The sequence below is a fragment of the Apteryx mantelli genome, chromosome 12 (assembly GCF_036417845.1).
Source record: "Apteryx mantelli isolate bAptMan1 chromosome 12, bAptMan1.hap1, whole genome shotgun sequence".
Lineage (NCBI taxonomy): Eukaryota > Metazoa > Chordata > Aves > Apterygiformes > Apterygidae > Apteryx > Apteryx mantelli.
Window position 1 is genome coordinate 19420658 of NC_089989.1, and position 516801 is coordinate 19937458.

At 45.8% G+C, this 516801-nt stretch overlaps 3 protein-coding genes across 3 annotated transcripts; 2 read left to right on the forward strand and 1 right to left on the reverse strand.

Moving 5' to 3' along the window:
• Window positions 1-687: 687 nt before the first annotated feature.
• Window positions 688-246807, reverse strand: CADPS (calcium dependent secretion activator). The gene is made up of 28 exons (XM_067303622.1): window positions 246403-246807; window positions 197261-197374; window positions 191838-192170; window positions 151264-151344; window positions 145785-146021; window positions 143093-143214; window positions 121309-121420; window positions 115912-116051; window positions 113368-113434; window positions 104791-104899; window positions 103325-103537; window positions 91801-91937; window positions 86296-86483; window positions 75895-75996; window positions 74837-74900; window positions 74045-74168; window positions 61342-61448; window positions 55622-55778; window positions 54464-54605; window positions 47748-47894; window positions 44088-44243; window positions 40781-40928; window positions 33754-33828; window positions 32565-32648; window positions 27645-27677; window positions 24107-24214; window positions 3834-3938; window positions 688-2011 (listed from the first exon to the last, which is right to left on the reverse strand). The coding sequence occupies exons 1-28, from the start codon at window positions 246805-246807 to the stop codon at window positions 1832-1834; spliced, it is 3990 nt and encodes a 1329-aa protein (XP_067159723.1). The 3' UTR covers window positions 688-1831.
• Window positions 246808-364262: 117455 nt separating this feature from the next.
• On the forward strand, window positions 364263-473168 carry SYNPR (synaptoporin). The gene is made up of 6 exons (XM_067303623.1): window positions 364263-364338; window positions 364442-364507; window positions 444472-444596; window positions 462032-462230; window positions 470225-470416; window positions 471452-473168. Exons 1-6 carry the CDS (start codon window positions 364321-364323, stop codon window positions 471716-471718), a joined length of 867 nt encoding a protein of 288 aa, XP_067159724.1. The 5' UTR covers window positions 364263-364320; the 3' UTR covers window positions 471719-473168.
• Window positions 473169-480039: 6871 nt separating this feature from the next.
• On the forward strand, window positions 480040-482355 carry SNTN (sentan, cilia apical structure protein). The gene is made up of 4 exons (XM_013946024.2): window positions 480040-480131; window positions 480726-480760; window positions 481200-481339; window positions 482197-482355. The coding sequence occupies exons 1-4, from the start codon at window positions 480040-480042 to the stop codon at window positions 482353-482355; spliced, it is 426 nt and encodes a 141-aa protein (XP_013801478.2).
• The last annotated feature ends 34446 nt before the right edge of the window (window positions 482356-516801 follow it).

Here is a 516801-nt window from a genome sequence, read left to right on the forward strand (position 1 = left end):
TAATGGTTTATATATGACAGGGAGGTTAATCCAGGCAGGACATTTTAAAACATTTGCCCATTCTGTATTTGTAGGTGCTGAATGTGTGTCCTCGTTCCCTGGGGTGGCAGCAGATTGACATGCTTGGGGGTGAGGGGCATCAGATGGTCTGTTTTTCTCTCTCAGTGAGTCTGAAGTCCTGGCTAACAGGAGTCATTTTCAGTGTGAATTGGCTGCTGGGATGGAGTGATTGCAAATTGTCTCCAAAACCTCTCCTAAGTGACCTCAGAAAATGCCCAGCCTAATGTGCTTTCCATTGAACCAGCCTGTTTTTTAACTTCAGCCAGGAGGCTGCTCATGTGCCATGCATTTGTAAATGCTCAGCAGGTTGCTGCCATTGGCCTTGCTGGGAGAAGTTAAAATACAAATTGAGGCCTTTTGGTGGAAAGTAAGTGTTGGGCAAGGCTAATTACCATGTAACAACGGGGACAGTCTACAACTGCACCAAGAGCAGAGCATCAGTTAGACATCTGAAGACAGATCATTGGGTGTAGTGTGCGGATAACGGTGGAAACAACTGCTGAGGTGACACCAGGATTACTCCCGTACCTGGGGAATATACAGTCTGGTCCCACCCTGACCTTTGGGAGTAAATCAGAAAACCATCTTCTTAATTAATAAACTGTAAAAACACCCATGAGAAAAGAAAATGCCTTTATTCTGAGAGGTGGGGGCTCTTACATCTCAGCTTTTAATTTCTTTTTCTAAGGCAGACATAAAAAGACTCCATAATTTATTCTTAGGACATCTGAATAGTTATTTATTGAGAAGCCACAGTTCTCACACTTTTACAACTGTCGGCTTGTATAAGGCAAAAAAAGCAAGATGGATCACTATTTTACACAGAAAGTAAAAGCTCTGGAGAGGGGACTGATGGACATGCAGTTACTGGTCAAAATGCAATGTACATGACATATATAAAAACCATTGTGAAACAGAGGAATTGTAAATTATGGTTACAATCTACTGAAATAAATATTCAATATATTATTATAAACACATTTGTATAGTCTAAGATTGTAATTAAAGTTGTCTTTGTACATACACGGTTATTTGAAATTTAAACAAAAGTGTAACATTTAGAGGAGCAAACGTCAACATAAAACAACTGCTTTGGACTTGTAATGTGGCGTGATATACCCATAATGATAGGATTAATCTGGTGTGGCAATTAGAATGACTAATCCTTTGGGATGTAGCCTCTATGGAGTTAACTGCATACTGAAGGGAAGAGCCTGGTTTATTAACAAGGATGCAGAATGATTCAAACGGCTGTCTGGGTTTGTTTGTTTTCTGTTTTTAAATGAACAGAGAGAACAAAAAAATCATTTGTAATTGCCTGGTTCTTCTTTTAAAAACAAAGCTGTTTTTTTATTAATTTTAAGCAGTTGGCATCCACAGAAGAGAAACAAAGAAATGAAAGGACTCGGTTCACTCATCTTCACAACAATTTACCATCAATGTATATACAGTACATTAATGAAGCATTGTTTAAACTTTAATTATAACAGGGACACACCTAGCATGTTTTCTATGTAGTTTTCCATTAACAGTATTAAACAATGGTGCTCCATATTGCTTATGAACATATAGATATGAAATTAGGAAACCAATGAATCAAAGAGAGGTGCTAATCTTATTACCACACAGCTAAAATGGCATTTGTATTGGTAAACTTCTCATGGGCATTTAGAGCTGACATAAAAATTCCTAATGTGGCTAACTGAGTAACAGACGAGGTACATGCACGGATGCCGGGCCGCCCCCAGCCGGGCCTCCAGGCCGGCTTCTCCTAGTCGTCTTCTTCGTCCTCCTCATCGCTGTCCTTCATCGTGATGCCCTGGAGCCCCCCGCCTTCGCTGACCGACGCCGTGGCTTCCTCTACTGTCAGCCGGTTCCGGATGGTCTCGTAGGTTTTGCTGTTTAAGGTGGAGTCCAGCACTCCTTGCAATCGGAAATCCCGGTAGGTTTTCTAAAGCGGGGAGAGGCACGGAGGAAGGAGGAGACAGCACAGAAGTCAGCGCGGACACCGGCTCCCCTGCTTCACTGCGGGGCTCAACCCGGGCACCCGGGCCTGGAGTGTTGGGGCCACCGATGGCAGACGCTGGGCTGCCAAAAAATCCGTGCCCGCGCCGAACTGCCCTGAGGGCTTTTGCCTTGCCCCCCCGGGGCAGTGCCGCGGCCTCGCAGCGGGCGTCCCTGCTAGCTACGGCGCTGCGGTGGCAGAGGTCCCCCTAGGGCGAACGCGACCTGCCTCGAGCTCTCTGCCCCAGCCCTGCCTCTGCGGCTGCGCAGCTTGCGCAAGGGCTGCACGGCGGTCAGCGATGGGCTGCAGCTCTGCTCAAGGGAGCTTTAAACAAGCTAGACTGGGGCCTAAAAACACATCGAAGCAACGGAGCAGAGCTCCACTCGGACTAACCCTCCTTGCTTCTAGATGCATTCGTTTGCCTGTAAAGTAACAGCTATTTTTCTTCACGCAGCAGAACTCCATCTCCTGTAACTGCAGATGTGATTACGTATTCCTGGAATGCTATGTACTAACTAATCCTACCTACAATATCGAGATTAAAGAAGCTAAGTCCAGGACACCAGAGAAAATTGTTCATGTATAAACATAAGCACATGGCATGTGTTTCCTAAATCTCTTTTTTCCCCTAATTCTGACACTGGAGTTGTATTTCTGTGGTTGGCTAAATTTCTCTTATTATTATGATTGAATGATAAGTTATTTGTATTTGAATTTACGCTTAAAAACTTCTTGACTCTGTGAGATAAAATTCTGGCCTTGTTGTAGTTCATTTAATTATGATCTCTGTTCTGTATGGAAACTATTTATGATTTCAGGAAGTCCTTGGATTTGTTGTTGTAGCTGCTTCTGAAAGTAATATTGATATAAATAAAGTGCAAGGAGAAAAAAGCTTTCTTCAGCTAGCTCATAAGTAGAAATCATTCATCTGTGCCTGTTGTTTTCAGTTATCAAAAGCACATTTAATACATTTCAGTTTTAATTTATTCATGCCTTCAATGTGTTCAGTGCACGAGACCATAAACATTTTAAAATACTAGACCAAAAAGCATTAGATAGAACCTAAAATGATCAAAAATGTATTTACCCCCTTCTGTGATCTTATTATTTCATGTAAACCACTGTGATTTCACACTGAAATAATTATCATTAGTCCAAGGCGCGCGCACACACACACATATACACATACACGTGCACTCAAGGAAAAAAATGTTACTTTCAGGGTATGTTATCTCACCTTTGTGATCTCTTAGAGTTGATTATATACACCCATTGTAAAAGAAACAACTTCAATTAACTATGAGAACAATCCTCATTTGCATTCTGACGATAATCACAAGCCATAGCTGGGCTTAAATGTTTCTAGTAAAACAGTGTTAAAAACTTTTTGTTTGATTTAACCCATTTTAACGCTGGAGTTTATTGGTGTGATCAACATGCTTTTTTTCCATAAAAAGGCTAATTTTGGCATGCTTATTTTGCAGGTAGGTTTGAATAGCAATGGAGATTTTTTTTTCCCTTTTGTCATGTAAATAGTTACTGTATTCTTATTTGCACACATGTATTTTGTATCTTTGCACATTTCAAGTTCCTGTCTGTTCTTCTGTACATACCATACACACAAATATCTTCATTTTAAACTGTTTCAATGAACGATTTAATTTATTTGCAGGCTACAGTTTGTCTAAGAGAACATGCTGCACACATGAACGCACACACACGCTCCTTTCGACAGCAAGACGTTAGCAAAATCACAAGAGACGATTACCTTTACTATCCTAATGAGAGTTTTCAGTTGGTAAATGTGAAGCTGCAGGTCCATGCGGTCTGTCAGCCAGGTGCAGACAACGTTCATCGAGCTGGTGTACCATTGCTGCAAGAGAGACAAGACTTCTCCAGCACCCACGTTACATGAGCGTGCTGTGCCAGCAACGAACGCAGGCTGCACGCAGGCATACAGGCAGGACCAACCTTTTCCACTAGCCAGCCTGTTAATGGGATATGACGGACTTACAGGGGGGAGGCGAGCACCCTCTTTTATGCATAATTTCCATGCATGCGCCTGTAAGTTTTAATAATTATAACAACAATCTTATTTTGAGGGGTAGAGGAGGGGAGCTGATTAAATAGCAAGGACTCAGGAGCCCTTTAACGTAGTCCTAGCCTCTGCCTCGCCAGGAAGAGGGCTTGCTTCCCATGCTAGCGGCCACCAGCAACGTCGCAAGGGTTTTGTAGTCCTGTTTTACCACTGACTTGACTTGCCAGCAGCGGCGCGAGTTTGGCCCAATACTTTTTTTTTTTTTCCAGCCCGTTCCCCCAGCAAGAGCACAGTCCTGCCATTAAGTGTGTCAGCCCCACACTCGAGCTACTTACCATCTTGAAATTCAAACATAACCAGCCCCGGGGCGATTCTGGCTCCCTGCAGGCGAGCGGAGGGGAGGCTAGCGCAGCGCAAGGCTTAGCCGCAGGTGAGGGTGCGCTGGCGTAAGCACCTACAGCCGCCTGCCTGCGCTGCGCAGCAAATGCTTTGGTGTCAACCTCACAATTACGAAAGATGGAAACGCATCGAACAAATGAGCTTGTTTCAAGCTGCCGAACTCACAGGGCCCCTCCAGGGGCTGAAATTTTGCTGCTTGCCTGTGAAAAAAGGCTTGCAGCTGTGTGGCAGCAGACTGCCAGCCCTGCAGCGCAGGAAGTCGCTGGTGGGCTGGGGTTCAGCGCCCCGCTCGCGCAGGGCTGGCGCTGCACATCTGACGCCACATGTGTGGGTAGTGATCCCTGAAGAGATGGAAAAGCAGGGACTATGGTGATGGGGATCACAAAATGTCCCCACTGCGCTCAGCGCAATTGTTAATTATGGTCTGTCTACGCAAAACCATCACACCTCCCTGTGCACAGTCGTCCCTTGCACGCACGCGCACAGACACACACCAGAAAACCTATACCACAGACCAGCTGAAATTAAACTAGGGCCAGTTTAAGAAAAAAAAAAAGGGGGGGGGAAATAAGAAACAGACCAATTTATAAATTTGCTCTAAGAAAATCCTATCTCTGATCGAGCCCCAGCCAGGTTAGCCTGAAATGCAGCTTCCCAACTAAACTAAAACCTTGCACCAGTCTGGCTCAAGCATTATTTTCTCCCACCCTCTTTTCTTCTGGATGTGGGTCACTGACTCAGAAACATCCCTCTTTCCTCTAGTTGCCCTAGCTGCCAGTGCTGCCGGTGAAAAATGAAGATAACCAAATACTCTGTATTTCGAAAATCCAAGACTGTGGCTTGGAACCGCCCCCCCCCCCCCCCCACACACACACACACACTCTGCAACACTGGCAGAGATGCTCGCTTCTGCCTGTGAGCAGGTTGCAGATGTCACTGCTGGAAGTGTGGCTCCAACACTACTAGCTGTCACTGAGTAGGGCTTAACTGAGCATCGGGAACTGCAGGCAACAGTGGCCTGAAGCACCCACAAGCCAAGCACATGAGCTGGCAAAAGGCTGACCAAATCAAACAGATGAGCCCAAACTATGAAACAAGCACAGCATAACAAAAAATGTGCCCTCAACACACACAATCAAACCATAATGTAATGCGCCAAGTAGGTGCACCCCACCATGAGGACCAGACAATGTTGCTGCATGGGAAAGCAGGCAGCTTCGCTTGGTGGTTCCTTATGGTTTAACACACTGTGCCCTGTAAGCCTATACAGTGTCCTAGGCCCAGAGATGTGTATTGCACTTGTCCAGTAATTGGTGTGTTACGTCTGCTACGTGAAGCTCAATATATCATGCCCTTGGAACAACACCTGCCCTCGGAAGGAGATCTGTAGAACTTTCCCTGGGACCAGATGGGGAGCGCTTTTGCTTTTGTTCATTGATTTCAGTGCTCAGGTCCAGCAAAGCACGGCCTGGGAAGGGTGAGAAAGGCAGCTTCTCCCCCCCACCAGTCGCTGGAGGATGAGAGCAGAACACCGGGGCAGTCTCTGCAGGCTAATTCCCGTGTTAAGAAAAGACCTGCCCAAGACATTCCTGTACTTACATTTCTACTTCACCTCCTAAGAAAATGAAGGAAATAAAGGGATGGATGAATCATCAAAGAAAAGGCATGTGATGATCTCTTGCTTGCTGCTTATATCTTGTGCAACTTGTGGCAGATTTCTGTTGGCCCTTCATCTTCAGGGCAAAGACCTGGCAAGAGTTAAGAGCTGACAGCTGAAATGAAACTAATTCACATGGGAAGGAAGGAGCATTCTCTTTAAGAGAAATTAAGCACTGATACTGTTACCTGTTACTCGATGTCCTGACATCAGAATAAGGTTCACTTGTGAAATGAAATCCCCTGATTAGACCAAAAAAGCAGACATGGGGGCATGGTGGCTCCCCTGGGTCGGGTCCTCTGCCAGCACTGAAATCTAGGAGCTGCTCTGAAGCCAGCTTTTTATGCCTCCTGAGCCCTCAGACTAGCCTGAGAGGTCAGAGCATCCCAGGATATCACCTGGGGAGCCCTGGGTGCCTGTAGGCACTGGGACAAGCTCTCAGGCTGCACCACCAGCATGGCCAGAGGGTTTCACAAGGCGCTTGCTGTCAGTGGAGGGTCTGCCCAGCTTCCCTCGTAACGCTGGGTACCCACAAGGGGAAAAAAAGAAATAAATGGTTAACGTTTACAATACTACATTTTTGCAATCAGCATGCTCAAACGACTCATGCTCTCAGGTGACATTAACTGTGACCCAGGGCTGCGCATCAGCCTCTACACCCGGCACATGGATGCCCAGGCCACTAAAACATCCCCTCCTTCCACCACCTCCTTTAAATCGAAACCCATAGAGGAACAAAGTAAGCCATACATATGTTACATAGGCACATGCTCTCCCTTCCCACCACTGCGTCTCATCTTCCATAACATGATCTGCCAGGTGATGTCACTTCTAAATGAGATGAGAACTCCCTTCTGCCATTTCTGTTTGGCCTGTGCCGCACACACCTACGCTGCTCTAGAAATACAAACCAGAAATGAGACCCTCTGTGAGACAACTGCACAAACTTAGCAAGGTGACAGCATCTGCTGGTGTCCCAGGAGCCACTCAGAGCTGCACTGTCACGCCACGGCCTGCTCACACTTCAACAGGGCCAGCAGAAAGCACCGACAGGAGTGACTCACGCACAACACACCATCACAGCAGCAGGTCCTGCAGTTACCATCAGACCTACCAACTTTCAGTTGCCTTTTAAGAAGGGCACACGATTTTGCTGCTGCAAATCCTTCAGATTAAGCTAAAAGTTAAGCATTCTTTTCTAATGATGCCTGTTACGTTTCTGGTAGACACTCAAACGCAGAATTTTGGGGAGAACTTTTCTGAACTGAATCTTACCCTTTTTCTCTTGAGTACTGGCTAACAAGGGCTCAGCCAGAAGTACTTCTGGACTGCATGAAGGGAGCTCTCTTTCTCAAAGATAAGTAACTCCAAAGACTTTCTGTTTATGAGAAAAAAGACAAAGTATAATTCATTGATCTTGATACACAAAACCGTCACATCATTTCATAGAGCACACACCAACTGCTGAATTTAAGCCCTGCATATTCATAAAAGATAAGATAGCCCATAAATTAAATGTTCCCTGTAGCTATCACTAGTGTTGATGTGCTATAAGACGCACAAGCCCTCTGATTTCATGACTAACCCACCACGGATGATAACATTTGCATATGATTATATTATTAAAAAAACAACAACAACAAAGCCAAATGCTCCTAAACAGAAATGTGATCACTTCAGACAAAAGAGTGCAACGTGGTCCTTCCAGGACATCAACTGCCTCGCTGAAGGGCAGTGGTTGTGTGCCGGGGAAACGCTCCTCCTTGGTGCCCCGACTCCAGCTGGGGCTTGTCCCAAAGCACCAAGTGCAGAAGGCAGAGCCCAAGCACTGACCTTCGTGCACGCTCGTGGTCTTACCATGTGGGTGCAATATGTTTCAGGCACATTTATGAGGTCTGAGCATCAGCTAAGCTGAGCCATGGGCACAGCTGAGGTAACTAATACGAGTATAAGCTTTTCTCAAAACTTGCTTGAGAAGAATAATTAGGGCCTCACTGGTGCTCCCAGAGCCCATGGGCCACCATTCAGCACGTAACTCGCTGCCACGCACATACACTACTGATGATACTTGGCATCCCCATAAAACACCCAACAGATAATTTGCGCTCAACCTCCGGGAGTGCCAGGTGAGGGATGTGAAGGTGCAGCCCTTCCTTGGCCAGTCGGTCTAGGGAATACGGCGCATTGAACGGGACATCTGAGGGGACATGAGCAAGGCTCCTGCAAAGGCGCACCACAGCCCCTGCCAATTTGGAAACAAACGCTTTTCTTAGAACGATATCAGGAAGGAACCCAGTAACAACAATTAAACATCATATCTGTGAGGCCAGGAATTTAATTCCTCTTTCAGGTTAGTTTTCCTGATCTCCTTCTCTCTTTTACAGCGGCCCTCATTGCTAGGTGCCAGCCTGGGCAAATGAGGTAGGCCAGCTGGGACTCTCCTGAGGAGGCATTAGAGGAGCTGCAGCGTGCCAAGGGGCAGGCTTTGACGGCTGCCTATGTAACACCCCAACCAGCTTGAGCAATAAGCTTGCTTGCTTGTTTTTTTTCCCCCTTTTTTGAGTTTAAATGCATGATCAATAAGTTGCTGAAATAGCAAGTTTATCTCTGAATATATAAATTGCAAAAATTGATATGAATAAATCTGCAAGTAACACACTGAGTGTGGCACATTTTTATCAAAAAACTGTGCTGGGTTCCTGCGCTTTCCGGGAGGTGGTGTCATTACACATACACAGGAACATCTGCAAACCCCCGTCTTCTTTAGTGTGAGCTGAATGGAAGCATGACCTCCTGTTCCTTGCTATGAACCTTGAGTTCACACTCATATTTTACATGTTACAGGAAGCCACAGCTCACCCCAGGGGTGCTGCAAACAGAATCTCATAAGCCAGATGCAACACTGCTTCTTAAGGCACCTGAAGGAGCTGTATTCTTCATTCAAAAGCTTACATACTAGTAGCTTAAGGTCACTTCAGCTTTTGTAAAGAGTGGGACAAAACCAGGAATGCTTATAGGGCTGGGTTGTCAGCAGGGTAGCAGAGGGATTACAAGAAACCTGTGACTCTGCCTCTTTCTGCCTTTACTGGTAGTTTTTTTGTGTGTGAACAAGTGCCATACAACAGATTGAGGCTGGTATAAAGGCCTGGGACTGTGCAAGAGCACCCCGCTGAGCCTCAGCTGTGCTTGCAATTAGCAATAGGCATGAAATGATTATTGTTGTGGTGGCTGATGGCAATCTGAAGTGACAAGTTTTATGGGGGAAGTTGTAGTAGGGATGTTCAGCAAGTTTTTGCAAACCATTAATCGAAGGCTGCAACACAGTTTAGTCAAAGCTATTTTATGTCATTCCAAAAGTCTCACAAGGATGCTGAAAGAATATTTTTCTTCTCTCAGTGCCTTGGAATGGAGTTTTTCTAGGTCAGGGATTCTTTACTGCCCTATTTAGTGTCAAAAATACCCATTTGCCTCAAATTAGCAGAAAGCTTGTAGTTAAGGGCTAGAGATTAGGCATACAAAATTACTCAGCAGGTGACTGCTGGGTGGATTTGGGGGTTGAGAAGTCTTTAAAACTGACTACAAGACATTATATACTTCTGACAAAAGAACATAGTAATCCTACCTGCTTGCTTTAACCACTGTTGTTTGTCTATTATTACGTGCTTTAATGCTCATAAGAGCAAAACTATTGGTGATACTACTCAATTACCATAGTAACTCTCCCCTATGACCTCTCATTTCAGCACTTGCTTCCCAACCAGAACCAATCCAAGCAGTGCAAATCTTTTTAAAACTGTGACACACACCGCACAAGAAAACTCCAAACACCGGCTGCCTGCTTCCCTTTGTCTGGGACACAGCCTTGTTTTGAAACGCTGAAAGGCGGCTTTGAAATGAACCCTTGAATTCAAGGTGTTCCCGAGGTAGCAGCCGCCACGCTGGGCGGCCGCCTCGGCAGCACCCCGGCCCGGCAGCACAAAGCCGGGGACGGCGAGCGAGCCAGGAGAGAGGGGAACGTGCCGACTCCGAGGCGTATTTCTAAAGGGAAAGCGGGATCTGCTCTCAGGCAACAGCTCTCCCTCCAAGTGACTTGATCAGACGGGGTGGTGGTGGGGGAATTACTGACTCTTTGGGGTTTGCGGCCCCATCCAGTGGGCCAGAAGCTCACCTGGTGGAAAGCACCGTGGAGCTGTGCTGATCTGCAACTGCCGACAGTAAACGACAGCCGCCAGAGTCACGTCCCTCCTGATCACGGGAGGCTCTGGCTCAGTCTGTGTTTGGTGCCGTCGTATGCATTCACGGCGACCAACTCCCTTGGCCAGTTTCTGCTCTGAAGGGACGGCATGGATGCAGCCACGGCAGCTTCAGCCTGTGCTTTCCAGGGGTCAGCTCTGCACACGCACGTGTAGCTCGCTTTGCCTGACCGCTCCCTGAGCGCGGAAGAGCAGGACCTGCTCTGCCGAGGGCTGCCCTCCCAACGGACCGACGAGCGCAGCGGAGTAGCTCAAGGCACACGGTGTCTGCGCAGACAAAGCCGTCCCCAGGCCTGAACGCCAAAGGCCAGACTGCTCGGTGTCAGTAAAGACAGGACCATTCTTGGGCCTCTGGACTTCTGTGAGCACCATGGATCTCCTCTCCACCTTCCCCCAATGACATTTTGCTGGTGATCCCATGCAGTCATTTGCAATTACAAAAACTTGGTAAAGACAGTAAGTGTAGAGACTCCTGGCCAAGACAATTTTCTACCCTTTTCTTTAAACAAAGAAGAGGTTCCCGGCAAGCCTGAACAGCAGGGTTGAGATAATGCACACAGCAGTGTACAGGATGGGAGTTTGAGAGCATCCTCCGAAGGCTGGCTCTATCCCTGACGCTCTAAGTGGATGAGGGTGGTGGATGGAAGAAATGCACCTTCTGCTGCCCTGTTTCCAGTCCTGCGCTAACTAGGTTTTAGCTGGGCTGTGATAGCTAAGCCCCTGCTATTTATTAGCCAATGTTTTGGAAACATCAGTTTTGGTTTCTGCAGAAGGTGAAGCACGCGTCTGCCTAGGCTCACCGAAGGCTGAACTGCAGTCAGCAACGCAGAGGGGGACAAGCGCATCAGAAACTCTTGAACTAAGATACGTGGCCGTGGTCCTGGATGGATGAGGACGAGGTGGGTGAAGAGAGCGGCGGTCCCCTGGACGTGCGCGTGCAGCTCTAGTCGCCCATTGCCAGTTATGAAATGGGAATAGAGGACCTTCTGCCACAAGATGAAGAAGAAAGAAGAACATTTCTCCCCTGCAAACATATGTTTTCTGGATCAAAAGCTGAGACATGCCCACACAGTAATCCCCATCCCACTTGTTCATAAACTTTTCTTCCCACTTCTCAAAGAAAACTATTCTGCTCTGCATAGTACTTGATAGTGCCGTGTTTAGGGACCTTCCTTTCACCCCTGCTGTCAGAGGGGACCTCTGAGATTGCCCTAGAGAAGGGCCACCAAATGGCACATCAGCGTTTTGAACCACGAGCCCTGCTTCAGCACAGAGGGCCAAACCTGCAGCGGGTGCCCGCTGTTCAGCTCCACGGGTCAAAGAGCGTCTGGCTCGGTGGTGTCCCATCCCCGGCCATGGGTAGCATAAATAATAACCCGGCAACTACCTTGATTTACACCTGCCGAGGGTTTGACCCGCTCTTCTAAGTCTTGCAGGGGCCAAGGCTCAGGGGACTATGGCTTAAGCGTCTGAGAGCACCCGGATTTTCCAGCGGCAAAGAAATTGGTGAGCCATTGCCGTGTTACAGAAATGAAGTTTAGCGGCTGTGGATCTAAGAGCACACAGCTAAACAGAAAATAAGCAATGAGTTAATATCACAGGCATTGATCAGCTAGTCTTACAATTAATGCTTCCAATAAAAAAAAGCTCCCCCTTTTTATTCAACAGAATAAGAAATTAAACACTTGTGGGCTCATTCTAAAGAATGAATGAAATTGAATAAGCTACCTAGCACTTGAGATTCCCAGCGAGTGCTTGAATAGAGCAAACCTCCTGAGTTGAATGGATTGCCTTTTGGGACCAATTTGTCTCTTTTCACTCTTTATTCCTCCTTTTTTGCTGACAGATGTACAAAGGCGGAACTGCGCTGTGCAGCTTAGCTACATGCACCCACAGCAGCTGTCACTTTTGTCGAGCAAGTTAATCAAGCAAATGCCACCATATCCCACTTTCTATAAGGAACAACATGTTATAGACAGTAGTCTTGGGAGACGGGGAGGGAGGGAGAGAGACTTTATTTTAACTTTGAGTAGCTGGTATTTTTTTTCCCCTCTGTGTGTAAAAAAAAAAAAAAAAAAAGGCAGCCAAACCCGGTAGCACAAGCTGATACTTTTGTTTTCCCCGAGAACAAATATTTAATATGATTTTAACTCTAGTTTGTACTATAGGGAGAGCTGTCCGGTTTTAATTAAATTTAAGGGACTTAAGGGACACGGTTAAGAAAGAAATGGAAGCTTTTTGTTTGTGTTAACGCTTGTTGATAATAATATATTGATTGTCAATTGCTAAGCCAAAAAGATTAGTGTAGTAAATACTATTATCTGAATGCCACAAGTGAAGTGCTAGCTTCCCTTCCCTGCTTTTCCCTTTGTGAAGCAGTTTGAATCACTGGTTGTTATTTATACATTTTCTTTGATAAAACCAACTTGTGTGGCTGATTTTTTTTTAAACCCTGCCTCATTAAGTGCATAATAGCATTTACGTGTGGGGCTTTCTGCTTTTTAGCCTTTCAAGCTTAAGCTTATATTCCTCTCTCACAACCATGTTTCAAAACTTCGGATGTTCACAAACAATTGGATACACACCAATATTGTATATATCAGATGCTCTCTTGCTATTGCCAAAGACTATAAAATAACAGAACATTATCTGCAAAGAGTAAATAAACAATTATCTTTCTGCTACGCTGCTGCGCACCAGATAATAACACTAACCGATCGGTAGGTAGCTTTTCTGTTCTGCTGAATTCTTAGGGATACAAAAGTCGGCATCTAAAAGTACATTTTGCGGTATAGCTCTATTGAACACACAATAGCAAAGCGCTACGAGGTCTACAGGCAGCCTTTTTTTGTTATTAGAAAGATATTTTCCCCTAAAATGCATAGACTTTTAAAAGTATCTTTTCTTTCAGAAAATAAACCTAACTTTTGGTAACAGATTGCATTGTGCTAATTTAACTTCTCCGCAGGATCTCCAGCCTGGTATGTTCAGAAACAGAATGCGCAAATCAGAAGTATTTTGGATACATGAACTCTTTACCAAACTCTGGAGTCTACGCTCGCACCTTGCTCATACGCGTAAATCAGGAGTGGTTCGGCAGGGCTCTGTTTATGTTGGGGCAAGCGTTCTTCATGAGAGGCAACATGCCTCTCATTTTCTAAATTAAAACCCTACATTGAACTCCACATTAAATCACAGAGATCTAGTAAAGTGCTAACAATTAACAAAAATGCCTTGAAACCCCAGGGTCTTCTTTTTTATTGCTTTACTCTATTAAAGCCTCGTGAATGTGTTTGGAGCCTCACAGCTCACCATCACACGGAGATATTATTGAAATAAAAGGCTGTACTGCTTTTTCCAAGCCAGCAGACTTCCACTTTGGCCAAGGATTTTTTCATACCACGATAATGATTTCACGGCAGGTATATGTAGTGTATTCCTCAATGTCCACCCCGGTTCTGTGGTTTCTGGTTGCTTTTTTCTCTACATTTTATTCCTTAACTACGAAATTTCATTCACATTAAAAATGTGGCTATATGGGGAAGTTACAAAGCCAAAGGGGCTTGATATTAAAATAATCTGTATTATTATTTAATAACGTCACAGTCCCAGCACTACATAATAGGGTTAAGCTGCTAGCCAGAGCGATTCATCATCTGTCTAGGATGCAAATGGCATCACTGAATTACATTATCTTATTTTTTTCTCTCTCTTCCCAAAAATAAACCACAAAAAAACTTTGAATCGCTTAAGAGCTCTGCCTTGGACAAAACGAGGAGAATTCAGAATGAAAGCTGAAACTCAGACCCCGCCACATGTGAGTGCAGCATGCTTTCTGCAGTACATATGGCACCTGAGATCACCCGCTGCTTGGGGAGCTCAGCAACAGGGTGAGCTGAGGCTGGCGTTTCACCCTTAATTGGCTTTATGCTGGATCCGCAGGGCTCCGGCATGGCACTGCCACGGGCGCTAATGGGAGGAAGCTGCGGGGCTCCCGGGCGTCCGGGTGCATCGGGCTCCTCATGGGTGAATTTTCTGTTCGTGCCGCTGAGACTGGGTACAGCTCCCGCTGCCAGCAGGAGAGACACGACTCATGCAGCACGCGCCTTGCCGCACATTTCTCTCTAGCATTGCTTTAGTCCAGGATTGTTTCGCTCCTTTTTGGGGAGGAAGAGGCAGGATAGGCACCTCATGCTGGGGTGGCCAAGGTCCACTGCAAATAAACATGCCCAAGAATGCCAACTCAAGAAACTCTCTGCTTTTAGTGCTGCTTAAAATCAATCGACACTTAAATGCTTCGGGGGATACAACAGGTCTCAGCATTCCTAAGCTGTACGTCCACGCGGCTGACCCCACTAGCCAGACACCGAAACCTGCACGTAGCCAAGAGCCACATACTCACAGACCTTGCAGGGGTGAGGGCAGGGTAACTTCAGGAACGATGCCGAGGCAGGACATGCCAATGACTCCCCGAGGTTTCCACGCTGCGGTGGAGGAGACTGCTACTCACTGCAGGAAGCTTGGGGAAATAAGGCAGTCACTTAAGCTCACAGCGATCTACAGAGGCAGAGGAAATCTGCCGACATCGGTCCTGACAGCGTTTCTAACCGCACTGTCAGTCACGGCATCCTCAAACCAGGGGACACCATGTCTAGGCAAAGGTGGGCATGGGCAGGATGTTTGTAGGCTCAGAGCTTCATCAGGGGCCACCACTGCCTTGGGGGCAGGACGGCACGGACCCTAGGGCCTGGCCTGGCAGCTCTGCAGATGATACAGCCTTCCGGGTGGCAGGTAAAGCTTGTCTTGGCTACCCAGCATCCCTGAGACGGAAGACCCGAGCGGGCTTCAGCTTCTGCATATTTCTCAGCAAGGGAGCTTCTTTGGTGTTGCAGAGATTGTGCACGCGGATGCAGCACTGTGTCCGCACACCGCTGCGTGTACAGAGAGCCACCTCGCACGCACGTGCAGGGCTGCAAGGGGACTTACTTATTTAAACCTATTTAAAAACTTTGGCTCTAGGGTGGTGACTTGTGAAGCCACCGGGACATCCCTCGGGGACGTGGCGAGGAAGGCCAGCCCGCTGCACCGCAGAAGAGCAGCCGTGCCGCGGTGCAGGGCCCTGGCTTGGGACGCGGCACCGCCCGGACACGGTGTCTCCTTCAGCTGCAAATCACTCACGGACACCTCGCCTTGCCAGCCATCACCAACAAGGCTGTTGGCACAAATAATGGTACTGACGTGTCTCAGTGTTTGGAGGACCAAGGTCTTAACGGGGCCCTGAGCACACACTCCGGTTTTGGCTCTGGGTGCTGGGGCCCTCTCTTCCTTCTCGGTAGATACAGCACAGCAAAGTGCACAGCGCTTGTTTGGGAACTGCCAATAAAAACAAAAAATCCTGCATTCCTGCTGCTTTGCAGAAATCTGCAGCCCTCAATTTTCCTGAATAAAAGAGCTTCTGCATAAAAATATATAAAGGTACACACTCACACACAGAATTCTGTATGGATGCTTGTTCTCAAATACTTTTTTTTTAACCTATAAAATATTCTCTGCTTATCTCCATTTTTCAAAAAAGAAATGGAGTTGACATACTAAAATTTGGATTGCTATATAAAGAACCCTTTAAAATATGATATCCACATGGTGTGCTTGCTTTTTTTTGCATACAGGGTCCAGGGCCTTGATAGTCAGTGCAATACAATGACAGTATAATTGGATGTAAAGTTGATTAATAAGATGTAATACAGTAATATATGTTACGGAATACTTTAATTATACTTGTTATTAGATTGAATTGAAAGATTCAAAGTGGGACTCGGTAACCTTTAATTGACTCCTCTTTTACAGCCTGCAAATTCCAAAAAATTAGCTACAAGCTGCCTGGGTATCTCTGTGTCCTGGACCTATTTAGTGAGTGTGGGAGGGAACAGCTCTCCTGGTATCATTATTTCTGGGGTTTCATACCAGAGAAAACATATTCCCTTCCCAAGTCTTGGTAAGCATTTTTGAATGCTGATATCATAAAGCCAGGGTGAGGTTTAAAGGCGCACTGGGAAAGGAAAGAACTGCAGATCAAGAGAAACGAAGTGACCTACGACGGCTAATCTCGCACGCACCACTGGCTCGCGTCGGCAAAGGCACCCATTGTGCGGGGCTGGATTTCGGCGAGAAAAGGAAAAGAGGGATTGAAGGCGCTGCTGGAAACCAGACAACTCCTCCTTGTCGGCGCGCAGGGCCGTTCGCTCGCCCCGGCGCGCACCGCAGGTTTCTTGGGGCAAAGGATGTGTAGGGAGACGGGCGGGAGGGAGCCGAGGCGGGGGCAGCTGCGGGCTCAGCCCGGCACATCTGTGCAAGGAGGGCTGCGCCGCGCCGCGCCGATCCTTCCCACGCCGCCTCCTCGCGCCTCCCGTCACCTCCCGGCCCCGCGCACGGCTCTGTCCTGCAGGGACCCCTCGCCGCTTCGAGGTCCCGGAGCGCGCCCCGCCGAGCCCCGTCTCCGCTCGCCCCCTCGCCGGCCCCAGCCTGCTTTCCTTGCACACCCACAATTTCAGCTGACACCAGCGTAGGTTGGGGTTCGCAAGAAACGCCAACACCTTCGGCTCCTCATTCTTGACTACCCACAAGATCGGAGCTCAAATTAGCTGAAAGGCCTCTTAAAGAAAGCTGGGAGGCAGATCTCAGAACGTACTATGTAAATTGTACACAGTTATAAATGTGCACAGACAGCTCTAATTCAGAGAGCTGTGTTGGCTGAAGAGGAAGGACTGCTCGCAAAAAGGATCCCTCTTCCTTGAACTGAGGATGCTTTGTCTCCTGCAGTACGGTGCGGCAGCACCTCTGCCACAAAATGCACCTTGATCACTCGTTTCTATGGGGAAATAACGAACCGTTCACTTAGTGCCTGCCCTAAAATGAAAAATAAAATCTCCGACACTCAAAAGTACTGTGCAGATCATGTTAGCAAGCCTATGCTGACCTTAAAGTAACAGAGCAATCAGTCTGCCTTCTTAGAATGATTAATGGAAAATCTCCTCTGGAAAAGAAAACAAATTAACTGTCTTCAACCAAATGTCTACTGGAACATGAAAAGCTGTTCTGATAAAGACATTTAGGAGGAAAAAACCCTTATGAGCATGTAAAATCCAGTGACAGATCTAGGACTTATTTTATTAAGGCGCTCCCTAAAATAAATTAAACGGAACCTACTTAAATGAACCCTTTATGAAAGAAACCTTGCTAAAGGACTGCATGCGAGGGAGGAGGCCGCTCCCGAGCGCACGCTTGCTGCCGCGTGAAGCTCACGTATGGGAATAAAAAGGGGAGACGGTTGGCTGCGATGAGCCAGGTCTGTGCTAAGCTCCTCTCCCCTTTCCTGGGCGATGGTTGGGCAGCGCCGAGAGGAAGGTGGCAGCTGCCAAACGGAGGATCTGCCTGGGAGCCCGACGTCCACCTTTCCGCTGGCGGAGGAGGAGGAAAACGAGGCCGCTAAAGGAAGGTGCGTGCTGTGCCTCCTCCAGGCAAAGAGAATTCATCCACCTGCAGAAGCTATATGGACAACCACCATTATAACTCACTCCTCCTTTTTTTCAGTCGGGCTCCAGCCGGCAAAGATACCTGCAGTGGGGCTGACTTGCCCTCCGGGTATCGGAGCCCGATTCCCGCAAAGCCGACCAAGTGCCCAGTGGGAACTGTGCTGCACCCAGTCTCGGAGAGAAAAGGAAGAAGAACGCTGCATTTCCCCAAGACCAGTCTGCCTAACTGTCTTCATTTCACAATTCACTCAGGGGGAAAAAAAAAAATCAAAAAACAACTAAGAAGAAATAGCTCAGTGGAGGCCATATCAGGATGGGAGTGGGAGAGAGTTAGTGCCCTAATGAGCAGTCTAGCTGCGTAGGAGGGAAACGGGTTGTTGTCTGTCTAAGAGAAAGCAATGAGTGTGGCTGCAAGCAATTATTAGATTAGAGCCCAGCGTACGTTGTGATATCCGCTCTTCCCCGATCCTGCAACCCGTCCTCCTATGAGTAACTCCAACTCACAGTGAGTAGCTCCACTGACTCACGACGAGGCTTTTTGGTTTAAGGATGGGAAGGAGAAGGGAGGGTGCGAAGGGCTCTGTTTTGGCATTCGACTGTGCAGCGCAAGGCTTACGCTTGAGAAATAAATGCCATGATCCTGCAAGCGCTACTTGAAGGAGCTGCCAATATTCAAGTGGGTAACCCCACCGAAGTCAAAAGGCTTCATTGTAAGGCTAAGCTAACGTCTAACCGTCTGCTGCAAGAGGACTTGCTGAATTAACTGGTAGAGCTGTCAGTCTGTGCTTTGTAATTTTTTCATATACTCAGGTCTGATATCAGGCTCCAAATCAGTGGGTACTGAAACATATGCTAAACTGCCTGCAAGTCCTCCAATAAATCAGCAAGAAGTGCTGCATTAGATTCCTGGAAATTTGTACAAAGATTTTGTTGAAGTATGGGACTCCTGCAGTTCCCTGCATCCTTATTACTCAATACATCTGATATTCAGAAGTCAACTACCAACAGGGGCTGCTACCTTTGGAAATACGAGGACAGTCCTGACCTGTGTCCTCAGGACCAGCACGCGGGAAGGAGACGCGGTCTCCCTGGAGGATTCAGCCCCGGCATCGCCTCGGCCGGCGGGAGAGGGCTGAGAGTGACCATCCTTTCTGCCCCGCGGACAGCCCCGGGCAGGGAAAACCTCCAGCCGCCCCCCGCCGCCCTCCCCGCGACGCTCGCCCAGACCCCGCCGGTTCCAACCCGACGTCAAGAGAAAAACGCCTTCGTCTTGCAGGCACGAATGGGCTTGCTTTCTTATTTCATGAGAAATACTCCGTCTGGTATCCCGGCTGTGACACAGACCTTCGAGGAAGCAGAACATACACAGTGACAGTGAAGTGGTAAAACTGCCTTCTGCAAAAAGCAGAGAGCACTTAGCACTGTAACTACTGCCACCTCATCAGGCTGTATCACTGCATGATTAAGTTCTTACCAGACTTTTCGGCAAAGGCAACCTCCCCGATCTGATAACTGCCAAGGACAAGCCAAATACGCAGGGTCAGTCCGTGCACATTTAATCCCCAGAAGGCAGATTAAGCGTATAATTGACCCATATAATCCAGGTATCATCTCCAGTGAAATGCTTTCTATGTCCGGTTTAGGCAGACACGAGGCCCATAAGAAAGCTATCAGAGAGACAGTATTACCCTTGCAGTGGATTTCATCAAAGTTAGAGACGGCTTTTTAATCACCGATCTCAGAGACTGCTAGATTTAAGCAGATGAACTAGCGCTAAGCACATCTGTTTTAATCCTTATCTTCTACCCAGGCTGGTGTCTTCAAGAAGTACAAGGAGGAGAAAAATAAATGAATTTTTTTTTTTAGGTCCTTGCAATCTTAGGAGCTTCTCTTGGTGTTTTGATCTCTCATATCAAAAGCATGTTTTTGTTTTTTTCGGTAAGATATTGAATTAATCATCAGAGAGAAAAATGCCATCTGCGCTATTTAGGGACTGCATCAGGATGCTGGAATTTGCAGGGACTTGGGTAGCTCACTCTGCGCTCAGTAGCCTTTTGTATACGTGCTCCTTGCCTGTCACCGGGGAGGAAACATTCCTGGTACGTTTTACATTAGTGTTTACCAATTTATGAGCAAGAAAGGCTGACATTCACGCTATCTACTAGTTAATCATACGCTTCCTTGATCACATATGTTCTGATGGGTTGAAACCTATACTGCGTGTATCTCGGTGTGTGTGTAAAGATACACATACATACACCCATGTATAAATAACAGCCACTAAAGGGCACAGCCTTTACAAGGAAAACTCTCGGCTGCCTTCAGAGAAAATTATGGATGCATGAACGCTGATCCTACAAAATTGTGAGTGTCCCGAGCCAAAGGGGATCTCAATTTTGCAGGATTGTCTGAAGACTCTAGATCCCTCCGAAGGCATGTTTCCATATTTAAGAAACACCTGCCTGCATCTGTCTACTTTAAACAGCATATTCTGCATGCCACCCCCCCCCCCCATCTTTCTGGGGAAAAAGTGATAGCATTTTGCTTTCTACCAGGCACTAAACCGAGTTTGCAATCCTTCCGTGTTGCGTGCAAAGCATCACAAGGGTGTAAATCACAAAGCACACAGACATGCACAGAAACACGGGGAATGAATACACACTACGATGCTATTCTTAAATTCTTCTGTTACCAGCGCTCCGTACCAATGGGCCTTATTACAGTGTTTTAGCTTTAAATGTTATCAAATTAGTGAGCCAGGCCAAGTAAATAAGTCATGTTACTCTGCAGTAAACAGCACTGCCAAAAAGCTAGTTAGGTTTTGATTACCAGCAGAACTCCACGATCAATCTGTTCGTTCAATGATCCCAAGAATACAGATTTTTAAAATTAAGATGATGACTGTTTCAGGGGGGGAAAAAAACCCCCACTGTCTAATTTGCAGAATTAAGAGGATTAACACACAGACCACACAGAAATATTACAATAATCTTCTGCGAACACCAGTATCTCCCAGAGAGCACAGACCTGTTCCCCAGGTGCTAGCAGGGCATAAAGCATAGGGGAAAGAGACGTGGTTTCTGCTAAGAAATCATGGCAAATGTCAAAAAATACACACTATCTTTTGGGAGCTGGCCTAATAAGCAGTCTGCAGCTTCTTCTACTGGAAGGAAATGAAGAGGGGAAATCAATGGAAACGCCAGACAGGCCTGGGAGAAATGCGGGGGATCGGGAATCTCCTGGGAGCTGCAAACGCCGCGGACCTGCAAACGCTGCAGGTCTGCTCTGGCGCTGTTCAGATCCCAAAAAAAAGTCTTTTCCAGACTGCACGGAGAGGGGATTTAGCCCTACATTGCAAGGGTCTGTAATGTGATCCCACCGAGATCAGAGGAAGCGCACGCAGACGGCAGGAAGATTTGAGCCGTTTTCCTGCCTTTGGTACCCGTGTTAATGTAACAGCCTAAAACTTGACTAACCTTTTGCCCGGGGGTAAGGCCGCATCCCGCTGCACTGAGTCAGCCCAGGAGCTGGCCTCTAAAGTGTTAATAATCTAGTTGCCTGGAGAAACTCTACGGATAAGAGATTGCTCCTCAAATACTCTCGAAGAAGTGAGAACAAAATCAGGCCGCAGCATTATTCAGCACCATAAACGTAATTTTTGATTATTCCTGTTCTCTCTCTTTCATTAAAAAGGTAACGAGAAGCCTAAAATCTCCTTGGAAATCCTGGCTTTTGGTGCGGAGACCAACAGAGCTCAAAGACGCCCTGTAGCTGTGCTACGCAGGGGGCTGAACATCTCGGGCTTTACCCACCGCTGTCGCCCCGCAAGAGCTTGCTGGCAAAAGCTGGGTTTTGCCAAAAGGTTGCCGGGTCATTGGACGATAACATTAAGCATATATTCCCATTTCTACCTAAACCTATGTGAACATACCACGGATTCAAACAGGCTCTGGGCCCAGAAGACCCCACGTATTGCAAATTGGTGCTGCAGGGCAGGTGACCAAACGGGGCGAGCGGGAATTGGGTTATGCGGAGCCACGAGCCCTGCCGAGGCCGGGGAGGTTCCCGCGCCGCGGTATCGAGGGTGCCCTGCCGCTACCAATCCAGCCCCGAGCCCCCGGCTGAGAGCCGACCTCGCAGCAGTCCCCTACGCAGCTGCAATTCGGCAAGGACGATACGGGAACGCTCAAAAAATTATCGTCAGCCTCCGGATAGCTAGGGGTGGGAGCGTTCCCCCTCTCCGCTTGCGAACGCGGGGCCCCCCCGGCTCGCCCTGAGCACGCTCACGCCGCGGGAACGCGCGGGAAAAGGCAAGGACGGCTACGGCCCCCGCACGCGGCGCTCCCGGCTGCGCCGTGCCTGCCTCAAAACATACGGGGCAGCGGAAAACCCTGCTCTTGACTATTTTATTCCACATAGACTAGGGACATTTGTGGAAAGCAGAGAGGGAAAGAAGGATTTCGCACTTTTCGCTTTCCACCGAGGTAGCTGTTTTTTTTTTTCTGTAAGCTGTTAACTTGATTAAAATATGGCTTTGGTAAAACTAAGTACAAATGGATCAAACTGAAATCAATATTTGTGCTAATTACGGCTTTTTAAAAATTTGAAAGAATGGCCCAAAGGGTAGAAATACACCAACTGTGAATCATAGGAAAATGATCGGAGAAAAGGCAGTGTGGGCATTGAAAAGAACAGTCCAGATGAGCTCTGGAAATTTAACTGCTCATGGAATAAATTTCAACGTAAACGAGCAATGTACTTGCAGGCCCACTGCAGATGGAACCAATAGTCTTTTGTTTTATGTTTTTTTTTTCTTCCTTTTTTTCCAATGCCTGCTTGATGGATGATTTGGTATCTGGTATTTTGTGCTTAAAGCTCTCCCAAGAGTGAGCATGCAGAGAGCCTTAAGGAGCCACTGGTGTGCTCTATGCATGAATGAGGCATTCTCAGTGGATATGGGTCATGCTAGTAGATGTACACAGTAAGATTATTTGACTCTAATTCATGCCACTTGATATAATGTGATAAAACATTTGACATGAGAGATAAGTTCCATTTTAATCTGAGAGGATATTGGTGAAAGAAAGAGTGGGAATTATAAAGGAGGAAGAGGTTTCCAAGGGAAAGGCAATGCGAAGAAAGAGAGATATTGAGTAAAGGAGGAGGTTGACTGGGAAGAAAAAAGCAGCTTTCCCTATACACTGAGGAAGCAAACGAGCAAGTGAAGAAAGCGAGTAAGATATTGTTACAGGTCCAGAGCTGGGAGACTGAGAAATGGTGCTGCTGCGAGATGAAAGGAAGGAAAGTAGGAACAGAAGCTGCTTCAAACAGAAATTAATATATGGACAAATACCCTAAAAGAGACTGCAACACTAATGTTACAGGCTGGCCATTAACAGAAAACCTTCGCTATAGGATAGCTACAAGGACAGAAAGGCTGTAACACAACAAGAGCAACAGAAACGGATACATCAGTTAACATGCATTCAAATTCACAACAGACAGGCATCACAGGTCACTGTTCTCTTAGAGTCCCATGAATTTATCTTGTGCAAGAGAAAATTAACTCTGAAAATCTGGGTCGGTTTTCTGCCATGCCGTTTTCTTCAAGGAGACCACAGGTGAACTTTACTTTTGGTGTCAGACACCACAATGTGGTTCTCCTAAAATGCGGAAGTTCATACTCACTCAATCCATCAGCTCTGTTTTGGTTAGTTTTCAAAATCAAAATTTAGTGCACTTACTTCACTGTCAGGTTTGGCGTGCTCGTCAGTGAAAAACACTGCAAAACGTGCACGAGAGATGGTCCTAAGCAAATGCATCTGCCAAAAAGCTGGCTCAAATTTTACCAGTGAGAACAATGACCAAGATGTTCTGCTACAGAGAGATTTTTCACAAGCTTAACATAGTAAGGGCTCTCTTAGAAGATGCTGTTCCCTTAAAATCCACGCACAGACAGACCAAGACAGTACACTAGAGTAGAGATTTAAAGCAGGCAGAGAGCAGATACGAGCCTTAGTCAGAAAGAAAGGAAAGGTTTATTTATTTTTTAAAGCTATAACCAATAAATTTTCTCAAAATGTGACTTATCCTCCTGTCTTATTTTGTCACATTTTGGGTCTCTCCTGCTTGGTGTCCAAGGAGGAGAAGGCATTTACTTACATCAAATAACCTTTCTATATACATCTCCTCATTGACCTTATCACGCAGGACATCCTGAGAGTGGCGGACAAATGTCACATAGGCATCAGCGACATCCATGCCCGGCTTCTGTAGGGGGGAGAGAAGAAGAGAGAGAGAGAGACACGTGAATATCGTCGCAGGGGGCAGCTCCTCCGTCCTTTGCCCCCGTCTTTCCCGCCATCCTGGACCGATCCCGCCCCCCCCTCTCCTCAACCTGCCCATTTCGGGCATTGACACCCAAACTGGCTGCTCTGTGCCCTGCTGCCCAGCAAAGTCCTCTGCGCAGCACCGGCTCATCTGAAAGCACTTGCTCGTTCCCTTCCTTTGCCTCGAGGGAAGCGAGTCGGACGCATGAAGCTCTTCCTTGACATACTGATGCCAGGAAGTTCTCCTGCTACGGATGGTGCCATTGACCTAATTAGTGAAACGGCAAGTGGGACTGGGGCTTTGTTGCTTTCCCGTGTCATCTCCTATAGGCAAATCCTCTGTTTTATGAAGCTAGAAAGCTAACACCCAGAGCTAGTCTCTAGTTTCTTCCTCTAAGGTGTGAGGATGTGTGTAGTAAGCAGCTCATGTTGCATTAGTCATGCTAAAATCATGCTTCTTTTTTTCATTTAGACCCCAGGTTTTGGTTACCTTTGCTGCTGCTCTTAGAAATAAGAGGGGTAAATGGTAAGTCAGGGAATCGATGTCTAAATGAATGTTTAAATCACTGCTAAATTCGAGGAAGCCTCTCTGTGTTGTTACATCTCTGTATCTCGCCACAGAAATTAACTGATTTTAAACAGTAACTTAAGAGGATGCTAAATTTTGGGGATAACGCTATTTTCTTTAAAGCAAATGGGAACTGAAGCAGGTGGAGGGGAAAACACTTAAAAAAAAAATCCTGTTTGAGTTCACGTTGCTTCATATATTGAAATCAAACTTACCTCAAAGGAAACCCATTAAAATACTGTAACAGGAGTCATTACAAGAGCTGCCACAAAATCTTAAATTTCCATGGCACATTGTAAGTTTGTTAATAACTAGTGTCATTAGTTTCCATTACTGTGATTTACCTCAGATCACAGAGTATCGTTTCTCTGCAAGATACGATTGTCAGCCACTGTAAATTGAAGTTAGTTAACACATCTGTGTAATTTCCAGGGTGAAAATGAGGACAGTTTGGAAAGCAGTAGGAAGGGAGTTTTTTAATACAAAGCAAACAATTATCAAGCAAAGGGCCAGTGCTTGGCCCTTGGGAAGCTCGTAACATTTCTTAACACCTACTGAAACAATGACAAGGTATTAATTTGAAAACCAATGAGCACAACACAAATGTGGCAGTAGTCAAGTGTTACACTTTCAAGCAATTTTCAGCACACCGATCGTGCCCATTGCGAGGTGGCATTAAACGGATTGTTTTGTAGCGGGCAATTGCAACGGCGTTTGCGGAATTAGATTTAAGCGATGGCGATCTGTTCAACGACAGGATTTCCCCTCTTTCCTCTAAATCGGGACTCCATAGGCCTACAGGCTTGTCCTTTTCTTCCGCCTGGGAAGACAGTGATTTGCTGACTTACGGTGCTTTAAAACCGGCCTCTGGTAAAGGGGCAGGAGTCGTGTGGAGCTGGTTGCTGATTTTGTCAAAACTAGCGTAAATTTTCGGGTACCTGAGTGGCATAAAACTGGTGTCGCTATAGGACAGGCCACGTGGACTACATCATACGCTCTGGGCCGCAGGAACAGCGGCGCAGGCTGGAGCCGAAACAAGCCCTCGAACTGAAATGGTTCTCTCTGAGCAAACCTGTTAGCTCCATTACTGACTTTTCCATAGCAAGTGTGAGGCCAAATGTGGCATTTTTGCTCCATGGAAAATTTGTTTTCCGTCTGATTTGAAATGAAAAGGAGAAAACATGGAGACTTCTGTCAGGGAAGCCATTTCTGAGGGGAGGTGGGGAAACAACCAAAGAGTAACCCACGTGCGTTATTTCTGTTGTGCTTCACGCAGACCTGGAGCCTCTGACTGCCTCCCACCAGCGGCGCCGACCCGCGCTCTCGCTGGTCAGCAGGGACACCGCGAGCACCCAAAGGAGCCAAAGCACCCGGGCGCCATGGGAGCTCACGGGAGGGTGCAGGGTGATGGATAAAAGGCTTCCGCAGGGGCTAGGATGGAGGAGGACACCATGTCTCGGACCAGCCCCACCTAATTTATGCCCCTCAGCGAGGGGTCTGGTTCCCCAGCCGAGAGACGCTGGCGTCCCCGGGAGGTGACTCGAGCGCTGGCACTGTGCATGACCACCAAGGTCTGCTGCTACCAAGGGGGGACGTGGCTCACGCAACCGCCCCAGGTTATTCCTGGTGACACTGTCAAATGGCCAGACCAGATTGCAAGACCGCGGGCACGAAGCGCCTCTTTCTTATGTTCTCAGTATCTTGTTTCTATCACTCAAAGACAACAGGATGCTGACGTCTACACTGGGATATTTTAGAGCGGAGAAGAGCTCTGACTGTTCAGGCGTTTGTCTTGCCCATGTTGGGCTACCGACAGGTGTAATTTTATCTTGAGATAAAGGGATGGAAACAGTGAATGTGGGTGATGCCGTCCAACATGCGTGATGGATTTGTCACATTGTCATGTGAGAACCTGCAGCTCAGTTGCATCCGCAGTAAGATTAAACGTACATATATACACATTATCCATATGGGCCATCAAACTCAACAGGGCTAGTCTTGATTTACACTGCCTAGACTAATTGAATGCAGAACTTGGTGTGGTATATTAAGATCTACTCTTTTTTATTTGGAATTGCTCAGGATCTGTTTGCCTGTAAATGCAGCAGTAATCCCTTATTCCAGCCAACATTCATATATTACACTTCAGCTCAATTTAAATGTAAATTTCTGGCAAGTTAAGTGCTCTGTCTAAGAACGTTAAGGGCTCTTTTCCTTATGAATCAAGGTCTAATTAGAGGAGATGATATACAATTTTCCTATACCAATTACAGAAAAAAAGGAAAAAATTATTTTCATTAACAATTTCCCAAACACATGTTGCTAGCTCATCACCATTTCCCCAAAGTAATAAAAAAGTCATTTTCTGAAAGAGTAAAATAAACCAACAATTAGAAGAACAAAAATAAAATAGATTAGCTAATGTGTTAGATGTGTGTTGGCTCAGTTCTAACGTGTCTGGACCTTTTTGTTTGGAAATTACACTGTGTTTGTACAAGTCCAAATGAAGAATTAACAGAATGCACTGCTCCCATTTTTTTATGTGATTCAAGCCAATTGCACAAATATGGTACCTATTTGACACCATCTGCAAATTATTGCCTGAATAGCCTTGCAGGTCTCCATAGGAGGGTAACTGCTCATTAGTAACGTAATGGAGATATTCTTTCCAGTTCAAATGTTAGAAGTCTGAAGGCCCGTGGTTCAATCTTGGCTGATAATGCATAATGTGGGTTGTTACACATGCCATAAAACACAGCACAATGCAAATTACTACGACAGAAGTTGTTTAAATCGTGCTTACGGGTACGTCCACGTATTTGGAAGCAGCCTTCACCTGTAAAAGGAACAAGAACAGAGTTTATACTATCAGCACGTTTTCGGGTTTTGCTTTTTTTTTAAAACACCTATAACAGCATCTACAGCCAAGACTCAGGACAGCACAGTGCCGACTGGGGGAAAAACGGGGCTAAAAAGCAGGTTTCCTGTTCAAAAGAACAGACAAGGGTGGTATTTTTGTTGTTGTTTTGGAGAGGTAACTTTGCTGCTGCTGCTGAAGCTCTAATAGCAGCAGATGAGAGCGTGGGAGTTGTGCTTCTCCCTCGTCTCAAGCGCGCGGGGGAAGCGAGGGGCTCGCAAGTAGACGGCGTTATCTATCTCCTCCGGAGGCCTCGTCCTCCGCCTGACGCCACGCGTCCCCTCGGCAGCGCGGTCGCCCCCTCGGCAGCCGCGTCCCAGGGCCCGCTTGGAGCGCCCGGGCGAGCGGGGCCGGCCGCGGGGCGGCCCTGCAACCCCCCCCCCCAGGACCCTGCGGGTTTGCCTGCGCTTTTCCTAGCCGGAAGGCATCGCGAGAAGACGCTGCACTCAGCCAGGAGGAAAACGGCCGTTCTTCGCCGTGCTTGCTAAAATAAAACCCCTTCGCAAAATCAGCCCCGCGTGGGACCGCAGTCCCCAGCCCAGCGTGCTTCCCCCGGTTTGCAGGAGGACACAGGTACGGCCGGGAGGTTATTCCCCCCCTTTCAAGGGCTTTAACCCTGGAGGAAGTTTGCAAGCCGTGCTCACGCCGTGGGACTGAGGAGCGCCCAAAGTCAGGGGCGCCGGGCAGCTTTCCTGCCTCCCAGACTACAAGCAGCCACGCGAAAGAGTTTCTCGCGTTTTGTCTCCCCTTTTTAAAGCTCCTGCTTCAGGGAGGGTGGGTGCCGCGCTCTGTGGCATCCTTTCAAGCCTGCAGCTATTTTTAAGGCCCCCAAACTCACTTTGTCTGCGGTTCGCCACGCAGCAGCATGCATACTGCGCTGGCGCGGGAGGCAGGGTGGCCCCCGGTGTCAGGGCCAACTTTTCCAACCGAGCAGCTCCCAGCTGGCCAGAGAGACCTTTTTACCACTGCAGCAGAAGGCACCGTGTCTAGAAAGTGTAGAGCCGGGATTTTCCGCAACGCTTCTGCTTTTAATTAGGAGAAGCGTTGCCGGCCATCTTTGTTTGGGTGTAAAAGCTCACCTGCTTTTAAATATTTCTAAAGCTACCATTAAAACAGCCTAAATATAACACGCACACAGTTGCATCTTGGGATGAATAAATTATGTGTCCCGAACGAGAGAATGAATGTATGTGTGAGACAGAATGTGAGAGTGGGTGGAAGCACTCATATGGTGTGTGTGGGGGGTGCATAATTAAGCACAATGAGGCGATACAAAAGACCAGACTGGTGGTAATTGCCGAGGTGAACGCTGCAAGCGTGCGCGGCGCCGAGGCTGCCGCGCCGGGCTGCGGCCGCGGCGCCGAGGGCAGGAGGAGGAGGAGGAGGCCACGCGCGGCAGGAGCGGGGACGGGGCAGGTCCCGGCCCCCGCGGGACGTATCCACATCGGAGCCGGGAACGGCAAGGCCCAACTCTCCCGGAGAGGCGACCGCTCGTCCCTCCGGCAAGGATCGCCGGCGGCGTCCGGACAACGTCGCCCTCGGGCCGCGTTTATCCTCGCGCCTTTCCCGCGAGGCAGCGCCGCCGGCAGCCCTCCCTCGGGCAAAGCGGGAGCGCAGCAGCCCCGGCCCCGCTCGGCAAAGGCAGCCGGAGCCCTGCCAGCGGCTTCGGCTGCGTGGGAGCAGGCAGTCACGGCCCTCCCACGCCGGCGCGGAGCGGCCGCGCGCAGGGGTGGCCGAGCTCTCGCCAAGCGAGCGCTTCCCCAAGCTGAACGACCGTAAGAAAAGCGCTGCCGCCGATGCAGCCACACCGCCTGCAGGACTGGAGCTCGGGTCCGCAAGAAACCTGGACTCTGAGCTTGGACTTAACCCTCTCGGCTCCAGGTTCTTGCCACCATCTCCGGTTGCCCTTTTTCCCAAAGCAGAGGCGACACGAGTAACTCAGGCAGCTTTCTGCAATCTCCCCCTTGCCACCAACAAAAACTGAGCTTCTTCTCTTGCCCACCCCCCCTTTAATCAGAATAATTACTTGTTTTTCTTTAAACTCAGATTTGGCTACATTAAGTGAAATTTCCAAACTGCCGGATGTTGTGTGATTTTTGCTAGGCTGCCGTTTTTCACAAATTATGTGACTTTGCCATGAAGCATCTCAGTTTACCATACAAATTTTGTGCAGAACAAAAATAAGATCTTTTACTTCTGTCTCCCTCGGGTAATATACAGTCTTTACTTTTAATTACTGTAGGTGTAATCCTCTGCCTGCAGAGGCCATCCAGACTAAAGGCAATTTTAGCAGCTGTCGTTCCTGTGACTCAGTGGAACTTCACATGCAGTCACCCATCCAGGGCCCGGACCACTGCTGCTGAGATGCATTTAAATGTAACAACAAACAGAAAAAAAAAAAAAGTCTGGCCAAATTTAGAAGGGTATTTTCCTTTCAAAGTGCTCTGCAATGAGAAGTGGCTAGTGAGAATTTATTAGGACAACAGATGCATTAATTTTATCCTGAATTTCGAGGCAAGAATTGGAAATGAGGATATCCTACTAGGTGATAAAACTGTCTGTCACAAGACCCCCGATTACATGTCACTTGCAGCGAGCCTGGAAAACATGCGATGAAAGAAGTCGGTAGCAGGGGGTGGGAGACTAATGCTTTCTAGAAGTCACAGGCTTGGACCATAACACTTTGTTGTATTTGTTCAGACAGGGAAAACGTGGGAGGTGGTGCAAGCATGCTGTAACAAGAGAGAGTTTCTCTATTTATCGTTGCAAATACTAAACACAGCAAAGCACATGACTACCGCAGGAAACAGGGGTGCAGGGAACGGGTCTCAGCAGAGACTTTCCAAGCCCAGTGCCAAAGAGGTCGGGGCTGCTCTTCAACATCGTACTATTACTAATACCCAGCGGAGTCCAAGCCGCACGCGGCGTCCTCCCAAAAAACGAGCAGGCCCAAGCGAGAGATATCCCTTGCCCGGAAAGGAGCAAGCGGCTCTTCTGCAGGGTGCTGAGTTTCGGGGGACGAGGGCTCAGCACCCTGCAGAAGATGCCAGGGCGCTCCAAACCCCAGACCGCAGCGCCACTGCGCCCGGACGGCACGCGGGCAGGCAGAGACGCGCAATGCTGCCCCAAATCGGAGCCCGAGACACTGCCCGGAGCTCGCCTGGTGCTCGAAGGGAGCAGCACCAGGCAGTGTAAACAGTCGGATGTGGTGGGAGCGGCACAGCACCAACCGAGGAACAGCTTGGCTTCGCTGAGAAGGAAGAGCTGCACATTACGCCGTCTACCCGGGCTGATGCCGGTACTTCCGATGCCTGAAAAGCTGCCGCCTCCACATCCTCTGCTGCTGGCACACGAGCATCTCGTAACCTCGGCGGCAGTGAAACGAGGGGAGATAAGCACCCCGAGCCCTCTCCCCGCGCCTCTCCGCGCAGCGATGAGTGCACCCCGGGGCTGCGAGCGCGTGGCGGTGCTGCAGGTTGTTCTGGGAGAGGAGCAGCGTGCGGGGTGGCGGGTGGGAGATGCCCGCTGCTGCTCGCTCGGCAGAGCTGGCGGCATCTCCGCGGCTGGCTGGTGGAATGCCCTCCCTTCCCTCTCCCTCCAACGTGCCTCTATCAAGCCTGAGGAGTGAGGACACTTAGCTTAAAGCCAGTGTCCCCGGCGGTTCAGACAAGCTGCCAGCCTGCGTGTGCGTACCGCTGCCTCCGAACGCTGCTTCCTGCCTCGGCAGGTAAGCCTTCCTACCTGCCTTCCCACCACCCCCTTTTCCAAACGGGTCCTACAAAACCACAAGGATCTGACTCAAATTCAGCAGAAAGAGCCGAACAGTAGCAAACAACAGATAATTGCAGTAGCTAACAGAACTCCTGAAAGACCTTTTGGAAATCTTTCTAATTTGCAGAGAGATGGCGTCTCCCTCCAGCCCAGTCTCCATGAACTAGTGAGTGCAAGATGGGCCGTGTGAATGTGTGCAATTGCCCCAGTGGACCAGGATTTTTGTCACTTCCCAAGCAACCAGAGACACATGCATTTGGCTGCACACCTCTTTGGGAGCCCAGGTAAGAGAAGCTAGGCTTGCAGAGCTAGTAGTTTTGGGGGCATGCATTTTCAGAAGACCTTGGAAAAATCAACTGCTATGTATTTGTCCTAAGGAGCAGTCACATCTCTTTTCTGGAATACAGATTGCTAAAACCTTGTTGAGATGGAGACAAACTTTGCACAGATATTGTTCCTGTCCAGTACCCCTCTAGGAATATGCAACGTGACAAGCTATGGATTGGTTCTGCAATGTTAGGGAGAAATGGAGCCTGGCTTCAGAGGCACCTTGTGCTGTATAACCTCATGGCATCTTTCCCCATCTTGTTCTCTTTTAGAAATAAGATGGTATTCCCCTAGTTCTCCCTTATTTTGTTTTTTAACTTCTTAAAATGGTCACCATTAAGGCCAGAAGAACGACAGGAACACCCCTGTAATGCAAGGTGTCAATGAAGCAATTTCTTTAGTTACGAATAGTGGATGTACAGTGCAAGGTTTTTTTCCTGCTTCGTAACACTCCTCAACAGAGTAAACTTCAGCAACCAGAACAGTGACCAGAGACAGCTTTACACTGTGCTACCATATGATGCCCAGCACCCCTTGGGTATTTAAGTACTGTACATCTCCATACAGTTTGTTTGTCTACTGGTGTGGGGTTACAGTGTTCAAATATCATGGAATGACAGAATTATTATATAGCCAATCTAGTCCTGGGAGAGCAGAGAATACAAACTAGGAAAAAAAAAAAGAAAAGAAGATTTTGTCTGTACTTACAGTAAATGACAGGAAAGAAGAAAACAAAGTCCCTTCATCGTATCTAGACAGTTTGGCCAAGACTCCTTCCAAAATGGTGACAAACTACGAACACAAAAAATACTGCAGTTATTTTTAATAATTTAACAAGGGTGTAAAAATCAGGATTAGCTTCAAAGAAGCCGGTGGAGCCAAAGCATTTCCAAAGGGACGAACCCAGACTGTTCCTAACTGACAACACGTCTCCGAGCACAGCAGGCTGGGGAGCAGGGAGGAAGTAGCACCGCCTTTTGGATGCAACACGGTTCACCTCTCGTTGGGTGGGAATCACCCTGCAGTACCATGGGTGACAGTGGGGACGGGAGGTGGGTGCAGCGTGGGTGTCACCCCGCATGGATGCCAATGCACCCTCTCCCGTCGGGAAGCTGGGTGGCTCTTGTTCCCAGGAAGACGTGGCAAGCATGCAGTTAGCTGGTTATTCTTGCAGAAGACTCGAACTGGCATATGTTGGCAGATTATGTTTAAAGGTCTCCACTGTATAATAGGGATGACTTGTTCTCAGAAAGTTTGAAACTAGAGGAAAAAACACCCCACTTTCTTTTTCCCTACCTACCAATTCCTCTCTGAGTTTGCATAGTGCACCAGATCTAGACACAACCCTTGGAAAATGCTGGCAGCAGAACTAGAGGAGCCCCCTCTGATAAAAAACAGTTTCCAAACAATTAAACCTGACATTTTGGAATGTATTTCCCAGTACTGTCAACTCTAAATTAATTTGTCAGGAGAGGGTGTGGCGATCTCGAACGAGACAAGTTATTTTGCCACACGTCCTTAAGCGTAAGAGTGGTGACCACCTCTGAGCCACCCCCCAAGGTCTAGCGCAAAAGCGTTTAGTGGTGCCACTTCTGGACTGCAGCTACCCTCAGTGCTGTGGGGTGATGGTGACCAGGGGGTGTTATCCCATAAGTACAAAACCTATTCCTTAAAACCTCTTCTGGCCCAGTATGTCAATCCTGCTTAACAACATATTACATCTCATGCAGTTCCTAATCATCAGAGAGTCATCATGAAAGGACTGGGAGATGTATGATCTTCCCTGTGAGAAACAAGAAGCCAATTCAACATCTTAATGTGTCACATTTTAATGGAAACGCACATATTAAAAAAGGAATGTTAACAGTGAATCACTTCACCTGAAGCTGAAGGTTACCTTTGCCACCAGGAGTGTTATCATTTCTTTGACGGTTTCCTCAATTAGTTCATCTATTTTTGAATGGTACTGGTGCTAAAGAAAAATAAAAGGAGAGGCGGAGGAAAATATTAGCATTGATCACAGCCAAGAGCTCTACGACTGTCAGCCACTTCCCTCGGTAAACTACAATATGCCATAGCATTAACTGAAAAATTATGCAGCTTATTATTTTGTGCTCCACTACAGTGGCCAGCGATCACTTGCATTTATACAAGACCTTAAATTCGGGAGGACCTTAGAGCAGTTTGTGAAGCATGGGCAAACCCTGCCCTCTTTGTGGGCCTGCAGCTCCCTTCGCTGTGGCGGGAGCCACAAGCCCGTGCCGGAGGGGAGGCTTTGCCATGCATAAGCACTGCAGCAATCCTCAGCGCTCGCAAAGATCCTGAAGTCTTTTTGCTTCAGTTTGGCAAGCCTTGTCCAACTCACGTTGCACCTGAATCACACCTGACAATTAAATATGCCTCCCGCCAGAGGGAAACGGGCAACCCTTTCCTAGGGCACCGGAAAATGCTCAGCTCTGAGGAAAGGAAGGGGAGAATAACTTCTGCGCCGGAGGAGCATGCAACGGGCTGAACCACTGGGGATAACGTTGTGCACTTCCAGGCTCCTCCAGCGAAGCGCCTGAACACGTGTTACGCCTCAGGTTCAGCAGGCACATGGTTAAAATTAAGCACTTGTTTAAATGCTTTGCTTGGTGACTATCAAATACTTAAAAAAAAAAAAAACCACAAAAAACCCCCGCAATGAACCACGATTGGTCTTTTCGTCTCATGCGAAAGCCAGCGGGCAATGCAGCTCCGAGCGCTGCGTGTCAGCGGACACCACGGCGCAGCTCAGCACGGGCCGACCGAGGCCAATGCCGGCGGCATCAGCCACTCTGAATCTTCAACCCAGTTTCTGCACACGCCAAACCTCGCTTCGCTTTGGAGCTCTGAGGCAATCAGCTGCAATATGGCTAGAATAGGTAAAAAAATACAGTCTTCTACTAATTTAGAAAAGACCTGTTTCCAATACAAGATTTAATTAGTGAAAACATACAGTATATTCTTATTTTCAATGGACTGAGAAAATACTGATTATGACTGCTTTCCAACACAAAACATTTGATTTTTCAGTCAAACATTTCAAGCACTGGTGCTAGTCACTATATTCATTACCACTTGGCATTAATATGGTTTTAAAATGTTAACATCAAATCACATTGAAAGAGACAAATCTGCTTTAAATACTAATCAGACTTTGGGGAATGAAGACTGTGAGGGCTTTACAAATGCTAGACGTTGGTCTCAGTGTCTGATGGGTAGTACGAACAGTTTCTTTTTTTCTATGACAACAACATATTAACACAGGAATTTGGAAAAAAGAAAAAAATGTAGGACACACTTACCCACTCTTTAGCAAACTTTTCAGATGATTGGGGACAGAAATAAAGAGGAAAGTGCAAAAGACAGGAAAAAGAACATATGAAGATAAACAATAAATAAAACAAAATCTTTAAAAAAAAGGGACCTTATAAATGGGGCTATGAGAAAAGCAGCATCATGCACAGAAACAATAAGCAATGGAAAATGAAACGCAATCAAAACCTCCTTTCACGGAAACAGCAGAGATTGCTACCTGTAACATTTGCAGGAGTAAAACAGGGGGAAGAGACAGGATTTTATGCTAACTGCGTCCTGATAGTCTCTCATGGCTTTATTTTACTTGGCAGAGGAAGGCAACCCTGTTGATAAGCAGAGCTCAGGGTGCTGCGTGGGGCTGCACACCACTGCCAAAATCTCAGCTGGACCAACCCAGCAGTTACCTCGTGACAGTGTCACTGAATCGGGAGGACAGGCTGGGTGATGGGCCACGTGATGGGCTGCCTACTGCGATCTGCCAGGCCGGCTCAGAGGAAAAAGCTTACACCAAGGAACAAGCAGTATTTGCATCTGCAGTTCCCATTTCAGTGTCTTGCTTTGCAGGTCAAAACGTATACGAGTCCCTTATAGCAAGCATAGTCGCTCTTGACTCATCTGTTTAATGCAGACTTGCGCTTTTTCTGTTCCCAGAACCGAGCTGGCAGATCCCCTGCGCACCTGGAGACGTAGCCCCAGGGTTAAGGGACCTGTAACAGCTGGATACGGGTAGGATCTGCTGAAGTCCTCAGGTACAAGGCCAGCACCTCTTTGGGAAGACAATGAAGGGGAAGGGGGTCTGCACATATGGGGAATATCTTCCCCACGGTGTTTTCCTTCTGCAAGTGCATTTTCTGTGTGCCCAGAAGATGGTGCAACCAAGGAGTTGGGTAATTCCCTTCCCTGGGCAGGAGACAGCAGGCAGGCAACAAGTAGATGAGGGAAAGAGCAAGGGCAGCTAAGAGTCTACTAGGCTCTGGGGTGCCTTGAGGGAGGAGAGAAACACAGGAGGCATGGGAGATGGCCGAAGGGCTGCTAGGAGAGGGCTGGGGTGGCAGGGAGGAAGGGGTCAGCAAGGGGGAGCTCAGCTGAACCAATGGTGGTAGCACCTGCTTCTGCCAGCTTGCCAAAATGATGGACTGCAAGAGAGCGGGTGACCTGGGCCTCAGCAAGCTGTCCTAGGTGGTTGACTGTCACAGGGAGGCTGTTTGGAGAACAACCTGGTGGGTGAATGAGATTTTCTCTGAGCAGGGTGACGAAGGTCTTCACAGAACTACCATTGAACCTGCCAGCCTGGGCTACAGGTCCTGCTGCCTACAGAAACCCTCCTCTTACTTGCTGGACAAGATGGTGCCAATTTGAGGCCTCCAGAAGAACCTGAGCTGCTCAACTGCACTGCAGTGGGATGGGGATGTTCAGCCGTTCACTTCTGGGAGTCCTTTCCTCCATACCTCCACCTTTCCAGGGCACTTTCTGTGCAAAGCTCCAACTCTGGATCTCTCTAACCCTCCGTCATGCTGCAATCTGCTTTGGGCAGTGGGATGCAGATGGTGCTGCTGGAAGATGCCATGCGGGTGGAGGGTGGCGGTGCTGCAGGGAGCGTTTTCTGCGCACGTCAGCAGAACTGCTCCAGAGGATGGGAGTACAAACGTGCTACCAACTGAGCACAGAAGAATGAAGGTTGCAACATAGGTCATGCACACGTACGGAGCTCTGAAGCCAGGGCCTGGTTTTGAAAAGCACGCACATTCAACCGGATGCGCATGTGTGATGGTGGGCATGCCCACGCTGGCTCCAGTGCACTCAAAAACCGGTGTTTGCCCAGGAAAATGCAAGCAGGGCTGGCTCTGGGTGTGCACACTGGAGATCACGAGTGTACCCTCAAGGGCGCTCAAAAGTGCACGTGCTTTTGAAAATTCTTGCCCATTGTAGATGATGATTTATGGAATTCAAATCAAAGTTCTCCTAACTCAGTATTATGTTTTGTATATTAGTCCAAAAGACATGCTTAATTCACCTCATTATCATACTATTTGAATCAAGGGATTTTGTCTGCTGGATGTAAGGGATGAGATTTATTGCTAACTGTTTGCTTTCATTGGATAAATTATGAGTTTAACTCAAAGAATGGCTAGGAGTGCACAAAAATAATACAGTGTGAAATGTGTAGACCAATGTATTTTCAATTAAAAGCTTGTATAAAAAGCAAATAAGAAGAGCGCTGATGGCAATTAAAATGCAGCATTGAGAAAAAGGAACGACAGCGGGAAAGGGCCCTATGTAGCCGAGCATGCACCACGGCGGTGTCGCTAGGACTCAGATTGCTTGGTCCCATCGAGGGCTGGAAACCCTGGGGCAAATTCAGACCTGGAAGTCCCCCGGGGCCAGGGCAAACAGCAGGGCAGGGTGTGACCCAGGGTCCTGCACTGGTTCTGCTTCCTTCCCTTATGATCCTCAGCTCTGTGAAGATGCACACACTGCACCGCGTGCACCGAAGCTGCACTCCCATCTCCACCTTAGGAAAAGCTCCCGGCTAGGATGGGGTAAGACAAGGCTGTGTTATGCAAAATGACTGTTTAGTGCTTCTTTCATAGAAGTCTGGCTCATAAGCTAGAGTTTCTAACAGCTCTTTTTACATTTCTTATGAAAATGCCTGGGGTTAAAGATCACATAACTGGTTTGCTTTACTCAGTGTAATCACGACTTTTGATTGAGTTCATCATAGTTTTCTATTAGCTCAATTATTACAATCCATAATCAGTGCACTACAATGATTCAACTTGACTTTATGTGATGAGTATCTTGCCTTGTCATGTAACAGATTGTGTGTACGTTGTATTTCTCTAAGGACCATCTGACCTTGGATATTAAATAGAAACATACTAGACCAACTGAGAAACATTTAATACATACATTTATCCCCTTAGATGTATTAAAAATTCAGAGGAAAAATAAATATTTAAGATGGTAAAGTATGTTTACCAAATGTTTTAACAGCTGCCTTTAGAGACAAGGAAATGGAAATGGAAATGATGGGTGTTTGTTTCACAGGGTAATACTCTGAAAATGCATTCACATATCTGTTAAAGTGAATATAACTGAAGGTAGTCAGAAAAGAAAGGGCCATTAGGGTGGGAGGGAAATGATAGAAGTGAGGTCAAATAATGCGTCGAGCAAGTCTGTCTCCCTGCCCACGTACAGCTTTGACAGTGATAAAAATCAATGGTTTGTTTCCAATCAAAATGTCTTCCTTGGCTAGGTCTGAGCAAACTCGGATGTGTGAACAATCTCTTTGACAATTTTAGCCCTTTTTGCTGTTTTTGAACCGTCTGCAAGGGGGATCACGGTCTCTGGGCACGCCGCCACCGCCGCTCGCCACTGGGCGAGGAGACGCTCCGGCGGCGGCGGTGCCCGAGGTGGGGGCTGCCGGCGGCCCCGTTCGCGGGGAAGACGGAGGGACCGAGTGCCGCGCGCACCCGACGCCCGCTGGGCCGAATTGCGGGGGGAGACACGGGCTCGAAAGCCGGTTTCTCATCTCCCCGTTGTCTGATTGTCTCACCGTTTCCGCTCGGGACTGGAAGAGCTGGGGCAGCATTTTGTCCTCCTCCTGTGGACTCTAACTACAGAGCTATACTTGAGCCTGTACCCTTGAGCCTCCCAGCACAAACACCTCGATGCCAAGGTTTGCAAAGCTTCGAGAAGAGGAGGTGGAGGCAGCCGAAATATGGAGCGACATGAGCGAACGGAGGGGGAGGAAGGAAAACTCATTAAAAGGAAGAAAAGAGAAAGGGAGGGGGTATAAAACACTGCTGCCCTAAATGGTAACTTATGCACTGATAATTTACATCTGCTTTACAGGTCTATTAGTTCAGCTATTTGTTAAAAACCTCATAGCACAGCGACTGCGACTTGCCGCAGTAGTGCTGCTGTCTCGGAGCTGCCATACCAAACACCTTCTCCAAGCGGCACAGGCAGATTTCCCGAGACGAGCACTAATGCCGGGGGCCGCCGGGAGCAGCGGAGGAGCAGCTGGACTGCTCCTTGATCTCCTTCGACTTGCAGTTTGGCTTGGGCCAAACATACAGTGCAACCGATGCTCAAAATCCAAAGGAAACTGGTGACTACAGAGCATCATAAGTTAGCACGGGCAGATACAGCGAGGTCTGGTCATGCTAGATCCAGATGCAGCTAAGGTTATCGGTCTGGTGCTATATGGATAGTAAACCCACTGATTTTATTAATGAAACAAGCTTGTCCTGTCATGCTATTGGTGTCTGGCTGATCTCCAAAACCTCACCATCCCGGGGATGGTGGCAGTGTAATTGGAAGGGCTTGGTCCTGGTTTGCAGCGGGCAGCCCTGCAGCCGTGGCTCTCCCAGCTGAAGGGGGGGCAGATGCTGGAGGCAGCTGTGGGCTGAGGGACTGGGGGAGATACAGGGGGCACGAATAAAGGAACAGAAAACAGTGGAAAACTTCATGCCCGGGCTCAGACTACAAAAGCCCGGTGAGAATCTGCCCTCAGCTGACCTGGAGGACGAGGGAAGAACCTGATGACGAGCAGTCTGAAATCCCTCTTGTGACTGTCACAAATAAAATGTCACAATCGAAACATGTATAAACAAATTAAAAGGAAAAGTTGGGCCTGATCCAAACTCCACTGACGTCAGGGCAGGGATCCCTGCTGCATCCAGCGGCCTTTGGAGCTGGCCCTCACAGAGGAGCAGAGATCAGGATGAGGTAAACAAGAAAAAAGAACCAACGACTTGCAATGATTTACTGTAAAATCTGACCATGCAAAGTTGTAGTGAAAGAGCTTATCCAGGAAATGCTGACAAGCAGTGAGATAGGAGAGCCAAACAGTATTTGTGAATTTATTCTGGACCGGTATATGAATATTTAATTTGGCTTCAAGCCACTGTAGCAAAATGATCATTGTGATGCATTTAATCTAGACCAATTTAGCATGTCTTTCTAATTCATAGATCAGTTCATGGAAACTTCAAGCTGCAACAATGACTTCAGAAGAAAAAATATATCAACAAGTAATTAAAACAGGTTTGTTGTTTGAAAACTTGAGTCATTAAGAACCTGGAAATCTAGGCTCGTCAAACTTACTGATTATAGCCAGTATTTGAGGAAGTCACCTCACCTGGAATTTTCAATCTATTTTTTGCAAATTATCTTTTTTTTTTTTTTTTCTTACCAGAATCACAGCAACAATGTGGCACTTCTTTTTTCCTGAGGTTTGGCTATAGAAAATAGTCACAGACAAGAAGTCTGCTGCCTACAGCTGGCTCCAAGGTGGAATTAATGACTCAATAAATATGGTTATCATGCAGCAGCAGGCTTTAGAGACACCTTATGCATACCACAGTCCTTGCAAAAAATCACTTCTGTATGACAGGGAGTCTGACTGTTTATATTCATTAGATTTCTTTGAGAACCCCCCCTGCATATTCACCGGCACACTCTATACGGAAGGCTAAATCCACAACTGACACAACATCTCTGAAACTAGCAGAACAGGAGATAAGAAATTTCATGACATTGCCTTTAAATTCTGTGAAAAGAAGAACCTGTTTTTTTACCTCTTGGCCCATTTCCATACTGCAAAGCTTCGTTGACTGAGCTTTCGCATCCACCATGACATTAAACATGGTGCATATTGATTGAGGGACCCGGAAATCTGTTGATCGGCTGGTTTTTTGCAGCTTTACTTCAAATGCAATCCTGGTTCTATTAAAGAAAGTAGGAAAAAAAGTTTTAGTTGTTTTTTCAAATACTGAAGCTAGTAACAAAGTAAAACACAATGCTTAGAAGAGTTCAACAAAACGGAAAGCCGAATGCTACTGGGAGTGTTATAGTACAATTGTTACAAATGTGTTTTTACTAAAAATGATCTTCCAGTTTAAAAAGAAACACACTTTGCAGAATATGTACTATTTATAAAGTGTGGAACGGTTTCAGAGAAACCATGACTTTCTCATGCTTGATAAACAGTGTGATGATGTTACGAACAGCAGTGTCAATGTACACCTATAATTTGGTTGCATTAGCTAATTTATAACCACAGTGGAAATACAGACAAATAGCAAGCCTGATGCATCAAAGGCAGTTCCTACTGCTGCATAATACTAACTAGAAAGGACAAATTTGTTCATTCCTTGACTTGAAGGACACTACCTGATCATTCAGTTTTTACATCCACATGATTTATTTGGTTGCCAAAACTTCCTAATTCTCTCAAGAGGTTTACAGAAGTGATTTATCCGAAGAACACATACTTGTCAGAATACATCTGTGAAATGGGCATGCACACAGTTATGCACATAGGAAAACACACCCAAGCACAAGTCCACACACAAATTCACTGCTCTTGTGAAGTTTCACTAAGTTAAAATTTGACATCATTGGCTGGCAGTTACAAATCGTGCTGTAGTAAGAGCTTTGTCTGACCAAAGACTAGAGAATTTGCTCATCTGGGGTATTTTAGAATACCAAGACATTTGTGATTCGAACGTACCATGTCAGGAGTACTACCAGCGTAGCGGACATTACCTTGCCTTTCTTTTGAGCCCCTCTGCAGATTCCTGAGGTACTTTACTAATCTAACTTAACACAGAACAATTATCACATCAGACAGAATCTGCCAACAAATTAGCATAGGAGCTTCAATTTAGAAATAACAAATAATATCAGCTGCAGCTTAGGAATAACTTTAATCTTGAAAGATCCCCCAAGGGTTATGCAAATGAAAACTAATTTACAAATGAGAAACTCTCCTCCTTGTGATCAGATCTGAGCTGGTACCTACGTCCTCCTGCCCGGATTTGTTAGCAAAACGGGCCTTTCTTGCACGGTCTGCTTTCCTGACAGCACCGAAATACAACCAAGTGTGGAAGGTGGGGCGCCTGTTCAATGGTATTCAACGATTTAGAGACAGACGCGAAGAAAATGTTGTGTCAAACTGAAATTGCTAAAGAAACCTTAGCCAGGCCCTGTTTGCAGGTGATATAAATAGGGAAAGCAGCATATTGGTTTACATCAGCAGTGGCATTTGAACTGATTTAATTACCAGTGCCAGATTTAGCCTGGACTCAGGGACTAAAATCTTGATAATTACTGAAGGGACCACAAGTGACTGGGATTTTCCATCTCCTCGCAGAGATGAGCATGTTCTTACTTACTTATGTTCAGAATCATTATATTTAGTCACAACATTTCAAGCCGGGCCAGGTTTTTAGAGGGGTAATATATTTTTAAAAGGTTGAAGCACTTGGGAAAAAAGCCCCAGCTTTCAGGCACACAAGCCTTTCTTCAGATGTACCTAGAAATTTGCTTATTTTTCTGAGTTATCTCAGCTAGCCCTTCTTAGTTCTGTAGATCATCAGTTATAACTGCACTACAGGCAAATGTATTTACAATGCACTTATTAAAAATGAAGCAAAGGTGTCCAGGACCAGGTGTTTTTTGTTTTTTTTTTTTTTAAAAAGAGAAAATAAGTATTATGTTCATGGAATTGGGTGGCATAGCAGATAGCAGAGCTCCAGGCTGTGTGCACAGACGGCCTTCAGGGAGCCAGGTGGAAGCAAAGCACAGAGAAGCACAGAGCTGAGCCCAAGTGCCGAAGAACTACGTTTATCACTTCAGATTGCAAATCAGCATCCACGCTGCTGCAGGAACAACCCCATTTTGTCTCAAATAGAGCATTTGCTCTTTAGAGAACCCCAAATAAACAGCGTTCAGTTTGCTCTTAAAGAATGGTCAGACAACTGAAACGCAACCGAAACTCAGCTCTCATGCCAACGAAAGGACTGAAGACCAGCTGCAGCAATAAATGGTAACCTGCCCAATGCCAAAGACATCGCAACCACTGCGTTGCACTTAAAATTTACTGGGTTTTATTCCAGGATGGCAAGAGCAAGCCTTGAACTGTCTGCGTTCCAACGTGTGACTCTGCTGCCTCGATGGCAGGGACCGAACGTGCCTTCTCGGATGCTGACGTTGTATATCCAGACTGCGAGGAACTTGCGAACAATAAATCCCACGCTTGCATTTGCAGAGTGGCCAGATAACTGTGCTACAGAACAGCCACATCACACAAACCCGGGCTATTATTAGCACACGCTAGCTGTAATAGGCAATGGTTTTTCCTTTGGTGTTTCTCTTCGGCTATTAATTTTTTGCACAACAGAGAATGCAAAGTTCATTTCTTCCTCCTGCCTAATCAACTCTGAAGCCAAATGAACATTAATTACCATGGAAAGTTTGACAATTGAAACTTGAAATTTTGTTTTCAAAATGACAGCCACAAATACATTTAAAATTTTTTTTTAAAAAAACTCTGTTTTGGAAGTTCTGCAGGTAACTATCATACAATGAGACAGTTGATACAATGGCTTTTCTCAATCAAAGGCAGCTGTGAGGCCTGTGTGCCTTGCTACACAATACCCCCTTTTTGGAATTACATTTTGCTTGTTTTTTTTTCATGCATCCGTGGTTTTCATGTGGGTGCTGGGATCTTAGGGCTATGTCTTCAGCACTCAACCCCACTGACACCAAACTGCATTAAAAGGACTTGTCCTCATGTGAGGCACCCAACAATAAGGAACAGCCCATAAAGATTGAAATAATAGGTGATTTATTGCCGTATTGTGAATATGTGCTCTCCAGAGCCTGAGCAGACAAAGGCTTGCTTGGGAGAGCCCAGAACTGCCAGCCATAGGGTGGCTTTCCACCAAGCTGAGCTGAGCAGAAATGACCCATGGTCACTAATAAACGATGGTTGAAGTGAAGCTGAAAGACAAAACCCAGCATTGCCAAAAAGACAGAAAAAAATGATGCCCCCTGTGAGCTTCTATGAGGAAGCGGCCCAGTGGCTTTGAGCACACGTACCTCTTCACGCAGGACTCGATCATGTCACTTGCCATAAGCTTCAAGCGTTGCTCTAAGTGTTTTCCAAACTCTTCCTCGGGCCAGTGCAAATCCCGAATGAAGGTCTGCAGGGCATCGAGTTTCCAGAACAGATCTTCCGAGGTGCCCGATCCGTTGCTGGCAGGGTAAAACGGAAACAAAAGTCATAAGTGGCATCAGGCTTTGCGTACCCTGATGTGGAGACCATTCCTGTAACAGGCGTGGAGCAGACAGTAGTTTCATACACAGGACAACGCTGGCAATCTCCACCATCAGGATTTTGAGTTTTACCATACAGTTGCCTAATCTACCTTGCTGTCATAACCCACAAAGCTTTCCAGACCAGATGGATAAGACAACATTATGAATTACACATACTAACAGGAAGAATGTGTGTATGGTAAAAATCAGCCTTAGTTAATAACCACATTAACATACGTGATTATTAAGAATTAAGGCTAGAAATTGTGGCAGAAAATCCTTGATCAATAATAACTACCATACTAGAATGTATGCAGTTATTAAAATTTAGGGTTTCATGCAATTCACCCCCCTCCAATTTATATATCTAGTTTGCCTTGTCCCCCCCAGGGGGATCCCCGTTTCCAGGTAAGGGACAGTGCTAACAAGTGGTGAGCGAGGACACGCTTTATCTCTTGAACAGCTGAAAAAAAATCGGGGTAAGTCAATTGAACTAAGGACACTAGACATCTCTCATCCAGGAGTTTTGGCTAGATTGACTGCTGCACCTTTTCGCAGATCTGCCTCTTGCAAAGGCATCTATAGGACAACAGATTTCAGGGCTTTTGGATTTATTTTGCAACATCTTTGGTCTGTCACAAAACTCTGAATTTCTCTCCAAAGCGTAGAGTCTCTTACCCACACCTCTGTCCAGATGGAGCTCTTTGGCCCTGCAGTGTGTAGCTACCGTGGTGCTTTTCACAGTATAATCATATCTCAAACCTCCACTTACAGAATAAAAATACAGGCCTTGATTGTGCTCTGTTTGTGCGGAGAGATTTATGCGTCCGTAACCCTTTTCTCTCCCTCTCTCCCTCTCCCTCACTTTTTTGCAGAACAATTACCGAGGGAGCTTCAAGAGTTTCAACCCCCTCCTCGCATACCACTAATGCTAACACAGTAATTTATAAGATATTTAACACACCATGCATTACCACTTGTGCTGACATCATCTATAGAAACAGATGAGGGAGGGTGTTTCTATTGTGACAGATGCCAGCTGCATTGAGTTAATGCTAGAGGAAATTAGAACTAATGCATACAGGGCTACTGCAAGGTGAAAACCAAATTCCCAACATGCTAGAGGGGTCCTACGGGGTCCTGGGCTCACGGAGGTAACAATATAAAGAATGAATCGTCTCGATCGTAAGATAAATGTATCTGACACTAAGCGACAGGTAACATGTCCTTGATGGAAGGGAAGGGTGAGTAAAAGGAAACCAGGAAAATGAAAAGATAAAGAATCAGGCATTTCCTTTAACGGTGTCTTTTATCGAAGGACAAGTTTGTGGAACAGTCTCAAGTGTTCACCTAGCCACCATTTTGCAGTTTCTCCTGGTTCAAACCTGCGCTTGGGTATAAGTAACCTTTTGGTAGTCTAAACCCAGTTTTGGAACTGCAAGAATTTATATTTTAAATAATTAAATATGCACAAATGCAATAATTAGTATTTACTACAGCAATATTTTGACACACATTTGCTTTCAAAATTTTAAAAGCATTTTCTTGGTCTTTTTCTTCCTTTTGAATCAGCTCATTATTAGGGCTCCGTGCAAGCAAACAATATATTATATTTATTTCCAAGGTGAACTGTTAATATTTTGCTTGTGAGCACCACAGTCACTCACAGCAGCTTGTGATATGCTTTTTATGCTCAAGCTCTACATTTTCAGAGGGCTTACCCAGTTTTCTGCCATGACATGATTCTTATCTTTTCAAGAGCAATACCACAAAGCATGCACAGAGAAAAAGATTAAAACTTCCGAGTAATTATTTACAGACAACTGCCTAGTCTAGCCTTTAACACAGCTATCTTAGCATGAATATGAGTTGTATAGCTTTGACACATAAATGACTGTGTTGACGTTTTAAAAGTTATTTTAAAGCTGTTGGAAGAGAAAACATCAGCGTTTGCTTTACTTCTTGTGCATTACCACTGCTTTCCAACCAAACTTGCGCATGGCAGAGGCAGTGTGGTGGACTCCAGGTGTAGATGTAATCAAGGGTGTTTCCCAGCTCCCGGCTCCCTTGACCCTGCCGCCGCTCTCCAGCGGCCTCTCTCAGCACCCATCAGCCCTGATGGAGGACAAGCACGTGCCCAGGAGCACCTCTGCCCAGGGAAAGACCAACGCGCACTTGCCTGTAACTCCCCTGAGCGGGGATGCTACCATGAGCTGATGCCCTCCTGCTGTGCGGGAGAGCTTTGGAGGCTTCCTTCTGTCTTAATTTTTAAGAGAGGAGAGAGAGTCGGGGAAAAAGGAACTAGAAAATTAGTTTTTTTGGCTGCGCGCTGGTCACAGCTTGGTTCCTCGAGCTGCTGCTGGGGAGTCTGGACTCTCTGTGGGACAACGCGGAGCCCAAGGAGCTGGAGCACTTGGGCATGGGGCAGCGCGGCAGATCATGGGGAGGCTCATCACCACGAGCCTCCGGGTGGGCACAGCGCGGCTCTGCACCTCGTGGGCGCTGTCGGCTCCAGGGCTGAGGGCACGGCTGGCTGAGACCATCCCATGTCAGTGTAATCCTGAATAAACCTGCGGGAATTTGCAAGGAGAACTGGTGAGATGTCAGCTTTTGTGCTCGGACCTCTCAGGAGAACAGCTACCTCGAATGCAGAGAGACTGGTTTAGTCCTCTGCGTGCTGCCCTCCACGTTGCTTGGTGGCTGGGACTTTAACGAAAATCTGCTACAGAAATAGAAGTGGCCAAATCTATGCTGAGCCCAGGGATTTGCAGTACCTCCTGAGCTCTATGTGCACATCTAGGGACACTTTGAAAGGCAATGGGAAGAGCACAAGGTTCCTACAAGGCTCCTGTGCTCCTAAGCCACAATCTAAAGCTGACATTAAAGTTATTTTTCTTTAGTTGGTCATCGGATTATTCAGGCTATGAAATTTAATTGCATTCTGGGGCCTCCCACTAACTGAATAAGAATAGTCACAGTGTGTGTTCCTCTTTGGTAAACCGTTTCATCAAAATTCAGATAAAAGTTATCATCTGGGGAATGTGGAGCTTGCATTAATAAAATTCATATTTAGATCTACATCTGGTCCACAGAAATTGGTTCATCTTATCTTTTGGACAAAACTCTTTGCTGAGACACATTATCTCACATCATATGCTTTGTGGTTCATACGTCATTCAGACCATGCCCCGTTGTCGACAGCTATTTTGTAAAGCAAGATACTTGCTCAAACTCTCAGTGGGAGTCAGACAAATTTTCAAGATTTAAACAAAACCCCCTCAAAATACACATGCCAGAAATTCACGAGTGTCTCATTCAGGAAATGTCTAATTAACTGTATCACTCTTTAAAGTTTTATATAATGCACAGAAACAAACAATACATATCCATGCCAAGATTACTTTAAATTTAAATGAGATCTAATTTGAACTGAATACACACTCAGAATCATAAATAGCAGCCATCCATGACGGTGCAGAAAAGCTAGGCATTTGTGGGATGCCTAGCGGGATGTTAACTGGTAGATTTGGTACTTTAGGGAGATTCACATTTGGTAGATTCACATTGGGCAGATTACTTGTTAAACTCCTGTGGAAGAAACAGACAGAAAGAAAAAATACCATAACAGTGACAATGCAGATGTAGCAGAAGCACGTGACACTCATAAACAAATCTGCAAAGTTCACAGCATGATGACAGTTAAAAAACTAAAGCAAAACATTTCAGAAAGAAGCATGAGTATGGAAGCTTAAGTGCACTGTTTTTGCAGTCTGCAATAAAAAGCGAGTTACTTAAAAAAACAGAACGAAAGAAGAGGAATCACAAAGTAGCAAATTAACAGAGTACTCAAACACCCACACAAAAACTTTCAAGTCCTGATACCATTTCAAAAGTGCAGAGAGCAGCCTTTACTTGAAAATATCTATCTCATAAGCAAGCGAATCCCAGTTCTTACATACTCAGTTAGGTAGGATGGATACATGAAATAGCTACCCTAAGAGATCTACTGTACTAGAAAAATTGGAGTGTTTTTCTTGATAAGGATGCAAAATAATAGACACAGAGTTGGAAATTCTGGCCCTGCTGAAGTCCATAGGAGCTTTTCTTGCCACTGAATTCAGTGGAGTCAGGATTTCATTCCAAGAACTTGCTGTTTTTCTTGTACTCTCCAGATAAAAAAGATGGGCTTATCTGGAGCAATGAAGTGGGGAACCGCAAGGTTCTTCCTAACCAAAGACCAATGCCCTGATCCTGCCTGGGGATTCTTGCGTGCAGAGAAAACAGCTCCTGCGGGTTCGCCCAAATCTATGTATGTGAACTGTGAATGAATTGCACTTAATAAATCCAGGACTGGTACGTGAATGTTTCTTGGCTGGAAATGGGCCATGAGGTGAATAGGACATTCAAAGGTTAATTTATGAAACATGTGTGCCTGGGCATCATGACTGTAATAAACATTTTCAGATGTGCAACTGTTATGCAAAAACAGGTCTTTTAAAAAATGGGTTAGGGTATTAATTTAATGCAACATACTCTCCTGAAACAATGCGCAGTATAATAACACTGCATGCCTAGAGTTTGCAAAACACCCTGACGTATTTCCATATGTTAGGTCCCTAGATGTTATAATTGGTCTGGCTCTATTTTAATGAGTACCCCATCACAGTTATATTTTACATGCAAAATAAAAATGTCGGGTGGTTCGGGAGAGCAAGAGACAGAACTCGATTACCTAATTCCCGTATTTCCTGGCTAGCAGAAAAGAAGCCAGTTTCAGAAGTATATCTTGTTTCTGCCTTAACATAATAATACTGTGCGGCACATTGTGACACAGTCCATGGACGGTCTTTACAATCTCATTTCAGGAACAAATCCATATGCTTTTATAGCACTTTTACTGGATCATTATTTGGGCTCAGTAAAAATGGAATCAGGACTTCAGGATTTCAGCTTCATCCTGTACTGCTAAAGTCACTGGCAGCTTTTCTCCTGATGTGCACGGACACAGCTTCAGCATTTAAATTTCCCTTGACTTAATGACTGTACCAGAACATGCCACCTTAGAAGGTCTCTCCCATTCCCCCGGCTGAAATTAGAAGTTGTTATACAGGCAGCATTACATGGAGTCTTGGAAAGCTATCAAATTCGATATTCTGTCTTCCAAGGAATATCACAATCTTAGCAGTTTTCTTGAGTCACAAATACATTTTGAACAGCATTTCTTACTATAAATTTTGTAAATCAAAAGCCAAAGTAATGGGATTTTGCTGGCTATACAGTATAAATATTTGCTAATGCAAGCAAAGATCTGAACTATGTCACTACAAGAATTCAGCTTGTCACTGGTGACAAATCCTAGGGAACTGATAGTGACTTGGATCCCCATTCTCCCTCTGTGAATAAAATCCCATGTCTGGGGAAAAAAACGATCCAAAGTGTTTCTCCAGTGAAAAAAGCTATGTTCTTGTTTTCCTTTGTTTCTACACCTCTTAGTGGTTCTGACTTTATGCGATCTGCTTGTTCTCTTTATTAAGCAGTAAGCAGATACGGGCATTTACTAACGTAACACCACCATCCATTGTTTCCATTCATACTGTATATGCCTATTAAGATGACATGATTATTGAATGATACACAGATTCCATAGTGATTGAGAGAGTGTTAAATCTTCAGAAATGGCAGTGCATGTGGCAAAATACTGATATGGAATAAATAAAGAAATAGCAAGAGGTGGACAACATATAAATGTATAAGGAAAAGCAACTTAAATAACTTAGCCAGATGGTAAATACATAAATCAGAGGACCTTTGGCTTTAATATTAAAATTCAAGAAGTGACAGTGTTATATTAATAAAAACACTGTATTAATAAAATATGACTTCTAGAGTAAACAGTATACTATATTCACATGGAAACATATTTCTTTTATACAACACATTATTTTGCTGATGTAAGGATATGTTGCAAGAATAAGTTAATACTCTTAAAACAAAACAAAACAGCAAAATAATGCAGTGTATTATGTTAACATACAGTAACTAATTTTAAAAATATTCTCCTGAATTGACATGCACAGTTTTGCAGGTTCAACTGATCTAATTATCTGACTAACAGTTGCAGTGAGACCTGTAAAAAATGATTAATATTACCAACAAATGTTCAAGCCTGCAGTTGCTCAGACCATAAAACTACAGGTCCACGATGAGAAACTGTTTCTAAAAGCTTGCCATGCCTATTTAAGATAGGTGGCTAAATATAACCTCAGCCAGCAGGCAGGGAATGTGGGCATTTGGATCACCAAAGACGAGGGCTGCCTGATTTTAAGAAGACTCGGTTTCAGGACTGGATCTTGGCACATTTGATTGAAGAAGTACACTATGGAGCGGTATTGCTCGTTTTCTAGTATTCTTCTGATTCACTCCCATTTTTGCCTGTTAGCTATGTAAATGGCTCACACCTGTATTTCCTATTAAATTCTCAGTGCAGCCAGCCTGGCAGCATCCTCTGCGACGGCATCCCAAGGCTCACACTGTAACTGCAGTACTGACCACACAAAACACGTACCAGCACACGGGGGCTACCGCCGTAGAGTTGCCCCGATACTGAAACGTGGGCAAAAAATCACAGTATTTTTACGGAGTTGTCCCCTGGTTTCAGGATAGAGCTAAATGAGAGCCTTGTCCATACTTGGACGCTCAGTTCCTGTGTGACCCCCGAAATGATTTACTGATCGAGGAGGCAGCCTGTTTCTTCCATCACTATAAATGCTTACTCCTAGGCTGAACGAGTACTCCAAGAGCAAGTCTTTCCACAAAAGTCTTGGTATGAAGCAAAGAGCTTGCAAAGGGTTAGTGAGCAATTAATAGATTTTAAAGCCAGGACTACTGTGTGCTAAAGGCAGCCATAGGTCAACGAGTAACTTTCTAGTCAAGTAACAGAAATTGGTTGTCATTGCACTGACTTCAGCATTTGCTCAGAAAGATCTTTCAACACAGACACACGCACAGAGAAACACACACACACCCGTACGTGTCTGGTGGCTGCAAGATAAATTGACGTTCTCCGAGAAGCTAATATGAAAAAAATCATTGCACAACCCTACTTTTTGAAGACCTCTCAACTCACCAGAGAACAGAGCTACTCAGTATCCTCCGTATTTGGATCACTGTGCCTAAGGACAAGCGCTACACATTTCTCTGCGTGGATTCACACAAGCACACCAGCTGCTCTAGCTATAGGGCAAGGACCCCCTGCAAATTCAACAGCTCCGCAGAGGAAGACTATATAGCCCTCATGAGCACATTACATCGATGCTTTTTCCCCCATGTTTTCAATACTTAACAATATCTTTCTCACTGTTTGTGATTTCTATACCTAACTTTGGTAGCATAAGGTGCAGAGTATTCAGCAATGAAAATAGAAGAATTACATGCTTGCAAACTGCCATCTGGTCAGGTTATGGAGGGCTACATATTTCAGCCTTGATTGCAAGCATGAGCATAGAGAAACCCTTTCAAAAGACTCTAGGTTACGGAATAATTTCCTGGCTGACATGAGATAATGAGATTTCGTTCTCGCAGCTCACTGTAGAGATCCAAAGCAGGCTCAGTGGAACAGACATCTATGCTGATTTACCTTTCCAGGCCAAGATGAAAGCATTTCTTCAACACGGAGGAAAGCTGTGGAACCATATACCACGTGGTGTTTTCAATGCCAAAAAAACTGTGCTGCAAAGGCTGTAATGGAAGGCCATGACTTGGCTGGTCCAAAATATTTGGAAATCAGTGGTCTAAAAATCAACAGTGCTGCAGTACAGACAAGAAAGTGAAGAAGGAACTAGATACAGCAGGGCAAATCAAAGAAAACATGTCTATATGCCTTGAATTTTTCTGCAAGTTCACTGCGGATCAGATGAAGAAGAACAGGTGGCCTGCCCAGGAGGCAAAAGATGAAGATACCTTAATATTTAGTTCTGAACAGTGCATGAGAACTGTCATAAGACGTTAGGCATGACACCCCTATTTTCCTCTCCGCACTACATGCCACCCTCTGCGCGTTCGCTGGTAAATCCCTTTGTCAGGTCAGATCCCGCTAAGCTGGCATTTGCAACTCACACTTCCGCGTGTGAGACACAAGAACAAAATACCAACTAGTGAAGAAAAAGAGAGTGGCTCTTTTCACCAGATGGACACAAGCTTCTTGCGAAAAGCGCTCACTTTCCTGCTGGAACAGATCTTTTAAATACCCCAAGCTATAAGATGGATAGATATTCCATCCTGGGCTTTCACTTGTCACTGCAATGCACAAAGCATTCAGCAAGTCCTGAAAGTGCAAAACCATGATGACTAAGAAAAGATCTTTTAAAAACTATCAAAGTTAATTTGAAAATGATAGATTTTGGCATATCGGAGGACATTTTGACAGGCAAATACCATAGGCAAGTACTTATGTACATCTACAGTTTAGCCACAAAGGTAATTAAAAGCCAGAATAGTATCGGCTTCTGATAAAAGCAAAAAAGTAGAATTAATTGCTTATTGAATGCTTGACCGAGGCGGACAGTTACACAAAGTTAACTGCCTCTATTTCATAACAGACATGGAAATACAAATATATTTGTTACTAAAGCAGGGCTCTAAAACTAAAGTTAATGCTAACTTTGAAGTGCAATTCTGCTTGAAGGAGTGGCTGTAAAAATGGCATTCTCCTACTCGAAAGATCTATTTCTTGTATGTTTTCTGGGTCACATCTGCTTATTTGAAACATGATTTTTTAGGATTTTTAATCCTGTTAGCCTGCAGATCAAAGACAGCAAATGGAAAGTGAGAGAGACTCCTGAATGCCAGCCACTTAACCCCACTCAAAACAGAGGGGATGGTCAGGTGTCAAGAAAAGGCCTGAGATTTGGCAGGCAGAACCCTTACGGATGCCGAGGATGCACAAGAGAGAAAGGAAAAAACTTGGGTGATCAGATTCCAGGTTGCATATGGGAGGCTGGCTGCTGAACAAAATCTCTTTTCCTTGTAAACTGAACATATTTGGTGTGAAAAGCCCTGAAAGACCACACGTTCTTTTATACAGCAACCTTTGAGAGCACAATGCCACTTAACTTCTCCTAGAGAATCACAAAAAAGCAGGGAAAACAGACTCTCCAGAGGTCATCCAGTCCGACTCCCCAGTCCAAGGCACCATCAAACTCCCGTTGTTTGCATAGGGTCAGTCTTTCTCTTTTAATATCTTTATTAGCAGGAAAAGTCAGTGCTTTTCCTTTGTAGGATCTGACTTGGCTCTTAAGAGCAAGCATGACAGGGTTCAGCAGTGCTTCAAAACCTGTGAAATAACAACAGTAATCTAAAGTGCATGCCACATTTTTATCATCCGCCAGTTCTTGAGTTCAATCGGGGTTTCTCTCAGTCTGCTCATTCCTTGCTTGCAAACTCCTACTTTTCAGAATTTAATAATTGATCCTGCTTGAACCATCTCGCCTATGTTTCCTGGGGGTTTCTGTGCGCCAGCGGCTTGTGAGCTCACCAGCTTCCCTCCAGGGCTGGCCCCTTCTGCGCCTCCTCGACACAGTCACGAAACACCTACTCCTGAACGCGGGGGGCTCGGGGGCAGCGGCTCCAGCGGGGACCTGGAACTGCTGCCCCGAAACACATGTCGCAGCCAGCAGCAGCGGGGCTGGTTCGAGAAGTACAACGCTGCACTATCCCTTCACAGGGTGGGTGGAAAAAATGAGTATCGGGAAGAATAAATACAGCAATGACTCACACAGGTTATAGGGCTGGACTGAACGCAGTAAAGCAAGGTTTTTGTTCTGAAAACAAGCTATTTGAGTTCAAAAGCAGCATTGGAAAAGGCCTTTTGGAATGGGATCCAAAAAGCCCTGCCAACTAAGAAGGATTTCACATTTTCAAGCTTCCATGTCCAAAGGCACAAGGTTTGAACTGAGGTAGCAATGCATTCAAAAAAACAAATACCATTTCCTTCATTAAATTGAAAACCCTGAAGAAATCAGGCCTTCTATTTTTAGCATTAAACTAGAAAATATAAAGCACTTTCTGCATGTCCAATGTAAAGTTTGCTAATTCATCTCTGTACGAATCTCCATCCATTTGCACCCAAATTCCGATTGTATCAAAGGAGGTTTCCTTACTTTACTGGCTCCCATGATTCCCGCTCAAAGCCCCTGTGAATTGATTGTGCAATTGAGGACTCCATCAGATCGACATATCTAACAACAAGTGGAGCAAACAGGTCTTGAAGGTGTTTGTGGAATTTTCCATTGCACAAATTATCTAGAATAGATAAATAAAAGTATAGTAAGAAACTACCGTTACTAAACACCTCTGCAACAAACCACAGCATGGCACTTCATTACACAATGAATTTGTCAGCTAATAGGAAGAAACTTCAAGAACATAACAGGAGCTGGCATCATCACCAACGTTAACGACAAAGATAGCAGGAGCGGCTTCTTAATTGAAACAAGCAAACAAACAATGAATCTTTTTTTTCCCATTAGTGTCAAACTTACAGGTTACAAATACATTACCACCTCCTGTGAATAAAATGGATGTAAGAAATACAGCAGGGCAAACATTATGGCTTTTGCAGGGAGGAGAATCATTTCTTCTTGTTACTCACTACCACGATGCTGAGGATGAATCCCTGGCTTCACTGCAGCCTTGCAAAGCTCCCGGGACCCTGGTCTAGGACCTGATTGAGGGCAGCGAGAGCTGAGCCACCAGCCTCCTGGGGAGCAGTCGGACCAACACGGAGCCTGCCAAATCCCCAAGCGTTTTGCCGGTATGTGCCCACGTGCTTTGGAGAAGACTCCTAAACCTCCAAATTTCGCAAAGCACTGTTCTTCTGGATTATTCTTGCTTTCATTTACTTTACTTTAAGTATTTTCCTCCCTTCCTTAAAGTCTTTTAAAGCAGGGACTGTGTTTTGCTCCATGTTAAGTAACTGCAGTACACACATATAAAACAATACACACACTTAACAACAGTGAGATCTAATGTACCTAATTCCCTGCTGATCAGGCAGCCATTACCAAGAGACTTGAGATGAAGCAAAACAGAAGTTCAGCTTCTCACCTTTGACTGAGGCATTTGATTTAAGGCATGTCTGTCTGCGCATCAGAGCATCATTTTTTTTCAAATGGAAATCAAAATTAAGTCGCTACTAAAAGACTATTTACTGTAAAGCTCTAGCCATCTCAGTTCTCTGTGCAGCATGGAGAAGCTAAAAGTATTGTCAATAACCTGAACTGCCCAATAAAAAGAAATGATCAAAATACAATACATACAGTCGCTACGGAGGAAATCGTTTAGAAGCTGAAAGAGCGGGAAGCTGTCCCACGTGTCTGGGGGTTGCACCTCTAACGCAGCATCCATATCCACTGCAAACAGCGACAGGAAGGTCTCCGCGTGCTCAACCATTAGGTCTGACCACCAAGCAAAGGCCTTTGGGGTTGGTAGAGAAAAATAATAAAAGAAATGTATTAGTCCTAATAAAGCACAGTAAATGAGGCTAGGCCACATATCTAAAAAATGTGCATCCCACAGAAACTACCTTTATTGTAAAGAGAACAGTGCTTTAAAGTGTTAGCCTGCACATGCAGTGCTAATCGCATGAATTAGGCACTGCTGTTTTTATACAAAGTTTTCTTGTAGAGGATCTATTCGGAGCGCCACTGTAAAGCCACACAGTTGTAACATGACAAGAGAAGGTTTTATCTGTTCAATTTACAATAAATCACTTCATTCATCTTTTATCATGCTAAATATCAGAGAAATCAACTAGTTATTATTCTAAAGTATAGAAATTTGGGAGTTTCTTCACTGCGTTTGTGGGTTTTCTGCTGTGTTTTCCAACAGTTTAAATTTTATTTGGATTCACTACTTCCATTTGTCTTGAAAAGCTAGAAGCCTAAGACATTAAAATCTGTCCTAAATCTCTCACACACTTATTTATTTCAAGCATCACCAGTAAAAGTTACTATAGCACTGTTCATTTTACAGGGTTAGCTATACACATCCATATAAACACACCAGCACCTTCATAATGCTACTTATTAGGAAACCAATTACAAAGCTCTATTATCAACATGCCAAAGATTAAAAAAAAAAAAAAAAAATCTAAATCAAGCCTGTATTTTTAAAGAGGCAGGAAAAAAATATATCTAAACTTGAAAACCAAAAAATATCAGTGAAGTAACTCATTCTCATGCACATGGGTCCTTCAGATTCACTGTGCGGGCTCTCTGACGTGACATTCACATCATACATGGCTCAGATGTGAATGTTTCAAACGCATGCATGCGTGTTTAGTAATCACTTCTGGCTGGGAACATGCAATATGAGAAGTGCTGTTGTTAGGACCATGTGCTGTAATTTTTTAAGTGATAGGAAATTACTCAGTGACTTAAAGGATCTAAGAAACAGCTCTCCAGCACTTTGCAAGAAAAAGCAGCATAGGCACCAGACCTTTATAGATGGGAACAAATAAATCGGTTTAAAGAGGGACTGTCAGTCAGGAAGGGATATTTTTTGCCTTCTGGAAGGAAGATTTTGGCAGACATGAACAGTCAGAATAGACTTTAACTTTCTCAGGTTTGGTTTTGATTCACGGATGTTTTCCCACTGACACTGATGAGAACAGCAGGATGCCAAGAATCCCTTTGATTGCTCCTGTCCTAGGGAGCTGCAGGGAACAACTCCAAGCCTTTGGGACTATTTCTACTCCTTTACTCCCTCCATTGCAAAAGAGACTGATATTACCCTGCTATTACTTCACTGCGTTAAAATAAAACCAGTGTAAGACGTGCCTCGCCTGGATGCAGCCCCGGGCGTTATGCACCCAGAGCACATACAAGGTGTGAAATAACCGGCCCCCAAACTCATCTCACTATGGGGCCTGTCCTGTCCTTGGGGTGAAGGTGCATGTGTCACTGCAGAAAAATCTGGCCCTTTGGACGCTTAATAAGTTCAGGGTCAGCAATGATGATGACCCTGGATGTTTGTGGGGCAGTTGTTCTAAAAAAGCCAAAACCACCATGAGGAAGCCCAAGAGAGCTGGCACAGCAATGCTCTCCAGCACTTCCACGTCCACGTCCAACCGTGTGCACGGCCAGACGCCTGATATTGCTGCTTGGACGGGTGTCCCCCGCACAGTACACCTGGGTGAAATCCTGCATTAACAGCAAGCTCATGTGAACTGAAAGCATCAGGACTCAGGGCTGCTTCTGACTCAAACTTTTGCCCAAAACGCAGGTGAGAAAGGAGCAAACACTAAGAAGTTTTGCAGGTGAGCGTCCTCTTAAAATTAGCAGTGGTCTTCAGGGGGTTTTCTTTTCAAGGAGGATGCCAGAGTTGTCCTTGCACTGATGGGGTTTCTCTGGTCGCTCCTTTTTTAGCCAGGAGCCTCCCACACTGCCTCCCTGCCCATCCATGCCGCACAGATCGGCGTGCGCAGAACGAGCGCTACCAAGGGTCAACTGCAGTCAACGTTTTGGGGGAAGGAGAAGAGGGGAAGCCAAAGAGTATCTTCTGCAACAAACCCCAACATAATCAATCACTTCAGAGTCATGTAACAAAAGCCTGCTTCCATGAAAAAGGAAAAAAAAGCTATTTTAGAAGAAATTAGGAAGAAAAGCATGTGATCATTTGCAGAAAAAAATATGCCCAAACCAGTCATACTTTTCCTTTTGCTGGAATAGTCAAATTTCAGTTCCATAAAGCTCTAACTCGAGTCAGGATCCTCAGCCTCCTCCTCCCTATTCTCAGTGAGCAGGACCTTCCTGCAACGGGAGCCGTAGCACTGTAGTTCAAAAACCTCTTTCAGGATGGTAACAGCTCATTTATTTACCATCTACTTACCTGCTTTGTTTAAAACACAATTTTAGGGAAAAAGGAAGTGCGCTTTCTAGCCAAACACAGCTACTGCTGTATATTTTACACATGGGTACACATGTATATATGCATGACTTCAAAGAGTTAAAATACATATATACATATACACATACATATACATAGAGAGAGAATGCAAGTTTAAAAATACATGAAAGCTAGGGTCTGTGGCATTTGTCATCATTCATCCACAAGAAGGAAAACAGAGCTTGGAGACATTTGATGAGCGAGATGACATAATGACAGAGACTTCTTGCTCTTATGTATTACATATGCAGGCACACTATTTCTTCCATATTTTATCTGGGCTGTTTTCCTTCTTTGTTACAGGTAAGCCAAACCCTACGTACTAAACAGGGTATTTCTGTTCTAAGGCTTTCTGAACGTTTTCCATGCTGTTGTGATTGGTTCTGTGCTCAGAGTTTCGTTTTCTGGGTTCTCATTGGCATGTCTACCTGGATGTGCATGTGGGGGAGAAAAGGGGGGCATTTTAATTGCAATACTGTTGATTTTCACTAAATAAGTCATACCTTCAGTAAGTGATGCAACTTAATTTCCTGCTGACCTTCCACAGTAGACCTAAGAGTGGTAACTTGCAGCTTGAGCTTTCTCAGCTCCAGGTGAAGGGACAACACGTTAAAAAACTCACCTGGAATAATTAATTTCATAAAGTAGCTGTAGTTACACTGATGGAAGCAGCATAGCGCAGGAGTTTGCTTTGATTACAAAATAAGACGTGCTGCAAAAATGCGCAATGCCTCAACACTTCCCATCGCACAGAAAGAGAATCATGTGGCTGTTATGTATAATAAAAATAGTGCGATCAAACATTCAGTCTCTTGTTTCCCTTCCTTTGGGGAAAATTCAAAGTGTGCAGAGCGCTGGCAAACTGCCTGTACGCTACTGAAACGCCGCGCAAACCCTCAGGACAGGAATTCAGTAGCGTACCGACAGCGCGGGGGCTTCCGGACAGAGATGGATTTCACCCTTTCAGGTCACCATGCAGAAGAAGGGACCAGTATTTCTCCTATTTGTGTTGGCATTAACCTTCTGTCTCTAATCAAAACCTTGTGACAAAAAACACACCGAAGAACAGTTTTGAATCTTCCTCCTTGCAAGGATCCAATCGGTGTAGCAGAGAGCATGACTGGCCCTCTAATCACTTGCTCCAAAAGTGTACTGTTTTGAAGATAACCTGTATTTTAAAAATAGCTCCTTCCAGGCTGGTTGTTCATATGGTCTACGCTGGTGACGAGTGGAATAAAATATTTGTTATCCTTGGACAATTTAACACAGCTCGTGTGCAAGTGCAGTGCTCTTGAGCACCCTCTCACTTCTGCAAAAATGAAGTTTATTTCACTCTTCACCACGGATATTCTCTCTCTACATATAAATACTGTATATCCACTACAAGGCACATACAGACAAAACCATAGGAAGAACACTATCATTCTAGTCACTCGGGTGTTACTTACTCCATTTCCACCACAGTGTACTATAGATCAGGTGAATGCAAAACAACATAGGTAACAACAGGCTGAGGAAAGTTTCCAGGCAGGTAGGGTTGTGTCGGGATGTAACTGCAGCGCTCGTAAAATATACCCATTGCTACATGCATGGACTGGATAACTATGCCACATTTACCCTCCTGTGTGAGGCTACCAATTCCACAAGCAGCCCGCTCAAAGTTGCCGTTACATTCCTAGGTCAAAGTTACGGAAGCAAGGGTAACCCAGGTAAAACCCCATCAGGAAACATGGCACTGAGAGGGCATGCACGAAATATGACAGGAGGTGACTCCGTTCATTCACTTTAGTCACATACCTCTTTCCCCTGCCAGGATCATCCAAGATTGAATGAACAGTAGAAAAACAGGGAGGAAATTTAAATATGCAATCAGGCATTAGTTGGGTGTTGTGGATTGTTGTGTATTATAAATCAGTTAAATTATACTGCAAATTTTAAATAGACATTGGCATGATTTTTAGGTGACTGTGAAATTAGTTAGCAAATGCTCTTAATGCAAAATATAGTGATTATATATATCGATGGGAAGGAAAAGAGAAAATAGTGAATGAGTGTTACCAAACCTACAGTCATAAACAGTAACTGTCCACTCTGAACTTTAAGATGATTAGCTTTTCAACACTTATCAGAGAGCACCGGCTTTATACAGAACCCAGGGCTCAGTCCTGCACATACTTACACGGGGGCGCAACGTCACTTACTTGGGCAGTCCCTACCAGGTGAAAATGCCAGGACGTGTTGGCAGTGGGACTACACCCAGCACTGTTAGCTGCCTGTGGGTTTAGGTGCTTCCAGGATCAAGCCACACGCTACTGATTTTCTTATATATGTTTGACTTAGTAAGACATAGATTGTCTGGGCTTAAAAGTGTTTTTAAGACATGAATCTAGAGTGCATTGAAGAGTCAAGAGCAATTTCATTAGGCATTGGATAACCCCAATAGCGAGCAACAGGGAATCATTCATTCTGTCCTTGGTGACCAGCAATTGAGGCATTCCCAGCAAGTCAAGGCAGAAGAGGCCAGCAGAAAAGCAAGGGAGTTACAACAGCAGTTTATCACATACAGCAGGGCCCAAGTCAAAGCCCTGGAAACAATCTGAATGTTCAGAAAGGGACAAAAATGCATCAGTTTTTGCAGTGTTTGACTTGCTACGACTCTCAGCAGCAGGAGTGGGCTGCTGCTGACAGTGACCCACGTTAACGATGTCTGGAGGTACGAACACAGGACGTCTTTTGGAAATACGACCTTTCTCAAAAGCGCACAGGCTCTCTCTTGTATGTACTTGGTGGTGAACCTATTTGGCCAGACTCAGCTCTCGCTGGCGTGGTGTGAAAGGCTGCAGACTGACGTAGATGAAAGCAGAATTTAATTATTTTTTCCCTTCAGCCCTCCCTCCCCTCTGAAAAAGCAGTCTTCCTAAACTGCGCTTTGCCTTCATTACACTGTATCACCGTTATTTAAGAACACCTTTTGGCTTTAAAAACCAGCACCTGTTCAGAAGAGGTCAGATAAATACGCAAAGCTATTAGCAACCACCAAGCCCCGGCTCGAGGCCTGCGGGATGTTATCTCGCAGGGCGCCGCTGCTCACCTCTGCATGGTGTTCTTCGTTTTGCTGTAGCACTTCAATTACCAATTCTGCCAGGCGTATTGTATCTTCTAACTTTTTAGCTGGTGTGACTAACCGGCCTACATTTTCTGTAGTACAAGAACTCGAGTTAAAAGGGAGGCAGAAGGAAAAGCTAGATGCACAGTAAGTCATTTTAGGGGTTTCAAAAAAATCCCATAATATTCTACAGCTTTAAAGATCTTTTCATGCATATGTTAAATGCTTATATAATTAGTACTGAGCAAACCAGAAAGCCACATTCGTTATTATACTATGAAAATGCAGTGCTCCAGCTCCGAATTTCAAAATACTGTCAGAATTGTTTTGTTTTCCGTGCTGAGACGGTGACACTTTATTAGTTCGAATAAGAACATTGCATTCCCTAAAGACAGCATCTGGCTAGTAATATATGAACAATATGTATCCTTCAATGTAGATGGTGCTATTACAGATATCATGTCTGCATTACTTTAAAATGCTTTTTAAAAGATCAATTTAAACAAATCTGTCTTTACATTTAATAAATTGTTAAACTTGAGAAATTTAAATGTGACCTACTACTGAAAACAAAAATTGCAGGTCTGATTTGCTCCAGGATTTAACTCCACAGAGGTCAAGGAGTTACGCATGCTGGAGGGAGTGGAAAGTGGTAAATCCCACTAGGTGTTCATAGGTAAGATTTTTATGGGAAAACAGATGCAACTTTACAGCAAAAACCCCGCAAACAAACCCAAGAGTTTAAATCCTGGAGCTTGGTGTTTAGCTATATTGAGCTATTTTGCAGCATTTTTTAAAAAAATAATTAAATCATATTCTTACAGGTATCATATTATAGATAACGTATTAAACATCCGAGGTGCTAACAATCTGGCTCATTTGGAGTATTTCAATAGAAATAATGAACAAAATAATACATATAGTCACATTTCTGTTGAATGACAGCTGCCACAGAGCTGATAAATGCAACCACGGCAGTTTCTAAGAACTGACACCGGGACTCACTTTCCTGAGGTTTGCAAAAGAGGGGAGACCTGCTCCCTGGGGAGCCATCTCCGTCATGGGACGTCGCTGCATTTAACTACAGCTGGACCGCTGGAAGCGCTGAGTGGGGCCAAGCCTGGCCCTCTCGCGCAGCTGGGACAAGGAATGGGACTGCACTTTGGGAGTTATGCCAGACAACCCCACGGCCAATTCCTACCTCTGCGCTTAGTACATTCTGACCTCTCCGTGGCATTAAGGCTGGAAACAGCATAAATAGGCGAGGTACCAAAAAAAGAAACAGTCAAATCGATCTGCTGCAATTAGCAGTATACAATTGACTCGATGGGCCCCAACACAGCGAAACGCTGGAAGTGCATGTATTTAAGTTCCTTCACTAGCAAGACATTTAACCTGGGATTTCCAGGGGAGCCCAGGGAAGCCAGCAGCTTGGGTCTTGCTGAAATGCAAGGTGGCTGGGCATCTCACTCCTACTGCAAACTGTAGACCTGTGCACGCACGAGCTTTCTGCTAGTGCTGAGGTCTTCCTTACCGATGGGACAGAAATGTATGGCAACCCACAGATGCAACTGCTCTGCTGCACTGGGTCCCATGCCAAGTGTCCTGGGAGAAAACCTGCCTTGCTGAGGGCCCTGGGACATTTGAGAACTCTAGTCTCCACCACAAAATCTTGCCTACTCCTGGTTCTCCCTGAATACGTGTTTATAGGTAAGAGATTTCCCATGGGGAAAGAAAAGCCATATTTTTCAGAACCACCCCCATTTGGGCTGCCCTGTGAGGGCATCTGGGCTGTTCTTCAGAGGAGCTCAGCAACCCTGTCAGCTGAAATCAGGCCTTGCAGGTGCTCTGCTCCCCTGGGAGATGCAACGTAGCAAAGCACTGCGCAAGTGAAACGTGTATTTTTGCTGATTTACACTACAGGCAGGGGCCTTGGGATTTCTTTCTCACTTTCCTTTTCATTTCTTACATCACTGGAAACAAAAAAATGTCCAGATTCTCCCTAACATGTTTAACTGGGCAAACACTGAAATTGGAGAACTGCTGGCTAACATGTCATTCTTTCTCCCATTCAAGTCAGCACCTCCCTGACAACAAGAAGTAGAAACTTCTTCCTTTTGTGCAAAAAGAGTCCAAAGAAATGTCCCTTTGCACACTCTGGCTGCTTCTGCACCTCCGGAGTCACAGGGAAGCTTTGCCATTGATCAGAGCAGCATCAGACCCATTCTCATTTGCAACACTGATCTGCTCTCAAATACAACTAAAAGACAAAAGTGTTAATAAGAACAACTGCTCAGAGATGCTGTCTTTAAAGAAAATATTGATGCTTATACAACTTTGGCAGCCAGCAGATGTCAATCTTAATTTTTTTTCTTCTTATTTTAAATATTTCCCTGGTTAAGTTACTATACATCAGAATATTCTGCTAAGATAGCTGGAGCACTGACAGTTACATGAAACGTATACGATATACTTATCAAACATTTCATCCAACATCATGTAAAGCTCATACATATTTATAGTTTTCATGCAAAATGTTATGCAACAACAATGTTATTTTGTGCTGACGTTGATATTTGAAAATGTTGCATATGTCAGACATTGCTAGACAAAAAAATGGACATTTTGAAATAAATGCTACCTCTAAATCTCTAAAAACCTACCACATCATGCGGAGTATTTTGTATAAAGCTGCACATGAGAACCAGCTTTCTAATACTAAACTAAACAAGCAACTGCTAGACTACAAAACCACTGAATAAAAGGAAGGAAGACTATTACAGTACTTGGCGTCTGCTTGGCCATGCCTTTGAGCATATGATTTATTATGTTAGTCTGCGTTTGAGGAGATGATGGTGGCCCAGCCGGTGGCTTAGGCTTGGACGGACGGGCTGCTTGTGCATGATGGAGAGAGACGCCAAAAGTAAAGAGACATATGACTTCATAAACAGTGACAAAAAGATGAAAACTTCGAAAGAAACATAAGCAGAAATGATCAAATACAAATGGAATAAGCTGCTGGTTTTTGCTTCTTGGTACTTTAAGTATTACACAATAATGACACAATCTGACAACGAATATTACAGAAGTCAGCAGATTCTAACATCCTACGTTACTGTGCAATCAGAAAGCTAAAAATTCAACATAAGTATGACACCGCGCTTCATGCAGCCAAGTGAGAAAACTGAATTAGGGTAATTTAGTTAAAACTCTGGAATTCAGAAGAGGTGCACTAAGAAAGATCACCTAAAGTCAGCACCCCAGTGCTTAGGTACATTTAGCAATAGAATAATGAGCCACAGGAATTAATTGCTTTGCAAATATCAATTACACATTTTAGAATTAAACGTCACTGTTGGTTAAAGGGAGCTATAAAATATTCTTGTGCAATTTAAACATGTAAAAAAATCTGTCACTTAAAAATGTGTGGTTCCTGATCGTTTCCAGCTCATTTAATTATTTTCAACTTGGAATTCTAGTGGCTTTTATATTCTGGGTTGAATCATATATAAAAACTTGCCAGCTCTATCAAATATGTTACTTGCTATTCCAAATGTTAGAATACTGCAATCAGGACTTGACCCATCTGTCATATAGTTTACAATATCAGCATAAGAAAAATTCAAAGAAAATAGCCTTTAGTTTTACATACACTCAGAGATAAATTATATACTGTGAATATATTAACACAATAGTTTCTATTACATTTAATAACAGTTTTTGGTAGCATTGTAACTATTTTTAATAATTCCATTTGCAAGGAATCTGGCATATTTATCTGGACATTCTATTGCCAAAAGTCCTTGCCATTTTGCTTGCATTTTCCAGCGGGAAAAAAAATTGGTTGGCTTGCACAGAGTAGATTTCTGATTGCTTTTAATTCTCACAAAATTATAACAATTATCAGAGTGTAATAAAGAATATTCAAGTAAACCATTAGTTAAAGAATATGAGTTAGGTTTGTTCCCTCTCTCCATACATATGGATAGATATACATACATAAACACACATACAGTGCACATGTGCACACGCGCACACACACACACACATTTTTAGTCTTTTAGGCTGTGTAATCATTGAATACAGATCTTTAGACTGGCTTTTGGCTTTTTTTCTGGTAACAGGAAAAGCAAAGCTAGTCGTTCGTCTCTGGAGTCACCCTGATCCTCGTTCATTGTTTATCAAGGGCGGCTCTTCCCCTCGAAACAAACCTCTCAGCCTCGAGGGATAAAAATAACTGCTTTTTTGGGCATAGGCCTAATGAATTTCAGTCTAATTTAAAACATAAGCAACAGTTCAATTTGGCTACTGACTGATGGCTCCTGAGCTCAGCGCGGACACCTAAGAGGAATATTTTGCCGCTCCCCGCTCCGGAAAGCAGTTTGTGCGAAGGTCCCAGCAGGGGAAGTGCTTCTGGCAGGAGGTGACCGTACGTCTCTTCCCACCGGCACCTGTCAGGGGACACCTTGCTATCCAGGTGAGTCCCTTCGGCTCCAAAGTTGGGAGCATCAAAGAGGCACGGCTCTTCCCGAGAGTATCAAAGCCGGAGGAAAACTGCATCCTGGCAAGGCAGGCGTCCCCGTGCTGTGACCCTGGCTCACCCTCAAACGTGTGTCCAGCCTCTGCATGGCCAACCACGGAAATAGCCGTGGACTGTGAGAGACAGAGGTGCCCACAGCGGCCCCGGGGAAAAACACGTTTTGGACTTTGCTGATTCCTGCAGTTTGGAATCGGCCTGACTCGCGCAAGTGTTTCCTGTCCCAGGGAGAAGTCATTAGCAGAAAAGGAAGAGGAGGAAGAAGCAAGTGATAGGGCCGCACTGGGACTTTCCAAACGGCTAGTGCAGGGCGCGCAAGGCAGCCTGGAGGAGCCTGCTGCCGGGCGGCTGTCAGCACAGTGCCCCAGGGGGGTCTGCATTGAACTCCGAGGCCTCCAAGAGATCCCTCCCTTCGGCTTTACCAAAGGCCCTTCAGTGCTCCTAGCATCTCCCTGCCTCCACCCTTTCTCGAAAACAAACTTCCGTCATGGACTACCGCAGGTTAAGCAATAAAGTCTCGATGTATTTCCAATCTGGCCCAATCTGCTCACTTAGTCAAATGTTCTGCTCTTGTGCTCATTTTACTTTTTTCAGCCCCAAATCCAGGGTTTTTGCATGAGGGCTGCAAAAACACCTGGAGCCGAAGGACAGGCAAGCTCCTCGGGCAGCGCGGAGGAGCTCCCTCGCTTCTCTTGGAGCACAGAACCCCTTGCGAGCCCGGACCGATGCTTTTTTTCCTGTCTGCCTCTTTATTTGTTAGCCTTGTAGCGGTACTGTAAGAAAATGGAAAAGATTAAGTTCTGGCTAAGGAAACGGATTAATTTCTTCCCTAGCTTTAAATGGTGACATGACTCCAACGCCCCACTAGGTGTTTGAATTTAAGTACTGCTCCGGGTCCGAGCCTCAAAGGGGGGTGGGCGATGCACAAGGTCCCTCTTCACAGGGGACTTCAGCGCCTGCCTGGCGCGAGGGAGATGAGTAACGCAGGGCGCTCGGTACGGCAGCCGGCAGCCGTCCGCGGTGCTGCTGCAGCGTGCGGCAGATTTTGCTTCGCTTTGGCTTTTTTTCCCTTCCCTGTCCTTTTCCTCTTTCATCCCTCTCCGGTTCAGTTTAACATCAGAAATATTCTTATACTCTTTGCTCGCATGTGTCAAATCAGATTTAAATACCTCAGCCATTAAAACCAAAGGCAGAAACTGCTTCTTTCTTACTAACAAGCTGACAAAGTGCTTCCCTCAAACGGACAAACTTGCACCAAAGCTATTTACTCTGTGACTGACACTCGCAAATGAAATACTTGCAGAAACCCGAATCACTGGGCAAATAAAATTTTGGGGGTTGTGTTTGCAATAAGCTTCAGACTGCAATGACTGTAACAGGTATATTACAAAATCTGTGCTACTCTGGGTACATATATTGCCTAAAATTCACTGGGGGCAACTCCTTACAGATTTGAAACCTTTCCAAAGTAGGTATCTGTCACCCTGCAACCTGATTTATGCTAGATGGACTACTAACACATCAGCAACAGTGAGAATTAAACCTGGAACAGGAAAAGAATATTGTGGACTTTTCATATTTTTTTAAAAGCACTGCCATCAACTCAGTGATTTCTTCGTAATAATTAAAAATATACAAGCCCTGCCAAAGGGTACGCGAGTGTTCTGCGCGCATTCATTTGCGAGTCAGTCGTGTAAATGTTAAAAGAGCTGCTATTCTCAAGATAACGATAAAAAATAATGGAGTTAGCCCGAGGACAAGGCACAGCGGTCTTTTATTATATTCATGAAATGAATTTGAGTACATCTGAAAGGCATTTCAGTGGTGATAACATTTTTTCTTTCAAAATAAGATGCGCTATCTTAAAAGTAAGAAAAATTCATAGAACTGTTTTTTCAGCTCACACAGAGACTCTAATTCAGCTCTTGAAACTCAAAAGCAAACTGTGCTCCTTCTGATGATTATTCAGCCTGGTGAAGAATTCTTACATATCTGAGTTATATCTCACGCTTCAGGCAGCAAGTTGCTCTGAAGTTGGTAAGAGACTTGTAGAAAGATAATGCTGCAACGCAGACCATCACAATTTCTGAAACTCTTGTAAATACTTTGATACTGTTTTAAATAGTGCCTTTTAAAGGGCAAGAGGAAATCTCGAAAGCCGCATAATGATTGCTTTGTTAAACAGCTGAATGCTACTGCAAGGAAGGAAACAAATAAAGCAGCAGTTCAGCAAGCACATAAATACAGGTTGTATTTATGTCTGAGCTAAAGTGCATAATTTATTAATGGCTTCAGTCTCCATTCCTGCCTACAAGGACTGATGTTTTCATACATTTTGCATCTGTATTTGTTTGGGAAATGTCATTTGATTTTCTTCTAAGTTTTGTGGTTTATCAGGAATACTGGAAGTGATAACCTAGAGGTGGCTGGGCTGATAAATCACACCGAACCTCTTCTTGTCTCTGACTAGATTAATAAACAGGCGGTTATAGTTGCTAATATTTCAACGCACTCCCTGAAAATCACAGATATGTGCCTACGGCTTCTCAGGCTGAGATCCAGAAACAGGGAAAGCAAGTGAGGTAAAGTGAGCACAGGGAGCTGAGTCCAACACAGCCGAAGCCCGTATCCTTATCCCACTGGTGCTTCCTCGGATGGTGGAGTTGGGATTTTCGGGACAAGCAGAAATGATGTTTTTTGATGGCTCAGGAGTAGCTGGTTTCCCTTGATGACTGAGTAAAAAGACTTTTGTGGGTCAACAACCTCTCAAGTTATTCTCTGCTTACTGAACCACCTGCATGATCTCTGCCCCTGTCCCGCAACTGCCGCGCCGGCACCAAGCACCGCAGTCGATTGCTGCCTCCAGACCTGGCTCTCCTGAATTTCTAATCTCCACGAATCAACTCAGAAACACCACAGGAAGCCTCTCTTTGGCAGAAGCCAAAACCAAACCACAATACAAGGAACATTCCGCCTAAAAATTAAAAACTGCCTTACCCTAAACACAACTAATTGCCAAAGCGACAGCTACAGGCTTGGCTCGCATCTACTCTAAAGCTGCCTCTGCATAACGCCAGCCGTGTAAAGTGGCATTAGCGTAAATGAGAGCAAGATCCCTTAATTCCGCGGCACTTGAGCCCAGTGCAGCGTATTTCACAAATCCTTTACTTACGGGATGGAGAAGTTACTGTTTTCTGAAGAAACAATGGATTCCCAACTTACACAGATAAGCAGACAAACACTTATTAAAAGGTTGCACTTGTTAATTTGAGTGTTAGTAGTTTTGTCTGATTAATAATTAAAATAGGTTATTAATCTTTAATTGTTTTAGCCTAATGTTCTGTTTAACTTTCTATTTTTAATCAATATTTTTAAAGCGAGGCAAGAGAATACACGTTCTTCAGGAGAGGGGAAATTAAAGGGTGATACTGTGGTTTAAGATGAAGTTGTTTTTGGTATCTTATTTTTACTCTTGTTTTTGGTTAAATAAATAAAAAGTCAGGGCAAAATTCACTAACTCTTGTTTCCACTTAAGCTGAGGAACTGATTTCAACTTCAGTCCTGCTGATCTTGCCTGAAAGTTTTTCCATTAAAGAGAACAGGAGATTTGTGGGCACAAAGTAGGTAAGTTATGACTCACTGTGTCCTTTCCCTGGCTTTGAGCATCGAGAAGAAGCAGTTTTATTTTTAAATGAGTAGGGCCATAGAAATGTCCTTCTGAATTTCTTAAACATGCGACAAGCCTTTGCCAGCAGGTTGATGCTCAGCGCATTTACTCTGCTAAAGCACAAGAGCCTGCGCTCACGTGAAGTCCACCACAATTACTGGTAATAGCTGCGCTTGCACTTGTTATCTTTGCAATTTGTTTATTCGCACCTCCCAGAGCTATGGGGAAAAATTGTCATTTTCTGAATGTTTATTGCTATTCTAACTTGTTTTTAGTGTCATACAATACCTCTAGGCCCTGGGCCAAATTTGGCTCTGGCATCTCACGAGGGCGATGCCCAGTGCCGCCGGCTGCGGAGGCCAGCAGAAGCCAGGGCAGAACTTGGCCCAAGCTCCTGGCCTGCTTTTTGAAAGTGTTTTCCCTTTGCAAACAGAGCTGAAATCAAACCGATCCTTTTTCCACAAAACATAACACTCTACTCACAAAAAGAAATGAACAGTTCAGGTTTCAAAGACTTTCGAACTAAGGACTCTGGTATACAACAGAAACGCGAACAGGGGCCTACAGAACTACAGAATCACTTCTGAAGAGACAGGCACTTCAGGTGTTTCGGTCTGAACGGTGTCCTTGCTTCATTACATGTCACCACAATTTATAAACAAGAGACAAACACGACTTCTGTCTGACTGTATCATTTGTTACACATTAACAAAAAAAATAGAAAATAAAAAAACTAAAAAACCATTCCTCCCATTAGGGCATAAAACAGAAGATATGAAAAACAAAAATGAACATTAGTTTAGTTATAAAATGTGCTTGTTAGGTGTGTTTAACTAATGGCCAAATCACCAACGTTTCTGCACCAAAAGTGAGCTGCAGTTCTTTTGGAAGATGATAAACTTGCCCTTTATAAAGGCTAGATTCTCTATTCGAACTGTCTCCTAAGAAGGTAATATGGTTACTACAAGGTATTTCTAATCTACACTCTAGTCTAAGGAAGGAGGAAAAAGAGATTATGTATATTGAGACAGCACAAATTAACTCCTTAAGTATCAATGCATCTCCATTTTTCAGCCTGAAGGAGTACATATCTTAAGGAGCTATGAAAAAGAAACAAAATAAATAAAACTCAACAGTCCTAGCAATTTATAATGCATATACAATTGTTCACCTGCATCCTTTTGATTCTCTATATGAAAGAGAGAAAGCAACAAGGAGAGAAAAGAGAGAAACAAGAACAGATATGCAGGATTAATGAGCAAGTGGACCGCACAGCCCCCCAGTTATGCGTGATATATGACATTTGAAAAGAAGAAAAGTTGCCCAGTCTCGCCCCCCGCCCAGAAGCATGGTATTACCAAAAGAAGCTCCTTTCACAGAGGTGAAAGCAAGTGCTGCACAAATAGGAAATTAGAGTCCGTAAGCTCTGAGAACATACAAGGATGCTCCGAACGACCACTGCACCCGTACGTCCACCCAGAGCTCGGTGCAAGAGAGTAAATAAAAAAAATCTAGGAAGAGAACAAGTAAAGCACTTCCGCTTGAGAGAGAACAGACAGGAGACACGCAAGATCTGATGTACAGAGAAAGGACAGCCTTATAGGATCTTATACACAGGATTGGTTAAAGATCTTATACGCAGGAAAAGGGATGGCTTTTTCCCCAATGTCCTTTATCTGACCTCTAGCTCATCTCTCCCCGATGTAGCTGCTGCCTTTGGATTGTGTACCAGTGACAAGCACTTTACAAATTGGGGTTACACAGAAGCAAAGTAAAAATGCATTCAGGTCACGGACAAAAAGAAGAACGGAAAAAACTCACAGACAGTCTGAGTTTATCACAAACAAATGGCTTAGTCGTCTAACCTGGTTCAGGCTGATAAAAAGTGACTGGACTTCTCACACTGGGTTTCACAGACAGAAGCAACAGACAAGGCAATGCTAAAAGACTTGAAGCAAGGAGAGTGAGTTGGTTTGGATCTGGAGTTTCTCGAGGTAATGAAAACAGAAAGAGTGAGGACAGCATGGAGAGGAGGGTGGTAGGTACTCACGAATGGTTAAATCCATCACTTGAGAGGCCAAGCAGAAGACAGGATGCTCATACATTTCTCTCTTTTTCCCTATAAAAGAGGATTTGGGCATGCAAGAGGCTTAGGTCAGAGGTAAAGAGGTTATAGGTTATAGGTCAGAGGAAAACTTTATATCAGGTTAAGAGGAAAATAGCCGCAGAGTATTTTGGGATACACACAGGATAAAAGGAAGAGAAAAAAAAAAAGGAGGTTTACAATTGGAGATCTACTGGATTAACCATTCAGCATGCCCATGAGTCACAAGAAAGGTTGTGACCATGATTCTAAAGGTCTTATTCTCTTTGCAAGAATATAATGATCAAAACGTCATGAATAGAGGGAAATAGATTTCTATTGGTTTAAGGCTCCGAGATACTAAGGATTTCAGCCTTCAGTATCTAAGGCTTTCACAGGTATTTCTTCATAAACATAGCCTCAAGCACTGCTGCCATTTATTTATTTTTTTTACATCTCTGACAAAACTCTCTTAAAACATGTGGATATTTGAATGTCAGCTTTTAAAAGTAAAATTTCAAAATCATATACTGCATAGGGAAATGCCTCTCACTGAGGTAAATTTGTTACTTGCTCTTCTAAGAAACTATTTTAAGACATAGTGGACTATGCTCATGAGAGAAAACCTGATGCATGCAGCTGGCGGATGTTGGGTTGTTGGAATTAACAATCCCAGCATGCTTTGAAATTGGTGTTACAACCACTTTTATAGAGCTAGTATAAAAAAGTGGCTGTGGCCAATCACGGATAAGGGAGGAGAAAAGCAGAAGAGAGCAGGTAGTGTGGAATGAACTATTCTCTGAAAAGGCAGCTGGAAAAAAAAAGTTTGTTGCTTCAAAGTATTCCCAGACCTAAAAGTCACAGTGCAAAAAAGAGGGCAGATAATTAACACAACCAAGAAGAATTGAGGCACAAAAGGAAAAGTACAGACTAACTGTTCTACTTTGGAAATGAATGCATTTTTACTTACAGATCATAAAGTTTGTTTTTGCAAAGATTTATCTGAAAGAAGAGAGCAAATCTTACCAACGAGTTAGTGATATTTACACAGAGAACCTAAGGGAGCCAGCACTGGGTAGAAGCATCCATCAACAGAAAAGCTGCTTTTGATTCTCAGTCCTTCTCCATCCTTGTCAAGTATATTTAAACATTGCATTTTACAGAATGCACCAATTAAAATATCCTGTGAAGTTGAGTACTTTGATAAATTGCCTGATAATACAGTGCTTATGAAACCTTCGTTCCTTCTCTATTTTTGTCACTCATTACCAAGTCAAGAGTTGATAAACATCCTTTTAGTGCCCAATTCTTAAGTGTTTCTCACTGGATGCATAACAATGAATTCATTACCACTGGTACACAATTTGCATCGTTAGACAGAAAAAAAAATGGAAAAAGAGAGGACATGTCATGTACAGAACCTGGACAATTTGTCATATAATAACCCAATTTTTCATGTAAACAAGAACTAGGAACAAATCAGAGGGGATTTTTTTTTTCTCCTTTCCACATTGTCCTAGAGACATACAACGATAATCTGAGCTGCATCACACATGACAGAAACCCAAAGTCTAGAGCAGAACATACCATTCATTTGGAACATACAGTTATAAACAATTGCAAACACGGATAGAGTTGGGCCGGAGTTTCAAACAGGGTACAGCAGCCAACGAGGTAGCAATGTAAACTGATTACCATGGAAAGAACTACTGGATCATAGAGCTTCAGCTAACACATATCCTGCAGCAAGCTTTAAAATGTCTTTTTGATGGCTACATGTGTCTCTGGTCACTGGTTATTATTCTCCCGTAACTTAAAAGGTCAATAATATCAGCTCTGCTGGATTTAGAGGGACAAGAAAGAAATCTGAGGCAAGTAGGGGACCGACTGATCAATGACTGCTATGCAAAGTGCAAAGGCAATGAAACATTCCCAGAAAAAAAGACATTTTAAATTGGCTACAAATGATTAAGCAGAGATTAAACATTTTTTCAGCTTCTTATTATTCGTTTGTCTCCTGAACTCCACTGTCACAAGCAATTAGCTGCACTGTACTTTCAGCTGCAAAGATGACATCCCAAGTATTTCTCAATTTGTTTTTTAAAACCACAACATGAGTCTAAATACTACACCACTGGCCAAATGCGCTAACAATGGAAAAAAAAAAAAAGCTACAGTTCCTTTTAACTGTTTCCTCTCTCTTTTCCAGAAAAGGAAACATTTTGCATAGCTTCCATTCTTAACTGCTGCAAAAGCCAACACCACAAAAATGATTCACAATCACCCCAGTTTTATTGACAAGTGAATAAATAGCAAATGAGTTTCTTTTAAATAGCTCCAAGCCATAGTTGCCACCTAGAAATATAATAAAAATTGTAATTTCACAAGGAAAGAGCCTTACCTTCAATTTTGGCATACTCTGATAGTCGAGTATAATTGACTAGAGCTGCTTGCTCCAAGCATTTACGGATGACTGTTTTTACTTCCTCTTGAGGGACTGGAGTAACTATGTCTTTCATCAGGACCTTGACATAAGAAAATCTGATTTGTTGTGGCATCAGGCACTCACAACTCTTTCTTCTCCATGCCCAGCGAATACATGCATTCCAGCACTAACGCTGCCTGGCTCATGGGACATGTGTGCAATACGTAGGATCCACTGCAAGGTCACCTCGGCCAGCCTGAAACTTGGGAGCGACCCTTTCTGCAGCTGTACTCTCCCCGAAGGCATGCCCCTAAAGTGGCCACACCGCTTCCAGTCCCTCAAGGCATGTCGTTAAGGCCCATCCCAAGTCCCCCTGTGCCAGGCAAAGTTGTGGCCTTCCCAGGCTCTGCTTATCGCTTTGCATCTCGTCTGGGCTTGTGTTTACCGCTGGTTAGTGGAGACGAGAGGGCAGCCAGATGCAGGGACGGGGGGACTCCTGCAGACGCTTGGGGTGCATCGGGCCCGGGAAATCCCAAACTCTGCAGAACAGGGTACCTGGGGCACTGGGGACTACAGCTACTACTGACTACACAGGCCTCCAAGTTGAAGCAGGAGAAATCAACGGTCATACCTAATGCCAGGCATTTCAATATTAACTATCAATAATTACAGGTGCCCTACACAACAATAAGTCACTTAAGCTCTTCTGGATGGAAAGGTACACAAATACAGGGATTTTTAACTAGCCTTTGTTATTCTTATACTTACCCTTTCCAGTAGCGATAGAGTAGCTTTCAATGCACCTTCTGGACGGCCAAACGGAAAGCAGTACCTAGAAAAACCACATCATGTTAAGACTACACCAGGTGCACGTGGATAAGCCTATCTATAGCCTTTACAGTGGTATAAAGATGCTTTCCTAAATATGCCCCAGCAATTCTTTAGTACCACTACTCTGAATTAGCATTCTTTCTAAAGGGTAATTTTCAGAAAAGGTTTTGATGAGATGAACACTAAGACAGTAAAACAGAATAACGGGTAGCTGGGCAAGTCAGCCAGTTGTAGCAGCTTATTAAATCTGGGGGTCACCTGGAGAGTTTTTAGGTCTCCTAAGAGAGTGAAATATTATGGCCTGGAAAGGGCAGTAACAGTCACTTCCAGCCAGGGAACCAGCGATCCACCAGGCTGTAAGTAACTGGCTGAACCAGCCGCTCTCTCCGGGGAGTGACAGCTACACGGGGCTCTGGCATGGAGTCTGTGTGCAAATGCATGTCACTGGTCTGTGTGCAAATGTACGTCACCGGTGAGCGCGCAAACGCACATCACCCATCTGCGTACAAATGCATGTCACTGGTCTGCGGGCAAATACGCACGACCAGTGTAGGACCAGGCTGGTGTGCCGGGGGCAATCCATCACTTGTTTTGGGGGGCAGTAGCCATCACTCCTACAATTGTGACATCCCTGAAGAAAGCCCTGCCTGTTTTCATACTGGGAAGAAGTGAAAATGGGCAATAGCTAAGAAAAGAGAAATAAGAGGACATGGGATTTTTTTTTTTTTTGGTTAAATTGAAAAAAATTCACAGCATTGCCATGCCTATGGAAGCAAGATGGTTTGAAATACCCTTTAAAGGTTATATATTTAGAATCACTCTCCAGCTACAAACATGCTACAGTGCAAGCTTTACTGCCCTGCTTAGGTCTGTCTGTGTCACTTATGCAGAATTCCCATATGCATTCAAAATCTGCCGTTTGACTTCTCTGTTTACGGGAGGGAGTTGGGAGGAAATCAGTCCTCTCTCGCTCAGGCTGGGATCGCTGCCTTTACCTAAAATGCGTGATCTGATTCTCCAGAAGCAAACGAAGCCGCTCCTTGATCTCTTCAAAGCGCTCTTTCTCATCCACAGTTACAGTTCCTATTCCGTCGGGCCTGGAGGAGAAATGCCATGAATGACTCAGACTTCACCTCCTGACCCTGCTAAATCATCTGCACAGCAAACAAGATACTGCAGTTTGGGAAACACGTCACCAACTGTTAGACCCAGGAGAGAGTACGTGGCACGCCGAGACGCTAGCGGTCGCGGCAGCGGGAGGGCTACGGTAGCAAAAATCACGAGAGAAAGAGCGAGCCTCTCTCAGAATGATCATCTGGCCTCCCCCTTTAAATGGGAATATGACAGGGAATATAATGTCAGCTTCCACTGTAGGATCGGGCCCGTTGCTGGCTAAATAAGTACTTAATTTCTGCAGAAAAAATCAGCTGCTAATTTACCCCTTAATTCCCAGTATGAAAGAACATCAACAATAAGCTCATACAGAAACAGAATACAAAATTCTGCACTCCTTCATAACCAGTGAATCACCTTCTTGGAATAACCTCTCGCCGTGAGCCCTCTTCGATGCAGTCTGCTGAAACGTACTCAGAGAGCAATACATATCTTGTGTTGGAAAATGCAATGTCTTTTAATTTCAATTCATAGAAATTAGCACGAGTACATTTACCGAAGACCCTCAAGGAGTTTTTATCACACCCTCGTACCTCCCGAGTGCACAGGACTGCATTGCAAGACGCGCAGGTATTGCTACCTGGGGACAGCTTCCGTCCTTCACAGAGCACAGTGCGCAGGCGGACACGGCCGAGCCGCTAATGGAGCTGGGCGACCTGACCGTCCCCGTGCTCGCCCGCCCGCCCTGTCCCTCTGCTGCCGCGGCCTCCTCCGAGCGCCGTGACCCGCAATCCCCTCCTTCGCCCCCAAAACGCGCGAGCCAGGAGGAGCGGCGAGAGCGCCGCTAATCCAGCCGCCAGTGGCATCGGCCGCCCGGACAAGCGGCAGCGCCGCTTCCTATTGCTGACCAGCGAAGGATACGGATTTGGCTATTACCGGGTAACTCCGCTGGCACGGCCTCTCTTTAGGTAATGTAAGACATCTTAAAATTGAACAAATGTTCTTACTTAAAGGCCTCCTCCAGTGTGCAGCTTAAGCTGCGTAAATCCTCCGTACTAGACTGGTTTGGCTATACAAAAGACTTGGCAAGGGATTACAAAGCTTCTAATGAACCTCCTGTCAGGGGTTAATTGGTTGGCTTTATTTTCCTCTTAAAGAATCAAAGGCCCTAAACTTAAAAGAAAGACCCTATAAAAAATTAAAATCTATAAAATCTGTACAATCGCTTCTCCTTGACCCTGTGTTTAGTAAGCTCTTAATATCATAAATATGATCTCTTACGTTCCAGTACAGGTGAATAAACCATTAAAACATTTCAGCAGAGTAACTAGCAAACCTTACAAGATATTCACTGTATATTTTTAAAGCCAAATATACATTAAATAAAACTTATAACACGGACAGAGAAAAAGACTTGAATACCAGAGGATATATTTAAATTTAATCAGCATTTCATCAGAAATTTCTACTTGATTATTTGCCAAATTCAGTTGTGCATTAAGGAAAAAAAAAGGAAAAGATTTAGGCTGAAACTTGGATAAAATGTCTCAGCTGGGGAACACATTTTATAAACACTTTTGGAAGTATGGATCTGGTCTCATTAGTACCTAATTAGGACTAGTTATTTTGAAGAAATGAGCAAGCCACAAAGAAAAAAAAAGATATTGAGCAAAAACTAATGTCTGAACATATTAAATATCTCTCTATTCCAAAATTCCATAAAATACTTAATGTTCAGATAGAGGATTTCTTCATGCCTTTTGTTACGCTGTGCACCTCTCAGTGTCTGGTTTGTTCCCAGGCAGAAGAGCTGATAATTTGAGACAGACCATAATGAATGCTGTATATTAAGGGGCAGGGCTGAAGTCCTCATTTGACTTTTGGCATTGAGTTCCCCCTCTGCACCCAGAACAACTCATAGAGTGTCATTAGGTTAATTGTATCCATGCTGACAAATGATGGAGTAAAAGCTGCCTGTGCTGGCAGTGATTTGCTGATGGACTGGAAATGGTTTGAAAGTTATGTTGCCCTTTGCTGGGTCAATAACCTCCAACGGTAAGATTTACCGACAGGCTGGAGAAAACTTGAAGGACGTACATGGGTCTAAATGAGGTCTTCTTTTTTGAAGGACAGTAAATGTCCAAAGAAGTGCTGCTTTTAAAAAAATTGTCAGCTTTTAAAAAATATTCAAGTGATTTAATTGAAAGCAGAGTGCAGCACTGAGTGAAACCCATGCCAGCTCCAAATTCAGGAGTCCAGACGATTCACCGCTGATGTTGGTGAAAGCAATTTGGGCCTGAATTCGGTAACTACGGTTGGGTCATGGCTCTTTCGCTCTGACCATAATTTTTCACTGTATTCAAAGGGCTCCAGTTTTGTTGGAAGTTGTTATTTAGCCACGTAACAACCCACGTTAGACACCTGAAATGCCCTGACACAACAGCACCTTTCACTTTTGGGTTTAGCAAATTAAAAATGTAGAGCTCTGAAAGCAGAAATATTACAACATCGGCTCAGATGAACACGAAGGAAGTTGGGGGCTTTGGTGAAAAAAATGAACCTCTGTCCAAAACGTCTCTTGTTTAGGCTACAACGCCCCAACGCTTTGCACTGCGACGCTAACCCAACCACTGAGGCGCATGCAGGGTAATACATTCACCCAGTGTGTTGCCCGCGGTCGTCTCCTGGTCTTTGCGTTTTCCTGGCTCTTTTGGGAGATGGAGGATGCCCGAGCTGGTTGCTGCAGCCAGCGCTGCCCTCGCGCACGACCAGCGCTCCCGCGACGGCACGCGGTGTAAGCAACAAGCTGCTTTTGCGTATCATGCTCCTACAAACTTGAGACAACCTACAGGTCAGCTGTAGCCATTTCTGGAGCAGCGTGGATGTCTGGAAGGGGCTGCCAACCGAGAGCCATCACCACGGCAAGGACTTCCTTTCTCAAACAGCTGTGGACTATATTACATCTGACATGATGAGCATCTCTTGAATCTACCTTTCAAATTTTCGGCAAACCATTTTCTCACTGTCCTTCACAAAGTTGACATATTCGGCAGCATGATAGGAAAGATGTCATGTCGGCTGCTTTTCAAGTTGTTGTCACAGTGGTTAGCACCAGTTCTGTCATCTTTACTTTCCTCACAATCCCCCATCTTGAGCCATGTCACAAATAATAATACTTCCAATGTTTTTGTCAAATTTCAAATACTATAACCCAGCTGCACATCTTCAGATTTATAAGTTATGTTAATCTTTGTTGCTCATCTTCCCAGAAGCTGAAGCATTAGGAACTCATTAATTAGTGACAAATGCAGGATATACATAGAACTAGAAAAACACCACTGAAAGCCTTGCACTTAATTTATTAGCTTGATAATTTTGAAATCTAATTAAACATTCAAGTCAAATAGACTTTGAAAATGTAATCTTTTTGAGGGAACATATTTATTTTCCCTTTTGCAAGAACACAAAGGGTATATAGCTTAGCACTGCTATAATTTAAGATTCACTTCTGTGCTCTAGACAATTCCAGTACATGGCTGACGGTTCTGTAAAAATCCGCAAGAAAACTTCAAGCCTCACCAGCTCTTTCTGATGCTTACTGGCATTTTTTTTTCACCAAAGATATCCAACTTAACTTTTATGTTTGATGTTTTATCTTATGGACAGAATCACAGGCTCCTCCAGAAGGAGCATTTTTGCAGCAAGTCTAGCTAAAATGCAACTGTAGAAAATGAATGTTCTCACACATGACGCATAACCACAACTTCGTAACACTGGGTTAAGCAGCGATGGTGAATGAGAAAAGAGCAAAATGGTGAAAAAGTTCTGTATGCATATAGTACATACAGAAGCACAAAAGACAAAATGGGTTTGTGTCTATGGATTTAGGTCAATAAACAACATCAACATCTCCATCTGAGTGAAGACACATTTCCATCTGATCCTCTATTGCTCCTGCCACAGTCACTTGAGGTGTATGGTATAAGCTATGGGCAGAGAGGGAAGCAGAAGGGTGAAAAGGGCAAGAAAAGAAAAAGGAAATTTTTGTTTATAAGAAAACAAAATTCAGATCACTCCTTCTGCTGCAGATTCACTATGCTTCCCCTAAACTTGTAAATTCCCAATGTAAATATTACATATGAAAAGTTTTAAATGTTGCTTTCCTAATCCCTCCTTGATTTTTAGGTTTTAAGCCATGAAAGCAACAACATCAACAAAGCAGGTGGTGAAATTAAAAAAAGGTTGCAATTTAAAAAGCAAAAACGATAGTCCTTGTTTAGCTTAGATGGTTTGTGCAAATTCCAGGCTTAATTATAAATTATAATTAGGACCTGTGATCCTAAGGCCACTGCTTTATTCTACAAGTCCCGCCTCCCCCCATGCCCTTTTCTAATTATACCCAGTGCCCCCAGGGCTAGTTATGCTGCTAAAACAAATATATCAAAATGATTTTTAACAAAGACTAATATATGAAGCAATAGCATTCATTTGTATGCAATTATAAATATACAGTATAGCTCCAGTGGGTTAATCTCTTTGACATAAGCCTGTATGAAAAACCAAAGTGGCTTATAAATGAAAAGACATATCATGTTTTACACCTTTTATGTTTAACTTGTCTACACTTTTTTACTTGGGAAAATATTGCTTACACGTAGCAAACAGATCTTTGCATGCACTGTGAGCCCTGGCATACAGAGCCAACAAAAAAAACAATGTCAAAAACCGATGCAAATAATTTGATTTTTTAAGTAACAACGCAAATATAAAACACGTGCTGCTTTCAGCTCACTTGCTGGTTGCCAGGTGCAGCACATATGAGCTCTGCAGTAAACATGGATGATTAGCGCCTTGGACGGCATGTGTCAGGACAGGCTTTCAGAGCATCCCTTGCAGGGAGCCTTGCCGGGGCAGCGTCCCGGGGACCGTACCCCGTGCTGGCCGCAGCGGTGATCTCCATCGGGCCACAGCTGCCTCTCTGTTCCCTGCCGCAGCTCCCCTGGTAAATCTGCCCTGAAGGAGTCCACCCGTTCACACCCCCCGAAAAAGCTTTTTCAGCAACCATCAATTTTGGTTGACTTCTCGTTCTTCTGGGAACTCACAGCGTGCACTGTCTGCTGCCTGGGAGCCCTTCGCTTAGCCCAGCCTTCCACATTTTTCCCTGGCATTTCCCCTCGCCCGAATTAGATGCACTAGATGCTGCTGAACACGTGAGCTACTTCACCCTCCCAACCTCAGCCTTCGTTCTGCTCCCGCTCTCCTCCATGGCGCCATGCTGACCCAAGTCACGGCTCATCGCTTCTCCTGAGCGATCTCCACCCTTGACACACCCTGGCTGAACCGAACGGTGTCTGAGTGCTGCCATCCTACACCAATTGCGACGAATCATGTCAGCCGGTAACGCGAAGCTGGTTCTCTGCTGGTCCCTGGCAATGCACATCCCTTCAGCACAGACGCTGGATCACATCTGACAGGCACGTGCCACGCGCTCCGTGTCACCACCAGCTTATGTGGCTGGGACACGGAGCCAGCACCTAACAAAAGGTTGCAGCATTTACGCTGCATGAGATTTTATTAACGCGCATTATTGCATTCAGGGCTATTCATGAATGGAAAACATGGATACTAAAGTAGTATGGAAGACATATGAAGTTACTATGGTCATCAGAAGTTGGATGAAAGTGTTGATACACTTAGTACTTATTTTGTTGGACCAAAAAAGTCCTGTTTTGTTTTTTTTAAGTAGCTGTATGGAAATCTTGCCTTTATGTGAAATAGCCAGATATGTAATTAGAATATAATGGAAAAAGTTATAAATATGTTATGCAGACTTTTTAAATCTTCAAGGTCTACGAAAATAATATTTCTGGTGGCTTAAATTTATTAAAAACTACTGAAACCTAATGCTAATGCTAGCTAATGGAAGAGCTACTTCTTGAAAATTTAATGCACTAAAATACATCTTACACAGAGAAGACTAGGTCCCTGACATACCGAGATAATTAATAGAGGGGACTTGTAGTTGTTTGGACCTTGGGTTAATAGACTGAGAGCCTCAGCTCATCTCGCAGTCACTGAACAACTCCCTGGGAATGATGCTGTTCAGTCATTACCAGACGGGAGGGGATTCAATCTGGCATCCCGATTTTGGTAATCTCAGTGTCTGTTAATACTTAGTACGTACACATTCAACATTTTGGTCTTATTTGTAAAAGTTCAGGACTAACCAAGCATAGAAAGATTCTTTTTTGGTGCCAACTTTAACAACATTTTTGAAAAAGTTACTACATGGCTTAATCTGAAAAGGCCTATGCAAAACCAAGGTCACCTCACATAGAAACCCAAAGAAATTCCTTTGAAGGGAGAAAAATCACTGTTCAAGGGTTTAGATCCTAATTTGGGCCCTGGGAAAGCTGGGCTGCATTTTCTGCTCCACAGCTCCTCTCCTGTACAGAGCATGGCAAGTCACTAGGGTCCTCTACACATCAGCTCTCCCTGCGTCAAACAGAGAGTACAGGCATCGTCCTCAAAAGCGAAGATAAAGACAAAAATGGAAACAGAAGCCTGGAGAAGACCTGGGTGACCATGCAAACCCTTTCATAATTTTAACAAAAATTATGCCTTCTTAAAACCATTTCTGTTTCTTTTCTTTACTGTTTTTATTGGAAGAGTGTCGATAAAGGAAAGCGACAGCCTCTATACTATGGTAATGGTACCAAAACCAAAAATGTTTGAATGATTCTGCGTGTTTCTTATCTTTCACGTGGGAGAATACAGCAGAAACCATAGAGTCTTTCATAACGGCAGAACTCTTTAAAAGGCACCCAATGGTACCTGGTGGATGAAGTCACTAGTAGGACTACAATAATGAGCCTCAATTTCTTTAACTTTAGTGAGCAGCAAGTAATTGGGTTAACAGAAAATCATTCGAGCACTTAGCAGTCTGCCTGGCATTGCTGGTATCTGCTTCTGACAGCCTGCACATTACACATTCAGGTATCTGCAGGAAGTAAAACACAGAGCAAGCAATTTACATTTAACAACATTTTTACTTCAAAAAGGATGAAATCAACTGAAAAATTAAGGGGACTGCCATGCAAATAGCAGTGATTCACATCCTTCTCATGGAGAGATCATGTCAGGCTTTCAGAGGTCTGAAAAAGCTACCTGAGCCCAAAGGGAAAAAAAAAAGCTTACATGTAAAGCAAAACCAGACCAATAGGGCTCCAAAATATCACCGATACGGGGCTTTGACCATTTCACATGACCCGGCAGCGGGGTCAGCTCCAAGCCAGCGGTGTATTTTTAACAGCGGCCGTTTCGCTCCCGTCCTGCCTGCCGCGCTCCCGGCCGGTGGCGGCGGCGCTCCCGACGCGGACACCGGGCAGTGGCGAGCCCGCGTCCTCGCGCTGACGCCTGTCATTCTGTCAGCCCCGACCTCCAGGCTGTCGGCGGCATCCGAAGCGCAGCCTCCCTGCGCTTCCTCGCTGACTGCGAGCTACCGCTGTCTCCCTGCCTGACCTTACTCAAAGGCGATCCAAAGAGACAGCCCACCTCAGCTCCATCACCGCCTCTCGCTAGCAGAGGCGATGGATAGCCACACGGAATTATCTCCCTGCTTGACCTTCATTACTGGCATGGCAGAATCTGACTGACAGCCAACCTCGGGATTAGAGAATTTGCAAGGAAAGTCTTCAACTCCGCAACGAGCTAAAGGTTCGCCGGGAAGAGCGAGGACCCAGCCAACGAGCAACGTATGAAAGTGGCAGGTGGGAGGAAGGGACGCAGCTAAAGAGAACCCAGTTTTACACACATCGTAATTGCCAGTAAGCACTGCACGGATAAATATTGGCTTTCCTTAGCTCTCTGCCAGCCAGTTCTCAAAAGCATGATGCATGTGGCTTAAACAGACTTCTGAAAAGAAATCGTGACTCTTCCACTCAGATATTCAGATTTCTATTAGCAGAAACCAAACATACAGAGTCACTTTTTTTTTTTCCTCAGACCACCTGTGGCCCATTCTTGTGACTTGCTGATAGCAGAGGCCAAGAAACCTCACCTAGTAGTTTCTGTGTCAAACTCCTAACTGCCTGAGCCAGCATGCAACTTTTACATATACACCGATCTTGGTTAAAAACTGCAATGCTATAACCTTGCAGCTCCAGCACGGAGCCCCTGGTAATCGCCAGGCGACAGAGAGACAACAGTGACCTAGAAGGAATATAAACCTTCAGCCTTTTGATTTGAAGTCAATCATCAGCTGAAGAAGGTTGAGTTATAGCACAACATTTAACTCCTTTCTTGGAATATTTTAAGCACATTACTTTAAAAGCCCTGCCAATGCAGAGCTGTCCGTTTGGCAAGGCACAGCTTTTTCCCAGTAAGGTGTAGCAGCCACACTTCACGCCGGGGAGCTGTACGGGCATGGGATTAGGGTCTACAGATTGCACTGATTTTAAGTAATACATCTTTCCCATGCCTGCAATTCTCCAGCCCCAAGAGCAGGGGCTGGCAGGTTGTTACCACGGCCAGTACCATCAGGTACGTCCTGCCCCCAGCCCAGCCAGAGAGGAAGCTTCAGCTCTTGGCTGTGCTGGACTCTGAAGTGTACACGGAGGAGCTGTGACCAGCGTCCAACCTCCTCTGTTACACGGGCCTGGGCCGAAAGGGCTTTGAACCGGGTCCTGTAAGCCAAAACAGCCTCCTGCTGGGATGAGCCCTGCCCATGGAAGAGGGCCTATGGGGCAGCCAGTTTCTGGTTTGATTCCTCAGGTTCAGTGCAAACAGCCTGGCTGAACACACGCCTGGAAAAACTCAAGGTGCTGATTCTCTGCGGGACTTAGGTACCCAAACACCATTCGCTTCCCAAGAGAGTCAAATACCTGATTTCTGGTTTAGGACCTGGACTGCCCACGCTGCCTGACACCAGCTACGGGGGTGTGCTGAGAGCCATAGAGCCCCATTGGTGTTGGGGACGCAAACTGCCCAGTGTGCTCAGTGACCGAGGAGCTCCGGTGCCGCGTACAATACATTTCTGTGCACTCTGCGCTTTCTCTTACCTTTTCGGCTCTGGATTCGGCTGCGATTTGGAATCTTTCCTTTTTTTGGACTCCTTTTTGGAATCCCTTTTTGTCTCCACTTCAGTGGCAGCGGCCTGAGACACTTTGCCCCCTTCGCCGTCTGCACTTGGCTGTGACCCACCAAGTAATTCTGTCATGTGTTGGCTTTGGGGAATGATTGAAACGCGCGGGGGAAGGCCAGCAGCAAAAGTGAAAGAAGCAGAAGAAAACAAGGAAAAAAAACAAAACAAAAGGAAACTAAACTGAAAGCAAACAACAACTGAAACCAAATAACAATTGGCAAAGAAGGAATGAACAAGCAAAAGAAAGTCAGAACTAAAAAGGAAACTAAGGAAGCAAAAACTCGGTTTCCATGACGAGATGTATGAAACGAAGTGCAAAGCAAGTGGCAGCCTTGCAACGTGAAACCTGGGCAATGTGTGTCACAATTCAGGATGCTATTTACCAGAGGGCTTACAAAAACACATAATTACTTTGTAACACTCCCTTCCTCAGCAGCATATGCAGGATAGCGAGCAATATCTCAAAGTATATAATGCAACTTAAAAGAAACAAAGCAGAAAAAGAAGCTGCAATAGATACCATAGCTATCAACAAAATATATAGAAAAGGAAAAAGCACAGCTCCACTTCCTACAGTCAAAGATGTGCCACATTTCAGAGAAAGGAATGGGGCTACTTCTGAAATTGAAATTGCTTTGCAACAGCAGCAAGAAAAAATTTTCAATTATGTTTAGCAATTTCTGAACTTACGTCACACTGACTTTTAATGAGACACAGGTGCCTAAGGGCTTAAATCACTTCTGAATATTAAAGTTGGATGCTGCTGCAAATTTCACTGTTGCAAATTGTCAGATTCCCTTACATAGCAATTAAATCAGTAGAGTATATTGTTTACTTCCATTCTTCAACTTGTGACTGTGGCATGTACTTCAACTCTACGGTGTCCAGAACCACAGCTAGCAGGTGCCTGGGCAAGAAAGTTAAAAACCCTGATTTCTGGATCCCGTACGTGCATTTTTATTGCTTACATTAAACAAGCAACGAAACAAACAAACAAACCGACTATGCCACTAGAAGCGCTGCTGCCAGACATCCAATGCGAAAACAAATTGGGGACTGTTGCGCACTATCCAAGGAAACCTATATTTGACAAAGTCATCCCTTGCTGGCAGGGAGCTGCTAGCCAAGAATAATTCCTTACCTGTTGCCATGAACATGTGATGCACAAAAGGCAAAGCTGTAGTGAAGTAAGGTGGGGTCAATCATAGCTCCATTTTCTGCGCGCTCTAGCAAATCTCTGAGGTAGCAGAGATGTCTGTGACAGCCTCTCACTCCATTACGTGCACAATACTCATCTAGCACAAAGACCTGGCCAGGACTAAACCAGCCCTGTTTAGAAATAAAGAGACTTGATTTTAAATATAGGTTATTAAATACAAATGCTATCAGATCTGGAGGTGTAGTGGTCAACTGTTCTAATAAAAGAAATACAAACCTAATGCTACATTAAAAAAAAAAAGAGAGAGAGGTCACTGTTAACTCAAACAATACAGTCTGCATATCATCCCCCAATCACAGCATATACTCAGTGCAATTGTTAACACAAATGTATTATGCTACCTTAAAGGGAAATGTCATTTAAAATGCTGAAAAGTTAGGCCAATTCATATCGCTGCCTAGCAATAAAAAAGACTTACATCTTTAAGAGATGACAAAGATTTGGTTATTTAAACAGCATGAAACAGTAATCTTACTTTTGGGAAGGATTGTACATTTGGCCATGAGCAAGAAGATTGACCTGGGGGAGAACATGGAGGATTATACTGAATAAAGACTTCTTTTGCATCCGGCAAGGGTAGGAATGTGCTGAAGACAGAGGAACACAGCTCTGCAGTACCAGCAAGGGACATTTCACATCGTCCTTATTTGTCTACCATTGGTGACGCACTCTGAGATCACCCACCACCGGCAGGTCAGCATTCCTTGGCATTGGAGGAAACGTAAGCTTTGTTAATGAGCAGGGTTTCTTTAACCATCCAGAAATCTCAAACTATTTCTGTCTGTCAGTCCTAAGGGTCTGGCGATACACGGCTTGTCGTATGAACTCAGTGCTCTCAAGGAGGATGCCTTTCTGGCGCAGTGCTCCGGTGAACAACCTGGGACAGCCGACGTGGAAAGCGCCTCTGCCTTTAGTGAAGGCACTAGCTAGGACGAGAATGTTCCTGTAGAATGCTTTTCAAAATGCTGCAAAACCATCAATATTTACATGGAAATTTGGGTGCTAAACAATTGCTAAGACGCAGCTCTGGAATGCATCAAGCTGCAAAATCTTTCATCGTTTAATTGAAAAGTTCCTGCAGCGGGCGGGAGAGTAGTTGAGGCAGAGCACTGCCCCTATAGGCAACTTCTTTGCCACCCCATCTGTTACCCCAAATGCTACATCTTAGAAACAACACTGCTGTGAAAGATTAAAATATATTTTCTACCACTCAGATGACACCAAATCTTTTCTAGATGCCAAAATAGCTGCTTTGAAAAGAGTTGAAGAAATATCAATTAAGAGCTCAAAGACATAGAGAAGGATTTGCTCATCCTTATTGGGCCAACTCCAAAACAGATTGAGAAAAGAATTAAAATAATGAGGGGAAAATGATAGATATAGGGAGTAGCTACAGTTCTGGGATCACTAGAAGTGCACATTTCAAAATAAAGACACAGAACAATGCAGATGGGACAGCACTCTGGAAGGTTATTTTTTGGGAGGGGTATATTTGCCTTCATTGCTTTTTCTGATATTTTTGTTTGTTGGTTGGTTGTTCTGTGCTTGATTCTGGATTTCTTTATCTTTGTGTTGCCTGTTTGTTACAGTCTTGGACAATCTCTTCACCTTTCCTGTTTTCATACAAATCTTTGGAGAACAGGTATGGCCAAAATATGGAAACACCTTAACTGCTGTGAAATAGAAAGGCATGTGAATTTGATCACTGGGGTACAAATGTAGTTTAACTTGTTACATTCATTTAATGTATACAATGGACTCAATCCTTATGGGGTGAAATATCGGCCCTACAATCAATGGGAAGGCTGGCATTAAGTACATCGGAGTCAGATATCAAGGCAAGAGTTTGGGGTCAAGGAAGACAGGAGGCTGGACCTGGTGATAGGGAGCTCTCCACATTGCTCCCCTGGCTTGGGGTCTGCAGAAATGTTGGTCCTCCACTGCACAGAAGGAAAGGGGTTGAACTCTCAAGATCTCTTCCACAGCTCGCTGAAAGGCAGCTCGAGCAGACCGGTTCAGTATGGAACCGCCTATCATGATACCTCACGAGAGCATGCCAAAGTAGACTATGGGTAGAGCAATTCAGAGCCCAGTAAGACCAGAAGGTCTCCTTTTGCATGAAAGTGTGTACAGAAGAAGAAGAGGAGGAATCCTTCCTCAGACTGTGGAAGGATTAATCAGAGAGGGTAAGGATCAGCAACAGGTTGGAGATGACAGAGGCATGAAATGAAGAACCTGCTCCCATCCTCTGCACCTACTGAACAAAGCTGCAAGAGGCAGTTAATGCTGCTCCCCAAAGCCCCAGAACAAATTCAAGATTTGATGAAGGGCTGTATTCAGAGAAATCCCCCAAATCTTCAGGCAGATCCTGGCTCTTGATTAAGATTTGCCTGGCACAACCAACGTGACAACAAGCGAGTCTGGCAAATGCAACCGATAGCGACACACTGGGTGTCTCACCCAACACAGTTAGGTATAGCTCAGTTTGGTCTCCCAGCTGGTATGCAATGGCATGATGAAACGTAGAGGGGACATCAAAGGGAGGTTGCAGAGCACAGGGAACTTGACTGACCATGCTTAAGAAGCCAAATCGCATTGAAAAGCAGCCGCATGTACCAAGCACCAGTGGGGAGTGCAGTGGGAGCTTTCGAGCCAGGTAAAGCTAGGCTTGGTTGGGAAGTCTGAATCACTGGCAATTTTTCTAAAGTTAAATGTGGTTTCTGTGAAAATCATGATTCTTGAGGGAAAAATTTCATGTTTCCATCGCTGAATTTTCTCGTTTACTGCTGACAACACAAACCACTTCAATTTGGTGGCCTGCTTTACCAGCCTTCTGTTCTGACCCCTTCACATCATCTCCATTAGGCTGGGCACTCCGGAAGACCACATTTCCTCATTAAATGGCGTGTTGTACTATGTGAATCCCATGAACGCTGGCAATAGGTTGGAAGTCTCAGGAAGAGTTCAAGGGCGGTCTCAGAGAGAACGCAAGCATCCAAGCTGAAAGGCAGGAAGACCCAGTGTGGGGTCAATATTAAGCTGGAAGAGCTCCTCCCCTATCTGAAAGTCCAGGGAAAGCTGTGAATGCGCTATCAGTTTGTGGAAGATGGGTGAGAACCCTCAGTAAGCAACGCAGACAATGCTCTTCCCCTTTCTCCAGCACGGTGCTCTCTGCCAGCAAACATCACTCCTGCCATAGCTGAGATTAGTCACACAGCCTGTTTGTTTTCATAGAGATGCCTGGCTCCGCCAGAGAGTGGGCTTGCATTAACATTGTTTAACCTGGTTCCACGGAAAGGAGACAAAGCTGAGTTAATCTCTTGGTATGAGGGTAAGCCGCTGAATCTGGGTAGGCCTCCCCTGGCAACTCCATGTCCACGTTTGGAAACGCATGGGCAAAAGGGGTGCGACAAGGCAAAGCTCTAAGGGACCTTGCATGTGAATATCCTATAGGAAGGATAACCCAGCAGCATACAGAATGGATGGGGAAGGCTTACCACAGACTTGCAAGCTCCTACAGGCAAGCCAGCGCAATGGTATCACAAACTTCCCACAGACATATCAGGAGCAATAGGGCTCTTTGCCGTTGAATGCAAATTTTGAGGTCAGTCTGTTTTTTACTTCATAATCAGGAAAAACATACTAAAATAGAGGAAAGAAGCATGTGAAATCCAAGCGTGGGTGAACACAGCCCATTACTCTCTTCTTTACAACGCTCTGTAATGGGTGATTTGATAGAAGATGGTTAACTGGTGATACTCCTCTCCGAAGAGGCACAAGTATCGGTGCTGAAGAGAGCTCCATCACTCCAGTAGCTCCTAGCAAGAGCCTAAACATCTTGATAGTAAGCAGCAGTATGGCTGGTGGGTTTCTCGAAGAGAAACATTATTAAGCATTTTCAGTGATGGCTTCACGCCTCTCCTTCAGCCATGAATTTATTTCAAAGGTCACAGCTCTCTCACCAGGCCCAAGACCTCACAGAGACAAACCAGCTGCAAGTCAATCTGTCAGACATGCATGGATAGGAATGGTCTTCCTAGTGTCAGCCATGCGTGGGGAGTGGAAGCTGCATGACAAATTCACAGCCTGCTGGAGCAAAGACCTTGGATGGAACCAGTGAGAAACCCACCGTAGATGAGACAACGGTCCCACTGAGCCTACTGATATCACTTGTATAGATGTGGGTAAGGTGCACGCTGCAGTCTTCCCCCACCCCATCCTTACCTCAGGGGATGTCCACAACTGTTCCTCCTAGCACTGCCCCTTGTGAGGAAGAAGACAACTCGCTATTGCTAGTGGCACTTACTGGACCTTAGTCTTTTTGAGGCTTGAATTTGGTGCAAGGAGCGAAGCAGATGAGAGGACCACCACGGTGGAGAGGACTTGGAGGAAAGGATTCAAGACCAAAAGTCTTGTTGCCAGCTGCTCTGTTGTGTTCCCAGGTTGTTGCTTTTAAGAAAAAGCTACTCAATAGCCCCAGCTCCAGGGACTACACAGTGGGCAAGACGTGAAGACAACCTCACGGGGTGTTCCTTCTGCAGAACAAGCCAATGATGACACCCCCATGTGGAGGTTTCTGTGCACCACAAGGAAACCGGGAGGGCCAGGGTCTGTCCCACACCTTTCAGGACACAACCTGCATTTCAGGCCTGATCCACCCTCTGGAAAGGCTTCATCTTGTTGCTTTCTTAGAAACTCAGAGTACAGTTCTCCTCCTCACCTAAACTGCTAGAAATTCATTGCTCAAGTCATACTGTTAAAGGTTATTTGTCATTTATATCCTCACAGATCCTAATATCCGCAAAGCACTGCACCCCGGACAAAGGCTCCAAGCTCTCCTGGAGAAACTCAGTGCCATGGTTATACAGCAATGGGCTGAGAGCTGCAACTTTGGCTCATGAGAATAATCAGGATGGGCATGCGATTACATGAGCAAGGACAGATTGCAGGCCTGTCACTGCAGTATATCCACCTGGTCCCTCCTGTTACCTGCTTGGGATCCCTGCTCATAAACAGACACAAAGCTGGGCCACAGTTACTCCTCGAATGACTCCATTGACATTGGAAGTAGTACCAGACCGTCATCTTTTCCCTGTTCTTTCATCCATAAGATTCTGGAAGGCAGTGCGGGACGCTGCAAAACACTGTTTCTGCTCTCTATTGTACATTCCCAAACAGGAGTTTGTCTTTATAGGAAGAAACATTATAAGCACAGTAAACAGAAACGATAAAGACAGTATTACTGGAGAAGAACAGCAGTCAGTTCACTGTAGCCAGCCTCTCAAAAGAAAATACCTCTGGGCCAAATTCAAACCTGGTGTAAACAGAAGTCAATCTTCCAGCAACAGGGGGATTAGCCCCCACTTGCACTACCTTTGACTTTGCTGCTTGATGTTTATATCACTAGAGACCAAAGAATATACTTGCCAGACAAGAATAGGAATCATTAAGTCTGTGGTCCAAAGTGAGGCGCTGAACCATCTCAAAGAGTGAAGCGTGGTCAAAGTTACAGGGATTGGAAGAGATAAATTCATCCATGCCATGCTTTTGAGCTCTATCTGCATCTGTTCATTTATACATATAGAGAAAGACACCATTTAGAGAGATGTAACACATTTTAGTTGACATATACAACAGAAAAATATACCGTATGAAGCATGAAAGCTAAATATCTCCCCTTCCCTATATTAACTTTTCTCTTCCCAAGCTATATAGTATACTCTTCACCTCCCATTGTCAACTTGCATCAGTTATGGACTATCTTATTGCATTTAGGCAAAAGATTTTAGAATTAACATCTTGTCAACTGCTCATTATAAGTGCATTTATTCTGTACTTAAAAACAGAACACAAACCCAGTAACTTATTCTGTATCTTACAATACACTATGAGTTAACAGAATTTTGGCTCACATAAGTAAATTAGCTCCTATTTAGTTAGTTGCGGTTAATTATAATAGATTCTGCCATTCTAATGAAGTTATAGCTGTAGCATTTTCTCTAAATTTACTAGGTTTTCTAGGTAACAAACCAGTCACATTGTTCTTTACCCAAATGCCAATGTTTGTCTCCCCACAGCAATTTTTTTATGGCAACTTTAAATGCTACCTCAAAGAAATAAAAAGATGCTCTTTTAAGCATTGCTAACAAGTTAAATTGATATGTAATTTGTTATCACTCAGAAAGTAACCTGATAGTGTGCTGGAGCTGCCAGTCATCCTGACAGAGGGACACAATTTCCTCTGCTTGGATTATGAGCTGCCATTTTTTTGTGAATTAATAGCCTCAACGTATTCACACTTTTCTGCTTTGGATGACGTTTACAGGCACTAAGTCCTAGGGACTAATTAATTAATCTCAACATGGTTAACTAAAAATACACCAAATTCCCCAGTTGAAATGAAGCCGCCAATCTAGCCTGGGTGCGGCCAGCCGGGACCCTGCTGGGAGCAGGCTTTGTTCTACCAGCAACCGAGGAATTAAAAGACACCTTTCACTCGTTTTTGTCTGTGCTCAGCTTCCTACTATATGGGTTCTTGCCAAATCCTCGACAGATAGAATAGGATTTAAATCCTTCCCCTGTTTATAACCTCCTAGGGGAACTGGGTGGCCTTGAAACAATGTGGCTGAGAGGACACAAAAATGCAGTTTTCCGCACTAGCAGTATATGGCAACTGTATTTGTTTTAAAACAAAATTGCTCTTTACCAGAAGAAACAAAAATCCTTAATTAAAAAAAGAATAAAAGATGCTTTAAATAATAGGATAGTATTCTTTTATATATGTTTTACTTAACTATTTAGTATGAACCTGTGAAGGGATGGCATGTCTTCCTAAATACCTCGTTCATGTCTGTGCTCTCAGATATTACTAATTATTGGAAGCAATCTTTACATTTTCTGTATCGTCTGTCGTTAACTATATACAAATCATATAAATAACATCACCCACTGGAAAGAAAACAGACAAATTAAAACATGTAACATTTCAATTAGCTGCTAGCAATACTTAATTCAGTAGCAGTAGCTGGCAATTTTCCTCATTAAAACTCTGCTGAATAAAAGCCGATTTTTACAGTAGGCTCTACAGCTTTCGAGGGTCCGTTCCCCCGTTTTGCTTCGCGTGTTGAGTCCTGCTGGCCTCCTATCTGCCTGCCTCTTCGGTCCCAATTCTTCCCCCCCATCTCCCGGTGACGGTGACTCTGCGCGTTCGGCTCGGGGACAGGAAAAGCAGCCCCAGCCCGCGCCGCGCCGCGCCGGGGCCGCGCGAGGAGGGCTGGCTCGGGGAGCGGGGCAACCTCCCCGACGCGCAGAACGAGCGTATCACCTCCACGGCACGTTTAGCCTGCAGCTCCTCAGGCACCAGACGCCAAGCCCACCCCGAGCCGGGGTCTCGCGGTGGCGGGCTCGCACGCCGGTGGGCTGGCTCCTGTCTGTCTTGACAGATTCCTGCCCCATCGTCTCTGTCCCTCTGGGCCAAGATCGATCTGACTGAGTGCACTACCAAAGGCTGCCTATATGCTGTTTTCAATTCCACTGCTAGTGCCCACAAAATGTTTCAACAGATATTATCAGACTATTTTTAATAGATTGTTGCTCTCCCTGGTTCCTCTGAGTAGACTGCAAGCTGACAAATTGGCTGGAGGCCTTAATTTGCCAGCTTCACTCAGAGATTTTATTACTTTTCAATTAGGAGCCCTGATACGCTGTCAATCCTCTTGCTCAGCAAACGAGACTCTGAGAAGCGAGTAAATCAGCTGGAAGTTTGAAGAGTCCCCTAGCCCTTTCGTTGGTGACCTTTTTGGAGCAGATGTGCTAGGAAGCACGTTTGAAACGCCCGTTTCTTACTCCAAACTAGCAAACTTTTCCCCCCTTCACGTTCCCCTAACAAGGTGGACACAGAGCAGATCTTCAAGTGGGTCAGCTGAGGCTTCGCTGACTTGCATGGAGCTGAGGATCTGTCCTGTGCTTTTTAAGGTCTCTCTGAGCAAGGAGGGCGCACAGACAATTTTCGGCCAAGCACCGAGAACTGACATGGCGCTTACACAGGCCTTCGCGGCTGCCCACGCGCAGGGACAACTTTACGTTGGCGAGCCACTGCGAAGCAACCCCGTTCGGGGCTCCCCGCTGCGCGCCTGCTTGCCCAGAGATCTCCCCACCTCAGAGCAACCACACGAGCAGAGAGGAATCACACGTGGCAGTTTATGAGCTCGAGTGACCACGATGCATTTCAAAGAGGTATGATCCGCATGAGTCCTGCTCAGCCGGGGAGCTAAAATGCGGCTTTCTGACACGGAAAGGAAGATGAGCAGCTGCAGTTCTCGGTGCCGACGGCCCGGTGCTGCAGCTCTTGCCTGTTCAAACCATCCTGCCTTGGCAGAACTGCAGGACTGGCTGCCTGCAAATCACCCAGCTAAGGAATACAGGAGGTGTGATTTGAACCGGAGATGTCTTTGGAGAATGATTACACGCACATGAATTTCGCTTACAGATAACATTTGCCCTGGCCTACATGCTTAGATTTCTTAAGAGTAACTAGGACCACGTTAAAAAGGACAAACCTATACTAAACTTACCTTCTCTTAATTAATTGGTACGTGACAAACGCACCATGCGACTTGCAATTTATTTTTGCATTTTGATCTTTTCTAAAGGAATAATTAAAAAAAATTTTTAATTTGGAAGTCAAATTATATTGAAAGCAATAATCTTCCTAAAAAAACACAAAAAGAAAAGGATAGATCTAAATATATTGTTCCTCCACTCCAGACAGCTGATCTGTGATTTAAAATAATGCCTGCATCTGCACATGAAATGACAGTTTTATATATAATCCGTCCTCCTTCAAAATGGCTTGTACAGCTTGAATGAGATTTTAAAAAAACTGCAAAATGAAAATGGCTAATATTCACACCCAAACTGTACAATGAATTTGTAAGTGCTTTAAATCCACTGTTTCAGTCAAATGCGGTTGCTTTTTTGACCCTGCGCTATTACTCTAGTTAAAAAGAAAGGAAAAACCAAAGAAAGTTAGTTATATGATGCTCCAGTAATTTACAATCCCTTTCCAAGTTGCTGTGCCAAGCTAGCGGGTGCTTCTTTGTTCCGGGCCCCAGAAAAATGATGCTGCAGGCCCACAAAAGTTACCTGACATGTTTGGACTAGCTGCACTCAAATGCAGCTGAAAGGTGTTCGATGGTGGTCTCAGAAGGGAGCCTGCCAGTAAAGGTAACGTGGGCAGTGCAGGCTCCCTAAGTCTTTCTTCGGGAAAACTAGAGACTCTGGCCTTTTATACTATCCTTTTAAACTTACATTGCTGTCTTTTCTTGAATACTGCTTTTATTTTCATTTTGTTCATTTTTCTCCAGTTTGCATTCTAGACCGACTGCGTTAACTAGCCCTCTGTCAAACACACGTTTTGTGCGAGTGTTTGAAATCTCCGTCTTAAAAATCTGTCAGTGTCAGGAATGCAAAGATTTAAACAACAACAACAACAACAACAATAATAATGAAAAACAAAGGATTGTCCCACCAGTCTGTCCTATGAGGGCTGCCTTTCCATTTGTGTAACTGTCATTTAACAAGGAAGAGACAAAATGGTCAAATAGCCCATGCTTGGATTTTTTAAAATGTGTTTCACTGCCCCCTGCAATTCTTTGGCTACGGCAATAATTTTGGCAGATTTTGTTCTGTGAACGGTGAAGTTAATAACGGGGGACAAGCTCCATAAAAGAATTCTTGTTATAAAAGGCTGTAGGTAGCCATTTTATTGTAAGAATTTTTTACTCCAGATTAATTTCTTTTCATTAATGAGTGACTTTGTTTTAGTACCAAAGGCAACTGAACATTCAGTAAATCTTACAACACATCTGTTTATTAAAAACAGACCAAAAAAACCTAAAAAAACAATAACTGTAAATTAAAAGGTGACTTTGTATCTTACTCATCTGGAAAATGTGTGCTTGTCATATCTGCTTGACATTACGAGAATGAAGATGTGGTTTGGACAGTAACAAACAATGACACTAGTCAACCTCATCAGGAGACATGAAATAAAGGAATGACAATGATTGATGGCAGCTATTCCTCCACAGATATTTCTAGAAAAGTCTTTGCTGGCACGGCCAGACGAGTTTTGCAGCCGGGCGGCTCCGCCGTGGCCGCGCGGAGCAGCGGGAGCGAGGGGGAGCCCGACGGCAGGCGACGGCGTGCCCGCCGTGCCATGCCGCACCGTGCCATGCCGCACCGCGCGCTCCGCTGCGTGCTCGGAGGAGCGCCGAGGTCTCCTCGCGCTCGCGCAGATTAAGCGGAGCTAGCGGACGCGCTCGGGCTGCCACTTGCTAAAGACGCACCACGGGGAAGCGCCTAGGAACCTCATTTTGCTCGGCTGCGTCGAACGCGAGGCTCGACTAGCAAATACCGGTGTTCTGGGGGGGGGGGGGGGGGGAAAGAAACCCACGCCGGGGCTTAAAATGCCATCCTGTCGTTTGTGAGCGAGCTGCTGGCAGTGCCGGCTGGTGACTTACCAGCTCCCTCCTCTCAGCGCACCACGGCATTGCCACTTCTGCAACGTGCAGCTGCGCGCGCCCAGGTCTGCGCCCCTCGCCGCGTTACGCCTCTGCCCTGCCGCGAGCTACGGCCTCTGCTGCAGACTCAACTCGCTTCTCGGCCAGCTCTCTAAGACCTCGTCTTTCATTTTATTCCATGTTAGAAGATGGCTTTAAATTTAATCTGCATTTTATTCCTTTGTTTTATTGCTTTTCCCCTGCTGCAAACATTAATTCTTTTCTGCTCGAGTTAAAGGTTTAATAAACAATTAAGAATTTTCCTGTAAATCACCAGACACACTACGTACTGAATTGAAATCTAAGTTATCTAACGTTTGGCTGTTAAATAAATAAGGATTTGTAGTATGCACTTACATGTCTCCTCGTGTGATAAATTAAAAACACATTTTAGAAAACAGCTATTTATAATACAAAACATTGTTTCACAGCATTTATATAACTATTTAAAAATATTTTGAATTGGATGACTGCGGAAACCTGTGAATTTATATTTCATAAGTTAAAGCCCCATGCTTCTTAAAGCACGTAGAAGTGATTTACAGGCTATTTTTAAATTCATGCAAGTTATGTGAGAACTGAATTAACATTTTAATTCTGCATTCCTGCAATGAAGCATCTGCAAGTTGACAATACAGAAGACACAGCAGCGTTCTCATGATACCTCTATCTATCTAAAAAAAATAAAGCAATTAAAGCACAAAACTATTAAAATAATCTAATAGGATAGCAATGCATTTTAGTGCAAATATATGTAATGTTGCCAAACCCAAATTCATTCATTCATTCACTCTTTCTTTCTTTCTTTCAGAGAGGCAAAAAAATCTGTATTTCCATCAAATTAACTTTTTGTGGTAAAGTCTGATAAGAATCCTCTTTGGAAATCCAAACATTTAGAAAGCAAAAAAGGAAAGAAAAAAGAAAGTGTCTGCTGAGAAGGAATTCTGCCTGCTACCCAGGGGTATATTTATACACACGCGCACATACTCACACACAGAAAAAGGAAGAAAAAAGGAACAAAAGGAAAAAGAAGAAAAAGGAGTCTTGTTTGATGGCCAGGAGGGATGACACCGCCTGTTCCTTCTCATAATTGCATTCAGATACTCCGGATACATATTTGCCAGCTCTCGTGACCCACTGATGCTATTCCCTCCTAAGGAAAGCAGGCACTCACCAGGTATTTGAGAAGCAAGCTTTTAACGCCAATACAGGATTTGTATATTTAAGACTGAACAAGGACTTAGGAAAATCTCTTTTAATGCATAAGTTCATGCTTTTGTCTTTTTAAAGTAGGTATTCTAATAGGAAAAGGTAACAATTAAGGGGCAAAATAATAATTCCCCTAGCTTATTCTTTAGAAAGCAATGCTTTGACTGGTGTTTGAGACCCACGCTAAATAGACTGGTTTACGATAATTTGGGGAAGAGCAGAAGCCCCTCCGTGAGTGACGGATTTAACTCGGAGTGGGTCAGCCTTCCTGTCTGGTCCAAACACAGAGCAGACCAGAGAGCTGCCGCTTGCTGCCGAAATAATCCCCTCCCGGCTTTACGTGAGAGGAAGCTGCGGAGCCTTGGTGACTCGGGCTTGCTTTGGCAAGGCACGTGTGGACAGGGGCTCTGGGCTCCCTTGAGTCCTGCACCTCGCCTTGCTCGGCCGGGCCTCCGCGGGTTTACTGCCCTACCTTTCTACGCTTTGAGGAGTCCACGGTTAGCCCCGCGCCGCTGGAGCGCTACGCCCAGCTAAGCATTGCAACGGAGAGAAACGATATTGTCAGAGTGCAAAATGATCTGTTTTCAGGCAGTAAGCAGTCAACTAGATGTAAATTCCATGAAACAAAAGAAGGTAGTATTTACAGTTTTATTGTGATGTTAATTAATATTTACATATTGGAATGAAAAATAGAAATGTTAATGATTGGCTTTACTAAGAGGATCACTTGATGCCAATGTGAAAGCCAGGGAGAGAAGGCAATTATGCAAACATCACATGCATCCTAATTTCAGTATGGAAACTTACATTTCAAACCTAAATTCAGGAAAATAACATGGAAAGTTTTTACTACAAAATCTAAACATGAGAAAGATTTAAGAGAGAAAAAAAAAAAAGCACATTGCATATGTCAGATAATCTAGTCTGATTATCTGAGCTGTGCTAGCTACAGGGAAGCACTTACCCTTGAGTCCAGCTAGAAGTTAGCAGGGTAAGAAGGAACAAACCAGAATAACATAAAGACTAGCAACAAGGCTCAGGAAAGCAGACAGGAGCCCTAACCTAGCAGCTAAATATTTGGGTTCAAGCAAAGAATGAAAAAGAAACTTAAAAAGAACCAAACCAACCAAAAAAACACTTACAGCTGAAAATTTCTTATGAAGCTCAATAAACCTAGCTACTTATTATGGGGGAACAAATCATTACAAATTCTCAAAACAACCAACTCTGTATATGGTGTGACTAACAGTCATTAAATATAAACAGACATTAAAAATGAAATATAACCACAAGTGATATGTAAAACAATTACCGACCAATCTTTCATGTTAAAAAGAAAAGTTTGTTTAAAAAAAAAAAAAGAATGTTGAGCATGTTTGGAAATTTTGTTTAATGTATCACTAACACAAAACGAACAAAGATTGGTACTGTCAGACAAGTGACCACTTTTATGAAGCTTAAATATTGCCAAAAGGTGTAATATGTATTGGCAGCATTATTAACTATAATACTGTGCATGATTTCAACAGTAAACAAGAACAGTTTTGGGTTTTTTCTTTTATAATGCAAATATTGGAGAAAAGCATAGCTTTGCGTTAATGGATTTTTTCTTTTAAATTGTAGCAAAATAAAAAAAAGCAAAACTATTCACACTAACAGGTATTGTTCACCCACATAAAAGGGATTGTAGACTCATACAAAAATTAATGAATAGCAGGATCTATTTTTTCAGTACTTAAATTGCAAATAAAACATATACCACCCTTGTTTAGAGCTGTCTGTTTACTTCCAAATCAAGTGCTGCTATTGAACTAGAGATGAAAATTTCAATATTGCATAAAGTTTCTATTTGCTAAGTCAAATTAGGTGGGAACCAAATGAATTCACTAGTACTCCCAAGTTTTCCCAACAGCAAAATACGTTGTTCTCAAGTTTCTGCTTAACCGACAGCTCCATAACAGGAGTGGAGGGCTGGATTTTTTTCTGCATGTGCATGCATGCGCATGTGCCATCTCTGACTGCTACAACATGAAAGCTATAACAACAATTACTAGTCAAATTGCTGAACATTTACTTTTTTGAAAATCCTTCGTTTACCATAGGTTCTAATAAGCACTAAAAATATGTCAAGTATAAAGATAAATGTACGAGAATAAAATGTCTCAAAAAAGTCCTTACCTTTCTGCAGGCAAAAAAAAAAGAAAAAACACAAACCAAAAAAACCCAATAACACACCAAGACCCTTTTAAAAATGCAATACTTGATATGTCTGAATTTAAAGACTTAATGACTTGAGATATGTATTCTTATAATTAAGACTCCTGATAAGCCATCACATGTAGTGTGCATGACTCACTTCTGCTCTTCATTATTTAACTTCAGCACCCAATGACTTTTGCAATGAATATTGCCACATATAAACATTAAAATACGAAAACCGAATAGGCCTTGCTGTTGAGATGAACGTGTACTACAGCGTGCTTCCCTCCTCCTCCTGTAGGATGAAGGTCCTGTGCACAAGGAGCTTTCAAAGGGCTCTAGATCCAAGGGAGGAGGAGGAAGGAAGACTGTGAACAAAACACTCTCTATCTGCCAAGCTCAGAGAATGCGAACGTCGCAAGGCATCATCAGGTTCAGGAGCTTACTGGTTTCCCTCTTCCACACTTTGGTACAACATAATTGAAAGGGTTTCCTAGTGCCTGCAGCAACAAGGGGAGCCTGAAGCTGCCCAGCTTCTGGGAAAGACATATTGTTGATGGAAGGAGGGTGGTGGCATAAAAGAGGCCGAATGATCCAGATTCAGGGCTATATTAGCATGAGAACAAATGAGAGAAACTGTGGTCAGATCTTGACTCCCCTCAGGGTCAGGATGCCCCCTGACACCCTACAGGAGCCAAGGGGTGAAATCCAGGCTGTTTTCACTGGAAGGAAGGAGGGGAGACCCCTGCCTCTTGACAGGCAAGTGAGATGGAAAAAGCAAGGTCAAACTTGCGCCATTTCTGTGCCTTTGATCAAAGCCAGACTGACGCAGGTCTGCATGAGCGTGAGCAGCACAAGTCTCTGGCGGATGTGCTATGCTGTGCTTAGATGACGAGGGGACTCCTGGGCTCAGTTATTGACTTTGCCATCCCCTGGCAAGGGCCAGGAGAAGTCAGCTATCCCCTCTACATCCTAGTTATCCTACGCACAGGGAGTTCAGCTCCCTGCATGGTGACAACACACCTGAAGGCCTGGGGCATCCCCATCCCTCCCCTGCGTCCCAGCAGATGTTTGCTATGGGCCCTGTCAGGCAGTTGGGACGTCTCTGGGAAGGGGACTCGGTTTCTCCTCCATGCGACTCCACATAACAGTCTGGCAAAGTGAAAATGCCATAAACAAACAGGAATTTACCCAGCAGAAAATTCTCCAGGCCTGACATATGCAGGATGGGAGAAGGTTGGAGGGAAAGGCGATTCCCCAGTTTGAAGTTGTTACGCCATCCTAATCTGCAGGGTCATACTGGGACGAGCAAGAGTGCATCCTCTCTGCACCAACCACACAGCACACAGTCCCTTAAGAGATGTTACCAGCTGCGAGTACTCTTCAGCATCGCTTATTAGGGGAAGGAGCCATAACCTGCATCTCTCTCCCTCTCTCCCTTGCGACACCGCAGGTTTTTAGCACTTAAAAAAGCAGTCATGAAACATGAACACTTCCCACTACAAATGGATGCAGAGAGAAGGAAGGCCCCATGCCTGGTATTTCCAAGAAGCTTTTGAATAAACATTCTGGATCGAGATAAGCACAATCCCTGTGAGTGCATTCAGGTCAGCACGACGCAGCCAGGTCCGAAGGCTAATCACAGAGATTAAACTTCCCACTTGTAGGAGGCCAATTCCTACCTCCCATTTTGGCTTTCTGAGGTGAGGACCCCAGTCCTTTACACCCTTCACCCCCTAAGTCAATGACCTGAATAGGACGAACAGGATGAGGATCACTGAAATGAAAATACTGACTTTGTGCTTGCCAAGCTGCATCATGCTACATTCTCATTCACATCACAAGCAAAGCAAGGCCAAAGGGAGCCCAAAATATGCAAACGTGTGCAGGATATATATATTAAAAAAAAAAAAAAGTAGTGGTTTACCACTGTAACATTGCTTGCACAGATGTATGTCTCGCATCATTATTTTGGATACTGACATGAAAAAGTTAAACCAATATAAAAGAAGCTCAAATGATATTTAAAAGCAAGCAGATGTTGCAAGGGGTATATTTTCCGAGTTCCTTATAACAAAATATTCCAAATAATAACAGTTTTACAGAGACTATTTGAAATGTGTAGAAATAAGATCTAATTAGAACTTTTCCTTATTTTACTTATGTTCTATTCTAATACCTACATTTTATTGAAATTAACATGAAATGTTGTACGTTACAAAGCAAAGGGATACGAGACATGCTATTAAGGTACGTTAAACAAAAATGAGCACTTTGTTCTTCCTTTCAGTATGTATGCTGATTCCCTAGAATCACTTAAATGATGAGTGAGGAGGGATTTGTCTGGTTTATAATCAAATTACATTTGCAAGACAAAGGAAATTGCTCTAAATTTCAAATTAAGCAAACTGGGTATAACTGCACAGGACATGCGGCATAGCTCCGACTTAAAAGATGATTGCTTTAAATTCACATCTAACTGGCCTGCAAAGCAACCTGTTAAAAATACCATATGTTTTCCTACAGTTGAATATTCAGCAGGAGACCTCTTTTTGTGTGTGTATTTCATACTTGCGAGATTTGCACCTGTAGTTCTGAGCACGTGATACATTTGATAGACAGCTAATGGCACTAATGAAGTGCTCTGATCTGGGTCTGCAGTTTATTGTGTGGGGGTAAAGCGTGTGCCTGCAGAAAGAAGGCTGGGTCTCAGGCTTTCAGATCCCAGGCTCTCCTCCATCAAGTATTGCACTTTAAAATACTCATTGACAATTTCCCCAAGGAATTTTGTTTCTCGGGTCTGGTTGTGTTAAACACACAAGTTAACTGGTTCTGGACCCACTGATGTAAAAAGCAGCTTAATGATAATGAAATAAATCTGTTTTGTATTCTTGAAACATGTGTACGAATACTGATTTACATCAGTGCAGAAAATCTTTCCATCAAAGACTTCTGCTCTCTAAGAGAACTTATTTACTTACAAAATTGAGAGATTGGGGCGTCTAGCTGGGGCACATTTCCTCCTTTAGCATTTAGCTTTTGCACTTGGGTAGGCGGCACAGGTTTGTGAGACTGGCCGGTGGCTCGGTACATGGCTTGGACCCACAGGATACGGTCCTGCTCGTCGTCACTTGCAAAAATCACCGTGTCTCCTTCCTTCACCGCGTTGAAGAACGCTCTGCCGCCCTCCAAACCTGGCAGGAGAGGAAGGCAAGCTGTAAAAGCGGGTAGGAATTTCGCAGATTCTGAGGCCAGTGACGAGACCTGGCTTCCCTGCAACCTGTGCTCCAGGGGTTTCCCCAGGGAAGCCCCTGCCGGTCCCGGCTCCTGGCTGAGCTGAATCACCTCCCCAGCGCCAAACTCACTGCCCACCCAGCAGCGAGCCCGCCAGGGCCTTGGGTAACATCCTGCGCTACGATTACCAAAACGCGCCCAACGCGTGCGGGGTTAATAGCTTCTCTCACCTACCCGCCGTCTGCAGCTGGGCTGTGCAGTGCGGGTCGGACTGCTTGAGCCTGGTTAAAAACGGAGCGTAAGGGTTTTTAAGGGGATGCGGTGGGAGGCATGGATCCATGATGTTGAGGGCACTAGTACTCATGCTGCGCAAAAGCCGTTTGGGCCGAAAGGCCCAGCCTTTTCTCAGATAAAACTCCCTGTTATTGCGGCATCACTGCCACTGCCTTGACAGGGGCTTGATGGGACACTGCTTTTTTATCTTCCCTGAGGGGCACACACTTATTTCTATCTTTACCCTGATTCAGTGTCCATCTTCTTGTCTCTCTGACATTGGTACAAACCTGCAGTCAAGGTTCTGACAACAAAACCTATTTCTTTCTTCATCTCCCCTGGGGGATGCTATTATGCAGGGCAAGGTGAGGACCACCACGCTCAGTGCGTTGCCCTGCTGAAAAAAAAGAAATACGGTGCTCCTCCACTTGCAAAAAGGTCTCAGCACCATGTAAACAAGTAGGTACACCCAGGTACCAGGATGCTTTCTGCCCCTTCTGCTCACATACATTTGCCCCAGAGAAAATACAACAGGTAAAAAAGGTTGGTCCCATAAATATTTCCTACAATGAAGACAAACATACTTGCTAACTTTTTACTTAAGGAATATAATCTGGAGGCACAGGTTAGGATTATTACTCAATTTGAGCATTCCGCTCACATTCGTATTTCACTGGGATTTAAGTGTCTTATTCACTTAGGTGCCCCAGAAAAGACTAGTCTCTCCTTCTTAATGTGCAATTCTCAGCTCATTTCCTTAAATCTATTTATAGTAAAGTCATGCATAGCTAATGAGCAGTATAAACACAAACATATTTATAATAATACTGATCCCAGTGCAGCTACAGGCAGAGAGAAAGAGGATTCCAGCTGGGGAGCAGTATTGAGCGTCACAGACACGAGCACCTCTGCCGCAGCCGTAAGCCGCCGGTTCCCGTACCTGGCTGCGGGTCAGTGTAGTCCACAGTGTATCCGTCAAGCTGCAGCAGCTCTTGAGGTTCAGCTTTTTTCTCCCGGTAGCTGCACATAGCAAATGTATATTGACTAACCTGAAGAAAACCACAAAGCTAAGATGGCACCAGGTGACCACGACAAGGCAATCCAAAGTGCTTAAAAATGCTGCACATTTACGGCATGTTTATGGTGACCAGGGAAGGGGGAGTTTTAATTTTGATGGGCATTGCCCACTTGAGACAGCCTAAACTTTTAGCACGCATTAGCAAAGCACTCTCTTAATACAGCCTGCTATGGCTGGCATCTAATTCTCGGCATCAATACGTACAGTGGTTTAATTTCCTCCAAGAGAGAAAGCTACACGCTTTAAAAAACTCATTCATTCCCAGACAAGTGCAAGAGTGACACCCTGTCACAAACAATGTGAGCTAAATTGCTAGGTGCCAGTCATATTAAAGCAATCTTAAGATCCCACTGATCTCGGCAGTTGTTGTCATCAGTGCTGTAAATGGCAGCTCTCACTCCTCTGAGGTACCATCTGCATGACACGACACATTCAATGTCAAGTTCTCGACGGAAGCCTTTCCGGCCGCGGGGGGCTCTGCCAGGCTCCCGGCTCGCCTTCGGGAGGCCATCAGGCCGCATCAAGACCCCGCTCAGACTTCGCATGTTGCAATGTGGATCGTCTGGGAGAAGCCTGTGCAGGGAGCAAAGGATTCTCCGTGCTTTAGGCTAGGAACTTGCAGGGAAATTTACTGTCAAATGATTTCAAATGACTTTGTTAAGGTTGTGTCACATCCTGGACTCCTTACATAATTTTATTAGTGTGGACATTTTCTTGACCTCTGGAGGAAACTTTGACTTCAGAGGGATCTTTAAAACTCTCATGGATGGCAATGAATCGTGTTTGTCATTTTTCGGGAAGTCAGGAAACATCCTGAAAGAAGGGCTTCATGCAAGCGATTGCGCTCTCCCCTGCAGCCCAGCAGCTGAGGAGCTTGCCTCCAAACTAGGGGTAAACCGCTCTGTTACAAATACACATGCAGCGCATATTCTGGTGGCATCTATCACTAATAAAATGTCATTTATTTAAAGCAGGAGACCCAGTTCTCTGGTTTAGCGTCTCCCAGGCAGTGCTTGGTATATTGCTGCCCTCTACGGGCCTCCGCTAGCTGCCAGCCTGCACTCAGCAGCCTCTGCCTGTGCCATGCCTTACTCCAGGAACGGCTCCAAAAACCACCTAAGAATAAACCCTATCATTAACACGTTTGTGGGAGTAAGACTAAAAGTGATGCTTTAAGCATCTTGCATCTTCCTTAAAACTATAAGCACTGATGAAAGATTGACAAGTAACAGACCAATAGCAGGAGCACACTAGTGCATGTTATATGCTGTGAACTTTGAATGCCTACCATCTTACCGGCAACACAAAAACTGAAATGATTAACAAGAAGAAATCTAAAAATAGCTGAGTGCCCCACAGCACAATACTCAGACGACTCCTGCGGGTTTCATTCAGTTATACTTGCAGTATATTGCTGCCATCTCCTGGACAAACTCTTGAATGCGCTTTATTTACAAGGAAGACACTTGTGATTTCATCACAACAGAAAGCATTTGGTTTGTCCCTGTTAGACACCTGTACTTTAGGGATGCCACAATAAATTTAATTCCTGAAATGAGTCACACTAATCTACCTTTGATTAGACTAATTTTTTCATTTTCCTGTTGCTGCTTCACAGTCACAGGTAAAATTAATTCAGTAGTTTAAAATATCTTCTCTGACCCACAAAGTGAGGTCTAAATTTCAGGCACTTCTTCATGTACAAACATTTCATCTCATCTTTGGACCCAGAAAATATTCTTCATCTATATCAATAAGCCAACCATATCAACACAACAGTAACACATGGAAACACACACAAGCATTTCAGGGTCTATACCTCTCCTTTTAAAAGCTAAAAAAGGACAGATGCAGACAGCAGACTTTGGTGGAGGCATCCTGGCATAGATGCAGAGTGAGCTGCTCCCTCCTGTTAGCTTTCACATGCTCTCCCTGGAATAAGCTGCTCTATGTCATTATGGGAAGAAACCTGTAGGTCAGTCTACAACATGCGATGAGCCTGGGCCTATCTGGCATCGTGTCCTACTTATTCTCTGTTCATACAGCTGAAGTCCAAAGCCCAAGTTCAGGATTGTCCAAGAGCTTGTTCAAGTGCCTGGCAGAAGGCAAGCTTGGACGAGGCTGGAAGGAGGAGATAATGGTTTGCTACTGATGTCTTCTGGAAAAGGTGCCAACTGTGCTGCGCAGAGTGCCTGCACCTAACAGCTGGAGCTAATGACTTTAAGGACCGGCATACCAGGCTGTCTGTCCTATCTGGCTGCCTAGGGCATTTACCCCTTGCAGTCAGAACCAAGGTGATGCCCCAGCTACCAGTGATGGGTGGCTCCTTCCATTTGTGAGTGGTGGCAAAAAAAAAAAATCCTACAAAATCAGATCCCGGAAAGCTCGGTATGTAACAATTCTGCTTCTCTGCTGAACAGCACTGTAGGATCAGGGGGAGATTGCAGCTTGCCTCACATCAGCCCTCCAGAAAATATCGTGCTTTATAAAGCTTGCTTTCTGTGGAAGCTTAGAAGTGGCCAGACAAGTGAAATAGTTAATAGCAGAAATTCATCTTGCAGCCTGCTGAGTTCACACCAAACCCATAGCTGAGTATAAGAGCAAGTGAGCAGATGGGATGGGCAAGATGAATGGTTTGAGTAATTGAAAAAAAGATGGATACAAAGAGGAAGCTGAAGGAAGACTGAGGAGAAATCTTTGCCCAGAGAGGGACAAACTCTCGAAGCAACTGGGATTTCATCCTGGGACTAGATGAGGGGCAGCAAAGGGGCATCTAAGGAAGCTGAACTGAGTGAAACCAGAAGAAGGGAAATAACCCAAGGCTGCCCTGCCTGATCCATTGCAAAAAATGAACACTATTTTGAGATGTAAGTTGAGGCAGAAGAAGAACAGAAGGAAAAGAAAATGAGAAAAGAGAGAAAAAGAAACAAAGAAAATCAGGAAGGGGAAAACAGAGACAGCAGGAGACAAATGCCAGAGTTCACTATTCCTAGGCTGCTAAATTAGATCCGACTTTCTTGGCACTTGACCATATTCTGTCATCAGCTATATAATCCTACTGGTTAACAAATACAGTGGATAAGTATTAACCAGCACTGACTTCATCCTTGTTTTACCACCAAATACTTCTGTTCTGGCCAGCACTGCTTTTCCGAGAATCCTGTTCAAACCTGTTAATTGTTGTTCCTCACACTTCCAGCATAACACAACTCAGTCAGTCACTTGCCCATTTCTCACTGTTGACATAACAACGCCCCACTTGGGTTAAATTCTTAAATGGACTTTTCCTAGATTAACAGCATGCATTTTGTCCCAAGGGAGAGAAACTGTGCTAAGATACTACCAGCTGTAATACAGCTTTCCAATTTGATGGGAGAGTCTTGTCCTCTGGTTCCAGATGTACATTGCCTCCTCAGCCCTTTACTGGCACAAATGAGCAGAGGAAATGATCTAGCTTAAAGAAACAAATGTGAAAACAACAGTTTTCACATCTCAGCACATTCATTCATCCCTAAACAACTGGATGTAACAGTTGTTCTAACTTCTTCCTTTAACCAGGAGGTGTGTTCGTGTTTTCCCAGGGCAGATCTGCATGAAGGGAAGCCAGGCCTGTTACGCCAGCCCGCGAGAGTAGGACTACGTATTCAGGATCCACCCTAACCAGGTCTAATGGGTTCTGACATCTGTTTAACCAGCAGCTCCCAAACATTTTGTATTAATCCTCAACACTCAAGGTTTCTCAAGAATCACCACCCACGCCCAGTTCTCAGCAAAGGTCTAATTGAAAACATGATTTAATATGATTATGGGGACAAGCTACGGGTCATTTACCTTGATTTGAGGACCACAATCTAGGATCGCTGGTGTGGGATACTGCAATTTTGCTGAATTATTTTCAAGTTCTGTTGGTTATTTGGAGTTACTGAACACTTACTACACTTTGTTTTATTCAGAATCAGCTGAGTTTTGCTGAAAGCAGGAACTGTCACTGTTAGTCTAAATTATAATGAGTTCAGGGAGTCTGTTACTAGAACAATAGATCCAGGCGTAGACACTGCAACTGGTTTTAATCTGCAGAGAGTTGATCTGGTTCCAGCAACATGCTACAAACATCATCAGACACAATCAGCCAAAAATTGCTTCAAGCTACTCAACAGACATGTCATCCAGGTACCACAGAGTGTTACTTCCCATATGCTGCCAAAGCACAGAAATGGGGTTATGACAAGAGAAAAACAGATTCAGTCTGAAATCTCGGTGTAATTAATTCACTTGCCCTTAAGAATCATTATAAGAAATTTCCTCTCGCAAAGCCAGCCAGCCCAACAAAACCAACAATAGTGTTATTTCCAGTACAGCACATTAGACCTTGCAAAGAATTAATACAAGCTCTGTCAGCTATGAAAAAATTCCATCCAGCTTTTGCACGATCAAGGGTCTAATTGGCACACGGGCTGAAATTTGTATGCTGTGCTCAGCCAGCTGATACAGCAACTTAGAAAACACTTCTAACATCTGTGATGGATGCACAGTTCCTCTCTCAACCACTCACAGAGAACTTTGCCCTCAATTCTTTCCTTGCTTTTGCTTACCACTGCCACTGGTGTTACTGTTGCCTTTACGAAGCATTTTCCTCACTTGTGATGCTGCGGACCATTTCCATCCAAGCTCAGGGCCATATTCTGCCATCGCTTTCACACTGCATATCTCAGGATTTAAAATTAGGCAAGTAACGAGTCTCTGCCATGTAATTTACATCTAATCAGTATTCTGCTCTTCTGCTGCTCATCTCAAAGGGTGTCTACGAGAAGGGTGGGCAGTGTGCAGAGAGGACTGCGATTCATTCAAAAGAGAAAACTATCCCCCCTTAACGCATGGGCGCACGTTGGAGGAGCAAGCATACGCACCAGCCCTGCAAGCTGCGCCATGCTGCAAACCTTCACCAAGGGGCCAAATAAAGTCCACATGGGAGTGCACGCACCAAAGAGATGAGGCCCAGCTACAGAAATGGCACAAAGGAGCTGCTCTCACCCACTACACCCAAACAAATCATCTCTTCTCTTGTGGAGCCTTCACAGCTACACAGACACAGAAGGTGCGAGGGATTATTCTGCCCAAATTACAAGTGAGTTATTGCTCCTTTCCCCTTCTCTCCAGGGCTTACAGAAGCCAACTAGCAATGGAAATGTGCCCTGTAGAGCTCCCTTTCCCTTTCTGTGTACTTGCGCAAAGCCTCTATTCATACCAGCGAGGCACCACTGACACAAAGGAGCCAAGCTGCCATCAACACCTTCCTCCACAGTGCCGCCTATGCCATTTGGCACCTTTGTGCCTTGTTTAGATGGATATGAAGAGTTTGAGTATTTATTACCATAAATTTCTTAACCTCTGGTACCAGAGGGCAGAGTGGTACTGTTGAAGAGCACTGAAAGAGCTGAGGCTGGACTGGCTGCCTCCATCTGCAACAGGGAGCAGGGGTAGGAGAGGGCACAGGACCAGGAAGAGGTTACTGGAAGGGAAGGCAGACAAAGTTATAATAGAAGATGCTACAGATAAGGGAAAGAGACAAGGGATCAGAAAGGAAACATATTTAGTTATTCATCCAAACTTACAACCGTGCCTTTTGGCAGCACTACAGATTGAGCAGACCACTAAGTCCCAAACGGAGAGCATGCTTTGGATGCCCTCTCTCGGCTCTAGCGCAGGCAGAAGCCTGGTGTGGATGACTAAGCTCCTGAACATGCGCTGCTCCTTGTCCATTCTTTACGTAACTGAGCCAGCTCATCTTTCTGCCTGGGTTATTCTCTGCCTGCTGTTCAGCAGAGTTCAGAGCATTCTGGACATCAACACCTTCGCTTCCAATCCCTGTCTGTATCAGCACCCATCCTTTGCATTGCATGAAAAGCAAATGACAAACATACGGACAGCAAAGTATTTTTATTCCATCTTTATTGCCTGCTGACATGTTCAATATGCTCAAACTACATCTGAGGGACTGCATAGAGAGTGTTTCTTGTTTATATTTGATGTACAGCAGAACACTTTACATTGCACCAAATGTTGAGCAAACGGTAACGTAAGAGAGGAGCTGCAGTGGCAGCTGGAATTTCTGAGGTGGTCTATGGAGTCTCTCTGGGGGCAAAAGTCTGCTCATCTTATTCAAATGAACTGCTTTTCTGGCCAGATTCTGCTCTTATCTGCAAGCTGAAGAATACAGACCTAGTAACATGAGAAAAGATGGTCTAACTCTGAGAGCTTCAATTCCATGGCAAGAATACTAAGCAACTGAAAACTGAAAACGTAACTGCAACTATGTAGAAAGGCCCAGAAGAAAACCTCGAGAGAAACATGGGAATTAATCTCCTAGGGTCCAAACCTACAAACCCTTGCACCCAAGAGTATCAATATATTTATTCATGGAAGAATCTATTTTAGGAAAGAAAAATTGTTCTGTCACACACAGGACCTCTCCGAGAAGGCCCCTACTTTGAAGAATCCCTGTCCACAAGGAAAAAAGTGACCAAAAACCTGGTCTGATAGTAATGAATCAGCCCTAAGGGAAAAGCAATACTAATTGCTTTATGGGTGATCATATACTGCCACAGCACTTTTAATTTAAACACAGAACATAATATAGCAAATGTATGGAGAAAAGCAATCCCTCATTTTCTGTGTATAGTTTTATATCTTCTGCCCAAGAACAGGGTCATTATACAACAGTCCCAAGAAGGCCTTTCTTTAACTGTGGCCTCTGTTGGCCCTTAAATGTGGATCGGTGTGGGATTCGTTTCCAGAGGTCTAGCCCTGCAAGATGCTGGGGTCCCCAGCAAGGTGCAGAGCACTCCTACCTCACCCTGGGACCTAGTTGGTTCCTGCAGGGTGGGTGCATTTGCAAACCAGATACTCTGGGAATGGATTAGACAGAACCTAAGCCCATCACTTCTACCTAAATCTAAATACACTGCTTGGGCAGGCTGAGACATCTCCTGTTGCTGGTCTACACGAATGCCCTGCCCTCTCTTCTGTGGCCATTTTGACTCTATTCAGAAGAAAGAGTCCAGAATGATCACTTAAACTGTCCCTGATGATTGTACTTGGTTACAGGACAAGGTACTGAGCTGGTCTCTCCAAATAGGCTCCAACTTACATGGGTCGTGTCATGTAAATCATAAGTCCTTTTTACCACTCCAGGATGGATTTTCTTGCCTGCCATGTGGATTAGCCCTATGGAGGCTGGCAGTGAGAAGCACAGAATGCAATTCAAGCTTCCTCCTGAGACAGTTGAACTTAGACTAATAATTAACTCAAAACAAACTAACCAGTTCTCATGAGGTGATTTAGAACCAGAGAAGCCAGCTGTGAAATGTGGCAGATGGACCGCGTGGACTCCTCCCCTCTTACTGGCACAGGAAAATCAGCGTGCAAGGGTGCTTTATCAGAAATGTGGAGTCTGTTGCATCTGGTTTGCACCTTGCTCTGTTCTTATACATGGGTGAAATCCTGGCCATCTGCTTCAGATGTTCCAAGTAGGATTTTACCCTCTGACTTGATTACTTTTAATTTGTGCTGGCACAAGATGACAGTCAGATCCCCTGGTCTGGCCAACGCATTCTCACCCTGCACAAAGCTTTTTTTTCCTCATACTTAAGAGACAGCAAACCCTGGGGAACCCAGAGAGGAGCAAGGGAAAGCAGGACCCAGGAGGACTCTTGTGACTTTGTTTATCAGGGTGGTGTGAAGACGGAGCCACTCAACCCAGGGCCCCGACTTCTGTGGCTTATGCAGCACACTCAGGCTACCCTTAGGAAGGGGAAGGGAGGGAAGATCTAACATGCAAGTAATGACCAGACTCTTTTAGATCTTGAAGAACATTTTCTACCTGTTTCTTTGAAATTCTTAACAATGATCAAATATACAGGTCTACTGAAACTGGGAGTGCAGAAAATGAAAAAAGAAAGGAAAAAAGGAGGAAAAATACTGAAAAATGACCAATGAGAGCTGCAAACGATGAGAGGGAGTAATGAACGTGAAGGGAAGATAAACATCGAGTGAAATACTGACTTTGACGTAGCCAACAATGAAACTTCTGTAGATTTCAATGGACTTTAAATTTTACCCAGAGGCAAAAAGGGAGCATTTGCACTGAAGTGCCTGCAGCCAAGATAGACTGAGCTTTCCCCTTATCTCATTAATTCCTCACTAAAATTGTTTCTCCATTTCACCAAGCACTCGGATGCCACAGGAATCTCATGGCTAGAGGTTTGTAATTGGGATACCCTTGAGAAGATGTACAATATTTTAGAAAAAGCCATGACCCAACAAACACCCTATGTGGAACCACAGTTTTGCATCAATTACGCAGCACTGAAAAAGGTTAGAACAGAGACTTAAATCAACCAACTTCATGATTTAAGATCAGCTTCTAGTTAAATTGGTTACCTGGACCAGGACAAAGAAGCGTTTCTTCCATCTCTTCCAAACATTTTTACCAATGGCCCATAAATATCTAGGAGAAAAGAATAGGTGAATTCAGTACACAAGTGATTATATATTGTTCTGTTGCTTTTTTCTTTATAGCTAGAAAATGAAGCTAATGCACAAGCAGGAGTAATTACAGAAGTCTCTTAAACTAGGCAGCATTATTGAATGTATTTATTTCCAGCCTGACAGAGTAACCTGTAAAGAAAGTGACACAAAAGGTTCCAAGTCTTAATGTTACACAGCATTATTTCTCTCTTCCTTTTTTGTCTTTTACAATTTGCTCAGAATTTAGAAGCCCTTCAATACTAGTGAATAGCTACTACATGGTCAGATGGGTGAAGAATACATTACAACGGAAGAACTAAGGAAAAGAAACCCTAAGTGTTGCTTTAAGCCTTCACAAAACCTTTTGGCTGAGGGGAGCTGTCAAACAGAGGGCTACTTAATACATTAAAACCAGTTCAGGGGATCCCAGTATACATTGGACTGACTAAACCAGGTCACTGTGCTGAGCAGCTTAAGATGAATTCCTAGAAATTGCTTGAATACAGATATTCAGGCAAACTGAATACTTTCTAAGGGGGAGTGAATCCACTGCTTTCTACAAATGAAGAAGTAACTTTTAAAATTAATATCAAAATTAGCATTTAATCTTTATGATGAAGCAGCTGCTGTGGCACTGTAATACTGTAAAAATAGTGGGAATTCCATACTAATAATAAATACAAAGATAGCGTTCAGCATTAATATGTTTATGTATCATTATAGTTACTTTGGTTCTGGAACAACACATAGAAAAACAACTCCTTTTTTTGTTATGCAGGTGGTTCTTCATGTCAGAATAGATCCAACATATGCACATACTCTTGGTGAATGCTTAAGCCACACAGCTCCATGTATCATGCTAATGTGGGCACTGAGTCCTTGATTAGAGTTCAAAAACATGGAAAATATTTGTCCTAGTCCCAGAGATTCTCAGAATTTTGCTAGTGAATCCAAAGGGGCCAAGATTTGATTCTTTATTAGTCCTGCATAAGAAAGCAGTTTCAGAGTTCAACATATTAGCCAATTAACAGTTATAACATAAAAAGTTATTATGATTTACAGAGCCTAGAATCAAAAAAGTTCTTTTGAAATACAATTAGAGATGCTGGATGTTTTCTTTTAACTTCATCTTTAGGTTCCATTTTAGATAATTTTCTATCAGCTCTAATGGATATCATATTATGATTTAGTATTACTCAACACAGTCCATTAGAAACAAAGGCCAATCTGTTTATATTCCTTCCTGAAGTAACCCTGATTCGCCAGGAGATCTAAATAAGATGTTATGAATGAGCGAGATCTTGATCACAAAATAGCTAAGGGAAAATTTTATACCCAAAGAAGACAAAGTCAGTTTTACTGATAATTTCACTGAAGCTAGAACTTCACAGCAGATAGCTTAAGAAGGACAAAGGGTTCCTATACAAAATGTGTAAAATGCTCAGAGAGTTGATTGACTACATGTATATACTGCACAATAATACGTGCTATTGTATATGAATGTGTATTATGGAAAAGGCTTTGGCCAGATTCTGCTCTTGGTTATGTATAGGAAAATGCAGAATAATTTCAGAATGGTCATTTACTCCAATATTTGTGCATGGCTACATGCAGGAACACAACTGAGCAGAACTTGATTTTCACAAAGCACATTATAGAGCAAGTGCCAAAATAATCTGTAATGCACATTAATGGACCAGCCAAAGCCACTAAAATCAAGAGAAAAGACAGCCTCAGTTATTGCAACAAGTTAACATTATAAACCACACGGTTTTAAGCAGCCTCTGGCAAATCAAATGTTAGTCGAAGAAAGCATGATAAAAGGCAGGGCTGCTCAGCCCAATTGCTATCAAGGAAACAAATATGGCAGGTGAACAGTTCTTTTCTGCTTTTGGTGCCCGTGATCCCACGGTGGAAAAACTAAACTTCGCATGTGGCTATTGGCTCTGATCTCATTAGCAGGGAAGACAAGAGAAAGAATTAAAAGAAAGATGAGTGATTCAATCTGTCTAATAATGATGAAACAAAACACTATGAAAATAAAAATGAAACAGAGGTGCTTTTATAGCATAAAAAACACACTAGAAAAAAGAGTTAATCAAAACAATGACTTTCCCAGAGAGCTTCTGTAGTAAGTTTTTATCTTATTCGCAGCTCTAAAGAGTAAACAGAGGCAAGCCTTGCCAATGGCACTAGCTAGAGCTTCCCAAGAATTTCCTGAGGAATCTTGTTTAAAATTTAAACTGTTCGGCTGATATGCATTGAAGAGACTATACTAAGAACATGTAAAGTGCATTATAAATGACTGAACTAATGCCATTTCTATATTTACCCTTCTTTTGACCTTTTGTGAACTTGAGAGTCAGAGTTTTTCTTCCAGAATCTTAAAAAAAAAAAAAAGAAATTTTCTAATGCACATTCAAAATAAAATCAGTTCAGATCAAGGCGAGTGTTTACCCAGAGTGCTTCATGTTTTGAGGCTTATCCATTCGCACTGCAAGCTTGATCTTCAGATCTTGATCTGGGCAGTTTTTGGAAACAGCCATTTTATGCCACTCTGACTGCTTTGGGCTATTGGGAGTAGGGTGGAGAACAACCTGTAAGCATCAAAACCAACAATGTTAAAGAGAAGAATTATTCACTAAATGGGTTTTAACGGGGAACAAAACTACATCAGATGAACTACTTTCTTCCCTATAAGTCAGCCTGAAAATTTCTGTTCACATCGGTGAGGCTAGCTTTTTTTGGCATTTTAATATACAGATTATTATTTTGAGATTAGTTTATATATTCTTTGGCTGCTCTACCTACTGTGTCATTGTTCATGAAGTTGTGCAGAACAGAACTGCATTATCATTTTCCATCTTGCATTTATTTAAGGAAAGACCACAGTAAAAGAATTTGCAGCTGTCAGTTCAGAAGTGATGGTGGACTGATGTGACTGGTAGCAAACCAGCAACAAGATCTCACTGAGATCGTCTACTGCAAACCTCCATTTTCAGACTCATACAGCTCTGTCAACCTCTAACCCTTTGACATTTTCCACGCGAGGTGCACTGCTTCAAGTTTTCAGAAAGTTTTACCTAAAACGATTCATCCATTGCTACGATCAGGGTGTCATGAAGCTGCTTTGATTTTTTGTTTACAGGTAGGACTAGATGCAGTAGACGATATTTCAGATAGGTCAGGGCTCTTGGTGAGGGAACTCCCAAGAATTTGTCATCACCCCTGTGAGTCCCCACTGTGCCATGTTTCTTGGTTTATCTCCCATGCCTAATTCCCCTACAAGTTCTCCTTGCTTCTTGATCTGCACATGCTTCTTGAAATGCACATAAAATACAGGCATTGCACTACCGCAGTAGATAAAATCTGTACCAAATATTGTGATATAAGACATTGCAGGATACTCTACTTTTATTTCATGCAGAGAGAAAACGATGGGACAGTCTCCAGCTGGGGTATATCAGTGCAACACCAATGATTTCAGTGGAGCAGTGCAGATTAATACCAACAGAAGTGCTTGGCTAACCAAAGAAACTGCCCCAAGAGGCAAATAATCCTTTTCTGGCCATGTACATGCTTATTCCTCTCACTCATTACCCCTACAAATCAGAGCAGCTTCCCCAGACAGCAAGTCACAGAAACACCAGCATGGTCAGTATATTCTCCAAGAACTACACTGCATTAGCCAGTTCCCCCTGGGGTATCCACACGTATCCTTTTAGGTGGCTTAACCCTGTGACTGTAGGACATTTATGTGTATGTGTGGATAAAAGTGCAGAAGAACCACAGCTGTCTTCAAAATAACAGTCTCTCCCTCCTATGCCCATTCCTCTTCTGACCATGTCACTCTTAGAGGTGACTTTGCTGGGTGAAAATTCATTTAAGTCTCCACTGTGAGATGACTCTCCTTTACATCCATTAACCTTTATGCAAGAAAATTCTTTTACAAATGGCTCTGTTCACCCTCATTATTTGCTCTGCTTCTATCACTCATTCCTTAGTCATACTTAGTCCGTGCAGCTGTCAAATTCCAGCACAGCTTATGATCTTATATTCTATCATCTTCAACTTTACTGCTGAGTCAACAAGCTAGGGTTTTTTCTACCAAAATGTCCTTGACCCTCTGATGAATGATTTAAAAAACTATTTTAGTGTCTCCCCCAAAGCCTGAGGTTAACACCAGTAGATTTTGGATTTCAAACTCATTCATCATCATTATTTAACACTCTTTGTATTGAATTAGATTAAGGCTTTCTCTGGCAGGAATCTGAAGCTGTTATTGGTTATATAGAGTGACTGAGCAACTGTGGCCTCCAACAAATCATTCTTGGAAAAGACTGCATTTTAGCAAAACCTGATGATCAGGGATTGGCATTATTATATATATATATATATATATTTTTTTTTTCTCCATTGGTTTAAATCAAACCTTTTCCAAAGGTGTAGGTGGGAAAGAGGGGGCTAGTGGTATAAATACCTTCCAAAGGTGTAGGTGGGAAAGAGGGGGTTAGTGGTATAAATACCTGCTGGTCTAGGGACGGATCCCTGCCCCTCTCTTGTTCTCAGCTCACAAGGGCTGATGGTTAGCTGGGATGGCTGTGCCTGTCAATCCCTGAATGCTCCCCCTGTCTTAGTGCTGCATTAATAGCGGAGCAAAGCCTAGGGAAAACTGTCCTCCAAAATCTTCCACAGCACTGGGAACATGAGTCCTCCACGCAGGGTGGTAGTAGAAAGATGGATGGGCCTGAACTGTGAGCAACACCTAGAGACCCCCACTGCGAGGCAGGTTGTACAGCCCCAAAAAGGCCTTGCCCTAAGCCGTAGCGCTCAGCAAGGCAGCAGCCTCTCCGTGTGTTTGGGATACTTTTTGCTTTCACTGATTTCTAACTCATTTTCATCAAAAAGCTCATAAACTTCATTCAGTGTTGCTGTAATTCACAGCTCTTCCCCTCCTTGCTCTTGGTAGATGAAATCCTGGCACGGCTGAAATCTGTGGGAGTTTTGCCATTGGCTTCAATAAGGCCAGGATGTATTCCCATGGCTTCAGCTGCCCAACCAGCAGTTTAGGGCTTGGGAGCTTTTTCCAGCTCTTCTTTTGATAAAAGTGGTGAAATGAGGAGTGCCGGCCAGTTGCCAACTTAACACTTGCAATAGAAAGTGAGCATTGTAAATGCCTGGCAGAGCACAAAGCTGCTTCTCAAAGGGCAGCTAAGCATGGGTGTTTTTGTGCATAAAACTGCCCCTCAGAGACTTTGCTTCCCTCCTCTCTCTGTTCAGACAGGTTTGTGCCCATTTGAACAGTTAAATCAGGGGCTTAACACGCTCCCGATTTCATTATTTCATTAAAAAGAAATCCTGATGCAGCCCGATCAGACACGCGTCATTGTGAGACTGCTCCAGGCACACTGAGTGTCCCTTTGAAGTTCGGCTGACTCAAAGCACTGGTGGCCGTGGTCCAAAGGAAATCACGGTCCTGCTCTCTGCACTTGCTGGTGCTGGCCCACATTCTTCGGATTTCAGAAGCTTAAAGTGGAGCGATGGCTTCCCGCTGGACTGGGAATTAAAGTGCATCAGCAGGGCTGGCTCATCAGTATTTCAGGGCAACAGGGGTTGCTTTGGGGCCTGACATCTTTCTTAGAACAACATGCAAAGCTAATTGCTTTCCGAGACTAGCAAAGTCAGCACTGCTCAGCGCTGCCAGTGGAAACAAGACCTACAAAGCAAGTGGTTCTGCATCAAGTGTAACCACTCAGGAAAAAAAGCCCTGAACAGCATTGTGGATGACTTGGTGAAAAGCTCTGCTCAGCATGCTGCAGCGGATAAAAGGAGGAGGCACAAGGTGTCGGGCTGTTTAAAGAATGTAGTTTTGGAAATAATCCTGAAAATATTATGATGCCGTGCAGCAAAGCAACTGTAGTCCTTCAGCTGGAGTACTGTGGTCTGTTTGGTTCTCTTGAAAAGAGAAAAAGGATGTATAGAAAGGAAGGATGAAGTTCTGGATGAGGAAATTCTGAAGAGGCTGGTACTCTCTTTGAAGAGAAGGGTGAAGAGAGGAAAGGAGGGTAACTTTGCTTTTCTCTCTCCCAAGTGCAAGAACAAAGGATGTTTCATGAACATGAATACACAAATATTTAAAATGAACATAAATTACATGAGACCAAATCACCTGCAGAGCTTTCCACTATAAAGATATAAATTAGATCAGCAACTCACTAGGATCCGAAAGAATATTTGGCACTTGTATGAATATTAAGAATATAAAATTATGTTAATTAGGACAACCTGTTGTTTTATGGGATACAGACGTTTGTGTGCAGCCAGTGACTGTAAGGAGTTAGCAAGAAACAACCCAACAACAGGTCAGATCATAATTTCTTGGACTTGCCACAAGATCAGAGGCTTTTTTGGCCTTGGTTGTAGACAAGTAGAGAGCAGGGTGTGCTGTAGAGCTGGTCAGATAGAACACAGCCTGCTTCTGGAAATTATACAGTCCATGCTGAGCTGCTACACAGGGAAGTGCCAAGTCAGTGTGTAAGGTGCAGCCTCACTTTCTGTGAACTGTTTTTTATTTGGTCTTCACTATGCTATTCAGAAGAACAGACCTGCTGTCAACTCCTTTGCTGATTAAACAGTATTTGCTCTTCATTTTGCATGCTCCCACTCTCTCTTCTGTCATGTTACAAAGCCACAATGTGGCTGTGGAGCCTCCCTTGTGATACCACCCTTGGAAACCCAAATCAGACTCTGTGACGTTTCAACCTGCCATGACTTTGAGGTCAAACTGTGGGTTCCTTCACAACTTTTAGCTTCCTGCTATACACTCAGTTTGAGGGGATATCTCTTGGGCTTTTCTTCCTTGGTAGGATTAAAAGACTGCACTCTGTATGTGTTGCACAAGCTGCTAATTATCACTTTTTTCTTCCCCACCCTGAGTGCAGCTAAGGAGCCGAGGACACCAGCCCGTGCCATGGAGGTGGCCTCCTTTGCAGAGGGAAGACTGTTGGTACAAATGCCATTCTCAAAAACCTGAAGAGCTGAGGAAGGGAAGGCAGGGAGTTTGCTCCCAATTATGGTTGAGGCGAAGATAGGCTGTGAAAAATAATGGAGACTAACTGAAGTGTCCTAAAGCTACAGAAAGGTACCATCCACAGATACACTGCAGCTGCGGAGCTGGAGGGCCACCAGCCACATGGAGCGGGGACCAGATTAGGGACCACAGGTGAGGGGCAGAGATGGGGCAGGAAGGTCGGCTCCGACAGTGGCTCCACAGCTGGCGCTAGGGGAATCTGAGCTTTTTTCTAATGAGAGTACTGGTGGGTGAAATGAACCCCCCACATTTCACTTGCTAGTCCGGGCCCCACTGAAGCCACCAGTTTAGCCATGAGTCCTGAAGGAGCCTGGATTTCAGCCTTCTGCAATAAGTACAGCAGTCAGTGCTTTCAAATGCTCAAACTGTTCACTGGCTCTTCAGTAGATATGAGAGCAGTCTAACACTCTCTTGCCAAACTTAAATCCCCTATTTTGCTTCAGCATAATCGCCTTTTCTCCCTCAGCAATGTCCATTTCCGTAAGCGACTTCTAAAGCTTTCCGGACTGCTAGTATCACACACAAGATCCTCTGCCTTTGCTCAGTGTGGGCACAGCCAGCTGAAATGCTGCCATTAAAAACTAACAACAAAGACAGCATGCGAGATGCATTACTTTCCAGCAGTGTAGAGCTTGCTTTTTTCTCTCCTGAAGTTTGGCAAAAAAGCCCATCACGTTGTGCTCCAAAGGTATTTCCATACAGGAGAGATTTCTCTAGAAAAGCAGGGCCAGAAGGAAACATTATTAAACTCAAAATCTCCTTACCCTCCCAAGTTCTTTGTCCTCCAGAGCCAGCACCCCTGTGCTCTCCGTGAACAGCTTCACCTTCACTGCTGGAAGCGCGTGTGTCGTTGAGAAGTCTCCTTGGGTGCCCCAGCTGTGGAAACAGGGACAGAGACATGTTCAGCTCCATTGGCAGGTCAGCGGCGCTATTACTTGTGTGCGCAATGGTTAACAGAAATATCGTGTCTGGCACAAGCTGAGGTGGCTGGGCTGTCTGAGTGACAAGGGCATTAATTATCTTCTTAGGGAAATGCGAGACAAATGTTTAGAAAAGCCGTGATGGTTCTTTGGGGAAAAAAAGAGAGTATTTGGGAGCAGCATGAAACCAAATTTAAGAGAACTTATTTATTTAGAAAGAACAGTATGCCTCCTGCAGTGACAGCCTTTATAGTTAAAACGGAATTTGAGATCTAGGACATCTGCACCTTGGACATCTGTAATTGCTCATGCCTCTGCTCTTCCCTTGGCTAATTAATCTATCCTTTCTACATTTAAAGTGAGGCTTACTTTCTCTGAAGATAACCCAGTTTAACCTGGAACATGTTTTGAGTCCCTGGACAGTCTTCCAGATAAGTCCAGCTTTAAGCTTGAGCCATCATCTCTGAGGTAAGCCTAGTTTGCTGAGAGCACAGAGCAGGGTGCTGGATCCTTGGGAATGGGATGGTAGTGTTCGGGACACCTCTCCAACTAGGCAATGAACCAAGACCACTGTCTACTATTGGTACTGCACGAGGCATCTCCCAGCTGGGACAGCAGCTTGGGAAGCAGTGGCACGGAGGCTGAATGAACCACAGTGAATGCAAAACTCCTCTAGATCTGCAAGTCTGGATGCTTCTACAGCCACAAGCTTGTGAGCGTGCAGAGAAGGTGAACTAGTTCTGCACAAAGCGTTTTCCCCTCTGACCACCCCGCAGAGCTGTGCTAGTAACAGGTACAACCACGCAGAATAGCGGTGTGTGGGAGCTAGCGAGTACGCAAGGGGAAAGACACTGCACCCTAGCGCAACACTGAATCCGTTCTCGAGAAGTCTGGCACCGTTAAGGCTATTCGCCTTCAATTGCAGTACGGTGGGAAAATATTTGCAACCAGCAGTTCCCTGGGGAATACAACCCCACTTGCTAGTGACCCTCTAGTGACCCTAGAGATACAGGAGGGTCTAACCCACAGTCTGCTAACATGTATGGCAAAACTGGCCCTTTTAAGTCTTCTAAGAGGAGCCCTCCCTGCAGCCAACCTTTGCTGCTGGAGTCCATGAGGCTTGTGTGGAAACTGCGGGGCTTGCAGCCTGGCGGAGGGAGCTTTGGTGATGGGTCTGAGGAGTTTTCCTTGTTGTCTTAGAGGTTTCCTCCCTGTACTTGGACGCTGGGGACAGCTTTGGGACAGAGTCTCAATTTGGCCACAGCTCATGGCATTTTGTCTCAGGTACTTTTCCCCGTGCCCTGCTCCCGTGACAGGAAGGCACAGCTCTTGGGGCCGGGGCAGAGAGGGACGAGCGCGCTTGTCCATGGGCCGCTGCAGAGATTTAGCACACCGGTGTCCCAAATCTGCAGCGAGCAGCTGGCTGCGGTTGGGATCACTGCCTGGTTATACTGGCAAGTGGCGAGGGCTCCTCCGAGCTCCGACGGCGAGCGTCCTCCTGGGACGGCGGCGGCGGCTGGGAGCCGCAGCCGGTGCCTGCCAGGGAACTCTCCGCCGCCCCGTCGGCGCGGCCGCGCTCCCTCCGCGTGGCGCGGCAGCTGAGCCCTCGACGCTCGCAGCCCGTGACCCCAGCCCAGGCCGCAGGTGCTGAGCACAGGGGAGCCACTCGCGTCGGGACGCCGTGCCGCGGTGTCCCCCACCCTCCCGGCGCTGCACGCGAGCGGGGATGCGGCGGCCTCACGGCGCACGCTCCTCGCAGCGTCGGCGCCGAGCGGCTTGCTCTGCTCCGTGTCGGAGGACAACCTAAGAGCCCGGGGTGCGTGACGGGCAAGCTCCGTGCTGCGGGGCGGTGGGGCGGCAGAGCCCGTTTGCACGCGGCCGCTTGCGGAGGTGCCCGGGGGCTCTGCAGGGTGGCGCGTCCGGAGCAGAGGCGCACGGCCCCTCTCGGGGTGCTGCTGCTCGGATGAAGACAGGGCTTGTTCAGGGCCTTCTGCGCCTTGGAGCCGCAGCATGCCGAAACGGAGGGCACCCCTTCCCTCCCTGCCCGGATGAGCAGCTTTCCTGCTATGATTTATAAACGAACCCCTCTAGTCCGCTTACTCCTTCTCTTCAGCTAATTAGCAATGACAACCTGCCAGTCTCCAGGGAGTTGCGCAAATCTCTGGGACCTACCGCTAATCCTTCTCGTAACTTTTGATGTTTTTCATCTGCTCAGCAGACTTCACGAAGCCCTGCAGACCACTGACCAGCAGCAGCCTGCGCATGAACTTCAAAGGCCCCTTCACCCTCTTGACTACCAAAACCGATATACGCATTCAGTCTTTGGTCCTTCTGCCCCTTAACATCCTGAGCTCAGTTCGGTTTCAGCCACGAGAGGAATGGTCTCTTAAAGCTTCCCAGAACTTACACAACAGTCAGCTTTGATTTGGAAAGATCATAGGCAAAAGAAACTTGTGAAACGCAAGTATGTTCAGCATCCTAAAGACCACGGCTTTTCAAACATGGTCATGAAGAATATTCTACACAAGTCTCATCATTTACAGGAATATGGCAAATTATTCACCCGGGTTAAGTTTCTTAGGTCCAAGGAAACTCTGCCCTTTGGCAAAAAAGTGCAAGACTGAAGAGGGTCACGGAAAAAAAATTAAATAGAATATGAACTAAAGCCTATTTACAAGCTTAAAAATTTTTTTAAAGTAGCAATGCCACTAAAAAAAAAATGTTATATATGAAGTTAAAAAAACCATACTTTTATGTCTGAGACTTCAGAGCTGTTTTAAGCTTTGTTTCCACAACTTATAAAGTCAGAAACTTATTAAAAAAAAAAAAAGTCAGACAGAAACTTCCAGACAAAGCTAAGCAAAGCACTCCTAAACAGCCCTCGCCCTTGTTAGAAGGGCTCAGCAAGCCAAAGGGCAGCGGGACGGCGGGGAAGCGCGCACTGCTTAGGCAACTGCTCTGAACACCTGGCTGCTTGTTCAGAGGCCCGGGGTGAAACTAGCAGATAAGAATTGCCTTTTTATTTTATTTTATTTTTTTAATTCATTGTGAGCTAGATTTCTGTGTTGATCCTAGGGACCCTGAAAAATCATCACACTTCAAAATTCAAGCAAAGTGTTCAAGCAAGCTTGAAGAATAATCACCAAAAAAGGTGCTTTTTACAAACTAAGAGAAACAAATAGCGTGCAATGAGCAACACGTCAGAGTGATGTGACGGTATGTGATACAACCTAATGCACCTTAGAGTCAGATGAGAGATTAGACCATGTCCTGCTAGCCACTTATGAGTCATTCTGTTAATGACACTTTCTCATTTTACACTGTCCTCAACCCAGATCCTCTGCTCAAGAACGGCAGCTCCCTTGAAATGACTGGGAAAAATGAGTGGTCCAGAGCATGGATGTTCCTCAAACGTAAACACCAAACAGTATTTTTTGCATTTGGAAAGTTATCAGGAAAAATAATTTACTCCTTTCAGTGTACAAGGGGTATGGTTTGATGCTCTGCTCTCTCCTGGACAAGTCTAGTCCAACCAAGCTGAGCAGACGAGCACGTTCAGTGCAGAGCTGATTAACCAGCTTGGTTTCTATGCTGACTTTGCTCTGAAGTTTTCTCTCTTGGTGTCACTGTTCCACGTTTCATCTTTTATGTTGATGCATCAAACTGCCATCAGTACCAGGGAGCAGAGGTTTGGCATAAATTATCTACAGTACGACAGGGCCAGGCAGAAGCCCCCAAATTAAATCTTTTTCATGTGAAATCCATCAGCTACCTAATAAATGTTTTACACATGAGAACCTAGAAATGGCCTTATTTTCTTTTTGGAGCTTCAGGTCACAGACTATACTTTCTTTCTTAAAAAAATTACATTGTCACCAGTAGGGACAATTAGTACCTTGCTTTGGGTAAGGAGAAAAAAGTAATAAAATATCCAACCTTGCACTGTGTATTTTGACAGCATCTGCTTTATAGAACTCATATCTCTGTTTACTATTAAAAAGCTCTTATTTGCTGAAGCATTTCCAGACCATATGTTATCAACAAATGTTACTAACCAAATACAAACAGTAATTTTCATTAGGTTTCCTTCACGAGAGCAACATTAACCACAAAGGGAATAAACGTTTCAAATGAAAGTAAACATACATAGCAAACCTTTGACAACACTGTGGTGCTTACATATTCATACCCCAAAAAGCCACGAAAATATCCACACCGACAAAAAGAGACCATTAGAAGTTGGGTTTTGTGCAGGCTGAAGCCTGCGATGATGTCATTAGTTGCCATAGTGATGCTCAACATAAGGCCATAATTCATGTCACCAAAACATGATTAGTATTCAATCTACGTACACAGTTTATCTGTGCTGTGTATTAAATTATTGTTCATAAAATTAGCTCTGGACAGTAGTTAGGCATTAGAATCATTTGAGGGAATGACAATGTAATGGCTTCATTTTAACAATTAATAATTAAACAAGTTATCACTAAAGGAGTTATTTATTGAAAATGTGCCTTGGGACCCATTCTGGACTCAGGCAAGCTTGTCCGTCCCCATGTCGCAGAGCTCATTCTTACACTTTGATGCAATAACATATCTGTAAACCAGGATAAATAATGTCATTCTGGCCAAAGGATATACCCATATGTCACAGAAAAGAAGCAAGCAAGCAGAAAATCCTGACAATACTTTCTCAGTTAGGACCACATTAAGTGTCTGAATTCACCTGAAACCCTCAGCCTAGCATTTCTTATTGCCTAATGTTCCTCAAAGCCTGGAGCTGGATGAGAAATAATGCCAAGCACAAGGACTTTGCTAAAATTATAGCCCCATTTATGGCATCTCTGCAGTTCCAGTAATATCACTAGAATCTACTGGTGTCTCCAGGGTTTCTAGTTAGGCATCAAACTTAAGATGAGTAGCTAAACCCTTCTTGCTGCAAAGAGCCAGAGGATGAAATACACCACAATGTAACAAATGCTGGCCCTTATTTTACCTTTTACAAGCAAAATAAGTAGATCATCACTGCAGACTTGGTGCGTAAGCTTTAGGAACAGGGATCCACCTAGAGGTGCCAGCCTAAAGCACTGAGGCTTTGTCTTGAATAAAGTGTTAAATGACACAGATCCAGCGGGTGTGACTGGATGACAAGGGAGGAAGGTCAGCCTGGTCCTCCACTCTCTCTACAGGCTCGACTGACACAGAGCGCTCGAATGATCGGCTTACCTGTCTGGTTTCGAGGAGCATTCAGGCTCTGTCCTCACTGGCACACGAAGGAAAATCAGAGTCATTACTGATGCAGATGCTAGGCTGCTCAGACCAAGCTGCTGCGTGCTATGTTTCAAGAAACATGTTGATGGTCTTCTGGCAAACCTTCAGGCTGATGTTATACAGCCCTCCTCAACTTACAGACAAAACAAGTAAGACCATGTACTCTCCCCACCTTGCTGCTGTATCAAGCTCTTACTCCTTCCTACCACAAACTCATTGTGGACACATATTTCTTCTTGCTAGGGATGTTAAGTGCCTTAAATCCTGATCTTTGACTGCAGTTTCTGACTGCCACCAAAATGCAAACACAGAGATAATAACATCAAATTAATATGTAGCCAAAAATCACAAAATCATTCAGAGGCCACAGCACCGCTCTGCTGCAATGTGTGATCAAAATAATATTTGGGATGTTCATAAAGCTTGAGCAAAATCCTGCAAGGGTTCTTGTCCTGAAGGTACGTGTAAATCACACAAAACCAGACAGCAGGATCCACGAGTCCAGCTGTTTTTCTCTATGATAGCCCACTTACGTGGCCTAATCCAAGATTTTCTCAGCTGTCCTTGAGAGAAACTGATTTAATCATTTCTATTCACCTCGAGTGTGTAAGCTCCTCTAAAGGAAACATTAGCACCAATGACCTCACAAATAGCGAACATACATATTAATACCCAGGGGAATGCATTCAGTCCTTTCATTCATGCACTGTTGTCTCCAGCCTTTGCCTAATTTAAAACAGTGAGCCTTCTCCCATCATTGGTCTTGTAACTTGATCTAGCTGTAACATTGAAGCCTGTGATTTCTATAAATAATGAACAAGCGCAACTGAATTATATTGCTGTGCCATGAATCAGCCCCGCTAACCAGCTCGGCATGTCAGTAGGCTAGCATGGGAGCAGCTGGAGAGTGATTTGCTTTAGATGAGGTTGACATTTAAACATGATCTATGACCAGTTCTCACGGGCTTCAAAACTGCCAGAGGACACCACTTCTCTCTCTCTCCAATATATTTATTGAAAGAAATTTGTTTGCTAGCTAGCATAGAAGAAATGTGAAAAAGTCAGAAAATCAAAGCAAAAACGTATATTAGTGGAGAGCTATGATTTTCCCTCAATGGGTTAACTCCACGTGTGGATTATGCACAACGTACACAGCAGTAGCCTGGGATATGGCACCTCACTGTAGGAGACACTAAGTAATGCTCAGCAAAAGACAGGCCTCTGTGCCTTGTCTCTGCAAGCTTAAAACTTAAGCAAAAAGTCTTACAGAATAAATAGTCCTGTATATTGGCCAGATTTGCATTAAGTATTGAACCACCTGCTCAGCATCACTTTTGAAATGCAGCTAGAACCTGCACCAAAGTAACAGCAATGCCCGTCCTCTCCCAGGCCAGCAGTGCTCCCTTGGGAATGCAAAACACCGCATGCAGCCGTGTCCTCACCGCCTCCTGCCTCCCTGCACAGCGCTGGCCCCGTAGACCGCTACCAAACACCACTCACCTTTCCTGGTAAAGATGGTTGTGTACGGAGGAAGCAGGGCGATCAGTCTGAAAGGCCTTTAATATTTGTTATCATGGCTGGTACAAGATTTGCCAGGCCATTTTAACCTCATTTGCAGTCCTTTGCTGTCAAAATGGGATCTGGTGAAAACGCAATCACTGGCTAGGCCGGCTCCTCCTTTGCATGTTGCCCACCCAGAGCGGGCTGGTACGGGAAGGAAAAGGTAGTACTCATGCGCTACACTTAATGCACATCCCTCAGCTCTTCTCTAAGGGCGCTACTATCAGCGTGCCTGCGAATCTCCTGATGTATTTGTAGTTTGGGCTCTCTCCAGGGGCTGCACAAAGCAAGGCGTCTATGGAGGAAAGTCCAGTAAGAGGATGGCACAGGCAAGGCTCGTGGTATACACTGCATGGTTTTTGAGGAAATATGTGTCAGAAAGATCAACTTTTACTGAGCCAGTGCTTCACCTCGCATGGGTGTGCTGATTTTAACCCAGCCTTGGTTTCTCCACTCACTGCAGCATCTAGCCGTGGTGCCTGGAGGAACCCTGCTCTGAGGATGGTGAAGTCTGATCACGCCTGATCATTGGGAGACTGAAGTACTACAGTCCTGGTTTAGTTCTTCTAAAAATCCTGCCTAACAGATGATGATTTTCTTTCTTCAGCCCACTCCCCACCTTCCAAAAGCTATCTTTACAGGGAACAGCCTTACCTTGGGCCATAAATAATTCACGACGGAAGCTCAAGCACTGGGAAAAACAAAGTTACTGAGCAAGCGCTGCAGGAACAGAGCTACCCTTCCTTCATGCAGCTGATGGAGTAGGCAACGTGTTTTTTTTTTTCTTTTTTTTTAAACAGTATTTATCATTTTTCCAGTAAGGAAGAAAATGAATATCTCTGTTTAACAGTTCCACAGTATGGTAACAGGAGCATACCAAAACTTTTTTGGTATCTTCTCTAATGCTTTGTATATTCTAGTTATTTGAAAGCATTAAATATAGGTTGATGACCAAGACTATGGTTATTGGTGATCTTTCTGAACTTCCCTTGTCCACACTGTGAAGAAGCAGTTCATTATAATAACAGTGAGCATAGATTTACTCAGTGGAGGAGGAAAACTCCATGCAACGATAAAATTAATTACATTAAGATGAAAATGCTGATTTCATTTTTGAAAATGGGTGTTTGTAAACTTCTAGGACTGATATAAATCATACAACATCGCCCATGCGCTGACCCTTTCACCAGCAGTTGTTGCGAGAGCAGACGGCTCACTCTGCGGGAAAAGCGTTAGTGAGGCGACAACTGGCAGGGGATGTGACAGTACGGACATGTCTGGACACACGGCAGTGGCAGGAACTCAGACCTTCAACAGGTGGGTCACAAAGAAGTAATAAAAACAAGCAGGACATTCCAAAGCCTTTAGGATAATATGTATTTTTTGCAACTCTCAAGGGTAATGGCAACAGATAATAGATTTTTGCTTTATTTCTTTGGGATGAAAAAAACCCCCCAAAACCCACAAAGGCAATAGAAGAATTCAGGGTTTCTTTAGGCTCCACAAGAAAGCACACAGGTCCTGGGTCACACGCTGCAGTGACTCAACAGACTTCCTCCAGATATGCTGACAGTGCACCCCAGTGGAGCGCAGCTTCATGCACAGCTCAATTTCTGTGGGAGAACCCCCATGAAACACAGCTAGTTTGGGGATACTGGCAAAAAGGTAAGCATATAGTTAAGAATGGTCTGTGACATTTTGTAGCAGGATTACAGACTTAAGTCAGCTGAATTCTTCCAAGAAACATAACCCAGTGCATGATACACCATCTCAAGAGATATCATTATTGAAAGATTAAAAAAAAAAAAGATTTACTCAGAAGCAAAATATGGTGCTAAATAAAGAAACCAGAGTAAAAAATTAAGTGTGGGCTGACTGGTGCATGCACCAGCTCCTCAGCCTTCGGGGAGGCGTATCACTGCAGACCAAGTATATGAGGTGTGTATTTCATCATCATCATCAATCCACTGGCAAAATCCCAAACCATTTAATTCATTTGGGTTTTTTTGCAGGATTCAGCTGAATTTGGATTTCACATGCCATAAAGGGTATCAAAGGGTATCTATGTCTCCGAGGAAAGGACTTGATCTTTAGCTATCAGGAGAGTATAACATGACACAAAATTGATCACAACCGTGGAAATGTAGCTTGGACATTTAAAATGCAACACAGTTAAGAGTTAATCAGCATATCAGTATCTAAATGGTATTTTGTACAGTAGCATGCAGCTGTACTGGCGCATCCAAAAGAATCCATCTAAAAATACACAAAGAGTCTAAGCTTTGCATGCCCAAGGCTAAAGCATCTATTACAAAGTTAGGGGACTGATTAGTCATGAAAAGAACCATATCTTAAGAAAGATACCTACCTCTCAGGGTCTGCCATGCAGATATGTCCATGCCATCTGCACTGGGCTCCTTTTACTTTAAGTGGAGGTCTGACAGTTGGAGTTAAGGGCCCAGTTTGTCTCATCCCAACTTAGAGGCTGAAAAGAGAGTAGATGAATCCTGCCCTAAAATTGCCCCATCTTTCCTCTGCTAAAGAGTGGAGCCAGAGGCGACTGCTGTAGATATACAAGAAAAGATTTGAAATGAGAATCTCAAGGGATGTATTTAGAAGCAGAGAATCTTTTGTGTTTCTGCTTGAGCAAAAATGCTGTGGGCTGGGAAATAAAATTCAGGTGTTAAGAAGGGACAGAGTGCACCCTCAGCAAGTTTGCTGATGATACAAAACTGGGAGGAGTAGCTGAGACACCAGAGGGCTGTGCTGCCATTCAGAGAGACCTGAACAGGTTGGAGAGTTGAGTGGAGAGGAACCTCATGAAGTTCAACAACGGCAACTGCAGGGTCCTGCAGCTAGGGAGGAATAACCCCATGCAGCAGTACAGGTTGGGGGTTGACCTGCTGGAAAGCAGCTCTGTGGAGAAGGACCTGGGAGTGCTGGTGGACACCAAGTTAAGCATGAGGCAGCAATGTGCCCTTGTGGCCAAGAAGGCCAATGGTCTCCTGGGGTGCATCAGGAAGAGTGTTGCCAGCAGGTGGAGGGAGGTGATTCTCCCCCTCTACTCAGCCCTGGTGAGGCCACATCTGGAGTACTGTGTCCAGTGCTGGGCTCCCCAGTACAAGAGGGATGTGGCACTACTGGAGCAAGTCCAGCGAAGGGCCACAAAGATGATTAGGGGACTGGAGCATCTCTCTTACGAGGAAAGACTGAGAGAGCTGGGCCTGTTTAGCCTGGAGAAGAGAAGGCTGAGAGGAGATCTTATCAATGTATACAAATATCTGAAGGGAAGGCGTCAAGAGGATGGGGCCAGACTCTTTTCAGTGGTGTCCAGCGACAGGACAAGAGACAACAGGCACAAACTGAAACACAGACAGTTCCATCTGAACATGAGGAAAAACTTCTTCACTGTGAGAGTGACAGAGCACTGGAACAGGTTGCCCAAAGAGGTTGTGAAGTCTCCTTCTCTGGAGATATTCAAAACCCGCCTGGACGTGATCCTGTGCGACGTGCTGTAGGTGACCCTGCTTGAGCAGGGGGGTTGGACTAGATGATCTCCAGAGGTCCTTTCCAACCTCAACCATTCTGTGTTTCTGTGTGAAAGGTACCTTTCTGTTTTGCATCCTTAATAAGAATGGTTTGCATCCTTAAAACAGTTTGATTCGCAAGGCTGTGGTCAGCCTCCTCTGAGATTTCTCCCACTGTGGGTAAGCTTGATGTGTTTGTGCACCTTCAAAACAGAATAACTGAAGTGATCAGACACAGATTGACAATATGTCCTATTTTTGTTCACATTTGTTTTCTCTTTCCTTTTTGCTGATCGAACAGCCTTTTAGTCCCCTCCCCGCAGAAGAAGCTGAGTCCCAGCACAAACAAATTTGAGTCCCTGTAGACTTTTCTATGTAGTCTTTCTAATGACGATAAAACCTGCTTCCACTGATGCAACCACTGTGCAAGTGACAGATGCGTCAACATCCTCATATACACCTAAGCTCCGGCCTGGCAGAAGTGGCTATACCTGCTTTCCCTCTGGAGCTCTGTAAAATCAATACAGACCATGTCTCTGAGTGGAGCACTGAAATCCGCTGGGATGGGATAACTTGATGGCTCTCAGAGTGAATCCATAGTTTCCCCTGACATATTAATTCCTTCCTGCTGAGCATATAACACTCCGTCTGCTAAAAAAAAAGCATCATCTGTAATTCCTCTGCTTATGAAAAGAGTGTTTATTTGGCCAAAATCCCCACTGCAAAAAGACCTATGGCATTATGCAACAGGCAGGCAGAGACAACAAGTCCCTAAGGACTGGGTTTCTCCTAACAGCAGCTAAGGTTTTTGTCAAATCTCCACCATTTTACAGATTGTCCATTTTTTTCTTCCCACAGCTCACAAACACGATGCAAGTGTCATGCACACAGACACCATCTTGTTTAACATCATGCAGCCCGCAGCACCAGACAGCTGATAAAAGGGATCATCTCTCCCTTCAAGCTTTGCAACTCCTACATCCGTAGGCTGGCTACAGCAACACTACTGCTGCCAGATAAGATAGTAGTATGTCTAAGAGAGCACCACATCTGTGTTTTCAGTGTACGTGGTGCAGAAGGAATAGGATAAAGCTGACAGAGACTGCAAGAAAGCAAAGGCAGTGAACCTCTGCTCTTGATCTGCTTGTGACTCACAGCAGATCCTGTGGGCCACATTCCTGTGCCAGCACCATATCACACGACTGCCAGGGCATCTCAGCCAAGGGGAGCTGCTGAGGCTGACAGTGTTGCTTTAGGAGCCTGAGAAGGATGATCTTTACTCCACAGAAAACACACAGCTTGATCTCAGCATAAAGTGTTTCCTTGGCATAGGTGGTGCACAGTGTTACATGGAAGTTGCAAGAATGGACAGAAGGTGGATTTAAACACATAATAGCTATTTATGGCCACGAGATGGCATTCCTGCCCCAAAGATGTCCCTCTGACATGCCTACACCCAGCAGGCTTCACCCTGTGTGCCCAGGACTGCACAGTATTCCTAGTCCACCTCCACGCCAGGCTGCACTTTACTGCGAAAAATGTTGTATCTGGCTTGGATGAGAATTTATGGCAATGCTATTCACCACTGTCTTCAGGGTATTTACAGGAAAAATAAGCAGAATGACTACTTCTCAAATGCCCTGCGCTCTTGCTTAATACTATGATATTACAATTAGAGGAGAAAAGCTCAGCAGGAAGAAACAGAAATGTAAGCCCACTAACCTTTTACTAGGAGGTCTGAGTAGCAAAAATAATTGCTTTTGGAAGGGTTGCCTACTGTATGTGTTTTACAACACTTAGCAGTGTATCTGCTTTGGATACAGCAAGAATCAAAGTTTCATTCATGAAATTGATCTGTGCTCATTTACTAGCTGCGGGTGTTACCATTTCCTCTATAAGGCCATTGCAACTCAACACACGTGCTAATCAATGTTTCCTTTTGCCAAATCAGTGCAAAGACGCACCACTAAGCCACAGGTCTACTCATTTTAAAGAACAATTACTGAATTTAGAAGTGGGTAATCACACTCTCAAATCTTATCACCCTGAAAGAAAACAAAATCCACAGGAGAATCTATCAGTTCCCAGTTAGATAAGGCATGGTTACGATTTGGACTTCCTAAGGCCATGTGCTGCCAGCTTTACAGACACTTGGTGTCTCCCAAGCACAGTCCATGGAAAAGGAGAGAAGAATCCTCTGTCTGAAAATACAGGTTAGCATTTCTGCCCCAACATAGTCCAGTTCCTCCCTTATAACATTTAGTAGAGAAGAGCAGTGAAATACTTCCTAAATGTAAACCAAGCAGAAAACAGCATAAGGCACCCTTCCAAAATCAGCTACAGAGTGAAACAATAGAGCTACGATGCTGTTTCCTGTTTGTGTCACCATCTACATGGTTGCTGTCCCATATTCTTCTATGTCAGGACACAGCACAGCAAGTCCAGATCCAGCCATACACTAGGAATTGGATTTGTCTTGGCCAACTTTTGATGGCTAGAAGTTATGTTCAAGTCAGCCATCCAGACACTTTCTGGATCAATGGGGATGAGTGGGCACTTCCAGGAGACAATGCTCACCCATCCATCTCAGTTATCCACCCTATAATCAGATGAACTGTCCTTGGGAGGTTGGCCCATTTCTCTGCACTGATTATAGAGGAAGCTTGGACAATTGGCCTGTCCTTAAACAGCTAATTTCTAGCAAATGCTGCTGGAGATGTCTCATTTAGCAGACCAGTATGCAAGCATTTCCTCTGCCATGAAACAGAAGCATTGCACTACTTTTACGGATAGGAAACCCAAAGTAAGAAACGAGCCTGCCACTGGTCCAAGGATGCACAGCCACTACGAACAGCTAGAGCAAATATGCTAACACCATGTTCTTCGCTTCTATGTGAGATCCAGCCCTAGGACAGGCAGTTTGCCTCTCTGGCCTGACAAAGACTGCAAGCTCAGCAACTTGCAGGACATGTGGGAGTTTGTCCTCCCAAAGCTTCCTTCAGCAACCATCATAAGTGCCTGGTGAGCCCTGTTCCCACAGTCCTGAGGGAGCCTACAGCTGCCCAGCTGCAGTAGCTGTTCTGCTGGGATCCCCCTTCTCACCTCCTCTAAGCCACGGAGTCAAAGACACTCCAGATGTTCTCAGCTGGCTTTGCCTACTAGGCCTTTTGGCAAAGGGCAGAAAGGCCAGTGAGCCAACCAAGGCACTTCCATGTGCTGTGTCCTGCCTCTCATGGACTCATTCAATCTTACCTTCTGAAACACCTTGGAGATGCTCTGGATTCAAGAAAACACTGACATGTCTTTCTGGACTCCAGCCAGGTTTCGCAAGCATGGGCTTCTCTCTCCCCAAGTACGTCTTGCACTCTTTGACAACGCAGCAAGAACGGTCCTAGCTCACTCGAAGTGCTTTCAAAGGTAGTGCCCATCATCGAGAGATCTCAGCACTTGCACAAAGAAAATGGGCCTCTCTTCCCTCATTTTACAGAAAGAAGAACGGAAACGCTAAGAAATCACAGTCAAGATCATCTGTCCCATTAAACTGTTACTTATTCCAGAGTGCCATCCATGTAGGAGTGGGCACAGTAGCAATTTTTTAAAACATGCTCTCTATCTCCCTACGCTGCTTTACGACAGCAATTACAGTACCCCTCTTTAAATAATAATGTTCCCTACTTGTACAAAGCACTTAATTAATAAACCAACAACTGGGCACTTTTCACACATGTCTGAGCCCCTGCCTTTCACTTGGCAAGCGACATGCAGAGCATGGACTCAGGCATGGTCTATTACTATTTTTTTTAAACACCAAACATAGTTATAAAACAAGAAGACTGAATGTAACCCATGACTTTTTTTTTTATTTTGCATTCCTCTTCTGAATTTAGTAACACTTTCAAATCACTGGATCCCAGTCTTACTTCAATGTCCTTTCAGTCTTCAGTATCCTGTCTTAAGGTTGCATGGATGGGAGTGATGCAGCAGATGGGTGTAGATGAAAATTGCCTTGGGCATCATCACACCTTCTGGAATACTTAAATTTGGATGTATGTGTTATCACAGGAATAAATAATTCCCAAATGCAGGGGAACATTCAAGAAATTAGACAGCTGGCTAGAAGAGAGAGACATTCCTAGTACCTTCTATGAAGGAAAAGGTGCATGAGCTCAACCCTTACTAGACACCAGAGAATCCATGTAGATGTAGAGCTACATACATCTAAAGGTCAGGGAAAAAACAGCCCAGAGGTTGCTCTTACTTGATTCAAGAGAACCCAACTACAAGATGTAAGTCTACAGAAACAAGATTTCATTATTCTTCAATACAGTCTCTTGTGTAACAATTATTTATAGCACAAGAGAGAGGTGTGACCACACATGAGTTTGCTTTGCAGATAACAGCCCTGGATGAGGCATGTTTTACGGGCAGAAGGCTTGGTGTGTGAATGACTTCCTTGCTGCTCCCCTAAAACAAACAAAAAAATCACTAAACTGAAACCAAGACACTGGGTCTGATTCGAGTGCACCGAGATCAACTGTACGCCTTCCACTGAATCAGCAGGCTCCTGGTTGCAGGATGAGAGGATGGAGACATGGGGAGGAACGGGACCTTGAATGTAACATAAATCTCAGGAGCTTTATGGAAATGCTACTACATGCTCAAAAGGGTATTTGAAGAGCAGGTCAGACGGAACTAAGAGCAGCATCCTTCAAGAGCAAAGCCTTTGTACCCTTCAACCCTAGAGAGAGAGCTGAAAGCAACACCCCTGAAGTTTCTGTCCCTGCCACTGTCACCTGTCAGCCCAGCAGTATCATCACTCAGAGTCAACAGTGTCCGATGTTGGTTGTAGCCAGGGCTTCACCACCTATCTTTACTTGTTCATAAGGTTCCTGGAGGTTTCCTAAAGAAACAGGGCTGCAGACATCTGCACAGCTGTGAAATGAAACTGTGCAACTTGAAAGGCAAGCCAATCAGTCTGTGTAATTAAGGCAGCTCATATTTAAAACTGAAGCAAGCTACAAGAGGAAGGGGAAAAGGAAAAAAAAAAAAAGCAGCCTCATTCTCAAATTTCCTGTTGCTTTGTTTTTATCCAGTATCATGAATTCTGCTTACACAGGGCTTTGCTAAGAATGCAAACCTCAATGTGAATGACTACTTAACACAGGGTAACCACACAGATCTTCTGCCTGGGCTTTGATACGGGATAAAACCTCTGCAACACAGCAATAGCTTTGACTGTGACATGGATTCAAGGCCACCGATTCTTCTGCCTGCCTGCTGGAGCCCAGTGGGGCTGTCAAAGTGGCTGGGATAGCAAAATCGAGAGCTGCGGCCAGCTGACTGGACTGCAGGCCTGTTTGCTTGGCCACATGTCTGAAAGCTTTCTGCCAGACATGGTACCGACAGGTTGTACTGAAGAATATACAGTGTGAATCATGGGCCAAACTCCACTTGCACTCGCATTAGTATAAACCCCTTCAGTTTAGCGAAGCTAAATTTTTTCTACAGTGTATGGAATATTTATAATTTATAAATGCGATTTAATCCTGAAAGGACCTGTTCTCATTTTACCACAGGGAAGTGTTCACAGCATCTTTCAACTAACCGTGGCAGCAAAACACTGACGGCAACATAATGCTCTTATCACGCTCCTGCTCTGCACAGAGCCACCAAGCATCATTTCAAAAAACAGAGCCTGAGGCAGGGGATTCCTGAATGAAAAGACCAGATTTTCTACTGTTACAAAGAGGCCAGGCCAGAGGGGATTTCTGCTCTCCAAACTCCCTTCCTGGAGAACCGGGCACTTCATTTCTCACTTTGCTGTCCAACTTCCATCTCCTGGAAGGTGACTTGCAAAGAACGGCATTAAGAAAGGATGCTGTGGAGTTCCTGCCCCCGTTCACGGTCAGACAGCGGACTCTGTCGGCTGCTGCATACCAATTTGCAACTAAGACCCTAGTAGAGTGATAAGCTTAGAGAGACGGTTTGCTGTAGGGATCAAAACAAGGGCAGCCTGTTATAGCAGAGATAAGCAGAGTAGGTATCAGAGCACCTTGAAAGCAAATCAGAGCGCAGCATCAGGAACGAGCACAAAGATAACACGGGGCACCCCCTTCTCCTACAGCAGTGGCTTAGGGAGCAGAAGGGGTAGAGATGGAGAGGTTTGAAAGTCTACCAAAGACATTACTTGAGCAAGAGTGAATTTCTCAAAAGAACATGAGGTCCAAGCCCTCAGCTGTGATTAACAACATAGGGCTGATAGGGAATCAGATGAGAGACCCATTGAGGATCCTCTCCCCAGCGCCGACCCACAGCAGATGCTTAAGAAAAATGCATGAAAAAATAGACAGTAAAGAGTAATCTTTTCCCCTTCAAAAAATAAAAAAGAAACCACTGCAAAAAGACTGATTAATTCTTGCTTATTTAGTGAAATAACCAACCTGTTCCTAGCTGACTTTGTGCAACAGTCATGTGGGGACAGCGGTAGAATAAAATCCACTCCTCCATGCAGCTCCCTCATGTACACGCTCCTTTATTAGCCAGCTGGAGCAGCTGCCAAGCCATACACTGCGCACCTCGGGTAGCAAATACAAGCAAGAGCCTCAGTTAGGCCTCCTGTGCATGTGTGGGGCACAGATTATCCATGGTGGAGCTCCAGCCTCACCTCTCATACTCCGGATTACTGCAAGATCTTGCACTAAGAAGGGTCCTGAAGAGGCCCTTCTGCAAGGGGGAAGATTTAACCTCAAAATGAAACTACTTCCAGAGTCAAAGGAGTCTACACCTCAGTCCCTTGCTGGGGATGCCAAAATGCACAGACAGGTTGGCCAGCTTCTCCCCCAAATACTTAGTTATTTATTGCCTTTAACCTGAATGGTTCAGAAAACTTCAGTGCACGGACATCTGATTTACACTTCTGTAAGCAAGGGGAGAATGAGACTTATCTCCATATTCTGAACCTCCAGACAAACAAGCCATTACAGTTGCTAAAACAGCTGAATGCCACCACAATAGAGGGATTTAATTCATTATTTGAGAGACATGGGAAGAATTCTGGATGTACAAACTCAGATCCCAGTCCCTTTGCTGGAGCACAGTAAGTCATAGCTATAACACCATTATTCAGTTACAAGCGGAGTCAAATGAGAAATGAGCCTTAGACTTAGGTCTGAAATGAAAAGATCCCATGAGGTGATGAGTCAATGGATTTGGAGGCAGTGAAATACGTCCAGATGAATATACAGCATTTATTTACAAGGTGCACTGGACCTTGTAGTTGTTTTGGTCTCTTTGTTTTCTTTTGTTCTGCTCACGTCAGAGAAGTGAGATACTCTAAAAAGATGAATCACTGGCACAGCCCTGTACTGCTACAAGTACAGGTCAGTGTTTAAATACATCTAGCAGCCTCTTTAGAGGCTGTAGGACTGGGGTGCTGTGACCGGACCTTATCTCCTATTCCCAGACCCCTTAGCAACCTTGTTCTCAACCCCAGTAACAACAGCATTAGAAACACAGCTCCCTGGAAGAGGAGTGTCAGAGATCTGCAGAAGCCACTTCACCCTCTCTATTTTACAGACAAGGCAGACACCAGGACAACTTGCAGGGAGGATGAGGGATTTAAAATCCTCAGAGACCTGCAAAGGTACAGTTCCAGCACAAAGAGCAGTAAATCCTGGTTGGACTGGGATTTGGGATATACTGTAGAGGCACTTGTGATTTAGGATATAATACAAAGGCTTTTTCTTACACAACTTTTTTAAAGCACAAATAGTAACACACTGAAAGCCTGATCTGATATACCCCCTTGCTATTTCAGGTCCAGCCTTTTCTAAAACTGTGCCATCCTGTATACACATGCTGAGGTGGATAATCCTTACATGAAGGGATTGTGCTTAAAATATCAGGAATCCAACATGGGGTCTAAGAAAAAAAAAAAAGATGAATATTTACTGCCATCCCTAGAGCCAAAAACTCCTCGCACACAACTAATCTCATTGTTTGGTAAATTTAACCACTAACCCCAGCTGCTATTCTGCCTCTTTCAAGATCTGCAAACAGGATTTAAATTCCAAAGTCACTAAGATGCTTTCAAACATCTTATTCTCAAAAGCTGCTGTTTCCCATACCAGGGAAGACAAAAAGCAAATCTCTCACTGCATTAGACAGTGGAAGAGCTAGGCCAGTGCTTTGGGAAGTCCTTCCCTATGACCTTTGCTGGGAGATTGTCTTTTTTCATGAGGTGTGCGTGTGTCACTCAGAGCAGCGGAGCCCACATTAGCACCTCCAGGCATGGCAGCGAGCTAAACAAAGAGCAGCCACATCCGTTGGTACCCGGTAGGCTGAGGGCTGGCATTTCAAGGACATGTGAGAACACAGCAAACAATCATACGAGTCATTCTTAGGTAAAAACAAGATGTCTTGCATGGTTGTATAGCCCTGTGACACTCTCCTATCCTCCTCCCCAGGATACATGGCTATCACAAAAAAGTGAAGTTTTCCAGTGAATCTCACTGTTCAAATGCAATGTTTTCTTTTTTCCTTGATGATAAGTGTTTGTCAAATTAAGTTCTCTTAGTCCATATAGCTTCCAGAATGATGGCAAAAATGGATTTGGGGCAGTTTAAAGAGTCACAGTTTAGAGTGCATTTCAAGTCACGTATTAAGCAACACGACAAACATCTGTCACGTGGCTCATTCTCTCTTTCCTTCTCTTCCCAGGGGAGAATGTAAATGCAGGGAATTTTAACAGGGCTTCAGTTTTCCCTGTCTGGGCTGTTGTGTCTGGGAGAGGAAGCAAGGTTAAAAGTGCCTCTAATATGGAAAAGAAAAGAGGGCAGGTTTTCTGTAATGGTCTTTGGTTGCTGTGGCTGATTATTCTACAGTTTTGGCTTGGCTGGTCTTTGGCTTTGAAAATAAAAAGTGCCAGGACCCTCAAGGAGTGAAACTGTCAAACCTTCTCCCCTCTTAAGGCATTTACATAGGTATTAGCTCAAGTATTGGAGCAACTGAGAACACTTTAAACTTGGCTTGCCCCTCTATAGTAAGCTAGTGCAGGGAGAGGATAAGCGTAATGGACTTGTATAGCTCATATCACGCCACAGCATTCGGTGTTGGCTGCATTTTCCTAAGGGCTGATGGCTGCGTGCCCAGACACTGTACATTTCACTATGATAAAAAAGACCCGTTCAATTAAAGAGCTCACTCCTCCATCCCTTATTTTCTCCAAATAACACTTGTATAAATGGTCCTATCGCTGACAGCAGGTATGCTTGCGTAAGAAAGGACAGCTCCTTTGAGCAAAAGTTGAAGGAACAGACTTGAAGCAAATCAAGCACATGTAACGGTAGAAGTGCGCTTTTCAATACAGGTAATAGTAATTTCTCCTAAATAGAGCCCAACTTTCTTCACTGAAGCAGCAAAAAACACCTAAAATAGTGACAACTGCGGATCTTTACAGAAATTTTCTTCCAAGTACAGCTCTCTTATTTCCTTCTCTGAAGCAGATTTCAAAACGTTTTTGAAAAGTAAGCCAGGCTGCAGCACTTCCCCTGATTGGGAATATTGTTTTTAAATAGCTTACTGCAGATTCCTATTCTTCCGGTACAGCGCAGGGTGCAAGACATCAGCACTTTCTGTGCCTCCGTAAGAAGATGAATGCTGATGAAAGGCAGCCTGCGCCCAGCACTGTAATTCTGCGAACGCTTCCACAGGAGCTCAGGAGTCTGGAAACGTGGCTGAACTGAATGGCAGGGCAGCTACTGGAGTGCCTGTGTTTGCAGGTGCACTCACAGGAAAAAGACGGAGCCGAGGAAGGTATGAACAAGACAACTCCAGTCCCTATCATTCCATTGCAAGCAGTTTGGATATTAATGTATTTCAGAGGCTTGCAATACTGTATATACCTCTGTGGTTTTCACATCAATATTAGAAACCTTCCAACTGAAAAGATGACTAATTTATTCAGGTTGGAATGTAGACACTTCACCAATGTCCTCTAGTCTACGGCACTAGCTATCTGCATGGTTTAACAGAAAATTTTTACAGCAAAGTGTTGGAGATTCCAGACCCACATAGCTTTCACTGGTAGTGCCTCATGCTTGGTTATAATTAAAGACCTTATATATATATATAACACTCAACATTTTGCTATATGCAGTCTTGTTCTCCAGCCAGCATTAGCTGAAACCTCCTCAAGGACACTGGTCTTGAACTGTTTGTCTGCAGTGTTTGTGCACTCACACATAACAAAACCTGAAATTTTAAAATTCTTGCTTGCTTCCCAGATTCCCTTCCGTGAGCTTGGGAAGCTACTGGTGAAATACCATCATGGGCTGGTCACTCTGAGAAAAGGGGGTGCCAGAAGAGAGGGAGTTGTCTCAACAGCAGCCTTTCCAGCACTGCTTGGCACCTCCAAAAGAAGTTTCACTTGACCTTGGAAATTCTGTGCTGTAAAGATGCTTACTGAGAATTTAAGTGTGAAATCTCCACAGTGAACCATAGGAAAACAGTCTCAAATACATATGAATAGTGCTTCAAGTCACTAATCTCACCAATCAGAAAGGAAATAAACCATTCATCATTTTCTCTTTCCAAATGAACAAAGATTATACACTACCAGCAGGCTAATAACAACCCTCTGGGAGAGAGAGAAAGCAAAGTACGGGGCCAATGCTAGGGATCTGAGGCCCAGGTCAAAGAGGACAGAACAAGACTCTGCCCTTGAACTGAACACTGGCAGTGTGACCTGAGCTATAGCTTTAACTGAGTGATTTGAAGTTTTCCTTCCCTCCTCTCTCCCACCCCTGGCCGTGGCTGCCTGAGGGTTTCTCTGCCAGCTGTTTCCCTTTCTCATAGGAACACCAAGACCCTGACAGTGAGGACAAGATTATGCACCTACACCTGACAGCACCAGTTCAGATGGACACTTACACAAGTATTTAAGCACATGCTTAACTCCATCCCTATTTAGCAAAGCACTTACGTATAAGCACAAACTTATGTCTCCATAGCTACAAGGAGATGTAAACCTATCCTTAATGCTTTTTTCTCCATCAGGGTTTATGTGTCATTCTTAGCTGTGGGGCGATGCTCTGTATATGTGGAAGGCCACATTTTTCTTCTGCAGAATGAACCTTTCTCTGCTTAAGTTCTCATAGTCCCCTCTGGCCTTACCATGCAGGAAGCAGAGTTATCTGTAGTGATTCAAAACAGCACAGTGACAGGGTGGAGAAGAGCATGATGGAGAGAGCAAAAGGAAATGCAAGACTTACGTTGGCTTCGAGGCTTCAGCCTGGTCAGTCTGCAGCTTCTCCCCGCCTTCCACCTCCATGGTGCAATAAACAATACGGTTGGGGGCTAGCGATTTTAAACCCTGCACCTCCATGATGACAACCTGCGGGGCAAAGAAAGGCAGCATAAGAGGAGCAGCCTCTTTCAGGCCTAGCTCTGGCTGCTGAACCCGCAAGGTCAGCCAGCGCCGGGATAGTCCATGTGCTGATGGATGTTCATGGTGCCAGGCGAGCAGGGAGAGGTGGCACTGCCCAGGCTGAGCTGACATCATGCCAGCTAGCAAGGTCTGCATGTGGTGAGGACCTTGCTGGGGGGGGGGGGGGGTCTCCCTCTGACTGCTGCTACATGCTCCAGCCTTTCCTCTTCCTGTGACTTTGCACATCAGGCCAGGGGAATTAAAAAATCTGCTATTCACCTGCTTCTGGGGCAGCAGGGCACGGAGGTGGGGAAAGCCACAGTGCTGCAGGAGGGAGAAGGCCTGCGTGCAGGGGAGAACCAGGAAGGAGACAAGTCTTGTGGGACCCTGGCTCCTGTGTAGAGAAGTGCCAGATATTCTTGGCTCCCAGAGCCAGACCAGCAGCAAGTGGTCCAGTAGCACTGCATTTATCCCAGGCAAACAGCGGATGCCGCACCACCCACCCTGCCTCCCCATACTTCAGCAAATTCCTCTTATTCCAGTCCTGGGCTCGACTCATACATGTACACAGGCTCGCTTGAAGCCCTCTGGTGCCCAGGGCTCTACCCAGCTTCTGATGATGGACCTCTCAGACATTGTCTGGCCCAACCTAGAAGTGCCTTTATACATGAAATCCAGGAAAAAGCATGCATGTGTATTTTCAATGTTAAGATAGCCCCATCAAAGTTTCTTGCAGAAAATTTCCTTCTCCTTTATTTTAAAGGTGATTAATCATGTTAACCACGTACCTTAAACATTTCAACAAGAAACACTGTGGGAGTTTCTGTTTGAGTTTTATTACTGCTATCAATGCAGTATACATTGGCATTTCAAATTCTTTTCCTCAGGTCTTACGATTTGTCATTTCACTGAAGATCCCTTCTCTTGCACACAGGTCTCAGCAGACCTCCTGATGAGGAAACATTTTTGGCAAAAACTCTCTTACAGAAAGTGTTTCGTGCACAGAGCAATGAACAGATCTTCCACCTCCTGAAGTCAGTGCATCCACTGAGTTTATGCTTTCTACTGGAAAAGGTTCAGCTGGAGCAAAGAATTTTAGACATCTCATTGTAAGAACAAGTCCTTTTATGCACTGCTATATAAACTGCACAAGCTTTTCCTACAGAGAGGTCTATTGCTTTGTGATAGTTCCCTGCTCCTCCATACAGGAACATTTAGAAGTTAGGCTTATTTGATGCTGCCATTTGAAGGCACTGTCTCTAGGTTCATAACCCTATTTTAAATAGGGCTTTTTAAGTCTGAACTGAATATCATCAATATGATCTCAAGCATCTAAAGAGTTAAACTCTGAGACTGGACAATCAGTGTTTTAAGTTATTCATTGGCACAATATATATAACAAGAGACTCCTTAGGAAGAGAAATGAACAGGAAACTACACAAAAATAGAAATTTACGATTTTTCTGCATCCTACATTTTTGACCCCATTCTGGTAGTTGCTTTGATGATGTAACATAAACCCACTCACTTGACACACAATAACAATTCTATATTGGTGTGTCTGAAACACTAATGACTCCTTGGAGTAAACATCTTGCCTAGACTGCAAATATTTTTGCACAGTATAATTAACCTTGCTGAAAACAGCTACTGCAGCAACACTGCTTCCAGTACAGAGACAGCCTGTTTCAGATGTAACCGTGGGTCCCTGCAGCACCTTGCCTTCCACTGGGCTGTACAGACAAACTGCTCAACAGAGAGCTGAGCAGAAAGTCAGTGTTCAGTACAAAGCAAACAGCAAGCCAGTAAAGTACAATATTTCCACGCAAGCAGTAAGCCAATCTGTTGGGTGCATTCAAAACTTCAACAATTTTTAACAGTTCTCCAAAGAGGAAGCAAGGCTTGCTGAGAAATAAAGTGACACCTCTAACTGGCAATAATAAAACACACTGACATTTATAGCAGGTTTCAGCATGTTGGGAACTGGAAATAACAATGATGAACCTCTATAATGTTACACAGATTTGCCATACCAGAAGTTCTAGTTCTCATTCCACTGAGTGCTGCAAAAACAAACTGTGAAGGTAGCCAGGCAATTGCAAATATCTCAAGGCGCATCTAGAAATTAGAGGCCAGATTAATCCCTGCATTATTGTACTGGTTTCAGGGACATTTCATGGAGATGGGTTTTGCTCAGAGGTACTGGGGTACCCTTGGTAACAAGCTTTATGAAGAGGCCAATTAATTATGCAAATTTCTGAGCCATTTGATATAAACCATCTGGAATTTCCTGCTGCTGTAGCTTACACAGTTTGTTCCAACAAGATGGAAAACCAGAAAGGACACGCTATTTGATCATAGGCAAAGCTTTTAGTAACTGAGAGAGGAGCAGTTCCTCATGGAGTTCAGAAAGATTATTTCTACTGACCTCTGCCCACCTAACTCTTAAGCTTGAACTGAGCAGAAGTTGACTGCTGTGATTTTTATTCTCACCAACTCAGCGCAGTCTACTGGAAGAAAAACAGCGTGCAGCTTACCTCCAGGGAGAATGACAACACAACGTCTGATTTGGAAAGCTGGTTCTCATTTTCTTCTCCCATGTCGATGATTGAGGTGTTGTGACTACGCTTCAGCTTCTGTAGCTTGAACTCAGAGCCTCCTTTAGACACAGGCATGCTCTCTAAGTTTGCCATCAGGAGATTGACAGACGACTTCAGCTCCTCGATGTACATGTTTTCCATTTCTTTGGACACAAATTTTGGAAACTTACGTTCCTTGGATTTAAAAACATAAACAACAATAAATTATGGTGACAATCAGCAACCACTTGTTACAGTGGGAGAATCCCCCAGGAGCATCTGCAGAGAGGTTGCACGCAGGGAACTCCCACAAACCAGATGACAAATTATAGCTTTCCCCTCTCATGTAGAAACATTATTGTTAGCTTCCCATAGAATTACTACTTGGTACTTATCCAACTTTACTGTTTCTTGCATGCACTTGCATTTCATTCATTTTCTATCTGAAAATGGCTTCCTTCACATATATGAACTCACCACTGCAAACACTCCAGCCCAGATCTCAGCTGAACTACTGAAGGGATCGGTTCACTGATTTCTGTCCCCTGAGGCCCAGGAACGACATACCTCCGCCACCGTCTGTGAATTGCTCCTCTGGGCAGCTGTCATGTACCTGTCTTTCCTCAGCAAACGTTAATTATTTCCTACGCTCTCCAGCCCATTGACTCTTTTTCATCTGATGGACCCCAACACACACAAAAGGGATCATGACAAGAACTGGCACCTTCATTCATTAGCAGGTTGGGTTGTGATACACAGAGAAGAGACTGACTTGCAGTCACAAAAGGAGCTGGAGACAGAAACTGGGAAGCAAACCTAGACCTCCTGGGTCTAGGCTACCTTTCCTCCCACAAGAGCATCCAGCTCTATTGCCCTCCAGGAGGGCTGGCCCCTCTGCCTAGCTGGGTGTAGCTTCTGGCTACCTTAATGATTTTGTGATTGACAGTGATTCACCAAGGATTCAAAGGACGTTGACCTTAAGGGATTTGTTTGCCAGTCTCCCAGATCCACCAGCTCTTTTTCAAACACTCCTAAGCAGATGCTCCAACATTTTTTTTAGGCCTGTAGGGAGCCCAAAGAGGCAAAACCAGCAATGTGTGGTCCTGACTAGAAGGAGGGGTAAAATGCCCTTTGCAGAAGACAGCGAACATGGCAGGAGTGGACAGCACAAGCAATCTAAAAAGTAACTCAGGATTCTCAGACTGCAGTCCTGGTCTCAGCAAGATGTCCAAGCAACCTGCAGTACCCAGGACTAAAGAAACGATCCCTTGCAGGCTTCTCAGCTGAGGCAGCCAGAAAGGGAGAGGCTGGCCAGCAGCTCGCTTGCTTGGCAGCTCCCAGGCATGGAAAGACTGCGAGTGGCTCCCTTTCTTCTTCCCAAGCTCTTGAGCACTGAGATGTGTCGGTTCTTCTCCTTTTGGGAACAACGGCTGCCTTGCTGGTAGGACTGCGGTAAAGCAAGATATGAATTACAGAATCCTCTTTACAGCCTTGGACCTTTGACGACGTTAACATGATGCTCCAGGAGCCAAGCTATTGGCTTAAGCCCCAAGGAATACTGCTCTCTCAGAACTTCCTAAGTTTATGCTTGGTGGCAGCAACTTTCAGGCTGTGATGAGGCCAGTCAGACAGTGCAGTTTCCACCATTTATTCCACTGCTTGCCAGGATCCATGTCTCCCTCCAACAAGACAACCTTTAAGCTAGCAGTTTTCTGCCTGTGGTTCCTGGGAACTTGCTACCTGCGAGACCCTCCAATGTTGCTTGTGGCCACAGGACATTTAAACATCAAAACCAAAGGTGACAATGACAGCAAAACGTGATGCTCCCCAAGGTGTGTTCTCAGCCTACGACTGCTGCCCGTGGTCCAGCTACGTTAGGATCACTGGTCTAAGCCCTAAGTCTTCTGACAGGTATGCCCATTCCCTGAATCTACTCAGGCTTTCAACAACTCACAGTGGGCTAAAGAGACTGTTCAAGGTGTACGACAGCTAAGCAGCATTTGGGGCCAGAGAATTTGAAGTTGATGTGCAAGGTATCTTCTCAGTGGCAATTCATAGTATCATAAAAAGCAGTTCATAAAATGTATGCTGGAAATGAAAACAAGGTCATGTTTCTTCTAGAAGATCCTCATAAGGCTGCTGATAAAGTATTCCACTGTGCTAGTTTCTGTATCAGAGTCCTCAATAGCTTACCCTTTACAAACACAGTTCACAGAAGCACTCACACAAGCTATCAAGTAGAGTCTTCTGCTTCAAGTCTCAATCTTGGGAAACAGTTCTCTCATGTAAATTCACCCTGGCATAAGATCTAATCAGGCTGTTTATGGTATATGCATTACATACAGTGCAAGCCACCTGTAGGTCTAAAAACCCAGGTTTTAGATTTTGAGAATTTTGATTCAAATATCATTGCTTTATCACCCTGCTGCTATTCATCTCTCCAGGGATTCAACCTTGGCACCGCACCCACAAACCTCTTCACAAATGCAGCACAGACTGAGAGGTTTCCCTGTCTGCCACCAGCAACTTCTTACGCTAAAGCTAAAACCATGTAGTTTGAAGTGATGGGTAAGGATTTAACCAGGATTGAGTCAGATGGGGGGAAATGAAGAAATGCAGGTGTGATCCCAAGTTACCCAGCTGCCCGGAGACACAGTGGGGGAAGCCTGGCAAATGACATAATCAAGGGATGCAGGCATAGCCAAAAAATGATGTTAGTCACCTCCACATGTAATTGGAGCAGGGAGAGAATCAGAAATGAGGACAAGTGTGGAGAGACACAGAGGTAAGAGACTGTGAGGCACAGTTGCTGTCATCACAATTTTAGGGTCCCATTTAGCTGCCCCAACTACTGTCCCTTTTCACACATTCTTGTCTGTGACGCCATATGGCTGGGTGGGAAAGGTATCACAGGACAGAGTAAAGGGGACACTTGCAGCTGCAGAGAAAAATATACCTTGTCTTTGGCATCACTAAGCTCTCTGCCGTAATGCTGCTTTCATTTAGCTAGTGGAAAAGTACAACACGCAGACTGAATAGCCTGTCCAGATTCAGCTTTAAAACATCTGCTTAACTTCGAACGTGATCCTTCAGCTAGCTCCCTCCACGGCTGGGCTTATGCACTTTGATGAAATCAGGCTCAGCAGAGGACTCTGCTGCACTGGAACTGTGCTGAGCTGCACTGTTCTGGGCAGGTGAAAAGACAAAAAGATACAGAGCTGTGTCCTGGTACCCAGAGGCAGGAGTGACTTGTCCCAAGATGCACAACAGGCCAGACAAGGGCTTGCAGAGCTGCACATCCTGAAGCACCGTGATTCTAGATCATTTTAGACTACACAGCCTTTGTTTCCTCTTAACTTCAAATGTCCTAGCACGAATTTCTTAATTTATTAATGAAGAGTTAACTTGCCTTTACAATGGAATCTTAAAGATGGCAACCTCAGCGTTGGTTTTATGTGCACAGTAAGTCATGCTGCGCGGCAAATCTGCATTAAGAACCTAGCAAATTGGAGATAAAATTGTAGAATGCTATCCTTTCACACAACTGAACTGTGAGCCTCCCCTGTGCTACAGAGGAAGCAGCCTTGCCCAGAAAGGAGGATGCAGAGAAAGATTCAAAAGGTCATTTGGATGCCTCCAAAAAGCGGTATTCACGGGTCTGTAAGAACAAGATTTCTCGAAGGCAGCTGCTGTTGGGATCTGACATTCTAAAGCGAAGGCCTGCAGCAGTAATGTGAATGAGATTAAATATCAATACCTGCCAACTGGATAACAGGTAAGTCACTTTTATTTTAAACCTCCCTCCGAGCTCTCCACAGTTGTATTTTGAAGGTTGGATTCTGCACCAGGAAATGTCAGGTTATGTTTAGGACTGTCTCTCACAGGGCCAGTAGTGGCATGGGTTGTTTTTAACATCCTTTGGGGGAATGGAAATGGCAAATTCTTGTTTGCAAAAATAATTTATGAAGCTGCAGCCTCCTTTGGCTGCTAGTGAACCATGGATATTGCTGTCCCACATGCCATAAAGAGAAAATGAAACAAAGAAATCAGCCAGTCTCATTTTGGCACCCAACGCCTGGCTACCAATCTCAGAACCAAAGAGCGGCAGTGCATGATACAGGCGTTTAAGTTTTGCTGAAAATAAAAAATACTGTAGATTTCCTTGAAAATAAAATGTCAAAGGGCCAAATAGTGAACAAAGGAAAGAAGCGGCAGTCGATCTGCCTCTCTGCTATGCATCATCTGGCCATATGGTTCTTGGTCTTCTTCCTATTTTTATTAGTGAGGTGAAGAATAACACAACCTGCCTCCCCAAAGACACAGTGACAGCAGTTATTTAATGGAAGTGTCAGTAGGAATAACAAACCAGGTGCTACAGAGATCCTTACTAATACCTAACCATAAATGCATTGTGTTCTTTTACACCCACAGATTTCAGTGCAGTCACAAACAGCTCCGAAATTGCATTTCTCAAAAACCTCATAATTTGGACACAGCTCCCTGTCAGTGCAGAGAGGATTGCTGCTGGTAAGCAGGTCTCAGCCTAAGCTAAGTCTCTCTGATCAGACTTCTGTTGTTTTTTTCCTTTTCCTTCCAGTTATAATTTGCTGATTATTGAGAACAGTCAGCTAGATCACTCCCAATGACTTCAACCCCATTAAGGCTTTATCTGGGACTCAAGAGTATCTGATTAGGAGCAGCGATAAAAACTTGGCCATGCTGATGTCAACAGCATCCAGGATTTCTCTCCATCTACTGTCTCCTGGAGGTGATGTAAATCTGTACTGCGTGAGGCTATGATCTGCTCCTAGGGAGAATGCTTCCTTACACAAGGGTCTCTGGGGAGTTCAGCTGACTGCTTGGTAAAAAAAACTGTTTTGAGCTCCCAGGCCTGCTGCTCTAGGTGGGAATGATGTCCAAAGGAGTGCAACACTAGCCTGACTGTTCTTATGCCACATGTGAAATCCGCTGGAATAGCAAGTCTTGTGCCCTTACTGAGGGAGTATTTACCTTGAGACAGGGAACTGTGGCACCCAGCAGCCCAGAGAACTGCACAAATCCATTTAGGAAATTTTTGGCTTCTTTTATATGCCATCATCCACCTTACTGCCCAACATGTGTTGCAAGTTTGACAAGGAAGGCTTAGATACACACTTACAGATCTAGCTGGAGCAGTTTAGGAGGTTATTTTCCCACAGCTGAGATGTCATAAGGGATTTTGGAAGCACCTTCTGTCCCAGCTCATCAGGGACATTCCAAAAAATGCACATCGCAACAGCTTCATTTGTAGTTACAGCTTCACTTGTAGTTAAAAATCTCTTGATTTTTAACTGGTGATTCCTTCATGGGTTTCTCCACCCAGTAAGAAAAGGACCTGGGGACTGCATCAAACTACTTATGTGCTTGTTAATACATAAGTTTTTTTTTTTTTTTTTACCTTGGCAATTTGCTCTGCCATTTGAAGACGTCCATCTAACTCGCGTCTGATCTGTGCTGCTTGCTCATCTGGGTTGTCCAGCTGTATAAAAACAAAAAGGAAATCAAGGTGAAAAAGTCAAACAACGCAGTACCTTTAGAAGCAATTCAGTTGCTCAGCACTATATTGTCCATTAATAATTGTAGACAGCTAGTGCTGAAGGGCCCTGCTCAGGGACAAGGCACCACAAAAAGTATGCATACAACTATTTGAACCTGCAGAGAGGCAGGGTGTCCTCCAGAAGAAAGACTTTGCCATTTCTTTTATTTCATGTGCTTTGATTAGATTTAGCAGCCCCATTTGCTGAAACCTCAGAGAACCCGGTTCCTTTGGCATCACCTCCTCCTCCAGTTCTTCACGTTCGGGTCTGCGTGCAGGGCCGCTCGGAGCAGCAGGGTGGTGTGAATCTGCGCCTGGAAAGCGCCAGGAAAAAATGCTGTGTTTGCCTCTCCCGCGTGTCTGGAGGAGCGGGGGACAGGCTGCCCTGGGAGTTTTGCTCCCGTTACTTTTGCTGCTGCGAGGCACACCCTCCTCGCCGCAGACTGCCTTGCTCTGGGAGAGCCTGTCATTAAGCAGTGCTGAGCGATGGGGAAGGCATTTCGTGGCAGCTAACGAATAAGGGCTGAAGGTGAAGCTGAGAGTCTTGGATGCGGGGGTCGACAGACATCTAAAAGCACTCAACCAAGAGAGATCAGCCACACAGTTAGGAACCACCATAACATACCTGGGTGAGGGCTTCCCCCCCCCTTTTTTTTTTTTTTAAAAGGGTAATTCCCTTAATTTCTTTCCTTCTCTTTAATTTAAACAATTATTTGTTCATGCATTTATTTCCCAGAGACTGCTTTCCACACTGACCTTTCCTGAACATTTAAAAAGCAGTGGCCCAAAACAAAAGACTTCACTAGGGCAAATCTCCCTTTGACAAAACCACACAGCTTGTTTGGGAGATCTGTGAGGCTGCTGCACTGGGCAACAGCATCATTTCAAGGGGAGTAAGAGATCACACGCGGTACAGACAGCATGTACAAAACGTATTCGCTCAGATCAAGAAGAAGAAAGAAAAAGGTGTTATTTATGGTTTGCAGGCCCATAACCACATCCCTGTGCTTCATCCATAAGCACTCCAAACACATTTTAGTTTGAGTCCAGTGTCCATCCTTCCACAGATGCTGGCCTTCCCACTCAGCACATCTTTGGTAATTTATACCAGGCGAAGTCGTGCCCGATTGGGTTAAGCAGCTGTATGAAGTACCCTGGGTGGGAATTTGCACGGAATAATAGTTTTGCAGTGATTTAGCAGCAATGCCCTGACATGCTGCTAGCGCGACACGGGCGCTTGGGAGGCCGCAATCCTCCCAGCACCATGGCAGGTCACACCAGCAGCTCCAGATGCCTAAGCCAACCGCTCTCCTGCCCCTACTTTGCAGCTGGAATAAGACAGAAGAAACCAGAAGAGGTTCAACAGAAATGCACAGCAATACTATTTGCTTGTTGTCTTTCTCTATGCCTCCATACCGCTAAACCCCCGTGCTACCACCCAATTCATGCAATCAGCTTTCCTACAGCTTTCAGCAGAGCCCTTTTTTGCAACGCACTGCCTCCAACCGTGTGGTTCAGTGTTTTGCGCCTGCCTGGCTCTGAAAGGTCTCCTGAGGGTAAAAAGTTGTTTGCGCCCGTTAAGCAAGCCATTACAGCATACGTGTAAGACACAGTGACTGCTGAAGAGCAGCTTCACATCCATAGGACTCAGGGGCAGCTGTTTTCTTTTTTAGTGGGAATACATTGATATAAAATACAAAACAACAAAAAAGCACAAGATCAGAACTAGACCCCCAAAGAAGCTGATAGCTGCTGTAACAAGGCGGCAATTTTATAGCTGCCTTCCAGACTCTACCGACTCTTTAGACTCTTTCGGGGCAATTTCAGCCACAGCACAAGGCTAAAAACATGCAGCAGCAGCCAGCAGTCACAGCACTGCTCCCTCTCATGAGAAATAAAACCAAGCTCGGCGGTGCTGACCGCTTCCACACCGTCTTGGTTCATCTCTTCTTGCAAACACTACTTCATGCAAGAGGGGACTGGCTCCTCCATCCAAATCCCATTTCCTAGCACTTCTTGAGGAGACGGGTGACTCACAAATCAAAGGTCAGGGCCAAGGTATTACTTTTCTGAAAGCTCCAAGTTCATCTTTGCCCCTTTTTTAAAATACTGCCTACAGAAAGTAACCTCTTGAGCCGTTCCCGAATCAGCCAGATGGTTTGAGGGCAGCTGCCTTATTTTTCTAATTATTGACCCCTTCTGGCTACCAGGAAACAAAATTGCCACAAGCCACTGTATGTTAGCTCTTGCAATGACAGCTACCCATAAATGAGTTTTATAAGCTGGCTTGGGGTTGCTGTAACTACCTCTCTATGTTTTATCCTCCTCTGGAGACAAACTGTTTTAGAGAACAAATGCTCGGCTGGTGCAGTGCAGTCTGGAAAGCTACAGCTACAGAAATGATAGAAGTTTCAGTTCTCAGACTGACGAGTTATGAGCTCTTCTGTTAGAGCTTCCTGAACGTGCTGAAATACACTGTTTCCCCCCAGATCCGCAGCTGTTCCATGGCATTTTCTCAGCTCTCTGCTTGTATAACCTAAATGTCCTCTCTTCCTCATACACGCTTAGGCTCATGTATATCTGCATACATTCAGGAGTACATCTGCATATGTTTCACCACAGATGATTTTCCAGAGAGCTGACATTCATTATGACTGAGACTGAGGGAAAATATATTTTTGATTAATTTTTGAAAGCCTCCATTGCAGATTTAATTAAAACAGGAAAACTACAAAGCGTCCTGACCCCGATCCAAATTCCACTGAAGCTTCAATGATCTCTGGCCTGACCACCTAGATTTCATTCACTCCAGCTGCACCATAAGCATTTAATAATCTGGCTTCTTCACCTTTATACTCCTGATCACCAAACCAGTAAAGAGCCATGAGCCACCAGCACCTTTCAGGATCAATTCCCCCCAACAATTTTTCCATGGACTTCCACTGATCGGAACAAACTCCTGCTGCAAGTATCTTTCAGAGCTGCCTAATGAAGGGTAGAAAATGTACAACCCCAGATTTCCATTTCTTTGCAACTCAGAAAGAGAAGGCATTATTTTGAATTTCATCTGAGCTACAGTAATTGAGGTTAATCGCACATTACCCAAAATAACTCGTATGTTAAATTTAGAAATCAAAGATGCTGCTTGGGAGGAGAGCTGTTTTTGCAGGGTGATAATGAGCCAGCAAACTGGCTCACACTTTCTGCACTCTCTTGATTTTGCAGATGTTCTCCAGTAATGCCACAGGTGGCGAGAACTCTGCCACTGAAGGATGCGACTGCAGAGGACTGTTTTTCTTAGGAGGCAACGCCCTTGGCAGCCGCCTCATTTGCAGCCGAGCGGGTAAGGTATTCTTTTTCAGAGCTATGTGCTGCTATTCCTGTCAAGATTCATTAGTGATGTGGCCAAGCCAGGTAACTTGGTCCTTAAAAAATAAAAAAAAAAGAAAAAATCCAGGCTGTATTTTCAATGACTTTGCATGATAGCTCCATGGCAAAAAACGATCTTTGGGAAACCAGTCACAAAGAGCTTTAGTGACAGTCTGTCATGGCACACAGAACATTTTCTTCTCATTATATAAGGAATGGTACTAACGAGACAGTCCCTGTTTGCAGTCCTTATGTACTGTCCTGGCAGTTTCAGAAAGACTTCTTGTGACTAAGAGGAGCAGGGCCAACAGCTCAGAGCCACTTACTGCTCCTCAGCCTTGGAAGGCTCCTGCTAACATCAAAGGAAGCTGAGTATGTTTTACACAGTCCTAATACTACATGAAGCCATTAAGAGATTAACACTGGTGCCCATAAAATATACTTTGCTTGTGAAATAAGGTAAGGGGCAAACATAATGCATGCTATCTAAGCAATACTGAACATCCAAGTAAGGCAAAACAGATCCTAATATCATTAAAACTCAGTTTCTTAACTAGAGAACCAGCTATTTATTTTCTGCAGTATGTATGCCCACTTTATATTCAAATACTTGACAGCCAAACACATAAATGATTTACAAAGTCAAGGAGAAATTGAATTAGTTTCGTTCTGCATTATGACTATGTTATGAGTGTGCTATGAATAAAGCAAAGATATAAATCATAAGGTTGCCCCAGTCAATTAAATGTGAAAAGTATTATAAATTTCAGCATATATATGATTTGTCATACGCACTGGGCTTTTCTTCAGCAGCATGCCACAAATGTATGACGTACATAATTTGCAATTCTCAACCGATGATTACACAACTGCCTGCTGGTAAATTAGATGTTTTCATAGGTCTACCCGCATACGGCATTAGTTCACTCTGCTTGCCCTGCAGAGATTATCTACGTTGGTGTTACAGCTGCTAAAGTAAAACAATAAAAATAAAATAAAATTATGCAGATTAGATTCTGACTGGAACCCAAAATTTATCAGAATCGCAGTTAGTCTGTCACTAAATGCATAGCAAGGCATATGCATACTTTTTAACCAAATGCTGACTACTCATTTGCAAGGAAAAGATCTGTCGAAAGACAGCTTTTTACATATAAACTGCTAATAAGGAATCAATTTTAAGGTACACTAGTAATATGAAACAGGTTGATAATTTTCATCATGTGATTTTGAACAGGTGACAGTTTTAATCCCCACTAAAGAACAGTTGCTTGTATTTAGAAGAACACCTTTCCTTCCATAACCCTGAATCAAATTCTAAGACTTTTCCTAACGCTGTCCCAAGGGGATGGAAGATAATTTCTCTACACCTTTCAAAGGCAGAAAAAAAGGCAAACAAACAAACCTAATTAAGTCATAAGATCTGCATAAGTAAGATGCATAAGTGCAAATCAAATCCATGCCTAAACTATTTGCTTTGCCTGTAAGACAGCTCCTGTGAACCACCTAAGCTGGGCCTTATAATAAACAACAAGTCCACGCTCACTTCCACTCGCCTGAGGAAAAGCCTGCGGCATTTCAAGGATATTAACAGAGTTAATGGAGACTTTAAATTCCACTATATTTGGAGTCAAAGCGTTATATATTTAAAGCTCCAGTTTATCACAGCTTAAAACCAAGCCACTAGGAACGCAGCCCTGGCTCTGAAGGCAACTCCGGGGAGCAGAGCAGGCTGCTGCGCTCTTTTTCTTCCTTATTATGCCCAAGGCTGTTTTGCTCCATTCAATACCTCTGGCCAAGGCGACTGCCCGAGGATGGCCGCGGGTATGGTTCTCTGCCATCGGGACTTAACCGCCAAAGCTAGTGGTGATGCAGCCGATCAAAGCCCCCTGCTTCTGTGGGAGGAAACACGGAAACGATGGGTGAGCAAGCGGTAGCTACGTTCCAGCTCTGCCAGCAGGACAAGCAACGTGTGATTTAGAGCACTCAGCAGTTAGTTAAGTAAAAGAAGAATTGATCTGGCTGTCCCATCAAACGTATATTGATGGGGTACCCTCCCCATAAACACACACAATTTAAACACAACACACAATTTATACAAACATTAGGGACGCAGACTAAAATACTGCACTCGGGGTACAGCACTGCGAAGCTTCAGTATGTTTAAGTCACCATAGCGAATAGCACTATTGGAAATAACTTTTTTTACAAGCTGCAGGGATTTATAATGACAGAATGCAACAGACAGATACAACTTGCAATTATTAGCCTGACATTTACAACACACAACGTGGAAGTGACAGGTATTGTTGGCATAATTGTCATCAGCCACAGGAGAGAAGCCAGAAAGCATTGGGACCTTTTAACAGTTTAATCCCTTCCTGCCAGTCACTTTTAATGCTGAATACTGCTTCCCAGCAAGTGGAGTAAATGTCACCAAGTCTTGACTCCTGAAGCATAACAGGGGCCTGTCTAAAAGCATTTCCCCTCCCTTTGCAGGAGGTTACAATGGGGTTGTGTGTCCAGCCCTTGCCTCCTGCAGCAATCAAGCCACGAGCAATGCAGTTCTGGAAAACCACATTTTAAATGTGTCGGCAATGCACGCACTTAGTTACAACATAAGACTTGCTGCATCAGAAACAGAAATAAATCCAGCTCTTCACCAAGGACGCTAAAAGTCAAAGCATTTAGTCCTGGTCTCCATGAAATCAAGAGCCACTTCTTATGCTGATTTCAGTCCTGCAGGATGAAAAATTGGAGGTGGAATTAGAGAAGATACCACAAAATACAACCAGAGAGAATTTAAGTATTTCACTCTCTCCCTCTGCCCAGAGTCTCCACAACTGCCTAATGCCACCGTGGCAGCACTAGGGCATGCACAAGCTCAACGGCAGCCAAGGAGCTTTGGAGTCATCTGTGCTCTAGCTTGCAGCAGGGATCAGCTGTCCCTGCCGACATTTTAAGCACACAGCAGATCAGGAGATCCCTGCTTGCACAGCCAGGGATCAGGCTGAAGGCACAACGCAAACTGGCTGCTATCAGTCGGGTACCTTCCTGGGGGAGGGCATTCGCGGCAGCCTCTGTATTTAGTCAAGAAGATGCCACTTTAATTTTCTAGCTCCCTGTGTACAGCATGCCACTATTCAGCCAAACAGGTTCCAAAAATCCCAGCTTGTGAATGAATTTTCCCAGTGTGGAGGGCAAGGATGAAATGACCTGCTGTGAGCTGCTTAAATCCTTACCGAACCTGCCTACATGTAGCGCTACCTTGGTGCTGAAGCACCAACCTGGTCATCCATCCAGTCAAATAGCTGTGCCATGTTATGCACACAGGGTTATGTGTGCTGGGAAGAGAGAGCTTCAAGGCCCTCGTCCTTTGACGCACCATGAGCTATGTAGCTCAGCAAATGCTTGATTAAATATTTCAAAGTAAACACGCTGTATGCGAAGGCTGAACAAGATCACAATACAGGTGACAATTTTGGCGCTTTGGTGTAGGGCTTTAGGAGACATCTTTGTCTAGTAAAAGGTGGTTTCACTTTGTAATGCACCATGAGAGGAAATATTGAAAAATTCATAAGGCCCCTTCACTTAATAATTAATCTATCAGTCAAGACATACTAGTAACTCATGGTATCTGGCACCACACAGGGCTCCAGCTGAAAGAAACACACGGCCCCCCAAAGCGATGCATTGCATGGAGGAAGCCCTCAGTTCCTTATCAGAAAACGACTGCTCTAAGAGATAACGCAGACACCTTTGACATGAGACAGGACAAGTCTGTACTGTGAACAACACATGGCACCCAAAAACATATGCAGGGCCACAGATACAGATTAACTGTAACATCCTTTTCCCATAGAAACACCTATGATTGAGTAAATATTCTTCCATACGAGCAACAAAGGGAACAAAGAGAGCACCGTTTTGTGTTCGAGGTCCTGAACTTGGCTGGTTTCTCTGAACAAGAAACTGGAGGATCTAAATATTCCCTCTTTTGAGCAGAGCTGGGATGCTGAACTTCCTTTTAAATTGGAAACGTGAACGATGTTAAGCTGTCTTGGTAGCTTAAAGTCACTAATACCCTGGGCAACATGCTAATCCTCTGTGCAGCAAATTACAACCCTAGGACCGTCAGCTGTCTTGGGATTTGAAATGACATAGAGGAAAAGGAAGCGTGGATAGCTTTTCAAGGGTTATACACCTCCCCGTGCCAGCAAAATTAGCATTTCTTGTAAGGGGCTGGGCACCACCATCACACAGCCCAAATGGGGATTCAACAGCTCACACCGACTGCTCAAGGGAGGATTTCAGAAGAGCCTGAAGGGAAGAAGCAGGACAAGTCCTCCTGCAAATTCTCTGGCCACCCACTAAAACGCTGTCCATGAAGCAGGGGAGGGGATTAATGCCTGAGGAAAGGAGGGAGTATAGAGGAGATTTTGGCAGAGCTAGAAACAGGGCTCCAGGGAGTGCTGGAGACAGGCGGGACCTCCCCCCTTCCTCCCCCCCCCTTTTTTTAAATTTCCACAAAATATTTACTACAAAGCACAGAAATTGGGGACAAAAATGAGTCTTAGAGGAAAAATCTCTGAGTTAAGATCTTGGGCTCCAATCTACCGAATGAGGCCAGGGGAAGCTCACTCTTCTACCTCTGCTAGCTCCCAGCACAGAAACGAAGGCGGCATCTGCTCAGGACCTCTGCTGAAGCCCACGTGAAGAGCTGCACGACTGACGACACTCGTTTCCTAACATTTTTGTTGCAAGTAGAAAATGTTGTTCCTTCTCTCTCCCACGACCCAAATTCATCTTTTTGGTTCAGTCCCTGACAGAGAGGTTGAGGATCTCCCTTCTAATTCCTCCAGACAGCCCCTTTTCCCAGGATGCAGGTGCCACCTCGCTGCTGGGAACACAGGGTACAGCGGAGAGCACCGGTACCCCCAATTTCTGCATGGACAGAGGTGGAGGAGGACCGTGCATAAGCCCTGCCTCTTCCTCAGGCCTCAAGGCCGCAGTGGCTGTGGGAGTTGGTCAAACAAAAGTGGTTCCTGGCATATTTTCCTCCGCGTGAATTTTGCTAGTTTTACAGCACCGTTGCTTCTCGGCACGTGGTGGGACCGGAGGAGATCTCTGTACGCCTGTCTCCTGTGAAGAAGGGCTCTGTAATGGCACCGTGTCAGTCTGTCCGACAGGCTGTACACCGTTATTGCAGAGGGGGTCGCTCGACGCGCACAGACAGTCCCTTCTTTCAGGAGCTGCTGCCAAAAAATGGATTCCCAGAAAGCAACTGAGCCTCGTTTACCCTCTCCAGTGAGAAGGATTAAAATGAAAAGAGGTTTCTGTGGTAGCTCCTCTCAGAAACCCTCACCGTGTGCAGAACTAGCAGCAAAGGCGGACACCCGCTTTCCCGGTTTGCTCAGGGAGGATCTTCCAAGGCAGATCACGCTGTTTGTCTCAGAGGGACGCCGAGGCAGACCGCCGCGTCGGTGCAACGCTCGCAGTGAGGTCCCAGCCCCCGCGGAGCCGATGGCAGCACAGAAAACGCAGCGGCGCTTGGCCTGACCTGCCAGAGCACAGCGTCCGCGCCGGCCTGCAGGCACGCGGCGGCCGGGTCGCTCGAGCCAGGCAGCGAGTGCCCTGCCTGGCCCCCGGGGAACGGCGTCTCTCCGCTGCACGCCGAGAAGCGGCAGCTGCGCCTAACACAACCTCTCGGGGCTGCGCCTCTACACCTGGCTCCCTGCGTGAAAGGGATCTCGCTAAATCCGCCTCCCCATGCGGCAAGATCCCCCACTGAAATCCATAGCCAGGCACAGCACAGACAAGGCTGGCTGGAAGAAGCGCACGAAGAGGGATTTATCTTTGCGCTGGTCCGTGTAACCACGGCTGTTACAACGGGCGGGAAGAGAAGCCGGCTGTGCCTGCTGCCCAGGGCAGAGGCTTCCAGACAGCACCAGCCTTCTGCGAGCTGCTGCAGGGATGAGGTGGTTAAGCACCAAGACGCACTCCCAGGAGGACTGCTCTCCAAGTGACGCCGTGCAGCTAAAAGACGCTCAAGGATACTGCTCCTTTGGCCAGACTTCCTAAAATCAGTCTTTTAGGCTGAGAGTCATGCAGAATATTTCTAGTACAATGCAAAATTCCCCTTAATTCAAGGGATTACAAACTGCACCTATTACTTCATCCAACTTTTCTTTTTTATAAGATACACAATAGTTTTGACTAACAGCTGTAGCAGAAAGAAATAAGATTTAAAGCAGAAAAGCTTCAGGGTTCCAGCTCTGCAACATTATAGCTTTTAGGTGGTGCTTTTCAAAAAAAGGATAACAGCCTAATTAAGAATGTACATGTTTGCATACCAGCTAGAAAATACGTAATCTTACAAAACTTTGGGAGAGGTGAACAAAAAACTCATCAATCCAGTGAGAAAATTCCAACAAAGCCATCAGATGTTTGTGAGTGGAAGAGACTGTTGTTCCACTCAACTGTTTTAATTCTCAGACTATTTGGCAACGTAATTGCTATGTGCCCAACCGGTTTTAAGCTGGGCAAGAGCCAGCCAGCATAATTCTTTGTTTACATTTTACAAAATCCATTAGGTAATTCAGCAAGGGGGCTCGACGCTGCCTTGCTGTGCGCGCACCCAGCTGCGCCCTCACCCCGATGCACCCCAAGGCCTTCAGCATCCCGTGGGGCGACACAGACCCGCTCCTCCGGAGCCGGGCTGCAGAAGAGCCCTGCGCCATTTTCCACCTCCTTATGTAAAATCCGACCTTCTGCAGGAAGCCAGTCGCTCTCAAACGAGGCCGTGCATCGCCAGGCGTTCGCTAAGCAGCTGCGGATCACTGCCTGCTCCTGTTATCCCAGCGAGCTTCTGTGTTATCTAATGAACCAAGGCTGCCGTAAGAAAGCGGTTAAAGAGCTCTGGGGGCGACTGATTTAAGACTGATGTTTCCTTCTGCAAGACGAGAAATCTTATTTCACAGTTCACGAGCTGCAGGGCTGTGCGCGGATCCTTGCGTGAAAACGTTAGCCCTGCAGGTACGGTCACCCCCTCCTCTCCCGCGTGCCGAGTCCCGTAGCAAAGCAACACAGCGCTGTGTTTTTACCAGCCACCTCGGCCGCTCGGGCTCTTTGCGTGCCGCACAAGCGCACAAAAGCCGCGAGCATGCGTACTTTCCCAGACGAGGCCGAGAGCTCCAGCCTCAAGGTGACTCCAAACTAATTGCCATGGGGATGGATGCTGCCCGCTAAACCCACCGGGCCAGGCTCACCCGCGCGCGGGTCTGGGGCCCGGCCGCCACCAAGCCGGCCAGGGCGTTCTCCAATGCGGGCAGCCAGGGCGGCCGCGGGGGCCGGGCAGCGCCGGGTGCTGGCCCTGTGCTCTGGCGCGGGAGCTGCTGCGGCCCGAGGGTACGCGTGGGCCTTTGGGCATCAGCAGCCTGAGCTGATCATCTGGGGGAGGAGAGGATTTCTGGCAGCGTCTTCGCCTTTCGATTCGCCTCCTTTCGCTGTCATTAGGAGCGGTGACCAAGCTGGCTGCCTTTCTTTGCTACGAGCAGAGGATTTGCACGCCCTCCTTCGTGCTGGCAGCAGCGCACGCGGCTACCCGCTGCTAATCTGCAATGCGTTGCTTGATAGATCAGCACGTGCGCACGGCACTGCAAGGAGAGGCGGCAGCAAAGCACCCTGCACGAACCCTGTGTACAAAAAAGGGGAAGAAATCCCCTTGCGTTGGGTCAGTCACCGGCCCCTGTGGGAACACACCGAGTTTGCAGCTTTGCCAGGAAAGCTGACGCAAGCAAGCTTAGCAAACAGCTTTCCAGCAGGTTGTGCAAAGATACCTACAGATTTATGAGGAATGATAAATCAAAAATAAATGAAAAACAGATTCAGCAAAATGGAGAGGAGGAGGAGAAGTGTTGTCTGCCTTCGCAAATGATTTGCAAGCTATTTAAAAAAACTGATGGAAAACCACTTCCATCTGAAAGGAACATCCTTTCAATCTGTGTTTAAAAAGCTTCTGAACCCCAGAAATCCCTCTGTAAGATCATCCATGAGAGGTATACGACACCAGAAGGGCTTAAAAACTAAGCTGCGCAGAGGCTTCTGACCTCGGAGAGAGCCTTAATACTCGCTTTTTACGGTACTGCGTAACAACACTTTGAGGCCTGTGGCGAGCATATGCCTAGCACAAGCATCACATAAGACAAATTGGAGGTCTCGCTAGCTCATGCAGCTCAGGGCAGATTGTGATATTTAGCTTGCTTACGTTTCCTTAAAGCTAAACTTCAGTAGGAAGGGAAACACATGAATTTTCAATACACACGACACTAAACTACTATTCAATTTCAAATCATTTTTATAGCTAGAATTAGCTACAATTAACTCACCCCCAACAACAAGGAGGAAAGATCTACATACCCTCATATCCTGATCTTTTGACTAAAAGCTTAATGGTAAATACAAAGAATAAACAAATTGCAAGAACTGAAGCTAAACAAGCGGTCACGTAACTCGAAATGGGCCCCAGTCTTTGGAGCTAAAGCAACTTGCAGAAGGACCTGTCCTAGCACAGTTGTCACTCAACAGGTTTAAAGATGCAAACAAGATGTGGGAATGTCCCCAAAGGTGCACAAGTTACTCACAAGGTGAGGGCAAGGGTCCTGCAAAGAATATATGCTTTCCATATCTGCTTAAAATGTGCTAGGGGCCTGGTCTCAATGTCTCTCAGTTCAAACAAAACTTTCATTTTCTTGCTCTTTCATGATCTATTGAGAGATTTTTAGACTGGCCTCTATGACTGAAGCATTTGAAAACCTTCCACAAACAACAGGAGGTAGTTTCTGGTGAGTGTTACAGAGTAACAGCGTTTTTACATATTTCAAGTCAAAACCTCTATTTGCTGATGCTTACCAGAGGGACAGAGGCAGGTATTTAGGGAGGAAAAGGTGTCCCGATATGAGTGTCATTCCTGCAGGGGAAAGACTTTTCAAAGTGGAGGCCTTCAGTTTTCTGACCCTGCCATTCACTTCTCCCCAAGGAGACTGCGGCACAGCTAGTCCCCCTTGGCTGAAAATGCTTTGTTTCCAGCTCTGACAGCTTTCTGAGTTTTGTCACAGTGGTTCAACGATCAGGCTTGATCTATGAATTTAAAATTCTCTAGCTAGCCTCAGTGTTGACATGAAATCATGTATTCTTCAGAGAGTGAGACCAGATCTCTCTCAATAAAACAGCAACTCAAATTCTTCTTCTGTTGCCATCAGCACAGTGTTTTCTAGGGATGAGGATACAGGTGAATGCACAGATAATTGAAACAACAAATCAATAGCTACATATCACCACATGCACGACGATCACTGCCATTCCTTATAAAGAATTAAAGTAAAATTGTTTGGAACAGAAACTCGCCTGGCACAGAGGTGTAGCCTGAAATTGGACAGCCATTCTGCAAAATAAATACTTGGGGTGTGTTGGTACGTAACTTGGAATTTGAATTGTGATCTTGATTCTTGAGGCAGCATGACAATAACTGAAGGCCTACCTTTTCAGCAGAAGGTCTGAGCAAAGAATTGGCAAAGCACAGACTTTGTCCACTAAGAACAAGGTTTTAGTTCCCTCTCATGCCAAACAACTGGGCATCAGCTGAAAAGAAGGGTAAGGAATGTAAAGTGAAAGATACAGCTCCCACTTTTTCATGGACTAAGATCAGCAAAAATTGCAACCCTGCCCTTCATTTCAGGATTCATGAAGTTTAGATCATCACAGAGACCTAAAGAGACCATTCCCCTAAATAGGCCAATGTGTTTGACACTGGTTTGATGCAGCGAACCTTCCTGGTTTGCCTGCTAATTCTTTTGGGGTCAGGGAGAAAGTGTTCAGGAGACTTAAGATTCTAGATAGCAAATCCTCAGCAAGCAAAGAGATAGCTACGTATTCCGAATGAACAGCATCCTAGGTGAGTTGAAATGAAAGCACACCATGAAATACTCAAAAGATTTGCAACTTCCTCATTCAGCTAGGTACCCAGCGTAAGTGTACTGTTCAAACAGCGCACCCCAAAGCAGCGCTGCACTGGCACACACCGTGAGCAAGCTTAGGCCTGAAAGCAGACCTCTCCTAAAAACAGAGGTTTCCTGCTCTAACTACCAATATCGCTAGCGGATCGATCGTTCAGGCTGGGGAGTCAAATTGTTGCTACTCACATCATTTTCTTGCGTGCTGCAAAAGTGGGTGTATTTTACCATGTTAGCTCGTTGGACCACTCTGGCTTGGAATGGACCTTTCACTTCAGGGGATTTTTTTTTTTTTTTTTTTTGGACTGTGAACAACGATTAAATCCAATTTGACGTTTAAATCACAAGGAGCTTCTAAAGCAGCAGCACAGCTTGCTGTTCGAATGACGTTAGCCCTGTCCTTCCCAGACGTGCTCTCCACAGCACTCCCACCCTTGCCGACCATGTCTTCCTTCTGGTGCACCAGGCTGCCTTTTCTCCAGCATGAAGATCAAGCAGAGGCCAGCGTTTTTGGCTTCCAGTATGCGTGGAGCCAGATTCCTAAGGATTGCACATCTGTTACTAAATGCTTTACCATAAATGGGACTAGTAAATAATCATGGCTGAGACGCAGACAGATACAGTGAAGGTATGACATGACACTGAATGACAGTGAAGGTCCTAGCAGCGCTTGGTCCAGCCAACTGCAGCCTCAAGGGCACTGACAGAGCTGATGTCTTTAAAATGACTAGCTGCTGGTCCCACCAGAGACCTGTGACTAGGACCATGCTTCTCCAGAAGTCTATGTATATGTTGCCTTAGACCCCCTTCCTATAGCAGTGGAGAATCCCCATGTGCCAGAAGGGAGCCAACTTCCCCGGGAGATTCTGCTATTCTTAGCCCCTCTAGGTTGCACCTAACACTCCACTAAATGATATCAAAGTCCAGAGGAGAAACATCATGTAAGTCCCTTTGGTCAATATATAATAATAGTATTTATAATGCTAATTAAAAGGTCAATTCCTTGCCTTTCTTGTCCTGGTACCTTTGAATGTCTCAGAGCATAAGATTTTAGAGAAATTTACATCTGGGGGAATTTCCTATTTTTTAACTGAAGACATACTAATAGCCATGCCAATATTTATCTTTGCGTATTGAAAAAGTCACTTCTTTTCTAAATAATTACCATTCAACAACACGAAAAACTAAACATTAGTGGTACAGCCACTCCACTTCCTTTTCTCCAAAAACACCCTGAACACAATTGTGAGGGTGATAAGACTGTGCATTTCATTCAGGAAACACACTTCTTGAGAATCTGCCACTGAAACAAGAACAACTTTTTGGACATATCACATCCTGTTATGCAAATGTTGAAGGCAAAACATGCAATATTAAAAAAAAAAAAAAAAAAAGCGGAGAAAAAGCCAAGACTTCTCAATGAAGGCAGGAAATATTACTCTTGCTAGAAAAGAGGGATACTGAGAACTGTAAAAAAAAAAACCCAAACCAAAAAACCTACTCTACATCCAGTCCAAAACTAGGACTGATCTGATTCACTAATTGAGAGCATCAGACAGGCCTCTTTTTAATGCCTTATCCCCTGCAACTGGACCCATTCCACTCCCTGAAGAACTAGTGGCACAAAATGGATGTACGCCACCTCTGAGAAGGGCTGTGTGGAGCTGCAAGCTGTCACGTGGAGTTTAACCCTGCACAACTCCGTTCCAAGATGCTCTGGCCTCTATATTAAGATCAAGGATGTGAGAAGAATTGAATTAGAAACAGAAAAGCAACAAGAGGCATAGCTATAAAGAAACAAACACGAAGAACAAAAATGTGACACATCTTGAAGCAACTAGTCTGGAAGGTGAGAGGAGTAGGTGTTCAGCATAAGGTACCACATGGGAGGAAAAGATCTTAGTGGATGAGGTAACTTCTCCCACGGGGTACAATGTCCTCATTACCTTACTGGTGAGGAAGGTCAGTCTAGCCAGCAATCTACCAATATGACACATGCTGTTATATGTCCATATTAAATGTGATATGGATAATTTATGTGCACAGATATTACAGCAACTGTAGAAGATGCTTCAGCCTGGAAGCAGTAGCTTCTGCAAAGCAGAAGCACGCTTTGCCTCCCTCTGCATGGCACCCCTAGGGAACCAGCTGCTGCTGCAGCTCTCACTTACCATTTCATGGACATGTCATGCAGGCTGCTTCAAGACAGGCCTGTGCTAGCTTTAACCTCATCAGCTTAAACCATGGCAGCCGAGAAGCTGGGGCACAGACCTCTCTGGGTATTGCACCTTCCCGCCCGTTGAAGCGCTCGTGTGGCTAACTCCTGACATCCTTCACATCAGCTGGCATTAAAGCTGTCTGGGCTCCATCTGCACATGCTGTGGTCACATCTTCAGAGGTAGCACAGATACTGCCCGAGGCCATAGGGTGCATCCTAAAGTACAGGGCACTGGTCCCCCGAGAGATGCAACCGAATAGCAATTACCTGCCCTTCGCGATGTTTTTCTTTCCTGCAGTTTGTTTCTATTACATGCAGTGAGTCAGGTGAGGCTGCCATGCCGGATGGAGACTGCTGCAATAGGCTGACGGCAAACATTTTTTTAAGCGCTGCTGAATTTGTGCTTGAGACAATGCTCTGAGACAGCTTTTCAGGACAATCTCGCGACGCACGTGTCTGGGAACTTGCCCTCAGAGCAAGTGTCTGAAGTTGTTGTGAGGAAACACTCCTCTGCCTCCCAGGCCCCAGGGACCCTCGCTCAGCACATACATGAGCATGGGAGCCGGTGCTTAAAGCTAAGCAGACCCTTCACTATGTAAACCCTCCAGGAGACCCACCAAGGCAAATGTCCTTGTATGCTGGGCACAGACTGCACGCAGCTCTGCCAGGACAGGGGAGCGCTGGCACTGGGGATCCCTCTTCGAGAACAAAGACAGGCATTCAAGGTCCTGGGTTCAAAGTCCCTGAAAACAGTACAGAAAGTTTCAGCTGATCCTTTAAAACTCCTCCTAGGCTAAGAGGCGTTGCTCTCCATCTTGTATTTACGCTCAAAGTGGACTCCAGGAGCGGAGCAGTTGGTACAGAGATAATATGTACATGAAATGTCCTAAGTGTTGATTCTTTACTGCGTTATCATACTGTGGACAAAAAAATTTTGCTTTTCTTTTTACCAGGGAGCCAAATGAATTCTAATAACGTTCCTGATAGTAAGATAGAGAGAGCTTCGACTGAAGAATGTGGTTGCACAGAGACACTCTACTGACCTTTATTTCTGATGCATTGGCTGTAAAAGGCAAAGGCCTTTAGTAAGGGGATGCTCAGGCTTCTGCTTCTCCTACCAGACCAAGAGCACAACAGCAAGAACAATTAGTTTTTCCAGAATTTGTGCCTCATGTAACAGAAAATATTAACTCACTTTACAAATATTTATAAAAAAGATATAATTAAGCGATTTGCAATTGAAAATTAACAATCTAAAAATTCAGCAGTGTAGACAGACAGTGCTAAATATGACTGCAGTTAATGTAAGCTAATTTAAATAGAGATAATACAGCAGAAAAATGCAGTCAATCAAGTTCCCTGTCATTAACATCCTTTTCCACATAGAATATCATTATATTAAGCTTGTCAGCTGATCTGTTCTTCCACCCCCCCGCAAGTGTACGGCAATCACCTGCACTCCCAGCATGTCAGTTTTGGGAAGAACGCCTGCAGAAGGAACAACCGCCACCCTGCCCTTGAGCAGCCGCTGGACTAACGCTCTGGCCCTGCTACGCAAACCGAAGCTCGGGAGCTCCTCTGTGCAGATCTAGGCTCCTAGTTAGGGATCACCACAAGATGGCGAATTGAGTCAGCTTGCAGTTGAATACTTAAAACACTAACCACCTACAACCTCACACAATTCTCTCCGATGCTCTTTGCAGATATTGTTTAATACAAACAGCCTTGTGGCACAGACACCTACCACTCCATCTTACAGATGGGAGGACCAAAGCAGGAAAGAGTCCAGTGGCTCCCTGAGGGTCCTACAAAGCGTTCATGAAAACTGCTAATTGTCCCCCTGGCTCCCCGGCCAGTCTTTGCCTGCTGTCTTTCAATTATCTTTCCCTAGGGCTTAGTACAGACTGAGCCTCCTGGCAAAGCCTTTCCATCCTCTCAGGATGGAGACCTGTTTTTCAAGCTGTTTTACTAATTATTCTTTGTAGCTTAAAGCCAAATAAAACACTAGTTGCCCAACATCTTCATCACAACCAAGGCTGGACAACTGCAGCTTTGGCACACATCAGAAAAGCTAGAATCTAAAATAGCTGCCAAAGGAGGGAAAAGCACCCATCTCCAGTGTACCCTAGAAGGACAGCCTACACCCTGGGTAAGGACTACAGCTCGCCTAGAAATGCCAGGGCAGACCACAAAGTCCTCCACGCTCTGCAGCCTACGCACCTCTAGCTTGGAAATCCACCTGCAAGCATGGTACCCAACTCAGGTGTAACACCTCTGGCAGCTCGGAGTTGCACTTTCTCATGTTGCCCTCTACGGCAGCCAAGGACACGCTGTCACAGGTTGGGCTTTTCTCTTACGCTGTCTGCCAAGCTCATCACCTTACAGCCGTTGCTGTTCACTGACGTACAAAGAGTTGATGTGGATCAGATCACGGGGCTCGGCTGTGATTGTAATCTAGAAAGTAATTTGCTAGTTGTGATTCAAGTTTTATACACTGTGTTACCATCCTGAATGGTGCATCTTCATAGACTGAAGTTGAAGAGACATCTAGATTTACTCTTTACCGCAGAGAGTTTCACGAACAAAAGATCAAAAATGATTTCTTTAAGGATATGATATGTGCTGGGTGGTGGATCAAGCTTCTCTGAAGCTTTGCTATAACTCTTCCAGATACCTCGTCTGCAAGGAGCATTTTCATTTTCTGCTTTTCGAGGAAATGCTGTTTATTTTGAACTTCATTCAGCAAGGCATGACCTCTTTCCTTTGAAAATGTTACCAGGGCAGGAGACTTTTGCTTACAGAGTTAGGGCAGGCATATTGGACATTCTGAGAGCATGGCATTATATCCTCTGCTATTGTTGAGGTCTCTTGATGCTTTCTGAACGGCAATATGTTGCAAAAATAAGGTGATAACCTGCCCTCTGATCCCACTTCATCTGTATTCTACCCTCGATCTTCCCTTTAAGCTTCCACTGAAGGCACTGCACTTCATAAGCAGGAGCAATATGCAGCTGAAATCCAGATGTGAATAAAGGAGTGCAATTGTGACTACAGATCTGCAGTGTTCATACCTGCCTATTTCAGATGGCAGCTGCAGTTCTTTTCAGAAAAAAATCACCAATGAAGACATTAAAAAGAAAAGAAATGCTTAAAACATTCTCACAGGATTCAGCTTTTTTGCATTTTGCTCTGTAACCATGTCAAAATTGCGCTGCTATAGCCAACCTGTTACTTCAAATGAAGGTACCATCAGATGCTACTAACTATAACACTATGGAAACATACCCATATGAAACCTAAGTTGAAAATCTTCCCCTCTGTTTCTTATTATTAGTCAAATAGGTTGTTAAAGCACATCAATGGAAACCAAGGGGAGGCCACCAGCACCCAGAACCCTGGAAAAAATAATGTATGTGAGTGCAATCACCCACTGGGTCAGATTACTCCCTCGCTGAATGCCCACGCAAAAGAGCAGCTCCTTTTGTGTCCTTCTCTCTGTCCAGTTGGAGTTATGGAGAACAATGGGAAAACACAGCCTCCAAGAGGGCTGACAGCCGAAATGCTGCAGAGTTGTTATGAAAGATGGAGGCAGAAGGTGGAAAGGTCCCCAGAGAACTCTTCCTGGGACTGGGCACAGCTGGGAAATGCTCTTATCACCTGCCAGTGCTTCTCCTCAGACACAGGGGAAAAAACTGAGGATCCCACTGTGACCTTATACGAAAGCCGAGAGAATAACTGAATCATTTCATTTACAGGCTGAGCAAAACTCAAAACAGATCCCACCCCCTCAAAGAGTATTCATTTTCAGACAGTTTTCCTTACTAAATTTTCTGCAGTCTAAGAGACTTCTGTTTCCAAAATGTTTAGATCTGTCCCAATCTCATTTTCTCACCCCCCCCCCTTTTTTTTTTGGCTTTAAAGCAATGGTGAAATATTGCTGAAACAATTCAATCAGTTCCTCAGGAATCTGCAGACTCCTTCATTTGTCCCAAATCTGCATAAGCTGCTAGGAACAAATGGTGTCAGCAGAGACAATTCCTCCCAGCTCTGCCCTCTACGTTTTAATCTGTTTCTGGATATGTGGCTGGGTCAAGCCTGGCCCCCACCCTATGTTTATAAAAAGCTTTGATCTGTACCTGCTTCCTTAGGGCATGGTACCACCAGTCTCTGATCTTCCTCAGTCTCCTCCTGTTTTCCCTGCTATGCTGAGGAAAGGTCTACACAAGCCATCCCTGCACTGGGAGGGACCCGTCCCCCTTGCTCACAGCTGCCGGACGTTGAAGGAGCCCCGCAGACGGCAGCGGTGAGGTTGACGGCTGAAGCACCCATGTGACATTGCCTGCCTGGCACTAGGGTGAATGCTGAGGAAGGCTGCAGACACCTGGGTAACAAACATAGGACACACTCCCAAGGGGCACCTTGTGCAGAGCCTCAACTGAGCCCATGGCTTGATCCCAAAGGGTTGCGATGCCTTCCAGCTGCTAAGATGTCCCTGGTGATCCCAAAGGGTTGCAATGCCTCTGGCTGCTGAGATGTCCTCAGGCCCCGTCAGGCCCTGGGCCTCGCGAGGAACAGAGGCTGCCTACGCGACAAGCTGCGCCCACACTTGCTCCACATGGTGCATGGCTAAAAATATAGCAAGGAGACATTGCCTCTTCTGCATCCCCCCCAGGGAAAGGCAATGATCCTCACCTGTCTTCTCTGGAGCCATTTTTACACCCAGGCAAACACTTCACAGCTGTGCCAGACGTGTGCTTGCAGTCGCAGCTAAAATGAACAGCACAGGCTGGGAAAGCAGCCTGGCTCCCTGAGATGCAGCCTCACGCTTGCAGAAAACCATTTGAAGAGGGGAAGACTACCTAAGCACGGAAAGGGGAAAAACGGGCAATGCAGAAAATCCTTTCCTTTTAATTTATTTCGCCTCTCCAGCTAAACCTGCTCACCTGTCAGACAAAAACACCAGGAAAAGACCAACCGCTAGAGCTGCAGCAGAGGCAGCTGGGTGGTGCTTTGGTGGAAGAGGCGATGCCCATTTGCAGCCACGCTCGCAGAGCATCTGGCTGCACTAGCACACCTCGTCATGCTCGTTTCCCGGCCAACCCCATTAGCAGGCAAACAGAAACCCAGCACAAACCTGCTACTGCTCCTTGTGACAATATTCCTCACAGGCGCTCTCCAAAAGGGGAAGCACCTGGCAGTAGCTAGTTTGCAAGGCTGGCACTACACTGAGGGCAAACACGTCCTGTCCCCACCCTGATCATCACGCAGAATTATTCAGGTTTGTGCTGCTGGCAGCTTTCTTGACTGCACAGAGACACATGTTAAAAATATTTGCCGTTTGGACTAGATTTCATGTTTAAAAATGTATCAAAAATAATTATTTGCATAGCACAAACCTTATAGCTTCTGCTTGAGAGCAGATGGGAAATTGTAACAAACTTCATCTGGCAAACCAGTGTCCTCTCAACTGCACCATGTTTCCATGCACCACCAAGCATGCTGCAAGGGGAAATACTGTGCATTTCATGCATTGCGATACTGGTTAATAACCTGAGTATTTCCAATCAGGGTAATCAGGGAACAGCTCAGATCTGACAGGGCTTAGGGTCAGTTTTCAGAGCCCACCACAACTTTGCTGCAGTCCAACAGGAGATAATCAACCTAGACAAAGTTCAATTAAGCAACCGTATTATTTTAATTCTACTCATGAGTAGCAAAAGGCAATGTGGGCTCAATCATTAAGTGACAGGAAAGCCAGAGAGTTGCTAAGGGTCTAATCCAGTGTCATTGACACCAAAAGGGATTTTGCAGCTGCCTTTTTGCTGGGAACCACTCCCCTGCTTGCATGCGAACATCCCCCCAGTGTACAGGTAGTGCAGCAAGCCTCCCTGGAGGTGCTCGAAGACTTCGTATTTGTAAAGTGTCTTCATGACAGTGCAAACATTTTTTTCTGTAATGCTTACAGAATTGGATGTTGCTACCGTACTTTGGTGTTTCACTCACTGGGCAACTATTTCCCCTGCTTTTCTGGCACAGGAACTCCACGAGGATCTGTGTGTAGCCTCCTCTTTTAGGTCCTTCTAGGACTTCTATTAAAGGCTGAGTTTATCAGCAAATATGCTGATACTTGTATGCAGGTGCCCCAAAGCCTGCCAAGCCATGTGAGGCTTACAGGCTTTGAGCACAAAATGGACCACTATCACTTTCCAGTCCAATCTCCTGTGAAAACAGCCTATCACTGCCATGTCAGGACCAAACTCTCCATTCAAACTCAAGCATATCTGTTAGAAAATTTTCCAGTTCATCTTTTAGGAGAGGGAAAATCTGTCACAACCTTTGCCCAGTTCTTCCAGTGGACTGCGCCCACTATCAAGAGCACAGCTGATGCCTACTTTGATCTTACAGTTTTACGACGCTTGTATATGCACGGTTAAAGATTGCTCCAATTTATTTGCAAACAGATCAAATTATCGATCTTCTCCCCAGGTAAGTCAAACTGTTAGTCCTTTTTTATCCTCCCATGTGACTTCTGAGACCTTTCCAACACATTTTTATAGCACAGATTCCAGATCTGGATACAGCAGAGGTCTTCCTTCTGCCTTACAAAGGAAGAATGATACGCCCTTAATTTTACCTAAGATTCCTCTGCGTATCTATCCAAGAACTGACTTGCCATCTTAGCTACAGCATTTCCCAGGAGTTCAGATTCATTTATTCAAAATTATCTTCACAGTCTTTTCAGAGGCTGCTCTGAAAGTCAATTCCTATTCAGTCTTTCCAGCACACCACACGGGTGGTTAATACACAACTCTCACTCACCAGACTCCAAAATGCCCTCATCAGCCCTCCCCAATCCCTTCTTCAACACTCTTCCCTATCTCTGAAGATGCATGCTCACCAACTGTCAATTCCAGACTCTGATGCCTCTTCTGGAGCAGGAAAAAGGGGTGGAGGGGGAGAGAAAGAGCCGATCTTCCTCTAATGTTTGCTACAAGAGGTTGTCTTGTAGGTCACTGAGAAAAGTAGAGGTAGCATGGTTGTTTCAGACACTGAAAAAGATTTGGCAAACCACTGTACAGGTCCACATGAAAAGCAAAGCAGGATTGGCCCCATCTCTATTCAATGGTGCTATGCAACGCCTCCCGTCCAGGAGGGGCGGCAGGGCCTTGAACGTCACAGGGCTGCGGAAAAAGTGTACCACGCAGATCACTACCATCAGGCCAGAGGGAATGATTTTTACTCAGTCTTGCTAGGGAGAAGGCAGGTATCTAGGAAGCATCAAAGTCTGGAGTCAGTTAACAGCAGACAGTTAATGTCATTTCCGAAAGGCAATGTTCGCATTTCATGCTGAACTCTTGTGCTTGCTGATTTTTTTCTGAGCCAGGCCTTGCATGTACTGCTAGCTGCTGTACCAGCATGGCTGATCATGCTGGTGATGGACCAGCTGGTATCAAATAGAGTTTGTCCCTGTTGATTTCCAGCTATGTCTGATTTAATGTTATGAATAGGCACTTACTGTCATCCAGCAGGATTTTATTTGACCCAGTTTTTTTCCTCTGCTCACTAGCATTCCCTACTAGCAGTCTGACACTCCTCTTCTGAGAAGCCTCTTTTAGTCTGCATGGGACTTACCCAAACAGAAGAGAGTTTTATTATTAATGTTTCTTAGGAACTCTCTGTCTTTGAGTAGGAGTGATTTACTTTTGATTGATGTCTGGCATCCAGTAATTTCACGCAACAGTGGAGAGAGATTCCCTTCCGCTGCGGCACACTGATATAGCACAAAGTCTTACCAAGACCGACGTGCTTGCTCTCCTGCCCTTTCAGCCTGTTTTACCCTTCCGTAAGTCACCTAGCGCATCTGTCTTACCCTGACTACAAATAAGGCAAGATTTAAGGTATTCAGACACCAGAAATCAGGGTGAGTTACTTGACTCCATTCAGCCCAGACTGATGGTGGTTCACATGGTGCTTCTCATGATGGGCCACTAACCCCTCACACTGTATACATCTCTTCATGCTGCGATAACCGCTGATCTGCCCTGAACAAAATATATTTTGTTGTCATCCAGAAAAACATTCTTCTTTTGAAGCAGACCTGGTCTTCCCCAAAACATTAACTAAAATGCTACAGTCTCAGAGCGGGCCCCTACTCTGACATTGTGATTCCAGTGTTTTTGCTGGTGCATTTGGGATAGAAATAGATTTTTTGTCCATTGACGCTGCTGATGTTTTTAGACATACAATGGATGAAGCTACGGCTGGCATTATGATAGGAAAGTTTAATGAGCCCAATTATCTCCTTGAATGTATCTTTGGCTATTTTCATCCACAGAAACAAAATTTCTACTGTCTGCCAGACATTCTCAGCTGTTTTGTAATCACCATACATAAAGGCAGAACAGATCGACCAAGCGACGACCCTGAACAATTGCCTATGTTAAGCGGTAATAAAGAAGATCAGGAGCTACGCGGCTGGTAAAAGAGAAGCAAGGGGAAGGAGCAAAGTTACGCGACCAAACATGCAGCACTCGGGGGAGCAGCTGGATTCCCGCTTGGCTCACCCAGGGAGAAGCACCGCACACCAATTAGCCAACCCATCAGGCAGCTGCTTTTCTCCTGTCACTTTGCTAAGGACGACGCTGGCAGCAGGGACTTCCCACAGGAAACCCTTTGTATCACGCCGCGCAAAAATTGCATGGCCCTCATTATGAATACTGCAGTTGGCTAATGAGAGATACGGGGTTTTAAACAGAAACTTTCCCAAATACTGTTGCCACCTGCTTGCAAGCAATCACCATAATTTTTATTATGCATCTTTAGTAGCGTATAACCCAGTATGTATACTGCATTTCTCTTCTATTAATCTAATCCGTACTATCCTCTCCAACCCCCTTCCCCGCAAATGGATCCAAAACATGCTGCTCTCGTCTGACCCGACAGTCACTCTCCTCCACAAAGTTATTTTGGAATCATTCAGACAGTGGCAGTCACAGCTCTTTGAGCTAATTTACACTCAATTGCTATTTAACCATCTGAGCACAACTATTTCCAGCCAAGATCCAATGTTAGGCAGAATGCGGTCAATCCAGGGGAAAGGACACAGGGGAGGAAGAGTAAAAAGGTGACTGAAAGACTGAATTAGAAGGTGACAGAAAAACACAACTTGATTTTTCTCCTTTTTTAGAATTAATTTGGATTTACACAGAGAAGGATAATCTAGAATTTATGCTGATCCATGCCCCCCTTCTCCACCCCCCCCCCAAAAAAAAGAAAAAAGGGTGGGGGTTGAAGGAAATAAGACTCCAAGCCATCAGGAGACTGCAGGGAAGACAGCAGAGACAGTGAAGAAGTGCTGCAGATGATATACTGTGCATTGGATATCAAGAAGAACACTGAGTTTTTTAATTATTTTAAAATACAAAACCCTGCATTTCACAAATGATATTCTTACCAAACATAACAGGCTTCACCTGATTCGATAGAATGATTGTGTCAACAGTTTCTCCACAAAATTGCCCGTTTTGCAGATATTTCCCCAGTTCTGGTCTCAGCTCTGCACACGAGCATGCAAGACTCCTGGTAACGGTCGAACACACGCCTGCAGTTCATTTCACCAGTGTTACACAACACGAGCTTGCCAGCAAACTGGCAGAAATACCAGCAGGATAAATGACTGGTGATGAGAACAAACAAGAGACCATTTAATTACTCCAGTATTAGAATTTTAAAGTTTAAACCTCCCACACGATTTTCTCACCGTCTTCTCTGAAGTCAGCTAGGTCACAAATAAAGCTAGTTATTTAGGGGGGAAAAAAAACAAACACAAAAAACACACACAAAAGCCAAGGGCTCTCAGTCCTCAACTTGAGAGCACAGAAGCTCTTCACTGATGTTCCTCTGCTTAGGGATAGCCAAGGAGTATGAATTTATACTCTATGTCTCCCTCCAGCATCCTGCTGGCACTCCACATTACTTGCCAGCATCTTCCGGCTTTGTTTGTGACCCAATGTTTTGCCTTTTCATGTTGATACTCCAAGCAAAATACTGCATAACCTTCACTATATACCTTACCCAACTTCTCTTCCCATGGATTAGGGACAACTGGAGCCCACTGGTCTGCCAGATCGCTGCTGTTCCCAATACAGCAGCAAGGATGCGCAGTAGCTGGCCAAGAGGCAGAAACGAGCACCTGACACGTAAAGCACATGCAAGAACGAGTAGACACGTTTTAGCTAAAGCTTGGCAGGATGTTCCACAAAGCATGTGAGCACTTCTTGCGGTTCACCATCTTTCAACTACTATTTGCTTCCTCTCCAGCACCTCTTTTCATTTCAAACCATGCTCAACTGGCAGCACATTCAGGAAAGGATGGCAAAATTATGCATCTGTGCTTTGTTGTCTTCTGTTGTGGGAAATGCCTATCCTTTGACCAGGCCCCTCCTCTGCATGCTCTGAGGAAGGCCTAAGGTTCAGGCTCACTATCAAGTTATCACAGCCAGAGAGGTTTCTTAACAAGAAGACATGCCAACTGACGCCAGCTAAGTATCTGCACAAATGCTCTTTGCTCACAGCAAATGCCAAAGAAAGTTATCAGCTTAGCTCTTTCACTATGGATTAATCTGAGCGCGTACACATGAGTGGGCACTATGGCTCTGTTGCTGCACAGGAGCTTGCAAATAACAGGAACTTAATCATGGTTCGAAGTCGGGTGACATCAGAGCATCACGAGGCTCCGACTCAAGACTTCTGGCTTGCGCTGCACTCTCCTGGTCCATAAACACTTAGGGCTCACATATGGCCCTGCTGTGAAACTTAACTCACTTCCCTGCTGTTACTTTATAAATGTTTGTGCAACATCTACAGTCTCCAAGTTTATGCCATCTATAGCATTGGCAAAACATATGTCCCCAAAGTCTGATTTCCAGCTGGCTACATAACCCCCAGAGAGACTTACACATCTCTCTCTTGCCTTCTAGGTTTAGGTCTTACATGAAGTTCAGCTCACTATTGCCTTTAATCTCAAAACAAAGGTTCTTTGGAAGGAGTGGCTGTTATGCCATCATACTCACTGTTAAATGGTGGGATGCAATCATTTTCTCTCTTTTATTATGAGACCAAGATTAACGGCAATGATTTTTATACAAAGATTTCACAACTGAATGATGAAAAAGATTGTGCCATCAACACAACCTTCTGCAGCTTATTATTGCCATCTATTTCTGGGACAAAAGAACTGGACCAGAGGTTACAACACATGAAAACACGTGCAAAGATCATCACACTTGCTAGGAAACATCGTTGTCCTGCATTACACAGCAAAGCCCAATGCAATGAAGGCCGACCTGGCTTTTTATGACATTAATCTATTATAGCCGCCTTTTAAATACACAGGAGGCTGTACTTGAATCTGTCTCGCATCCAATCCCCCACTGAGCTCACATTCTAATTTCTCATTGAACACACTAGGTAGAATCAGATGTTCCAGAAAAAGCATAATATATTGAATATGAGGGCTCAGAACTGAAAAAGAGGTAAGAAATAGCTTACATAACTTGCATTCCCTATAGCTAGGGATATTGAGACAGAGCCTTTGAAATGCATGAAATCTAGTTTGTTGATCATTTATAGCCAGCTCACTGGGAACAAATATGAGCCTATTTAGATATCCTTTTGGAGAAAATTCTTAGCACCGCTCATTTCTCCTAAGAAATATTCCTATTCTCTTTTTATTTTGGTCCTTTTTTAGATGTAAACTGGTAGATTAACCTAACTGTATTTCATATTCATGCAGTGCTTTCTATGGCCTGATGCATCTGACTCCCAAAGTCAATTCTGAATTAAAACGACACTGTCTATCACATCCCAATCTGTAGCATGAAGTGTTTGTCAAGTAACACAGAAACACTAGTAGTCTGAAGAATGAAATGCAGAGAGTAGAGGAAAAGACTTTGGTAAATAACACTTCATTTTTTAGTAATTCTCTTCTGGAATACTGAACACAATATGGATTGCAAAAGGGAAAAAAAAAAGAAATCTCCTAGAAACCACTTCTTTCAGAAGTAAAGATTAGAGAAAACTTGGTAAAAAATTAATATGGAACTTTAAAAATATTCACTTAATGGATGATATATGTCACAAGAATGATCTCTCTATTTAAGACTATAAAAAGATAATTGAAAGAGCAGTTTGTGACTTTAGGCTAGCACAGCTCAATGAAAAACAGTCTTGATTCTCAGACAAGATCTTCCTGGCTGAAATGAAAACCCTGGAGTTCTGGCACGAGCCTCCAGCATGACAACATATAGCCACTGCTACACATAAATACTGCAGTGTCTTTACATTTTACTCATGGGATTGGCATTAAAAGTTCCCCAGTAAAGCTACAGGACTTCAGTGATGAAATATACAGGTGAGGGCTGAAGTGCTGCAAAAGTGCAGCACTTTAGGTGGAATTCAAGTTAGATTAAAAGACCTATGTGCAAAATTAAATTCTAGCTGCTGCTTTGTATTTCCAGTTAAAAGAAGGAGAGAAGCAGGCATTCACATAGTGCAGGGTCATGCACCAGTTATGTCTTATTAAGTATTCCAGCCTTCCTTAAGATAAGCATCACATATGGGTTCTTTTGCAGTTAGCAGTTAGTTGCTTAAAGAGAGATAGGTCTGGATAACACCCCTTCTGTCTCTGAGGGCCCTCCTGGGCTGATTGACAGGAACACGTACTGCAGGGAACAAAATGCTGCTAAAAGGAAAAGCAAGATTACTTTCTCAAAGGGGCCAGCGGGGTCATTTCTTTGTGACGTCTCCCGCTCGCCGTCTCTGGTTGAGGGAAAGAAAGAGGAGGAGTGACATTTTCTTTTCCTAATAAAACACAGGACGTGTTGAGGAGCTGGTTTTTTATTTATGACGACTTTCAGTGAATTCAAAGTCAGGACAACAAGATAGATTGCTTGAAGTAAACATGGCATTTTGAGGGTTGAATTCCAACCCCAGGAACCAGGCCAGTTTGAAGCCCAGCACAGAATCGACCCTACTAGCAACAACTGGTTTCAGTTAATAGCTTGATTCAAGTTTTTATGTTGTTTTTTTGGAAAATTAGCAATAAAATGTCTGATTTTTATTGATCATCTTTGGCTACCACACACCAGTGGTTGACAACATTCAGCTTGGTTTCACCTTGGGCAGACCCATCAGGTGTTTTGACACTGTGCTACTCTGTGTAGTGTCAATGTGGCCCATGGGATCGCTGGGTTTTTCAACACAAAGATATTTCCCTGAATTCACCTTTTCTTTTCTGTTTGCTCCCCTATTTTTAATCAGTAATCTCCTCTCTGCCAATACAAAGGGAACACCTCTGGGTTTTCTATTTTGTGCCATGCCAAATCTCCTCTCTACTAAAATGGTTTCAAGCTACGTTTCCCTAATGTTGTCACATTTAATGATGCTCAAGAACTTCTATTTCTGTAGCTCCTGCAAAACCTTCCCCACTGTTTCAGCATCCCCCCAGTGCAAAGCCATGCCAGGAATGGTCCATCTCCCTGATTTTCCCCTGTGCTCCAGCCTATTCCTATAACAAAGCTGCAAGGTCTGTTTGGCTTGTGCTAAGCTAGAAGCAGCCAGGCACCAGCAGAGGCTGCAGATACCAGAACACCTCTCCCAGTTAATAATCTCAGGTTGAGAGTGTTTCCCTTCCCAGAGACCTCTGTTAATCTGCAAATGGCAGTGTCAGCAGATAAGCATATCATCAGCTACTGGATGCTCACAGTTCGGTTCTTGCTATTTTTCCCTAACTGCTCTTACCTGGTGCCAGGATTTCACTGCTCAGCTTGCTCCTTCCAAAATGCAAGGTGGTGGTGCGGAATCAGAACTGTATTAATAAGCATCTATTTGACATGAAGCTCCTGTTCTGATTAAAAAAATAAATCTGGCGAGGAGGCAGGAAAGCCATGCCAACAACTAGCTTTTCAGTGAAAGAAGGGAATTAGCAGTCCCTAAATAGAGGGGCTAAGGTAGATTGAGAACGTCAAGTCATTGATACTTTATAAGGTAAGCATAGTTATTTTTATGCATTCCTTTGCAGCATGAATGCAGATGATGAAAAGTATTCATGGGCCAACTGAAACAAAAATAAAAATGAAGAGATATCTTGATGGTAATTTAAACCTTAAATGGTGGAAATTAATTAATCCACAGAGACAACCAGAAGTATTTAGATGATACTGCATCACAACTCCCCCCCCCCCACTAAACAGAAAAAAAAAAAAACGATTTCACAGAAGATGAACATTTTGAAAATCATCCTGACTTTTGCCCTAATGTACCTGCATGGATCAATATTGCTGGAGCAGGACAGGTCTGGTCTGATGCATGTAGTTGCCCACATGGCCCTCTGAACAAAGCACAGCTGTGTCTAATTTAACTTGTATGTACTGCTGCAAACGCACCGCTGTTCTGGGGTGCTCCAACCCCGATGCTGCTGACGAACAGCCTGGACATGCTACTTCCGAGTCTCCTTCTTGTTGCTCTCTTCTACATATACTGAAGTGCTGCATCTTGAGAGAATTTTGTATGCTTTTTCCATTAGGCTAAAAAACTCTTGGTCTCACTCACCTTGTTGGCGTATTATATATGGTGTAACTCCTTACAATGACAGGGCAGTGGGAGAAGCTCAGCAGATCAAAAGAGTGAGGGAAAGGCAAGGATGCTCAGTTGTGACAATTACTATCAAGTGCTCTATTAAACGAACCAAAACAAAGAGCTTTGGCTCAGAGGAGTCCCTGTGGGTTTCTGCTGCAAATCGGGAATTAAATCCATCTCCAGAACCCTGTGGCAGAAGGGTTCCCAGCAGCCAAAGCATTCTGCGTGATAGCAGAGAGCACAGAGGCCACTTCAGTCCAGGACCTGTCTGATGCTGAAACTTTCCCCCCCATCCCATAAATAATACACCATAACAAGTCACTACTGACTGCTGATGTTTTGGTGGAGCAAGTCACAATTGGCTAGGCTGTGGAGAAGCACGCACTCCCCTAAACCTGGAGAGGAGGCTGGCAGGAGTTAGCGTGGGAAGGATTTAGTGCAGAAGACTTTTTCAGTTTAACAAACATACTTGTTTAGTGTTAGAAGAAAGCAAGTTAGTTTTTCTCTGCAAGCCTTCACTGTTGTTGCATGACATCATAATTTCTCTGCTCTTTGGATGCATACTCCAGTCTGGTTTCTGTAAAGGGTCTGTAAAATCAGAAGATGTCCACAGTAGGGCCAGAACTCTAAGTTCCTAGTGCATGAAAACATACATCCCCAACTGGCAGCTAACAGGGTTAAAACACTCTCTGATTAAATGAAAGCATCTTTAATTAGTTTAATTGACCATGCCTCAGCCAAGACCATCTGCTCAGCAGCATTTGCCTGCTCTTTGCAGGAACGATTGATCAGCCATAGCTAGAGAATATAGCATTAGGCTACATCAGATTTATTTTGTTTAATAGAAGAGCTAATTTGCTTTAAATTTAATTACAGGGGCCAAGATTGCTCTGTAAGTCCATAACAGCACAGAACATAAGCTGATCCTACAGCTAATGAACGCACACATACATCCATACATGTTCTGTACAAATCAGACACCCAGTGCTGAAAGCTTAGTGGAGCGATTCAACTCTGAGGAAGAGCAGTTACTGCATTTTACTCCCCAAAACGCAGAGGCCACGTGGCGCACCACTATTCTAGTGGTGTCACTTAGTCGCCCCTACTCCAGCCCCATCCCTCTCGAACCTGCTGTGCTCTTCCCAGGCCTCCCTGCCAACCTGTGTTTGATGCTGGAGAAGACCAAAGCTCATCTTCCAGAGCACAGGGCTCGTTTGCCTTCACGGCACATGCAGACGTCTCCTCTCCGCCACCTTGCCTGCTCCCCTCTGAGGTTTTTTATAAGGATGCTAAACACCACATTGCACAGGGGCACCATCTCTACAACACACGGGACCAACAGGAGCAATCGGAGGATTGCTCTGTGCTTCCCTGGGCAACCTCTGCAAACAAATGTGCGACCTGCTCTCCAGAACAGGGAAACCTGGAGCTGCGGGTTGAGCCATAAATCACGCTTGAGACGCTCATCTGGTCTCTGCCCTTGCCCCTTCTTCTCAGCCTCTCCTTCCTCCCACTCACCCATGCAAATGCAATTCTTCAAAATACCACATCCTTAGCTGAGGAGGAAAGCCAATTCCCCCTCTGCCCAAACGACTGTGTGTATCTACATGTTATTATTATGAAGGGGAAATTTCATTCACTTGACAAAGCTTTTTCCTTTTTCAATTTCACTTCCAGCGTTAAATCACTACAGTCTTTAGAAGATCCTCGAGCACTAACAGGCATGCTGCGCCTGCCACTGAATGCTACAAGAGTAATTACAACCCTGCAGAAGGCTCCAGGCTGCCATTTCTGTTTCCATGGAAATAAATACTGAATTACTGAAAGCAGAGTATGATGCTTTATGGATTTGGAGGATTTTGATCATCTTAAAATCACCTTAACCCATTTTTATTGGCGGTGGCTTTGTTTTAAGTGGAAGATAGCATTCTGAGTGCAGAAATAGGAGGAGGAACCAAAAGGCATTTTGAAGAAGTGAAAGGGGGGAAAAAAAAAGCAATGGGGTCTGGCCAGCGCTCTGGGAGGTGCGAGGGGGATAGCGGTGCTGGCTGAAGCTGCTGTTTATCCGTGGTGTCCTGGTATCCAGGTGGGACTGTCTGGGCGAGAGGAGCCCTCAGAGGCCGGCGTAGTGCTTGCAGTGAGCACCGGGCGGCTGCTGCTGCTGCGTCTGCCTTGCCCTGGCTCCAGGATTGAAGCAAACCCCATTCCCTTTCAGAGGGGGTCCTTAAAGGCAGCATTAGTGTTTAAAGGTCCAGAACTGCAGATGGCCACTTCAGAGGCTTTGAGCTTCACGATGAAGTTACAATAAAAAGGAATTACTTTGTGTTCTTCAAAAATTGTAATTAGGAAGCAGAGGAGAATCTCTGATACTCAATATCCATATCTCTGAATCAGCGATACACAGAGATGCATATAGACAGGTAACTCCATGGGGTGTGTAATGACCCTGCAATTCTCATTGCAAAGCTTGGCTGGGAATTTTTGACCAGGAAAAAAAAAAAAAAAAAAATTAAATACTTTGTTTTGGGAGGATATACATACAAACCTAATTTTTGGTTTGAGGTCAGCTTAACTTTCATCTAGCTGTCTGAGCTGTTACAGTGCTGCATGGGAGCTTCTCTCCTTACTTGTTTCTGCCCTAAACTGGTCTACATCTTCCAAGTACCACTGCAGCATCTCTGCAACGCATTATGGCTCACCGGAGTAAAACACACCATGGTGAATCAGGCAACGAAGTTCAGGAAACCACCTGGCTTGCAGAGATGAAAGAGGGACAGAAGGCAAGTTACCACCTCAGAGAATCATTTTTAATATTGAATTGAGCTAAAAACCAAACATTTGATTCAGGATAGAACTTCTAAATATTTTTTCTGCTAACATTTCTGAAACCGTCTTTTTTGGCAGGGGAACTTTCTGCTTTGCGGGAAATGTCAGCCTTCGGACACAGTACCCTAACTCAGCTGCAAAAATAAATGTCAAAACAGTGAATTCCAATTTTAAGCCAGCTCTGGTCAGTAAGGTTTAAGTTGAAATGCTTCCTAGCTAAAAATCACATGTTCCCCAAGACTTAAGAAACAATTCTACTTATGGCAATCCGTGGTTTTCACCGCCTTAAGTGTACCAGCCACTAGAAAGGGGTGAGACGTGGTCTGTGATGTACTACATACATGTATGTGCACTCCTCTCTGACGTTTTTTAGCTGTTACCACGATGACCAGGACTATGCATTCAAGGAACACGACCTTCAACCATGTTCCTCTACATATTACTCAGCAGGTTTGACAAACAAATCTAGCTATTTGTTTTTAAATCAAACATCTACAGGAATTGGATGGAACTGGAAGTTTAGCACAGCCATTTTTCACCTTTAATGGGAATGCCACTATATAGGGGACACTTAAGGCCCAGAAGAGAAAAAACAGTCTGATTTTGAAGCCTGAGAATTTAGACAATGTTGATACACAAAACGAAGACTTTGGCCAGAGTCCGAGCTCTGCAGTGACAGCCTGAGAGTACAGCGCTTCCTCTGAAGCAGGAGGATGGAAGTGTGCAGCTTATCATAGATTTGTTGGACATCAGCTACTGCAACTGGATTAACTGAACAAGCGCTGTACTATAGTTTTCTCTTCTCAGTATGCCTAAAATTCACTTTCAAACCCAGTATGAGAGAGGAAAGTAAATCCCTGCCCTACAAATGGGGAAAAACAAGACAGGGAGAACAGCGCAGTCTGATTTTCAGAGATGTTGTTGCAATTTAGCTATCGTGAAAGTCAGTGGGAAATGAAGGGCCAGCCCCCAAGGAGAAGCTGACTGCAGCAAAGGCCCAAGTTTGGCATTGCCCAGCACCTAAGAAATTGCTCCTGTGTGACTCTTCCACAGTCGCAGGCTAATTTTGAAGCAGAAGAGCTAAACCCAAGTCTCATCAATGGGTTCTGGACCAGAAACCCAAGACTCAAACATGTGTCTTCCTCCCCAGTAGAGTACGAACACCCCTTGCACAACAGAGGGGCTCACTATTACAACTGGAGATATTCAATTCCTACGCTGACTCTACCAGAGCAGAAACACCAAGCCACATAACGTGTATTATGCAAAAAACCTAAGTCTGTGTATTTTTCAAAATGTTCTGTCAGAGGCCTTGCTTAACAACGCTGTTATCTTCACAGTTGTTCTGCTACAACACCATTTCACATCTTTGTTTCCTAAAAGCCTTTCCAATCACATCAATCCCTTTTGCTCTGTTGCTGGCTCAGATCCTGCTACATCACTTCTATCACATTAATACATTTATCTCATGCGACCTGAGGATGTTGTATTAAAAAAAAAATCCCTTTAGAAATCATCCTTCTCCTAAACAAATAATATTTTATTTCCAAAGTGTATGAAAATACAACCCCAGTGGTATAATTGAGTACAATGTGACAGCAGGCTGCACAAGAGAAAAGCACCTTCTTCCAGAGAAGTTCAAGCAACTGTTTGGGGCTCTCAGCACCATTCCTGCTATTTCCTTGCGAGAACAATAACTAAGCAAAGTCTTCTTGCTCCTTGCCTCCCAACACAGCCTCTGGGCACAGACTTTCATTCCACGCAGCAGAAACAGGCAGGGATCACTTAGCATTTAACTGCTATGGGCACTGTCACTGTGAGCAGGAGTCCTACGCACACGCCAGGAGAAGGCAGCTCGACCACAGCCTCCCTCGAAACCTCACCACCACTGGAAGCTGCATTGCTTTGCCCTGTAAGGCGGATCAACAGGGCAGAGAAGAGCTTCAGAGACCCTCTTGAACTAGGCAGAGCATCTACCACCTTCCATGCTAGCAGACAGCAGAACTGAAACCAATTCCCATGCCTGCCCATGACAGGACAAAGAGGAACCGGTTTCTGCATCTTGGGTCACACAGTCTTTCAGCAAACTCTCACCCCACTCCCCTGTCATGAACTTGGGTTTAACAGATGGACCTGGCCAGGGAAGAGCCACACCTGAAGAACCAAGTTGTTGGCTTTTACACATTGGAGCTGACTCTTTCCGTAGTTAAGCTCCTGTCTGGCAGCCTGACTTCCTCTTGCAAAGAGCCAAAGGCATCCGTGCCTTTCCCATGCTGTGGGCTTGCTGAAAGCAAACCACCACCACGAATGCCTCAACTTAAAACCAGGCCAGCCTTCGCCATTGGGGTAACAGGGCAGGGAGAGCCAAGGTCTCGCTGAGCGGCCTCAAACCCAACAGCGAGCAGTTGTGACTGCAGGCCCTTTGCACCAGCTCCCCGACGAGCGAGGCAATATGGGAGACCGAGCTGCTTTGCTTTTCTGAGCACAGGTGATTGACTGATGAACTGCACTAGCAGCACTGTACTGTCAGGCCTGAAAGAGTAGTAGCATTTGGACAGCCTGTCAGCAGAAATGCACCATTTCCTAATTCCTCCCATACACATCAGACAAGCGTAGGTCAAAAATAGGTATAGCTCACAGTGCATTAACCAGTGCTGGAATCATCATCATTACTTCCAGATTAATCTGTAAAGTTTGCTCAGTTTGAGAGCAAAGCCTACAATGGATACCATCACAGGCTCCAACCAGGGTCCACGATGGGCTCTTAGGGCAGCTACCCATACACCACCCAAGGGAGGCATGCAAACGTATTAATCACCCACACATACACAACTTGAGCCTGCATGGTGTTTCTGTGAATGTTAAATTTCAGCATATCCAGGAAAATGCCAGACAGAATGTTTTCCCTTTACTTAAAGCTTATTCCCAAACAATATATGAAATATTTTTTCTTAGGAAACAGGCAACAGAAGCTTCAATCAAGTTATTATGAAAAGGATTTAAATTGTACTTCCAATTAACTCTGTCCTGATGAGCCAAGAGTCAGACTATAGTAATTTAACTCATTACCCTAACAGTTTTATTCAGCCAGAGTCAATGCGTCTTTAGACTAACTCCGACTGAAAGGTAATCTGGACTGAAACAAAACAACACGATGGAAATAAATTACCATTTTTAGATGTTATGGGGCTAGTGCCATGAAGCTCCAAGGGAGTGCTTTGTGCTGCAAGTGCTGCTGTAAATGCAGGCAGAGAGGTGTTTTGAAACCCACTGGGAAAGGGAGCTCACCGCTGACTTGCAGGGCAGGTTGACAGACTGGCAGAGGTGGTTACCAAGATTGCTTGTCAAATGGAGAAAGTCAAATGAGGCGGATGAAAATTTATGAAGATTTAAAGGGAGGGGGAGAGAAGCAGGAAGAGACATAACACACAAGTGTTTCCTGGTCCTTCCTCACCATAACAAGCACATACATACAAAACATCGACCCATTCCTCCACGCTCTGACTGCTCCCGGGACCTCTCGTTCTGCAATGCTGTATACTCCATTTTTCTCTCTCTGGATGCCTCTGTTTTCCGTGCTCTAAAGTAGGCAGGTGCCTCTGGCTGTCTAATTGGCGTCCGACCTCACAACTTGGAGACACCACCAGTGCAGAGGAGCTCAGCACAACCCCAGGGCTATAACACGCCTGGAAGAGCTTCCCAGCCACAAAGGGCAGCGCCCAGGACTCACGTCTCCACTCCAGAGCAAACCCAGATGCTGCTGAGGCTTTGAAATCTGCCCGGTGTCAACAAGAGCTTTTGGAGTTTTAGTAGAAAATAATTTGCTACTAAATTGTGGGAAGGAAAGAGCAAGTTTCCTGCTTCAGGGCTGATGCCAGCCCCTCACGGTGACAAGTCGGGAGGATGCTTTCCCGGGGGCGAAGGGGCAGGCTGCCGAATCACTGCTCGCTGCCTGTCATCTTCCACTCTCGCCTGCAGCTCTGCTGCAGAAAACACTCCAGGCGAGCGGCTGGCAGCTTTGACCTATGCTGGGAGCTCCCCATACAAGCTAAGCAAACAAAAGCATTTTAAGAAACAAGGGGGTTGCTCTAATGGGCATAGTCAGCGCTGATAACACGACTGTGATAACACAGCTGGCTTTGAACTGAGGGTCCCCACGGCAAAGCCTGTAGTTTCCCCGAGTCCTCACTGCTCCTGCGCTCATCTCTGCCTGGTCAGAGGCAAACAACCCAGTTCTTCTCAGTCGGTACAATTGTGCCAGCACGTCTGAGCTTTAAAAAGACTCGGTTTAAGGTTTTGAAGGACCTTTCCTCACTGCAAAGTACAGTCTGGGATGGAGGAGCATGCAGAGGTTCAGCTAGGTCCGTGTGGAGAGCAGGGTAAAGTGTGGGTAAGATCCCAGCCGTGCAAGAAAATCTAGGCGCTAGTGGAGGCTCCCACCCTCTACCGAACCCCTCTGACACCAGCTCTGAGCTGCCTTTCCTATGGAGTACAATGGAGAACGATGAGGAGGAGGGGACATCAAGCAACATGCTCTGGCCTCCATCCCCCACATGGAAACTCTCACCCCACATTCAGGCTCCGTCCGGGGGCAATGGCATTTAACTGTACTTGCTGTGCTTCAGGAAAACACCAGACAGCAGAACTGTTTCTGGCGAAGGCTAATGGTGCGGCCTTGCAGCCTTCTGAGCCGTGCCTTACGTAAAGTCCTTTCCCTTCTGCACATCTAATCCTCACTAGCCAGGTATTAAAAACAACAGAGTAACTCCCATGCTAATACTCACTTCCAGCAGGGATCATGTCATTCTCTAAAAACTTAAATTACAGGTTTGCTGCCTCTGAGCATTACAGAAGACCGAACTAAATCCTTCATTTCCAGAGTAAAACTAGGATCTACTACAGGAAATGGGTTGCTTGATGCAACATGGCAATTTGCAGAGAGCAGACCCTGCAAATTGCCACTGGGTTCACTGTGTCAACCAGAAGGGCTCTCACACATGGACATCATCTACAAAGCTGTGCAACGATGATTAGACAGCTTCCTGCAGCACTGGGAACCAGAAAGCAAGAGGGCAGGATCACAGACACTCACACAAACCGGTCTACTTCATTAGCTGAGCACAGGTCAAGGCAGGATGACAGACAGAGTGCTTGAGTGGGTCTAAGTTAAAAAAAAAAAAAAAAAAAAAACTGCAAAACTGCAAAACTGACTCAGCTCTCAACTCACCACTGAAAATATTATGGTTTTATTTTTAAAGAAGTCCTCCATCAGAGGACAGAGGCAAGAAATCTGCTTTGAAAACGGAATTTATGAGGACTGATGCAGACCTTGCTACTGCCTTTGCCACAAAGACCTCTTACTCAGGGACATTTATTATCCTCTCCTGCCTCTCACATAAAGGACTGAGATGAAGAACAACAACAACAAGACAATTAAGCTGTTTACAGGGGAAAACCAGACTCAAAACGATTTTCTATCATTTCTATCTCTTGAAATGCATTGGAAATGCCTGGACAGAAGAATGACAGAATTAGTCTTGAATGTATTAATTGCAATGAGAAGTTGAACCCCTAACTTAAGAGGAAGAGATCAAGGTCTGCTCCCCCTCAGAAAGCTTTCCACAGGGTTATCTTCCCCTTCTCTACAACTCTGACATCCTTTATCCTGTCTGCAATATTTATATCCAATAGCAGGGGGCCGTAATTTGGGTCACTGGCAGCCTGGACAGCCGGTGACACTCCTCAGCAAGAGCTGCTGCAAATGCAAGAACCCAGAACAGAGTCCCAGTTCAGTACCCCTAGAAAAATGGTTCTTACTGGGGCCTCGTGGAAGGCACTGGGGAACTATGAAGGGAGGAATTTGCCAAAGCTTATAGTGAGGCTGTGGAAGAGAGAGGAAAGGGAAAGGTTTTGATTTCTCTGGGAACTCTTTGTAGAACTGGAGCAGTCCCAAGGCTGTGGAGATTTGGGCCAATCTTCTCTCCACTGAGGAGCAAGGAGCCATGGGAGCGGAGATGCGGTCTGCGGGCGTACCACCCTCCTCACCCACAGGCTGCTCTGCTGCTCCCCCCTGCTCCCGCTTTCACTCGCCTCTGCTCACCAGCGCGGGGCCTTGCTGCACCAGGAGAGAGATGTGGCCTCCTCCGGGGTCTGCAGGCACGCAGGGAGGGAGATCCAGCTGTTGCTTAACAACCCTCTGTGTCACCAAGTGCATTCGGGGGTCACAGAGGCTCTCCGTACTTAAGGATACTCCATACAACCTCAGGAAGCAAGTTTGTGTAAGACATCCACCCGCAGGGCATCTGAGCTTCACATACTAATAAGGTTACCACAGGCTGCAATAAAGTACTTCTGTCAGTTAGACTGGTGATGCGACAGCGTAAAGGCAAGCAAATCGCAGCAAAATAGCTCGCTTAGTGTGACCACTCAGTGACATCTCACACGCCAAGGGCAGCTGAAGGAGGGAGATGTGCTCTTCTCTTGAACATCAGTAGTTACGTGCAAGGCCACAAAACCAGTTTATTACAGTAACACTGGGGAGCTGGAGAGCCCCCTCCTTGTCTGTTGGATAAACTAACTGTGTGTGTGCATCAGCAGCCTTCAAAGTGCTTTATCACAACAAATTGTTCCAGGAAAGTACTAGCTTTACAATTCCTGGCCAATTAATGGACCAACTGGGAGGTGTATGCGTGGCTCAGTCCAACATTTGGATATTTAGAGAGCAAAAGTCACCTCAAAATGTTCAAAGAGAGTGATGGATCTGAGCTGGCCTTAATCCACGAATTCCTTCCCAGTGGTTAGAGGTGCCTCATGTCAGTCATGATGGTGACTATATAGAGACCAGTAACATATGGAAGAACATTCTTAAGTGGCACCTTAGATTTGCATACTAGTATAATCAAATTATAGCTATGATTAAATAAAGCTTTACTCTTGCCTAAACCTCATGTTGTGTGAGTATTCCTGGCAAAGAATCTGGCTAGCTCAGTGGGAGCTGACACTTAGGCCCCATCAAAGACCTGCTCATCCACACACACAGCTGGGGGAATAAGATTTTCCCTTCTCAGCAATCCTTTGAGATTTCAAGACAGAAAACCTTCTAATAACCATCTGAAATAGCTGCAAAAAACCCCTAAGCAACCAACCAAGAGAAAACAAACACACGCAAGAGAAAGAGGCCCACCTGGATCGCCAAGATGTAACTGGCAGCACAGAAATCCCAGCATGAGTCAAGAATGCCTTTCCTCATGGAAGTTCTCTCAAAAACAGTCTGATTAGACCAAAGTTCCCATTTTGTAACAGTGACGTTTTCACTGACAACCATTTCCTTGAATAAACCCCTTCCATTTCCACCCAGCCTGGGAGAAGGCTCTTACCTGACAAGCATTGTACAGAAGCTGATGCTCAAATTTCTTGATCCCCAAAATGTTCTGGAACATCTCGTAGAGCTGCTCCTTGCTGAGGATGAGCTCTGAGGCAGCGCTCGCCGTCATCCTGGCCTGCTGTTTGCGGGGATCCTCTTCACCGCGGTAAATAGCATCAAATTTTGCCATCCAAGAGCTCAGGACTGTCTCCTTGCTGAGGCCATCAATTTCTGGCAGGCTGCGCACTCTCTTCTCAATGTGCTTCTTGAAGACTTCCCGGGAGTCGTTTGCTGAGCACCCTCCGCTCTGCACCATCCTAGCAACGCGGTCACTTTTTAGAAATACCTGCAAGGAAAGGGTGACTTCAAATGATGTCAGTTTAAAAAAATCCTCCTTGCTTCTGAAGTACCAGCAAACCCCATTTTCCCTAAAGGGAAAACCACTAACTCATTGCCTGTATGCTTTCTGACTTCCCACGTGACCACCACATGTTGCCAGACTAACAACAGTTTCATTTGTACTTTGTGAAGTGTAATGAAATCAGGTAAAGCTTCTGCTTTGTGTCCACTAAAATGGAAACAGTTTGATGTAATTAGGGTTTCATATGATGTTATGGTCACACTTCACCAGACACATAAACACCCTTTAGGAAAGCGGGATTATATTTTGCTCTAGCAAACGTTTTAATAAGAAAGCTATTGCATAACTACATTCTCCTAGCCAAATTCTGCCTTGTTAGAGGGAGTCCAGTCATCCTACTCAAGTCAATAGGATTGCATTGCATTTACCCTTGTAGCCAGGACCTGGGAAACCTCTCATCAGTGCAGGACCAGGCTTACCTTAAGCTACTAAATGGGAGACCTTTGCAGATTGCCCTGCTGTGACAAAATGGCAGGATTTGCACGTCAAGCCTGAATTTATTTAACATTACCTTCAGTTAAGAACAGGTGTCATTGTCATCTTCGCCATTCTCTGGTCTTTCCAACATGGGCAATTAGCACTGGGAGAGTATGGTTAAAATGCCATGGGAAAAGACAAGGACAAATAGCCTGATTTTAACAAACTGATGTGTGTAATGGCAAGACAACTCGGACAACTCATGTGCCACACTGCACATGATACAACCGCAGGCAGAAAGGGCCAAATCCATTCCAGCAGATGCAGCATGGTATGGTACAATGCAGCTTGAGGCTGCCTAGGAAGGCTTCACATAAAGAGAGCAGACTGCGAGATGCAGGACCCTGACAGCAGGAGGGAGGGAGAGAGAGAGAAGGCGTTTGATGAAGATACTCTTCCCGCTGCAAGAACAGTAGAAGGGTCAGGGCACAACAGCCCCCTGCAGAACAGGGGTCCCATGGGAGCAAGGTAGAGTCGAAGGGTGAGAGGGAGACAGGGAGCTATTGTGTTGGCCCTCCTCTCCCATGCCCCCAACACAGGAGAAGAGCAATCGATGCCTAGCAAGAACTGCTGCTTTATTAATGATGCTGAGAACCGATGAATGCAGCAGGCTGGGAGGAAGCTATGCCAGCACAGGGGTTTATCTGTCAGCTCTCAATAATTAAAGAGCTTGAGGATAACCTGAGGACACGATAAGATTTTTATATACCACTCAGCAGCTCGGCACTCCATGTTCCCAGCTGCTTGACAGCACGTGCATCTGCCAGGAACAGTAGTGAGTTTTCCTCCAGGAACAGCCCAGAAGTGGTGCTAAGGAAGGGCTGGGTCATTTTTCTGCTAATACCGCCGCATTGGGGAGCGCTCCCAGCAGACAAGGTGGCCAGAAGCAGGATACTACCAGCAGCCTCCACTTCAAGGAGGAATTCCACACTGAAACATCACCAGCACGTACTTCCCTTCCTTGCAAAGCATAACTATGAGCAATAACATCATATGTGCGAGGTGGCAGCCCCTGCTGAGGAAGTCCCCAAAGCACTGACTGCTAGAAATAGCAAGAGGTCACAGCAGTGGGCCCTGCTGCATGCACCCTTGGCTCTCGCATTCAATCTCTAATCATCCGCTGGTGGCTGAACACGCTTTTGGTCTGACCCCACACGACAGTGCTAATGACTTCCCGTCGCTGGCAGCACAAGTGTCTATTGTTGTGTGCGGTCTTTGTCCCAGCGAGAGCCGTGACAGCACTGAGTGCGGGGGAACTGACTCCCTGTCTCCCATCAGCACCGCGCAGTGCCTGATTTATCCTCCCCGGGCAGAGCTGCAGACAGCAGAAGAAAGGAAGGCTGCGGCTGGCAGAGAGGAGGCAGGCGCGGGGGAGCGCCAGTCAGACACGAAGCAGGGAGGAAAAAAAAAAAAAAAAAAGACCGAGAAATGGGAAGATGAAAAGAGGTGTTTTGTCACGGAAATTGTTTTGTTTCTGGAAGATACCAGGTGAATTACCCAGCTGTAAGACTGCCTAATAAGATTGCCAGGAGTCAGTAATTACTGGAGCAAAATCCTAATGCGTGTACATACGCCAGCACATGAAAAAGAGAACCAGCCTTGCGTGAGCTGGGTCAGACACCTCCTTCTGCCACATCCATGGATGAGCCCCAACAGATCACGTGTGTCCTGGTTCTATTTGCCAGCAGCAGAGTGGAAACGGGTCTAACAGAGCATTTCCCAAACACCCATTGAAGGGATTTCTGCATAAAACGGTTGTTGTCAGATGAAGCTTTATTCAGTGGAAGTCAAAGGACGAGGAAGGCTTTCCTGAAGCATCTGTTGGAGTGTGCTGGGCCTGTCTCGCATACTTCATCTGATGGGTCTGCAGCATTCCTACAGGCACAGTGGTGCTTTGCAGACCAACAGCAGAGTCTGCTCAGACCAGTCAGCCTTTTAATTAGATTGCAGTGCTGTGAACTAGTCTAGGAGTGACAGTCACACGTTTACCCCCTTGACAGCACACTCAGCAGAGCATTACCATGCAAACACATTCAGGGCAAGGACATCAAACGCATCCCTGACTCACCATGTCACTTTGACCCCTTTCTTTCACCAAGAAAAAAAATTCCATTCCCCAGGTAACATTGAAAGAGAACAGATCTTATTCTGTCCTGATAGTAAATGAGCCTCTTACAAACACCACCAGCTATGTCCTGAACAGAGACGGACAGTTTCCGTTTTAGTATATTCTAAGCCCAAAGCACATCCTGCAGCTTTATATGCCAGTACCCAAATGTGAATTTCTAGATAGTGTAAATTCAAGGAAGAGTTATTTGCACAGAACTCTGACACTTGCAGGAGTTATAAACAAGTAGGATCTGCTCTGATTGTACCATGCTTTGATTAAAGGTGGGCACCTCTTTGCTCATAAGGGGAGGAAGGAGAACAGCACCATCAGGAAACACTGCTCACATGTTCAAAGAGGGCAGAGGTGTTCTGCTGCAAGGTAATCCTGCGTTTCTTTGTGCCACTGCAGATGGGACTCAGGAAGACACGCACAGCCTTGCTACAACTGCACAGAAATTGAAAGGTTTGTTTCCTATAAGCCCTCTCTGCACTGCCCCATCAGCTAGACAGCTAGGGAGAAGGGAAAAGAAGTAATCACTGCTGTAAGTTGAAGGAAACCAACAGTCAAAAAGCAGTAAAAGAAAGTTATACTAAAGGACCCAGAGCAATGCATTACGCAGTAGGTGGGCCTTTTGTAGCCCCTTTTGAGTAGGACAAAGCCAGTGGTGCATCTAGTCGAGGTGAAAGCATATGGTTTGCAGACATCTATTTCTGATCAACTGTTCTTGGTAAGTTTAATTATTTGAGGCTAATTACACAGCACAAGACTCCTGGAACTGCTCAGGACAAGCTTTTGGCTGGACCCACCAGGGGAACAGGCATATCTTTTCTGTTTTTAGCAGTTTCATTCGCCTGCCCCAATAATCTCATCTAAACAGATTATAATGCTCTTACATCCTAAAATGCTGCTCAGGCCATCTTGAAAACTTTCTCTAAGAGCATCTGTTCAGGGAAGCTGTGATAAACTGATGATCCCTTGGCAATTTCTTTTCTGATAAGAGATGTAAATTACTCTCAGCTTCCTTCCTGTACAGAGAAGAATGGAGCAGCAACTGTTAGGCCAGTTTAATAGAATTAATCCAGGGATAATTTGTGTTTTCCTTGCACAGAAGCAGCTGTTGCCATTTTTTTTTATAGAGTTAAAATTCTCTTCAGTTTTAGTATCTGATTTTTGTTCCCTCTTAGATGCCACTTCCACAGAAATATTCTACATAGGCAAACCAAAATCTTCACCTTTTATGACAGAATAGCTCTAGGGAGAAAGAGAAATGGTTTGCAGAAAGGCTAACAAAAAAAGCGACACTCCTCATACAAATCACAAGCACTGATTTCCTTCAAAAACAGAAGCTCTTTCGTTCTGAGAAAAAATATGAAAGGCTGCATTAAGGGCTGCATACAAAGAAGCACAAGAAGAAAGACATGCATAATTATTCTTTTGCACAATTATGAATGATGCTTCATGTTCTTCAGTGCAATCTACTTTCGTAGATGTACTTCCCCCTTCCTTCCCCTTCACTTCAGAGCACTTGTCAGTGCATGCAAAGAGCAAAATGAGAAGATAAGATTCTTGCTGAAAATCCCAAAGTCAATTAGACATAAGGCAGAAGCTTCAGCAAGAACTGAAAATGCTGCCCAGCCATTTCTTGCTATTTTTCATAGGGAACATGGGACATTTCATTTATGTTGTGGCATCTTCCCTGTTTTAAAGTAAGCTGCTTAAAAGGTATCAGGAAGGAATTTTTCAACTTGAAGCCGTAAGGAAGAACTTAACACACATTTAGGTGTAAAGGTGTAAAGAAATATCCCTCTCCCTTCACAGGCTATTATTTTTACCAGCAAGGAGTGTGTACTTGTTAATAATTGCTAGGGCAACGCAAAATCTGGAACTGGTATTGAATCACTGGAATCAGTGGGATAGATTTTATCACACAAATAGGGAGGAAGGGTTGAATTACTGTGATTTTCCATACAATTTTATTCCTTAACATTTCCACTTAATTTAAATTCTTGTTCAAGGTGAGACTCTTTAATGAGTTGAAACTGTGAAGAGATGCCCCATATTTTGACTCTGTTAAAACATTATTTTCACAGTGTGCTGCCTTGCTCAACAGGACTCTCTTTCAAGAGGGTTTACAGAAGAAGTACTTTACCTATTGGGCCATGCATCATCATCTCCATAATCAAACTTACGGGATGCACCACAGTACGGGTCACCACGGTTGTCTTATGGGAGATGCATCTTCAAATCCTGAGCTTTAGGAACCTTGTAAGGTATCAGGCCTCACACATTCAAGCTCTGGAGAGGCCTTGCGCTTGCCTTTGTTTTGTGCTTTGTCCACAAAGGACAAAGAACCCATCAGTTCAAAATCTGAACTGTGACTAGGGAAAGAACAATGATTCATATGGATATTGAAATCATCTCTCCTTACCTCATAGTAGCTCTGGACAGCGTTTATAAATGCTTCATCTGCCACAATCTGGGTTTCTCCATTGAGAAAGGCCTGGAATCGATCTTTGATTGTCTGTAGCTGCTGCTTACTTATCTGCAAAACAATGCCAAAAGGAGAAAGTTAGTTAGGAGAAGTTTATGTATGAGAAGAAAAGCCAAACACAAGTTCTTCTGCAGCATCTTCTTTGGGGTGCTTGTGATGCACATTTCTGGTCTCCTTTGGGGACAGCAGCAGTAGACGAGGAATCAGCCACATGTAGGTACACACACACACACACACACACACAACGTGCTCTCTTTCCCCTGACATTCATTTAAGTGTCATGAGCACCCAAAACTACCCTGAACATCATTTCTAAACAACTCTACAACCACAAAATGCACACAAAACTTTTATTGTTTCAGGTATACCTAAATGAGAAGTAAACTGTTGTGTGTATGCTCAGAAGAGAATTTTTCAGCGCACTTTTTTCCTCATTTAGCCCTTGACTTCTTTAGATGTTGGCAGATAAACATTTAATCACCGAACTAGAAGCTCTGCGAGTTGGCTGTTGAGGACGGCAATCATTAGCAGTCCACAGTTTGGCCTTCCCTCTTGTTTTCAGTATTGCTATGAAATCAGAGTTGCCCTCCCTTTCTTGTGAGCAGGGCATGCACCCAGCCCTGCCATGACAAGGCTTGCAACTCCTTCTCCTTCCCTGTCTAGAAGTAGTTGATAAGCACAACAGTACTCCAAAATCAGCTACAGAAGAGTAAAGGCAATTTATCTTTTAAATGAGAAAGGCAGCTTCTCTTAGGCCTTCTCCAGGTTGCTCATTTCTATTGGCTTGTCATATATGAAACACCAATCAGGGCCAGTGGTGAAAGAATTTAATACCATTTAATGCCAAGCAAAACATTGGAGAGCAAATCTGTTCTCCTTATCCATGCCAGGACTTTCTCTGCTTTCTCTTTGCTGCCCAAAACCTTTTCTGTCCAGCATACAGCTGATAAAACTTACAAGACGGTTCTATTTTTGGCATGACATCAATAGAAAGTTTACAGGGGTTTATTTCAGCCTTGCAGGATAACACACCATTATTTTGCCAATTTATATGTCAGTTTAAAGACAGCTATAGTTTAAAAAACCGCCTCTTCAACTTTTAATGTAAACAAAGCCACAGCAGGTACCTAAGTAACATACCTGCAATGCCAGTATAATATCTTAGATAACACTCACGCTGAAAAGGCTGCAGGGGTATAACTGTAATTGTGTCTGTTTTGGTATGCACCTACTTCAGGTTGGAGGATAAGAATCAGTTTAGACAAAAGAGAGGAACCAAACAAGATGTATATATGACAATTTCAATCTGAAAGGGAAAAAGAGAGCAATAAAAATTAGGATAATTATTTACTAATAGCCAAAAGGGCTAGAGGAGAGTAAGAGGAGTATTTTTACCTCAACAGTATGTCAGCAGAAGAAACCAGTCCATTAGAACGGAAGAGAAAAATAAAATTATTGGCTTTAAGTGTCCAAATGGCTTCGAATAAAATATCAAAAGCTACAGAGATCCAAACAACTGGAGTGTAATGAAGCCTGGTAAGCACAGCTAGTGATAAAAAGCAGGAGAGGGACTACTTGGAAAACGCGACGATAAGTATCGCTAGATCTAGATGACGCGCCACATGAGGTGTTTAGGGACTGCGGTAACAAACATCATGAATAGTGGTAATTAATTCTGAAACACCATGCCGAGGAGGGGTAGTGAGCGATGGCAATCTGATGTGATAATCCAGGGTTAGTTTATTCTGGTGCTTATGGAGAGATGTTCATCAAACCAACATAAAGCAAAATTCAGTATGTTCCGCTTAAGAAAAACATGGAGCAACCTTTGTTACCCCTGCAGCCGTTCGAAGAAAAAGGGTCATTCCTACCCCAAAACAACAGCCCAGAAAGCACTCAGGTTTCATGGGGTTTCACATATGCAGCCAGGCTCAGCCTTACATGAGTCATTGGGATCGAAGCAAGCACAGTCTCTCTAAACTGACCCACCTCAGCCTTGGTCATGGTCTGCAACGAGCCTGGGAAAAGCATGGCTGAAAGCTCCTGGCTTTAAGAGCGGCTGGATCTAATTTTTGGATATAAGAGTCCATCTGCCATGTCAGGCACCTAAAACCCTTTGGGGAGTTCGCCAATAGCGACTCTAAACATCACGAGCCCTTCAGCAATGCACACAACATTAGACAAAAAAAAGGCTCCAAACCTATTTGATTTGATGGAAGTCCTGAAAATTGAAAAGAAACTAGATCAGAGATAAGACAAGCCAGAGACAATATAGTGACCAAGTGGGAGATAGCTGTGTGAAGGTGCTAGGCCTGTTTTTATTAAGCATTTAATTATCTGGAAGAAGAGAAAATCAGGACATTAAATGTATTGATGATTTCATAACAGCAGCCATTGCGAATGTCAGGGAGGAATGATGGAACAACAGAGGCCACAAGAAACCAAGAAAAGAGATAGCAAAACTACATCGAACATTGAAATCCGCATGTTGAGGCACAGGGAAAGATGTACTAAAAGCAGAGATATTCTGAACTAAGAAGAATGCAGTTTAAAAGAAAAAAAAAAAATCGTGCTCCACCTTGACTTTTCATTTGGGATTTTGACAATGCGTATGTCATTTTAATTATTTTTTTCCAGATTATTTAAGGAGAACTTCCAGAAGTCCTGGCTTGTTCAACTCCTATAATCCTCCCTAGCCACAATATTTTCTGCTCCTTCCTCTGTATTGAATGGGCTACCTTCAAAATGAACGACACTTCTTGAAACTCCTGGAAACTACCAATACTCATCTTGCACATGACCTCCTGGGGGCTGTGGAAATGGAACATTGGATTTTTCTCTACTGGAGTGTCACTTGCCTCCTCCTCACCCCGAAGCTCTATGCAAACATTTTCCACATCCAGGGGAATGGAAGGGCCTCTCCGATTGCATCTGATGTGCAGCACCACAGCTAACAGGACTCTCTGTTTTCCACTGCCTCTGGACTGTAAAACAGCACCAGCTTGTTGATCTGTGTCCGTTTCACTATTACAGACCTTATCAAGAACTCAGTCAATTTTAGCCAAAATTAAATTGCTTTCATGCTGAACTTCTGCAGCACAGAGGCAGATGACTAGTACAGAAAGCCCGTAAACGAAAATTTGCCCAATGCGCTTTGCATTCCATTTCATGCCCAAACTCTCCAAATCTTTCTGTTCAGGCTGCCAGAAGCTCCTTGTAGGCAACCTACGTGCAGGTCTTTGGTATTTAACATTAACCAGAAGCAGCTCAAAAGACAACCTCTATTTATTGTTTGTGCTGCGTTACCTCCTTGAAGCTGCGGTCGAGGTCAGCCCCGTCACGTATCAGAGGCAACGCAAACCTCAGCGGTGCAGCGCCTTCTCCGAGCGCCTCCGACGGCAACAGGCAAGGCTTGCGCACAAAAGGAGCACCGAGGTTAGAGCTGCCGTACGGAGCAGCTAATACAGGTGCAATTTCAGCCTGGTTAAGAGACTGCCAGTGGGCTCATTTCTCCTCAAAGCCACCTTAACTACAGTTTAGTCTGTGCTGAACAGGTTAGGTTCGGCTCGGCTGCGCTGTCTTGGTTTGGTATCTCCACTTCCACCCGAGTTTCAGTGCAACACTGCGGCTGGAGCCAGAGCTGCCAGAGCACAGCACTTCCTTCCATCAACGACGCGGCTGCCCAGGAGAGGGACGGAGCAGACATCCCCGTATGAGAGTCACCTCAGGCTGTCCTTGGGGCTCAGCGTGCACAAACCGAGGGCTGAACCAGCCGACGCCAGCTCTGCCATGCACGCTGAGAGCCTTGGACAGCTTGCTCAAGGCATGCCTGAGGAAGAAGCAGAGCTGCACACCTGGATCTTCTGCCCAGAGCCCGGGAAGAGCTGCCCTCCACGTAGGCTGAAGGCCGGGCTACTCCGGGTCCCATGGCCTGGGTGCGGACGAGGGTGCTTTGCTGCACCCGAGCACTCCAGAAAGCTGTTCTGACAAGGCCACAAATTACTGTGAGCAGTGGGAAGATGTGACCTCCTGCCCCTGCTCTGTTCTAGCGACTTTTTTCAGCAAGAGCCAATTAGCCGCAATTTAGACAGTGGCTGACCTCTGTCAGCAGCCCTTTAATACAACGAGCTGACAGGGCTGTGTTTTTAAATCCTGCCCGAGTTTTGTGCTCGGAAGGGCCAGTGCCTCCTCTCCGCTTCCCCATCAGATGCTAAAGGCATTGCAACCCAATCTCAGAAATGCATCTCCTGGCAGCCGGAAGGGAACAGCCTCCCCAGAGCCCAGTTTTGCTGTCCTGTGGCAGGTTTGGGTTAGAAGAGCGGAGGCTGTACCAAACTGCCCAGGCTTCAGCCCTGCTCCTGGCAGGACACATCTTCAATCCCAGTGTCATGCTTCAAAGCATTTAAGCGGGGGCTTGAAACACAAGCAATGCAACCAACCTATCTATAGGCTTAAAAGAGCATGTGCCTTCAACACTCACCTTGAAGCTTAAGTGCTTTTAAGTCAGGGGTGCTATTTTAACTCATTATTAGACTCACTGGTGATCAGCTAGATAACCAGGTGTATATATAAAAAGCCAATAGTTTCCGCCTCATTTAGCAGACCCAGAAAGACCTCTGAAGGGGCCAATACAAAGCACTTCTCATTTGGTTACCTTCCATAGTCTGCTTACAAATAGCATAAAACAGAATTACTTCCCCCTTGAAACGCATCAATGCGATACATCAGCCTTCTGCACTATCTAAGGCATTAGGTAAAATTCTGCTTGGTTGCAACCTCAACTTCAGGGAGTTTGGTAGGGTGGGGAGGGCAGAGCCTCACTGCAGCTGCATACAAGTATAGATTCATATGCAATCACACAGAAGCGAAGAGTCAGACCCTGAACAGGAGTACTGTAATGGCTAGTAAAAGTTGGAGGAAATTTCTTGAATTTGCCTGAGGCAGACTGTAGGAAATGGTGCACCAGCCTCCTCAGGACAAATGATCAGCAGAAACTTTCTTGCTACATGTAATTTTGCATATATTTCATCTGACTCAGAGCTGAATGCAAACCCTGATGCATGGAGCCATGGCACTTTCTCCAGAGCTGTTCCAGCCAGCAAACAGCTGGCATTCATCTCTGCATGTTGTCTCCAGCCTCCTCCACCTACAGCGGGGGAGCACAAAAATCACAAAGAGGAGCTGTTTGCCACTGAAAAGTTCCCTGATAAAAAAAGTTACATGCAGCATACTTCACTAATACACACCCTTTCCAAAATGCTTTGCTACGTCTGAGCATACAGGAATAAATACAGTAGTAAAGCTCACTAGTTAAGTCTATATCACGTAATAATGTTGTGTGTGTGTGAGTATATATATGCACATATATATGTGTGTATATATACACACACACATATATATGTGTGTGTGTGCAGGGGATTGGACTAGAGACCTCCAGACATCCCTTCCAACCTACACCGTGTCATGACTGCATGATATCCAACAGCAGACTTGCAAGGAGAGGCCATTCTAGTTTGTGCTGCCAAAACAAGGCATGTGTTATTTAACTGCTCATTTGTCAGTGTCAGGCCTTTCGAGCACCCCATGCACAACCGTACATGTACATAAATCAGCCAGTAAAGCCACATGCATCAACCTGACTCAGACTAGAAGACCTCAGTGAGGCAAGATCTTGCTAATTCGCAAAATACAACCAGGACTTGAATTAGCTTCTAATGAAATCAGTAGTTCATTCATTTACATGGAGAGATTTTACACACCAGAGTGACAGCCTTTGCCCCACAGATGCTTTGTGTAAGGAACCGAGAACCTCCCAGCAGATCGGTATTACCTGTGACTTGCAAGAAGCAGCTCAACAGAAGACTGCAGGTAATTCCCAGAGGGAGCACCTGTCTTTTGTCTCTGAGAGATCCATTTACATTATGTGAACACAGAGCAGATTAAAAATCTTGCTCCTTAGGATATCTGCTGTTTCAGTACCACCACAACTGCACCATGTGCTTTTTTTCCAGGTTTGATTTTGTAATGCCTAATAAATATTTTATTACTCCTCAGCACCAGGTAATTTAGGAACAAACCAAAGCGACTTAACGAGCATCCCTCATCATCACTGCTTCCACAGTCAGAAAACTGGCCATGACATGAACTATGTGCAAGGAAGGGATGCACTGGATGCCAGATTGGCTGAGCACTGGCATCTGGGGGACAAACCCAAGTAGAAACTTATTCAGGGAACAATCCCATTCTTCACACAAGGTATCCCCCAAGGAGGCTTAACTCTACCATTTAACTTATGCAACAGAAGGAAGATGCCCAAGAACACATCTGCCACTGCTTTTTTTTTAAATCACATCTACACATGCAGCTAAATCTCCACTGATAATATTGCCTCCAGCTTCTCCACCTGTCCCTTCATTGATGAGACCAGTACATTAGCACAGCCCAGGAGAGCAGATTCTAGGCTTCTTTTTTGACACCAAAACACAGCACCCCTTTCCTTCTCAGTAGGCCTTTTCTAACTGCTATATTGTTCATTTTAAATTTTGATTCCTTTACAGTTCCTTCACTATTAGGACCCAAAGCATGCTGGGCCTTCTTTAATGGATCTTCTCTTGCACAACGACAAGCAGAAACTTCACTCCATGATCTGGAGCTGTAGATGCTTCAGATTCTGAAAAGCCTTGCACAGGCCAGTCTACTAAAGACCCCACCCGAGTCCCCCAGAGATGCCCAGATACCCCAGCAAAGGGCATGAGACTAGAGGCAAAACAGATCAGCTTATTCTGCCCTGAGAAATCCCAGCACGTTCTCCCTGTGCTGGTGCCGCTTTCCCTCCGACACGGGAGAGGGCCACATGGGGGGTGAGTCAGCTCCCCAGCGTTGGTCTTCTCATTGTAAACTCTCCTGGGCAGAAGCATCTGTAGCTGCTTTGCAAGCTGCCGAACATCACTGGGGTTTTGCTGTCAACATAAGCGAGCAGTATTAACTGTCAGTCTCAGGGAGCTTTTCGCAGCTGCCTAACAACCTAGTTTTTGGTCATTTCTGAGAAGTTTGATACTTGTTACTAGAAAGAGCTCACTGTTCTGGTTTCTGACAACCACAACACATTTGCCCAGGGCTACCAAGCTGGTCTGTCCTCTTCCCTTACAGGCTGACTGTATGTGGATCACTGTGTATACGCCCACTGTCTCCTGGCTGTCTATACAATTCCCTGTTCATGGTTGCTTGGCTCCCCCCTGCCCCCACCAGTGATTTACAGCCTCCCTGCAGCACTATTCCCAGGTGACAGGTTCTCCTCCAGGCGCTTTCCTTACTCCGAGATGAGCGCCTGGAGCCTGCTGTTGGACAGAGATGCGGAGGAGGCCGTTTGTAACGGCTGCTGTGGAGAACCACACCGGTCTGCTTCCCTCGCCAGCACCCCAAGCGGTTCTGCCTGTTGCACGGCAAACAGCAGCAGTTGTTCTTCTGCAGGGGCATGGACACTCACATTTGCAATAGCTTCTCTAGCCGCTCTGAGATCACATCCAGGAGTATCCCAGGAGACCACCTAGGACTCTCAGCAAGGCCCAGCGGTGTGTGCAGGGCTGCCCTCAGTCCCTGGATCCATCCACGCTGACCGTCCTCTCCCCAGCTAGGCTCAATCTTTGTGGAAGGCAAACGGCAAATACACTAGCGGTGCCCCTGGCCCCCAAACCAGGTGCTGCCTTCTGCCCTCTCCAAAGAGGTGCCCGGTTCATTTGCTGCACAGAGAACAACCGTGCCATTACTGTGCCTGGTTCACACGCACACAGAGCGGTGAAGGGCCCACACAACCCCTTCTATCTGCAGGAGCTCCAGCCCCGCCAGCTGAGCCCACTTGCGATGCTGGGGATAGGTCAGAGCGACGGAGCACCTCCAAGGAGCAATGCTCTCTGCCCCATGCTCAGAAATCAGGCTGGGTTTGGGCACAAGCAACGCAGACAGCTGCTGGGTCCTTAAACAGCAGCCCAGCGCTGATTCGCAGCTCAGACTGAAGCAACCTCTCACTCAGGCAGTCTGATGATAGAAAAACAATACTTCCTTGCCTAGCTGTAAAGATCCACGTCAGCAACACGACTGAAGGGGTGAAAAAATCCACCGCTTGACCTATCAGACCTGCCTGCAGAGGAAGGAAATCCCCTCCTCTGCCCTGCCGTGGAGTTACCACCCAGCCAGCGCCCTAGCACAGCATCAGCTTCGATCTTTGCCCAGGATCTCTCGCTACCTCTGTTATTACAGGCAAACTGCAGCAGTTCTTCAGCACGAGCAAGGACAGCCAAGTGATTTTTGCTCTCACTGGAATGTTTCTTCTTTAAAGAGGCTCAAATATTGCTGGATAAGTAACGGGAAGGCAGAGCACCAATCCCATTTGTAAGGCCACTCGCAGGCACAGAGCCTCTAGCTCTAGTACAGCAGATCTCTCCCATTCCAGCTATACCAGACTACATCCACTAGCAGTGAGCCCTTCTGCATAGGCTGGAGCTCACAAAGATGCACCAGCACAGATGAAAGCACAGGCTCCCAACAGTTCTCTCTGAAGCATTTACACACTATTTCTTGTCCTCTCAAACCCTGAATGCATTTTTTTCCTACGATTCACAATGCTGGCTAAGCAGACTTCTGTAACACGTACAAATCACACATGATGTTACTATGGCTGCTCCTACTTTCTGAGCACTAGCCTGATGCACAATGCTGAAAGAGGAAAACACAGCCAGGAACTGGGACTGGGCCTTTGGCATGATGACCTTCTCCATGACACTTTCCAGGCAACACCTTCTACCTGCAACCTCCCCATGGGGGAAATCTGGCTATAGACACAGAGAAAGATACCTACAGTCCCTTACCACTGCCTGCTTCACTTACTATCTATCAAGGGTGTCCATCAAACACCCATGTGCCAACCCTGCATCTCCCCCTTGTAAGTGATCCCTTCTCCAATGGGATCAAACACTCTCATTGGAAAGGAGAGCTTTAACAGCTTCAGGAACTTCTGCTCCTGTCTGCAAGTTTTCTTCTCCTGCTGCTTCTCTCCTCTGATCTGACGTGCACCTGGCTGGTCTCTGCTCTATGTCCTGGTGTGCAAGTGTATAACCCTGAGATGGAGCCACCCAATAAGAGCACAGAAAACTTGGAACTTCTCCCAACTTTGATTTTATTTTACCTAAGTAAGCCATTAGCAGAGCAAGTTTGCAACAGATCCAAGAGACAGCTAGCCCTGCTGGGTATTTTTCTGTCTATGATCAAACAGCTATGTGCTCCTATTTTTACTGATTAATAAAAATATGACTTTGATCTCAAAAGAATGGAGAAACCAGCACAAAGTATAAACAAGAAATAGCAGAGATAAAATACTAGGCCAGTGACTGAGCATATGCAAAGGGATGATTGCTGCTCCATGAAACCTCCCTGGTGATTTCTGCTGTGACTGGAGCTTTTCCTAGGAGGCTCTGCTGAATAAAACACATCATCATGGCCAGTCAATTTTCAGCAGAAAGCCCAGCTTCATCCTGCCTGTGGTAAAATGTAGCCATTCTGTTAAAAAAACAGAAAAAACAAACCCATAAAAATACCAAGAGAAATACAGCTAGTGAATAAAACCAGGAGACAAACAGAATAGAGGCTGTCTAGGAGTGGGCAGAGATATATGCAGAGTCCCCCCACACCGGGGATCTTACCGCATGCCTCAAAGGCAAAAGACAAATCCCTTTTATTCCTGTGAGATCTCTCTTCCAAGTTGGGTACTGCAGCTGGCTTCTCCTCTTACTGTTTTCACTTTCTTCCTCTCCCCCCCCCTCCTGCCCGAACGCCTCCCTTTCTCCCTCCCAAATCAAGCTGGTCTCACTTGATCCCCGGTAACTCTCTGGTTAACCACAAGTCTTGTGGGCTACTGATGCAGCCTCTTACATGGCCTCCTCTGGAATATCCTGCTAGAAAGGACCTTGGTCTGAGGTGCAGGTCAAGTCATGTTTGCTTTGACTTGGTTAGAAGCTCTTTCCTAAGAGCTTCTCTAACTGTTCTGAGACCTCCCAAAAAAACTTAGCCCAGGAAAAAGGATCAAAGGAAGATTTTCCAACTCCTCTTGTGTCTTACGGGCAGTCTTGCAAGGTAATGTTTTCATTCCTTCTCTTTTTCCTTTGGATGGAAAACAACACAGTTTCATGAAGCTTATAAGTGTTGACACGACACATCTCACAGCTTCTGAGACATTACATTGCATCCTTTTGTGCCTCAAGACCATGGCATGCTGCATATTAAAAGGGTTTTGGAGCTGGAGAATGTCACAGGTCACCTCCCACAAGTCATTCATGCTGTATCCCTTGGAAAAAGTCAGGGGCAGGCTTGGCTATTAAGCTACTAGAATTTATATTTCTTTCAGAATATTCCAAATACAACTTCCAGAACTCAGATATTTTACAGCCCTACTGAAAAAGAAAGTAAAAATGCCAGCATGGTGTATGGATGCTGCACTTCTGTGGCCCAGTGGCCACAAAAAGCCTAAGGCTGTTGTTCCACCACTGACTGAGAAATGCACTTAATCTCTCAGTTAAATCATTTGCAATAGACAGTTGCTACTACAGAATAAAAAAAAGTTCTGTGCAAAAAACCCTAGGAGCTCTACAAAGCCTTTAGTTTTACATTCACAAATGATGACATGGTGCCCATGCGGCCAGAGTCCCCATGTCCAGGAACACCCTTCCGACCCCTCCAACCTCTTCTGACAAGTAATTCACACTGTCCTGCCTCTTCCCACCATCCTGGGCAGTGTTATTTGGATGGTACAGCACTCTGAAGATCAGTAACCAGTGTTGTTGCAGGCACTAGCTGAGCATCTTGGGTCTTGGACTACCTCAGAGGCTAAGCAAGGCTTAGCCTATCCAGTGTTTGGACCGAAAACCATCAGGAGATCCCAGGCACAAAGGCCAGCTACATATCCATAACCTGAGTCCAAAAAGTGGGTGAGGGACAGGGTGGGAACACAAGTTGGTCTGTGCTAGCAGGTCACATTTAGAGGAGGGCAGCATCTTGGGACCCACGCAAGTCCTTGCTCTTCCACAACCCACTCCTCCACTTTTGTGCCTCATTTCCCATTTGTATAAGGAGGATAACAGCACTTCACTTCTCTCCAGAAGTGGCTATATGCATGAAAAGACTGAAGCCTCTCACAGACTAGGATGGTGGGCTATGCAGGAAGAAAAGCAAGCTATTTTTAGAGACGCTTTTTCAAAACACTATTTGAACTATTTTCATCTCATTTTCCCACTCCAAGTAGACCTTACATACTGCAGAAGCTAATCTTCCTGCCTGGTTAACATATACAGCAGTACATAAAGGCTTGAAAATGTTAAATAAATGGAGCTAAAGATTTCCTACCACCACTTCAGATCTGCAAACAGAAAACAGTGTCTTGTCTTTTATAAAAGTATATGTCCACCACCATTAGACAGTTATTTTTGTACCATTTTGATCATTAAACTCCGACCCGCTCCTCTATGTCACAAGCTATTTTAAAAGCAGTTCTTACTGAGCAGAAGCGACGCACAAATGAATGGAGACTAAAGGACTCCTGGTGTGTCCCAGGCGCTGTGCAAGTGCTGTTTTCAGCCAGGCAAAGTTAGCAGGGAAGGCAGCATCTTTGACTGGACTGCACAACAGAGCAAGAAACACAGAGAAGCTTCCAGGCGCACAAGTCATATGCTAAGTCTCGCTCACACAGCATCTAACACCCACCCACTGCCCCTTGCTGAAATGTGGGGAAATTATCAACCCCCCAGACAGAGGACTGCTATCTCAAACAACCTGAAACTGGGCTGGTGGGGTGGAAGGGGAAGGACACACAGGTCTGAGCAGTATTTCTTTTCCAAACAAGGCCTATTTTGAAAGCACTCTGTTAAGAGACCTTACCTATGATGCTCTGGTGTTCTGGCTAGGTACAACTTATCTTGTTCGAACTTTCCCTTATTTTCCTTATTCTGTGACTGCTCTATGATTCCCAGGAAACAAACAAAAAGAAAGAAAACATCCCAAATTTTAAGAAAATCTGTTTAAGAGCCAAACACATCTCCGATCCGGTAAAAGATAAGCTGTTTCCTTCAGACAGCACTTGAAAAAGGTTCAATTAATCAGTCAAGCCAGAACAGAAATCATTTCTAGATTAAAAAAAACAAAAAAAAAAGAAAAAAAAGGAGAGAGAGTGAGAGAGAGAAAGAAGAGGTGTGAAATCGTAGTGCACCTCCTCCTCCTAACATTTCCTGCTGAAATGAGTAATCTATTTTGCAAGGGCATGTTGTTTGGAGTTAGAAGAAAGAGTTTGGTAAAAAGGTAGTTTTCTGTGAGGCATCAAACTGTTGCTAGCAAACGGAGCATTTCAACTTTCCATCCCCATACTTGGTCAGAGATTCAGGGACACAGGAACATACCTTTGCATGGTGACTTATATGTATCTGAAATAGTTGAAGAAAGAATGTCTCATTAGGGAACGTTATTTGCAATAACATTTTTCCACAAGGGTGATTTTTTTTTTTTTTTAATGGAAAGGCACTGTTAACAATAGCCATTTTTCTCGAAGCCCTAGTCTTTGGATACAGTTTATAACAGAAGGCCAGAGATGAAAGGGGCAGATCATCTTGTGAATCTTCTGAGGCAAAGAGATGGGGTGATAGAGCCCCAGAAGGACATGGCCCCCAAGTCTAGTCTACCCCATGCACGTTCCCAGGCTCAGAGCACCCTGAACCGACAGAGGAGGCCGGAGCAAGCACTGCCATTACTCAGTTTTGTGCTGTAAATAACGTAATGTAGATACAGCAAATCCAATTTATGACAGTGTACGCAAAGCACACATGCAGCGAGTGCGCAGGTCCTGCAAAGGGGACCATCAGCTGCTTGCATTAAATTAGGTGTAGAGCTTTTGCCAGAGAAGCCCAGCAAAAGCCACTGAGAGACAGACGAAGAAGCAGAGAGGAGGCCTGCTAGCACTAGGGTCAACTTGCCCCCAGCTCAGTCGCAGACAACTGCTCATCAGTGCTGCCGAAAAGGTGAGGGGAGCCCCGCAAGGATCCTCCCAAAGGAAAACTCACCCGTGAGTCCCTGTGTAGTAGCCTGCTCTGAGCGAAGCACAGTCAAACCTGGGAGGCTTCAGCTACATTACAGACACCCATGAGGGAGAAAGAGCAATGCTGTAACCAACATGCTCTTGAATCATCCCCAGGGGCAACTGGCAGGGAGACATCCTAGTTCCCGCAATAAATATCCCTCTTCCCTTGGGGCCTCCGGCTGGCATGCTGTTTTTCTTTTGCCATTCACCTCCTGCCGAGTTTAATTAGAACTAAATAACACCCCGAAAGCTGCTTTCCGTGATCCAGAATCAGCAATCCACACTCGCGTGGCAGGACACAACTGCAAAGACACCTCATGCTGGCTCTGTGGGGCAAAGACCCCCGACATGAGTAAAAGCAGCCAAATCTGGCCCAGTCCAATCCACCTCCCCAGCACACACCTGTAACCCAGCTACGGCAGGAAACGCCTGGAGACAGAGAAGAACACTCATAAATTGAAAGTCAAAAAACCATAAATAGCGGCAGTGTCTTTTTTAGCCAATGGTGAGATACCAGTCGGAAACACTCAGCTGTTCTAGCAAACCCAGCAAAAACAAGTTTGGTATAATTTTATATATTAACTACCAAAACTCTGGCAATTTTCAGCACAACAGTTGTGCATGACCCTACGTGAAGATTCTTTGCAAAAACACACAGCTATACATTAAGGAATTTCTCATTTAAAGCAGGAGAAGCTGTTCTAATTATTCCTGTGCAATGTAGTATACTGAAGACAGTCTCAGAAAAGAAGAGATTCTCTTTTCTTCTTTGGGCTCGAGGCAGGGATATTTCTAAGGGCTTCAAGTGACGAGCTCTGGTCATGTCTGCTGGGAGGGTCACTGTCCCCTGCTCTCCCCGCCCCACCGGAGGTTGGCACACCACTATTTGGTAAAATACGGGCTTTCTCTCCTCTTCGCTTGCTGCAGTTCACAGCTGCCACATCTTCCAAATTGAGAAGGGTTCACTTTAGCACAAGGACAAAAAGAATTGCAAGCTGATCCTATGAAGGCAGTGCAATGTAATAGACAGAGCAAATACCCTCTTAAACACACCACCATATGTTGTCCAAGCCCCAAAATCAGAGCTCTTATGCTTCCCTATTACTGGCCAAAAGAACAGCAGAAGGAGGGATGAGAGCGGGCTGTGCGCAGAGTAAACAGAGCATGGTCCTAAAGGGCAGGAGGGAAGAACTGCCTGTTATTACATCTGGTAATGAGTTTGCATACTGAGAGAGCAAGCTCAAACCCCCACAAAATGCAGGATAGCTATTGAGGATTTGAAGCATATAATTTCAGAGGAGTGTTTGTAGGAGCAGAAAACACGTGGGCCTACAGAAGGAGGGAAAAACAGAATCAAATCATTCTTTGTAAAAGGCAGCTGTGCTGGAATTTGCCTACAGTGCTCTCCAACCTGGAGCTCCACTTCTGTTCCCGAATTCCCTGGAAGGAGTCATTGAAACCATAAAAGTCAAAAACATGAAAAGGGGGGAAATAAACCCTAAAAATAAACACAATGTGTTGAATCACTACTCTGCCATTTGCTTCCTCTCAGCAAGCGCGAGGAACAAGCTAAGCCCTGGAAGCAGGTTTGCGCAGGTGCTAAAACCCTGAGTGCAGTGGAAATTCTGCTGGACTGCGGGACCGTGTGTGCTCTGATCACACTGCTGGCAAAACAGATGCCCACACTACACTTTTTATATGCACACACAGTCCCAGCAACTCTACTTCACCTCAGCCTACAGCGTGTTTTTTACTTGAACGCTCCTATTAGAAGCCTCAGCCTACACAAAAGAATTAGAGATAATTGTAACTCGTGTAAATTGAAAAGAAAAATACCAATCTTAAAGACTGCTGGAATAAAAGCTGCAGAATTGAGGATCTGGGAATCCTGTTGTTTACCTGAGAGTGCCCCAAAACATTTGACTGAGATGAATTCAAGGCTTTGGTCCTTGTGCTAAATGACTACGTGCACATTTGCACAGGCAGATACCACCTCCCCTTAAGCATGCGGCAGTACGACATATTGCAGAAGTGGCCCACACAGGCTTCTTGAGGAGGCGTCATTGATTGACGGTTGTCTTGAAGACAAGTGCCTTCTCACCCGTCTTGGATAACAGCAACAAGCTTCCCTGGCAGCTGCTAGAGGGAGGAGACGTGCTGCTAGATGGGAAGAGAGGCCTCCAGAACAAAGTACTGGAGGAGCTATGAGCTGCTGCACACCAGGTGTTTGCAGGCAGCCTTTGGGAAGCAGATAAAAGCCAGGTATGATAGAAAACAGAGCATCTGCTTTGTTAGTTTATGCAAGTCCTGTGTTTGGGCCTCAAAACGCGGTAACAGAGAGGGGACCAGCCACAGAACGGCAACCATCACAGGTTTCTTTCAGAAACCCCAGCAGGGCTGGAGTGTGCACAAAGGGAAAACATCAGCCAGCAGCACGAACAAGGCCATACCTCTCGGAGCAGCAGCAGTTTCACAAAAGCATGTGCTGCTTTTGGGGACGGCAGCATTATTTTGCTATTCAGCCTCTCATCTGCACTTTCCAAACTTCAGAGACCTGCACAAGATGGTTACTTGAGTGAGCAAGTATCCTACCCACACTGACAAGAGAAGGACAAATCCATGTGAAACTTTGTACCACCTCTGATTCAGTTCCTATCACTCTTTGGTGCTTGGCTTGACATACGCAGGAGAGAGAAAGCTGTCAGCTTCCAAACAAAACCCTGGCTGCATGCTCAAAAAGCCAGAGATCGTTTGCCAGAGCATGCATAGAAATCAGCAATAAATTTCCCCCCCAAAGGAAATCTTGGAAAGAATAAGCCAGGGAAGCTGGAAATAAGAGACACCTGAGAAGATAAGTTTCACTGCCAACTGGGAAGCAAACTGCCAACTCCAGTCTTAGCCAAGATACTTTTTTCCTCACTGGCACAAAAGTCAGAGTGTTTATCGCAGAGCAAGTATCATCTGGTTGCTTTCCTCTGCCCGCACACACCAGGAAAAACTCCCCAAGCCCCAGTGCAGAATTAACAGGCACAAATCACTTTTTGGTTGAAATGTATCTGTCTTCTAAACTTTGCAATTTCACTTCTCTCCCCCACATTATTTTCTGCCCTTAAATTTAGGAGGCAAATAGAATTTCTCATTTCCTTTAGTCTTTTACATTGTGACCATTTCTTTTCAAACTATACACTACTTAGCTGAGCTTTGTGATTAATTTCTAAGGCAATTTTCACAGAAATGTGATTTAAGTGAGCAAAACAAATCCCAGCTCATTTGCATACAACTGGGAGGCAAAGAAACTGAAGATGGCATCAGAAAAAACCCACAAAGATAGATGCCTTTGCCACGTGGCAGGCCAGTAGCAAAATAAGACATCTACAGAAAATACACGATAGCTTAAAGGCACTCATCTTGAGCAACCTTCAGTCCAGCCCAAAATTAGTCAGTAAGAGCAAGGCACCCACCAGGCCGTTTGCAAGACCGAGGAGACTTCTGAACTGGTTTGGTAGCCAAGTGCTCTTCTGCTAAGCCTGTATATGAATCCTGTTGCCTACAGGCTGACATTTGGGTGGGCTACACAGCCCGTTTCCTGCTCAGGGCTCGCTGCTGTGCTCCTGAAAAGAGAGGGTTTTATGTAGCTGGTGAGGGCCACGGAGCAATACTTGGAAGCACTATCTCAAAGGCTGAAATTCAAAGGAAATGAGACTTTTCTTGCTCATTCTTGGCATCTGTGGAACAAAGATTAACCCCCACAATGCCCTTAGATTTTATGGGCTCTTCCCAAAAAAGAAAGCAACAGAACATTAAGCTGGCGCAGTGAGCATGAAGTTACAGCAAGACCCCTTGCGGTAAAATCTCAGTGTGGCACACGAGGAATTACCTCCGCAATCGCATTCGTGTGCACCCGGCAGCACCACGCCATCAGGCAGCACAGCGCACCAAGCAGGGGGTGTTGCGCTGCTGCTGTCAGAATGCCATTTCCATTAGCGTTAATAGGAGCTACTGACAGCAGCGGCAGTAAAGGAGCCAAAACTCCCCCCAGTCTCGATGATTGCGTTTGATAAGTAAAGAACTGCATTAGGCCAGTCACAGCAGTTGCACTATGCAAACCATCATTGCTGCAAGCATGAGAAAACACCCGAGGCTCCCACTGAGACATGGAGTTCAACAGGCTTCAAGTAAGGGCTGGATCTTTTAGGATTGGGATGGGTAGTCAGACTTGAGAGCAGTGCAGATGGCACATGAGGTTACAGCAATGTATTACGCCTCCTCCCATCCAGTGACCAAAGTGACCGCTGGGAACAAGCCTTGGGAACAAGTCGGAAGGAAACAGCAATCCACTGAAGCATTTCTCGCAGCTGCTCTGGGAATAACTATTGCTAGAGACCGGACAGAGGGCTATCCTAGGTCAGGTCCTTTGGATGGGGCAGAGAGGCTGTGTTTCTATCCTCAACGGAAACGTAACAAGATGGTCCATGAGAAAACTATAGGCACAGAAAAACAAGGGCTTAGAATCAGAAGTGTCTTTTGACTATGACTAGTTTTACTTGCCCAGCACTGTAACAAGCAACCAAGAACTATTGCTTCCCAGCTAAATGAATATCAACAACTTCTTGAAAGTAGTATGTAAAGTCCGTGTTGTGCAACTTACAGGTTCAAATATTTGGTTTCTACACCTACTCCTATGATTTCCAGGCTCCTTGAGGCTTAGAATCTCCTAAACAGTGATTTTGATTGAAAATAACCCTTTGCTCACAGTACCAGACATAGGGTATGGAGTTCAACTTGGGGCTACCTCTGTTTCAGAGGGATAATTCAGTGTTATCTTTACCTTTTAAATTCATTACATCAAGGGAAATATAGCTGGTCTTATTTTCATTGGATTTTAATAGTCAGCAATTACACAATCATTGCACCTTTATGGGAACAAATCCCACTTTAAACATACTAATTTATGACGCACCCATTGTGGTCTAATAGACCAGACAGAAGGATGAGTCTGCTACTACAACCATAACTAAAGCCATTTAGCACTCGTCCTCTCGCAAATTCTTGCTTGACAACAGGGCTCACACCCATAGTTACTGGTGATTTAACAAGTTACAACCCATCTTTTTTGTCCATGGAGGGAAACGGGCTTAGCCCCCAGCAAGCAGGTCTTAAACTATTCTCTGCTGTTCTCTGTGTAGGGAGAGACCAGAGCGGTGGTGAGACCACTCTTACGGCCATTGGCATGTACCGGGAGCTGGATGTGAGCACGGAGTAAAGGCTGGGCTCTTCAGGCACTTGGTTTGCACGGGACACGAGGAGGGAAGTCTTGGCTTTGCTACTCACGCTGTAGGTTAAGGTTATACCTTGAAGCACTCATACATCTTGTTGACCCTTGGTATTTGCTGGGTTTATTTTCTTTCAGCACTCATTCCTGCTGCCCTTTCAAAATTAAAAGATAAAATAGTCAATGCTCAAGGGAAGGCTGGTCTCTTTCAGCCGGCTCTCTCCTCGATGACACCACATGAGCGCAGGAAGAGTTTACTGCACTAAAGCGTGGAGACTGGAAATTCAAAATTAACCCCCTCCACAAGAGTGTGGGAAGCTAAAATAATCTCTCCCTTTCATGTTTCAGGGTATCAGCTGACCAAAACTGGGATCAGGGAGACTTTTCCATCCTTCAGATACAGCACACCACAGTTTCTCAGCTCTGCAGTGAGAACATTTCCTTCTCCAAGGCTAGACCCCTCAAAAACACAGACTTCTGCTCTTTAAAGAGGAGCATCTTCTTTTGAGCATCTTTATAGAAAAGACTGCTCTTCCTGCAACACTGGGTTTTGCCACAAAAATTGCCAGCTTCTCCATCCTTCTGAACCTCATGGAGTTAGTCCCACATGGAAGTTCGTTTGTCACTTTTTTAAAGTTTTGGCTTGCCCATATCAAAGGTATAAATTTGGATCTACAAAAGCCTAGATAAAATTCAGCTCAGACACATCAATATGTATTTTTGTATATTAGAGAAAGAGCCAGATACAAAACTACAGTCCTGTGGGAATGGATAAACCTTGATGTCAAGGTTATTTTCTTCAAAAAAGTTTCATAAACAGGTGTTTAGCCTGTAGTGGTTGTTTATCGAGCATGTCATACTAGCCAAGCAAATCACTGGCATATCCTTGGTCCTTGCAATTTGCAGCAGAAGTGCCAGGTCTCAGAACAGCCTCCCTGCCAGTTCTGAGCGTCTCCACACCACCTCCAACCACTCATTTCTAATCAGCTCTCCATAGACAGCAACAGACAAATTCATACTGTTACTTAAGCCATAAAAATAGGAAAAATAGGCATAACAACATTACATCACTGAAGCAACCGACTTAGCTGACTACATCAAATTCTGTCTTAACTGCCGGCACTTCAGCCAAGAACAGGAGACCTTTAATTAAACTAACTAGCCCTGCACCAGAGAAAAACTTTTTTTCCTGCTGATTCATTTGGTACTCTAGTTGACAGTGAAAAAATCGTTTTTACAATTCAAAGCACTACTGAATGCTTCCCTACAGTGCACTTAAATCTCTTTGGTTTCAAATGACACTATAGCAGGCTGCGCTTTCCAGGGAACTGTCTTGTCCCACTCGCAGACAGATCAGCTCCAGGCTTTGCTTGCTGTAAACCGTTTGATTTTGCTGTCCATAACTGGAATATCATGGCCTCCTTGTGCTGGTGCAGAATGGCAGTAACAAAAAACAAAACAATCCATGCCCTGAGGTGCTTGTAACTCACAGTTTCATATTATCATCCACGGCGTTCAGGTGGCACCAGGCTCTTGAGGCAGCGGTCACAGCAAGCACAACACACAGCTGGGATGTCAAGGCCAGGCTTGCACCGACAGGGTCTGGACAAGCTGGGCATTGGGGAGCGAGGGCATCCACCCCAGTGTACCTGCACTTGCCCACGTCAGGTTTTCCACTAGCTTTAGAAAAGCCAGACTCTTAACGGGAGAAAACTGCTGTACAGAAAAGACACAGCTTTGTGCCACTCAGCATGAAGCTCCATCACGTGGCCGTGCCCAAGCCCACGCACCATATTATCTTTTACTACGCTTTTACCTGAGTGGCCTTTTTTTTTTTTTTTTTTTTGGAAATGAGCTAATTAGAGTGGAAAAGGTTCTTAATGACTCTCACGTGCATGACTCCTGTACTTCAGAGATTTTTAATTTGTGTTATGTGCCTACCATGCACACACTGTACTTGGAATTATATAGCATATAACCTAATCAACAGCACTAATAATGCCAGGTAGTTAAATCATGCTGTGATAAGCAAGGAAAATGATTTTGCGTAGGCAGGGCAAAGTCTCCCTCATACCTTGGTTAAAATGGCATCTACTACCAATTACCAAGTTGGCACAAAGCACCCGTTATTCTGGACAATGGTTTAACTTAACACCTGAAGTGCATAGCTGGGGTTGCATTAAGTCACTTCGCAATGTTATTCAGCTGTCAGCAGAGGGGACTGCAGGCTGAGCACAAGCAAGCAGAGTGCCACTGTGTTTTTAAAAACAAACAAAATCCTGCAGAGAGCCCCCCCAGGAAAAGAAGGCTGAGAACATCCATGAAGTCTTCAAAGTATATGGCAGTCTGTTGCACAAGACAAAACAATTTACTCTCCATGCCCATGACAAGAAATTAAAGGTGTATATTGTGGCACGGAAGCCAGTCTGGATACTGAGAAAAAGCCTTTAACACTAAGGAAGCCCAGGAAGAGATGGTCCAGGAGTCTGTGCCACCACATCACTGGAGACCTGGTAGGACAGGCTGGACAAACATCCGCCAGGAACGACCGAAGCGCAGTTGATCCTGCTTTGAGGCAGGTGGATGATCTGATGGCCTTAGGTCTTTCTAGCACTATTTTTACATGATTTTTACTCTCGACTCCAGCTCTATCAGCAACCCAAGGCCAGCCCATGCTGTATCCTTAGCTTCAAAACACCTTCATTTTCCAGATGGTTGAGGACAGTTGCTGCTCCAAGTGAACCAAAAACATAACTAGTTTGCAAGCATATCCTGTAAGCATATTCCTTGGGCAGACAAGAAGCGAGTGCCTGTGATGAACTGTTGTACGTTTTTCTGCTGAAGAGTGGTAAAACTGGTTTTAAAAGGTTTGTGCAAACGAAAACTGTTGCCCAATATTATACTGTTTTGCACTCCCAAATCTGTGGCGCATTCCACAAAAGGGTGCCAACACGCTCAGGAAATCTTTAGCCCCTCAATGCATTTCACGATGATTTCCCCTTCTCTACACATCCATACATCACAAGCAAACGTCTCTCATGCGGTCAACGCAACGTGCAACAAATACAACTTCTTCCTTCCAAGGTCCACTGCTGCAGCCGTACTCAACCGGAACGACCTGTAATGCAGCACCCTCCTCCCGGCAGCCCAGGGCGGTGCGGCCAGCGCCAGGCAGCGTTCGGCAGCAGTCCCTGTAAGAGGCCCGGACTATATTTATGCTGGTACATTTCAGTGGGAAGCTTTAATCTGTGTAATCGCCTCAGAGAAGATTTCATTCAGTGAGGGGAAAGCAATTACCATTTCATTTGCAACTGCTTGCCTTTCCAGGGTCTTCATCTATCAAAGATAGAGGGTCCTGTCAGTCCATGCACCTGCCTGGACTTTTTTGAGAGATCTTCATGCCTCTGACAAAGGCATCTACAGATACTCAAGGTTTTCAGCCCCTATTCAAAGCCATTTTTCTTCTCCCAGCTGCTTTTGCTCTTATCTGACATTATATATCCTGCATGAAGAAAACAACTGGATATAATCCTAGATTAAAGGGACTGTAGCACAGAGAATTAAATACAAGCCATACCCCTGATAGAGCCTGCTGTCATCATTGACGGAGCGCAGACCTTGGACGTCTGGGAGGTGTGCAGATGGTGGCATTTCTGAAACTCTCTGCAGCTGCTGATTTTCCTAGACAGGCTCCTCACACAGATGAAAGGAAAATCAATCCTCAGTGTTTCCCTACCCATGTTACATTATAACCCCATTGTGATTTTACTCTAAAAAATAGAAACTGAAGTCACTGTGGCTCCAAAGTCACAGCAGGATCCTGCGTGTGCTAGTCCTGTTGGAGCTGCTGCACCTCGGTGCTAGAAGGGCCCACAGTCACACAACTGCAGTGCCAGCCACTGCAGAAAGGTGAACGTGGCCTTATAACAGAAAAGCAAAAAGTCCCAAAGAAAGGCTATTCACTGTCTGTTGCAGCAAGGACCACAATAGCTGAGCAATGGCAAAAGCCCACCAGGAAGTCTTTATGACTTTATCTTGGCTTGGGAAAGCCACAATACTCTTATATGCACAGCTGCATATTTAAAAAAAAAAGAAAAAAGCACTTTAATCTGTTCTTTCCAGCTTCACAGTCAAAGCAGCTTGAATCAATAAACAGACTTAAGAGCTGTGAAAACTACATATTAAAGAAGAAAATTCCCAACTGTCTTTCTCTTGTAAATTGTGGCAGCCAAAAAAACCCAGCCCTAAAATAAAGACGTGCCTGGAGGTAGCAATTTTACAATCAGCAGCATAATGATTTATATCACTGCTGTCATCTTTGTTGGGGAAAAATAAGCCAGGTATTGTGATCATTAGCTTTTTGATACAGATGATCTTTTTAAACAAGGAAAAACACATGCATTTTAATAAGGAACTGTAGGAAATACCCCCAAAATACTAACAGAAGAATTTGTAATTCATGCCAAGATTTATGAAAACGAGAGCTGAATATTAAGCTAAGTGTATTCTTAGTACCATCCTGAGCCTCCTCACAGAACGCTTCACCAGTACGGCACAAGCGGCTTTACAGAAGACCTCGGGGTCACTACCCGTTTCATAGCGGGCAAACCGAGGGCTGCAGAGAGGCTGGAGTGACTCGGAGACGCGGCACGAATCAGCGCAGCCCTCCCAGGCTGCCTTCCACGAGAGCTGCTGCTGCAAGGAGCAACGAACGCAGCCCGGGGAAAGGAAAGGCTGAGGGAGGACACGACAGAAGCCTGCCAAAGCACGAGGGCACCGAGATGGGGAACAGCAACAAGCGTCACTGGCAATGTAAGAGTGAGAGTTACCAGGTGCAAGGTCCTGAACAAAAGGAAATACATCTGTGGAGTCCCTTCGACTCTGGTTCAAAAGTCTCTGAGATGCACCTGTGGGAGCTACAAATGATGTACTGAAAAGCATCATTGCTACTTCCCCTCTTTTTCTACTCTGCACCACTGGACACCAAACACTGGGCTAGCCAGACTTTCAGTTTAACATAAGGCACATCTCCGAATCCATATGCGGGAGCCTTGCCTACTTTAAATCGCACAACACGCCCACCCTCCCAAAACACACGTCCTCGTGCTACAGGCCCTGAGTGCACACCACCTGGAAGCTGACCACGTTCCCACTGACATTTGTGCATGTTTTGCCAAGGATTTCCAGGTGCTGGTCACAGATGGGAAGCACCTAAGGCTCACCGAGGTACCATGGCTCCTGTCCAGGTTGGAGCTGTGCACAGCGCTGGGGTTCCCGAGCAGCTCAGTGACTGGGGACACAAGCAGCACTGGGTCCCGCCGAGCAAGAGCGGCTCTTGCAGGTTTGAGATAGCTAGACTGTCATCTTAAAACAAACTCTTCATAAGAGCACTGAGACATTCCTCCCTCTTCTCCCCAGAAAAATCCCAGAAGCAACCCTGGGTTTGCTGATGTCTGATTTCCAATCTCCTGCCTAGTTCTTGGTAGCGCCATGCAAAGTTACAGAGCACAAAGGTGTACAGTGTAGGAGACTGCTGCTGCCGCCAAAAGATGAAAAATCAGCTGAATTGGACCTTTAATGCTAAAATTTAAAGCAATGACCTGGCTTCTCATCCTTCCGTTCCCTAACAAAACCATAATCGAATTTATGGCTGAGACCAGAAAACTGTTTTCAGAGACCAATTACATGCAGTCTTCAACAAGCCTGTGTGGTACAGCAGAAGGGATACTGGCACAGGCTTTCTCAAGTCCCCGACAGAGTAGGTTTGAACCTGGGTTGCATTTTGAGGTCATGGAACAAAAACCAAGTGGATTTTCTGCAGGTGATAGCAACAGTACTTCAAACTTTGCTGAAAGGTTGCAGAGAAAAATAGCACAGAAGTCACAGAGTGATCAGCTTCGATAGAAAGTCCTTGTATAAGAACTCAGCCCAAACACCACATCTCTGGTCACTTCAAAGCTGCCAAAAATGTCCAGCCCTCAAAAGATTAAGAGGAGAGACACTAGCTTAAGAAAGGCATTTTTTCTCCCCAGTATTTAAATGGGATAAAGGAAAGGTTCAATCCACAATGGAGCAAGTTTTGTTTGTAAATCCCACATGATATAGAAGAAACCTCCTACAGAGAAAAGCTGTGCCATTTCCCAGTTCATGACTTGATTGTCATGTAGTTTCACACTGCATACAACAGCTTCAGGCATTTCAGAAAGACTCCTCAGCTCGAAAAGGATGCACCCGATTTCCAGAGGTCCGGACACTGTGGCGCGCCTTTAGGAATAACTGGCAGTTGTTTGGTGTGGTTCAACTCACAGATCAGTGCTACTATCTGCCAGTTTGTAGTCTCTAAATATTTCTGGCCTTCTGGGTCTGCAATACCTCCACCACTGCTTGCCCCCCCATGCTCTCTGGCTCTTGGCACCCCGGCCCGGGCTCACCCGTGGGAAGCCGAGCGCTTCAGTCTCTGAAAGACAAGCACGGCGCAGCTCAGACGCAGACTGCTCCGAAAGCCCCCACAACATATCACAGAGCCAAAAAATTTTAATATCAACATAAATTGGGTATTTTCTGAAATCAAGTTGAATTAAATATGGTTGTGCTACCCCGTGACTCCTGGGAAAATAGAGGAATACTATAAAATCTTCTGTCTGGCCCTGCTCAGTGCCTCTCACTGCCCATCTCCTTCGGTCCAGCATAAGGAGCTAAGAGCAGACGAAGCCTAGATCTACAAGGCAAGCTGCGTATTGGCAGCTACGTCGAGCGATGCTGAGGTATGTGCCACACAGGCGGGTGCTACAGAGCAAGACGCTGGGACATCTCTCATCCCCCCTGCCTGCCCCACCAGGGGACGGGAGCCTGCTCCCGTTCAAATCACACTGGCACCTCAGGCATCTCTATTTCATTTCCGAGGCTGCCCACTGCTGCCAGGGGAGGAGCGGGCAAGCAAAGCAGTGAGGATGGGCGCTCCAGCAGCCCTGTGCCGGGGCCTTCCCCACAACCGGATACTGATCCGTTCCCTGCTTTAGCAGCTTTTCTCCGCGTCGCAACAGCACTCACCTGGCACAGGCTACAGTTATTCACCTGGGAATTTATTCTGCTCTGCGCAATACTGTTAATGACCAAAGTTAACAAGAAAACCTCCAGTGAGGCAAACAGAATCAGAGCACAGCCGCAAAACATTAGTCACTACAAACATACCATGTAACCTGAGGTTGAACACACTCATGGCACATTTAAATCTGCCTTTCTCTAACTCAGAATGAATGTTTTTATCTGGCCCTTATTCTAGAACAATCAACATACATCCAGAATTACGATCCCCCCCACCCCCAAAGAAATATTATCTGTGGATGCCTGCCATGACAGCAACCACCAAAGCCAGCTGAATCAAGCGGAGAGACCTTTAAAAGTCAAGGGCTGAATTTATTTTAATGCATGAGAAGGGGAATTTTCCCCTCCATCCTTATGTGATACTGTGTGAACTCTCAGGAGACGCTCACATACAACCTCTTCTTCATTTCTTTAGTCTTCTGTGCAATTTATTTATGAAACTAAAGACTGAAAAGAAAGAAAAAGGAACCCTGCCCAGGAATGGCACAAAGAAGGACTGCTGATCAATTCACCAGTACAAACAACAGTGGTCACTATGATCTTGGGTTATGATTGATTCCCTATAAATACACCCCCCCAGGCAAGGTATCAGTAAAGGGAAACAGCTTTCCTGGAAAGGTACAGGAACAGACCCCAAAAGCAGAACAGAGCACTTACGGCTCTCCAAAAGATAACCCTGAGTGTCCATTCTAAATGGGAGACAACATTTTGCAGCTCGTGCTGGACAGAAGGGCAAATGATATCATTAAAGCCCACATTGCATCTCAAAGTCCTTGGAGGAAAGGGAAAACGGTACTTCATATTTCTATAAAACAATTAGTATTGACAGAATAGACTATAACACAGCACTCAGCCCGAACAGTAATTAACTATCGCTGCAGCTTGCTTACTGCACGTAGATAGGAAGCAAGGAGGCGGCAATTAGAGAGTGAAAAGGAAGGCCAGGCACATGGATTTGCTCTAACTAGATATTGGCTTGTGAGCCCTCTGCGCAGGTGTCTGACAAACTGTCACATTCCCAGCATCGAGCGCTGGAGCCCACTCAGCACAGCCAAGAAAATACTTTTCCACTGAAGCTCAAAACAACTGCTTCAGCACTCTTTTAACATGCAAATCTCCAAATGATCCTGGAGACCAATGCCTCAAGGATAGCTGAGGCTCCCTGCACACAGTTTCAGCCTCATGATGCTTGGCTTTAAAGATCTATGGAGATGAAAGATCTCCACCTTGGTTTGGGGTCCAGAAAAAAGGAACATTATGTTCCCATATCTTCAGTGTTCCTTCCCCCAAAACAGAGAGGTTCTGAGAATTCATCTCTAAAAAGCTTAGAAAAACCCACCTAGCAAATAGGCTTTTTAATGTAAATTTGGTAATAGCCCTCTAAGCCTGTGCACCTAAGGAGATATTAATGAAATCACTGGTGCTCTCTAAGAAAGGAAGGAAGACAATTACGGTGCTATTTTCAGCACGGACTGAAGAACATTGCCTTTCCTGTTTGGTTTCTCTCCAGGATAAAAGCAAAATCCCCAAACCCACAACACCACTGCAGCACAGGAGGCTCTCTAAATAGACACCCTGGCTCGTCTGAGGCTTGCTCTGCCTTGCGAGCTCCTGGACAGCCCTGGCAGGAAGCTCACAGGTCTAGTTCAATCAAACTAGAGGCGCTCGTTCATCAGCTTGTCATCCTGAGTGACGGGCTTACTGCAAAGACAAGACCAAAACAACCTCCCCTCCCCATATACATCCTTCCATACCAGCATCATTGCACCAGGGGCACCAGGTAGAAGATACCACCCAGGAACTCAAGGGTCTGGACCACTCACCACAGGTACCCAGAGCTACCCCATCTCCACCTGCCCTTGGGACACGCTGATCCCTTGCTTTACGTTATTCATAGCTGCTGTGAGAAATGCCCTAGCAGATACCAGACACCATCCACACTTGTTTGCAGTTCGGTTAAGCAAAAGCAAACAGCCTTTGACCTTCAACACAAGCACTTTTCTCCCATCTCTCCTCAGCTCCCCTGTTCCCTTTCTTGCCCATTTTACTCTGACAGCAAACAGCCTGGGAGATGTATCCAGCGTGGATTAGTGATAGTGCTCCACTGCAAGGCAGCCACGAGCTCATGGGAAAACCACCATCCACGCGAAGTTACTGCATTTATACCCATGCGTGTATTTTTGGCAAACAGCTCATGAGTTGTGCTGGCAAACACGATAGAGTATGAAAAACAAAGCTCTTTCCTGCTGTGAAGCTTCAAAACAATTCAGCAAGCTTTTTTTATACCATAGATGAGACTAAGAAAGAGTCAGGGCTAAGCACCCGGCTACAAATGAATGAGCACTGACTCTGTGTGCAGCTCCAGTTTCAGAAACCTGTATTCTGTAACGATGCAAATGACTTTCTTTCGTGATGTCCCCGTCACAAGGGTGAAGGGAGGAACTCATCTAGCAAAGATTTCACAAGGACACAGCACTCTCCTGGACACAAGCGCCAATGCACTGTAAGGAGCAAAGTCAGTAAAGGAAGCCAAAAAACATTAGGTATCGCTGGGCCAGAACAAGTACCAGACTGTAATGACTTAAGTCATCCTCTCTGGCCAGCCCAAACTCTTACAGCAGGGTGATGGGTTATTCGAGAAACAGATCTGATCTTGGAGGCAGTGCTAGTTTCCCAAAACTGACTCTCCAAACAAGTTGGGTATGGAAAAGTCACAAATGTTACTGGGAATGGGAATTGCAAGGTGAGGAAAGAAAGAATAGCTGCAAGATCTATTGCACGCAGTTTAGGACAATCAGACCTGCTGAGAGAAGTCAGGTTTGCAACAAGACTTTCTAGAAATCAAAGCTACAGAAACCTCAGGGTCAAAATCATGATTCCCACCGGTCGATGTCAAGTCTAGCCCAGAATTGCAAAGCACTCAGGTTTCACCCTGCCGCTTCCTCCTCCTCCTGACTATGACCCAGAGAGGGCATCTGGGAGAATGTCAGGAATGAAAATGTTGCATTAAGATTTTAGACCCACAGGTTTTAAGGTAGGAATTATTATGAGCCTTTCATTATACTCACTGTATCACACGGGATGCAGAACTCACTACACGGCTCCTGCATCAATCCCCTGTCAGCCTCTTCCTTGCCATATGCACCCTTTCACTTACTCAAACAGCAGCACCCGCTCACAGTTTCTGGTGGCAAACACCAGTGTTACGCACACGACAAGGTAAACACCAGGGCCTCTTCTTCAGGGCTCAGTCATGCTTGTTAGACGCAAATCTGCATGTTCACAGTGTGAGCTCCAAGAGGATTTCTGCCTACGGGAGGCTTTCCTCTCTCCGAGGATTTCTCACCCAGAGCACAGAGGGGAAGGAGCCTGCTGTTAGCACAGTGTACATGGCTGCATCACCCTGGGGCCCAGCCAGCTCTGCGATAAGGGAACGGGGAGAAGCCTTCTCCACGACCCTCCTCCCCCTTTTTGCTCTATGCACAACTGCTGTCCAGAAGAATATCTGCAGAGCTGGAGATCAATGGCTGTGTGGTTTGTTCTTCTACACAGAGGATTCTTCCAAATGGTGTAAATCTTGGTCTGCAGACTTGGACTATGTGGGACTTTCACACAGACGATCCCAGAAAGGTGAAACAGCCTCCAAGGAGCGGTGAGCCTGCATCTGGTTACACTACACTGCTCAATCCAAAGGGCAAGAGCTAAAGAGTGCTGTCCCACGCATCAGGGCGGCTGTCCAGCAGCAGCCTCCCACCCTCAGAAGGGAGCAGCTATGGCCACAAATGAGGAGAAGGGGGAGGACAGAGTAATATTATTTAAAAGATGCATTAAATCAAATAATCTTATCAGCTCTGGGGAATCACAGTCAAGTTCTGAAGCCGTAGCAGCTGAATACACACTGTCACACACCTACTGGCATGCCCATGATGAAAATATTTAAAAGCACAGTACTCATTTTTCTTTTTTTTCCTCTTCCCAAAATGCTATCTTTAATCCCAGTACAGTATGATGAGAAAGCTGCTTTTCTTTTTCTGCCATTGGAATATTCTATACGATGCCTCCAGTCCCTCTTATTTTTCTAAATGAAACTTAAGCAGGGAAATCTCCATGTGCTATACTACATTTATGGTTTACTACACACAATTGCCATGCCAGTACCCCTTCACTTCCTCATACACAGGGACGTTTCCAAGAGCTACTTAACTCAAAGCAAAGGTAAAGAGGCACCTCAAATAAAGGCACCAAGACCTCTTTATTTGGAGTTGGTCATATCCTGGCAGCAGTGACAGAATGCCAGCTCTTATTTTCTACTATTTTCTACCTGATGATCCACCCTGATTTCAAAATCCCTACCTGGCTCATTCCTTCCTTCATTTAGGTTAAGTGCAATGGTAACAACTGAAGCCACATCGCTAAGAGAGGACTGCAGAATTTGCTTGCTGCACTTCATGGTAATATTCCAGGTTTCCTGCTTTTTTCACAAGAAACCCAGCAGTCACCTCTGCCCTCCTGCTCCAGGAGGATCCTGGCCTACTGAAATCAATGCCTTTTTTTGTCACTGACTTATTTTGCCACCAGCTAGTCACCACTTCACCTCACCTTTAATGTTCCAGCTCATATACAAAAGTCACTACTATTTTTATAACACAATTAATTGTAGCAGTAGGCAACAGCCAACACACAACTACTGCCAAAACAAATGTACTGGTTTCATTTTGGGGCCAAGTCCTCTGCTGATACAGCTTGATAGTGTTTCACCAGCATCAAGGAGCAACGAGAGGGACAAAGGAAATCACTGACAATTAAAAACCACTGGCACAAACCAGAACTAACACATATAATGGTCCTGCAGCAGCAGAAGTTAATAGGATCATTGCTGGGTTTCAAGTCAGCTCTAAAGGGGAGGCGAAATGCAGCCAGGAGGATAGAGAATAAAATTTGGCAACTGCAGTTCTGGTACCACAACGGCAGCGGGGCAGGACTGCTGCTGGTCAGCTGGATGGTGCCAATTTGAGAAGCAGCTCTGCTAAGGCATTCAAAGCCCAGGCTACTTTTTTTGAAACGAAGAGATACCTTAGATGGTGACAGCAAGAAGAGGGCAGGTTGCTACAGCTAGCAAACAGCTCTTCCTGTCTGTTTGTATGGACGCCGTTAGGAAGTTAGGAAGAAATCAGGAATCATTATTTTACCATAAACTGTACTCTGAAATACTTTCCTCCTGCAGGCAAGTTCCTTCTCCATCACAAAGTCTAATTTCAGTGTGTATGTGCATGAATGCACAAGGTAAGAACTAAAAATAGCTGTATCCTATTTTCATGCATCTAGTCAGCAGGTACAGAGACAGCGTAAACAGTGATTCAGCAGCAGCCCGCGTGATGCCAGAGGAAGGTTGTTCCCTTGTCTCTGCCTCCCGTTTCCAGCCCTTCCCATCTCAGTTTGTTCCCTTGCTTCCAACAGCTCCAATGCCTACGGTGCCCATGTCTCCCCTGCAATAACATCCCCTGTCCCCCGAGGGCAGGGGGAGGCCTGCCACGACCGGGGGCACTCGCTGGCTCCTCGCCTCCCTGGGGAGGGGGCGAATGGGGGTTGCCTGAAAATCCTCTTCAGGCAAGGGCTCGTCCTCAAGGATCGTGTACATTTACAGAGATGCTCTATCTAAAGCAGTTATTCTACCATGAGATCTATATGTAACCATAATTAATAGTTTTCCTATGAAAAATAGTCACATAAATCACTTTTTTTTTTTTTTGCTGTTTTTTCATTGAGCCCATCAGCCTCATGTCTACAAAATTTAGTCATCCAAGCTGGGAAGAAAAGAGGCACAAAGTACAACTGTAACATGTGGTTGCTACCTCTGGTGCAAAGTAGTGCTGCGAGTCCATAAACAACACTGACAAATTGTACGAGATGACACCAAGGACATTTTTCAAATCCTGTGAGATTTGCTACATAAACACTTATGACCTTGTATACACATGGTTTCAACAGGAAAAAGTTGGTTTCTGCTGGTCTGCCCCCCCCCCACCTCTAATTACCTCATTAAGGTTTGCTGAGAGAAGAAGATATATGAAAAAGGAGAAAGACTCAGTACATAGAGATCAACTATAGAGTAGAAATCCCATCTTTCATTTACCTTTTGTTTTCTAAAACTCTAACTTATCTCTTCAAGTAGAGGGTAAGAAAATATTTCACAGCCTTCCCGCCACCCAAGCTCTTTCAGTCGCCCTTTTGAAGGCCTCCCAAGCACCTACTTGCTCAGGGCCAAGCTGCAGCACGAGCAAATTATCCCTCCAGCCCCAAAGCGCTGGGGCTAACACAGTCCTTGCTGCTTTAGAAAGCTCTGCTCTCAGCTCCCGGCTCTCCCTCCCAGAGGCGCGAGGGCCGTGGGGGAACCCACGGTTATTGAGCGTCTCAGACGCCCCGCAGCCTCCGGCCGTGCCCCCGCTCAGCGTGGCGGCGCTGCCCCATCAGAGCCCTGGTTTGTCCTGCCACGGGGCATCCAACCGAGCTGCCGTCTGCCCGCTCGGGGCCGCTGCTCCCTCGCCCGCCAGCCTCCCCACGAGCTCCCCAGCAGCTGCTCCCAGCCGGGATGGGGACCACGGTCGGTGCTGGGGTGGCCCTGCTGACGGGGCAGGGCTGGCTGGTCCCGGCGCTCACCCGCAGGGCGAGAGGTCCGGCCGTGCCAAGGGCGCTGCGCCCTCCTTTGCTGGGTGTCCTCCTGCTCTGAGGAAGCGCCCGCTTTTAAAAACGCTTCGCACAAAAGCAGCTGATTTGATCAAAAGCAATCTAGCCAAACCCTGCCGGCCAGGATTCACCTGATGTTGGCCTTAAAAACCTTCTCAGTTTATTTAATTTCTGGCTGAAATGTGTTAAACCAAGGGAATCACCAGGCAGACAGAAACACTTGAAGTGCAAGACATCCTCTGCAGCTACCACACCGCCTTTGAGCGCGTACGCCGGTAACGCACCGTTATCCCCCGCCGAACATCTGGGGCTCCCCAGGGCAGCGCGAGGACACAGACCAAGGGGAGCCTTTGCCTCTGCGTGCGCGTCTCCCCGCCGTGACGCGGGCGCGCTAATCCAGAAGCGCGCAGCGTGCACGCCTGCGTCAAGCGCATCCCCGCTGCAGCCTGGCTCCTGCGCTATTTACCTGCTAATAGCCTGTGTAAAAATAAATAAATAATAATAGAGGCCATTAAAATCAGGGGAATTGTCATTACAGCTGCAATTTTCAGAGTCACTGTTCCGTCATTTGAGGGATGACGGTCCTTTGCGTGAACAAATACTACATGTAGACGGCAAGTCTTTTAATGCATATCATTGAAGGATTCTCCTATACAACTTCGACTTACCACTATACAACTCCTAGCAAGCACAATTGAGCATAATTAAAGCACCCAAGGATTTCAGCTTAATCTCAGAATGGACTGAAGTCCCTTTTACTTTCACCTTGAAATACGCTAAAGTCTGAATGATTTGCATTTTGTCATCTAATTGAAGTGAGCATTGCTGTCTGACAGGCCTTAATCTTCTCAAAAACATGGTGGTGCTTCCCTCCCTGAAGCAAATATTTATAAGAAATTTCACCTTGAATATCAGTCACAGCATTGCAATGAAAGTAATCAGAGCTATAAAAAAAAGAAGGTTCTATCTAGGTAAAAAATATCCAAAAGGCACATCTGTTCTCCTGAGCCACAGCACGGAAAGATTATGACCATTAGTGTGATGGTTATACAGCAAATAAAACAATTGGTTAAGAAAAAAAAAATCACTTAGTGTCATCTTTCATCATTAAGTTTTCATGAAAAAAACACTGCGATTTGCTTAGTCTGAATATATATGGAACGTAAAGAGACCATCTGACATCACTGAGGCATAACAGCATAAGATAAATGGAGATGATTTGCCACACTACCGGAGCAGCTGCAAGTCCCTCCCAGACCTGCAGTAATAAAACTAAAGGACACAGAAATAGCAAGCCGTCTGCTTCCTGCTGGCCACCGAGTCTTGTGCTCTTGGCTGACAGAAAAGAGCAGGGGGCCTTACTCTTCTGCCCATACAAGTTTAAACCCAGAGTAGCTGAGCTGTCACGCTGTTTTGAAATGGGTTCAAGAGCCCTCCTGTTGTTGGTCCCAGCTTGGTTGTCCCAAAACCAGCTGACCTGTGTGCCTTAACCATCACCACAGGACAAACATCTGGTGGTCTCCGACTCGGCTGCAGTTTGCACTGAGACTGCCTTAAGCAAGGACAGATTGAGCATATGCATACGGTGAGTGCCTTGCTGGAGCAGAAGCCTCCTGTGCAGGCTCCCAGCAATGCAAAAATCACATTTGGTGCTCTAGCCTGAATTCCTTTCATAAAGAAGTTGTGTTTTGAGAATGTTAAAGGAAAGAGCAAAGCCGAGCAATAAGCTGAGGATTTTCCTGACTCGTTTCTGCATTATAGCATAATTCTCTTTGCTGCACACCCAAAAGGTCTTCTACATTTTGGAAGCACTTGTGACAAACTTCTCATGGCCGAGTTGGTGGCCTCCAGCATTCACCCCAGAAACAAAGCAGGGATCGGTGTTCAGCTTTCACAGGGCTGCTGCCGCCTCCTCCTACAGCTGCAACACGTTGCCTCTGCAGCTGCCCCGGGGCCAGCACGCCAATTCCCCAGCAGCAGCAGGTGGAACGGACCGTTTCCACAGGGAACGACACTTCCCTTGGCCTGGCCTGTGGGGTGACAACAGCATTGCATCTGGATAACGCCAGACAAACGCACAGCCAGCGCTGCAGAGCTTCTCGAGAGGCCGGGCGATGACAGAGAAGCAAGCTGTGGGTAAGTCAGGCACCTCGCGTACTGAAACAGCAGGCATAACGGGCAGCCCGCTGCTGGCCTTCACTCCCAGCTTCCCAAATGCAAATGGACAGCAGGAAAGCATGCGAGGGTAATTTATGCCATTTAGGCTGTCGTTCTCTGATCCCTCGGAAGAGCAGCCCTAGCTCTCAAGGGCACGTGCAGCGGCTTGCAGCAGTAGCAGAGCGAGTGGCCACAGGGCCAAAGCACCAGGACAGCTGGGAAAGGATCCAGTAGGAACCAGGGGTCAAAAACAGCTGGAGGGCTGTGGGATGGCTGCTTCTCCTTCCCTGCCCTCCTCCTCCCACGTACAGAGCCACAGATCAGCTCCGAGCACGGGCACCAAGCCTCCGGGGACATTTACTGCTTGTCCACAGGAGCCGCACTGCCACAGCCTCTGGATATCGGCACAAACCCGTCCACGCACGGCGGCTGGAGGGAGCAGGCCCCACTGCACCGAAGCCACCCACGGAGGCTGGCAGGGCTTGTCCTCCCACGGGGAACAGCTTTTGGGCTGGGAACTGCGTGCGAGCAGAGAGGAGGCAACCCAGGCCCCTGGCTTTCACACCTCACTGCTGTTTCCCTTTGCACTCCCTTTTATCTCGGCTATTGTTTATATAGCTGTAAGAGCTATATGAAGCCCCATACATGTAAATTAAACATTGGCTCCTTTTATCATCAAGCGTGTACAACTCGTAACCATGAATTATGCAAGACTATTAACTGTCTTATTATAAGAGGGAGCAGCTGCAGAGGCTGCTCGGAGGACACAGTAAGTCACGGAAGGGGCAACCCATGGGTGTTCAGTGTCCACGTGTCTCTGAACTACAGCACAGCCTTTCTTTCTGGGTCCAGTTCTAGTGCTCTTGGGGACCTACACATCCTACGCAAAACAATTAACTGAGCATCTCATAAGCCCTCACTACCTTCCAGCACTCTACAGAGAAAAAGAAGTACTTTTATCACCTTTTTATTGATGGCAGCTTGAGAAAGATCCAGAGAATTGTGTGAGCTTATGAAAGAGCTGGCAGGGAGCTGAACTTGTGATCCAGCTGAAACCCCAGTCCCCAGTCACCATCCAAGCTGCTGAACTCTGCCTCCTCTGCTTTCACCCAGCCATAACTCACTGAGCACAACGATCCTCTCATCAGGGTATGTTGTGAGGGCTACAACAGCGCCCATCAACCTACTGCATGGCATCCCACTGTGCACTGTGTGTGCTGAGTCAATTTGCCACCTCAGAAATACTAACCCCCCCCTCCAAATCCAGCAGACCTGGACAAATGGTAGAGTAGCTATTAGAGCAACAGGCCAGTCCACTGGAAAGCCAGCCAGGTGGGTTCCTAGCTGTGCAGTCACCTGTACTAGCGTTCAGCTGGTGCAAAACGCTCCCAGCTGGGTACCAGCCAACACACATGTTGCATTTGCCTTCTGCTGGTGCAAAGGGAGAACGCTGCGCTGGACAGCAAGGGAGAGGCAGGAGAGAGCTGAAGTGGTAAATATCCTGCAAGACAAGGGAGCTCCAGTCTGTTCCAACTCAGTAATTTGCACTTTGACTAATTAACCCCAGCACTTGGCTGGAGCATACTCAGGAGGATCCTAGCCTGGAGAAACCCGGCGCAGCCCAGGTTGTGACTACAGCCAGGTCACAGGCTGCTGCTAGCTTCAGGCAGAGGAAGGCTGGAGTCACAGTGTTCTCGCCCACCTCTGAACTGGCGATCTCGAGAAAGCCGAAGGCTATTTAACTAAGCCCAGTCACCAAGTCTTCACGGAACTGGCATCACGCTTAATAGGTGTGCTAAGGCTGTTGGGGGCAAGTTACCTGCAGGCTGAGAAAGCTTTTGATACAATTTCACATAAAATATTAATCCCTCTTGTCAATATGAATGCTATTAGGACCGAGTGGCTGGGATGTATGAAGCTAGGAAGCATTTCGGAATATATCAAGTTCCTAAAGGGGAGGCACATAGATTGGTATTAAGAACATTTTCATTTATTGTGTATATCACGGACCTGGAAGAACAAACAAACATCATGATTTCATTTACTGATGATTCAGAGTTATGTGGGCTCCTCAATACACAGGAAGAGGGCAAAGAAGTCCTGGACAACTGTGAGCAAGCAGACACCTCAGGGGATAATTAAATTAATTCAACCTACGGAAATGCCACACAACAAGGCTAAAACATAAAGCAAATAACATTGAAAAGGACTTTGTACTCAACGACTATTGAGACAAATCCAGGCTCCTGTTTGGCTAGTTAGGAGCAGTCCTAATTAGGTTCGCGCAGCGTGCCAGGTGCAGCACAAACAAAAGCCACTTTGCTGCAGCCTTCAGAGAGAACAGCTAGGTGAAAAAAGGTACAGGATCCACTCAAAGCGCTAAAAATGCAATTCCAGTGACATCAGTGGCAGATGCCCCCAACCCACCAGACCCCACACTGCGGCTTTAGAGGGGGGCTGTGCTGCACAGGGGCTGTTAGTCCTGGAGCAGCACTGGGTACATGCAGTTACAAACCCCTGGGCTCCCAGAACAGCACGGCTGCTTTGACAGGGCCTGCAACACGAGCAAATAAGCCCTGGCAGGCCCAAGCCAGCTTCAGCAAGGCAGCGACATCCTCCAGCAAGCTGTAAGCCGTGAGACAACCTCAGCGCTGCTGCAGAGCCAGAGCAGCTCCGGGCAGACTCCTAAGCCGTTTCCCATAAAGCCATGACCTCTGCCCAGCCTCTGCAGAGTCCCAAGAGGGCCATCGAACTGCCAAAGAGCTCAGTGCAAAGGAGTCCAAAATAATGACATCTCCCACCAGAGCCTGGGTAGCAGAGGCAGCCTCACCGCATGGCTCAGAGTGCAGAGCGATTTGTATCTGGATTAACCCCTGTGGCTTCTGCTGTCTCCCAGCCTGGTACAGACACAACCTGCCCTGGGAGTGGGCCAGCTCCTGGACCACCTTGGCAAACCAAATCCACATGGGTGACCTCAAACCACAGCACCTGCCTCCCACCTTGCTTACCAACTCTCAATTATGAATCCCTAATATCAGCTTGTTTCCAGACTCTTAACCATTGCGCCCGATTCCTGCATCATGTACCTGCCCTTAATTGCTAGGGCAGCCTCGGCATGCTAACGAGCCCTGCCTGATTCAAGGCAGCTTCCTGAGGAACCACCGCGGCGTCTTGCCCGAGCCAGCCCACCCAGCAAGGGGACCGCAGGCAGGGCATCACACCAGACACAGAGCCCCTAGCAGGAGATGGGCCCCGATGGTTTGCTGGAGTGAGATCCGGGAACACGCAGCATCTGGAGCAGCAACATGAGAAAGGACACAGGAGAACAAGTAAGAAGCGGCAGAGTTGTCAAAGGCCCTGCAGGCAAGGAAAAGATACTAAATTTGATGAGGTTGAGGAAGGGAGCCAAAGGAGGAATAAATAGAGCTAATGAGAAAACAAGTATTCACGAGTATTCAGAAACCTTTAACACACTGCTAAACAGCAATAAAAAGGCAATTAGAGTTCCAAGATGCATGAAGCATAATTGCATGCACTATAAATAGGCGATGGGAAGACTGTCCCGCTCGGTAGGATCTGATTCACTTTTGGGGTTACTTCTGCACAGACAGGAATATTTTGGTGAGATACAGCTGAGAGAAGAGAGATTACAGAAAGAATTTCTACCACACATCTTCCTGTATGAAAAACGCAGTAAGCAAGGGCTTTGCAATGGAGACTTTGGAGGTCTTAGTCTGAGGAAGGCAAAACAAAAGTTCAGCAGCAGAGATGTAAAACAACCTTAGAAAAGACCATCCTTTTTATGCCAGCCAGCAGCATGTACCCCACTGGGGTCTGGACAGTTCAGTGGCTCTCATTCATGGAGAGATCCTTTAACCCCACTGCTAACCATGCTGCTCTCCAGTACCCAGGAAATCCTGCCCTACCCAGCTCATCGTCCTTACATGAGCTTGTGCACACAGGTACCTGCACACAGGGAGCAAGCAAAAAGAGAGGTTTAAAAGTGAAATTCAAATGCCAAACCCATTCCCCACCATCCATGAGCACGCTTCCCAAGCTGCTGTCAGCCTGTTGGTGTCCTGACCACCTGTGCCTCAGGCGTGCTTGCTCCACAGACACACAGCTCCGTCCCCTGAGATGGCTGACGAAACCCCTCAGGGGGATGCCCACATTTCAGCACAGCCCATACAGGATCACGACAGCTTGTGCAAGCAGGCAGCTCACTATTTAAAGAACAACCTCTTTGATGCTATTCACTGCCCAGCCTCTCCTCCCTGCGCCAGCTAGGCTGGAGCAAATGCCCCGACTGCTGCGAGGTGCTCTCATCGCCACACACGCAGCTCAGGCTGCTGGGGGAACAGGCCAAGGCAGGCCCTGGGGACCAAGCAGCCCTCTGAGAGCAGATCTACCCCAAGAGATTCCCGCTGATGGTACAGGCAGATTCTTTGCAGCAGCACGACCAACGTTTTTAAGAGCAGAAAGGCGTCACTGAGATGTGGGGAACTTGCCGACGACCAGAGATTGCACCAGACAGATCCTCGGCCAGTGTAAAACATCGTTGCATTATCCGAGTTTCTTTAGGACAGCAGTTTGGTTTGGGGGACGGGAGAGGCATTTAACCTTCTCCCTTTCTCTCTTGAGGCAGCTAGAAGCTAGAAAAGAAAAATAGCATCCTGGAGTCAAAGGCAGATCTGAGCACTGGATTCACTGACAACTGGGACCCCGGGTTATTTCATGAGCCCAACGACCATTTGAGTTGCTTTCCACAACCTGGCTCAGTGGCTCAAGCCTTGCAGAATAGCTGCGTAGACCCACATCTCAGGGCAGGGAAGGCATCAGCTTTTCTGCTTGACTTTTGGGGGGGAGGGGGGCACCAGGCACACAGACAGGTCTTCCCCCTCCAGCACTGCCCTGGGTTTGCAGGACCATGGACCAAGTCAGCTGCAAAGCACAAGGAAGTGGAAAAGCAGCTTTATCTAAGAACTGGGAACAGTGTCACCCTGCTCTCTGCCCCAGGCTCTCTTAGGAGTCACCCTCCTGAAGAGGAAAAAGTCATTCACCGACCTGAGCACCAAAGGTCAATACTTGCAAAGTGACAGAGAAAGGCAGAGAGAAAAGCTGTGACTTCTCAGTTCCGAATTCCCTGTCATGTTTGGTACCCTTCCCAGCTCCCCTCTCCTTCCTGCAGAGCGCCAGCACTGACTCGCGCTTGGGAGCTGCTTTGCCCTCATGAACGACCGAGCATGCGCAAAGTCTCTGCAGTCCTAACTCCGGCTATTTCTTGGCTACACATCAAAAAAAATCCATGCAGTTCAGACAGCTGCACGTCCCCAGATAACAGCAGCAGATGGTTTCTGCCTAGAGGTCTTGCTTGCAAAGGGTGGTCTATGGTGCTGGGGGGGCTGCCAACGCTGGGTTTTGCACCAGGGAGTAAGTATTGCTCGTGGGTCACGCAGCCTCGCCTGCCGCTGAGGAAGCGCTTGCTGTGTCCTTCCTTCATCCTTGCATTGTCACCATGCAGGTAACAAAGCAGCTGGCTCCTGCTGCGTCACCCCATTAGCTTCCTTCTAAAGCAGTGATGAGTCTAATCTCTGATTACAAGGGTGGGAACAGTCTGCTGGGACGGAAGGTAAATCTACAAGTCTAGATAACAAAAGCAAACTCTACACTGGCACCATGCAAAGCATGTGTGCCCTTTTGCTGGACTGGGAAGAGATATTAGGATCGTAGAGCATATCCACCTTTCTTTGATATTCTGCTTGTGTGATGCCCATATCACTTCCCAGCTGCCTAAACCCTCTGCTACTGAGGTGCAAGAGCATCTATCCCTCACCGCCAGTCACGTCTTCATAGCACACCAGGCGACCAAGGTGAAATCTGCCTTGCAAAGGCTAGCTCCCCTTTCATATTAACAGAAGTCCCGATAACAATCCTGAACACCTTAATTTAATTAATTGCTCCCAAATCATCAGATTTTTTTTTGTGTGTGTCTAAAACATAACATCTGAAATTCTCCTCTCCTTCCCCCCACCAGTCAATGACATCTGACGGGAGCACTGAGCCTCAGCCATGGAAACCAGGCTGCGTCTGGCCAGCTGCTCATGGTAAAACTTCTCCCTTCCACAGCCATCTGCACAGGCCACATGCCAAGGCCAGCTAACGCAAGCTCAAAGTGCCTTTGCAATATTTTGTTGTAACTGGCCAGTTGGCTGGACGGCACCTCTGTGAGTCTCTCCTTGGGATTAGAGTTTATTTCCAAGCAAAGCAAAGTCTTGCTGGGTATGAGATGGGTGGTGGAAGGAGCACTGAGGACACTTACAGAAAAATCCACTTGCTTTACAGGAAGAAAAAAAGTTGTTGACCCCAAATCTGCCTCCTTATTGAACTAACATCTTTAACATCATATATCACTTTGGTCAGCAAGGTGCCATATTTATGAACACTAGCTAATATTCCCTCAGATGGCAGAATATCAAACGCAGTCAGCTTCCCTTCTCTCACTGCGGTGCCACCAGCCAGGCAGGGAGCACAGACACAGCCTGTCCCTTCCCGCTCCCAGATGGAGTCCTGCTTTCCACCCACTCCTGCAGCCTCCGCCTTCATTCACTCTTTGCCTCCGTTCATCCCAGTGAGTCACAGAGCCGGGACCAGCAGGTAGACACAGCCGGCCACGGGCACTGCTGGCTCACCGCCCCGTCCGGCTCCCCGCTCACGCCTGCTGCCGGGAGCCCGAACTGGGAAGCAGCCTTCGCGCGGGTATGATCAGCGCGCGAGCAGCCGCTCTCGCACCCCTCCGGCAGGGCCGACTGCCTTTGCAATCTCTGCACCCTCAAAAAGGGCCAGTGCTGCCCTTTTCTGAGCAGCTCCGAGGCAGCAAGGGGCTGCTCCGTTCAACAGCCCGCAGCGTGCTCGGGGGGCTCAGGATGGTGAAATCCGGCAATCCGACACAAGCCTTCCCCATCGCCTTATCTAGCTAGGTAATGCCTAGCTAGCATCATCTGGACTTCTACACAGTAAATTCCCTGGAGAAGGGAGGATTGCTTCCTACAACAGTCAGCGCGCCCTGTACACCCAATCGATTGCAAACAGCCATTGCAACTAATAAACATCTGCGATTACTGCAAACTCACAGTATCTGCAAACTTACACTGCTGCCCTCTCCAGCTCAGCACAGAGTCAAATTCAGAAGCTATAGCAGGCAAAACTGGTGCCATTCACAAGGCAGCAGTCCAGGAAGGACGAGAACGGGTAGATCTCAGTAAACCATTTCTTAATAAGTAGCTTCTATTCGTAGTTCCTCAGGGTATGAACTACACCTGAGCAGCCTCTCACAAAGTGGCAGGAGATGACATATAAAGATCATTTAATTTAAACTTTAATTTAAACTTGGATGCTTTAATTTAAACACCTCCAACTTGTCATCTCTGAAGTCCATCCTCCCCTCCAGCCCACCCTCATGAAGACATGGCTGGACCCTGCTGCTGCTCCTCAGAGTGTGTCCAATGCGAAGAATGACCCACTTCTGACCTGAAGGGACTCGGTAGTGCCACTTCCAGGCTGCACATCGGTGGCGGGGGGAGAACCAGAAAAGCAATTCTGGCAAGTTTGTCTTTTCTTCCTGTTTCTGTATCAATCCCTCGGAGAGCTGGGAAGAGAGATGCCATCTTCCCTTGCACCTGTGCTGCTCCATTTCCAGGGATGCATTAGGAGAAAGAGCTGGAAACAAACCCCACCTTTGGGGGTTGGCCATCCTTCCGGGTAACAAATGGAAGAGACCTGCTTACCACCAAGGAGGGTCCCTTCTCCTGTTGCTTTTAAAGATTCTCAATTGTTTTAATAAGTCTTAATTTTCAAAGACATACTAAAACATATATGGTTCCCAGTGATCATTTTATGGGCAAAATCCTGGCTCTGCTGAAGTCGCTAGCCAAATACATGTTGACACCACCCGAGACTGAAATTCTGCTCTTCAGCTTTATTGATTATACCGTACTCACTGACTTAGCATATTACTTGGGCCTACATAATTAAGTAGTAGTATGATGTTTACCAGGTACCCCTCTGGACTAAAGTATTTGCAGTAGCTATAAAGGGTTTATATATATACATTGCTAGTACCAGTAGTGTGATGGCTGGGATCCTACTGCTAAATGACCCTAAAAAAGTAAAAGACTGCTTCAGCTAACAAAAAATTACATAGGGAAATGACTTGCTGACTGCTTCCCGCTTAGGTGAACTGAGAACAAGTGACTCATAATTCAGCAAAAGGAATTACAAGTTATGCAAAAGGCAAAGTGCTTCAGGGAGAGTGTCTAGACTATGCAAAGCAAGGCCATAAATAATACTTTTTGTAAATGATGGGCTTCAGCAGGGGTTGGAACTGCATTATCTGATGAGTCTTCTCCACTCTTAGTTCATAACATCTCTGGTTGGAGAGGTACCACCCACAATAATTGAATCATTGGACTACAGATCAGCAACTGCAAAGTTTTACAACAGCCAAAAACCAAGCTTACAGCCTATTTAATTACCTGCTTCCCAATTCAATAAGCTGCAAGTATATAAATAGCCAAAGTATGACAAAAATTTAATATCTGCTAGAATTAAATTAAGATAAGGCACCAACAAAATGAATGATAAGTGTTTTAACTGAAAATAACCATTTTCTGTAGATTCCAGGCAATTAGTTGAGTACAGCAATCATGCTGTTTTCCACACTGCAAAAGAATGTCACTTATCAAATGTGCCATACTTTCTTCTCCACGTAAATGTTTCCCAAGCAGCAGGGAAATGTGGCAGGCTTGTCTTCATTTCAGGGTTAGCGCAGATCTGACCTGGGAATGGCCCTGAGATCCCAGCCACACACATGGCTCTCATCTGACCATGGTGGTGGCCAATGCCCACAATGAGCAAGCCAAGCAGCAAAGACACAGCCCTCAACTACTCTTCCAGTGTTTCTGAGGGCACAACACTAACAACCATCTTGCAGAGCTCACTAGGTTATGATGAGCTCTCTTGCAACTACAGAGCTACAGATGGGGCCCAGCTCACGCTTTAGATCTGCCTGGACCTTGCATCTACTTCTTGCACAGCACTGGAGAGTAACTGAGGACTGGGGAAAAGACAAGACAAAACAAAACAAAAAACCCCCCAAAACCCAAACAAACAAACAAAAACCCCAGGCAGTGTGTAGTCTGCACCTCTCCTCTCCTGGCCTGTGGAACTGAGAAAAAGCACTCTTCCAAGGGTTTGAGTCCAGCAGGGCAGAATCTGACCATAAATCACGACTGCTTTAGGAGAAAGCTGCTAAAACAAGTCTCAACACCACCTGAGTCACGGTCTGTCCCAGGAGCATAAATGTACCAGTAGTTTTAAGAGACAACTCATTTAAGCATGGCATGAGAGTAACAGTTTATCCAGCCAATGATAGTGAAGAAACATGCGACTATTTGGAAGGCTGTACTAGCTTTACTATGTTCCTAACTGTTGTAGCTTCGCATGCATGCCAAAATGGCAGCAATTTGGTATTTTAAGATGTGTTGTAACTGATTTAACAGAGTTTCTGATCCCTCACACCTGTTCAGCATTAAGCATGGTGCTTAGAGCAATCACCATTCAGCAAAGAACAAGCTTCAGTGCTTTGCTGAATCCGAATGACAATTTTGGTAACACACCCTGTGTCATCCCACAGGCTCAGACAGGGATCCAAGTTACAACCCATCTCCACCAGGAGTAGCTCTGGGAATCCGCAACTGACTGAGCTGAACTTTTTCATTCCTTGGTTACCCTGCTGGGAGCTGATGTTAATCTTGCATGCACTGACTGCCTGCTCCCCAGGTCTGCAGAGGAGAACAGCACTGCTGGAAAATGACTGAATACAATCATGACCGCTTTAATGCCTGGCCTAATGCGTTCACCACGTTTTTTTTCTAAGGAGTTCCTCGTGTTGCCCCTTTCTGAACATGCATTTTCAAGGAGATGTTGATCATCTGAAGAAGATCTTCCTGTTTATGCTATTTAGAATGAACAAACACTGATTCCCGTGCTGCACTGTAGGTTTTGTCTGCTGTGTTTTGAAGGAGCCGTGACTGTACTTGGAAAGAGACGTAACCCACATCCTCCCAGCAGCATCCAAGCAGGAGCCTATGTCTGCTTTGCAACAGACCAGGAATCAAGGTTTTCACATGGACAAAAAAAAATACAAGAGACTAAAAGGGGCATGAGGACTGCTTCAGTAAAAAAAGGCATATGCATTGCCTGAGCTCCTCAGGCTACCGGCAAAGCTCTCCTCTCAAAGCCTTTAGACAATTGGGCTCAAGCGGGGAAATGCACAGGCCACTGTTGGTTGTCTCAACTCTACTTCCAGCAAGTCAGCATGAGCTAGAGAAAAGGCTAAATACATCCTGGGCAAGCAATTAGCAAGCTAAGTACCATCTGTGGCATTAAAACACGTTGTTCCGAGAGCAAGAGCGCTAACAAAGCCTGATTTCCTGTTGATTTGCATCTCGAGGCTGGAGGCTTCGGTGTCTAGTAAGGTGCAAGCCCTGACTGGAGCTTTTTCTCCTGGGCCCCGTATTCATAAGGGCTTTTTCTGAGATTCTCTAGTGTCTAGTAAGGGCTGACCTCACACTGCCACCTTCCTCTCAGCTGGGGTACTTCTTGACCGATCTCCCTATTTTCACAGAACTTTTAAGGGACTAATATCTTGCAGGCCACTATCTCCCTGTCAAAGGTACCTGGAATTCATAAGTGGCTTAAAAGAGTAATCTAAGAAGGAAGGAAGACAGCAGAAGCAGGTATCTAATAAGCCTTTTTTCCTTAGGAAATCAAGCTGGTAAAATGTAAATAAAAAAAAATTTATAGGTATAAAATGACAAATGTGTATTTACTCAAGTGAAGCCTTAACACAGAAACATCAAGATAAATCTGAAGCAGAAGTGTAAGTTTGAACGTGCTGATCTGAAAACACTTTTTACCATGTTTCTGAAATTTCTGAGGTGTCAAAATCAGGAAAATACCAGCTCTGGGCAGCACGTGCTTGAATTCTTCTTGGAATTTGAAACAGAGTTTGTTACTGGTATAAATAAGCAACGATATTGCGCCCACGTGCAGTACATACTCAGCTAAGCTGTCAGTTCACACATTTCTACCGTTCTCTTTGCTTTCATATACATTATAATTTAATCAAACCGCATGTAATTATCTTTCCGTTGTAACTGTACCTTAAATATAGGCTTCCTTGTATCGAGAGGGAACCCAAAGCGATTCCCAAGCTATGCAAAACACGAGGCTGTATTTTCCAACGCCAGAACACCGCACACAGGCGTGCTGCCACAGAAGCAGCAACAGCGGTGTCAGTGCGTTACACCACCATAACGCGCGGCCGCCTCTGGGCTCCGGATAGCGACCAGCCGGGAGCGCGCAGCCCTGCGGGATCACAGCGGGAGGACTATGCATCGCAGGGGAGGCACCACGGGATCTTTAGCACAGGCAAGAACTTGAACGCTGCGACTGCAGCACAATCAATTCCTCTGCTTTTCGTTCCTAAGATAATTGCAAATACAAACTGCAGCGGAAGTCCAGGCGCAGCAGCCCGGGGAGCGCGGTGGGGACGGTGTGCAAGACAGCCCATCCCAGGCTGTGGGCTCCTCCCGTGGAGATCGACTGGCTCTTATCAGGTAACCCGGAGCAGCTGGATTGTGCCGGGCAGCCGCGCTGCAGGGCAAGGGCCTCCGCTGCGAAGCCAGGGTAACCCCGCTTGGACTGCGCTCAGCGGTGGCGGAGGGTCCCCCGAGCCGGCCTCGCCTCCACGCTTCCCGGAGGAAGCTGCGCCAGCCCCGAGATCTTCTACTTTCTTTACGGTTCTCCCGGGACAAAACCCTTTCCTTTTCAGCAGGAGGCCGTGAGGGGCAGGAGAAGCGAATCACATGCAGAGAAGGAAGCAGTTTATCAGCACCCTGTGGATGGGGAAACGGAGGCAACAGCTCCCACCAGAGCAGGGCCAAAACCTCTTTCTCTCCCACTTTCTCCCCTCAGGAGGAAAATGCATTTGCTCCACCCTGATGAGCCTCCAAGCATCTGGTATTTAGCCATTACGGAAGGCCTACAAATAAACATAGTTCCCACAGAGATTATTAAATCCAGCAGAACTGTGACAAAAATTCTGTGCCCAAGAGGGAAGCAGTCCAACACGCTTCACTTTTTGGTCTCACACTGAAAATATACCACGGCTGAGCAAGCTAGAAAAGGAAGGGTAGGTTTTTCCCGGAGTAATCTGTGGGGGAGTAGTAGATCACATGGAGCCCAATAACAAACCCGTTGCTCCAGCAGTGCTTTAATTGGCCTTAATAGGAGCCTTAGCTAAGGAAAAAGGACAAGGATTCACTCCCAGAAACTGCCGTGACAAATGAATATAGGAATATACAGAAGAAGAAAACCCAGAATGAATTCACCTTTAAAAGGGTGAATTCAACTTGACATGTGTTGTCAGGTTACATTTAGCTTTCCAAATTCCATTTCACTGCTAAGTTTGGGGGGAGACGGTAAGCCCCTGAAAGACTCCTATTTTAGTTCTTTGTATAAATAAGCAAAACTTATTTTCCTACACTGTTCATTTCACAGAGAATGGACTATTTTCTCCCAATGTCCTGTTTAACCTCCCCATTCCCTCATGTATTCCTGCTAGTTTATCATTTTTCTCATTACTCATTTTTGTTTCACCTGCACTTTATTGCCCCCTTTTCTCTTTCTCTCCCCTTTCCATCTCTTCACAGTGCTGTATTTTGATTTCAAAGACTATGATTCGCCCTTTCCAGCCACTCATCTCCAGACAACTAAGACTCTGCCTGCTCCTTTGGAAAAACTCCTTTCCATTCTCAGTTCACTTTTACATGAGAAACAGCTCTGGGTTTGTTTGCTTGTTTTAACTGCTGCAAAACTAGCAATTACTTAAGTTTCATTTTTCCGATTTGAACAAGTCATACAGGAAACAAAGCCAAGAAGTCTTTCAGAGTCCACAATCTGCTGAAAAGGGTCTGAAAAGACAACATAGGAAAAAAATATCCCCAAACCTAGCTATATCTTCATCTGTGCATTTCACTCAGCAAACAAAACCAGATCATTCAACCTTCCAACAACAACAGATTGTCCTATATTGCCTTTAAACTATGTGCAGTACTGATGCACTTTCCTACCTCCTTATGTTGCAATGACTAATAATAGTTCTGTAGTGTAACAGAACTGAACGAATGTCATTTGCATCAATACATCCAGGAGTCTTCCTGATTTATAAAGGTCACTTGTGAACACAGAATGGTATTGGGATTAAAACTGCAGGCTAAGAAACTTAACCAAAAATGGGAAAAAACAGCCAGCCGTTCCAGAAAGCTATGTCCCATTACGGGCCTACTCAGACTGCCACAGGAAGAAAGTCGGCTGTGTTTGACCGAAGTGTACCTGCGTCTGCATCCCAGAGGAACTTAATTTCTGCACTGGCCTGTAAGCTAGCGCCTTGGAGGAAAGGTAGCCGACAACTGGTGGAGCCAACGTCACTTCTCCCCACTCACCGCCGCACCCCGGCTCCGGCGGGGGAGGCCAGGTGAGCTGCTCCTCCCTGGCCACCGTCTGGACAGCACTGCCGTGCTGCGGTGACGCATTTGGGGAGGAATAGGCAGTATTGTGTCAGCGACTTCGTCACAAAGCTCTGTTGCCACATCTGGCTAACGCGCTGGTGTCGCGAAGCACACCGCACGTAAACATTTGCAAGAAGTTGAAACCAGACTTTGCAACTCCCTAAGCTGGCGCTTGCACTCCCTGTTAAGTGCACTTTACAGTGAGCATGAAGGAGGCAAGAGTACCCAGCTAGCAACTTCCAGCAATATGACCTATTTTCCTCCTTTAGACAACCTTTAGACAGCCAACATCCCAAATTTCCTGAATTCCTGTATCGTGTAACTAAGAGCACACCATATGCCAACACGCTGGCTGTGTCTGGGAGACTGCCCAGGCAGGAGGGGTGGGAAGGCGGCAGGGCGCTTCGCCGTGCACCGGGACGGCGCGGCCGCCTATGAACCCTTCCCGTGTGGGGCCAAGGTGCCCTGCACCGGGATCGCCCTTGGGGTGCCCGGACGGCTGCGGGCCTGGCGAGCACCAGCGTGCCAGGGACCGGGGCCGGGCTGGGTGTGGGAAGGGCACAGCAGGGGGGCAGGTAGGGGGCAGATGGAGAAGCGAGAGGATAGAGGAGCAGGGGAGCAGGGAGGGGAGCGGGCAGGGGGTAGTGGGGCAGGGGGTGCAGGTAGGGGGGCAGGCAGGGGGCAGAGGGGCAGGTAGGGGAGCGGGCAGAGGGCAGGCAGGAGCAGAGAGGGCAGGCAGGGGAGCAGGCAGAGGGCAGAGAGGACAGGCAGGGGAGCAGGCAGAGGGCAAGCAGGGGGCAGAGGGGGCAGGTAGGAGAGCGGGCAGAGGGCAGGCAGGGGGCAGAGGGGGCAGGTAGGAGAGCGGGCAGAGGGCAGGCAGGGGCAGAGGGGGCAGGTAGGAGAGCGGGCAGAGGGCAGGCAGGGGCAGAGGGGGCAGGTAGGAGAGCGGGCAGAGGGCAGGCAGGGGCAGAGGGGGCAGGTAGGGGAGCAGGCAGAGGGCAGGCAGGGGCAGAGGGGGCAGGTAGGGGAGCGGGCAGGCAGGCAGGGGGTGCAGGTAGGGGGGCAGGCAGGGGGTAGTGGGGCAGGGGAGCAGGCAGACGGTGCCGGGCCGCGGCGGTACCTTCTGCTGCCGGCGGGCCATGTCGGTGGGCTGCTTGGCGTTGAAGGGGTAGGCGATGCAGCGCATGACGAAGACGTAGAGCTGCAGCTTCCTCTTCCTCTCCTCCTCCTCGCGCTGCAGCCGCTCCAGCTCGTCCTTCTCCTTCTCGCTGGCCACCGAGGGGCTGGGGCTGGCGGGCCGCGCCGCGCCGGCACCGCGCCCGCCCGGCTGCAGCCCCCCGCCGCTGCCGCCGCCGCCGCCACCGCCGCCGCCGCCACCGCCGCCGCCGCCGCCGGGGCCCGGGCCGGGGCCCTCGCCGGCGCGGCTGGGCGAGAGCCGCGCGGCCGCGGGCGCCAGCGGCTCCTTCCCGCTCTCCTCCTCCACCAGCTCCTCCGACTCCTCCTCGCTGGACGACGGGTCCAACATCGCGGCGGCGACTCGACTCGGCGCGGCTCTGCCCTGCCCGGCTCCGCTCGGCGCGGCTCTGCCCGGCTCCGCTCGCCGCCGCGCCCCGCGCGCGCCGCCGCCGCCGCCGCGCCCCGCCCCGCGCGCGCCGCCCCGCCCCCTCGCTGTGCGCGCGCGGCGCTGGCCGCGGTGCTGCACGGCGGCGACGCGCGCCGCCCCGGCGGGGGGGCGTGGAGGGGGAAGGGGAGGCACCCGCCGCGCATGCGCTCTGGCAGCTGCGAAGGCGCGGCCCGCCGCCGGGCGGGGGAGGGGCAAGGCCCTGCCTGCTCCCCCCCCCACCCAACGGCCGCTGCCGGGGCTGGGTGTCCCGGTGCCCCCCGGCACCGCCGCGCCCAGAGCGTCCCCAAAGCCGGGGGCACACTGTGCCCGCAGTGTCCCCGTCCTTGTCCCAGGCACTGCTGTGCCCCAGGTGTCCCCGTCCTGCTAACCGACATGGCTGCGCCCAAAGTGTCCCTGTCAGCCGAGAGTCGCTGCTGCAGCCACAGGCCCAGCGGGTGGCCCCGCGGCCTGCTGCCATGTCCCCGCGCCCTGCTGTGGTGTCCCCATATCTTCCTGCTGTTTCCCCACACCCTGCTAAGGTGTCCTACACATACTGTGGTGTCCCACATGTGCTGCGGTGTCCTGCACCCTGCTGCGGTGTCCCCCGTGTGCTGTGGTGTCCCCACATCCTGCTGCGGTGTCCCATGTGTGCTGTGGCGTCCCACACGTGCTGCGGTGTCCCCACACCTTCCCGCGGTGTTCCTACACGTGCTGTGGCGTCCCACACGTGCTGCGGTGTTCCCACACCTTCCCGCGGTGTTCCTACACGTGCTGTGGTGTCCCACACGTGCTGCGGTGTCCCCACACCTTCCCGCGGTGTTCCTACACGTGCTGTGGTGTCCCACACGTGCTGCGGTGTCCCCACACCTTCCCGCGGTGTTCCTACACGTGCTGTGGTGTCCCACACGTGCTGCGGTGTCCCCACACCTTCCTGTGGTGTTCCTACACGTGCTGTGGTGTCCCACACGTGCTGCGGTGTCCCCACACCTTCCTGCAGTGTCCCACATCCTGCTGCGGTGTCCCACACCCACCCGGCTGCAGCGGGCTCTGGGGCGGCCGCGGGGCTGCGTGGGGCGACCCCGGCCCCACACGGGGTGTCCGTGGGCCCGACATGGGGCAGCCGGCCTGCCCGCAGGAGGGGATGCCGCAGAGCCCCTCTCCCAGGAGCTGGCCTCCGGTGCCTCTCTGAAATCGGCTGCTTGCGAGTCGGGCTCTTCGCCGCCGGGAGGTTTGGACGTGCAGGTCGGGGTCGGGACGCTCGGCCCTCGCTGCCGGGAGGTTTGGACGTGCAGGTCGGGGTCGGGACGCTCAGCCCTCGCTGCCGGCAACCCCGCTGGCTGCGGGACCGTGTTGCGCCCCGGCTCTGCGCGCTCCCGGCCGTGCAGCCCCCACCAGCAACGGCGTTAAGCACCAGCTTAAGTGTTAAGCGTGTCAAGAGACACGCTCTGTCCTCTTTCCAGAGAGCAACTAAGAATCTTAATTGAAAAGCTATACTGATAATAAATATTTCACCTTAGTCACTAATTATTACATGTGTAATGATATCGTGGTGTTTTGCTTTGAAGATTACCTGGAGCGAGACAAGGATTTTAGAAGCAGCTCTTAGAGATGAATCAGTGAAGACATTGTGTGTATTAAATATTTTAATTTTCGGTCGGTGATTTTTCAGGCCTGATTGAGGTTTTGTTTGTGAGTGTGTGTGTATTTGTGGTGGGTGGGTGTTTTCAAGGCTTACTCTTCTCTACTTAATTACTAGTGCTTCTTTTGTAAATGTCAAAATATTTGTCACCTGTGATACACGTTAATAATTGTTTGCTTCACTTTTTAACAGCCTAGGTAAACATGGAGTCCTGGTAATGGGGATATTAGATTAGGTCACGGGAGGAGGAGCGGGTGCTGCTTCAGACAGCGTGTTTGCACAGTGCAGGAGGGTTTTCACATCAGCTGGGCTTCCTAAGCTCTTTGCCTACTTCTAATTAAAAGCTCAACGTAACAGATGAGTCTGGAAAAAACTTCTGTAGCCATTCTAGGGCTCTGCCTTTCTGAAAGCCGCAAGAAGAGCTTGAAAAATTGGTGGAGATAGAAAATGGATTTCCATTTTTTTCATTAGCCTTATCTGCTGGCGCTCTGTGGTGCTGCACACGCGAAGGGGCCGAATGCAGCAGCGCAGCCCCCCGTTGCTGGGCTATTCCCCTCTTCCCTGCAGCCCTGGGAGCCCTTTTCCCTCCTGAGCGACGCTGGTCATGAACACCACTAAGATGGCATGAACATCACAAGGATCTTTTCCCCAGCTAAGTTCTCTTTTATTTTTTAAAATGTCTTTTGAGGTTTTTAAAACTGATGCACTTTTTATACTATCCATCAAAAAAACCTCATTGCCCTGAGACCACTTGTGCAAACTGTGAAGGCAAAAAAAAAAGGAATTAATTACAGTGCCTATAATGGTGTTATATATATGTAATCACACAATCAGCCTTTGTCTTTGGGGTTTTCTGGCCTAGAAAGAAATGCTGTTTATCTTACTAGAGAACAGAGAAATTTCTTTTCTTTCTATGATGTGTGGTTGCACATGTTCTCCCTCATGGTTTAGGAGGCAAAAGTTCAAAAGCCACAGCTTGCTGTCTTCCCTGTCCCAGACATGACAGCAATGAAACTTTCTGAGACAATCAGAGAAAAACTGGGCAGTTTTCTGTGAAGGGTTTTGTTTCAGCAGTGATTGCTGTGAACTGGTTCAGTGGATGGAAATGCTAAAGTTAACCCTACGTGGATTAGCTGCAAGAAAACAGCTGGGGATGATAGAAACAACTTTTGCTGGTAGGAACATCACAGACATCACGTATCTGTCTATAGAAGCAGACTGACTTCTTGTCAGAGAAGGGTTCTTTAATTGATTGATGCAAAATAGACACATACAATCACCAGAAAAGCATGTTCTTCTTTACAACCTTTCAGAATTATATTTATCCTTTAGTGGGTGAGATTTTGCTCACTGAGGAGTTTCGAGATTGGATATGCTTGAAAGGGCCTAACCAGGCATCCAGGCACGGATTAACCAAGGCTCAGGCGGAAGCGCAGCCGGTCCAGAGAAGCAGGAACCCGCCACCCTCGGGGGGCTGGATGGCTTTCCCTTCCCTTAGCTCACACAGCCCTGCTTTCCTGTTGTTGTGTCCGAATGCACAGCTGCAACATTAATGCTCTTCATGAATATGGAAAAAACCAAAGGGCAAGAGTCTCAGGTCTCTTGCTTTCTATTTCCACCAAGAAATGCGGTCTGACATAGGGGTGGATGAGACAGCAGAGCAGCCTAGCGAGAGGCACAACTGTCCTGCATCAGGCAGGAAGGGAAGCAGCATGAGTGGAGCTATCATGATAATTATGCGTGTGTAACTTCCAGTGGTAATATATCATGGTGGGTAATTGTGTAATTACCCATTATGACTAGGTAAATGTAGACAAATGAGAGCATTAGCCAAGTCATTTTTGATATTATATTGGTATATATTTCTGTTTGCTCAGGATGCTGAAATGGAGGCTGTTTAGGTTAAAATGATGCGTAATGTTGGGCAGTTCATTTTCAAGATAAAACATAACTGCAAGGTCCACAGCCCTTTCTAGTATATCACTTGGGAGCAGGCTCCAGGAGGTTTCAAAAAATCTGCCCCTAACTATTTGTTCCCGGCATCGCAAATTAATTGCTTCTTTTAAAACATTTTCTAGAACAATTGCCTAATGAGATCCAAAGGATCTGCATTCCCAGCTCTCTGGCTTGTTACAGTAACAGCAAACGCACGCTGTGTGGGAACACTCGACCTCGGTGCCTGCGTGTATTTACACGGCAAACAAGCAGCAGTGAGTATGCACACGTACGGGGGAGCCCGTGCCATCCCGGAGGAGGGCACAACGCTCCTCGCCTCTTGTGGTGGGATCCGCTGCAGCTGCATGAAAGAGATCTCAGCTGGGGCGAGATCTTACACGTAGAGTAGGTTGAAGGGTATTAAAAATATTTTGTGAAATGTTTCAGATTTGTTTCCGCCTTGCAAGCTGTGAAATGGAAGAACCTGCTGATATTAGAAAAAAACACTGCTGTAACGTTTGTGTCCCTCTCCATTTGTTCCCATTAGATGGAGGAAACCCGTGGAGATAATGATCTGTGGAAATGACCATAAAAAAAAGCAGGGCTAGGGCTGGGCCCCTTGTTTGGGAAAGAAAGTGCCAGTGTGCGAGGCACCAGGTGCTGCAGCGCTGCCGAGCGGATGCCGTCGCAAGCAAGCTGGCAGCATTGAACGGTTTGGAAAAAACCCTCCGAAAGAGGAAACTCCACTTAAAGCAGCCATTTGGGAGAGCTTAACTGAATAGCTCCCATAGGGAGGCTCACATTTGCATGAAAAACAAACAAACCCGTGTTCCTTTTATTAATCCTGGTTAAAGACCTAAAACAGATTATTTATGAAAGCTGGAAGTGATTAATGCCTTTGTAAAATCTGCGCATGTCGATGGCAGATTGGAGATGGCCTAGGAGGGAAAAGAGACGTATAGGGATGTCTCTTGTGCCGCTTAGCCTCACCTGAGGTCCCACTTGGTCACGTGAAGCCACATGCACTAAACGTAAGTGAGGTTTGAAGAGCAAGGGGGCCTTCAGGCTGCTTGTGTTGGATGTGCTCACTGCTTGTCCCAGCTCCATCCTGTAATGCACCAACTAACTCGTGTCCTTAGCCCAGCTCTGGTGTTTTCTGTCTAGAAACTGCTGAGGAGGATTTGCCTTATGCCTAGAAGTACGTTGGGGACTTGCTTGAAAACACTGCAGGAGTGTGCAGGGGTGGGTGCTGTTGGGTTTCACTCTCGCTTTGGGACACAAACTGGAGGAGCAGGTCCTGATTTTGGCTGGTGGAGGTGCATCCACGTCGGCGCTTGGTCCTGCACCTTGCTGGCTGGCTGCCATGAGCAGGCAGCTGGGATCGTTTGTTTGGCTGGCTGGTACTCACCGCAACACCGGCCCTTCGCCAATGTGCAGTCAAAATGCAAAATAAAGTGTTTGTTCAGCTGTGCTTCTCGTTTTCAAAATGGAATTTTGCAATAAAAGTCTGGCTTTCGTGTAACAGCAGGCGACACGGGAAGGAAAAAAAAGAGTTGAAATAAGTGGCAAACAGTTTACTTAAAAAGACCTTCCAGTTTATAAAAATGAGAGGCAAAAGGAAATTTTAGCAGCAAACTGCAAGAAGAAGCAGGAGGAGCTGCTGAGTGCCAGCCTTGCTCAGGCTGTGCAATAGGTAGTACAGAGTAAATGGCACCTGCTCCCGAGGACTCGCTGCGATGTCCTTGGATATGCACTGCGAGGGACTGGACAGTTTGCTCTTGCAGCTGGGTAGATTGAAAAACAGCAGTTATGAGAGCGAAGAGCCGGAGCACGGGAGTGGGCAGGCTCAAGCAACATGTCATTTCTTTTAGGCATGAACAGAGTCCTGTCTGCGGCTGCAGAGTGCCGCTGTGAAACATTGCCCCTCGGTAATGACACCAATTTACAGTAGGGAAATTGAAATCCTGGTGTGTCCTAGGCTCTGTTCGTATCACGGTCTCCTAAAATAGAACGGAAAACAATCCTGGTTTCTTGGTAACAGCATTATATAGATTGCTGTGCCTTCCAGACACAACGGCTTAAAACAGTGCTCTTTTCACCCGTTCCCGCGCACTCAGCTGATGTTTCCGTTGGGATCCCAGCGGCAGCGGGGCCACGTGAGAGAGGGCAGCAATGGGGCGGGAGGGCAGCTGGCCTTGCTCAGCACCGCGGCACCCGAGGAGGCGAAGGCAGCGAGGCCCCAGCCGCTGCTGCTGTGCGTGGTGCCGGAGCCAGCGATGCCAATGCTGCAGTTCAGCAGCGCTTCCTCCGCCGGCGCTGTAGCATTTGCTCAGCCTCTCGCCTGCCCTGCCTACAGGATATTTATAGCAAAGGGCTCCCTGAATTGCAACCTGGGCAGGAAAGTTTCCTTTCTTCAGCAAACTCCCCCTCAAAGGGCAGCTTCGAGTGAGTCTCGTCTCCTCCGTGGTGGGACGAGCTGGCCAGCATTGCAGAAGGTCATGGCCTGCGTGCCATGAGCGTGGCGGCCTCAGACTGGGCAGTTTGCCGGTAGCACCCACAGCACCCTGAGACAACTGATTCCTGGTCTGGTTGAGGCTGAACAGCCTCAATCTGCCACAACGTACCCTCAGCCCGAAAGCGTTTGAGCGACGTCGTAAACCACCGTCGCAGAGCCGCCTATCTCTGGGACGCAAGGCAAGGCAGCAGCATGGTCGGGCAGCATTATTTCCTTAGATAACAAAGCGGGAAAGGTTATCTGCCTCCTCCGTGGTGGCAGCTGCCTACCGGCAGCCGGCTGCACACTCCTGCGAGGAAAGGTGGAGTGCCTCGCACCAAAAGAAATGGAAAACTGGGGCTTGCAATGAGGTCACCTCCCAGCCTGTTTATGGTTAGCGCGTTTGAGGCTGCTTTGGGAAAAATGTCAGTCCCTCCAAGAAGTCCGTACACTGTCGGTTTGCCTTGCCTCTGCCCTCGGAGGCCTCTCGCCCCATGCAGATGCCAGGCGCCGCTAGCTAGAGCTGACCAGCATCCGCAAGGAGATTAGAGCTCCGACAGCAGCCCGGATCCAGAGTCAGAAATAGCTGTGTGTGTAAGGTAGGAGTGCTTATTCCCCCGGATAACTGGATTTAGACGTGCAGCAGCAGCCGGGGGGCTCTGTAGGGGAAGAAGGCACCCCGGCACCCTCGCCCACGTGAACGGCAGTGCCGGGCGATCGGTGCTTCCCACTGCGACCTGCAGCGGATGCTCGAGGTGATCCGTGCTCCTCCGAGGCACCTGATGTTGCTCCGGGGCAATGGGGGAGTGCAAACCCTGGTGGGAGAAAGGGGGTGAAGCGTGGTGAGCGGCACGTCAGGGCGGAGGAGAGGCCGAATTTCCTTCTCCAACATGATGGAGTGGGAGGTGGGAACGTGCTGCACACGGGGAAAGGCGCTGTGTGCATCGGCCACGCTCCCACCTCCTTCAGCTTCGACACCAGCCACAGGTCCCAGGCGTTCAGCCCGGGATCTGCCTCCGATCTTCACAGCCTCTTCATTGGGTTCATTATGCCAGGTGTTAAACTAAATAAACACCAAATTAACTTCACCCTGGCGGGCCCCGAAAGAGGGCAGACCTAACGTTTGTGGCTACCGAGCAAAATCCACGAATGAGCTGTTCATCTCCGCTTTCTGGCCAGACAGGCAGCATCACATCCGTGTCAGGTTCGGCACTGAAATCCTCTTCCAAAGACTAGCGAGAGGACGGCAGCAATATTTTGCTGCCCAGTCAGTGCTGGCTCCCTGCTTTCAAGGCGTCTATAATTAAAAATGACCGAGGCTTATTGCAGATAGGAGGAACACGGAGCTGTATTAAATGCACCCTACTCTGCCAGCCCAAAGCCTGGAGATAATTGCAGCTGATCTAGTCCAGCCTGTGCAGGTCTCGCATAAAACCTGGGCTGGATTGCTGCTGCAATTCAGTGCCCGATTGCAATCCCTGGGGTCATTGCTGTCAAAGCGTATGTATTTACCTATTTTTAAGTCTCTTGCAATAGTTTTTCTGCTGCTCCTCACATTTCAAGAAAGCACCTGGAGAAGGTAGTAATCAGTTTGTAGCAGTTATGCTCTGGCTGAGTGATTGCTTCTATGAATGTACAGTACTCCCACTGCTAAGGAAATAACTAGCAATTTCTGCTAGGTTTTGAATTGCCTCTATCCTGGCAGATCTGAGTCTACTGAACTTCAGCAGATCACTAGAAACTTCCACCCAGTGCTTTTTTCCCGGTGATTATCAACCCTCGAATTGCTCTGTACACAAGCCACTTTCTCAGGCTTAGAGGACTGACTAGATGGGATTTCTCTGGGAACGTGAATCTCACCTTTTTATTAAACAGCACGATCACAATGAACACTTCGGAGTCACCATTTTAAATAAACGCATTATCAGTACTGCAACATCTATGTGAATTAATATGTAATATCAGTAAGTAGGATGCTCGAGCAGTATTTTAGGCACAGAATAAATATTTAATGATTCCTGTTCCAAATTTAGTGTGTAAGTGATTTAAATGCACAGCATGCTCCCTGCTTACATATCAACAATTCGACACAAATACCAGCCGGCTGCTCGTGCGCTTCCCGGAGACACGGTGCGGGTGCTGTGGAGGATGCGCACCGGGGGCACGTCAAGGGCTCACGGCACTTGCAAGTTTCTCCGCTAGTAATTCAGCAAAGGACTTGCCCCTCCTTGGTGAACAGACTTGATTCTGCTTACAAGGACCTTGCTGTTGCTGTCAGACAGGACCCAAATAAGATCCAGCTCATTGCATGCCCCATCGAGGAGCTGGCCCAGGGCTGGCAAGAGCCAAAGGGTCTGCAGAGGTGAGGGACGGTGGATTTACTCCTACTGAAGGCTCGCACACCTAGACAGCGGCTATTTCTCCTATGGATATTTTGGAAGTGCTGGTGAAAACCTTGACATCCTAAGGCCCTTTTGGAGGAGAGCGCTTGGCTCCTCTCCAGAGCAGTTCAGGAATTGCCAAGGGGGTTTTGGTTGAGTTTTCTCAAAGACGCTCCTCTCCGGCAACTCCAGACGATCATTTTTTGATTGTCACCATGTGAACATGGGAGGTGAACAAAGCCAAGTTATTGCCTCGCTTCTCTGTTTAAATGCTTCTTTTCAAAACAGGATTTGCTTGAAATGAGAACGGGTCCCCTGGGGGTCACCCTCAATGCTGGGACTGCAGCAGTGCAGCTCCGGGGCTGCGGGCTGCTCCCACAGTGCCCGCCAAGGGTCCGCAAAGGCCCCGGGCTTCCACATACTCTGTGAAATTTCTGGGGACATCCCCTGGCAAATTCTTAGGCTCCACAAATTCAGAGGTGGAAAGCTGCTTTTAACCAATCCTCTTCCAAGTTCACCAAAAAAGGAAGGCTCCAGCCTGAAGAAAGCAAAATTCAGCTTGCTGCCTTTCACTGTGAATTGCCTAGATATTCCAGTGATGGTTGTGCAGCATCTGTTTGCTCTGATATGTGCTGCCCCAGCTGTGGCTTTCATCGTGGCTTTTGCTCCTTTCCGTCCCGCCGTCCGTCCCTTTGTCCTGTTTTCGGTGTGTTTGCAGACAGGCAGAGTGAGCAGGCAGCAGCCTTGCCCCAGCCTGAAGCTGGCCAGCAGCCCTGCGCTGCCCTCGCTCACACCTGGGCTAAGCAAAGGCCCCGCGGTCCCTGCTCAAACCTCCCGGTGACACGTTTCCACCGCGAGTCACAGCTACGAGTGCATCTTTATGGATGAGGTAGAAACACAGCACCAGGGAATTAAAATGTAAATCTGAACAAGCCCTTGGCGATGGTCCGACTGCTGCGTTCAGGGGACCTGGGGTGACTTTGGAAATTGGGTGAGGAGCAATATTTGACTTTTTCTTCTGCATTTGTTATGGGCCGCCAGCTACCATAGGAGGGCTGCGATGGGGGACCCAGCTTGTGCCTGCAGGCACCACCCTTCACTTGGGCTTTTCCTATCCCCCCATTCTCTTCCGAGATTTCACCCCTCCTGCTACAGCCCCCTGGCTCAGCAAGGGCTACGAGAAAGCTTGGCGTTATCAAATACCCCTTGGCAGCCACCCGTCCTGGGTCAGGGATGGGCTCGCCAGGAGGAGATGCAGCTGAGAAATGCTCACTCACAAATAAAGCCCAAAGCAGCACAGAGTCCCTGTAAAACTATGTACTGATAAAGCTGCTGATGTTTGCACAGAGAAAGAGATTTTCATGTGCAGAGAGAAGTACGGGTCTGTGCTTTCGCGTGCACTGTCTGTGTTTGCTCCGCATGTTTTATGAGCTGGTGAAGCTGGGTGAATCTGTCCCTTTAAAGCATATTAATGCAGAGAAATATTCCTCTTTCCTCTGCCCCATGGAAACCTCCTTTAATAGTTTGATGCAACTTTGATTCTCTAATTTGCTGGCGGGAAAGTTGCTGAGCTGCACAGATTTCAGCCTTCTAAATAATTTGACATCTCTGTACATGATATCACCGAGCAGCAGCAACAGAACAGGGAGTTTTGATGCAGGTTTTAAAAGCATTGGTTTGGAGCTCTTCCAAGCCTTTGTGCAGTGTTAGCACTTCCCATTGCTTCCCAAATATTTTTGTTGTGAGCAGTATCTTTCAGGTTAGACACAAAATTTTCTCCTTCACTAAAACCCTTGATGCACCTTGATGGGATGATACCAAGTGCTGTAATTTTCTAACACTGGAACTGCTGAATTTTACATCGATAAGAACTATATGTGTACATTATATACACACGAATGAATATTTCTACATGTAATTGGTGGTTAAGAGGATAATAATAGCAATAAAATGGAGATGGATAGAATAAAATGGAACTGCCTCAACCTATTACTTAAAAAGATTATGTTCTTTGCAATGATCCTAGGACACTACTCATTTTAAATAACTTACATCCTACTTTAAAATAATTTCAGTGGTCGGATCGCTTAACAAAAGCCGCTTTCCTGTACCACAGCACCTGTGGTTCACAGGAGCACCTCGCTGCCTCGATCCTGGGGGTGCTCTGCATTGAACACCGCTTGCAAAGATATTACACAGGAGCAGAAAAGACCCCGTTGAACAGCAAGTCAAGCTGCAACAGCTAGGCAGCATCACGGCACGTAACTTCTCAGGTTTCAGACTTGCTGCGTCGTCACTGCCACCGCCCTCAGCCGGGGCATGGCTCGTCCTGCAGAAAAAGCCCATTTCAGCGGGTGGTTCGCAGCACCCAGTTGATGCTACAAGGAGGAGGCCCAGCCCCGGTGCTGAACAGCGGTGGCAGCTCTGCTCTGCATGAGCTAATGCATCCCTCCCCGTCCGGCGCTGCCGTGGGGCTGCAGTGGGGTGATGCCTATGGAGGCAGAGCTCCCTCCTTCCAGACAGCAGGTTTCCAAGAGCAGGGCAGGGAGACTGTTCAAACACTCGCTGCTGTATTGGTCTTGCTGCCACGATCTCTGGCGAGCTGATTTACTGTAGCCGTTTACTGTGTGCAGAGTGGAGGGGCCAAGCCGGTGTGCCTCCCCGACGGAGGAGAACAGCCACAGCCAGCCCCTCATCATCACGGCGAGCCTGGGGGATAAGGGAAAACACATAACACGGTCCTGGGATGTGCTGGGAGCCCAGTGGAGAGACACCCAGCCCCACAGGGTCAGCCTGGCTCCAGCAGAGCGTACGGCCGTGTCTCAGGACTGAATCTGCGGGAAACAGTTTGGCTGCTTTGGAGCCTCTCAGGTGTCTCTGAGCCTCTCTGCAGGTGCCACCAGGCTCCAGCTGGAGCTGACGGGGGCTTGTGACCGTGGCACGGCGCTGTACATGCACCATGCTGGACAAGCACTGATCTGTCTGTGCACTGTGCTGTACATGCACCACATCATACTTGCACTGGGCTGTATATGCACCGTGCTGTACACGCACCATGCTGTACATGCTCCCTGCTTTACGTGCACCGTGCTGTACTGGCACCATGCTGTACGTGCGCCGCTGTACATGCTCCCTGCTGTATGGGCGCTGTGCTGTACATGCACCACGCTGTTCGTGCGCTGTGCCGCGCTGTGCCGCGGCTGCCCAGTGCCTAGGCAGCACCCTGCAGACCAGCCAGGCTCTGCGAGCCCTGCTCAGCCCAGGCGTCCCTCCAGGTTTGGCCTTGCAGTGCCCGGGACGAAGGTGCTGACGTCAAAAGGCAGCGGCAGCCCTGCAGGGGATGAACCTCCTGCCAGAGCGGGTGTCTGCAATCTAACGGAGAAATTAATTAGCTTGCCTTGATGTGCTGAACCGGCACGACCGGCTGTCTGGCTCTCCCCGCTGGGGCAACGCGGGGTGCTGCTGGCGTTGGCGCGGGATAGCTGCGTGGTGTCAAGGCAGGAGGGCAGCCCAAAATGTGTGTGCTCAGGAGTGCGGGAGGGCTGCGCAGAAACCTCCCTGCGCTTCAGAGGAGTGAGAGACTGGCTGGAAAAAAGCTGGGCTCCCAAAAGCCTCGGAAGCGTGGGATGGCTGGAAGGGATGCCCCATGTGCTGGGGCCCCAAGCCTGGAGCAGTGCTTGTCTGTGGGTTTGTCCTTGCTGCACCTCCGTCCTCATCGGCAGAAGATTTCCAGACTATGTTGTGCGCTGGCATGCCGGAGGTCTGTGCACAGGGTTTGCCAGAAAGGCAGCCCACAAGCGTGTGCCCCGACCTGGGTGAGCAGCAGCCCCGTTCGTGCCCGCTGCCCTGGGCAGGGGGATGCCCTCGCGGGCAGGGCGATGCTCGTCCCTCGCCCGCCCTGGGCACACGCAGCGGGAGGCCAGCGTCCAGCCGGGCTGCAGTCGGATGGAGCCAGGCCCTGGCTCTTCCCATCAGAGCTGTCCTGCAAACAGTTACCGAAATGCACCCTCCTGTCCCAGACTGCCTATGTATTTCTTAATTGCATTAATGCCTTTTGCTGGCTTCCTTTGGTATCCTACCTCATCTGACTCATTTATTTCACTTCTACAGCTCATTTTCTGCCCAGCACCCTCCTTTTCTATTTGCAGGGCTGTGTGAAGGCCCATCCTGCTCCAGCTGCGGCGGTGGTGCCGGCAGCGCTTGCCGCCAGCTGCTCGGCTGTGAGCGGCGCGGGCTCCTGCGGCCGCGCTCGGGCGCCCGATGTTAACGCTGCTGCGGGCCCCGGCTCTGCAGCCGGCAGCGGCTCCTCGGCCCTGGCGGCAGCAGCAGCCTGCCCCAGCGAGGCTGAGCAGAAGGAAATGCCCTCCCAAGGCGCCCGCTCCGGGACGGCGTGAGAGGCGGCACCCAGCTGCGCACGCAGGCTGCGCGGATGCAATGAAAAGCTCCAAACCCTGTATGTGGCATTTCCACAGAAATCGTCAAGCAAGATGTTTGAACCCCTGTCACCAATTCTAAACTAACCCCACTGTGAACTAATCTGCGTATCTGTTGATTTCTGCTCTTACAACATGTGCATACAACTGAACTTATTTTCTTTTTCGTAACTGAATAAATGACATTATCTAGAGGATCCTTGTACTTGCTGGGTAATGGCAGAGAATTTTTTAATGTGATTTCTTCCTAGTTTTCTGCCTCTGAACACACCCCATTTGCCTCTGCCTCTGTAATCAAAAATAAGCAGTCTGGATTTTGGACCATGCTGAGCTTTATGCAAAAGCTACATCAGGGAGAAGTACTAAAGTTTTCATTTTTGCGAGTCGATCCAAAACAGACTTTGCAACCTACTCTGTAATCCCCGACCTGCGGAGCTGGCGCAGAGTGTGTGTGTCCTCGCAGCATCCCCAAACGGACTGGGTATTTTGCTGTCTGTCTGCAGTTCTAAAACAATGTAGACAGAAAATATGTTCTGAATCAAGGACAAAAGGCAAGTGCATTCAATAGCTCTTTGCCAGTCCCATAGCAATGGTACTAACTGTCTCCTACAGACACATCTCAGCTGCTTTGGCTGGTTTTCCTGAGAATAAGGAAGAGCTGTCAATTAAAAGCTATGCAGAAGAGAATAGATTTGTGTAGAAAGATATTTTCTGTGCAGTTCTCAAATTGTAATTATTTCTCTGTGCTGCCAAGGTCTACAAAGATGTGCTGCTGGAGAAACCAGAGTTGGAGAAAAACATTTAGATATTCACTTTGGCATGAGAGGATTCCTAGGTTGCTGGAAGGAATGATATCGAATGCGGCAGACAGCAACAGCTCAACTCCCTTGCAGCAGCCACTGTCCAAACATATCCAGGACAAATAAGAGGGAAATGTGCTGCACACACAAGACGGAAATTATTCATGCAAATTCCTGAGATTTTTGTATTGACAACACTAGTTTGGGGTTTTCTTGCTATTCACCCAATAGCTTGTTCTTCGTTGCGTCACTTCGGTTCTATGCAGTGAAGCTGCAGTGGTTCCTGGATTTTAAGAGATTTGAAGAAAAATGTTTGTGGCACTGGGATCACGGAGGCAAAGAGCTGGCAGTGCAGCACCAGTGGCAAGAGCGGATGCCTTGCAAGCGAGGGTGGTTCCCAGCACGGTCAACAGCCTCTGCCGTGACTTCCTCCCTTCTCATTAGCAAAACTGGAAAAGCATCTGCCTCCCCAGGGAGAACAGCAACTTAATTAATTACATGCGCAAAGTGCCTCGTGTTCCCCGGAAGGACAGTGATCTTTCAGGGCAAAACCTACTCTCTTCTCTTTCCTACCCTGGTGACTCTCTGAGCCCTGAGAGACACGACAAGAAATCCGTAACCTGCAGCGTGTAGGCAAGTCTCCGCTGCCAAACACGTACATTTTCAATATCATTTATCAATAGCAGGGAAAGGCTGCATGCGAGGGAGTTGCCTTCATCGAAACTGAGTTCAGGAGAGAGACTCACAGGCAAAACCACAAGCAACAGCTCATCCTAATGAGAGACAGTCGTAGGAGGTGATGAGAGCAGAGCAGTGTTTTACCACTATTACGTGGAGATGGAAATAACTACGCAAAGCCCAGTAACTCTGGTGGTGTTTATCATGAGAAGGAAGGAGAGAATTTGCTCCCTGGCCTCCTCCGAATGTCCAAAACCATCTTTAGATGGAAAAACAGCAAAAATACGCCCCTCAAATTGGCCAGCAATGGCAGAAGGAAGAAGAGATGTGGCATCGCTTGCTGGAGTTTAAGCAGCTGGAAAAAGGCTAATATCAGCTAAAGTCCTGTGGCTTGAAGCGCAGGGGGAGGTAAACGGCACTTCATTGGGAATTACTGTAACTGCAAAAATATGTCAACAGGCTACGCAGTCATCGAAGGAGTCAGCACTTTGCATTACCCAAGCGAGCTGTCTGCGAGCAGGCTTTGCACTGTACATCTTCCCACCTACATTCAGCGCTGTCTCGCGAGTGCATTAAGGTGTCAGTCACCGCAGACGACAGCGACGAACTGCACAGAGCTGCTCGGCGCTTCCTTGCAGCTGTCAGAAAAGCAGGGGCAGATAGGCAGGACACCTCACTGGGTAGGGGCAGGAAGACATCTGAAATTTCCTGCTCCGTGCTGACACTGCCACGGCTGAAACCGAAGGATGCAATCGAGCGTTTTTGGCCCCTGGTGATGGGTATGGATTATGTAGGCTGGATCACACTGAATCTCACCCAGCAATTCCTGATTCAACATTCTTGCGCGTCAGCATTTCCTCGGTTCAGGATCTCCAGTCCTGTACCAAAGCCCTGCAGTGCGGGGAAAGCTGGCGTGCCTGCATAAGTTATTAAGTATTTTCTCTACTAAACATTTTGTGCCTTGTTTTCAGCCTTTTGTCTGGGTTCGACTCTCATTTCATCACACAGTTTTCTGCTCAGTGGCAGCATCATCTATTCCCTGCATAGGCTCTTGGAGGCTCTGGTCAAGCCACCTCTTAAGAGGCAATAAATTATACTGAAGTACCAAAGAAACTAAGTTTAGGATTGTTCATTGAATGCTTGCCTGGCTTCCTCGCACTCTTATGCAAAGTTCTACAACCCTGCAAATATGTCTTTTATATAATTTTTCCTGCAGCTGTATTAGCATGTTTCTATCTCTATAATATATATAAACCAGTCAAGGTTTCTTATTTAATTCCAGCCTACATAGTGTCCCACATCCTATAAAACTCTTACAATTTTAGATATGTGAAAGGCAGCTCTCACAAAACCACTTGTCTTAATGTTAGCTGTCCTTTTCCCCTCTGCAGCAGAAGGTGGGTGACCAGGTAAATACTGCTCGAGTTGTGCAAGCGCTCTTGGAGTTCAGGTCACAGCATCTGTAAGCAGACCGCCTCCAGTAGCCTGAAGTGCCTGAAGCCCTACAGTCCCTGAAGCAGCTAATTCATCACATTTGGTCATTTTTCGCTTGTGTTTCTTTATTAGTTCGCTTTTAGTCCACAAATCGTAATGGAGGCAGCTTGCCGTGCCTTGCCTTGCCGTGTCCGAGACAGCTGGCTCAGCCGCTGGGGACTGGGCACAGGACATCGAAATGGCGATGGGCACTTAACAGATCATGGAAACAGCTGAGACCACAAGCATTTTTGTGAGCCACGGGGGAAAAAAGCAATTGTTGCTGACCTTGATTTACAGGTGCCAAGGGGGCCTTCACAAGCTGGTCTCTTCGTACAGGCACATTCACCCAATCTGCAAAAGTAATCAAGTAACACAGTAATCAAGGCAGGGCCCAACCTCTGCAAATGCAAACACAATGCATATTCTTCAAAGCCTGGCACTATTCTTCATTTTTTCTGTAAACATGTAAATCCAAGCACTTCTCTGCATTAACAAAAGTCTTCCCTCGTGCATCATTGCAGCCTATTAGAGGTTTCACTAATGTTCTTGGTACAGAAAAGCTTGTACTAATTAACTTATGAAACACTGATGCTAAGAAATGTGTAAGATATAAGTTTAATAATGCTACACACATAATAAATCTGCCCTTAATGATATAATGGATTTGTCCAACCTTTTAAAAGAATTTTTAAGCCATACATAATTTAATCTGGTAATGATGAATATGAGTAAAAAAGACATGAAATTTAGCAAGCATTTGTCTGGTCACATGAACACCCCTGTGCTAGTAGCTTCATGTCTCAGTCGTGTCACTGGTTTCAATACACAGCTGAGATTTGGGCGGGTTGCAGAGACATCTCTGTTTCACACTGCCTGCTGGATGCAGCCAGGAGCCTACGACAGGAGAAAGAGAAAAAGGGCTGATGGGGCCAAAGTCATCCTGCTAGCGCTGCAGCAAGCACCCTCGGGGCCATCTATTACCTCAACCGTCGATTCCTTATGGATAAGGACCATCTTTTACAGAGAACTCAGCACAACAGGAGCTTTCATGTTATGGTCCATCATGTTTTATGGTGGGTGTCTAAAATGTGTCTGCTAGCTCAAGCCTTAGAGTGCTGACTTCTCTCCTTGGCTTTAAAAGGAGCCTGTGCCCCTATCACAGATGGAGATGTTCATAATGTGTCTAACATTAAGGGAAATGGATTGCATCCCAAAAGCTGCTGCATCTCACTTGCTTCTGTTGTGCTAAAGCACTTTATGTGACAAAACATTCCTCCTGGTCATAGAGCATGTGCTATATTGCACACGTTGCTCTGGGTGTCTAGGGAGAGACAGCAATGCAAACCACTTTGTCAGACAACAAGGTATGATCCATTTCTGTGCAACTTCTCCAGTGAATCTTTGCATTTCTGGACTTCAGCCATGCTGACATTCATTTCTGGGAGAAATCTCCAATAAAACAGAGTATTTGATATTAATGTGATTGACCCGCTGGCCTTGCTGAAGCTGCAGGGAAGTAAATGTACATTTAATCAATCCCACTGCCTATCTTAGAGGTCATCGCTGTGAGTGGACTCCAGGAGATGCTACTCACAATTACTTCTCTCTGTAGAAGAGCAGACTTTAGATCCCAAGAGCATCTGAAGATGGCAAACTGTCCTCCGTGGCATTTCAGAGAGGACAGAAGGAGCCTGCCCTGAACAGGGAAGAGCAGGACACTGAAAGACAGTGGGAAAAAATATTCCCAAATGGATTAGGTTGACAACAATATCTCCTTTGTTGCAATGATTACGGCCTTGGAGTAAGTGCCAAGAAGCCTCAGTCAAGGGGTATAATGTACTTTGAAGACCTGGAAGAGCCTTGATGTTGCACACAGTGCCCAGTGCTTTGGGAATGTGGCTGCTTCCCTGCTCTCCAGATATGATGAACATCCCTTCATGTGGCAGATGGTGACTGGAAAGAGCCCACTTAATACTGCTGGCTGCAAAACAAGCTATGGTTGACCATATCAGGGTTTTTGATGTAGATAGAGAAGAGCAGGGTTCCTGAGAAGCTCGGTGGTTAGGAAATAGATGGCTTGGCATGAAAGAAGAGGAAGAAGCTAGCAAGGTTTTGCTTTAATAGAATGTTTGGTTTTTTTTCATATTTAGCAATAACATAAAGTCAACACAGACTCTGAGTTTCTGCTGAAGTAAATATGTGACATTCTGTATTAATTTTAGTGTGAGACATCAGAGTTGAAATTTGTGAAGGTACCAAGTAATGAATGATTGAACTTTATCTAATATCAGTCTGATCTGATGGCTTACTATGGATAGCTAATGCCCATCATTGTCCTATATTCATTCATACGGCACTACTTGCTTTGTCATTTGAGCTGTAAGTTCCTAACGCAGGGGCTATTTTTGTCTTCTGCATTTATACAGAGCCTTGTACGAGAGAATTACTAGAAACCAATTCCAACCTAGTGATGTAAATTAGCTGAGAACTACTCATTTGGCTCCTTTGTGGAACATGCAGTTATCAAAGTGGGTAGCCAGCTCCTAGAAGGCTAAAGCTTCTCAGGAACATGACATTTTATTCTCCTTTTATTCATACTGTGAAGTGTTATTCTTTAAGATTTTAGATTGCCCAGTGTGAAGGAAATTGAAGCAATTTGTTTTAAACAATCTGAGCAAAGTACAAAGAGAAGTGTCTCCATCAGAGAGGAGTGCTGTCTTCAGAGCTTGCTGGCCTTCCTTTATTGATGAAATCACCCGCAGGGTGTGTGACCAACTCACTTGCTATCTAGGCATGCTCAGTTTTGCTTTGGGATCTCTCCTTATTTAAGAAATGCACAGACAATTTGGAATGCCGATATTTGGGGAGTTTGTTAAAGAGGGTTTTTCTGTGAGGCTGGTGTTGCACGTTGAGTGCGTGGCCCTGGGGTCTGGCTGAAATGCTGCAGGAGAGCTGGTGTCCCACTGGAGACATGTGCCAAGAAACGCACCACCAAATTGTCCCCTATATCAAGAGGTTCCTGTCAACCTTCTTTCTTCCTTATCAAAATACTACAGTTAAATTAAGAACATAGCAGTATGGCTTTGACAGCAGCAGCTGGGCCAGTGTCGCATCCTGATAAATGCCCATAAGATGACCTCTGATGGCCAGGCTGTTACCTGAGTGTGGAGACATAAATGAGAAAACATGCTGCCTGACCAGCAGAGTAAGTTCATCAAGTGGCAAATTAACTCCATGCAGAAGAAGCCAAAGTTAGAAAGCCCAGACCCGATTATCCCAGCAGTGAGAAACAGTCTCTGCATTTTTTGGGCTTCCTCTTTTCAGAAATAAGCTGCTGCTCACATGTGTGCCCTTGTTCTCCCAGCCCAGAAGACCTGTGCAGCTCTGGGCACTTTCCTGATCGAAGAGAAAGCTGGAGATGGAAACCTGAGAAAGCAGCAGCTGTGGAGGCTGGCCTAAAGCAGGCAGTGCTGGGCAATGCCTGCCTGGGAGGGGGTAAAGAAACAATCACACAGAGAGAAAACTTGGATTATTGGACAGCTGGATTATCGCCAGTTGCTAATTGCCAGGAGCAATTAATCTAATTTGCTTTGGTAGGAGTTACCTAGGAAGCTAATGGGAGATGCTGACAGAAACTGCTCCTACTTTGTCTTGAGAAGAGGCTAAGGCTGACATTTGACTGAACCAAACCGAGAGGGATTTGGGGCATCCTTGGGGCTCTACATTTGCCCTGAGGCCTCTGAGTGCACTTGTGAGCGACTGCAATTTGTCATACTGCTAGGGTGGAGGGACACACTGCCTGCTGGAGCACGGGGCAGAGGCGGGCTGGGGGATGCCAGCTGGCCGCTGCCCTTGCCGGCCCTTGGCACACCTCTGCAGCATTGCTCTCGCCATCCCAAGAAACAGGTACTTCTGCCCTCAGCGTCTTTCTAATGCGTTTCCAGCAAGCTCAAGATGCTGCCATACATTTCATCATGTAGCTCTTCCAGCAGCTGTGGTCTCTGATGGCTCAGTCCTGTCAGCAATGTGCAGACGGATCCGACTAGGAAGAGATGAGCCAAAACACCTGGCAGCATGGACCAGTCCTGCATTTTCATGGAATGGCTGATTGGAAATGTTCTCAGCCTTGAAGTGTTGGCGTTTCCAGCACGGGGTAGGCAATATTGGTCTGAACATGGTTAGAAACATTTCAGGTGAAATATATTATACTGATGTAGTATTTCCTCATTAAATTCACCAGATATCATTGTAAAATGTTTTCAGCAAGACAGCAGGGACTGGACTTGATGGCCCTGGAGGTTCTCTGGAGCAAATCTGTAAGCTTTGCATGTGGTTGACATAGATGACCACGGGCCCATAGGGCTGTCATGTAAAGCATAACTATTTCTACGCTGCCATCATCAGTGCTACAGCATTTCACATCCCCACATGTATATCAGCACACCATTGAAGTTCTAGAGGCTTTTTCAGTTACTTTATGCAAAAACAAGTGGCATCTAGCAAGGTGGTATTTGCTCTCAAATCTCACTTTGACAAGAAGAGTAGAACTAATTCCAGGACAAAGATGTAGCTGTTCCTCCAGGAACAGGACATCAGGTCTTCATAACTCATGGAAAGTAGAAAAAAAATCTCAGCTAGTCACACATCCATTTGGTGCCTTGAAAAAGCCAGTTTCACAATGCAAGACAATTATGTCCCAGAGCAAACTGTGAAGCAGAACTCAGAAAATATGGACAATACATTTATAGAACATTGCACTGATGTCTTTGAAAGCCCCAGTCCCTCCATTGGCAAAGGATGGTTAAAATGGTTACAGAAATCTGATGTGTCTCAGAGGAACAGTGAAAGGAGCAATGTTTGCATCCAAACAGACAACAAACAGAAAAGGAGAAAGCTGCAATTAATGTAACTTGGAAACTAGAGATTGGATAAATTAGATAAGGGAAGCAAAAGAATACAAGAGACAGGCTATGGCTACAGAGAAAAAGAGCAATAAGAAGTCTTTAAACATATTAGGAAAGAAGAGAAACCGAACAATGTCTTTGGACTGTTACCAGATTGAAATTATAGAAATGACAATAATTGTGCAGAAAGGCAAATGTTTTTAATGAACTAATATTCCTGTTCTGAACCTGGGGAGAAAAACAACTGCAAATGATGCATTCATATCAGACGATGATGATACAACAATTTGCATAACAGCAGAAATTCAGGAGGCTGATGAGCAATAGTTATAACAGCGAAACGGCTCTAAATCAACAGCCTAAATAATTTGCATACAATGATTTTTAAGAGAACTTGCTGCCTTTCATGGTCTGCTAATACTGGTTTTGAGTAGATTGTGGAGTACAGGCAAAATTATAGCAGGAGAAGAAAAGCTGCTATTTAAGGGTAAGTTGAATGATTTGATTATTGATAGGCCTGCTGAGCTTTGGTCCTGGTGAGATAATGGATCCTGAGTAGTGAGAAACAACTTCAGAAATTAAAAAATAGTAAGGGATAATATCATTAATGCCTATCAACAAGGGCTGTTGAGGAATAGGTCTTCTAAAGCTAACTGGATTTTTTTATAATGAGATTACAATTTTGCTTAATAAAGGAAATAGTGTTGATTTAAGCTTCTGTAAAATATTTGACTTGGTATCCCACAATGTAATGTTCAAGAAGCCAGATCAGTGCAAAATCAACACAGCACACAAAGTGAATTAAATACTGGCTAAAAGAATTAACCGTCAAAGACCAGATGATGTGGGTATGTTTCAAGTGGTGTCTCTACAGAAATGACTCCTTGGACTTGAGCCAGTCAATATTTTACTGGTCACCTGGGAAAAAAACATGAAATCCAATGGGATCCAGCTTGCAGCTGAGCCACGTTGGAGTGAGCAGTGACTAGGGAAGAGGAGAGGTCCCCAGTGCAGAATAAGGGATGGGTGCCTTGTTTAGCTGAACATGATGAAACCGTGCACACTTCCTTTCAGCTGTAGATCATACGCTGAAGCAGATTGTGCTTGCAAGAAGGGAGATGTGGTGGAGTGTGCCCTGGAGATCAGCCTCTGAAAGAGATTTGGGTGTGATGATGGGTAATCAGATACAGAACAGCTGAAGGGCTCCTAAAGGAGGGGTCCAGGTGCAAATATTTTTGAAATACAGTGCCAGTGGGGCTGCTGGCCACAGCAGCATGCTCGTAAATGCTGAGGTGGATCACCTTGCAGTGGAAATGTTCTCATCAGGTTTTGCAGTGAAACGCTTTTCTTTTATTAGAACGATGGCATAGCTGGAAGCTGCAGCCCTTGCTGTCATGACTCTACCTATCGAACCAGGTTCTACGGTTTTCCAAAGATGTGCTCCAGTTCAATGGTTTTCAACCTTTTCAGATTTGCAAAACCCAGAACATTTTCTTGTGGCAGTGTGGAGCCTCATAGAGCGTGTGCAAGGCTGTTGTTGAATGGCTGGCTTGTCTTTGTTCCTGCCCATGGACTCATCAGAAGTGGCCCCAAGAAGACTCTCTCGGCTTGAAACCTTGCGCTCCAGCGGACAGGGAGCTACGGGACTCCAGGCAATGGGGCTGGCCCTCCTATGGCTACATGCATGCCCTCTCCCAATTCTGCTCTCCCAGCCAGAGGGAGGTTCAAGCAAGCGCAGAGCTGATGGTCCCTGGTGGATGCCCTGGGCACCCTGCTGCACTGGGGGGAGGCGGTTTCGCTGCAGTGACCGTGGCTGCACACCAAGGTGGGACTCCCAGCTGCACTGCTAATGCTTCTGCTCCTCTTGCTACACAGAGAACCTATCAACTAGCCTCCTTGGTTGCATGTTTCAGGAGCAAAAATGTTCAAGTGCAGATGTTATTACATTCCTAGTGCATACACACAGCCTTAATACCAACAAATAGCTTTTTTGGGTCGGGGCCTGGTAGTTAAAATTGAATTAAAAAATAAATCAACCTGCACCAGCACTGACAAATAAACGAAATCACTCCTTGGTGATGACCTACAGCTCTGAAAGAAAACAGGGTGCTCACGTCCCTTCCCCATGTCATGCCAGGCACAAACACAGCAAGGGGACAAGACCTGTGAAAAGGTGATGCGGACCATCCGGAAGCAGACATGCGGATTTTGGTAAAGGTGGGTCTACGCAGATCCATCTGCCAGCTGGAGGGTGCAGAAGATTAGAGACCAATTAGAGACTTTATTAATCACTTGCAGACTGACTGATTACATGGCATTAATAAGGAGGGAGTTGGTGATCAAAAGCCAGAGCTGCTGCGCTCATGCCCTGTCACTGAAGCCTCCAGGCAACCCCTCTTTGGCTGCAAAACACCTCTGGTGTCCCATGAGGACCTCGGAGGGCACATCCTTCCCCATGCCAGAGCAGTGCAGTCTGGTCAGAGTCAGGGACACTGAGCACACGTGCTCCAGAAGTCAGACCTCCGTGCATTTGTGGAGTTAGAGCCATAGAAAAGGAAAATGAAGATGCCAACTCCTAAAATGATAATCTTCCCAGAGAGATGAAAAATCGCTTTTCATTTTAATTTTTATTCCATAGCTGAATGTAGCAGAGAGATCATAGCCTAAAGGTATAGAGAGCCTTTAAATAGCAGATTTCCTGATGACAGAGAGGGTTGCAAGAGTGTTTGATGGTTGCTTCGACTCAAGATTAAAGCGTTGGATCGCCAAACCCCATAGGATGCCACAATCCTGTGATGGAAGCAGTTACTTGAGAAGGGAGGAAAACCTAAATATTTGATATTGTTACTTGAAAGTCAAGATCAGAGATTTTATGTTTTTTAAAGATGCTGAATTATTTATTTTGCAATAAATATTGCTTTAAAAATCCTGGGGAAAAAAAAAAGCAAAACAAATGACTTAGCAGACAGAGCTCCCCAAAAGCTTTCTCACATAGCTGTTAATTTTCATCTTCTTTGCAAAGAAAGGTCTATTTTAAAGTTTTTATTTATGACAGTATCCAGGCAGGTTTATCCGAACACAGAAAGCATTTCTTGGTTTCTCCTGTCAATGGTTGCCACTGATATCAAAGGCTTTACCAGGGGCCAAACTTGTGCTGCAATATTATGCACTAGTCATCCCTAATTCTCCTCCAGCAGCTCACAATCACAGCATAACTTGTTCTCAGCACGGTTCGGCACCGTACTGCTCCTCCCAACTCTTTCCAAAGGGATATTTCCCTTTTGATCAGACACTGGCTGAAAGCAGCTGGTCTGCGTGATCCTCCAAAACGTTGTCCTTGCAGGGCAATGGAGCAGGAGTTTGTGGGAGCATACAGCTCCTCTGGCAACGCAGTTGTTCCTTGGTGGTAGATTCTCATCCTTCCCTATGCTGTTGGGATCCCAAGCTGCCTCTTGAGGTGCTGGTCATCTCTCGATGTTGCTCTTCTCTTTTGTTTAAAGGTTTCTGCTGTCGAGCATTTGTAGATGAACAACTGTCTCTTCAGCTTCCACGATGCCGGATGGAAACATTTCAGCCGCTCAGCGTGGAAATGTTTGCCCATGCAAAGGCATCTGCGGCTGACGCAGCACGAGGTAAAGGCGGCATGTGTCCAAAGCCCCAAGTCTCTCCTCCAGAGCTACTCAATGGAAAAAACAATGCTTGGGCGAACTTGGGATCAGACTTCAGTTCCCAGCAAGCAGCAACAACAAATTCAGCCCCTTGCCCAAGCAGGGAAAGCTTGTGCTGCAAACATATCTCCACACACACGTGCCACCTTGCTCTGCTCTCTCCCTGCATGCAGCAGTTTTGTATGTTAATTATAATGAATCTAGTTTGCTGGCAGCAATATGGAGGTCTGAAATTAAACCATCAGCTGGGAGCAGGTCCCATGCAACCCTGCCTTTATTTAAGGGAAGAAAATCTAGCAAGCAGGAAATCATATGCAATCAAAGAGATACAATTTTTACACCAAGGTTTTTATCTTGGTTTAATTTTCTCCACTCTCGCTGGGACGAAGAGCAGAGTTGCTCTGCTGACTTACTAGGATAGCAGAGCCTACAGTCCTCCGCCGGCACCATGTGCCCCGGCAGGCGGCTGCCCTGCTCCCTTGCGCTGGTAGGTAAGGATGGCGCAAATTGGAAACTAGTGAGTGCAAGGCATCACTTCAACCTCCCAGCTTGACTTCTCTCTTATTTCACCTAATGCAAACTCTTTTTTTTGTGCCATGCAACTACAGGCAAGACTAAAGACAACCTTCTGCTCCTGTTCCTTCCCCAAAGAGACAAATAAAATCTGCCATGCCCCTGAGCTGGCCTGGAGACACCTCTGCTTCCCTTCATCCCAGGCCCGGAGCTGGGGAAGAGGCTTCACGCAAGAAGCCGTGCACAAATAACCAGTATCCAGGTGAGTTGGAGGCGGTGTTGGGTTTTTTGGGATGTGAAGTCTTGGCATGGGGTTTGCTTTTTGTTTTCCAGCCTCCACAAGTTCCCCGCTGTGGTGTTCATGCAGTTGGACCGTGGGCGCAAAGCAAGGTAGGACAGTGTTTCAGCCTCCTGATTCAGATGCGGCTGAGCTGCTGCATGTCTTCTCATATTCTCCCTTTTGCTGGAAGGGGCTCCAGGCATATGCCAGGGACCTGCCACTGAGGTACCTTGGAGCTCATTTACATTTAAGTATCTCATCTGTAGCAACCCTGCAATTAAATGGGATGACGTTTTGTTCACTGAATCCCGAACCCAACCGTTGTGACTGGGGGCAGACATTCAGAAACATGTCAGTACCTCTTGCTGTGTCCTTTGTTCCCACAGGAAGATGCTCAGAAAATGCAGTCTGCGCAGAAACCAGATAACACCCAGCAAGCCACAGTTTTGTTCCCACTCTAAGTGAGAGCAGAGCTGGAAATGTCTACAGGAGAGAGAATAATTTACATATTTGATGGAAAAGTATAAAAAAAATACATATACTCAGCTGAGTTTGAATGGCTCGTGGGGATCAGCCCAAGTGCTTGGGCTCTCTGTCTCAAGTATAGCCTAAGCCCCGGGATTTAATTAGAGCTATGACAATATTAACCCAGAGCAATTCAGTGAGGGTAGTAGCTGGCTGTGGATTCTGCGTGTAATGGGGTTAAGTCCACAACTCTAGCACACTAAAACTCCTAGGCAGAAACGTCAGCATGGGAATAGCACCACGCAGTCAATGAGGCAATTTAAGTACTTGCATTTCAGGAGCTTTTTAAGTGCTGACTAAACCTGCTTCTGTGACACAATGGCCTTGTAACCCGCTTAAGGAACAGAAAGAGTTCAGGAGAAGGGCAATATTCACGTGAAGTTATTTCAAAGTGCCCCCCTTTTATAAAACAGTTTCAGGAATCCTTTTCTCTTCTGGAATCAGGTATCTCCAGTGGGGAAGTCAGAGACATGTTCTGGTGGGTTATTGCCAGGATGGCAGAAAGACAAGGCAGGGATTTTCCAGGGTCAAAATCTGTGAAATTTGAAAGCCTCTACCAGCCTTACAGCTGCTGAACGTCCCCGCAGGGCCCACATCTCGGGACACCCATGCAGCCGCGACTAGCTCCGGTGTCTCTGCAATGGGCATCTGGTTCGGGGGCTCTGGCCCATGGGGCTCACTCAGCAGAGATGCAACGGGAATGGAGACTGTGTATCGCAGCCTCAGCAGGACGCTCTGCCAGCAGTATATTGGGAGCAAACAATTGCCAAGAGTGGGAAATGTTACGATTTTGCTGCCCTTGCCATCATGCTCTGTGGACAAAGATACCATGATGGTATCTTCAGGTCCTTATGAACCCTGTCTTTCTTCTCATACAGAGTTTATTAAAATACTTATCAGAATCTCTGTGCCATTTTTTTAGGGATGAACCGCATTGTCCACCCAGGCTGAAATCAGAAATGTTTGAGCTCTCGGGCAGCAGCCAGCCCCAGCAGAGCGTTGCTATCAGATATTGCACTGACGAACCCAGCGTGGCACTGGCAGGCAGGAGGAAGCAGCACTGCTTCTTTGAGAAGTTAATACAGTTGTCAATAACAGGGAAATGGCATAGCATATGTCTGCCTGTGTCTAGGACGTGGGGTATACAGGCTGAAGGCACACACATTGTCTAGCAGTCTTTGAGAACTAATAATCATTTTCAAAGTTGCTCCTTTCTTTTAAAAATTTGGGTAGAGACTTGAGCTTCGGATGTGTTCTTTCTTTCCAGTGGGCTGAAGATGTTATGCCTCCTCTTTGTTTATTGTGCTGCAAGGGAAAATATGAACTGGAAAAATAAACACAGGCAAAATGGATTTTGAACCCACATTTTTGGAGTGATTCAAAGTAATTGTAGCGCTTCAGATTTTCAAGAGTGCTTTGGATATCTGGGCTTGTGCAGTTTAGAGCAATTTAAAATTAATGGAGTACTTAAAGTTTTTAAGAGCACTTCAATTTGCAAGTGATCAGAGTTCAGGGATGCAGAGAATAAAGCAATTTAAAATAACTGGAAGTGCTTTTCAGTGTTTATCGTAACTCTGGCATAATCAGCACCGTGTTCAAGGACTGACAGCACTTTCATTGTGTCCTGTGTGTGCAACGGCATTTTACATCACTGACAATCAGCTGAACATGACCTCTTAAGAAAAGAGATAATTCATATTTTTAAGCATATATGACTAAAAAGCCACAAGTTTTGAGTTGCAATTCTTTGTCAAAGGCTTGTTTCCACTCAGTTGAAAGGATACAGGCCCATCTGCAAAATGAGGGAAGTCCTCAAGGTTCGAACCAGAATCTGTCCCTGCACTTGCTGCTGGCAGACTTGTTGCACAAGCAGCCCTCGGGCACACACGTGGGCTCACGACAGCTTGGGGAGGCTGGGACCAGGCATCCCCCCTGCCCGAGCGCAGGGGGAGAGGTGCACGTGGACTACAGCGCAGTAACCTCAGCAGAGGCTGAGGGCTGCTCAGGCTGATGGGCTGCAAGCAGCAGGGTGCAGGAGCCTCTCAAGAAGTTGTCCTGCTGCCCAACAACCACCTTTCCTCCCCCTGTGACACATTCATGCTTTATTTCCAGTTTTTTTTTGTTTTCCTCGAATGCCCTGCAATAGGAATGCAGCAAAAATTGCAATTTCCGCTTTGCATGAGTGTGTCTATAGTCATACACATATAGCTATATAGACACACAGGCTGAAAAAAGATTTCTGGTTCTAAACACTGTAGTTTAACCTAAAAGAAAAAAATTTGAAACCATAAAATTTTACAAACTGAAACAATCAAAAACCCTTTGAGGTTTCCCAGAAAAATAGGCTTGCAAAGGCATCTTTTCACACTAGGAGGAAGGTAGGTGCACTGCTAAGAAAGCACTTCCACAGATTACGTGCAATACAACTCCTCCATGGACTGTCAGGGCATTTCCTCACATATCTGTTGAAACTTGTGACTAAGAAATTATTTCCAAGTTGTTCCACTCATCTGCAATAAATCTCATGACTGGAAAAGGAAAGATGTCATCTTGAAATTACAGTTTTCCTGTCAATGTGCTTGAACAGGTTACCCACAAATTGTCATTTTTCATCTGAAAGCAGATATCCAAGTTCCCTTTTCAAAGCGTTATTTGAAGTAGTAAGTGATGTGAAGAAAAGCTGACAGCAGAAAGGAAAATAACATTTTCACATCTTGCACAGCAATCAGACAACACTGATGCCAGAAGAAGAGTTGGTCTATACGGAGGTTTCCCCAAAACACAGAAGGGCGGTTACCAGGGCTTGAGCTCCCAATCTGACATCTTTTAAAGATTCAAAACTTTTGCTTTTGCCTTTTTTTTTTTAAAAAAAAACAACACAGGTCTTGTCAAGAAGAGCTGATAAGCTAATAAGTTTCAGAAATAACTTTGACCACAGAAAGCACCCACTGCATACAGAGTCCTCCTACCCATGACTGGTGTCTGAGCATTGCAAAAAGAGGGGGAGGATTTTCCTGCTGAGAGAACAGCAGGAGGAGGCAGCAAGAGAAGGCATCAGCTGGAGAAGCAAAGGATTCAGCAGCTCTGACCCATCTTGGAAACAGGGAGGAGAACAGATGAAGAAAAGAGATGAGAATTTGAACAAGAAGTTTTCTAAAGTTTCTCATCACTAAACATCACATAGGCTAGCTCTTAAGAGAAACAAAAAGCAGAGATGACCTTTAAGTCTAATAAGTCTTAAACTATAGTCCTTGCACTCCCCCAGATCAATGTTATGGGTCTTACACTGCACCCTACCTTTGAGGTGGGGCCTAATTTATGGGAAAGTAAGGGTTTCACAGTACCACTTGAGTCAGAGTCGAGTGCAAGTGGGAGCTTCCTTCTCCAGGAGGTATCCAAAGACCTGCCAAAGACTTCCAAATACCTGGATTAAAGCCAAGTCCCTCTTGAATACTCTGGATGACCCACGTGCAAACACTAATTTTTATCCCCTTGTAATTCCTAATACCTCAGTATTGTGCAGAGCAACTACCAGCTATGCAGGAATAAAAGGAGGAACTTTCCAAGGATGGTTTGTGTGCCAGTACATATCTCCACTGCTTAAATAGAATGAAGGCTTAAAGAGGGAGCTAAATTGCTACAAGCTCACATAACTAACAAAATAAGAAATACTCAGTTTCACATGCACTTAAATGCCTATCAACAGCTGGTCTGCTTTGGTAAATATTTTATTGCTTAGCCTAAGGAGTCCAGCATGAGACACATGCTTTTCCTTAAAGCAATACCTATAATCTAGAGTCATCACCTACTCCAGATCACATGTCCAATAAGGTACCACTAAGGTCTGCAATTCTGCTTACAGTGCTCAAGTCAACTTTACTACCAAGTGCTTGGATGGGCATGAGGGAGAATTTTAACTCTTTTCCTGAAAACTTCTTGAGGTTAAAGATGCTTACTTAAGAGCAGTAGTGACAGTGCTGCAATGCACGCTGTCTTGTGGGCTCCCACATTTGAAGTGGTTTGTCAGCTGCACATTGACTTCTATACAAAGCTTTAAGGTTTGATTTTTATTGATTGCTCATTTGGGAAAAAAAAAGTTTTGCAAGTTCAGGGAACTTCCTACCCACTGCATAACTGTCCTGTTGGGGAACCCTGATAGCATGTAAAACAAATCTTTTGGTAACATCACTGATATAGGGAGCTGGCTTTGAAGCAGGGATGTGGAGCAGGTGCTGCATTCTTAAATAGCAAAGTGAGTTATAAACTGATGAAGTTATAAAAGCAAGGACAAAACCTGAAAGAGGGCCTCACAATACTGAAGCGGTTTTGCTTTGTACAAGTCATCCCACCTCCTGCTCTCTAAAGGTGCACAAGTCACTTTTTCACAGCTATCCCACAAAAACAGGTTTTGAGGAAAGGCAAACTGTAAACTGTATTTAGCCACAGCTGTGAGAACCCAGCAACAGCTGTTGCTCATACATCCATGAGCAGCCACTTGATGTAACCCCTTCCAGATCTGACCCCCAGTGACACTGCATGGAAAGACCCCACAGGGACACAAGGTCCACATGGAGGCAGCTTGTGGCCACCCAGCCCCTTCCCCTGCCACACAGCTGAACACCAGAGGGGCCCCATTCCTGCACTGCTGGAGGGCAGGCAGTGCTAGCTATATTTTTTTCTGGTAGCTGTTAATAAAGTCTGTGGCCTTTTGGGCTTTACCCCCTGGTTAGCTGATTATTAATTATGCTCTTACCAGGGTCAGCACACAAGCAGCCAGCCAAAGTTTGGCATCCTCACCTGCAGGGCACCAACTCCTCTTGCAGGCAAGGAAAGCACCAGTGTTCATCCAAAGCAAGGAACCAAAAGGGACAGTCCCACCTCCTCAGTGTCTCTGGCACTGCTGCCACCTTGCCTGGGTTCTTCTCCCACCTTCCTGCATGCACAGCATGGCCAACCACAGGGACCAGCCATAGGAGATCACATCTCCAGGCAGGAGAAAGGGAACAATAAAGGCTGCCTAATCTTTTATTGATTCCAACCTCCTGGTTCCACCCCTTCCTAATTTGCACATGATTGTCAAGCATTTAAAATCAATCACTCATTACAAACCTGTGTAGCATAAGGTATCAGCAATGTGTGGCCTGTTAATTAGTATTGTTCATAGACTGATGATGTGTCTATGCTTGGAGGGAACATTGCTCTAATATGGAAGGGTGTAATTAGGCCTCTCTATTTCCCATGACCTTGGGAGAGAGCTTGAAATCCAGTAGTGCTGCTTTTACAGAGTTTTGGGTGGCTGTATTGTAACTTTCTAGCCTTATGGCCTGATTTATGGAAACATTGGACCTCAAATACTGGGCCCAAAAATCTGAGATGCAAAGAGTATTAATTACAGTTTGTGATACATAAGTCTACATACCTCATTTTAAGATATTTATGGCTAGGTTTTAGAAAAAATTTGTGCCTGAGATGTAAATGGACACTTTGTGGGATTTTGCAAATCACTCGAGTATCCAGAAGTTTTGAGCAAGAAAGGACAATGCAAATGACTGCTTTGTACTGAGGTTGTTGTTACAATTAAAAAGTAGCTTTCAGCTTTAAAGAACTCTATGGAAAGCCTCTATAGGATAAACAATGCAATTATGTCTGGGAAAGGCAATTGCATCTACTGCAGAATAATTTACAAGAACATTAACTCAATAGGCAAATCATAATTAATTAAGAAGCTTAATGTGTTGACTTTTTAATGTGTAATTAAACCTCTATTTATATCATATACAGGTAAGAGTCGAAGAAGGCAGAATGCTTTTTAAAGAGGTTTTCCTATTTAAGAAAAAACCCACTTCCCAGAGGAGTGTGAGATGAAAGCTTGAATTATGAGAAGGGGAAAAAGAAGCAATAAAAATGGAGAAGTGAGAGCTTCATAAGTCAAAATTTCTGCTTATTATATGATGAAATATTTTTACCATTCAAATGTCTGAATGCAAACTTAGCTTCCCTGTTGAAATAAAGTTCTTTGCTCCCCACCTTTCCAAGGGCAAACATCAGGCAGTTCTGCTTCAGTTGTAAAAGAGTTCTTGTGTGATCCACTTGGGTTTTCTGCTCCTCAGGACTGTGTAAGAAGGCAGTGCTGATCCGCGGGAAATGTTGCCGCCTTCATCAGTCGCAAACCGGACTGGGCGCAGCTGGATCCCAGCAAAGGGCTTCCCCCTCCATTCCCATCATTGGTGCTGTGCCACATCCAGCGCAGGGGCACGAAGCACAGCGCGTCCCTGCCGCGGCCACCGCTGCTCGGCACCCCTGCCCCGACCTCCTGGAGCAGCCGCCGGCCTCCCGCTCCCTAACCAGCACCAGGTTCAACCACATCCACGCTGTGTCTGCTGCACGGCGCTGGCGTGCCCCTGTGCACGTGGATGCTGTTCACTAATGCGTCACGGGAAAAATGCACGCTATGAGGAGCAGTTTTCTGAAAGCCTGCTAAGGAATGATATTTTCACCAGGTGTAATTTCCTAATCCCAGTGTATTTTTACTTCGTTTTTACTCTGTGGCACTCAGATTCGTAAAGCCAGGTTGTCGTTACGAAGCATTGCAAAGCACAGAAGGTGAGCTTTTCATCTTCAGGGATAAAAAACCCAGCACAAATTGAAAGAAGAGGTGTTGAGGTTTTTTTTCAAAGAGCAGGATTTTACATCTATTTAATGAAGTGCAACATTAAAGCAGGAAAAAGGAAGGAAGAAAGAGAAAAGATCAAGAAGGAAAAAGAAAAAAAAAGAGATATGGTTTGCAGAAGAACTTATTTGAGTTACTTCCTAGCATGCTTACTCTCCTCGTCAAGGCCTGGTGTCACATCTTCAGTCTTAATTTTAGGCCAACCCGACATACTTCTCACGGCAAGAGATCAGGAATGCATGGATTCACTCACCACATCCCAGCTGTCTTTAGGGATATTCCTACAGGGTTGAAGCCACAAGCCTGCTCTGATTCGCAAACCCCACTAGATTTAGCTGTGGTTGCTAGCAGGATACCCTCTGCAGCTATCAGAGATGCTTTTCTGCCTCAGGTCTCCCCCTCTTCACCACTGCAGGCAGAACAGGCAGCGTGTCTACAGAACATGCAGTCCTGTCTACTGATATATATCACCCTGGTGATATATATCAGTATAGCAGAATTTCTTTGAATATTATTTCTTCACTTTCCCAAAGACAGAATTACCCTGGACTTTTAACTATAAATCAGAGGTCTTCTTTATAAACACATATTTTTTGTCATCTGTGAGAAGCACTGATCGAAATTCACTTTTTGCAAATCTGATGTGCTTCTCTCATATCTCAAGTTCTTCATGTACTCAGCATCGGTAAAAATGACAGCAATACAAATGCTTCCCAGAAAGCCGTAAAACACAGAGAACCTTCTACAAATTCGGCTGAAGTCTTTTCCTTCAGGAGCCTTGCTGGATTTCCTCTTGCGCTCATTGGAGGCAGTGATTCACAGCTATACAAATAAAACTAAGCATAAAATGGAAGAATGTGAATAGTTTTATCATCACTCCCACCAAGATATTTTTCAGAGAATGAGTAAGTCTTCATCTATTAAACTACGTGTGTTTTATTAGTTCTAGTAAGAATGTATTAGACTGACAAGGATCTTAGAGGTATTAGTCTTTTTTTAATACCCAGACTGCTATTGTAATGAGAGCTGCGGAGCCAGGCGGGCCAGAAAGCATCGTGCTTCATCTGGTTGGGAAATTAACTGATCTACGCGGGGCGCATTCAGATGAGGAGTGCTGGAGCAGGCCTGGAAACCTTAGGGGAAGATTAACTATAGCTTATACTCATTTTAAAGCCTTATCCAGCCAGTAAAACATGGAAAAGAGCCGCATTAAAGAATGATCCCCATGAAATTGTTGATGGACTGTAACAGTGATAACAGAGCAACGGCAGAGAGTTAGCAGTAACATCCTTTTAGATACTGAGATTTTTTGATGGTGAACATCTTACTGTGCAAATTTCATTTTTACAGGTAGTCTTAGACAAGTGAGGGACCACAGAGCTCAGGAGGCCAGAAACAGGTCCACGGACATGCAGTGACAGAGACTGAGGAGCTCTCGGAGAGGAAAAGGCCAAATAGACTGTAGGGATAAGAAAATCCAGGATATTCCAGGAAAGACAGTTTTGCTTTCTGAAGAAAGTGAAGATTTAATGATGTTAGGTATTTCTAGCAAAATCGTCTAAACAAAAGACTCAAGAGAGTCAAAGCGAAGGACTGAGAAGGATTTTGTTCACTGTTTTCTGTGGAAGTTTTCACCTAATTGATGACTCCTGAAGGGTATCTGCAAGCCAATCTAAAATGATATTTTTCACTGCTGGCAATGTGGCCGAAGCACTTAGCAGCTTGTTTTCTTCACTACTGAGAGATATCCTTCATGCATATGAATTCTCTGTGTTTGAATAAAGCTGGTTAGAATAAATGGAGTTAATTATCAAGCAGAATGAACTGGAACAAAGATGATTAAATGAACCCAGAAAACTTGAGGAGAGAAAAAAACCTATAAAACGTACAAAGATGGCCAGATTTGTCAGTAGTTGCGCAAGTGTTTGGAAGTCCCTGACAACAGTGGTCTTGAAAAGAGAAGAAGAAAGCAATGTTTTTGCTCAGCCAAGCCTACAGGGAAGAAAAATTATTGAACTGGAAAGACAACCTGTGCTGATCCAACAGGGCCATCCATTTTGAAAGAAAACATTCAACAACCTCTGCCAATATTTTGCAATGAGCAGACAGCTAATGAAGATCTCCAGGCAAAGAAGACACTAATATCAGACAAAAGCTGGCTCACTTGCCCCGTTACTCACTCCTGTAACACGCACTAGGATGCTCGGAGCTAAATCCTGGACGCCAGAAGCCTGGCCAGGCAGTGAGTGTGCGTTGTTGAGGGTTATTAGAGCTCAACAAGAGGATGCAATATAGGTGACTATTAACAATGATTTAAAAAATTTTTTGAGCTGTTAAACTATAGCAATCTGTAAAATCAATTGGTTAATCATTTATCAAATTGCTGCTGATTCTTTAAAACCTATAAATTTACCTCTGCTGTTAAGTATCGTGGGAAATGCCATTTGACACAACATCCACAGCAAAGTGTACAAAAAAGGAGTCCCTTCTGCTCAGTAATCCTGCTCTCATCCCCCAGTGCCTCTGCCTGGGAGTGACCTCTTGCAAAGAAAAGAAGATTTCTGACTAGTGCTTTTCAAACACCGCCATGCAGAGAAACACAAAGCCCGGTGGTGGTCTACCCTACGGCCAGGAGCAGCTGATGTTGCTGTCATTAGCCGTATTTTTCCCTGTTGACTGAAGAAGCATCATAAAATTTAGCCTTATTTTCCAAAAGCAATTCCACTAATTATTCATGTAGAGTGAAAACTGGAGACCTTTACAATTTTTACTGCCTCTTTCTAGCTGGCGAATTGGTTACTGGTTCAGCTCCATTGAAATCACCAAGGACAGTCAAATTGCTTTCACAGCATTAAAAGCAGAAAACAGAAAGTCCCTGTTAATTTAACTGGGTCCTTTCATGTGCTTCAGAGATTTTGTTAGCAGAGGTGCCAACATTATCGTCTTGTGCTACTTAAAACCCAACACATTTCTCACTGTGTTTTCAAACACGACACTTGATTTTATTTTTAAATATTGATGTGGCCTGCGAGCATCTCTTACAAATCTTTCATGGAAAGGGCAATTCCGGTTGTAACTTTAAGGGACATTTCAAGCACTGTCTGTGTTTTTCTCTTCCGGGAGAATATAGGCAAACACTTTTCTTAATTAGCAAGTGCTTATATAACTTGCCTAAATATAAAATTAGACTTTATTTTCAGGCTGCTGACCCACTAGGATTCTTTGTGTCACGCCGAGTTCTGGCACAATGGCAGCTGTGAAAATCCTGCTAAAATTACTGCGGCAGAAGTTAACTGCTTTATTTTTTAAGTGCTCATGTACACAACAGAAACGGAGGGTCTGACCATGCCCATAGCGCAGAGGTAATCCAACCGGGATGTGTCAGGTGAGGAGCAGGAGGGATTTGGCTCGCCCCGCGGGATACCCCGTTCTCAGCTCTGCTGCAGGTCCCCGTCCCTGCAGCAAGTCCGAGCCCGGCCCCCGGGCACTGAGCTTCCCACACGTCCCATCCAGACAGGTCCAAAGCTGCAACCCTCCAGAGCCTGAGGCGCAGGCCGGGGAAATGATGGTTTAACTGCAGAAGGCTAAATCAACCGCCGTTCAAGCTTTCCTTTGAATAATTCACTGCCCTGTGAAATATGTGACAAGTCAATTCAATTTAATATCCCAGTCTAAGAAATCAGATGAAAGAAACCCAATATATATATTGCAATTGTATTTGGTACACAGTGTTATTTTAATTTGTCCTGTAACCTCAAGCATTGAATAAAAATAATAAAGGATCACTGGTCCATCAGCCTTAAGGAAGAAAACAAAATATTTTCCATGCTAAAATTGACTGACAGACCTACATATTCTTCCACATTTTGATCATGGAAAAGATACACAGCTGATATTGTGAAGACCTGGGTCATCTAATCATGGTCTTCGCCAGTGGTCCCCTTGTGGCGTGGAGCTGGGGTTGTGGGAGACCTATGTCACTTGCTCTTGTAATTACACTGTTTGGGGAATTTGTTCATCAACATTTTTAAATTATAGATTTTAAAATATGAATGTGAGAATTTGAAACCTCCTGTGAAACTCGAGACTCATGGAAGTCCATAAACTCTTTAATGAGTTTGTCCATGCTGGGGATGAGATAGGCCATTATGTGAATATTGGAGATTTTGCTTGGTTTGGTCATAAAAACAAGCAAAACAGAACATTTTCCCTGAATGGTGACTCTGTGCTAGAAAATCTGAGGACTCTGACCTCATGTTCTGATCTAAAGTTTTTCAAGCTATTTTTTACCTTAGACAACATTCACTGTGGAAAAAAGTAAAAAGGGAAACCCACTGAGGCATCCGGTGACTGCTACCCCAGGTAACACACCACGGCCATCCCGGCGAAACAGCGGCAATGATCACAAAAAGCCAACTCCCGCTGTTGGATAACGAAGACGGGGAAAGGAGGACAAATGGCAGAGCTTAATTCTGTCAGTCTCTTCATAAGGAAATTTAATTTGCAGGTTTAATATGTTTTGCTTGACCTAGCTTTCAATAAGTTTGAGTGACGCTGTCAAGATCATTTATAGCAGTGAAGACCGGAAAATCATTACAGTCGAAAGTTATCAAACATCTTCTTTGTAATTTAAAACTAGGGAGCTATTTCATCCTTTCCTCCTTCAAGGAGAACTTTCCTTGGTGTTGATGGATTGTAATAAGAACTCAGTATTAATGAAAATATCTCCCCATCAACTTTTCCTTTAGGACCATTATGAATGCACATATTTCTAAATTTTTAGAAAGCACAGACAGGTAATAAGGAATCATCTTTATGGTACTGCCTTGATATTTTACAGCAGGATATATCAAAAGAAACAAGCTTTCCACATTAGTGAATACTTAAACCAGAAAGATGCTTTTATGGAGTTATTAACACCTAGGAAAATTGGTTTCCTATCTCTCTTTTCTGAGATTTTCCTATTTCTTGTTTATATATTGCAGATAAGAAAAAATAAGTCAAGCCTCAAGGAAGACTGACACTTAAATGAGATACTGGCCTGATGGGCTCATGACTTATTTTGTTGTTAGAGTTAGCTCATACCAATAGCCATAGCAATTAATCTGGAATCCACAATGAAGAATTACAAGCTGGTGTTCCTTTCCATAGGGAAAACTAATGAAACCCTGCAATAAAATGTCAGATGGAAGTGTCAAGCTCAGAACCGGGTGAATAATTTTAGAGAACTTCAAACATAGGAAAAGCCATGGGAAAGTTTGGAACCTTGCAGTCAAAGAGATAAAAGAAGGCATTGAATATTTTCATGTTTTCTAATGTGTTCTCCATCATTCTTGCCCTTCCTGCTGCCCTGGGCAGCACCGTGACCAGTGGCAAGGCCTGGTGTGTGCACAGCAAGCTGGCTGCAATCATCAGCCCCTCAGGGGATCTGTCCCCGGTCTGGTTGCATGTCCTGAACCTCCTAGGCCAGGAGTCACCAGCAGCCTGAGATGCTCAGAAACTGGGCTGAAAAACTGAGCTCGGATGTGATTGCAGTGTGGATTAAATTTCAGTTAAAAAAGTAATTGCAAAATAAAATTCCTGTTCAGCCGGGTCTGTTCCCAGCTGCAGTGTCGCAGCCGCTAAGAGCCACCGCGTCGACATCTGGAGTTCATTTAGTTCAGCCACTCGGGCTCTGCGGCAGGTTTGGCTGAAACAGCAATAAGCAGAACAGCCAAGAATCAATTATGGACAGCTAATTGATCAGCAACTCCGATGCGATGTATTACAGCTCGGACGTTCGCAGGCGGCTGGGAACGCAGGGTGCTCTGCATAATAAAACCCTGAACGGGCATCGCCTTGCTGCATTTGGATTGCCCAGCCAGTGAAGCGCTGCTGAACAGGAGCCCGATGCCAGGGCCGGCGTAAGGCCGGCACCCAGCCCCGCGGCGGGCGTCAGTGCTCCTTCAGCACCTTGCCGGGGCCTCGCAAGGCAAAGCACAGGGAGGCTAGTGTTTGAAAAAGCTGCCGTACCACCTCTGCAACCCGCAGCCCGTTTCACGCTAGCCCTTGTCTAGTCCTGCCACAGACGCTGATATACTGGAGTTCATGGCCCACAAAATAAACACGACAGTATCAATAGCCATTACAATGCTAATAAACACAGCAATAACAATAAATATTAATCCAGAGGAGCACCTACCAAATGACAGAATTGCAAAGATATTGGGTAACCTAATGCACAACTAATAGCTTCTTGCAGTAATAAAATTATAACCTTTTAGAGCCCAATGTGTGCTGTCTCCGGAGCTGTGCTCCCCGGGGACTGTGGGGCCACTGAAGCCACCGGCTGAATTACAGCAGTCTCAGTTATGTCCCAGTTGTGCACGCTGTGGCAAGATCACTGAATTTATTAACCATACTCAACTCTCAACATCTGTTATCTTTCAAAGCTTTGATGTCTGTCAAGACTTTTCATGCTGGGGAATACCAGAACTATAGAAAAAACATATTTCTCAGGCTAAAGAAGCCAAAAATCTACTCTTGGATCTGTTTTCTTTTTTTTTCAGTGGTATCTGTAACGCTGGCTGAACCCAACAGAAATCCTAGGGGTTCCTTGGGGTTAGCAACTGAGCCACATTAAAGCCTCAGTGGGGAAGGCAGGGGGACCTGACCACTGCGATAGTGAGCGCAGCCTGAAGGACACTTGAGGCAGTGTCTCCATCAAGCTATAATTTATGTTCTGAAATCTGGTCATATCTTGTCTTTTCAGAAGTTTGTGGCCATAAGTAGATTCTGACCCATTTTTTGTTTGCGTGTTTAACTTCCATCGAATAAATGTGTCAAACCCATCACTGCAGATGAGAGAGATGTGGCCCTGAATGCAATAAGCTGGATGTGGAGGAGAGCACAGGGCCCTCCAGGTAAATATTCACATTACAGCTCCCCAGCATGCCACATTTCCAGGTTCAGATGGGAACAGGTAACTCCTCTCTGTGGGGGATGACTTCTGGCTTCAGTAATTCAGCAAACTTTGTCACAGCTCTCTGGAACTGTAGGTTGGGTTGGGTCTTGTCATACTGCAGAAACGGGTGCTACAGGGAATACTAAGATTAGGCAGCTGGACAGGTAGATTAACTGGCAGACTGGTAGACTATGAACCTCATCGTTGCTTTGTACCTAGTACAAAACATCATTTGAAATAAGCTGATGTTAAAGATGGAGCAATAACATCAGCCTGGTTCACAAGCTTCCAGTTCATAAACCTTTACATCATTATTAAATAGCTGAAATATGCTGCTTATCCCAAACACCAGCAATGTCCTCAAAAAATTTTAAAACAAATAGGAATTATGGATTACAATACTTATATTCCTCATTTTCATCAGTGATTTTCATTTCCTAATTTCAATGTGTTGAGGATATTCAGGAATCTTGGTGCAAAAATGCTTTGTTGGTTGCTAAAGACTGCTTTCTTGACATAATATTGAAATGGAACAAAACTTCCTTGCTAGGACTACTCAGGGAGTGACATATTTGGGTGTGGTTTGACAGATTTTTCCTTAAAGGCCAGGTTACAAACAAATGAACAGTTTTAAACTTACGTAATGAACTCTTCGTTCTTTAAGAGCTCTACGTTATTTAAGATCTTTCAGCCAGTTTAGGTTTGCAATTTCTTTCAAAGCATTTTCTTTTGGATATAATGGCATCTGAAGGTGGATATAAAGGTTAAAATGCAAAATATTAATCTGCTAAGCAGCTGGAAATTGCAGGGACGGAAGGTGTCAAACTTAAAATAATTCCTTCTGGGAATTATCAGTCACTCTGCCTCTTCCATAGAAGCAATTTAAAGCATATTGTGGTGGTGTCAAGACAACTCATTAGCTTAGTGGCATGAATAAGGTACATACTGGACTTTGCATGGGGCTGCAGATCCATCAAGGATGCAGCCTAGAGTGATTCCCTCTTTCATATTTTAAGGAAAGGTGTAAAACTTTACCATAGTCCTCAACTCTTCCCAAAGCATTTCAGACTCACCAGCCCTTAAGGCCAGTGTGGAAAAGATTATGCCCAGCAGCTCCTCAGGGAAAATGTGGAAGAAGAATGTAAAAAAAAACAAAACAAAACATGGTTTTTCCAAGAAATCAATATGGAAATGAAGGGCTCCCCATGGGGCTGAAGTTGCAGGAATGGAGATTAAATCTATGCGCTAGCCAATATCTCACACTAAAGCTTGGGCTCTTTACGCATTCTTTGCTGGAGCAAGGTTTTTGTTTAACACTACTCTAGCTAAAAAATGTAGATTCAGTGAGACTGCAGTAAGTCATGAATTTTCTCACTTGTAAAGTCAAACAACGCTATCTTCTCACCTCACTCACATAGCTTTGGTTGTAAGACTACAATTAAAGCTGATATTTCATCCCAGCCGTTCCTTAGCCGGCCTAATCACAATGCCTTGTTTTGTTGCCAGGGCTTGTCAGTCACTCACAGGGTGCATTGTAAAGCAATAAATAACGGTAAAAATTTTGGTAATTGAATGCGAGATTATTCTTCTGCTAACGAGGGATACTCAAATGGCTATCTTTTGATGGGAAAACAAGGAAAAAAAGATTAATTGCTGTATTTCCATCCCAAGCCTGGAGCAATGATTGATTAAACTGCAAGGAAGTCTAATTAATACACCAGGTTTCCCTGAACTCCCCAGTGACACGATGAAACACAGGTTTTTAGCTTTTGAAGAAGAAGAAGAAAAAAAGAGGCCTTCAGAACTGATGGTGCAGAGTGAAAAGGATGCAACTGAATTATTGCCAGGGATAACATTTCACAAACACATCTGGCTGGTTTTCAGGTTCCTCAAGCTCCTGGGCTGGGTCCTTGGCTTGGTGCAGAGGTTGCAGAGCTGCTGGGAGCAGCAGCGCTTGCAGGCATCCTGCCACCCTTGTGTGTTACCTTCCTGTGCCCCAGGAGCCACCCTGCGCACGGCTCTGCAGCCCTCCCCTCTTCGCCCGTGAAACACGAGCGCCGTGCATGGGTGTCAACGTCTTTCGATGCCTATCATCTTGCTTTTCTGCAAAAGCATCTTCCTGCAGTGCTGCTTGCTCTGCAGCCAGATGCGTGATCAAGTTATTTTGGCTTCATGAGTTACTGCAGGTCGGCTGGGTCCCAGTGGCTGTTCAAGTGGATTTGGAGGTGATTCCAGCCAAACTACTCACAAATTCTTCTTGAAATCCCCTTCTAGGAATATAAACGTTATTGAGGGGCACTTTTCACACACTGGTTATTTTTCCTTTCTCTTGCGGAGTAGCCAAGCAGCAAGCCAGGGGCCGAAAAGCGTGAAGGAGGCTTATCTCATCTGTCCAAACTATTTTTTAAAACCACAGGCCCGCAGGGCTGCCGCTGGAGCTCCATACCCTGGCAGAAATCAAGCTCCCATTTATTTCTGTCATGAGCTCCATGTCCCCCGTCCTGAGAGAAAATGGAATTAGAGAAATTTCGTAGTGGACAGAAAGATGGATGCTTGCAAAATGCCAGGCCAAAGACACAACCCGTGCAGCACCTTGGTCCCTGGGAGTGTCAGAGCTTTCCTCTCCCTGGTCAGCTGAGAGTCCCCTTGCCAGGATCCTTGAGGAACAGCAATAGTGCTGTGACTTATTTTTTATAGGGTAAAAAGTAGGAGGCCATGCCTAAAGGTTTCCCATTTACAGGCAGCTTGAGAAGCTCAAGGGTTTTTTTCTGTTCAAGAAATCAAACAGTTGAAAGTGTTTCTGTGCATGCAAATTTACAGTGACACCATTTATTGTGATATCAGAAAACAAGAAGCTGAAAGAATATATTTGCTGGTAATCCAATCATGCAAAAACAATAATTGCCAGTTGTTCTCTTCTGCACCGAGAGCGCCACCAGCTAACGGACCTGAATATGATCCAAATTGTAGTACAATGTCCGGTCATTTAAACAAAAAGTTTTTGTTATGCATGTATGAATTTCCCTTCCACATAACAGACCCAGACTTTATTTATTTGCTTATTTATTTTTAAAGGCAATCTATCCTAAGGGTATGGGCTGTCTGTTTGACTTGTAGGCTAACAGTATCATAAGTCATTATTTAGGATGAGAAAGAGCTTACAATGAGAGCGAGGAACTGGAGCTGCTGATAACATAATTTTCTCAAAGGTCATCTTGTACCTTTAACTATACCAGAGACTTACTAACAACAAAAGAACTTGTTTGCACGATACAGCGGCATGGGTGAGTTAATCACGGGAAGATATTTTCAAGCTGGCTTTATTTTTCTTCTAATATTCTCATTAGCAGACTTATTTCTGATATCCATCAGGATGGCTACAGAGGTTCATTTATGGTCTGATTCAAAGCCTCTTCAGTGAATCAGTGAGAAGACTCATTGATTTCAAATAAATTTGGATCTGACTTTTAATTTTATTGGCTTGTGTGGCAATTTTTTCTAATATTTCTTTTGCTTCTGCACCATACTGCAAGGATTATATCTTCCTGGATCATTCATTGTACTATCTAATGCCTAAATTGCAAAATGCCTTGAGATATACGTGTCAGAATGATGATATCTTTACATGGTATTTTCTCAGTAGCATTTCTAGTTTGCTTTGGACATGAGAGTGGGTTGCATTCTCGGTGGCATGAGCGGAGTCCTCCCTCATATGGGAAAAGACGAAATGAGCCCTGTGAACATTTTGATAGAGACTTTGTGGGGAGAGGCCGACTGAAAAGAATTTAGATCAATGACTTTGGCCAATTTAACAGCCAAAGTCCTGACGATTGCCACTGGGAGGTGACGAGTTCACCTTTTGAAGCGTTCCATTTTTCATCTTCCTTCTTAATTACCCAAATGTATTTGAAAAACAAGATAAAACAGCATCGAGAGTTCTTTCATTCACCCGCTCAGAGCACGGTGCCAGGGATTACTCTGAGCTCTACTACTGGGATGAGACTGGGAAGGCTTTTTAAGAAGTCGGCAAAAGCATTTCCAGCTGTCATAAGCGCAGCTTCTCCTTTCATGTGACACATCTGGGTTACGGTGAGCCTTCCCCAGGCAGACGGCTGGCTCTGGCCGTATAAAATCATATCTCAACAGCCCAGCGCCAGGCACAAAGGAGCAAAGGAGGAAAAATACGTAGAAAAAAGAATCAAACCGTTTAGCGATTAAAAAAAGGCTAGGGCCGAAATCTCCTGCCTGAGGTTTCCCAGGCTGAGGCCGGCCGCACAGGGAGGGAAATAACCCCTGCTGCCTCCCCCGGCCCCTCGCAGGCTCAGGAGCAGTGATTTCACTGCGTTACCCTCTTTCGCCCTCGAAACCAGTTCTGCTCTTTCTGTGCCACGTGAGCATTTATAGACAGGCCATGCGGGGCAATTCCTTGTTATCCATGCCGCTGCTCTCCATCCTGGGTACTGCAGGGCAGCGCTGCACAAAAGCACTACAGGAAACACGCTGGTTTGCACGTTTTTAAATAAACCATTTGGAAGAGATGTGCATTTCAATGTATTTTTATATTTAATGACTGATCTATATGTCTGGCCATCTTATTCTAGAACGTGTTTTTCTTTTCACCTCCTGATCAGAGTTTTCATCTTAACTCTAGAATGCATCTGAACTATCTGTCCTTCACTATTCATTTTCACTTGTGTAAAATGACGAAACCATTCCCCCTCCAGACAGGGCAAGGAGCAGCAGTACACGTTAGCTGAGCAGTCCATGTGGCCATGAAATTTCGGATTACAGCAACTACACTGGCAACCACAGCTTTTCTCCTGTTGAATCCACCGACTACAGTAAGCTACTGACACAATGATTATTACTTGCTGCCCAGAATTTCATCCCTTAATATCGCATTCACTTTCTGTGCTCAGGTTCCTTTAATGCTTTAGTCTTGGTGAGGAAAGAACAGAAGTTACTTTTCATTTTAAATAGCCTCTGCTGGTAAAGGTATTAAAAGGCAGACTGAAGAATGGCAAAGTGGATAAATGTAAAATAAAAATGGAAGTGCCAGTTCTCTTGGAAGCATCTAAAGCTGTCAAGAAAGGCAAAATTAAATTAAAAAATAATTCTGGAAATGTTTATAATATTGGTCACAGAAAGCAATATGCAGAAAATACACGGTCATTTCCAAAGCCTCAGTTACCCCTTGGCCCATGACATCATTAAGTTAAACATCACACTTTTTGCTGTGGTGTACTTATAAAGGCATGAAAAGTGAACGACCCTTCAATAGCCAAGGCCTGAGAAATGAAACTGTTTGCAGTCATGGGTTAGCAATTCTCTGCAAGATTCCTAAAGCCTTCCCTCTCAGCCTGGTAGAGCTGCTGCTATTTTTAACAGATTCTTGAAGAATTGCCGCAAAACGTCCTTTTCTGCAACCATTAGGAGCACTATCATTAGATGACCTTGCAGATGGATTCTGCAGGTGACAAGTGATGTCACCAGGATGAGGAACACGGTGGCTGACTGCAAAGCTTCCGCTGCCATGCGTGGGGAGGACACGAGGCTCTGCCTTGTCTCTGCTGCCCTGTGTCTGTTGTCATCAATCTGGAGACTCGTCAGCAAACAACAGCAATTTTCCCTCCAGCTCCTGTTCCCCCTCCAGCAAAGGGGGTATTCTCCTTGTCGCTCTGTTGTCCTTCCAGCATATCAGCAACAAATACTCGACACTCCAGAAGAAACACTCATACTTGGCTAGGACCACTTGGGGAACATGAAAATATTTACACGTTGGAGCCAGAAAAGCAGTTTCAATGCCTTAGGACGTCACCTGTATGAATTTATTCATGTTACCGCTCTTCAGAAGAGAAGATGCCCCTGGGCCTTCCCTGCTCCTGAAAAATACTGTAGATAGTCTAGAAGCACACAGAAAGTTGATAGTAAGCTATTTCCCTTTATTTTCACAGAGTTTACAAAACAAGTGAGGTATTTGATGATTCAAACACTATGGTGAATTTTTGGGGGTGTGAACGATGATTTGACCCAGAAGGATGATTCTAAATCACAAAAACTGCCCTTCAGAAAGACAGGTAATTGGAAATCGGTTTTAGGTAATTGGAAAGAGGCTATTGGAGGAGGATTCAGAGAGCTGGCTGGAACAAAGAAATGATTACGGTTTTGTAATGGGAGAGTAAAAGAATTAAAGCATAAGAAAAATGCCAGCGGGGGCTGTTATGGCAGCAGGGGATAGGGAGAGCCACCCAAACCTGGGGAGCACCTCGCAGTGCTCATCTGCTGCAGCGAATTTCCCACATAGCTCAGAGGCTGCAGGTGCCGTATTTCGGATGACTTGTTTTAATGCAAATTGATCATCCAAGTGCTTTTTGCAGTATAAAATTACAGCCAAGATTAAAGTGCCTTTTGATGATGACTGCTCTGGTTTACAGCTTGGAGACAGCCAGGAGCCGGAGCTTTGGAGTGTGTGTCTGGGCTCCACGGAAAATTTTCAGGGGTGCTAGTAGAGATTCAAGACTGAAAGATGCTTCAGGCATAAGACCTGCGCTACCTATGAATCCCAACAGATTTATGAGTCTGTGGCATCTGAAAACCATGAAGATGCATGTTGTTGGGAGAAATTCCTTAAGATCACTTTTCTTCTTTTCTCTAATCCCTCCAATACCAAAGCACCAAGGAAAATTAGAAAAGGATCCAATAACAAAATGGAAAAAAGTAGTGTTTCACTCATCTCTTTTAATAAAAGTTCAAAAAATATAGATACAAGCAGAAATGTGCACTTCTCCAAAGACCATTTGGTTCAGGCCTCTGTGCAAGAGCGATGGTGGTCTGTGCTATGCCAGACACCTACCACAGTCCTTTGGGCCAAAATCTGGAGTTAAAGTCCCCTCTTCCTCCATAAATCCAAACGGAAGGTACTTGACTAATTCTAGTATGAGCAGGAGGTTTAAAATTTCCAGCTTTTTATCCTACCATGGTGCTTTGATTTTCAGACTGTGAGGTCCAACAGGTCCCCTGTGAAGAAGGCTGTTAGATATTATCATTCATGTCTATTAAAGCATAACATTATGTTGACAGAAGTGGGCACATTTGTGTCCCCTAGAAAATTGTTTTCTATATAGGACAGAAAAAATTAGTAAAAGTTATTCATGACAATGAAGGGAGAGGGAATAGAGTCATGACAATGAAGGGAGAGGGAATAGAGTCATGAAAATCAAGGAAAAGGATTACACAGGAGTTTTGCCTGGCTGGGCATTGCCCGGTGCAGAGGAGACCCCCATGATCACCTGAATTGTTGTGACCCTGACTTCGGAGCATTAACCTTGTGGTTTTATAGTCATCTTTGATTTCTTCCACCTTTGATCATTCCCGTAAGCCTTAGCCAGTGCAGATAGCAGGAATTTGAGTGAGCACAGCTCTGCCTACCTTTCTTTCTAACCCTTTCTTCTCTTTTTCTTCTGGCTCTCCTTAGCCAGAGCTAATTTTGATCCTCCCCTCCTACTGGGATATGACATAGCTATATGTTGGTTATCTCCTTTCATATTTTAATGAAAGGCATGAAAGATAATGGCTGAATTCGTATAGCAGCAGAAGAAAGGACTTGGTAGATGACGCTATTGTCTACACACACTCTGGGTCTCTATAAATACAGAAAGTCTGTAATTATCATTAGAAGGTTTGTTAAAATTGAAAAGTAGAAGAATGCCAGTTATCTATTAATGAAAATCTCTCTCTTCCCCTACTATCCCTCTGAGGAAGCTGGCAAGCTGTTCCCTATTCTGAATATTGTTCCCCTACCTCCATCCTTTTTTCCTTCCTTCCTCTCATTTCCATTCCTGTCAAAGCCTGTAATGCCTTCAGCATGATAAACATACTGCTCTGGTTCCTCCATTCCGAGCTCACAGAATAAGATCAGGCTCATTAAGTGCCAGCATTTTTATTTAACAGAAATACATTGTTTCAATACCATTTTATTTCCTGTGTATACCCTAGTGGTGCAGCCTTTGTAGACCATATACTCCAAGTTAAATGTCCCAGAAACGGGTACGCTAGTCCAAACCTGGAGGCAAGGTCCCAGCTAGTCTGGACGGGAGTAACTCCGTGGGGCAGCAGCAGCGATCGTCCCCGCGCCTCTGCCGCTGCACCCTGTCAGACGGGTGCGTGGTGTCAGCACCCAGATTTACATCCTGGCCTTTCTGCAGGAGACCACATCTGATTCTAGAGCACATATCTGTATATAATACATTTATACAAAATCTATTTGCAAACTTTGGGACTAAATGTCAAAACCTGGAAACGATTATGGGCAAAGGCAGCCAAACTGTTTTGGTTATTAATTCAGATTCTTGAAAGCACTCCATCTCAATATCAATCATTTTAAAATTTCTACTTCTATAACCAGCTTCACTGTCTATGTTAGCACTGCTTGGAAAATGAAGATTTCCACTTTATAAACATGAGTGCCAAAACGATCTGACAATTTTAAAGATTTTTCCCTCTATTTTTAAGCGAAGGAATCCAGCAAAACCAGTCCTTTCCCATGAATAGTTTTGTTTGTGAAGACATACTATTTCCATGGAATACATGCTTTATCAAAACACAAAACTCATGCTCAGCTCTAACGCTAATCTAAATTCAGCCTCAACCAAGATTTCTCCTGCACTTGCCAGTAGGAAGTCTACTAAAGAAAAGTTTTTCTCACTGGATGTCCTGAGCCAGGCGTGATCATGTGAATAAATATATGTAATCTTCTGAACATCATTGGTGCATAAAGAAATGCACATTTGATATTGAAACAACGGCTGACTCATCTGTGCCTTGCAGAGTTGAATAACGGAATCAGAAACTGAATATGTGGAGCAGGAGAAGTTATTCTGATGCGGGGAGTTCTCGCTTCGTTATCTGGAATGAGGATGGTACAGACCACGGTGAGAAAACGTCCCTGAATTCTAGCCATTATTCAAAAATGTTGTTTATCCAACTCTGCATCAGTGCCTGCTCCGCTTTGTGGCACTGAGACGAAACACTACAAGACTTTAAAAAACGTGCAATCTAAAACACCCTCTTTGGCAAGTCAGTGTTAGACCTCTTTCACAGAGGTTAAGGTAATGCCTTTTTTCTCACATTTTCTCTGAGCTAAGAGCGCACAGGCAGTTACTGTGGCTCAGAAGCTGTGGGGTAACATGTAGTGTATTGAGGTCCTGGGCACAGTGGGTACAACACACACACAAATTCACCCTTTAATTTATATCAAATATCTATTTTAAGCACCCTAAGTTTAAGGACCTGGACTTATGGGGCTGTAATCAGTCTGCTGGGGAAAATCTGCTCTGTTTATTGGGACTTGCATTCCCTATTGTTATTTACTATTTAGACTCTGAGGTGTGGGAAGTCCATGCGGCCGTGTGCCACGCGCTAGTGCTGCCGGAGCCGCACAATATGCGGTCTTCTGGTGGTTAAACTGCATCATCTGAATCAGCGCAGCCCAGGCCTCCCCAGAGGGAGAACAGCTGTGCCCGTGGCACTCGGGCTGAGCGCGCCGGTGGTCTAAGAATAGCAGGATCGGATGCAAAATGAGCCTGAGATTTAAAAAGCAGCATTGCGATGTATACATTCATTCCCATTGAAAGTCTTAGCCAGATGCCTAGATGTCAGTTTAGGAGCCAAAATTTAGCCATCAGTTTTTAAAAATATTCTTCTAACTCTTTGCATGGAAAAGTCATTGTGCTGCTTGTTGTATTACCAAAGCTGAGGGTGCTGCAGCTGCTGGAAGAGGCAAAAGCCCCACTTGCAGATTTTCAGACTGATAGCATCTTGGTATTGGTGGGCCGAATTGCATCTTTGGATTTATTTTTTCCTTTGGTCTGAAATTGATTGTTTATCTTTAGGATTATTCAGGAAGTACAATATATTCCCAAGCTGCTGTGTCTCAGGAATAAGGTGAAAAAAGATAAAATTCAGAGAAACATCAGTAATGCAATGATTCATATGTGTATGTATATGTGGATTCTTCTCCTAACATGCTGTGTTACTGATATGTATAATAAAATTGTTGTTTTTTTTTTAATAAACCATACACTTAAGATTATGTGATTATATTAGAGTTAAAATAAATATAATTCCGGCTCTGAAGCATATCGAACATTGCAGAGGTGAATTTCACTTGGGTATTGTTATGCATTTCATTTAATCTGAATATTTGCTGCCTAAGGCCAGAAACATTTAAATAGGTCGGGGATAAGTGCCCTTATCATATTGCATTTAGACATTCCCTTTATACGAGAGCACTTGTTTCACTTTGATCACTGACTTGTCTTGATGTGCACTTCAATAATTATTTGAATTATCCCATCGCATTATCCTGTAATCCCCCCTTTAAAAAATACTGCGTGCAAGGGGAGATCTAGAGACAGCAGGACAACTTAGCAAGGCTTGCAGCTCCCAAACTCCGTTTCTCTGTCCCTGTTTTTTTCATGAGCAGGAGGAGGTTTCAATAGAATGAGGCAAGCAATGGTCCCCTCTGCCACAGTTACAGGCAAGAGGCGTTTCTTAATAACTTGGAGCAGAAAGCTCCAAAGGAGTTGCCTAAAATTGAACCTGGAAGTTGGCTGGAACGTGCTGCTCCTCCGCAGGCTGGCCGGCCCCAATGCGAGCTCACCCAACTTCTGTCCAACTCAGCCAAAACACTTTCACCGACAGCAGTGGGAATTATATTGGCCAAGAATGTCTGTAATGTGCTTCCGATATATGCTTATAAGACTTAATTTTAGGAGAAACCTGTCTTTAGTTACTTAAACAGCTGCTCACTTCCCTAAGCATTCCAAACTTCTTGTATTACTTTTCCAAGAGAAGGCACCTTTGGATTTATACTATTAACCAGTGATGGAAGAAACTTAAAATCATTCTGAATTAGATGGGAAAATGGGGAAAATTGATTTCCAAAAAGGTCTGGATGCTCTGGGCCTTGAGCTAAGCCGCAACACACTTGGTCCAGTAGAGAAGAAATTTTGGCCTGGGCAAGCTCTTCAGTTGTGATCTGCTATCTAACAAAAGATAAAGCGAGAAGCAAGATGAACTACAAATCTGGATATATTTTAAACGAACAAGATGCACTTGCCTCCTATTTATCCTCACTGTTTAAACATCGTCTTTTTAGACTGTAAGCGAATGGGGCCTAGGGAGCCTGTTGCCAACATTTTTGCAAGTGTGAAAAGGTTTATGAAGGGCAACACCCCCAGCACTATGTGACAGTGAAAAGACTCCTGCCAGGAGCATACAGACATGTCAAATCCATATTATTTGTCTCATTGAGCATCTACGGACACATGAATTTTTAACCTATTTTAAATTGAGTTGCAAGACTGGGGCCATTTTACAGCAAATAACCCCAAAGTGACTGGCTGCTCTGTATGATGTGCAGTAGATTTCACTTGATCAATAGTTCCTGAGACTCTGCCGGGGGAGAGCCAGAGCACAGCTGACCTTTTCTTCAATAATTTGGGGAATGACTCAGCCGACATAATATTCCCAGGGACGTAATGCCCACTGCAGCTTCGGCTAGCAAGACGCAGAAATACCAGGCGGCAGAATGACTGATTGCCATCATGCGCTATCTTGTTAATGGGTGATATGGCGATTGATTGGGCAGTGGCTGTGGCAAACCAGCAGCAGTCGGTGTCCTGGGCTCGAGCAATTGCTGCCCTGGGTTTCTGGCTGGCTGCAGCAGCTGCAGGAAGGGCCGGGGAAGAGCAGTGAAGGATGGAAAGGCAAGAGGAGGTAGGAGGGCTTTCAGGGGTGCAATGTGGCCATTTGGGTGCACAGAGTTGGAAACCTAACGGAGATGCAGAAAATCAAAGGCAGAAATAGCAGCTACAATTTTTAGCAATAGAAATAGTAGAATAGCAATAGAAACAGCTGGTTCCCTGAGCACTGCACACCCTTCCTGCTTCCAGCATAAAACTTGTCCTAAGAGATATCTCCGAGGAGTGGTCTGGGGCGATCTGGGAAACACTCAGCGATGTCCTAATGCTGGTGCAAAAGATTGAATTCCAGTGGGCTTCAGCAGCAACTTTGCCCACGAGGCCTGAGTTCTTCTCTGCCCATCCTTGGGAATGCTGCCTTTCCTAAGATTTCCCTTTCAGTACCTGACTTGACAAAGGCCAGGTGCATGCCTTTCTTCTAAATGATCTTTTCGGCTCTGGTAATTTATCACAAATTCAAACTAGCAATTTTGGAAACAATTTTGTTTAATAATGCTCCTGATACTCACCCTTGCTTCACGTTGGAAGCAAAGGCATTATGCACAGCAAACATTCACTTTTGCAGTCTGATTTAAAGGAATGTAGACTATGATATGCAAACGCTACCTGCCTACCTTTATAAATAAAACTAAGCATTTACAGTATCTCTGTAAATACAAGTGGGATTGCCCAGAAATTGTCTGCAAGGCTCCTTTTTCTGTGGGTGACAGCAATCCCCTTTTGTCCCAAGACCCAAAAGTTGACTTGCAAGGAGCAGGAGTTTGTGCCAGCTGCATACAGGACTTTGAGAGCTCCCCACTCATCCCCTTCCGATTCATCATAAATCAAAAGTAATTTCTGTTTGCCCTCTGCCACTCCCTTCCTGGCATACCATGATGCAAAGAACATCACAGCTGTGAGGTTAGAATGAAATAGCATTTTTCATGAAACCTTAAGAATTTTATTAACCATCTAGCTGATATCCTTCTAAAATCTTGGGCTTCTCTGAACCCAACCGACATGTTTAGGTAGCATGGTGTACGTCTCAGTGGTTTGATTTCCCCATGAAGGTATACATTGCTCATAGTAGCCTACCGTCCTTTTGTTCTGATGCTTAAAATAGAACTGTCGATAGCGCATTTCTGGGAAGAATGTGGTGCTGCTAAGCCATTATTCAGTATAAAAAGAAAAGAGACTCCAAAGAACACATTTTGTTTATCATGACCCCCCCTTACACAAAATCAACGGAATCAACAATTGGACAGATCTCCTTTTTTGTCTGTGTTCCTGTTGTGCGTCTTCCTGAGGGAATCAATGCTCTTCCAAAATTAAAAAAAAAAAAAAAAGGTCGGCTCCACCAGACCCTGCGTCGAGCCCTGGAGAAATATCACCACCAACGTGTGAGACAGATGTACAAGGGGGTCTCTGTGCACTTTGGTGCGTGGGCTATCTGTGCCCTTGGCTACTCAAATCCCTCTGAAATCAGAGCCGTTTGAGCATCCAAATACCATTATATATCTTGCTGTCAAGCCAGAGTCATTTTTGGATCAGGCTACTAGTTTATTTCTGTACCACAGGCTTGAAAAGAAGCAAGTAGGCAAAATATACTCCTCAAGCAGTTCCTTTCTTCCTTCCCTGTCTTCCCCGCATCCTGTTTTATGTGGCACATTTGCAAGTGAATTGCCTCGCTTCTCAGACTGTTAGGAATGTGTTTTCATTCCCCTATGGAAATCTTATCTAATATATTTGGAAAAATGAAATATAATCCTTTATAAGACTTATTTAGTACCAGTGTTCGTGGGGCACAGACATGTGTAACTCTTGCTGTGTCACTAAGAGTTTGCCAAGAGATTAGTGATTAACAAATGTTTAGTCATATCCCTATTAAAATTACTTTGGTGCTTTGCAAACACAAAGGAAGTAGGACCTACCATAAAGGTGCTTATGATCTATGTTACAAGATAAAGGAGGATTGAAAGCCTTTATAAATATTGCTGTTAACCCATTTAATATCACTAAGATCTGAAGGACCAGCCCATTTCTTTGTCAAAAAACCCCAATCATTGGCTCTGTCCTTTGAGATTTTGAATATGAACTTGGAGGATTTCTCTTGAGGAATTGAAAAATATACACGAGGAATGCATAAAAAAGGTAATTCTCTTGGATTCCGTTCCCCTATCGAATAGAAGATTCACGTTTGGGGCCAGGGTTCTGCAAACCCAGGACTTCTTCTGCCATCCTTGCTGAAACATCTTAAAGCTCAGCTGAATTCCTCCTCAGACTCAACTTTTTCCACCTTATTTGGTACAAGGAGGAGTTTCTGACCTTGTCGTCTCGCGTGGTGGAGTTGAGACCTGGGAAAAGGGCTCCTGCCTGGCATGAGTGCAGCAGCTCAGCATGGCCCTTTGCTGGCCCCCTCCCGTGGCATCTGGTCGCAGATGACTGTTGACATTGGTAGACTGGGCCCAGAAGCAGCTTTGGCAAAATGGAGATGTCAGCACAAAATCAGGGCGCAATGGTGTTTTGAGCAGACATTGAAAATAGTGACATGCCCAGCCCCTGTGGAAAGCCGGGCCACGTGTATTTTAGATAATTACAAATGAGCTTTCTCAGGCTGAGGTATTAAATCCAGCCACAGCTACCCCACTGCCAGCTCACGAGTTTGTTTAAATTTCTATGAGCTGTTCTATGGTTATTAAACTTGGTTATGTGCTATTCAGCACAAAGTTGTCATAGTATGTCACCAGGAGAGCGTGCTTAAGGAAGAAGCTGCTCTGGTGACATGCGATGGAGAGGAGCTCTCCAGGCTCCCGGCAGCGCCTGTCGTGCCGTGGAACTGAGAGCTGTCTCGCGGGCTGGCCCATGGGGAGGTGGCATGAGTCCATCCTTCGCACCTGCCAAGGGCTGGCGACTGCAGCACTGCAGGGGCACCGCTGAATCAGGAGGGCAGAAATCAAATAAGTTATTTTTGATGTGAGTCATACCAGAAGCAACTGTTCCTCTGAAGGCAACTTTCAAGGGGATAGTGAAGGCTTTGGGGTTAAATAAGCCATAAAGTAACTGATGGAAAACTCGCTGATGTTGATTGAAACTTTGTTGTTGATTCTGTTGGGGTTTGGAGCTTCATGGAAAGAAATAAAGGTGGCAGTATGCTGGGATGAACACCTGGGAACAGCTAGCTAGGAGGTAAGGATGATGACTTTGCATGGTGTTGAATGGCAAGATCCCTCCCAAGAAGAAGAATGAATGATGGGATTCCTATTACCAAGTGCAACCTGCTATTTCCAAAATGCCCCTATTCCTCTAGGATTTTTTTTGAGCATTATTGCTCTAGTATTTTCACTTGGAATAAGTCACTCGTTCATCTCCTTGTCCCTGCTCATGCATGCTGAATCCCACACCAGCATGCCAGGCCACAACCCCAGGTGTGACAGGCATTTTTGGCACCTAACTCCCCTGCTGTCCCGATCCCCATGCATGATCACTTTTTTTGGATTTTACTGAAGTCGAAAAAAGTCCCCAAGGACATACCTTGGCTCAGGAAATCTCACCTAATGGTGTTGCCGGTTCTACACCATGTACCAGGCAGGCTCTTGACCATGTCTGAGTGAAAGACTACCCTTTGCTTTAAGTTTTCTGTACTAATGGCAGCAGTTAAAGCGAAAATTGTTTAAAGTTTAATATTTTGTAGCTGTCTAGAGGGTTTTTGATGAATCATTGAAAAGTGAAGATCTTCTGATTAGTGCAGATAAAAACCAGGCTGCAGTCTGTTCTGATCTGACACAAATATGGCTAAGTTATAGGCATCTTGGTGCAATGTCTTAGCTGTCCTTGCCAAGGTCTCTGAGATTTCTGCGGAAGGCATACAGTTGTTATGGTAATACATAGCCTCTCAAACCCATTTAAACTCCCCAACTCCCAAACCTAGAACTAGCAATTTGAGGATTCTTCAAACAGATTGACTTTAAGTGGGCTAATTCCTCATGTAAGGAGCTTTCTGGTATGTACTGAAGTTGTCAAACCCTTTGACAGCCATTTTACATTGTTTTCTTTTGATAGAGTCAATTATTTTGTTCTCATCTTTGCTTTTCTTTGAACTAGAGCCATTTCTGCTATTTAGGTTTCTGTCTGGGTGTGGAACTGTGTTGTCTTTACTCTGTCACTTTTAATATAATAATTTCAGGACACTTTAGGAACAGACAGTCTACATTTCACATTCTGAATTTATTTTAATTGGTTGCAGGTTCCTGCATAGATTTTCTCTGTAAATAATGAACTCTGCCATTAACTTTGTACCCGAACTTTAGCTTTATTGCAGTGTCTTGCTTAGCTTAGTCTTTCTCCCACAGCAATATTTGCAATGTCTTCCTTACCAGTGCCTTGTTACCATTGTTACTGGACATGGGAATGATGGGCTGGAATTTTTCTTAGAGGAAAGAGGGAGTTTTGCATTTGATTTTCACAAGCTTGCTAGAATGAGGTGAGGAATGAGGTGATTAGGATGTCACTAGGATGTGTCCCCAGGCCTTTGATCTGGAGGTGGGTGTACATCACTTTGCATGCCACAGACTGCTGACTTAAGATGAAAAGAAGTTTTGTAAACATTAACAAGTTTATGGAAGTGAATGTCTTCTGTCAAGGAGGAGGTAAATAACTTTCTAAATAGAAAGTTCAATTTCCAATTTTAAAATCCTACACCCAAGCGACTTCAGTAAAAACCCACCTAAGCCAACAAGTGCATTTGAAAATCTCATCTCAATATGGCACTGGACACAGGTAATGAAACCATTTCCTAATATTGCTTTTCCCTGTATTGTAAACACTTGAGACAGATATCAGAAAAAAGGACACCAATCCAGCACAGAAAGATGAGATAAAACCTTTTCATTGCAACTAGTGAAAAGTCTGAGACAAGCTTGATCTTGTTAGTTAGTCCTGCCAAGTACTGAATTTTATTTATAGCAGAGAAACTTTCCATGAACACAGTAATATTGGTAATGATAGACACAGCACGGGGAGCTCATTCAAATATTCTCTCCCATGCATCCTTCACTGACATTCATCATCATTTAGAAGAGAGAAGATGAACATTCCCATTAGACCTCTTTGTTTAATTGCTTTTATTGTTTCTGTCACCTGAAGAGCACTTAAGTGATAGGTACACTCATCCGAGGATAACCTGCCCATCAGAGAGCCACGAGCCCACCCAGACCTGCCATGGGGCTGCGCCTCCCCTCTCCGGACCAGCTCACGCGGCCACCTGCCCGCGGCACGGGGCAGCTCACCGAGGGCTCCCAGCCAGTGCAGGACGCTGAGTATTCACAGCGCAACCCCCAGGACGGTGAAGGGAGCAAAAGCCCCAGCTATGGCAAAGGGCTGCTGCTGCTCCTCTTTCACATGGCATGATGAAGCCACAGGGACACCAAAAGGCATTGCACGGGGAGGGGGTATAAAATGCAGAATTGCGCCTTGGTGATCAGCCCGCTTACTGTAGAGGATCACACGGTATTTATTTATAGGGTCAAGAGTCTGTTTGTGAAACTGCTGAGGCAGAGACAAAAGCTCACCATTTGTTTGCCATTAAAATTCAATTTGTAATCTGTCGTTAAAATACTCTTCTGTTCCCAGACCAGCTGCTCCCAGAAGCTACGTGAAGCTACCAGTTCAATAAATTAATTTGTGTGCCACCTTGGATGTCTGGGAACCATATGGACAAAGCCGTATGCAGTGGGGAAGTCAGCAACCAGCAGCAAGGCTGCGACCGAGAGGCGCTGGGAGCAGAGCCGGAGTGCCCATCCGTGTGTCCAGCTGCTGGAGGCGTCCCTCGGGCCAGATGCCCGGGAGCACTGGGGCAAAGGATTTTCCTTCTTCACTTCTTGCAGCTCTATCTAAGTAATAGTTAGTTCAAGTTATCTCTACCAATACCAAACGCAGGTTTGGTCTGGAGGTTTTCATGTAGCCAATCCCTGCCACATCTTATATTCTTCCTTACCTTTTGGATGACGAATTTCCAGGGAAACATGCATTAAAAATAATATGTAGCTTGCCGGTTGGGCATGTCCCGTGTGTGCCTGATCTATGCGTCTGCTGTTCTTTAAGGCATGCTGAGCTGCATGATGCTAAGAGCTTCTTTTGGAAGTCACTGTTGGCACCATGAATGCTGACAGCATACCTGTTTCAGGAGGGTGCACAGCCCCGCTATGCATTTAGTTGTTGCAAATAAAAATAATACTGGGCTTGACAGGCAGTTGGTGTGGTCTGTGCTGCCATATGTCACTTCTGCCTTATGCTCGCAGTAGGCAGCAGGACTGGATCAGATGGGCGAAGCACCAAACCCTCAATTTTTTGTCAGTCATAAATATCTAGGAATTCAATCTGTCTGCAGGCACTGCTTTCCCCAAGAGGTTCTGGGGAAACCGTGCACCCCCAGAAGCAGTCCCAGAAGCCACATGTCTGAGTCGTGATGTCTCTGCTGTGTCCTCCTTCCAAAGGGAACCATGGCACTTTGCTCTGGGTCTCTGCGGGCAGCTAATTACCTCATCAGCAAGTAAACAGCAAGCTGGAGCACAGGCTGAGGTCTGGAGAGGCTCACTTCATTCATGAGTTTTCTAACCACACCATGTGGATGTGCAGCTCACCTCCGGATAAGATGAGTAATGACCTCTCACAGTGCTGTTCAGGCCAACACTTCAGTGTGGCTGAACTTCATAGCTCCCAAAGCCTTTCATTCTCCCAGGTTATAACACCAATGCAGTTGGTAAGAAGTCATTGCAGCTCCCATGTGCACTGGGATAAGTGCAGTCCTTTCTCCTGCTAAGCATCAGCTGAAATCTCCTGGAAAGTCATGCTGAATATCCTGCTTTGTCTTTGACCTCTGGGCTACCTAATCAGCCAGCCCCGCTTGCTGAAGAAATAACGGTGGGCCTGGCGGGTAGGAAACGGGGCATTGGCAGTTGTTTAGTATACTTCAGGATTTGACCACTGTAAAATATTCTGGATCCAAGTTATGACGCCTGCAAGTGGTCAAACCTCCTTCTTCTAACAGAAAAGGATCAGAAGAACACTGCAAGAGTAAATTTCCGCTCAAATTTTCAGAACAGTTTTGGTAAACATTTCCAGGGAGCAGCAATTACCTAAGTGGCGTGGATAGTTTCAGAAAGTACATGTGGGAGAGACTTCAACAAGGGACAGTTGTCATGCCAGGATACAGATGGCACTGCTAGTGTCTATAGTGACTTTTACATGCAAATGCATCATCAGTCACAGTGTAACCTACCCGGCCACACTAGGAGCCAACATATGCCAGCCTACATATTGCAGGGCTTTTGAGGTTTTCCGGCTTTGCTGTTTGTCATCTTAGAGATGTTCTGCCTTAACTGCTTCCCTCCTGGTCTTCCATGAGGCTCCTTGGCAGCAGGATCTCCCAAGAGGCTGAGGTCCAGCCCAGAGCACTGTGGTGGGCCTCTGCCAACCGACCAGATGTGCCTTTCCATGCTGAATTGCTAATGCTTCCAGGTTGCAGGTGTTGCTCACTTTCTGGGACACCCATTGCCAACAGCACAGACAACATGTTCAGATAAAGCTATCACAGGTGAAGAAGACAGATTTAGGCGGCAGAAATGGTGAATTGTCTCAGCTTTGCCAAATGCTCATGTTAAAAAGCGAAAACACAAAAATAAAAGAAGCAACAACTTCTAGTTTTGTCACTCTCAGGTAGAAAGGGTTCCCAGTCTTCCTATTTGAAACATCTTTCCATATAAAAAATTTCACCGTAGACAAGGCCAAAGTCACAGATTAATCCTAGATTTCCCTCTCCCATTTCTTAAGAATTTTCTGGGAATAAGAGACAACAGCATCTGGAGCCTGGGGATTTGTCCTTACTTCTTTTTTAAAGAATTCTGGCCCTCCAGGTACCTCTCCCCATTTGTTTTCTCACCTTCTGCAAGATGGAGCCCCATGAAATTGTACACAGCGGACATCAAGAGCAAAGCAAACCTGGAGCACAACTGGCACTCTCCAAGTTTAGAGCAGATACCACCAGGGCTTGCTGAGTGACTGCTGCGCTCATGCGGGGAGGCTTGTGCCTGACAAATGTGTTTGAATTCTGAGTACATCGGGCCATTGCTAGATAAGTATGTAATAGAAGACATCATCTATCATGATTTCAGGGAAGTGTTTGACACTGTGCCACAAAGGGAAAATGATTTACAAAGTAAGACAAAAATGGTGTAAGGAAACTATTGATATCACTTACAAATCAAATTGGAGAGAGAGGATAGGGCTGGCACATACAGTGGAAGGGGAAGGCTGGACAAAGGCTGGATTTCTCTGGATAATACTCAAAGTAACCCTAATCTAATCACACTGAGTACTTGGTACACGGGAAAGAAAGAAAGCGAACGTGCAGCAGCAGAGCGAGCTTGCCTGAAATGAAACTGCATTCCAATATCCAACGTGGCAAGGCAATACATCTAGGAGGCAAAAGCAATCAGGAGCCATATTCTACAAGGCAACACTAAAACGTAATTTGGAAGGCAACTCATCATCGCAGACTCCCACTGGAATCACTAGCCATTTTGCATTAGGGACAGGACTGCTCCAACCCTGTTGAGAGCAGGCTGACCTGTAAATACGAACAGAGTATATTGCTGTTGCAAAATAATCTAGCACTGGACTACTGAGAGGTGGGTATGGAAACCTTGTTACAGGCATGCTTTGCCAAAGTATCTAACAGTCTCTGGTGCGACCGCACTGGCTGAAAGGTGTCTGGATGTCCAAGCTCCAGGACCTGTGTATGTTCCTTGACACATGGGTAGGATGCCTCCATTTTGCAAAAAAACCCCATCTGACATGGGCTCGTCCACTCATGAGCATCTGGCTGGGCAGGAGAGATGCTCCTTGCCTTTGTGCAGGCTCCCGTTGTGACGCACAACCCAAAATGGCAGAGGTGCAAAAAAACCCTCAACCATTTTTGCTCTTGCAAGGCTGGGGTGCAAAGCCTACAATTTGTGCTTGTTTTCTGTTTTTTTCCACTGACTGATAATTGCCAAGTATTTCATATAGACACAGCAATTTAGTTAGATTGATGGCCCTTGTCTCCCTAGTGACAAATGCAATGCCTGCCAGACGCTTGGCTCTATATTGCCTATACAATCATGCTGCTTTTTAAGAAGTTTAAATGCCCACTAGAGAAAAACTTAGTTTGTCATTTAGATTGGCCTTGGCTAAATTAGTTCATTCCTGAGCAACCATAAGACACAAAACAAACACAGTAATCAGCAATGGAAGGGGGCTCCACATAAGGCGGATGGCTTTGAATTTACATCAGGGAAAATCATTAAAGAAGAGTATGGGCAGGAAGATAATACAGCAAAGCAGATATATATCCAGCCCCAGCAGGCATATCACGAGATTCCAGGCTGCATCGCAAGGACAACAAGCGGGGAGAGACAGAAGGCGGTGTCAGTGCACAGGGGAGGGATGAAATCTTGGGTTTGCTGAGGGTGGTAGGACCATTTCCAGCTGGTGGCTACTCCACGGTGCTGCATCAGCACTGGGCTCTTGTGAAGCTGTCTAAAGAGGTAGAGAATATGTGTCTGAGCCTCACGGTGATCTCAAAAACATTCAAATGGGCAAATGCCCCAGGCCAGAGGCTGAACCTGAAACCCAAGGAAGCCCGGCTGCATGCTGCCCCCAGCCCACCGTGGTCACCCGCATCTCTACAAGCTCCTGCCGGCTCCTCCCGATGTTCTCAGAGGAACCTACACCTTGATTTAGGAGTGCTGGGGTCTAACCTACTTGTGGGAGCAGGACTGGGGCCTGGCAATCTGAGGCTTTATTAGGGAAGTAAGGGAAAAGGGAATATTTCTGTTGCAGCCTATAGAACCGGTCAGAAGTTTAAAGGACCCTCCTGCATACACTGGAAATGTTAATTGATTGGGCTTCATAAGCAGTTGTACTTGAGCTCCTCAAAGGTTTAATGATTTTATACTTGCACTGCTTTGGTGAGGGCAAAAGTGTAGACAGGGTCCTGAGAGCCATGGCAGGAAGCATTCACACGTGTGCCAAGCACGGTTAGGTCTCGTGCTGGAGCTGAGGTTGCCTACACAGACGGTGCAAAAAGCCTGGCTTCTGTGCAGGTGCTCTTTGCTCTTCTGCCCCTGTAAGAGCACAAATCCCCGGCCGAAAACACCCAGTGGCTTTTCCCCGCAGCCTGAGGAGAGGCACAGTCTGGCAGTGGGGCTCGGGTCTCCGTCCCACCAAGGAAGGAGATGGGCAGTGTGTACGGGAGCCGCCGTATCTCCGCCACTTGCATGGAGCGTTTTCTGCATGGCTGTTGCAGTGCAAGAAGATTTAGCTAACATTGTGCGTGGAGCAATTCCCTCTTGAAATATGGCATGTGGGGCCGATTTCTGCCCTCCCAGCACTGTGAAACAGGAATGGCTCATCTGAGCTGAATGAGCTGGTTTTGGTTTAGCCCCGTGGGAGTGAGAGCAAAGTCTCTGCCTTAAATAAAACAAAACTAGAAAGTTCCCTAGGGGCCTGGAAATATTTATTACTTGGAAAAGCATCCCAACCTGTCAACTTTCAATTCATTTTATTTTCATGCAACTTTAAAACCACCCCCCCAGCCATACACATTTAAAAATAAACTTCAAAAATTAATCTCTTCTTAGCTGACACTTTAAATGTCAACTCTGAGCCTGGAGTAAATTTTCAAAGGCAGGTTATAAAACTCTGAAAACAGGATTTAATAACGGTAATGCTGACAAAGCCTCAGCCACAGCCAAGCTAGCAGGTGCCTCTGTGTATACCTAGCAGACGGCTGGACTGAGAAACAGATATGGTGAGAGCTAATTTATTGCTATTAGCTAGGTGCATTTCTTAAAGTATTGTAGTTTAGAGAGCTTCCTTCTTAGACTGGTGACGGTCTGGATCTACAGACAGATTAATGATTATAATTTCTCCATCTGTGCTATTTTATTAAGCTCACTACAACAAACTGGTATTGGTGTTGCTAACAGGTCCCGCAGACCTATTTCTCTATATGCCGCATGCAGGATCTATTCCACCGGGTCCATCCAAGGAATTTTGTTAAAAATACTGCAGCTGAGCCTGTTGTGCCTGTTAGTGCAGCCAGACTGAAGAATATCTGGCGGGAATTGAGTCTGGAGCAAACAAGAATTCACTTAGACGGAAGAAGAAGGTACCACAGTCTGATTTAGCGTTCAGCTCTGCTGCATGTTTTATGCATGTGCGTATACAAAGGGAAAATTCATTGATTTGCTTCAGAGCTAGTTTATGTCTTGATGGAGCAGAGCGTGTAAAAGTGCCTGCTAAAGTCTATTCCTGTTCGATAAAGTGTTTAAGCAGCTGCCTGTGTTCCACTGAAACTAATATAAGATTTAAGTGTCTGCTTGACGCGAAATGCTTGCAGGCGTGTTGTTGCGTCGGGGGCTAATGCGCCAGGCCGGGTTTTGGACACAGCTGGCTGCCCCGGCTGCGAGCGTTATCCGGCACCGCGTGATGGCTTCTTCCAACTCCCTGCAGCTGCAGCTCTGAGGATGTATTTTAAGGGTTATCAGCACACATACATGGGGATTTATTTCTACATCTTTTGCACGGTCCCGATCGTGTGAGTGGCTCCTGCTCAGGGGACAGCGGGAGTTTGCAGCATTGGGACCAGCACAGGGAGCACCCCGCCACGGGGGCAGCCAGCAGAAAGTCTCCGCCGGCCTCTCGGAGGCTGTCCAAGGACTTTATTGCTTTTCCAGGCTTTGTAACAGCCTTGGGAAGGGTTTTTATTTTTGCTTTCTCCCCTGCAATCAGGACTGAGATTAAAATTTACTGTCAGCGCTATTTCCAGAGAGGGGTTGGGTGCTGAGATGAGGTTTTCTTTCTTCAAATGCTTCGTTTTTAGTGGTGATAGTGCGGAAGAGTCATCAGTGACAATTTTTTTTTCCGTCAGTGCAGCTTCCTACACTGGATTTATTTTTACGGCCAGGATCCTTCATAATATTTCTTTTTTTCAATTCCATTTCCATTTAGCCAAGTAGCTTCTGCGGGTTGTCCTCACACAGACAGGTTTTATATACTCCAGAAAACTGAGCTGCTTTGCTGAGTTTGGAAATGAATTGCCATCTCCTGTGCATTTCAATAGGATTATTTTAAATCCATATTAGTGCTGGTGATTTCAATAAGGAGTTTGCCTTGGTCGCTGCCAGCGTCGGCCTCCGCAGAGATCTGAGCTGTACACAACAGTGAGGTTTTATCTGAAACATCAGGTTCATGGATTATTTGACCAAAAACGTCCTTCAGCAGATAAAACATCATCTGCTCTTATCTTCTTTCTGGTCATTTTTGTTCTTTTTTTTGCTCATTTTCAATATCTCAGGCTGAAACTGTAGATAACTTGGGGCAAGGATCATCATGCTTTCTTAGCAACATTACAAACCAATTTTGATTAGAATTTTTGTTAAAATGTGAAGCTTTGCATTTTGGGGAAGGAATAGCTGTGTAATAGCACCTGTATGTACTCAGCTCTGCGTGGGCTTATTAAACTTCCTCCGTGCTTCCCTGGAGTCAAATTAAACGGCAAACACCAATGAGTCCTTATTTCACACGAGAAAGCCTTCGGCGGGCATGGGATTACACACTCACCGCGCCATTTATAGCACCCAGCCTCTGGTGGGGATTTTGCAATGTCTGCCCTCGTATTTTATATACCAAGCAAAAAAAACCCCCAAGTATTTCCATAGAAACTGTGATGTGTTGCCGAATACTGCCCTCAAGTATGCAAACGGATCTTCTCGTATAGTCAAGCGAGGCTGTGTTACTATATTCTAAAGAAAAATTTGGTGATGTGCTGATATATATACCCGTTGGTCACATAAAAGCCAATGTCTATATAATACCTATTATTTCCACCTCTGCATGGGGCACAGTGACTTCTCAGTGACTTAGTCAGGCTAAAGGGCTGCCAGGGAGGAGACACGGATCCAGCACAGCCACAGCCCCACGTGCGCCCAAGGAACCTGGGCTACTTAAAATCAAAAAATTTTAAAAGGGATGTCACTGCGCAACCGCTAATCGTCACAGAATTGCACAAGGAATATAAAAAAAGTGGAGGAATTAGAAATGCTGTTTGTTGTAATGTGGTCTGTTGTCTCTGCTACTCCAAGGCAGAACTCTAATTTTAAATCATCATCATATATATATATTTTATTTTCCATTATAGAGCAAGTCAAATTGCTGTGGGCCCTGTCCAAAACATTGCAGATGGAACCGGGTGATTTAATGCATTCTTCATTCCAGGGGCAAACAAAATAGTTCCGGCTGAACCAACATGAAAATGAAAAGCATTAGATGAAATAATTAAAGAAAAAAAATTGTTTGATTACACCTGAAACATTCAGTTCAGCTTGGAATGAAAATCTTGGATTCATTGTAAACAATTTAACTTTTTTCTTTTGTTAAAAATTCTGGTCAGATTTTAAAAGAAAAAAAAGCTACTCTTTCAAATGAAGAGTCCAATGCCAGCTTGGAAATGCTGAATCAAAATGCTTAACATTTCTCAAAACTTTATTTTTAAAAAACTGAGAAAGTGCAATATTTTGCCCTATTTTGTTTCCCTCCATCTCCTTTCAGCCGAAAGTTTCACGTCTGGGAGTAGTTTCCTCCCTCTGAAGGGTCCATTGTGCAGAGGTTTGATTAGTTATTGCAGCGAGTAAGATCTTTTTCGAAAAAATGATCTTTGCCGCAGGTATAATGTTAAAATGCTAACATAAACCAGGAGGAAGGCAGGCTGCGATTTCCGCACTTCCCCCTCAGTCGAATAAATCCTCCGTAGCTAATGGTTGCATTTCTGTGCTTTGCGCTTCCTGAGCTTTATTACGGCGGGAAAAAAAAAGCAATCCGTGAAGATAAAGGCGCCTTGCAAAGCATTTTTACGCCGGAGCGGTGCCTGGGGGCGAGCGCGTGTCGCTCCCGCGCGGCGTCTCGCGTCTCCCTCTAGGGTCGGCTGCGCGGCAGAGTATCGCTGCCCGCCCGCCCGCAGCGCCCGCTCCTCGCCGCGGCGCGACCCGCGGCCAGTGCCTGATGACGCCGAGCGGTTATATACGCGGGCGCTGTCTGCTAATAACTGTAATAGTACTTCCAAGGGTTTAATCACCAAATCCGTCGGGAATGCAAGGAGGGTGAAAGCAAACTGCACGCTGCATGTTGGAGCGCAGGCAGCCTTGGCTTTACGAGTTTAGATAAGATTTGGGGCTGAGCTTACTTACTTGTTTTTAAAAACTTACTTTCCTCCTGCGTCAGACTCGCGTTGTGGTTAAAACAGCTTGATTTCTTGGTTGTGTTTCCGTTCCAAATATCTCCCGTTTGAGGGCAGTGTTAATAATGAATGACAGTGAACAAGCACAGCGTGTTCAAGCACTCCCCAGAACCACAGCAGCAAAGTCACCGTGCCTTAATGCTCCCCTGTTCACACTGCCACATCACTGTTTGGGGATCAAACCCAGGGAACCACCCCTTATCCTTCGCCCATATTAAAAAAAAAATTAATGAATTCCTTACAAGAATGATCAGAAAAAGCAAGGTCATATTGCAGACTTGCAGGTGGCTGCTGTCTCTTCGCTTGCCATTTTTCATGTTATTTTGGCTTTTATAAACTACCGTAAAATTGGCTCTCGGGGGGGACTGGATGCTTCCACCCTTCGGGTCCCAGCCATAAGTATCCTCACACATATTTCTCATTTCCTCCAAAAAGCTCTTACCCTCTTAAGGGCTTACTCTCAGATGTAAATGCTCATGCAAAAGGCTAAATCTGAAGAATTTCACCTCGGTACTGCTTTGCGGCATGCTAAAGCTGAAAAAATCAATATGTATTCCAATAGACAGGAACAAATTGGGTCTCAAAGTGTAAATAGGGCTATGCGAAATACAGTAAAGTAAATTTGACTAGTGAACTGTATTAACTGAGGTGATTATTCTTTATTCGGGAAGGATAATTTATGTAATGAATGTCAGCGCTGTTGAAATTTCCACAATAGATCTTGAAGGTCATCAACTGAGCTGGGACCTGAACCTTTCCAAAGGCAAAGAAAGTCTTTTCAATTAGCTTAAACCTCATTAATATTTTCCAAGTTGTCTCACCTCCTGCACACGCCGCGGTCCTGGAAACAGCGCGTGCCAGTGTCTGCACGTAGCCTGCGCCCGGGCAAGCGCTGCCGGTCCCGCGGGCCAGCAGCCCCGTCGCGGCGCTCAAGCCGAGGTCGCCGCGTCACCAAACAAGTGCTTTTTGGCTTACTCAGCTCAGGGCCGGGTTTTGCCGTGGCGGATGCGGGTGAGGAAAAAGTTTGGAAAATGTGGCTCCCCTCCTCGAGGCTGTGCCTGCAAACACAGGCTGCGACTGCATGCTAATAAATAACAAGCGAACGCACTTCCAAAGTAGCAGCTTTCTGCTTTAGAAGTGCGCTTGTAAAGAAGTGTGGATGTGGATGAAATCCTTGAAATCTGAAGTGAATCATGTTGACTTACTCATTTCTCAACAATGTCAAAATACTTTGCTTTATAATAGCTTCAAGCTGTTTCTCCTGGACTTTGATATATTAGAATATTAGCTGTAATAACAAGTAAGTGCTAGAGACTATAGATGTTTTCATGTTATTGAAACAAAAGTTTGTGCTGTCTCAGAACTGCATGAACCAGTGTTAGTAGAATGAAACACTCCCACTTTCCCAAACCAAATAAAACCAAATCCATGTTTACAGGGAAATTCTCATTTTTTTAGGCTGCCAAATAGAATGGCTTGCCAAGCTCTGACATCTAAGTCTAAAGCTGGCCTTTGGAGGCCTTTACCTAGGGAACAAATTGAAACTGGTCAGTGTTCCTCATTAATTTGTGGTATTCTGTGTCTCGTCTCCCTGACTGCATGATCTGCATATAATACAAGCAAAAAGTTTGGTAGAGAAAAAATGAAAAACAAAGTCAAATTTAAAAAAACTCTTTTCACACAATTAGGCTTGCTGCATTAAGGAAGAAAAGTTTCGGTTACCTGTATGGATAGTATGGATACCCCATTTGTTTGAAAATAGCGAGGAAAAGGAGAGGTAGGGGGAGGTATGGTGGCTTTTAAGAATAAGTGAATAAAGAAAACTACACAGAGCCAATGATCCCGAAAAGGAAAAAGCAGGGCTACTCTCCCTGCAAATCACTGGGGAATGGTCCCTGGGAGCTTTCAGGAGGTGCCCTCACTGCTGGAAGGGTGCTATGCGCCTTAGTGCTTCCCGCCTGAACGGGTTGTTAATTAAAAAAAAAAATCCTTTAATAAAAATAAATTAGTCAGCTAATACTTCTGAAATTAGCTCACTAATTTCTTTGTACCTGAAGAGCTGAAGTAATTTCTATTTAAATCGTATATACTGCAATTTCTATTAAATCATGCACTGTATGAATAATGGTTTTCTGTTTTGGAATGGTCTTCTAGCATTAATTCTTTACAAAATATGGGCAGCTTAAGGGATTTTTAATTGATAAACCTGACTGCATTTTAGGCACGGCCATTAGGCTAATTAAAACCCAGTATGACCAACGCCTTTCGATTGATTTTGCTCATAAGTATGCTCAGGGAGGCAGTTTCCATTGCCAGCTCTGTAATACCGGTCTGGCAACCAGTTTCAGTAGTTTCCCCCTTTTCCTATTCAGCTGTTCAACCTTTACTGTGATACGGTGCTATTTAGGCGCGTTTTCTTTTGCAAGGAAGAAGTCCTGCAGGTTCCTGTTCTTGCCTGGTGAGAGGTGACATCCTTCCAGCGGCGAGGGGCTGCTCTGCAGCGGTTACACGATGCGTCTTGCACGTCCTGCATTTCTCCGTGCTCGTACCTCAGAGGCTGTTAACAAAATCTGATGGCGCCTTTGAAGGGTGAAAACAGGGCCAGCTGCCACTAGGGAAAAGCATGGAAAGAGTCAGTGAAAACGGAAAAAAAGTGAACATGGAAGCTGACGAGAGCATAAGAAGCATCAAGGGAGAATTACCCAAGTAGTTTGAAGGAAGAATTCAATTTCTATTATCAGGCTGTCCCTGTGTTCTCCCAGTGTTTAACAAGTTGGTTAAACACTTAAAGTGCTAATCTTCAGGTGAAAATCAGTTTAATATGCCTGTTTGCAATGTTCTTCTTACATGGGAAGAACTTGGCCTGACGTGCAAAGGTAGAGTAGAAGACCAGAATTATTTCCATCTAGGAGTAAAAATTATATAAATATGCTCTACCAATAATGTCCTTCCTTCAGCTGGCAAATTCCGCTACTAGAATTGCCAGCTAAGGTGAAATCTGAACCAATTTGTTACCAAGGAAATGATTTGACTGAATTCACAAATCAGCATGGGATATGAACTATCCCCTGGGAATCCTTTTATTCCATTTAAAGTTGTTTAAAGGGGAATAGCGAATATTTATTTTCCAGGTAGCATTTGCTTGTAAAAGAGTTAACTCTAATCCATTTTTAAGTCATTTTTTGCAGTCCCTCAATCGCTGAGTGCCCTTCCCTGTGCCACCAGATGCGACGTGTTTCCAGCATCCTTGGGCAGCAGGACCGAGTCCCCAGCTCGGTACGAAGCCCACGTTTACGCACATTTCTGAACACTCTTTAGGAAGGGCCCAGACAGATTTAAAGCCCCGCAGGACCCTCAGGACCCTCAACGAGAGAAGAGTGGCACTGTGGGGAGGCTTCTGCAGAAAACTGAAGGATCTTGGCAGAACTGAGACGCTTTAATAACAGATGGTGGAGGAAAGGCTTAGCCAGTTTTCTTTCCATCATTCTCCAGTGCAGAAGATCCCTCCACATGACATCCCGCACAGCCTTGTCAGATCTGTTATTAAGCGCCCCTCGCGATGTGTGCCCGAAGCCCTCCCTGGAGAGCGTGCGCGTGCTCTCCTGGCAGAGGGGATCCCGTTCCAGCCCTCCGACTCATGAGCCGGGTGTCCAGCTAGGCGACCCCACCTCTGCCGGGCTGCTTACACTGGGTGGGAACACTTCACTCCTCCCTCACGCAGCCGAAGGCCTGGAGTCACGGAGTATCCGGCTCTACAGCTATTCTGTCTGTGTTCCTCCAAGACCGAGCCGCTCTGCAGCGTGGGCTCCTCAGTGGCGGTGGCGTTCTTCTCTCTTTATCGGCATGCAGTGAAAGCTAACGCCGAGGAAAAGGAGGACAGCAGAGGAACGACGGTGACACTGCTCCTCCGGGCAGAAACTTTACACTGCAGCGTGACCCTTATAACTCCAAGTTCTGTAAACTGAGAGCGTAAAAAAATCGAAAATCCTGGATTTGAAAAGAAAGTTCTTGCAGCAGTGCAACACCGCGTCTGCCACGTTCACAAGCAAGCACTCGCTGGGGAGAGAGACGGTCCTGGTGCTGGGTGCAGGGACCAGCATCGGTGCCGAGGCACCTGAAGGACTTTCATTTCTGCTCCATGCAAGAATCCCCCTGAAATCCCACGCCTTTATCAAGGTATTTGAACTTAAAATGGCTAAGGGCAAATATTGAAAGTGAGCAGCAACCAGATCATGTTAAATTATAGATACCCGGGAAGCAAATAGTCTCTTCACAGCATGCTTTCGCAGCTCTTGCAGTCTTCAGATAGACTTACAAGACAGTCTAAACTACTGTGAAGAATTATTCATATTAAAATACTGCCCATTAAAATACACATTAAAAATCATATTAAAATACAGGTAATAGTACAGCAAGCACCATGGCAACTAATAATAGGCAGGAGATCCATCTGCCCTCACGGTCCCACCTCACAGGCCAAAGAAATAGAATATAGCCTGAAGTCCTTAGGACTGAATAACATCTGCGTTCAAACTGAGTGGCCTTAACAGTAGTCATGTCCTGTTATGCCAGAGCTAAATTTGATCCAAATGTTTGAACAAATATAAGGGTTTTGTCCCAGGATGACTGAGAGGGGATTTTTCCTAATTCTTTATCTTCAGGTTCTGAGCCTTGAAAGGAAATGTACCAGCCTTGAGCTGGAAAGGACTTAATAACACCCTGGCACTGATGAAAAACAGCCCATATATTGTAGTGAGAGGTAATGCAGCCCTTTCTGAATGAATGTCTGGGCATAGGAAGGTGATTGAGATGCTGCTCCACCACTCTGTTAGTCAGTTGGCTGCAGGCAGTAGAGAATGGCTGGGCAGGGAGAGCTGTGAAATTCCACTTCCAGAGGAATCTGAGAAAAACAGGTTTAAAAATAAGCAATCAAGCTGGTTTCCTTTGTTAATGACTCGGTGATTCACCCAACAAAAAGCATTTCAGCTTTGAATGATTCCACTCTTGGGAGTAGTTTTCTTTGGAGTCCATTGTTTTGAGTGAAAATGGTAGTGCATCTGAAACCAGTACTGGGGAGACTGTATCCACTATGTCTAACTTCTTTACTTCATCATGTTTTCCCTTTTTCATCTCCTCCACCACAGACCTCTCCAATCACCATAGCGCCCTGCCAGGGTCTGTAGACCTTTTGCTCTTGACTGACCATTTTGCATGCTGACCAACTCCGCCTCCACGCTACCTCCTTTGGCTGGAAAATGTAGAGCTGAAGCAATGCCCCAGTCTTGTGTCATGCAGACAAACTGGTGAAAGAAACTGCAGCCTGGGAAGTTTTGCTGTGACATTTCTCCCACAGCTATGACAGGGACAAGCAGGGGGACCTGTGGGAATGGGCGTGAGGGTGGCAGGGAGGTATGTCTGGGACTTCCATGTTTGAGGTGCTCAGATTCTGCCATTGCAAGCGAGAGGTTCCCATACTCTTCGTGCATAAGTCAGCTTCCCTTTCTCTGAGTATGAAATTCCCAATCAGAGGAGTGGGACAAGTGATTTCAGACTGACTTCTGCATCCAAGCAACACTGTGATCAACAGAAAGTCTGCAGGGATAGGCAATACCTTTATTAGAGCAGTTGACACTGCTGGAATAAACAGATATGACTTCAGACAGGCAACCCCTCTTCAGTGTTGAAAATCTGGCTCCAAAGACAAACTGGACCCAATATAGGAACAACGTGGGAATAAATTTAAGGTAGGTTTCATCTCTGCCTTGCTTTGTTCTCTTTGCAGTGCTCAACCCACACAGCCCACCATCAGTATGACTTCAGAACTGAAAAAGAGCTTGTGTTGCTTCTTTTTCCAGCTATTAGAGATGGTCTAATAGAAGATATTACCTCTCCCTACAGGTCTTGTCCTGTTCATATCCTCAGACCACTGGGGCTATGTGACGGTGTGCTCCTTCCCCCCCACTGATGTGCTCTCTCCCCCTCAACCTGACCTCCCTGTAAACAGCACATATGTAGGGGCTGGTTGAGCATGCACCAGCTAAGGCCCATCTAGTATGCAAACGTGACTATGAGTCAATCATCTCCCCCCATAAATAGGGGGCAGCCCAGAGCCCCTTGAGCTCTCCTGCATGGCAGCGGGCTGCACTGCAGAACCTCCCCTTGAGCAGGGATGCCTCTCAAGGTTACTCCTCGAGGTTGAGAGATTCCTTACCCATGACAGATCCTTGGTAAGTGATTAATAGCATGCTGAACTTTTGCAAACTTCACGAAACTTTGCTGAGTTATATCTCTGACTAATTGCGCACTTAATCCCTTAGACATAAACCGTTGACCAGGTCTGAGACTAGGATTGGATCCAGCCGCACCCAGGCTCCTCTCCGAAGGAGTTTAGAAAGCAATGGGGTCCAGTCTGAACCTTGTGACTCAATGGGAGGGTCTCCGTTGCACACGCATCTGACCCTGTCCTTCATGCAGTAAATAACCGAGTGAACCTTGCCAATCGAACCTCATTAAATCGTTCTTATTTACGATTGAACTTTGTTAAGTCGCTGTCTTACTGCAATAAACGTAGTGCTGCTTCCCTCTTACGAGTGAAGTGCATCACTCCTTTTGCAACAGGTTACAACACAGGAGACTACAGCACTTGACCTTTCATTTTTTGTGATAACCAAAGGAGCAAACACTGAGCTAAAACCCAGTGGCTGCTGCAGACAAAGGACATCACTATTAAACCCCTCCTTCCAATCTATTCCTTAAAGTGGACTGAATATTCCTGTTGCTTCTGTCTCTAATTTGCAAAGACACAGATCTACTTGTCTGGTATGACTTTGTGCTGTTTGCATTTTGCCTTGTCCTTTGTGGGTCTCATTGCCTGAAACTTCCCCAAAGGGGTTTGGTTGTGTGGTGGGTTCCCATAGCCTCCAGCTGAGGCACAGCAGCTTTGGGAACAAGCTGACTGTAACAGCCGGAGTTACCCTTTGGTTCCTGGGGCTGAATCGTGCCGGTGGGTGGTTTTCTTTGTGCTACATCCAGCAAAGATTAAACCCTGAAGAGAATCTGTCCCAGAGCCTTTTAACTTTAAGTATATAGTTAAGCGAAGTGACATTTCCCATTCACATCAGCCAGCTTTGGAGTGAAGTCCAGAGCCCCAACCGGCAGTCTGAACAGGCAGGCTAGCAGTAGGTTATTTAAACTAGGAGTCCTCTGACCACCAGAAACGGTTCTCTCACTTCATGTCAACATGACTCAGGCAGCCACAGGAAGAAAATCCATCTGCAGCCCCTCAGCCGGATCTGTTGTACCAAAAAGCAGAGAGCCAGCAGCCTCTGGGGCTGATCTCTTTGACGAGTGACACAGTCTCACTCCATTTCATAGTCACTTCGTAAGCCATCTCCCAGGTTTCTGCCCACAGGCATCTCACCCCGTGATAATGGAGGAAATACAGAGTTTTGCAGAGGAGCAGTGATGCACTAAATAACCCCTGCCAATAGCAGGCTAGTTTACTGCCAGCTCCAGATGGGTTTTTTAATCAAGCAGAGCAATATTGATGGCCTGTGCTCGAGCTCTTTCACTAATTGCCTTCCAACATGAACTCAGCAAAAGGTATGATAAATCCACATTTCCACCAAGCATAAGGCTGGGATGAAGATACATATTTGCGTGCACATAGGCAGAAGGCAGCAAACGGAGAGTCTTGACAGTTAGGTCTTTCTTTTGAAGATGTTTTCACTGACTTCTCCAGATCTTGAGATGAATAATTTAACATCTTATGTTTTACCTCATTTAAAAGAAGCTGGCAAGCCCTCACCTCCTTACCCACAGTTTTAAGGCAGTCCTTAACACTTCCAAAGGAGCTGCATTAGGTATTCAAGGCTCTCTGCTCATTTCCATTATGTTTATGAAGCAGTCGGTATTGTTAGGTTGCTGCTGTTTCTCGTACTACAGCATGTATGAGCTGTGTGAGTTTTCAGACCTTCAGCACTGATCTGCAGAAACACCTAATGGATTTTGTCTTCAGGAACTTGTGTTTAAACTGGTATTTAAGAACGATTATTAGCATACATATGAACATTGTTCTGGAGCAGTGAAATATGTTCAGACATTACAGAAGGCTTGGAACTTGCCAAAAGACCTTTTCCAACTTTCCTACTATTTCTAATAAGAAATATATATTAAACATTGACCTACTGATGAAAAAGAGGAGATATTTTAGCTGACGTTTTTACCAGCTGAGTTAACTCCTCTCTGTTCTCTGACTGATGATGCCACTGTTTTCAATTACTACTCTCTGTTTGGGAGGGTTACCATGAATCTACTCTGTCCCTGGAGAATTTCTGAGCTTGGGCTGTGCTGCAAGTTTGGATGAACAAAGCTACTGCTTTTTTATACCCATTTTCTTTCTCTTCATGCTTATTCCCACCAAGGGGCCTTTTCCTGCCCTCTCTCCATTTTCTTTCAGTACCACGACTTTCTCAGATTTCCCAGGAAAGAGTGAGGAACAGCACCATCCTTTTCAGCAGTTGTTTTCTGCTGCATGATTTGAAAACTAAAACTGCTGAAGAGTTGAAGGACTGGAGAGACCCTCAGCCCTGCAGGGAGGACAGTACTAGGTTTGGGTTAGATCACACTTGCTGCCGTGTGGAGATAAAGCAGGATGTGCTTAGTGATGTGCTAGATCAGCTTCCTTATCTCAGCTCCTTCTCTTTTCGGTTGAGAAAGTCTCATTCAGCAGCCCCTTCCCTGGAGACATGGCGCAGAAGAAAGAGCATGCATTGACCACCAGTCGGTCATCCCAAGAGTGCCAGTCTGAGCAAGAACCAGGTAGGAGAGACCGTTATTTGGAAAGAAGTAGGGCACACAAACTGAAGGACGGGTACTGCTGAGATAGTTGGCAGAAGGGAGCTCATTCTGCTCTAAATGCATCCCAGGACTGTCCTTGAGGCTCAGAAATAACCCAGATATAACCTTCCCAAAGGGGAAGATGCCACCTCTGCTCCATGAGACAGGAGACTGGAGCATCAGGGCCTCCTGGTGCTTTGCAGGGACCGTTGCCAGCTGATGCCGGATTCTTAGCCCTCTCCTCTCTGTCTCCTACAAACAAAACGCAATGAATGGAAGGAGACTGATCTGATGCTTTGGAGGTGTCTGTCATCTCTGAGCATTTTAATAATTCACTAGTGAACTGTGCCTGCTTATGTTGCCTCTTCAGAAGTGTTTGGACTAGTCTTGAGGACTCCTCCATCACAAACCTGCTAGTGCTCTGGGCATCTAGGTGAGCTGCACAACTGCCTCAGGGCCAGTCTGCCTAACTTGATTAAAGGACAGTAATTTCCTGGTGAGACAGCCAACAATCTCCCTCATTTCAAATTTTGTGTTTAATTTCATTCTCTGCTTAAATTAATGTTGTTTTCTCTGTGCTTGTCTCAGAGCGATCTCTCTCCCATAAAAGCTCTCTGGGATTTCTGCCGGGAGCAGGCTAAAGGTGGCTCTATACCTTTTGGCTTCCTTGGACGCTTGTTCCTTGGGCAATGCTGCAAGCAGAAAGCATGAAGGTGACAGGCATCTCCCTCCCATCATCGCAGCACTGCTCCTCTTGATTCTCTTCCTGCCAGTGTGAGCAGGTTTCTTGTTTGGAAACTGAGACCATACTATAGAGATCCCTTGGGTACCTTTTCAAAAGGTTCCCAAGTGCCGCTAGGGAAGGCAGTGGGACAGATGGTCCCTAAATCATTTTGGAATAAGTTGTTGCTTGGGTGAATGTCTCAAGATGCATGGGTGTACTCTGACTCTCCTTGATTAAAGAAACATCTGTAGCTTTTAATGAACAAATAGAGCCTGGCTTCATATAATTTACCTTCACTCTATGACAACTTCCCATCAAAGAAAATCCTGGTGCTAACCCATCTTTGTAAATATGCTTTGAGATGTATAGCTGAAAGCAGTTACATACAGGCACCAGGTGTTTTCATTAAATCCCACGCGGTGCTGTAATTTTCATTATGTAGAAACCGCTCAGCTCTTCAAGGATGAGAATCTAGAGCTAATACAGCTTCCAAAGAGGGACAATTTATTAATACTACCGAAAGTCACAAAGATCAGCTCTGAGATAATCCCCTGTGCTGAGATCCCAATGCACTTGATGCTCTATGGCACAACTGAAAATACAGGGTCTCCTGCAGGTATTTTACATTTTAGGTTACTGGCAACACAAAGTGGGAAAAAAGCTGAATGCACAGAGAAGTGGAAGGGTTATATGATACCACACTATTTGTTTCAGCTCTGTTAACAGAGTAAAAACTTTCTGCCAAACACTTTTAAGTGTTTCCTTGTGCTTTAGGACCAACAGGTTCACGTGTAATAAGTCACAGTGCCGTATTCTGTGTTTAAGTACAGTGATATGCATCCAGCCTAATTCTTCCTTTCTAAAGTTATAACACAGAACTTGCCTCAAGAAACCAGGCCTGAAGGGTGGTCATTTATGTTTTGCCCCGTCTGCTAGATGCACAGATTGCCTCCTCCCTCGAAACAAGGAGCAATTGGTGAGGGACGGGGCTGGGGCACTCCCGGTGCTCACGGACGGGGTGCAAGGGCAGCCGTGGCTCTTTGCAGAGCTCGGGCATCTCCGTCTAGCTACAAGGGGGAATCCTGCAGCCATGAGGATCTTCAAACCGCAGAACTGCAAAGCACCAAGTTCCCTTCTTCAAGATTGCCTTTCAGTTCACCACAGATGCCGTGTATCAAAACAGTCCGTTTTGGAAGCGTTCCTGTCAAACTTAACAAGACAAAGACCAGCTAAATCATCTCAGGATTTTTTCAACTGACTAATCAGAACTGAAACTTGCAGTAAAAACCTTTTCCAACTAAAACAATAAAAAAAGGTTTTGTAGTTGCTGCGACATTATATTTGGATATTCAAAGTGTGACCTTGAATTTCATTTTGAAATAATTTTCATTCTGTAATTTAAAATATTTTTTCACCTCAGTCCTCTCCATGTGGAGATCTTTTCAAAAGGATTTCTTTTTAATGAAAATGAAATAATTCGATTGCTCGGAACTGATTTCTGATTTCAGTTTGGCAAGCCAAAAATATTTTCATTTGGATGAAAACTTGAACACTGCTATCAGACAGAGAATAGCTTCCCCTCTCTCTGAAATGGGAACGATTTCATCCATCAATGTCCTTCCCCTTAAGCGCAGGGTGAGTCAGACCAAGGTCTGTCTCCAAACATGGCCAGTAGCAAAGGACTAGGAAAAGATTAAGAGAAATAAAGTGGGATATGAAGTCATCAACTAGCAGGTAGGAAAATTCCCAGTGTTCCTGCTTTTGTGTCCTGAGAGCTCCTGAGAAGGATCCAGAGTCTCCATCTCTTCCCACCCTAGCTGCAGGGATCACATTCCAGCTTTCCCTTGACGTGTGTCTCTTTTTACCAACTTTTCCTGACTTTTTCATGAAAAGCAATTACAGGTACTGGCTGCTCCCATAATGAATGTCCAGACCTCCCAGAGAAGCTTTTGGAGACATAGTAAGCATGTTAGTTTGTTAGTGAGGAATCGTTACAGTGTCTTTGCCAAGCAACGAAAAAAGATCAGTCCGTCCTTCCCGTCACAGCTAATTCAGGGAGAAGCAGGACTCCTACGTGCACTGCTTACTTGCTGGCTCTGAGAAGAGGTGCACTGTGCTGCGCAGTACCTTTCTCATAGGTATTTTCTCCTCCACACACAAGCAACAATGAATCACAAAACATATTATTTCTTACCTAAGTGTCACCTCCAAGGAATTCATATGAAATACAGGTGGGGAGGAAAGCTGGCTTCTTGCTGTGGGAGTATGTCAATACCTTAGCTTCAATTTGGAAAGATCTGCTCCCTCAGTTTTAAGTCTTTTCTAAAATCAATCCATGTCCTAAGGCAGGGTATTCAGAAAATATACAAAACCAAGATTTCTTACCTTGCAACAGAGGCATAAAAAACCTGTTTTTGGTTAACAGATGACCTGTTGCTTAAAATTGGAGTGTCCAGTCAACCAGCACTCAGGGGAACTGCTCCTCTGACTTTTTCCCTCTCAAGTATCCTTTAGTGAGGATTGAAATGTAGGATGAGGTCCTACAGCTGTTTAAAACATACCGATATGATGTCTATTCACAGGAAACATTAAATTACACATACAATCCCATTCTGCTTGACATTCAATCCAGTGACTATGCCAGAACATATGGTAGCATATCAAATGCTTTAGTACGGCCCAAAAATGGAGCAGCGAAGCACTTTTTGGTTGCTCAGGGGACTACTCAGATCTAATTACAGGTGATGGCACAGCAGCAAAATACAGGTGCTTTTCTCTGGATACTTTCTAACTTTTTTCAAAAGAGCATGGAGGCTGATAGGAGCTAGCGTTCAGCTCAGATGTGGTCTGGGAGCATTAATGTGCAATGGATCTGAGTATGCTGTGTAAGCAAGGGACTTGGCTTAGTTTAGGACTTAGCAGGAGGCCTTGCGAGGAATGAGTAGCCAAACTACAACACTCAGATTTTTCACCTGTTCAAGACTTAGCCCAGGTTCACAGATATTTTGGCGCCAGTAGGAACTTGGAAATGCTCTCCTGGGCTTCCAGCTGCGTTCCTTGCCTGCTTCGTTATGTCACATTACCTGGAAGAGCCACTACAGGATAGAAATGCAAGGAATGTTCTTGGTGCCAGTGAAGACTGAACAGAAGCTGTTATCCTAACTCTATCTGCTCATACGTGAAGGTTTGTCCTGGGTAAAAGTTGGACAGCCATTACCTCCATGTCTCCTAATGACCTGATTTCTCCAACAGAATGGGAAATTAGTACTAGACTTTAAAAAAACAGGCGGAAAACCAAGCTAAGGAGCAAACATTTTTGCTGCATCCCCTCTATTTTTAACAGAGTTGTCTCAAAATACTGCATTAAGTACCTGTCTCTCAGATTCACTGTGAAGATTACTTAAAGCTGGTGCAACGCCTTGAAGACAAATCATATGTAGGAAGGCCAACTATCATTACTGTGTTACTAATAAGGTTATTTTAAACTCAAAGTAGGTCACTGAAGGAGTTCCATAAAAAGCCCCTGCGAAACACAGTTCTTAAAACAATGTCAGCTAAGAACAAAGCACTAGCAGACTCAAATGATAGAAGCAGACTGAGAATTAGACTTTTTTTTAACGGGTATGCTGCAGCCACTACCGTAACCCCGGATCAGCTGGCAGGTTCAGCAGGAGCCAGCCTGCGGAGTGAGCTCAGTTCAGCCATCATCAGAGCACTGCCTTGTCCCAGCTATCCAACAAATCCCAGTCATCTCTTCTCCCAGCACTTTTCAAAGGCCCTGATGGATTTCACAGGTTTTTTTTGCTGCTGTGCCCTTCTGGGGAGGAGAGGAAAGCCCTGAAGCCCAAGCTGATGTGCTTTTTGGCTGGTTTCTGGCTCCGTGTAGAGTGGGGTGAAGGGTTCAGCTTCATTTAAAAAGACTTCAGACTGAGTACGTAGTCATGGCTCCTTCAGCAGGACTGGCTGAGCGGTGCCACCAGAACCAGCTAACGCTCAGATTTGCTTCCTTCCTTTGGAAGATGGTTTGGAAGATGGCTTGTACAGCACGTGTGCAGGTGCTCAGACACAGCTGCTAACATAGACGCTCTCAGAAGATAGCCATCAGTGGCCACCGCTTCTGAGGGAGAGAAGCACAGGTGTCCCAAACCCAACAGGCCCTGCAGGTTGGCAAACCCCAGCTCCTGGAGCAGGAGAGCCAGGAGGCTCCAGGGCCTCATCTGACCCCAGGTTTTACTCTCCTGTCTTCATGGCTGTCAGCCGGGGAGAAGAGTGGTTTCTCATCAGGACTGGATTTCCGGCTGACTAGTCTATGAATCTCAGATGTAGACATGAGAAACTGCTTTTTTTCCTCCTCCATCTGTTTCTCTCCTCTCTTCTGTCCCTCCTGCTTAGAGGGAACATTGGTGACACATTCACAGAATGAGTATTTCAGGAATAAGCTATCACATGTAAATCAGAGGCAGACAGGGTATTGAGGGACCTAGAGAGAGAGATGCACCTCCTGGTTCACAGAAGTTATAGCATTGCAGATGCATTTCATTATGCCTTATATTATTACTTTTTCACATAAAAGAATTGGAGTTCTGATAAATGAGGCTGAATGTCAAGCCAGCTTGCTTTGGTCTAAAATCCAGTTTATTAAATGCACTAGTAACACAGTTAATCCACACAGGATGTTTTCGTTTTGTTTATGTGTATTTCTTAGCTGGGAGAGACCTGGCGAGCCATGGTGAGAGGAGAGCATTAGGTGTGCCAAGGGAAGTTACATGAGGAACAGCCCTGCCTTGAGGTGAACCCAGCATTACCGTGGCTATGGGGCATGACAAAAACAAACCACAACCTAAAACTTCCTTCGGGACACAATAAGGTGGAAGCATGCGCATGGGCAAAAGGATCAACCGAACCAAAACCACCTTCCTGCATGTCACCAGCTAAATTTCCAGTGTAGGTGCAGCTATGCTAATACACAAGCTTATATTGTATTTTTCTTTATTGCATTGTACCCGCCAATACACCAGTTTTTTGCATGTGAACAAGCCACAACTAGCTTTGCTGATCAAGCCTCTCTCCACCACTCATGCTGTGGCCTCCCTGGGTGGCACAGGAGACCCAAAGGTTCACAAATTTTGTCCTATGCAAGTAGCTCACCATGAGATTACCACTGGAGCTATTAGCAAAGAGTTAGGATGAGGTAAATCACTGATGTAACAATAATAAACGGAGGCTTTCACTAATCCGGATGGTGCAACCACCCTTTGCCCCTCCATAAAATGAGCCAGATGCTTACGGTATGATTTAAAACTGGGTAAAACAGAGCGTTCCAGGTCATCCAGGATTTTAAATGGGACACACTCGCAGGGGAAGGGAACTGTTCCCCTAATCCTCCATCCATAAGGCTGCAAGACACCTCCCTAGCTCTCATGCCAGCAGGGCCACTTGGCTTTTTCCTCAGAAGCAGCAACAGCTGGAATGGCAGAAACCACAGAAAAAATGCCACGCTCCCTCATGAGGAGCACCATAGCACCAGCCTTTCACAGTCGTCTGTCTGCCCGACCTGACCCTGGCCCTATGTCTTTCCCCGTGCCTACCATCCTGAGCAGAGATCCGGACGGAGGAAAGGTCGCTGGCTCTTCTGGGCGCCGCAGCATGGTGACAGACTCAGTAAAGACAGCTAATTAATGACTGCATTTCCGTATTAAACATCTGAAGTGAGAGACAAGGAAGATGTTGCTGATGACTCATTAAATTCAGTCTAAGTCGCAGCAGACACTTGAGTGCCTGGATCAAACCTCCCTGCCCAAGCCAACAGTGAGAGGGACAAGCACAGGCTGAGGAGCAGGACAGATGCATTAGTGGTGCACTGGACCTACCCTGTCCTACCTTGAAACATGGGCAGGACAGCCTCAAGTGCACCGTCATACGCAAGCTGAGATGCAAGTGTAGATACATCTTCACTGCAACTGAGGAAAGCTGATTTCTGGAGTTTGGAAGGCTTGCACTCATGCTTTGCTCTGGCCTTCCAATACTCTTGTCCACAAATGTATCTACATGCAAATAAATTAGGCCGAAATGTTATACTGCATCTGAACCAACTTATTCCTTTCCCAGCGATGAGATACTCCATTTCTGCAGCCCAGCATGGCCTGGCCAGTGCAATAATCATCATATTTTACCAGCTCAGCTGAGGCAACTTTCTGGAGCTGTTTGGCACCCACTCCTATTTTCTTTTACTTCAGTAGAGTCTCCCCTAATTTATATGTTAACTAAGAGCACAAAAGTGCTTTGCAATTCCTTTTCTGAGTTCTTATTTACAGCTACTCAGTCAAGTTGGACCTCAGATGATTATTCATCCTTGTGAATAATTTTTAGACCATTTTTATTCATACATGCATGCACTCTTTGCAAACTGAAAAATTGCCATGGGTTGGAAGCTCTTTGGTTTATGATTGGCATGAAAAAAAGAACCTACAAAGAAACTCATAAAACCCCACAGTGAATAAGAGAGACGTATAGTTCATCCATTTCTAGTAGCCTGAAAGGTATGTGCAATATAAATAAATTTGTTTTTAACAAATATAATTTTAACTTAATTGTCATTTTAAGATGCAGCAATTAAGAATAAAATCACTACTGATTGGTGCGACAGCAGCCTGGGTTAGGTACCATAAGGATGAAGCGAGCATTAGGGAATGTCACAACAAATTGGCCCTAAATTACACGAAGTTGCTAAAAATATAAAGCTTTACTTATTAGCTCATAACACCAAGTGAGAAAGGGAAATGCTGCCATAGTGACAAGGTGCAACATCAGCACATCTGCACTTCATAGTCATATTTGCTAATGATGGTGGTACATGCTGAGGAGGAGTAACCATTTTGAGACTGACTGGTCTGGCACACGTTGAGACGCTTCCAGGCAGGGAGCTGAGGAGACGGAGGAGAGGACAGAGCAGAGCCTGGGGAGGGGTTAAGCTTCCCTTTGACGGCTGGCTCATTGGGAGAAACATGGGAATATGCCATTTTACAGCTGTTAGAGGCGTGGGATAGAGAGAAGAAACCACCCTGCTTCTCCAGTGGCTAATCCAAAGCAACAGAATTCATAAATCCAAAACACCAGCCAAAAAGTAGGAATATCTTCTTATCCTTTTCATTAGGGACTACCAAGATACAGCTTCAGGACCTGGCAGTCCTGGGATCAGTCCCCCGTTACACCAATACCTCCTGTCTCACCTCGGTCCTGTCACTTAGCCCAGGCCATTAGAAGACAGGTCATCTTATAAAAGCAGTGAGTTGGATGTGAACCCTTGGAGGATTTAGCCCTTCGTCTCGCCTCGAAGGGCAGCCCACACGCCCCAGCCCCAGATGGCTCGGGGCCTGGCTGTTGGGTGCACACAGCGTGCAGTGAGGACACATCATTTTCTCCCGTCCTCATCCAAGCGTACCCATGTGCGCGTGAGTGTGCCGGCAGGCAGGGGAGACCGCAGCGCGCAGGACACTGCCTAACATATGCCCAGAGTCTTTCTCGTTCCCCTTTCACATACCTCCCTTCACTCAGATGGGTATATTCCCAATTAGCATAACTTCTGCTAAAGCTGGAAAAACCAAGACAACAGGAAATATTATCCTTAATGTCAAGGACTTAAAAGATAACCTTTTCAGAGCAATCTAACCCTGATCACAGCTGAGGTCTCTAAACGATACCTGAAAGGAGATAAATAATATAATAATAGGTAATAATAAATGTCAGGTTTGTCATAACTTGAAAATGCAATTTACCTTCTCAGCCAGAGGGAATATAAGCTTTAATGTTGTTCTTTGCCATTAATGTTCTGCCAGTTAATGTGCTAGATTTCTATAATTATCAACCCTACTTTTATGATATCGGTGCTTGATTGAATGTTTGGAGATACACACTGCACTGCGGCCCACATGTTGGCCCTCGATTTATCAAATCTTAGCAGCAGAGGCCCTGCCTCTTTAATAAAGACGGAACGACTCGAGGGAGCTCTGGATATTGTTGCTGTTTGCACCAGAACAACATCAGCAGCAAAATATAAATTGCTGCAGCTTTGAGCTGAGAGGTTACCCCTGTCCACAGCCCGCTCATTAATTACATCTAATAATGGGATGCTGCAGACAAATTGTAAGAAACTGGTTAATAAAGTCTGGGAGACAAATGTTTGCAATTGTGTTATTTGTATGCAGAGCTAGACAACTCCGGGAAATATTTTGCGCACTTCCCAGCACTACGAGAAGATTCCTGAAGGCCCAGCTCAAGGGTGCACCGGGATCAGGAGCAGCAGGAGAGTGAACCGTACCGTGGGCAGGGGGCACATTGCCTGCGAGGCGCTGCATCCCGCCACACTGCCACCGAGGTGCCCGGCTTTGCCCGGCCTCGAAGCATTTGGTGGCTGCTAAACAGGGCAGGAGCCTCCTCGCTGATGGACTTCTTATACTGAATGCACAGCTTCATGTTGGAGAGGTTTGAACTGCTGGAAGCAGTCTGAAGAACCTTTATCTAAAGTCTCTACAGTCCTTTTTTTTTTCTTCTTCAATCTTTTGTGCATTTTTGCATAGGTCATAGAAAAATGAAAATCTTAAGACAGGCCACTTAGAGAAGCATACTGTCTAAATGCAAACATTAAAAAAAAAAAAGAGAGAGTTTTGGATGTGTTGCATGTTTTCCAATGTTTTCTTGATGCTTTTCCCATGTGCAATGTTTTGGGGGCTGTAAATGATGGCCCTTTCAAAAATAGATGGTCCCTCCTCACAGAATATATTTTAAAATCAAAGATGACTTTAAAAAATTACAGTTTTTGAAGCACGCTATCATTTCCAGTTACGTTAACTTCTGCTGCAGTGGTTGCTTTCTCTTCCCTCTAAAACCACCCTCTTCCCCGAAACCCCAAGACCACAGGTCAAGCTGGGTTTAGGTATGGTGCACTTGATTCTTCTCTGGGTAGAGTAGCAGATCCACCAGTACAGAAAAGCTCCTGCATAGCCAATGCCAACCCTGGCAGTGGAAACAGCACTGACAGGTACGATGGGAAGTCAGGGTTTTGTCAACAACACGGCAGGCGAAGGTGTCTTCTTATTGCCAAGAAATCCTGTCAGAACTAGGGCCTCAGTTATCAGGAGCACTCATAAGACAATTAGCTATAAAGATAAAATGAATGAAGAACCTGATCCAAAGCAAAACGACGGCGTGTCACAAGAAGGGAGATGTCAACTGTCAATTAGGAAAATATTCTGTTTTCTGCAGGCTTGCAGCAGTCTGACAGCAGCGTTTTAGAAGCACAGCAAAGAGAGACAGACAGATGGCCACTAGAACAACATGAAGGTGGTTCAGATGTTAACTGCAGCTTTCATAGCTTTGTGAGAAAGAGTACTTAAAATATGAGATCAGAAACTTCAACCAAAACGAACTAACAAAATAAAAAGAAAGTCCTAAACAATGTGCAAAACAGGATGTTCTGAAAGCTGCTCTTCTGACAAGCAAGTTGATAGAAATGAAAGTCCATCAGAGAAACTGGAAACAACTATAAACTTCTATAACCCATAAGTAAAATGTAAAGACACTCTGGCGAGCTAAGGGCCTTCATCAGCCCACAGAAGAGATACCCGCCAGGGAAGACCTAACAAGCAGGTCGCATCTTCAGAGGGCAGAGCTGTGTTCCAGTTTTTACAAGCGATTGGAAAATTTCAATGCTCAAGGATTTGCGCTGGCAAAATAAATGTATCTAGTGATGCAACTTCTCCAGAGCATGTCAGTTCTTTGATAAAATAGTTTGCAAACTGTACATCTAAACAGAAATTAAAGCCAAGCACTTCCCAAAGCTAAGTGTGACAACGAAGAGCTTTTCAGTTGAATCCAACTTGCTGCCAAAGTATCTCTTGTTCACAAGTGCTATCTGTGAGATTAGAAAGACTGAAGAGTTTGCATGGTGTAAGGCATCGCTAACCTTACATTTCTCCTGCTCTTCAGATGATGAAGGATTCTCCATCTGCTCATATTTGCCCTTCTGCGAGACTTGCTGCATTTCCCCAAATAGACAGAAAGGCGCGTGGCTGCTCAGACAGACATCGAGTCTGGGAGAGGGGCTGTGGCGCGTCCCCGCTGGCTTCGGGGAAGCAGCTCCTGGCAGTCTCCAACACGCAGACTAGTGCCCTGCTGGCTCCCGCTACCCAGCCTCGCAGGCTCTCCTTTTGAAGCTTTCCTCTCTTGGACAAATTAATTAAATATGAACCGGTTCAGAAAGAGTCTGGATTACATGCACGGTGTGCTGGTTCTGGAGCTGAATCCCCATTTTTCAGTAATTACTGCACTTACAGCCCCAGCCAAGGGTTACTGCCAGTCAGACCAGCATTTGCATGGGCTTCAGCAGCCTCCAGCCTGGGCGTCTGCTGCGTATAACGGCTTATTCTGCGTCTCTGTAAGAACACACCCAGTATAGCCAGGCTTTGGGAGCGGGGGTAGCGCCTGGGAGACATCTGGGCACATGGTTATTAATAATGTTGCTAATGTCGCTGAGTGATTAAGGCAGAGTCGATGATAAGCAGCCTGGAAGAGCGCTCTTGGGCGGCAGCAGCAGCAGCCAGGGAGATGCAGATTCCCAGGAAGATGCAGACTTGGAGGGAAGAAAATCAGTGTCTGGAAGAGCGTTCGTCTTCTCCTGCAGATTATGAGGCATCTGCTGTATTCTGGTTTTCTGAGACTCTGCTAATATTGGCTATCTTTGCTTGCAAATGAGGGTAAGGCATCTGTCAGCAATGCCCAGCTGCCAGGGCCGCGGCAGCTCCTGGATTCGCAGGCTTTCGGATGCAATCTGCTTGCTTTCACCTGCAGATGTTCAAAGGGGCTGCATCACCTTTCTAGAGACGCTGCAGACTGTTTTTGCTCTTTTGTAGACCATGGGAAAATGGAGCACAGAGTGAGTCCAAGGAGAGGCCTGTGCGTTTTAAAACGCCTGATGCAACAGCAGAATTCTCCAAATACCATGAACTTAAGTGATTTTTTTTAAACTAAATCAACAAAACTATCTATTCACCAAATAGCAGCTGTCCACCTGTTAGAATTTCCAGGAGTGTTAAGTATGAAAGGATGCACTTTAAGGAAAAAAAGCACAATGATGCAAGAAAAAAACTACCAAAGGCAATCTGAGTACTTTTTATAACACACAGCTCCTCAGCTGATGATGAACACCGAATGATGGCTGCTCACTGCCTCTCACCGCCCTGCTGAGCAATCACAGCCACCTGGGTGACCCGTGTGCCCCTATGTTCCCTCCAGGGGTGATGCAGAAGATGCCTGTGTGGCACGTCCATGTACACAGGGATTGTCGTGGGCATCGTCATGAGCAAAGTGCCAACAGCTCCAGCGCACCATGCAAAAAGCACATCTGCAGAGCCTACCTCTCTCCATAGACGGTAGCAGGAGCCCTAGGCACAGCTACTGCTGTCTAATGCAAGCTTAGACAAACTTCATCAACCCTGGGACAGTGGGAAGGATTCAAAGTTATATGGGAAAGTGTCACCTGGAATTTAAACAGGACTCATGGCTGCAGTATCCAATGTACGGCCACTTTACATAGCAAAACCTTCACATTAAAGTGGATTTTTCTGGTGACAGCAATGAATTCTTCTGCTGTTACCGCATTGCACAGCGCTGCATCCAGCGGCCTATCAGAGCTGTTGCCCATGCGTTTGCTTTGGCTCTGCACCCACAGTAGTTCCGAGTCCGTAGGGGCAGAGGAGCTGTGCCAGCAGCGTGCTCACATGTGCACGTGTGTGTGCGTGTGTGTGTGCGCGTGGGGAGAGAGCAGCCTGGGCACCGCCTAATGCCAGACTGCTCCCAGCTTCATTCACATCCCACCATAATTATTTTCTGGTCAAACTCACCATTTTCATGAGCCAAGTACCTTCCTCTGCAGCTCTTAACACACCCAGGCTGCAAGAGGCTTCCCACACTGATAAATCATCGCCAGAGAAAGCTCTCTGCCTATAGTGATATTTGATCTGTCCCTCCCCTCGCAGCATTTCCTTCAGGTGAACTGAAAACTTGTAAAAGCAGGAACCTTTTAAGATGCTTGCTAAGTGTAAAATACTGAGACGACTTAATGACACAATTATCTTTTCTGCTTTGCTGCTCAGCTATGATCCGAACAGCGCTCACTGTATTAGTCTTTCAGGGATTCAGCTAAGCCGGTGCTATTTCACACATGAAGCTGTCGCATCCACGTCACGCCAAATGCAATCTGCCAGTTAAGGGGGAGCGTTTCTCCTAGACACTAACGCCAGGCGCCAAAACCCCCCTTAGACTGGAAAATCTAGGCTGCGTGCTCCTGCGTTATGTAAGGTTCTGCCCTGATATGCACCCTCGATCGTCATCTCGTAACCGTGCGGCGCGCCCAAGCCTCGCACAGGCTGGGAGAACGCGTCTTGGTGTCTCACGCCACAGTGGTGCCAGCTGCAGACAGCTTCTGACTATCCTCCTCTGCTTTCCAATATCAAATTTACCTTAGGTACCCACTGTTCCCTTCCCAAGAGACTCTCACTATCCTGGAAGACTTCATTTTCTGTGTATTTTTAAGGCATCTCCCCGATTTTCCCGTCAGTTCTCTTGCACATGTCACACCTCATACGGCTGGGGTTCATCGTACGGCCGTGTACAGTCCCTATCCGTTTGTCCTCTTAAATCCCCGCAGTTTTTAGGGGTGGTATTTCAGTACTGCTGACTTATCTCCTCTTTGCACAGCAAAGTTTCATAAGGAAATTTGCTGTCATTGAGATCCGTGAAGGGAGAGAGACAAGTTAAACACTTCAAGCAATCAAGAGAGGGACGACGGCACACGAAGAACCAAAAATTCGGAGAGCCTGTAGGCTATGACAAGTCAAAGAAAGAGCCACAGAAATCCCAAGTCAAAGTGCAGTCACTCCTTCACTTGCCACACCAGGCCATACCTGCCTTTTGTAACATTATGTATTTTTCTGCAGTGTGTAGGGCCAAACGTACCTGAATGTGGGATACTGGGTGACAGCTACGGCCCCGGATAACTCCCCAGTGATGCCTGTTGAACACCAGTATACATCAATAAATACGTGAAAAGTAAAATAAATTGACATTTCACAAAAATGTCGGGCTCTGAGAGGAATAAACCTGTTTCTTGTTTGGCTGGAAGTTCCTAAGTCCTGTTTGAGCAGCCCGAGGTGCTGGCGTGGTGTCCCAGGCCTCTGATGTCCCAGGTTTTAAGGACATCTCCTTTGAAGCACAAATAAACCTGGACATGTGCATAAAGATCATTTTGGAAGTAAAGCAACAGCAAGGCATGACTGTGACACCTTGGCATGTGGAGAAATCCCAAAGGGAGGACCCCTTTCAGATAAAGACACCTCCATGACCAGATCTTGGCTGCTTTGTTTTTTTGCCTCTTCCTCTCCTCTTTTCTTCTTCTCCCCAACTGCTCTCCTACAGTTTTTCAAATAAATTATTCAAGGATTTCTCTGATGGTCCCTCACTAATACATCATGGCTTGGATTAGTCTCTCTGCCAATATTGATGGCAGCAGCAATCACTCTCAGGCTGTGCAAGGTAGTCAAATGATACCTCTTGCATAATGTTGGTCTAATGAAGGATCATTTCTTATTAGATAGGGGGGTAGAGACAGGAAGAGAGCCAGAAAAGTCTTCTAAGCAAAAAGGGTTTTAATTAGCTCTCCAAGCTTCTGAGCCAAAGGAGAGCTTTCAAATCACATACCGCATGCTGTTACTCGAAATTATGCTGGACCCTGTTTCAGCCCTGTAGCAGCAGAGGGCATAACTGAACCAAATCTGCGTTTCCTGTTGCCTTCCTATTGCATCCTCTTTTTGATAAGGAAAAAAATAATAATTAGTTCCCAGACATAAGATAGAGAGACCCTCTCACCTCCCAGCTTCAGACTCTTTCTATTTCTCACTAACAGAGGAGCGCGTTTAAAATGAATGCAGTTTTCTTGCAGTCAGAAAATTTATCCTTTGTTTCATGCTTTGCTCAGCTTCAGAGAGAGAGGCATCACAGCAACCCCTCAGAAGTCCAGTATTCCTCAATTCTCTGTAACTGAGAGGTCTTTTAAGGTGATTTCAGCCTGTTTTGGGCAAAGATTTGGTCTGAAATTTCTTGATCTTTCTGTGGACATAGTGACTGATGGGTGTTTTAAGCATGCTTTGGAGGAGAAGTGTTTGCAGGCAACTAAGGGAGCCCACCAACACAGCAGGAGTCAGTGGTGGGGAGGCTCACAGAAGCTTCTCGGAAATGTTATATAATTTTTTTTTTCAGGCTTCTACACGTATGTAATTAAGATAGGGGTGATAATATTAGCCTCTTTTGTTAAACACTCTCAGTCACTGTGAGTTTCTCTGATGGAAGGAACTACAGAGGAGGCTGAGATTTGTTCTTATTAAAGTCTTCCCCTACAGACACCCCCCTAGTCTGGATGTGCTGCCCCCAAAGCATTATAAACCATTCAGAGACCTGAGGCCCATTCAGTTACCAGGCATCCAGCTGCCATTCCCTAGAATAATGTTATTAAGGGCATTTACCTTTCAAAATAGCTTAATTGCCATGCCAGGCTGGAAAATGGTGCCAAGAAAATCTATATGGATACAAAACTATCTAAGAAAATCCCTTGTTTCTGAAGCAATTTCAAATGAGGAAATAGAAGAAATGATTAAGGCTTTCTTTATGAGGAGGAGCCCTTTGCTAGCTCTCTCCAGACTTAGAGAAAATTGAAATGATTGGGGCTGAAATGAATATGGATGGATGGGTGCTGTGCCGTGCTGATAAGAGCCTCTCCAGTGTTGCTGGCAGAGCCGTCCGTCCTCGCTCTTGGCTCCCTGCACCCCTCCTGCTCCCTGAGCCAGCAGCCATCAGATGAAAGCCACCCCCTGGTGCAAGGAGGAGGGTGAGGAGGAAGGAGCAGACCCAGCAGCACCATTGCGGGGGGCTTCGCTTTCTGAGCCCCACATGCGCTACTTTTACAGGGTAGATGCAAATATGCAGGATCACCGCTACTGCGCTTAGCGGAGACTTTCCTCTCAGACCCACGATTTGAAGGAGGCTAAGGGAGTCCCCTCAGTTTTAGCCCAAACCGCCTGAGTCACTTGTTTCAGGGATATCCCTGCCCTGGCTGCCAGAGCTGGCTGCAGCGCCAAGGTGCAGACAGGGACCAGCAGAACAAAGCAGCCGTCTCCGCTGCAGATACGGATTAGGTTTAAGAGTGCTGGAGCCAACCAGGGCTGTCTGAGAGGATGTTCTGTCTCAGACAGCGACCGGAGAGACATCACTCCTTTGGGTCTGCATTATGCATTTTCCCTTCCCTTTTCCGTTATTTTCTTCTGTTTCCTTGGTTTCTCCCTTCAGCCTGTTTGCACTCCTTGAATTTTCCTCCTTTCATTCTTCTCTTTTCAACCTCTCCTGACCGTCTTGGCTCAGGAGATTCACTTCTGATCAGCCAAATTCCCTCCTCGGCATGTGGGACATGGTCTGGGAGAGGTGCCCAGGGTGCAACCAGGGATACGCCACCTCTGCTTGAACAAACCCCCCAGGAGGCCACCTTGCATGGTGGTCCTCCCTTTCCACAGGAGCTGACATGGGCTTCCCACATGATGTGATCTGGCCTGTCTGATGTGGAGCAGTTGGGGGGCCCAACGGCACCTTCCTGCACCCTGGGATGGATCGAGGGACCTGCCAGAGACACTCACTCCCACTGTCCCAAAAAAGTTAATCAACCTAATCTTGTTCTTCTGTACTAAATCTACAAATACTTATTTTGGCCAATTATTCTAATTTCTCTCCCTAGTGCTGGAAAGCTGTCAGGAAACTCCTTTTTGGACACTAAGCCCCTTGGTCAGTGAAGCCTTCAGATCTCAGGTCCTACCTGTGCCAGCTGAGTTACCAAGCCACCACGGGACAACGCAAGACACCTCTGTGCCACCAGCAAGTCTGTCTCTCATATTCCCTCAGCACCCTAATATTCCCCGTTTAGCTCCTCTTTTTCAACATCCATGTGGCTGATATTTTCATGCGTGTAGCTAGTGTTTCAGACGAGGGCTCACCAGTGTACGTTTAGATCAACGTTAATGTTAGAAGAAGTTCTCTCTTCTAATACACCCTTGGATCACATTTCCCCTGTCCATACTTTATGTCACTCAGTCTGTTAGCAACTGATACATTGAGAGCAAACCTTTCCAAATACTGAGCCCTCATCTTATAGCAGAAGTGCTTGTTAAATGCGTTACCTTACGCTCCGATTCTATTAAATTACATCCCAGATTTATTCTCCAGTCGTCAGATCTTCCCTGTGGTGATAATACCTCCAGCTTTGTTTCCTTGGTAAACTTGATTAGCACACACCATTTGCAAGGGCGGTTAACGAATACATGAAATAAACTCAATCCTCAACTGGTCCTCAAGGAACCCCCCCACTTTAACATCACTTTGGCCTGATGTTATGCTGAAAAGATGCTGATTTCTCACCTTTATCCAATTTTTTAAAATTGTCTCCCAGTTTTCACGATTCCTTTCTTAACCGTCATAACTAATGATTTCCCTTCAGGACACCATAGCAAATGATTTGCTGATGTCCAAGCCTGTTAAACCTGCCATACTTCTCTTCATTCACAAATCAACTACCGTGTTTGACTGACAAAAATGACAACCTCAATAATACCTCTTTTTCCCTGTTCCTCAGAGATTTCAGTGCAATTCACTGTTGAGCAGTTCAAGGTAATAAACTTGGGTGGAAGCAATTAGAAGTGGTTTGCTGCAAGTAGTAGTGATCACATACGGGAGGAAAAAGCTTATGTTTAGCCCCATTCTCTGGCCCAAGGGTGCTCATGCGTTGGTGTATTTGCCTTCCTGCCTTGTTCCTCCCATCGGCTGGTAATGAGCTACGTTCCCCGTATTCATCATGTGAAGATGGTTCTGCTGTTATAAAAAGATCTATATGTTTAAGCTCTTATTCAGAGTTGATGCTATTTAGCACCACTCCTTTGCCTGCCAGCATAAGGCATGTTTGCACAATTTAAGGGAGTTTCTTTACAGACAGCAAACTATTAAGATCGCAGCGTCGGCCTGGCTGGGTGGCACGTTCCAAGAGCAACTCCAAGTAATAAATGGGAAGTTTCAAGACCTCACCCTCAACCAGACTGTGAACGTTGCAAAGCATCAAAATTCAGGACCATGGAAATGCTGAAATAGACTGCAAAATCCCTCTCCCAAAGTCTATATACACCCACTTGCCTGCAGATACTTGTCTAATATCATTTTTTCCATGAGGTCCTCATGTGGTTAGCCTTCATTAATGCATCATATGATTTTCATAACTTGCCAGTTCATCCAGGAAGATAACAGGTTAGTGTAATGAAACACTAGTTTTATACTGAATATGTTTGAGCCTCAGAGACTTGGCCACCAGCTCAGAGTTATTCCCCAGTGTTGTTACACCTTTTCTCCATTCGATTTGTCTCCTTCAGCAGAAAACACAGGCCTGAAAGAATTCAAGCTGCTTCTGAATTGAGAAAATATCCCTCTGCCCGGTCCCCTTGACACCAGCGTTGAGAGGCTGTAATGGAAGGGCCTGCTGCGACGGGCAGCCTTATGAACACGCTAATGAGCGAGCGCCTGCACGGCTGCGTTTCACTGGCACAAATGCTCACAGGAAGCAGATTTCAAAGTCAAATGAACAACTTTCGAGAGAAAGTAATCAGGCAGCCAGGGATGGGAAACTGCAGCACGTGACTTGGTTAGCCACCAGGTCTCAGCCTGCAGCTGGGCAAGGGGCAGGAATTCAGCCTCCGAGGGGACAATTTCAAATACTGAATGAAGGTGAGGAAGCTGCAGCACCTCTGGGAGTAATCAGAGCGAAGTGGGAGCAACATTCCCCAAATACGTGTCTTTCTTGGGTCTCCCAGGGTACAAGGCCTGAGGTTGCTCTGCTCTCCTGCTCTTCCACCCTTGCTTTCTTTGCATTAGGTCTAGCAAGCATAAGGCTTGCATGGTGAGGCACTTCAGCTTGCTGATCTGGCAGAAAGGCCATAAAACTATGGATGGCTTTTGCTCGGATCAGTTGATATCTTGAGGCCTCGCAGTCCTTCGATCTGACAAGAGGGGGAAGAGGGCAAAACAGCTCCTTTCTACGGCAGCCCCAAGGTAGGTGTTTACAAGTTACGATTTTCCAATACAGTTGCTAGGTTGGTGGTTTACCAAACCCTTACTCGTTATGTTGTAGAATCGCAAGTCCCTTTGCTGGGGGCTGTCTCCAGAGGTCTCTCATCCAACCTCCTGCCCGAAGCAGGACTATCGCCAGCACTGGACCAGGCCAGCCACATCTTGGTCTAGCTGAATCTACATGCCCTCCCTGGACAGAGGTTTCACTGCCTCCCAAGTGACCTGTCCCAGAGCTGTGCTACCCTCCTGGAGAAAAAGTTTCTCCTGATGAAGAACTCCCAAGCTGCAACCTGTGACTGCTGTACCTTTTACCATCTGCCACTACCCAGAAGAGTTTGGCTTCATCATTTGCCGTCCTCCTTCAACAGTTTTAGGAGCTAGCAGAGCCTCCCCTCCCCTCGCTTCCCCAGAGCACACCAGCCCAGTGCCCCTCGCCTCTCACCCTAGCCAGGTGCCCCAGGCTCCTGCCCATCGTTGTAGCTCTCCAACGGGCCCTCTCCACTTTTTCCACACTCCTCTTGAACTGGGGGACCCAAATTGAATAATGTACTCCAGGTGCACTAAGGGGAAGGAGAAGATAACTTCTCTTGATGTGCTGGCCATTCTTTCATCCACACTTTTAAACACATACTTAGTCACAGGTTAGTAAGCGAAGTTAGGAAAACAAATTCCCCTGGCTTCTTTGGGGAAATCAGCTCCACGTATGTACATTTTGGGAGGCCCTGTGACCCATCCAAGAGAGCTAGATGTTTGGAACCACCCCTTCATCACTAGTTGCATCAGTGGTACCACTGCCTTTTTCCTTGGGCAAAGCAAAGTGGTTTAGAGAGCAATTTTGTATGCAACCATTAATTAGTGTGCGAAGAAATAAAGAAAGTACAGCAAGAACTGGAAAGGAATCACAGACTCAGAATACAGTGAGAGATTCAAATGAATAGAGGGTGGATGAAATATTGCCTCTGAAATATTGCCTTCCAGAGAGAGCCAGACCCTCTGCACTGCACCGCTTTGCCTCCCTGGCACCCCGGCGTGGGAAAACGGCAGAAATGGCTCTTGCAAAAGGAGACATTCGGCCCCATCAAGTGGCCGCTCAGTGAATTGCAGGAAAACACAACTAATTTGGCTGTACTTTAGGAGCAATTTTAAATATTTATGCATTTCATTTTCCTAAGCCTATGGCATTGCAACAATCAGAGAGTTACTAGTGTTGCGCTCTTTTGCAAACAAAAAGCATGCTGGCCATTTTTAGCAGCACAGATTTAAATGTATGGCTTGCTAAGGGTGAACCTTAGAAATGTTAATTTTCTTTGCAACATTAAATTCAATTAGTTTAAAAAGGACTAAATTGGCTTGTCCAAGTAGCACTATTCATAACTGTTCTGCACTGAAAGTGTAAGCACTGCTGTCAGGCTCGTAAGGTTCTAGTATGATATATGTGTAATTATTTAGTGTAATGCCTAGAAATTTGGCTAAGAGCAGAGTATGTTTCTGCGCCTCACACACTGGAGCATGCAGCCTAAGTGGGTTATGAATGATACAGTTTTTGTAAAAGGCAACATAACATGCAAAGGTTGGTTTTAGCTCCAGCTGAGGGTGCAAAGCGCCGCGTTCGCCAGGCCCCACGGCTGCTGCCTGCAGATGCCCGTCCCAGCGCAACCCGGGGAGGGCTGCGGGCAGGTGTGCAAGCCTAACCTTGCAAATACAATTTACTGCTGTTGGGAGCTTGGTCCAGAATGATTTGCTGATTATGAGACGCGGTACCCGTAGCACGAACTACAGGCTTAGAAACCCCGCATGCATATTTCAGTACTTTAACATTGTCACCACAGTAAATGGGTACGAAATAGTTACTAGCCTTGAAGTGTTGGCCAGGGTTATGAATAATACAGCTTGTAATGAATCAACAGTTGAGGTCCTTGATGTCCTGATTTATAATGCTGCCTACACAGGTAGGGAAGAGCAGGGAACAGCTCTGCTGTTAGCAAGCCCTTGCCTCCCAGCTCAGCTGCATTCAAGTACACCCAAGAAATCCTCATCTGACAGAAACTGAGGAGAGTCTACGAGACTCTTGCACAGGAGAAAAGTTTCCAGAAGCTCTTTCTGTGGCTCGCAAGCCCTTCTCCCTCCTCCATGTGCCAATGTGTCAACACACAATGAAAGGGCTCCTTGGCATGGTAGAAGGAGAGATTTTTCCCCTCCAGTTCGGAAAGCGGCTCCTTCCTCGGCCAGCCAGCCCCCGGGCACTGACCTCCTCTAGGGGTTCCTTGCCTGAACCTGCATGAGACCTGCAGTGGTGGGACACCGTAGTCTTGGTCTTTCTGATGCAAGAAGAGAAGAAGGCAATACCCAGCTCTTTCCGTTTCTGAGGCCAGGAACCCACTCAGAGCTGCAGCTCGGATGAGAAAAACCGTCATCTGAGGAGCTTCACTTCCCACAGGCCGAGGCTGCCACCTCCGTCCCTTCAGGGACCAAAAACACTGAAGGTTTTAGTGGCACTTCCCTCTTTGCAAGGACTTTTCTCCTTCCAGGAGAAGGGATACTCTGTTTGGTAGTGATGCAATTTAACATATTGTGAAAAAGAATGACATCATGAGAGGTGTTTAGGCTGAGCCAACCTGAGACTATTTGTAATTAATACCAGCACAACCAAAATCTTCCCATCAGTTAGGTGCTTTCCTTGTCAAGCACCTGTGAAGAGCTTTGAAAGCAGTTCTGTGATTGAATCTGTTAATTATTTTCTCTCCTCCTCACCTTCTGTTATGTTCATTTAAGGAAATACCAATCTAAAAACTACTTCTATGCAAATGAATGCAGACACCTAAAGAAAAGATCAGCTGATTTGCCTCCACCTCAGCATGAAGCATCCCACAAGGAAAAACATGCAGTTCGGCTACCAAAAAGTAAAAATTTCACATTTGTTGAATTTCAACAGTGAGGGTCCTGAAGTTTTTGGATTCAGGGCACAACTTTAATGATGGCTCACACACAAGGGAATCCACCAGATGTGACCATGACGCAAGTCGCCCAGCTATAAGCACATTTCGGGATGTCTCGGCCCCAGCAGCAGGCTCTGTCTAGTTTGGAGAGGAAAGGAAGGCAGGAAGAGCAGCAGCCCCCCAGTGAAATTCAATATACTTCCAATAATCTGTTAAAAGGTCACGGAAGAGTGAGTAATTCAGCGTGCAGCCGATAGCAAGATGATAGCGTTACTGGCAGGCAGCCCACACGCTCTCACAGCTAACTTGCCAAGCGAGGCCATTTTCCCTGAAAGACAGAGCTCAGGCTAGAAGCAGCCCTCTCACTGTCAACTGGGATTTTGGGTTTAATTTCCTGGTAGAGAATTTCTAACTCCCTCAAGGCCACCCAGCTGGATCCTGGAAAGAGAAAACTAATGGATGAGTAGGCCTCGCCGTTGGGCCAGTAAGTTGCCACTTGTCTGAAACAGCAGCCAAAAAACCACGAGCATCACTGGAGAAATCAATTGTCTGAACAGAGGAAATGGAGACTGTGTTTCTGGGCACATTTGGGGAAAGGAAGGGGAAGGTGCTCGGAGGATGCTGCCACCAAACTCATCCCTTCCTCGCGCCCACGCTGCCTGCTTCCTCCTGCCTCCTGCCAGGCCCATCTCGGTTTCATGCTCTCCCAGCAGGTCACGGCCATGGTGCGGTGTCTGGGTTTGCAGCTCCGAGGAACTGTAAAATTGCCTCGCTGCCCTGATCACAGATCACAGATCCTGTGAGCCGTGCAGATTTATCCGTGTGAAAGCCACCTTTCGCAGTGCTCCCAGCATGGCTGGCACTGTGCTGCTCGGAGGGTGCCAGAGGGGATATTTCTGCACAGTCCTGCACCGCGGTGGGAGATCTCTCCAGTGCTGCAAGGTCCTCCTGCAGCCCAAATAGCCAAAGGTGTCATCGCCGTGATGGGGGTCCTCTGGTGACCTGTGGCCATGCCCCAGCATCCTGGAAGCCGAGCACTGGCACCAACACCACCCGACACCCAGCACCCAAATCTGCTGCCTCTTGCAGCACCCGTTGGTGGTGCATCCTCTAGCTGGGGAGAAGGAGATGCTCTACCAGCCCAGCCGGAGCAGACAGTATGCATGTAAGCTGTTTTGGGTCAGATTGTCAGCCAGCATCAAGGGCCTTCACACCTGAGGTCAGTTTTTGAACACGTAATCATTTCAGTTTAGAAAAGAAACGCTGAGATTTGTGTTGAGGCAGGAGAAAATATGCAACTGCTTCTTTGCTCTAACATACTCCCTGTTATTCTTTACATTCCCAAGGATCTCAGACAAGACCTCTGATCTACTGTAATAAATAGAGCATGAAAATCAGGTTTGGGCTTCAATTTTATACATGACATTAGTTCTGCCTTCTCTCTTTTCTCCTGCAGGGTAACATCCTAATGAAAAAGGCAAAAGTCACTGCTAATAATCTGGGTGTTATTTTTCGCCTCCTTTCTTTCAAACCTGAGTGAGGTGGATTTCAGCAAGAATGGATTTATAGTTCAGAGCTCTTCTGCACTCAAGTTATTTAAGGCTGCTGGCTAAATCATGAAGACATTGGCATCATCTAACCTCAAGGTCCTCCCAGTTCCCAGCAAGGTTCTGCCTAACTCCCAACTTCTCACCTCCTCCCACAGAGAAATGGCTGGTAAAAATAATAATAATAACAATAAAATCAGTGGATGAATACCTTTTCTACCAAGAAGCTCCACTTGCTCAAAATGGAAGGATTTTATGGGAATAATCTGCTTTGGTTACTGTTTACAAGGTTTCTTGGGGATAGGAGAGCACTCACTTCAGATGTCCCCAGTTTGCAGTGCTCACCTAGGGTATGGGACACACTGCCTGCCCCTTTCGCATCCTGACAGAGCCCAGATTTAATGTCAGTCTTTGTTATTCAGATAGATAGACCTGGGCATCCAGCCCGCGTCTCCCTTCCCCATGTCTAGAGGAGGGGACGGGAAGGCCAGTGGTGGCTTCAAGAGCACAGGGGCAGCCAAGGCACAGCGAAACCGTGGCCAGGGTGCTCCAGCCCCGCGGCACATATGCTCCAGGTCTCATGGGGGAGAATTTGTGGCTCTGTGATGAGCTGAGTGCATCCACACTCTTCAGAAGTGAAAATGGGGTAAAATAGGGGTTAGGCTTGTCCAAAGCCACAAACAGCCTGAAGGACTTATCTTGCTGCACGCTTTGCTGTATTTGCTCATCAAAAGCAAAGCAGAGCATCTTGCTCTTGAAAGGGCCTGGCAGCGAGTGTGGGTGGGAACAAAGTGGTGGCGTCTGATCTGGCTATCAATCATCCCTTCGCGATGTGGCTGGTGGTACCACTCCAGGCACTGCTTGACTGAGCGCCCTGCGCTTGCCAGGACGCCACATGGCCAAGCAGACGCGGAGCAGTCGGCCAAGCTGACAGCGGGGGCGGCAGGGTGGAAGGCCAAAGCCTTCAGCCACCTTTCCACAGAGCAGTGATTAAGGGAAGGACTGAATTTTAATTTGATGTTAGGCTCAGTTGTTGTCCCCAGTTTAACTGACTAATGGGGTTCAACCTGACTGGGTCCCTGTTGAGTTGTGCTTCATCCTGGGAGACGCTTCCCAGGTTGCTCACGGTCCCTGCCGGGCCAGGGTCCACACCAAACCGGTGACACCCATGCACAGCCCCGTTCCCGGGGGTTTTCCTGAGGCCGGCAGCGGTCTCTGGGAATGAGGCTTGTGGCGTGCCCGGAGGGCAGCATTGCACCCCTTGGATCAGAGCGCCACTCCATGGAGACAAGGGGTAAACTGGATTCAGACCAACCTGGAAGCTCCCCCAGCAGCTGGGAGCTGAGCTGCTGCGACAGAGAAACATCATTTCTTGAAGTGCTTCCAGTGTGACCGTATGTGCAAAAGCAGGCAAGGTCACGGCTTTTCAAAGGGATTTGTTGTAGAGATCAGACTCTTCCTCAAATTCAGGAGGTGAGAATCAATGGCATTAATTAAATAATATTGCATAGTGGTAAATTAAGAGTGCCTGGATAGTAAAACATTTCCTGGCTTGTCACAACTCCCCTCTCTGCACTCATCTAGGGGAAGAATTCCTGGAAATTCATGCGCAGCAGCTCCTTTGTATCACAAGAGTCTCCTATTACCGCAATAATAAATGTTACCCAATAACATTTTCCAAGGATTTTGGAACATCTTGCAGGATCAAGGCCTCCGTGTGATTGCACGGTCTATTTGATGGGTACAGTCCAACCAGCGCTGCTTTCAGCTCTGCTTCGGCAGGAACCTTGCCTGTGGCTAATGCTACTGACCTCTGACAGGCTTTGAGATCCAGCGATAGCAAACCGTGTGGAAAAGCAAGACATTATTGGGATTAGCCAGACTTGTCAGGCACATCCTGGCAGGTAACAAGTACAGGACAACACTTGTCTGTAAAATACTTTGGCAACTTAAGAGCGTTGAGAAAGTTTCCATTTTCTAACGGCCTTAGCTTTTAAGAAGTGAATGAAGCACAGCTGCCTTTTCACTAAGGAGCCATGCGAGAAGGAGGCTGAGAGATGCTAAAGCTGCAGGACCAGGCAGATCTGTTAGCTTAGCATCCTTGTTCATCTGAAGTCATTTAACACCCTTTACATTTAGACCGTCGAAGCGAAGGCTGTCATACAGCGAAGACCAGGTGAAAGACCCAGCTTTTTCCCCGCAGGTGACTTTTAGGCGATGAAATCAGCTGCCCTGGGGCAGCTAGGACGTTGAAGGCTGTATCCCAAACACGGCTAAGCGACAGCGCCCGATGGCCATGACGCAGAGGGGCCGGGCTTGGGTTTTGGAAAGCCCCGGGGCCGACGCACGACCCGAAGTGCCCTCAGCTCTGCAACCACAGAGAAACTCCCCGCTGGCTGCTCCTGCGCGGCGCGAGCGCTCCCCATGCAATGACTGGAAACCCTCCTCTCTTGAGCTTTTCTGTCCGCGTTGATCCAAACAGTAAATGTATAGCTGGAGTGTGAATCGACATCATGATTCATCCTTCCTGAAATGTATCCTTTCACTGTGATTAAACAGCTATTCTGTAAGACATGAACTTCACTTAAGACTACATGGTTTATTTGGGTTTGGGAATACAGATGCAGTCCTGTTCAAACTGTCATGCCCGGGAGCGAATGACAGAATATAAAAATAGCTTATGCTGTCAGTATGGCTTTTTCTTATTTGTATTCTGAGTATCATCACTTTGGCAGGCACAGGAAGCTCTTCTTGTTTGCATTTTATTTTGCCTGCAGAAAATTTACAGTTCAAGTGACTTCTCTATGCTTCATCAGACTAATCGGATGACAAATTGCTTGAGCTACAGAGAAGAGACCTCAGACAACAGAAAATTGTAATGGAAGAAAAACCTGAATACATGGTTTCGGTAGGAGCAAAGATTTTGTTTTGTAGCGATCTCAATTTTCATTTTTTCCCTCTGTGTTAGTGCAAAGATTTGTGAAAAGGAAATCAGATTATTTAATCTGATTACAAGGGTCTACAGGCACGACGCTGTCATTTTCTTCAGTGACACAAAACCTTTAAAATGCCTTCCTCCCTTAACCAAAGGAAACAGCTATATACTCTAGACTGCACTTCCTACTTCCACTGCAGCCTCGCAAAGCATCGAGAGGGAGGTTTATTTTGTGCTCATCTTACTTATTGTTTTTGATGGTTTCTGCTACCCAGAAAGTAGCATAATAAATACCCAAAGATTTGTCTGTTTTCAGAAGGGAATGGAGAGACAGGATGGGATTTTTTTCTTCCTGTCATGCTGGCTGACCTTGCCTGGAGTGACACAGAGCAAAAGCAATAAAGATACATTGCCCTAGTTTTCAGTAAGAGCCTTAACATAGACTAAATGTCAGTTTGCTGAGCTCTGAACTGCCCTTGAATATAAGTTTAATCTGAAATTTCTATTAAGTATTATTTTCTGTGCAAGCACTCTCTTATGGTCCGTTATTCATTTTACAGGCAGAACTGTGGCACCATCTTCTGGATAACTCTTCAGATAATAAAAAATAACCCACCTAAAGAGAAGACGATTCTTTATCATCCCTAACAATGAGAACAGCTTGAATATTCATTGACTGTGCACTCCTGATTACAGCGGGCTTTAAATCATTTAATTATACCATCCATTTTGGAAACACTGAGAGCTACAGTCAAACTCTTGATTGCTGAATATTGTTGCAAGGGAATATAAATTTTGCTTCTGAAAGGATACTTCCACCCACAAACTTGTATCAAGGAGTGTCCCATGTATTAAACACCGGGCTACAGCTCTCCCTGGTATGAAGTTATAAGCACAGACTATCCTGCAATGAAACGGATGTGAATTATTGTGCCTCAGACTGTTACTCATGAAAAGTTTATGTTTTGCAGGAGAAAAATTGAAGTAAGAGGTGCAAAAGCAGCCTTGAAAAGCAGCCTGGGAATGCCTATAAATGTAATATGCAGCCCAAGCTACTTGTTACAGCCTAACACAGGGCTAAGGAATTAGGAAAGTTTGTAGACTTGGTATACATGCAGCTTTACCAAGCACAACTTTTAGACCCATCATCACAATTTAACCCCTAAAAGCATTTAAAGACCTAATGGTATGGCTGATCAACAAGTTAAGCAAGTAGTTTTACATTCGCTAAGGAGTTTTGGCAAGAAGATGCCGATGCTGGGCAGTTCTGCTGTCCCCGCGTGCAGCACAGCCCCAGCCGGGCTGGTGTGACCGGGCCCTCCCCGCAGCACAAGCGGCTTCGAAAAAGTAGTTATTGCTCAGGCACTTGTGATATCTGCAGATTTTATCGATGGTGATAGCTGAAAACTCTGTAACAGCCAAGATTATCCGCTGGATTCCAGGTATTGGTTGTGGTTCATCTGTCAAGTTAATATTCTTCTTTTATTTCCTATGGTATTTTGACTTTTTTTTGATTCTTTCTGACTAAAATGAAAACGCTCTTTGGGTTGTGTTTTGGCTGGAGACAGAGGACTGTGGATTGCAGAGGCTTCTCACCTCTGCTGGTTTAACCTCTGCCATTTACACACTTGGAAAGATGAAGTAGGTGGGTTGCAGCTCCCCTTCCCTCCCTCCCCAGATGCCCCATGCTGGAGCCTTCACTGGACCCCGTTGTGAACCCACTGCACCAGGTATCATATACCTTCTGCATTAAAGACATACTCAAATATTCATGGCCTACAAGTTGGCACAAGAAGCTGTTCTTGGGTCTGATACCTGGTAAATTATCCACAGCCTCAAAGAGTATGAGGTGGATGGTAGAGATCTCCACCATGGAGGTGGCTGGTAGCGATCTTGCCTTCCCTTGTGCTTCAGGTGAGTATTGACAAGCTGTTTCTCCTTGGGACAGAAATGTTTCAGGGATATATTCACTTGCGCTATCAGTCCTCTTCCTCAAATCCAGTGTACAAAGGTATCAGTCCACCTAAAAGATCTTTTTTCAGTGCACTTGAAACCATGTCCTGTGCATGGTTACATGTAGATAACTCCCCACCCCATCAAGAACCCAAGTTGTGAAGCTGGAAAGCCCAACCTGTGTTTCCCATGTTATGTGCAGCCCTTTGATAGCTCCTGTACATTACCCATGATCGCTGAAGTCATGCTATTTATCTTGGCTGACTGATAATTGGACGTTGTTCACACATCCATACCATGGCCTACAAAACCACTCTTCAGGAAAGCTATGACGGTCACCGCCTGACATTTATGCTCTGTGATGGAGCGGTTTACTTACCTATGGGGACGCGCTGTGGTTCCCAGAACCAGCACCTGCCTCTCCCATGCTGCTGCAGGATTCAGCGAGGGAAACTGCCCCATTCGTTTTGGTGTGATGGGCAGGACCATCGGCACTGACTACACCACACTGCCTCCTGCTTCAGGAATTGGCTCCTGGGTTTGCTCCGGGGTCTTCCACGGGCCACTGCAGGCCGCTTACCCTGCGTCGCGGTTAATCCTATCATCAGCAGTGTTTTCTCCACTCAGGTGTCCAGTAATTGAAAGCACTAGGAATTTAGCCTCGCATGCTGGGTTATAGAAAAATATTATGGCTAGGCATTAAACTCATGCTGTGAAATATGATATGTGCCCTGGAAGAATATTAGATACTCCTACTCCTTTCCCCTTGAGGTTATACATGGCCAAGATACAGCACTGAATATTGAAGGAAAACGGGTAAAGGTTGCCTGCCTCTCAGCCGGCACCAATGGGTATGAACTTTTAGGGAAAACCCATTGCCTATACCTCCGTTCTCTCTCCTCATAATTAATCTCTAGCTATGTAATGGAGCACAGACCTCTGCTCCAGTTCTCTTCTTGCAAAATCAAACTCCAGCTACTTAAAACAGCTCCAAAGAGGTTTTTGGGTCATAGCTATAAAATGGAAAAGGGAAAGCATAGGCACAGTAGGATTACGGAGTCTATACAATGAAAAATAATGTATACTTTAGCTGTGTATTAACCACGGTGGTTTTTTGCTGTCTTTCTATGCCTGAAACTGAAGCAAAAGGGGAAGTTCATTTGACATATGAGTGCTTTGCTCTTCAGAGCCTCCAAAGAATACAGGTCCAGATGTTACATTGCTGATTAGAGAGGGACCAAGAGTGTGGAAATAACATGCAAATATATTTGCAGTCTCTAAATCTTGATGATATCTAGTTATGTTTGGATCACCTTCTCTCTTCTGCTTTTTTCACAAAAATATGTGACAGGGTTTGGCTGCACAGATGTTTAGCAAGAAGCTTTTATCTGTGCAAACTCAAGGATGTGTTCATAAATGAGTGTATGCTGATTTGTGCCAGAAGTTCCTGCAGAACCATCTTTTTGGTCTCAGCAACTACACAATTACATATGGCAAAAACAACTGAAGAAAATCAAACACCAAATCTGCTAAACATCCAGTACCTACTTGATTTTCTTGGCAAAGGCTTTAAAGCATTTCTACAGATCTTAGCCCATGACCAGAGCTGCAAATTACTGCTCCAACACAAGTAATAAATCCCACCGTTGTTTCACTCAGAGTCAAACAGAGCCAGCTTTGAAACTCATATGCCCATGCAGAGCCAGGCAAGATTTTGCTTTATTCAAGAAAGAAAGATGAATTGTCTGGATATTATCTCCACTGCTATTTCTTGCTAGCATTTCCTGGCTTAAAAAGAGTAAGAATTAGAGAAGAGAGGAAGAGCTGCACTGTGTGAAGGGCCGAATGTCTGAGCGTGGCCTCTCCTCCCTCCCCGGGATAGGCTCTCAGGGAAGGACCCCCAACCTCACAGGGGGTTGCTGCAGCCGGAGGGGCCATTCAATGGGAGAAAACCACCATGTGCTGCTGTGGCTAGATGGTGGCCAGCACCAGAGCTCACTGTGGTAGCTGAATTATTCTTAACTGCAATACCCGGGTGGTCATTGCATGCTGCAGTGCTGACAGATGTCATGATTTTATCACAAGTCTTGCAATATTTGAGGATTTTCCTAGAGCTGTGGTGGCTCGAGGAACAATTCAGGCTTTTGTTGGATGAAATGAAAGCTTCCAGCCCTCAAGCCTGTCAAAAACGTTGATCCCTGTGTATCTGTAAATAATGCAAACTTTGTTTTAGCAAATCATGTTTTAAGGTGCCTGACCTATGGGTTTGAATGTGATGAAATGGAGATCCTGGAAAATAAGACAGAAGAACAAGAAGACAGCAAACCAACACAGGTCCTCACTCCAAAGCTAAGTGCAAGAGCCCAGTAAAACGCTGAGCGAAGGTGCAGACAGTCATATCCCCGCCACGTGGGAGCCATCAGCAGCTAGGCAAAACGACATCTGGGCTGTGATAATCTACCCTCATGTACAAGGGTTTCACCACGGATCTCTGAGGACTTGCTCCAGATTTAGCGTCGTGCAGGACCAGAGCGAGACCGCGTCCTTAGAGGTACAAACCGAAACTGGGGCGGCTTCGTGCTTGGCATGGTGGGAACACGTAGGAAGGGTCATATTTAGTAAATATGCAACAAATCAGACTGGTCTGAAGTTCCTCTAAGGCACCATGAGAATGTGATGGAGTTGGCCGCCTTCGGCGCATTATGCTGCATTTAAATGGATGAGGCCAGGAAAGGACTTTCTGTTGGTTAAATAAGCCATCCCCATCCTGGGGCGGAAATTTGGCTGGCTCCAACTTCCTGCCACACGTCCCAGACCTCCAGCAGCAACGAGCCCCCAAAAGAGCCTGCAGGAAAGGTGATGAACTAATCGCTCGACCCCAGCGTTCAATTTAAAAGCAGCAGTTTGAAAAACACTTTTTCTGGAGCTCCCATCGCTGCTGCAAAGCATCTTCCTTGCCCTGATCCCTTCATCGGCATCTGGGCACTGGTCTTTTCATTTGCTTTTATGTGCATGCGTCGCCGTCCCAACCTCACTAAGAATTTTGAAGCTAGAGGTGAAAAATCCACCCCTTCCGCCCTGCTGGGTATCGCCGTGCTGCAGAGAAACGGAGATGATAATTATTCCGTGTTGCCAGGCACGTCAAGGCAGTATGATGTCAATGTAGAGGAAGTCTGACTAAAAATACCCACCGTGACAAATTGTAGAATTTCAAAAAAAACCAACCCAAATTAATATTTATAAAATATTTAGGCTTCTCTGATTTTCACTTTGAACATCAGATTTTTTTTTTTTTTTGCAAACTCAGATTAACATGTAAATATGCATATAATCAGGCAATTATTTGCAAAAATTATTCCTGTCATCATGGAATACAAGTAGTTTTTTTCTGCCAGGTTTGAGGAAAGGGGTCTGATTCTTATTCAAGCTGAAGTCTTTATGCTGTGCAGGCAAATTACTCCTATTTTTAGGCCCTTCTTGTTTTACCAGAGGTGTAAAAAGCCTTTTGTACAAATGAGGGTTGGGAACGAGCTGTTGATTGGTGAAATGGGATTATACTTCATCTAGATTATGAAGGATAGAAAAAATAGCTCAAATACTGGAGAAGTGACACATGAAAATACAAATCCTATGATACCTAATATTAAATTATTACTAAAATGTTTATAGCTTATCAGTATTCCCCAATTCATGCCTTCTTCCATGATCCATGTGCTTTTCTTTTAAAAATAAATAAGATCATGGATTTCCTCATAATTAACTCAGTTGCTCTAAAAGAATTAGAGGAAAGACAATTAAACAACCCCAAATCCTGCCGCATTCGTATTTGCACTGAGCAGCACGGAGCAGGATTTGCACTAGATGTCCTGCCTGAGAGTTGTGAAAATTCTCCCAAGAATTTACTTCTTGTTGTATGCACGCAGTTTTCAGTATTGGTGGGAGTTGTATCAGAGCAATAATGTCTCCTTTAACAACACAGAGAACACTGTTCTATTTTTGTTCGCTCAGTGGCTCGATTGCTTTCTTCTTTTAGTGGCTTGGTTGTCCGTGGCAATAGAGATTTTGTTTTAAAACAAAACAAGCTGTCCTTGTTTTTCACATCAAAGGAAACGAACATGTTTTGAAATCATTTTTCAAAAGCATTTTAAATGCCTGAGCTGTATCTTTCTAAATGAATCCAATTATTTAAATTGATGGAACGTTTAATACAGATACTGTAAAGGCTCTGTTCTGCTCTTGGATATCGCCTTGCTTGTAAATCAATAAATCCCGATAAGAAGGCATTTAATATCAACCCTTTCACATCATTTGCTGTGATTTTTGTACTCCTGAGGTGAAGCAGCCCTTGTGGGTCCAGGCCTGCTGGCTTGGGTGGTGAACAGTGAATGTGTGGGAGATCAGGACCTTGCCTGGATGAGTCCTTCCCTTGCTCCTGGGATCCGCTCCCTGCCCTGGATGCATTTCTCTTTTAAATCTTTTCCCTGCACCAGGTCAGGTACTTACACATACACATCCACTCCTTTGCCTAAGACCTCTACAATACGTTAGGATTAAAAATGTGTTGATTTAACAAAATATTGTTCAGGTTTTAGGCTGATTTCTGTTTTTCCCCTCATTTCGCTCCTGTGACGAGCACAGAACGAGCCTGGCCACGTCGGTCCCTGCCGCCCCCGGTCGAGCCCCAGCTCTCCTGCAGGGCGCTGACAGGACAGCGAGCACGGCGCTCTGGGTGCAACGCTCGTGTCTTCTCATGCACGTTAGCAGCTCAGGTTTTCAGCTAACCTACGTTAAATTCAGGAGGAGAGGGGGGAGACTTTGCCTAACAGAGCCCTTTGCTTTATTTATATAGCATCAAAATCTAGATTATTAAGTGCCACTGAGACATCGGCCTGGGCAAACCAGATTTTGGGACGTGCTCCTCTCTGTCGTGCATGGAAGAGAGGCTGTCAAAACACAATCGAGCTTTCAGTCTAAACACTAACGGCGCTGCGTGCCGCTGTCAGATCTGTCCGCAGAGAGACTCCACGGAGCAGCCTAAGCTTCAACTGAGAATACTAACAAAAGCCCCCAAATCGCCCCCAAGGCACCTGTCTGACAGAAACCGGTTACGGCCAGACAGAGTTTCAAGCTTAAAAAACTCAGCGCTGAAATCCCAATAGCAAATTCTCACGGTATGACTGGTGTTTTGCAAGGCTCGCTCCCGCATCCGTGACGGCCTGCCTGGGAGAAAGCCGGTGGGGAAGCGAAGCGAAGCACAGTGAACTCCCAGGCTGGGAAGCACCAAGATTTGCCTGCTGAAACCCCACTGCTTCCTAGAACGACAGCTCCCACACGGTAGCACCTAGGCTACCATCGCTGGTGCTATCCTACATGGCCAATGGCTCCTTTTGAGCCTCTCGCCCCAGGGGCCAGCAACAGGCACTTTGCAGATCTAGCCCAGTACACTACTCTTTGCTGTACTCTTAGTGCAAAGCCTTACACACACCTTTCTTATCTTCTCCCCCAAATCCTCCACAGAACCAGCCAGAAGTCCAGCCCCAAGGGCTATACATAGCCTTCCCCAGCCATTGCTAATTGACTTAATGATGCCTCTGGGAGGAGCTAATTCAATATAATCCCATCCTCCAGCTTTTCCAGAAGAAACACCTCCCTTGGTGTTTCTTAATTGCAGCTACTTGGGGTATTGCTTTTTCTGAGCTCTGTCTTCCCTCCTTCTGGTTGCTCTTTCAGATCTATGTTTTTAATTCTATTTTAGCTTTTCCTTTGCCTTTTTTATTTCAGCTTTCTTGTGTACCTCTTCACTGTGGCTGTTGTTAGTGGTCTCTGTCCTGCTGCATCCCCTGGTACTTCTCACATCAGGAGTGGGATGTGGGGGTGTTCCTGGTTCTTCAGAAAGACAGGTGACCCTTTTCTCTGGAGTTTCACATACTGGGAGTGTTCAGACAGCTCTAAGAGAATATTATTAACCAGTTTAGAAAGCTAACTGTTCCTGAAGAATCATTTCAGTGGCAAATAGCATTTCAGGGGCTGACTGGGGCTGCAGAGATGAATGGCTCAATTCACTGAGCACCTAGCAAAACTTTGTATGACAGCTCTGTGAACTAATGTTAACTACCTAATTGCTGCCTAGTTAATCTGGTAAATGAAAACTGGATGTGGCTTGGTAACTAGGGATAATATGCTGGTTGGTGCTCTTTGGTTTATAGTGGCTAAGTAACGATTTTGGAAGCATTAATTAGGTTTCTTGAGCTTTGGGCTCCAGAAACAAATTCAAAGAAAGGATTTTCTCCTTTCACCATGCCCCTGCTGCAAAGGGGAACCTAATGGTCAGAGCTGTGTCTAGGTATGGGGATCCAGGTTTGGTTCCACTTTTGTGTCCATCCTTGAGGCTTGGCAGCTGCCTTTGCCCCATCTTGCTATGTGCATTATTTCCTTCCTTTCCTAAAAGCAAGAAACACATTTCCATGATGCAATCAGGAAAGCATGCACGGCTTTCAGTGATACCAGCTGGACTGCAGCCCAAATGCAATGAACTCTGCTTAAGTTGGGCTGGATTCAGGTAGGTGTTGGCAAATGCTGATGGGAGAATGCAAGAAGTGCTGTGCCTCTATTACTGAAAAGGCTCAACTTAAAATGCTCATGACTTTAAGATAAAAAAGTTAAGCCAAGCAAACAATCTTTTCCAGTGCTTTCCAGGCACACCCTTTAGATATAGGTTGCCTTCTTTAAAAAAAAAAAAGGGCAAAAGAGGCAAATATAGGCTGGTACCGGGCAAGGGTTTTGTATTTTGTATTCTGTAAAGTTTTCCAGTAGAAATGTCCTTTTGGCAAAAATGTGCTTTTAAGTTTTTTAGTTGCTAAAACATACATGATGCTCCCATGGCAGCCCATCTTCCCTGTCTTACTCTGCAGCTGGGATGTAACGGGGCCTGGAAGTGCTCGGTTTGTGGCTGCAGCAACAGGATGGACAGGGCAGCTGAGGGTGGGGGGCTGCACACCCATCCCTAGGAGGCTCTTGCAAGGAAAAATGAACTCAATGGGCTATTGAAATGGGCAGTAAAAGTTGCTCTTTTGTGTCTTTTTTTTTTTTGCATTTTAATCTTTACACAAAAAGTCCTTAAAAAAAATCTTGTTTTTTTCAGTTCTGATTTGGTAGAGAAAAACTTTAAAAACAATCTTGGGAGGAGGCAATGGACTTCAGTGCTCTTGACAGCTCTTTAAATAGTATGTCAGCATCCAGTGTGACTGTTATAACAGCTTTAGCCTTTGCGGATCTGAAGGAAATTCAGGTAAAGTTTCACATGAGAAATAGATGTGAATTGTTGGGGAAAGGATTGTCTCAATACGGTTATCTATGTTTTAAATAATTCTTCTTAAGGCAGGCAATAAATCTTCTGTTATGAGGTACTACTGATAATCTGCCCTCTTGGGGTACGCTAACAAATTATTGATATTGTTAACAACATTTCAGATTAAATCCAGCAAAGCTGCTCACTAAAACCCAAAGGTTTACAGCACTGTGCTACTTGCTAAACACGGAAACTTGAGAAGGCTGCTGGAAAATGTCAGTCAGTGTGAGAAAAGCAAAGGTAACGTGTGCATTGCCTCCTGCAGGGACAAGAGGAACGGGTGCTACTAACACTCTTGTTGCTTCTAGGTTCTTGCGTCCCCAAAATTCACACTTTTCCTTTCACTCTTCCTTGTCCACTCCATTTTTCTGCATCTCACCCCAAAGCGCCGAATGTACAGAGCTCTTTTCCTAGGAGCTTCTTGATATCCTATTGTGTATTATGGGAAACAGCATCATGCTAAACTCTTCTGTCTACCCACCAAGTACTAATATGACTCCTTTTACTAGAAAATCCAAGTGAGTCAATCACCAGTGAAGCCCTCCAGGTATCTCAAGCTCATCTGGGAGTGTTCTCCTTGCTGGAGCTGTGTGGCTTGGAGCAGCTGGCCCCGCTGCAGTCCATGCTTCAACCCTCCTCTGACCTTGATGTTTTCTGTCCTTTGCATTTTGGATCAGCTATGTTAGCTGGATGTGAAAAGTTCTCTCTAGCTGTGCCCGTCCTCCTGGGCACGGCTGGGAGAGGAGAGGTGCCTCCCCCAGTGCTGGGGACCCTGCTCTGGGGCCTGGCACTAGCTCAATGCCTAAATGTCGACATCCTTTTGTGGCTATAGGCTGCAGTGAAAACTTGCCTGGGGTCTCGCCTCTCCCAGCTTGCAGGGCAGCCCCTGGATGCTGAGTTGTTTGATCCCCTCTTTGCAGGTGGAGAAGCACATGCGAGCCAGTGGGGCTGTGTTGCTGTGAATCAGCTGGCTTTGTGCTGGGAAATTTGGTGAGTTCGGTTTCCTTTTCCATTTCTCTGCTTGTTTGGGGAAATTTGCACCGACTGTGCTGCCAAATCGCAGGGCTTTAAATCACAGACTGAGGGAGGCAAATAGATGCTCCCCTAGCAAGGGAAGGATGTGGGAAATACATCTTGGAATATGGAGAGGTGCCTGCTGCACATGTACCTCAACCCCTTACTAATGCTCCAGCAGGTGTGTGCCCTTTGCTGGTGCCTAGGGGAAAAGATTGCAACGGTGATATTTCTTATTCAAGCACCAATCCTGGAAATAGCAAGCTGAAACCCCCTAGCCACCGGCCAGCCCTCACCCTCAAATCCCTTACCCTGAAAAGAGCTTTTCTCCCCTTAAAAAGGCTGCAAGGTGGGCTCAGAGCTCCTTGGCTCCTGCAGGGGCTCTGCGGCTGGAGATGGCAGGCCAGGCTGGGACACACGGCGCTGCAATGCGCGGCCATGTAGCCCAGGGCATCGTCCCTGCCCGGGGCCAGGCGGAGGTGGCTGCCTCTACGGTGACCCAAAAGCGGCTCCAGTTTCTGGAGTCGTACCTAGGAGCCTGTGCACTGACATTTGCTTCTTTAAGGAAAAAAAATATAGACAGCATTTAAACATTTGCTTTTGTAAAGGATGAAATAGAAAAGTAGGTCATATTTGAAGGATCCCAGCCCTGACAGCATCCCTGTTAGAGCGCCAGCACCAGGTTTTCGGAGAGAGACAGGATCTGACTGCAGCGGTGGTTCTCGCGTTCATCTCTACAAAACCACCCGCAGTATGCCTAGGCCAAAGTACATTCCCAAGCTTTTAAGGAAAGGATTTCATCGCTAGCAATATATTTTATTTATGAAATGAAACTACCCCTGTACAACTCTTTTGAAACTTTAGCTGGGTTTTGCTAGAAGCAGGATTATTTTTTGTTTTTAAATAGTCTAAGCTAAATTAGCTGGAACCTAATTACAGAATGCTTCTGGTTAAAGTCAGACAATATGCTCTGGAAGCTAGGATCAAAAATGACAGGACTTGATGTCAGTGAAGGATTAAGAAGGAAAAGAAAAATGACTGATTAATTTTTTTAAATCAAACCAGTATCACTCTTTACACTGAACAAAGGCTTCAGTGAAGTCAGGCAAGCCTTTTGGACTCGGAAAAACTTGACTTTCAATAATATGACGTTCGATTTCTTTTCACTTGCAAATAACCGAGTTCTAAAAAGAGACGCAAAAGAGGATTTCTACAGCTATTCTTAAAGATCAGGAGAGAAATAATGGTAAAATTCTTATGTGAGAACTAGAAATTTCATTAAGATAGTTTGACTTCTACACATCACACTTTTTGGTCATCAGCCATGCAGCCAAACCTCTGGTTGCTTGCCTTAATCACTGAGCCTTTAGAAAGGACTCCATAATTATTTTCATACCATGCACTGAAAATGATCCTGCTACCCATTTAAAGAAATTGCATGTTACTCAAAAACAATTACTGATTCAACAAAGCACCTTTTAAAACAAATTACTCTTGTACTTTTAGCTTAATATTGAGCAATGGCCTCTATCCAATCTTAAAAAGCTTTGGGCATCCCTCAATATTCTGTAATATTCACATTTCTTTGAATTTATATCTTGAAGCAGACTAATGACATAGCCTAATAAAAGCTAACTGTGCTGCAAAATGACCGGGAGAAAAGCACTACTCAGTGCAGCTAGGAAAATAAAATGCTATAATATGCAAGGCATTCCAGAACTACAAATACAGATGAAGACACTTTCCTCATGACTTCTGAAACAATTGTGATTCAGCTTCTTTATACTCTAAAAACTTAGGTATCCGGGAACATGCTAAGGCCTGCTTTTTTTTTTTCCTCCTCCGAATTCTGCTCTGAAATGAGCACATACAAGGTTTTCTGTATTCAAACTTTCTTCAGCTTCTGAGGGTGGAATATTCTGCAATACTGTGGTCTTTGAGCTCACTGACTTTAACATGCAGGGGCGATGTTCCCAGCTGGCCCTCTCCTATGGTCAGAAAGCATTCTACTGCAAAACAAGCTTTTTTTTAAATAAGAATTATTTATATGAAGAGGTGTGGGCCTAAAATTCAGAAACAGAACAAGGAGGGAGGCCTATGGATAATGGAAAATGGGATGCAGGGAGCTGTCTGAGGCCTCTGGGGCTCCCACAGACCCCCCACGCATGGTTTTTGGTTACTTGAGGGAATTCTTGGCTGTCCCATGGCCTCGTATTTTATTGCTTATCTGTTAAAATTTGAATGAAGACATCAAACAAATGAAGCAAAGCCATGCAATGACAGGCAGTTGGCATTAGGATGGGAGAGCAAACTCCCCCGTGCTAGGAAAAGGTTCAAAGATCCCTGGTGCAGAATACCGCCGTGGGAAAAAACATTGTAACCTCATCAAAAAGACTGGTAGCTTTAAAAACAGCGGAAAGCCCCAAGAGGCGACGCCAAGCTCTCCCTTTTGGGAGATAACGTATTGCGAACAAATTTGACGGAGCCCCCGAGAGGATGAAATGACCCTCGGCAGAGCGCGTCTCGAAGAGTGACAGGTAGGGTGTGAGACTGAGGCCTGGCTGTAGCTGGGAAATCTGGTGTGCGAAGCACCATATGGTCCTCCTAGCGCGTGTGCGAGACCTCCTTTCCCCACCCAACTGCTCACGAAAAAATAGCACTGGTGTTATCACCAGTTGCCTTAAATGCGCTTTGAACCAGCCTACCCCACCGTCTGGCCTTGGTTGCTGCAGCCTGGATGGGGCCTGTTGGTCATAGACTTTGTGTTCTTTTAGATAGGAGAAACACATTTTCAACTATTTAATGCTTTTATAGGGGGTGTATGTGTGTATATAGATATGGGTGTGTGTATATATGTGTATCTGGCCTATGTTTAATGTCTGGTCTGGATGCACTTGTGTCAATCCAGAGGAACACTTTCCAGCTCAGTTGCACTCTGGCCCACACGTGTATGGGGCAAAATGCCTAATTTAGCTGGCCTGGTGCTTGGGGGACCATTGGAAAGGATTTGCCAGACTATGCCTTTGGGCAGGTCAGGAGGAGGGAGTTAGGAGGTCTAGCATGTACCTCTTGGTAAAGCCCTGGGAGAAAACCTCTCCAAGGGAAGAGTGAGAGGCAGGCACCTCGTGATACTTTCTCCACCAATATGGCTTCTAGCAGAAGCAATTATTCAATACTAGCCATTAATGAGGGAGCTTCCCACCTTCTGCGTGCCAAACAAAACCAGGGTGCATGATTCCAGAAATGGGAAAGGCACGACTGGTTTTAGCTAGGCAAACAAGGTGCTGATGCTGAAAGTATTTTCTGAGCTTTTAAAGTTGCCGCATGAGGATTTGTGCCCATTAAATTTATTTTTCTGATGTGAAGAGGGAAGAGCGCTGAAGCGACAGTGTCCTGCGGGAGACAGGCCACTGCTTTTACTGCACTGTTGTTGCTTCATCAGCGAAAGGAGGGGGCAGAAGGTTCCTGCTGTGAATGCTGTCTTCAGGAAGCGCGTGCTGGGGACGTGAGGTCCTGTCCCTATAAAACACTCCTAGTTCCCCCCCAGTCTATTTTTATCATTGTTTCAGCATTGTACCATTGCATCTCTATGGCATTTTTTGATTAATGTATGCCAAGCACAGGCGTCACAGGTGTGAAAACAATGACTATAATTCAGTATAAAACTTAATTTTAGTGTAGCTTCTTGCTGTCTCTCCAGTAATCACAGATCTATCATGCCTGCTAGTTTGAACATATGTTTGGGAGTTTTTTACTACATAATATCAAAAATGCTTGGATCCCTACTGTGTCATAAGTTTGTGTTACCTCAGGGAGGCTCAAGAAGTAGCCGGGAGATACTCTAGCTTCTAAGCTAACTGGGATTGTGTGTAAAGAGAGCAGCTGTGAAAGCCAAAAAGACACATTCTGCCATATTGAAGTACAAATGCTAATAGCCATCTGGAAGACTTAAATGCTAGAAGAGGCATCAAGTGCTGACTATAAAATCAGGTTGATGCCACAATTCTGCAAGGATTTCAAACCGAAGAGCTGAGATGGGGATGGCTGGGTCCTGAAAACCCGCCTGGGACAGGGGGAAGGGAGTGAGGACTGCAGTGTGAAGAGCTTCTGCAGAGCTCAGGCATGCGAAGCGAGCAAGCAGCAGGGAAAACCATGCCAGTCTGCAAGAGGGCCCAACCTGCAGGGGTGGAGCTTTCAATAATACTCAAAATATTAATTTTCAATAATAAGTGCTTTTGTTTTTCTGTCTTTGACAATTTCTGAAAACTGAAATTTTGGTGCTTCTAAAGAATCTCGGGATTATACTAAAAGATAATTAATAAAAGGCTGAGTGAAATAAATCTCCAGTTCTCCATAGTGGTCAATGGAGCCTGGGCATTTGTTCCTTCCTGAATGTGCTACTAATAAAATTGAGGGGGGGGGGGGAAGATTCCCCACATCTTCCCCAGTGTTTAGCCTGCTGTTCAGTTATGCCTCTACAAAAATGTTCCAGAATTTTTTGAATCTTTCAGGAGTCTTTCTGAACTGTTTCAATCCATCCACAGCTGAAAGTCTGCTCTAATATGAAAGATAGCTATTAAAGGAAAGAGCACATGAGCGTTGTGGTAAATGGCAAGCAAGGAAACCTTCCGCAGTGAGTTTCTGCAATGTTAGCACTTGTTTGTGCTGGTGCAAATGAACTGCGGGTGATATGTGAGACATCCAAACTGGAAATCTCTGCAGGAAGGAGGGCGGTTGCCCTGCTCCATGGGGTACTCAACCAACTTCTTCCTTGGGTGCAGAAGCTTCCCATAAGAAACCAAAGCTGGGCAGCTTGCAGTAACTGGCGCTGGATCTCCGCGCTGGTGCGGGAATAGTGGCTAAAGTGAGGGGGCGACTTGTGCTTCCTTGCCCACTTTTGGAGACTCAGAGGTGCCCTGTGGGGTCACGCCTGCGTGAAGGGCCCTGGCTCCCCACGGCGCTAGGCCACCACCAGGCAGTCAGTAGAACTGATGAGAAATGCCTTATATTTCCCAGAGGTGGTTGCTACTGAGAGAAAGTTCCTTAACGGTGTTTTATAAAGAGAAGTTCTCACGCTTAACTTTCCTCCTTTTCCTCCTAAGGCAGAAAGAAAGGAGGGCAACACAATGCAACAGCTGATTTTTCACTGAAAAAATGAAAAAGTTGTAACTCTGGCCCCTGAGCTGTTATCTGATGAGAGGAGGAAAAAGATTACAACCAAAAAAAACCATTGGGTCCAGTTGCATTGCTACCACGGACGGCAGCTGGGCTTATTGCAGATCCATGACCTCGACTTGAAAACCTCTACAGCAAACTCGAACGAATCTTTCAGAAATTCACCCTCCCCGCCTCATGTTTGCTCCAAGAACACATTTTGAATTTTTTTTTAATAGAGCTTTCTTCTGAACAAGCCTAATTAAGTGACTTATTAAACTTTTGCAGATGGTTGGCTCCTTATGGGGAGTAAAAGCTTCAGGTATTTTCCAGGCAGATATTGCAGTCTCTGACCTACTTAGGGCCTGAATCCTGTGCAGGAATTAGCTAGTTTGAGCACTGGAGTCCTTTTGGTGGCACAACTGGTTGTCAGCGTGGTAGTTAAGTGAATACAGAACTGTTTGCAGAATTGGGGCCAAAATCCAGTTGCTGAATACGTGCTATTACGTAACGCCATGGCTTTGTGTCCCCAACCCTTTCCCGGGGCCTTCGCTGCAGTGGGACACAGCTCCGTCGCAAAGCTCTCCTTGCACTGGTCTAATGTCAGGAGGACCTGGAAATTGTCAGTGTGTGAGGACGCCGCACACGCAGAAAAACAAAAGGAAACGCTGCCCACGAAAGGCTGCGGCCACGACGATACATTATTAAGGATGAGCTGGGAAACGATGCCAGAACAACGTCAATGCAAGAAAGAAAACGCTGTTCTGCTGTCAAGGAAATGCTACAGAAACACCCGCAAACGCCTATGAAAGTGGTAGCATGACATTACAGCCCCGCCGCCACGTACACGGGCTTGGGGAGGCAGCTGGCAGAGCCCCGGCCCTGGGGAGGGCTGGGAGGAGAGGCAGCGGGGGCAAAGAGGGAGCGACTGGGGGTAATCAGGGGGTGTGGGGAGCCCCTGTTGCTTCGAAATAGATATTAATGATAGTTGCTTTTCAGGTGTGGTTCCTGTATTGGTTTGTTTTTTTCATGCCACCTCCTTTTTTCCTATTGCCCCTGAAATAAATAAATTAAAATAGTTAAAAATAAATAAAAATAAAGTGGCGGAGTGATGGGAAAAATAACGAGCAGATAATAATCACGCCCCGCAACAGCCGCCAGGCCGGGAGGGGGTTGCGCGGGGGGGGGGGGGGGGCGCGGAGCGGTGCGCTGCCCCGGCGGCGGCGGGCGGTGCCGCGCTGCGCTGCGCTGCCTCCCCCCCGCCCCCCCCGCTCCGCCCGGCGCGCGCGCGGGGGCAGCGCCGCGCCGCGCATCGGCGGCGGCTCGGGCAGGGCGCGGGGCGGCTCCGCGCGGCTCCGCGCGGCTGGGGCGCCATGGAGGCGGTGGACCAGGTACGCGGGGGGGGGCGGCGCGGGGCGGCGGCGCGGAGCGGCGCGGAGAGTCCGCCGCTGTCTGCCCGTGTCTCTCTCTTTCTCTCTTTCTCTCTGCCCGCAGCTGGCCTCCGCGGGCGCGTTCCGCGTGGTGAAGGAGCCGCTGGCCTTCCTCCGGCTGCTCGAGTGGGTGAGTCGCGGCGGGGGGCAGCGCCTCGCACCGCGGAGGGGTTGGGGTTTTTTTGGGGGGCGGGGGGGAGAGCGTGTCCCCGCCGCCCTCTTCCGCGGAGACTTGCCCCAAAGTGCGCGGCGCTGCGCGGGCGAGGGGAAGGGGCTGGGGGCTCCGCGGGGGAGCGGGCTGGGGGCCGCGCTGTGCTTCCCCCCCTCTCCCCCCATCCTCGTGCTGAACGTAAACGAATTTATTCAAGAAAATATCGCCGTTCCGCGAACTTGTCCGTGGGCCGAGCGGGGCGGGAGGCGGATGAGGGGCGCGCGGAGCGGGGTCCCCGCCGGCGGCTGCTGCTGCTGCGGTGATGCTCATCCGTGGCGAAGGCTGCGGGTCAAGTGACATCCGTCGCCAGCAGGTCCGCGGGAGGGGAGAGCCGCCCCGACCGGAAAGTTCCGAACACGTCAGGGAGGATTAATCACGTTCCCGAACGCCGGGCGGCTGGGGAATTGCGTAAGCCGGGCGTTTTGGGGGGCGCCTCTGCCGCGGGGGGGGGCTTGGCCGCGCGTTGGCACCCGCTCTCCCGCCCGGGCAGCGCCGCCGTTTCCCCACGCCGGGATGTTCTTTGCGAGGGGTGTTTCTCCGTGCTCGGGGCTCCCGCTCTGCGCCCGCCTCGTCCCGGGGCGCCCGAACGCCCCCAAGGTGGTGGGGACGGCGTCCCACCGAGCGGGCTCGGGACGGCTGCCGCCGGGCGCCCGTGTGCGTGGCGGGCATCGGGCCGGGCGGCCGAGCCTCCCCCGCGCTGCTTGCCCAGGGCTCACGCCAGTTTTGCTCACTTTAGAAGCTAGCGGTGGCTGCGAAGCAGAAGAACGCCTAGCAGAGCTGTTTCCGCAGCGAGTAACTGCGGGATCGTGGGTCCTAAATATCCGCCGCTGAGGGTCTCTCGTGGCGTTTAGGGAGCGAGTTCCCCCAGGCGAGGCTCGGGCCTTTGGCCCGCCGTGGCGCGGCGGCCGCCCGGGGCAGCTCGCGCGGCTCCTCTCTCTCCGTGATCTTCTAGTTCTGTAACTTTTTCCAGCCACCAAATGTGAAAGCTGCTTTTGTCGTGGTCGAAAAGCACATGTGAAACCGCTCTGGCTGTTTTGTCTGCACACTCTGTGTTTGTGTGTGTATATATATATATATGTGTATGTAAACAGAGCTTTTCTGACACTACTGAGGTGTCTTGGAGGGGCCTTCGCAATAAGGGAACGAGGAAGGAGGATGTGCAGAGTGTTACAATTTAAGATGGTCTGAGAAATTATTCTTTCCCTTTTCTAAATGTATGCGTGCAGAGGATTCAGCACTTCGTCATGTATGATACCTCACTCAGAGAGTCTCAGACTCACTTTCGCAGTGTCTCAGAGCTTTTTGGGTTACCCAAACACCAGCTCTCCTCACTTTGTCTTGTTGCTCCAGTCTTCTGTCTCCTCTCACTGTGCCTCCTGGCTGCTGTCTTTCTCTGCCTGCCCTCTCCGGTCTCAAATAAGCGTCCGTCTCTCCCTCAGATCCATTTATTCAGCCTAACTATCGTTTTAAACTTTAAAAAAAGGCCAAATGCTCCAGCAGATTCGGCAGCTTTCAAATTGCACAGCAGCCTCGCAGCCTTTGGTGCACTTGATCAGAACAGTCAAATTACACCGCTAATTGCTGGATTTACAGCTGTTTCGTTTCGGGTGTTAAATGATGTGTGAGTGGGCTTTTTTTTTTATGCAAAAAGTGCTGATGACGGTGGAATTTATTAAAACCGCTCTTGTTAGCACTGATGAGTTTTTCAGAGCTTTCCAGTAATAACCTATCAGAAGGTGTGACCAGTGTTGTGTTAATGACGTGAGAGCTGGATCATAACACAAAAATTGGCCCTCTTATGTAGACTTTTAGGATTTGGGAAAGCAAGTGCAAATAAACTTCGTGTTGCCTTTTGGGGGCTTATTTGTGGTCTACAAGGGAGGTGTGAACTTATGCACTTGGAAAACTTGCGCTTTTTTATGCCTGTTTCCCAGAACGCCAAATTTGGGATTTCTGGTGTGAGAAGCAAGCAGGTAGGACACAGGGGTGGGGAAAGCCCTTTCCATAACTTTCAAAAGGGGAAAGCAGACATTTCTCCCCTTTGTTGTGTGCGTACTATATAGCCCATATGCTGCTCGTGTCAGCTCTTAACACCTCCCACTTGAATCCCAGCTCGCATCTGCGAAGAAGTGGAGCTGCTCGCCCTGGCTGGTGCTGCGCCGATTCGGTGCGTTCGGTAGCTCTCACGCGTCGCCTCGGAGGTGGCTGCACCTGGGGACCCTCGGGCGTGCGGCCTTGCGCCATGGATGGTGGTGGTGGTGGTTTGGGGTCCCGCCGGATGGGTGATATGTGGGATCAAACCGCTCGGTGAGCGTGGTGAGCTTCCTGCACGCTGAGGGAGACGCTCTCAACGTGCAGATGGAGGCAAAGGAGGAGACTGAAAATGTCCTCAGCTACTCTGGGCAGTCCGGCCTTGAATTTGCACTCTCGACTTGCAGGTGATTTGGGTAGGCCCACAGAGAAAGCAACTTAGGGGTCAATGCGCCTTTTTTAGTAAACCTATTAAACCCTAATTTTAGCAGCACCGTTGTAGAACCAAGTGCAAATACTTGCGAGTCTGGATGCAGCTGGAATAGCTGTGGGATTTTCAGGTGTGAAACTATAAATCTGTTGAAGAAGCAATCCGTAGGTGTGCAAATTCCAGCTTCAGACACAGATCTACATCTTGCAGAGCAGGGACTTTGTCCGGCCTTTTTCAATCTTTTATTTTGATGATCACCCAACACCCAGAAAGGAGATGCTGAAATAGCACTGATTCTTCTGAATATTCATGAAACTGTAATATGCTTTTATTTATGGTTCTTATGTGCTTTGTAATCTTATTTTCAGCAATGCAATTGGATTTAGAAACGGTTAAGAGACAACATTGGTTCAGGCACAGGAAAGGTTTTAAAAAACCAAACAAACTTGTAACAATTAAGCAGCAGAGTTATGTTTCCTGAAAATTCAGAATTCTACCATGGTAATATTGTGTTACAGTGTATGCGTCGCAGTTCTGCGTTTGGAAAATTGCACACAACCATAGAAGACAGGTCTGGGGTGTTTCCAGTTTTGAGTCACTCCTGCTTCATGGCGAGTGTTGAGGGGGTGGGGAAAGCTGTTTAAAAGCCATTTTCATCCTTGCCCCCCTTAATTCCCTTGGCTGTTTTTCTTGAGATCTTTGCATGAGAAGACATTATGCTTCTGAGGCTTATTTCTCCTGATAAACTACTGTGGCACTGCAGACCTTTGCAACCAGTTGCAACGTCACAAACACTATTGCAACTTCACTTGGGAAATGACTATCCTATACCTGTACCCGACAATAACGAAGAAGGAAAAGAAATATGCTCATTTGTCTCCCTGGATTAATTTCAGTCCTTTGGCTCTCTGGATGCATTTAGACTGCTTCTGTGGGGGTGCGTGAGAAGTAACTAAGAAAAGCAAGTTTGTTGGTTGTCTTGTACATGTTGCACAGAGCCTTTGCCTGTCTAGAGACCTACAAAAGGAAATCAGCTGAAAACTAGGGCGTATAGGTACATGTATCTAGTGTGACATGTATATGAAGTACTGTATACATAATCAAACACTTACCTGCAAAAATCTTTTTGTAAATACGGAGGATTTCCATGGTTAGACTGAGGTTTTTAAGGACTTCGGCTCTTTCCTCACAGTGATTGGCCCCAAGCAACATTTCTTCTGCCAGTGCAAAACATCCTGACATTGGTCCAGTTTCCATGTAAAATAACAGGAGCTGCAGTGCCCTCCATAACGCGTTTCCCAGTAATCCTCGATAAAGAGCAGAGATGCAGAAACTCCACTGGTTTGCAAGTTCAGAGGCAGTGTGATCGCGCTGGTGATGATGTGCAGGTGGTTGTGTTTTAAAATGCTCCCTGCCCTGGGCAGGAGCTGACGTGCGCCTGCCTGCCTGGACCCTGTCTAGGCTGGCGTGGGCACGGCGGGGGGCCGTTTATGCTGCCGTGTATGTGTCTGGGAGTGGTTTTATAGCTGTGGTTTTAATCTGCCAGTAGTGTGGCAGTCCAAAAAACACTGCTGGGGCTTTTCTTGATAGGACAATTTGGATGCGGACATTAGGGTGTCTAATGAACCCGAATGTGTCTAAAGAGTTGCTTTAGTTCTTTGCCTTTGTGCAAAAAATTACATTCCAGGCCTTGCATGACTGCAGATAATCGCTGCACATGAGCATCTTTTTGGGATGTGCCAAAGATTTCCAAAGCAGTCCAGGGCATTTGGACAACAAATCTCCATTCATCTCTGATGGAAATTAGACAACTGAATTGCCAGAGCAGTTTCAGAAGTTGTGTGTGTATCTGATTATGCTTCTCGTGTGTACGTGAGCCAAACTAACCCTCTTGCCTGGCTTCCTTGCCTTCACATGATCATCTGATGCGAGCCAGGAAAAAGGGCAGGCTGCTACCGGTCTGGCAAGAGTCAACCTTGCTTCGATTGTATAGTCTCTGAAAGGGTTAGCACCCCTTGCCTTGCAAACAGATGTATTTTTGTAAGGCAAAGGGAATCTGAATCTTGAAAGACTGATAATAAGTCTTGTCTTCTTGTCCTAATGCTGATTGCTCATCTGGCCATGGAGCGCTTTTGTTGGATTATATTTGCATGCATATGAATGGACATAAGTAGCTGAATGCTTCCAAGTGTGTCCTAGAAAAGCCTAGATATCTTGAGATGATAAAAATAAAAGAAAAAAAAAAGGTAACTCTTTCATGAGGCATTTGTGATCAGCAGTTTGCTCTACGTAGGCTTGAGATGCTGTAAAGGGCTTGAGCCTCTTCCTTACATTTGCTTGTGCTTGCTTGGTTTTGGCTGCTCAGAAGAAGGTAGGTGCCCGCTCTGATGGGCACAGCACAACCTGAAGGAGTTCTTCTGGGGATGGAGCGGGATAATCTTGCTGAAGCCTAGTCCCCCACATGGATGCAGGGCTGGAAGACTGTCTGTCTGATCTTCTCCACCCTCATATTGAATGAAGAGCCTTAACAAAAATAATATTTTTTCAGCCTACTGATGTTGCGTATGCAATGCCAATATCAGATGTTGTGTTCTGTGTTCGACCCATCTTGGTATGTAGGATATGCAAACACAATTAAAATGTGTTATTGATTTTTGGTGGGTTTTTTTGATGTGTTCCTTGGAATCTAGGTACCTAAGTGTTTTTGAAAACCTCACCCTGGTTGCTGTCTCAAAGATCGTACATGTGCAGGGTTAGGCCAACAAAACACGTGCCATTTAATCAATAAATGTAAATCCATGTCTATGGTATATTAATATTAGAAAGGCAATTATCATGTAAGTAACCCTTCTCCGTAAGCCATCATTAATTGGATGATTTCTTATAGGCAGCTTAGCATAACGCCTGCAGAATACACTTCAGTTCTGAACAGGCCAAAATTGCCACCGCGAAACAACAGTATGCAACCACGGAGCGCTGTCACGAAGGCCACGCGGGGATTCGCTGGCAGATCTGTGGCTGAACTAGCTTGTTCTGACCTCTTTTGACTGGAGACATTTTCTTTATGATACCCTCAGTGGCTGGAGAAATGAGACCGAAGCGCTGGTCATTTTGTAGAAGCCTGACGTACTCCGCTGAGCCCTGTGAACCTCGGTGGGTTTTAACGGTGCACGGGATTTTCTGCCGTCCATGTGCAGAACTGAGCCCTAAGAACAGGCTTTATCAGTCCTTGTCATTGGCCGTATGACTCTGAGTGGGTGTCAGGGCATGAGTAATCTGCAGGCAGGAAGCTCTGTTGGACAAGTTGTTCTTATTATGAAAAACTGAGGGGTAGGTGTTGCCATTAGAGGACAGGCTCTGTTGTGCATGCTATTTTACAAACAGATAGAAAGATCCCCAAAGTTTTTATAGTCACACTGAAGACAGGTGTGAAAGCCCTATGTGACTCTGTCAGTGGCATTGGGGTAGAGGCAGCAGAAGCAGTAACAGTGCCTGTGTGGTTTCCTACCCTTGTAATACTGGGTTGCGTTCTTAAAGTCTCGGCTCCTGGGAGTCTTGCGGTTCTGAAACCTTTCACTTTGATGAGCCTATGCTTTTAGACCATGGTAGCAGAAGAAAGTTGGAAGCCCTAAAGATTGAAAACCCGAAAGACAAATGAAAGAGCAGCAAATCTGTTTTCTGGTCTCATGTTTGTATGCAGACTGCCTAGAGCTGGTTGTTCTTCCTGCTGTTCATGTGTATGTTTATCTGTGTGCATATCTTCTTGGGAACTGAGAATTGTCCTAATCTTGGCCCATCTGAAAACTGTTAAACTGGTACAAATGCTGGCAAGGAGGGAGGGAGAAAAGGTTTATTGTTTTCTAATACTTTTTTGAATGGCTGGAAATTCAGCCAGTTGAGTGGCACAAGTTTAGTTGCGTTATAGTTTGAATGTTGGTATGTGTTTTGTTTGGAAAAAAAAAAAAAAAGAAAAAGCTGTGGATCAGGATTGATTTCATTCTCCTGAGGAAACTGGAAAATGTATGTTGGTTCAGTTGCCTTTGTCAAACTGGGGTGTGTGTGCGCGTGCACGCGCATCTTCACTGGAAATGGGAGCTGAAAGCAGTTCAGCGGGTGGACTAGTTGTCCGTTCTTCTTGCTCTACAAAAACTTGGGCAGCCCGTTTGGTTTGGACCACCACAGAAAAGCAAACAAGTCCATTGGCCTTTGACAAAGAAGTGAGAATCAGCAGGCTGGTGAAAGACAGACAGAGACTGCTTGCACGTTGCTATTTTGTGTGCGCTATTAAGGTCTGCAGAAGCACCCTCTGGAGCTGTTCTGCCACACGATGAGAGAAGATCAGCCTTTATGAATGCTATACTTTGCATCTTAAATGCATCACAGCCAGCAAACGGCATTTCTTTCAGTAACTAACTTTTGGAGCACTGGAAAACAGAGGTAGTCAAATAATCTGCCACAGTGCTGTCCATAATGCCTGCCCACGTTACAAATAAAAGGCATCTTTCATCTGAAATGTGCTTATGTTTGCACTTAGGTTCATGTTGTAATCGTAAAAGAGTTCATTTTAAAAGGTCAGCTAACAATTCGTTTAAATCTTGATGATTCTCTGGCAGGTTGAGCCCGGAGATGAGTGGGACTGGGTATAAAAGAATTATGTAAGATTGCCACATGTGATCAAGAAACTGTGCTCCACAAAGTGGCAGGTTTTTTTGAGTTATGTGCTGCTTCTGTAGAAATTCCTGAATGAAACTGGTAAAATCTGCTTCTGCTAAGCCACCCTCTCGATGGGAGAATCAGCTGGCATTATCAGAACGTGGCTGTTCTAAGCATTAGGAATAGAAGATGAGGAGAGAGGCTCATTAATGCTAAATTTGATTATATATGCAAACCAGGTTCCTATGAAAGGAAGAACAAAAATGATCTGACTTTCAAACTAGCAAGAAGACGCATGGTGATAGAGGGCTGTGCCATTAGACATACGCAGTTAAAGTGTTCTTGCCAATTTTTATGAGGGAGATGTTTCAGTCATCACTCCTGTAAATCAGCATCTGCATAATTTGAGCCCTAGGTTGAAGCCCTGCGTGTTGACATCTCTAGATTCAGATGTTGCAGTTAGGAGGAGGACTGGCTTGGAGGTGCTTGTGATGAAACGCTTTTATAACGTGGAACCTGCAGTCCCCGAGTTAGCCGGGGTTCGTGGTACTGCGTGTGATCCCGAAGGGCTCAGGAGTCCTGAGCAGTGGTTGAAATCTGCCCTCTGCTACGGAGAAAAGGAGCCTCCTGCTCAAGCAAGAAGAAAGGTGGCGCAGAAAGCGGGTAGTGCTGTGCTCTGTGTCACACCTGTGCACGTGCAGCTTTCCCCTCTGGCACGGAGTAGAGGCGGTTAAGTATTATTATGGTCCTGGGGTGCAGTGCAGAAAACAGCTCTTGGCCATCTGTCTGTCTGTCCAGGCAGGCAGCTGGCCAGAAGGGTCTTAATAGCTTTTACTCTCAGGGGGGATCTGCAAAGTGCTCTAAAGAACATTGAAAAAAAGAACATAGAGTGTGGAGGTGCTGCTTTTAAGGTGTTTGTTCAAAGTGGCATATGTACTGCAAAGTGTGACATAGTTGCTAAGGTGACAGCTTGCTTTCTTTTTGGCAAAAGCAAAGGAATACCGAATATAGACAAACTGTGAGCTTTTGCTTTGTTTAATTTGCACAGTTTTATCTTCTGGCCATTGCAGAAACTTCAGGTTTGTCTTCCGAAGCAGTGTTTTCATGTTCAGAACACTTCACTGTCTCAGCTTAAAAAGCTAATATTGCTCCCTGTTCTTAAGGAAATGCTTAAATCACATAAAATCATGTCTTTTTTTTTTTTCCAATGATCATAATTGTGATACAAATTATGTCATTAAAAGGGTTTGATAATAGGATTTAGTCAACTAAGGAAGTATTTTCTAAGAACCTTTTATATAAACAAGCAATATGAAGTGTTGCCTCGTTAGCAGCCTGCGCGCATCCATGCGTGCACGTCCATGAGTGCACAATCCAGAAGACTTGTGCATGTACTAGCCGTATGCATTTGCAAATTGCTCAAACCTAAGCTCAAATGTTGAGTGAGGTGAGCATTCCTGTAGGTCACATTCAGAGGGACCATTTGGTTGCGATGAGAGGGAGTGAAGTCCAAGCAGGCACGGCGTTTCTCTTTATTAAGCTAGGAAGCAGGAGCAAAACTGTGGAGCAGGAAGATTTCACTAGCTTCTTGTGAATTTCCAGAAGATGGGAGATGTATAGTCCCAGGCCCACTGTTAGAAATAAATCTGATTTAATGGTCTTGCAGAGCTCCTGGTCTGTCAACTTGATCTTCATTCCATGAGAAATACTAGAGTCTGCTGCAAACAGCCTGACTGAATATTCACTTAGAAGTACAAGAAAACCTGAAGTATTGAGGGTGAAATTCTGCCCAAAAAATCTATCAAAGAGAAGAGCACCGTCTAACATCCTCAAGAGCATCTTCAAGTACATCAGAAGGTGATCTATAGTTGCAGCTCTTCAGTAACTCTTTGGATTTCAAAAAGAAAAAAAAAAGACTTTATTTAATCTATCCTCAGAAACTTCACTTCTCCTGATCTTAATGCTCTTCCCTACTCTAAAATTTCTCAGGTGATGCAAATTTGAAGCATCTTTGACTTGAAATGATAGGATTTGGCTCAAAATCTTTCAGCGCTTGCATCTTGGGTGCTCACATCGGGGCCCCGTGTTTGACAGAGCAGCACATGCAGGGCATAAATCCTCTGTGGCAGCCCAAGCACCGCTGCTGAGGTAGCCAGATCTTCCTAGCCAGGTTCCCAAAAGCCCAGGGGACAATTTCCCCCTTTCAGGGGAACTCCTCTGGTGGAGATGGCATGGCCTTCAGGGGCGCCTTGGGGAGGCGGGTTTGCAGGCAGCCGTAGCTCCGACCCCAGTGACGGTCGCTTGGAGGTGACAAGCCCAGCGCTGGGGGGTTGCTGGATGTCGGGGGACTCCCCGCGTTGCACGGAGAAGCCCTGCTGTGCATCAGTTTTACCCCATTTGCCGCATCCGTCGCGCGGAGGGGCCGATCCGAGGGGAGCGGTGGCTGGGAACGTTCGGACACGACAAGGTCTCAGCTCCCTGCTTGGGACTGCGAGGGGGAATTACGCCTGTGTATTTATAGCCTGGCCAGCCCAACAGGGTGCAGTTTGATCCTGGAGATTGGCTTATTATCGCAGCGTGCATATGTTGTTTTCCATTAGAACTAAGCAATTTTTCCAAGCGCCTTTTTTTTTTTTTCTTTTTTTAAGAGACAGTGCTTCAAAACCTCTCCCTCTCAAACCAAAGCAAGTGCGGGATTCCCCCCGCTGCCAAATCCTGCAGCTGATAAATCCAGCAGAGCTCTCCCGGTTGCCATCAACAAGGGCAGCAAGCGTGCTGGAGTGGAATTAGGTCCCGGTTTGCAAGAACATGCCTGCCAAAAAAATTAAACAATGGATGCCTTCCTGTTTAATTTTAACATTTTAATTAAATTACTTGCTGCTGCATGCCTTTGATCTCAGTGAGCTGATACACATAGTGTCTTTTGTTGTGCTGTAACAGTATTTCCCTTTAATCTTGCACACAGATGCAGGGATGTATCTGAGTATGAATCAAAGCGCAAAAGATGCGTGCTGTCAAGTACTGAATGCAACACAAACTGGTGACCAGAGACCTGCGGACAGAGAGATTATTCATGAATAGTTTAGTGCCGTCTCACTAGAGCTGCTTTTTGAACATATTTTCTCCCTTTTTTTTAAATCCACTTCTATGAGTGGTACTGCAAGAAAATTTTCATTTGTAGAATTATCACTGAAAGGTTTCAGGCCTGCAGCTGAGTTTGGTTTATGGTGAAACAGGATCGTTTTCAAGTGGGACAATTAATAACATTTGATCCCTCAATCAGAGAGCAGAAACGGCGCTGGCCAGCTTTGCCTGGGCACAGGGCACATTTATTGATTATTCCCAGCCAACTGCGCAGTTTGAGAGCGTTTGGCAGCCTGCTTTTTCTCTATACAGAAATGCAAAATGTGCGTACCAGGGACCGAGCGGCGCTTAGCCAAACAGTCCCACTGCAGCTGATTTGTAAACGTGTGGAGAAGTCTTCAAATACAGACATGGTTACGCGTCGTTTCCTCTGCTCGGCTGGTGACGGTTCTTTGATGGCAGGAGCAGGTAAGCAAGCTAGAAGCATGCAAAGAAAGGTATTAAAACAAGCTTCCTCATGCTTGATAGCTTGGGGCAGGTGACTGATGTGGGAAAGAGGGAACAGAGTATGTGGTGTGTTTGTGCTCTGTGAGTTGGGCTCTCCTTAGATCTCAGAGAAGCAGCCATCGCTGCTACGTTAAAAGGAGTTGTTGGTAGAGCTGATTGATTGATTGGAAAATGGAATTTTATTTCTTGGAGGAAAGATCACTTTTATCTAAACGTCCGCTGGAAACATTGTCATTCTAGTGAAATGGTGAATGAAAAAAATATTTTTGACGGAAACTACAATTTTTGCTGGAAACAGTGGTCTGGGCACGTTCTCCTCGTTCTCCTCTCTGCAGCCCGGAGCCCCTCCACCCCCACGGTGCACCAAGACTTGTTGCTCCTGGCGAAGTGAAGCGATGCACCACGTCAGGCATGTGCCTCTTGTGCGCTGGGGCAGGAGGAGCCCGGCCACGGGGCCAGATTTGCAGAACAGGGAGAGCACAAGGGGCCAAGCCAAACTCCTTCGAGACACAGCAGTAGCGTTTCCATATAAGGTGTTCCAGGTCTTTATCATTGGGACTTTCAAAGAAGAATCAGCGTTTTTGGAGAGAAGAAGAAAAATTCTTTGGAAACAGATGAGCGAGTCTAAAATGCAGAAAATGGTTTTGGTGGAAAACTTTCAGCTGGCCAGCTCTGACTTTTAAGACGGTGTGTGCATGTTTGTGCTGTAGTTTATGGTTATATTTTGTGCCTAGCCCCTTTTTTTGGTCAAGTGGGGAGTTTTTCCAAGGTGGCACAGCCCGGTTAATGCTTCAATAATCCCGGCTTGTCCTGCTGTGCTGGCTCTTTGGACTCCCTGCGCTCCCGCTGCAGCCTGTCGCTCGTGGCAGTCGGCTCCGCAGCGAGGGTGCCCGTTCCAGCCCAAAATCCCTGCCTGGCCAGATTGCCGCGGCGCGGGAAGGCAGCAGACGCTGGCTTCGCGGCAGGCTGACGTATGCGGGGGAAGCTCGGCTTGCCACGGAGCAGGAAAGCAGAAAGTGAGAAGAGGTTCAGCTCTCGTGGCCGAGCCGACCCAGCCCAGCTTGCGTTGCTACACGGTGAAACAGAGAAGCTCTTCTGCCGGCGCTGGGTCCGTCTCAAAGGTGGCTGGGCTTGGTCGTGTGCTGAACACGTGCCCCCCCCTGCTTGCAGCACCTACCTTTTTTCTTTCTTTCTTTCTTTTTTTCTCTTGCCGATCGTTCAGTCATTCCTAAAAATAGTTTTCCATCTTCTTCTTTACGTGCTCATTAGCTCTGGCCACCTGTGGAGGTAGTGTCGGTGGTTAATGCAACCGAAAAGGCTCTAGCAGGGCTCATAAATACTTTTTACGCAGCTCAGGCCCCCAAAAGTAGCGACTCAGCAATGATCAAACCCATGTCATGGGACAAACAGTTCCCAACTATTTCCAGCTTACAATAAAAGCTGTGTGTTAGCGGGCAGCCTGGAGGCAGGGCTCTGAGCACCCTCACATCTCTATTACGCCTGCCCAGAGATTGCTACGCAAGTACCATCAAGCCTGGCTTGTATGTTAGGACGAAAGTACTCTTGCCTGGTTTAAAAGAGTTTTTCTGGGGATTTTTACGCTCCACCCTGTGACGCGCTTTGGGATGCATTCAGCTTTCTCTGCTGAATAGGGCTCCAGATGATGGCAATAAATTATCATAAATTAGAATAGATTGCACTCTTCAGCATCTCTACATCTGTCATTATGTTTCTTTAACAGTTCAGTTTAACATTTATACACACTCTGACAGCAGCTACTGGTGTGTATGCTATAAATATTGGCTAGGAGAAGACATTAATGGCGTTTAGGTAAACGTTTGATGCCGCTGAGATTCCATCCCATATGGCGGTACGTGGCGAAACTGGATTCGAAGCGCCACGTATAGCGCCGTTGCGTTCGTTATACCCTGGCCTCCTGGCGTTTTCCGAGCTTAGGGAGTTACCAGGCAAGTGCAGGTGCCCCCAAAGAGAGAGGTGGGCTCCTTGGGATCTCTTCTGGGTTCTGCCTCCTGTGGAGAAGCCAGCCTGTGCTGTTTGCTATGCTTAAAACCAACGCGTAGCCCGTAGGGCCTGGGTAAAAGGGGCGGCTCGTCCAAGCAGCCATCAGGAATTAGGTGGGGAGCAGCGGGAGCGCCGTGCTTTAAACGTCTGTGAGGAGAACCAGAACCCATGGGATCTCCAGCCAAGATGCTGTTTTGCTAGTCAATCCGTGACCGAGCGAGTCCGAGAGGCTGCCGCCTTTGCCCCCGTGTAACGCGATGTCAGCAGCGAAGTAACCTTAATGCACAGGCTGGCTCAAAGCAGGGCAATGCGAAGAGGAAGGGCTCTTCACACTGTAAATTGCTGAAGGTCTTAGAGATGCCAGCGAATTAAAAATCTGAGAGGAAAAAACCCCTCCAGTGCTGTAAGTTCAAGACATTTCTTTTGAAAGCTGCTGGTGGGGAGGGGTAGAGATAAGTTATCTGAATGGAAATGGATTTTAATTCTGTATCTTGCGCACTTCTGCGTTATTGCAAAGGAAACAGCGTATTTCCCTCTCACTTGAAGAGCTGGAGACGTTTTTGTATGGAACAAATGGGTTTCTGTGATAATGGTACCCTTTTCGGTCTGAATTGTTAGCCAAATTTTCAGAGCCTTGCAGGTTGTCTCCTTTAAGAGGAGAGGTTGGTTCAGATGTTTTGTTGATGTACTTGTAATTAATTATTTGCATAGGCAGTACAGAGACTTGTGTGCTCCTGACCCCTGTGAGGGACATGTCAGCATTCACAACCTCTTCTCCTTGCCATCTGGCCAGATAGCCCTCTCTTACCTTCCTCAGGCTTCCAGGTTTTAGCGTTGTTTTGACTGGTTGCATTTTTCTTCTGCCTCCAACCTCAACTTCCCTGTGCTTTCTGGCTCTTGCAGAAGGAATTGTATTCACAAAACCACTAGCAAAATCCTGCCCCCAGAAGCAAAATCTTGTCTGTGATTTTTTTTCTTTTTCTTTGGACAGCTCGTTGTGCCTCTCTGAGCTTGAGGCTTGCATTTATGTCTGTTCAGTGATGCTGTAAAGGAAATAAATTGCCTTTAAAGAAAGGCAATGCTTACATTTGCCTGATGTTAAAGAGATTTAGCCCAGCCAGCATGATTTCTTGGTGAGCCTTGCTCTGGCGAAGAAGCATTCAGCCCTTTCCAAGCTGGACTCCAGGGAGCAGTTTCAAAGCATTGAAGCACTTTATTATTTGTCATATTTCTTTTCCAGGCCTTTTGGCTTTTTGGGGGCAGGCAGTAAGACTTGTACTTTCAGATCTGGACATCGTTGCCTGCTGGATAACAGCGTAGTCCACGGTAGGCGCAGGTTTCTCTGGGATGCCCTCAGATGAGCTTGATGAATTTGAGAAAGGAGGCACTGTGGGAGGAAATGCAGGGTAACAGTCTGCGTTGCTGTCATGCATCATGAGAATATAACCCTTGAAGGGGTTATTTAGTTAACTGCATTGTTTTATTTAGCTCTGATCTAGACTGTGAAGATCCTCCTGGGTGGAGGGGAGAGAAGGGAGCCCTGGTTCTGGGGCTGGTTTGTTTGTTTTTCAAGCACATTGTGTTCCCTTAGGAAGTGGAGCTGTGTACTTTTTTTAGCTTAACCTGCCAAGTTTTAGCTTTCACATGTGACTGATGTTTATAAATCCTGATGCTGTTTCTTCCGGGCTGCTTTCCTGTCCCAGCAGCAAAGGCAGAGACGGTCTGTTCCCAGTCCCTCCTCAGTCACCTGTACCTGGTTGAAAGGCCCCTTGGGGTGGGATGGGAGGGAAGTCGCACTTCTTGCACACCAGTCAGTGCTGAATCTCAGAGTTTAAAAATATCACAAGTGAAAAAAATGAATGTGAGTCATACAGAAAACACCCTTAATTCCCAAGGGAATACAAATATCGGAGAAATACGTTCTTCAGATGTTTTCTCCTCCTGAGAGGTAGCAAAATCTAAGATGTCTGAAGTGTTTAATCGTAAATGTTGGTCCCCTGTTGTCAGACAGACCACTAGGTGCAGGCGATGCCTATTAAATGTTAATAGTTAATACCCTGCCAGAGCTAAAGCAGTCACAAGGGTCTGGCTGACCCTTGTACAAAGGGAAAAGGCAGAGAAGGCTGCAACTTGGGTCAAGATGCTCCAGCAATTGCAGTCAGCAATAAATACCTGACTTTCGGAGAGCTTGGTCCTCGCTTTGGACCCAAGTGCTCGTCTGCACCTAACACACCTGGTGCTACACTCTGTCTTTCAGCTGCCGGTGCTGAGGAGGGCGGCATGTCTGCGTGCCTTCGGGGAAGCGGGCTTACGGCATGATGCTGCTCTTTCTTGTCAGTCCTTGTCCCCTTTGCCCCTCAGCAGCTTGGAAACTGCTTTTGTATCGGAGGGGCTTAGTGGTTAAAATCTACATGTATTTTGAAGCAAGCATGCACTAAAATGCATATGCATTTTCCTATGTTTTTTAAGAGATTAATATTTTAAAAGCTGTTCAATACAAAAGTGCTGAAAATATTTAAATCTGAGGCATGCAGCAGAAATCAGAGAATTCTTATAAACCATTGAATTAGTCAAATCACTTGAGCAAGCATTCTTCAGTTTAAATGACTGACAGGCTTTTCTGAGAAGTTTTTACACCTTGACTACCTCTAGTCCTCCTTTTCAGGTTGTTACAGTTTGGCTCTCTGTGTATACGTACGTCCAGGCGTGTGCAGTGCGCACAGTGCGGACTCTCACCCCTTCAGCCCAAACCGCATGTCTTTGGGGAACGTCAGGGACTCCACAAAGACTCCTCTTAGGGATATGTTTTCCTCCTGTGGATGCAGTGCAAAGACTGAGCCCTTCAGGGATAGCATCACACTTGTATTTCAAAAACCTGATTGTGCTGCTGTCTGAGAGAATGGAGATGTTGGGTTCTCTTCCATGCTAAATTAGTATAGACGCTTTCAGCAGTATCTTCCGAGAGCTTTAAATTTAAAGATTTGAACTAGAAGTAACATTTGCATAATATTTTGCAAGAATGCCACCACGGGGCTCTGCAAGGTGAATTACAAATATTGCAGTGTTACAAATATTGCTTTGTTGTTCCTCACAACCATTAGGGAAGGGGATCAGCCTCTCTACAGTCCCCCTTGATAGCAAGCCGCTGTGGGAACCTAGCAAAGCAACAAGTGTCCTGGTCCCACCAGATGGATCTCATTTGTGTTGCTGTTTGGAGTCGTGATAAGCAGCAAACGGAGTGGAGCCTGAGGCAGTGCTTTGTTGCCTGAAGTTGGTGCCTGATGAATTACCGAGATAAATAAGGCGAGCGCCTGCCTTTGCTTTTCCCTTTGAGCGTGCACACAAGTGTTAGGTGGCCCATGTTTGAAGAGACAATGTGAAATGAGCTTTCAAATATTTCCTTGAAGTTCTCTTAATTATTTCATCATAATGGTAAGAAACAAAGCAGAAGAATCAATACGCCTAATTATTACATCTAAATGCAAGAGAAATTAGCCAGTGAACTCTCCCTCCTCTGGGGAGGATTAATCTTCCTATGCTCTATTTCAAATGTCTTCCAGAAAAATGAAAGGCTTATCATCTAGGAAACACGCGGTCCTAATCGCCCAGGTCTGGCACGTGGATTTTCAGGCAGTGAGGAGACTCTTAACTTAGTTGGTCTTCTGAAGCACAAAATTAGATTGTTTTGCTTGTGTTTAAATGTTTTAGTTGGAGTTTTGTAGCTGGGTGATTTGTTGAGTGACAAACGCTAGTGGTCCGTGTACAATGCGTAACCCAGCGATGCCTTGGTCAGCTCCGGCTGAGCTGGGGCACCTGCTGGACCCCAGGCAGTGCCACGTGGAGGGAATGGGTTGGATCCTGGAAGTCACCCTGTCACTGGGGCATTGCTGCTTAGCTCAGTGTCTCAGTAATGAAGTGCTGTGCTGGTGAGCTCTCCCTTTTACCTCCACACTGTGCAATGCGCACTTCTTTGATAGGAGACTGGGGGAAGACACCATTTTGCTGTGCCCTGGATGCAAATAGCCATGGTGAGATGCTTATGGGTGATCCTGATGGGATGTTGGTTCTTCATCCTTGAATTAGTTACTGAACTGAAATGGCAAAAGTGTCCTGCATTTTAGGTTTCTGGCTCCAGCTCCTTGTTGTTGGCTTGCACCAAGCCAACAACTTTCTTTTTGTTTTCTGTTAGGTTGACTATAATAACTTTAAGCTGTAACACAGACGTAAGATGGTTTCAAATTGAAAGTTAAATGAATAAATACATTTTTATATAAAATGTTTACCTTAAAAAAAAAAGTCTGATTTCCTTTAGATTTTTAGTTTGTCCTCCTGGAGGAAATCCAGGTCTGTAGCTACTAAAACGTACATCTCCAAAATATTACCCCATTCTTGCACATGCATATCATGTCAGAAAGAGAAGCGTTAGGCTTATTCTTTGCCTGGAAACCCACCTCTGTGTAAAGGAGACTCGGTAGCTAGAATATGAAATCCAGATTTAAAAAAAAAGGCCATTTCTTTGCATAACTTTGGGCAAATCAGCCTTACAGTTCACAAATCAAGATGACAGCTCACTGTAGGAAAATACTTCATTCCATCAATTATTTTGCATTTTTGGATTGCATTACTCATGTCAGTTTATTAATTAGTTTGTATTTTTCACTCTCTCTTAAAAGATCTCAGTTTGTTATGTATCACCCAGCACCTTTCTCCATTCCCAAATTACTCTTTGAATCACGGTTGGGTCCCATCTTTCTTGGCTGTCGAGCTGATTAACTGTGGTGATGCTGACCGGAGGGCATGGGCTGGGCTACTGATGCACCACTTGATTATGTGGTTATGGAAACCCCCTGGAGGTAAGACCTCTGTTATCAAAGTAAATTGGGATTTTCTGCAAACTAATGGTTGGTGAAGCTTGCACTAATGCTAGATTCTGCTGGATGATGCACTATGGAAGCCAATTAGCCTTTGCTGTGATAAGCTAGGCTTTGATTAAGCTTTTCCAGCCTTTCTCATCGCAAGAAACATGTATTACTCATTGAACATGCAAATGCGTTTGCAGTGTGTAATTATAAAATTTTCTAAAGGAGCGACCTATTTTAAACAGGGCTTTTGTTTCTTTGCTCTTCCCTCATTGCACTTACCAACTCAGTTGCGCAGTCTAATTCAGCAAACGTAATTGGCTGGTTTTAGGAGTTAAAATATCCTGTTGTTAAATGTTTTATGCTTCAAGTGCGGAATATAATGAAGACCACTGCGGGGGGTCCGTAAGCTGTGTACAGCCACGCTGAAAGTGGTCGGGAAGCAGTGGACTAGCGGTGCTGTGTTTCAGCCAATTTAAGAGTGATGGTGTCCTGATAACACTGAGAATGAATTATTTTCCTCTAGCCATAGGCAGAGATGACTTATATCCTGCTGAATGTGCAGCTTGTTCCACTTGACAGGAATTCAGTTATTGATCCAATTAGCTCCCAACCTGTTTACAGAGTGATCATAGATGAAACAAGGTAACTAAAACTGATTATGGTTGTGTATCGTGTCTTTAATCTTTGAAGCCTGGGTTTTGGATTTGATGGCTGGCCTTCTGTAGCTGATAATGGATTGCAAAGAGCATCAAGGAGTTAATATATGTTCACACTCTTTAGGAATACATTTTCTGTGTTACTTTCTCTAAGAAGTACCCTGTTGTTAACTAAGTATCATGTTAACTAAGTATCGTACCTGGTCATGCTAGCTATAGTCACTTCACCTTAGAGATTGTGTGTGCTTGTATATCTGTATCTATATCTCATATATAGACCCTGTTTTTTGAAAAATGTTTAGGAAATGGAAATTTTGTTTCCAGATCTAATTCCTGGCCATTGTCCTTAAGTTTAATATAGGAAGTGTATTCATCTGGCTATAGGAAAGCTTATTTTTGGTGTCTTTAATTTATTGCATGCCTAGTCCCAGGGAAGTCGGTTTTCCTGTTCAGAGCGATATACTTTGGTCCATTGATAATGGTCCATGTATGACCTATTTAGCTGTTCCTGACTAAACAGTCTTGCAAAATTCTCAAATCAGAGCAGAGGGAGGATACATGAAGATGGGCAGTGTAACACCGCTATCAGCATATGCAGTGTGTATGTCCCATCTCCTGTTGCGTGGCTGCAGAGAATAATGACCTTGTCTGGGCTTGAGATCAGAAGTACCCTTATTGCAGAAACACAGCACCTGTATGCATAGTCAAGGCTGCGCCCATACGTGCCATCTCAGGCACTTTTTGCATCACATCTGCATCACTGCTGTCTTTATTTACATGAAATTCAGTCTGTGGTAGTCACTTTGCAAGGGAAGGTCCTAGGACTGATGTTTTAGTGTGAATGTCCGAGTTATAGTTTCAGTTCTGCAGCATTTGATCTTAAGCAGAATTAAAAAAAAAACTTAGGAATTTTAATTCTTTCCCATTCTATCAATAGCAACTGCAAACTTGAGCATATGCTGTAAAAGGCATGGAGGCAGAGCAATCAGTTATAGAAAGAACACAAGTGCCTTTTTCATCTCAGAAAATTAGCAGAAAGGATACAACTTCCAGCAAAGTGTGGCTTCTGATCCACAAGCTGATAAAATCTGCATATTAGCCACAAGTTATTTTTCCAGATTTCCAGTTCATTCTGCTTCCTTGATTAAAGATGTTGCCATTCTCTTTAAATCCTTTCAGTTTGTTATGTTTCATAACATTGTTAAGGCTTGCATCTGGCAGGTTTTGATTTGTTTATGCCTCAAAGCCAACAGAGACGCTAAGCTGTTTTTTATTCAGGAGTAAATCTAAGGAAGAATACATTCTTTTATTGAGGCCAAATTCTGTAAAGGTGGGATTCTGCCCAAAGGGAATGTGTTATTTTATGATAAAAAAAAATTAAAAGAAATTATTATATTCAAACTCTTCATTGCATGGATTCTGTGCTCAGCACCCCAGCTCATCTGATATTTTCACACTGGATATTTTTTTTAATCTGAGGTAGAGCTGTACATCTTATGCCAGTGCAGAAGCATCTAGCCAATTCTGAGTCTTTTCTGCAGTGGATGTGTATCTGTTTAGGTCTAGCTCCACACTGCCTTCATTGCTCTGTGGATTAATGGTATGTCACTGATTTCACCTGGCTATCAAGTGTTTTAGGTGCCACAAGCTTTTCCTGATTATAACAGCAACTTCTAACCAAGGGAAGGGATAACATCACCTGATTCAATCAAAGCAATCAAAGGCTTGGGGAAACATTTTGTTATCTGTAGAGATGGTCCCTTTTGGTCTAACAGTAGTGTCATCAAAGAATGAGCTTTTCTGCCAGAAATAGCAACCGCTGACAACATGGGCATTGCTTCTTAGGATAAGAGGTAAGAGTATTTTGGCTAAAAAGCTTAGCTTTTTAGCATTACGATGACTGAGGAAACCTCTTGCTCTTAGCTTCAGTCACATGTGATGTTTTCCGCACTTGTTTGGCATGTAGTAGTTTTACTCCACGTCATTCAGACTGCATCTGACCCAGAGTTTCTATGAGATTATCACCTTTGGAAAAGCATCTATGGTTTCAGTGTTATCCGTTGAGTGGGTAAAGTAGCTGCCCCAACCAGGGCAACAACCACAAAATCTGTTGGTTCTCATGGTGCACCTAACACTGATATAATTCAGTGCTGCCTGGTTTTGGCATATGTATTTTTTGTTTGGCTTTTACTGAGTTTTGTATCCTGAACTTACAAGGAGAGGCCATTTGGCCCTGTAACGCAGGGGGACACACAGTGGGAAGGTTGTCATCAAACAACACTTGCACAAAATATTTGCAGGCTGTAATAGTGACCTACAAGCAGAAGACGGCCTCCAGAAAGGGCGAGTTTGATGTGAGCAGCACGTAATTCCAGTTTGGTTAATTTGCAGGCAGAAAACCGTTCCACTGTATTATACACTTTTCCCCAAAGAATCGTCCATACTTGTGCTTTTCATTATCCATTTTAATTCCTTGCGCTCTTTCCTTTTGCCCCGTTTTCATTGCTAGCAGTCTGCCCGTTGCCTAGAGATGTACGGGCATTCGTCCCCCTCTCAAGGTGAAGGTTTCTGTGGTTGAAACAAGGCTGCCAAAAAGGACTAATATAGGGTTCGTATGTTATTCTTTAATTTGTAGCAGAGAAACAAAGATTCTCCAGTCCACACTACCTGATGCAAGAATTGAAGTAAATCTGCACATTTGGATATGGCAATGAAAACTTTAGCACCTATAAAATACTGAAATGCTATTAAAGCAGAATGTTTGTTATAGTTTTGTGTGTGTGAATGCATAATACATAAGAGAATAAACTATCGTTCTGATGGCACTGATTATCTCAGAGCTGTTTATTTCACAGGGTCTTTCTACCACATTTCTAGACCGTTTTTATTTTCTCTTAATATCTGATCTGACATGTTTTGTGTTTTGGAGTAATTTTGCTATACTAGATGAAACACTATCCTGTTATCAATTTCTTCTTACTTGTGGTAAACTCTGAGAAGTTAAATAATGAATTCATGGTAGAGCAGAAGGAATACATGATTATTAACCTTTATGTCACTGTTTTGCACAGAAAATGTCCTTTGTTCATTTTCTGTTAGGGGAAACAGATTGATTTGCCCATACAAGATTTTACCTTCCTATGCCATGTCATTATTAAAGATAGTGTTTTATAATAGCTCTATCATCCTGTCTCTTTTTATTTTCGGCCTGACCCTCATGTTGATTTTATTTGTTGTTAGGTTGAACAGATAGCAATGTTCTACCGTGTTATAACACTGCTTTGGGGGGTTGGGTGTAAATTGTGACTTTTGTTGCTACATAGTAGGCGGAGGTGATGGATCTGGTGAATTCCTTATTCCAAGACACCGCTCTGCTGAAAGTAACACATCTCCTGGCTGAAGGAGGATTTGGGGAAAAAACAATTGCAAAGAAAGTTTTCACAAGAAGATGTGATGTAGGGGCTCACCTTAAAAAGCAGGTTAAAATAATACCTCAGTGTATGCACGGGCAACATCCTGGTGGAAATCATGCAGTGGGTAGCTTTTTTTCTTTTTTTGAGAAATTTCTACTAGATGACATTACTGTAAATTGCCATGGCTGTCGTCTTGACTGCAGCAAATCTGTGTGTCCCATTGGATAACAGTGGACTTCTTCATGTTGTGGTAAGCCGTAACATGGTGTCTACAGTCTTTGCGTGGGGAGGGGAGGGAGTGAGGACTCGGCACGTGTGCCCAGCGCGGGGCTGCGCCGGCATCTGCAAGATCTGTATGGACATCTCTGGGGAAGGATAGGTAGCTGCTATAGAAGTTGGACCTCCTAGCAGAAATAAGCTCAAAGCTCTTTAGAAGATGGGAGAAACTAAGGCATGGTTTGTAGGGAAGCTGCTTCTCTCCACGCAAGCAGACCATCCAGACAGCCAGGTTTGGTGTTGCAGGGCGATAACAAGCCATTGATATATAAACCTTGACCTTCATCTGCTGGAAGTGAGCTTCTGGCTTCTGCATGGATGCTGGGATGCAGCAAAGCCTGCAGCAAAGTCTCGTTGCATGTTGGAGTTGCATTACTGTGCCTATTTTTAAAAATGAATTCCTGTATTAATAATTTGAATTCATTTTAGCCTCGGGAATGCCTGAAGCCTTCACTGCCTGAAACGTGCAATGGGCAGGTGTCCTGCAGAGCACTGTAGGTAGGAACACGACATGTTTCCATAGGCACCCTGATTTTTACTTTCTAAAGGTAGACCCTGTGCTTGCAGTTCTTGTCCCCAAGAACTTGTTCAGAGCTCTAAAGGTTTTACCTGTCAATCAATCAGAAACATTTTCCTCTTGTTTCACTACTATTATTTTTTTTAAGGGAAAGCTTGTTAAACATGGGCAAAATGTAGATCTGAAAGGAAGAGAAGCCAGGAATACTAAAGAGAGAGAGAGCAAGCGAGCGCGAGCTTGCTTGAAAGTGTTGGCCAAGCAGCTGTTCGTGCCTCCTATTTAGCATGAATGGAAGACACAGTTCTGATTAAAAATGGTAGGTAGCAGCTGCACAGCCTGGACTAAGGATTACCAGATGGTTAACTGTGATTGACTTGTCTCCATGGAGCTCGGTGGGGAGGGAGGAATGGAATAGCTGAAATGTGATGAACATGCTAGGTACACAATTTTTTTTTTTTTTTATAATGAATGTGCCAGATTTGTTTACATGCTTCTTGAATAAAATATGGCTGCTAGTTTGACTTAAGACAGACATCTTTAGTACATGCTATGTTGCAAAACCTTGCTCTTTTGATTGTAGGTGTGATGATTCCCCCCCCCCAACCCCCTCCCCAGTGCTGTGATACAGCATAAAATAATTGGTTGACAGAATGTTGATTCTGCAGCACAGGGAGGATTTGCACAGATGGGAGTCAAAATATGTCTCCTTGCCTTATGCTAATGCCACCGCAAAGGTTACAGAGAAGTTCAGAACTGAATGTGGAATCCTTGTGCTGCTTTTAGCTGTCGCAAAGCATTGAAAGGTGGTACCTAAAAAAAGAAGATCTGGATCCAAATGCTCCAGTTGTCTGCTCCCTCTGCCCCTTACAGAGAAAGGGTACCGGCGCTTATTGAGTGCACACAACGCAGTGGTGCTTAGACTGCTGCTTCTCCTTGACCTGTGCCCATCTTGGCCAACGCAGGTGGTTTTCCAGCCCTGAAAGTGCCAGTGCTCGGAAGAAACGCGAGAGCTCGCAGATAGCTCTAAAAATACCGTGGCAAGTGGATGACACGCAAACACGACTCTGAACAGGATCTTCTCGTGTGGTTTGGCCAAATTTGTTGCAACTGCCAAACAATTGGCACTTGTTTAAGCAATATGTTCTGCAGAGGCCCTAGCCATATGCAGGGTAATTTATTCAACATGTAATCTATTCTTGGAGGTGGCTGGGAGAAAGAGCTGCAAGCAGGCATCGGTCAGGTTGATAGCCAGGACGGAGGGCTGCTGGAAAGCGGTGCCTCGGTTTCCCTTCCCCTCCCTCTGATGCTGACCCCTTTGCTGAGGGCAGCAGCTCTCGCAGGGTGTTTTTGGAGGATTCCTGGAGCCGTGGCACCCTAATCATGGGCTCAACGCCAAGGTGCTGATTTAATGCAAATAGTCCCGTGAGCTTCCTACCTCTAGCTCCAAGTGACTGAAAGTCCCTAACTTTCGCTAACGTGCAGTGGGAGTTGAAAATTGTAGGTAACTAAGAATAGAAACCAGTAATTTGGAAAGTAATATCTTGGCATGTCTTGAGGAAAAAATAGTAATAACAGCGAATAATTTGGAAAGATGAAGATAAATATTGTATTTGAGGGAAAGTGTCGCCTCCAGCTGAGGGTAGTGGAAGACATTGATTGCGTGTTTCTTTATCCTCTAAACTGAACATTCTTACTTTGTGTTTTCATTTATTTTTTAAGTGAATTAAAAATATGTCAAAAAGATTGAGTTGTCAATTATGCCAGCTCATTCCCTCAGATTTGAGTGTGAGTGAAATTGTGACATAAATTTGTCTTCATAAATGCGCTGTTACCTAGAAAACGGTACTTTTGAGCTCATGACACTTAGTACTTTCATTTAGTCTCACCTGAATATAGTCACCATATATAAACACAGATAAAATGATAATCTAAGCTTCTAGTACTGAAAAGTAAATGTTTTATTCCATCATATTTTGTTTTTCTGTGTGTTTAGGCAATACCTCCTCCCTTCCCAAATGTAAAAAACAAACCGTGCTCTATCCGATATGCCAAAATAAGCGTCAAAATCTTGCAAGCAATGATATAAAACCTCATTGAGGTTTTACATGGAGGTGCTGAAGGGAAGAGGTGGACCTGGGGATGAGACCCAAGATCCCTGACTCTACATGTTTATGGCTGGACCACACCTATGCGTTGCAGAAGAGCTGGCTGAGGACAGGTTTCCTTTCTGGTGTTTGTTTTTAAATCACCTCGCGATAGCAAGGAGACGTGCAAAAAAGCATTGCTATAATGAGAAAAAAAAAAATCTGTGCAAAATGTGTCATCCTTCCTGTGAAAATTTTTTTTTTTGACAAATCAACATTTTTAAAGGGGGAAACACACCAGAAAAAAATCTTCAGGAAATTCCTTTCCAGCTGCATCATGCAACGCATTGTTTCAATCTTTATGGAAAAGAAAAAGGCTAATAGGGACCCATAGCGTATTACGGGAATTAACGGCAATTCTTCTTGAGGCTCAGTCAGGCAGTCCCTCGTTGTCGGTGGAGGAGGAAGGTGGACCTCCTGGCGTCCCAACTGCACTTGTGGGAGCTCTTAGGAAATCGTCTCCCACATCTGTCCTGGTTAGTAGAAGCCTACTGAAATGCGTGGAGAGCCCAGGAAGGCTTTGATCCAACACTGTTCCCTACTTGGTATCAAAATGGTCAACAAATATGTGTTAATAGCATGTCACTGAAGCTACCCTTGAAGGTAAGTGTCCATGGCCATCTATTTTATGTATCGTTTACTGCTGAGTGTTGTAAATGCCAATATAAACGAAGAGGAGTATTTATAGCATATTGCTTCTGCACAGTATTGTGTCCTTCTCGTGCAAGGATGCTTGCTGCTGCTTGAGCTTCTCTTCCTCTTGTCTTTGCCATGGAGTATTTTCGTCTTAGCAAGCTACACATCGGTAAGTGCTTGATTGCAAACAAAAATATCTGACTGCCCTCATAAACAAAACAGATACATGACATCTCCATGTCAGTCCATCACGGAGAGCTCGTTGCGTGACATTTTCCCTGCAATATTTCTAAGCGGGCTTTTTGTCCCCAATAGCATAAACACTGTGGACCAGGATTTATGTTTGTGGCTCAAGGCCTAGCACTCTGTACTGAGAATAACATTTCACTGTGAATAAAATCTCTGTGACAAAATGCCAGGTGACTACAGCATCCTGCCTTCAGAACCGCTAAATTTGTCTCAGAGTGTGATGAATTAGCTCTTTGGCACTTTCTTATACATGTATAGTCTGCTTTATGGATGCTTGGGTGACTCACTTGCACCACATAATGTAAATCAAATATATCTCCAGCTGTTTGAATGCTACCTTGAATGCAGACAATAAGTTCAGACATTGTCTCTTTAGAACTGCAGTTGTTTATAAGCTTAAATTAACTTCTAAAATGAATTACTTCAACTGGTATAGAAAAATACATAGGTTTTGTTTAAATTTACTCTGTTTTTGAAAGTATAAAGCAACACAAAATTGGCTTAAAAGAGAGTGTATCCATAATGTGTGATTTTTGCCTTAGCCAGCTTAACTAAAGCAGTAAAATTTCATCATTTAACTGCCACAATATAGAATGTATATATGGAATGCAGAAAAAATATATGTATGGAGAACATGCATATGTGTGTATGTGGGCGTAAATATGTATGTGTACATACACAAACACACGCAAATATATAGAAAGAAAGTGGAGAGTGAGTGCATGGGTGGCTGTAGCAATCTGGGTTTGAAGCATCAGCTTCCAGTTTGAAACCTGCACCAAACCTTGCTGGGCAGATGTGTCGCTCTGCTGCAGCTCGTCTGTTTGATGTGGCAGGAGTAGTTTGGAAGTTGCTTTCTGGAGGCTGTATTAAATCTCACCTGTGCTGTAGGGGTCGTTTCCCTTGGCCTCCTTCCTTGCCCCAGTATTCACAGTTTCTTCCAGTTGGATGTGTCTATATAATCATCCTTAAGAGCAGTCTGCGGATGGAGAGCAAAGACTCTTTCTCAGCTGGCGCAGAGAAACGGCTGTGGTAGCAACCCTGCGTTTGGGTTCGTTCACAGAAGAACAAGCGCAGATGTCCCCATACTGCCCCCTTGATGTGTGTGATCCGTAAAGCCCCGTATTTAAAGCTTGATCAGCATTGGGAAGCCAGGCAGCAGCTTTTGCGTGCGTCTGTGCCTTGCATGCTGGCATTTTGGTCCCCCAAAGCAGCACTCCCTCAGTTACCTGCACCCGAGACAGGAGGCGATGCTGGGCTCTAATACTGCCTGTTGGGATGCATTAAGCCGCAGAGGGATCAGTAGCGTTTTCACATGTGGAAAGGTGCTTCAGGACCTTGCTGCCCAGATGCATCGTCTCTTCTAGTGGTACCCTCTGTATTCCTACAGCGCAAAAATCTCATCGTGGGGGATTAGAGGGTTTCGTTTCGCATCATGCGGTTGAACTGGTTAAGCTGCACTTGGGTTATCCATGCACCCAAATATCTCGATGAATTCGTCCTGTCCTACAGCGTGTGCACGTTCTGCTGAGAGAGTTATGTTTTTAAATTTCTGAAAAATCTAAATAAACTAACAGAGCTGAGCAATTGATCTGGATTAATGGGGACCAACTCTATTAGCCTAATACAACACTAATCTGATTCCAAACCGTTAACATATTAAAGCTGCTTAATTATATGTTTGTTTGACATGGTGTAGTAATCCTGTATGATTTAGGGTATATTGTCACACCTCTTGACTTGAAATGACTCACCATTGATAAAAACACAATTAAAACCCTTCAGCAGCGTTTAGTCATTCACTTCGCCCTTTGCGTTGCCTTGAGTGCTGTACTGAAATGTGACTTGTAGTAAGTGCTGCAACATGCCCTCCCTGCTTTTAGAGGCAAGAAGGGTGGAGGAACAAAGTGTTACCACTGCTCTTTAATACCCGGGAAGGCAAGGGGCAGAAAAGACTGGTGTTTGCTCATGCAGGGAACCGGTGTCTGAGCTGGGAAGTGAATCCAGGGCTCCTGAGTCCCAGTCACTGATTTAGTGATGGGACAACCTTCTTCCCCTGCTGCCATTGCTGATGAAACTGGGCATCTTTAGACAGCGATAAAAACAGTAATTATTCCCAAGAATTTAATAAAGGAGAAAGTCTGGAATTACTTCTAGATTAACCAGGAGGTTAAGGGATAAGAGGATATAGCACTTGGATGTGTTTGGGCAGTTGTCTGGTGTTGTGCAGCATTTTCCACCCAGTCTGGATTCTGCAATGCTCCAAAAGTGAAAAGCCTCCTCACATCTGCTCGTTGTGGAGAGTGGGATAACGAGATGCCAAATCAAAGCAGAACAAAAGCTCTCTCGGCTTGCTTGAGCCAGGTTCTGTTGGTGGGAAAGAGACTTTCACTGGGCAAATTGCTCAGCCAGTTATTTGTGAGCACCGTTGATGCAACGGACCTGATTCTGGGTCTGTGAGGAAGGTGCTGCCCTGATCCAGCTGCAGGAGCAAGGCCAAACCTGGGGTGTTTCTGCATCACTCACTGTGCATCCCCACAATGCTGTTTTTTGCAGCAGAATATGCAGTGTGAAATGTGCCATGGACTCAAAGGCATAATGTGCAATTCCTCGTGGAAACACAGTGTCTTTCTGGCTCTGCGGAGAATCAGAAAGAGGCGCAAAATACATATTCATAGTGATGAATTTACTGAACACACTGAGATCACTACTGAAGATCTTACCAGAACAGTTCAGCTAATATGCCTGTCCTGAAACTGCAGTTATCACTTTTGGTTTTCAGACTGCCAGATTTGCAGTTTGCTACTCAAGATTACAGCTTCTTTTTGATATCTCATATAATACCCGTGAGATTTTGCAATGCTTGCAGGCAAGGTTGGGCTGCAAATTTTGCATGGCATATTTAAAATCAAATTGGAGAAATTTTACTTGCAGTTTTGCATTGAATTGAAAACTTTAAGATTTTCAAATATAGGTGACGTTCTTGCAGGTTTTTTTTTTTTTTAGCTTTGGCTTGAAGATCATAATTTAAGCTTGATGTAGTTTAAGCTTTGACTGTCCAAAGTGGAAATAGTCCTGTAGCAGATGACATATAAAGCAATGCCTTTAAAAAAGAAAGGAAAAAAACTTCTTTCTGGTCTTGCATCTGTCTCTCAAATTCATCATCTGCATGGCCTAATGAAGCATCTGCAAAAATTCAGAATCCAGAGATTGTCTTCCGTGAAAATCTGGGCAACATCATCCCTGAACCTAACAGATCCGGTCACCAGTAAGGATGTTTTCGGTGGGCATTATAGGGGCAGCCTCCAAGAATATGGTGAAATGAGGACGAGCCCGATGAATGCCTTAGCTTTTGGGGTGTTTGACCAGGCTCCAGCGCTAGCATGGATAATCAGGGGGAGAGGAAGAAGAGCAGAAAGTCTTAATCTTTGGAAGACTGGAGGTTTCAAGTCTGCTGTTAAGGCTCGTCATTCTGCAAGAGTTTGCTTGCTTCAACCAAAGGACCTGGGGCCTGTTGACCAGTGGGGAAGGTCTGTTCCCAGTTAAAGAGATCTGTATCCATGGCAGCTTGGTTCAGAATAAAAAGAGAGTTTTGAGTCCCTCTGGGTTTGTCTTTCATGTGACGAGGCAGTGCCAAGATGCTGCAGGAATATTTCCCTACTGATGGTCTTTAAAGCGTGGCAGTGTCTGTCGGCACTGCGTACTGGGGCAGCAGTGCCAGAATTAGCGCTGGGAGCCTCCTCTGGGTACCCTTCCTCCATCCTCTCCCTGTGCAGCCCTGCGCTGGGGCCTGTAGCACTTTATCTCTTGTGATACTTTTTTCTTCTTTTTTTTTAAAGTACTTTCATAACTCATACAAAAGAATTAGTAACTCATGTTTTCTCTCTAGTTCTTACTTTGAGCTGATTTTAGGAATGTCATGCGTGTCCACTATCACACAAAAGTATTTGGAAAGGTGATTTCCCCTACTGCAGCTGCTTCTCTTTCTTTCTGTCCCTCCCACTTTTGAGTTATTTCAGATTGATGCAGAAAGTTTTTTGCTCCAGACTTCAGGACAATTAACGGGGCCTTTTACAGTTACCGCTTACAGAGGGATTTTTCCAAGGCTCTCTTTAACTGTGTTTTTGTACCTTGCTTTACCGATTTGTGGACTAACCCCCCCCCCCCCCCCCCAGCTGGAGTTGTGGAATTGTCCCAAAGTTGTTCCCCTCTGGGAAATCGGGACATGACTTCTCTTGTGTTAGTTTTGCACAGTACAGCAAAAGCAGCAATACTTTATCTCCTCATAATTTGGGGCAGGCTTCCGCCTGCCTTGTGTAGAGCCAGCGCCCCCTCGCAAGCATCCTTCGCGGGGACAAAAATTAGACTCGGTGGTGGCAATACGTTTTCTTTTTCTAAAAGGTAGCAGGCAGTAGTAACGGCTGCCAACGAAGCAAACATAAAATAATTATTCAGAGGCAAATTTAACGAAAGCTTTCGTAAAAGAACGGAGACAAATGACTTCCGATATTGGAGGAGCAAGTGGCCATCTTCCCTTGGTTGTTGTTGGTCCGTGTGAAAATCGAGCCCTGAGTAACAGCTGATAAAGGAGCATTTTCGGATCTGGTCTGCGTTAATCGAGAAGTTAGTGACACCTGGTGGCAGGCTCCGTCTGCCTGGGAAACCGTCGGAAAACACGCGTTTTTCTAGCTGACCCAGATTCAACAATTGCCCTGTAAATGTGCTTCTGCAGAATTTGCTGTTGTTTACTGACGAGGGTGAAATGCTCGGAATTAGAGTTATTGTTTCTCAGGATTTTGCAGACATAAAACCTGGCAGGTAATTGTGTGCAGCAGCGAAGCATGCTGACTCCGGCGTGACTGCGGGGCGCACAGGAAGGATTATGTCCCTGAGACTGTCCTGCCTTTTTCCAGCTGCTTGAACTGAGCTGATCCCCTTGTCTCCAGTGACACGGAGTATGTTTTCTGGAAAAAAAGATGAGGAAATGGGAGAAGAATAGGCTGTAGTGGAGGCTAACCTCAGCTGGCTTTTTATCCTGTACATACGGGAGTAACTAAAAGTCATTTTTACTTATCAGAGTGCATAAGTTTTGCATCGCTTGTGAATATCTGGTTCCTCTAATAGAGACATGAGGGAATCAGTTAAAAAGAAGATAGCAGCCAGCATGGATAAATTTAAGCATGCTAAACTTACCAGTGTCTAACTTAGCAGAGTGCTGCTGCCCGGCAAGGGGAGTTTGGGCGATCGTGACCCTTGGTGAGACCAGGAGGACACATGGCACGGCACTACCTGCTGTCTAAGAGAAATGGGCCAGCAGGTTTTCTAAAAGGATGGCGATTTTTTTCCTCTTTTGCTCTGCTGCTTGTCCTCAGGTGCAGTCAGGGTGGAGACAGCAAAACTTTGCCAGTACAACATGTGGAAATGACATTAGATGGCAGCAAACAATTTCCTGGAAGGATGGTGCGTCCTCGCCGTGCTTTCGCTCTCCGTGCCGGCACGCACCGACTTCCCCCAGCCTGCCAGCTGTCATGCACCGAGCGTGGCTCGCAGGGCTGCCCTGGGTGGCACCACACACACAAGCAGCATGAAAAGGAAGAAACATTTAGTGACGGAACAATAGATATTTTCTATAATCTCTATTCCTGGAAGTTGATGCGCTTTTACCAGTAAAAATTCACCCACTAGAATTTTTTCCAGGAGACCTAGTGCAACCTCTGGACAAATGCGGGACCATCTGCGTGCATCGCACGGGGCTGGCAGAGCTGCTTAAACGCCGCCGAAGGATGGGGGAGCCCTTGCGAGTCCCGCCGTTTCCAAGTCGTGGGTAACTCTTTGCGTTCAACGTGCCCATAAAGCTGCAGAAGGGGGCTTCCTCGCCAGGACGCTCCGCGGGTTTGGAGGGCGCGCGGTGGCTCTGCGCCGCGTTGCCCAGGCTAGTGCTCCAGGGCTAAGGGTATTCAACGCGAAAAATCCTCTCTCAGCACTTTGTATTTGTGTAAAGTACGTGCATAGGTAAAGCGTTTGTCTAATGAATATTTGCTGACTTATTCAACCCTCTGAACATATTTATGTTTTCCGTGGGAAAACTGCAGAGCCAAAGGGACAGTCTCAGCAAGTTTTTTTCTGTAAATAGTTGAAAGAGGAGACAAGTCGTTCCCTGGATGCTCACAGCTGCTCCTGCTCAGCTGTTCTTTCTCTCTGAGTTATTGCAGGCAGCCAGGGTGAGCTGGGAAGTGTGTCTTTGGGACACGCGGGGTCGCAGGGCGCAAGGCGTCCCGGGGAGCAGGGGAGGCGATGCTGGGTGCAGCCTGTATCCTCGAGGCGTCTCAAGAAATAAAGCAGATCCAGTCCTAAAACGGTGTAGAATGAAAACCAATCCAAATATTTACGAAGACTTCTTGAAAGTAATTTCTCCTCCCCTATAATCACACCTTCTGGTTGATAGAAGCAAGTATAGCATCATTATATCATCCGAGTGACATAAAAGGATCACTGAACACGTTGCTGCACGTGTACTTCTCCAGTGGTGGTTTTATTGCAAGAGATTAACTATCAAACATATTTCTTGGTCGCAATAAAAAGCCCGAGCGTTTTAAGACCGGAGGAGGAGACTTTTCCTAATTCCACTCAGTTCAGTTGTACTGAGGTGTCTTTTCAGACATGATTTAATGCTTTGCAAGTTTTTTATACTCTCAGTGTAATTAGTTTTCTCCAGTTGAATGTGGATTTTGTATGTTGACTAAATGATTCTTTTTAATATTGCCTGAGGCGTCGAGTTGATCTCGACAGAAACGCTGAAGTAAACATTATTGTTTGGTAGCTGCGACCGTTCGGAGCCACATCACTGGTGTCGAGCTGTTACTCACTGTGACAGCTCATTATCTCCCTGATTTCCTAGGCACAATAATATCAAAATCACTCTATCCATGTTCTCAGTAGACCTTTTTGTTTATCCTAGTAGGCCAAAAATAGATTTATGTGCATTTTTGCATGTACTGCTGTTGTCTATACAGCAGTGTAACCGTGTTTATTAAGTGTACAACACCTTACTTGTGTAGTTTTATCGGTACAGAGGCTGAGGGGAGGCACATGGTCAAATAAACTTGTTTTATGAAGTCCGGTATATTTTTTATATATTATATAATATATTGTATTTGTATATACACTATTATATAAAAGTCCATATATAACTGACTGTTATCCATCTTCTCTTTTGGTTTGGAAGATGGCCTTTCAGGCCAGGAAAGTGGAGTACAGGGAAGATTGATGTTCCCTTCTCTGTCTGGGGGTTTGTATTTTATTGTTTGATTGCAGCTGGGTCGTCTTAGCAATCAAGTTTATTTTTAACTGTAGTCTCGTTGTTTTGCTCAGAAGGATACATTTACATTGATTCTCGTAAAATGTTGTTAAAAGTACAATAAAAAGAGATATCCATGTCCTTTTCCAGGTTCAAAATGCTGTGACACTGGGGCTATCCCATGTAGTTGGAGCACCCCAGCAGCAGCTGTTTCAAGCCCCAAATACAGCACATATTTTGGAGGTAACATCTCTCAGCTTGAACACCTGGTGCGGCATCACCAGCTTGAAGACGGTCACTAATTTTAATTACTTTGTTAAATTTTTAAGCAAAGACGTTGCCTACTTCCCTGTGCCCTGGGACAACCTTGTGATGCCGACCTTTTGATCAAGCCAGGAGCCTTTTTAAAACGTGCACAGAGTCTGGAGTCTGCATTACACTTATCACTAGGTCATCCCATATTTGAATGTGCCAGATATCTGGCTTTTTCTGTGCAACAAACTGCTCTGCATCCTCATCAGAAATAGAGAGGGAGCGTCCTGAAACCGGCACGTCTGCCCGCAGCTGCGGTTTAGGAAACTGGCTGGCACTAGGGACCGCTGCTGCGATCCGAGCTGCGGGGGAGGATGCTCTGCTCTCGCAGCATCCCAAAATCTCTGCCCCTGACCGGTCCCAGGTGGCAGCACATGGCGCTTTGCTGGCAGCCCGGTCTTTCAAGGCTTGACTAAACGGATTAGTCTCTTCTGAGGGTGCCGGGCTAGTGAGCTCCGCTAACACGATCTGCCTGGTTATCGAGTATTTACTGCGATGTCTCTTGAAGCGGTAATGTGATTTATTTAGTCAGGTAGAGGACATTATTTTCAAAGCTTATAGATAACAAATGCACAGCATAATGTGCTACAGATGTTTGTGGTGGTGAATCAGGGCCCGGGAAAGCTCCCAAAGAGGGAGCCTTTGCTGCTGACAGTCGTGCGGTGCAAGCTCACGCTGGAACCAGCTCTGTCAGCGCTGCGTGTTTCGCCGTGGTGTAAATGGCAAGCAAGCTCCAAGGCCTAATTGGAGGGGTGTTTTGCAGAGGCTCGCCTTTAGGAGGCTTACCTGCTCCTCTTACGTCCTGTTTGCTTTTCCTTCGTTTGCAATAAATTTCACCAGTGAAGGCACCGATGGATAATTGTTGAAGATACTGACTGTCATTCCAGACCAGATTTTTTTTTCCTCCCTAAATCTTTCTAATGTCCTCAGAAATGCTTGCCTTTTTCTTCAGCGGGATAGATTCACTGCATTATGTATGTATCTGTTGTCATAAAAGTGCTGACAAAGGAAGTTGCCAAAATAGCATTTGTTTGCATAAGTTTAGTATATAAGAACCTATTTGTGATGAACTCGAATACAGGAAAAAGTCTGTGGTGTGAAGAGCAATGGTCCCCATCACATGTCATCTTTGCTGTGCCATCGGTTATACCTTTGGCATCCGAGATAGCTGCAGTTATTCTGGCATGCTGATTAGTGGATATTTTGTGTGTACAGTGTGGTAAGGATGGCATTTTAATGGTTTTTTAACTGGTGTGGAAAGAGCCTGTGTTACTGCAGTGATGTTGATGTGGAGGTTTGTACGCAGGCCATCTCTCTGAGATGGGCTCCTGTTCCTCGTACTGCAGTCAAGCTGCTGTGCTTGGCAGTGGTTGTAGAGTCGTAAGGATTTTAGAAACACATGTTTTCCTGTGTTCTTCTCCTAAATCATCCCAAATGAGAGAGCTCACTCAATCCCCACCCTTCTGCCTGTTCACCTGCTGCCACAGTGCATCTCCCCATCCCCAGTACACATGCTGTCTGTGAGGAGAGGATATGCCAAAAAACAAAAGGAGGAATATAGGACAGGTTGAAGGCTCTGCCTTATATCACATGGATACAGCTCCTAGCTGCATTTAAACCCTCCTGCTCCTATCACAACTGAAACTGCACTATAAGGGATAATTCCGTAGGAGGAAAAGCTATGCTTCTCTGAGGAACCTCAACCACCCTAACATTAAGGCAAGCACAAGGATGCTCACTGCATGGGCTTAATGCAGAAAGCTCAAGGTGAGAAAGGAGACAACCTGGCCTCCTCCAGCAGCCAGGACTGAGAATGAATAAGTGACTCTGTGTAAAAGGTAGGATCGTGGCCAGCCGTTCCCTGGCAAGAGCATGCACGTGTATCTGGAGTGGTTGGACCTGAAACCTGGCCCAGAGAAGACTCTGTTCATGGAAGGAGAATGCAAAAAGAGCCAACACATGTTTCACCAATGCTGCCCAGATCCAAAATACTGCGTTCTCAGAAAAGTGCCAACAGACCAGGCTCATTCACTGAATCGGTTGCCGCTGACTTTGAAGCAGCAACAGGTTAGAGGAGATCTGACTGGGTGCTATCCCGGCACAAGTCTCAGCTTTGAATGTGCCAGATGTCCTGGGACTCTCCATTCTCCTGAGCAGAGTCAAGAGGTGACGCTTTGTTCGGAGAGCTGCATTCTCCCAAATATTCCTAACGAAACTGAGGAGAGAGCTAGTGTTGGTGGAGACTGGGGGATAACACTAGCACAGGGCCAACGCAAGAGGTGTTTGCTGAGAGCTCCTTAACAAACTTCACTGGTTCTCCTTCTTGGGGCCTGGGGTGACTGCAGCTTTCACTGGCAACGCAGTGGCACTATAACTCACTTAGGAGTCTTCTTCTGGGTTTAATAGATTTATTTTTGGGGCTTCTCGGTGCCCTGAGTTATTGAATTACCCAGTTGCCTACAAATCCACTTCTTAATAAGCAGCTCTAGAGGGATGATGCAAAAAAGGCTGCCTCTTTGAGGGGTGAGCACCTCCGGTCAGTACTCTGCGGCGTGGCTGGGTATTGCAAATGATCCCTTACAGAGCATGCAAATTATCCCAGCAGCAGCACGTTTGCTCTACGGCTGTGTGCTGCAAGCACCTCACTCGGCGTCTGGAGAGCTGGTAAAGGTAAAACAAAGTTAAAGAATTTAGTTAAAATGGCAGGCTGAGAAAGGGACGCATGTGACGTTGGACAGGGGCTGCGGCACTTCGTGGCTTTGTGGGCCAGGTCCTGCCCCAGCCCCTTTCCCTGGAGTCTGGCTTAAGTTTAGGTCTGACTTAACTTTAGCTAACTTAAACCAGGCCTGGAGTTAAGGCAGGCTGAAACAACCTCTACTGGGAAGTGGTGGTATGCAAGAGAAAGAGTGAGGCCTGTTTCTTTTGCAGAGCTTACACAAATTAATAACATAATTCAGGTATTTAGCGGTCTCATCGCTGCTATAATCCAGGCAAAGTCACAGCTGAGTCCTTATGGCACTTTGATTTTCCAGCTCAATCCTTGTAGACAAGTTGGCTGAACGAAGGACGCGGATAAAGGCAGTGGGAGCTGCTGCTGCCGCAGAGGGCAGAAGACAGCTTGTCTGGCAAAAACCTCATCACAACAACACGCCTCCATTTAAGCTCTTTCTTTCCAAAATTTTGGAAGGGATTTAACTTCTCCTTGAACTCAACACGAAAGCAGACGTTATGTTTGGGTTAATAAGCACCAGAAGTAAAACCAATTAAAATTTTACTCTCACTGAAGACATAATCAACTGGGCGTAACGCAGCCTTCGTTGAGTTGATTTTCGTTGATGTCACGACAAAACACAAATATTTATGACCTGAACGCTGCCTCCAACGTCAGTCAAAGCGTCCTGTCTGTGCTCCGCCAGGCAGTCGGGATTACAGCAGAGGAGGTTGTAACAGATGAGCTCTTCTCCTCGCTCCTCCCTGAAGGGCTAGCAATAGGCGCTGCGTTTTATCACGGCCTGCATCTCTTCTGCATCACGGCGTCAGGCAAAGGCAAATGAAAATGTGAGACAGGATAATATTGCTCAACAGAGAAAGATGAAGAACCTGGAGATAACTTGGAAGTGATGAATCAAACTACTGCACAGAAATATGCAATAGAAAGCCTTACTTGTATCATGGCAATGAGGCTGGTGTATTCTTAGGAGAAACAGCCTTGAGCTCCAGAGAGAAGTTAAGTTGATCCCCTCATTTACAGGCGAGGCACAAGAAGAAACTGCTTGCTCAGCATCTCACAGAACGCTGCACCTCAGCCAAAAAGTGAACCCACCTTCACTCGGTGTCAGTCCAGCACCATGAAAACATCCTTCCTAGCAAAGCAAAACCAGCGCAAGGCCTGAAAGACCAGGAAAAAATGCCCTGCAGTGGAAATCTGTACATGAAAATTAAACCTACCTCCAGCTGCTGCACCAGCTGCTCCACAGCACAGTCCATGGGGCAAAGAGGAACGGCCATATCGGGTCAGCCCAAAGGCCCGTCCAGCTCCATGTCCTCTCTTGACATGTCCCTGCGAGCAATGGCCAATTCTAGCTACTACTTAGAAAAAGAGAAAAAGAAACAGGACGTGCACAGCCTGATTCTCGCTTTCCCAGTTGCCACAGATGAGTAGCTTAAAGACTTGCTGAGATGAAATCATCTTATCAAATTGCCACTGTTTTCCCATCTTCCTTGAATCTGCCTGTTAGTTTTTGCTTTTTACTTCCACGTCATTATCAGGCAATGATTTCTGCAACTTCACTCAAGTTCCCGCAAATAAAGAACCATTTATTTGTTTAGCACTCAGCTTTTTAGAGGACTACTGTTGTCTGCTATTACATATCCAGTTATGTCCAAGTCACATATTTGAGTTTAGAAACTGAAGTGGTTGTTTTCTGTATAATTTGAAAACTTCTATATCGCAGGCTATAGCAACAGGGGCAGTAATACTGTTATGTAGTTATGGTTGTAACTGAATAGGTTTTTTTTTTTGATGTACTCTATTATGCATTTTTTATGTGCAATATAAAATGCTGTTCAGCTTAGTTTATGCCAAAGCACACTATCCAAAAACTGACAGTCTTCTGCATCAAACTTCTATCATCTTCTTTATAGCATGTTGTCACTACGAATTACATGGAAATAAACAGTTGGGAGTACTGAAGCACTGAAATCTTTTGTTTTTACAGAGGTTATGGCATCTCCATCATGGGACATATTGGGAATAGCTTAGATAAATCCCTGTCAAAAATAGTTTCGGCTGATCCTGTCTTGGGGCAGGGGGATGGACTAAAGGAACTCTTGAGATCTAAGAGGATGAGAAATAGCTGAATCACATGGAAAAATTATTACTCATTTGATGGACAAAATGAAGTAAGTTCTTGATTATCTCTGTATTTCTCTAAATGAGAAGAGATCATGTAAAACCAAGCGTTGTCACGCTGCTGTGGAAAGAATTGCTCATATCAAGCACCCTATTCCCAAATTCACTGTCTGAGTAATACACCTTTTCTTATGTAAGGCTCCCATGGAAAGAGTAGTTACAAATCTATTAGGAAAACGACTCGTTTAGTAGCAATCATAATATGATCTACCATGCGTCCCCAGAAGGCTGTGAAAGAACCTAGCAGCCAGAAAACAAAAATGCACCAGTTATTAAATTCAAACAACATGTAAATTATGAAAAAAAAAAAAATCCCAAACCCTTTGGGAGGAGAAGGAAGGAAGGAAAACCACTGCCCCCACGTGCCATGCAGTGGTCAAGTGTCCAACTGTGGGAAATATTCTGAAACGGGAGTAAGTGCTGCATTCCTGCTTGGGGTGGTGCAGATGGAGGCAGAGCTTTTGCTTCCTGCCCAGGTCATTCCCTTCTCTATATGGAGGAAGCAGGTGAAGCTGCAACCTCTAAAAAATGTAAGCAAGAAACCTCATCTTAAACTAACGGAGGTAGATTCCAGCTTAACCTGAAGGAAAGAGTTGAAGATCTGTTGAGACGCTGAACCAAAAATCCTCTCAAGCTTAGTACTGCTTTTGCCAATTTGTGTTTGCAATTTTGGCAACATTCATAAAGATAAATTTGCTATCAGACATATTATTTTACATGTTTATATGGGTGATACATACCCAGACATACAGACAGAGACTACTAAAATGAAACGACGCCATATGATGTCAAAACCTAGGGGGCCTAGAAAAGGTATTTTTGCTTCTTATTCCTCTAATCTGATACAAGTAAGGCTTTCTATTGCATATTTCTGTGCAGTAGTTTGATTCATCACTTCCAAGTTATCTCCAGGTTCTTCATCTTTCTCTGTTGAGCAATATTATCCTGTCTCACATTTTCATTTGCCTTTGCCTGACGCCGTGATGCAGAAGAGATGCAGGCCGTGATAAAACGCAGCGCCTATTGCTAGCCCTTCAGGGAGGAGCGAGGAGAAGAGCTCATCTGTTACAACCTCCTCTGCTGTAATCCCGACTGCCTGGCGGAGCACAGACAGGACGCTTTGACTGACGTTGGAGGCAGCGTTCAGTTCATAAATATTTGTGTTTCGTCGTGACATTAATGAAAATCGACTCAACGAAGGCTGCGTTACGCCCAGTTGATTATGTCTTCAGTGAGAGTAAAATTTTAATTGGTTTTACTTCTGGTGCTTATTAACCCAAACGTAACGTCTGCTTTCGTGTTGAGTTCAAGGAGAAGTTAAATCCCTTCCAAAATTTTGGAAAGAAAGAGCTTAAATGGAGGCGTGTTGTTGTGATGAGGTTTTTGCCAGACAAGCTGTCTTCTGCCCTCTGCGGCAGCAGCAGCTCCCACTGCCTTTATCCGCGTCCTTCGTTCAGCCAACTTGTCTACAAGGATTGAGCTGGAAAATCAAAGTGCCATAAGGACTCAGCTGTGACTTTGCCTGGATTATAGCAGCGATGAGACCGCTAAATACCTGAATTATGTTATTAATTTGTGTAAGCTCTGCAAAAGAAACAGGCCTCACTCTTTCTCTTGCATACCACCTGTCACGCTGTCATGCTATGAAGGTTCGATAGCAACGACTGAGACAGTAATATAATAATAATAAAAAAGATGTTTATTTCCTCACACAAGTTCTTGGATTAGTAACATCCATTAAAATAATGCGATTACTAATTTAGAAAGGATAACACAAAACCATCAGTTACTAATTTAGAAAGGATAACCTGAAACCGTCGATTACCGCGTTACTAATTGGAAGGACTGCTTATCCCTACTTGAAAGCTTTCTTGTTCACTCTCCTAGTGAGAGGGCTCTCAACCTCGAGGAGTTACCTTAACCCAGCGTCCCAGGAAAAGGGGAGGGGGGGAATACTCACGGTCCAGCCGGAGAGGATGGTCAGGTCACGTTCCCGTCCCTGCTCAAACTCTCCTAGCTGCCAAGTCTCTTTTTATGCGGCTGGGGCTCTGGGCAAACACTGCTTTTGCTGACTTCTGCGAGTTTCACAATCGCAGGACTGTCTGTTTGTCTGCTCGGGAGGACCCTGCTAGCGAGGCAAGACCACAGCACCTCCGTATTGCTTCTTCCCTCCCCGGGGGTCCGTGCGGATTCCAGGTGGCAGACTTCACTTCTTCATCTTGTTAATGCTGCCATTCCGCAGCCTTGCGCGTATCAGTCCTTGCGCATATCGGTTGGTAGACGACTTTAGTCCTGTTAAGTCCTCTGTTCAGCAGCTTTGTGCACGTCAGCTCTTGTGCTCTCAGTTCTTCTGCGTATCAATTGACAAACTTCAGTCCTGTTAACTCTTCACTCGCCCGTCACCACCACCTCCAAAACATCACGGCCTGTGCCCGCGGTGACACATCCTCCCTCTCTGCTGCATTTCCGAGATGCTCAGGTGTACAGCGAGTGCAGTCGGAGCAGTGCCATGCTCCCTGGAGGGAAGCCTGGCACCGCGGCCACCTACCAGGGCTGCCACGCTGGGGTGGTTCGTCTCCAGGCTCTGATTTCCCCAGTCAGCTCATTTTATGATACTGTCTTCTCTGCTCTTCTTGCAGCACTTCCTTCACTCCAAATATTTCTGTGGTTTCATAGCCCAGGAACTGCTTGTGCTTTATTCCCAGAGCTTCTGTATGCATTAGGGAGTACAGAGACTTCATGCAACCCTCTACTCATGGCTGAATTTCACCCTTTTGCAGCATTTTCTACAGCCTCAGGGCCCTGCTTTCAAAAGAGTCTTAGGCTTCAAAGCACCTTTGATTTGGAGTGGCTCCCAGCATGCCATTATCATTTCTTAATACACTGCTGTAAACAGGACTTGGGCCTTGAAATAGCATAGGCACTGAGGAAAGCCTTATCTGCTGCGTTTATTACAAAAGTAATAATAGTACCATTGAGGTAGTTTAAAAATGCGAGTTAGGTGATGTCTCTGGTCACTGGAAGGACCTGACGTCCCTTTGGGGCATCCGTTCTGATGCTGTCTTTATAAACACTGAATTGGAAACAGGGTTAATGAGTGAGCGCAGGAGCGAGCCGTCACCACGATAAGCACAACGGGCAGCAAAAACTTGCTCAGAAGGAATCCGCTTTCAAAGCTACTCTTCCTTTCCTGGGTCCAAAACTTGAGAGAGCAACATTCTTTTGTTTTATTTTTTTAATTAGCCAAAATCTTGAAGAATCCATGCAGCCATTCCAGCCATCCCAGCTTGGAGTGGATGCTAGCTGAAGTTTACCCTTCCTGGATAATCTGTCCCCAAAGAAACAAGGAAAAAAACCTGCAGAATAGTGAGATTTCTTGTGGTGTATTAGTACATTGCCGGGGGTTGCATGGGGTTCGGGGTTTCTCCGTGCGCAGCATCTGCTGCAGGAGCTGCCTTTCCCTCTCCAGCGTCGGTGTGCAAACTTGCTGTAACCAGAGGGCTTGACCCGTGGGCTTAGTAAACGTCACACTCAGTTTTTAGGTTTTTTTTTTTTTTTGGTGATGGTTTAAATAAGAAATTATCCATAATTAATTTTGCAGTGCCTTGGGTATTTCAGTGAGCTGGTCAACACCATTTTAATGTCCTTAGTAACGCTGCCTCCCAAGCCTCGTTTAAGCCTGCGCATGTCCGAAGTTACGTACTCTAGAACATTATGAAACTTCGTTACTTACAGTCCTGTTATGGATGAGTCAGTAATCTCTGGTTAGAAACAATTAAAAGAAAATTTTAAGAAAATCCTATTAAACCATGTGACTTGCTGAAATAAGCAGAGGGCTCCAGAGATTTTTTTGCTTATTCCCCCCTCAGTCCTTCTCAAGGTGCAGAGAGGTGTTTGCAGCTTCGGTCAATCCAAAATGTGGGCCTGGGTGTCATCTGTTCAAAGTGACCTGGTTAGTACAAACGTTTCCAATTCTGCCCTAAGTTTCCCAGTACTAACAGAAAGATATTGCCTCCAAACTGGGTGTTAAAATCATGTTTCAGGTAAGAACCAGAAGTCCGTTTATGACTGTAACTATTAGTTTTAACTGCAGCTGGCAGGCTGGAAATGCAAAGATCCTGCCTGCATTGAAATGTCTTCAGGCAACGGTAGAACTTTGCAGAGCTCTCTGAAACCTATCAGCTCTAATGAAACCACTCGCTTTGATCTCAGTCTCCATTTTGGTTTTCTACGAAATTAAATGAAAGTATACAAATATTTTAGAAGAGAATTGAACAGTTGTTTTACAAATAAGGGGGCTTTTTTATTTCTTATGGAATATTTTTTTGTTAAGATCGGTGTTCCTAGATTTAAAATACTTGCACAATGGAAGAAGAGAAAACAGGTTTGTTAATTATATGGATTTGCAGCTACAAGGTGATTCTTGGTCTTTAAATGTCACATCCGATATTCTTTAATGCTTTTTTTTTTTTAGCTGATGAACTCAGTCTTTAAAAAAAAAATTGGCAGGAGTAACAGGCTGAAGAAGAAACTGTGAGCTGCAGGTGCTAAGTCAAGAGAGTGCCAAGCCAGCGAGCCACGGGCACAGGGGGAGCGCGCCCGATGCCCGCAGGTGCTGCCCGGGGGCTGCGCGGGAGCTCCTGCAGCCGCAGGGTGGTGCGGGCTGGCGCCGCTGCCTTCCCCAGCCCGGCTGCCCGCCTCCGTCCGCACCCTCGGGCTCTGGGAGGGAGAAGCAGCGCGTGGGCAAGGATGGAGCTGTCTGCTCCAAAAACCGGCCGCGCAAAATGGCATCGGCGCCCTCCCTTGACAAACTCCTCGTGAATGGTCGGTTATACCTAAATACTACATAAACATGCATTATGCAGGCCATATTTAATGTGATAATGTATATAACCACATGCACACACAGGCACACACAGATCTGTGTGTTACATGGTTTAAAGGCTGTTTTTTACAGCTACCGGTTCATGCTAGCATTGCCGTGTTTTTAAATCCATCCAGGCCCTGGCGTTCTTTGGCTTGGATGCTCCCTTCCCATCAAATGGAGAGCAATTTATAGGTGTTTTATTTATAACCCTGTAGCTGACCACAGTTTTGCACTAATAAAAAGGATGCTTTACCCTTAGAATGATTAACTTGTCAGACACAGCTTCTGAGCATACACTCAAAATTGTCAAAGCTGATTGTGCATTTATGATTTTCATGAGAATTTTGTACGTGCAGATCAGATATTTGGTTGCACAACCACCACGTGTGTTGCTACAAAAAGCAGGTTTGGCAGGTTATATTTGGGCTGGAGATGAGAACTGCTATATGCTAAAACCTGTAGGGTGGTTTGAATCATTAGGGTGGTCATTAACATCAGAGGGACGTTATCTTTGCAATGCTGCTTAAACCTAGTCTGGTTTAATTTCATTTTATGCAGGGGTGCTAGTATTATGTGTTCTCCTTGGGCAGGAAGCTAGTCCTTTTGGATTATATTTGAATTTATTCATCATATGTCTACATGTTTTACGACTTTTGATTGTCATAACCTTGTTTTTCTGAGTGATCTGTAATCCAGAGTCAGCCTCAATGAAGAAATGAATTTTTTTTTGAAACGGTCTAGCAGACCTAGAGATAATGTGTGAGTTAAACGAGTCCAGCACAGTGACCCAACACCACTGTACATGATAACCATAGTCACTGTTGCCACAGTTAGAGTGATGACCACAGAGTGGTAAAAGAAATGTAACTAATATACTCCTTTCCAGTAATTTCATAGTAACTATTTGGGGAACAGGGGCAGCATACATCTTAATGCTCTACCCAGCTCCGTCTCAAGAAGGTAACTGCTTGCCAAATTGTTTAATACTCAGTAAGGGGTGATGGAAGTTCAACTGCAAATCTAAACCTTGCTCAAGCTTTGTGCAATGCAGAAGTTGACTGTGCCTTGCAAACCCACTTGGCAAGGATACACCGAGTGGGCGAGTGGTGACTGATGAACTCAGGAGGAACCGGTCACACCTGTAGCTGGGAGCACAGGTTGCCTGGGAGTTCAGGGATTTGTGAGAGTGAAGAAAAAAAAAACACCAAACCCTGAAAGCCTAAGTCAGTGCAGGTGAGCTCAGGTCAACCAAGTGAAAGTTTAAGAGACCATCATTAGCTAAACCTGCAGAGTCTTGTTCAGTTGTTGCTTTTAAGGGAGGAAGACGGAGCTCAAGGTGCAAATGTGAGCAAGTGGCCTATGTGGATGCAAACTGAACAGGAGGTGCACTCATGTAAGTTGGGCCTGTTTGCTCCTTGCCTCTGGTCCCTCTGTGGCATGTGAGCAAACCACCTCTGTTTGGAGATACACAGTGTGGGACTGAAAAAGTGCATAGGATGTGCCAAAATGACTGGTGAGTAAAGAGATTGGGTGGTTTTAGAATAATTAAGTTGTGCTGTATAGTCTGGGCTCTTTATGTAGCCAATGAAAAGAGATAGGCTGCTTCCTAAGGTGATTTAGGGAATTACTCAGATGTTGAGGAAAATACCTGGAGCTATCTGATTTCCTGTACGCGTGTCATGGAGGTGTGGGCACAGCTTCGCAAATGCGGTGTGGGGTGTGAGTGTCCAGAGCGAAGTCAGGAGGAAAGGCTCTGGCTGTGACACAGTGCTTTGTAGACTGAGCCAAAGTAACATGCATGCTATAGCAAAACAGCTAAATAGGCATGGGGACAGAGCAAACTGGGAGGGCCACCTAGCTGGAAGGTGACGCGGTCCTTCCTAGTTTGTGCTAGTTACGGCATGGGAAAGCCCCATTTTGGGCTTCGCTCTCCAAGGTGGAGGTGATCAGGTGGAGCAGAGTCCAGAAAGGCACAGCAAAAATGGTCTGGGAAGAGAGGCTGTGAAAAGGGGTGGGGGGGGGGAAAGTCGTAGGACTGAGGCTCTTCAGTCTCAAGAGGAGAAAACTGGAAGGAGATGAGATCACAGTGTCTTAGTTCTCCCAGGGCTGCTGCAGAAAGGAAGGGAACGGGCAGTTCCCTGTTGTCCATGGTGTCTGAGAAAAGAAGAAATGGTATTAAGGGAAATGTAATTTTAAGATAAGGATGGAGAAGCACTGATAATTATCACTTCCTTCATTCTCTTTAATAATAGATTTTTTTTTCTTTTCATGCTATCAAGATAGTCAGCATTGAAATCCATTATTCCACACTGTAGCCCAAGCCATTAATGTGTGCTGCTCTGATCTATGTTTTGCAGTCATTTTCCTCCCCTTCTCAGAAGAGATTTTCTTACCAAGTACCATTATCCAAAGTGGAGCCAGGTGCTCCTGTACAATGCGATATGGTACTTTATAAATGAGTTTCTCGGATTCAGGAACAAACAGTGACTTTGCAACGTCAGACTTCTTTGTTTTCCTTTTCAACAGTAGGCAGACCTGCAGGATGACTATAATAATAACAAAGAAAAGCACACTGTATGCAGTGGGGAAATAATAATTAAAAAAAAAAAAAGCATTTGTGATCCCAAGTGGGATTCTCGGGGCTAATGTCCTGGTCTGAAGAAGCTGGCAACGCTCCTTCCCTGGTGCACTGCTGAGGTATGTTGGCCACAGGTCTCCCCCAAGCAGCTGGGCAGAGGCAGTTGGCACCAGGAGCGCTTTAGCCAAGTGCGATGAAAAAGTTTGCAAGCGTGTAAAGTCAGTAAGCCCGGCCTTTGCGTATAACACAGCGAAAGTTTGTCAAGTTTGTGAATTATGGTCCCTCCTACTTCTCCTCAGCAAGCTGAGGTCTGGCAGCCACGGCAGGAGCTTGTGGAGTTGTTCTCTGGAACATAGATGCCATTGCAGGCGGGCTGGGAATGCCCTTAAACAGTCACATAGGCTGGTGGCCGTCTGCTTAAAATCAAAGCTAAATAAAGCCTGGGACTCTCTGTATATTTGGAAGCCTTTTTTTCAGTCTCATAAGATGCTTAGCAGCCGGTGTAGGCAGCTGAGTATCGGCATAGTTAGTAATCTGGCAGAGCTGCTGGGTTAACAAGAGGCACCCCCAGCCCTGGGGGTCTTCCAATTTTAATAAGGAAGACGGTCAAAGCAGGGAAACACAGGGTCTTAGCTGGCTCATTAGTGGCCGTGTTTGTCCCTGAACCAGACACAGGGGGTGGCTGCTGCCGGGCAGTGCCTGCTGTCCTCCTTGCTGTGGAGACAAATTGCCACTCCTGGTGGCCTCCGAATACCCCAGGTTTGAACTGCCCTGTGTCCTCACGAATGCAGGTGTGCTGAAGAAAAGCGATGTGACTCTCTCACATTTTGCATCTATAGCATGTGTATGTTGAAGCTGCCAGGCTATTAAGAAACAGGCTTTCAGCTTTAGTTGCTCTAGGATTGTGTTGGCTTCTTCCTCTTTGTTCTTGTCCTAGCACCTCGTTGAACATCCTACCAGGGTATGTGAAAGCGGCTTCCTACTGCTTCCCTCCACTGGAGTTACCTCAGACAGTGTTGGCTGGTGTGGTGCGCCCCAGCAATGGGGTATGTTGGGATATGTTCATCATTGGGGTAGGAAAACCCTATCCTGGCAGCTGCGCAATAAAAGTGTGGGAATTTCCAGGTAGGAGGGTTTTGGCCTCGTGTCAGACAGGGAAGCGTGGCACGTGTTGACGTACCCTCCACACTGCCAGTTCATTTCTGTGCTTTCACTTAAGCAACCCCGTCAAGCCTGCTGTTTGTTTTCTCGTAATGTTTATTATGCCTTCCAAAAGCATGCGGAAGAGCTAAAATGATGAACAACCATTTCAGCAGCTTTGCTCTTTCAGCCCCATAAATGAGTTCATTGGGGTGAGAAAACACCCGCCTCGACACAAACACATGCGAAGCCTTGCAGAAGAAAGTGAGTAAGAGCACAGAACTTGACATCCAAATGCAGAGCCCAATGTGAGTAAAATGGGAACAGCTTTCTGGAGTGGGAAAGTGTCAGAGGGCGAGTTTGGTGTTAACTGCCTCGAAAAGAGACAAGAAGCGTTTAGGGATCCAGGCGTGAGCTGGCTGAGGTTTGAAGTGATGGGTTGCTACCTACTTGGCTTTTGGAAAAGGCGATTGGTTCTAGTGGGATGTTTGTTTTAGTGTCCGTAAGTCATGTTGTCTGTACGCATCAGCCAAAATAAGTTAGCTGTGATTTGAGTAGCATAGTAATCTTGGAGCCTGTCTCGCTGCACTCCAGACACAGGCGAGCCCTTGGTCACGGGAACCTGATGTGTGCAGAAATGTATTCTGAACCTGCTGGCCAGCTTCAACTCGGTTGGACGGAGTGGTGGGTTTTTGAAGCATGCACTTCTGTGAGTTTTGTAAAAATGGATAAGAATTGCCACACTGCACCTACTGCGGAGAGCTTACTGAGGTGGTGTAAGCGCAACCTTTTTAGACACCAGAGAATCCCCAATGAAGAGCACTGAAAGGAGCTCTACAAGGCTTTGTTAGTCCCAGTGCTTGCAAACAGGTCACCGCATCCAGAAAAGTGAGAATTTGGTAGCAGTGCTCTGCGTCATGGGGCATGCTGTGGCTGGGGTGATGCGAGAGGAAGAGAAGAGCTGGTCTCTTCTTCATTGGCAATTAAAACAGGCAGCGCAGGGGGGTGAGAGCTGGTGTTCGCTGGCGGAGCTCGCCGGGGGAGTCCTGCAGACCTGTGTCTAATCGGCTGAAATGCAGAGCTGCCAGTGCTGGCCAGGGGCTGGCAATTCATGCTTCGTGCTCTTGCTTTGTTCTGATGCATTTCCCCAATTTCTTAGCGCTGCTAGCTCCCGCCTTCAAAAAAACATGCCTGCCTGCTGGTTTGATCAACAAATTGCACGTGGCCTGACAGCAGTGACTGACAACCACGGTCAGAAGTTGTCTCCACTTTGTCTGTGGGAGCATGCACAAAGGAGCAAAAGCTGCTAAATGTGAGAGGTGGCAGCCTGGTTTTGCCACGTGTTTGAGCTGCGGGGTGGTTGTGTTGTGCTGCACACCTTCAGCCCTAGTCCCGTATGGTCGTGGAGGCGAGGGCTCCTTCCCCGCCGATGCTCTCGGGTATCTTTCCCGAGGAAACTCGTGGGCAGAGGGAGGTTTTTAGCTCAGTCCCTGTCAGGAGCCCCTGGGACCAGATGTGCTGGGCAAGGCTCCTGTACTGGACTAGCTGGCAACACCTGCAGGCTGCCTGAGGACCAGGCGTTTGCAAACTGCACCTGAAATGTGCATGTTGGAAAGGTAGACTTTGAGGGCTGGAAAGTAGTATCTTTGTGATAGCTCTATTTCTTCTCTGGAAAAATAGCAAGGCAAAATATACTGGTTAGCAATTAGTCCTTCAAACACAGGTGCTCCTGGACAGTCAGTGGGAGCATGCAGCCAGCTGTTTGATTTATGGAATGCTGATATTTCATTTCTCTGATCTTTTTTAGCTTGATTTGACCTGATAAGAGCTAGGGCATTTTCATCACGTTAGATTATCTGCTCACGGTCTTGACTGAAGTGTTTCACGAGTCAGCTCCTGAGATGAGCTGATCTTCTGTGAAGCTGGAGGTTTGTCTGGGGGGCTGGATGATTCAATTCAGAGGTATTTTACTGCTCAACTGGTGGCAGTAGGGAGGAATTTCATGCAGAGTTTAAAGACACTGAAGTTCTAGCTTAATTGAGGCTTGCGGTTCTCTTGTTTGCATTGAAACCATAATTATTTGACTTTTGCATAAACAGCCCAGGCGTGGGGCTATTTGTGCAGAATGTCTTACCAATCTGCATGCACCAATTTTATTTTTTCTGAAGCCCAGGCTTCCTATGGCAACTTTTGATCTGCTGTACTTTTTCTAGTTTCACTTCCTGAGCTAATGAAGCCCATGTGATCGTGCTGTCTGTGAGCTTTCCCCTCCTCCTTGTTACTTCTGAACTTGTTAGCCTGTTTTAACCAAATCTGATTGGGGTAGGTACTGAGCCTCTGCAGGCTGGGTGACCATAGGTGGCTGGGTCAAGCAGAGACCTGTTAGTGCCCACAGAGAGGGAAGGGCTGCTGCAGACGTTCACACCAAAGAAGATAAATGGAAGCAGGGGAGAAGAAGTAATAAGAGGCATTAGTAATTCCCAAGCTGGGGAAAAGTTCAGCCAGAGCTTCTTCCTGGTATCTGTCAGTTCCTTTCTCGCTCCCCTTTAAATAGCTATTCTGTATAATAAAACTCAAATGTAAATGTAAATACAAGGTAATTTCACAGAGCATCATTCCTGCAAACACTCCATTCATTACAGGGTGAAATAACATAATTAGAGAGATAATAGCAAAGAGAGAGGTAAATTGAGAGGCACGGGCAAAAGAAAGAAAATAAATTTTCAGCCAAGTTTTGGAATGAAATGGAGAGCTAATGAGGTGGAGCTTTCCTAGATAGCAGGAGCAGGCATTACTCTTCTGTTGCGAAGGGTGCTCGGCAGCTGCTGTTGTAGCAGCTGGACCAGGAAACATCAGCTAGCCTTGTGTGAGGGCATCGTGCATTGTCGTGAGCTGCCTGTTCAACTCCTGTCCTTGCTCATGCCGCAGCCCAGGCACACCAGCATCCCCAAGATCCCCCTTGCCTCGCAGATGAAGCCTGTAGTTAAAAGCCTTTGCCCACAAAAGGTGAAGGGAGAGTGAAAAAAAGTCTGATGGCTAGAGAGCTGCCCATGTGGGCTAACTTCTGCTCCTGCCCACGGAGAAGGAGCTTGGGGATGCACCTGTGGCTGCAGATGTGGGGTATTACTGCTTGGGTGATGGGACAGGTGATGACAGAAGGTTTGCCCCAGCCTGAAGACCAGGACTGAGACACACCAGGGTTTGTGACCGTCAGTGCACAGATGAATGATGTGGCTCCCCTCACCCTGACCCCCATCACCTCCTGGCTCACATCAGTAAGCTGTGGCAGGTGGTGACCTGAGAAATGGCCCTGGTGGGAGCCCGAACTGAACCAGTGCACACATAGCCAGAGCCCTCCTGCTCGCGTACTCTACCCCAGCAAACAGGCGTTCAGGATGGACCACAGACCTGGAAATAGGCAAATCGTGCCCAGCATCCTTGGGAACAAAAGCATTTTGCATACATGCATTTTATGGAATTGCTTATCCTCTGCTCTCCCACGAGGTCAAACCCAGACCACTGTGTCTTTTCCAGCGCAGCTCGGCAGTGGTGCCTCTGCATGGCTGGAGGCATTGCTGCCCCTCACCCTGCTGCAGCGCTGAACGAACACGTTGAAAATGTGGAGAGATCTGCCGCACTGCGGGAGCTCTCCTCCCTCGGGCAGCTCTGCCAGGCCCAGCAGGGAGCTGGTCTCTTTGCTTTCCCCTTTGCAGGCAGCCACGCCAGGCTGACTTTTTGCCTGTCTGCAGCCTTCTGGCCCAGCTGTGATGCCAAGAAGGGGGTGTTTTACAATCTGCTGGATCTGACATTTGAAGTAGACAGCAAGTAATTCAAACCCAGCACATCTTGACTGCCTTTTTTTCTTTTTTTGGGAAGCCTGGTCAAGGAAGCTCATAGAGCAAGCAGCTGCACAACTAATGGGAGCTGGTGCACTGTGTGAACATGGGCATTTGTTACAGGACCTGTTGCAGCTCAAATACTTGTAATGCATGGAGAAGGTTAGCTTGCCTCACTTTCCTTTTGGCACAAATCGAAACGGCAGACTGCAGCTAAGATGGACACAGGTGGGCTGCTTAGTGTGATGGAAAATAATTAGGAGAGCATTAGTTTTAGCATGAAATAAATGGGTTGTCCAGCTGTAGTTGCTGTAGAAAGGAAGTTGAATGTTAATTAGATGCCACCAGTAATTATGGTGATTATGTATTTTTTTGAGTAGCTGTTGGGAGCAGCTCAATTCACATCCAAAGCGCAACGTGAATGACATTCTAATCGTGTCAAGGAGGAAGGGATGTACTTTACAACAAAAATTACAGTAAAACAAAGTTACAGTAGGATACAAAGAACTGCAACAATGGCTTGATGTAATTGCTCAGTTGCAGGAAAAATGAGTATTGGATGAAGTAAGAAAAAATGCTTTGTCTGGTGTGATACTTCATGCTTCTGTGCATTCCTGACTCCAGCAAATGTCTCAAACTCGGACGCTGGGCAGAAACAAAGTCTTTTTAACTTTGAATGCTGGCTGTAAAAAAGCAAGTCCCTAACTATAGACTCTCCAGGGCTTACAGACCACATCTGTCCTCAAGGAAAAGAGCCATCTTCTGATTTCCAGCCCTGTCAGCTCAGCCCGGGATCTCAACATCAGTCTGACGCTTGGCCATTAGTCTTCTCGACAACAAACTCCTCCCTTGCCCTGGGAGCTGGCGCCAGCAGTGGTGCCTGGCAGCATCCTGCTGTGAGCTGAGGCCTCAGTCCTGCTCCTGTCCAGCTTGTCCCTCTCTAAGGAGAGGCAGTGCCACAGATAAGGCAGAAGTTGGGGTAATTATCTTTTGTTTCTAGGTTGTGAACTTGACCCACTTAAAAATGAACTGATTTAACAAATGTCATTAATGGACCGTGGTAGAGATGGTACCTACACCCATTCTTCCAAGTCCTGGGACACTTTCTTAACTGTGAGACCAGCACTCCAATTGAAAATACCCTGAGTTTATTTTGCTTGCTTTCAGGTCTGTTTGATGCTTTTTCCCTTCTCATTACACAGATAAACAAAGGCAATGCCAGAAAAAAATCATGGCCTTGGTGGTTTTATAAGATACTATTACCTGATTTATTGCAGACAGTCAACTTTAAAATTCAGACCAGAAACCTAATTCTACAGGCTTGTCTCCATACACAGGGCTACTCTGCAACAGTTGCTCCATGCCTATTTATATAGGCATTCCAGTAAAACAAGTGCCCACATGTGCATCTATTCAAGAAGAGCTGGTGTGCTCTAATTTCACTTTCTTAGTCACCTTTCAGTTGTAGATAAAACCTCTCACTCATGCTCACCGGTTAAGAAGTGAACTCATTGCCGTGCCTACCACTGTGTCTGATAACCTAACCAACACCTTCAATCTCAGCGAAACAATCTCAGGTTATCTTCACTCTGAGCATTATTTGTCAAGATTATTTGTAGAATAAATTTGCATAAATTCCCAACAAGCATGTGCTAGGCACTCAGAATCTTGTGGAATGTTTTACCCTACTGGAAATGAGAGTCTGAGACCTAACAGGCAGGAGAGCTTTCATGCACTGCGTTCCAAGTGTTGTTTTCCATGCAAACCCAGTAAGTGCTCCTGGGGGTGCTGCATATCATAAGTAATAATAAACACTTGAATTTTATATGTACAAAACATCCAAAAGCCCAAGGAGAATGTACTGATTTACACAGAAACTTGCTGATGGTTGGACAAGGGCAACCCCTTTGTGATCTACAGGAAAGTTCCACTTAAAGAACGTGCAGGACTGCCTAACATGAAACAGGAAAAATGCACCATTCCCTTCATTCAGAGGGGAAACAGTATTTCAACACTTGACCCTCCTGAATTTGATGCTTGGAAGGCTTCTGCTGTTGCTGATTCAGGTAAGATATTACCTCTTTTTTGCATTGGCTATATTGCTTGCTCTCAGGGGTATGAATGGTTTTACTGAGCATTGGGACTGTACAGGATACCCTAATGATATTCAGAGGTCAACAAGTCTTAGACAGAGTTAAACAGATGTCCAGCACCATGTCATATCCACCTTCTTAGGTCTTGCACTGTCCTGTCTGCCTGGGCATCACTTGGAGAGGCTTAATCTGTCACCAAACGGCCAACCCATTACCTTCCTCCAGCTTCTCTTTCTCCATGTGGAGTTTCTTCAGTGGTCCCTGATCTTGTCACACAGGACAACTTAACTCCTTTGGGAGCATTTCTGGGTGGTGTGGCATTGATGTGGCTAGAAGTGCATCTGTCACAGGACCAAAGTGCAAATGTCCTGTATCATGAGATGGGCACATGAAACCAGCTCCTGTCTCCTGCACCGAGGGCTGTGTCTGTCACATAGTGTGCACTCATCAGAAGTAGCTGCATTTTGCTTCCATGATGGATGTAGTCGTGTGGCCAGAGAAGGACTGCAGGAGCTCAGGGAGCTGGAGCAGGGAAGAGTTGACTGCTGGGGTGATGGTGAGCCCCACATCTGGGAACAAGCACTGGGCTAGCAGTTGGCTAAAATGGTTGGATGTGGCCTTTGGACTCATTTTGAGGCACAAGGTGTGCCAAAGTAAAGGTTCCCCTCTTGACTGCAATCACAACAGTCCTTGCATTCCTTAATTACTCTCATCTAGGAAAGCTGATGGCCTCCTTGATTGAGCAAGGTTAAAGGAGGTGACAAGATGAATGCTTTGTTTTTGCATCTGAAATCCCACAGCTAATTAGATGTTATTGAAGCATGAGCATCAATGCTTTCCTGCCCCCTTCTCCCCCCCCCCCAGCTAATCAGTTGAAATACATTTTCACCCTTTCATCTTCAGTACTTTAATTCTGGGAATAGTCAGACCCTGCACACATTCTCATGCATGCTCAGACCACTGTGTGAATCTGAAAGCCGGGCTGGCCTTGACTTCCCCAGTGCTCACACAGCCCGTGCTCTCCTCTTTCAGATCTCTCCTCGTGGATCTGCTGCTGATTGGTGGGAAGTTGCCGAAATGCACTGTGCCACTTCAGAAGGAGCACAGGGTAGCCTGGGTCTCTCATCCTCTTGACCTTTGAGGATGAAGAGCTGACAAATCTAAATGGACACGTGCACTAGAGTCTGCGGGAGATGGAGGAAGATCAGAAGTCCTTGGCAGCATCTGAGACTTTGAAGAATCAGTCCCCAGGGATGTACACTTAGATATCGAGGCCAGGGTTTACAAGAGTGATTGCTTTGCTGTGCTCAACTTGAGGACCTGGCTGAGGAATCAGAGAGGAGTTATGCATGGCTACCCTCCATCAGAGGCAGGCTGGCCTCTGCCACCAAATCTGTTCTAGGTCATCTGAGGTTCTTTGCATGCTGTGCCTTAACCAGCACTTGTTCCTACTTTTTTTTTTTTTTTTCCTGCCTGTGTATCTGGTTGCTTCAGTTTTCTTATTCTGCCCTTTTCTCTTTTTTGCCCTGTACTTGGACACACTGTTAGAGAAACATCCAGGGATACTTAGCATGTCATGATGTTGGGTTTGCTTCAGCCCTGGTATCTTGGCACTTCTCTCCTTCATCCTCTCCTCTCCCAGAGCAGATTTGGGGGCTGGGGGCTCTATATACTGACAAATAGGTCAGGGACTGGCAGTTTAGCAACAGATCGACCTGCAGAGGTAACTTTGGCTTTTAACCTGCTTTAGTGATGTTAACTTTTTTAGCTGCATAAAGAAAGGGTAGAGCACTGATTTCCCTGCCTCGAAGCCCGTACGGGGCTGGGCAGCTCAAGGAGCAGAGCCACCTACTCCAAAGGTGTTTCAAACCCCCAAAGGGCTGAGGATGGCAGGCATGAGGAGAGGGCAGGTGCAAGTTTTCTCAAGGTAGGCACTGAGTTTCTCTTGGCCTCTGCAGCTTTCTGGGCAAGGAGGTACTTAGACCTGCAGGTTCCTTTGCACAAACACCGTCAATGAGAAAATCAGTACTGCTTCAGGCAACATTTCTATTAAATCTGAGGCCATGCTGAGAGCTACTTCCAGCCCTGTCAGCCCCACGGGCCTTGTTGGCTCCAGGGTGTCCTCTTCGTAGTCTCACTGTCTACAGATCTTGATGCCCAGCTCCTTGGAGGCAGCCACGCGTGGTGCCAAGACTCCTGGGGAAATCTCCACTGAACACCTTGTGCTGCTGGGGCTCTCCAGGCTGTGGTTCCTGGGAACTGTCCTGCTTTGCCTGAGAGCACCCTGGGGCCACTTGCTGGCCCCGTGCGGTGGCATGAATGATTTTCTGTCGTCTTTTGTCTCAAAACCATAAAGCGAATAAAGTGAGGGAGGGAGGCAGAAGTAATGTAGTGCAGGGAATTGCTGGGTTCCTATAAAGAGTTGCACTGAGCACGTTCCTGCTCTCCCAATGCGTACAAGGCAGTGCAAACAGCCTTTTTCACCCTGGGAGCCCTCTTGAGTGCCAGTGAGGATGTCAGGCTTGCTCAATAAGCGGTGGCTTTTGTGCAGCTGTGTAAGCGTTGTCCCACTGTGCTGGGGCTGTTTGGATGCTGGTCCTTCCTTGCTTCAGGATGTTATAGGGCAAGAGCACTTTGCATGGCTTTTAAAACCACCTCCCTGCTTTTGTCACTCATGGATTGATGCAAAGTGATGCCTTCCTCCGCAGGGATGGCTCCTGGTGCTCCCACCATGTGGACTGGGTGCCTGGACCGTGAGCAAAGGAGCTCGCAGTGCCGCAGCTCAGTGCGGTGTCACCTGCCAGCAGCTGTAAGAGGCGGTGTGGTAGAAATTGTCTCCCCATGGTTCCCAAAGGACCCTGGTGGTGCAGCCAGCGTGGGATTGTTGTTAGCACGTTTTGTACTACGGGGTTGTGCAAGGGGCCCTTCAGCAGAGGCTGAGCCGGCTAAAGGGCAGCTGCAGCGCCTCCAGGCTGCATTTGGGATGTTTTCCTCAAACCCTGCTGCCTGAAGCGCTCTGTACCTCCCTCGGGACTGGCGAGGGGCTGCTCGTCCCTGTCCCACAAGCTCCCTGATGTATGGAGCTGCTGGGTGGTTGCTCCTGCCTGCTCGGCTCCCACCTGCCCATGAAGACAGCAGTGGCAGCACTCTTTTCTGCTTCCTCCGGGGCTTGTAAGAGCTGACTCACGTGTGTGCAGAAATCCTGGGGAGATGACCTGCTAGTGGGAGAGCCGGGAGCCCTGGGTGCACCAGGAAAACATCAACCAGCAGTGCACCACCTCTCTGTTGCTCCTGGCTCCCTTCCCACGTGGGGACTCTGGACCCTCATGCGGGGACACGGCTTTGGAAGATGTCTTGATTTTTTTTTTTTCATCTCTTTCTTGCTCATCTCTCAGCAGTTTCTGTGCATGCCCACCAGAGAGCAATCCCAGCACAGGGTTGGTGTCTCCAGCGAGACAGGGACGGGGACTTCTCGCAGCCCAGATGCCTGGTGTTAGTCTGGATCTGAGACCAAGTCTGTCTTCCCTCACCCCTTCCAGCCCCATCGCCTTGGCAGGGGCAGAGAGCGTTTCACACCAGCCTACAATGCGCTGCAGCACCCGGCTCAGACCCAAGCCGATAGTGGCTTTCATCCTGCCATGTGCCCCATGTCCTGGGTGTGATGTGGGCAGCAGGGTGCCCTGGGGACTACGGGGCTGGGCCGCAGCTGCTCTTCCCACGTGTGGCTGGCGCTGAGCTACACTGTGTGGGCAGGGGGATGTGGAGGGCGAGGGAGGGAAGAGTCCGCCTGGCTCTTCTGCAGCCAACCCGCCTTGTCTCCTGGGGGGGATGATGGCCTGCATACTAGCAGGGCAGGAGGAGTGGTCGAAAGCGTGAGGAGCAAGTAGGAGTTCAGACAGAGCCTCAACTTCCAAAAAAAGAAGAAAATAAAAAGCTGGTGCTTTATGCAGTCTCCCAAGTAAATGTGCAGACAAATCCTGCTCATCTCAGTGAATTTCTTTGGTGCCTGAATATGGACCTGGGCGTCTAGGCATGGTTTGGTATGCAAGATAGCACTCTAGCACTTGGGTTTGGGGGCAAAAAGCACCCATACCTTTCATGCGTCAGCAGACGTAGCAAGTGCCAGCTAAACTTCAAGTGTTGGCATAAAGTTCCTGTGCAGCCAGGAAGATTTGGACTTAGAGGTGGGGTTCATCTCTGCAACATTAAACATCTTGCCTGACCTTGCTGCCGCAAGAGAGTGGGACAGATGGGATTTATCCCATCCTAAGACAGACGTGCGGTGCAGATGGGCAGAGTCACCTGCTGGACATGCCTGCCTCTCCCCTGTGCGGTTTGCTTGAGCTAGAGAAGTGACTTTTAGATGGTTGGTGATAGGTGCAATGGACTGTGGCCTCCCTGAACTGCAACCGCGGTATTTGCAGAAATGTGCTTTGAGAGGAAGCTGGGGAGTGAAACAACTCCTTGCTATTTTTATCCTTGCACCAGCCTGGGGATTTCGATTGACAGGATTAGTTATGAAGGCAATATTATGAGTTTAACTATGAGTGAAATAACTTCTGCGGGAAGCGGACTAAAAGAGGCAATTATACAGTAGTTTAATAACAGCATTCTGCTGGCTGGGTAGCTGAAAACTTATAGTTGACAGTAATTAGGTTTTTTCTTTCTTCCTGTTAAATAGTTACAAAAATTAGAATGGAAATTCATCTGGTTCACTTTTATTCTATGCTGTTTCCATCATCCAGTCTGTGTCCGTTTGGCCTTCAAGTTATTATTAAATATATTTTTTAGTGTCTGGAATTTAAGACATGCAGAAACAGGACTTAAGATGGAAAACAGGCATGGCAACAAGAATAAAGGGATGCCAGTAACACTAGTCGGAGCATCAGAAGTCCAGAGGATGTTTGGATGGTCCGTGAGGGCTTTCCAAATTGGCTCACCCTAATTAATGGCCAGCAACTGTGCCACAGGAGTTATTCCAAATCATTTAAGATTATAATAAAAAGGAGCTGATGTTAGAAATTGAGCGTTCTTTTGCCTACCCTTTACTGTAATGCACCATGCATGAGTAGACTGTCATGGGAAGGAGGGAAGGTCTCTCCATCATGCGATGGCGTTTGAGCTGCCCTGCAGTGATGACTTTTTGGGCCTCGCTCCTGCCTCAGGGCTGTGCTGGGGCGGTAGTGTCCTTGCTGGAAGGTCTTTGTCAGCTGGCAAAGAGCTGGACTTATGCTAATTTGGGCAAGAATTTGGGCAATACCTGCAGGTCTGTGGGACTGCTTCTCTACCAAATGTTGCTGCTCCCTGCAGCTGCCAGGCTGCGATGTGCCCCGGCGCGTAGGCAGGCTACGCTGTTCTTCTCCCTGTGGTTGGCATCCCAAGTGATGCTTAGTTGTCAGCTACTCTCCTTTCAAGCCCTGTCCTTTCTTTTTCGTATCTAGACAGCTTTAAGTTTTTTCTTGTGCCATAAAAATTTGAATTACTTTAGCAAGTGTGTATTCCAAACTTGCAGAGTAGAACTTGATGAGCCAGCAGATGCAGCACTTCAAACGCTTGTGATCATAGCTTAAAAGCCCTACGCAGCATGAAGGGAAGAGCTCTCAGGTTTGCTCTTGTCCTTGAAAGCTCAGGATGGGATGTTTGGTTGGAGGCTAGAAGTGTTTTTCTTCTCGTTCTCCTTTGTTTTACAATGCACAAGAAGCAGGTGCGATAAATGAGATCTCAGTCCTGATATCACGATGAAGTGACACAGGGGATCGAGTGTGAGGTTGCATTTTGCAGCTCTGCTGATGCCTCGTGGGATCTCTGACACATGCAGTAAATATTCTCCTCTGCGGCAGCACGCCCAGCCTCACAGCAGAGCATGCTTTTTATTTCTTTTCCTCTGCCATGGCAGGAGCATCACAGTTCAACTTCATGCTTGTGTTTTAGCTTTAAAACACTCTGGAGATGCCCAGAGCCACTAGCGGGGTAAAGGCTACCTCCAGGTATGCTGCTACACCATTTGCTTCCGCTTGTTGACAGAAATACACCATGCTTTTGGCAGATGCAAATGCTCCAGATGGTACTGAGAAAAGTGCAAATGAGAGATTTGAGTCCAGCCCCTCTTCACATAAATCCCGTTCAGCTCCCCAGCAAATCCTTCCTTAAGGGGCTTTTAAAATGCATCTCTCCTCTTTTCTCCTACCCCTGACTCCACACCTTGAGCTAACAACCTTTGGTTTGTCCCTGTGCAGTTGGAAAGGGCACTGCTGGTTCTTGCAGTTATCTGCCATCTAATGCACATGCCTTCCAACACATCGTCCTGGTGTCCTCAGATCATCGTCTGTAAAACTTGGATGTAATCCACTCATGCAGGATGTCCACCTGTCTCGATACTGGGGCCAGGTGCCAGTTTTGGGACCTCGTGGTGGTGCAGGTGGGCAAGGTAGCGGCTCGTGGGGTCTCAGCACCCGGCCACATGCCAGTGTGGTGCAGGCCTGCAGCTGCTGGGCTTTGTGCACGGCTGAGAAAAATATCTCTTCATGCCCTTCGTTCCCGTGGCTCCAGTGTAACTGCGGCGAGGGCAGCCTGCGGCTCGTGATGCCAGTGCTGCTTTTGGGCTTTACCTGCTCCCCAAGCAGGCATTGCCCTTCTGCAGGGCCACAGTGCAAGAGGAGGGAGTCACCCTCGGGGTTTGGTCCACCCCGTGGGCCACTGGTTGCACCTAAATTTTGCTTTATGGCAAGGAGAGGGAAGCTGTCGCCTCCTGCATTAGCTCCGTCTGGGATGGCGTGTGTGCTCCACATCATAAGCTGGGATAATGCTTGTACAGCCTCTCCCCAGTGCCCGAGTCACTACCCTGCATTAGCTTATTCCAACATATTTCTGTGTTATAAAATTAGATCCATTTGCAAATTGCTCCTGCACTAGCAATTGAATTGAAGGTTGGGGTTTTTGGGTGTTTTTTTTTTTTTTTTTTTTGCACTGGAGTAAATCAGGAATAAGTCAACAGAATCAAGCCCTTAGTGCTTTCAGCAACATGCTCATTTAAATTGGATGCAAGAGGGTGTCTGTGTTTACATTTGGCCTGCCAAGAATCTCTGTTTCAGAAACTGGCTTACATAATATGTCAAAATTGGTTTACTCATTAGCATTGCAAACTGCGTGAAACAAGCCGCAGATTGATAAACTCTCGGCAATATTTGCATCCCGAGTCGAGCAGCACAGGGGGAGGGGAGATTCATTAGGAAACATTCCATTTCCACGAGAAAAACAAATGGTTTCCAGTTGTATCTCAGACTTCGTTAATTTTGTGTCTTCACAAATTTAAATAAAGATTGAGAGGGAAACATGAAAATCTCTGCTGGCAACCAAGCAGCCCATTTTAAGACATCCTGGGCTGCTGAGTTATTTGCGGCAGCCGTTCCACGTTGATTAATTACCTGCTCCCATGCGGCTGCTGGCCGAGGCCAGGGCAGCAGCTCCGGCCTCTCTGCCAGCCTCCAGCCTGCTCAGACCGCACTGCCTTGATATATATTTTCTCTAGAGCACTGGGCTGAATGTGGTTGCAATGAAGCTGTGGGCTGCTGTGCCACGCACTGAAAAAGTCCAGCTCAGGTCCTCTGTGGTGAGACTGATAAAGCAGTTGTTCCCTGTTCCTTTGCACCAGGCTGTTCATGATTTTATAGGCATTTCTAAGGCTGGAAGTACACGTGCAAGCATTAACAGGGCTCCCGGGAGCGATGGTGATATAAACAAATACGCTAGCAGTAAGGTGTCTATGCAGTACAGCAGTAAGAAAGCATGAATTAACTAATGCTTTTGGGTTTCCTCCATACCCTGCCCTTCTGTCCCACCAGGTGGGCGGTGGGTGCCTCTGGGGCAGTGAAGGCCAAGTGCAATGGGGAGCTGGGAGCCCTGTCTCGTGCTATCCTCACATGGATGCCTCCTGTGAATGCTGCTCTCTTGGGAGAGTCAAAGCGTTCCCACCATGCTGCAGACCTGGTTTGGGTGTAAGTGTGTCTCTATTAGCTATGTTGGCCATGAACCTCCTGCAGGCAGGGATTAAGTCTCTTCAGGCCCTTGAGTGATATAGCAAAGCTGGCAGAAATCTGCTGGATATGTAAGGCTTTGCTGCAGTATCTAAAGAATTTTGGGGCCCAAGTCCCATGAAGCTTTTTAGTCTGCTTTGAAACTCCCAACTTAAAAACCAGAAGTAGAAAGCTCTGATACAGTATTGAGAGAGGCATGTCAAAACAATGCTGGTATTGGCAGAGGCTGTTTTTATGCTTGGGGATGTTGTGCCATGTTCAATATTTCAGATGATTTTTTGCAAAGGAATCTATTAAAGCAGAAGAAAGCACCAGCCTGAAATGCTGCAGGATCTGCCGCTGCAGCCTGGCACAAGTATTTTGCCTCGTCACCAGACACCAACACGTCCACCTTCAGCAACGTTAGGCTTGATCCATTCACAGGGTGTCACCAGTTTGGAAAAAATCAGACTCTGGTCTCCTTACATCGTGGAGTCTGTGTTACAGCATTACTTGGAGGAGCTGTGCAACAAGACGGGTCATTGCCTGCTGCAACCCATCATGCTCCGGCTAAACCACATCTTTCACCGCATCCTGTGCGGGTGCCAAAGTGGGCACACCTTCTGGAGGGCTCAAAGATGATAGCACTCAGAGCACGTCTGCAAAATTACTTTAATGGGCGTTTTTCAAAGTTTTCAGAGGACTTCAGTGGGTTTTTAAGTAATAGCAATTGTGTATCTGTTGATAATCTCATGATGGAATGGGAAAGAAAAGTAAAACAATCTCACTAGAACACGAAGGCGAGAAGTGTGCTTGCATTTCCCTTACCGTCACACCTTGCAGCAAAAGGCTGGTCACCATGTGGTACAGCAAGTTTCAGTGCCAGCTGGAAACCTGTGCTGTTTCTGAGCGCAGTGAGAAAGACCACGGAGCAATGGGATGTCCCAACTGGGGAGCTTTAGCAGACTGCGCATCTGCCGGCCGCCTTCAGCAAATGCGCGGAAGGATAACACGGGATGCCTGGAGGGAGGAGAGCAGCTTTGAGGGACTCAGGAGAAGCTGGGTCACCGCTGGGCAGGTGCAGCGGGCAGTAAGTTTGGTGTGGCCCTTGGTCGCCTTTGCACGTGGCTGACTTTCAGGTCATGTTGCTGTTTGGGTCTACATTGTGCTCGGCTATTCTGCTGGCCACTTGGCGTGGCAGAGCCTCGGTGGTTGGCGTGTGCTGAAAATCTGGTGTTCTGTGACCCCATTAATTGTATTGCCACAGATGCCTCGATGTAGCTGTGCCGTTACAAATGAACTTGAAGTTCCTCCAAAACCTCCTCTCTGGGCTCCCCTGTCTTTCCTAGAGATGGAAAGAAAGGAGGAGTGTAATGCGTGAGCCCTGCGCGCCAGGAAGGAGGCTTGGTGACCAGCACTAACCAGGCCACATCTGGCTGAGCGAGGCACAACTGCAGCTTGTATTACGGGAGCGTGGCTGCCAAGTGCAGTTATTGCATACGTAGGGGAAGGCCCTGGATCAGAGGGCTGTTCACGATGCAATGGGAGAAATGCTCCCCAGCACTGCAGCCCAAAGGCGTTGAGTTAGCTGGTTAACCGCCATGGCAGTACTCGAATAGCCAGTGTGCATGTCAGCAGCCAGATGCTTTCACTTATCTTCGAAGGCACCAAGGAGCAGTGCTTCAGCATCTCCCTGGACAACTCCGTCAGCCCAACGGTGTCATCTGATCATGGCACAGGCCAGCATTTTGCTGTGTCTGTTGGAAACGCAGGGCCACTTCGTCACAAGTGACATCTTTCAGCTTGGCAATGGGACTCACATTTGCGGGGAAGCGGCCCAAAGCTACAACGTCACTCTCACAAAAAGGCTTTTTGAATATGCTCTGTGCTTGGGCTGCATTTGCATCCACAGCTAGAAGTGCCAGCCCAGAACAGACAAATTGAACTATCAGATGAATTCAGTCTCCTTTGCTTTGTCTTCAGGATGTTTGCTATCAATTCCAGCTCTCATCTCACCATGCAAATCCCAAGGCAGCCAGAGAAAAGTGAATGTGCTCAGATTTTGCTGCATAGAGAGCTGTTGTTATCCAGCAGGTGTTTCTGTGTACCACCATGTAATGTCTGTCTGCAAATAAAAGAGAAAGTTCTACTGAATTCTGACTGAATACTGAATTGTGTTTTATCTGTTAAGTCACAAGTATTTGCATTTATTTCTTGTAGCATGTAGAAAAGAGGGTGAAATGCTGATAAACTGAGGGATGATAAAATAGCATACGGGGTGATTCACAGTCTCCGTTACGTCACACGCCGTCAGGGTGATGGGCTTGGGGTGACAACTCTAGTTGGGTAGCGGGAGAGCGCCACAGCCTAAACCGTGAGCCAGGCTCTTTGCAGAAAAGAGAAGGATCCATGCATTCATTTTGTGCTCTTAACGTGCCAAAATCCTAAACATGGAGCAGAGACACGGGACCAACCTAAAACCCTTCTCGAGAGGAGATTGTGCAGTGAGAGGGACGAGGGTTTGGGTCTTTGTGCAGCTGCCCAGGAGGGGCAAGTGTGAGGTTTTTCCAGGGAGGCAAAGGAGTATTAAGTAATAGGGAGGGACTAATTTTCTCCGGTTCTGGAGATGTTTCCAGAGAACTGGCATGTCTTTGCCACCCGTGTATCACGCTCACAAGTAGATCCTGTACGTCCATGGTGATGAGCATCTGGTCCTGTATGCTCTCGTCCCCCTCCTTTCAGCACAGAGGCGCACAGCAAAGGTCTCGTTTGGGTAAATTAACAGAACAGAACTTAACCCTCTTCTCTCAGAGAAACCCATGGGTTTCCCATAGGTTTGCTTTGATAGACAAAAAGAGGAAAAAGTTCAAGTCCCAGGAAGATGCTTTTAAGGTCCAGCCCTGTGAGAACTTCAGGGTGCATTTAAATAAATGGGACCTGAAGGCTCTTTTCCCCTCTCTGGCTGGGCTCTTCGCTGTAGCTGCTGCACGGATTTATGAGACCCAGTGAAAGGCATACTGTGGAGATCTGTCAAAATGTAATAAATAGCTAGGAAGCCCCCCAAAACCAGCAACCAAAGAATTCTGCCCCCATGACAGCTTTTAAGTGTCACAGATTTGAGGGTGCTTAACCTTCATGCAAGTTTAGCCCAGAACTGTGAAGAATTTCCTTCCTTACAGAGCGTTCGTATAAAATAAAGTGCTTCTGCATTAGCAACAGTGAGGAATGGGCTGCATCTCACGGCACGCCGCGGCGGTACCCGCACCGCAACAAAGCAATCGGCTTCTCGCCGAGGGGAAAGTGTTCGATTTCTCTACTTAGGCTGCGTGTAGTCATTGTCTAATAATATGAGCATTTCGCCATCCCTCTGCAAATAAGGCTGAGGCTGCTGCCTGATTGGTATATCATCTCACTTTCTCTCGGCATTGATTTTCTTGCTCTCCTTATTTGCTTCATAAAAAGAGAGACAAGGAGCTGGTGCTCTCGCGCGCGCGCTCGCTCGCTCTCTCTCTCCCTCTCCTGTGAGAAGCTTTAGGGAGCCTTTATTTTTAGTATGAGACAAACCTTGCTTTATTTCAGGAGACGCAAGTTGGATTATAAATCCTTTTGTAAATGTGTATGGTGATATTTGCTCCGGTAAGTTATATGCATATATATTTATTTGTCTAACTGTATTGTTTGGGGGAGAAGTAGGGGTTTACAGTAATCATGAAGCCCACCAAGTTGTTTTTAGGTTTGGTTTCTTTGTACTCTCATGCTGTGCCCAGCTGTTCCATGTTTTTTATATACACTGAAATATTTTTGTGTTGTATTTTGCTTTGCAGAGGGGGGTGCCTGCTTTGAAAACTTGTTTTGCGCTTCATTCCTACAGCAGTAATGTGGAGAGTGAGGATTAAGGGGAAAGGAATTCTGATTTATCATGCTTCTTCTGGCATTTTTAATCAAAGGCTCCAGAAAAATATTGCAGCAATGTTTAATAGCAGAAATTTCAGTAAGAGCTGGTTGATACTGATCAAACTAAAGTATGAATATCTGACTGCATATTACCTGAGAAAGATCAATCTAAAGTGTGGCAGGTGGGCAGTAACATGCTCCTCGTAGAAATGTGTTAATGAAATAAAGAAAATCTTTGCAGTAATTAACAAAATAGCTTTCTTTTCAGAGTGTAAAATCGTTAAGACAGGTCAGTAGACTGTTGCTTTGCCTTTCGGGGTTTTGCACAGCTCGGCAGCCTCGTTCCTCTGCGTTCTTGGCTAACTTGGAGCCTCTTTGTTACCTGTAAATAACAGTGAGCTGCAGTTATTTATCGCACACCATCACACTCCTGCTGTGCTTTCCAGGCAGCGCAAGGCAGCGATTGTAACAGTACAGCTGAGCAAAATAAGATTTAAAGCTGGAACGCTTTCAGGTTGCATAATAAATATTTGATTTTGCAGCATTATATTCATTTTATTGGCACTTTGATTCTTTGCTACTTGAATCACATCCATGGGAATTGATCTCTCTGGTGTTTCAGAAGTCTTTAAAAACTCCAGCTGGAGTACAAGCTGGAGCTGCTGTGAGAGCATGCCTGAGTATAAAACTCCTTGGAAAATCAACGTATTAGACCCAGTGTAATCTACCTACTCTCGTGATACCATGGCATGCTAATAGATATATGAAGTGTACTTTAATAAGATGTTAGAAGGATGTAACTGGGTTTATTATACCCGTAAGAGAAAGTAAGGATGTGGTGTTTGGCAGACTAAGCTGAACTCTTTCTAGAGAGAAATTTCAAATTGGCACTAACTGCTTAGTCATTTTAAGCTGGTTTTGGAACAGTTTAATTGTTCCAGATTTTGCAAAATGCAGTAGTTACACTTTCCTTCCCACCTGTGTGAAAAGCAGCCGAGAGGAATATTTCGAGGGGCGCCGCTCCGCAGGAGGCGTGTGGGTGTGGGTTGCTGGAAGGCAGCTGGGCAGCAAGCCGCGTGGGCGTGCAGCGATCTGCGCGCCGCCGGCCGGGGCACAGGGCGGCAGCTCTGCTCCCTTTCTGGAAACGTAGCTAACGTGTACCAAGTTCAGCGGCTTTTCGGTTTTTACGTGCTCCCTGTTTCAGAAATGCCATATGTGTTTTTAACCTGCTGTGTAACTTTCCCTGAATGCATATGTTTGGCACAGTGTTAGGGAACAAGATACACGTAACAGCGACTGTCTTTTGCACAGTCATTTAATTCCTTGGGGTGGAGGGCATAGGTGTCCGAGAGGACAAATCTCGCGCACTTTCTGAGCATAATCCTGCTGGCCTGAGGACAGCAGTAATCGTTTCCAGCTTTGCCGAGCCCTGGTACGCGGCTCAGCGCAGCATCCTCCGGGGGAGCAGACGGACGATGCTCGGGGCGCCCGTTTGGGTGACTCCGGGGTGGAAAGGGCTGCGCAAGGCGAGGCGAGGAGCGCGGCTCCTGCTTTGAGCCTTGCCGAGCTAAGGGGTTTCTGTGCCGCGTAGCTCGTCATGGCAGGGGGGCCAGACTTCCCAGAAAGCTGCACGTGCTGCGGTTTAGTAGGAAGCCGGTTCAGCTCATCTTTATAGATTTTAAGCAGGAAAAGCGGCCAGGACAGCTTGGTTTGACTGAAGGCCAGGGAGGTCATAGCCCTGCCCCGGGAAGGCAGGTCGCTGGTGCCCGAGGAAGGGTCGGGCACAAGGTGAGCAGTGTACTCGCCATGTGCCCAGGAGGCACGGCGGGGAGGACATCCGCACAGGAGTGGCATGTGTGCACCTGTGTGTGTGTGTGGACACTCTCAGACCTCCTGTTGGACAGCAGCCTGGTCGGGAGGCTCATCCTGCAGCCTTTCTTGTGTGTGTTTGCTCCAGTACTGCCCGTGCTAACGTTGCAATGTGTGATGCTCCTCCATCCCTCGCTACTCGGTGTTAGCAGGTCTGAGGGCAGCTTCTCCTCGATCTCATCCCCCACACCCACCACTTGCCTTTCAGAGCAGCCTCTGCCAGCTTTCGGAGAGCGTGGCATCCTCTTCTCCAAAATGACCTCGGGCTGCTGTGCAGATCAGGGCTTGGTGGGGCAGATTCACAGTGTGATGCTTCACGAGCCGCCAGCATTGAAAACGTGAACTTCGTGCCAGTGCGTTGCAAGAGTCACAGTCTCTGTCTACCAGCTGCATTAGGATTTAAAAGGCATTTGAAACATTATTTTAGCGGTTCCTAGAGCCTGGGGACCTTCTTTTCCCTTGAGAGCGGTCTCGTTGGCTGTGTGGCACCTAGCAGAGCCTGGAGAAGCACAAATGGTTCCTAGAGAAATTCCTTACACTCTTAAAAGATTGATTTCTTAGATATCTGGCTCCTCCTGAATACCAGATATTCTTTTTTTAGCCAAGTCCTTGGAACACTTAATGAATACTTTCCTCACCTCTGTTAATCCTGTTCAAATCAATAGGCACTCTACAGGGAAAATGGTATTCGTGTTGATATTGGCTAGCAGCTGCCTGTCACTGCTGGTGCTGGCAGGTGGTGTTTTGTTTTTCATGTCATTTTTGATTAGGAGTTCCTGTACAATTATATGACCAGTTTTTGCAGGGAATATTTCCCTGCACATAGGATGGCAGATGGCAACCTGACCTAGAGGTTGGTCTTTCCTGATTTTGCCTTTGGGCTCTTTTCCTCAGATAGCTGAATGCAAGTTGCTTCAGCTAATAGTGTTGTACATGCTCGGAGATGCAACACATATATATGTATATGACGGATTGGGGCTCTCAGTCCAGCTGGTTTGAGCAGATCCGAGGATCTCCAGGGTCACTTACTGGGCTCTGCCTGTGCGGATACCACCGGGGGGGGGGCATGTGTGGGTGATGGGGTGAGGAGAGCCTTGAATTAGGGACTGGCAAGTGCTATGTCTCCATTCGGCAACCAGCACAGCAGAGCCCCGCTCCTTGACTAGAGCCAACATGGGCAGCCTCATGTGACAGCAGATATCATATGCCCACCGCACGCGTGTCCATATGCCAGACACACAGTTTTGGGAGAGCCCAGGCAGGCCCGTAGGGGTGATTTCCTTCCTCACCAGGGTATGTGGTGGAACAGCACCAACCCTTGAGAAGTTGGAAGAGGCCCATCGATGTGTTTGGGCTGTGGGTGAGATTTGGGCTTGGTCCACACACTCCTGCCTAGGTGCTTCCGGTCAGTGGGAGCAGAACTGTACAGCACCTGCTTAGTTTCTATCTTATTCTGTATCCAGTGCAGATACAGGTTCTGACTTCGCTTGTCCTTGATTTGCAAATTGTGATCAATGCTCTTTGCCCAGGGGGATGTTCAGCGCCCTTGAACCTGCAACAAACCTCCTCTTTGCTTTGGTAGGCAAGCTATGGGGCCAGAGATGTGAGGATACTGTGAAACTCTTCGGCTTTCCTCTCCTGTCATGTACAACATCTTATTTTGGAAGGGGAAAAAAAAAGAAAAGAAAGGAAAATGAAAAATATGTGCTGAACCCTACTGTACAGACAAGGGAAGAGACAGGTGATCAGGATGGGGTGCTTTATCTGCAGTACTGTGCCTTTCGTTTTCTTCCCAAAATGTTGAGTGTCAAAGATGTCTGTCTTTGGCACGGTGTCGACTTTCCAGGGGGAAGGTGTGCACGTCGCCTGAATCGCTGTGCAGCAGCTCATCTGTCACTGAACTTCCCCAGCACCTTGACAAAGCAAATATGCTGCAGCAGGCTCAAAAATTGTAAACATATGGGCACTAACAACAGATTAACTGAGTGATTTAATCTAAGGGGCTTGGTAGATTACCATAAAATATATCTTAATTAGAAAAGCAATCAAGCTTGCACGGAATCAGTGAGGATGAAATGTCCCTGTGGGCAACAGGGAGAATTTTGCCCCCCCCAGGCCAGGATGGGGATGTCGACATATACATTCATGCCCTGTCGACATACATGTTTCATGCCCACATCGGGGGCTCCGCAGTTGTTTGCCCACTCCGGCTGTGGGTGGAGGATACCTTCATGCTGAATTATTTGTTCTTTGACCCATGAGCATCCAGCGAGCTGCTCAAAATGAGATTGATGGTTACGTTGGTCTCCTTTAGCAGCATCAACAAACCAAAAACAGCTGAAGGTGAAAGAACAGAGCACTTGCACATTTTCCTTAAAAATGTGCGCAATTACCCAAAGATATATTTGAGTGTTTGCCATGTATAGCACAGCTAGAGCCAGATAAAGGGTTGGGGCTTCTAAGTGCTACCGTAACACAAATAATTAATAAGTCCATCTTCCTTGCTGTGTCCTCTTCTTTTTAGTGAACATGACCATAATTAGCTTTTACCTAATCCTGAATTTATAGTGTGTTCAATTGCTTTTTTCATTTTGCTTATGCTTTCTTTGCTTCCTTATTTTATTGGGCCTGGTTTTATTCCGCAAGTCTGAATCTGCAGATATAAAAGCTAGGTAATCATCTCCAGCAGTGTAGGTATAAAGATTGCAACAGCCAAGCGCATATTGATGCATTATTGGTTTTGAACAAGTGCCTGCTTTCTCCTGGGTCTGGTAGGATTTGAAGTACTTTGGGAAGTGACACAGAAGATACACAACAGCTGCTAGCAGTTGAGAGAAAGAAAAGGAAGCCTGATTATTTCAGAATTGCAAGTATTTTGAAACACAAAGGAAATGGGGAGAATTCAGGCAAGGTTTTTTTCCAAGTTTTTTGTTGCCTCTTTTGTGTCTCTAGAACCAGGTACAGCTGCAGAATTCAGGAAACATGAGTGAAAGGGTGTGAAAAGAAAAGGAGACAGGCAAGATATGTGTGGAGCAACACAGCGAGGCTGAGGATGTAGAGGAAACAGTGACAACTTAAATTGTCCCAATGAAGTGTGGGACAATTGTGTTGTTTAGCAAGATAAGGAATCTTTCTTCAGTTTAAGGACACTTATTATTATTTCCTTAAAAATGAATGATTTTAGGTGTTGATCTTTATGATTAACTGTTGAGAAGCAGAGCAATGCCATCTCTGGGGCCAGAATATGAGCAAAGTTGAGGAACAGAAGAGGAAAGTGAGGTTTTAATTTTGAAAACGTTCCTTGCTCAAAATGTTCCCAGTGAATTCCCAGAGGTCAGCAAGGCAAACTTTCATTTATAGCCCATCATTTTAATTATTAGGAAAGAAATTATTTTTACCATGTGTGCTGATAGCTAGCCAGGAGCAAATTCCTCTTTCAGCACCCTGCACAGGGCCAAGTGCGCAGGTCTGAGCCAGCAGGGGAATTTTCCATCAAAACTGGTTTAAGGCAAGCCAATGGGTCCTGCAGTTCAGGACACCGGGCAAAGCTCAAGTATGGAGGAATCAAGCCTTCAGGGTGCCTCAGGGAGGTTGGGTAGGGACCAAGAAAGAAGTCTTGAGCATGAGCAGGGGAGGAAGAGCCTTGATTCCCCTTGATCCTGCTCATATAGACATCCAGGGCTTTCAGGAAGACATTCACGTGTTGTGAGATGAAAAGAAGGAAAAAATGGCCGGCCTTGGTGGTGGTGGTCCGTTGTCTGCCAGAGAGTATTGCTCCAGATGTAGGAAGGAGTTGGAGGCCTCATTGCTTAGCAATCTGAAAGCACTCTCAAACCCTCCCAGGACAGGCCTGTTGTGACAGATTATTAATCCCAAGGGTTCTCTGCTTTAATCTCATTCTGGATTCCTTCACAATCTAGATAATTTTCCCCCATTTCCTTAAGTCTGCTTGAGAAATGAGGCAGAGTCAAGCGCGCGTGTGCATGCTTGTGAGGAGAGGGCGAGTGGAGAGGGAGCAGATGACACACCAAGTAGCTCCACAGCAGTCCCGAGAGCTGAGAGGAAGCTCCTAATGGCCTCTGATGAGCACGGACATGATAATAATGAGGTTAATGCCCTTTCATTCACCCAGAAACATCTTAGCGAATGTATAATCCCTGCTAGTCAATGGGCAATCATTAGGTCATAAATAATACAACATGATTGAAGCACAGGAGCCTTTCCTGTAATGATAATTTTAGGCAATACTGGCCCAGGGAGGGTTTTTGTTCCAGTCCCCATGCTGTGCCATCTCTGCGGGGAAGCTGGTTGTCAGCACATTTTCTGGTCAAAGGAGCGCTTGCACCGATCGTTGCCACTGCGTGCACTGGGCACCCGGTAATCAGAGCAGGAAAATGCTCTACCAGAGCCCAGATCTACCAGGTGATGCTGGGAAAGAGGGGACAAAGCTAATGGAAAGAACAAAAGCGCAAATTAGATAACGAAGGAACTACAGCAGCCACCAGACGTTGCTGCCAGGGGAATCTGCCTGCCTGGCGGTGCCTGCTGGTGATGCTGGAAGTGCTTGCTGGGTTCCCGTGCTGGGAAAGACGCCTTGCCCCCAGCCCCAGCCTGGTGCACGGGGACGCACTCTCTGATACATGCAACACTGGCTTTTACAAGCTGTTTTGTGTTGCCCTGCCATCCACTGCTCCAGCTTCGAGGCGGGGAAGCATGGTATGTTCTTGATTTTCATCGCAGCCATGAAGCTGTATTAACTATCGGGGATCACGGTGGCATTAAGTCCGGAGGCACTTTCCCTTCTCAGAGTGCTTCGCACACGTGGGCTCAGTTCAACCATAATGGAGATCCCCATGTTTATCAGAGGGAGTAAATCCTACTTAGTAGTAACTTGGATCACACGGTATCTGCGTTTAGGGGATACTGCGAGCCAGAGGAAGCAAGTCAGCCCTGTGGAAAGCAATGTCTCAGCCTGGCCGTCCTCACCCTCAGCCCTGCTCGCCCGCGAGGGAAGCGACAGCCCGGGCTGGACATTAGGACAAACTCTGTCCCTCCAGGGTTGTGGCGGGGTCTTCGGGCCCTGTCTCGGCAAAGCCACGGGTGGCCTGGCACCGGTGTGCTCCATGCAGGAGATGGGCCAGAGACCTCCACGGACCCTTCCCACCCTTCTCCTCTGCCCTTCTGCAACACTGAGCCAGAGGAGTTTTTTAAACCCACTGAGCAAGCAAGGAAATGAGCAACCATCCAGCCTTTTTAATTTTATAATTAAATGTTTACACTCATTACACAATAAATCCCATATAATCAGTCTCTAAAGCCTTCACAAAACCTGTGTTTTCAAGAGGGAGCAGTAGCAGAATTGCATTTATGCATGAACCTGAAGGTCTGTCAGACCACCTAACCTTACCTGTTAATAATATAAGAATTAACGTCACCTTTTAGAAAACATCTCCTTTACATGAATATGGCTTCATTCCTTATTGCCTCCAGTGTTCACAGGTGACTGACACCAAAGGTGATGTGGGCTCGTGGGAACGGCTGTCCTGGGCGCGGGTGGTGGCCACTCTCCTGGGCCAGCTTTGGGGCTTTGGGTACCGTCCTAACATCCGCCCCCACAGAGGGCTGCGAGTTTCTTTTTTGTCGGCAGTCTCGGACTGGAAAATGTGTCAGGCCCAAGAAGGAATGCATGTCTGTGCTGAAGTGATAGATGTCACAACATGAGATATTCAGGGATCATATGGACAAATTTAACCAAATCTGTCTAACTTTTGCTCCCACCTCCTTAACAGAAGAGGGTAAAATGTGGAGTTACAATGACTGCAGGGGAGGAGCAGTAACTTCCAGGCTACCCTATGCTTGGGGGGAAAAAAAAGAGCTGCAGTCTTTAAACACAGTAAAACTACCACTTTGGGCAATACATCCCAAATGAAATAGTGTATACACAGTAATTATCTCGGGTACTCATAAATCTGTCTGCAGTGAGTATCAGTGTCTTTTGTTTTGTGGAAGACTTGTTGCCGGGCTGTCAAAGTCCACGTGCAGAAAGCAATTTGTACAGTAAAAAAAATAAAATCTCAGGTCCTTGTAAATGTCTTCGAGTAACTCAAACCTTTGACAAATGGTTTGCGGAGGGCTGGAACAGCTTAGCATCTCTGCCCGTATCGTGTAGGTGGCTTTGTTCTGTGACAACCTCTCATTTCACTAACTCCAAGAAGATTCTCTAAATATGTCTTTATTTTCCGCACGTTAACTCTTCTGTGCATCCTGCCAACCTTAGCATTAGCTTTCAACTTTATGGCTGACCCATTAAATACTGGATGAAATACATCTCATCAGCTTACATTACATTTTGAGCTTAATAAACAGGGAAAGAATTACACAGATTTTGTCTGGCCATCTGGAGGAACAATGTTCTTTACCTCAAAGAATGGCTATCTAATCCGCCCATATAGAGTTGGGGTTTATTCTATTAAAATATAATGAGAAAAGACTGCCATACCATTATGTGGTGGAGCTAAATGGGTTTTTAGAATAATCAATGAAAGATGAATAAAGAAGATAAAGATTTTCTTCAAAGAAAAAGAGAGAAAATTGTCTCCTTGGAATTAAAGTATTGTAGAACCAAATTATTATAACATATTTACTCACTAAAAATACCCCAATTTCATTTCCATAAATCTTTCCATTAAGAATCAAATTAAGTATTTTTTTTCATTTAAAAAGATGCAAAGCATTAAATGAAATGCTCTTCTTTAGACAGATGATGTTGCAGGACTCCTGCTCGCCATGGGGAGCTGTGACTTGCAGCACTTTCCTTGCCGGGGTCCGGTCTTTCCAGGCCAGCGGCACCATCGAGGGCAGCTCTCCGTGCCGGGAAGCCATAACGGGCAAAACGGAGGTTTGCTGTCCGTGCTGAGCAGATCTGGGCAGGCGCAGGACTGCTCTTTGTAAGGCTGCTGTTTACTTTTAAGGGGACACGATAAATCCCAGCAATTAGTGGGCACTTGCTCTGTGCCTTATTTCTCAGCAGGAGGAGAAGGTATTTCAGCTTGCTCCCTGGATAGCTGTTGGAAGGACACGGCTCCTGCTAGCCATCCCCGGCTCCCCCACAGCACTGCTTCTGCTGCGGTGCTGCCCAGCTCCGATTTATCAACCAGTCAAGTTGATATAATTAGGAATCCCAAAGTCAATAATCTGATAATCTGCAGTGCACAAAAGCTTGCATGTAGGAGAAGTGATTCCAGGAAGTCTGCAGCTTGGATTTGCACGGGAAAAATGCCAGGTTTTAGAAAAGAAACCGGCAAAGAACTGGAGAAGAGAGTGCTTCCTAATCTTTCATTGCTAACATATTTGAGGCTATTGGCTCGGCAGTAAATGTTTTCCCGTACAATCATTTAGTGTCTTTGAATCTCCCTTTACAGTCTTAAAAATAATGTTCAGTCACTGGTTCTGCTCTAAAAATAAATAATCTAAGTTTAATGAGACGCTCGGCTCGGTGAGGGATGCTGGCTGCAGGGTGATGTCTCCAAGGCGCTCGGAGCAGTCCCCAGCCCAGCACGCTCCTGCCCTGCGCTCGTGCCTCGAGTTGGCCTCGGCGAGTGGGGGAAGGTGTAAAGCAATATCACATTTGGCAAACGTTTGCTGTCTCTTTATTAAAGAGAGCTTGGAGAAAGAGAAATCTTTCATGCAAACATTGTGCCAGAAAAATGTCTGTCTGTAAAACATTTTAAACGTGTAAAACAACTAATAAAAATGATTAAATATTTCAAATGCTTTGTGTTGCTCTTTAAAAATGTCAGATGTTCCCCTTGGCTTTTGAGTATTAAGGAAGGAATGGGGGTGGGAGGGGGTGAAACCTTCCTTGGAAAGTGTTCAATAGATTAATTCCAATTTGCCTCTCTCAGCCCAAAGCAAAAGTGTCGAAGACCAGTGTGCTTACTGACCCACAGGTCCTTCACAGCCTGCGTTTGCTCTCACGGCTCTAGGCAAGGCTATCATGATTGCTTTTTAAGATCTAGCCGTTTTGGAGGAATAGACATGGAGGCATCAAGAGGAGCAGGCAAGGTGGGATCTCACCTTTCTGCCTGGGGATTTGGGGTGCGTTCCCAGGCCGGCCCCACCTAATCTTTGCAGGATCATTGGAGTTAGAAGATGGCTGCATGAGGGAAACATGCTCGTGGGAAACGCTCGTGGCTTATATAAAAGTTTAATCAATTTTAAATGACAGTGTTATCTTCCTAACAGGATGTTTTAGCTGTAACATGCTCTACATAAGCCTTTTAGCTCGACTTGTCAGAAACCTTTCTGCCTTCTACTGGTTCGTAAACCAAGCTTGTCGCTCAGTAGGCATTGAGGGAAATTGTCTGAAAGCCAAACGCAGAGAAGCGATAGGAAGTCGTCCCATTTTTCACTTACATGGTGGGATGAGTGATGTCTGGGGTCGTGCGCGAAGGTGCTGCCAACTGTCTAATAAACAGCTGGGACTTAAACTTCTTCAGGGCTCTGTTTCTGCCAGCACCCTTTTGCTGAGAAGGCTGTCGGGATTGTGAAATAAAGGGACCAGCCTTGAATCGGGAGCCTGGTTCGACAGGCAGCTGAAATGAAAGGGAGCGGAGAGCCGACTTGATGCATGAGTGCAAATAGGGGCACCTCCCCGTCTGATTGCTGTATGTGTGAACCCTGTCCCTGGGTAAATAACAGCTCCCGAATACAAAATTAGAGGATATGTTGTCACTGCGTTGCAGTCTGGCATTAGAGAAGAAGCAGGGCTTCCAAGTGATCTGATAAATCAAGCGATGAATCCTTGTCTCCCCGAAGTGGCGTGGGAAGCACGTGCTCTGTGGGAAATTATGTTGTTTTTTCTCAAAGTGCTAAGTAGTGTATTTGATCTTTATGACGTGCTAATCCTATCCTACAGTGAAGACTGTTTATTGTTATTCAGGACCATAATAAATATCATTTCTATCAGTTAAGTTAGACTGCAAGACCTGCCTGAGTTGCTTACAAAAGCATAGCAACAGCGCTAGCCAAGGCTGGAAGCTCAGAGGGAATATCTCCGTGGCGTAAGCAGGGGATAGGGTTTTAACCACCGTACGGGCTATCTTCAGAGACGCGCAGCCTCGTTAAAGATGTGTCAGACACCTTACGGAAGATGGGTGATCTTCCAGCCAAGTGGGATGTTGCAGGGGGTGTTCATCCGACGCCGACTGCAGGGAGGAGCATCGACCCCGGCTGCGGGCAGGCGGTTTCCAGAGGGCAGGGATGAGGGGGAACCTCCTGCCAGTGGGTGCCTGGTGCCCCATCCTCCCGTGGGAGGATGGGGACCGCGCGAGGTTCCCATCGGAAGCGGCTCTGCCCTTGCAGCTGGCACAGCTGCAGCTGCAGGCAGGTGCTGGCTCGCGGACACCGTGTTTCTCCAAGCTGTGATTTCTCCAGGGAAGGCAGGCACAGCGCTGAGCCTTAGGGCAGCAGCCACCCTATAATGGCTAGAGGTAACTATCTGCTGGGAAGATTTATCTAATATGAAGGGGAAAAGCGATACGCATGCACAGTGCAGATGGGACTAGCGCTGAGTGTGGATTTATAGGCAAGGAGTAAATAGGAACATAGGGAAACGCTTTCTCTTTTTCCATAAACTTTTCAATTTCAGAGAGGCCAGATTCAATAAAATTATCTCTCAGATGGAGGTTTTATTGAATCTGGCCCATAAAGCTCCCATTATGGGGTTTACAACTGCCATTTACACAAATCCTACTATAATAAAATACAGTGGTGTTTACAACATTCTTGCAACTGCCACAGAATTATGGCATACGCAAAACCTGATGAGTAAATCTTGGCTTAATGCACCAGGCGTTCAACTGACAACATAAAGCAGCAAAATTAAAACAAAAACAAAAACAAAAAAACGCGGAGCTAGGAGGGAGAAGGTTGCTTGGGCGAAAGGAGAATTATGCCTACCGCTTCGCCAGGAAACCCCAGGGAAATACCAGAAGTTTATAGCTCTCATTCTTCTCTCCTGCAATGCAAAATGTAAATACACCTCCATAAAGGTGGTGTGTGGGCTTCTCCACGGCAGCTGTGGGAGCCGGCCAGGCGTTATTAGCAGCTGTGCAGTTGCAGTCGTTAGCAGCATCTGATCCCCCTCCGCAGCCGAGAGCCAAGCCCGGGCTGGCCAAGCCCCCGCTGAGGTTAGGTATAAAAGTCTCCAGCTGTCTCCCCTCTCATTCCCACTTGTCTTGTGGGTGTTCTCTGGGTGCTTGTGGCCAGAGCATGTGGTGAGGCTCAAAACCAGTGGTCGGCCATGGTGGTTGTGGCTGGAGAGGAAGGAGCTAAGGGATTGCTCAGTGAGTGAGAGTGTCCAAAAAGCCTTTGGGTCCGAGCTGGGTGTGGGGCTCAGGGGTAAGGAAAGGCTTGATCTCAGCTGACTGAGGTGCTGAGATTTCAGCTGCCTGAGTCTGCTCTCAAAAGAGGAGAGGAAAAGCTGTGAACTCTGGAAAATATCCTTCCTGAGTAGTAACAGCCTCGACTGTGTTGATGAGGGTGCTAAAGTCCCTGTGCAGTGGTGGCCCCTTGGGTTTAAGGGGCACGTGTTTGTCCTCCCGTCCACTGCTTCATCAGGAGAGCTGCATCTGAGAGGCGTCCCTTTCCCTCGCTCGTGCCCATGCTGAGCGCTGCGGCTGGCGGGTGAAGGAAGATACGGCTGCTGGTTTGTGGCAGCTCTCTCTCGCACTGCACCCTTCAGTGCCCGCTTTATTTATTGCAATGTATTAATCTTTGTGACTCCCTGTGCCTCTGCAAAATGCTTGCATTTGCAGCTCCATTAATTAGGCCAGAAAGCAGGTCGGTGCCAATCTCTCCTGTTCTCCTTAACATATTGTTTTCTGACATTGCCTCACAAATTAAACTGGGATGATTAATACCAATTTTCAGTGCTGTTGCCCATGTAAGGGCAGAACAGCTCCTTGTATTTACAGAGGAAATGATTAAGTCTCATTTAGGATGGAGTAACACTTATGTCAGGGCAAATATTTAACAAGCTAATTTATAGCAAACCTCAGCTTTCCTTTTACCTGCTCGTTTTGCCAGCAAGGCTGGTATAAGGAAGTGATTCAACTAATATTTTCTTATCTTTCCGTGTCACTGGGTGCCTCAACACCTTTGTAAATCTGTCCCCGAGCGATATACTCTGGTTGCACTGGAGGTGGGTGGCAGGATGGGAACTTGTGGTGTTATCCCAAGTGCCAGACTAGCACGTGAAGCCGTGCCCTGTTCTCGGCTGCCTTCCTTGTTCTTTCTCAGGATATGGGCTGCTCTGTGCTGACCTTTGTTAGATGCCGAGATTTTTTTAAGCAAATTGCTTTTTGACACTGAAGGGTGAGCCGTTACGCTGGGGGCATGGAGGTACCACGGGCAATGTCTCATTTCCCTGGCTGTGCAATGCCACCGCTCTCGAGCTGTGTTACTGCGTGGCTGTTGCCAGCTTAAATGCGGGAACTAAAGGGGTTTTGTCAGGGTTTTTTTTGCTCCTCACTTCCCTGCAAGGCAAAAATTGCCCCACGCAATTTTCTTCATGATGTATTTAAGAAGCCGTTTGTCAGCATCAGACCTTTCAGGTTTTCCTGCTCAAGGCCAGGCTGTTTGAGGACCAAGGCAGGTGAAGCAGGTGGGGTGGGCAGTACTTAAAGCATGCATCGGAGCGGTGGCGGAAGGGCCGTGTGCTGTGTTTGCTCGGTCCCCGTGCGCGCGGGGCGCAGGAGCCTGCTCAGATGGCTGCGTGGGCGCGTGCACGCACAGCTGAGGTGACATGTGGAAATGCCACACGGAGATGGACAGCGGCGTTACAATTTTTGCCTGCCAGTAAAACCCATCTGGGAGACCGAAGGTCTTTATTTTTAGCATGCTTGCTAGAAGGAGAGGAGGGATGGGCTCGGGCTCCCAGCACAGCAGGCTCTGCAGAGCTGATAATGAGCAGCGATTTTGCACTCGCTGCTGTGCAGCAGCTGGTCTCGGACCTTCACTAGAGAAATTCTTGTTCAAGCCTGTTCCCCAGCGATTGCTCCTTGTGCCTCATGCTAGGCCAAGTTTTTTGACCCATCCTGGAGCTGCAGTTCAGCTCTGCTCTTCTGTGCATCTTCCCCTCCTCTCCTGCACAGCCCCTGCTGCGTCGCTCTGCGCCGTCACGCTCGGCAGATCCCCCTGCAGCCGGGGCAGCTGTCCCTGCCCTGAATGCTCGGGAGTCGCCCCACAACCTGGCAACCTTTGGGGAAATGATGTGTGTGCAAAGCTGAAGTCCAAGAAGGACACTGATGCTCCCAGCTTTGCTCGTGCTGGAGTTGGGAGAGCTCAGGTTAACGGTGTGTTTCGGCAGAGCCTTGTGCAGCAGGTGGATACGTCTCTTTTGTTATCTATCCATATTGTCTTTAGTGCAACACTTCACGCCTTTATTTTGCTTTTACATATGCTTGCTGTATTTTTTTCTGCAATGTCCAAATGCAGATTTGCTTTTCCAGGCACATGCACTGTGTTTGTGTTTCTTCTGCATAGCTGACTTTCGGTTTATTTGGTTGTGACTGGGGTCCAGGAGTTTATCTTTCACTTCCCGTGTTCGCAGCACTGTAGATCTTAGAGGAACTCTGTTAAAGCTGATGATGTTACTTCAGGTTTACAGTTAAAACATCAGAACAAAATCAGGTTTCTCACTTAATTTAAGTTACAACTGCGTAAATGATCTGTCTCCACTTCTGGTCTGGGTCTTCCAAGGCAACCTACATCGATGAAGCTTTAAGATGCTTATTCCTGTTGCCTCCTCCTGTATTTGAACCTCTGATGCATTGAAAAAATGTAAGTGGTGATGTATCTATGGCCAGCACGCTTTGTCTTTCAGCTTTTTCTCCTGGAAGATTAAGATGCAATAGGATATTGAATCAGAACCACCCTAACTCTTTGCTCATGTTTGATTTGCCAGAGCTATTATGACCTAATTTTTTTTTCTATTTTGCTGAGTGTCAGTTTATTGCATCCCCTTGTCCATTTGGGTTTGGATAATAACTTAAAACTAAAAACTGTCTTTGTTCAAAGTCATACATGGCTTCATGGAAATGGATGAGGGACAGCATGAGTCCGTGTTTTGCCCTGCAGTGGGAAGATGGTCACAGCTCATGTGGCTGAGAGGTCTCTTGCTACTCTTGGCTGCTCCTTGTAAAAACTTCTGCCAGTGTTTTGTTTCTTAGGACTGACTCATTGTGCTCAGGCAGTATTCGGCCTGTTCTGGTCCAAATTCATTTGTCAGCTGGATGATTTAAATAAGTCATCCAGGTTGTGGATCCCAGGTGGGCTTTGAGACTGGAGGGAAGGGCTGAGATAGTTCCTGTCTATGTGAGCAAGAGAGCTTCAACTTTTGCAGCTCTTCATATTGGCTTCCAAGAAGGGTGCATAAGGAAATGTATGGCGATGCTTTGAATGCACAGCGTGACGAGTGATCTAACCTGAGGGGGACAGTGCTGCTGCATGCCGCTGTGAAAGCTGCTGCTGCACGGGTATGTTTTGGGGTGGGTTGCTGCAATAAAATAAAATGTTGTTTGTTTTTGACAGCTTTTTGCAATCTTTGCATTTGCAACATGCGGTGGGTACTCTGGAGGACTGCGCCTCAGTGTGGACTGTGCGAACAAGTCGGAGAGCGACCTCAACATTGACATAGCCTTTGCCTACCCTTTCAGGTAATCCGTTTTGGTTCGTGGCGGTTCGTTTGCAGGGAGGCAGGTGGCCGGGGGCTGATGCGAAGCCTGTTCTCAGTGGGGATTGCTGTTGCTTGCAGCAGGTCTGTGATTAAGCACCAATCTGGGACACCCGAGCTCTTCACTGTAATGTCTAGGAGCTGGGTGCGTGGGAAGGAGGAATTTGGTTAGACCAGGCATGGACCAGGGCCCAAGGGAAGCTGCAGAGGGTGGAAAACGGCAGTCAAGGAAAAAGAACAAAAAGACATTTTTGGCACAAGAACAAATGGGGATAAAGTAGCCTTTATTGTAGTAGCTGTTAAGCTGGAAATGAGGTTTCCCGAAAACCATCCAAGTTGCAAGGTCATGGAAACAAAAGAGAAAATAAGTTTTAACCATAATTTTGAAGTGCTTTTGAAAACTCTGCTTACTGCCTGTCTGCATCTCTTAAGTAACTGAATACTTTAAATGTCTGACCACTTACTAGTGGAAAACTTAGGAAAACAGATTTTTGTTATTTAAGTATTCTTGAAAGCTATCATGTAAAGAAACACTAAAAATGTTCCTGCTATTAAGGATCCTGCTTCAAAACATCCAGAGTCTTACACTTTTAAAGATGTCTAGTCTGCTGCAGAAACCTGTATTTCATTTCTGTACAAGTGTTTTCTTTAAGGAATTGAGATGATTAAGAAAAGAGTATATAATCCAATCTCAAACCCAGTATGCCATGACTCTGAAATTATTATGCATCTTTGGGAAATCACATGCTGTTTTGCTTGTGACTACTTTATGCATAGACCAGGCATAATAGTATTTACTGTTTTAGCATGTTCTAAAATAAAGCATCTTCCTGACAGTGGAAACTAAATTTGATTCCTTGAATTGTTGCTTGGCGTATATTTATTACTCCGAAGAGTTACATTTCCTGCTATTACAAATTCTTCTTTTTTTTCTTGAACTTGTTCTTTTTTCTTTCGCTTCTGTTTAGTATGCATGAGATGGATTCTGAAAATTGAGTTATATGAATTTGTAATGTGATTCACTTCCAAATAGGTCATTTTTCCAGCATTCATTACAGAATACACCCTACAGTAAAGTGCTTTTAATTTGCATGATTATAAAATATTACTTTATGTAAAAAGTTAATAAAACTGAGCAAAATAGTCAGCAAGTATCTCCTGGTGTTTTAATGGGCCATGTAGACAATTTCTTTTAGAAGAAAGTCACCAGATCTGCAGTTTCCTACAGTTTTGCTTATTAGGAACCTGGAAACGTTGCTGAGTAATTACAACATTCCAGCAGGCTGGAAAGACAATGCAAAATAGGGTATATTTGCAGAAAGGATCCAGTTGGGACTGTAGCTATAGATGATCCTTGAACTGTTCCTGTGCGGCTCCCAGCTATGGCTGAGCAGATTCTGGGCACTGTGGGAAGCCAGTGGAGGCTCCTCATATGAACATGCCTCACCACATGATGTAAATATATCTGCAAATGTGTAAATATATATGATATGATGTGAATATATAATTTGCAGCTGAGAAGGGAGCTAACACTTAGCCAACTGATTTTTTGGGAGAAGCATGAAGATACTCCCTGTTCTTGTGCAATTCTGAACTTTATGTGCAAACCTGAGGGATGGACATGCAAAAAGTGTCCAGAGATGTACAGACTGCATGAAGTAGCAGCTGTGTGCCTTGGAAATCTGGTCCAGTGCTGCCTGTGGAACTCTGCTGCATTTAATTAAGTTTAACCTAAATATTCCTGTGACTTATTCATGAGTTTGTTCTTTCTGCTTTTCTCCCATGCTCCTAGAGCTTGGAGAGGGGATGTTCACAAACAGGAGAGAACTGAGTCTTGGGGAGAAAGCTGGTATCTCAGAGCAGTTGATACCCTTGGGAAAAGCAGACAAGCTTTGAGCTCCGGCTCCCTAATCAAGACTGTGACCCTGAAGCTTATCTTTTTTTTTTTTTTTAAGACTTCACCTGGTCTAATATGGACAGTGCTTCCCCAGTGGAAGAGGCATAGTTACAGACTGAGAAGGCAGCTGAAGGGACTCGCACAACAGTGGCAATGCATCTGCTTAAGCTCTTTATTCTTGTGGCACTTTCTTCCTTGCCTTGGGAGCCCTTCTGTAGTTGTCCTGGGCTTGTGCAGAGCAGGTTTTAGCAGGCTCTGCAGAGCACAGCTCACTCTGCAGACCTGCGTCCTGCTGCCTGTGTGGGCACGTGGGCTTTGCACAGGTAGGATGAATTCCCCCCAGCTCTTGTGCATCCAGGCCTGAATAAGGCCATAGTCGCATGGCAACTTCTTTTCAAATGCTTTCAGCGTTTTGATTATTGGCTGACAACTGGAGGAGGTGTGGGTGGCAGGAGAGTGGCTGCTGAACATCTGATGACACTGGTTGCTGTCGTGGCTGTCAGCAGTGGTGGCACTGAAGTGGTTGAATACATGAGTGGTGCTTGTTGAGCTGCACCTTCCTGAGTGACTTAAAATGATGGAAAACCTGCAGCCGTGCTAGCAGCTGCTCTTGTTCCCATTGCTGTGAGCATGAGGATATTTGTTTCCCCCTAGAAGTAGCCCAGCTAGACATTGGCTATTCAATGAGCAAGTGCCAAGAATATCAAGAAAGTAAGCAAAATTGTGGGGTTCAACAGGACAGCTCAGGCAGGCCAGAGGACTTTGGTGCTTTGACAATGAGATTGAAGTGATTTAGGAGCCTGAAAATGTTCCTGTTAAAGCAAATTCAGATCCAGGAAGGAGTTTTCCAGACCGAAAGGTGGGCATCTCTTTTGGACCATGTGCTTCTGAGACCCATGCCCTTAGACAAAGAAAGAGGATGCAGGAGGGCAGAACCAGCACTAACAGAGTCCAGGGATGTGCGACTAAAGCGTATTACTTGCCAAGCTGGTTTCAAAGCCACATTTCATATAGCCCCAGGCTGTCCCATGCTTACTGAAGAAAGAGCATTGCACAGTGTAGCAGGTAGCTCCAGAGCAGCCTAGGCACAAAGGAGTGTCTTTTTACCCCGTTGCTGAGATTTTCTAGGAGGACACCCGAGGGCCATGCGGTGAAGCAGTGCTCAGTTCATATGCTGCGTGTATGCCACTGGGAGATGCGATCCCTTCGGCAGCAACCCTTGCACCAGGGATGTGTGTGGTGCGAGCTGCATGGAGAGCCTGGCCCTGCTGAAGGGAAGGGACCTCGCGCCCGGGCTCGCCCTCGGGGCTTGCGCTGGGTGAACCACCAAGGAGCTGTACTCCAGTCACTGCTGGGTAATTGAATCCAAACCTACCATCTCCCTCCTGTAACAGGAAATGAGATGGATGCTTTTTCCATCTGCAGCTACACCGATTCACTTAAGCTTCCTCTAGCTGCCCTGTAATGTGCACAAAAAAGCAACACCCTGTAGTCCAAACCTTAAACCCCATCAACAGTGTTTTCTGGAGCTCTGATACATTTTTTCATATGTCCTGCTAGACTCTTCCATGTCCTAATTGATCTTAACACTTTTTCTGATTTTCCCCTATATTTTCTCTTAACTTCTGCCTGCTTTAGCTGCTGATTTAAATGAAACTTTGCATAGCAGAAGCACTCTGATAATGAGGTGCTGTATAGACAGGGAGTACACAGCCAAGCAGAAATATCTAATATCATAACCCACTGCTTTGTGGCTGCCTCATTTCTGCAAATCCCTGTTGCTGTCCAAGGGAGAAATGACTTGATCAAATACCGCGGCGGTAGCTTGATGCTGTACGCAGCCTGTCCGGGCAAGTGCTGGAAGCCAGGAGGGACGGAGGCATGGCAGTATCTCTTCTACAAGTGCAAAAAGCCTGGCCAGGGAAGCAAAACCCCACCAGTGGGTTTAGTTGCCTCCCTTTGCTCCCGCTTGTGTGATGGCAGCTCTGGCTTGCTCCGGGCTACTGGGGCTGACAAGGTTTTTCAAGGATTAAAATAACTTCTGATGGGAAGGAACCACTATTTTGTGAGCAGGTAGAAAGGCAAGGCAGGAGAGGGATATAATAAAGTAGGTAATGAGCTTTATCTTTCCAGTTTAGAGAGCAGGGAGTGTTTCAGTACCATCCTGTAAGCGTGCTGTCTGCTAAGTCTTGAGGTAGGTTCTGATCCAAAACTTCTTCGCCTTTGGCTTGGGAGGTGCTCTAGCCTGCTGCACGTACCCAGGGTACCTTCAAGTTAAATGCTGCATAGGAACTCATGTAGGGTATCTGTTACCTTTTCTTATGCTCTTCATCCTCCAAGCTACTTACATATTGGCCCAAAAGAGTGCATGATTGAATCTGAAACATGAGGAGTCTCACCTAAGTCAGTGGTTAAGGTAGGTATGTGCATATGTAAGTATGTGTTGGGAGAGTTGAGCGACGTTTTCTAGTGGGGCAGAACTTGATTGCCTGGTGGCACTAATGTCTGTTCTTCTTTGCATCACAGCAGTGAGCAAAATGAATACTGATTTTTGTTTTATTTTACATCACAATTAGTATCTTTCCAGTGTGCTAGTAAAACTGTCTCTTGAAGTGAGCCTAGTGTCTGAAGGAAAAGGCAAGGAAATTGTATTTGATGGGGGCTTTTCATTCACTAAGTATTGCATTTGAATAAAGATGTTCCCGTTGAGCACCCTTTAAAGTGTGTGCCTCATCTACATGCGTTGGGTAGGCTACTCTTTCATTTGAAATATGACAGCCAGGCCTAAATTACCTACTTATAAGCTACAGATGTTAATTAAGGAGAAAGTAGCTAACTTGCTACACTTCACAGCCATCTTTCTTTGGAAAAAGTCTCCATTAATATTAGCACATTTCTGTGCCAAAATATACTAGCCTTCATTTTTTTGTTGCTTTTTAACTCACTTGTAGTAAATCTTGTTTCAGAATTCAGTAGAAAACATCATTTTGGCAAAAAGAGTGTAAACATCCATTATGGTTGGGAGACCAAGAGCTGCTGATGCATAGGCTTTAGTGCATAGTCTTTAAGCTTGTTGGGTACTAGGTGGTCACCTGTGCTGCTGACTTGCAGACATGTGGGACACTTCCACAGTTCCCTTGATGTTGGACATCTTAATTTTTTTAGTATTGTTTTAAAACCAGATCTGTTTCCCCATGCGCCTTGGTGGACACTGTCTCTGGAGGGCTGACCACTGCAGAAATTACCAAAAAGTCATTGCAGAACCGTGTCAGAGGCATTGCATCGAACGCAAAGCATCTGTGCAGGGAGCGTGCAGCTAGCAGGGCAAGTGAAGCCATAAATGGCAACTCTTGCTGCCTGGGACATGTTTAGAAAAGACATTCATGCCTGTCTGGCAGCTCAGGCATTGTGGTCATTAGCGTGCTTGGTCTTTCAGAGACTACAGTACTGGTTTAGGGCAGAGGATAGGAAGAAATAGTCATCTAGTTTTAGTTCCCTAGGCTCCATGTTTTATTTTGCAGGTGTTTGCCATACAAAAGGTGCCTCTCCTGCATGGGTGTAAGGCTTGGTGGTGCTGTAGCCTGCTATGGTGTACTGTGATAGGTGCCAAAACATAAATGCCCTCATTCCTTGGGCAGATTTGGAGAGATCTCAGGGAGGTGAGAGGAGCTGGTTAAGCTCTGCATGATCCGTTCCTTTCTGGAGACCCTGAGTTGCCCGCTGTGGGCCTTCCTGTGGCATTGCTGAAGAGCCAGAGAAGTGAGAGGCTGTGCAGTGGGCCACAGCTCAGCTGACTGCCTGTGTTTTAAAATAATGGCAAAATATGCCAGACCAGATGCTATGTGTCTACATGAGGGTTTTGCATTGCATCGTTGCAGATATCTCTGGTCTGATCTCCTGGATGACAAATTCAGGTTAGATAAAAGTCTCTTTCATAATAAAACAACTTAAGGGAGAAACCTTCATCTTTAAAATCTTTAGATCAGACCTGGGTGCCTTTTGGAAAGCCATGCTATTGCAGAAACGGCAGTTGCAGGGATTGTCAAGTGAAATTCGGTGGCTAAGAGCTTGTTTTCATGATCACGGTGGTCCCTTATGGCTTTACAATCAATTAGTCCACAAAAGCTGTGTTACTGTAGCCCCTTTTCTTGCCAAACTGTGACCACCTCCTCCAGTACTGCAGATCTGGGGTTAACATCTGAATTGGCAAGGAAACATGTTCAATAATACATCAGTGAAGCTGGAGGTTTTAAGCAATACTCTTATATAAACTGGCCCTTTAGGACAGACACTAAGGGCTGGGTCACAGCTTTAATTATCTTCTTCCACAACAGAGTTTCAAACTCTGATCTCAGTGGTAACTTTAGTACCTAATTTTGGCCTTTTGAGAACAGATTTGCCTAACAAGGACTTCTAGCTTTTAACTGCTGTTAGTGGAAACTGGAAATGATGTGAGTGAAGAGCCTAATGCTGCATCCTGCTGAGTAAAGTTCAGGAGATGAATCCTTCAGGATACAGAAACCTCTAAATGTGACACTTTCACACAAGTCTCTTCATATTTAATGTGACCTAATGATGCAAAACAGACCAAAGGCTTAAGATCTATTTTTTATCTAGGAAATACAGACATTAACTTTTTTATTTGTGATTCATACATTCTGGTAATTTATAGGGCTGGCCAGAAAACTGAGGCACTTTTTCCCCCCCCCCCCAATTTTTTTTTTTCCAGTGAAAACCCAGTAAAAAGACTTTATTCCGTAGTGGCATAAAAACAAGAACTTTCTGAACTATTTACAGCACAGCCCTGGCACCTGGATTTCCTGGGGTTGAAGGCGTTGGAGATCTCTGTCAAGTCTCTGTACTGAAACAAGTCCATAAGAGACTTAAATATGGAGCTTATGTAGCCAGGCTGAGTGCTCTAATCGATGAACTATTGACTTTGTTAAAGTTGCTTGCTCTTACATTGTCTCCTGGGCCTGGGAAAAGGTGATTCAGGTCTGCTCAACAAATATGTTTTTCAGCTTTGGATGAACATTGTTTTTAATGGAAAAATATTTCACCTTTTTGTGACCGGCTCTAGTTATTATTAGAGAGTGAATGCCATAATTTAGAGCCCTGATCAGATTTTGTTTGCTCATGTATGGCTACAGGCTGCTCAAATAATTTTAGATTTTGTAGGACAAATTCCTTGTGCAAATTGGTGTTCTGCAGTCTCCATGGGTCTCCAGGGAACCCTGTGGGCTCTGGGAACAGTCTTTGTTTTTCTCTGTGCTAACACATGTCCCATGGGACTCATTTCTGAGACCAAGAGGAGGGTAGAATTGAAGAAAATACCTGTACTTATATCAATCACTTTTTTAAAAAAAAAGGAGAAACAATTTAAGAAACTAGTGTATTGTAAGGGTGTCAAATGCAATTATTTGTCCAGTTAAAAGGCTAAAGCCACCACTTAGATATCCAGTCTAAGTGCAGACTGTCCATTAGCACAGTGTATACTGCAATTCCTTTCTTCCAAGAGTTTCATGAAATCGCTACTCGTCTGATTAAAGCAGGTAAAATAAGGGCAACCTTGTGGCTTTTCTGGTTTTGAGCTCATCAGTGCCTTTTCCTCGCCCCAATCAGTCTTCCAAACGTGGTTTGTAGGAATTGTCAAGATTGGCAATGTGACCAAAGAGTGGTTATTACTGCCACTTATCACTTCTTTGAACAGTGCATAGAGGCAAACATCCTTTTTCCAGCAGTGAGAGAAAGGGTCTGGGAGATGCTTCCAGTCACTTGACACTTTGCTCGTGCGTAAGAGCTGTACGAAACCACCAGACATCTGATACAGCTACATCTTTGTCTTTGCTGCTGACCCTGGGCATGTTCTCCTCCATGTCTGATGTTCTGTGGTGTGGAGGAGGAGATCATCTGCTGCTTCCACAATTTGCTTGTTGGTTTGAATGGCTTCGCCTTTATGCCCAACTGTTTTGTTCTCAGCCAAGAAGCCACAGCCTAAGGGTGGCTGTGCAAGTGCAAAGTCTTCGCTCATTCACGCTGCTGATGTGTTGGGCTATGTGCTCTGCTCCGCTCGATCAGAGAAGGAGGTCTGACTGGCACTTATGCCAATATTTGTAAAATCGCAGACAAGTTCCCAGTCTGTTGCATAGCCAAGGAGAGGCTGCTCAGTCCCATGGACAGATGTGGCAGGAAGGGGCTGCAGCTTGGCAGATGGGGTGAGTTTTCCAGAAATAAGGGTCTTCAGCTGCTGATCCCCTGCATGTTCTCCAACATTTACTTTGTAGACTTGAATCTCTTGAAGCATGAAGCAGCCGTGTCCTGGAGTGCTGAACTGGGGCCGCAATGGAGACTTCTCCTGCTTTGCGACTCTTCCAACTGGACAGCTGCTGTATCCTGTTGCAAATGTTCATGCACAAACATTGCATGAATGCAGGGCATGGTCAGGAGAGCTCCCACTGCCTGGGAAGTAAATGGGAAAAGAAGTGGTAGCAATGCTCTGGACATGGTATTTGCTGCAGCAGAGGGAGTGTGCTGCTTCCTGAATCTTCATTAAATTGTAGAAGCTTTTATTTTGGCACCCAAAGCAATTGGATTTTTGATGAATTTGAAAGATATTGATCCAGACTGACTTATTTTGCACTGTAGGTGCAGTATTTTATGTTTAACACTGTTTTGGTACAAGCAAGATTCTTCATGAATGCTTTAGACAGAATTGATTCTTAAAGTGAAAGTCACTTTTATTAATATATGCAGCTTTTTCTCAATTTGAATTTTTAATATATATTCATGAAGGGTCTCTGCGGTATTGTACAAGTAATGGTGTTTTATCTGTGCCTGCCACAAAGGCTTTTTTTTAAAAAGCAGGCTTTTTACAACTTTCCTTGCAGATTTCCTTTTGCGCATTTTCGTGCTGCCAGTACAAATGCAAGCAACGCAGAAGCCCTTCTGCTTTGCTTTGTTTGGCTTTTGATGCCGTACCCCCAAAGGGATGCGGTGACCCAGCTAGGCAGCAATCAAACACACGTCTTTCCCCTGCTCCCAAATCTGCATGCCCTGTGCAGGGGGCCCTGAACGTTTCCCCAGGACTGTAGGGAATTCAGCGCGTGGGATGTCTTTGGTGTGCTCCCACACATGACTTCTACATGAATTTATTTGCCAAGAGTTTAATGCAATATTTCTCCTTGTTCAATAGACTCCAGAGAGGATGGGTGTCTGACCCCAGCTAACGTAGCCCTTCTCGGTGAAGTACCTATTTCCATGCTTTCTGAATTTCCAGAAATGGCGCTTTGTGTGTTATTCAGCGTGGAACTGATAGCAGTTGTCTGCGGGCTGGCCAGCAGCTGTGGCTCTTGCCCTGGCTGCTGCTCAGCCTACATGCAAGCCCACGGGTTTGCTGAGAAAAGGTACCGAAGCATGCTTAGAATGAAAATATCCTTATTGGGGTTTTTATTGGAGTCACGCCTTAAATGTCTGCAGAGGCCTGAATTTAATTACTTTAAGTCCCTTAGGACAATATATTTGTGGAAAACTATAGTTAAAATACAATGTTAATGTTAAAAAAACAATTCAAAGGAAGGATTGTTGCTGTATCTTCTGTAATTGTTCTTGTATTTATCTCAGCTGGGACTGGAACTGAAACTTCCATTTTCAGGGTTTATAGACCTAGATTAAACTGTATGTGAACTCTGCTTTCTTGCAGGGCAAAGGATTTATTCTTTTTGGTGGTTCTGGCTGAGCATTAGGTGATACCCAAGAACCTGGATTGATTTTTGCATGGATTTTGCCCATGTGATTCTGGAACGCAAGGCAAATTGGAGGTGGCACGAATGTTACGAATCAAAGCAGCACCGAGCACATTAGCTGGGTGCAAGCAGCAGGGCTCAGCGTTCCCAGGCTGCTGCGAGCAAATGCAGTGTCCAGGGTTGATACCCTCCCCTCCCCGGAAACACTATTAGAATCAGTCACTACTACTTACACCTTTGCTTTATGCTTTGTGCTGCTTCTGATATGTTTTTAGGTGTGTAGATCTTGGTAGGTCTTAGCTCCAAATGGCAGCTTTCGCTCTTGTCTGACAGAGGCTTGCTAGTTTGGGAACAGTCCCGTGTCCCTCCGGAGGAAGACGGGGAGCAGGCTGAGGTGCAGCTACAGGTTCAGTTGGGCTCTTCAAATGCTACAGTCGCACTGGATAACTGCTGTCTGACAAAACAAATATGCTCCTCTGGGATTTCCAGGCCTTTGTGGAAGGTATACGGGTTTGCAATGAGCAATGGAGCACATCTTTGAGTACCATGCTCTGCTTGCACAGTAAGGAAGAGCACACGTCTGTGAGAAGAGCTGTCAAAATATCATGGGAGATAAATCTGGATCTGGATGTAGGCTTGGAAATTTGGGTTGGGATCACCCACTCAGCTTTTGAAGTGCTTGTTGCAGTGCTTACTCCATAGTGAGCCTTTTTATTTTCTTTCTGGTGTTACGATGAGGTACTAGATTTTGAATTACGGCGTATGTGCACAGTCTGGGGAGGTTCATTGCAATGGCTGGCATGTGTCTGGGATGATTCTCCAACCTGAAGCATGTGGAAAAAGCTGTTTTCCAAGAGCTTTGCAAAGACGTTTGCAGGGAGAAGGCTGCAAGCTGCGGGCACAGTACTGCTGCCAGCTCCCCCTTGCTGCTGGGCAATGCTCTCTGCTATGCTGCAACTGTCCCTTATTCCAGAGAGTTTAGACCCAATCCTCAAAAAGGGTTTGGTGCTTTGCTTCCTGGAGACCCCCTGAGGCATTCAGGTCTCCAGCTCGCTAGCGCTAATGGGAGAGGAGATACAAGATGGGAAACGGGGACCTGAGACGGGATGGAGCAGGGGCGCATGCGTGTCCCGTTGCAGCTCGCCTTCGCCGCCGGTGCGGGGGAATCGCCACCTCTCCCAGCGTGGCTTGCGCAGTGTGGGGGGTTGAGACAGCAACTGTGGCTGACAGCTTGTCCTATTAAAAACCTTACTGTAGCAAAATAGTACTGGCCAAATGTTTGCACAACAGCTATGTGCGAGTGAGCGCTGGGAACCTGACAAGTTAAGAAATTGAAAACATGAGAGGGGAAAAATATTTTTCTTTTTTTCTTGGACATAAACTGGGAGAGAATATAGTTTGCTATGGCTTTCCTGGGCAGTTCCCTGCAGCATCTTGCATCTCTTTGGGTGATGCCCGCTCTGGACTCGCATCCGTATGGGATTTCTGTTTGCATCTGAGCAAAGCGCATCCCTGGGTAAGCAAGCCACTGCAGGCAGCTCTGAGACAGGGCAGATCCTTAGGATGTTCAAATGTCCTGCACAGAAGTTAGGAATAAATCTTTGCAAGTTCAGATGTGTATTTAAGTTTGAAGTGTGTAATGTTGAGTAGTTCTAGAGAGATCTGGGCTATTTTTTGGAAGAAACTGAGAGATTTCACTGAGACTAAGACAGACATTTCAAACTGAATACTCTTTGATCAGCAAACTGAATACGCTTTGATAAGCAAACAATATTCTTTGCTTTCTCTGGAAAAGCAAAGAAACAAAAGACCAGACTTGGATTGCCAGGTCAGCTGAAGCGCTTTATCTTTTTTTCTTATTGCCAGAGAAAAATGGGCTGATTTAGCAGCGATGGACATGTGGTAGCAGTTGATGTGCCGAGGCTCCGTTCTGCTGCCTCGGTGGAAGCAGAGGGAAGGGTGCTGAAGGCGCTTGGGGAAGGTGAGGGGCAGGAAGGCTCAAGCAAATGGTAATTTCCTCTCCTAAAGAAAAGAGCAGAAGAGCTGTTGGAGAACAGGTCTGGAGGAAGAAACCCTCTTGTCATTGTTAGCAGGGAGGTGGGAAACTGTTTTTGCCAGAATATCCCAGGTGCAAAAGGGAGGAGGGACCATCATGGCCCCATGGTGCCTGTTATCCTGCTGCTGGGCTAAGCCCATCACATGCCCCTCAGCTGTCCAGGGCTACATTGACATTTCAGATATTTGGCCTTGAAGGGCTGAAGAGAACTTCAGCTTTAATGACTTCATGCGGATCAAATGTGGTATGAGCAGGCTGACTTCCTCAAAGACAGATCACCTTCAACAGCTCCGGCATGCCTGGGTGCAACTGTTCAGATCTGAAGGGAGTCCCTGGATAATGGTTATAACTGGCAAAAATAGGGACCGATGGTGGCTCCTTCCCCAAGAGTTCGTGTTGTGTATGACAACTCCTAGCATGGCTTTTTTTCTGCGTGGTCCCCCACCTTCAGGGGTCTGTTGGATGGAGGAGGAGAAAGCCACAGAAATCAGATCCACCCGCCCTCCTGAAGGCTGTAAGGAAACCTGTTCGTTGCTGTGTGGGCAGCCTTTCGGATAGCCAGGTTTAGCACTGAGCACGCAGGGATGCCTGTCTCTAGGGAGGTCTTATGGGAATAATGAACTCCGCAAGCAGAAGGGCTCCCGTTTGTTAGTGTTCTTCCACTAAACCTATGGAAAATTCATGTTTGGCACCTCAAGAGGGTGTATTTGCCCAGAGACCAGCTGGCTGGAGGTGCTGGTGTGAAGGCACTTCAGTGCAGTCCCCTGAAGCAAGGGGAGCTGCAGTGTTTCCAGGGGGGAACTAAAAGAGCTGCCTTTACTTTGAATCCCAGAGAAAGAAAGGCAGAAAAGCTGTCACGTTCTTGTATCTCACCAGAGCAGTTCGACTAGCTAAGGGGCCCTTATTTCTGCTCACTTCATTTCCCTACTGTAGTTTGAAATATCATTTATCCCTCATTTTGAAGATTGCCAGCCAAGATAAACACTTTGCAACAAATTCTTCCACAGGCGCTACCTGCAGTAACGAATTTCCAGCGCCGACTTTCTCCGATTGCTTTGCAGATGGTGAATACAATTGATAGTCTTGAGTACCAGAAATAAATGAGGAGGAAACAAAGCCTGAATGAGAGAATAATGGGTCTTTGAATTCTTGCAAGCACGTGTGTGGGTGTTGCAGATTATGTTCGAGGATGTTGTAGACGGGTGTGGGGGGGTAGATTACAAGATCCTATTTTCAGAAAATAGGACAACCTGCCAAAACAGGTGGTTTTTTGCTTGTTTGTTCACTGCATCCTACTAAGAAAGTGGAGAAATACTAACTCCCATTCAGAAATTTGAGGCAAGTTTGTCTGTTATTTATTAATCCAGGCACTGATCAAAGCCCAGAAGAGGAAATCTGAGTCTGTTCATCAGTAATACCTATGTATATACTTACTGTTATCTGTATGGTCTTTTGGTTTCAAGGCGAAGCACATGCTTGCGTGCATTGCTAGAGAAGGATATTTCCTGAATCAAAAGAGGTTAGATGAATTAATGGGGGACAGTTTCATGGTGGTTATTTAACACAATGTTTGCGAGTCTGTAAATCTGTGAGCGCTGGTGCCTGGGATGGTGAGACACGGAGGGGATCGCTGTGTACGCGCTCTGTTCCTGTGTCTGCTGGCGGAGATGGGACATGCGACAAGACGGGCCCTTGGTGTGCTCAGCTCTGACCATTCCTGTGCTCCTGGGTCGTCGGGGGGCTTTGCCAGTCAAAAGGAGAGGGACCAAAATTAAAAGCAAATCGTGTTTTGAATATTGTAATAAGGAACTCCAGGAGGTAAAGGCAAGGTCACATTTACACAGAGAGCACAACTTCTGCTCCCAAAGTAGCTACAGCAGCTGTAGCCTTTGTTCGGCGTGTCTGGCTTTGTGTATTGTTTTCAGAGTACGGGCAATTAGTGTCTGAAAACGAAACTGTTCTTTGCAATTGCGGAACAATGCAGAAATCCTTTTCTTCCTTCGAAACATTCCTGCCCTCTTTTGATCTTGTCAAGCTAAACAATACAGCTGTCTTGTCATCGTATTTCCCACAGCAGCGGAAGGCTTGCCAAGTGGTAGAAGAAATCTCACAAGCCTTTAATTGCTGCAACTTCATCAGTGTAACGCCTTTGGACTCGCTTCAGGCTTGTATGAATTTGAGGAAATTCAGAACTGGAAAGTCTGGCAGTGGCTGCTGCTCTTAATGAAGTGGCCCAGCAGGCCCAGGGCATTGGGTCGCTAGCGATGAGCAGCGAGGCTGACTGTAATGCTGCTGCACGGAGGGTGGTGTGTAAGGTCCTATTCTTAAGTCATCAATTTTATTTCTGAGTTAATAACAGTGCTTAGCAGTGCACAAGGCAAAAAGCTCTGTCACACTTCATTTCTTGAGGAATACTTGTGTATACTTGGTGAGAGGCGGGAGGTTTTTAATTTTCCCCCTAATCAGTTAAATGCATTACTGAAGTGATCCTTATGTGCATTGTCCATCAATCGGTGAAAATCACTTCTGGCAATACAGCCCAACAGTATTGCTCATATGTTAATGAAGTGCAGAGGGCATGGTTGCAAGGAGTCATTCTCAGGGGTCCTGACTTCATTTAGGAAATGGAGAGGCAAAGATGAAATCCAGGGAGTGTTGCCAGAGATAGAAAAGCAGCAGAAGGAAGATGTTGGTCAAGGATGATTTGAAGAAAAAGGTGGGTTGTAAAGAATGGGAGATAAGAGAAGATGAAAGAAGAGGTGAGAGGAAATAAGAGGCAAGCCAGGTAGAATTACATCAAAAGTGGGAGGCGGAGGTAGAGGAAGTGAATTTCTTGTGAGTCATCCCCAAGTAATCCTGCCCCCAGAAGGACTGAGTCAGCAACAGATTTGTGGAAGAATCAGAGCTTTCTCTGAGATGCCATTACAGATCAAAGAGGGTTGGTTTTGATTAGTAAAACTGGACTTTCCTTCACTGATCCTACCCTACTTTAAAGAAAGTTTTCGAATGCATCTCAAAGTCAGCACTCAAACCAGCCCAGGGCTTGGCTCACCTCTTCCCTGCCCCTTTCTGCTCTTCCTGGGTCTGAGTTGCTGCCTATTTTAGAGCCCTTTGCATGACTGAGATCTCAACTGCTTGGGCAAAGGTGAGGTGGCCACAAGAGGCACCAGTTGCTACCAGGTCCTTGTAGAGGCTAGAGAAACTTAAAAAGAAAAGCTAGTGAATAAAAATAATGTGATGGAAGAAGGCTTGTGTGATCATAATGTATCTGGTATCCCTGGAAGATGCTTGGCCAGAAAAGCACTGCTGAGAGGATGCGTGAGTTAAATGTTAATATAATGTATGAATACTTTTTCTGGCTCATTGGGATGCAGAACTGAGATGCAGTCAGGAGAATAAGTGATAGAAAAGGAAAGTGGCCTCAGTTACTTTGTGTTTTGAAAAGGTTGGCAGCACCCTGCATGTTGTTGGTGATTAGATTAGATGGGGTTATGGTGACTGACACCAGCCTGAGGTGTGAGGGGTGGGCAGCAATGCCAGGTCTCAAACTTAAATATTCATTAAGTTATTTCACCTTTGGCATGTGCAGGAGTTTGAGCAAATGCTTACACCATGCATTGCCCTGTGGGCTATTTCAGGACTTTGGGAGGGGGAAAATAAAAGCCTAAAGACCTGTTTAATGTGATAAAATACAGGCAGCATTGCCTTGCTCTTCTTTCCCAAAGTGATTGTATTATCTTTAATGTAGCTCACCTGGTTCCACAGTGCTTGCAAAAGTAATGTGAGAACCAGAGCAATTCTGTAAAGTCTATTTGCAGTGTGAGAGATAACATAAAACTGTGCAGCTCCCATCATCACAGCAAACCCCAGCTTTCCCACAAGAGGACAGAGCGTTCTCACTCCCCTTTGCTGGAGAAGCAGATATTGCACTCCACACTGAGGCCATGAAAAAGTAACTGTGGTACTAGAGCGTGGCATGTCAAACAACAGACATGGTTAAGTATTTAAGATCCAAAAAATGCTGCTTAGGCATTTGGTGATTTGAGAGGGGGAAAAAGTGCTCAACCCTGGACACTTTCCTGTTGAGTTGTTAAGTCTGGGCTGATGGACAGGCCGTGGGTCTGCAAGTGGATGAGAGTCACTGCATCCTTCTGGATGCATCCTCCAGGCTGTGGAACTGGAAGGACAGGCACTAGGAAATCCTTTCTTTCCCCCCTTTTTTTTTTCCTTTAGGAAAGGACAATAAGCCCTGATGAAAAGTGTTTGCGCACTGATGCCAGGAAGCTTTGAAACCAAGTCAGGAAACTGTCTGATTATGTTCAGAAGTGTTAGAGTCTCTTGTGTTCAGGTTTCATCAGACTTGGCTGTGGTCGTGTAGGAGAGAAGAGTCAGTTGCTGCTCATCTCCCGAACGCTGCAATCCAAGCAGACACATTTCGTGTTTTAATCCCACCAATGCTATAGCGGCAGAAGCTCAGAGAAGAAAGTGCCTAAGGCCAATAACTGATGTTATGCATCAGCCGCTGATATTATGCATCAGCCGCTGATGAAAAGGTTCTGCCTACACACTGGGATACATTTAGTTTGCACCAGAAAAAGCAAAAAGTCAAGCAATCTTCCAATGTCCATTAATCCATCTTGTGAGATTTCTACTGCGGGTACTTTGTTTTCCTCTAGGGACCTAACTTTTTATTTAGTCATATATTCACGGCTGCTGCCTCCATTGACTTGCTGTTCCACACATTAATTACCCTCGAGCAGAGGAATGTCTCCCAGAGGGCCTTGTCCTTTCTCAGCACCAGATCATAATTTTTTTTAATTGCTTTTAATTGCTGCCTTTAACTTTCTGCTGGTTTTGTCCCTTCCACTCTCTCTGCACAGAGCACAACAATGTGGTCCTTAACAGCTCCTGCCTGCCCCTCGTCCCCCCTGAGGCTCGCCTGGACCATGCAGCAGGACCAGCCAAAGGACCCCACCAGGGAACCCTTTTCTCTTTCTGAAGCAGAACTTACAGTTGTTAGAGTGAAAAAGGGCCTGGCAGGAGCTGCCAGGCAGAACCACAAATCTATTAGCTTGGTTGCTGATCGCAAGCAGTGTGTGAGCACAAGGTTAAAAGTTTGTGACTGTTTAAACCAAGGCATGCCTTTCTTTGCCCCAACTGGTGTATTTCTGCTACAGCTCCGTCTTAAAGCCTTTGCTGTAGAAGCCCTATATAGCTCACAGCACCATGTGCTAATGTCAGCAGGTAGCTGTGCACTAAGCAAGTTTACACAAAAGTCCAAGTTTTGAACTTCCAAACACAGGTATCCCATGGCTTTAATAAGGATACGACCTGTTTTTTGCCTTCTTGCTTGTAACAATTTGAGAATCAGATCATATTTTGTGTTATCCTTTTTCAGTTGTTGCCATGGCAAAACCCCAGAGAAGAAAAGAATTGTGCCAAACCACTGGCACATCAACTTTTCTCTGAGATTGATTAAAGGAGTGATTAAAAGATGTAATTAGGCTCTCAGTTCTCACCTAGACTTGCACAAAAGTAACCTTGTGTGTATGAGCAGCTCTGAAGAGCACAGCCCACAAGACTGCTTACAGGGCCTGTTTTTTGTGCAGGAGATCAATGCACTTCAGGAATGAGATGGGACAACAGAACAAATGTAACTCTATATTTAGGTAACGGTTTTCTATTACTGTGCTTCAGCTTCTCCTCTTTGGGATGTTTTCCAGGTTGCACCAGGTGAATTTTGATGCTCCCACTTGCGAAGGCAAGCGCCGAGAAAAGCTCTCCTTAATAGGGGACTTCTCCTCCTCGGCAGAGTTCTTCGTCACCATCGCAGTCTTCGCCTTCCTCTACTCGCTGGCTGCCACCGTCGTTTATATCTTCTTCCAGAACAAGTACCGTGAAAACAACAGAGGACCTCTAATTGTAAGTGTGCCTTTTCTGTACTTAACAGTGACTTAAGCTTCCAGCGTCAATAGTAGAGGAGCCTATACGGTCCCTGAAGGTAGAGTTTAGCTCCTGTCTAATGTGGAGCTTCCTGCTTGCCTGCTGCTGCCAGCTGTGGGGTGATGTTCCCGCGAGCACAGCTGGGGGCCGGCAGGTTTGGGGCCGGAGCCGCGAGTCCACAGCGGCGGGCAGGAAGGGGAGAGGCATTTGCATCGCGGTGAGCGAAACGATGCCCCGGACCCAAGGGAGGTCGCGTGTTGCTAGTTAATGCTGGCGGTAGCCAAACAGTTTTGCCACTGCGGTTCGGAAAGGCTGCCGTGGAGAATTGTATGGCAGCTCTCGTCCTGAGCTCCCAGCCCGTTTGCGTCTCCACACTGGTCCATGAGCTTCCTCACCTTCCAGTTGTCATGACACGTAGCCCTCAGGCTGCTTGTGCCTTTCCTTTTCTTTTGATTGATTCCTAAAAGTTCGTGATAAAAAGCAACTCCTGTTATATATGCATTTTCATATAAATCAAGGCTGTAAAACCTGTCGGAGTTTTGTTCTGCGTTTTCACTAGCTGCTAGAGCATCATGAATCATGATGCTCCCCTTGGTCTTGCTAGATAAGGGCAGCATGTTGAACCCCAGATGCACTTAAGCTCAGTTAGGTCTACAAATATGTAGGTTTGTAGGGTTGCATCACACTCTCCCTTCCATGGCAAACTCTCCACTCCTACGAAAATAAGGTTACACTAGAGTAAAGGAAATATTACTTTAAAGTATTGCTGTGAAGAGAGCAATTCAAAGGGGGGAAGGTTAGCGAGGACTGACCTAAGGAAAAATGTTAGTTCTGGATTTCAGAAAATCTAAAGTTTAGGAGTGACAGAAACCAGGCATTTGGCTGAGACCTGTACTGTAAATAACTGAAAGCCACCAATAAATAACAGCAGAAAAACATATTAGAAAGGAAAATAAATCACCAGTGCAGAAGGTCTGTACCTGTTAAAAGAAATAGCTACAGTAACAGTAAGTGAAAGATAAAAAAGTAGGAAGGTAATCTTAGCATCATCAAGTTTTGAAGGAAAGATTTTCCTGCTGCAAGGGATTTTTATTTAAAATTGTATCATTTGAAAACTGATAAATTGATACAGAAGTAAAAATTTTCATTCCACATTAAAGGAAATAAAACTTCAGCATTTGGGGGTTTGGGGGATCTTTCTTCTCTCCCTGGAAAATGATGGGGAAAGGAGAGGAGATCTTCACAGAAAAAGGAGTGGTAGAATAGGCGAGATAAAGGGGTTCCTGCAGAAGCAGTAAATAAATGAAGTGCCTTGCTTCTGCATGATTCAGTTGGCATCAAGTAATAACTCATTTCAAACTGTCTCATCAAAGGATTAGTTGCAGAGATCTGCCATTTTAATTTTCTCGTGGAAAATAATTCTTTTTCTGACCAACCATGTTATCCTGCGAAATAATAGAAGAAAAAATACCAGGAGAAATAATACAAATATGTCAGGTTATGATGTGAATGTTTGCAATTATCTAGGACTCTCCTGACAATACTGCTGCAGTCCTGTTTCTTGTAGGACACACGCTGCAATCCGTTATAGCATCAACGTGGCATTAATTTAATTTGTTCTGTGTAATGAACTGTAATTGAATCTACAGGTTAAATTTAATGGGTGTCTGTTACTAAAGCCATTCTTTGCAATTTCCCAGTCTTTAAACCAAAGCTAAATTACCTTATTTGCTCTGGATATAAAGACGCTTCTGTTTGTCCTACAGCAAAGCAGCTCCTGCCAGTGTGTTGGGAGGTGGCTTAGGGCTGTGCTGGGTTTAAGCCTGCCAGGAGGGCAGCCCCACCTGCCAGCTCTGCTTTTTTTGGAAAAAAAGACACTTAAAAAAAGATTGTCCAGGCAGTAAGGAGTGCCAATGCATATCAAATTACAGCAGACCTGACTGAATGCAGAATATATGATTATAAAGAATTTAATAAGCAGTTGGTCACAAGAAACTCACAGAGAAAATTTCAGCCAAAAATGATTCAAGTTTACACTGTTTGTACAAATATAGAGAAACCCACTTGTTTGTGTCGATCTTAGCTAAACATAATTTTTACTATGGAACAATATTTTAAGGTTTGGTGTTAAATAAGACATAATGGCAAGGAAATATTTCCAGTAAGAGAAGCCATTAAGGCTTCTGCAGCTGTTTTGGTAGCACCGGCATGTTTTATTCAGTGAGCCATGTCTTGCTGAAGTTGCATGCCAGCTTTTGGGGATTAGCACTCGAGACCCCCAAACTCATCTGTCTCACCTATTTCAGATCTATATATTTTCAGGTGTGTGCAAGCAGGGAGTAGCCAGCCCTGTTTAGTTCTGTGCTTAGACTTGAGGGGGTCTGGGAAAGGTGTTTCCATTTATCTCTGGATCGGGGAAATATGGAAGACAATATTCACAGTCAATACGTATACCTGTCACTTGGACTTCTTACTCCTGTCTTTAATTTCTTTATGTGGACTCACACCCTCTGGCAGTGAGTTGTCTTTGGAAAGCTGTAGATTGTCTATGAAAAAGCACATACATTCATGTATAAGTATATATCACTATTAATGTTCCAATCAATTAATAGAAAAGCACAAATTAACAAAGATTGTTTAATAAAAAAAAGCTTTAAACTTATGATTTAATATAAATTGCATATGACAATTTAGCCAGTAAAAGTGACTGACATAACCCTGAAAGAAGTATTTCATTTTTATAGTGATTACTTGATAATCTGATTATTACACTGCATAAAGATGCTTACATGTAAGAAGATGAGATCTTTCCTTTGCATCTCGGGTCCTGTGAATAATTACACTGAGCAGAAAGGCACTGGTACTTTACGTAGGCTGCGTACCAAGTGAGTTCAAGTGAACGCCTTGTTCTCTCCTCGGAGGTGTCTTTGGTTATACATATCTTATTTCCTCCCCTCTGTCTTACTGTCTAGAAAACAACACAAGATTCCCACAAAGACAGAGGAAAGGGATAAGGAGCTGTCTAAGTCCATAAAGCAAAGACAGCATCTTTTTCAGTTAAAAAAAAAAAAAAAACTTTGGATAACCTGAAGAACTCTTTGCATTTCAAAGAGCTATTTCAACCCACTTGCGTCATCTCCTTTTTGAAGCCATGGTGACCTTGCTGTACACGCTGGTGCCTCCCAATGGGCTCCACGCCTCTCTGCCAGAAACAAGCTTGCAAGGCCATAAACCGTAGCTAAAAGTGTGCGATTCTTTCAAAGCTTCATCCTGCAGAAAATCTGGGGTGGGACCTCGCTCAAAACGCGAGGCGAGTGAAGCGCCGGAGGTGCCCGCTTCCCTACCCCTGGGGTGGACGCCCTCTCCTGTGGGGTCGGTGGCCCCGCTTGCGAGAGGCACAGGCGACGTTTGGAAAGATGACGCCCGTCTTGCTGCTGAAAAAGAGGGGAAATGTCATTGCGAGGGGCGGTTGGCCACCTGTAGTGCCCTGCCGCTGGCCGCTTTCCGGGGCTGCGGGCCCCGTCGGCGCGGTGCTGCTGGTCTTTCTAAGCCGGTCGTGACAGTGGAAGCAATCCCTTTCCGTGCTGTGCCCCTGGTTGGGAAAGGGAAGCTCCCCTATCCCTGAACCGCTGCGTGCTGCGAGCAAAACCTTCCGGCAGCGCGGCCGGCTCAGAGGGGCTCGTGCTGGGAAGGTTTATAAGCTTTGGTGTTTGAGGAGCGGCTCCCTTGCACGCTGTAAGCGTGGAAGAGGGAGAGTCTGGCGAACAAAAAGGCTTTGTAGCGTGAGCATTAATGGCTGGAAACGTTTGTGGAGAGGCACTGAAAGCCCCTGCTGGAAATAACAGGCCAGCGGCTCCTGTTGAGTGAGGGAAAGCATCCAGTGAGCGTGGCAGGGCTGTCGAGGCCGGAGGGGTGTCCTGCTGAAGTTTTGCATGTTTTCCAGTGCCGAGGTGAAGCCCAGGGCACCCAGAGCACCCGAGAAGACACATGTGGTACTGACAGCTCCAAGCAGATGAAGCACGCGCTGCCTCCAGGCCCTTTTGGCTGGCTGAGATTGCGCTGGGCAGTGGGGCACCCAAAACTGCTCTTGGGAGACTGAAGGAGCCACACTTAACTGCCCCAGCAAAGACATGAATTTAGCAAAAGCCAGTGGTTTGATAGCAAAGAGAAATGTTTCAGTTGTTATGAAAGGAAAAGGAGCATTCACAGTTCCATCCTAAAACATGTAGCACATGAAATTCTTCCAATTAGACATTTTTGACTGACTCAATAACACCAAGTTTCAACTTGAAAAAAGCAGCAAGAATTTTTTTGCTATGCATACTTCACCAAGCTCTAAAAACTCTTGTCTTGGATATTCAGTATATTTTAAATCTTGATTTTGGCTTTCTCTTACATGTTGCTATTTTGCCTCCTTCCCAAAGGCACCTGTAAGCAAACCAAGGCATCTCAACTGAGATCTGAAAAAGAAACTTTGCAATTAGGAGTGCAGTGTAACCATACAACAATGCGCACTGAAGAGATCTGTAGACATCATTTCAAGAGAGCAACTACAAAAATTACTTTGTTCCGAAGGAGGGGAAAAAAAACATGCTATGCGGATATTAAACATTCAAATGCAAGATTTGTTTTAGTATGCAGGCACTCTGGCTTTAATTACCAAGGAGAAATTCCCCAGATAGACATTAAGCCACAGAACAGCTTAGCTTGAAATTCACTTTTATTTTCAGCATGTCATTATCTTGTAACTCTGTTCCACCCAGAGCTGTGAAAATGTTCAGCCAGAAATCTAAACCCACTTGAAAACAAGAGAGGTTCAAGTTCCAGCCAAAGCTTGAGGGTTAGCAAAGATTCAAAATAAACGAGAAGACGCAAGTTTGCTCTAGCCATGTATTTTGCTCTGTGCATAGTGCCATTTCTTTCTTGGGAAAGGAGAGGGAAGAAATCCTCAAAGAGCCTGAATCCAGGCCTGTAAGCTTGATGAAAAAATTCTTGTGTTTCAGTAGCCTTTTGGTCCAATCTTTTTGACAAGCTGTTGGCCTTGTAACCTCCTTGGGGGAGCGGTTGTGTCCTCTGGCTTTTGGAGAGGGAGAATGGTTTCTCTTCCAAGTCCCTCTGTCCGATATTTCCCCTTTGGTGAACTGTCTCCTGCACCCAGCCAGACTTTGTCCCCAGAATTAGAGTTTCCAGGAGCTCCTGTGTGAAAGGGCTGCAGGGCTCCCCTGCAGTAGGTGGGACCTTTCTGTGGGTTTCCTTGAGACTTGGATCTGCTCTCAAATAGGAGAATTAGTGACAAAGGCATAATGCTGTGCGGTTGGGCTTGCATGGACACACTGGTGCAGGGGAGGAGAGCAAGTCAGCTATGTCCCATAGGGGATAGGGGGGTGGAGGAGACAGAAGACTTGAGAAATAGCATGTCTGAAGTATGTAGTCCCTTTAAAGGATCGGCCCCTCAGCTGCGCAGTACTATTAGATGTCTCCAGTAGCACTTGTTAGCCCAAGACACAAGCTACCAGCAGTTAGTGAGGGACTTGTGCAGGTTGCAGTAATTTGTGCCAAAAGTTAGGCAAATTCCTCATCAAGATGGATCAGGAACTGCATTACCAAGCGTGTTGAAATCAGCTCAGGTTTCTTCATTTGCACTCAAATACCCAGGTCCTAGGGTCCCTCCCTGCCTGTTCTGGAGTCATTTCAAGTGAATTTGCTCCATCAAAGAGATTTGCCTTCACCAGCTTAAAGCAGAAAGGTGTGTGTTTGCTCCAACGTGGCTGATGACAGCATGAGCCTGCAATTTTTGGACTATGACAAATTCTTCCAGTTGCAGCACTGAGGTCAGTGTGTGCTGCCTGGAGATGCTGGTAACTCTGCTCACAAATGGTGCTTGAGGAAAGGCAGGGTTTAGCCTGCTGCCGGATGGATTGCGAGCTTAATAGCAGGTCTGAAAATCCTCTGTTGTCACCTGCTTGATGAACTTTGCTCACTTTTAAGCTTTTCCTTTTTTAGTAAGTTTAATCTCCTGTATTGTGTTAGTTTTGCTCAATTTATCTGTTTGCCTCAAATTTCTACCTGCTGTCATTTATTTATTTTGCTGTTATTGTCAGAGGCGCTGACTTCACCGCTTGATTTAGCTTGCAGTGTGTTGCAGTCTGGCTCTGTTGAGAAAGTCTCAATCTTTTTCAAAACGTGTTTCCCAAACCTCTGGTGTGTCCCAGTCCCAGCATCAATGGAAACCTACATGCAAGCTTGGTGCTCAGGTCCCAAGCCTCTTAGCAAATAAGAAGCATGTATCATCATAATCCTCAGTTTAGAGACTATCCGACATTTCTACCAGCTGCAATTTCTAGGAAAATATTTACTATTAAACTGTTGCCTCTAGGAGTTCACTTTGCATTCGGTTACTGCTGGAACTTTTAACATACGATAATTTCTTTTGCTGGAAATCTTCCTGAAACTAAAATGTACTCTGGGCTATATGCCTCTGCCTACACTGAGTCTCTTTGGGTGTTAAGATAGTTGCCAGTTCCTGGACTTTGCAGCACACTCTTCCAGAGAGCCCGTTGGGATAGCATGAAGTGAGGTGAGGGTAAATCAAAGCCCCATGGCAGACACAAGCCTGCAGAAAATAAATGGTGGCACTGTCCAAAGGGAAGGACCTATCTTTCAGTATAGCGTCCAAGCACGGTTAGTTTAATCCCGTCTGTGTGAGCGGAGAAATCCTTTGTTTGCTCCTCGCAATGAGGCTGGCTCGTCGACTCGCGTCTTCCATTGCAAAAAAGGCATGTGGCCCCGCTCACGCAGTGCTGCGCAGGGCTCCTTCGCCCAATGTCAGGTGCGTTCATAGACGAGAATCAGGTTTCCCAGGGACCACTTATCTCTTTGGCTGGCAACCCAACGCACCGTGTTCTTCACGAACGTTTTCTCTTCCTTTTACGTACCCCTTTACTTTGTAAGGGGAAAGGGCGAGCGAGAGGAAGCAGCCTCCACGGGAGATGGGATATCAAGACACAGTGATGCAGTCAGTGGTATGTTAGACTTTGGCACCTCTACCATCTGTTGTGGGCTGACAGATGGGATGAAATATGACAGTAGAAAGGCTCTTCTGTTTTAGGAAGACACAAGAAAGCTTGAAAAATCACACTTCCTCCCTCCTTTCCCCCCAAACCCACACAACAACGGTGTCATTTGGCCACTTGTTCTGGCCGAGACAAGGAGAAGTTTCTGCATGTGCATGCTCCTGACAGTCTTTCAAAGGAAAAGTGAGCAGAGTGGTTCAGAGTAGAGATACTCGGAGTTGTTAGATCCTCAAGGTAGTGCCACGCGTTCTCCCCGGGTTTCACATGGATGGGAGCTAGAAGTGAATTACCGGGGCAGAGGAGAGCTGAGGAGTCTCTGGGCTTGGCAAGTCTTTCTGTTTGTTTGTTCACTCCTGATAATTAGCGGTTGCGCAGTTCGTGCTACAGGGACATTTGAACTTACCTATAGCTTGTGAGAAAACTTCTCATCTGGTAGCTGGGGATTAGCCAGTTTTGGGCTCTGCCAGAGGCACTGCTGCTGATGGAAGTGCTTTCTAACAGAAATCCGTGCTGGCTGCGGGTAGGAGCGCCCCGGGCAAGGGTCGGCCTTCAGGAGGGCTCATCACCTTCCCAGGCATCTAAACAACATCTAAAATTGCTCCCAATGCAGTAGCCAGGCACCACGGATGGCCAGATTTCAAGGCAGCTCAGCACTCGGTACCGTCTGGTCTCGGGGCCGGAGGTCCAAATGAGCACCGCAGGGCTCTGCCCATTTCGGCTCGTTAAGCCCTTCTGCAAACTATCATTGCAGGTTATGACAGTAACCACGACCTGTCAGGAAATAACGAGCTCTTGTTTTTTCTCTCCCCTGATGCAAGGTTTCAGTTTTCTGGTGATTTTTGATGTTTTTCTTCCCAGTGGACACAGCAGTATAATGCTCCTAACTAATTTGTCTTTTAGGATTTCATTGTGACAGTGGTCTTCTCCTTCTTGTGGCTAGTGGGCTCATCCGCTTGGGCCAAGGGACTGTCGGATGTAAAGATTGCAACGGATCCAGATGAAGTGCTATTACTGATGTCAGCCTGCAAACATCAGTCCAACAAATGCTTGCCTGTCCGCAGTCCTGTTATGTCGAGCCTAAACACTTCGGTTGTAAGTGAATTTGATTGCTACTTTCCACTGTTACCTTGCAAATGTATTTTCATCTCCTTGGACCTGTGTATTGACCTAAATCAGCTGGTATAAACCAGCTAGCTGATATGTTTTAGCTGGAATTACCTACGATCTTGCTGCAGCCTGACTCACAGCAACCGTTTAGCCAGGTGCAGCTGCAGGATGAATGGGATGGCTTGGGATTAGTAGAAAGCAGAGTGTCTTTTCAAGTGCCCTGATTGGCCTGTTTACTTATAATTTACACCACAGAGCTTTTGAAAAGGATTCTGTGTTCTCCTTAAGGAAGAAAAGATTGTCGCACGTGTTTCTTGTGACCTAAAAAGTGAACCTTTTTTTGAAAGTAAAAAGGAAAATGTTTTGATAATTTCAATGCTGGTTCATTTTTTGTTCCTGAGCAGGAAGTTTGTCAATAGTTAGCATTTATTCTGAAAAGTGCGGGTTTGCCAATCAGTGCTTTGCAATGGGAAAAACAGTAGCAAAAATTGCCCAGTGTTGAGGGGGGTGAAAGCAGTGACATTTCTCCCCTTAAAGAAGGAAAAAAGGTTAAAAAGACTTGTTCACTCAGCAGCCTACACCCCCTCCGTTCCTTTGCCACTTGATGTCCCTTTGGGTGTCCAGTCACCTAATAAATTTTGAAATGTTGCCCAGGGGATTTTTGCAGATGTTTTTGAGGACGTATGTGGTTGCACTCCCAGGGCAATGAAACTTGGGTGACTTTTCTCCATTGAGCATTTTTCTCCTCGGAGATGCCAGCAGGCTTCACCTGGGCCAGGAGATGTGCTTTTACTGTTCATGACCCGTGGTCATTGTAGTCCTGTCTAACTTCAGCCATCATCTTGGCTTCTTCTATGGTCAGCTGAGGAGGATTTTCACCTCCAGGACCCGACTGAGCACACCTCCGTGAGCCACGGCTCTGCGGGTGGTAGCTCACCCTCCGGCGTCACTAGTCTCCATGCTTTGGTAGTGACAACCCAGCCAGCGGTTCGGTGACGCGCTGCTTTTTATCTCATCCAGGTCTTTGGATTCTTGAACTTTATCCTCTGGGCAGGCAACATTTGGTTCGTCTTTAAGGAGACAGGTTGGCATTCGTCGGGCCAGAGGCACCCCGCAGGCGCCATGGAGAAGCAGTCCAGCAGCTACAGCCAGGGCGGCTACAACCAGGACAGCTACGGTCCCACGAGCGGCTACAGCCAGCCCGGCACCTACGGCCAGGTGGGTGAGTACAGCCAGCAGCAGGGCTACGGCCAGAGCGGGCCGACCTCCTTTGCTAACCAAATCTAGCACAGCCCTCGCACGTAGAGAGGTTCACAGGTCTCAGTTTGAGTGGCGGCAGGTTTTTCGGGAGTCTAAATCAATACTACAGCGCGGTGTTTCATGTCAGCCGAAGATCTAGCGGTGCCTCCTGAGGTGGCGGGAAGGTGGCCGGTGTGCCGGAGGTGGCATTTCGTCCCCACCTAGCCCGGTGCATCAGACGTGCTCGTCACAGGTGGTGACCTGGAGTCGGTGTTGTAGTATGTACTGTAGAGATAACCTTATGGTAGTTTTGTATGTGTTACGATGGTAGAAGCATTTTGTAGCCTCAAGTCTGTAGTATCTAATATGCATAGGATAATTGGATTTCCTTCTGCATTTTGGTGAAAAACAACAGTGTTTTGCTATTATTTCTACAGATTATATATCCATGCATGTAACATTGCTCCTAAATTTTCAAAACTGCCTGTCTGTGACTCTTCTGAGCATTCGTTTTGATTATATCTTTTGTTTCAGAAGATTTTACTATTATTTCAATTAACCAAGTCATCCGTAATTTAGTGCATGGATAAGCAGTTTCATACTACCAAATGTTTGGACTGTGTAAATGGAACTTCTCAACTTCTGCCACTACACTTTGTTAAATGTATGTTTAAAAGAAGTATGCATCTTTTATATATTTTGCAGAGTTGAATATATGGCTTACCCAAGTTCTGAATGCTTTGTAACTAAAATGTTTTTCCTTGAAATGGCATTCAGTAGTATATATGGTACCTGACTGATGTTTATTCCATTTAACTAAGCTAAGTATTCATTCTATAAATCACTATTTCTATGGATGTTTTGTGAATCTTTTAATGTGAGCTGTGAAGAATAAGGACCAAGTAACTGTGTTATATGTTTACAAAGGTATATATTTAACTAAAATAACAGAGGTGCAGATATCAGTACACAAAACCATGTGAAAATGCCCCGTTGCTTAATACAGCAAAACAGGAAAAATGCATATATTGTTAATATTCCTTTATGCCCTCTCATAAAAAAAAAAAAAAAAAGTCTTTCTATCCGTGCTGTTTAAAAATTGTCAGATATCCCTCTGTCCCATCACTGTTCTGAGCGCTAGCTTGGTGCTACCAGAGAATGTAACCAGATTGACCAAACAGCCCAGGTTCAAAGGAATTCTCCTTAAAACAGCCAGGGCCAGACTTGTAGCCCGTTCAGATTTCTCCCTGGAGAATCGAGCCCTCCCTTACAACAGCATATGGGATCCATTGCAGCACCATCTTTTCTAACACAGTTTGTGCCTGAAGCACAATATACTAATAAAAACTGATCATCTGCATTTCTAAATAAAAGTGTATCAGTATATAATCTTATTGTATGAGCTGTAATGTTGAAAGCATCTTAGCTTAAAACGGCTTAGTCTCTTCTATGATTGTTGTAACCAATTTATGGCTACTTGGTGGATGAATCTATATTGTGATATCTATTTGACCCTAATAAAGTTATTGCATACAATTCATATTTTAAGAGTATGGTAGTATTAAAATGTCAGTGTAAAATAACCAAAAAGATGGATAGAATATTATCCATGTGCTTGACCTTTTCAGTCATAATCTTACTGTTTTCCAACACTTCAATGAGGATTGTTTAACGTACAATGAAGCATGGCACATCTGCAGACACTTGTCTTTAAAGGTCAGTATCATAAGTTTAAAAAAATCATTTAAATGTTTGTGATTTAGTATCTGCTTCGTCATCTCTTTCTCCATCTGTCAGTAGAATTAGCCCAGTGCTATGCTAACTAGCCCAGTGCCAGGGATTGCTGGAAAACCATCTCTAGTGCTGTAGAAAGGACAAACCTGAATATCTAAATGTCCTTGTATTCCAAACTGGAGCAAAACCCAGGTCAATGAAAAATTGTTTTTTCAATTCTTTTGTTCTGTGGTTTTTAAGTTTGGAAAATGCTAAATATAGGCAAGCCAGAAGAAAATGAATCTGTGCAAGTGGAGCAGGGAAGGAGATGGGAAGTATGCTCTTCATGCCCCCAGGCCCACTTAGTCCCACTTCCCCACACATCGTTTTTGTTTGAAAGAAGTTTGCTCTGTATTAGTTGATCAGGGATATCCCAAGTTGTCTCCGTTATGCCTCTCCATTAGAAGCACGTGGAGAAGTTTTTTTGTGTGATCTGGCTTTCTTTTAATCAACTTTTCCCTCTAGATCAGCAGGGTCACATTTCCAGACTTTTCTATGCAATTAAGAAGGTTAGAAACTTGAGTTTTGCTTAGGTTCCTTCCTATATTTCAGACAAGCTGAAATTATTGTGTAGTCACAGGAGCACAAGAACTGCAGCTTTTTAGGCTTGAAGAGTTGACCTCCCTGGAGGGACAGCAGAAGCAGTTCCTGATACAAGATTGGGGTCTGAATTAGGAAGATGACTTGTTTGGAGTACTATTCGTGTAACTTCAAGATGAAGCACAGATTTTCTCATGAAGGACAGAGCTGCTGGAAAAGTTTACAAAAGCAGTGAAAAAGACACATTTTTCAGAAAAGAATTGCACTTTGCTTTATTCAGTAGGAAAGCCTTCAGCAGGTACACTATCTCCTCACCACTGCACAGTACAGATGAGCTGATTGCTATCTGATATATCCTTCGGGCGCGATAGTCTTCACTGTGAGTTAGGAGGAATGAAAAATCTCTTCATCTATAACATCTCTGATTAATATGGCGGGAGCAAAAGTGAAAACAAAAATGGTATGTGTGCTTGCCTGGGTTACAAAAGGGAATATATATGTGAATATTTCTTCCGTGTTCCTCCGTATTCAAGTCTTATCACATCCTTTTGTAATCGCTGAGAAACTGGAAGCTTGAAGTGGGAAAAGTGACTATGTAGCAAAATGTTAAGCAACAATACAAAAAAGACCGTATTTGATGTTTCCCAGTTTTAAGACAAATAGCTAAATAAACTCTAGCATCCTCTGTGAAACTGCTGCTGGCAGACTGATTGCTTTCCTGCTTCATCATTAGTGAGTGTCTCTGCCAGTTAGCTAAATAACTAGGTCAGCCTGGGAAAAAAACATGTTCCTTGATCTTCTGTGCTGGCCCTCCTGTTTTCCCATGTGTTTCTCTTTATAGCCCATTTCTCAGCTACCCTGGATGGGAGCTGCACGCATTGCCAAGTGTGTAGCTGTGGAGGAGAGGCAGACACCTCTGAGCGTCATGGGGCAGATGGGAGCACAGGACTTGCTCTCTCAGGCCCTTCCTTTCCTCCAGGAGAGGGGTTTGCCCAGATGCCTCCTCAGATTTATCCACAGTGTTTGTAAGGGCTGATACTACTGACACCCCCACGCACGCAGAGGAAGCTGGTACCTCTGCTATGTACAGCAGCACCGTGCAGATGTGTTTCAGTCCCCAGCCAAGGGAAGATGTGTGATCGGGTGCTGTCTTAAGGTTTCCCAGCTCTGGGTCTGCAGTCAAGGAGCATGAGGAGCTTCTTGGTATTGCCCTTGAGCTGCAGCCTAATGTTCTCCATGGAGAAGGCAGGAAGCATGGCTCTGGTGTACCTGGTGGCACTGTAGCCTGCTTTTCTCCCTGCCTGGCACGTCAAGGACATGAGGATGAGCTTATCCAGCCCATAGGACTGTGCTCCTGCTTGACTGGATATTTTTTTAGTGTGCAATACTTTCCTGATGACTGACCGTATCTCATTCTCCATGGCCATCAAGATGCCCGTAACAGAGCCTTGGTGATGACAGCACTCAAAGAGAGCTTGTTGCATGAATTTGTATTGTGATTGTCTGACCTGACTAGGTTAATTATTTCCAAATTGCATATGCTCGGAATTTGAATGAGCAAATAGAGCTCCAGCCCTGAATTATTTCTGGACGAATCTCTGATGTACTGATGAAAGAGGCAGCCACATGCAACATTCATTGCATCCGTCTATAGTCTGCTCCCGAGTGAGCTCTCCAGAGTTTCACATTTAATGTTACAGACAGATAAGAAAACATCCTGAATAAAAATTGCCATGTTATTTCATGCTTTTCAGAAAAAAATTCTTCTCATATTGTGCCACATCATATTATAAGTATTTAGTTCTCTGACTGCTAGTTTTGAGCCAGATTTGAGTCAAAATCTTTATATAGCTGAACTGATGGGCTACTTAGTTTACGCTCTGCCTGACTTAACTCTTCTTTTTCAGGATTACTTTTTATTCTTTCCTTCTATTAAAACCTAGAGCCTTTTCTCCTGGAATTTTCTAACAGCAGCAATGATCTACATTTCAGTATTAAAATCATGTGCTGCTTTTCCTCGTTCATCAGTGCCATACACCCTTCCAAGAAGATTTTAACATTTTGGTATGAAATTTTAGTAGCTGAGCAGGAGAGGTATTCCTACTGTTGCATTTAGCTACTCCTTTCTTTTCTCACATTTTTATTCTTGCATCTTTCATAAGACTCTAGTTTTTGATGAATACAAATGCCTTTTTTTAAGTCTAAATTTCCTATAACAAAATGTTTCTCAGAGGAAAAATTATTTTGTAGTAGTGTTTTCTGAGTTGCGTCTGGAAATGAATCATGTACCAAAAACGTTGGGATGGTCCCCTGTGAGTAAGATCTTCGATGCAGCCGAGGGGAGCCGGGTGCCGAGGATCCCACAGCCGTTGTGCTCCCCGGCATCCTCGAGGCTGCGCTGAGCAAAACGTGGCCGAAGCGACGTGCCGCGTTCAGAAAGTGCCAGGACACAAAGTGACAAACGACGGTTCCCCCACAGACAGCCCAGTTCTAATAGCTTTCCTTAAAGGACATTTTACCTGCTGCAGCTCACCGATGGGATTCATTAATATTTTAATCATTAATGACCCCGGAGCTAAATCCCAGGCTGAGGATTGAGCGCGGCACGCAGTTGCAGGAGGTAACGGGGGCCAAAGCCCTGAGATTTTATTTATCAATCCCCATTCCCCAGCTCTTGAAATAAATGCAGGGGTTTGGAGGTTTAGGGTTTTTTTCTGGATGCTTAGCAGCACATTAGCTGAATAAAGGCAATCGAGAAAGCTCAGCAGGAGGCTGGTATCAGCTTTACCCTACTTCGGTTCGGATCCGATCTGGGATGCCTCGAGCGCATCAGCTCCATCGGCCACCCGGCTCCCCCAGGCTGCAGCTCTGCCCCTGCTCAGGGCTGCCGGGAGCCTCTGCTCTTTGCAGAGGGACCTGTTCACCCCTTTCGTTTCGGTCCCCTTGGCCCCGGTTTCATGCCCTTTGGGACCCCCTAGTGAGGGGCAGTCACAGCCTTCCTCCGAAATAAATCCATGCTGCAATTTCTCGTGCGCTGGGAAAGACCTCGAGAGGTTCGCTGTCAAGGTTCGCCACGTTCGCTGGGCTGGGCTGAAGCCGGCCACTGGCTGCTCCCGTGTTTCCTAGCCCGGATGCACCAGCTGCCGGTGAGCGGCGGCCGCGGGAGGGCTTTGGCTCTGCGACTAGCGGGGTGCAACGGCCGTTAGCTAAATTACGCTGTGCAAAACGTGCTGCTCGTTCCAGCAGCGCAGATACCCATTCCTTGTGCCCGTTAAACTGAACCGCCTCGCGTATCCTCTGTGCACGCCACCGTCCGGAAGAGGAGGAAAAGGCTCCACACCCAGCGGCATCTCCTTCGCTGCCGAGGGGAGGAGGAGGAGGTTGGACAGTGCCGAAGGCACCACAGGTTTTGGCTGGTGTTGGCAGGTTGAGCGCACTTAGACCTGCTGCCTCAGCTGGCTTTTCCCACATTAAGGAATTGACTTCAAAGGAATGGAGCAAGAGGAAAATAGTATAAAGCTGTGGTAGCCAGGCCTGCTTTGGGCTAAAGATGCAGCGGGGGGCTTCTCAGGCTCAGTCCTTTTAAAAAAAACCTGCCATGGAAGGTCAAAACGACCATGCTCTGTTCACAGAAAACTCAGGCCACTACGTCCCGGGGTGCCGGTTAGCAGCACTTCTGCGGCAGCCCCGAAGGGTTTGCTGAAGAGGTGAGGTCTGAGCGGGGATGGTCGGAACGTGTCTTCGGTTTCGGGTATTCCTGCGGGCCACCGTGACCGCAGCCTCCGTCCCATGGCTGTACCTGCGCCCGTGTGGGCTTGCCCGCTCCTGCCTCTCCTTAGCGGCATGGGGGCGTCTCGAAGGGAGCCTGGGCTCCGTCGCCCACCAGGTGCTTTAGAAACGTGAGTCTCCTTGAACTGCAGAAGTCGTTTAAGGAGTAGGTCGAAGGAATGGAAAGACTCCAGGAAAATACCAAAAACGGGGTGGCGACGGTGGCTTTTTGCAAAGCGACTGCCTGTCAAGATTTTGCAGGTGTAAGGATGAGGTCGCATTGTTTTGCGCAGCCAATACTCTTGACGTGTGAAACGTGCTAAAATTTGACCGATGAGAGCACCTGGATAGTTCAAACGTAAATAGATGGTATCAAAATAGCTACAGAGCAGATGGCCTCCTCCCGGTGCACCTTGCCACGTTTGAGGGCTGGCCGGATCACTGTGTCAACGCGCAGAACCCAAATCTCGCTGTCTTCGCGGCTGATCGTCTGCAAAGGCGAGGGTTACCTTGTGCAGCTCGTTATCTGCCGCGCGCTGACGCTCCTGCATACACTCATTAATCTATCCTGGGGACATAGCGTAGCACAGGCTTGCCTGAACTTGTTAATGTCCCGGCAAAGCGAATGACCTGTTCCAGAGCGCAGCCGCTGAGAAGTCTGTTTGATTTAAAAAAAAAAAAAAAAAAAAAAAAAGCAAGCTGAAATCTGATCTGCGATGGAAACAACCCAAAATGCGGCGGGCTGGCTTTGTGAGCCGGCTCGCAGCGCTGCCTGTGGCTCAGCAACGTGCCACGGAGTCTGTTTCTCGCTCTCGTTTTTACCTTGGATGCTAAGACCAAGCACCACCGTTCCGGGGATTAACCGGGATGCAAGGCTTTTCATGCCGTGTGCGAGGGTTCAACTGATGTAAAAGGGAATTATCGCTTCAACATGATATCGAGACTCGCGCTTTTTTTTTTTTTTTTTTTTGGCTGATGGCAGATTACTAAGCCTGAATTCTTGTTTAATTTTAGTGTGTTAATTGATGGGATAATGAGCATTGATTATATGTGTTTTGGCTGCGTCACTGCAATTACAGGCTCTGTTTTATTCATGAGCCAGTCCTAAAGAACGCACTAGAGATCTAAGACAGCTTAAACCTCTCAGAAAAAGGCTCTGAATTGTTTGAGTAATGACACTCTTAGATGGAAAATTAAAGGTTCCCTTTTCCCATGCTTTTTAAGATAATTAAAATCCAGGAACAGTAAGGTGGTGAACATCCTTATTCATTAGCCTTCAGTAATTTAGCTTCTACTAAATGAGGAAAACATTTTAATTCTCTAGGCCATCTGTTGCAGTCTCCTTTGAGTGTCCTGTTACATAAAGTCTCTTTCTGGGTAGTTTTGACGTCAGGATTGTACACTTTCACCGGCAGCGATGAGCCGGATGAGACAGCTGAAGTCACTACCTGCTAACAGACCACCCCGGAACTGAAACAGCCGCGCGGGCTCTTAGGTCGGAGCTATCCTCTCCGGCCACTTCTAGGCAAAGGATCCGCGGCAAGGAGAACGCACGTAGAGATACAACGCGCAACAAGCTGTGTGTTTTCTAATAGCGGTTTTCCTGCCAATAAATAACAAAGTTCATCGGAGCCCTTCCAGTTCCCCTAGCGTGCGACTGCTCTGCCATATGGCTCGGCGCTGCTTTTGGAAGCAGGCAATATCCCTTTGGGTAAAAAACGAAACCGAGGCGCCGCGTTGGATGCTGTTTTGCTAGTAGGTCTGGGGCAGAGCAGATCTCCTCTTTGTGTGATGGTGGGGGAATAAATACCAGAGCGGGAGCGTGCTCACCTAAAATAAACGCTGGGTCAGGATCTGGGTAACGCATGGTTTCTGTCTATAGGAACAGCTCACTCGCTAGCCTGGAGCGAGTTGCATTAGCCCACGCTAGAAAGGTTTCCCATTAAAATGGTAATGCGTACAGCTGAATGGGTTCAGGGTCTTAACTCTTCCGGATTCAAAGTTATATCTATGCAGACCTAAGTGGATCCAGCCTCTGCTTGAATTTGGTTTGCATCTGTTATATTCTCACATAAAATAAACAGCAGCCCTCCTTGCCAACACCCAGCACGGCCTCGCAGGGGCTGCTTGAGACGGACTTGTTTAGGCAGCTCCACGATCAGCAGGTAGCGCTTGCGTTACGGACGGGGCATGGCTGCGAGCGGGCGGTTTCCGCGGGGCAGCGCTCGCCCTCGCCTGTTTGCTGCTACTCGAGTTGCCTGGAGATCACAAACAAGGGTTCCGGGGCGATGTGTGGCTGCAGAGCCAGCGTGCCCGTGAGCCAGCCCGCTCCCGCTTCGCCCGGAAAGAGCCCTTCGGCGGCAGGAGCCATGCCCAAGCGGTAAGCGAGCGCTTTGCTCCTTGCATCTGCAGCCATCTAGCCCTTGTCTTGGAGCTCGCTACCTGGGCCCGTCTATCTCTGCCCAAAGCAATATCTCTTCCGCTCTGCCTGGGCTGCTCTGTCATTAGTTTCCAGTGCTTTAGCAAAAGTAACCAGGCTTTAAGCTCTAACGGAAAGCGGGGAGGCCCTTCTCGCAGAGGGAATAAAAGCTCGGTGCCCGCGCTCCGAAGCGGGAGCACTAGCGAGCGGGCGACATGCTGGGACAGGCTGGAAACCTGGAAACTTCCTGGAGCTCTTTCACGTGCAGGAGAAAGGACTTATAAACACGTTGAAATGCCCCTCTCTGGCAGTCAAGTTATTTAATAAGCCTCTGTTAAAAACTCCAGGGTCTTCGCTTAGGTGCACGGTCGGGAGTCGTGGGATGTTGTGCGCTGCTTGCAAAGGATATCGGTCCTTCAGTTGTAAAGGAAAGCTAGTCTCCTCTGGGGGAATTAAACAAAACAGATGGAAGCGGGCAAGCTCGCTTATGGAGAAGCCGTATACACGTGCGGTCCATCAGGTGGTAACGGTGCCTCTCTCCTCTCTCGCCACCAGCATACCTATAGCCAAGCAGCTGGCCTCGATAAAAGGTAAGGCGACCCCGTCCTTAAGCCGTGCGGGTTGGATTTTCAAAGGACGCAGCCCGAGGGCAGCGAACGGGGGTGATCTAGCGGAGCTGCTGGAGGCCTCGCAGACCCCGAGCCTGCGCAAGGAGAGAGGGTCCCGTGCGGACGCGGTCCCTGCGCAGCGTGCCCCAGCTCTCGCGTCCCCGCGGCACGGCGGGTCCCCGGCACGTCACCCCCCCTCGCTGGGCTCGAAAGCCTCCCGCGCGCGGCGTCTCTGCGACGCAAAGTGTTTTGCTGGCCCACTCCGAATAAAATGTAGGCCAGGCCCTCTGTGGGTATAAACAGTTGCAGGCTCATTAACTTTAATGAAACTACGCCGATTTCCACCCACTCAGGATGTTTCTGACGGATTCCTTTCAATTATGGCTCAAACGCCAGCCGGTATCGCTCTCTCTCCCCCTAGCTCTTCGGAAAGGCTCAGACCTTGAAAAGGCTTTTGCTACCGCGGCTTTGGTGTACAGCAACGCTGCCGACCCCGAGGGCAAACTCGGCCAAGGGGAAGCCAAAAGCCTGCTGCAAGCCCAGTTCTCGAGTTTCATACAGGTGAGGGGCACGGGGGCTCAGCGGGATGGGCTCCCCCGCGAGCCCTCCTCGAGGCGAGGCCGTGCCGGGCGCGGGGAGGGCGTCCGAGCTCCGTCCCGCGGCCGCGGGCGCTCCCCTCCGCGGGGCGGTCGCAAGGGAGACCCTAGGCATCGGGTAAGTACGTCTGCGATGATGAACCGCTCGCTGTGCTTGGAGCCTGTGCGTAACACGGGGCTGAAGGAGGAGGGGGACAGCAATAAACCGCTGTCATCATGCCTGCTTGCGTCTTCGTTAAGGAATAGGGCAACTGTAAAGAAATTAAAAATAAAAAAAAAAAAAAATCACATGATGACAAGGGGCCATGCGTCTGTGGGGAGAAGAAACCCAACGCATTTATTTAGGAGTTCATTAGTTTGCCAGAGCACCAAACACCAGGCGGGACATGAAGCAGCAGCTACTAAAGTTATATATTTTAAACTCAACAGTTTCTGCGAACTTCACGGCATGTGTTCAAATACCTGTCTTGAACATTAAGGCTGGGTGGGTTTGTGTTCGTTTCCTCTCCCCAACCTGAGCGAGACCGAGAGGGCTCCAGTTCTCCCAGCAGTGTCCTCTGGAGCCCCTGACACACTACTGCAGCTCCCACCTACGCTCATCACAGCCAGGTTATCAGTGAAGAAGAGGTCTCTTTTAAAAGACGTATTCTGGATTCGGGCAGAAATTGGGGACGGGTTGTTCTACTGTCTGATTGCAGTAATATTTCTAGTTGAATTTCTTGGGATACCTTCAGGAAAAAAGCAATATGAATGTGGACATAAAAACCTGAGTGGGAAGAAAGGAACTTGATGCTAAATATCTTTCATTAAAATTCTCCATAGGGCCAAGAAAGCAAGCCAAAATACCAGGAAATAATTTCTGCCCTGGATGAGGAGTCGGAGAACAAAATTGATTTTGAAGACTTCATGATCATGTTAGTCAGTCTCGCTCTAATGTCTGACCTGCTGCGGGAGATCAGGAATGTGAAAACCACAAAGTGATCAGTGCTATAAAAGAAGAAATAGCTACGCACATTATGAGGAAAGCTTCGTACAGCGAAGCACACAGCGATAACACTAAATGTCTGGATACCTTATGCTATTTCCTTTTAAATGGAATAAAGTCTTGTTGAAACGTGGGTGAATTCACTTCTGTGCAGAGAAATAAATTGTAGGCCACGTCCCAGCAGGAGCAGGTCTGTGGCGTGACACAGTGGTGCCGGGGACCTCACACGTCGTGAGGGTGCACTTCGGACCGCCTCTGCGCTGGTCCCCAGGGCTGAGCGGCGGTGGGTGGCTGGAGCACCTCCTCCAGCTCCGCTTCCTCCCGAAGGACGGCAGTCCGCGCTCTCCGAGCCCAAGCGCAGCCCATGGGGGTGATGGGCTGTTGCTGCAGGACCGCGCTCCTGCCCCAGGCTGACACAGGGCTGCTGACACGCCACGGCCAGCCAGCTCCCCATGGCTCTCTGTTAGCCCCAGGGTACTTAAGCCTGGGATCTTACCCATAACGGGCATCGCTTTTCAAAATTGGCAGCAAAAGGAGAATCTGTTGCAGCCTTTGGTAAACGTTGACTTTACTCTGTATGGTTTCCGCCCCACTATTAGCCCTTCTGAAAGGAGCATGTCTTTTTTTCTTTTTCCAGCTGACCTGTTGTAATGTTTAGCAAGTGATCACTATTGAGGAAATTGAGTCCAATGCTTGCAATGTGTCTTTGGTAGTGGAGCAGTTGTAAGGCCACGGGGCTGAGTTAATTAATCATGTCAGTCAGCTAAGTCCGTTGCTTTGTGAAACTGTGAAGAAGAGAAACCAGAAAAGCTAAGAGACGGTCAGGACTAGGGATGGTGGGAAAAAGACAGCTAATAAAGCGTAAGTAGCGGAACTGAGTGATGCTGGCTGCCCAGGCGTGGGCTTGAGCAGGGCCAGCTCCTCAATAGTAATTATAATTGTAAAAATTATAAATGTAAAAATAGTAAGAATAGTGTTCATGATCCTAGTCTTTGTTTCTATTCCTACCTATAAGGTCTTGTCTCACAACCAATATTTAGCCTACTGTAATATCTTTTAAGGTACAAAAAACAGTCCTACACCTCAGTAACAGATTATCCTCTGTAAGAATTTAACCACCTCTAACAAGGCAGTGAAGATGACGGAGCCAACAAAACAGTGCAAGCCCTTTAATTTTCTCTTCTTCCTTGTCTGAAAAGAAAAAGATAAGAATAATTTAGGTTTCGTGTATGTTTTTTTTAAGCAGAAGGGATCAAAAATTAGCACATTCATTGCCCTTTAAACCAATGCTACCTGAGCAGCCAGATTTAACTCATTGACTTAAAAAGCCTCTCTGCTTCCAGAAGCTAACAGGATGTTTCGTAGTGGATGTCAATGCAAAGGAAAGACATGTTGCAGTAGGAGGCTTGCAAATAAGTTGTTCTGCGAGAGGAAGGTCTGTGTCTTTGCGCAGTATCAGGAGGCGTTTGTGCGACGTGGGATGGAGTTGAAAGAAGGAACATGAATGGATGTGGTGGATTTTGAAATGAAGCTCAACAGGTAAGGTGCTGCTCTGTGGCATTTGTCCCTGGGCCGGTGTCTGGCGTCATGAGCTGACCTGGAGGCTAAACATTCATAAATGTTCCTCCTACAAATAAAAACTGGGTTTAGCTAAATCCCTGGATCTGATGGTGGGGGTGCCAGAATAGGCACTGCCCAAACCCCAGCAAGAAATAGTGAGAAAACCAGCAAGCTGGCTATTTGCTTGCTTATGGGGATACCCGTCCTGCACAGGTCCCCCTGAGGGACCGGTGGGTCTGCGGCACCATGCTGCGAGGCCCAGCTCCCCTGGCCAGCTGCCTCTGCAGGGCGAGTGCCAGTGCTCCTGGAGATGGCATCGGGCAGGCTCAGGGGTGGGACAGACGAGCACCCTCTCTTAGAGACTGACCCCTCTGGGCTGGCCGTCCTCTGAAGTAGACCTTGGCCAAGCATCCCTGGTTCAAAGTGAGAACATAATCTGGTGGCATAATCCATGCGGGTATTGCAGAGAGGGATGTTTTTATGGGGTGGATGCAACTTCAATAATTTATCCCCATGTTTCTCACCCTCTTCCCCTCATCCCCTTATTTTTTGGCTAGGCAGAAGATCTGTGAAAGCTTAAAACAATCAGTTGATGCTCCTTCTCCAGGGTAAAAATATGGATTGAATGTGAGAGTCCCTAGTAAGCTTTTCCCATTACTAAAGCAAACACTGCACAGCCCTGAAAAGCTTGTTTGGGAGCCACTGATAACTTTAAAAGCACGAATTTCATAAAACAACTCTGTTACAACAAAAAGCGGAAAGGAACAATATTGTGAAGCCAATTAAGAACGAATTCTTTGAAATTGCTAAGGCCCTAACACAAATTCTGTTATTGCTGAAAAGTTTCTTCATCTTGCGTGACTTGAATTAATGACTTAAGAGCCTTTTATCCGCTTGGTTCACTCTGCCATCTCAACATATGCAAGCCCTTCTTATTCTAATGCAGTATGTGTTGTGTACTGACATCTAGAGCCCCGGGCTTCAATCAAAAGCCTCTTGCGCTAAGCGCAGCACGAATCCAAAGTTAGAGGCAATTCCCGAACAATTCAATAGGCAAGATATTCAAATGGTAGGAAAGCAACCAGAGGCACAGAGAAATCAAGTGCCTTGCTCAATACCTGTAGCAGAGCTGGAAGTAGGAGCCAAGCTATCTCAGCTTCTTGCAAAGGCCTGGATGGCAGACCATGGCTTTCCAAAGGGGCAGTGATGGTTTCTGCAAGAGTTTCTGAGCAAAGTGAATGCAATATGCAAGGTGTGATCTGCAGCAGTCCTTCAAGATCCTGCCTGATGCTCAAAATCAGAGGTACGCACTTGGAAGAGCCACAGCATCTTCTTATAGCCAAGGGTAGGCAGAAGTTTGCAACTCAGCTATGGAAGATGCTCTTTTATTATCTCAGACTATTTGTGGCTGCCCTGAGCACTCTCAGCTAACAGCTTTGAAGCTGTTCTGGCATAGACAGCATGTCTGGCTGTGTCCTTGGGGAGCTGGCTAAAAGTTAGCTTAAAAGGCTGCTGTTGTGTTTCATTTCATTCCCAGCTTGCTCCTATTGGAAATGATGGGAGTTCATCATCGATTTTATATAGCAGAGCCCACGCAAGTGCTAAGGAGTTGAGCAGGCAGCTAAACTGATGAAATTTGCAGGCTCTTCTGCCTCAGCAAGTGCAAATATCAAATCAGTGTATGATCCCCCCTGGAAGTGAAGCCAGCATTAAGAGCAGCTAGTCAAAATCTGACCTCTGTGGGCTGGGGTTGGGTTGGGATTTTTGCAGCTGCACTGTTCCGGTGCAAATCATCACCCTGGGGAGGCTCTGTGGACTCCAGATCTGAGTTTTAAGTTCTGTTCTGAAAAGCCTGAGTCATCCCTGCAGTTATGTGAACTTTCAAATGACTATCAGAGGAGAAGTGGGGGTCAGGGAGAGCTGGGCTAAAACCTTCAGCTTCAAGTCTTCAGCTTCCATTTCCAAACATCATCTCAGGAAAGCAAGTTCATTCTCATATTTTAATCGGCACACCTAGAGCTACAGCTTCTCCCCACAACTTTTTACTTCAGCTCTTGCCTTAACTTTATGGTCTGCTGGACTTAGAAGGTTTTGAAAATTTGGCTTTAGTCTAATCTCTAAGATGTTCTCGCAGGTGGTAGAGGAGTTCTCACATCCCAACTGGCTGGTGCTCAGTGGGTGAGTCACGGCAGGGTTTTGCATGTTGAGCTTTCTGCCAGGAGCATAAGGCCACGTGCACTGTGCGTCCAATTTTGCATGTATTTTTTAGCCAAGAAAAATGTGCTCCCCAGCTGGCTCGTTGTTATTGCATCTTCAATAAAACCTCCTGTCTGGGGTGCTGGGGCCCTGGTTACTAAGGAAACCTTGCAGTTGGATATAGACATTTTGGCTGCTCTATCTCCTCCTCCTTCAAAGTAAGTCTTGTGTTACTTTTTCACATCAAAGAATTGCCTGGGCTGCACACACTTTTCAAGCAGATGTGTGATGCACATACCCACCTCAATACTTCCATGTGTCTTGGCCTGTGAGAGCTTCTTGGGCAGCTGTTTGCAACATGCACTCAAGCACTAATTGCATCAGGTCCCCTGGCAGAGAGGGATACAGGTTTGCACCTTAGCCCACCACTGGGCAGCAGTTAAACTGTGGCTACACAGTAGCAAAACCCTCTTCAGGAGTGTTGGAATGACTCAGAGAGATGTTACGTGGTGTGTTCCCTTAGGAGTTCACTACAGAGCAGATGAAAAGCTTTGTCCCAGAATTACATTCTCTCCAAAGTGTTATAGTTTGTTAGCCGCAAAGGAACACTCTGAAATGCTTCTGGAAAAAAGAAAATCTGTTTGTTTCAAGCTCAGTCAGGAAAGGCAGATAAAGAAGAAATGGTGTATTTTACGGCTTTCCGAACTGACAGCTTTTAATTCCTGCATTGACTTTTATTGCAGTCATTGGTTTGCAAGGTTTCTGGTGAAGCTATAAGCATCTTCTCTCCTTGCTTTGTTCATCTGCTGCTTCCTCACCCCACAAGTGTTTATAGCCTTAGTTTTGAGTCCTCCCTCAGCAAAGGTAAACAGCAAATGATGTTCAGCAGCCAGATATATCAGGCTGCCTCTCTAATCCCCAACCACACACATCAGCCATTAGACTTGGATAGATTCAGAGCCATGGGACTTATCTTTTATTCATTGTTATTGTAGGAGTGAATTTATGCCGTGCATATCCATAATGAGAGCCAGTCCCAGCCTCTAAAACAAATAGAGGAGGTGAAACTGTAATTCCCATTTGCTCAAGCTGAGCACCAAGAATCTCATGAGTTCAGCCCATGTCCGAGGCTGGTTGTGCACCGCCAGTTTAGTGCCTCGTTCATTGTTCCTCCTGTTCAAAGCACCTAAAAAGGCTGCATTGTAAAGGCTCTCCTGCACAGCAAACCAAAAGTGGTCCTCCTTTCCACTGGGCTAAAAAGCAAATTGGATTTTACAGTGAATGAACGTGTAATGGCTTGTCAAAGAGCCAGCAAGTTTAAGACAGGGCTGGGGGTAGAGAGGATTCATGGGCAGGTGGGGACCTCAGCTTGCTGAGCTGCTCCAAGGTGATGGGCTTCTCACACACTGCTGGAGCAGCAACCCTCCACCCCAAAAAAGATTTAGCTCCTCAGGCTGGGTGGGAGGTTTGGGGAGCAGCAGGGCAACCTTGCAGGGCTGGTCCTGCACGGAGTCCTCCCTCTTCAGCAGTGCCCCATGAGAGGGGGGAATTTGTTCAGGAGGGCTGGCAGCTTCACACTTCTACTACCCACAGTGCTCTCCTTGTAGCCAAGGGACTGATTTGAGCTTGTTTCCTCCTCTTTATTTATTTCTTTACCCATGATCTGACTTTCTCGGTCACTATGTGCTTGATCTTGGTGCCTAGAGAAACACAAGGGGCTGCAGCACACATTCCTGTGCAGCAGCTGCTGAAGTCGATGAGAGGCCAGGACCTCTCAAAGGAAGGAGGTATCTTCTCCGGAAGGCTTTTTTTTTCTCTAACCCTGCAGTAAAACTGGCAGCCCAGATAGACAGAGAAGTTCATCAGCCTGCTGAATCAAGCCCCTGTCTGTCCTGAGCTGATCAATAAATGGTGTGCAGGTTGTGCGAAACTCTTCCACCCTTGCAACTCCCTGACAACAAGCAGCCACGATTCGGCCTCGGGGCACCCTACCGTCACTGGAGCAAAAGGGAACAAGCGTCACGGTAAATGATCTTTGGTGAAAGTCTTGCCCTACTGCAAATGATTACTGCATGGCTTGTTAAGTAATTAGTCAATGTTACGAAGCAACATCTGAGCTCTGTGGAAAGGCAGACAAGGCTAGAACAACTTTTTGTCTGGATAAATGGATGTATGCTAGGTCTCTGCTTTGGTTGGAAAAACAAAGTTGTCTAGAACTGGAAATGGGCCACATACTTTTGCAGTGCGGACAAATAGAAGGATCTACAGTCCAACCCAGAGACCTTTCCTCCTCTAGAAGTAGCCCAGAGTCCTTCAGTCATGAGTTTAGTTTCTTTTCCCAGGAATATAAGATGGTTTTCTCTGACATCTGTGGCTGTTGGAGGAAGCCTGTGTATAAATGTTGATCCATTTCCCACATCTGCTGGTGGCTTTTTCCTCAATCTAGTTGTTGTGTAATTAGCTCCAGCCTCCATCTTCACATGATGGTCTTTTGTATGGAGACAACGTCCACAAAGGGAGACATCCACAGCAAGCATTATGTGATAGGGTTTGTACCTACAGAACTGGGAATACCACTGTATTTGGCAGGTATGAAAACCACACTGAAGGGAGACCTTCATTAGGTAGAATATCCCCTTTCCTTAGATGCCCTAGCTGGTGTTACAGCTTCCCTGGGTTCATACCCCACAATGTGGATTTCATAGGGTTTAGTCTAATTAACTAAAGAAAACAAATTGCAAAGTTATCTTCTTATTAAACTGATCTTGCTATGGAAATAAGGTTGATTACTTCCCTGACAAACTTTAATTAGGCAGCTACAACAAACTGTAATAAAGAGCACAAATTAAAAACAGATCGTATTAGATATGGCTTTATCAAATGCTGTATTAATACTGTGCTATGTACGCAGTGATATGAAGAAGTTTTTCTTTTCTCCTCTGGTAAAAATCTAACATATTGCTAAAGGAAGAACAGTTTATATTAAAACAACACATTAATAACCAACACATCAGTGAGTGTTTATCAATACTTTCTTTTCATCAACAGCTCTTGCATGTTCTGTAATACTCAGACATTACAGTGCTCTTAATCTTTTCTCTGAATTTATGCTTGTACTGCACATTACCAAAAGTTACTGCAACAGTTTCTGAAGAAGAGAAAAACTTTATTACCTGTACATATATTCCCCAATTTGTCTTTTGTATTCTTTTTTTTTTAAATGCTTGGAAGCAGCACAGCAGAAAACAGAACACAAATTGAGAGCAATTTGCATAAGAATTGCAAGCAGAGGCCCACACAAATTAGGTGTTAATTAATGAGCACCTAAAGCCTTCTGGTGAACGGATCCTGAGGAGAAGCAATGCTGGGAGCCCTCAAGCACGCATGAGGGAAGGAGTAGGTAAGCATATCAAATAAAAGAGCAATACTTAATTCTCCTCAAGTAGTTATTACAGCTGTTGAGACTGCAGGAGACCTGGGGATTTTTTTGCCCCTGTTATAGCATAGCAAAAGTCGTGCCTGCTCTAATGACCCCTGCAGCAGAGCCTGGTTAAAAGGAAGGCTCCTTCCGCGTGCCTAAATTCATCCAGCAAATCCTGGGCTGCACCGAGCCTGGGGGAAAGACCTCGGGATGCAGCCCGGGTAGAGGAGCCTTACTGGCTTCATAAGGCTCCTGAATGATGGCCGTAGTCCAGAAATATGTGGTGGTTCTTCTTTTAGTGTTTTAACTGGGAGCTCTCGAGTGCTAAATGTTTCTGATCGGCTCAGGAGTTTTGATGAAAGCACAGTGCCCTTCTCCTGCAGGGCCCTTGGGGAGCAGTGAGGCATGCAGGATGTCTCGGGCTGAGCAGATGGGGAGTGCTCTGTTTTGTACCCCCTTACAGGTATGTAAAATGTCTCCTTGCAACAGAGGTTTACTAATACACAAGAAAACAAAGGCTGGTATCAACCAGAGTGGAAGGTTTGTTGGTGGCCTTGACCTAATGCTGTTGTGGAGCTGTTCGGAATACAGACGTGTATCCAGGTAGCTTTAGGAGGGTCTGGTCTAGCCTTGCTCCTTGTTCCCTAAGTGCTGAGAGCTTTCAGAAAAGAGGGGTTTGCCGCCCCATGCTGGAAGACCGTGAGCTGTCTGTGTGCTCTGCTGGGACCGGGGAGAATTTTTCTATTGGCAATTATTTCATAGCGAGATTCTTGACTCGATGACTGTGTCCTAAGCAGTACTGTGAGCTAAGAGGGGCCAAGAAGTACTTTAAGATGAACTGAAATTCCCAATCGGTTTGTTAAAATAACAAACAAGGGCCTGAATTATTAGCTAATAAATAAACTGAAGCAGTTTCACTTTTAGACTCCACTGTAGCAATTGTTGCAACATCTCAGGTGTCTGTTATGACTCAAAAACACGCATTGCCCTTACGGGCCCTTCTGGGAACTGCTTGTGTGGCTCCACGGCTCGCTGCGTGTATGCACGCATACATCCTCCAGCTTCGGCTATTGTCACTTGTCTCACCCACAGACTTTGCCTTGCTGCCAAATGGCTTTCTAGATCGCTTCCGACTAGTGAGCAGTGCAGACCCCTACGTCCCTCCCTGGCTGCCTCCATCTGCTGTGAAAACCCGTGCTCATTCCTACCCCCTGCTTTTTATCCCTTCAGTCGTTAATGCGTTAAAAGATCGTCCCTCTTCTCTTGTGACATTCTGGCAGCTTTAAGTGCTTTGGAGAGGTGCTTTATCAAAAGCCCTTTGGAATTAAAGCACTGCTAAATGAAGTAGGCGATCATCTCTCTGCGCACCAATGCCCCCGAGGCTCTTGTGTGCTGGTGAGACCTGTTGTGCCTTCCTCCTCCAGGAGCAATGCCGTTCCCTCCTTGTTACCCATGATATTCTTCACCAAATTTCACCCAGTCTGCCGGGTGCTGAAGTTAACAGGTCTTCACCTGCGGTGTTATCCACCACAGTCAATTTTTTAGGTACTTTCTCACTCATGGTCTTCAACCTTCGTCTCTGGCTGAAGATCTTTGAAAAAATTTTTCATTTATTTACTTATTTATTGTGAGCTGAGAACTAGCTTATTGGTGGTAAGACTGTAAAGAGTACAAAAGCAGCCTGTTTTCATAACTCAATATCTCTTTCCTTTGCTCTTTTCTCCCCTACTAGTCAGAATCCAGAAGGTGCCAAAGAAATCTTGAAGGTTTGAGGTGTTTTTTTTTCTAATTTGGCCCCTTCTTGTTTGAATCTGATTATTCCCAAACTCCTCCACTTTAATATAGTCAATTAATTTATAGGGAGATTACAGAGGAAGGGGGTGATGAAGACAGCAGAGGCTTGCTGTTTTGTCATTTTGTCTGTAATAAACTGCCACATTGTAACTGCATCTCGATGAAGGTAATTACCACAGAAAAATCATTGGCTCTCTCTCAAGAGACCACCTTTAACAGGTGTGCACGGTGTGAGCCAAATGCTCAGTCCCATGTGACATGGATTCAAGTGAGCTCTGAGACGCTGCTCCAAAATCAGGTCTCTCAATTAGTCATTAGTTAATGGTTCCTCAGGGATGTAATGTAGGCTGAGACTTGGAAGCCTGTCTAGAAATATGGGACCAAAAATATGAGGGCTTTGTATTTTTTCCAGCAAAGGGAGCTTCCTGCTGCTGGTGGTGCACCATGTGGGCTGGCTTCAAGGAGAGGTGATCGGCAGCCTCTGACTCAAATGTCACCATCCCTGACGTGCGCACGCCTGCAACTCTTTGGCAGGAAGGCTTGGGGTTTCCCTGCTTGCAGCTGACATCTCCTCCATGGCTGTGGCTCTCCCGCCCCTGCCGGGGACAGATTCCCAGGAGAAAGATAGCTTTGCAGTCAAGGTTTGCCAGGTGTCAACCCAAAGTTAGCAACCCTTCATGTGCATACCGTTGGGACTTGTGTTTTCAGTGGAGCTCTGCAGGATGGAGTGGCAAGGAATGGACGTGGATTGGGGTATTTGGGGTCATATGTTGAGATGTGTAGCACAATACCCAGCTTCCTCCTTAAATGTGTGTTAGCTTAGCCAAATCCTAGCTTCCAGTTCACTGCTCATAAGCATGTGCCTTATTAATAGTGCAAAGCTGTAAAACTGTTCCTTGACACCCACCATTTGGAACAAGTATTCTGTATTAAGTGTATTTACATATCTCCTGAAGCCACTGTATTAAGGCTTCTCCTCTTATAGGCTTCAGGACCGAAGAGCCCTGTTCCTGGCTGATGAAGCCATTGCATTAGGGGAGCCTTGCTGGCTTCCCCCACCCTGGCTTTGGCCCTAGGACTCAGATGCATTCCTGCCCTGCCACAGGGTGCAGACACTGTTGGTTGAAGTACCCAAAATAAAACTGCATGAAATATTTAACCAGCTTCTTTCGACAAGTTGTTTCTGCTCTGCTGCGGGGCTCCTGATTTGATGAATTAATGCAAGACATGTTAATGTACCAGCAAAGACAGCAGGAAAAGATCTGTCTGCTGGTCCCAGACAAAACAGATTTCAACTGCACCACTGAGCCTGATGCATGCTGATGCCACTAAAAAGCGCCATGAAAATAACAACAGTACCTGTGCTTGCCTCTGAGGACAGCACTAGTGGCTTTTATTTCCCTTTCCCCTGTGATAGGACTTTGAGCAACCATCTCCATATAATGGGAGCAGACTGGTGGGAGTCTGCTCCCAAGTGCGCAGGAGAGACGTGCATCCTACCAGCAGGTCCAGCAGGAGAGGCTGCCATGGGTCTCTGGGTTGTTGCAGGGGTCTTCCATTCCTCCAGAGGTTGTGACGGGCTTGCATGTGTCTGTAGCGGAGCGCACTAGGGATGTTGCAGTGCATTTTATCAAAAGTATAGCAAAAAGAGGCTGAGAACATCTCTGAGTCCATCTTTGAGCCAGTGTTAGGCCAGAGGGGATGGACACAGAGCTGTTTTGTTCCATCCAGGTGTTTTGGTCTGGTTGGGTTTTACCAGTGCATTATCAGTCTTCAGTGGTGACACTATTTCCTTCCCCCCCCCCCCCCCCCGGCAGGTTTCTGCTAAAGGTGTGGAGGGCAAGCCATGTTGTGTAGCTTGTTGCAGTGACCCTGCTGTGACAGTTACTCAACGAGGGCATCTGCCCGCATTGCCAAGGGCCCTGACCCACTGCAGAGAGCTGTAACTCCCTGGACCTCGAGGGAAGGGAGCTCCCATGTCCTACACCTGCAATTCAGGCTAGAACCACATCCCAGTGACTCTGGGCAAGATCTGTATTTGAAGACCAAGTCAGGCAGTCCAGTCATCCTGTTACTGGGCTCCTGCCTGGGGGCACCAACTTCTGCATAAAGGAGGCTGGAAAAGCCAAAGCTGAAGTGTCCAGGAGGGATGGTACATTGGTGTTGGTGCATTTAAGTGGCTAATTTATTGGCTCAGGTCTTCCACATGAAATCTGGATAAATAGAGCTCTGTCTCTGGACTAGTGAGAACTTGTGTTCTATTGTGTTTCTAGAAGTAGCTCTTCTGTGGTCACTGCACGTGGTGGGCTGTTGGTACACTTGTACAGTAACGATCACAGCTGGTGTCTTGACAACTTTGCTGTTCACTTGAACCTGCTCATAATGTGTTCTCAAATGATGCATATGGAAATGTAGCCACCTAAACATGACTGCCTGGAGAAGCTTCAGCCTAGGAGGACAAGATTGCTCTGTTGCTATTTTGAAAGATAAATGACATGACTGCAAATGGCTGTCTGCTCACATAAGGAGAATTTAGTCATTTGGCATAAAGCGGAATATATAGAACATTAAGGTGTGTGGTTTTGCAGTGCATAAATAAGTTACAAATTAGGAATTCTGGGTGGCTGCTTGCTCCTCGGGTGCAGTGCTCCAAGTGATTACTGTTCTCCTCTTTGTCTAATCAAAGATCCTCAGCTCAGAGCAGGTTTCTAATTTAGACACTTGAGTACAGCCTATCTCACTAAATTAAATAACCTTTACCCAGACAAATCATCACAGAAATCCGAGTCCCATACACAACAGATACCACCCCCCCACCACATATATGAATGTGTATTTTTTTTCCCTCTCTGTGATATGATGACTTCCAAAGGGTAGATAATTCCTAATATAAACATGAATAACCTGGGCTTTGTGCTGTATCTCCAAGCAACTCTTTTTCAGAGTCTACTAGAAAATACAGGACTATGATGAATACCCTGTGACTTTAGACATGATGCTTTGGATCATAAGGTCTTAGTCCAGGAGAAATTGGAGTTACTTTGGGACTGGATTTATAATAGGGCATCCTTAGTCTGGGCCTCAAATACCTGGCATGCCTTGATGTGTCGTAGAGCTTCTGCCTTTATCACAGCCCTGGAGTAACTCTCTGAACAATGCGTACATGCAAATGTCATAGGACTGCTCCATAAATGAGCCCTCCCTGTAGAAAAACACCTTTGCATTACGTAAATAATTGGTAAGTAAAGTCAGTAAATGGTCATCAACGTGGGGAGTACATGGCAAATATAAAATCTCTTCTATGCTGCAGCTGGCTCCTGCTGTGGGTCTCAGTTCTTGGCAGTGCTGTTTGCAGAGTTTAACACAGATTTTTAAGATGAACTGATGAAAAAGCCATGCTCCAGCTGACTGTGTTCCAAATTTGAAATGGATGTGGTTATTCTGGTTCTGTATATAGTAACAGAAAGATCTTTAAGGTATCCAAGGCCCATGACAACCTATAAGCACTACCTCCATAGCCGATCAAATGAAAAGCAAGCATGCCATGCTTGATAAATGGTGTTATCAGACAAAATGCACATCTTGGGGATGAGGGCATGCAAACAGAGCATCCTTGTAGGCAGAGGGAGAAACTTAACAGGGTTATACTTGTGCCAGAAAAGAAGGCTGCCCTTGTCTGCACCGTGGCTGAATTGAATTAGCTTGGAGCCTGACACAACTGTGTGTTTAGGCTCTAACTTGCAAAGAAGGGTGCCTTTAGTCACGTTTTTTTCCTCCCTCCATCAGAGGCAGTGACATCTCAATCAGCTGTAAAGCAGCTGCAGAGCCGCTGCTGCTCACAGACAAGCGTGTTAAAGCACAGCCTATGCAAGCTAGCTTGGTTTGCTGAGCCGGGAGCTGCGGCTGCTCTGCAGCCACAACGGGAACAGGGAGGAGGCAGCAGCCTGCAGTTATTGCATCTGTTCCCAAGGAAGCTATTTCCACGGGTAATGAAGCTAGGTGTGTATGTGCACAAGCATTTAGAGTTATAAAGATAGGCTTTCAGCTTGTGCTTGAAGTTAGGCAGATGCACCCTGCTGCTGCCTCCTGTCTGTGCCGTAATGCCTGCTGCTCTCCAAAGATAACGTCCACCTGTAAAACCTGCTGGTTTAACAGCTTATCCTAAAAGGACAGTAAAGCAGACCTTTATGTACATGAAAAATATTCAAATATATGGCTTAAATCCTTGAAATTGTGGCTTCAAAGGGCTTCTTGGTATGGGGTTGTTGCAGACGAGACCTTGGGGGACCCTCTGCAAAAGGGGTCAGCCCTGTGTTTTTCTCGTGGAGGCTCTCCCCTTTCCTTTCCTGAATCAATTCCGTTTTATACAACGGGTTATCACCTTCCTCAGAGTTACTTGTTTCATCTTTCTCTCTTGGCTCCTGTATAACCAGCCAGAGTAAGGAAACGGTGCATGGCTAGCTGTTGTGCAGAGGAGCTGGCTTTTCTTTCAAGTATGACAGAAAGGTCCATGGGCTTCTGTGTTCAGAAATGCCAGTATTTAGTGTACGGTTCATCACAGACCAGGATCGGTTTGATTTTTGTCTGTGATTTGATAATCTTTTAGCTCATTGTGTTGCTCAAGCTTATGCAAAGCTGCGGGGGCCTCCTGCGGCGCATGGACGTGTTGGACCCCAGTGGGAATGGGACCATTAACGCAGTGCCGTGGCCAAAAGGAAAAGTGCAGTCCCTTGGTAAAACAGTAAGCAGCAATTGATGGGAGCTGAGACAGAGATAAGCTGTGAATTAGCTCTCTTTCTCAATAAGCAATTCATTTACAGAGCTGCTTTTTTTTTTTTGTCTGTGTGAGATCAGCAGCTCATCATTTATGGATGTGCATCTTTCAGACAACAGATTGCTCAGTGTTAAATGAAATTGTTTCTACCCTCTGGTTTTGATCTAAACCATCAGCTGATGAACGAGATAAATCTTAAGGAGAAGAGGATGATGAATGCCATATTTCTGGTGTAAACTTTGGATAAGGAGTCATGCGCTAAAAGTCATGGAAAATTTGTGAGCGTCTCCCAGAAATGCCAGTCTGTCTTTGGCATGTGAAAAATCCTTAAGAATGAATAAGCTGCTGATGTCCCAAAACAAATGTGAGGCTATAAGGAGTTTGCCAAAGGAGCAGATGCTGAGTTGCAGACCATTGCATGGTTAAAACTCCCTGAAATGGCTACCCAGCAAAATCTTGGCTTTTCTGCTAAATGACACTTCCAGAATTGTTTTATTCCACAAATTTCAAGCTCTTCAAAGACAGCTGAAAGTATTCAGTTCTCAGCTGAAACTTTCTGGCTGTGAAACGAAAATGTTTTGACTTCAGTTTTTTTGAGGGGAAAATTATTTTTTTCCCTTAATTGAAATTTACTTAAAAATTAAATGGAGTTAAAAAAATTTTTTTCCCTCTAATTTTTCCTTTCTCATTCCATTCCACTCAGACCACTAACCCTGCGCTGTGTGTGTGTCCATGCATGTAACAATATCTTGACATAAGTCAATTTATTCAGAACTTAGTAGATTATTAACACGCACATCAATTTAAATACTTTTCTTGCCTTCTGGTGCCACCTTCTCCACTTTCAGGCATTCTTCTCTGTAGTCTGTGTTTCTACATCACATGTCACCCCCAAGTAAATAATCTAGCTGTGAAAACTGCCCTCAAAGTGACCATGAAGGGGATATACCAATATCCCCAGTATACTGATATACCAATCAATAACTCACATGTTGAGGAAAGAATATGAGGTTCAGTCCTTCTCCTTGCAGTTGGCATAAAGCGTTTTTCTCAATGGAACATTTCAGCTGCTGCTTTTTTAAACAGTGTGTTGCTGAGTGGGGGGCAGGGGTAAGTGTTTTACCAAATAAAATATGCTTGAGGCAATTCATGATACACACTGTACAAAAACCTGTAAAATTTCAATGTAGCTAATGCTTTAGTTGTCATCTTCTATAGGTGCAGCCTATATGTGAAAGAAAAGTCAGCCAGATGCTTTGGAAGATGATGGGGAGGGTGAGGGGCAGAACTGAGCTATTTTTTTGCATGACCTGCATATTTATTTTTAGAATCGGAAAGGTTTCAACTGGAAGGGCCGTCTGGAGGTCATCCCAGCACAGCCAGCTCCCAAGCTACATCAGGTTGCTCAGGTCGAGTTTTAAAACTCTCCGGGATGGAGATGCCACAACATCTGTTGTCTCCTTCCTTCCTTATTTGTGTGATTCACAAGCTGTTTCTTTGCTATCAGCTGAGGTTAGGTGTAGTCTAATCACTCTGCTCTAGTACAGTTAAATAGGGCAGAACTGGGATTCAAGAGTAAATAAACTACTCCCTCCCCCCAAGATCCAAGATTTTGGGTTCCTGTTGACAGGGGAAATGCTATTGTAAGAGTTATCCTGCATTTTAGTTCAAAATGGTTTTAATTGCCCTGTGAGATATTCATGCAGTCATTCAGAGGAAGAAGTGTGTTTAGCCAGTCAACATTTTTCCCTTTCTTGTAACTTCTGCTATTTACTGATGTAAAATATTCCTCTTTCTCCCCACGTTTTTGCACTTGGTTGGGAGGCCAGGAGCTCACTGTGCCCCCGCGAGGCACCACCAGCATGTCCACTGGGACATGTGGTGGCCAGGGCTGGCTCTGGGCACTCAGGTGTCTGTAACCAAGGTCCCAGTTCAGGGCTGAGAAATGCTGGTGTTGTGCAAGCCCTTAGCAATGATGCTCCCCATCAGGCAAAACCAAGGTTAGATGGCTTCTTGCAATTGGCTTTGGTGCATTGGGTCTCCAAACTGGATTGCAGTCAAAATGTCTGCTCTTGTAGCCTAAAATCATAAAGTGAAACCCCTCGAGGTTATGTTGCTTGTAACAGATCAACCTTTCCAATCTACTACTCATGACAAACCATACCCTGTGAGCCTGAACACGGTTTAGTCTTCAGACCTGGCATGCTCCCTGGGAATGGCCTGCACCACCACCATTGCTTTGAAGTTGGGTTGTTAAGGAGAGATGTAGCCTGGCTTGTTCACAGGCCCAGTGAGCAAGAAGCTGCAATTCTAATGTGGTAACACTTTTATTTCCACTTTGCAATGGTATAAATGAAATAAAATCTCCTGTAGCACCTGATCCTCTGTGCAAAGTGGCATCAAAAGGAAAGAATTACTCATCTTCTTTGTGCTGGCTAATATATTTTTTTTCTCTGTTGCCTTGCAAGCTCATGTTGGTCAGTCTGCATCCAAATGTCTCCTGCTTTACATGCAAGTGTTACAGCCCCCGGGGCAGAGACGGTCAGGCACAGAACAGCTCTGGGCATGACAGGCCAGTCGTGATGTCTGCTTTAGCTGAGTCTGTGTACAGTCCTGATGTGGTGGGCTTGGCTGCAACACCACTAAAATCCACCTAGGCTGTTTTAGGGTCTGTGTTTGCATGGTGGACTGTCCCGGGGATGTGCCAGCTCACACATCTCGGCATGGAAGACCTCTCAGCATCGCAGAAGTGCAGTTGTTTGTTTCTTCTGAAAGCGCGTTGTGAAAGATGTCTTGAGTTACCTGTCTGGGGTGTCCTGATCTGCAACTCAAACACTGCTGTTTTGTTGTCACCTTCACTGTTTCTAAGAAACGGAATTGCAGCCATGGGTTTGGCAATAGCCATGCACTTTTTAACCCGCTAATGTAAGCGCAATTAGCACTATTAATAGGCTCATTATCTAGTCCTTTCAATGCATGTTGCTTTCTAAATGGCGAGAAGGACTCTACTATGTAAAACAGACATGGTGTGTGTTCTTCCAAAAGAAATGACCAGTCACTCCTCTCTTATTGCAGCGAGCTCAGGAGAGTACAAAGCACACTGCCAGATACCATCTGAAACCACTTTGCAGAGCTGCTCAAGTCCCTATTATAACAGGTTAGCTGAAAACTGTTGAGGTTTGTCCCACCAGTAACACTATCGAATACAATTGCCTTATACAGAGAGGGCTTGCAAAGCGGCTGTTCAACGCTCTGCTCTTCGGTGTCAGTTGTAACCTGTCAGGGATTGAAATAAAGCAAGCTGTTAGTGATGTAATATATATTTATGCCACCTTTTGTGCATTGTGCACATTCTGTAGACCACATGAATCTACATAATCAATTTACTCACTGCAAAAAGCTGTAACTCACAGACCTGACAGCTAAAAGATTAAAACTCCCTTGAGATGCACTCCCTACCACCTAGATGGACAGATACCTGCCTATTCCATCCTTTATTCTTCAAGATGATGGGTTTCCTTTGACACTGCCAGTACGGTGCAGGGCTGCGGCATTCAAACAGTTCATGTGTCATTTTGCAATATGAACTCCAGTGTGTTAGATAACTTTGTCAGAAATTAAACTAGGGGAAAAAAATGAAACCAGGGGAAATTAAACCAGGGGAAGATGCTATAGCCAAGTATGAGAAGTATGGGCACTTGAACCCCACATTTGATTTAGTTTTCTATCTTTTTAAGTATAGAAATCCCCAGCACAGGGGTTCACAGATGCCCACAGGGCTCCAGCTGGCCGGGGTGCCCAGGGTGGGCATGTGACAGTGGAGGATGGTGGCGTGCAGATGGCAGCTATTGATATCGCCGCTCTCAACAATACTATATTCCCCCAGACTTGGAAATTGCTACGTCTCACCTTGTACTGAGCTCCGGGGAGCTCTCTTCTCTGACCAAAACACGAAAGGCTCCCCGAACCGTGCTCTCTGGTGTGATACACTATGCCAGTGAGCAGCTCTGCTAGCTGGAAGGGAGATGTGGTCTTGATGTTTCAGCTGCAAAACTTCAGTTTTGTGTGTATATTGGAAAGCTTCCCATAGAGTTGAATTGGTTTTTGTTTTTTGATGGACTGATGTAGTTCAGCATCACCTAAAAGGCAAAGTACCATCTGCGATGCATTCTAATACCTAATCTTTATGCTCATTTACAAATGGGTACTGCTTATTCAGGAAAACTGGACAGTAAAACTACAGTGACTATGTACTTGGGAGAGAACTATTAGAAGAGCGTAACTGAGCTTTATCAGAAAAATAGTACAAGGCAGGAGGTGATCCAGGAGGCAAATGGATCTCTGGCTGTTCATAGGAACTTCTTTATCTAAGATTAATGACAGGAGGTTAGTGGCATTTTGCTCCATACCCCTTTTTGGCTCTGGGACCCTTGCCAAAGTTTAGGCTCCAGCACTGAGTGTTGACAGGCAGAGAGATCTCTTCAAAATGTGTTATGGACATAATTAGTTACTGTTATCACAGTTTTCTTAATTAGAATATCATAAAAAGGGGAAGTGTGATGATTTACATTGTGAATATGAGAAGAGTGCCGATTCTAAAGGCCAGGGAATGAATGCCAGATAGGAATATAAAGGTTATCTGCCTTGTGGATGAGTGATGGTGCACACCTGGGACATTCAGAGGGATGCCTGGAGGTGCTCACACTGATGACTAATTTTTTTTTTTTTAACTTTCCACTAACTCCGCCAAATTGCACAAGCCTTTGTTCAGCAATCGGCCATCCATCTCCTGCAGAATGGCTCACCCGCTGCCAGGAGCTTTGCAATGCTGATAACCTGGAAATGATTAAGGGAAGATTGTTTTTACAAAGACAGCAGCTTCTTTTGTAAAATGCATTTTCCTGCTGTTCCTAGACAAGGGGATCTGAGACATCCAAGTTATTTTATTTTTGTAATTATGGGGAGAAACAATAGAAACTTACTTAAAAAGGAAAGCAGCTAAAGAAACCCAGTCATTTTACTGATACCTACTCTGGCAGACCCCTAGTAAGGCTGTGCCTCACTTCTGAGGCATGCCAGCCTTAAAAAGGCAAGGTGCCACCTTGCCTGGAGCACAGCTTAGGAAGTCCTGCTTCAGCACTGACTTCTCCCAGTCTGGCAAACCTGTTGAAGGCTGCGTCTCTAAGCCATTTTCCAAATCTCCCTGCCTGGTGGGGATTCTGGATCAAGCTGTTCCCAGGCCTGGCTGGCTCTGCCATGCACAAGACCTCCCTTGCTATTGCAGGGATGAGAGCCCTGGTCCTGCTCCTGCAGAGCTAATGGACATTTGACCAGTGTCAGGACCAGCGCTCAGGACTGTGAGGTGTTCCCAGTTTTTCCTTGGGGAAGGTGGGTCTAAAGCTTGAAATGGAAATTGCCACTAAGTACCAAAACTGCTGAAAACCTTTCCTAAATGAGATGGAAACTGTGTGCTTTGGAGGAGAAGGTGGCTTTGAGACTTGCATCTGGGCTCTGCCCCCTCTGCCTCCCCACTGCGTGGCCCTGCGCTGGCGCCAACAAGCACATGCGCAGGGGTTGTAACTCGTAATCAATAAACCTGTTTCTTTTGTTGCATGAATCCTTTGTCTGCAAGTAGCAATTAAAATGTTCCCGGGAACCTGGGATGCAACAGCCCACGCATGTTCCGAAATCCCAGCTGAGCTGTGGATCAGCTCCCGGCACCCCTGATGTGCCAGCAGCTGCATGCTGTGTCTCTGAGCACCGGCGGTGGCTCGTTCCCCCTGCCCTGATCTTGCTCTGGCCCTGGTAGATGAGAGGCAATGGGCTGCTCTATGTGCTGCAGCACCTGTTGCCTCTTAATGGGTGGGGAGGCCATGGAGGTCCCCTCTGCCCGGATCCAGCTCCTTTCTCAGCCAGGAGCACCTGGCAATTACAGGGTCATGTTTCAGCCCTGAGAGAGTGCCCTGCGCTTGCAAATACATCCTGCACAGAGTCATAGCACTGGGATTCACGGGGGTTAATAGTCCCCTCACCGCCGGCAAAATGTTTCTGGTGAAAGTGAACCTGAAATACATAAATAAAATTCAGTGTTGTTTTTTTTCATCATAAAGTAGTGACAGAATCATAATTTTCTGGAAGGTAAGAACTGTAGTTTTTCCTAATGGCGTTCCTTGCACATATGGCTACATGAACTCTCTCCTTTATATATATATATATATATATATATATCTCCTCCCACCCCCTCAGTATGTATGCGTGCACGCTCACTCTCTCACGCACACGTTTGTTGCTTGGAGGAATTATGGCTTCAGGAGTTGCAAAGTGTCTGTGTCAGTCCGGGATAACAGATAACTACCTCTACAAATGTTATCTGCATTTAATTGCTGGGAAGATTGAGTGGAAGCACTGAGCTGAGAAGTGGTAGTGGTGGTGGTGGGGGGAAACGCCAGTTTGGGGGAAGTGAAGGTCGTGCAAAAGGCAGACCTTGAGTCATGTTTGCAGAGACTTTCTCAAACCTTGCTTAGGGGAAGGGAGGCCTAAGTTCAGCTCTGTTTCACAAGATAATTCTAGCAAGACGTTTAACCCTAGATCCTTAGGATTATCCTTGTGGGGTTCCTCCAGCCATTCTGTGTTGGAGGAACAGACCCAGGAGTGGCTCTAGGCAGGACACGCTCTGCATCTCTCCTGTCCCTCAGCTGTGAGGGTGCCGGGGTTGCCCAGTGGGCGTCTTGGCTCACAGCACTGTGGCAGGTAGAAGGTGAAGTGCCATGCCGGAGAGATGCTCTTGCAGGCTCATAGTATGGAGAGTGAGAGAGCCTGGTCTTCAGGGTAGCCTTGAGGCTGTGCTGCAGGTATTGCTGTGCAAGTCATGGTGTGCCCATGAAATGAGGATCGAGTGTTGACCTACGTACTCAGAGGATAAATAACAACTGCAAGGTGTTTGCTGGAGACGGGAGGAGAGGGGATGAAGTGGGGCAAAGATAAGCAGGGTGCCTGTCCTGAATGATGGACCAGCTCTGCCCATCCCAGTGAGATTAGATGTTGCACCCAAATACACAATTCACCAATAGATTTTATTGTTTTTTTCCAAGTTCTGCACCTAATTTGACCCCTCCTGTGTGGAAGGGAATATTTTTGTGTGGTCACAGGAGAGATGTCCTCCTTAGCGACGACTGATGTCCTTGTTGGAGAAGAGCTAAATGATCTATTGTCCTCAGCCAGTCCATCTGCTCTCCTGTGGTTCCCTTGCAGTCATTCCCCAGCACATCTGCTCTCTTGTGGTTCCTCTGCAGCTATTCCGGATCAAATTATTGTTGTTCTAACTGGAGTAGTAGTTTCCTCTGGAAAGAATGAGAGCTGTCATCATGGCTCAGGTTTGGTGCTTGCTTCTCTGGTGTAGGCTTTCAGTGCTCCTGAAGGGACCTTGTAGGCCAACGTGATTTACTATAAAACAAAGTATCTCTATACTATGACAGTTAATTTGAAGTGCAAGTGCTGATATTGCTCCTCAATATCCAGAAAAACTTGGCAAATAAATTATGCCAAGGTTTTCACCAATCCACATTCAATTCAATTGCAGTCCCTCAGCAACAGCAGCTCCTACACTGCAGTGTTCATGCTTGAGGTGGCATCTATAGCTCTTACTCTTTGGCTTTTTAAAAAGGTGTTCTGTGTTTGTGACCACAAAATATTTCTTCTAAATTGAACAGGCCTTGTCTGTGCTTCATATGCAGATTTACACCACCTTTACAAGCTTTGTAATAGAGTCATCTGGGAGTAGTCTGGGCAACCCAGGAGAATATTTGCCAATTCATAAAGCCACAAGACAATCCAAAACACACCCTGACGTTACCATACGCAACGTAACACACAAAGGGACTCGTGATCTGTCACCACACTGTAATGTTTCGTACGAAGGTAACCTTTTCTACCCGATGCCACACCTCACCCTCCTTCCCTCTGGACCTGACCTTTTGCACTTTCGGTTGGATTTTCCTGCAAAGAACTCCCCAAACAAACAAGCTTTCTGTTTTCAGCCCTCTCCCCAAAACTCACGTTAGCTGTGGCCTTCTGACTGATATAGGTGAAGAAGATGCTGTTTTTCTGTCGTGCAAGGCAGAATGGTAGAGTTGAGCCCTTCGCCCTGGTGTCAGCTGTGTATGGGCAAATGAGGTCATGGTCCAGAGCTTCAACCCTCGGCTTGTACTGCCAGAGGGCTTCGCGGGCTGGCTGGGTCTCGGCGGCACCGGGCCAGCCGCAGAGGCTGCCCAGCGCGTCGGACCAGACTCCGAGCTCCTGTCAGCTGCACTGCAGGTGATGCAATTTGGGGGATAGTCCCCGTCAGTGGCAGTTGCAGGGCTGTAAGAGAGCAATGTTTTACCAGCACTGATTTGGAGATATGTTTTGCTTGCTTTAGTTTTCATTTCTAATTTAATAGGTACTGGTTTACCAGTTGATCTACAATAGCACAGCATTGCTATTTGCTATGGAAGAGCTGTTTTTGAATAATAGTTTGTTCCATGTTCGTAGGAGCGGGCTGACCCCATATGGCACATCTCACTGTTTTGCCCCAATAGAAAAATCAACATCTGGGATGGGAAGGTAGACAGGCAAAGTTCTTGGTCGCTTATCCCTCTTCACTTTGCTGTAACGATAAAGCAGGCCCAGAGATGCTACAGCGATCTGAGGCACCTTGGCCTAACTCTGTCGTGAAATGGTATCGATACGTCCCCGTTTGCCCTCAAATGAGCATGGCTCCATGCTGAATGCTCCTCGTGCGTAGGTTGCTGAGGACCGCCACGCTGTGCGGTTAGCACCCTAATTATTGTGACTGGCATTGTCTTGCAGCTCTCACCGAGGAATAATATGAAAGCATGCAAAAATACTGTCACTGCAGAATACCAGCTTCGTGCTTGGCATGCCAGCGAAGGCGACACGATTGCCTATTGTGCCTTGGCTCTGCTGTGAAAGGCTGAAAAAGCGATACAGGTTAAAAATGCAACAAACTTTGCACATTTATATGAAGGGACTGTAATTTTCACATTTAACACTCCGTTAGATCTAATGGAGAGCTGATATTTTTTTTCTGTAGGTGTGAAATTAACCTTTCAATAAAACTAAAAGCTATCTTGAGCATTTTCAAGCTGAAGTTTAAAATAGAGCAATTATGAAACTTGCTGAAAGACTGCCAAGTTTTCTTGTTGAAAACTACTGCAAATGAATTATGGTTCCCTTGTGATTTACAGCACAATGTGAGTGAACTTTAGTTTGTATTTAAATCTGCTTTTGTTAAAGACTATTTGCAGCTTAAAGAAATTTAATTTTTTGGACAAAGTTGTCAAACTCCATCAGAGAAAATTACTTTCAATATTTAACACTATAATTTGCTAAAAATTACATTGTTTTTAATAGATGCCACATGAAGTGATTGTATGTGTTTATGAAAGAAGCCTCTCTTTCTGAACAAGAATGCTAAGTGACTCCCTTTCTTGTGGAGTCTGCTGTGGGCTGGCAGGGAGATGAGTTGATTTTTATTTCCTTAAATTGCAGTGAAATACAGTTCATCCCGAGTATGGGATCAGTGGCCAAAGGTGTCTGTGTGCCGTTTTATCCCTAAGGGACGTGCCACGTCCCTCCCTAAGCTGTTGTTCAAATTCCTGGATAAATGAAATATGGTTAAAATATGGTCTGTCGTGGTATCGCAGCTGTAGTGTCTATAGAGATAAGTGAAATCTGCTTTGCTGGCCAAGTTGAACTTTGTGTGAAATATGGCTTACAGGATATGAAAACAAGATGGATCTGCAGAGAGGATTTGAAATGAAGAAATTAACATTAAAAATAGTCTTGTATGTAAAAGCCTTGGGTTGCCATACATAGACCCTGTCATTTCGAATATATTGCCACCTGCAGCTTTAGCTGGATCCTCATGCTCTAACTCCTCAGTGACCTTGAAAGCTTGACAAAGCAAGCCTTGTTGCTAATGCTAGGTGGTTATTAAAAATATGTGTGGCTGAAATCATAAATTCCAGGTAATGACAAGGTAATTCTATGATATTCATATCTGAGGTCAAAAGTAAAAGAGCATTTATCTACTTATTTTTCTAATTGCATTCTAAAAATAATATGTAAGAGGCAGTAATATCATATTCAAAGCCACTTTCATCCTGAGTAGTCCAGAGGACTTCTCAAACTATTTACAAGGTTTCAGTGTCACTTGTGTCAGCTGTCACTTGTGTGTCTGAACAACATCTAGTCTGATGGGACCCAACCTGGACTCTGTCCAAGGAAGGGAAGGCAGGTCCGAGGGGGGTCACAAGGCTGCGTTACGTAGCTTTGCAGCCACCCATGGCATGAAGTGCCATCACTCTTGGGAATGCCCAGCAGTATGACTTAACTTGGGCCAAACGTGCAAGCTGGCCCTGCTTTGAGCAGGGGGTTGGACTAGGTGACCTCCGGAGTCTCCTGCTGGAGAGCAGCCCTGCTTCCTGAGGCCAGGAGCCCTCTCCTTTGGGAGGTGAGGCTGGTCCGTGGGGAGCACCCGTGTGGACCTGGCAGCTCTCCACCGTCAGCTGCAACATACAGGCTCATCCAGCCCTGCCAAATGCTGACAGGTATCTCCCAGCATTCATAAAATCAAAGCGTTTCTCTGTTTATTCTGGTTTAAATAATTAAGGACACGCCTATGGCAGCTCCCAGACCCGCAGCACGCCATCCAGAACCGTACCATTACGTCCCACATGTAGAGGTTAATGGGCTGATGGTGGTCTCCCAGGAGCCCACCACCTCCAGAGCATCTCTCCTCTTTTCCACACTGCAGCCCTTATCTTGCAAGCCCCCAGCTGCTGCATGCTGTGTCTACCCTGCCTCCAGCGACAGGTGGCTTTGGGCCTGGCTCAGACAGCTCAAGCTGGGACAACACCATGAGTAGGTCAGCTTGTGACAAGTGAGGCACTTGGACTTGGTTGTAACTCACTCAAATGGTGTTCCCAGCTCTGGTCTTGCTTGAAGAGTTTCCTCATGCTTGCTGGACTGCTCTTTGGTGCATAATGAAGTACACCTGGGGACCTGTCCTGGTTAAGACACACCAGCTCAGCAACAACTGAATTATTTGCAATCATCTCTGTGCCTGCGTATCTAATTAAAAAGAAACCATTAACATGTCAAAGTAATGGATATTCTAGCAGTCTCCATAATTATCCTCCATAAATGTCTGTCAGCTATACAAGTTTCATATATTGCCATCTAATCTAATAGGGGTTGGGCTAGTTACTTGGCTGATGCAGATGGGCTTGGTGCTCCTGACTTCAGCAAGGTGATGATGATTTACACAGCTGGAGACCTGTTTTGATAAATGTAATAGCTGGTAGATAATTGATTTCTTGGTAAAATTCAGCTGAGAGAGAGTCATGATTCTTTAAAAACATGGCAAAGTGGCTTCTAAAAGTGATGAATCACTTTTCTGATCTCATTTATGTCAGTCTTGCATCAGTGTAGCCATGAGATTTGTAGGGGGTAGGCTCAGCTCTAACTGCACTGAAGTCAGCATTGATTTAACAGATGCTGAATCTAGCTCCTCTCTCGCAAAGCCCTGTGATGGAGACAGACTCACGAAAAAGCAGAGAACCCAGTCTGCTGTTGACAGCCTTTGAACTGTCTCTGGAGTGAACCAACCAGCCAACACATCTACTGGGGATGAGAAGCAAGTCAGTCTCTCCAAGAGCTGGAAAAGGGACTTTTGTCAAGGTTGTGTTGTGTGCCAAGCTTGTGTATCAAATCAGTCTAAAATGGTGGAGGTCACTCACAGTGCAAATTAAATGCCAAAGAGCAGTGCTCACCATGGGGGTGCAGGTGTCCAGCAGTGGGCACATGGAGAAATCCAGGTTTCATAGTCAGAATAATGGCTGTGCAGAAACAACACTTGAGAGCTGGGATTTTCAGTGTATTATTACCTCATGTAGAACTGCTAGAGATTGTGAGGGATGGAAAAATGGAGTTGTTTGGTTTTTTTAAAGGAAAAAAGCCCTCTATTTTCCCCTCATGCACATGCTCTGCAGGAACTTGAGCACTGGGAACTCTCTTCTCCACGGGCGCTCAGATGGCAGAGATGCTGCTCCAGTAGATAACTCTGGGAAATTACTTTGTCTCCTCTCTGAAATTACTCAGCTGCTGTTCCAAGCATAATCATAAGCTGTCCAAAAGCTATAACAGACATTGAATTTTTGCCAAAGTTATTCTTGGAGCTTGAGCTATACCTGGGCTTGTGCTATGAAGAGCACTAAAAGTTCACCAGAAACTCCCCACTATAATGCATATTGAAAATGCTGCAACGCTAACAACCAGGAGCCCAGTGGCACTCGTGGATTTGAACTGGTCTTGGTTTATGGTGCGTTGTTAGTGCCGGGGGAGTTTTTGCCCAGCACTGAGTGTGTGAGAGCTCCCCAGTGATTCTTCCCTGTCTCTGTTTCTTTTCCTGAAGTCTCCTCAGAATGACCAAATTAGCTCATCTAAGTTGCTAATTTTTTGTATATCCACTTTGTCTGAATAGTTTACTAAAGTAAGATGGAAGAAGGAAATGTTTGTATTGGATTTTTTTGGAGGATTAGATTCTTGTAAAACTATTAATCTTGGAAGCTGATCAAAAAGACGGAAAATCACATTTCCTATTCCAGGGTATAACACCATTCCTTATGGAATTAACAATACATGAGGCCTCATTTTCATGGAAACCTCCAATTTTTTTTAAGTTTTCAGTTGCCAAGAGAGCAACTTTTCTTTTCCAATACACCTCCTCTTCCCACCCATCTCCAAGGTCCTTCAAAATTTTGGGTTTAGTGAAAAACCTTGTTCATTAAAACATAGCTGAGAGATTTCAGCCAGCTCTCATTTTAGTCATGGGAATTACCAGAACTCTCTTTACCCTGAAGAACAGAGATCTGTATGCTAGCGAGTTACTTGCTGCTGCTGGATCTTTCTATTTGTATGTGTTACTGTGGAGCATTGGTGGTGTTTGCTGGGTTGTGCTGTCTGGTGGGAAGCTGAGCACAGAGAGGATATGTTGGCATTGCAGTTTACACATCTATTGCTTGCAGTACTTATAATTTCTTGTTCTCATCACCAGACCCTGTTTTTAAGCTCAGGTGAAGCAAAGATGAAAATTCTGCCATCTGATTAAATTCTGCCTCCACAAAGTGGAGTAGAGGGACCTCAATGCAAAAGTTTCTAAATCTGCCATCAAAGTAACAGGAGTAAAAGCAGGATATCCATAAAGCTCACTGACCTACCCTGCTGGCTCCCCAGGAGCAACAGGAAGCACTTTGGGGAGTTTCACAAACTTTCAAGAGGCGGGATAACTCGTTATCAATTATTTCTTGGCTACCCCTCGGAAAAAAAACTCCCGTTAAAAAAAGATTAAAAGAGAATAGGTTTCTATATTTAACAAGGCCAGACAATATTAATATGCAAGTGCAGGGAAATGGCTAATGAATAGGATTCATTCTTATTAAGGCAATCTATAACCTCTTTGAGTGCTACAAGTGGTAGGGAAGTCACTGATGGAGTGACTAGAATTAATGAGCTGTCTCAGGAATTTTATCAAGTTTTATAGAAAAGTCTTTCACTTGCTCCTGAGGAGATAGAGCTATTCAGAGAGAGGCAGAGAAAAATTTTCTTTGTATCTGCTTAAAGGTTGAATGATCATGAAGGCTATAAAGCCCATGAGCTTAGGGAGCTCTTCATGCTGAATTTTTATGGGAGCTTTGAACAGCATCAGTCCCATTAGTAAAGAAATACATTTAACCTCTTCAATCTGCTGGTTTACCTCCTACGGCTCTAATCCATCAGGATTCTTCAGTATATGAGTGTGTTTAAAATGAGCAGCAGCATGAATAGACTGGACTAGGTGGGGCTTTGATGTAGGTTTTTAATAAAGACACTAGTCTGCAGCTTGCACAAAATTGCTATTACTTAACATTTTCTCAGGGCCAGACTGGTTGAAGCATTACGTTAAACGGATCGTTTACTAGCAATTCTAATAGTTTTTGAGAAAAACAAAAATTGAAGGTCTTAATGCATTTTGTCAACGACTGGATCTCAGTAGAAATGAGCAGAAATGAACCCCCACCTTGCTCTCCTCTAGAAAATGCTGAAGCTAGAAAATAAAGATGCTCATATGAGAGAGTTACCACTTGCGTATGGTACCTTGCATTAATTGTAGGCTGAACACCTGTGTGCAGGCAGATACTAGAGCAGCTATGCCACAGCTTACCTGACATGTCCTCTTAGATCAGAGCTCGGGAGAAGGGCTGGTGCGTAGGGCCACCCTGGTCTTTGCCCCTGACTGCTTGGTTAGAGCAAGAGCTACCAGAAAGGCATCACCCTTCTCTAAAAGCATTTCCTTCAAGAGAGTTATTGATAAAACTTCCTGTTTCAAAGAGTACGGCCTTTTTAATGTATGTTTGCATGCACATATACATGCCAATACCTGTGTGCGTGTAGTCATACCTTTCCTTTAGCAACTGTCATCCTCTTTTTATTAAAAATCTCTCACACACCTATGCAGATATATATAAATTGCATGTAGGAGTTGCGCTCTCATATGTCCTAAGAAGTGTGGAGAATATGTATGGGAAGATACAGGACAGAAATGTGCTTCCCTGACAATAACATTTTGCTTTTGTGTGTAAAAATAGCAATTACAATTAAGCAATGCAAACAAAGACCAGCAATCTTTTTCTCCCGTCTTTCCGCTCCTCTTTCCCATTCAGGATTGTGGGTCACTTTCCAGCAAGCGCAGGCACCTGCTAGACTGCAGCGCCTGAGCCAGCGTAGCATCTCCCCCTCCCGGCTGCGAAGCAGCGACATGCAACAGCTCTGCTCCAAACCTGGGGCTGACGTATAAGTAGAGAGAAGGAGGCAATGGGCAGAGGAAAATGCTGTTTGCAAGGCATCCAAATGCAAACAGCAGAGATGCAAGCAGAGGGGAAATTGAGTCCTTTCACAGGGTTTGTTTCTTGATTAGGAAACGAAGCCACTATTTTTAGTTTGAAAATATGAAGTAGGAGGCTTGAACAAAAAGATGGAAGTAGACGAGATTCATGTGACACCTGAATATCCATATGTGCAGAACAAGTGAATGAATTCAGGTTTGCCGTCAGTCTTCTAAAGATAAAACTTCAAGGTTTCAGGAGGTCTTTTTTCTAATTAAAAATAAAAAGGAAAAGGAAACTGGAAAGACACTGTTTTTAAGAGCTGCCTGTGGTTTTAGAAGGGAAATGCAGCCTGTTCAGGGAAGATTTTATGAAGAATGATACTCACTTTGATGGAACTATTTTTACAAAAAGAGAGCTAGCCTAAACACTTTTAGCTAAAGATAAAATACTTTCCTTCCAGACTGAAAAGGGATGTCACAGATATGGTGGCAGTATCATCAACAAATAAACACTTTGCTCCTTGGTAAAAGCTCTAGATGGTCCTGTAACTTAAGTGGAAAGGGAAGATGCCCCAAATCTTCCAATGTATGGACATAACCCCAAAGTTGTTTAGTGTCCTATACTGTGAAGAAGTTAAGGTCAAGTACAGGATACTTAATAATAATAATGTCCCACCATTTGCCCCTTGGAGAGTGTGGGTTCCCTAGTAGCATTGGGTGTCACTGCAGCGAAGCTGGAAGCGGAGTCTGCACTGGAAAACTTCATTATAAGGGTTTAATGTCACGGAATTCAGTTTTCGTACTAAATGTAGGGGCTGACTGGTGTTCTGAGATGGCTTAATGCAAAATCTGCTGCCAGTTCAAATTAACGTCTCACATAACTCACCCTGGAATGAGAAGTGATGGTCTCTGAGTGATGAGCGAGCCGTGGTTCCTGTCCTTGCTCGTGCCCTACCCCGCGGCCAATCCTCCCTTCTTCACTGCAGCTCCTCACAAGCTCCAGCTCGGCTTATGCAAAAGGTGCCAAACTGTGGTTCATGGGGTTTAAGTAGGAAACAAAAGCACTTTTTTCATAGCTCAGATGTCACTCGAGCCTGTTAGGATCTTGCAATTGCAATGCATTTGGGGTCTGCAGCCTCCCTCCCTTCTGCGGGAGGCAGATGGGCTTCCATGGGCTGGATCTGGCAGAGGTGTCCACGCACCTGAGCTAATTGCACGCATCCGGTACGAAGCACACGTGTACGTGCAACCTGTGCGCAGCGCTCAGGGGAACGAGAGTTATTCGGTTGCCTCAGGATTAAGCCGGGGTATTTGCATAGTTATTAGTACTGTGACATATCCCGGTGTGTTTAAGTGCTTGCGTTTCCCACGTAGAAAATCCTGGCTAATAATCTGAGATTCAGGAAGGAGTATGCACAAAATGGAATTAATGGAGGCAAATAAATGTATTTGTGGGATTTAAAAAATCACATGAGGCCGGGCAGTGATATCCGTTTCTGTAAAGGGCTGTCCGGCACCCTTTCTACGGGGTGTCCCTCCCGAGCCGCTGCAGGCGCTGCTCAGCGCCGGGATGTTCCCCAACGCCGGAGTCTGCAGGAGGCAACGAAAGGGACCGAAGACCTGCGGCGGGAGGAAGGCAGAGGGCAGCCGCTGCCCTCGCCCTCGAAATCGCTGCTCTGCAGTGGCCCGGCCGAGCTTTGCAGGGGGGTCGTGCGGTCGGCGAGGCCGGCGGGTGCCTGCGCGGGAAGGGCTCTGCGGCGCTGCAGGGCGCCGCATCCAATCGTCAAGCGCAAGAGCCAGCAATGCCTGGGGATGGCGGCTCCGTGCAAATAAGGCATGGCGCGTCTCGCGCAGCAGGTTTTTCCCAGGTGTTGCTTCTGCTGAGCTCTGTGGGGGCATTTCCCTCCAGCCGGGCCTGAAGGGTGGAAATCTGTTCCCCGAAACGCCCCCCGTAGGTGTCGGTGCTTTTCCAGGCAATGAGGGTCTCCGTGCATCCTGCGTGGGGCTGGGCTGCAGAGGCTGAGTGTCCCTGAGTGCCCCGGGGCAGGGGACGGGTGCACGGCCTGAACACCGGCTCGGATCAGAGGCCGCAGTGGGTGGAAAAGGCAGGGAGAGGACCCCGGTCGGGCGAACAGTTGGACGAACAAGCCGTCCGCAGGGATTTGCTGCTGCAGAGTCTGAACTCCTGAATGAAGCAAAAATAAAGCAAACCGATTTGTTTCTGCAGAGACGTAGAAGCTATGCAAGGGGCTAGCTTTATCTGGCTTTTAATATTTTGGATCTTGGCAACAGAGGAGTTCTCGGCTGCCTCTTTTCATTTAATGACGTTTTATCGGTTAAAATGGAGTTTTAAATTTTAAATCCCTACTGGTGCTTTGGGCTCCTAAACAGAGTTCAGCAGAGCTTCTCGGTGGTAGCAGGCAACCACGGGCACAGTGCTTTGCAGGTGTGAAATGTTAAAGAAGTGCTGCATCTGCTTTAGCACGCCAGGAGGCCCTGGAGAGAGGCTGGCGAGGCAATTCCCGCCTCGGTGCGTCTCGCAGACTGTCCTACCCCGTGCCGTGACCCCTCTGCTCGCCGACGGCTTTGCTCTGCGACGGCGGCAGGAGAAGTCGGCTGTGCGGTGACGAGTCAAGGTGCAAGGCAGAGCAAAGGCCACCCCGCAATGGCGGGGTGGATTTTCAGGCTGTTTTGGAGCTTGTAGTGGTGTGATCTTAAACAACAAAACGCTGTCGCAGCTTTGTCACTGACGTTAGCGCAAATTTTCCTGCTGTTCACCCTGTTGTAACTGGACATTCAGAATTTCAAAGGGATCATTGAAAGTTAGCATGGACATAATGACTTAACTGAAATTTTCCCAATGCTTTTAATAAGCAAGCAGCACATCTTAATAAGCAAGAAGCACAAAAAAGTCCCTAAAATTTTAATTGCTGGTCTATAACTCTGGAACCGATAAACTTGTTTTTAATGTCTGCTTTGTCAGGCACTGAAGATATTAGTTTATAATTAAAATGCCAGCAGTTTCTTAATTATAGGCATTGCTGCAGTGTCAGTCACCACTGTGCAATTGTTTAGCTTTCTAACGGGGAGCATGAATATTTTTATTTAGGCTCTTCAAGTAAAATATTATTGGAAAGAATATGGTCATCATTTCATTTCCCTGTCAATCTACCCGCAAGAGAGATCCTGGGCTTGACGCAAAGTACGGTCTGAGCGCTCAGCAGGGACCTTTGGCAGGCGAAACCTTTTTCAGGAAGAGAAGTTTCAGGGTGAGACTGAGCCGCCCCGGCCGAAGCCAGGGCAGGATCTGACGTGCCGAACACCGGGGTTGCTCTCTCCGCTCGGCGGCTAGAAAGCAGGGATAACTTCAGTGACATCAGTGGAGTAAATAATGTCGGTATAAGTGCTCGATTTCTCTTTTTATGCAAAGTCCTATCCCTTCATCTTCTATTAGAGAGCCACTGGCGCAGGGTCTTTCTTTAATCTTTCCAACACTTAATGACTAAACTATTAGTTGCAGATTGTATCCTAACTTCAGGGGCCAGCTCCTGGCCCGAGGGAGGGCAGAGGGATGGGGCTGCCAGGGAGGCCGCATCCAGATGCTTGTGCCCTGCTCGGGCAGAGCCCTGCTCCTTTGGGGCTGCAAGGACAAGAGGCAATGGGCAGCAAGGGAAACCCCAGCTGGACATGTAGAAATATAAGTTTTCCCAGTGAGAAGGGTTAAGAACGGGGGTCCGGAGAGGCCGCGGGAGCTCCATCCCTGGAGACATGCAGATGTGCAGGACCAGGCTCTGAGCAGCGAGGCCTGAGCGTGCGGGTAGCCCTGCGCGGAGCAGGAGGTTGGCCTGGAGACCTCCAGAGACCCTCTGCAACTGAAACCATCCAGCGATCCCGTAACCCAGGCCAAGTCCGGCTCCTTGCCTTTACCTCCTGGCTAAGAAAAGGAGCAGCAGGTCACCTAGCGTGCGGGTGGGAAAGGAGGGACGTACAGCGGCTGTGCCAAAATTGCCAGCTCCATCACCTGCGCGCCAGGGAGCTGGTATGGTGTTGAGTCCCGGGGAGAGAAACTTAAGAGCAATTTATCGCCTTTCTGTCTTGGACGCATGGTCCAAGGAGGTTTACAGCCGTGGAGCGGCCAGCTGCCGGCACAGCACCGGCAGGTAGCAATTTTGAGGATGGCACAGCTGAGATCTCTCTTGTCTCCTTTGCCCTGACGTATCCATGTAATCAGTTCGTTTGGGTCGGTTGCTATTATTTCTGCGGGAAATTGCTACTCTCTGCGCAGAGCGCCCCGTCTCGGCCCCCGCCGCTCCCCCGGCAGAGGAGTAATTGCCAAGCAAACAAGTGAGGGAAGTTTGACAACGGCTAATAACAGGCTAACGCCAAACAGCGAGGCAGGCCAGCTTCCCAGCGCTTCCCAAGTGTCAGGACGGATACCAGCAGCGCATTTACTGCTCTGCGGCCGTGGCTCTGTCTTGGGCTGTTGGCGGAGGCGTGGGAGCGGAGGGGGGTCTGGGGCGCAGGTGCGCGGGGCCGGCGCCGCGGCTCCCCGGCGAGCGGCTCGTCGGGAGTGGAAAAGATGCTGCGAGGATGTGCATGAGGCTTTGAACCACGGTCTGGAAAAATCCGAGATCCGCATGTTGATTTAACGGAGCAAAGTTTCCAGAAGTGCTTGCGCGCCTGGCGCCGTGCAGTCAAGCCACCGGCGGGACGTGCATGTGTGCACATCCATACGCGCGTACGGAGGCTAACGTTTCCTCCTGGAGAGTGGGGGTAAGGGGGGGACAATCAGCTCGCAGATCGTTCTCTCGGCTTTTCCTTTCTTTTTGGCTTCTTGCTGCTTTTCCTTCAGCATTTCCAAGAAAACGATCCGGCTGCTCACCCCGCGGGTGCCGCAGCGGTTTAGCGCCGTGCCCCGTGTTGCGGCTCTGAGGACCGGTTGCGCGTTAGCGGAGCCGCGTCCCACGGTTAGCTCATGGGGCTGTTGTACAACTGGGATCTGGGCTGAGTCCTGTAAGACTGTAGTTTCCTATGGGCTGTTCCTTAGGCCAGGCGTCTAGCTGCAGCTTGGCACTTGGAGACGCGGCGGCGGAACACGAGTCCCCTTTCTGTGTCCGTTTGGAGTTGGTAAGCACGGTGGCTGTTTACTGCGTGGGAACAACTCGATTACGCAAGGGCTTTTCCTCGTGTGCCCGAGATCCTTTGCTGCTGTTCTGGGCGTTTAGTCAAGCAGCTGGCAGATCTGATGCGTTAAGTAGTTATACATATATATATATTTATCTTATGCATATATGTATATATCCAGTAGCAAGTTTGGGTGGTATTCATAAAACACAGAGACCAATGGACGTAGCTGCTGAACATATGGAAAGAAATCTTCCCTTGGCTTCTTTGGTTTTACTGGGGGTGGAAATGTTGGTCCCAGAGGTTTTGCTCTCCCCATCCCTCTGCCAAGGAGCACAAGGGGGGGCTGAAAAACTGGTTTTTATACATGACAAGCTAAGCAAATATCTGCCTCCTGACAGGATCAGTCCAGAAGCACTGAAGTTATTTTGTTCTTTCAGCGAGCCATGCTGTTACCTGAATGGCTATTTCACACCAGCAAATAATTTTTGATGTTCATATTTTATTTGCCCGAGGTACAGGTCACGAGGTTTTGGTGATCACTGTCCATCAGTTTGCCTTCAACAGCTTTTCAGCTCACCTCAATAAAACGTCAAGCTGTTACGTCAAACGGGCAGAGATCTCGCACGGCTCTGCAAGCTTTGAAA

Bases quoted from the DNA above. Each gene is read 5' to 3' on its own strand.
- CADPS (XM_067303622.1), bottom strand. From the start codon at position 246,807: ATGTTGGACCCGTCGTCCAGCGAGGAGGAGTCGGAGGAGCTGGTGGAG. The intron at 146,022-151,263 runs GTAAAAAAAAAA...TTTAAATCCAAG, and splicing joins TGGCAGAGCAAATTGCCAAG to GAACGTAAGTTTCCAAAATT. The intron at 47,895-54,463 runs GTAAGGAAACCT...TTTCTTCCACAG, and splicing joins GAATCATGGGAGCCAGTAAA to GAGTTTAACAAGTAATCTGC.
- SYNPR (XM_067303623.1), top strand. The intron at 444,597-462,031 runs GTAATCCGTTTT...GATGTTTTCCAG, and splicing joins GCCTTTGCCTACCCTTTCAG to GTTGCACCAGGTGAATTTTG. The intron at 470,417-471,451 runs GTAAGTGAATTT...TATCTCATCCAG, and splicing joins CGAGCCTAAACACTTCGGTT to GTCTTTGGATTCTTGAACTT.
- SNTN (XM_013946024.2), top strand. From the start codon at position 480,040: ATGTGTGGCTGCAGAGCCAGCGTGCCCGTGAGCCAGCCCGCTCCCGCT. The intron at 480,761-481,199 runs GTAAGGCGACCC...CTCTCCCCCTAG, and splicing joins GCAGCTGGCCTCGATAAAAG to CTCTTCGGAAAGGCTCAGAC. The intron at 481,340-482,196 runs GTGAGGGGCACG...AATTCTCCATAG, and splicing joins AGTTCTCGAGTTTCATACAG to GGCCAAGAAAGCAAGCCAAA.